We start from the raw sequence: 576,716 nt of genomic DNA on the forward strand, positions 1-576,716 counted from the left end.
ATCACCATGGGTTCTCCTGAGCAAATGTTTTCAAATGTATATTGAGAGGAAATCATTCTAACTTCCTACAATTGTCTCATATAAACCCATGATTTCTTCTAGAAAGAAGTCCAGCTAGTGCCTTTATAAAATTTGTCACAGCTAAACTACAGAAAAATAGTTTTGGACACTGCCTGTTATGTCATTTAATGTCACTTAGATAAATACTATATACATTTTTCTTTAATTTTTAATTAATTTTAATAAAGCAAACCATACAACAGTATATTTTTCTTTATATCTTGATTACCACAAAGCTCAGTGAATTCAAAATTAGAATCAATCTTAGCAACGATGATGAGTTTTAATGTTTTCATCTGTATTTTTTACTTAGGTCATAATCTCCATATACGCACACATAAACACACACACATATACATATGGAAATACAAGTGAAAATAGATACTTATCTAAATATTTTATCATATAATATTGTACTATCTAATACAATATAAATATTTTATTATTTGCATATATGAAAGTGAAAGTGTTAGTCACTCAGTTGTGTCCGGCTCTTTGTAACCCCATGGACTGTAGCCCACCAGATTCCTCTGTCTATGTCATTCCACAGGCAAGGATGCTGGAGTGGGTAGCCATACCCGATTCTCCAGGGGATCTCCCCAACCCGAGGATCAAACCCAGGTCTCCTGCATTGCAGACAGATTCTCTACCGTCAGTGTCAGTTTGAAATAATTATTTCTTGTCCTGTGTGAATAAACATTATAGTGGGAATTATGCTAGTGATAAAGGCGTATGAAATGGTTGTTTTTACGTAAATGCCTATTTGCATACATAAATAAAAGTAAGTAATAAATGAATATATTCATATCACATGTATATCATTTAATTTTCTATATACAGGTATAATAAATGTGCTTTCATATTTTAGTGTATATGGATACAAAACATATATGGATAAATACTTCCTTGAATAAATTGCATATCTGGCCACATTACATATGGTTGGGAGGAAAATCCCAGTAAAAGGAAGCAATATCATTAGAAAGGAGGCAAAAATATAAATACACAAGTTTTTTTAGCAAAACAATCCTTATACTGAAAGCAGCCACCAGTGCAAATTAACTCACAGTCTAATAATAGTGTCTACACACCACTTTATTGTCTGCAAACCAGAAACACCTTCATCTCATTTAAGCCTCCACACAGGATGTATGTGGTATGATTTGTTTCCCTCTTTGAGGGTAAGATTCAAGAGCTGTAAAGTTTACTAAGGGATGTTTGGTTTGTTAAAGGTGAAAATAAGGTTTGGACCTAGGTTTCTGATTCAAAACCTGCAATTCAGCTAATGACCAGGTCTCAGAATCCTCCTTTGTAAATGGGAAAAACGATATTATTTACCTTCAACAGCTTTCTATGTGAGAAATAAATGGCTTAGGAGATATAAAAGGTTAGAATAGCACAAGATAACAACAGCATGCCCTTGAAGGGTTAGACACTGCTGTTATACTTCAGAGTTTGTGGCATATGGACTGTATTTACTTCCATTGTATTGTTGACATTCAGGTCCCAAGAAAGATGGATTTATTTTTTGATGGAAGAAATATTGATATCTATTACTTTGCTTAGTCACTCAGTCATGTCTGACTCTTTGCAACCCCATAGACTATAGCGCACCAGGATCCTCTGCCCATGAGATTCTCCAGGCAAGAATATTGGAGTGGGTGGCCATTTCTTTCTCCAGGGGAACTATAATATTTGACATTTTAAAATGAACAGAAACTAAATCCTCGTTAAAAATCCTTTCATATATATATGTGTGTATATATATATATATATATATACATACATACATACGTATATATACATATATATACAACATGCCTCAGGCCCAAAAGGAGAATTTATCTGTGTCCTTTTATTTAATATGGAAATGGGTCTTCTGAATTGATTTCATATTATCTAATTATCTTGCAAGATTTAAAGAGCAAAGTAAATGTCATGATTAATTTCTAGAAAGACTTATCAAATTTATGGTCAACATATCATCAACATATCATAATATATGGTAAGTACTGTCCTATGTTACTTGGGTCTCTGGTTTCCTTTGTGTTAGACTCTAACTTTTTATATCTGTCCCATAAGAAGAACATCCACATCCTGGTACTTGTCTTCAAATTTTCTCCTCTTCAGTTTGAAATATCAAGCATTCAGTCAACAGTCATCTGACCTGTCCCCTGCCTCTTGATCTTTTTATTCAATATGTCAGATGGGTGCACTCTTTGGAAATGCTCCTGTAGAATTCTGTCAAATAAGATTATTGAACTGAAAGTGCTTGCGTAGACTCAATAGGCTGCTCTGCTGCACAGCAGGGTCACGTGCTGAGGGCCAGAATGTCTGGAACCATCAGCCCCTGAAGCTCCAAGGAGAAGAGCCAGCGGGACGAGGGAAGACCCGTGGAGACAGGCAGGACGCTGTCCCGTGGATTTCTCCACATATGAAGGACCAGCTATGCTAAAATGTGTCATTTGGAAGAATTTTTAATCGACTAACACATTATTTTTGACACTTACAGTATTGCTCTGTTCACCAACATCTAGGTTTCCAATCACAGAAGTTTCCCTTCTTGGAAGAAAAGCCCTATGCCCGCCCGCCTCGTATCTGGCCCAGTGAAAACCATCAGAGAGGACGGTCGGAGCCAACACCCAGGTGGGGGCTCCTCCCGTTCCTCTGTGACGCACAGCCCCCGACCCGGGGCGCGCAGGCAGCATCCTCTCCTGATTCACAGGGAGGACGCCGTTCCTGTTGGGCAGCAGCGCTCGGACCGCGCAGAGCAGGGACTTGGCACAGACCGCCGGCTCGGGAGCTAGGGCACAGTCAAGAGAGGCGCAGAAGCTTGAGCACGAAGAAGCAGCATGGAAGGAAAAGAAGCAACACACGCCCACATTGTCAAACAAACACTTTCTAACAGGGCTTCTTTAGTGACCGGAACATCCACGGGGAAGATAGTAACCGATCACTAGTTTCCCAGTTTTCCCATCAATGGTGTCTAAAGCCCATCTAAGAACCACGAGAAAATGGTCATTAACCTTGCAGCCTGATGCAATAAGAGACGATAAGCTAAGGGGGAAAAAACGACTAAAGAAAGGTATAAAAATGAAATGAATATGGCAGAAGTTCTCTAAAATTATTGAGGTGAATTGAGAATAATTGAAGACGGCGTTCTGGTCATTCAAGTGTCTCTGTGAATTCCTTCCTGTGGCTGCAGACTTTATGCAGACACTACCCTTTATGAAGGAGGGTAGAGATCTGTGATCAGATATGCAGACATATATTCTATTTTCTGCTTCTTTTACGTGACCTCAGACTCAGTCTGCTCTTCCATAGAATGATGATAATATCTGCCTTCTATATAGTGGGTGCAAATGAAGGGTCCATATTGTTACTATTTTTATATATAAAGGATTTTAGATGTTTCCTTAACCCCCAGATATATATACCTGTCTATCCTCAAGTTGTATTTTCCTAATGCTGAAAAATAGTAAAACAGTTCAATCTTCATACACTCAGTGTGATTTCTCTTAGATGCCCTGCCTCCAATTCTTCCGCACCATGAGGAAAAGCGAGCAGTGAGAGCCCTGCTGTATGTGTACAAAGACGCTGGAGTGATCACTTAAGGTCAGGGTTACACCTCACAGGACACTGGACCTCTGTCTGAGTCATGATTCCTCATTTCTCACTTGCAACCAGGCCACTGTGACGTTCAAGTCATGTCAGGGATGCAAAAACATTTTATAAGTATAAAGGGTTATTTTGATATTTCTGTTTGGAATTATTGCTGAAGAACAGCTTGGTAACACATATTGGTGTAACCCAATCGGTTGAAGAATCCATTAATTATACAAACTTGATTTGAAAAATAAAACAGATACAAAGAAATACAACTTCCCCCATTAAACACTTAGGCACTACTTCTTGAGTATTTCCACGGCAACTTACTTTCACAAATCTCATACAATATACTTGTAACATATGCAATGTTATAGATAGTCAACTTTCTTTTGTGCATGTTCTAAGGGCATCATGAAATTGCTTAGTGTAATATGCAAATATAACATCACTGTGCGTCCCTGGTAATCACAATAATTCCTACATTATCTTCTGTGTGTGTGTCAGTTGCTCAGTAGTGTCCGACTCTGCCACCCCATGGATTATGGCCTGCCAGGCCCCTATGTCCATGAAATTTCCCAGAAAAGAATACTCGCATGGGTTGCCATTTCCTTCTCCAGGGGATCTTCTGGCCTAGTGATAGAACCTGGGTCTCCTGCAATACAGGCGGATTCTTTACCAGTTGAGCCACCAAGGAAGCCCACATTATCTCCTGATGCCTCTGCTATTTAGAAAAGTAGGGAAGTTCACAAGATTGCTGGGAGAAATATCAATAACCTCAGATATGCAGATGACACCACCCTTATGGCAGAAAGTTAAGAAGAACTAAAGAGCCTCTTGATGAAAGTGAAACAGAAGAGTGGAAAAGTTGACTTAAAGCTCAACATTCAGAAAACTAAGCTCATGGTATCTGGTCCCATCACTTCATGGCAAACAGATGGGGAAACAGTGACAGACTTTATTTGCGGGGGGGCTCCAAAATCACTGCAGATGGTGACTGCAGCCATGAAATTAAAGGACACTTGCTCCTTGGAAGAAAAGTTATGACCAACCTAGAAAGCATATTAAAAAGCAGAGACATTATTTTACCAACAAAGGTCCATCTAATCAAGGCTATGTTTTTTCCAGTAGTCATGTATGGATGTGAGAGTTGGACTGTAAAGAAAGCTGAGCACCAAAGAATAGATGCTTTTGAACTATGGTGTTGGAGAAGACTCTTGAGAATCCCTTGGACTGCAAGGAGATCCAACCAGTCCATCCTAAAGGAAATCAGTCCTGAATATACATTGGAAGGACTGATGCTGAAACTCTAATACTTTGGCCACCTGATGCAAAGAACTGACTCATTTGAAAAGACTCTGATGCTGGGAAAGATTGAAGATGTGAGGAGAAGGGGATGACAGAGGATGAGATGGTTTGGATGGCATCACTGACTCAATGGACATGAGTTTGAGTAAACTCTGGTAGTTGGTGATAGACAGGGAGGCCTGGCATGCTGCAGTCCATGAGGTTGCAAAGAGTTGGGCATGACTGAACAAGTGAAGTGAACTGAGTACAAATGAGGAAATGATGAAACTAATTTTTTCAAAGAAAGAGCCATATCAGTTATGCTTAAATCCCAAGCAATAGTGATGTTCTGGTGTCACAAGTGATGTCATCCTTACTAATTTCCATAGCAGATGCCACCACCCTCTAGCAATGAGGTGAATGAAAATGAATGAAGAGTGTAACTGAATAAAGATAAACAAACTCATAGTCATGGCACCTGAATTCTGTTCCTGTTATTTGCACACACTGCTTGTGTAGAGCTAGGAGTGCAGACATCTTCATTGCCAAGTGCAGGAAATTACATTTGCTTGCCTATTTCAGGTATTCTAAAAAAATCAAAATGAATAAGGTGTCTCAAAAAATGCAGTGTAAAATAAAAAGTATTACAAAACACAATGATGGCAGATGTCATAAGTATTTTTTTTTACTAAAATTATCATTTCTTTTCCTGTTCCCCTTCTTTTCTTTTTCTTCTGGGCAAAAATTTGCAACTTTCAGATACTTCCATCTGCTTTTTCACCCCCTCCCCCAAACTGAATGCTGCAATCCCCTAAATTTAACTGTGTGTCAATATATTCCAGGAAAGTAAAACAAAGCTATTTGATGCATGGTACTGTATGACTTAAATGTCCATTGTATTATCTGCCATTAATAAATAGGGCCAGAGCTTGATTCTTGCTAAATGACAATCCAAATGTCATTTAAATCCTAATACTGTAAATCATCATAATTTAAAGTTTATTTTTAGTTAAGAGGTAACTATGTTCATTGTCCTATTCACCCTCAATTTCCTCTGATATTTTTTAATTCATATTCTATATGAATTCAGGAGGACTAAATTAACAGTCAACATAAGTGGACTGTACCTGAATCAAGATACATCATACATACTTAGGCTGGGGATTACCAGACAAGTAACCTGTTTCTGGTTCAAAAAGACTATTAGCAGGGGGAAAAAAAGGCATGAGAAGGGTTAAGATGAAATTTATTTGGAGCAATATACAAAGATGAAAATATAAAGACACTTCAGAGACATTGCCCATAATTTTCATTTCAAATTTAATCAATTATATACAATTTCCTACATCTATGCTTTCATCAGAAAAATTTAATATTTGTTTAAATGATATTGATGCTTTTGAACTGTGGTGCTGGAGAAGACTCTCGAGAGTCCTTTGGACAGTAAGGAGATCAAACCAGTCAATCCTAAAGGAAATCAATCCTGAATATTCACTGGAAGGACTGATGCTGAAGCTGAAACTCTAATTCTTTGACCACCTGATATGAAGAGTTGACTCACTGGAAAAGATCCTGATGTTGGGAAAGACTGAGGGCAAGAGAAGTGGGTGACAGAGGATGAGAGGTTTGGATGGCATCACCGACTCAATGGACATAAGTTTGAGCAAACTCTTGAAGACAGTGAAGGACAGGGCGGCTGGTGTGCTGCAGTCCAAGGGGTCTCAAAGTGTTGGGCACGACTCAGTGACTCGACAGCAATACATAAATGAGGCTGCTTTTAACTTCTAGATGTGCCAATCAAATATTTTAAGAACATTCCTCAGTTTGAGGAAACCATATTTCAATATATCTTGTCCCTTTCATAATTTTCTTTTGCATTTGATTCATCATCTCTTCCCCTATATTTAATGTTAATTTGAAAAATGCACTGTGCACTTCTGTGACTAATATTTCTGGTTGATAATCAATTTACTCGGACTTTATCTCTGAGGATCCCATCTAGCAACCATTTGGGGAATCCAGTAATTAATTTTATTTCACCATATCCAGTTCTTATTTCATTACTGTGTCTGTAAAATGCATTTTTGCTGCTCTGTCCACCAAATTTATTTTAAGTGATGTCTTGATAGAGCATGACGTGCTGGTGTCAAATCGAAATATTCGATACTTTATACAGAAACTTTAATAATTTCTGGGCTATGTAGGATATGTTTAACCCTAGGTTCTTCTTAGGTTTAATCCAGAAGTTTAAATCCCTTAATGTTCTAACTCTCATGCCTATAGTTTTAAATGGTGAAACTTTTGTAATTAAATATAAGTGAAACTTAACTCTTTTCTCTAAATTTTAGGGTTTTTTTTTTAAATGACTTACTCTTCAGTGATTTTTCAATGTTATATTTGCAAAGACACTTTACAAATATGACTTTGTGGAAAATATGAATTATTTTATCTTCTTAATTTTCTGCTGCACAATGAATGTATCAGTATCCTCTGTATTTTTGATCCAGTCTTCATAAAATCCAGGTTCATCAAAGTTTTCCTTTTTAATGTTTTCTTTTTATTAAAGGTTTTTGATATACTTCACAATCATTGGCTGTGGAATTTTTCATTTTAGGGGATCACTTATCTCAGATAACTTCCTAAATATGAACCAGGGAAGTGGGGGCAGTGGTTAGGGACTGCCTCAGCCTTTTCTTGGTGAATATTTTCTAACAAGATTCCTGGCAGATTTATTTAAAATATATCAACGCTTTATTCATCAGTGAAAATAAATGTTGTATTCATTTTAATTTATTTTTAAAAGTTACTTAAATAAATATATTATTTAAACAAATGCAACATTAAAATAAATAAATAAAGCATTCTGTTTTAGGGATATGTATCTGAGAGAGATTGATTAGCCAGTCTTCAGGAGTTATGAGATTATTATTTTTACCCTGATTTACCGAAAAACTTTCATTGAGCACATTTGTGTTAATTACCTATAGATCCATAAAGACTGTATTATACTCCAGGGTGCTTGTGTTTCCCCCAAAGATGTTTTGTTCAAGGTTTATAGTCTGAGCTCATGTTTAGACCTCTCCAAGAATTTTAATCTACAGGCATGAACTATTCAAATATTAGTTTATTTGTCCTTTCATATTTAGTATGTTTCCTCAAACAATTGCTTGAAACACAGTGAACAATAACAAATGTTATGCTTAAGAGTTTTACATGTAAGATGATCAAAATGTAGACTTTCAACATAACAAACTTTTATCAAAAATGTATATTAAAATGTTAAGCCAGTTAGAATCAAAAGCAGCCTATTTTTGTAAGAATAAAATATTCTTCTGTTTGTTTTTTTTTTTTTGACAAAATTATACAAAGTTGATTTTTCAACATGGCAAGTTATCCCATAAGGTAACTGATTTCCAAACATAAACACAGCTAATTTAAGTGTTTTAAAAGCTATGCTATGGTCACTTAATATTCTAAAAGCTTAGTTAATATTTTATGGGAAAAATACACTCCATATATTTCTGTTAAATTCAATGAAAATTATGTCAGCATATTTGCTGGGTTTTTGTGTAGGCAAATGAAAATAGAATAGCATAATTGTCAGCACTTAGCCTGAATGGGGAAGAACACAGGGATTTTCCTACAGCTACTTGATGGCATCAGCAGGGAGCTACGAGGTCCAGGCAGGTAACCTCGACACTTGACCTGCTTTCAGTCGGAACCCAAGAGGAAGTAAGACCTCAGTTCATGGCCTTCTTGTCCTGGAGTCCAATCCCCAGGCGCCTGGCTCTTCGCTGCCCACGCCATCTCCTGCTCCCTTGAGTGTGCGGCAAACCCCAGCCCGTCCTCTCACCCTCCCTTCCTCCAGACCCCTCAGCTGAAGCATCCCTCTTTAAAGCCAAGTCCCCTGCAAGGGCTGACTGGCACAGGCTGGGTGATGTAATGCGGCAAAGTGTCAGGCACACAAAAGGCAAGCCAGCCAGACTCAGAGTTCTCACTGGACACCTCATTCTGCTCATGGAAAAGTCACGACACTCTGCCTCTGTTTCCTTACCCTTGAAACAGATGAAAATGGTTGCCTAAGTGTAAGACATCTATTGATACCAAGTCTGAAAATGCTTACAGAGTACTGGGCTTAGAATAAAAACATTCACTGCACACCTACTATCTGGTAGTTAAACGTATCCCAGAAGGTCGATCAGCTCAAATCCTCAGAGTGAGCAATGTCACTGGTGCCCTGTTGAGATGAGATGTCTCCTGATACTTTTATGAATGAAAACTCATTAAGAAACAACTGACTTAGGCACCCACCCAACAGTGTATCTTTCCACGCCCCCATGATGACCCTCATCACCTGCCTCTGTGTGGCACTGATCACACTGAGGACTATGATTCAAATGTCCTTGTCCTTCCTAAACCAGGGAAACCCCAGTGCTGAAGACCTGGCTTCTGAGAATCTCAGCTCCACACAGGCCCCCGGGCCACTCCTAACAAATCCAACACCTGTGAAGAGTTCTGCTTCCCATAGTGAGATTATGAAAGAGAAAACGGTCCTTCCAACCTGCATTTCTACAGCAGAGCATGCGACTTAATTCAAGTCCAGTAAATAAAAGCCACTGTCAGATTGTCATTTCCTTTCTTGTCTCTGAGTCCCTCACTTTAAGAATCTATAAAATCCTGATGCATTGTGGATATCTGATGACTATGGGAAAAGTAACAGTTAGCCACAGAACAATGGTAGGAGAACTGAATTTGCATTTTTATGGAACCATTCATTCCTTCAAGCAATTATTTGGGGCCTGCTTTGGTGTTGGCTTTTCAGGACAAAGGATGGAGAAACTACTGGTCCTGACAACTGCCTACAAGCAGGTCACACTCTTCCATGTAAAAAAGGGACATGATTAGGGCATTGTACCTGCAAGAGATGGACAGACAGACAGATAAATAGATGATAGATAAATGGATAGATAAGTACGTAGATGGGTGGACAGATAGCTGATACATAGAAGATAGAAAGATAATAGATGACAGATGATAAATTAACGATAGGATAGGTCAACATGTATTAATAGATACATGACAGATAGATTGCAAATAGATAGTAAATAGGTCATAGATAGGTAGGTAACAGATTATAGAGAGAGAAGATAAAAAGGTGATAGAACAACAGGTCCGCAGGCAGAACCGTGACTTGACAGTTCTTGGAACAATTGCTAAGGGCTCACGAAGGAAGGGTTACTTCCTGCTAGAGACAACTTTGTCCCACAACTTTGTCTTCTTGAATCTCCACTTCATAGCAATCTTTGCATTCTAAGAAATGAATGCAGAGAATCAGGCGCAGTCTGCTCTAAGGTGAACAGGAGATGAGAAGGGGAATAGAAATTAGATGGGTGAGAGATTCCGGAAAGAATAAATATCAGAACGACACCTCTGGAATGAAGCCTAATGAACTGTGTGTGAACCTCCCAGAGACTGTTTACAGTGGGAAGGGTGTGAGCAGCTCATCAGGAAGGCATTGAGAAGGCCTTCATTCTGGGGCTGCACCAGGCCGGGAGCGAAGAGCAGGATGATCTGCCCTTTGCTTCAACCGCAAACATGCAAAGTCAGAAAGTGGGAGGGTGCTTTTTTTCTTTTATTCCATTTTACCTATGCCTTAGAAGAAAAAGGAACTGTCAAAACTTCATTAAACCCTCAGCTATTTAATGGACAAAAAACCCTGAGATCTGAAAAATACAATTATTTGCAGATGTCTTTTCATTTTCCACACCTGACAGAAAGAGCCAGGATTGCAGCAGCAGATTATAATTACGGCTGGAAAACCACAGCTCCACTTGGGGTTTTCATTTTGGTTCACATCATTGTTCCAGATCTTCACTGGTTGTTGCAACACCCTTATAATTAGCATCCTTAATAATAATCCTTATTATTAAGAATAAAAAAGGAGCTGTCATTTATTGAGTACCGACAAATGACAATGTGGAAGGCCTACTGTATGCCAGACATTCCAAATGTGACATCTGATTTGGCTGATGTTGAAACTGTAATTGCATTAGACATACTTTGTACGGTTGAGAAAAAAGGGTGTCAAGGCAGTTAAATAACTTTTCCATAAGGTCACACAGATTAGAATATAAGCAAGGTCTGCCTGACTCCATAACCACCTTGTTTTCTTAGGCTACACTTGCAATTTCATTATAAACGCTTTCTAATGGTGGCATTCTCATCCCTACATACTCTGATGTAATGGTCGGTGAATACCCACAGGACGTTTGGAAGTAGATGCCTGCATCTGGGCTTTGAGATTCCAACCTAAGCCACATGACTTTGGAAGAGATCGTTCTAAAGTCCCAACTTCACCTCCTGGCCACATACACTCATCAACAAGACCAGGGCAGCTCCCACACAGAGGAGAGCTCGCAGAAGGGGACCATGAGGCTGTTCGCACCAGGAAACACATCCGCCTGGAGGGCCAGGCGCTTGAGATCGAATCTGCTCTTTTGGGAGCTCAGATTCTGGGGCCCCAAACTTCCGCGGACCTAACAGGTTCGGAAGGAAGGGACTCCTGGGAACCAATTCCATCCTTTACCTGACAACCGAACTCAGCTTCTCTTTCTCCATCTCTCCTACAAACCTTGGTGCCCTGCTCGCTGACCTAACTTGCTTCCCTGCTTGTCTTGCCTCTTCATCAAATGCAGACGCACCAGCCAACGCTTGTCAGTTGCTCAGGATGCTTCAGGGTTAGGACGCAAGACGCTAGGAGGCGGGCGGGAGGAGAACGGCGCCGTGAGCAGCCACCAAAGGATGGTCCTGCTCCAAGGCCCGGAGAGGGTCCCAGCACTCAGAGCACACGAGGGGCTGAGCACGCCGAGAGAGAACGTGGATGATGGAGCCATGCGCTCTGCTGGAGACTAGTTTAAAGGGTTAACAAAAACACAGCGATAGAGTCCTACCAAGGCCATAAAGAAAAACTATAAGTTGTCCCTGTAAAGAAGTTGGGAGAATTTGACTCGGCAGAAGGAACTGTGGGGACAAAAGCAACGAGACAGCATGAAGGCATCTGGGATTGTGGAAAGCACTGGTTGTCTACTTGGAGTTCCAAATACAAGTTGTTCAGTTTCCTGAGCATATAGTAGTGCCAGGCACAGCCAGTAACTGCTTTACATACTACATTATCACGTTTACTTTCGGATCACAGAAGCTCTCCAGTAAATGGCCGCCTATCTCCGCCTCATTGATAGGGAATTAAAGCGGAGACGGATTAGCCTACTAGGTTCGCACGTGAGAGCGTGGACACAGCTAATCCCGCCGTGTCAGAGTCAGCGAGTTTGACCTCCGTGACAGAAGAAGGCGTGTTTGTGTTAGAGTGTGTTGGGAGGAGTGCACATTTCGAGGAGTGCACGCAGCAGATATCAAATGGCTCGGAACTCTTGACGGCTGAATTCCTTGTTCTAGAAGCTTCTAGGCTGATCCCAGGGAGAATGCCTGGGCCTGTCACGGTCACCATCTCTGATTAAAAATCATCAGCTTGATTCACTTCCACAGATGCACAGGAGAAGTTATCTGATGGAAAAAACCTTCTAGTTTTTATTGGATTTAAATATGTATGTGAGTATTCCCGGATTTCTCATGACCTGAGTAAATTGAAACTGAGCTACCTTGAGCTATCCACAGCAGATAAGTTATTATGGAGAACCGGGTGTTAGATTACAAATGGAGTGTATGATTATCAAAAGCAAGGATGCTAAATATTTATCATGGATCCTTACTGTGCAGCTGATGCTTCTAAGTAGAGTGTTAGTTGCAACAGCAAGTGTTCAATCACATCTAGTGGAAGGAAGGTAATTCTTCATAAAATGTAGAGCAACTGTTGATTTACACTGACTTCTGTTGAACAAGTCTGCTTGTTCTGTAAGTTGACAGACCAAGCAATCCCATGAAAAGTTCTTCCAAGTGACTAAAATAGAACCCTCCAATCAACTGGGTACCAGGACTAGCTCTCCACTCCAACCATGCTGTACATATTAATAAAAGAGTGTACGTGGCTTGGGTTGAATATCAGCAATTAAGGGACCTGGAAGATCCTTCCTTTATAGAAATAATGCCCCACCCCATGTGGCTGTTGTTGTTCACTCACTGAGTCATGTTCAGCTCTTTGCAACCCCATGAGCTGCAGCATGCCAGGCTCCCTGTCCTTCACTATCTCCTGGAGTTGCTCAAATTCATGTTCATTGAGTCAGTGATGCTAACTATCTCATCCTCTGTTGCCCTCTTCTCCTTTAGCCTTCAGTCTTTCCCAGTATCAGGGTCTTTTTCCAATGGGTCAGTTCTTACTAATAAGGTGACCAAAGTCCTGGAGCTTCAGCTTCAACATCAGTCCTTCCAATGAATACTCAAGGTTGATTTCCTTTAGGATGGACTGGTTTGATCTCCTTGCAGTCCAAGGGACTCTTGAGTGTCTTCTTCAGCACCACAATTTGAAAGCATCAATTCTTTGGAGCTCAGACTTCTTTGTGGGATCCAATTCTCACATCCATACGTGACTACTGGAAAAACAGTAGCTTTGACTACATGGACTTTTATCAGCAAAGTGATGTCTCTGCTTTTTAATATGCTGTCTAGATTTGTCATAGCTTTTCCTCCAAGGAGCAAGCATCTTTTAATATTATGGCTGAAGTCACTGTCTGCAGTGATTCTGAAGCCCAAGAAAATAGAATCTGCCACTGCTTCCACTTTTCCTATCCATAGCAGTCACTGGTTTCTCTTCACTACCTTAGAACACAGGAGAGTTTTGCCTTTGGCCCTATTTTAATATGAAAATAGCTCCAGGATGCAATATCACACTTGGCCAGTAGGTGCCACCACCAACCACATGATTTTTAAAATTGAATCCTAGCATTGGAAAAGGAAATGGCAACCCACTCCAGTGTTCTTACCTGGAGAATTCCAGGGGACGGGAGAGCCTGGTGGGCTGCCGTCTCTGGGGTCGCATAGAGTCGGACACGACTGAAGCGACTTAGCTGCAGTGATCATCCAATGAATTATTTTTGTTTCCTGTTCATGCAAATGAGGAAAGAAAGCAATGGCTACTTTTACAAATATCTAAGTCATACGAATGAGTCAAGGATGTGTTAGCAGGTGAGTTAAAGCTGTATTTTCAAAAAATAGTACTTGAATATGGTAAAGAGTGAGGGGAGGATGTTTAGAAGGTAAGCAGTGCAGTATCTGGGAAAGATTGAAGGCAGGAGGAGAAGGGGATGACAGAGGATGAGCTGGTTGGATGGTATCTCTGACTTGATGGACAAGAGTTTAAATGAGCTCCAGGAGCTGGTGATGGACAGGGAAGCCTGGTGTGCTGCAGTCCATTGGGTCACAAAGAGTCACACCCGACTGAGGGACTGAACTGAACTGAACTGATTGAAGTGCAGTATCTACTGAGCGCATGTCTTATATGAGGTACTTTAGGGACTGGGGATTAAAGTAGGTAAGACTTTTACTTGATATAAAAAAGCATTATTTTTAGAGAGACACACATACCTAACCAAAGCATTATAATTCACATCCATGTAAGTTCTAATGATAGTATGAGAAAATGCAAAGAGAATTGAGTAGGTAAATGCTTCGTGGAGATCACAGAAGAGGGGAAATTTGAGCTGAGTTGTGGAGGGTCAGTAGGTGAAGAAGAAAAGGCAGGGCTTAACCCTTGTCCAAAGGAAGGCCATCGTAAGAAGAGTTCTAGCAGAGCAAGATGATGGGTGGGAAGCATCTAGCGGTGGGAAAAGATGGAGGAAGTGACTAGGTCATGCGGAAATGCAAAAAAGAAAATAGGAGGGGCAAATTAGGGACTGTCTTACACACCACACAAAGAAGTTTGGACGGTGTCCTGTAGATACTAGGAAGCTGGGAGTCATGTATTTTTGAGGCAATAACTAGGATCAGCATGCAGAGGGAACCAAAGAAGGCAGGGCTTCAAGTCAGGGGCAACAGAAGAACACACTCACCAGACAAGAGAGAAGATCCAGGGCTGAGTTAGGAGAGTGCTGGGGGGAGGGAGAGGCGGAGCCCTGGATGATACACCCGTGGGGTGAGATTGGAGAAGACTGGGAATAGGCTGGTCTTAAGGAGAGAAGACTTGGAGAGCTGAGCGTCTAGGCAGACTCTGAGGGCAGTAATTCAGGATGGACGCACAGGACACCAGTGACCCAGGTGGAAGAAACAAGGGTTAAACCAGTTATCACGGAAGTGGGGTGGGTGGTGAATGGAGGCTCTTCTATGCTGGATTCGAGATACCTAGGAAGCATTTAGGTAGACAGATCCACAGGAGACTTTGAACCATGAGGATGGCTAGGCTAAGAGGTAGAGATGTTGGAATGATTCAAACACAAATTTCATCCTCCAAATTTTACGCAAGAGTAACTTGATTTGCTTGGGTGATAAAATTTAATAAATATATATGTGGTACATTTAACAGTTAAAACACTATTTTCTTTTATCTGTCAAGGTAGATTCCCCCTTGATTTTGGCCGCTTTTAGTTCAGCATCTACCTACCAAGCACCTCCAGCTAGGAGGCATAGCTAGGCCCAACAGCAAAAATTACTCGAAAATGAGTAATTCTGAACATTGTAAAATCTCATGGAGGATCCAGATATGCAAACATTTCCGAGTCAAGCCAATAACCAGTGTGATTGACTGTTGCGCTGGTTGATTTAAATGACACTTTTTTCTCCCTAATTTTTTGGAAAAAAAAGTACAACAATCTCTGAGTACAAAGAAGGGAAATAGTTTTGTTTTGTTAATTTATTAAATGCCTTCTAAACATGAAGCATTCTACCAGATCCCAAGCAGGAGTTGGAAAATAAAAGGAGATGGTGGGTGTCTGCCTTCAAATGAGCTTTCTGTTTATAACCTGAAGGATACACAAGTCATGCGAGAAGGATGGTGCCTCAGAGTTTCCAGTTTCCAGTTTCCATTATAGGTATAATAAGGCTACTTTAAAAGCAGGGTTATTTAAATTGTTAATTGTGAATTGATTCCGGCATTCATTTACCTTCAGGAATTAGATAGGTTAATTAACTACTGTGACTCATTTTTCAAATTATAACACGAAGACTAATTTTCCTTACCTTCTGCCTCTAAGATATTAATTAATACATTTGAGCATCGCACCATTTCCACAGCCTATGAAAATTCATAGGTGCAACAGGGCAGCATCTTGCTGGCGGACACTCAGGTAGGATGCTTATCACCACCCTGTGGGAGAGATTTGTCCAAACTCCCCTGAAGCGCAGTTCCACAGGACCAGCACTCTTGAATAAGGCAGACAGGTAGCATGACTCATGCATATGCTAATTGTAATAAATAATGAAAATATTTAGAGACAGTGAGGTTTGAACTTGAACTTTATGAATAAACGTTGATTAGTATGCAGCACTAGCAGTATCCTCAGCTTTTGTTCTTACTGTTAAAAGGCAGTCATTACTAACTGATGCTTTGAAATTTTACAGCTGTTCGCTCATCTCCCTGTTTCTACTTTTCCAGAGCAAAGAAATCGCATTATCTCTACCTTGAAATATCAACAGAGAGGTCTTCACCCACACCTGGACTTGTAGATGTGGAAGCACTGATGTCCACTGGCCACAAGTGAGTTCTCAGTGGAGAGGATAAGAGGTGGCATCATCTGCTAACAGGAGCACAGGGCAGAGGGACCATTTCCGACTCTGACTGTGGGATGACTGCTGGTCGCACTGAACACAGATGCCCAACTCAACAAACACGGAAAGGAAACCCTCAGGTATCAGAGATTGACTTTTCTCTTCTATTAAGACCATTATCTCACTGCCAGGCCTGAATTTTCATGAGAAATGTAGTGGAAAATTGGTAGAATTCATGAAGATGGGGGCTTTCCAGATGGCATTAGTGGTAAAGAACCTGCAGGAGACAAAGGGACATGGGTTTGATCCCTGGGTCGGGAAGATCCCCTGGAGGAGGGCACGGCTACCCACTCCTTGCCTGGAGAATCCCATGGAGAGAGGAGCCTGGTGGGCTACAGTCCATGGGGTCGCAAAGAGTCAGACGCTACAGAAGCTAATTAGCATGCACGAAGACGGAGAGATGAGAAAAGATCAGGCAGTGAAACACTGCCCTGGGCCAGAGCTGTTAATTAATGAGGGCTTCACTGAGCAATCGCATGTCTGATAGACCCAAATGATTTTATGTCTGAATTGAAGAGAGAAAGAGAGAGGGACATCTCGCAGATGCTCCATGAGGCACTGACTGTGAAGGCAGCACATTCGTCTTCCATCCAACCCAGGCGCCACCGGCAGGAGAGGCAAGAAGGGCTGAAGGCGGGTGTGAAGGTGGGGCTTGGCTTTGCTCTTAATGGCAACGAGTGAAGACACTGGGAGAGGAGGAAAAGGGGCTTTCACAGCCAGGCCAGGCGCAGCTTCATGTAGCCTTTCAATGGTTGCTTTTGTGCCATCTCTCCCCTTTCTTCAATCTTTTAAGATCTCATGGGAGCCTCCTTCTAGGTTTTAATTCATTGAACACTTAGTGTCAGAGTATCTGTGGATACCAGTCACTGCACCCACATTCTTGTTGGTGGAAGTAACAGTCCTGCCTCAGACTATGCAATCAAGGAGTAAAGAGAAGAAAATAAACGGCTGAATGCAGGTGCAGGTCCTAGGATCACTGGGTGCAGCTCAAAGCAGAGGAAGAGAAGGCAAGGAGGCGTTCCTGATGGAGGCGCTTCACAAAAGCAGCCTTCTGTGGTGTCACTGTGCTCCCTTAATGGAGAAGAGCGCCTCCGTTCCTTGAGCCCACAGAGAGGGTAGCTCTGTGCTGAGCACACTCTCAAAACTCATCAACCCAAGTCTGGGTGGACTGGAAAACACTCCTGTGAAACTGCGCTAATTGCATTTATAAGGACCTCCATTTGTTATTATTTTGAAATTTCTGGCTCTTTTTATTTTAACTTTTAATTTTGTAATTGAGCACGGTGGACTAACAATCCTGTATTAGATTTAGGTGTGTGTATGATTTAGTTATATATACACATATAACATTATATATGCTATGCTATGCTAAGTCGCTTCAGTCGTGTCCGACTCTGTGCGACCCCACAGACGGCAGCCCACCAGGTTCCCCCGTCCCTGGGATTCTCCAGGCAAGAACGCTGGAGTGGGCTGCCATTTCCTTCTCCAACATTATATATATATATACACATATATATGCATGTATTCATTTTCAAATTTGCTTTCTATTTAGGTGGTTCTATAACACTGGGCAGAGTTCCCTGTGCTTTACAGCAGCTCCTTGTTACTTATCCATTCTAAACATAGCAGAGTATACATGTCCAAACTCCCTAACTAGCTAGAAGGGACCTTTATTCTCAGACGGGCCTCCCTCAGCCCCTCCAATGAACACCGTGCTGTCAGCTCAAACGAAAACCAACAGGAAAGCTGACCTCCTTCCCAGAGTTCAAGGTCGACCAACCCATGGTCTGCCAAAACCAAGTTTCCACTAAATACAATGCTTCACGTGCCTCAGTGCCTAGAACTCAAGCTTTAAGCTCACATAAATCATAAGCTTTATTACCAGGTGACAGCACTTTCCACACACTGGGACAGTCCACGCTAAGTTGTTTCTAGCAGGGGCTCCACCTAAACAGTCAAGTGTAGTGAAACGTCACAGGGTCTTGTCAGGGTTTGATGCCTGTCCCGCTTGTAATACAGACCAGACGCTTGTACTGACGCCTATACATAAATCATTCCAACACTTTATTTCTGGTGGAAAAACCAGTAAAATAGTCCCAAATAAAAGTATTTTGTATGGCTACTCTGCCCCAAGTTGTCCGCTTTAATGGTATCTGCACTGGAATTGTGCACTGGAACGTGAATAGACTACTTGCCGGTAACGTCAAACACAGATCAGACATAACTTGCACTCACAATTCATCTGTGTGCGATTACAGTCGCTTCCAAAGATACCTGTTACACATTTGGTTTTATATGATCAGAAAGTAATAGTACACTAAGATGGGGTGATAAGACATCTACTGAAGGAACAACATATAAAATGAAATTCCCAGATAAACAGCATAGGAAGAAGTGTCACAAATGGAATAAACACAACTCGAACAGACGGCACTCCATTACCGACCGGGAGGCACCGCTCTCTGAGTGCCGCCTTCCACGGCAGCCTTTCATTCTGACCGAGTGCGTGTGGAGCGCCATCTCCCATGCTGTTTCTCGTGTAAACCACTTACAGGCTTCTTCCTCCACCAACAGAATAAACTACTTTCATGCCGTGTCTTCACGTGTGCAGATCTTACACAACATAAATTTGGGTGAAGAACTATTAGTAATAATGACCAGTAGATGCTGTTAATCAGTGCCCAGTATTTGCCAGGTTCAATCACCACCAGCACTTAAAGTGGAAACTAACTTCCCTCATATATAAGCAAGAAAAATGAAACAACTTGCTTGGACAGATAAGAAATTTGTTCTTTAACCTGGGAGTTCATCATCCCCTCCCTAAACTCCATTGTCAACACTGCTGTTTTTCCTTTGATCATTTATACCATTAGCCAAGCACTTATGTCAAAGGACTTTTGTTTACTGAAAATACTGCATTTCAAAATAATTGGCATTATCACCTTTATTATTCAACAGATATGTAGATAATAATCAGAGCTTCTCTTCTCCTTGTGAAAGCAAATATGATACCTTCCATTGACAGAATTCTGGCAAAAAGGAAAAAAAATGTGACGTCTCATTTTGCCAGTGCAACCTTTGAAATCGATTAGTATATATATAAATATATATTATATATATAAATAGTGTCAATCTTACTTGTAGAATTTGTAGAACTATCTTACTCGTAGAACTAATCTGTGAAGATCATGTTTGGAGCAAGTGAGCTTCCCAAAGGCAGAGCTCTTACTTTTTCTATGTGTCTTATTCTAAATATAAAGCAAACCCTAGCACATGTTGGCTGCTCTATGTTGAATGAATGAGTGAATGAATGAAAGAGCAATGGAGAAATCATGAAATCATCTCAAATGAAACAAAAATCAATGTATAAATAAGACAAAGATCCACTGCAAACCATTTAAATATTATACTAAAATATAAACAAGAGATTTAAGAAACCAATCCTATAGTATTTCAAGATCAAAACTAGTAAAGCCTTAACCATGAGATAAACAAATTATTTGTCTCCTTCCTGGGTACTCTTTGGAGATGTTGAACAATGTATTGATAAAATAATGAATATTATTATAAATATATTTTGTCCCTTCTGGGATCATTGGCAAACCTGAAGGAATGCTTCAGGGGAAAGGAGGATAGTTTTCAATCAACCTGTAAATTTCCTGGACACCATCTGTGTCAACACTGTATTAGGGATGGAAAAAGGTGTAAGTCACCACCTGGGCCTCTTAGAACATGTACTCTTTTTGGTAAGATAAGCCACATGCAGATGAAAATATTTTCAGCAATAAAAAGGTAACTTAGTGAATATGGGAACTCAGTGGGGTGGGAAAGGGAGCCGTGGTGACTTTCATGTAAATGTGAACGTTCCAAATGGACTGGGTTTTGGCCATTGGAAAGCTATTAACACTTGCCAACATTCTATAATGGAACTTTCATATTTGACTTTGGCTTGAACTCTTTTCTTCATTGTTTTCTTTTTCTTTTGCCATCTGTAGAACTTCTGATACAAGCTCAATCTCAATCAATGGTTTTAATCTTGTGAACTACATTCAGTTAATGTTTCATGAGCTGCCTGATGTGGCAGATACCTTGAGAAAAAAGCTTCCTGGAAAGGGTAGGCAGCGTCTACCTGTAATCAGCATAGCAGGCAACAACGTAGACACCATGGACAGCACAGAATGCAGGGTGCTGCTGCGTGGGAGCAGGACAGCCGCCAACAAAGCCACACCTGGCAGGCGTGTGTGTGGGGGTGGGGGGGGGAGCGGGCACTCCATGTTGGCCAGAGGGATTCTAGCAAGGATGGAGTCAAATGCCTCTGAACCCTTGTGGCTACCTGGTACTATCTTGTGCTTTAACTAATAGATTATTATTGATTTATTTTAATAAGCTTGTGAAGCAGAAATTAATAGTTACATTTTACATCAGTCATAACTGTATTTCAAAAATGTTCAGTAAGTTTCTCAAAGTAGCATAGCTCCAAGTGCAAAGAATTTCCTGTTTTGCTTCAAGTCTCACCAAAAACGTACTGACAGCATCGGAAAGGACTCTAAAGGTGGTGGAAGCCAGGGTTTGTGGGAAATACTCCCTATGGAGGTGAAAGTAAGCAGAGGCCCCTTTCCTTTGTGCTCAGATGGTTTTACAGTGGACGTTAGCACTGTTCTCTGGGAATCCAGGATTAGAGTCACCTTAAGAGAGGTGATGTTAATTTTTCATCCTAGGATTAAATATAAACTCATTAAGTTGTAGGGTGTGGGGAATGAGTCAACAATCAATCATCAGGCTGAGCACTACATTACCTGTCTGCTTCCCTGGGCAGGAGCATTCTTGAGAAGAGGTGGAGAAGGCAACTTTCTACATATGGTGATCCCAGGGATTAGGAAATAGTCTCCCTAATCAAAAATATCTCCTATCTCATGTGTGGCCTATTACTTGTGCTAGCATTTTTATTATTAAAAAATGACTCCCAAGTCTTGGAAATTAATCACTTATTAAAATATATACAATGTAAACAAAAAACTCAAGAACTCTTGGTTGTTTTCAAGTATGTCCATGCTTCTTTCCTGACAGTAAACACTGACATTTTAGAACAAAAGAGAGAAAGAAGCTACACACACAAAGGGAAGAAACAAAGATTTTCCATCTAACCCTTCATCTCTGCAGGTCCAAACTATTGCCACCTGTTGAGTCTAGGGAAAACGAGCTGCCCGTTTTCATAAAGAATTCCCCATATCTCAGTTAGAAGGAGCTTTAATATTACCTATGTCCCAGAGTTATTTAGGCACAGATTCTATCTAAGCTTCTAGAACAGAAGATTCTGGTTTTCTCACTGTCTACCCCAGGCCTTGAGCTTGAATCTAAAATGTCTCTAGAAAGTATCAGCTGAATAAATGATACAATAGGAAATGAGGGGATGGACGGTACTGAAGATTACGATTCCTGTATGTGGAGCCAACTGAAATTCACGAAGCCTTCAGCATACTTCCCACCCAGCTAGCTGTTTCCTGGGTGTACCACAGGGAACTTCAAAAGCTAAAGAAGAGAAAGCTGTTCTTGAAACATACCCTTCTCGTGAATCAGCGGGAGGATGAGGATGCACCTCATTTGACAAGGACGAGCCTCGCGTGAAGATGGCACTCATGGCATGCATGTAGAATGCTTCAGTTTCTTTACCCATTAGGGAGAAAATGAGTCTGTGCCGTGTTTATATAGTCTGACATTGATTTACAGGTTCTATTTTTTCCCATCAAATATGAACCATGTTCTACTATATATGGTGCTGTTAAAAAAAAAAAAAAAAGGCATTAACTGTAGCCACCTGGTCATTTCAAGTAGTAAACTCTAAGGCTGCATTTCCTACTAAAACTCGCCTTTTTGAACTTGGTGTTAATCTTTATTTAATAAAATATTATTATTTAAGTGGATGAGTCTTTGATTGAATCATTTATTGTGGAAAAGATCAGTGGAAAGGAACTCAGGCCATTCCCAAAGGAAATTAACAGATCTGAATATGGATGCTAAGCTTTCACCCACTCCTTTTATTTTGGATTCTTATTTACTCAGCATAATGCCATCTTTTTGCTCATAATCGCTTCAATCAGCACTCTTTGCAGCTTCAAGGTCAAGACTGCCTGCTGAGACCGCCTTGCAATTCAATAAGCAGCCAAAAGGGGGGTGGGTGCATAGAATTAACTACACAGATTGCATTTTCTGTGTTTCCATTTAACCAGTTCAGTTCAATTCAGTCGCTCAGTCTCAGTCAGGTCTGACTCTTTGCGACCCCATGGACTGCAGCACGCCAGGCCTCCCTGTCCATCACCAACTCCCAGAGCCTACTCAAACTCATGTCCATTGCATTGGTGACACCATTCAACCATCTCATCCACTGCTGTCCCCTTCTCCCGCCTTCAATGTTTCCCAGCATCAGGGTCTTTTCCAATGAGTCGATTCTTCGCATCAGGTGGCCAAAGTATTGGAGTTTCAGCTTCAGCATGAGTCCTTCCAATGAATATTCAGGACTGATCTACTTTAGGATGGACTGGTTGGATCTCCTTGCAGTCCAAGGGACTCTCAAGAGTCTTTTCCAGCACCACAGTTCAAAAGCATCAATTCTTCAGCGCTCAACTCTCACATCCATACATGACCACTGAAAGAACCATGGCTTTGACTAGATGGACCTTTCCTCCTAAACACCTCATACCCAAAAAAGTTTTCTCAGGAACAAAAATAAATAGTATTTACTCATGAGTAGCTCAGACTCCAAAGACTTATTACTAAAGATAACAATAACAACATCATAATTTACAATATCTCAGTGATAACCTAATTAATCCCCCAGGCAAATGCACTGACTGACAAGTTTTCTGATTTGTAGGACAATTCATACTAGCCTTTAAAAAGCTTCTAAGAAATAAGCCAACTCACTGATTTTATCTAGTTTGGTATTTCCCAAATTGACACAAGTTCATTTGGAAAATTATAAAACTTAGCAATTGCAATTAGTCCTATGGCATTTTTTTAAAAACTCACATGGATACTTAGGATTTCCCATGCATACACAGGACATAAATTTTATTATATAATGGCAATATTTGCAATCATATATATACACACACATATATACTAAATATATGACTCTGCATTCTGAAGGAGATCAGCCCTGGGATGTCTTTGGAAGGAATGATGCTAAAGATGAAACTCCAGTACTTTGGCCACCTCATGCGAATAGCTGACTCATTGGAAAAGACTTTGATACTGGGAGGGATTGGGGGCAGGAGAAGAAGGGGACGACAGAGGATGAGATGGCTGGATGGCATCACTGACTCAATGGACGCAAGTCTGGGTGAACTCCGGGAGTTGGTGATGGACAGGGAGGCCTGGCATGCTGCGGTTCATGGGGTCGCAAAGAGTCGGACACGACTGAGCGACTGAACTGAACTGAACTGAATGATATATATGTACATATGATTCTCTTACCACCAGCATATTAAATTTTAATCACCATATTATAATCATTCCTGCTGAGAAGAGTATAACAAATCATTACACAAAACTTTTCAGCTACATATTTTGATAATTTCACTTGTCATTGCCTTTGATGAAGACTAAACAGACAATCAAAGGTTGTGGGAATTAAAAGACAAACAATGGTTAATATGCCAGTTTTTTCCTTGGTAAGGCATTGTCTAGTCAGGGCACACATATGCAGACATGATTATCCTTACATATGTTAGATTCCTTTTGCTTTTGCAAAGCATTTGATTTAACCAATAACATACAAGTGCAGTCAGCAAAAAAGTCTCATTATGGGCCATTTGATAGGCAAATAGATAATATATCACACATATATATCAGCTCTGTGCAAATGCATTTAAAATAGATTAATACATGACAGAATAATACTAAAACTCACTGGAAATTAGAAAGTGTGTGCTTCTTTAAAGAGATTATTTGTTGAGTATAAAAAATTTCACAATGATTTTTCTCAAGACCCATATTAATTATGTTGCCTAATGGTTTGTCAGTAGAAGAACAACATTTGTTTGAAGAGCGCTTTTGTTCTGATGATTGGCTAAATTGGCCAGTCACAAGCTAAACTCTATGCTTTTGCACCAAATCTTAATTCAACCAGAGTGATAAAATTCCTAGTTGATTTCTGAAGGTTGCCCTCTGCTGTCTTCTGGAATGTAAATCTAAGGTCCCCACCTATATAAAATTAATCCACGCTTAAACTAATACCGGGTTTGTGCATGAACCATTTCTTTAGTATCTCAAAGAGCACTCTAAGAGAATTACTTGACAGAAGCAATTTATGACAACAGATCTTGCCTACTCAATTCTGAAGAGTGACTCTAACTTCACGTTAAAACAGCAAAATGAAAAAAAGTCTCTTTAAAAAAAATGTTAATTTTAGATCAGTTTCAGATTGACAGAAAGTTTGTCAGAGATTTCCCCCACCCTGACGCCTTATACTCTGTATACACTGTGCCCAGTGACCTCAGTCGTGCCCCACTCTTTGCGACCCCATGGACTGCAGCCCGCCAGTCTCCCCTGTCTGTGGGGCTCTCCAGCCAAGAATACTGGAGTAGGCTGCCATGCCCTCCTCCAGGGGATCCTCCCGACCCAGGGATTGAACCCACGTCTCTTAGGTCTCCTGCACTGGCAGGCAGGCTCTTTACCACTAGCGCGACCTGGAGTTTTCCCCTAATATTAATTCTCTTAAACGAGTGTGGGAATTTTGATATGGTTAGTAGACCAATATTATAACCTTTATATCACTAGAGCCCACAGTTAATTCAGATAAGCTTTTTATTTAATGTTCTTTTTTTCTGTCCACAGATTCATCTAAGGTACCGTATCACATTTAGCATTATGTTTTCTTAGGGGTCTCTTGCCTCTGACAGTTATCAGGATTTCCTTGTTTTTCACGACCTTGACATTTTTGAGGAGTACTTGCTCGGGTATTTCGTGGAATATCCCTCTACCAGGATTTTTGACAGTTTCTGTGACATATAAATTGCATACCCTCTGACTAATGTAAACTACATATCATCAGTTTTAGTGTATTCACAGATCTGTGCAATCACAGGGCTTCCCTGGTGTCTCAGACAGTAAAACTTCTGCCTACAATGTGGGAGACCCATGTTCAATCCCTAGGTCTGGAAGATCTCCTCAAGAAAGAAATGGCAACCCACTCCAGTATTCTTGCCTGGAAAATCCCATGCACGAAGGAGCCTGGTGGGGTCCATGGGGTACAATCAGAGTCAACTTTAAATTATTTTCATCAACTCTAAAGAGACCGCATTCCCTCCACTATCAGTCCTGTGTCCCCTCCCCATGAACACCCATCACCCTCACCTTTCAGACCCCAAGCGATCACTAATCTACTTTCTACTTTTTGTAGATTTCCCTGTTCCAGACATTTCATATGAGTGAAAATACATGACATATGGTCTTATTCTGTGACTGCCTTACTTTGCTTAGCATAGTATTTTCAGTATCTGCTAATGTTGTTAACATGTATCAGTATCTCATTACTTTTTATGACTGAATAACATTTGTATGGATACAACACACATTTATCCATTCATCCATTGATGAGCTACTGGGTCATTTTCACTTTGGGGCTATTATGAATAATGTTCTTTTTGTACAGTGATGTTTAAATCAAACATTTGTAGTACAAGTATTTGTGTGTATATTTGTTTTTACTTCTTTTAGGTGTGTATCTAGGAGCAGCATTTCTGGGTAATAAGGTAAAGCCACATTTAATTATTTCAAGAACTTCTGTTTAATTAAAGAACTGCCAAACTCTTTTCCGACATGCTGCACCTTATTACATGCCCGCTGGCAGTTTATGAGAGTGCCGGTTCCTCCACATTCTTGCTAACACTTATCACTAACTTACTTTTTGACCCTAGCCATCCTAGCGGGTGTGCAGTGGTATTGCACTGTGGGTGTGGTTTGCATTTCTCTGATGAATAGTGATGTCAAGCATGTTTTCATGTGCTTATTGGCCATTTAATTGTTTATCCTCCTTGGAGAAAGATTTATGAAGATCCTTTCTCTATTTTTCAGCAGGGTTATTTATCTTTTTATTATTAAAAGATATGCATTATTTCCATAAAATGAACACAAAACTCTTATCAGGTATATAATTTGAAAATATTTCCTCCCATTCTGTGAGTGGTCCTCCTGCTTACTGGATGGTACCCACAGAAGAGCAAGTTTTTAGTTTTGACAAACCAGTCTATCTTTGTGTGTGTGTGTGTGGCTTGTGCTTTTGGTAAAAACATCCTTCTTTTCTCATTGACTGTTGCCAGCCATTTACTCTCCCTTCCAATCAATAACTATTGCAAGCCCTGAAGCCTTGATCACTTTCGTATGTCTTTCGATTCCTTTACCCCCACCCCATCTCCTCTGCAGACGGTATGTCTGATCCGGTCTGGAGCACTGTCAACCTTATCCATAACCTGGAAGTTAAATCATCATCTCAGAACTCACCTGATGTCTAAACTCCCCCTGCTCCTCCTCCCTTGAACCGACACTTCCAGGGAATGAAAGTAGCAATCATCCATCTGCCTAATCAAGAACTGTGCTGACTATTTTAAAAAATAGCTTTATCAACCTAACACACTTGGAAATCCCCCCTTTAAACACGTACAATTACTGAGCATATTTACAGAGAAGGGCAACTGTCACCAAAATCCAATTTTAGAGCAGTTTCAACTGCCCCTAAAGAAAGCAGGTGCCCATTAGATATCATTCTCCATTCTTCTCTACCTCTTCCCCCACCCCAGGAGACCATCAACCTATTTTATTCCCCTGTAGACACACAGACCCTCTCTCAACATTTAATCTGCCACTAAGATCTAACTTACATGCCTCCTCAGCACATCTCAAATCTATCTATTTTCTTAGTTCAGATTTTCTGTTGTTCTTAGCTGTATTGATGCAATTTTCTCCTAACAGGGCATGTGATAAATTTTTCCTTTCCAACCTATTGCTGCCAGAAAAATTCTTGCAATAGTAAATACAGTCATGCCACTCACTCACTGAAAATGTTTGAGATGCCCCACCCTGCCTTCAGAATAAAGGCAAATACCTTCTCGTGGCATGAAATGCCCTTTATGGCCATTCCCTGCACAGCCACCTCGCCACCCTCATGACTCACCCCACCCCCTCCACCCCCCCCCCCCCAACTGCATGACATCAGATCGCAGCTACCTTCAACCTCTAGCAGTATCCTCCACCCAGTGTATCTCTCCTTTCTAAGAGCCTTCACACTGCTAATTCTCTTGCTAAAGAAAGCTTCCCTGGAGTCTATATCATGAAACTGCTGATCCTCCCAACCTCTGCCTGGCATTAACGGATCACTGATGGTATCCTCTGCTCCCCCAAGTTAACATTCCTAAGACTGTTATAACATGCATTCTGGGTATTTATCTATCTACACCTTTTGCTATGAAACCTCCTTGAAGGAAGACTGTTCTCTTGTATTCGCCATGGCAAGAAAAAATCCTTTCATTTAGCATCCATTTAATAAATACCTGTTGACCAAAACGCATGAATGGACGTTAATAACGGCGATGACTGTGATCCCAGAGATAGTCTCTAGGCTACTTTACCACTTTTCTAGACAATCCTTCACGGCAACTATACGTTGAAAGAGATGTGGTATTAAGTGCACGGTAGGTGTATAATTGTGAATTTACATACCTATGAAAGCAAACTGGGAAGGCTGACATTTCAGGCTCTGTGGATTCAGGGTTTAATCCTGAAAGCAGCTTGATCCTATTACACACTGCAAACACCCAGGTGCAATGAAGAAAGGAAGCGGAGTTTGGGAGGGGCAGCCATGAATCAGTCTCTGCTTTACACCCGCGCTTATGGTGAGGGCAGGATTTAGTGTCTGGAGAGGAGAATGGAGGAAATGACATAGGTGGATGTTCGAAAAGAAAACGGGAATGCTAGCTAGCATTGTCAAGTGAAATTTTATGAATAGCAGTAATGAAGAATTAATATTTGTCTAAATTATATACTCACTCAAAATCCAACCACACTGATCCTTCGATTTCTACTTTTTTAAGCTCACTGAATTGAAGGATTAGTGTCAACGCATATAATTCCCCAAATTCACAGAGATTAAGCCTATTTTGCATAAGTTTTCTCGACACTACCTTTTTTAAAGGTATCATCTCAAGCAATGATGGCTTAGCTTGTTTTCAATAGGCTATCAAAGAAGATTAGGAGGTATGTGTTGAACCAAATGTTTAAATACAGAGGTCTAAAGACTTTTTAAAAAATGTATTAAATTATTATTTATTGCAAACACAATACATCTCAGAAAGAGTTTTTATCTCAAGGAGAAGAGAGGCAGAGAGAAACAACTTTCAGAGTGAGGAGATGGAAAAATAAACACATGCATTAAATACACGCAGAGGACACCAAGCATTAAAGAGTGTTGAGGAGAAAGATGGAATAGGATGACGGAGCTTCTGAAGAGGAGAGAACGACATTTATGGCACAGGGTGTGCAGCGCGATTTTCTTGGGCACGGTGGCTCTGACTGGACACCTGGAGAGAAGGAGGGATGAATCTTGCACTGGGGGAGAAAGGGCAGCCAGCAGAGCATGGGTGCGGAGGCGCGAGGCGGCTGCGGTGCAGACACACGAGAACTGAGAACTCCGGCGGGCTTCAGCAGAGCGAGTGAGGCGGGGGAGCGTGAGGGCAGAGTGGTGTCCGCAACCCAGAGGACTTCGGCGGTCCACAACCACTGTCGGGACTGTAAGCATGACACTGAATGAGACAGAAAATCGGTGGTGCGTCTTGCACAAAGGAATAACTTGACCTGACTAGTTCTAGGTTTTTTTAATTTTCTTTTTTTCAAAGAATCACTGTAGCTATTAAGTAGATGACAAACTGTGCTTAGTCCCTTTAGGCTGCCATAACCAGATATCAAAAGATATTAAAGAGCAGAGGCATTACTTTGCCAACAAAGGTCTGTCTAGTCAAGGCTATGGTTTTTCCAGTGGTCATGTATGGATGTGAGAGTTGGACTGTGAAGAGAGCTGAGCGCCAAAGAATTGATGCTTTTGAACTGTGGTGTTGGAGAAGACACTTGAGAGTCCCTTGGACTGCAAGGAGATCCAACCAGTCCTCCTAAAGGAAATCAGTCCTGAATATTCATTGGAAGGACTGATGCTGAAGCTAAAACTCCAATACTTTGGCTGCCTGATGCAAAGAACTGACTCATTGGAAAAGACCCTGGTACTGGGAAAGATTGAAAGTGGGAGGAGAAGGGGACGACAGAGGATGAGATGATTGGATGGCATCACCAACGCGATGGACATGAGTTTGGGTGAACTCTGGGAGTTGGTGATGGACAGGGAGGCCTGGTATGCTGCAGTCCATGGGGTCACAAAGAGTCGGACACAACTGAATGACCAAACTGAAATGAGCAGGATAGCACTGACTGGGCAGCTTATCAATAATAAAAATTATTTCTTACAGTTTTAGAGGCCGGGAATTCAAGGTCAAGATGCTTACAGATTTCTTGTCCAGTGAGGACTTTCGTCCTGTTTCCTAGATGGAGTCTTTTCACAGGTCCTTACAGGGAGGAAAGGGCAAGGTTTTTCTCTGCATTAATCCTTCATGACATAATTATCTACCAAAGTCCTACCTCCCAACATCATCATCAAGAGGATTAGTATTTCTACCTGTGAATTTTGCAAAGACACAAACATTCAGATTGTAGCATGGGTATGTGGAAAAATTAAAAGTAAGAAGACAAGTTAATAAGCTATAGTGACAACTAGTGAAAAATGATGGTTTGGAAAAAGATGGCATAGAGGTATGGAGACTATGGATATTTTGTAACATGAGAAGCAACAAGACGTGATATTTAGTAAAAGACTGGAGAAATACAAAAATCAAGAATGCCTCCAAGTGTCTAGAACTAAGACCTGGAATTGCTTTTTACTAACTTGAGAAAAACCACAAGGAGGAAGGGCTCAGAGATGTTGGGGTGCAGATATAAACACGGCAGGTGACCACACGGAGAAGGTGCTTGGGGCCATGCAGGTGACATCACGTTACGATTTAGGGTTGCTCTAAGAGATCTCAGGTCTGATCCCAGAGGCTTGAGACTTTCAGAGTTTAGGAAGATAGAAAAAGCTAGTACATGTGAGGGAGACCAAGAAGTCAGAGACATGAAGGGGAACCGAGGGAGCCCATGACCTCTCAGTCAAGTCAGAACAGAGGGGACCACCATAAGCACAGCCATATGGTTCTCAGAGACCACATGAAAGGTAAACGGCAAATGACCCTTGGGTTGGACCATGTTTGGGCCACGGGTGAACTGTGGTAGACATCACAGTTAAAGGTTCCGTGTTTACCATCATGAAAAATGGCATCATCATTTATCAGGTTTATGTGGATAATCAACTATACATATAAATCAAGCAAGTTCTTCATTTCTTCTGACCTCAGCTGTTTCATCTATAACATGGGGAGAAAAACAATATTGAAAAGTGTTTTGAGGATTACTTCAAAAATGTAACAAATGCTAAGAACAGTGAGTGAGAGATATATTCTCAATGAATGGTGGTTATCTATTTTCTGCTGGTGAGATTATAGTATTTCCCTTAAAATCACTAGAGTCCTCATCCAACATCAATATATATCCAAGACTTCAGTAGTCAGTTATTTACCCCCACCCCCATGAGAATCAACAGATCAGAACATGCAACTGGATTCTAGAACATCAGTACTGATATCATATACACAGTCTTGTAACATTCAATCACTGCCGACTATTTTAGTGAAAAGCATAACTCACGTCTATTTTTATCTCATACTCTCATTCCTGCAAATTTTAGCAACAATTTTGCAGAACCATTTCTGATTTTCACATAAGCAACACTCTCCTTGATATCTCTTCTTGGGCAGCTTGGCAGGATATTTACTTTGGATAAAAATGTGTGCATTTCTCAAATTCGATTCATAATAAAAGTTTATCATTTTTTCTATCAAAATTAATATTTTATACAATAAATATGTACAACGCAATTGATGTATCTGATAAGCATGTTACTTTGTATTTTTTTAGACTAATTTTAAATAAAATATGCAAATCCTTTAGGAAAAAAGAAATGGAATCAAAAGGCATTTTTTTCTTGATTTAAAGTTACCTTTCTAAGACAGGGCAAAAATTTTATTTTTTTTTAAGTAAAGAACAAGTGAAATGTTACTTTTCTTCATAAATGGATCCTAAAAGAACTGTCAATGCATTATTCAAAAACGATTAATATTTGATTCAATACCTACCTAAATTTGGCAATATTATTATTCTTTGTATTAATAGTATTTTTATTTCCTGGGCCATTAATCTTTTCTGTTTCAATGTGACATATAAAATGACATAATTATAGAGTTTATACAGTCATGCATGCAAAACCATATCTGGTTATCTTTTAAATTAATTGTGTGGGTTTCATCCAATATCTCAGTGATAACAATGTGAACAAAAATTGGACTGAGTTCCAAGTAGCTATTAAAGTACCTAAAATAGAATGTGCATCATTTTGAGGAACACACACACATACACACATACACATACGCACACAATTTGGAGTAATTATGCCAAATCCATGATATATTTAGAATGAAAATCAGAAACAAATAATGACTTCAAAATGTACTCATCTTGCAACTGTTTAAACATGATTTCCTCCTTCCCGTGCTACCCATAAACTTGCCTAGTATTGCCCACTGTAATGGACAGGAGTCATTTCCAAAAAATCTAAAGTGTATTTTAACTTGTGTATTCTCCTTAGGTAGCACTAGAGATAAAGAACTCACCTGCCAGTGTGGGAGATGTAAGGGAAGCAGGTTTGATTCCCAGGTCAGGAAGATCCCCTAGAGAAGGAAATGGCAACCCACTCCAGTGTTCTTGCCTGAAGAATCCCAAGGACAGAGGAGCCAGGTGGGCTACAGTCTATGGGGTCACAAAGAATTGGACTCAACTGAAGTGACTGAGCACACAGTTTAATTTATATTTGATTTTTACATATGTGATTTTTTAGGACAGAATCTTCATTACAATTACTTTTTTCCAAAGTTAATACCAATTTTTATTTTGTAGCATTGAGTTGTTAGCTTTATTAATTTTAAAATTTTTATTCAATGGACACTCACATTCAGACATTAAGGATTACAATAAACAGGTTAAATAAAGTCTTTGCATGAGTAAGAGAAGCTATCTTGTGATTTAAAAAGATTCAATGAATAATTCCCATGTGGATGATAAAGATATGATTATTTTTATAAATTGGCTAAAACAAATAATGCTTGCATTCTCTGAGACATTTCCATTCATAATGAACACCCAAAAGAGGTGAGCCAAATGAACTGATCTACGAACGAGAAACTGATTCAAACTGATAGAGAACAGACTTTTGGTTGCCAAGGGGGAAGGGGAGAAGGGAAGAAAGGATTGGGAGTTTGGCACGAGCAGATGCAAACTGTTAACTATGGGCTAAAAAATTAACAAGGTCCTACTGCATAGCGCAGCGAACTATATTCAATATTCTGTAATAAACTATAATAAAAAGGAATATGAAAATATTATACATATGTATATTATATATATATAACTGAATCACTTTGCCCTACAGCAGAAATTAACCGAACATTATAAATCACCTATAGTCAATAAAATAAAAAAGAGACAGCCTACTATCTGAAATTTATCCTTAATTCTGAAATTTCAGAATTTACCCTTTACACATACATAGACACTGGAGGCAAAAATACAGGAGTGGGTGGCCTTTCCCTTCTTCAGCAAATCTTCTCAACACAGGGACTGAACCCAGGTCTCCCACATGGCAGGCAGATTCTTTACCAGCTGTTCAGTTCAGTTCAGTCATGTCTGACTCTTTGTGACCCCATGAACTGCAGCAAGCCAGGCCTCCCTATCCATTACCAACTCCCAGAGTCCACCCAAACCCATGTCCATCATGTTGGTGATGCCATCCAACCATCTCATCCTCTGTCGTCCCCTTCTCCTTCCCTCAATCTTTCCCAGCACCAGAGTCTTTTCCAATGAGTCAGCTCTTCCCATCAGGTGGCCAAAAACTGGAGTTTCAGCTGATGTCCTTCCAATGAACACCCAGAACTGATCTCCTTTAGGATGGACTGGTTGGATCTCCTTGGAGTCCAAGGGACTCTCAAGAGTCTTCTCCAACACTACAGTTCAAAAGCATCAGTTCTTCAGTGCTCAGCTTTCTTTATAGTCCAACTCTCACATCCATACATGACCACTGAAAAAAACCATAACCTTGACTAGACGGACCTTTGTTGGCAAAGTAATGTCTCTGCTTTTAAATATGCTATCTAGGTTGGTCATAACTTTTCTTCCAAGGAGTAAGTGTCTCTTAATTTCATGGCTGCAGTCACCATCTGCAGTGATTTTGGAGCCCAAAAAAATAAAGTCTGACACTGTTTCCACTGTTTCCCCATCTATTTGCCATGAAGTGATGGGACCAGATGCCATGATCTTCGTTTTCTGAATATTGAGCTTTAAGCCAACTTTTTCACTCTCCTCTTTCACTTTCATCAAGAGGCTCTTTAGTTCTTCTTCACTTTCTGCCATAAGGGTGGTATCATTTGCATATCTGAGGCTATTGATATTTCTCCTGGCAATCTTGATCCCAGCTTGTGCTTCTTCCAGCCCAGCATTTCTCATGATGTACTCTGCATATAAGTTAAATAAGCAGGGTGACAATATACAGCCTTGACATACTCTTTTCCCTATTTGGAACCATTCTGTTGTTCCATGTCCAGTTCTAACTGTTGCTTCCTGACCTGCATACAGATTTCTCAAGAGGCAGATCAAGTGGTCTGGTATTCCCATCTCTTTCAGAATTTTCCAGTTTATTGTGATCCACACAGTCAAAGGCTTTGGCATAGTCAATAAAGCAGAAATAGATGTTTTTCTGGAATTATCTTGCTTTTTTGATGATCCAGTGGATGTTGGCAATTTGATCTCTGGTCAAAAGGAAAACCCAAGAATACTGGAGTGGGTAGCCTATCCTTCTGCAGATTGAGCCAGAAATAGAACCAGGCTCTCCTGCATTGCAGGCGGGTTCTTTCCCAACTGAGCTATCAGGGAAGCCCCACACACAGACACACACACTCACAAATCTGGCAGAACTGAGGCAGCACTCTCCTTCTGTAAAGCATATGTTAATATCACCTAACAATTATATATATATTTCTAAATGTATGTATTATATAAAGTTATGTATATAATTCTTAAATGAAGTATGATACTTTAAATTTAAATTTGCTTAACATGTTACCTAATTCTTGACTTATTTCAATGACATGAACTTAAACAATTCTCATACAGAAAGACAGAACTGTTATTTAGGAAATTAAAGTACCTGCAGTTCCACAAAATCTCTGGCATAGTGTTCTTACGGAAATAACATGCATTGCCTCTGCTTTGAATAAAGAGAAAATCTCATTAAGAATCTTGGAACTTACTGCAATAAAATCAGCAGCTTACACTGAAAACAGTTACTTCATTTTCTTCATCCCTATAATGTCTGAAGTAAACCTGATGGCTTTGAGTAATAAAAAATTAGTTTCATTGTGTTTTTTTTTTTTTTTAATTTCCCATCAAAAAAATGATTTAACAACACATTAGAGGATCTTTTGGGAAACAATGTTTTTATTATCCCAACAATGACCATCATTAAAGTGACTTCAGTTTGCATTTTAACATAGATCCAAATACAATGAACATCAATGTGCAGTTCTTTTTCTGATAGAAGTTAGATGGTCTTCCGTCACCCCCAGTTGCTCTACTGCACAGCTTGTGCATAGTCCGTTCATAGGAAAAAGAATAGTGCTACCCTAACAAAAAATAGAGGTCTTTTTAGGTGGCTCAGGTGTAAAGAATCTGCCTGCCAACTCAGGAGACCCAGGAGACCAGGTTCAAGCCCTGAGTCAGGAAGATCCCTGAGAGAAGGGAATGGCAACTAACTTCAGTATTCTTGACGGGAAAATCCCATGGACAGAGGAACTTAGCAGGCTACAGTCCCTGGGGTCACAAGGAGTCAGACATGACTGAGTGACTAAGCATGCATGCAACCAAAACCCGAAGCCTGTTTTATGCACCGACCAGATCTTAACAGGGCTCAGCTGAATAATAATTCTTAAGCTTTATGTATTTTAGGACTCACTGTTTTTCATTTAATTTTAACTAAACTAAATCATGAAGTTGAAAGAAAAATCACTGTGAAGAGCTTTAATGCTCTTGTGTCGATTATTTGAAATTCTTGCCCCCAAAATGGTTTCCGTCTGTTTATACTTACACAGGAAATCCTTGAGGTGTAACATAACAGCAACAGCTAAATTGGAAAGACTGGCATTATGTCATATTATGTCGCCCAGGTTTTGACACCTGGATGGTTCTAAGCCTACATGAACCGTCAATAACAGTAATCCAGCTGTGCTACCAGTTCAAAGTGATTAGAACTACGACACGCTAAACTGCAAAGTTCATAACATGCGTGCAACAAAGGTCCATATAGTCAAAGCTATGGTTTTTCCAGTATTCACATATGGATATGAGAGTTGGAGCAAAATAAATAAATAAATAAATGGAATAAAATCTAAAAAAAAAAAAGAAGGCTGAGTGCTGAAGAACTGATGCTTTTGAACTGTGGTGTTGGACAAGACTCCTGAGAGTCCCATGGGCAGTAAGGAGATCAAACCAGTCCATCCTAAAGGAAATCAACCTTGAATATAATTGGAATGACTGATGGTGGAGCTGGAAGCTCCAGTACTTTGGTTACGTGATGCAAAGAGCTGATTCACTGGAAAAGACCCTGATGCTGGGAAAGATTGATGGCAAAAGGAGAGGAGGGCGGCGGAGGATGAGATGGTTAGATAACATTGCTGACTCAATGGATGTGAATTTGAGCAAACTCTGGGAGACAGTGAAGGACAGAGGAGCCTGGCGTGCTGCAGCCCATGGGATCACAGAGCTGTACAGGACTTAGTGACTGAGCAAGAGGGGGATGGCCACTCTTTTCAATTCAAGTGAAAAGCTTTCCACAAAACGTCAATTTATCGGACTTTCTTCAATTCACATTAAATCTCTTTCTCGGTTCTTAGTCCTGCTGCAAATACTGTATGCATCTAATCACCTATTTAATTCTCCAGGCATTGTTCCCACACAGACAGAACCAAAAAATGACGACCTCTGTCTTTGAAGAGTATATCCTGTGGATATCATTTTCCTAATTGCTCCTCTAAGGTAATGCTGACTAAAGAGCCTGTTCTATTCTTTTTTCTTTCCTTTTTTTTTTTTTTTAAAAACACATCTACATTTGAAAAGACATCCATTTTTCTCACTTCTTCATGCTAGACACTTAATCCCCTCAAGACGAGAACTATACTTGATGATTGAGTAAACAGAAGTCCAAAGAAGCTAAGTTATTTCTCCAGGGGCACATAACTTACTTGTACAACAGCTGAGTCAGAACTGAAAATGGTATTTCCTGCTTTTCCTTTACCAAGATCTTAAAGAAATGCATATAAATAAATATTTAAATAAAGAAATACATATAAATAAAAGTTGTAACATGAAAATGTTAATAGTCAACCTTCCATCTAGTTTCTGTTTAGTTATTAAAGACATAAGGCAATGAATGAAAAGTGAAGGATATATATTCCAACAATTCAGAGTCCTTATTTTTTATGATCTTATCATTGTAACTTTATCATCCACAGAGAACCCTTACATTTTGTGGCCTTATCATTCCTTAATATGGAATGTGCTGAGTAGTACAGAGACTTTAGATGCTGGAATTATTAATAATAAGAATTAATTCTCTGAAAACTTCAGTTGTTTATTTTTTTTCACTCAAACCATTCAGAAAACAGATTTGCGAGAAATTTAAGAAAATAAAATGAGCCCTATGATAACAAGTGGACCCATATCTTTACTTTCATAATTAATTTCACCATTATTACAGCTCAGTCTTTTTGGTGTACCTTTCAAACCATCTGCAAAAGCTAGAAAAACCTGGAGTTGTCAAGTGCTATGCAAATTGATGAGTCCACTCCTCAAATAGCTTCTGGAAAATGAATGGCCCCACTGCTATGTCTTGTCATCAAAGAGCATTTGATTAATATTTCCCCTCCTTACAAAGATGACCAACACTTGATTATATAAGAGGTATTACTAAGTGCAAAACCTAAATATATCCTATGTAAATAGAGACATCCCAGTGAGGTAGAGTTATTTATAGGCAGCAATTATCTGAGGCCATCATACTTTCTAGTTGAGCCAAACACTGATTTTGAATTTCTTTATTTTTGCAAAAGCAAATTGCTAGTGATGGTCCCACAGCAGCCATAACATGGCTTTTTCCATAGATGCTGTATTTTATAGCCACCTTGCACTTAACTTTATTATGCCAAAATACAAGCTTGGGTATAGAATGACGGTGCTGAAGGAAGTTACAGGTTGGAATGTGTTGGTTTATGTGTATGTAACTTCTCAAAGATAATGTCATACTAATGACTGACGCACTTTATTTTTCAGTTGCTTAAAGGGAAGTGCATTGCTGATCTCTATAAAAAGTGGATTGACTTTGATACATATGGCAACACTTAGCTGGCTGCATGCCATCAATCCTGCCTGCCTTTGCAATATTGCACATCAAATATACTATCACAGACCTCGGGTGGGACTCTCCAGCTAAGACCTTACTACCAAGATATGTGGTAGTACAGGTATTTTCAGGGTTTGTAACCCTTTAAATTCAGTTTTCAAAAATGGCTAGATATGTAAGAAGTTTTGGCAAATAACTGCTTTCTTGTGACCTTCACTTTGCCTCCTAGACCCAGAGAGACCGCAGTAAGCGGGATTCTCCAACCAAAGTCTACTCATCTGCAGAATAGAAGAATAATGTGCTGATATAGAATTGAGTAAGTTAATATATGCGTATTGCTTGGAGGAAAATGCTTGGTCCTAATTTATATGTTATTTTTTATTAGTAGTCATTTAATATTAGTGTTAGCATTAACACATTCTTATCACTATTATTATAAAGCCAGTCATTATCATTAACTTAAATTGAGGAACCATAAATAAGGGTCTAATAGTCTACTTACTTTCAAGATTAACTGATAATGTGTACCTAGGAATGGGACTTCCCAGGTGGGACTAGTGGTAAAGAACTCGCCTGCAAAGCAGGAGACATAAGAGACATGGGTTTGATCCTTGGGTGGGAAATATCCCCTGGAGGTGGGCATGGCAACCCACTCCAGTATTCTTGCCTGGAGAATCCCATGCACAGAGGAGCCTGGTGGGCAATAGTCCATGGGGTCACAAAGAGTCAGACATGACTGAAGTGACTTACCATGCTCACAGGCACCTAGGAATAAAAATACAGCTGATAATGGGGTGTGTTGGTTAAAAGTATTGGATGTGGTACCAGTCAGAACTAAATTTGAAATCAGTGCCAATTAGATAGTAGCTGCGCAATTCTGTAAAAGTAGTAAAAATCCTTGTTTAAAAATTACTCTGTGTGTGTTAGCTCTCCTGAAAAATAGAAATTGATACTATCACCGATTCAAGACAATTTTTGAGAGGGTTAAATGAGGTAATACTTGCAATTTTGACACTGAGGATTCACTCATAGGAGTGTGGGAAGAGATGTATCTATGCTCATGTATACATGTATCTACATATTATAGACAGCAGATTGCAAATACTCACTGAGGTCTGGATTTTATTATATAGTAGTACAGGGGGGCCTGGCGTGCTGCGGTTCATGGGGTCGCAAAAGAGTCGGACAGGACTGAGCGACTGAACTGAACTGAACTGGACTGACACATCACTTTGAAGTGCTAAAACGTGTTTTCAGTTGCAAAAGAGGAACAATCTTCTGTATCACTTTTATTTAACTGTGTGTGTGTGTGTGTGTGTGTGTGTGTGTGTGTGTGTGTGTGTGTGTGTGTTAGCTGCTCATTCCTAACTCTTTGGTACCTTGGACTGTAGCCCACCAGACTCCTCTGTCCATGGGATTCTCCAGGCAAAAATACTGGAGTGGGCTGTCATTTCCTTCTCCAGGGGATCTTCCCACCCAGATATCGAACCCAGGTCTCCTGCATTGTAGGCAGGTTCTTTACCATCTGAGCCACCAGGGAAGCTCCACTTAAATACCTAAGTATTACCAAATTTGTGGCCCAGAAAATACTTACCTAATAAGTTAAATGCTAACAATTTTGTAGACCCGATATAGCTTAAGAACTCCATTTTCTTACATACATATATACACATGCATACACACATACCATTAACTCCATTGTGTTTTTAATACACAAATGGAAACCAATAAGAAACTAATTCTCTAGGGCTACTGGATAGCTTTCTTGTAAGTTAAGACTCCATCTGTTTTAATTACTGTATTACACATCAGTGAGGTAATTGACTAAATTTCCTTTACCAAACAGAATACTTAGTAATCACTAAATTGTAAATGAAGGCGTGTGTGTGTGTGTGTCTTAAGTCACTTCAGTGGTGTCCGACTCTGTGTGACCCCATGGACTGTAGCTCACCAGGCTGCTCTGTCCATGGGATTCTCCAGGCAAGAATACTGGAGTGGGTTGCCATGCCCTCCTCAGGGGATCTTCCCCTCCCAAGGATTGAACCTGGGTCTCCTGCACTGCAGGCAGATTCTTTACCATCCGAGCCACCAGGGAAGCCCAAATCAAAGCTGCTGCTGCTGCTGCTAAGTCGCTTCAGTCATGTCCGACCCTGTGCAACCCCATAGATGGCAGCCCACCAGGCTCCCCGTCCCTGAGATTCTCCAGGCAAGAACACTGGAGTGGGTCGCCATTTCCTTCTCCAACGCATGAAAGTGAAAAGTGAAAGTGAAGTTGCTCAGTCGTGTCCAACTCTTAGCAACCCCATGGACTGCAGCCCACCAGGCTCCCCCGTCCCTGGGATTCTCCAGGCAAGAGTACTGGAGTGGGGTGCCATTGCCTTCTCCAAATGAAAGCATATATCTATACAAACTATAATAAACTCAAGATGGTTGGATATAATTCATGTATTAATATGTTCATAGTACATGGTTCTTATGAAAAGTTACAGTTTTGTGTTAAACGTTGCATTCTAGTTAATAATAATTAAAAGACAAACTAAAACAACAGCAGCATAATATCCTGAATCTCTCATTATCATTTCTTCCTGCCTGTATGGATATTTAAGAAAACTTGGGAAGCATAATGCTCTCTCTTTCTTCTTTTTCTAAACTGTTAAAATACCTTCTACATTCTTGGAATAGAGAATAAACAAAACCAAAACCTTTCCACTTGCTTATTTTTGCCTATTATATGTTATAACTGGTCTTTATCATATTTCCAATATTTCTTTTCAATGAGATGAGTTCATTTTGTATTTAGAAATTTTAAAGGACAAAGATGATTCAGTATATTGCCACAATCTTATATAGTTATATAATTGCTTAATATGATATTTAAAAATTGGAAGAAATGCAGAATGTGCTTCAGTCTCTAATAACAACTGCAAAGTGTCTCTCCTGTGTGCTACACTGAGGTCTTTAAGGTTTCTGATAAATAAAAACAATACTCATTGTTTCAGAGTCTCTTTATTTGGTCACATATTTTTACTTAATCAAACTACCCATGCTTATCACAAAAATATTTATACATTACAGAATTTTGCAAACTGAATTGTGAAAAATTCCTTATTCTTTTCTAACCTTAACTCCTCAACCCAAGAGTTAAAATTGGTAATACCTTGTACGTGACATATCCATGTAGAACTTTTATTGTATATGTAAAAATGGAAGATATACACATACCATCTTACAAAACTAGGCTTCAGTCACATTTCTATGTGTTGTTGTTTATTTCATTTAATAATATAGTTCAGAAACTCAACAGAGATATAACTCAATTTCCTCAAAGGATGCACAGTATTCCACAGTTTGGGTGCACCAAAATATATACAGTCAGGCGCTATTGTGATGGCCATTTAGAATGATACCATCTTAAATTCAGATGTAATTTAAACATAAGTTGTTATGTATATATGTATAATTATACGTAAGCATGACTGCTAAGTCGCTTCAGCAGTGTCCGACTGTTTTCGAGACCCTACGGACTATAGCCCACAAGACTTCTGTCCATAGGGATTCTCCAGGCAAGAACACTGGAGTGGTTTGCCATGACCTCCTCCAGGGCATCTTCCCAACCCAGGGATCCTACCTGTATCTCTTATGTCTCCTGCATTGACAGGTGAGTCCTTTATCACTAGCGCCACCTGGGAAGCCCAATCATACATAAATATATATATAATTATGAACAGAGTAGGTACATATGAAGTTAGAAATTTGATAATTTATATTATCTTCAATAGTTTTTAGTGGATAAATCTTCCTGCAAGCTTTAATTTGTCCTCTTTGATCTTTTTTTCTGTTCTCTTTATTATCTTTCTCCTTCATTTTCTTCCTTCCTCCCTCCCTCCCTCCCTTCCTTCCTTACTGAGGAAATCTGCCTGGATATTTGGAATTCACAGCAAGACCTGATGCCCTTCTTTCCTTCACTGTAGGAGGTAGTGTGCCCTGAGGTCTTTAGTCTTCTCATCCCTTTCTTGTGTAGTAGGATCCTAACGACTCAGATGAGATCAGGCATAAGAATCATAATAGAACAAGCCTTACCCCCTGTCATCTGAGGATACATAAGTTCATTGACTCTCTAAAATGATCTGGCCTTGGCATATGTGACAGTTGTTTCACACTTTGGAATTAAAAAGTGACCTGTTTTCTTCTACCAAAGCCATTATTTCACTGATATGAATTATTAAATGTAGGTTTTATCTTGCATTTGAGTTACAGGGGCAAGCAATTTACATTTGTTTTGATGCAAAGAATCTCACGGGAGCAACTCATGAGATGAAGCTTCGGTATTTGTCTAGCGCCATCTACTGCCCATGTCCTGCAGAAGCATGGATCTCACCCCCGTAAGGAAGCTGACAGTACCCTACAGTGTAGCTTCAATAGCTGCCAACAGGATACGACTGGAAAGAGAGAGCATGGAAGAAAAAGCTGGGTGGGGAAGGTAAGTAATGGTAAACAAAGCAGAGAAAAGAGACTAAAACACTCACACAGGCACGGAAGTACGCTCGACCATGAACTTAGATGTTAGGAAACACTAAGAAATGGTTTTGTGTACATACAGACATTCACAAACACACACATCACACAGTCTCAAAGGATTAATGAAAGCCATTCAATAAACACCTAGCAAATCATTTTTTTCGGTTACAAGGAAGAAATTACTATTAGCAGGGAACCATATTTTTGTATTCTTCTGAATAAGTTATTATTAGAGTAAAATATTAATATTTCAGTAAAAAACGATCTATTCAAACCCATTAGAAAAATAGCCCATTGTTGTTTTCCAGTTGCTCAGTCGTGTCCGACTCTTTGCGACCCCATGGACGGCAGCACGCCAGGCTACCCTGTCCTTCACCATCTCCCAGAGCTCGTTCATACTCAAGTCCATTGAGTCAGTGATACCACCCATTCATTTCGTCCTCTGCCATCCCCTTCTCCTCCTGCCTTCAATATTTTCAAGCAACAGGGTCTTTTCAAATGACTCAGCTCTTTGCATCAGGTGGCTAAACACCCCACAGGATAATGATTATAATACAAAAAGTACAGTCAGTTCAGCTTGGTTCTAGCAATGGCAAAAGCACAAACGGTTGCTGGATCTGTTCCCCTGCTGGGTAATAACCGGAATTTAATGAAATATGCAGGCCACTTTTAGAACTCAGACTTCAAGTCTTCTATTACTTTGATATAAATTTACCTTCCACCCCAAGATAATTCATATATGTCCACTTGCTGCTTCTTTAAAATGCAGTTACATTCATAGGCAACACAATTCACTTAGAATGTATTTAAAAATACAGCAAATCCCCTACCTACAATCAAATTCCATTTTGAGAACATGTTCCTCAGTCCAGTTTATCCGTTAAGTCCAACAAAGTTAGCCTAGGTACCCGATTATCACAATCAGCTATACACATGCATGCTAAGTTGCTTCAGTCACGTCCAGCCCTTTGCAACCCTATGGACTGCAGCCTGCCAGGCTCCTCTATTCACGGGATTCCGCACGCATGAATACTGCAGTGGGTTGCCATGCCTCCCTGCAGGGTATCTTCCCCTGCCTAATATTCAAACCTTCATCTCCCGCGTTTCCTGTGGTGCAGGTGGGTTCTTTACCACTAGCACCACCTAGGAAGCCCAGTTGGCTGTATAGTACTGTTCTGTAATAGATTTTAAATGCTTTTCACACAAATATTACATAAAAATACTAAACAAAAAATAAAGAAAAAGTTTAATCTTACAGTACGGTACCTTATAGTACGATAGCAGAGTACACCTGGCATATCAGGGCTGGAATCCAGTGAGGAGGCAAGAAGAACTACTGCCTGGAGGAGGAGGAGGAGGAGGAAGCAGGAGACGGTAGAGCTGAAGGCTCACCAGCAACAGCAGACGGGGTGCCAGCTGCAATTTCACTCGCGCCTGACACCAGCGGCGCAGGGTCTCTGTTCCTGCTGGATTCAATTCTATCTACCTTCTCATTTCTGGACACCCTGAGCTTGAATGATACTTTATCACTGTAGTCGATGCTGTACTATACAGAAAAGTGCAGAGAAGCACAACAGCGTGTACAGGATGTACGCAGGTAACAGTGTGAGCCAGACACGTGAACTAACTCACGTGACCGAATGAGAGCACACATTCACGTATTTTAAAGTTCACAACGTGCTGGTTCACATGTAGGAGACTTACTGGAATTGTGTAAGAACTCACACCTCTTGGAAATACAGAGCAGACTGCCAAAGATATGCAAGTGGCCTGTTTTTTGTTAGGATCTCTATTTCATGCAGATTAAAAACACTTTTTAATAATAGTTACCCTTATGGCAGAAAGTAAAGGGGAACTAAAAAGCCTCTTGATGAAAGTGAAAGAGGAGAGCGAAAAAGTTGGCTTAAAGCTCAACATTCAGAAAACGAAGATCATGGCATCTGGTCCCATCACTTCATGGCAAATAGATGGGGAAACAGTGGAAACAGTGTCAGACTTTATTTTTGGGGGCTCCAAAATCACTACAGATGGTGACTGCAGCCATGAAATTAAAAGATGCTTACTCCTTGGAAGAAAAGTTATGACCAACCTGGATAGTATTTTCAAAAGCAGAGACATTACTTTGCTGACTAAGGTCCATCTAGTCAAGGCTATGGTTTTCCCAGTGGTCATGTATGGATGTGAGAGTTGGACTGTGAAGAAGGCTGAGTGCCGAAGAATTGATGCTTTTGAACTGTGGTGTTGCAGAAGACTCTTGAGAGTCCCTTGAACTGCAAGGAGATCCAACCAGTCCATTCTGAAGGAGATCAGCCCTGGGATTTCTTTGGAAGGAATGATGCTAAAGCTGAAACTCCAGTACTTTGGCCACCTCATGCAAAGAATTGACTCATTGGAAAAGACTCTGATGCTGGGAGGGATTGGAGGCAGGAGGAGAAGGGGACAACAGAGGATGAGATGGCTGGATGGCACCACCAACTCGATGGACGTTGAGTCTGAGTAAACTCCGGGAGCTGGTGATAGACAGGGAGGCCTGGCATGCTGCGATTCATGGGGTCGCAGAGAGTCGGACACGACTGAGCGACTGAACTGAACTGATGGTTAGTTTTTTCAACCAGATTTCTTGAACCAGATGATGTGCAGTCTGAAAGAAATCAGCCTATTTTAATGCTGTCTTCATTCTAACTATACAAGAATGCTTTTGCAGCCTTTGCAGGTGGCAGTAGTGCTGACGAACCTGCCCGCCAATGCAGGAGACCGAGGAGACATGCGCCAATCCCTGGGAAGATGCCCTGGAGGAGGGCATGGCAACCCACTCCAGTGCTCTTGCCTGGAGAATCCCATGGACAGAAGAGCCTGGTGAGCTACAGCCCATATGATTGTAAAGAGTCAGACACAACTGAGGCAACTTCGCATATACACACACACACACAGGCCACCAAGGAAAATATTTCCATCTCAGGAATGCTTATTTATATATGCCTTTTTAAAACTTAGCGAGCCAGCTGAAAACTGATTAGTTAGCAAAGTTCAGCGAAATATATTTTACGTGTAAAATTTTAAAGACTACAATTGTGACCATTCTCCTCTGGGCTGAATGTACCAGTTTATATTTGACTAATTTCTCATTTTCTGGGAGCATTTTGTTTTCTTTCTCATATCTAAACTAGTTGAAGTAATAGGACTTAAGAATAAGACACAATTAGCAGCACTGTAGGAAAAGATGAACAGAAAAGTAAAGAATAAATTACTTTGAGAAGGTTGGCTTTCTCCTAATTTACATGCCGACCACAAAAGTGCTTACACACATTATATAAACTCAGGACAAATAAAAATAAAAATTAAATATACAGAGAAAAGATCAAAGAATTTCATGGAAAAAAAAAAAGCTCCCCTCTTTATTTGGAGCTTAATTTTAACAGCTCTGTTTCAAATTTACTGTGCTGTGACCTCCATTTATAGAGAATTAAGTTTTTCTCTTTATCATCCTCTTGTTTATCACACCACATTCTTTACACTCAAAGCTTTGTCTGCTTACAATGGCACTTGAATAAGAGAGGAGTGTAGCTAAATAAAATATGAAGCTAAATTTACAGAAATGTGCACAAAAAGATTCCAACGTGCAGCCAGAATTTTGACGAGTATAAGAAAACCCATCGCATTTTCTAATCCTATAGGAACGAAAGTTCAAATAAGTCAGGTTTCTTTACATTTTCTCTTATCTAAGGAACTACAGGGAGAAAAAAGAATAAGTAGAATCATTTGCAACCATTTAAATACTTTCTTCAAAGAAGAATCCCAACTGGCTATGTGTCTGGACTTGACAAGGGTTCAACTCATCCTCCATAAAGCACAGTCTAAAGATGTGGTGTCTCAAATCTTTTAATGAACATGTCTATCTTCTTTGTTCCAAGTAAAAACCTGTAAACAACCAAACTGTTCTAACCAATACAGCTGTAGGAATGAGAGATCATTGTATTTAACTGGAAAAAGGAACCACTTCAGTAGAGAACTGAAATCCACACAGCCATACACACCCACACGCACACCCCACATCTGTGTATACTCATGCCCCTGTTCAAAAATATTAATACTACCTGTTAATATCCTATTAGAGCATAATCAAATCTTTCATTTCTGCAGGTTACATACCCCTAGAAAATGCTATCATTGTCTGAGTATAGTACCAATTTGTCTTATGAGCCCTGCAAGATCCCTCCAAAGTTGGGTCTAACAAGTTATTTGTGAGTAAAAATTATTTGCAAGTAAAACCATTCCAAGTAAATAGATTATTTTGGAGGTAGTGCTGCAAAACTGTAGAGAGGAAGGAGCAGGTGAGGCAAGGAGATAAAGGGGAGGGAAGAAGCAAACGCATGGGGATTATTAAGTAGCTCAACCCTGTGGGCAACTTGGGCTCAATCTCACTAGGAAACTGGGAAGAGAGCAGGACTTCCATTCCAGGGTCATCCTGCTTGAGAGAAGTCTAACAGCTATATAGATAAATGCATCTTCTACTTTCTAAAAAGTACCAGAAATACATAAAAAGTAACCTCTGCAGGAAGACAGGTGTGGTGGAAAGATGGTGTGGAATCACAATTTGTTATTATCCTACTGACTTTGTGAATGCCTTTTGCTCTTTGCGACCCATGGGCACAGCACGCCAGGCCTCCCTGTCCATCACCAACTCCCAGAGCTGCTCAAACACATGTCCGTCTAGTCAGTAATGCCATCTAATCATCTCATCCTCTGTTGCCCCCTTCTCTTCCTGCCTTCAATTTTTTCCCAGCATCAGGGTCTTTTCCAGTGAATCAGTTCTTTGCATCAGGTGGCCAAAGTATTAGAGCTTAAGCTTCAGCATCAGTCCTTCCAATGAATATTCAAGATGGACTAGTTTGATCTCCTTGCAGTCCAAGGGACTCGCAAGAGTCTTCTCCAACTCCACAGTTCGAAAGCATCAATTCTTTGATTCTCGGTTTCTGTATGGTTCAACTCTCACATTCATATATGACTAATGGGAAAAACCATAGCTTTGACTAGAAGGACCTTTATTGGTAAAGTAATGTCTCTGCTTTTTAATATGCTGTCTAGGTTAGTCATAGCTCTTATTCCAAGAAGCAAGCATCTGTAGATTTTGGAGCCCAAGAAAATAAAGTCTGTCACTGTTTCCATTGTTTCCTCATCTATTTGCCATGAAGTGATGGGACCGGATGCCATGATTTTAGTTTTTTGAATGTTGAGTTTTAAGCCAGCTTTTTCACTCTCCTCTTTCACTTTCATCAAGAGGCTCTTCAGTTCCTCTTCACTTTCTGCCATAAGGGTGGTGTCATCGGCATATCTGAGGTTACTGATATCGCTCCCCCTGATCCTGATTCTGGGTTGTGCTTCATCCAGACCAGCATTTCACATGATGCAATCTGCATATAAGTTAAATTACAAGGTGACAATATACAACCTTGAGGTATTCCTTTCTCAATTTGGGACCAGTCTGTTTGAAAGGAATTAACTAAGCGGTAGTTATACAAATGATTCCCTGTAGAAAGAATGGACCATTCTCATCACAAGCTAGAGAAGCTGTTAGCAGTGTTTTGGGGTAATTTTCTTTACTTGTGTAAGGTCTTCTCTTCTGGGTTTTATACATTTTTAAAATTCCAGATAGCACACTGCATGCCTTTCACTTAGGGAATGCCCAAGGTGAATTGGTTGATTTTAAGTTAAAAGTTTGGGATTTGTTAACATGTCACAGGGATCTGAGGATGAGAAGGCATGACCTAGTACATCATGTGAAATGCCAGGCTGAATGACTCACAATCTGGAAATAAGATTGCTGGGAGAAATATCCACAGCCTCAGATACACCGATGATACCCCCTTAATGACAGAAAGCAAAGAGGAACTAAAGAGCCTCTCGATGAAAGTGAAAGAGGAGAGTGAAGAAGCTGGCTTAAAATTCAACATTCAAAAAACTACCATTATGGGCATGGGCATCTGGTCCCATCATTTCATGGAAAATAGATGGGGAAAAAGTGGAAACAGTGACAAGATCTTATTTTCAAATTGTGGTGCTAAAGAAGATTCTTGAGAGTCCCTTGGACAGCAAGGATATCAAACCAGTCAATCCTAAAGGAAATCAACCCAGACTACTCATTAGAATGTCTAATGCTGAAGCTGAGGCTCCAATACTCTGGCCACCTGATATGAAGAGCTGACTCATTTGAAAAGACTCTGATGCTGGGAAAGATTGAGGGCGGGAGGAGAAGGGGACGGCAGAGGATGAGATGGTTGGATGGCATCACCGACTCAATGGACATGGGTTTGAGCAAACTTCATGAGATGGTGAAGCACAGGGAAGCTTGGTGTGCTACAGTCCATGGGGTCCCAAAGAGTTAGACATGACTTAGTGACTGAACAACAAGACACAGAAGAAAGTACAGATGCTCCAGGAGGAGGGAATGATAACTGAAGGAAGGGCTGATGAGGGTGTGCACCAATGGGCAGCTGATTCATGAAATCAGATGACAGGACACTAGGGTTTCAGAGTAGAGTTCAAATGTTAAGGTGATGTGATTTAATATTGTAGACACAAAGCAACGTTTATAAACAAGAATATAATGTAATATTTATGCTTTGGAGTATGGTGACCACATGGAAAATATACTCAAGGAAAGAGAAAATGCAAGCAGGGAGAAATTGATGAGAGATTTACTGTAATACTTCATGAGAAGAGGTGAGGATCTCAACTAGGGGAGTGATTAGGGAGACAGGATATAGGAAATACTTTTTAAGAAATGTGTATGAGATGTGTTTTGGTAGGATATAAAAAGCAATTAAAGTCAGAGAATGAGGAGGAATAGTTAGGACTAACAGAACGATCCAGCACGGGTAACTAGTTGGATCATAGGATTAACTGGTATCATGGAAAGAGACTGGGAGAACATTTGGGGACTGGGGATGAGATTATAGGGACTACCACGACATTGGGCTTCCCTGGTAGCTCAGACGGTAAAGCGTCTGCCTGCAGTGTGGGAGACTGGGTTCAATCCCTGGGTCAGGAAGATCTCCTAGAGAAGGAAATGATAACCCACTCCAGTACTCTTGCCTGGAAAATCCCATGGACAGAGGAGTGTGGTGGGCTTGCAAAGAGTTGGACAGGACTGAGTGACACCACTTTCATTTCCATCTTTCACCACAACATTGGAAACGTGCGTTTGCAAGTCACGGTGGATATAAACAGAGAAATGCACAACTGGAATTTGTTTACAAGGTGCTAAGTTTAATTTCCAAGGAGGGTCTATAAATCAGAAGAAAGTAAAGGGAAAGTCTGAGCCCAGGAGAGCAACATAATCTAAAGAAGTAGCCTGGGTAAATCTGGCCAAGAGAAAAGAGAATCTGGAGAGAATGAAGTCTGAGTTAAAGGAGCATCCGAAAAGGGGTCTGGGGTCTGTAATGTCACAGAATACAGACAGCCTATGGGATGGGGGCAGGGAGGGCAAAACAGATGCATTTAACAAACAGGAAATCACATAATGTTCTCAGAATTCTGGTTCTTATCTTGGGGACTATTCAAAATCAGAACTAACTTTTTGTTGAGACTCATGCTGTTTGGTTAAAAAAGTAATATATATCTGAAATCATTCATTGACGACTTATCTTGGATTCAAAATTAACTGTTTACTTTCCTGTAGGACGCCTTAGTTTTGGTAGTTGTCATCCTATTTATAAGGTCTAAGAAACTGCTTCTTCCTGTTTGGAGATGTTACGATACATGGTTGGGCTGAATTCCTCTTTCTGGAGAGATTTAAAAGAACACACTGCTATCACTTTTTAGAGCTATCCATTCAGGGAAGTGTTTCCCAAAGGATGGAAAAGATGAGGTGAGCGCTGAGGACCCCACACAACACACTGATTCAATTGCAAATTCATCAACAGCACAAAGAGAGCCAAATTTACTACCCCCGACCAGCAAGCCATTGGCTGCTTTGGAAAGACTGAGAATTAGAATGCTGTCCGTCCCTTTATCAACATGCCTGGTGCGTTGATGATGTTGCTTGAAAAGAGAGCGGCTTCCTGTGGTGTTGCTCTACCAGTGCATTCTCTGATACAGAGCCGCTGTCTTTAAATGCCACCTTTCCTGCCTTTCCCATCGTCTGAAATCCTCTTTATAAAAGAGATACAACCTCTTGTGTTCCCAGAGCTCACACTGTCTGTATTGGATTTTAGATTTGCTTACTTTGAAGTGTTCTAGGACAATAATTGGAAATGGAGATGGAAAGGCTCTTTTCTGTTGTGCCTGTGGTTGCTGCTGAACTGTCTATAAATATCCCACTTGTATCTATGGTAAGACAATTTGAAACAATCTTGTCTTCAATGCATTCATTTCTTTCATGGCACTTCCTTCCTGCAAGTGGAATTAAGTTTTAATTTTTGTTGTCATTCTTGTTACAAAAAGCCACTCCTTATTTACTATCTTTGCCTTCATTAAGCACCCTTAACGAGCCAGGAATCTGTTCTATTTCTGAAACCGATAATAAAGTCCTTGCTTGCCCTTCCATTTGTCCAAACATTTCCATTTTTCAGGGTTCACGTCCCAACCCTTTTCCTAGAGGACTTTGCCAGCTACAATGACCCATACTGATCTATCCCTATTAGCAGCATCACTAGCATTCAGAATTTGAATTAATTAGATTAGAATTTAATCACATTTTACTTCTGGTCTCTAGATTCAGCAGTTCTTGTGTGCTATGTGAATAATATGTCGTGCACAGGCCTGTTTTAGTAATTCTCAACACATTATCGGTATTTATATATCTCATGAATTCATTATCAGACTGCTCATTCCATGAGGGTGATGACTATGTAAGTTTACCTTTGAATGGCCAGTAGTTAATATACTATAGGCACATGACCGCGATTTAGAGAGCAGGCCAATGAACACATAGCCCAGTGTACCTAGCAGATCTCTCTCTGCATCATATCTATATCTATGTGTCATCGACCTGTTACCTTCCTACCTACCTACCCATCCATCCACACATCAGGTGTCTACTATCTAAGTATCTACCAATCATCTGTCTACCTATCCATCAACCCACCCACACGTCTGTGAGATATCGATCACCTATCTACGTACCCACCCACCCATCCATACATCTACTTAGCTATCTTGCCTCCCACCTACAGTTGAATTTTGCCTACATTCTTAGACTATCTGATGTCAGGAACTAGATGGTCTGTTATTTCTTTTAATCTCATCCGCCCCTCGAAAGGATATTTTACAAGCTCTAACTTAATAAATTTATATTTAATTATTTGATTTTACTGGTGAATAAATCAACTCTCTAGATGAAGTTCTACATGAATAAGGTATCCTTGAAGGTCTCCATCAGCCTCACCCATTTGACATTTGGAGAAAGGGGTGCAGGGCAGTGGTACACATTTCATTATGCCTCTCTAGTCCACACACTGGATGTTCTCAGCTACTTCATTGCCTACCTGCATGGAATAACTTTATTTGGGTCCTATGGTTAAAAGACAAGGTGTCTTTTAACTTTATTTGGGTCCTATGGTTAAAAGACATCTTTTAACCATAGGACCCAAATAAAGTTATTCCATGCAGGTAGGCAATGAAGTAGCTGAGAACATCAAGCGTGTTCTTCCCCACAGTAGTAGATATAATGGTCACCTGAATTAAATTCACCCAAGCCCATCCATGTGAGTTCTCTGATTCCTAAAATGTCAGTGTTCACTCTTGCCATCTCCTGTTTGACCACTTCGAGTTTACTTTCATTTATGGACCTAAAATCCAGGGTTCCTATGCAATATTGTTCTTTACGGCACTGAACTTTACTTTCACCACCAGACACATTGACAACTGGGTGTTGTTTCTGCTTTGGCTCAGCCTTTTCATTCCTTCTAGAGCTACTTTTCTGCTCTTCTCCAGTAGCATATATTGCACCTACTAACCTGGGGAGTTCATCTTTCAGTGTCGTATCTCCTTGCCTTTTCATACTGTTCACAGGGTTCTCAAGGGAAGAATGCTGAAGTGGTTTGACATTACCTTCTGCAGTGGACCGTGTTTTGTCAGAACTCTCCACCATGACCTGGCTGTCTTGGGTGGCCCTACATGCCACGGCTCATAGTTTCACTGAATTAGACAAGACAGTGTTCCATATGATGTTTCTAGAACTAACACCAAAAAGAGATGTCCTTTTCATCATAGTGGACTGAAATGCAAAGAGATACCTGGAGTAACAGGCAAGTTTGGCTTCAGTGTACAAAGTGAAGCATGGCAAAGGCTAACAGAGTTTTGCCAAGAGAATGCACTGGTCATAGCAAACACCGTCTTCCAACAACACAAGAGACAACTCTACACATGGACATCACTGGACGGTCAATACAGAAATCAGATTGATTGTATTCTTTGCAGCCAAAGATGGAGAAGCTCTATACAGTCAGCAAAAATAAGACTGGGTGCAGACTGTAGCTCAGATCATGAAATCCTTATTGCCAAATTCATATGTAAATTGAAGAAAGTAGGGAGAACCATTCAGGTATGACCTAAATCAAATCTCTTATGATTATACAGTGGAAGTGAAAAATAGATTCAAAGGATTAGATCTGATAGAGAGTACCTGAAGAATCATGGGCGGAAGTTCTTGACATTGTACAGGAGGTGATAATCAAAACCATCCCCAAGAAAGGAAATGCAAAATGCTTGTCTGAGGAGGCCTTACAAATAGCTGAGAAAAGAAAAGAAGTAAAAGGCAAAGGAACAAGGAAGGATATACCTCTCTGAATGCAGAGTTCCAGAGAATAGAAGGGAGAGATAAGAAAGCCTTCCTAAGTGAACAATGCAAAAAAGAGCAGAAAACAATAGAATACAGTATTGCAAAGCAAAATAAAGTAAAAATTATAATTAAAAAAAAAACAATAGAATTGGAAAGACTAGAGATCTCTTCAAGAAAATCAGAGATACAAAGGAAACATTTCATGCAAAGATGGGCACAATAAAGGACAGAAATGATATGGACCTAACAGAAGCAGAAAATATTAAGAAGAGGTGGCAAGAATGCACAGAAGAGTTATAACAAAAAGATCTTAATGACCCAGAAAACCACAATGGTGTGATCACTCACCTAGATCCAGACATCCTGGAGTGTAAAGTCAACTGGGCCTTAGGAAGCATCTCTAGGAACAAAGCCAGTGTAGGTGATGGAATTACAGCTGGGATATTTCAAATCCTAAAAGATGATGCTGTTAAAGTGCTACACTCAATATGCTAGGAAATTTGGAAAACTCAGTAGTGGCCACAGGACTGGAAAATGTCAGTTTTCATTTCAATCCCAAAGAAAGGCAACCCTAAAGAATGTCCAAACTATTGCACAATTGCACTCATTTCATTACGTTACTGGCAAGATAATACTAAAAGCCCTTCCAGCTAGGCTTCAACAATATATGAACCAAAAACTTCCAGATATACAAGCTAGATTTAGAAAAGGCAAAGGAACCAGAGATCAAATTGTCAACATCCACTGGATCATAGAAAAAGCAAGAGGATTCCAGAAAAACATCTACTTCTGCTTCATTGACTACTTTGAAGCCTTTGACTGTGTGGATCACAACGAATTGCGGAAAATTCTTAAAGAGATGGGAATACCAGAACACCTTATCTTCCTCCTGAGAAACCTGTATGAAGGTCAAGAAGCAACAGAATCAGACATGGAACAATGGATTGGTTCCAAATTGGGAAAGTAGTACCCCAAGGATGCATATTACCACCCTGCTTATTTAACTTACATGCAGTGTACCTCATGAGAAATGCTGGGCTGGATGAAGCACAATCCAGAATCAAGATTTGCTGGAGAAATATTAATGACCTCAGATATGCAGATGACACCACCCTTATGGAAATAGGCGAAGAGGAACTAACAAGCCTCTTGATGAAGGTGAACGAGGAGAGTGAAAAGGCTGGCTTAAATTCAACATTCAAAAAACTAACATCATGGCATCCTGTCCTATCACTTCACAGCAAGTAGATGGGGAAACAATGGAAACATTGACAGACTTTATTTTCCTGGGCTCCAAAATCACTGCAGACGGTGACTACAGCCATGAAATTAAAAGATGCTTGCTCCATGGAAGAAAAGCTATGACAAACCTAGACAGCATATTAAAAAGCTGAGGCATTACTTTGCCAACAAAGGTCCGTCTAGTCAAGGCTATGCTTTCTCCTGTAGTCATGTACAGATGGGAGAGTTGGACCCTAAAAATGGCTGAGGTGTCGAAGAATTAATGTTTTTGAACTGTGGTGTTGGAGAAGACTCTTGAGTCCCTTGGACTGCAAGGAGATCCAACCAGTCCATCCTAAAGGAAGTCAGTCCTGAATGTTCATTGGAAGGACTGATGCTGAAGTGAAAGCTCCATGACTTTGGCCACCTGATGCAAAGAGCCAACTCATTAGAAAAGACCCTGATGCTAGGAAAGACTGAAGTCAGGAGGAGAAGGGGATGACAGAGGATGAGATGGTTGGATGGCATGTGTTTGAGCAAGCTCCGGGAGTTGGTGATGGACAGGGAAGCCTGGCGTGCTGTTGTCCATGCGGTCACAAAGAGTTGGACACAGCTGAGCAACTGAACAACAACAGTAACTTCATGTAATGAAAAGCACATGGCTTTGGGGTCAATCAGACCTGGAATGTGGAGAAGGCAATGGCACCCCACTCCAGTACTCTTGCCTGGAAGATCCCATGGGCGGAGGAGCCTGGTAGGCTGCAGTCCGTGGGGTCACTAAGAGTCAGACACGACTGAGCGAATTCCCTTTCACTTCTCACTTTCATGCAATGGAGAAGGAAATGGCAACCCACTCCAGTGTTCTTGCCTGGAGAATCCCAGGGACGGGGGAGCCTGGTGGGCTGCCATCTATGAGGTCGCACAGAGTTGGACAGGACTGAAGCAACTTAGCAGCAGCAGACTTGGAATGAAATCTTGGCTTTGTGAATGTTTCTGTCCATTCTGAGCAAGTAATCCTTCTAAACTGCTGCATCCTTACTTAAAAAGTAGAAATAATAAAAGTCCCATGTGGTTATATTATTTTCAGGTGTTAACTAGATTATGCTGATAACAAACGTGGAATTATAAGTGGGTGAATTCTCTCACGGTGAACACGGTGGATTTCTAACATTTATTGGGCTAGGTATCCTCAACTGTTCTTTGGATCAGTGCCATTACAGCCTCTCCATGACCTTTATAATGAGGCAGAACGGATTCTCTGACTCCAGCTTCCAGTTGGCTTGGACCATGTGGAACACTGAAGTGTCTGAAGAGTGGGGAGGTGAGCTGGGGGTTTTGTTCCTTTGCTTTCCCTCCTGGAGGGTTAAGAAAGGACAGCTGCCCCCTTCAAAGGCAGTGGCTCCTGCCAGTGACCTTTCTTCTTCAGTGATGTAAACTCCTTCCCTCTGACCCTCAGCCCCAGGACAGAAAAGGATTGCAGGGAGTATCCCACTGTTCCTGTATTTCCCATATTCTGTGTACAGCCTTATAGGCTCTCTCCCAAGGTATCCAGTCTGACTGTGCTGTCTGTTCCTGGGGAACCAGATTAAAACACACTTAGAATTATAATTGTTGTGGTTTTTATATAGAATTCCCTAGACCAGATCCTCCCTCCTCTTCTAAGTATGAAACAAAGAAACATTTTTCATATTCATTTGACTCACATATCTGAGATTAAGAATTTGGAGGAAGGAAGGAAACACTTTTCACATTCTTTTGACTCAAATATCTGAGATTAAGAATTTGGAGGAAGGAAGGAAGGAAAGGATGAGGAGGATGATAGTTTAATGGGAAATTCTGTGACTAGATTCAGTGAAGACAGCTTGTGAGCCAGCAGAGCCAGCTTCAATTAAACTTAAAAAAAGAAAAAAAAAAAAAAACAGAACAGAAGGGGGAATGACAATTAGCTCAGAACACTTTACAATAAGACAGCAACATCTTCTGTGAAAATGCTGTGGATTTCTTGGGAACAGTATCATATGAAAGATTTCACAGTAAAAAATAAAATGAAAAAAAAATCAATGTTACATGTATGCACTGCCATTTATCCTTGTAAAAGATTGCGTGGTTTTGTCTTACAGAACAGTTGTGGACTGTGACATCCACCAGATCATCTTATGGTGGATTTTAATTATTAGATAAAAAGGAGAGGTGACATTCAACACAGATAAATGATAGATGGATAAACTTACTGATACAAGCATATAGATGTACATATAAAGACATAAAGAGATCCTGTAACATTTTACATAGAAATAATTAGATCTAATTCATGTATGACAAAACTCAGCCTTGTAAAGTGTACTCTTCCACAGGTCTGTGCATTGAGAGTCACACCATCAGCATCAACTAGCTGTGAACATATTTGCCACCTGAAAAGAACCCAGAACCTGCAGGGGTTATGAGAACCTTCCTTTCTCCTCTCCATCCAGCCTATTTTCCTGTATCTATACATTTGCAAGCTCTGGGCATTTCTTATAACAGAGTCACAGAGCCTGTGGTCTTTGTGACTTGGCTTCTTTCACTTCCAATAATGTCTTCACGGCTCATCCACGTTACAGCACGTGTCAGCTCCTCTTACCCTTTTACTGCAGGATACGTTCCATTCTGCAGATACGCTGCTTGTGTTTATCCAGTCATCAGTGGATAGACAACTGTATTTCTCCCACATTTTGGCTATAATGAATAACATAGCTATGACTATCCACGTACTAGTTTTCTGTGGACATATCTTCTCATTACGTCTCATAGATACACAACCCAGGAGTGAAAGTCTGCCTCACGTGGAAACTTTAGGCTTAACAGTTTGAGAACCTACCAGACTTAAGGCTTCTCTGCTGCATATTCCCACCAGTACTGAGTGAGGCTTCCAGCCTCTTCACATCCTGGGCAACTCTTGTTTTTACCTGTATTTTCAACAATGGCCATTGTGATAAATACCTGGTGCTTCTCATTATGGTTTCAATTTACATGACTGAGCAACTGGGCACACATACACACATACCTCACTCAGAGCACAGTCTATTCAGATATCTGTGCACTTTAAAATGTGGCTGTCTTTCTGTTGGTGGGCTGCAACAGTTATTTGTATGATCTAAATAATTAGAGTACAAGTCTCTTCACAGATACATGGTGTGCAAAATCCTGCATACCACAAGTTGTCTTTTTCCTTTCTTTATGGTGTCCTTTAATGCCCCAAAGATTTTAGTTTTGATGTAATCCCATTTATCTCATTAAAAATCTGTTTTTCGTTTGTTGTTTGTGTTTTTGCTGCTTTATCTGAAAATAAAAACAGAGTATCACTGCTTTTCCCATGATCAAAAAGATGAATGATTGCATTTTCTTTGTAAGCCTTACACTTTTGGCTCTGATCTTTAGGTGTCTGGTCCATTTTGCATTAATTTTTGTACATTGAGTTGGGTAGGAATCCAAATTCATTACATTGCCTGTGAAGTCTAGTTTTTCCCACACTATTTGTTGAGAACACTATTACTCCTCTCAGTAAATTGTCTTAGCAGTCATAAAAATCAATTGACCATAAATGTGAAGGTTTATTTTTGGACTTTCAGCTTTACTCCTTGGATCTGTATGTCTACCCTTACGTCAGGACAACACTGTCTTGGTTACAACAGCTTTATAGTAGACATGGAAAGTGTGAATCCCACAAATGTGTCTTTCCTTTTCAAGACTATTTTGAGTATTCTCAGTTTCTTGAATTTCCACATGAGTTTCAGGATCACCTTGTTAATTTCTACAAAGAAGTCAGGTGGAGTTTCCATGGGCACTGCATTGAATGCGTGTGTGTTCTCAGTCGGGTCAGACTCTTTGCGACTACATGGACTATAGCCTGCCAGCTTCCTCTGTCCCTGGGATTTCCCAGTTAAGAACACTGAAAGGGCTGCCATTTCCTTCTCTGGATCTTCCAGACCCAGGGATCAAATGCATGTCTCTTGTATCACATTGGCAGGCAGGTTCTTTACCACTGGGTCACCAGGGAAGCCCACTGCACTTAACTTGTAGCTCAATTGAGAATGTTCCCTTCTTGACAATATTCACTCTTCTGATCCCAATTATTTATTAATTTTTAAAACTACATTTCTTAGTTTCCAGAGTTTAAGTTAGAACTTCTTTCATTAAAAGCATTCCTGAAGTTCACACTTCTTACAAACCATTGTAAATGGAATTGTATTATTTAATTTTATCCTCAGCTCATGACAGGGTACAGAAACTCCATTTATTTTTGCATTTTTATCTTGTATCCTGCAAGCTTGATGAACTTGATTCTTAGCTCTGGGTAGACAGACCATCCTGTAAGGAAGAACTGAATAAAGGAAGAAGCCCCCTGGTCTCTCAAATACAGTAACAAGAATATAATACCCAAAATTCAGAGCAGGGGAGGAGCAATGTCAGTGGCCTGTCCTCCTAGTGAAATTTTATAGTATGACCATGACCTGGAAACAGATGGAACCCATATTCTTGGCCATACTTATTCAGTGTGAAAGTGAATTTGGAGGAGAGGGTGGACTGTCACTCAAGTGCCACGGACGCCATCTATTCTTCACACGCAGATATTCTTGAGTAGATGTTCCTTCATTTTATGTATGCATTTAGAACAATTTCAACAACTCTGGAGTGCATTTTGCTTTGGTTTTGATCTTTTATGCCAGATATGATCATTTCACTGAGGGGGCAGATCAATGGGGGTTTTCACACCCCCATGACAAAAATGAAACTCTGCTGGCAGTAGCTTTTTTTTTCTAATAGGCTGTATTTTTAGAGCAGTTTCAAGTTCACAGCAAAACTGAGCATAGTGTACAGAGAATTCCCAGAAGCCCTCTTCCCCCATACATTCATAGCCTCTCTTGCTGTCAATATCCTACACTGTATGGTATATTTGTTACAACTCTTGAGCCTGCATCCACACTTCATCATCCAAAGTGCTTAATATACCTTAGGGTTCATTCTTGGGGCTGTGCATTCTATGGGTCTGGGGGACTATATAATGATATGTATCTACCATGACAGTCTCATAAAAAATAGTTTTCCTTCCCTAGGAGTACCCTAAGCTCGACCTATTCATCCCTCCCTCCTCCTTGACCCCAGGCAATCACTGATCTTTTTATTGCTTCCACAGTTTTGCCTTTGCCAAATGGAATCACACAGTATAATCTTCTTAGACTAGCTTCTTTCACTTGGTAATACGCATTTACGTTTCTTTCATGTCTTTTCATGGCTTGATAGCTCATTTCCTTCTAGTGCTAAGCAATATTCCATTTTCTGGACATACTGCAGCTTATTTATCCATTTACCTGCTGTAGACTTTTTGGCTGCTTCTAAGTTTTGCTAATTATGAATAGACCTCCTACATTCATGTGAGGGTTTCTGTGTGAACAGGTTTTCAACTCCTTTGAGTAAATACCAAGGAGTGCAAATGCAGGACCAAATAGTAAGAGTGTCTTTAGTTCCGTAAGAAACTGACAAACTTTATTCTAAAGTGGCTGTACTTTTTTGCATCCTCACCAGCAATGAATGAGAATCCCAGTTCTTCTACATCCTTACCAGCATCCCGTGTGGTCAGTGTTCTGAACTGGTCATTCTGGTCGGTGTGCAGTGGCATCCCACTGTTTAGACTTGCATTTCCCTGATGTCACACATGCCGTGGAGCAACTTCCCATATGTTCATTTGCCACCTGAATGTCTTCTTTGATGAAGTGACTGTTCAGGTCTTTTGCCCATTTTTAAATCATGTTCAATTTTGGCTAACTGGCAATAATCTTTTAATATATAAATATATTTAAAGAAAAAAGTGATATGTCACTAATAATTAAATGTATGATCTATGAATTTTTCATAATACAATTAAGACATCGAGATGATAAAATTTATAATTAAAAGTGATATATTTTAAATACGGCAGGAGTTTCAGTATTTGAAAAAATACACAAGAAACATTATCGAAAACAAATCTGGCAATAAAAAAGTGACTTTTTTCCATAATGGGCTTAGGAGAGGAAATAAAATTTTTATGGTTGAGAAGACATCTATGTTTCACTTACATAAATAAGCATCATTATGTAAGTGACAGAGTTATGTAAACATAATCATTACATTATTCTGTTAAATCAACAGATGTGAGATCTCTGGGAAAAAACAAGAACCTCAGGATGTTGTAAATTTGTGAAGAAATTATACTTCTGGTGTGATTACATCTCTAAGGGAAGATATAATTCAAAATCCTTTTTAAATGGCTAGATTAAAATATCCAACAAAACTATGTGCAGCTCTTTTTTTGACCCATAAATTCCACTTCTAGCAATTTACTCTGAAGCTAAACAATATGCCTAAATATGCTTTCCAGGTGGCACTAGTGGCAAAGAACCTGCCTGCCAATGCAGGAGACTTAGGAGACAAGGGTTTGATCCCTGGGTCAGGAAGGTCCCCTGGAGGAGGGCATGGCAATTCATTCCACTATTCTTGCCTGGAGAAACCCATGGACAGAGGGGCCTGGTGGGCTATAGTCTTATGGGGTTGTACAGAGTCAGACAACTCAAGTGACTAAGCATGGCAACATGGCATGGCACACCTAAATACTATATATTGGAGATATATAGATATATGTATACATATATATATATATATATATAATCTTTGGACAATGGTAAGTTAGGGACAAATTTAGGGACATTAACCCATGGCACACTCAAAAACCATTTGCAGTCAGGCCCCCAGCTGTAGCTCCACAACCACAGATTCAACCAACCACACACTGGATAGTATTTTCTGTTCGCTATTGAAAAACATCTGCATACAAGTGGTCCTGCACATTTCAAACCCATGTTGTTTGAGGGTCAACTGTACACAGTTGCTGTTTATGGGAAAAAAATAATAGAAAATTAGTGAAAAGAAAAAAATATAAAAATGATAAACCGATAGCCAATGAGAACGGTTATCTATACAGACCTGTTGAGAAAAGTCACAAAGAATGTCTGAAAGGACTGGAGTAGAGAAGGGATGAGCAGAAAGACACATGTCTCTGACTATAATTTCTTCAATAGCTGTAACTTTTAGTGTTACAGTAAAATTTCACATAAGTTAAAATAATAAAACCAAAAAATATTCAAGGAAAGCCCAGATTGGAACACAAAATTTAACAGATGAAACTTGCTGCTGCTGCTGCTAAGTCGCTTCAGTCATGTCTGACTCTGTGCGACCCCATAGATGGCAGCCCATCAGGCTCCCCCGTCCCTGGGATTCTCCAGGCAAGAACACTGGAGTGGGTTGCCATTTCCTTCTCCAATGCATGAAAGTGAAAAGTGAAAGGGAAGTCACTCAGTCGTGTCTGACTCTTTGTGACCCCATGGACTGCAGCCTACCCGGCTCTTCCGTCCATGGGATTTTCCAGGCAACAGTGCTGGAGTGGGGTGCCATTGCCTTCTCCAACAGATGAAACTTACTGTATCACAAATGCATAACACAGTTACAAAGACGAGGGATGGAGAGTTACAAAAAAAAAAGGAAATAAACTAACCAAAGTAACTTGAAAACATTATTTTGACTACAGACGCTAAGGCTAAAAATGAAGTCCTATAGACAAATATTTGTACTCTCATCAGTACACTTGTTTTCCACCAGGGTGAGTGAAGTCGCTCAGTCGTGTCCAACTCTTTGCGACCGCATGGACTGTAGCCCGCCAGGCTCCTCTGTCCATGGGATTCTCCAGGCAAGACTACTGGAGTAGGTTGCCTTCTCCAGGGGATCTTTCCAACCCAGGGACTGAACCCGGGTCACCTGCATTGCGGGCAGATTCTTTACTCTCAGCCACCAGGGAAGCCCCCTTGATTAGCAATTCTTAAACTTCTTTATGCACATTCTGTTAGAAAGTGATTGCTGTACTCTGGACGAAGAAAAAGGAATTAAAATAAGGAAAGAGGAAAGAAGAGGATGAGCCCCGTTGGTTGTTGGTTGGTGCTGGTTTGCTGTCAGAGGCATCAGTATGAACTCAAGGTTGTAGAGAGATGTATGGATAGATAGAAGGGTAGACAGGTAGATTAAATATGCAGTGATTTTTTGTTGTTGTTGTTATATATACCTACAGCCTAATGCTATCTGCCAAGTGAGTCTAGAAGCGCTGATATCCTGGTAGCAAAGAGCACATTAGCACCCAGATCTTGATTATAAACATCATTCTTCATTTAAAAACAAAGAAACAAAGAAACAAAAAACCCACTTCCTTGGGAAAATGACTGATTCCATGAGAAGTGAAGTGAAAACCTGAGACATCTCCTAAGGCCAAAAAGTAAGAAAGTGTTAAAAAAAATTAGGAAGACTTCTCTCAAGGACAAAGGAGCCAGTCTGAAAGAACTCCAAATGGATAAAATTGGCTCAATTAAGCAAGAAAATAAATAATTTAAAAAATGACTTGTAATTCATGCACTAAAAGAAGTATCCATGAATCTGAACTCATATAAAGTTCTTTGTGAATAAGTGGAAAAAAGTAAAAAATCTTAAAGTAGAATTCCAATAAATATGTTCCAAAGAAATGACGAGAACAGAAAAAAAAATCACCATTTGGCAAACACAATGGTACTGAGTTTTCAGATAAGAAGCATCAATGTCAAAGCCGCATCAATGTCAAAGCCAATAGATTAAAGTTTAATATAAAATTTTATTTGCAAAATCTAAAAGTTCAGTCAGGTTCAGTCTCTCAGTTGTGTCCGACTCTTTGCGACCCCATGGACTGAAGCACTCCAGGCCTCCCTGTCCATCACCAACTCCCGGAGCTTGCTCAAACTCATGTCCATTGAGTCGGTGATGCCATCCAACCATCTCATCCTCTGTCATCCCCTTCTCCTTCCACCTTTAATCTTTCGCAGCATCAGGGTCTTTTCAAATGAGTCAGCTCTTCGCATCAGGTAGCCAAAGTATTGGAAAAGTACAGTTCATGGTATTTTCATCAATTGCAAAGAGAAATTGTATTGATTTTAGAGTGGAGACATCTCACAGACACACTTTAACCAAGCGATCAAAACTAACACCACCAGTAATGACACATCCCAGCATCACAAGCCCTGTTAAACAGCACAATAAGAGGGGCCCAGCACCAACATTGTCATTGCTATAAACGCAGAGCCTAAACGCAACCATGAGGAAACAGCAGACGAATTCAAGTGCAGGGGCACTCTACAAGACAAGTATTATTCCAGTGTATCAACTACTTTTTTTAACACACATTTAGATCATTAGAACTTCCCTGGTGGTTCAGATGGTAAAGCATCTGCCTGCAATGTGGGAGACCTGGGTTCGGTCTCTGGGTCAGGAAGATCCTCTGGAGGAGGAAATGGCGACCCACTCCAGTACTCTTGCCTGGAAAATTCCATGGATAGAGGAAACTGGTAGGCTACAGTCCATGGGGTTGCAAAGAGTGGGACATGACATGACTGAGTGACTTCACTTTCTTTTCTTTCTTTAAATCATATTTATTATGCAGTAGGATCACTTGTAAATGATTCACGTGTATTTACTCATGGAATGATTCCAATCAGAACACTGATCCTTGCAATTGAAAGAATGCATTAAAAGGTACAAAAACTTCCTGCAATAATTTCATATCAGCTTCTTAAAAGGCAAAGAAAGGCTGAGGGATTTTTCCAGATTAAAGAACCCCGAAGAGTCAGGGTTTTATCCTGGCTAGAAAATTAGCCAACATTTGAAGAAGCTCTGTAGATTATGTAATAGTGTAGTATCTGTGTTATTTTTTTAGTTCTGGTAATTCTACTATGATTATATAAGGTGTCACCATTAAGAGAATTTGGACAAAGGGTAGTACAGTGATTAATTGTATTTTGCAAAAGATTATGAGTCTACAAAGTTTAAAATAGCAAAAAAAAAAAAAAAAAAAAGAATTGCTTAAGGCTACCAGTAGAAAGAAGGGACTATAAATATGAGGTCACTTTTTTTTTTTTTTTTAATTTTAAAATCTTTAATTCTTACATGCGTTCCCAAACATGAGGTCACTTTTAAAACTGAAGAGAAAAGTAAGTAAAAGCAATGAAAGGAAATTGATCTTAACTAAGTCCTTGGATAAACAAGACATCCTGTTTTCATGTATTTATTCCATAACCCTAATAAGGAACACAGGAAGCGTCTTCTGAGTGTTTGTGGCATTTAGACTGGAGGTTAGAACCACAGCAATCAAAGCTGCTGTTGTTACCTAGTATTCACAGATGATGCACAGAGAATCACTATGTGTAGTGATTGGTTCAGTTCAGTTCTACAAGAGTCCTCTTTACTGACAGAATCCATGACACACACCTACAAAGCAAGTACACACACACACATTGTATACTGGTATCTGAACCAACAAATACATCACATGGCACACTGTCCCCCAGAATAACTGCTAAATCATTTCCAACTATCTCATAAAATGGTAGCTAGTTCTAAAAATGCAAATGTGTTGGATGGCCTACATAAAATCTCATTTTCCCTTAAATTCATTTTAAAGAAAGCATTTCTAGACATTTGAGCAAAAATATCATAAATAGGCTTGGTCCCTGCTCACACTAGAAGAAGTACACCCATGCTCAGGTAGCTTGTGGTTTAGTCAGGATGAAGTGGAGTGAATCTGGTATGACAAGAAATACAAATACAGATCAGGAAGGTAGAAAAGAAGGGAGAGAGAAGATTCAGGATCCAGTGGACTGAAGCCAGGAAGACTCCGTGGAGGAGGTGGCCCCTGGGTGAGCCGTGCAGAGGAGACTGGACTTCTCCCCACCTTCTGCTACCGCTTTCCTGCCTGGCACACTTCTGTTAATAAACACTTGGACAACACCAGGATGTGTTTTGGTTTTAGTGGGTAATCACATTGTCTGTGCGCTAAGAAATATACTTTCTGCCCCACCTGCCAACACACTCCTCAGTCCTGGTCACAAGGAGAAAGCCCTGTGGGAAAGAGGACCTGCATAGGCAGAGAGTCGAAAGGAAGGTCTTAGTGTTTTGCTGGATTTTACATCAAGAAAACATGTTTTAAATTAAGAAACCTACAACTGAATATGCTGGTGGGAGCAGTTCTATTCATTAAATATCCATAATAAGAAAATGAACGCTGTGAATGAAATGCTTCTATCTTGAGAACTCAGCAAAACCTTCTCCCCAAGCTGTCACTTATGCCATTTTAGGCTTGCTATCTCCAAGTTGATGACTTTTCTGAGAACATATCTGTAAATGTGACAATTCTGTTTCACTATCAAGAGCGGCTAAAAGTACAATCATATGCCTTATGGAAAAGAACAAGAATCTTTTAAGCTAAGACACTAGCCTAACAATACTTGACTTAAAAGGCAGGTTTATCAGAGCAATTTTTTAGTCTAGACCATTTTATTCATTTTATTTATTGAATAAAAACATTTGTTCAGGTTTGTAGGTTAAGCTTTCAATAGTATAATTTATCCTACTGCATGTGAAGATAAGTATATAACAGTAAAAAAAAGTTTTATTATAAAAAAATTTACAATTAAAATAAATAGAAATGGTGTATGACTAAACTATATTTCTCTATGAAGCTTGCCTTAAAAATCATAGCATTATATAATTTATTCATCATCTTTCTTAGGAAAAGTCTCAACCTCATAATCACTTGTCTTATTGAAAGATGCTGAATTTAAATTTCTTAAAAACGCAAACTTAATATGTCTTTCCTTTAGGGCTTCTGTCAATGGGCACCAATCACTTGAACAGTTTTCAGGGAAAAGACCAAGTTATTTCCAAATCCTGCCCACGCCCCCACCAAGTTATTTGAGTCAAGCCATTAATTAGTGATCCACAAAAACCAAATTAATTAAATGCAGTTATATGATTTGTGTAGACACAATCTTGTATTGTCCTTTGATTGCAACAGTTGACGTGCACCCTTTCATATTCTATTTTAGCAAATAAGCAGATGGTAGGTTACCAAAGAGGGGAAAACAAAAGATGGCCTTCTGAGACCTAAATCCCAAAAGAGGTAGAGCCAAAAGAGGTTTGCGACACGGTGAGGACACAGTTTAAACAGCACCATATGCAGAAATAAACATTCTCTGAGTCGGTAGAAAGTGAGGGAGGTATGAAGAAATAGAGTGTGCTATTCTCTTTTTCCCGTCACATGCGAACATTTGTTTTCCACTCCTCACCTGCAATTTGAACAAAGTAGTTTCATTTAGACGTAGCTGGAACAACTTTGTGAGATCCTTTGGAGGCATTAAAATACACTATCAATAGAGCGCAGACTTGTGGTTGCCAGTGGGAGGGGAGGGGAATGGATGAATGGGGAGTCTGGGGCTGACAGATGCAAACTATTATACATAGGTGGATAAGCAACAAGGACCTGCTGCAAAGCACAGGGAATTCCATTCATATCCAGGGATAAACCATAGTGGAAAGGACTATGAAAAGAATGTGCACGTATATGTAACAGAATCACTTTGCTGTACAGCAGAAATAAACACAACAGTGTCAAGACACACAACACTGTAAATCAATTACACCTCAACAAAAGAAATTAAAAGTGCACTGTCAATGTCAATGAAATCCTGCTATTCCAACTTCATGACAGTGCTTGTACATCCAGGTGTCCCTTTGTTTTAATGATCAAGAATCAAACCTCTCCACTGATTTTGATACATGTATTATTTTATTTTTCTCTTACGTGATGAAATTCATGCTTCCTAACTGATAAACATCATAGCTACTTGCCAAGACACCCTGACCACCCCAAACCCAACTCACCTTGTTCTCTATAGCTTCCTCTAACAAAACAGAACTCTAATTCTTAGTAGGGATGAATGAGCAGTTATAAAGAGATGGTCTTACTATGGCAGCATTTAACAACTAACTGTTTACAGAACCAACGGATATTGTCCCATTGCAAAAAAAAATACAGACATATATAAAGAAAAAAGCAAAAGTCTTTCATTATGTCCTGTCTTGCTACTACCTGATTTTGTTCCCTTTATTCTTTTTCATAGTGTGTGGGTCTCCATCATAGGACAACTGCTGTGTGCTCTTCTACGGCATGAGAGTGCCTTTATTTAATGTCTTCTGTTGAAAGGCATTAAGACAGCTCTCCCTTTGGATTTATGAGATATTAATACATATTACATGTTTCCTTTTACATATATAAAGCACTACTGTGTAAGCTTTTTTCAGGAGTAAAATTGCTTGGTGTAATATTTTACGTGTGCATTTTAAATGTGCATAGTTGCTGTCAAGACTCTTCCAGGAATGAATGCTGTCAATCATCCTTTCCATCTCTGGCCACACTGGCTATTATTTCTCTTTTTAATTTTTATCAGTGTGATGGCTGGAAATTATTTATATTTTTGGTCTGTTTTTTTTTTTTTTTTTAATCAGGTTTATTACCTCAATAAAATAGGTGTATTGGTATCTGAATTTCTTCTTTCAAATTTCCTGGCTATATTTAGATATATGGTTTCGATTGATTAGTCTTTTTCACTTGAACAACAGAAATGCCTTATATATTCTGTGTCATGATTGATTTTACATATATTTAAATATTTCTCGCCCATCATTTGTTTTTAACTTTGTTTACCATGTTTTTGTTAACACATATTTTATGTTTATATTGGCAAATTGGTAGACAGGCCTTTGTCCTCCTCTGCAAGCTTTTAGGATGATTCTCTGCTTGTCATTCTGAAATTTCACTCGTATATCACTAACTGTGGGTCTCTTTCCATTCATACTTTCCAAAATTTAATTACTTCTAATCTGGAGATTTGAATTTGTCTTTGGTCCAGGGAGTTTTTGTTCTGTGTTTCTTCCTTATTTATTCACTTAGGCTGTTTGTATTCTTTTCTTATGGAGCTAGTATTAGGCACATATTGAAACCCCTGGTCTGAAACTGTCTCTGAATGTCATTCTCATACTGTACATCTTTCTGTCCTTTGCTTCATGACTTGAGGCTTCCTTCACCTAGTCTTCCTTATCACTGTCCCAGTCATCAGCCACGTCCTTTCACTGTTCATGCTGAGTCCCAGTGGGAGACTGGAAACTAAGTATTTAAACAGCAGGAATTGTCTCCAGGGGATTGATTACATAGTCACGGAAGATGCAAACCACCAGGTCTGGGATGGTGAGCAACCATCCTAGGCTAAGCATCGGTAAACTTTCCACTCTGAGAGTGGAGTAATAAAGTGAGGAGACAGTTACAGGCCGACAGTATACAGCCTTGATGTACTCCTTTCCTGATTTTGAACCAGTCAGTTGTTCCATGTCCAGTTCTAAGTGTTGCTTCCTGGCCTGCATACAGGTTTCTCAGGAGGCAGGTCAGGTGGTCTGGTATTGCCATCTCTTGAAGAATTTCCTACAGTTTGTTGTGATCCACACAGTCAAAAACTTTAGCATAGTCAATGAAGCAGAAGTAGATGTTTTTCTGGAATTCTTTAGCTTTTTCTATGATCCAACGAATGTTGGCAATTTGATCTCTGGTTCTTCTGCCTTTGCTAAATCTTGCTTGATCATCTGGAAGTTCTTGGTTCACGTACTTTTGAAGCCTGGCTTGGAGAATTTTGAGAATTACTTTGCTAGTGTGTGAAATGAGTGCAATTGTACAAAATGCTGGCTGGATAAGCACAAGCCAGAATCAAGATTGCTGTGAAAAATATCAATAATCTCAGATATGCAGATAACACCACCCTTATGGCAGAAGGCAAAGAGGAACTAAAGAGCCTCTTGATGAAGGTGAAAGAGGAGAGTGAAAAAGCTGGCTTAAAGCTCAACATTCAAAAACCTAAGATCATGACTCCAGTCCCATCACTTCATGGCAAACAGATGGGGAGACAATGGAAACAGTGCGAGACTTTATTTTCTTGGGCTCCAAAATCACTGCAGATGGTGACCACAGCCATGAAACTAAAAGATGCTTGGTCCTTGGAAGTAAAGCTATGACAAACCTAGACAGCATATTAAAAAGCAGAGATGTTACTTTTCAAACAAAGGTACATATAAAAGTTACGCTTTTTTCAGTACTCATGTATGGATAGAAGAGTTGGACCATATAGAAGGCTAAGCACTGAAGAATTGATGCTTTTGAACTGAGATGTTGGACAAGACACTTGTGAACCTTCTTGAACTGCAAGGAGATCCAACCAGCCCATCCTAAAGGAAATTCAGTCCTGACTATTCATTGGAAGGACTGATCTCAAGCTGAAGCTCCAGTACTTTGGCCACCTGATGTGAAGAACTGACTTATTAGAAAAGATCCTGATGCTGGGAAAGATTGAGGGCAGGAGGAGAAGGGGACAACAGAGAATGAGATGGTTGGATGGCATCACCAACTCGATGAATGTGAGATTGAGCAACCTATGGGAGATGGTGAAGGACAGGGAAGCCTGGCATGCTGCAGTCCATGGGGTCGTAAAGAGCTGGACACAAATTAGTGACTGAGCAACAACAACAAGGCACAAAAGAGAGTACTGAGTGCCTGGAATTTCATGCTCGACTCTGGGTCTTTTATATAAATGTATTTATGATCAAGACAGGTATGGACTCTCACCTCCAGTGTGCAGATGATGACATAGTATAGGGTCAGAGGTGGTAGAATAAAAGCCACATTTGGGCTATCTTATTTCTACTGCGTCAAAATCCTTTGATACTATCAAATAAAAATTTTAACTGTTCATTTATAATGGGAAAAAAAAAAAACAAAAGGATAGCAAAGAAGGTGGCGTATACAGACTTCTACCAAGCATGACATACTTTGTATACTCCACCGCCAAAGGAGGTACTTACTGAATCCACCTCCACATGATAATGTTACAGTTAAAATGAGTATGACTTACTTAGGAAACAAGAAAATAAGTAACTCTTCTCTGCATCCTGATAGGAGCATTTTTTAAAATTTGCTTGTTTATTTGGCTGTGTGGAATGTGTTTCCCAACCAGGGATCCAACCTGTGCCCCCTGCATTGGGAATGCTAAATTTTAGCTACTGTGAGTCCCTGGGAACATCTTTAAATGATACAGTGGACACTGGTTCTAACCTCTCATTTCATCTTACCTTACAAATTAGAGAGTGTATTTGGTAGTGTTCAATAGAGCATAATTTGTTACTTAGTTTGCAAAATCATTCCTCACAAGTACAGTTTTCAGTCATTCTTTGCAATGAAGTTAGTGTTTAATAATATGGCACTGCCCGCACAGAACTTTCATAGAAGAATAAGAAATTGCCACTCAAGACGCGTTACTACGGTGCATTACTCAGTTTACTGAAGGATTAGACTCACAGATAGGTAGATGGACAGATAGGTAATTAGACTGATAAATGGATAGGTGTGTAGGCATGTGGATACATAGGTGGATGGATTGATGGATGGATGGCTACGTAGATGTGTGGGCGCATGGAAAAATCAAAGGGCGGAAATATGGATGAATGGATAGATAAATGGATGGATGGATGGATAGACAGACAAAATAGTGACCTAAATAAGTTTTTGTTGTACTAATGAGATGAAAACAAGAATCCAAATTTTGGAGTCTGAACATACCAACTTAATATTTTTAGCTTACTTTGTAAGAACTCTGATTGGAATCATCACCAAACCCTTGGAGAAACAATGACCGGTATGACTTTTGTTCAGTGACAACATTATATTTCTTGGCATCATTCTATTTTTCATGATATATCTAGTTTCAGATTATTTCAGAACAGGCTATTTTTGCTCTCTATTGGAAGCACAGGTCCCAAGTTATAAAACAAGAAGGAAACATCAAGGAAATTTTCTTAATTGGGAATATATAGGCATAGGTTATTTGTAAAATAAATAGACATACAAGTAAAACATTCTCCATACATATATATGTGTGTATATATATTTGCCTTCTAAAATTTGGTGGAGGGACCCAGTCTGCATCTCACCAGTGCAGACTGAAGCACTAAAACACCCATGCAGAGAGTCAGGGTCCTTAGATTGCCTGTCAGTCTCAGCCAGAAATAAAATGCCCCAGTTGTATTTCCTTAAGACACGTGTCACCAGTGGCAGTGTCCATGATTTATAACTGTGTCATAATTTGTAGTTCACATGTCATGATTGCTGAGTTCAAGTGGAGCCGTCCAGGCCTCACGGTACCTGTGTGACCGACACGCGGGGGTCGCGTGGGTGTGGGAACAGAGGGAGAACAGGCCAGTGCTCACCGTGCCCTTCCCTTTCAGCAGGACGATAAAGCATGTCCCTACTCCCGTGTTCCCGTACATGCAGGGCTGAGTCCTGCTCCCAACACACCCCAGAGTGCTTTCAATGGCTAAGAAAGACAGTCACCTGAATGAAGATATTTATGAAAATAGTTTATGAAAATTGTCAAAATATACAAGCAGGAAAGTTGGAGAAAAATGAAACAGAATAGGTTTTATTATAGTCCTTCAAAACTGCTCTCTGAGCAGTGTTAATTCAGTTCGTTGTTGGAAGGGAAGGTAGGAGGTCGCCAAATGAAAACTGAATAATAAATATTTATGTTACTGCTGCTAAGTCGCTTCAGTCGTGTCCGACTCTGTGCGACCCCATAGACGGCAGCCCACCAGGCTCCCCTGTCCCTGGGACTCTCCAGGCAAGAACACTGGATTGGGTTGCCATTTCCTTCTCCAATGCATGAAAGTATTTATATTTTCAGTTCAGTTCAGTTCAGTCGCTCAGTCGAGTCTGACTCTTTGCAACCCCATGAATCGCAGCACGCCAGGCCTCCCTGTCCATCAGAGTTTATATTTTACATCAACACTATTAAAATCTTTGGCTGAATAGTAAGCACGTTTTATTTATGAGATAATTAGATCTAATATATATTATTCTAGGAATGCAGTTATTAAATTGTTTTAACCACTGGGATAACCATGTCTACTTAAAAACAGAAAATGAAGAATTCTGCACTAAAAACAATCGCCTCATTTTGTAACATCTTGGCCCCATCCTGCAACCTATCAATCCTTTTTTTCCCAACGTTATGGAAAAAGTTGGCACACAGTAAGTGTATGGCACATAGTCAGTGTATGTATTTAAGGGGGACAACCTGAAGTTTGGACATATGTCTACACTGTGAAACGATCACTGCAATCAAGATAATTAATACATACATAATTGCAGTCACTCCTGTCTCCCTTCCCTTCCCTTCCTTCCTTCTTTCTCCTCCCTCTCTCCCTCTCTTCTACCATCTTGTTTTGGGGATGAGAACACTTTTGATCTATCCTCTTAGTAAATTCCAAGCACACAACTCAGGACTCTTCACTATAGTTATTACTCTGTACAGTAAGTCCCCAGAACTCAATTCATCTTATAACCAAAACTTTGTGAGCTTTGACCATCACCTTCCCATTTCCCCCAGCCCCAGCTCCTGGCAAACACCATTCGATTCTGTTTACTATGAATTTACACAGTGAATTCTTTCACATCCCACATATAAGTGAGATTACACAGTATTTGTCTTTCTCTACCTAGCATAATGCCGTCATGGTCCATTCATGTGTCACCTGCGGCAAGATTCCTTTTGTTTTTAAGGCTGAATAATACTCCACTGCATGTATACCTAACATTTTATTCATCTGTTCATCTGCTGACAACGCTGGTGTTGTTCAGTCACTAAGCCACGTCCGACTCTTTGCCACCCGATGGACTGCAGCACGCCAGGCTTCCCTGTCCTTCGCCATCTCCCGGAGCTTGCTCAAACTCATGTCCATTGAGTTGGTGATGCCATCCAATCTCAATCTCTGTCCTCCCCTTGTCTTCCTGCCTTCAATCCTTCCCAGCATCATGGTCTTTTCTAATGAGTCGGCTCTTCGCATCAGGTGGCCAAAATATTGGCACTTCAGCTTCAGCATCTGTCCTTCCAGTGAATATTCAGGGTTGATTTCCTTTAGGATGGACTGGTTGGATCCACTTGCAGTCCAAGGGACTCTCAAGAGTCTTCTCCAGCTGACAGCATTTAGCTTCCTTCCATACTTTGGCTTCTGTAGATAACACTGCAACCAACATGGGAACACAGATGTCTATTTTCAACCCTTACATCAGTCTCCTTAGATAAATACCCAGGAGTGGTGTATCTTGCCTCTGATTTAGGTATGATTAGTCACTGTAACTCTGACTTGGTAATTTGCTCATACCCATAACAACGAGAAGCAACACTGGTCTAAAAATCTTTCTCTAAGTTGCAAATATACGTGTGTTGGGGGGTGTATGCACCTTCGGAAGAATCAGCTTTTTTTTCTCTCTCATTTTTGTTATTTATCTGTTTCTTTTCTATCTTTCTGTTGTTGTTGTTGTTTTTATTTATTCTCTTATAAACCCTTGTATCGAGGGCTGACTTTCAACAGATCGCAGCGAGGGAGCTGCTCTGCTACATACAAAACCGCGACCCAGAAGCACATCGTTTTAGGAATGGTGTAGCACCAGCTTCCCCACCAGCGTGCAGTGCGTGACAGGCGAGGGCGTGGCCGCCTTTCCGGTTGCGCCCCGTGTCCCAGGACAAAGGGCTTCGCTCACCACACTGTGCCCAGAGGGATGCAGACGGGGGCCACGGAGAAACAGCTTTTGAAGTAAATATTTCAGGTAAACTCGGGTTGAGAGAGTAAGATGTTGCCAGTCACGCATAACTCCCCAAACATGAATTGATCAGCAACATATTATTTTTCTGCTAAAATTGAAGTGGCTTACACTAACATGGAGTGCATTCATGCAGGCTCAGGCATTTCAGTCGTGTCCAACTCTTTGCGACCCCGTGGACTGCAGGCCACCAGGCTCCTCTGTCCATGGGATTCCCCAAGCATTAACACTGGAGTGGGTGGCCATGCCCCCCTCCAGAGCATCTTCCCCACCCAGGGATCCAGCCTGCGTCTATTATGTCTCATGCATTGGCAGGCAGATTCTTTAACCATGAGTGCCACCTGGGAAGTCCCACAAGGAGTGCACCCATCAAAATCAAGTTGAAAAAAATACTGATAAATTATTTAGGAGGATATGAAAATACCTATCCCAAGAAACATTTTATGTAACTGGGAATTAACTTTAGATAAGCAGCCTCCAGAGGCAACTGAAGAGAAAGAACCATGATATGGTAGTTCTCATTACCCGATTAAAATAACATAGATGAGTGTATCTTAGTCACCTCCTCCAGCCATAGCTGGCTGAGCAGTGAGTGCTCTGCTTATTTGAATTACCTCGAGTTATATAACATATTGACTCGCCTTTATAGTTTTGTTGAAAATAGGAGGTAATCATGTCTTGCATGGACTTTAAAGTCAACAAGTTAACAATCTCTGATCATACCTTAGAGTAACTTTCCCTTCTGAGAGAGAGGGAAAAAAAAAAAAAAAACCCAGCTTGCACACATTGTGATTTCATCATCTGTGGTACAAGAATATAGTCTCCTGCAATGGCCGAAATAAGTACATGAGTACATCTTTGAGGTGATTTTTTCTGGAATAGACATTCTTGGAGACCAGTATTTCAGTGGCCCTGATCTTGACCTTCATCCATACCCATGGTCTTGTTCAGAGTAGGTCCCCAAAGAATAGTTGCTGGCTCTGTTGGTCTCTTTCTCTGTCCTTTACGTATCCTCTTCTGTCTTCCTCAGGTGGCAGTCATTTCTGCTTTCCCGTCTGCATTTTTGCTCCTTTGCAGGCTCATCCTTCTATCCCTGGCCACTGCGATGCCTTCACACCACAACTTTCTTACGGAAACACCTCACCTCGTTCAGCTCTCTCCCTGACCAGATGTGAAGATGACTCGGAGACGGTCCCCCAGTCTCCGACTAATCTATGAGCGCCTCCTGTCAATCTGCTGCCAGCCTGCTGCCCCGTTTGGGCACTTTAGAGTCGACGGGTCACTCCCCACTCTGCACATGTTACATCACTGTGAGGAGCTACACTGTCAGCTTGCATGACGAAATGTCTGATCCACTCAGACAAAGCTCTTCCACTTCACAGCCGTCACCCGGTCCTGTAGACTTTGCCTCCTACGTAATGTTCTTATTTATCTCCCTTCTCATGTGTGTCCTTCATCCCAGCCCAAGTGTTCACACTCTCGAGCTGGCCTGCCCTGATCTATCCCCCACAATACAGACAGGGACCAGTGTGCCTTTTCCATGCCACCTCCCCAGCCTCATTGCCCTCGGCATCCCTCGTTCCATGCTGCAGCCACTGAGCTATTTCCTAGGCCCCTGTTACTGCCATGCTCACATTTATCAACAGGGTTCTGCAAATGTTTGATGCTCAGAGAATCTGATCCTCTCTTACACCCAAGTCATCTTCCCCATTTAGCTCAGGGATCACCTCCTCTGAAAAGAATGCACTGGCTTTTCTGCCGAAGCCAAACTGTAACACTTTAGGATGTTTCTGCCTTGTTTATATCACTCTTTGGTTAGTGCACACCCCCTTCACCAGAACACAGTCACCATAAGGGCAGGTGTGGTATCTGTTAGCGGTCACTATTGCACCTGAAAACCTGATACAAAACCTGCCACATAGGAAGCCCTCAATAAACAGACGTGAACAAACGAGATAATGAATGAATGATTCACCATATGATTGAAAAATAAAGGCTACTAAATCTGAAAAAGAATTAATACAGGTTTAGATATAACTGAATCACTTTGGTGTATACCTAACACTAACACATCATTGTAAATAAGCTATTCTTCAATATACTAAAAATAAAAGGTAGAGGGGTAGTATATAAAGAAGATACTGATGTATAACACACAAAACTATGCAAATATGTGTCCATGCACTGTTGCAGCAATTCAAATACTTGTTTGCAGAAATACGCACTCATCTATACTCTAGAAATTGTACTTCTCAGAGTATCATGTGGGTTAATAAATATTTTTTAACCAAAGGGTGATACAGATCAACTCCATTATTTTATAAGAACAATTATATTTCTGAATCTTCTTCAAGGTTATCTTTTTTCTAGAAAACGAAAGTGCATCTAAGTCTTTGACATTTTACTTTATCCTTGCTCACATAATCTGAACAAGTAGAGTGGTTTTACAAATGAAGCAATCTAAATAAGACAACAGTAGTATAGTTTTCTGTCTATTTAAATCAGTCATCGACTCTTCCATTATTCACATTTCCATAAAATTTAGCTGATAGTTTAAAAAAGAATTACTTCCAAATGATTCAAACAATTAAATTATTTCATACTGATAAGTTTAAAATGATCCTCTGTAAGCATGTGGTCTCACCAAGAAAGAAAAAAAAAAGAGGAAAGGAAAAGTCAAGTATTTTTGTACTTTCCCTGGACTGTTATTAGCTCTTCCCTCATATTATATTTGTAATTTAAAACTAACATGTTCTCAAATCTCTTTGCAGCTTTTTTTTTTTCATTTACTTATTTTTAGTTGAAGGATAATTGGTTTCTGTCATACATCAACATGAATCAGCCACAGGTGTACATATGCCCTCTCCCTCTTTGTAGCTTTTTAAAACACAGCCAAGGCTGTCCACACTAGTGTTCTTATTGTATAGAGGATGGTGTTTAAATGATAAAAAGAGTTCCTTTGTTGATACGTACAATGCTGTGGACACCTCAAAGAAATCAGATAAATCTGTCTAAATGGCATCATATCTCTGAGATACAAACTTCAGGGGCCAGGGGTCACCTCTGCTTTACCTAAAGATATTAAAAGGATTGCAGGTCACATATTGATCTTTATAGTCAAAAGTGATGACAAAGCCACGGTGTCAAATACGAGCACCACTAAAGAGGTTTATATAAGGAAACAGCGATGTGACAATCTGATGGAATGGTACTGTGATGGCGGGGCTTCCACTTTTTCTACATGGGAAAATGTATGTATGTATCGATGAAGGTCATTAGAAATGAATGCATTCTATTAACTCTTCTGTAATAAGTAAAAATGGACTGTCATTTCTAAAGCAAACAACAGCTTAATGGGATGTTTTCTATGAGACACAAGTCAACTCCTTTGAGTCAATAAATGCTGACATGTCAGTACTTGACCACTGCAACATTCCACTTCACATTTTAGTTCTTTATAATCTTTATGATGTCTCCATATTTAACCAGTTTACTTTTGAAAATGTAATACATGGACAAGGAACAAAATCCAACATGGACCAAAAGATGAAAGGGGAAAATAAGTCTACCTTTTATCTTCTTAAGCATGTTATTCATCTTAACTTTATACCATGTTATATGTCAATTATATCCCAATGAAACTGGGAAACATTTTTAAATTAAGTTATGACTTAGATTAAACAAACAAAAATTCCTCTCAGTAAGAAAAATATGAGCTGGCATCTAAATTTCAGAAATCATGTCATTATTGTTCCCACTTATAAAAAAGCCAACAATCAACTCATCTACCAAAAATAAGTTCCTATAAATCCTACCCTAATATTTTACAGAAATACTATAATCTATAATTTTGTTATTATCACAGAAAACTAGTGCAAATGAAGTGATAATATAATTTTATAGCTATCCAGGTAGTGTTTTGATAGCATTTATGGGTATCTTTAAAAATTTAAATTTTAAAGCATGTTAATTTGAAACCAAAGAGTCAAAATTAAAGTTATTTAAAAAAAATAACCTCCAGAATCATTATAAGCTCAGTGTTAATGACGTTTCTTAAGACAACAGAAGTGACAGTTTCCTTAAGAAGGAAACAAAAAAAGATAAAAGTGCAATCAAAGTAGTATATAACATTTTCAGTCATTTATTGATGTTAATTAACTGCAGATAACTAAGGGAGCTATAAAAAGAAACTATAATGGATGCAAAACAGCCAGCAAAGACCAAAAAAGAAAACTGTAGCTGCAGTAATTTCTGTCATTCATAACTCGCCATAATTATCTACCCTGTGAAAGTGCTGCCGTAAATTGAAACGCCTCCTTCCTTATCATCAGCCGACGATGGTAATGACTTCACGAAAGACAAGGATGGAGATCCGGCTATTATTTCTCATCTGCTTGGATTTTAATGCACTATTGCCTCAGGAAGATGTGCAATTTAATTAAAAAAACATTGTGTTTCCATGACTAACCCAGCCTGCAGCCTCACTTAGAGTATGAGTCTTGATTCCCTGGAGTGAAGTGCAAACTGGCCGGCTTAATTTCCACTTAGCTATGACTTTATGGTTAAAATGGCCCATTTTTATGTTAATACTTAGCTCTTAAACGGACATCTGTGGTCTCCATTCCTGAAGCTTTAGATTTTTAAAGTTAACCTCCAGGGAATTTATTTTTCCCCTTGAGAAGGATCCTATGCTAAAGCATACATGAATTTAGAGATGCCCATCTTTAATCTTGTTTAAAATAGTTTAAAGGCTCAAACAGAAGACGTGGTTAGCAGCTCTCAGTCTCTCTAGCTGTAATGGAAAATACCTGCAAACATCAGCTTGTTACATGAGCATTTATTTTAAAGTCAAAGAATAGATTTTTAATTTTACTAGAAACTTTGATCTTTAAAGCAGGACTAAATATTAGTAAGGAAAGGAACTAAGGGTGCCCTAAGGAACATTTCACGTGAAGAAGTTAGCGATCTGGAGTGCAGAGCTAAAAAAGAGAAGGAATTTGCATCCTCTCCGTGGGAGGATCTGGTCCAGGAGACCCTTCGTGAATGGCTGAGAAGCATCACCACCCCTTCATTGAAATCCTTCAACAGGGATACCTTTCATTGAGCCTATTAATTTTTAAGTTAGTTTTATTTATTTTCTCTTTCACAACACTGTGGCAGAGCAAGTTTAATAACCTGCATTGTCCAGGTAAACAAGCTGATTATTTGGAGAGGCAGGGGAAGTCCTGACTCGGAGCCTGGAGCCCAGTGCACGCACCACACTGCCTCCTTGCGGGCATGGGGGGAAGGACACCGAACAAGAGCCTAGACACGGGGCTGGACTTACAGGACCGCAGTTCAAAAGGACTGTCTTCCCCTTGAAACCCGGTAGCACTAGTTCACCCAGTCCGGAATTATAGCTATAATCCAGGACAAATTTAAATGTTGTGAGTACTTTCAACAGTTATTTTGGACGCTTCCGGTAAAATATTACAGTGAGTCTGGCATAAAACTATACATCCATGGTTATTTTTAAATCGCCACCTCTCCTGACCAGATATATTTGCTCTGCCCCTGGAAAGAACATACCAGCAATTTTCTAGAAGCCTGTTTGATGTTTCTTGGGGCCGAGCAGCTTTGCCACAGCAACAGCCTACATAGTAGACTCTGCAAAGGTATTACTCACACTAAGGTAGTGTGAGAGTAGAAATTAAAAATAGCAAGGACCTTTTGAAGCTCTTGAACATTTCTCTGCCAGGCCAGGGCAGTTCCCTACAGTGTATTTTTAGTGCGCCATACACTCCACTTTCAAATGTCATAAGCAATGAAATCCTGGCAGTACTAGGCAGATACATTTCTGGGGGCAAAAAAAAAAAGTCCTGTTTGATATCTCATCTGTGATTTTGATTCAGGTGTTATTTCATCATAAGTAACGCATTATCCAATCAATTTTGGTCATCTGCTAAAGGGGAGGGTTTCCAGACTGTAACAGATGACCCCTGCTGCCCCCTCCATCAAGGGACGGGAGACTGAAGGGGTCACTGCCCTCCACTGGAAAACTCCCAAAGCTGTCCAGCCTTCCATCTTCTCAAGTGAGTGACGCTTTGAGGCCAGCTGATCTAGGAAAACTTTTCAGAAATTAAAAATGAAATCCTTATAAGGGCTACAATGTCTTCTCATTACACCATCTTTTATGTGTATGTGTATATCCTATTCACAGTATTTTCTAAATTCCAAACTGACCGAAAGATTGTGGAATATGAAGTCAAAAAATATACATGTATGTATTGAATTCCAACATTTAATTATTAAATGCTATGCATAAAATAAATACATATTATATATAATAATACATATGCTATATAATATTAATTATGCATAATTATATATATTATAAGGGCTTCCCCAGTGGCTCAGTGGTAAAGAATCCCCTGCAATGCAAGAGACACAGGAGATGGTGTTTGATCCCTGGATTGGGAAGATCCCCAAGAGGAGGAAATGGCAACCCACTCCAGTATTTTTTCCTGAAAAGTTCCATGCACAGAGGAGCCTGGCTGGCTACATACAGTCCACGGGATGCCAGAGTCAGATATGACTGAATGACTGAGCATGATCTGTAAATATATCTATTATATTACTAAATAATACACACATAAATATATATGTATTTTATATGTGTTAGTCGGTCAGTCACGTCTGAATGTCTGCGACCCCATGACTGTAGGCTGCCTCTTTGTGACTCCTTGGACTATAGCCTGCCAGGCTCCTCTGTCCGTGGAACTCTCCAGGCAAGGATACTGGGGTAGGTAGCCATTCCCTTCTCCAGGGCATCTTCTTGACCCAGGGATCAAACCTGAGTCTCCTGCACTGCAGCCAGATTCTTCACTCTGTGAGTCACCGGGGAAGTCCCATTTTATACATAACATATATTATAAAAAATATATAATGGATTACATATTATAAATACACATGGCATGGATACTCACTTGGATGCATGTAGTGCAATATAATGCAGTGCTATAGACATTCATAAAAATTATTACAGCATGGTGCTCTGTACTGACCTAGAGGGGGGAGACGGGGGATGAGAGGGAGGTGATAAGGGAGAAGATATATGTGCATAAATAGCTGATTCGCTTTTCTGTAAGCAGAACCTAACAGAACATCGTAAAGCGATCATATTCCAATTAAAAATTTAGAAAGTACGCAATGTATTTCATAATCATCTTGAAGAAGTGAAGTGAAAGTTGCTTAGTCATGTCCGACTCTTTGCAACCCCGTGGACTATACAGGCCGTGGAATTCTCCAGGCCAGAGTACTGGAGTGGGTAGCCTTTCCCTTGTCCAGGGGATCTTCCCAACCCAGGGATCACACCCCTGTCTCTTGGGTATCCTGCACTGGCAGGTGGGTTCTTTACCAATAGCACAGCTGGGAAGCCCTCTATTCATATGCAGACACGTGGCTTTCACTGAAAAATAACTATGATCATAGACTTGGGGTGTTTAGAAAATTCTTAATCGACCATTCTATAAAGCTATAAATATACAGTCTAACACATATATGCATGTAGACACATAATATATTAATTAACTTTGAGGGATCATGTTTACCTGACATCACAATTGGAGCTATTTTGAAAGCACTTGGGATTACCAAAGTGAGGCCAGTACAGTTTCCTAGGTTATACTGTCACTCCAATTTCAGGGAACAGGAATCTTGCTGATAATTAGAATTTTCTTGGCTTTTCCTGTTTTATTATAAACACTGTCAGTGCTGTGTTGTGGGTGGGGCATAGAAGGATATTCAGGAAAGACATGTGATGATAACTCGGGCTGGGCAGGACTGCTGTGATGATTCAAACAATCCTGGATTTATAACAACACACATGTTATCAGACACAGCACTGATCACTTTTAGGGAGATGGTACTACTGTTGAGAAGACTCATACAAATACATTTTACAGACCGAAGGGTTGTATTGTATTTTAAGTCAGTTAATTCCTAAAGACATGTGAGGATTTGCTTTGCCCTGATTCTACAAATGGTACCTAGGGAAAAGGAACGCGCTCTTTGACTATAAAACAAGAGAAGGGAAAGAACGTGCTGTTGGGACAGCCACAGAAAGGAATGATCTTCACCTTTCTGGAGCACCTACAATGTACCTGCTCTCTGGGAGCACTCCTGTCTGAAATCACTCATTCTCAGCCCGGACACAGAGTCCACAGGTCTCTGTCGATAGAGGAAAAGCCTGGATTCCAGTGCTTTTGAATGTCAATAGCTGTTCTTTTGAGTACTTAACATAGCTTCAAAGGAACAAAATCATTGCTTAACATTTGAAAATTTCTCTCTCGCTGATCACAGAGAAGTCTTCTTTCAGACTAAACCAGGAAGAATCCATTGAATATGAAAATATCAGATAGACAACAAGGACCGACTATATAACACAGAGAACTATATTCAATGTCATACGATAAAACATAACGGAAAAGAATACTAAAAAAGAATGTATATAACCGAAGCACTTTGCTGCACAGAAGTAAATAACACAACACTGCAAATTAGCTATGAAGTGAAGTGACAGCCACTCAATCATGTCTGACTCTGCAACCCCATGGACTATACAGTCCATGGAATTCTCCAGGCCAGAATACTGGAGTGGGTGGCCTTTCCCTTCTCCAGGGGATCTTCCCAACCCAGGGATCGAACCCGGGTCTCCCTCATTGCAGGCGAATTCTTTACCAGCTGAGCCACAAGGGAAGCCCAAATCAGCTATGCTTCAATAAAAATTTGAAAATGAATAAAACAGGAAAACATCTCTTCACTGCTTTTACAAGCACACATGGGGCACCGTGGGACCAAGGCCAGACCAGCGAAGGCTTCGCTGCAGAGGTGAGAACAGGAGCAGATCTGGAGAGAATCTTTCCTGCCTTCGTCCCTTGACTCCTTCCTGTGTTTAAGTGCCTCCACGCGGCACCTCGGATCCACACCCACAACACCCTGCTTCCTACCTTCCGCAGCTTCCTGGTCTTGTTTCCTCGCTAACTATCTGCTATACTTAGGCCAAATACCTCCTTAGGTGAAGCACCCAGGAGTTTAGCACTATTTTTATGTTATTTGTTTTTGCCTTTTTAATGTTTTTTTTTTTTTTTGTCTGTGAGAAACAGGGAAACTACCACTGAATTTCAATTAGCATGAAAGGCTTACAGACCATATGACTTAAGACACCCGTTGCTTTTTTAAAAACAGAGGGAGGCGTCAGGAGGGGTGCGTGGACTCCGGGCGCAGGTCTGACCCCACTCTGTGGTGAGCCTGCTCCCCCGGGACTGCAGCCCTTTCTTCCTCTTTAATCCCACAGGTGCTCGCATTTCCCCTTTGCCCTAGTCACGCTGTATTGCAGTCACTCTGTTTGCTTGTCAGGCTTCCCTTCCTAGGAAAGCTTCCACAGGTTGGTGGGGCCATCTCTTCCCTTGACTGTCTTCCTGATGCCTAGAACAGAGACTGGGCAGACGCCGCACAGACACCTCTTCACTAAACGTCATCGAGGACTAGCTGTCGACCAGGGGCCCATGTGCAGCCAGGCCCCGCCCTCACTGAACCCCATGGGGAGGCCTCACCACACACGCCTCTACGACCCATTTAATCCGTTTCCAGCCCCACAGGCTTAGCAGGGGCTGCTGCTGGCCAAGACCGTGTGTCACGTCTACCACAGGCCTTCTGCAGATCAGAGTTCCAGCTTCCTGCTTCTCCTGACTGTCATTAATCTTGGTAAGAGCCGCTGACAAGTCCATGAGCTCGGGGACAGTGCATGTGTTCCCCGGGATTGTGGACATGCTGCCAAATGGCATGCCAGTCTTTCCCCCATATTCTTTGGAGCTTCGTAACAAGAAGAGTTTCCCTTGCCAGCAGCTGGTGGGATATATCATAGTCTGGATAGAACCCAATTATTGTGCATCCGTCTTAATTAAAGTGATTATCAAAGGAATCTATTGAAATTGGGCTCTAATTAATTGTATCCAATTAAGATTTTAAAGTAGAAATTCAGCAATTATTATTTCATAGATTAGGTGGGATGCTCTTGTTTTCTTAAAAGCATTTCCTGAAGAGACAGATGATGAGAGGCTACCTAAACTAGGGAGAGAGAAGACTGCAAACTTATCCATAATTATTTGAATTGACTTCCCAAATAGTTTCTTCTACTAAAGGACATCAAAGCCCCCTCCCAAAAACTAAATGTGATTTCACTGTATCACAAAGTTAAATGTGATTTCATATAGGTCGAATCATTTGTTTTAAAAATCTATAGAATGATAGTATGAATTTGTGGAGCAGGAGGGAACGGAAACATTTCATTTTAAAAAATTGGAAAATATTAATGGAACTGTCTGCTTTTTCCTTTCGTGAGTTTTCTAGCAGATCCTCTGTTTCGACATAAATCCAAAACAATGAACCCCAAATCCAAAACAATGAATGCAAGAAGTAATACAAATTAGATAACCTCATGCTCAAGACCATAATATACTCTCTTAACTTTATGTGAGTGAGTTCTCGCACAACACAGTATGGGCAACGCAGGAGACAGGAGAGGCCTGTGGACATTTTGGAAGTCTGACTCGTCGCTGTGTCAAATATTCCTACTGAGGTCACTAGAAGAACAAGGAAGAGTCACATTGCCAGGATCCCAAGTCAAACAAAATATGAGAAGAACCTTTCATCCAAAGAAGACACTCCTTTTCTGCTCCATGTCACCTTACCAGGCAAGAGCTACTCTTCCGCAGTTTGGTGAATACTCTGAAGGCACATTCAGCCCTTCAATGCTAATAAGGTTAGACCAAGACAGTTCTTTGAGATGTGTTTGCAGAATGAATTATATGCATGCTGCTAAGTTGCTTCAGTCGTGTCCGACTCTATGCAACCCCTTAAACGGCGGCCCACCAGCCTCCTCTGTCCCTGGGGTTCTCCAGGCAAGAATACTGGAGTGGGTTGCCATTTCCTTCTCCAATGCATGAAAGTGAAAAGTGAAAGGGAAGTCGCTCAGTCGTGTCCGTATGTGTGTGTGTATATATATATATATCTCAGAATGAATTATATATAGGTATCACTACATATAGTGATGAGTATACAGATATATGTGTGTATATATAGATAGATGAGTATATAGATATATATATGTGTGTGTTGTGTGTGTGTGTATAGTGACCATCAAAGGCGTCTATAAGTGCATATGTGTACATGAATATATTCACATTCTTAGAAACAAAAATCTAGCACAAACTCTATTTGTTGGTATAATTCAGCCCACCCCACCTCACTCCCCACAAAAGCAGATGTCTCTACATGGATTTAACGTCATGATGAGAGGCTATTTGTTAGTGAATTGTATTCCATATGGTCTAAGAGTTACTGACTCTACCCATATTTCATGCATCACGGTTTTTAGACTCAGCTGTCAAACATAAAGAAGAAACAATACACCTTCATATCACTGTCCTTTCCTCATAGCAACAAATACTTCCTGTCTGAGTTTCCAAGGGAGAGAACCCACCTCCAGGAGCACGGCTCTGACATTTCATGGACACCCAGTTCCAGAAGCGGGCAAGAAGCAAAAGCAGCTGGATGACCAACGTGGCCAGTCCAAGACTGGGATCTCAATCCCCGAGCCCCCCACACTCAGACCTCTGAACAAGTGGAAGCTAATGCCTGGCAGTGGTGGAGTTAGTGAGAGTGCCAGGCCATACATATCATGCCCCGGCTGGGAGACAGACATCCATTTGGATGATCCTGGCGGGGACTCAGCCTTTAGCAGACGCACTTGATGCCCAGAGTTCTGGGCATCCTGACCGTGCTGAGACCCATCTGTCAGAGTGGCAGCCTGCCTATTCCGAATGGGCTGGATCTTTCCAGTAAACCCGAGGTGCCAGGCAGGAGTGGATCATCACGGGGGGCATGTATAAAACTGCAAGTGTCATCGATTCCACAGGAAGCCCTTCACTTCTGCCAGTCCTGCTCTGGCCCGGTTCCTTGCCATCGCCACACCTGTTGACAGTTGTTCATAGAAATAGACTGGATTTGCCCTCGAAAGGCAAAGCCAGCCCTTCAAAACATGTCCTGATGCCAAGAAGACAGGTGGTTCTTCAGCGGGTGTCTGATGAAGTCAGGAAGATAACTCAGGGCATAAAAATGTTTTTATAAAAGAATATAGAGTATTCTCCATGGGAACACTTTGAAGCAGCCCCATATGTGACCACAACTATGAAACTCGGTCGAGTGTTCACTCAGTAGGATCAGAAGAACATGGGCTAGTATCAAAAGGAGAGCTTGACAGAGATGAAAGCGCTCATGGGTGACTCACAGCCACGGCACAGCCCTTTGAACAAAGGATCACAGCAACAGAGCCAACTGGCGCTGGGGCATCTAATGGCGTATTCACTTGCTTGAGTCAACTGTTTGTCAGGGAAGGTTATTTTGCAATTTGTAAGGTCCGTTTGCTTTCTTACTCATTGAGACAGGAAGCCTAAAGGCAGTTGTCTCGAAAGAGCAAGTGTGTGTGACCTCAAAGGAGGTTCTACTCAATAGAAAACCTTGGGAAGATAAGAAGCCAGAATTTTAAATACCAGAGTATCCTCTCTTGGAATCTCTGAAGTAATAACCTCTCATGAAAACATTTTACAGAACAAATCTAACATTGCTTTTGTAGACAATTTAATGTAAGCAAGTCTCCTAAAGTAACACAGCTTTTGTGAATTTTATAAACCAAAAGAAGGATCCAACGTTCATATTTCCACAATGTGAACCTACTCCAGGAAACTGAAATCATAACTGAGGGCTACACGAATATTAAAAGTGGAAAACGCATTAAACAGGAAAACTGTGAGGATATTTTCTTTAGGAAGAAATAGCTGTCTTTCATCAACATTATGCTTTGACCAGTGACTGCCTACCAAGCACTACAGGGTAAGGACTCTTAGGCAGGCCTCCCCATGGGGGCAGGTTCCAGTAGAGTTGTGGCGATGTGAAGACCCTCAAAATGCAGACACTGTATCACAAATCCTAGCAACACAAATCAGGATAAGAAAAGGGCTGCAAGACGAATCAGAGTTCAAGGGTAGCTCCCATGGAGGAAAGGCTTTCTAAAGAGTGTAGCATTTCAGACAGACTTTGAAAATTAGGTAGAATTCAGGATAGGCCATTGCTCCTGCAATGTGGGAGACTTGGGTTCAATCCCTAGGTCCCCTGGAGAAGCAAAAAGCTACCCACTCCAGTATTCTTGCCTGGAGAATTCTGCGGACTGTATAGTCCATGAGGTCGCAAAGAGTCAGACATAACTGAGCGACTTTCTCTTTCAATACTGGAGTCAGTGGCATTTAAGATCTTTTCCATTTCTGCTATTGTAAGTAAATCACTACTATTTAAAAAAAAGTAGAAACAACTCTCAGATGTGTTATATGAAAGATTGTCCCTTTGAGAATTCTTCCTTTGAATGAAGCTGTCTTGGGCGTCCTGTGATCCCCACAGCAGAAGGTCTCCTACAACGGGATGCCAGGCTTGGAGGTGCAGGGGGCGAGCTCACCACGCTCTGTGCCCGCAGCACTGAGCAGCCCAGAGAACTGTGCTTGCATGTGTGCGTTTTGCGGGCCATTCAGCTGTTTTCCCTCCCCCTTCCCTCCCTGACTCTCTCTCTCCTTCCTGGCAGTCTCAGCACCAAATGCAGGTGTTCCCTTTCACTTCAGGTGTTACAGTGTGTGGGGTCATTCTTAAAGGAGACCCCCTTCTGCCCCATCCTTCTCCCCATCAACCTGGATTCATCATCCATTCCCTAACTCCCGGCATAGGACATATATCCACTCACATCTTTCTCAGGAAAAGGGTGGAGACACGAACATAAAATGCCAATTTACAGCACCTAGATGAGAACTTAAGTAGTGATTTAAAAGATTAAAAAGGTAAAGACTCATGGCGGAGGTAAACTTGAAAATTGATAAATGTGTTATTTCTTGAGCCAATCTCATGATTTCAGTGAAATAAATTCATTGTTTGAATTGCGTCATGGATTCATCAAAAATGTTTATTCATTAGACTGATAAACATGCAAATTTATGTACCTATGTAATTTCAAAGTTTATGTATATACATGCATGCATTTTGTGTGCTAACATACATATGTATGTAGACATATATATGTATATGTGCATTTGTATGTGTATATATACGTATCTATACACATTATATATATAAACTCATCAGACGGTCACAAACAAGCAAACCTAAGAAATTTAACCTTCTATCACTCAATATACATGAGTTTTTAAAAGTGCATTGAAGTTGACCAAATAATTACCAGATGCAACTGAGTGAGATTCTGATATGTGTGTGTTTAGTTGGTTGATGTGGATGTTTTTGCTTCTTATGACTTGAAGCTACCATGTGGGCACCAAAAATATATGAACCATAAGCTTAGTCCTGTAGACATGGATGAATATAACAAAGCCACTGCTTTCAACAAGGCAATAGTTTAATAAAGAAAATAATGATGTATGCATTTAAGTAATATTTTACAGCTCACTTATAAAAGATTAGCACATAAATGAATTAACTGACTGGAAGTCTCTTATGTGTAATATTAAAATCATGTACAGTTGAAATATACTTGAAATTCAAACACATTATAATTTAGTCATAGCTATAATTCAGGAATAATCACTTGACCCAATAATAATAGTCCTGCCAACTTATGTATATGAACCAAAATTTAAATGTAAATGCCACATTCCTCTTCTTGCTGTAAAAACTTTGTTGGTTCTTGGGTTTTAGCAAAAATAAATGTACTGCTAATTTTGGAATGGTAGCAATATGGCCAGAATTTTTAGGACAACAATAAAAACTTACTGAGACTCAACTTGCATCATCTAGAGCCATTCTACGGCATTTCAAGCGTGGCATCATTTACTTTGCTAGAAGCAGTGAAAGCTTTTATATTAGCTTCATAAAATTCCTAAAATACTGTCATAATATTAAATGATTCAACATCAATACTCTTAATATTTTGTATCAACAACACAGTAGGGGCGGAAAATGACAGGAAATGACAAAAAGAAAGTGAAGTCCAGATAAAAAGAAATAGTTTATTAGGCAATTTCCCACCTCATATCTGTAATATTTATAATGCTGAGTCACTGCCTGTCCTAAAAATCTGATGCTAATTAAGTACAACCTTTTTACCAGGTCACAGTATTTGCTCCCAACCGTATTCATATTTGCTGTAAATAACATTTTCATAATTTTTGGAATTAACTAACTTAAGTGACTGAGTCCACACTGGGGAAAATTAGAAAATTAATAGCAATGTTTTTAAAGAGAAAAGGCTCACTGTAAAGGCTGATATGATGAATTTCAAAAATGAAGTCATAGCTTAAGACTCAAGTTCAATAGAAAAATTGTTTTCAAAAAAACTCTCTGCAAAAATATTGTTTTTCTTAAGACTCATGGATGAAGCTACTTAAACCTCTTCTCAAAAATTGTCACTATGCTTGAGGGTCAGAAATATCCAATCGTCAAGCTAGTTCTCTTTGCCTTTCCCATCCTCCATTCAGACCCCTCTACCACCACCAGAGGCAACATCTAGAGTCAACCCTTCTGAGCGGGAGGCTGGTCACATTTTCATCTGAACAGGGTGTACTCAGGATCATTCAAATTCTGGTGTAAATATATTTTTCATCTCCCAAAGCTATTCCCCCAAATCATGTTTTCATTGTTTTACACTATATATGTATCCAAGGGGGGTATATGTTATCCAAGATCAGCTTTCAATAGAAAAGCCTATACACTGCATATAGGTATGTTTTGAGGTATCCTCAGTTCTGATGGCCGAGTATATGTGTAATAAATACATATGACCTGTATATCTACATAGTATATGCATAATAAATACATATAAGCATAAATGAATAAATGAATAGATATCATTCATCTTTGTTGTATTACCCATCCCTGCCCCTCTCATCTCACCCAACGTTCCGGATTATGTATAATTATATGGTTCAAAATGGGCTTTCCAGGTGGGGCAGTTGGAAAGTATCTGCTTGCCAACACAGGAGATGCAGGAGATGAGGGTTTGATCCCTGGGTTGGGAAGATCCTCTGATGGAGGGCATGGCAACCCACTCCAGTATTCTTGCCTGGAGAATCCCTTGGACAGAGGATCCTGGTGGGCTGCAGCCCATGGGGTCTCAAAGAACTGAAGCGACTGAGCATAGCATAGCATTTTTAATTTTCACTTGTTTTCAATTACTGGCTGAACCATTTATACTCTCTTGTCCTATAAGGGCCCAGAGCATATTTGTTTTCTATAGTAGTAATGTAAAGAGTTCTAAACAGATGATAGGGAAATATAAGAAGAGTCTTCTCCTGTCCAGATTTAAAATTTGAATAACTGTCTTGGAGCACCTTAAATTACCAATCCTCTCATTGCCCATTACGTGCACTCTTTGTTTCCATGGCTCTGCATTATTACAGTCTATAAGGAGGCTACCAAAGGACCCTGGATTCCCTTCCAAATACAGCAAGAACTCCACTGGTGCCTTTATTAAATCTTTCCTAAGCTGCAGTCCTAACTGGAGTCTTCCCTACCTTGCACAAGGTCTCACACTTCTCAACTCACTCTAAAGCCCAGTCTGGAAACTGTCCACAATAAGTACTTTCTCAAACAGAGACATATTCCTCTTTACGTAACACAAGCCTTAGCGTTCACCCAAGCTAAAAGGCAGGCTCTCCTTCAGCATTACTCTAAAATTTTAAATCTTGGAAGAACACTCTTGAATAAGATTTGAAATAAGAGAATATCAGCTATGCTAGTATCCAAAGTTAAACAAATTCAATGCATACTATTGGGTTGGCCAAAAAGTTTATTCAGGTCTTCCCCTAACAGCTTACAGGAAAACCTGAATAAACGTTTTGGCAAACTCAGTATATCAAGAATGCTTACTCTATTTCCATGCTCGTATAGCTAATATCTTCTTCTTTCCAAAAAGTATTGGAATAGGATTCACTGTCCTTTGCTACATCTCTGCTCACTTGAAATCCCAGTCAAAGTTGGGGAGTGAGGGACAGTGATGACTCCTGATTCTAGACACTTTCTACATTGAGTTGGGAACTGACAACTCATTAAACACAAACGCCTGACTTTGAGGTCTGACGATTAAGCTGCATTTGTATCCATGTGATCATGGTAAGACTGTGGCAAAGATACTGCTGTTGCTGCTAAGTCGCTTCAGTCGTGTCCGATTCTGTGCAACCCCATAGATGGCAGCCCACCAGGCTCCTCCGTCCCTGGGATTCTCCAGGCAAGAACACTGCAGTGGGTTGCCATTTCCTTCTCCAATGCATGAAAGTGAAAAGTGAAAGTGATAATGATACATAAATTTATTAAAATAGCATCACCAAAACGTCTTAAGTATTTCATGCACCATGAGTCTTCTCCTTAAGAATTTCAATTTTTCCCATTCTACTTTTTTGTACTAGGAAATAGCTCTATGGTATTTTCAATAAGAGTGTTATAGCAAACAAAACATCAAATAACCACAAATGTGAACAGTATCCAATTTTGCCCCATATACAATTTATTGTACATGTATTTAATTTCCATATATAATATATATGTATATATAATGTAATGCATATGTATAAAATCTATATATTTTAAATATTCTCAGTCATAGGTTTATATTTTATTTTCCTATAATAGTTTCAGCAATTTATTTATAAATTATATAAATAAATTCTTAATGGGTATAAAAGTGAAAGCTCATAAACCAAGTTAAGTGGGTAAACAAACAAATGCTTTTAAAAATGGACTTGGTTTTGAGTTTTTGAAAAGTCATGTTTTATTACGTCCGTGCTGATATTCATGAGCCTGCCGCATCATAAATCCAAAAGACAGCCAAGCCTATCAACTTTGAAATATTCAAATTGCAGGGTAAGGAAGGAGGCTGCTATTACATATATTTTTCTTGTGGAAAAAATGAATAAATGGATATATCAGATGTAAACATGAATTTTTTTATGGTTTTGACTAAAGGAAGTAATAAAACACCCATCATTTTGTGTAATGGCCTTTCCTCTGACTCGGCCATGAGTCCTTACCTTCTCAGCATCTCCTGTTCCCGAGAGCTGCATTTTTGACTGTGTAACGCTCTCAAACTGAATGCCAGTGACCGCACCTTCTTAGAGCACTGGCACCTCTAAACTGGGTGTATTTTTTTTCATGCAAATATAGAAACGTGTTATCTTTGTGTTTTTAATTAGCCATTCCGTTTAGGTACAGAAGTTTATAGGCTCAGAGAGAAAATCAGACATAAAAAAGTGAGGAAAATATAGAATTAAAAATAAGTCCACACAGGGAACTCTATTCAATACCCTGTAATGGACTATATGGGGAAAGAATCTGAAAAACAGTAGGTGTATGTAGATGTATAGCTGATTCACTTTGTGGTATGCCTGAAGCTAACACAGCATTGTAAATTAATGATACTCCAATAATTTTCTTAAAGTGCCTAACCCCTTAATCTTGCAAAACAATGGTGACAGACATTTTTCTGTCTCTGTTTTCATCTTGTCCTGGTTAATACAAACAGGCTTGACAGGACTTTACCATCTATTCTGCAACTTACATTTTATTGACTAATGTTTTTACATCCTCAGTCTGTATTGGGTCACTTACTACCACCCCATGGTTTTGGGTGGTTGCATGGTATTCCTCTTTATATATATTTCCAACTTTAAAAGTCTACACTCAGTGGTCCTTCAGTGGTTTCCAGTTTATTGGTATAATGAACAAAGATATTTTTGTTTAGGGGAATGCAGTACGTTTGTTTGAACTCAAGTTTAAGAATAAAGAAGAAGCATTCAGCTGTAGCACGCTATTTTCTTCCTTAGAAGTTACAGAGCAATAGATACTGTGTGTCTAAAAGACATTCTTCATCATGCCTTTTGCTGAAAGGGCTAAGTGATACAAGAGGCAGTAAGACAGAGATGCTGAAATATTTCCTGGGCCTGAAATGCTGCACTAGAACCTACCAGAGCAGGAATCTGCAAAGAGTGCAGTTGAGTCTAAGGCAGGTCCACCTTGTGTTGGAACAAGAACGTTTATTTAGACGATATCTAAGCTTTTGAAATGTGAAGACTGGAGAAGAGTCCTGAGAGTCTCTTGGACAGCAAGGGGATCAAACCAGTCAATCCTAAAGGAAATCAACTTTGAATATCCGTTGGACGGACTGATGCTGAAGCTGAAGCTCCAATACTTTGGCCACCTGATGGCAAAGGGCTGACTCATTGGAAAAGCCCCTGATGCTGGGAAAGATTGAGAGCAGGAGGAGAAGGAGGTGACAGAGGATGAGATGGTGGATGGCATGACCAACTCAATGGACATAAGTTTGAGCAAACTCAGGGAGAGAGTGAAGGACAGGGAATCGTGGCATGCTGCAGTTCATGGGGTTGCAAAGTCAGACAGGACTTAGCAACTAAACAGCAACAAAGAACCAGCTACTGTTTTCCCAGCACTCTTATTTAATTTAGTCTTTACTTAAATCCCTGAAAGACAGGCGCAGTAACTGGCAGGGAGTGTAATGTGGGAGTTGTACATTAGGCTACAGAGTTGGGGCCCTGGTCCAGGGCTTGCTTTACCCAGCATCTTTGTGGCTGCAGCCCTCTTCTCAGAGAGCAACAGGAATGGGCAGATGTAATGACCAGCGCGACAGAGATGGGTTCTAGAAAACACCCTGATTGAGTTGAACTGGAGCAGGAAGGGCAATAGGAGAGATGCCTTCATTTGTATCATTTTTCAGGTAAGTGGTGATGAGATTATGAGCCAAGGTCATGGGAATACAATGGTAAGACACTGTCAGATGGGACACATTGGGAAGATAAAATTAACAGGTGCATACAAACACACTTGGCCATTTGCTTAGAATCAAAACCCTGGATTCAAACTCAATTCTTCTCTTTCTGAGACTCATCAGTATGTCTTTCAATGTATTGTCAGAAGTTGACCACTCGTAATCTGACCAAGATTCACCAGAGATTCATCTACCCTGTCCAATCCACCTATCGCTCCACTGGACTGAAAGGAGTATTTTAAGTTTTCTCCACTCAAAATCACCCATCTGGAGTGATCCTCTCAAAGAGAAGTCTGCTCAGACCTTCCCGGTCACATCCCGAGTCTGTGTGAGCAAACATAAGAGCCCCTCCCCTGACCTCTGAGGTCCCCCAGTCCAGGCCCTGGTTCGTCTCTGAGCTGCTGTCCTGGACTCTCTCCTCGGCTCGCTCTGCTTCGTCACCCTGACTTCTCCGCACTTCCCCAAGCACGCTGAGCACATGCCAGCCCAGGGCCCCCAGTGTCTGGGCTCTGCTTGGACCCATCTTCAGCAAGATGCTAATCATCTGAATTCACTCTCCTGCTTTCCCACAGGCCTCCCCTCAACAAATGTGACCCCTCCATTGACACACAGCTTCTTTATTTTTCTTCAGAGTATTTCTCACCATTTGATATGGATTTATCCAGTTAGTTATTTACTCAGACACCACTAGAGTAGATAGATGCCTGACATGCTTTGTCAATGAGACATCTACCATTGCTAGACTCACTTCCCATGCACAGTAGGGCCGCAGAGACACTTGAGGGCATCATGTGATATGAGATGCCAGAGAAAGACAAATATTGCATGACAGTGGCACTACGTATAATCTGAAAAGCCAGACTTGTAGGGACTGAGAGCAGAGTGGTGATTAGCAGGGGCTGAGGGGGGTGGGAAGAGGGGAGAGGTCAGTTAAAGGGTATAGAACCTACAGTCAGAAGATGGAAAGTTCTGGGATCTAATGCATGGTATCCTGATTATAGTCAAGCATATTAACTGTTACAATGGCATTACAATTATAACAGGAGCAAGCATCATTTACCTGCTAGCTGCAGAGAGTAGATCCTAAATGTCGTTACCACAAAAAAGAAATGATAATTACGTGACTTGCTTGAGGTGTGAGCTAGCATGGGGCCAGGGATGGCCATATCAGTGTGCAAGTACCCCAAATCAACACACTGTGCACCTCCTATTTATGCAAGCTTATATGTTAAATCTATGTCAATAAAACAGAAATATTTGCTAAATGAATGTGTGACCTCAAGCAATGTTTCTGAACTTCTGGTCTGTGGTGAGACAATACCTGTTTCCCAGGTGTGTGATCATTCATAAGGCTATTCATAAAAGCACTTTAAAGGATGGGGCACATAACCTAGTTTAAGGGCTTGGCAAGTGTCCATCACTTCTAAAGGTTTTAGTTGGAGTGACTTGTGTTCCCTCAAAACTTGTTCGTTGATGCTTCAACCTCCAGCATTTCAGAACGTGAAAGTATCTGGACACAAAGACTTTGCAGAAGTGATTAAGTTTATATGAGGTCATTGGGGTTGGCCCTCCTCTGATGGGGCCGGTGTCCTTATCAGAGGAGGAGACATCAAAGGGACAGGAATACAGAGGAACGGCCATGTGAGGACACGGGAAGAAGGCGGCCATCTGCAAGCTGGGAGGAGAGGCCTCAGGAGAAATCAACCCTGAAGGCACCTTGTCTTGGAATTACAGCCTCCAGGATTGTGAGGAATATATTTCTGCTGCGTAAGCCACCCTGTCTGTGGCATTTCGTTATAATAACCCTAGCAAACTAAAGCAGTGACTTAAGGACTTCTTCAAAAAGGAGATCTACAAGAAAAGGTATTTTTAATCAAAGAATTTTATTCATAAAGATATTTCTCAACTATATAGGACTGTGAAATAAGATCATTCAGATACTACAGGAAAACCCTGTTGTGTTATTTCAGAAGTACCGGGTAATGCCGACCTGTAGATCAGGGAAAACCTCTTTTCAGTGTGTTCAGGCCATCAGTCTACAGATGACTTAATCCTTTGCCACATCTTTCATCTCCTTCACTTAACCAACACATCACTTCTTATCTCCCAGAGATCTTCAGCTTGTTTCAGTTTTTCCTCTGCAGATGATACTTCATAAGTGAGATCATGTTACGCCGCAAGTCAGGGTTCCTAAGAAGTCAGAGGAGACAGCCTAGGAGACGCCAGCCACCTCCACAGCCCCATCACTCCTCACTGCCGAGAAGATGCCCTTGGCAGTTTGAAAGTTAAACAAAGGCATTCAGCATCAGCAAATTCTCCAGCTACTGACATGAAGGTGTTACTTCAAGAGTTCCTTCAGCTCCTAACTAAAGCCACAGTTCACTGTTAAGAAATTAATATTTCTCACTGTTAAGAAATACCGATATTTCATTAATGCTAAGAACCGAGTAGAATGAAGAAAGGGACCCAGGAACAAGGCAGCAGGTAAAGCCACCAGACTAACCAAGAGGAGACCTCATCTTGAGTCTTATCTCGGATTCTGTCTTTTTGTGACGTTTTGTGCAGTTTACAGTTGGCCCTCCATAACCGTGACTGCAACCAATTCCCTGGGATTATGGGGCCTGAGGATACAGAACCCTTGGATTCAGAAACCCGTGGATATGGAGAGTCCACGGCATGTGAGTGCTTCAGGTCCTCCTTCAGGCCATAAAGAACATAGGGATTGAAAGGATGCACCCCAGTTCCAACACGTGATTGGTGCCCTTTCAAACCTTAGATGTGTTGTGCTAATTAATCATACAAATACTGAAACGAGTGATTTCATGCAAAATTATCATGTGTAAAAAGAACACCAATTCTGACCACTGTAATCTCATGATGGAACTCCAATAGTGAAAGTGAGAGTCACTGAATTGTATCCTACTCTTTGCTACCCCGTGGACTATACAGTGCATGGAATTCTCCAGGCCGGAATACTGAAATACGTAGCTATTCCCTTCTCCAAGGGTTCTTCCCAACCCAACAGATCGAACCCAGGCATCCCCCATTGCAGGTGGATTCTTTACCAACTGAGCCATAATCTTGATTTTATATATCTGCATGTGTGTGTGTGTGTGTGTGTGTGTATGCACATTCCACGTACACACACAACTTTGAGAAATAAACAAAGAGAAATCTGGCATACTGTTAATTTATTAGTTTACTCGGCACAGCTGTGCTGAAGACTGTTAAAGACAGAGCCCAGTGTACAGCTGGGCAAGCCAGCTCTGTACCCTGGCACATTTTCTTTCTAGTTTAACATCCCCTGCTGTGACTGGCAAGGATAAGAATAAAATGCCATTTATCACCCAGCTCTCCAAAGACCATTTCCTGCCAAATCAAGCAACATTAATATTTCCTACCCCAGGTACCAATCTTTAGGTCACTTACATTGCAGATAATACTAGCTAATTGCTAGTTTTGGAGACAGGACGGTTACAGGATCTAGAAATTGTGGCGTGTGTGTGTGTGTGTGTGTATGTGTGTATATATACATATATATGTCAATATACACATATATATGTAGAGAGAGATTCCAACTGCAAAATTCCCATTTCTTTGATGTGCTACCTACCATCATATATACAGGCTGTACCTTAAATGTCTTAATAAAGTTTTCTCAGTTTCCTAGATTCTGTGTCTTATCCTTTCACGTACCGGCCCCAGCTAGCACAGGGCTCAGCATCCTGCAAAGTCCCAAATTTATACATGTTTTTTGAACTTTGAGTCAACAATAAAAACACATTCAGTGAAAAGTGGATTATCAACAGGCGGCTTGAGAAAAAGAAAATCTGCCATTACATTTCCTTGACTGAATTGGCCCATAGAAATCCACTCTCAGGTTGAGGCAACTATACAAAGTCTTTATTTTCCATTGGCTTAGTATAATTCATTTTATTATTTTACCTCAATGTATGTCTTCCATAAAATCATTTGGGCAGATTTAATAGATAATAGAATAGCCTATTTCCTGTCCATTGGTTGGTGTCCCCCTCAATTTTGAACATTTCTGTGGTGACCATTACTGCTGGCCACAGATAAATAATTCCTTTCCCTCTATGGGACATACGAGCAACAAACCAGCTAGTCCCACTGATGGCTGGAACGGCCACAGGTCCCATTTTAGCCAATAAAACATGGGTGACACTGACATGATTCATTGCTGTCTAGGTGCACTTTGCTGCCCATGCCTGACTCCCAGCCTGTTTTTCTTCTACACTAGCATCACAGAAGTGCAACTCATAAAGGTGTGCAAAGCTGAGCCTTCACATGGAGGGAGGTACCCAAGAGAAATGCACAGACTACAGCTGACTGCCAGCTCCCATGCAGACACACAATAAACTACCCTTCTCATCAAACCACAATAAACAGGTCTATGAGCCACCTCCCCTCAAGACAGAAATTATATATATATATAAAGATGATGTAAAGAATAAACAGGTCTATGAGCCACCTCCCCTCAAGACAGAAATTTTATATATATATATATATGAGAAGATGATGTAAAGGAAAAGTAACCAAATCTCATTTTTTGAGTTGTCCCCAGTGCACTGCAACCATATAAACAATTTGTAGAGTATGATTATCCTGCAAAGGCCTGATGAAACTCATAAAAACCATTTGTAAATATCTTAGCTTTTTAAATGTTTTAAAATGCAGCACATTTTTAGGGCATAATGTTTCAGAAGTCATAAGTCTCTTGATCATTATAAAAGAATATGTGTTCTACAAATTTTCTTTGGACTCTGGAATGCTTAAAAAGCAAATCCTTAACTGTTGTGCTTTAGTTATTCAAATCCAGAGAAATTTTAAGTTACTGCAAATTTGAGGAATTATTTAATATAGCTATTAATGCATATTGCCAACATGTGGTATATAAACAAAAGCATGATTACATTTACTAAAGCAATCTTCACTTAAAATTTTTCAACTTGCAATCACATTTCCCTTGCCATCTAGATAGATTCATTAAATCTACAGAGAGAGGCTTTGCTATAATTAAAATTGTAAACTTTGAATTTATTCCCTTCATTTCAATTTTGGGAAACCTTTAAATATAACTTGCCTCCTGTTAGAAAAGTGACTTTTTCTTAAATTGTTTTAAAAAGTAACATTTGGTATCAAGTAACCACACACTTGACATGTTTCTAGAAGGAAAAAATAAAACATCCAATGTCTGATTTCAGAGACTAGAATATCCATATGCTGAATCTGTTCCTTCTGGGAGCTGAAGATTTCGAGACTTACAAAATCTCTCTGGCACTTTGTCTTAAACAGAAATAATCTACTACCTTATTAAGCCTATTTCAATTACAATGAAATATAAATGAAAACATTTAGCTCAAAGCTAATTGAAAATAAAAGTCTCAGTTTGTCACCCCTGGTCTTGTGTTGGAAACCTGATATTCCAGCATGTGAGCAAACAGAACCACTACTTTTGCGAATGAACATGTCTCTGTGCATTTTTAGAAGAAGTCGGTGGTTAGGACTGATTCTGAGACAGGAAACACCAAGAGCACACGATGGACTAACCCAGAAAAAAAGCTATTTTAAGGGCTTCCCTTAAAACAACACATTTAAATTGATTAAACATAAAATTCTGTACACTTAACAGGGTCTCTTAATCCTCCTTCGATACCCAATAGTTCAAATTTTCAATTACAGGTCATTTCCATCCCCCAAAGCATAGGAATATGAATTTTGCTGTGGCTCAAAACTGCTGCCTGATACTGAAGGACATCATTATAGATACATTATATGTATCTAGCCCAAATTAAAGACAGTATTTTTAAAAGATTGCAAATATATTTGATTGCTCATGAGTTTTTTTTCTCTTTCACTCTAAGGCATCAGGTAATATATAGTGCTCTCTTAAGCAGCATGATGTATTTAATCACTTTATTCCTCGCCTTGATTTGTTCTCTATCTCTATCAATTTTGCTTACTTTCTTTCCTTCCCTGTTTCTATCCTTTCCACTTTCTTTCCCTCCTTTCTTTGTTCCTCCCTTCCCTCCTTATCATCCATGTTTTCCCACCATGCATGTTACGACAGCACTAGTGAATTTTAGAAAAGCAAACGCAACATTCTCAGAGGAACAGAATTTGTCCAGCTGTACGATCGTGTATTAATATGCTGTTTAAATATAGTATCCCCCTTTTGGTAAATTGTAAGTTCTGCTGCCTCCTCACCGTCTGTTCCTATGGGAAGAAAGTCATATTTTGGGTCTTTGTGTCAAGATAAAGAAAATTAGTTTCAAATCCAACAAGGAGAGAACTGCTAGTGCAGAAGGTAAGTAAATGCCAGCAGTTGCTCTGTGACTTCAAGACGGAAATAAAGAGTACTTTTCAAAAACTGCACTTTGATGGAAATAATACAGGAGCTTTTTCAGCAAATGGAACATTTCCCCAGCAGCTAGCCTCAGCCCTGCATCCATGAGATGCTCCCAGACTATGTGTGAAATAAATGCATGGATGGATGGTGGACAGTGATGGATGGATAGGTGGTGATGGATGATGGCCAGTGATGGAAAGATGTCTAAACCTACAGACGTTCACAGATGCACCCTCCTCTCTGTCTTCTAAAGTGACCTGGAAGTGGGGTCCATATATTTGTTGTTTTTCAGTTGCTCAGTCCTGTCTCTGTGACCCCTTGAACTGCAGCACACCAGGCTTCCCTGTCCCTCACCATCTCACAGAAACTCCTGTCCATTGAGTCGGTGATAGCATCCAACCATCTCAGCCTGTTGTCCCCTTCTCCTCTGCCCTCAATCTTTCCCAGAATCAGGGTCTTTTCTAAGGAGTCAGTTCTTTGCATCAGGTGACCAAAGAGCTTCAGCCTTAGCATCAGTCCTTCCAGTGAATATACGTGGTTGATTTCCTTGAGGACCCGCACATTTTGGTCAAATAAAAATTATTTGATACAAATGTGCAAAAAAGATACAGTTGTATAGGATAACTGCAGCTAGAGGTTAAACATACAGCATGAGATCATAGTTAATAATACTATACTAACAAACAAACAAACAAAAAAACCAAACAAACAAGCCAAACGATATATAGGTAGAAGACCTAGATAGACTTTTCTCCATAGAAGACATACTGATGGCCAACAGCCACATAAAAAAACAACATCACTCATTATTAAAGAAATGCAAGTCAAAACTACCATGAGATATCACCTCACACCAGGCAGAATGGCCATCACCAAAAAGTCCACAAACACTAAATGCTGGAGAAGGTGTGGAGCAAAGGGAAGCCTACTACACCATTGATGGGAATGTAAATCAGTGAAGCGACTATAGAAAAGAGTACGGAGGGTCCTCAAAAACAAAACAAAACAACAACAACAAAAAAACTAACACTAGAATTACCATATGATTCAGCAATCACACCGCTGGGCATATATCCAGAAAATGCAGAAGTTCTAATTTGAAAATATAGATGCATCCCTATGTTCATAGAGGCACTATTTACAACAGCCAAGACAGGGACACAACCTAAATGTCCATGAACAGATGAATAAAGAAGAAACAGTAAATATACACAATGGAATATTACCCAGCCATGAAAACGAATGCCAATGCAGCAACATGTGTGGACCTATAGATTATCATACTAAGTGAAATAAGTCAGAGAAAAACATGTATTGCATGATATTACTTATATGCATAATAGAAAAAAATAGCACAAATGAACTTACGTTCATAACAGAGTCACATACGTAGAAAGCAAACTTATGGTTACCAAAGGGGAAGGCGGGGTAGTGGCGACAAACTGGAACTTTGAGATTAACAGATGCACACTACCATATGTAAAATAGGTGCACAGCAAAGAATTCCTGCACAGTACAGAGAACTGTGTTCAATAACTTGTGGTAAACTGTAAGGAAAAGAACTGGAAAAAAAGAATACAGATATATACATATATATGTATAACCAAATCAATTTGCTCTATACCTGAAATCAGCACAGCATTGTGAATCAACTATACTTCAATAAAAGAGCAACAGTAATGTGCTGAGTACTGGAAATATGCTTAGACAGTAGATTTCGGGTGTCTCCTTACTCACGATAAGTAACTCTGTGAGGATATGATGATAATTAGCTTGACGTAGTCATTTCACATAGGTATGTATATGCAAAATCACCATGTTGTACACTTTAACATATACATTTTAAAAAAAAAAAGAGCAATTGGGACAGAGCAGCATAAGCTTAGAGGCTTCATGTGTTGTGCTTTTCAACTTCATCAGGACCAGAAGTGTTTCAAGTTCTGCCTTCCTTCCCCCAGCAACACTCATCTCCATGGTTATTTATTTTTATCTGGTTACGCATTGTTTTCAGGATAAATGCAGGAGTAGATGAAAGGGCAGGTGCACGCTGCTGTGAGTGGAGAGAGGAACCAGGGTTTAGGAAGGTTGGGGAGAGACATGTTGGGGACTCAGCAAAGATGTTTGGGAAGGAGTCTAAGGCAAGTTACCCAGAAGCCTCAGGAGTAAGAAAGGAAAGAGGCTGCCTTAGGAACCTACTCAATACTTGACCAGCATTTTCATCCAAATACCCCCAGACTGGAGAAGAACAAATGCACCCCTGTGGGGTGCTCTTCCAATAAACAGCCACCCACATCAATGACAATGTTACTCTGCAGCCCAGTGTTTTCAATTTACAATTATTTGTCTTAATGTGAAATGTAGTTTTATGGCACCATCAAATAAAATAAATAATCTATGAAGATTGTCTATGTTTTCACGTGGCACCTCCTGTGTTCACAGAAATTCCCCACGAGTCAGAAAGAGTCAGTAAACCAGAAAGAGATGCAAGAGTGAGTTGGTGGATAACTGATTTGAATTGCTACCAGCAGCTAGTTGTGCACCAGGATAGGACACAAAACCCCTCTTTTCAAATGCAGTCGATACGTCTGCCTGTCTGTCTGTCTATATAATCTATCCATCCCTCATTCGTCTATTCACCTATCAGCTAGCTTTCCACCTACGTATCATCTATCTATCCATACATCTATCATCTCTATGCAAGCTTACTACCCATCTATCATCTATTATCTTCTACCTACCTACTATCACCTTCATCATCGATGACCATACCTTTATAATCTATAATCTGACCGTCTATCCATCTCTCATCTATCCACCTAGAACGTCAGGCTATCAGCATACATGTGTGGACGCAGGGGGTTCATGCCTCATGTCAGGCCATGCCTTTATTACCAGGCTGCAGTCACATAAAAAGGATTTGAACTACCCCTTCCTCACTAAGCCCTGCTCCCTCACTTCTCTGCTTTCCAATATGTGTTTCGAGGACCTAGAAAGATTATTGTCCCACACTCCCCTTTTTTGTTTAAGTGTCACCAAGTCATAAGTGTTTTTCCAAGACTGAGTGGAGGCAGAGATTTCACTGGGAATTGCCCTATATCCTGCAGTTAGTGATTTTCCTGTTTGTACTCAACCCCTGTTCATGCAACTCTAAAGCCCTATCACTCGGTGTTGCAATTGCTGGTTCAGTTCATAGTTGAAAAGAGATGGTTATCTATTAGAAATATGAAATATGACACTGAGTCCATGGTGTTTTATATTAGGCAGCCAAATATGTGTTTGATGGACGGATGTCTGAATGAATGAATGAATACTACTACACAAAGTTATGATTTTTTCTTAGTTTCAATATTTTAAGCAGTAAGTCTGTAAGCTCTTCTAACCTTGATATTCAAATATGGAGATTCTAACTCTCTGGTGGTATCACCATTAACATTTCAGAAGAAAGTCCTACAGGTTTTTCTACCTTGGTAAAATAAGGTTGAGAGATGAACTGAGGGTAATTTGATGGAAAAAAAATCCAAGAAGTTCTTTTTGATTTGGAATAAAGAAGAAGGCTACAGAATTGGAACGGCATGCTGAGCGAGGCCTTGGTTCACTTTGTACCAAGTGCAGAGTCAACCGCCACCCATTGGGGAGCAGTGCTCCTGACTCATGTCCCACCTTCCGATTTCAGAAGGATGCTCACAGATGTCACGGTGTCTCTTAGAACAGCTAGTACTTACACTACCTTTTCAGCAGTTTCACAGAAGAATCAGCAAAACAGCCAAGAATAATAGGAACTCAAAGTGCAATGCATTAGGGAATGAAGACTTAATCAAAGACACAGCAGAGGGAAATTGAAATAATCACAGGCAGGCAGTACAGGTAATTACTATTATCAAAATGGTTTCTGTCCTATTCTACATAATCTTCCTGGCTACATCCAGATCCTGAAAAATCATGGTGGGTTGGGCGGCAGGAACTCCCTGCATTTCCATATGATAAAGATTAGGTAACATATGTCCATATATAGTGTATCTTCAGAGAACACACTGTTTTATCTTTAGAATTTTAGTTTTCAAGTGTGTGCCCGGCATTGTGAATAAATGAACAAGGGCCAGAGGGAAATTGGGATAATAAATCAGCCTGTTCGAGGTTTTTAGAGTGGGCAGAAATATAATCTTTAAAAATGGGAAGATATGATGAAATGGTTATAAATAGAAAAAAATAAAGGAGGAAGAATTTTATCCAGAATTCATGATCATTACATGAGTTTTAAGCCATGCTCCCCTTTTCCAGTTATATTCCTGCTTTATAGACTGTGCCTTTCCAAACAAGTATTTGGAGGCGGAATATTTTAAGCAGCTTAAGTAAAACTAACTGTGGAACACCTCACATATATATATATATATATATATGTCAACACTGTAAATTACTCATAGGCCTAGTGGCTGAATTTTAATCCAATAGCAGGTTATTGACATTATTAAACATCATCTATTAAAATTTGCATTGTAATTTTTTTTAATTTTCTATTTTTATTTTTTAATATAAATTTATTTATTTTAATTGGTGGTTAATTACTTTACAACACTGTAATTCTTTAACAGCATTGTTAATAGAACTAGATAAAACCCATGTTGCAATCACCTGTATGTATGGCCCCTAAAAGGACACTAACATAAAAAAAAAATATTTCTTTCTCAAAAGAACATTTCTACCAAGTAAATACAAAATCAATATAAATTTTTACTGCTTTTGGTATACAAATTATTGTTCCCCTTTTATAGTTTTACTAACATGTGTTAAGTCACCTCAGTCACATCTGACTCCTTGTGATCCTATGGACTGTAGCCCACCAGGCTTCTCTGTCCATGAGCTTCTCCAGGTAAGAATACTGGAGTGGGTTGCCATGCCCTCCTCCAGGGGATCTTCCACACCCAGGGATTGAACCTGAATCTTTTATATCTCCTGCATTGGCAGGCAATTTCTTTACCACTAGCACCACCTGGGAAGCCCTTTACTAACACACACACACACACGCGCGCGCATGCACATGCGCACACACACACATGCGCACGCACACACATGCGCACGCACACACACACACACATATATGAAAAACACTTAAAGAAATTAAAACTAAACCAGATGGCTTAGTTTGGTTTCTGTATTAGATGTACTCATGAATCAGCATGACTTTCTACTCTTTATTTTCGTAAGAGAGCAAAAAAGATACATATTCTATTTGATGCAGTGAATTCTTTCTTACAGGGCGCTTTTACAGGTCGAAATGTTCATAAAAAATTTTATTTTTTCTGTGATGAGTAATACTGAAGAAAGCTATGAACTGATGTGTTGGATAAAAAGAGATTTCCAAAGCACAGGATGATGACAAAAATGATGGTTAGCAACCTACTGCACCAAATTTCTTGTTCTGTCAGCATGACAGAGAACAAAGAGAAGGAAAGTCCTCTAAATACCTCAGTGGTGTCAGAGCATCTGAAGGAAACATAAAATAAAAGTGCATGAATTATTTCATCCCATTTAAAATAGAACAGTGCTTTCTTTGGGTGTGTGAATGATGTCTTGACAGTTTAGGCTGGGCAGAGTAAGATACGTGTGATCTGACCTAGAAGGACACACCACACACACACACGCTACAGAGAACAGGATGTGACTAACAGAACAAGTCCACACGCACAGCTGGGAGAAAATACGAAGACCACCTCTGCCTCTTCGTCTCCTCTCCTCTCTCCCGAGTGCCGGCTGCCTACTTTTCTAAATTGTGTTTCCATTTATTGCATTGTGATTGGAAAGTTGTTCCATGGGCATTTGCGATTCATCCCCCACAAAATAATTTGTGCTATTGAAAAACAGAGGAGTAGCAGGTCAGAAAAGCCTGAGTGTTCAAATGCTTAAACTTTTATCCCTCACTGGTGACAAAGCTTCTTGGGTTAATCTCTAAAAATACCCATTTGCATACTAACCTCAACACTTAATTAACAGAGTGTTGGAGAAATATCGAAGTTGGCAGAACTGTGTACCTTTGGCTACTTAACAAAGCTCTGGAGGGAATCGCAGAGCAGAAAAGACTTTTCAATGATTTTCAAGACCATTTTCATTGGACTTTGAAGTGTTAGGCATTTGGGAAAAGAAAGTTTAAATGTGATGGGTTCATATAATAGAAGTTAGAAAAGAAAACTTCCACAGTGTTTCTCAATACAATTGTCCTGTAATTTTAATAAATCTTACATCACACCATGCCTATTTCCCATGAACAAATGATACATGCAGACTGAGTTGTCTTCTGGTAAAAGAGATGAACATTTTCTAAGGCTTCTCAGAAAATAACTCCTCGCACAGATATTTGGTGGGCATGCCCTGGTACCATGCTGAAAAGGACTGAGACAGTCCCTGCCCTCATGGGGTTCTCAGTCTTTATGTTTACATAAATACACACACAAACAGACATCCATGTAAACTTTCAGCTCTAATCCTGTGATCTGTGGGATGGGGATGGGGATGGGGCTTCCCATCACAGAGCTGAACAAGGAAGGGTGGGCTCATTCACAGAATTCATGGTATTTGGGGCAAAATACGAGTGTGGGAAAGGAGATAAGTAACACAAGTGTCAGGGAGAGGGAGGAACTTAGGGAACTCTCAGAGCAGGTGTATAGAGAGAATCAGTTTGGGAAACTGAAAGCCCCATGTGGCTGCAGTTCAGTGAGGGATGAGGGTGGAGGGCAGGGGAGGGGGAGAAGCAGGCAGAAACCCTCCACAAGCTGCCCTGGCCACTGGGAAGAGTGGAATCCCACTGGGTACACAGCAGGCACTGGGGTCAGTATAGGAGCCTTTGGCCAACTACAAATGGGCATTTGCCATCCACCTTGACAGGTTCTGGGGCTTCCCTGGTGGCTCAGACAGTAAAGAACTTGGAACACGGGAGACCCAAGTTTGATCCCTGGGTCAGGAAGGTGCCCTGGAGAAGGGAATGGCTACCCACTCCAATATTCTTGTGTGGAGGATTCCATGTACAGAGGAGCCTGGTGGGCTACAGTCCATAGGACTGCAAAGAGTCAGACATGGCTGAGTGACTAATACTTTTACTTTGATAAGAATTAAATCAAGAGCTGCTGCAGCTGCTGACCTTCAACATCCCTGAAAGGAATTCAGAGTGGAGGTCAGGAAGAAGGTACACTATGCTCTGAGAAAAACCAGTACAACAGGCCTGCAAACAGGTATTTTCAGGAGAGGGTTTTATGAGCCCATTTCCTGCATCTCTTCATATCTAGAAAAGCACCAAAATCATTCACAGTGCTATCTTCCCCTTGTGACTAGAACCCAGGCTCTGCCAAAATGTGTGCACTAAAATCACGTATCAAATTGACCTTTCCCCACCTCTTCTGAGCAGTTTCTCAGAGATGGCTGAAATTCTGTCTCCCGGGATATAGTCCTCATTTGTGCCTTAATTCGCAACTATCCCCTTATGGATTTTTTTTTTTCATTTAAAGCAATATACTAACAGATCAATTTCATTTTTTAGGACAATTATCTTGGCCAGAACACTCAGAGCATATCTGTGGAGGAAAACAGCAGAAGCAGCGTGAGCAGTAAGACACTGTTGAGGGGAAAAGAGAGCAGAGCGAGGTCTCTTAGCTCCAGGTTACTGAGGCACGTTCTCGACCTCTGCTTCTGATTAATGAGTGTTGTAATCCATTAAATTGTATTGTGTAATAACTATTAAAATGATACAATATTTATTGATAAACATGATTCAGCTCTTATGTCGTTTTAATGAAATTTTTTATGACAATCCAATGGCTCTCAGAAAGCATAAGATTCAAAATAAATGTTGGACTTTTGAGTCCTAAAATGCAATGTTGGAAATGAAAGTGTTTTCTTTTGTGTCCTAAGATATTTCTGATATTTATACCGATGATGATCTTACATCACAAGCCACGGTGTCCAGTGAATTTGTCCCAATTTCAAAAGCAAAGAATACCAATTTCTTCAAAAATAGGCTTTCAGCACACATAAGTTATATTTTCTGTAGCTTCTGTTAATTTTATCATTTCTCTTTTGTCAATGAAAACCATAAGAAATTTGGTGACACTGATTCTGAAAAACAGGAGAGTTTATAATCTGCTTGTATGTGTGTGTCTGCATGTGGGTCTATGAATGTGTTATTCCTTGTTAGGTATCAAACAAAAAATGATTAAAATCATTAGACTCCTCAAAATTATTCTGCATTTATAGGACTCTGTCATGCATTTTCTTTAAAAATCTTTCTTTGCTTCCTACTTTTACGATTAATACCACAAACTTCCTAGATATTCTAATCCAAGTAAATTATAATCTAATGCCTATTTATTTTTTTAAGTCACTTATTTTCATCCAGCACATACACATAAACAAACACATTCACACCAACTATGGGTGTTACTCTCTTTTTTTCCCTGAAATCACTTCTCTTCTCCACCTAAATCAACATCTTTAGGGTTTACCATAACTTCTCATTTACCCCTTGAGTGATCCTACAGATAGAATGACCTGGAACTTTCTTTGTGCCTTCACAGTTGATTATGTATGAGCTAGCATTACTGTTATCATGGAATACTACATTAATTCATTTATCTCTATACAGTCCCTATCAAATGGACAGAATAGACAGTGCTCACTAAGTTATGAAATTTTAATTTACATTTTTAATAGTCATTGTTTTCTTCTGACAATTTAAGTAATTCATAGATTAGTAATTCTTACATATTTTAAAGTGTGATTCCACTGAAATGAGTAAATCATCAAGAACTAATGTTCCAATATGCATTTTGCAACATTTTTCAATCTATCCATCAAATATGCACATCTGAGTCACTGCATATCACGTCAGGACAGAAAGTACACAGACACAAAATCAGCAGAATCCTGCTACTGACCTTAATAAACACAAGTAGGAAGGAACACCATGAGCATGTAACACAGCTAGGTAATTTTAACTGGTGACATAAAGTTGTGCTGATATGTGTTAAAGAATTCCAAGAGAGTGAAAAGTTCATTTAAGCCCAAGTCATTCTATGAAAGGACTTCCTAAGTGGCGCAGTGGTAAAGAATCTGCCTGTCAAAGAATTAGACTCAAGATTCAATCCCTGGGTCAGGAAGATCCCCTGAAGTAGGAAATGGCAACTCATTCCAGAATTCTTGCCTGGAAAGTTCCATGGACAAAGGAGCCTGGTGGGCTATAGTCCATGGAGTTGGAAATAGTTACATCTGAGCACACACACACACATTCTATGAAAGCTCCTAGGAACGGTCTTACTGTGAAAACAGCGTCAAAGATGGGGGTCAATTCAGGATGAGGACAGCCTGGTGAAGACAATTCCAGAAGAAGTGAAGTGTTCTTAGGATTCTGAAGAGATTGACTTTCCTTGAACAAGAGCAAATCAAGACATTATAATACACGAGATTAAGTGCTCAGTGTAAGTGTTGCCCTTACACAACTCCATCATAATTTGGAGGAAATCTGGAGGTTAATTCTGCTGCTGCTGCTGCTGCTGCTGCTGCTAAGTCGCTTCAGTCGTGTCCGACTCTGTGCTTCTACCCAGTTAGTAAACTCTTCATTAGGTACCTATTTTGCAAGACCAATTACCACCTTCATTTGAAAAGTATCATTTTTCTGTAACCAATTACATTTATAAACACCTATAAAAATTACAAATATATATTTCACACAGCAAGTAAAAACTGGCTCACTGATTTCTTCAATGTTATCCAAGTTATCCTGTTTAGAACTTTGAAGACTGTCTCATATCTTGTCCCTATGTCATCCCTTAAAACATTTGAAGATATCTACATTGGCACAAGAAGAAAATAAAATAACTTCTGTAAGTTGTTCTTCAATAAAATTACATCCCTTCCCAAGAGAAATTTAGCATCAGCAGTATTTGGAGCAAACTGAAGCCAAGTTATACCAGAAAGAGAGGAAAGAATCATAGACTCTTAAAGGCACATGTAATTGAGATTATAGATGACTGGGCTGAGATATTGATTGTGGAAATAGAGAGAATGCATTAAGTAATACTGAATAAAGTTGGCTATTTAGAAAGTAAAGAAGAATTAAGAGTCAAAGATAAAGTGAAAAATCATCAGTAGTCAGAAATGAACATGTGACAGTCACGAGCAACTTTGGAATCGAAGGGGACATAAATTCTACTTTTAATTCTGTTGCATTTTAGGTGCCTAAGTACTAAGAAGTCACATGAAAGAGATAAGTCTAGGGACTTAACATTTGGAAATTTTTAGTAGATATAATATTTTAAAGACCAAGAGATTTAGGGAAAAAAAAAAAAGAGGTGTCCTAGAAGACGCCTTGAAGAGCTTTGAAGATTCAGTGCTCTGAAGATTTTAGAGGTAAGTGCAAAGTTGGCAAAGGAGATCAAGAAAAAGCTGGGTGTCTGCAATTTAAATATAAAGTAAATAGAAAGTTTTCCAAAATCATCTAACACTCTAATTAGTTACAAAATTCTCTTATTCAAATCTATGAAATATAATTCCACTGTTAATTAGCATCCTCAATCACTAACTGAATACCTCATAGAGCTTGTGAAAATGTAAAGAATATATAAGTTCTTCCCTGGTGGATCAGAGGTTAAAGCGCTTGCCTCCAATGCAGGAGACCCGGGTTCGATCCCTGGGTCGGGAAGATCCCCTGGAGAAGGAAATGGTAACCCACTCCAGTATTCTTGCTTGGAAAATCCCATGGATGGAGAAGCCTGGTAGGCTACAGTCCATGCGGTCACAAAGACTGAGCGACTTCACTTTCACTTTCACTTTCAAAGAATATATAAGAGATTCAGCATTAGAGGCAGTTACTTTATTTTTTTAATATAAATTTATTTATTTTAATTGGAGGCTAATTACTTTACAATATTGTATTGGTTTTGCCATACATTAACATGAATCCGCCGTGGGTGTACATGTGTTCCCATCCTGAACCCCCCTCCCACCTCCCTCTCCATACCATCCCTCTGGGTCATCCCAGTGCATCAGCCCCGAGCACCCTGTATCATGCATCGAACCTGGACTGGCGATTCGTTTCATCTATGATATTTTAAATGTTTCAATGCCATTCTCCCAAATCATCCCACCCTTGCCCTCTCCCACAAAGTCCAAAAGACTCTTTGATACATCTGTGTCTCTTTTGCAGCCTCACATACAGGGTTATCGTTACCATCTTTCTAAATTCATATATATGCATTAGTATACTGTATTTGGTGTTTTTCTTTCTGGCTTACTTCACTCTGTATAATAGGCTCCAGTTTCATCCACCTCATTAGAACTGATTCAAATGTATTCCTTTTAATGGCTGAGTAATAGTCCATTGTGTATATGTACCACAGCTTTCTTAGCTATTCATCTGCTAACGGACATCTAGGTTGCTTCCATGTCCTGGCTATTATAAACAGTGCTGTGATGAACATTGGGGTACACGTGTCTCTTTCAATTCTGGTTTCCTCGGTGTGTATGCCCAGAAGTGGGATTGCTGGGTCGTATGGCAGTTGACTATTTTCAGTTTTTTAAGGAATCTCCACACTGTTTTCCATAGTGACTGTACTCATTTGCATTCCCACCAGCAGTGTAAGAGGATTCCCTTTTCTCCACACCCTCTCCAGCATTTATTGCTTGTAGACTTTTGGATCCCAGCCATTCTGACTGGCATGAAATGGTATCTCATTGTGGTTTTGATTTTCATTTCTCTGATAATGAGTGATGTTGAGCATCTTTTCATGTGTTTGCTAGCCATCTGTATGTCTTCTTTGGAGAAATGTCTGTTTAATTCTTTTGCCCATTTTTTGATTGGGTCGTTTATTTTTCTGGAATTGAGCTGTAGGAGTTGCTTGTCAGTTGCTTCGTTTGCTATTATTTCCTCCCATTCCGAAGGCTGTCTTTTCACCTTGCTTATAGTTCCTTTGTTGTGCAGAAGCTTTTAATTTTAATTAGGTCCCATTTGTTTATTTTTGCTTTTATTTCCAATATTCTGGGAGATGGGTCATAAAGGATCCTGCTGTGATTTATATCGGAGAGTGTTTTGCCTATGGTACTGGCACAAAGACAGAAATATAGATCAATGGAACAAAAACGAAAGCCCAGAGATAAATCCACACACCTATGGACACCTCATCATTGACAAAGGAGGCAAGAATATACAATGGAGAAAAGACAATCTCTTTAACAAGTGGTGCTGGGAAAACTGGTCAACCACGTGTAAAAGAATGAAACGAACACTTTCTAACACCATCCACAAAAATAAACTCAAAATGGATTAAAGATCTAAATGTAAGGCCAGAAACTATAAAACTCCTAGAGAGGAAGAGAGGCAGTTACTTTAAAGGAGTTCACAATCCACTTCAGAAGACAAAACTAGCATACAAGAAATAAACAGATTAATTTTAAACTGTACGTGATACTGGCCAAGAAGCATATAAAAAGTTGCTTAACGTCACCAGTCACTGGAGAAATGCCAATCAAAACCACAGCGAGATACCACCTCACACCTGTGAGTATGGATATTCAAAATAAACAGGAAATAAGTGTTGGTGAGAGTGTGAAGACATTGGAACATTTGTGCATCCTCGGGAACATCAAACGGTGCAGCTGCTATGGAAAATAGTATGGCAGTTTCTCAAAAAATTAAAAATAGAAATATCACAAGATCCAGGAATTCCAATTTCGGGTATTTACACAAAAGAATCACATGGAGAATCTCAGAGATGTCTGCATACCCACATTCACGAAGCATTATTCACAATCACCAAGAGGTGGAGGCAACCCAAGTGTCCCCTGATGGATGAATGGAAAAGCTAAATGTGGTACTTACAAACAGCAGAAATATGGACCATTACACATCTTAAGAAAGGCAGGGAATTCTGATGCATGTTACAGCATGGACGAACCTTAAGGATGTTATGCTGGTGGCATAAGTCAGTCATAGAAAGAAAAGTACTATACGATTTCACTTTCATGAAGTGTCTAAAACAGGTAAATTCTGAGAGACAGAAAGCAGAAAGATGGTTGCCAGAGTCTGGAGGGAGGGGGGAGTGGGGAGGTGATTAATGTATAAGGAATTTCTATCTTTAAAGATAAAGTTCTGGAGACAGACAGTGGTAATGGTTGTGCTGCTAATTGAGTGTACTTAACACAACTCAATTGTGCCTTTAAAAATGGTAAAGACTGCAAATCTCATGGTATGTATATTTAAGCAAAACTGTTTTTTAAAAAATTGCCAATGTCATTAAAAAAAGCAAAATAAATGGTGAAGGGAGATGCTCAGAAAAAAAAAACAAAACATGATACTCAGTAAAATGTAAGTGGACATGAAGACTACGATAACCATAACAAACTTCTGGCAAAGAAATTCTATGTGATGAATGCAAATTGGCACAATGTGAATATTTGAAACAATTTTGGAGAAGGGAGATTGTTCAAGGTAAACTGGTATTAACCAAAAAACAGGGAGGAAACTAATTATAAGTTACGGATGATGTTATCTGGGGTACAAGGGGAGTATTGCAGTGTGGTGATATATGAGGTTGACAGACAGCTGAACCCAATTTTGAAGATTTTAAGATCAGATACTTAAACTCAAAAAGGAAGCAATATTTGGCAGGGAATCCTACAGGATCCTAAGAAAAGAGTATGTTCTACAAAGAATACAATGTTAGGAAAATCTCCTTGAAGGGATGTGCAAGACAAGCAAAGGGACAGAAACAGAAGGACCTGGAGATGGAGTCCCTGTCATTCAATAGCTGTGTCTGACACCTTGTGACTGCTTTGACTGCAGCACACCAGGCTTTCCTATCCTTCACTATTTCCTGGAGTTAGCGCAAACTCATATCCATTGAATCTGTGATGCCATCCAACCATTTCATCCTCTGTCACCCTCTTCTCCTCCTTCCCGCAATCTCTCCCAGCATCAGGGTCTTTACCAATGAGCCAGCTCTTCACAGCATGTGGACAAAGTTCTGGAGCTTCAGCTTCACAACCAGTCCTTCCAGTGAATATTCAGGGTTGATTTCCTTAAGGACTGACTGGTTTGATCTCCATGCTATCCAGTGGTAGTCGCTCAGGTGTGTCCACTTCTTTGTGACCACATGGTCTGTAGCCCACCAGGCTCCTCTGCCCATGGAATTCTCCAGGCAAGAATACTGGAGTTAGTAGCCATTCCCTTCTCCAGGAAATCTTCCCAAACCAGGGACTGAACAAGGGTATCCTGCATTGCAGGCAGATTCTTTACCTTCTGAGCACTTGCTGTCCAAAGGACTCTCAAGAGTTTTCTCCAGCACCACAGTTCAAAGGCATCAGTTCTGTGGTGCTCAGATTTCATTATGGTCCAGCTCCCACATCCATACATGACTACTGGGAAAACCATAACTTTGACTATATGGACCTTTGTTGGCAAAATGATGTCTCTGGTTTTTAATATGTTGTCTAGGTTTGTCATAGCTTTTCATCCAGGGAGCAAGAATCTTTTAATTTTGTGACTGCAGTCACCATTCTCAGTGATTTTGGAGTCCAGGAAAATAAAATCTGTCACTGTTCCCATTTTTTCCCCATCCATTTGCCATGAAGTGATGGGATCGGATGCCATGATCTTAGTATTTTGAATGTTGAGTTTTAAGCCAGCTTTTTCATGAGTAGAACTTTGTGAAAAGCCCAAGTGGATTCCTGTCAAATCAGGCTTCTCCTGTCTGGCATAATCCTTGCCCACAGCTTCTGGCAGTGTATACACACTGGGACATCCGGCTCTTGCAAGGAAACTCTGAGTCAGATTGACTGAAAGGCAAAACGAGCTGCTTTGGGTCAATGCTTTGGTACACAGCACTGGGCAGCTGTTTCTGGCGGTCTTGCTCAATGGAGCCCATGTCCACCGAACCCCATCCTGGGAAGTCCTCAGCAACTGCTTCCTCTGAGGCGTGCCCAGTGAGCTGATGAAATGCCTCCCCCACATGGCTAGCCTCCCTCAGACGACATAACCTGCCCAAACCTTGGAACAGATTCTGGGGAAACTGTGGTCACCAATTTTAAAAATATCTTCACAACGACAAAAGCATAGATAGAGGATCAGACAGTCTCTCAGGATGGCTGGGGCTGGCGGGGGGTCTAACAGGTGGCACTTCTCCACTGGCTCACCACTGAGTCTGTCCTGTCCAGAACTAATATGGCAGACACGTCCTGAGCTTTTCTTGGGTAGGGACAAAGTCTGTCGTTATGTGAAGACTGAATCTGTATCACTGGATATATTACACTTCAGACAGATGTTTAAGGAATAGTGTGCCAAATTCATTCCATGTTTAGATTCTGATTCCCACAGGTAGTAGCTAATTATTCCCTCTCCCCAGTGGTGAAATGTGCATAGGGGGATTACAATTTGATATTGGTATATTCAGTAATTTTCATACCAATGTTATTGTGTTAATTGTATAGCTATTAATTAATGATCCTATTTAAAGAAAACATGCCTCCAATTACACGCTTATTTTGACATAACATTTTAAACCAAAGCCATGGTTATTTAGTAATCAGGTAGTATAACTGTTTCTTTAAAGAAAACAGATCCTATACACATCACTATTAATATTTCACTCTCTTCATATGTTATAAATTAGGCGGAGAAGCAAGTCGGCAGTGCCTTGGTAATTTACCTGCTAATAAAGCAATTAGCTGACCTGCCTCTTGAGAAACCTGTATGCAAGTCAGGAACCAACAGTTGGAACTGGACATGGAACAACAGACTGGTTTCAAATAGGAAAAGGAGTACGTCAAGGCTGTATATTGTCACCCTGCTTATTTAACTCATATGCAGAGTACATCATGAGAAATGCTGGACTGGAAGAAACACAAGCTGGAATCAAGATTGCCGGGAGAAATATCAATAACCTCAGATATGCAGATGACACCGCCCTTATGGCAGAAAGTGAAGAAGAACTAAAAAGCCTCTTGAGGAAAGTGAAAGAGGAGAATGAAAAGTTGGCTTAAAGCTCAACATTCAGAAAACGAAGACCATGGCATCTGGTCCCATCACTTCATGGGAAATAGATGGGGTGACAGTGGAAACAGTGTCAGACTTTATATTTTTGGGCTCCAAAATCACTGCAGATGGTGACTGCAGCCATGAAATTAAAAGACGCTTACTCCTTGGAAGAAAAGTTATGACCAACCTAGATAGCATATTCAAAAGCAGAGACATTATTTTGCCAACTAAGGTCCATCTAGTCAAGGCTACGGTTTTTCCTGTGGTCATATATGGATGTGAGAGTTGGACTGTGAAGAAGGCTGAGCACAGAAGAATTGATGCTTTTGAACTGTGGTGTTGGAGAAGACTCTTGAGAGTCCCTGGGACTAAAAGGAGATCCAACCAGTCCATTCTGAAGGAGATCAGCCCTGGGATTTCTTTGAAAGGACCGATGCTAAAGCTGAAACTCCAGTACTTTGGCCACATCATGTGAAGAGTTGACTCATGGAAAAGACTCTGATGCTGGGAGGGATTGGGGGCAGGAGAAGAAGGGGACGACAGAGGATGAGATGGCTGGATGGCATCACTGACTCGATGGACCTGAGTTTGAGTGAACTCTGGGAGTTGGTGATGGACAGGGAGGCCTGGCATGCTTCGATTCATGGGGTCGCAAAGAGTCGGACACGACTGAGCGACTGAAGTGAACTGAAAGCACTCAGCAAAGAAGAGCTCTGCTCTACCAACAGTATTTCTGTGAACCTTGTAACATTTGTCACAGGACATTTTATTCATGTACAGTGATCTGTGACCATCTGGACACATTTGTGCATACACCTCTATTTCATATATAAATGTCGAACAAAATAAAATGCGAGAAAATACTTCAACAGAATAAATTCACTGAATATATCTACATTTTGTTTTGTTTTTTTACATCCAAGCAATCAGTTCAGTTCAGTTCACTCATTCAGTCTTTGTGACCCCATGGACTGCAGCACCCTAGGCTTCCCTATCCATCATAAACTCCTGGAATTTGCTCAAACTCACGTCCATCATGTCGGGATGCCATCCAACTGTCTCATTCTCTGTCATCCCCTTCTCTTCCTGCATTCAATCTTTCCCAGCATCATGATCTTTTCCAATGAGACAGTTCTTCACATCAAGTGGCCAAAGTATTGGAGCTTCAGCTTCAGTCCTTCCAATGAATATTCAGGACTGATTTCCTTAGGATTGACTGGTTTGATCTCCTTGCAGTCCACGGGACTCTCAAGAGTCTTCCTCGACACCACAATTCAAAAGCATCAATTCTTCAGCACTCAGCCTTCTTTACGGTTCAACTCTCACATCCGTACATGACTACTGGAAAAACCACAGCTTTGACTAGATGGACTTTTGTCAGTAAAGTAATGTTTCTGCTTTTTAATATGCTGTCTTGCTTTGTCATAGCTTTTATTTCAAGGAGCAAGTGTCTTTTAATTTCATGGCTGCAATCACCATCAGCAGTGATTTTGGAGCCGAAGAAAATAACGTCTCTCACTGTTTCCATTGTTTCCCCAACTATTTGCCGTGGAGTGATGGGACTGGATGCCATGATCTTCATTTTTTGAATGTTGAGCTTTAAGCCAGATTTTTTTTTTTTTTAACTCTCCTCTTTCACTTTCATCAAGTGGCTCTTTAGTTCCTCTTTGCTTTCTGCCATAAGTATGGTGTCATCTGCTTATCTCAGGTTATTGATATTTCTTTCTGCAATCTTGATTCTGTCTTGTGCTTCATCCAGTCTGGCATTTCACATGATGTACTCTTCATAGAAGTTAAACAGGCAAGATGATGATATACAATTCAAACAATAAAATGCTTTAAATTATACTAGTCATTTTTGTAAGATTTTATTATTAAAAATCTGTAAGACTATAGTAATTTGGACAGAGATCTCTTCTATTCCCAGTTAATGTACAACTATAAAAGCAACTTTCAATTTTATTTAATGGGAAATTACCTAGAAATAATGGAATACACTTAAAGTTAACAATTATTTCCATACAGACAACTAAAATAGAACAGTGTTGACTCTGCACCTATCCACACCACAGACACTGGGAGAATAAAAAAGCTACGCTAACAATATCAATTACACACAAGGTCAAATAGATGACATGACAACTGTCTGAATGTAAATTAATCTGTAAAAAAAATAAATTTTATAGATTTTCCCCTTCTGCTGTGTTAAAATTATGCCACCCTTCTGCTTCCATCAATGGTTTTTAACCACTATTCCAAAATTTGTGTTTATCATATTTAGGTTTTAAATTTCTTTTCATTATTATAAATACATTTCATCTAAAATATGTGGGTAAGTTTTACTTTGTTTTTTATTAGTATCCTACCTGGATTTGCTTATTTCTTTAATCAATAATATACTTGTAATCTGTATTCATGTTGATGCATGAAGCTGTATGGCATTAATATTCATTGTTATATAAATGCCATTTTATAAAGATATCCCAGTTTATGTGCCTGTTTTTTGGTCAGATATTTAGATTATTCCCAAATTTTTAGTAAGATTATCATTGTTTATTTGTTTAGCAATATGCTACTCTGAACTTTCTTGTATGTGTCTTCTGCCATTACATATGTTAGAGTCCTCTAGGAACATATATATTCACTACTAGCAGAATTACAAGGACATTGAATTTTCTCAAAGATGAAGTTGTTTTCCAAACAGTAGTATCAGTGCATCCTTCCATTGTCATGGTATAGGATTTTCCACCAAAGAGCACATATTCCAACACCAGCAACAACTGCAGGATATAGGGGTTTCCAATCTAGCAGGCATCCAGCAGTATCTAAGATTTTAAGATGCACTGTCCTGATCACTAGTGATGTTGAATACTTCTATGATTTCTGATATACTAATCATCTATGTTTGGGATCCTCTTTTTTGATATGTGAACTCACAACATTCGCACATTTTCCCTTTGAGCTTTCTTGTGCTTGCTTTTCATGGAATGATTGTTTGCATTTTTTGTACCTATCACTTGTCAGTTACGTTCCTTGCGAATATCCACTCCTATCTACTCCGGGTTAGTTCTGGCTTTATATTTCTTGGTTATCTGTCAATGAACAGAACTTCTTAGCTTTTATTTATTGACTGACTAATCATCTGCTATGATTAGTACCCTTGATGATTATGTTCTAAGAACATCTTATGTGAAGGAAGCATGCATATAATTTATTTTATTCTGAAAGTTACATTTTCCTTTTCATATTTAAGCCTTTAATTTAGCTGGAATCATAATTTTCAATTTTGTGAAATGGAAATCTAAACTTAAAAAATTATGAAAAACCAGTCATCCCAGTACCATTTATGAAAGGATCCCTCCTGCTTTTTTAGAAGTCCATGGGACCTCTAATATGTCCACTGATCTAATCAACTACACAGGCTTCAGAAAGTTGCTCTCTTAATTATTATAATTCTATAATAAGTACTTTAACTATGATCACTTCCTCATGGTGCCTGGGATATTGCTGACACATGATTCTTTCACAGATGATTTTTAGTCAGCTTGTCAAGGTCGAATAAAACCTCCTGGTGATATTTTGGTGAGATAGGCACTAAATTCAGAGATTTGGGGGGTGGAGTAGTTGATATATTTTGGGCTTCCCTGGTGGCTCAGATGGTAAAAGAACCTGTCTGCAATGTGGGAGACCAAGGTTCTATCCCTGGGCTGGGAAGATCCCTTGGAGAAGGGAACGGCTACCCACTCCTGTATTCTTGCCTGAAGAATTCCATGGACAGAGGAACCTGGCAGGCTACTGTCCATGAGGTCACAAAGAGTCAGACAGGATGGAACAACTTTCACTTTCACATTCTTTCATTGATATATTTTTGATCCTGTGTGTTCATACATAAGACCATTGTTGAGATTTCCATGTATTTAAATTTTTAAACGTCTTTCCCACTAAAATTCTTTGATATTTTGAATACTTAGTCTTGTAAATCTATTATAAGATTCATTCCTAGCAATTTCAGTTTCACTGCCATTCTAAAGGGGCCTTCTCAAATTACATTTTAAAAATTACTGCTAAAGTACAGAATTACAAATATATATGCACTTGTTGCTATGTTGCTAAACTCTCTTTTATTTCTGATAATTAGTGCATATTGTGGATTTTCTATATGGGCAATTGCATCATTTAATGATAATAAAAGTTTTAGTTCTTCCTTCTTGTTCCTGAAACTGTTAAATGTATTTTATTTCTCCTTTTTGCCCTAGGAGAGAGCTTAAGTATAAGTTTGTTTAGAAAAGGGTGATGATGGAGATTTTTAATTCAGATTTTAAAGAAAATATCACACTTTTGTATTAAAAATAAAAGTCTCCAGTAGATTTTTGGTAGATATACTTTTAGATATACTTTAAATAGCAAGCTTGGTTAACTTATCACTTTAAGGAAGCTTCTTTCTGTTCCTAGTTTGCCAGATGTCTTCATCATAAATGAGTAAAAAAATTTACCAACTGCCTCTCCTGCTTCTTACATTGGGATAACCACATGACTTCTGTGTGCTGATTCAATCTGTCAATGTGGTAAATGGTAACAGTGTCTGATATTAAACCTCACTTATACTGGAGGAATAAACTCAATTTTGTCTTAATCTCATTTTATAACCCACTGCATTTGATTTGTAAATAATTTTGTTCAGGATTTTTACACCTTCCTTCATAAGAAATAATGATCTGAGATTTTTCCCTTCTCACAGTATCCCTATTTGTTTTGGTATCAAAATTAGCTTCAACAATTGATATTTCTCTTTTTCAGTTCTTTATAAGTGTTTGAATGAAACTGTACTTTAATGTTTAGTGAAATTTACCTGGAAAACTATTGAGTACAGCATTATCTTTGTAAGAAAATATTCAACCACTGATTCATTTAATTTGATGTTTCTCAACCTGAGACAGTTTTGCCTCCACAGGACACATGATAATGTCTGGAGACATTTTAGGTTGTTACATGTCTCAACTGGTTTCTAGCTATGCTGATAAACATCTAAAAATGCCCAAGCAGTCACTCCTTTTCCACCAACCAGCAAGTATCTGACCCAATATGCACTGCCAAAGTTGAGAAACCCTGCATCAATTAATGTTAGATTTTTATTACCTTGTTTTGGAATGTTATGGTCTTCTAATAATAGCTAGAGCTTCCAATGAAGTTTTTGCATAGAATCCCCTAAACTTGCATTGTAAGCAAAATTTAGAAAGTCTGGAGAATAAATATACTATATTCACACTGTAATACTATTTTAAATAACTAGTGAATATTTTTGATTTACTTTATCATGAAGATTTACTTTGATTAAAGCAAAACTACCTGGAAGAATAAAGCAATGAGAGTGCAAAGCAGAGATAAAGATCCAAAACTTAGCACTATGAAAGTGTGTTCACATGTATCTACCCTAGAATGCAAGCCACTTGGGGGTAGGACAGTCCATCACAGTCCTGTGTACAAATGTCTTCTGAAAGATAGCTTATGATTTTCTGAATCAATTAAAAACAAAAAATGGGTAGCTTGCACTAAATATTTCAATTGTTTTATTCATTTTGACTAGTGAGTAAATGGTTGAACTGTGTAACATTTACAGTTGTATTTTTAAAATATTATTAAGAATTAAGCAAAAAGAGTGAATTGAAGACCAATTAGATTTATGGAAATAAGTATGATGATTCTATCATTACAGATACATGAATTCAAATCGAACAAAAAACATAACAGCTAAACAGTAGGACTAAGTTAATCATCCTGAATCTCTTAAATATACACTGTTTTTCTTATAAAATGTGCCTTTTAAAAATTAAACTCCCATTACTACAAAATGCCTTATTTAAGGGGGAAAAGTGTCACTTTTTGTGGTCACATTTGTCTTTTTTTAAAATGGCTACAGACTTCAGGAAACAGAATGCAGAAACGTAATGACAATGAAATTAGCCATCCAATACCGTGCACTTTCATACAACACAGGACCAATCATAAGGGGATCAGCCTCCAATCAGACAGCACCTTGGGGAACGTTCAGTCAGACCTGACTTCCTCTACACGGGCCTCAGCAGAGGCGCCAGGAGGCAACCAAACACCTAGTCCAAACCCCACTCTTGATAAGCAACCAAAGAGTTTACTTCATGAGGAAACAGGAGCTGTAATAGAAAATGGGGCCAAATCGAGCTCCAAGAAACACAAATAATAGACGGAGGATGTAACCAGTTGGAATGTCTGTCAGTGGACACTGTTTCTCTCTCTGAGACAATGGTGAGTTACTTGATCATTCCTGAATACTATCTTTCAGACGTGAGTCCCCCTTCTCTGTCATGTCCCTGTGTCTACATTGCTCACCATTCCAAATCTTGGTTCATGGTAGTCTACAGCTTTCCACAGTGGTTCGTGCTAATCCAGAATGAGGTCCTCTCTGTCTCATTACTGATGATGACTCTTAGCCCCTGTCTAAATTTGCTCAAAGTTCAGTCTTTGAAGAAGAGACAGCATGAGGCATATTTCTGTCACTTGAGCTATTTCTGCCCTTAATTGCTAATTGTTCCAGCCTGGCTAGTGCCGTAGGTGTAATTCTCCTTCAACATGTTCTGGGAAAAAAAATATCTGGTGAAAAAGGCCTGTGAATGCCCGTGGAGAACTTGGGGGTTGTGAGGTGTTTTATGTGGTTTTATTACTTTTAGTGAAAAATGAGAAATCCTTGGTCACCCTGTCATGTGCAAGCCCCTCCCTTCATTATTCATAAGGTTTTCTTTCAGTCTCTTCCCCCAAAACCTGACCATTTCTTACAACCCCTGGTGCAGAGGATTTCAGATCTTATCCTCACAGACCACTGATAATGATCAACAGAGTTAAGAAACTTTTTGAAGCCCACTGAACATTCAACAAGCATTATAGAATATTAGTGTCCTTTTTATTTATATGTTTAGGAAAAAAGTATTTCCCCTGAGACCTAAAAGTTGGCCGCTTCCTGAGAGCACCCAAACACCTTAAAATTGTGTATCTTGAAAGATTTTAATTGTACACAATCTATAGAAAATATATACATACAAATATATTATGCAATACCATGGGCAAATATACAGCTGTGATATTAACATTTCTAAAATAGATTTTGATGGTCTTAATTTCATTATTATGTTATAGAAATAGTATCTTGTGTTTAGCATACATACTCTTACTATATAGACATGGTAATCAAAATATGAATTAAAATGTGCTCTGTGGAGCATTAGTATTTTTATGAGATAAAATTCAGTCATTATAGATAATAAAATGGAATATAATTTATAGCAAATGGTCATAGTGAGGTAATAATCATTTATTTTCCAAGCAAGTTAACTAGCTAAGCTTTGGGAGAATGAAAGCTAACCCACTTATTGAAACATGAGAGCTGAATAACTTAAACACTGATTCAAATGTCCAAATGTTTTCATATCCAATAATTATAAAATAGAAGAATTCTATCACTGAGTCATGCTTCCTGGATTTTAATTATCTATATCTAAAAGAAGATATATTAAAGACCATCAAAAAGTGTATTATTTTCCCTGAATTACTAAAATTCTATTTTTCTTCGGTATTTTCTTTACTATGATTTTGAAATCTTTATTTTAAATATTCTGTATTATGGACTTGTGTTCAGTTACACTTGAATGTGGTAAATATGGGCGTTGCAGTAGAAGTTTGAATGTGAATTTAAAATCAGAAGCGACATCAAGAGGGTAAGTTCAAATGCATATTCACGGTGTGCAAACCAAATATTGAGAGATGTTTATGTTTCTCTTTGAAAATCAAGTATAAAACATCTTTACAGTAATCAATGCTTTTAATAACTGAGTGTAAGCTGTTAGGCTTGTTTGATCCAGGCTGTGATGCTGTAACAAAAAAATATTGTAATAGTGAGATGTAAACTGAGCCTTAATACACTGATATGTACCATCAGACATTACAATCTCTAATGCAAGACTAGAGGGGCTTTTCATTCCACATCCACACATACTTATTTTTAAGTTTCCCACAAGTAAAATAAGTAACCATTAATATGCATCTGTTAGGGCTACAAAAATTATACTCCCTAAAAGAAAGAGCCATTCAAACAGAATTGAGATACGGTATCAACTCGAATTGCTCAGATACAGTTCTTGAGGTACCAATATTCTCTAGGAATAAGACAGCACAGTTAGAGGAAAATCTTTTATTTCATAGTGAGTTTTGCTGAATAATTTCCAGTCCTATGTTTTGCACATATATTTCTAAACAGCCTGACTAAATCCATCTTTCAGGCAATACAACACCTACTGAAAACTGAACTTGCTATAGGAACCCATTCACAACTGCTTAATCATGAAGCACCTTTGGTGAAAGTGTCTGCGTCGTCAACATCATGACAAATGAAAGTTTTACGATTAGTACTATTACTTTAAATACAAAATGATTATCTTACAATGAACAGTACTTGAAGACCCCAATTTATTCATAGTGATGTTATGTAATTGAAGTGTGGCCTTTTAAAGCTTTATCTCCATTTATGGGTGACTAGTGACAAATAATTGACAACTGGTCATAAAATATAGTAAAGAAAAATAGCAATACTCATAGAAATACATAGAATTAATCTCTTGGAAAAAAAAAAGAATTACCAACATACATTTTTCACAGGATGCTAAATTTGTCAATATCAATATCCAGATCTGTATGGAAATCAATACCTGTTTGCTGCTGGTCTATCATTGTATTTCTATTTTCAGTAATATTCCCAAAGTATGGTTTATGAATGATCTGAATCAGGAAGAATGATCTGGGATTCTTATTAAAACTCAGACTCCAGGACTCATCCCTAAGCTTAATGCAATTAAGCTGCTCAGGGACAAGGACCAAGAATTTTGATATTTAAGGAGCTCCCCTGCTGAATGTAAAGTACACTTAAAACTCACTGCCAGGACTGAGAGGTGTATGGCATAAAGACAGACTTGATCCTTCCAGCCCCTCAACCAAAAATAATTGCAGCATCAAGGTTTTCTGTTTCTGTTGCTAGTTTCATAATTTTATTTCCTCAGTGTACTCTTGCTTGCATCGGTTCAAACAAACATCACTTAAGAATCTACTATTTTATATTACAAAATTAAATAAACAGAAAACACATTAAGTGCTCCCTAACCTCAAGAAGTCCATGGCTTAAGGGGCTGTTTTTTAACAATTACCAGTTATAGCATAGTATAATAAATGTTTTAATAGAAGTACTAATAACAGGTTTTAAATAAAGGAAGTTTGTTCTCTGGTGGCTCAGATGGTAAAAAATCTGCCTGTAATGCAGGAGACCAGGGTTCAATCCCTGGGTCGGGAAGATTCCCTAAAGAGTGATTTTCCATCTGTAACTAAAGGTACGACTATTATTTTTTTCTGACTGAAGCTGTTGGATTCTAGGTTATCACTTCATTCATTGTAAGCAATTTGGCTAGCTGATATGACTTGATGATCTGAATAACTGCATTCAATCACCTCTTGTAAAAAAACAGATTACAAAGTAACCCTCAATTTAGCCACAGTTGCTCTTACTTTTTTTTGATATAAATTTCTTTTAATTGGAGGCTAATTACTTTACAGTATTGTATTGGTTTTTATAAAAAAGCATCTTTTTCCAAATAATAAGCACAATTTATCTATTTAGAAGTTTTATACCTTTAAAAGGATACACTATAGAACAAAATCCTGTGACACACAAACAATTTGTAATCATGAATTAATGTATATGAGTGTTCTTTATACATTATAATGAACTCTACAAACATTATGGAAGTAGAAATAGAAGCAAGTGGGTAACAACAATAATAGCAATAATTACTGCTAGACAGAATCCTAGATTTTCATATTTGATGTTAGGGAGAAAATTATATTTTCTCATATGTTTGCTTTTGGTGTTGACAAGCTTGTACACACTAACCAATCACATTGTAAATAGAGAAAATATTTCAAAATACCTGATTGAAATGATCCGTGAAACATGGATTCTCCTTGTCTTTCAAAATCCTAAGGTTCAGAATGATCCTGTCTCCTTTTCTGTTTTCCCCCCATCCCTTTGCAAAACACAAAGGGCTCCAGACTCTGACCGTGTGTTCACACACTGCTTGCTCTGTGCCCTGTCATGGAGGGATACAAACCCTGGGCTGACTTCTTCCCTGGAGAGAGTGGTATGTTTATGAGCCCAAATACAGCTATTTCTCCCTACATCATGAAGAACATGTTTCCTAGAGCTATTTCATTAAGTTGCTCAACACTTACAGCCCTTATTACCTCTAATAAAATGCCCTTTTCTTAATTTAAAGGAAGACTAATAATAAAAAAAATCTAAATCTAATTAAATTCAAGTGGCTTATCATAAGATCCAAAAACATAAAATATGTATACATTAATTCAGTTACAGAATACACGCAGAAAATTACAGGAGTGAAAATGAGACCTGAACAAAACAAACTGTTGAGTGTGTATTCGGTTACCTATAATATAATGAGTCCAAAGTCCCAAAAAGATCATGTAAACACTAGGAGTAACATATTGGCCTTCCCTGGTGGCTCAGACAGTAAAGAATTCATTTGCAAAAAAAATGGATTTAATTTCTGGTCAGGGACAATGCCCATGGAGAAGGAAATGGCAACCCACTCCAGTATTCTTGCCTGGAGAATCCCATGGACAGAGGAACCTGTGCAGTCCATGGGGTCGCAAAGAGAAGGACATGACTGAGTGACTTCACTATCACTTTTAACATGTTTGGGGTGGGGGAGACTTGACAGGTACCCAGACCCCTCCCCAAATATTCTTCCCTATGGTTCCTCTGCATCAGTCAGCCCCGTGTGGAGGCCACCAAGGATTACCAGTGTTCTCTCCAGTCAGGACAGCATTCCCGAACACGACACAGGGCCCTCACTTTGCTCCACACCTCAGCACGTTTCACTCCAGGGATGAACATGGCCTCTGAGGCTGCCTTATCAGGAATGTTCCCCATTCTTGACTTGGCCAAAGTAGATTCCCAGGTCTACCTGGGAGTTTGATAGGAAGCACAGTGGGAGAATTCCCCTAATTCAGAGGAGAAGCAACATATATTAAGTTAGGCCTATTGCCAAATGAACTAGAAACACAAATTTGAAATTGGAATAAATCATGAAGACCCATACATCTGGTAATCACATAAAAGCCCTCTTCATGACACCTGGGAATGCCGACCTGTCAGCTCAAGCAGGACCAAGACATTCTGCCCATTATGGCTTCCTCCAGGCATCTGGGGTCAGGCTTAAAATTCCCACCTAAACTAGGCTCAAAGGCTCCAGTCTTAAACAAGAAAAATACCACTGGGAGCAAAGGGTAAAACTGGAGGCTATTAAAAATTAAATTAACATTTCAAAAGTAATTATATATAAATCCATGGTCAGCATGGTCAGGAACCTCATTAAATAGACACCTTCTGCTTTTTTTTTTTTTTTTTTTCCCCTGAGTTCCTTCAATAATTTCAGGGAGGAAAAATATTTCAGAGTAGAGATCACTACTTTTTGTCAACCTTTCTCCTGTTTTGTATGAGAAAATGGTTGTGATGCTGGTGTCTTTATAAAACAGTAAATATAATCTTGTCAAAGATCCTCATGTGAAGGAAAAAAGTGCACTAAAGAGAAGAATTATGTTTAACATTCTGGAGATGAAATTAAAAAAAAAACAACAACAGGAAAAGTAATTTCTTTTCTGGGATTTTATTTCTTTACTTACCAGGTTTCCTCCCCTCACTCATCTCTACAAAGGTTCATTATGTTTAATTTAAAACTTAGAAGCAAACTGAATAAGATACACGTATGCTAAGCGAATAGATCATACAGTTAGAAGATACTTGCAGACTACCGTGCCAGCTCTCGAAGTATGGAAGTGTAAATGGATGGAGCTGGTGTCTGCAAGAAGTATTTTAGTCGTTTACTTGAAGTACTGTTTCTGCTTCTCTCTCCTTAGTAAGATGTTATTTTTTCACAATTGTGTGATGTCAACAGATGGTACAAGTCACGAAGTAGGAGAGAAAAAAAATCTTAGCATTCGTTTGATATTATGGAGCAGTGAGTACTTCTTATTTCTCAACCCATAAAATTTATCTCTGGGATTCTGTGAGATCTTCTGTGGCCTTAGAATCTACGTTCCTAAAAAACAAAATTATTTTTTGATCAACTGTGCTTACCATACGCTGTTTCCATAGCACGCTCTTCGTCTTGTCCATAAATAGCCAATACATCCAATATGAGATTGGAAAACTGAGTTCAACAAAAGTCCACATATGTGATGCATAGATACTAATGTTTAATTTTTTGAAATGCTTCCAATTGTCAATATCAATTTAAAGGTTAGCTGGATGGTCCTTGTCCACTTATTTTAAATCACAATAAATAAATTTTGTGACCAGTGGACAATTTTCTAAATGTGAATCTATTACAAAGGTATATGAAGGTTAAAAGTTAAAAGAGAAAAATGCAGTAGAAATCGAAGATACCAAGGCTTCAGAACCAAGCACACCCTAGCCAGAAATATTCCCATAGTTAATTCATAAACGCCAGAAATGAAGAGAAATTCTGACAGCTCTTAAGCAAGGCAGTGCTCTGAATTCTGCAGTAATAATAAGCTATTCAAGTATGGAATATATGTGAATCAGTCTTTCTGGTTTTGTGAGTTACCATGGAGTTTTTAAGAATAATACACCTAATCAGATTTAGTGACTCAATAAATAAATGAAACTTTTTTTAATAAGCCACCAGTAATTTTCCCCTGTTTTAAACTAGGAGTGAGAAAAAGCAGAGCTTTCATGCAGAAAATCTATCCTATGCTCTTGACAAGTGTCTGAAAAATGCATGTCCTTTAGTCAAAGAAAGTAGATAATTTATTGACTTCTTATTCATTTGATAAAGAGAAATGAATATTTTTAGAAAAAAATAAAATAAAATAAAGAGCTGCCCTCTGCTTCCATAGGTCTTGTGAGAATTACACAGTTAAAAATAAGAAAGTTGCAAAAACCTAATTGCATGTTCTGGGTGAGACTCTCAAGTTATATTATATGGCACACACCCAATCAAATGGAACATGGTTATGTCGGGAGGAGAACAGTTCGGGCTTCACTCAGTTTTACAAATTGTCTTGGTTTCTATGACAGCATTTCCAAATATGTTCTGTGCGACATCAGTGTCACAAAATAATGGCTGTCATGCATCTTCAAACAGGACTCTGAGGTCACATACTTGGAAAAGCTAAGTGAAATATGATTGTTGACTGCAGGACTTCTTAGGACCCTGTTAGTCAACATACACATTGATGGAATGACCTCAGGATTCCCTTTTTGTCTTATCTTCACATATTCAAGATTTTACCAATGTTCACCTTCCCTGCCCTGACCACCCTGGTCCAAGCCACTGTAATCGCTCACCTAAGGGCAACAATAGGCTTCTGGCTGGCTTCCCTGCCTCCATCCTTGTCTCATTAGTTACAATCTGTTCTCAACTCCACAAGTCATCTTGCCCATCTTTGTTCAAAGCCTACAATGGCTCCCCACGTGCTAACCATCAGAATCCTAACTTGCGCCAGACATCTGCATGTAGCCTTGGTTTTAGCTTGCTTCTACCTAGGATGCTTTTTTTTTTTTTTTTCAGATATCCACAGAGCTAAATACCTAACCTTTAAGTCTCTGTTAAACATCAATTTCTCAGAATGATCACCTTCCTCATTAGAATTTCAACAACCTTTCCCTCATCCCGCTCTACAGTTTCCCCTTAAAAAAAAATAACACTCCTTATCCTTTAAAATACTAAAGCATATTGTGTCATGTGTCCTGTTACCAGCTTATTGCTTCTGTCTCCCCACTGGAATGCGAGCTTAAGTAGGCAGATGTATCCAGCTGAATTATCCAAAATGGTGCCTGGCCACAGCTGGGTCTCCAAAAATATCTGCTGAATAATGGATATATTTTTAGAAGGGATATATTTATTCAGTATTTCTAAAATTTATTAGGTCCCCAAAACTCTATTTCATTTTGTTCTACGGATCACTGTCTCACTCGGGAAATCTGGATGTAGCACACTCAAAGGACAGAATATCAACCACTATACATGAAGGGCACCAGAGGATGGATGAGCTGGACCAGAACACTGACTTGGTTCTGTACATCCCTAACTTACTGGCAGGGATGTTTAATGTGTTGGCATTTTACTTAGCACAGAATAAAGTGATCTCATTGTGGAAATGTAAATTTGAGGGAGCTAGCAGGCTATCTAATCCACTCTTTGCTTCCCACTGTTGAAAACTGCTTTCAACTGGCATGTGCTGGGGATAAACAGGAGAGCCGATCCTAGCTGAACTTCCTATTTACAGTTCTTCAGGGAACAAGACAGGAGTGTGAACAGCTAAGGATTGGTTTGTTAGAGGATACCCTCCAATCTTCACACAAAAAATTAGAAAAGAATACATGCACACGTAAATTACTGCTCGATTGGCTTAGCCTCCTAGTTTCCTAAAAATAAAATGGTAGGTTTCCTTATTTGTGTGTGTACACAAGATTCTCATATACAAACAAGAATGGGTGATCATCCATTGCAAAATGATAAAATCATCTCATCAAATGAATATATTCACAGCAATCTACATGCTATGTAATACAGAAAGCTTATTGAAAAAGGACACCTCAAATTCTGAAATACAACTGTTTATCATTCATTTGACTGTTTATTCTGATTTAACTATGCATTATTAGATCACGCACTTCGTCTACCTTATATATCTATGTGCCAATTTCCTAAAACAACAGATTAAGGTTTCACTCTCCTATAGATGTTTTCCCCAATTCTCATCATCCAAAATAGTAGCAACACTTTTGGTAAAACTACATTCATTGACAATCATATTAATGTGAGTATAAAAGCCAAGAAGCTTTCTTTGATTACTTCCTTGCACAAAATTTTACATTTCCTGAATTAACAAATGCCTTGCATTTTCAGCACACATTCTTCTGTGTACAAAGGGATAATTTTCCCCTAACAACTCTGCCGTTCTGTAAGATCTTTAAAATATTAATTGTTATGTCATCAAATGCCTCTAGTCATTAATCAGTTCTATTTTTCTGCTGAAGACATCACTCTCAAAGACTGAAAGAAAGATTCTTCCAACCTTGATTGATTGCTCTCTAGGTGTTCTGCAGAAAGTACGCTGGCACCTCACCGTTCTCAAAGGTTCTTCAGTTTCTTGAAATATTTTCTTCCAGTTTATCCCCTCAACACAAAGAACATTATCTCCCGGTAAATATATCTGGCCTCAGGACGAGCAGCCAATGTAGCTGACTGGAATGTCACCACCCCTACAGTTTTGAAGACTTTGCTAATAGTTGTCTAGTGCTCACATTTGCTGCAAGCAAGTCAGTCCCACTTTGATTTCCCATAACTTAATCTGCCTTATTTAAAACATCAACAACAAAAATTATATATGGAATCTTTCTCATTTTTTTTTCCTTTTTCTTTATTACTGTTGTTGTTCATTTGCTCAGTAGTGACCAACTCTTTGCGACCCCATCGACTGCAGCACGCCAGACTTCTCTGTCCTTCACTGTCTCTTGGAGCTTGCTCAAACTCATGTCCATCGAGCCGGTGATGCCATCCAACCATCTCATCTTCTGTCACCCCTTTCACCTCCTGCCTTCAATCTTTCCCAGCACCAGGGTCTTTTCCAGTGAGCTGGCTCTTCTCATCAGGTGGCCGAAGTATTAGAGCTTCAACTTCAGTTCTTCCAATGAATTTTCAGGGTTGATTTCTTTTAGGATTGACTGGTTTGATCTCCTTGCAGTCCAGGGGACTCTCAAGAGTCTTCACTAGCACCTTGGCTCAAAAGCATCAATTCTCCGGTGTTCACCCTTCTTTATGGTCCAACTCTCACATTTATACATGACTACTGGAGAAACCTCTGGCTGGGATTTCTTTTTTTTCTTAGTTTAAATAACATTTTCAATCTGGTAACTTAGGTCATGATTTCTTAGAATTTTCCTGTATTACTTATTTGATAAATACTACTAAAATACTCGGCTTCCCTGGTGGCTGAGAGGTTAAAGCGTCTGCCTGCATAGCAGGAGACTTGGGTTCGATCCCTGGATTGGGAAGATCCCCTGGAGAAGGAAATGGCAACCCACTCCAGTATTCTTGCCTGGAGAATCCCATGGATGGAGGAGCCTGGTGGGCTATAGTCCACGGGATCGCAAAGAGTCGGACACGACTGAGCGACTTCGCTTCACTAAACTACTAGTTTCTTGTCATTTCCTATTGTCCATCTCTTTATTTCACTTAAAATGGTCACTACCTATTTACCATCTGGGAGATTTCTTTGATTTTTGTTTTCCAATCTATCCATTGATTCTTTGTTTAGCTACAGTATTTTAATTGCCACTAGCCATTTCTTGTCTCTGAGCATGCATTTTTATTGCATTATTCATATTTATCACTTGATGGCTATAAGAGTTTTCTTATCTCTTTATTCAATAAGAATTTTTGGAGGGCGATCTTCTGTTTACTCCATTATATTTTTTTTCTTAGTTATGTATGTTTTAGTTTTTGTCTTTTGTGTTACAGACTTTAAAACTACCCAGTGAAACACACAACAATAAAAAATGTTAAGTTCTTTTTCAGCTTACTAACGGTTGAGTCTGATTCCAATGAGTTTAGTGCAGATCAAGAGACGGGCTTTTGACAAAGCTCCCCCCGAATGCCAGGATTTGTAAGTCATTTTGCTGCCATCATTCCAGTTTATCCAGAGAGGAGTCCTTCAATCTCATGTCTGGGGGTAGGGGGCTGGAAGAGGGATACAGGGCCAGGAGGGAAAATGATGAGTGGTGCATAATAGTGAGAGATGTGAGTCTAGCTGCCAGTATTCTTGAGGCAGAGCAGACAAAAAGGACTGAGGATTCTCTATTCAGCATAAACAAAACTTGACTTGATCATCTCAGTTCTTAGTCATTCACGATTCTCAGTGTCCCTAAATCCAGAGGCACTGCCATGTAATTCCTCTAGAAAACAAATCTTCACTTTCCAGGGATGCAGGGCAGGCTGAGGGTTGCAGGGCAGGACATTTGTCCTGAGGATCTAGCTACCCCATATGCAGACGTTCAACCATACACCATCTCCAGCCTCCTGCCTCACCCCTGTGATCACCAGCACCCCCCCGGGTCCCAGCTACTGAGCCTCCCCAGCCTCTGAAGGCCTCAGGCTTGTTCCCTTGCTGTCCTCTCCTGTGGGCTCCATCGCCTTGTACATGTTTTCCTAAATCAGCTGCATTCCCTTCCTTTACTTTCCATCCCCCAGAAATATGTCTACTTTCCTTATTGCCCGTTTTATCTAACCTATTCTATTTGTCCTTCTGAGTTTACACATTTATTTACTGTAATTTAAGGGAATAGGGAAGGCGTTAACAGACATACTGTGTATTTGTGTTAAAACTGCTTTTTGTGGTGGTACCTAAAACAATTATTTGACCACACAATTTTAGCCCCCATCTAAACTTCTTTGGCTAAGCTAAAAAACTGTGATTTGCAGGACAATCACCAAATGATAAGTGATCTAATGACTGAATTTGCCACTAATCACAGGAGTGGTCTCCAAGTAGACCTTCCTATCAGGAGACTACAGACGTATCTCAACATTTAAATTCTTACTAAGTGGCTTATACTCTAAACTCTAGAACAAAAGGACGAGTGAGTGCACGTTGAATGTTTTATAATTTATCAGTCGCCCAATCCCAGCATATAGGAAGAGCATGGGATTATTATGTGCACAGCTAGGTGTATCTGACAACCCATCTCTTGGTTTCTGGGTTTGTTATTTAGTTTTGTTCTTTACTTCCTCAATTAGAATAGACTTCTCCTATCTTCTCATTCCTTCCAAAGAGTTGATAGCCAAGGTGCAGATTAAAGAAATGGGAAAAATAAATTCAGAACAAAATGAATCGACAGAGCAAATGGCAGAACCCAGAGGACCAGCATTCAAATATCAATTGCTCTAATGTCTGTAGGATTTTCCAGAAAGAGGTCTTCCTGATTCTTTAAGATCTTATAAGTGATACTTCATCCTCTGGGTTCTAGAAATTCCATTGTGGTTCCTAAGCCAAGGTTAAAACAAATGAAAATGTCTCTGTCCTTTGATCAGACAAGAAAGCTTTCAGTGCATGAAATTGTTCTTTATCATGTCCTTACATCACCAACTTTAATTTAACACCAGTGTGGTCTGACTTGATAGCCCCAACCATATATTATTGTTATGGAATAGAATTTGGGAACCAAGAATTTTCAGCACATTAGTTCTTGACAAAATAATCTGCATCCTTCTCTACTCTATGCCATTTGGTATCTACTGAGTCACTTTGCTTTGGAATATTTGAACTCAAAAACTGTCTCCCACAATATGCATTTTTCTTCACTTTATAGAAAGCAATCCAATTTATTTCAATGGCCTCCAAAATATAAAGTGTTTAAGCAACTAGATAATCATGTAAATATATATCCCTGCCTTGAGGTACAAGCAAATATTTTATGTAACACATAGGAAATCATGAGTTATGAAAGTGACTTAGGAAAAAAACATATAAAGGGTCTATGAATTAAGGATTTCTAAACTCCTTCAACTTAAGTGATGCCACCATTGATAATAGTTAGCAGACATTTACTGCACTTACATGTCAGGCAAAGCAACAAATGTTTTACACATACTACTTCCATCAAAACAAATCTCCTTGTCTAAAGACATTCAAATGTGGCCCACCTATCTCATCGTTTTGGTCATTCACTCAATTATTTAATGTCTGCAATCATAGAGATGACCTGTTTGAAGGAAAAAGCAGAGCTCACATGTATGGGCTTTCCAAACCATTTAATTCCTAGAGACTGTCTTGTTGGCTTGTTTATCCTTTATAAATGAGAAAGTTGGGTTTAATCCCTCCAGTTTAGTAAATTTCCAATCCTGTATCTGTACAGATGGAATGAAAACACAGACCCTAAATTCTCCCATGAGGTTGTTTGGGTGCTCAAACAATACATCCAAGAAGTGAATTCACTGTTTAATTTTAATAGTGAAATAATAATGCATTTTAGGAAAGGAAAAAAATGCATGGATTTGCATGGATGTTTATGGGATTTCATGGACATTTAGGACAAAATATAGGTATTATCTCATTTATAGGACAAATACATTAAAAGAGGAAATAAACGTATATATGCTTATGTGTGTATTTTAAGTCACTTCAATCATGTCCAATCCTGTTTGACCCTAAGTACTATAGCCCAGTAGGTTCCTCAAGGGAATTTGAAGGAGATCAACATGTAATTTGACAATGATCCCTAAGCACTTGTGAATATAACTTGTCATGATCATTATATCTGGAATGCAAACAGGACTAAAAGACCTTTCATGATAATTTAAATATTTTTTACTGGAGAATGATGATTTTTACAAAAATTAGGATTGAAGACTTCCAAACTATGTTTCTGGTATTTGGACCAATTTCAACTATTAAACTAATGACATTTATGTCTCATTTCCAGACCCCAAGGAGACCTACCCCATGGCTCCCATGGGAACTAGGGACATCTGACCCCAACTCTCATTGTCCCCCCTAGACTATGTGATATGTAGGTGCCAACTTGATGTGTTAATTACATTTGCAATTGAAAAATGTAATCTTATATTCACCTTGCAGAAACATATGAACTGTGGAAAAGCAAATATATTCTGAGCAAAAAATTTATAATTAAAATCTCACAAATTATCCTTCTAATGAGGTCTATATGGGAAAAAAACTGAAAGGAGCTATAGGATTGGATTTAACATGTGCCTTGATTATAAATAACTCAGATATACTTAAACTCCAAAAAATCCAAGGAATTTATGTTACACTGTCAACATACCCTTCAGATGACTGAAGCTGATTATATAAGAGCATCTTTCTCTTCCTTATTCACAAGCACAGTTAAAAATACCAACCCAAATGACAGCATTGGCAATCTAATGTTGCAAATTCCTTTGAGAATTGTTGCCTTCTACAAATCACTGTTTTATTTTATTCGTTTTGCACTTGTGATGTTATTACCTGGAGAGAAGCTGACCAGACATCACCGTGTTCTACAGAGAGTAATTGCTAGTTCAATTAGTCATTGACTGGAAATAATTGAGCAGATAAACTTGTCTTCAAAAAAAATTCCAGAAGTCAATCAAAGAAACAGACTCCTTGTATTCAGGAAATAATTTTAAAGACCAAGAGCTGTTCTTTCTCATCTGTTTGCAATAAGATTACACAGCAGTAAGGAGGAAAAAAATCAAGGCTAAAATATACTTAGATTGAGTTTATATCAATTCTGTTTCCTTTAGCTGTTTCAATTATTTTTAAATTTTCCTCCACTGAACAATTTTTCATAAGCTCATTCAACTATTCTGAAATAAAAATAATAATCCCAATCATGATAAAGCCACTGCAGCTATAGCACATATTGACAAATAAATTCTACTAACATTTTATTATTTTATGTCTAATTGTATGCCAGTATCATGCCAGGAAATACATTAGGTACTTTATATATACAGTCTCATGAAATTATGATTCCATCACAATATCTAAATCTTAAGACAATGTTTTTTCTGATAGCAATTTTGAAAATTCTATTAAATATTTCTAATTTTGACAGAGCCTAATATATTATATTATCTATACTTCAGATCCATATACAAACCTCTTATTTTACTCTCCAGTTTCACTGAGCACAAATCTTAGATGGTTTTCTTACTCAAATGTTAAAACCATTGTCTGTATTTCATTACTCCATGAACAATGAGGCTTCTGTTATAGGATTCACATAGCTAAAGAAGTGTCAGAATAAGTCAGAAAGTAGCCAGGCTGAAAGTATAAAAGGAAGATCTAACTACTGAAATAACAATAGCACACCTCAGAAGACACTGTATGCCTTTAGCACTTCACTGCAGATGTGAAAGTGGGACATCCTAAACTTTCCAAAATAATGGAAAATGTTGTGTTTTTTTTCTCACACAAAGATCATAGGGAGATAAAACATGACCAGAGCTTCAAAATAGCTTAGTTTTTCGTAATTGAATCTGACAAATAAACCAAGCCAGCCAAATTAGAGTTCCTAGCTTAGCTGAGAAATATAATTTGTTTCATGATAAATTTCTATTCACATATGAAAAAGGAAAAGTCATCCTTATAAAGCAGGAAAATACAAACGTCATACTTCTGAAATAAGATTACATAAGTGCAAATTTCTGTATTGCATAGAATGTGCCAAAAGAACTACAAAATTCAAAAATTAACTTTCACAAGAACTCCTATAAAATGATTAGTATGAATGTGGTCCAAATAGACCCAATTCTTCATAATAAGGATAAACAATTAACGTTACTGTTTATTTTCGCCAGAAGTCCGTTTTCTTTCTTGCCTCTACAAGTCTTTCCCCGGCCCATTAATCTCTGATGTGGTATCTTGTCAAAAGCTTGTGAGTAAATGCCATCACCTGAATTTCTGTTATCTATCACGCCAGAAATAGTTGCAGAGATTTTCAAAGGCTAGTGAAGCATAATCTCCTCTGCCTGAACCCACATTGCCCCTCCTTAATCAAACTCACTTCACGCCTCTCTCCAGGTTGATTTCAAACATTTTCTCAACAATTGGGCAGAATGCATTAGACGGCTTGGCTTGCAAACACTCACCTATGCAGGTGCAGCAGGTATTTGGGGGCCTGTTTTAAAACTACCTCCTGCTCCCTCGCTCAGTCCAAGCACCTTGATGGAATCCCCATCACTCCAAGAACCTTTGTGCTTCTGGGCATTTTACAAAGTGGTGTTTTGTTTTTTCCCTGAAACCAAGGATACCGTTTCTCCTGGAAAACCATTATTTACTCTTTAAAATTCATCCTTAATCTCACTATGTATGTAAAGTTTAGTTCAACTCAGTGACCTGCTGGCTCCTATTCGAAGGTTTCTTGCCCATCCCCTAGTATATCCTTCATCACGTGATTTTGTGTTTGTGTTGGTCTTTCCAGTCATACCTATACCCGTGGCTTGTGCAAAAAACATAATGGTCCAAAGTTATTGTTCTACAGAAGATACTTAGGAATTTTCAATTCACTAGTGAAGTATTTTACACAAGGAATTACTAAATATCAGAATACTATTCTTTCTTTATATAACGTCTTCCTTCTCCACTGTACCCCAAACAAGATGAAACGGGGATGACCACACCTAAGATCCAATGGGAATAGTTTAGCACATGCTATATTTGGAAGCCAGTTTGACATTTTTATCCACCTATGTATCCATCTGTCTCTCTATGCTTCCAGTGAGGTAGAAGGAAAGCAAATCTCTTTTGCCAATTACCTATGTATTAATTTATCTACTTATCTATCACATATCTCTCTATCCATCTATCTACCTCTGCACCCAGACAGAGAGAAAGCAAACCTCTGGAAAATGATGCTCTTTTTATCTCAAAACAGCCCAGTTCAACTATCATCTCAAAAAGCTAGCCTTTATTAAACTATAGGATTATTAAAGTATAGTAGAGGATTATACTATTGGTCACGCTTTTCAACCTGAACCTATAGGAGTGCCTCTAACACTGTGACCCGTGGGGGAGATTACAGTCTACAGTGGGTCATTCTCTTACATGATGTACCTGTATAATGCACTACCTTAATTTCTGAGTAGAGCAGGAGAAAGTGAGGCTTCTGTCTAAAGTTTTAATGTACTCTAATTAAAAAATAGCTTTCAGATAGTAGTCAATTTTTCTCTCTCTTAAATAAGTAGGACATTGTGTTACTCCATATGAGACAAAAGAGAGATGGCTGAAATGGCCATTCAACTGAGGGTTAATTTTAACTATATTATGGTCAAAACTGGATTGAAATACACATTTGCATGTTTTAAATATTTATTATGTTTCACATGGTGTGTACATTAATTACTCCTTCAAAACCTAAAAATCTAAAATCAATTTGATTTTCAATAATAAGATATAAGTATTGTTCAGTTTCACATAAAGCTAATATAGAAAGCAATTCCTTGTAAAGATGCTGTGAAAGTTGAAAAGGATGTTCCTGATATATTATTTGAAGCAGGATGGACTTCAAATATGAAACTCATTCCTGATTCTGCCACTGGGCCACTTTGGGAACAGAATAACTTGTGACTCTTCTCTTTCTGACCCTCAGTGCCCTGGTCTGTAAGATGAGGAAAACCAAACTACGCAAAGAACTAAGTATTCAAGAATCCAGAACAAAAGATCCAAAAAAAAGTGATATCAGTTCTTATTGCTAGTGTTATCATGGCTTTTATCTTCACCAACTTTACAAAATTCTTGAAAGATACTCTATTTGGATAAAATCTAGCAAGTCATTTATGACCTCCACTATAATTCTCTTCTCATGTAATAAAAAAGGTATTTTTAAAATGTTACAACTCATCTTGATAACTTCGGGCAGCATAAGACACAAACAACTAAATGCTAACCATTTTGATTTTGTTACTGGAAATATATCTACTCCCTGAAATAACAGAAAGTGTTTGTGACTGTGTCATTTAAGTATATCATACAAAGATTTAAATAAAACCTTATGAATAAATAGCCTGGCAAATGCCATTTTAATTTACAACTTGGACTCTGTAATAAAGCAAATGTCACTCTTTGTTTTTTTTTATAAAACCAAAGACAAGAATTTACCATCTATGGAAGCTCAAAAACCAAGATAACTTCCCAGTTTAAATCACCAAAAAAAAAAAAGTATGATACATTTCAGAAAGTTATTTCAATATTTCACTGAAAAGGAAAGTGACAAAATCCATGATTATGCAACAAAGATTAGATTGACTTTAAATCCTGTGTTCGCCAGTGGCATCTGCATGTTCAGAAGAGACTTCATGAACTTGGTGGTTTCAAGGAAGGGAGCATCAGGTTGTACTCAGTAAGAAGTGACAGATTTGGGCTTCAGTCTTCACTTGCTCTTCACTTTCTATATTTTCCCACCTGAACAGTATTTCTTTCACACACCAAATTAAAACTGAAAAAAAAGAAATCTAAGGTCTCTTCCAATTCTTATAATCTGTAGCTTTTGAGCACAAAAACCAAGTGACTTAAAGATGGCATCTTTGAAACATGAGATTTAATGTTATCTAATATCTATATTAAAAGTTGATAACGTGCTTAAAACCAATTTTTACATAAAAACTCTTAAAAATGATTTCAGTATGAATTTCCTCCACATCTATTCCTGAAATATAAATTAACTCTGATACTACATAACAGTCACTATGGTAAAATAGATACCATTTCGTAAAGGGATATTTAGAAGACATTCTTCTAACATTATAATAATTCAAATTTCTTTATTGCTAGTCTTTTTGGGGGGGGGGGGTGAAAGCTGGAACACAGGTGCTATTTGTTATAATCACTATGAAACTAAAGAAGGAAAATGAGGAAGCGTTATTTTTATCTGACCTAATTTCTAGAGTTTTAAGTCACAAATGTGTTTAACAGTAAGCTATGTTTATTGCACATTCAAACTATAATTTCTAATTGCAATGGCATGCACAAATATGTATAGTTTTTTTCTTATTTCTTTGCACATAAACAGCAGAAAGGTATTTTTGAAATAAATTATTTTCCATTCTCACCTTCCTTGTACAAATGTTATCAACTTTTGCAAGTTACATGTCTTTGAAAATGAATAAAATGCCCATTATTATATCTAAAAAACACATAATTCAAAGATAAATTGATTTGACCAAATAATTTCTAAGAGGGGAAAAAGCCTTTCAATCTGTTATCTCAGGTACACTTATTTAATAGTACTTGATTATTTATAAGATATTTTCCATAAAAGCTATTCACTGGGAACAGACATCATGCATTTTAGGTGTAATAAATAGTTATTATGGATTGGTATTTATCTCAAAAGCAACAGCCAAAAACAGAAGTCCCAAGGGACTTAAAGGGGGCGGGGGGAATGTAAGGGAGAAAAAACAAAACTGAGGAGAGGAAGGCAACAACTATAAAAATCGGTTTCCCTATATTTTCGGATCTGTCTGGTGAAAAAAGGAGTGCTATTATTACATGCTGCTCCAGTAGGCAGAAATAAGACCACACATGGAGAAGTTATAGGAATGAAGACTTGGGTTCAGTATATAGAGATACAAATTTTTCCTACTGTGGGAGTCATACAGCTCTGGAATAGGATGTTAAATGATATTAAAAGAGAAATCGTTGTCTTTTTTCCAAGGATCTCGAAGAAAGAAATTCTGTGTTAGGTAGGGAATTCATCCTTGAGACTGCATGAGTACAACCACATTTTCTGGTGATGATAAGTTGAAAGTTACAAGGATAGACTGCCCAGGGAAAGGAATATAGTCAATATTTATGAGAACTTTAAATGGGCCAAAAAGTATCATTATGCTGTACACCTGAAACTAATATAATATTTAAACCAACTATACCTCAATAAAAAAAATTAAGATTTACAAAGTCTAAATTATAGGCACCAGGAATTCAGGGGTTTTATGTTGTCTTCTTAATCACTTTCCCTCCTGAATTTTTCTTCCTAATGTCTGAAACAAAGTGAACTCACATGAATGTCTGCACTGGATGAGTGAAAGTCCTGACATCTATTTTGGGAGAATAGTTTCATAAATATTGTGTGTTTCAGCTGTCATTTTCTACAAATTGAAAATAATTTGCCATGTTAATTTGGTATTAACATATACACAGTAGTATATATAAAACAGACAATTAATAAGGACCTCTTGTGTAGCATTTTCTAATAACTTTTAAGGGAAAATAATCTGCTAAGGAATAGATACATGTGCATAACGGAATCGCACTGCTACATACATGGAGCTAAATTTCGTGAGCTAATACTATGTCAATTTTTTAATATAAATTTATTTATTTGAATTGGAGGTTAATTACTTTACAATATTGTATTGGTTTTGCCATACACCAACATGAATCCACCACAGGTATACACGTGTTCCCCATCCTGAACCCCCTCCCTCCAAAAGCATTAGACTTTCTGTGGAATTTGATTCTATTATTTCATAAGTTTCATCCTTTTAAGGATATCACAGAGTAGGAAAAACAGCACATAAAATCTAAATGATTCAAAATTCTTGGGCAATCAATAGAAACTCAGACCGTATTATGTTAATTAAATGTAATAGTATATTGAGAGGCATGGATCCTTTCTTGAAGATCCAATATGTTGTGGCATAATTTTGTAGTGTCTTTTGTTTTTTTTTTAGTAACCTGATCACATTATTGAGGAAAATCATCTTTATTGGAATGTACAATGCTTTAGAGCAAGGATTTCATTTCATTTACCTGGGATCCATGGCAACTAGCACAGGACTTGTCTTGTAGAGGGTGTTCAATAAAGTTAATTGAATAAATATTTGCATCAATGTCAATAATATAAGTGAAAGTTACTTGCACTGAAAATAAGATCTGCTTGTACTGAAGCACTGCCTTTCCCAGTGTGGTCTCCAGAACTCCTTTAGCACTTAAATGATATATGTAACTTTACAAACCAACTTACGAAACATTGTTGACTTCCACTAAACGCTGCAGAGTTTATTGCTGCCCAGTGTAGTGAGAAAACAGTCTCTGTGATCAAACATAAGAGTGACACTTGGACGTGCTGTCTTTTTGATAATTATCTGTCCTGGCAGATGCAAGGCGATACCTCATTGTAGTTTTGATTTCTGATGAGTAGCGATGTTGAACATCTTTTCTGTGCCTACTGCCCATCTCTACGTTTTCTTTGGAAAAATGCATATATATGTCCTCTGCTCATTTTTCAATCTGGGTCATTTGTGTTTTTTTTTTTCTTTTTAATATTGAGTTTTATGAGCTGTTTATATATTTTAAATAGTAATCACTTATCTAGCATACCATTTGCAAATATTTTCTCCCATTTGGTAGATTATCTTTTTATTTTGCAGATGGTTCCCTATACTGTGCACAGGCTTTTAAATTTAATTATGTCCCATTTGTTTCTTTGTGCTTCTGTTTCTTTTTCCTTAGAGGAATTAATGCAAGCACTACGGAAACCTGTATGAGGGTCCCTCAAAAGAACTAAAAATAGAGTTCCACAACATAAAATCCAGCAGTTCCACTCCTGCATATATAGGAACAAATCCGAACCACTAATGTTGAAAAGACATATGGATCCCAATGTTCACTTATAAATAATGCAGCATTACTTACAAGAGCCAAGATATGGAAGCAATACATATGTCCATCAACCAATGAGTCAATAAAGACAGTTTGGTACATACATACAGTGGAATATTACTCAGCTGTAAAAAGAATGAAATTTTGCCATTTGCAACAATGTGGATGGACCTAGAGGATATTATGGTTAGTGAAATAAGTTAGACAAAGATAAATACTGTGTACTTTCACTTCCATGTGGAATCTACAAAATGAGTGAATGTGACAAGATAGAAACAGACTCACAGGTAGAGAGAACAAAGCAGTGGTGCCAGAGGGGGGTGGGCAGCGTGGAGAGGGGGGCAGGGGGAGAGCACAGCGGGCACAGACCACCAACCGTAGAATCAACACGCTCTGGGGTATGCTGTACACGGACTGTGGCCAATATTTTATAATAACTTTAAAGGGACCATCATCTATAAAAATATTGAACCTACGCTGTACACCTGAAACTAATATAGCATTGTAAATCAACTATGCTTCAATAAGAAAAAACCTTAAGGTTGACAAAGTCAAATTTTGTATCTCCACAGATCTTCAAATTCTATTAAGTCCACCCTACCCAAGAATAACATCCCTTCTGTACCTGCCCCATAATTGCTCCTTCCATAAAAGAAATCCAACACAATCAACCCAGCTGAAAACCCTTTCCTCCAAAGTCTGCCTGCTTCCAAAAAAAACAGAGGAAGCAGATTTTCAAAAGGAAAGTGATTTAAAATAAAGTAATATGCTGCCAGGAGAAATTCCAGATCGTCCTGTCTGGACAGGGTTTTATTTCACAGAGCGGAGCCTCAGTGATCAGCAATTAACATGTGGCTGAGTACGAAAAGGGGTCCCTTGATTATTGCCAATCTGCATATCTGGATTCTGGACACATTTAAAATGTCTGACAAAACTTCAGCAGAATCTTACAAATACAGGATCTTCATGATTAGGTGCTGAAGGAGAATGGTCACCACATGAAAATGATTTCAAGAAAAATCACTAGAAAGGCAATCTGCTATGTATGATTCTTCAGGAAAACACCCTAGTCAATATTTTAGAGTTTCGTCGTATCACAAATGGCAACATAGATTTTCTTTCACTCTTTATATGGTAGCAGGATGGCGCTGTTGGAAGGGAAGGAGAAACAATGATTAGATTGAGACCTACAATTAGGACAAAGATTGGAGGTGAATCTTTCTCGTGTGACTGGGAGCAGCCTCAGATGCTTTGTCACAAAATAGGAGGTAATCAAGGACAGTACTGAGCTGTCTTCAGGAGATACTGTAAGCTATCAAGTATTATAAGAAGTTTGCAACTACAGAAGCACCCACATAAATAATAGCTGATCATTAATGCTGATACACGGGTTAGAAAAAGAGAAAGTTATTAGACAGTATTAATAGATTTCACTCCGAAAATGACAAAGGGCAAACACTTTGGGAAAATGGATGTGTTTTCCTTCAGCTCTACTGGAAGGCATTCACATTTGGTGATAAATCTGGGAAAGGAAGCTTCTACCCCAAAGCTGCAATAAACAGTTTCTTCCCAGAATGGTGAGATCCACGTGATAAAGATAAGCAGTGGGCCTGGTGCTCCCAGTGTATTAAAATGATACCAAGGATCTGGTGCTTTTAATACACCAAGGTGACTCCTATTTTTCAAAGGGGTTCTGAAAATACCAGGAGAAATAGGCTCAGAGAGTAATTAATTTCATCGTATACTAATTAAAGGAAATATCTGCTCTATGTCATTTGAGGAAACCACAGATGACCCAGGTCAATGCATTAGACATAAGAAAGGAAAAGTAAAAATTAAACACACACACATACACACACCATGAATTCCTTCTACCTCCTGGCAGCAAGTGGTCTTATTGAATGTAGTAGGCCCTACTCTTGCCCTCTAATTATGTATTGACTAGCTGATTATTACTATACTTGGAATAGAAGTCAAGTATGTCAGGGAAGAAAGGAAAAGGACCAGCCTATGTGTATTTTGGATGAAGAAACTGAAGCCCAGGAGGTCCCCAAGCTAGAATGTAAGAGGTCGTGGACCAGAGACCCCATCCTGCAGGCGCCAGGTACAGACACAGCCTCTGGAGAAAACAGGCATTGGTCTGAAGGCATCACTTGTCATCTGCCCACCATGAGCTCCTCAGGGCCCCCCTGAAGTCCTGTGCACACAGACCACACCCGAGTGTTGGGAGAGCAAAGGCCACAACAACTGGGATAGTTACCACTGCGTACACACTATTGCCAGTAACAATAAGGGAAGAAAGAGGATGGACACGGCTACTACAGCCCAGAAGGGTGTGGGATAAGCTGATCAGGAAGGATCAGTACTGTTTCCTAGGTTGCTACCTCCAAATGAACCAGTTTTATTTACTATGAGAAAATCTGATTGAAAAAAAGAAGCCTTGTACAGTGGACAGGTAGCCCTTTCTGGATTGGAATGGAGCTTCTGTTCATCTGCAGGTAATGGCATTCTAGAAATAAAGGTCAATAATTGGGTTATAATTATTATGCGGCTATTGCAAATCATGTTTTTTCTCTAGCAATCTATGTATGTGTATATGGGGTAACAACTTCAAAAGTCAGTTAGTTTTTGTCTTACTGATACTTTCAAGTGTCTTAAAATAAGTATTCTTCTACTTACGTACTGCACTAAATTACTGAAGGCATCTTAACAAAATGAAAACAGCAATTTGTTCTTGAATGTCATTTTATCAAAAATATATAGACTGATTTTATGATGCCCCTCTAGTATGGCATATTGTTTTTAGCTTTGCCTATATGAAGTTCAATATGTATAAATTTCTTTGAACTGATACTTTTACCTTGTCCAAAAGTATCCAATAATCTAAAAATAGCTTTACACAGAATACTGTATTCATTATCTTATGATAAGCCATAATGGAAAGGAATATTTTAAAAATAAAATATATATATACACAAATATATAAAACTGAATCAGTTTGCCTTGCAAATTTCACAGCAGAAATTAACACAACATTGTAAGTCAACTGTACTTCAAACAAAAATAGCTTTAAAATAAATGCATCATGTGTTGACATTGATTTATGACTGGCTGCCTCCATCCTACACAAGCTAAGGTGGTATTTTGCCTCAGAACTATCTGTTGACTAACCCCACCTCCATGCCCAGCCCAGCACAGACTTGTTGGAAATGTGTCATTTTAGAAACAAACTGGATGTGGTAGGTATATTACACATCTACTCCTTCCACGGGCCTCCTTCTTTATCAAATATTTATTAAAGTAAGTGCCACTTTAGTGCAACAGTGTTAAAGAAATGCCGAGATGCTTTGCTCATCAGCGATCAGCAAAGAAAACCCAGAGGGGAGTCAAGTGTTTTCAGAAGCGGTGGCATCGGGGCTTCTACTGCTGTCTTTGCTGCAGGTATCAAAGCCTGTCAGACGTGTCCCGAATGCACCAGAACTGGGCATGCTGAGTGCCTGTGAAGTGCTCGTTTTCATACGAACTTTACCACCAACACTCACGTTGGTGCTCTTCTCTAGATGGACTATGGGTTCATCACCGCTGGTTCATAACCTTTCTATATAATGTTGATCATTAGTTTTATACTTTTGTTAACTGCTTCTGTCTCTAAAAAAGCTAACTGGTGACACAGCTCCTTCGTGCGTGTGTGCTCACTCGCTTCAGTCGTGTCTGACTTTTTGGGATCTTACAGACCGGAGCCCACCAGGGACTTTCCAGGCCAGAATACTGGAGCAGGTTGCCATGCCCTCCTGTCCAGGGGATCTTCCCGACCCAGGAATCGAACCCACATCTCCTGCCTTGCTGGCGGATTCTTTACCCATGGAGCCACGTGGGAAGCTCCTTCAGGAATAGCCAAGTGGAACATGAGTTACTCTGTAAAAGTCAAATGGGTACTTAGACTTCCACTTTGAAACAAGGCAAGAAGCTTCACCACAGCATCACAGCATAAGCTCACTTAGCAGCTATTCCTGTGGCCAGGCCCAGAGGATGTCAAGCAAGAGGAGACCAGTGTGTGTGAACAGAGAACACGTAACCTTGTTCTCTTACACACTGGGAAACAATGACTTTCCTTTTCTGGCCCATTAAAGTGGCATGAATGCTGAAATTCCCAGAGCTCCACAGAAGACCCCCCAGACAGCAAGAACCTCACTTAAGACCATGTCCAGTGGATCTCACTGAGCTCACTCTGCTGACAGACATCCTCAAAAAGCTACCGTCCCATGTGAAGGCCAGACCTGGGTCTGGGGTCACGCTTAATGAGGGTCTGACTGTAAACTACGTGACAAAACCACAGATTCTCTTGCTGCCGGGTCAGCTTTCACTGGAGAAGATGCAGCGGGCATGGACGTGGGGGCCCTGAGGCAGAAGCCTGGCTGCAGGAGTAGGGCTGGCCTGCGGGCCGAGCTGAGCACCACCCAGGAGCTAATCCGCCAGCTGTTCCCATGCTCACCGACTCCCCAGCTCCAAGGTCCCCCTCCTCTTCTGCAGGCCCTGCTAAGTGGCTGAGTTGGCAGTGCTGACTGCATGTAGCTGCCCTGGAGAGAGAGAGACTTCCCCTTGGAAGACCGAGTAGGCTCACCTGACTTCGAAGGGTTTGTGTTTGGCTGATAGCCACGAGGGTCCTGGGCAGCCAGCTCTGAAAGTCTGATCACGTGACCCTGGACAGACCACCATGCAGGACGTGTCTGTGTCGCACTAACTGGGGTTTGCACATGTGCGGCTTCACAAGGGAAGTGCTCAGATGTCGGGGTCTGGGGAAGTCACCCTGGCTTACGGATGAGCTACTTTGAATTTCACGCTAACTAGGACAGTCTGTTTGTGGCCCATCAGCTATACATTGTACACCTGCTTTAATTATTAAAGAAATGGTCACACTGACCAAAAGCAAAGAATGCCGATGTTAAAAATAAAGATTAAATGCCTCCCTTTCTGGGACACCAATGCTGAGACTCCTTTGATGATAAGACTCTCTTCCAGGAGCCAAGGCCACACTGACTTGCTGTGTTCATTCTTGTCTTTTTTTGTGTGTGAAATCTTGAAGGAATGTATCCTCAACTAGTTTCATGGTCTTTGTTCTGACAAGACATGAAATTGTGCTGAACACCCTGCTTCTCCAGGGCAGTTTCTCAGAGTCCTCTGGGAAGTTGACTTCTAAGCTATAGTTCTCAGTTTGGCTCCAATAAAACTCTTCTCTATTCTTGCTTCCCTGATGGCTCAGACAGTAAAGAATCTGCCTGCAATGCAGGAGACCTGGGTTCAAACCCTGGCTTGAGAAGATCCCTGGAGGAGGGCATGGCAACCCACTCCAGTATTCTGGCCTGGAGAATCCCATGGACAGAGGAGCCTGGCGGGCTACATATAGTCCATGAAGTCGCAAAGAGTTGGACACGACTGAGGGACTTCTACTTTCACTATTATTATTGATTGCTTATTGATTATTTTTGTTGACAGACTCTGCCTTTGAACATCCAACACCAGTATTCAGACCTAGAGCTGGAATAGGAGGTCTGAGCAGCCTTTCAGTCTGATGGTCAACTGTACTTGAGTGATGAGACTCTAAACTGGGAAGTCTGGACCACAGGGAAAGGGCCAGGGCAGCCTGACCGTCCTGGCACTACTGATGGCCTGGCTCCATCTCTAAAGAGGGGTTTCAAGTCTAAGTCAGTGAATACGGCCCTAACCCTCTTACAGACTCTAATCACCCAGAGTGTCCGATTTCACTGACAGCTTTTCATGTCCAGAAAGGCAAGGTTCATGACACCGCCTGGCAAAGACCTCTTCTGCCTGGCTCTGCACAAGCCTCACTTGGCAAGGCAGACCATCTCAAATGTTCTCTGTAAAAAGAGCCTCAGATACTTTACTTGGGGGGAGAAAAAAGCTAAGCAGTTAGAAAAATGCATAAACTCTTTCAGAACACAAAAGAATGGCATGGTGTAAAGAAGCCTCATAGCCCACGACCCTTCAGACAACCCTGCTTGCGAAAGTTTTCTACTCTTCTCTTTCACTGCGTCTCTAACAGTCACTATATACTCAAGGCTTCCTGATCGTAAATGACCATAAAACACATCTCATCAGAGTGACTGTACTGAGCATTTAATGCTATTTAACACAAATGCACGGAGAAGGCGATGGCATCCCGCTCCAGTACTCTCGCCTGGAGAATCCCATGGACAGAGGAGCCTGGTGGGCTGCAGTCCATGGGGTCGGTGAGAGTCGGACATGACTGAGCGAATTCACTTTCACTTTTCACTTTCGTGCATTGGAGAAGGAAATGGCAACCCACTACAGTGTTCTTGCCTGGAGAATCTCAGGGACGGGGGAGCCAGGTGGGCTGTTGTCTATGGGGTCGCACAGAGTCGGACACGACTGAAGCGACTTAGCAGCAGCAGCAGCAGCAGCACAAATGTAATGCATGAGGCCAAACCACGACACGGATCCAGTTATCACTTGACCTCACTTAGAAATTTATATATTTTTTTCTTAAATCTGTCAATGAAGTAGGGAATGTAAAACTACTTTGAACATCCCAAAGAACTAAAGAAATTAGTATCAGGATGATTCTTATAAAAAACAAGACACTCATTTGCATCTGAATACAATTATTAAATTATTAATCTCCACTTACAAATAATTTCTCTCCAGAAAAACCAGTCTTTCCCCAATGTTACTTCTGTGGCCATAACTAGAATTAACAGTCTAATATTTTAGTTGTTACAATAAAACCATTGTAACATTTACTTAACATAAGTAACTGCCAGGCACCTTTCTAAGCCTTTTTACCTGTGCTCATTTATGAAATTCATGGAATATTGAGTCCAGTTAATATTCTTTTGTACTTCCCTGATAGCTCAGTTGGTAAAGAATCTGCCTGCAATGCAGGAGACCCTAGTTTGATTCCTGGGTCAGGAAGATCCCCTGGAGAAGGGATAGGCTACCCACTCCAGTGTTCTGGCCTGGAGATTTCCACAGACTGTATAGTCCACGGGGTCACACTCAGTCGGACACGGCTGAATGACTTTCACTTCAATATTATTTTGGGAAAATGAGGAAACAGTGTATGATAGAGTTTTATGTCCTTAAAGGCACACAGTACTGGAAGCAGATATGGAAACTGAACTTGACTGTTTTGCAGCCTGGAGGATGCTGTCAGACACACAAAACACAGCATTTCCATGTATCCTCTCCAAAATGTCCCTGAGGACACAAAAACGTAAGGAAAGTATCTCCATTCTCTGAAATTCATGGTCAATCGAAAAAATAAACAGGTTCTCACTTTTATGGAGTGATTTCATAATTCAAGTGCTTTTGATCACTAAGAAATGCAAAAAGGCAACTGTCTCACTATACTAATTGGAGCAGTCCCAACAAGTAAAACATTTCACAGGGCAGAATTTCAAGTGTTAAGTTCTTCAGAATTAAATACCCTGCAATGACAAAGATGTCCTTCAAGTGGTCATTGATAGAAAATATATTAGCTATTAACACGAAGGAGGCACAAGCTAGGTAACATTGCAGCACTGTTTTTATTGACCTAAAAAATTATCAGCAGTCAAGCATTTAACAAAGCAGCAAAATCTTTTAACATATTTCCATCCTACTAAGGGTTCCACTCCTTGGAAGAAAAGTTATGATCAACCCAGACAGCATATTCAAAAGCAGAGACATTACTTTGCCAACTAAGGTCCGTCTAGTCAAGGCTATGGTTTTTCCAGTGGTCACGTATGGATGTGAGAGTTGGACTGTGAAGAAGGCTGAGTGCCGAAGAATTGATGCTTTTGAACTGTGGTGTTGGAGAAGACTCTTGAGAGTCCCTTGGACTGCAAGGAGATCCAACCAGTCCATTCTGAAGGAGATCAGCCCCGGGATTTCTTTGGAAGGAATGATGCTAAAGCTGAAGCTCCAGTACTTTGGCCACCTCATGCGAAGAGTTGACTCATTGGAAAAGACTCTGATGCTGGGAGAGATTGGGGGCAGGAAGAGAAGGGGATGACAGAGGATGAAATGGCTGGATGGCATCACTGACTCGATGAACGCGAGTCTGAGTGAACTCCGGGAGTTGGTGATGGACAGGGAGGCCTGGCATGCTGCGATTCATGGGGTCGCAAAGAGTCGGAAGCGACTGAGCGACTGCACTGAACTGAAGGGTTCTCAGCGCCCCCAGTGGTTCTGAACCGTCTCACTAGTGTGAAACTTGAATGTGCTTCTCTAGCTGTCAGGATGATAGCAGGTGTTTAATTTAAGCCTAGAATATTCCTCGGAGAAGGCAATGGCACCCCACTCCAGTACTCTTGCCTGGAGAATCCCAGGGCCGCGGGAGCCTGGTAGGCTGCAGTCCATGGGGTCGCTAAGGGTCGGACACGACTGAGCGACTTCACTTTCACTTTTCACTTTCATGCATTGGAGAAGGAGATGGCAGCCCACTCCAGTGTTCTCGCCTGGAGAATCCCAGGGACGGGGAGCCTGGTGGGCTGCCGTCTATGGGGTCACACAGAGTCGGACATGACTGAAGCGACTTAGCAGCAGCAGCAGAATATTCCTAGGCACCCTGTCTTCCCAGATGATCAATCATGTCAGGAGATTACACTCAGTGCTGTCACTGTTCTCACCAGGTGACAGGGAGGTAAGTGGGTGCAGATGGCCAGTTAGACCTCCTCTGGGCTGAGATGGAAAGTAAGGTCAGCAAGAGGCATGTGGGCTCCTATTGGAAGAACATGTGCCTAGGCTGAGTTCTGACTGAGTTTTTGCTGTGAATTTTGCAAGATACAAGTCCTCTGGACACAAGGAAAAGTGAGTGGATTTATGAACCTGAAGGTCACTTCAAGTTCAAAAATCATATAATCTATCTCTGCTCATCAGCGTGATCTGATAAAAGCTACTTGTTTTTTTCCCAGGTATTTTTTTTTAATTCACGAACCCTTATTTTATTTAGAGAAGTTTGACACAGTTACCAAAAAAAGTCAAAGGACACTTAAATGTCAATGCTAAAATGTGTGCACCTTTTCAAATATTTTTACATGTGTATAGAAGCAACTCGACTTTTCCTTTACATGAAAATGGGGATAGTATGCATATTAGTTTGTATTTGCAACTGAAACATTTATCATGGACCCACTTTCATAAAGGCAACAGTGTGCTATACAACAATTTATTTAGGTATTTTAAGATGATGGACGTTTAAGTTCTAATTTTTCACTATGAGAAGGCTAAAATGAATATGCATCTATTGCTTTAGGATGTATCACATTTCTGGGGTGAAATATCTGATAATTTAGAATTGTGATTGGTAGAGCCAAGGTATCTCCTCCCTGAATTTTTCTAGATATTCAACCAAAATGTAAGGAAATGATTTCTCTGTGCATTTGCTAACATGTGGCGTATCAGTTATAGTGTTACAAATGCATTGGGGAAGAGAATTGATCAATAGTAAGTGTAGGGATCTTCTTCCTACATTTATTATTTATGCTTGTTCTTTCTGTAAAATATTTGTATTTGTTGCTCATTTTTAATCAAGTCCTGGGCCACTTCCTTATTGACTGCATGTTGCTCTTTCTATGCTGGCATATTTCTAGACACCATGGTGGGGAGACTCTCAAGGTGTCTCCACAATCCCTGCCTTCTGGTGTTTATGTTGTACAGTTCTCGGCCCCTTGAGGTGGGCAGGACCCGGGTCTCATTTCTAACCCGTGGAATCATGTAACAGTGATGTGGTGCATATGTCTGTGTGCCCATGATCACCCAATAATGTATAACACCATGACACCCTACTTGCTGGGCCCTCTCTCTCCTTGCCTGGCTTTGAGCCCGGTTGGGAAGCCCCAGGTGGGAAGGAGCCATGGATGGCCGCTCAAGGAACTGAAAATATAGTCTGGCCAATGGCTAGTGGTAAAATTAAGCTCTCAGTCCTACAATCCCAAGTAACAGAATTCTGCCAGCCACCTGAGTTGTCTCAGGACTGGGTCCTTCCCCAGCTGAACTTCAGAAGAGACTACAGTACCCAGGCAATGCCTTGATTCGGTCTTGTCAGAATGTGCAAGAGGGCATGTGACCCAGCTAAACTGTGCGCAGACCCCAACCCACAGAAACCATAACCCTGTGTGCTGTTCAAGCTGCTGAGTTTGTGGTAGTAATGCTAAAGAGCAATGGCTTGCTGATAGTGTTGAGAAGGAAGACGCCCCACCAGCTGTCCTTCACGACACAGCTCTCCGGCTCTTAACTGCTCCCTGTAGCGTGCAGAACTGCAGGGTGGATAAAGGTGTGGGCCTGAGGACTGCATGACGTGCTCTTGCTACGAACGTCTTCAACTTTGACCTCAGTCTTTCCGAAACTGGGACAAAGAATGAACTCTCACTAAAAGGCATAAAAATGTGGCCCAAATACATTTTTTCTGATTTTAAGGCTTCAATAAATGACACAAGATCTCTCATTTATGAAACTTTTTCCCTTCTCACAGATTTTTGGTTTTACATACAAAAGAAAACCCACCATCACTTCACATTGTCATAACACTTCACAGTTTTATACCCACTCTTTTTTAAAAGGTTGCTTATTCATGTCAATGTATGGCGAAAACCACTACAATATTGTAAAGTAATTAGCCTCCAATTGGAATAAATAATTTTTTTAAAAAAGGTTGCTTATTGTCCATCCATCATAAAACTGAAAGAAAAACATATTTGCTAGGAGCTATAAATCATACCCGGAGAAGGCAATGGCACCCCACTCCAGTACTCTTGCCTGGAAAATCCCATGGACGGAGGAGCCTGGTGGGCTACAGTCCATGGGGCTGCTAAGAGTCGGACACGACTGAAGCAACTTAGCAGCATAAATCATACCTGCCAGTTTGGCGTGGCTACAGTTTTGGTGCTTTTGGGTCAGAAGACCTCTTTTCTAAACACCTGGATGCCTTATCGCATCTACATGCTTTGTTGCCACTAGAGAACAATGGGAAGGTAATTGTGTAATTGCAGTGGTTAAAGAAAGAGACTGATTACTTCCGTTTTGTTCTGTAATCCTCTTATAAAATTCTTCCAAATTAAAAAGCACAGAGAAAATAGCCATGAAGATAAAAATGACAATTGTAGGTTGACATATCTAAACACGCTCTTATATCATTAAATTATTATCACTAAAAGAGGAAAAAATTACAAACACCCCAGATACCTTACTTTGTATACAAAGAGAAACAATTATGAGGAAGAAACATGGATGAATTGAATAAGCTTGGCAAAGTAATAACCTGAGTATAGGATTTCAAAGCTAATTATTCTGACATGTTCTAGCTTAGATATGTGAATAAATAAATCATTCATCAGTTCATTTCAGTCACTCAGTCATGTCGGACTCTTTGCGACCTCATGGACTGCAGCATGCCAGGCCTCCCTGTCCATCACCTACTCCCAGAGTTTACTCAAACTCACCTGAAAAAAATTGTGACTTGATACGTTGCACAGGTCATCTCTCTCCTACAAGTCTTTTCACAGAACAGTTTTGATACATTAGTTTGACTCACACACACACAGAAAACAGAATCAGGTGCTGGAGAACAGTGGTTATCCACGGATGAAACTGTGAATGTTTCACTGGAGCAGGAGGATAGTTTGATGGCTGTAAGATTCCCAGCCCAAGTCGGGTAAGGTCTGACCCACTGGGCATGTGAGGAAAAGAAGAGCGAGGCCTGAAAAAGACATGCATCTTCGTATTTCAGGAAACAGTCCCAGAGCAGCAGTGTACATGCCTCGTTTGGCTCTCAGGACCCACGGAAGAATCTCGGAGAAGGAGTCCAGGAAGCCTCGGGACGCGTGGGTTTATCTTCACCCTGTCCTCGGCACCCTGCTGCCTGTCCTCAGGCCAGTCCTCACGCACCTTTCTCGCTCGTTCTGTCCCTGTTCCCTCTCCTCCATTCCGTGCAAGGCGGTATCAAGAGCCCAGCTCTCACAGGAACACCCCCCCCCCCACATCTGCATGGCCCTCAATATCTCTGACACAGTCTGTGTAATCACTCATCAAAGTCAAGTCGCTTCAGTTTTCATTTTGTTTTGAAGAGCGTAAGCTTCATGAGGGGCATCACTCATTGAAAGTCTTCTTTGTTCAAGAGTATAGGTAAACGCCAGGTGCTTGTCAACTCCAGTGATACTGAACAGACTGATTCGAGTGGGTGCCTGCCCTAACTCTTCAAGTGAGCAGAAGGATGACCATAATCCTACTGACGGTCTAGACATCCCGAGTCTCTCCTCTGGCCCCAGGACTTCATTGCTAAGTATGGTAACTGACCGGAAACATACATCCACCTGGGCTTCCGAGGGCTGCTAATGGTAAAGAACCAGTGCAGGAGATGTAAGAGCTGTGGGTTCAATCCCTGGGTCGGGAAGATCCCCTGGAGGAGGACATAGAAACCCACTCCAACATTCTTGCCTGGAGCATCCCAACGACAGAGGAGTCTGGCGGGCTCCTGGGAAGGAGCTCATGGGGTTGCAGAGTTAGACATGACTGAGGTGACTGACAGCACACGCGTGCGTTTCCCTCCAATGATAGCCGCTCCTCCCTGATGCTTAAATATATAAACAGACATAGTTATAATAGACATAATAAATAAACATAATTCTGCCTAATACTGAGATGATTTTTCTCACTTGACTTTCCCTTGACACGATCTACACATTTTTTTAAAGTATAAGGATTTACATTTTGAACATGTCATATTGTTCCCACATAGAACAATGCTTGCATACTGAGCAGGCAGTCTGCAGATGCCCTGCAACCTTATTTCTAGAGCCATAAACACAGGGAAACCCTAATGGCTGGATTTCAGTTGTTAGCAATAATCATATTTTGTAAAGAAAGGAGAACAAGAATGAGGCAGAACAAGAAAGGCAAGATTGATGCTGGGAAAATTTACATTTCCAGTGCAGGAAGGGAAGTATCTGCTCCACTTTGTGAATTTCTTGTAAAAATGTGACCCTTCTTATGTTGTCAGGGTTCCTCCTCTATTATGTATGAAGTGTCAATCACACCCTGCAAGTCTTAACTATCCACAGCTGTATTACACATCAAAGTACATCACTTTCCTAACCACACACAGAAAGTCTGAAACGGGAGACAGAAGCCATTGACAGCCTTTGAACACAGTCTGTGGTTCATTCTTTGAAAGAAAAGTGAATATTCTTAAGCCCAGGAGAACCCATATTCCTCAGAAGGAGCTGTGTTTAACTTTCTGTATCTCTGAAGATTATCCATCTGCATAAAAGTCAAAGGTCTCTAATGTTGATTTTCTATTTACTGATAGAAAAAGGAAGTGCAAATTCACTCAGAGTGTTCTGGGGTTTTAAAAACCAGAAGCAGGTCAAGGGTGCAGAATTTTATAGGAACAGGAATAGTGAGAGCCCACCCCATATTCTGCATGATATAAACTCCACGTTGACAATTATTCACTTTTAAAAGATTAATAAAGGCATTTTCTATTAACAACAAGAGGAAACATATGTAAGTTTCTGCGAAGAAAGGCATAGAGATTCACCAGGCATCTGGAAAAGAACTGCTTAGAATTTGCAATTAATTTCAAAGGTTTTTAATTCATTAGAGAACACTTCCTGAATAATTCCAATTTTAATCTAACACTTAGCTCCTTCTTCTACAACACTAACCTTATCAGAGTATACTAAAGAGTAAAAGGAAAAAATGTAAAATAATTTATTCTTACAGTATTTTTATATGAAAGACTACAATAATCCCTTGAAGTCATCCCATAATATAAACACTACAGACAAGGAGCTTGAATCTCAGCTTAGTTGTAAAATCATTAAAAAAAAAAAAAAAAGGATTAAACAGCATAGAATGATGAACTCTGATAATGGAGACACTAAAGATAAAGAAGAAATCTTCTGAAATAATTGCACAGTTTCATTATGTAGCATATTATGTAGTTTCAATATTAAATCATGGTGGGCTAATTAGCCTATGAATACTCTGTGAAGAGGTTATTAGGTTTTGAGGCCTCTAACTGAAAGGAAAGTTGAGATAGATATATAGATAGATAGATGCACAGACAGACAGATCTCTGACACCACTCAGAACTACTTCTGAGAATCACTTGAGGGGAAGAAGCCTTGAAACTTGCATTTAAAGACCTCAAGTGATCAGTGTGCACACACACTTTGCAAAAGATGATTCAAAAACTCAACATCAAGACCACAATGCCAACATCTTCAATAACAATGGGAACCTGTTTAGTACCCAAAACATACACTGGAGAGATGATGTCCTCAAAAGCTGCTCTGCTTCCTTTGAGATCCACATGGCTTAAAGTTATCTGGATAATTCCATTATTATCCATTATGATGATAAATCCCAGATCATAGATCCATTACCTTGGATTTGCATTTACAATATCAACATGTTATATGAGCTTTCTTGGATCTTACCAAGGTTCAGGGCCTCCAAAAACAAATACAACCCCAAAAATAACTGAATAAAGGTGCTTAGAATCAAGCTAATGTTTTATGCCACTTAAGTCTCAGGTTGTAGCAATATCCTAAAAGTGACTCACTGGTGAAAACCTGGGAAGTAATACCAGCTTGATTTTTTCATGCCTCTGTTTCCCTTGATCTCATGGTAGTAACAAGGATAATTTTTAAATCACAAAGCATTATTCATCACTTCTGGCTTTACAGACAATGGGGGCAAAATCACGTTAAGATTGTAAGTATTAAGATGGAAACATCTCTTTTATTCTACTTATATTTGGAGAGAATGACAACAGTGAAATATCCCTTTTATAGCTTCCCCAAAGCTAAAACTAGAGCAGGATAAAGCAGGAGGATTTCAACCAAAAAACTGCAAAATGCATGAGAAGCATTAAAGATAAAGTCGTTATTTTTAATACTTGTCCATGCCTGTATGTTTTTTTTCATTCATCAAAGAAGTTTTAGCAAGAGACACATGTGGCAAGAGATACACAGAGTGGGTCAAAGTAACGGTGATTCTAACTCAAGTTAATTGGTGAAGTGTTATTCCTAAGTAGAACGCTTCCCACATATGCAGAAAGAGGTTTAGTTCAATGGGCTGGGTGACATCTCCTCCGTTTGGAACAAAGGTGTCCAAGACTAAAGACGAACCTGCAGCCTCCCTACAGCGCTGAGGGCGCTTTCTTTCCCCCAAACTAGGGCATGGTAGAAGTGGCTTAAGGAAATTGCGGCTGAATTCAAAAATGTTAAAAAAAAAACGAAAAGAAAAAATGTGTTTCAAAGAGGTTGATGTGGTGGGGGGAGGGGAGAGTATACACTGTATATTATTTCCATAAAGCTGTCACAATTAGTCAGTTTTAACCAGTTCAGTGAAACAATTTTCTCTTATTCTTTTTTTCTATAATGGGGATTTTAATTCTGGTATTTATCCACTTGAGTACTAGGGTCTAAATTCCACCCTACATATAGACAGATTAATTTTGTCAAAGAACATTTAAGGTCATCTTAACATCACTGTAGAAGAGACTAATTTCCTTGCACTTAGGCAAATACCTAAATACGATTATCTGATTTTCATACTCAAAGGTTGTTACCTAAGCCCAGTGGCTGTGCAAGCTGAAGGCAAGCTCAAGGGGTTGATTTCTTTCAGGACGAAGTTTTTTTCTGTGCCCCAGATGGCAAATCCAAGCCAAATTTCTTGTTTCAAACATTGGCTTTTTCTGGTTTCCAGAGTTGCCTGACCACACAATGGGACTGGTTTGATTCTGTCAGTTACCACCACTGGTCCAGAAACCCAGCTTCCTAGTCCAGCGGCACAGGGGCCCAGGCACCGCATGGATGTAAATGCTATAGGCTGCCGAGTACCTATCCTTTTAACTCAGATGTCTTCTTCTGATCTGTTAGCTAAACAAATAAAACTAAAAGACAATATAGCTTTGTCATCTACTCTGCAAGAAGCACTGAAGCAACTTCTTAATTCTGGAGAGAGATGAACCTCACCAGAGACATAAAAGGCCAAAGGGAATGTGCAGTGTAAGTTACATATATGCAAGTTCTGGAGGCTTATGTTCACTATGAGCTCAGCAGAAAACTTGCCAGGGGCCCATTTAGAATTCAGTAGAGCACAGAGTATTTAATATGCTATTTGCATTTTGACAGCTTAGAACTGTCTACACCGGATTTGCTGTTTCGTCTGCATTGAGTGCTAACTGGACACCCGAGCCTTTGTTTATCTATTTCTTAAAGGAAGCAGAACCATTTTCTTGACATTTTCAAAGCCCTATCGGTACTTGCTTCAGACAGTCAACTGGAGACTGAGGAAGCATTGCCCCCAGGAGGAGCTGTTTGTGCCTGTAGGAACTTCCACTGCATTCCTGGCACTCTGCTGGTCAAGCAGGACTGGCCAGCTGAAAGCCAGAATCTAAACAATGACCCCTGGCCTCTGTGTTAGCGCAGATTCTGACACCTGAGGGAATTCTACCCTCCGTTACTACCTGCTGCTGCTCTTTGGAACTTGTTTAACGAGACCTCACTGTCCTACCAATTCAAGTTTATAAAATGTGTCATTTAGGAAGAATGCTTCCCTTCTGCTTACCTTTTTAAGGACTTAAAATCCCCAGAGAATTATATAGGTCCTCCAGAAGCACTAGAGCTAGGGGCTGAAGTTATAAATTGGAAAAGAAAAAAAAAATCCCCTTGACAACTCAATAAAAAATAAATGTGATTTGCTAAGCAAATCATGGATGTAGAAATACTAACTTCCCCTTAGATGGCCTGCCTTTTTAGAGTGTGATGGATCAGGGTTTGTCCCTGGAAGCCTCTTCACAGGATTTCCTGTATTCCCCAGGAGACAGTGCATAGAGACACATCCCTGCAGTTGCCTAGCCACGAGGCTCTCAGCCAGCAAATGAAAGGTCTTAGCATCTATCCTGGTGATGACAGAGGCAACTCATCGAAGTGTGAAGGTCTGGGAAACCTTGTCTGTCTGTCTGTCTCTCTCTCTTCCTTCCTCTTCCTGTAGAGGTTTTTGTGGCAATTTGGCAAGGATCGATTAAATCTTTGCTGGGAGTGTCGGTGAATTTCAGAATCACAGATTTTGAGAAACATCCCCTTTCTCTCCCAGGCTTCCTATGGTGAGACCCATAGAGCTACTACTACATGTACCTCTTAGGACCTTTCTGAATAATGCCTGCAAATAGCTGCATTCTCCTTGCTGCACAAACTGGCACGACACAACTGAGAAGCAAACTTTCTCCTAACAGCCCGTAAAACACCCCCGATAAAGAGCGCAATCTGTGTTCACGGAATGAATTGTTCCACCTACTTACTAGATGAAAATGGGAGAGGTTTTCAAGCTTTCTTCTCTTTCCTGGGGTCCCTGCAATTGCGGGGCTATTAAGGAGGTATGCACACATGAGACCCAACCCTCACAATCGCGTTAATAATCCAAAGGAAAAAGAATATCACAGGGGATTCCCGGTCCCTTCAGCCTCCACAATCAACTACTGCCGTTGACCGCGGTACAGAAGGTACAGCGTTCTAAAGAGGCCGCCTCCAGCCTCTCACGACTCGCAAACAGGTCACGAATCCCGCCCCACACATCAGAACTGCCCGCCCGCCTTCGCCGCCGCGGGAGCAGCCCCCTGGGCGCGCGCGGCGCGGCCCCCGCATCCCTGGCGACTCCTCCGGGGAAGCCCTCCTGCGCTCCGGGGCCCGGGCGCCCCCGGCAGAGGTCCGACCTGGGCCCCCCGGGCGCCCTCTCCGAGGGGACTGCGCCCTAGCCCCAGCCACCCGGGCACACAGGGCCGCGCCAGCGCTGGCGTCACAGCCTCCCGCCCGCATCGCGCTCCCACGCGACCGCTGGCGCTTCCACTCGACCCGGCGGCGCAGAGGGGTCGCGGCCCCGGTCCCCGCGGGGGCGACGGGGAGCCGCGCGCACCCACTGCTGCCTCCATCAGGCAGGCCCCTCCACGCGCAATCACACTCGCACCGCGCAGGCCAGGGGCCTGGGACCCTGTATTCCACTTCTTGGCTTCTACGGGCGGGACTTGGGACCCCCAGGACACAAGAGGCGCTGTGCTCCCTGCGGCGGCCCCTCCAGGGCGCCCAGGACTTCGCGCCCCGAGCCGGCTGGACCTGGATCCGCCGGAGCAGCCGGGCCCGCGCCCGCGCCCGAGCCCAGCAGCTCGGCCCACCCGCGCGGGGGCGGCATCCGCCCGGCGCACACGTGTGCGGATTATTAAACAGCCGGGGCAGGGCGGCCGGCGTCTGGGCGCACCAACCCCTGCTAATTGCGGGGGAAGGGCGCACGGAGCGCGCGGAACCGCGGGGAAGCGAGAGTGCGCTAGGAGGCTGAACTGCCTGGCGAGGCCCCGCTGCGCTCGGACCGCGGGGGTGAGGGGCGGGAAGTTGTGCAGAGTTGCGTAGCAGGTGTTTCCACTTCGCGCAGGGGCTTAGTGGGCAAAGCCGGGTCCTGCCCCGACCCTGGACCCATGGAAGGTGCACACCTTCCAGGGACAGCCCTGTTTGCCCTCGACTCCTTGCTTCGCGCTCGTCCCCAGCCAGCCCAGCGCGCCCGGAGGCCGCAGCTCGCCCGGCTCGGCCGGCCCACTGTCCTCCCTGGAGGCTCCAGCTGCCGCTCCCTAGGTGGGTCGGCTGGACGCAGCCGGGCAAGGGGGCAGGTCGGTGTCTTGCGGAAGCTCCCCAATCCCCAACAAGCCTGACTCCAGCAACTAACCGAGCGTTTGCGCTCCCTGGGACCCTGGGGCGCATTCCACGGACACCCTTCTGAAACATCCCGGTGCTTGCGCGGAGGAGCTGGTGCCAGCGGTGGGCTCTCAAGCAGCCCCGGACGCGGGCGGAGGGGAGGCACGGCGCGGGGACGCTAATCTGCCGTCTCTCCCCAGGCCGGGCCCATCTGGAGTTCCCTGCGGAACCAGAGACGGTCCTCCTTCGCCTTGTCAATCACCCCTGAATCTGGAACGCTGAAGGAATAGAAAATGGGCGGAAAAGAAGATGGAAGAATCTAGAGGAAAGGGGACTTCTATATGGGGAAAGAGCAAACAGCCGACAAAAAAAAACCAACAAAACCCCACATGATTTGACTTCATCCTTTTCAAAGGATAAGAAAGAAAAATAGAGACGTTTCCGGGAGTGGGACGATACGTGTTGATTGATGTGGGGGTTATACAAGGAGGATAAAATGAGGAAATGGGGGCAGATAGTTTGCAATGTGACAATCAACACACCCCCCCCCCCCCCCCCCTCTGAATCAAGAGGGACCTTGTTTTCTTTCCCAGAGAATAGACAAGTGCAGGAGCTGGTGCCAGCCACGGGGTTTCAGCCTGTAGGCTAGTTCGGGGAAAACATCCCCTAACTCGCTTCAAGGAGAACACCAAGTTCACGAGCTCCAAGCCAAGGAGCGACCCGGGGACACTCCTTCCCCTGACCAGGGGGTGGCAGGGCGGGAGAGCCCTGTGACCTGGCGACCATCTCTGAGGCTGAACCCGGTCCCGGGCTCCCTGCTCTCTCCACGCACCTCGCCAGCTCCTTCCAACTTGCAGGGAACAAAGTCCGGGGAGAGGCAGGTAGGGGCGGCCTGGCCAAGGAGCTCCCCATCACTCCCCGAGGTGGTCGTGGGTGGGGGGCTGCGCGGCCCAGCGGCAGGCAGGTCCGCCCGTGGCACCCAAACCCCGAGAGAGCCAGAACTTGCCGGGCCGCCTTGGCCCGGCCCACTTTCCCAGGCGCTCTGGGTCCGGGGAGAAAGTCCCGGAACCACCCGGGCCACCAGCACCCGCTGCTCCGGCATCTCGGAGGAGGCATCGCCGCCAGGCACCACGCAGCTTCACCAACTCGGGGTGGCTCCTTTCTCCCCAACAGCCCCCGGCGGGTGCCGAGAAAAAGAGGCATTTCGCTTCAGTCCGAGTGAGGGGGAAGGAGGGCGGGGGTGGGGCGCGGGAGATGAGGGTGGGCAGAGGGCGATGCAAGCTGCCTGCCGGCATCGCGATCGCGGGGCGTCCGCGGTGGAGAGCCACCGGCCGAGGCCGGCCCCTCGGCACGCTACCCGCCTCCGAACCGACCCCGGGCTCGCAAACCGGGCCTCGGAGGGTTCGCACATCGCCCGGGCAGCCGGCGAGCCCGCCTTACCTTGGGCTGCAGTGAGGAACCCCGCGCACAGCGCCAGCAGCGCCAGAAGCAGCGACTCGAATTTCCCCCACGCAGTCATGTCTGCAGATATTCCACACGCGCACGACAGCGATGGCTCTTCTCGGACGCGCCCGGCTCCTCCGAGGCACAGCAGGGCTACGGACGGAGCCAGAGAATCACCTGAGGGCGAGGCGAGCTGGGGCGAGATCCCGGTCTCCGGACCGGCCGCGCATCCGACGCCTCCCGCAGGTCTGGGCGCCCGGCTCGCTTCGCTTTCATAGCATCGGGTCCCGAACCCACTGCAGGCAGAGCTGAGCTGCTCCGAGCGCCGACACCGGGCTGCCGGGCCGGGGCCGGGGACGAGCGCCCGCCCAGCCGGGCAGGAAGGCACCGAGGCTGCGAGGCTGCGGGAGGGGGCGAGGCGGAGAGAGGAGCGCGCGCCGCCGGAGAGACCCGGAGCGGAGGCAGCTGGAAAGGCAGCCAGCGAGTGGGAGCCGCGGGAGGGGGGGCAGGAGGCAGGGAGGGGGTGCGGGGGGAGGGAGGAGAGGCAGGCTCGGGAGGGAAGGCGGGGAGCGCGGAAGACAGGCCGCTCGCGGCACAAGGAGCCGCTGCCGCGGCGGCTGGACTCAACCATCCCTTCCCACCGAGAGGGGATGGAGCTGGGACGGCGCCATCCCGGACCCGGCCCGGCCTCGGGCGCCCGGCTCCCCGCGCCGCCCCGCGCCGCGCTCTCCCGCGCTGTCCCCGCGCGCCGCCGCGCACAGGCTGGGGAAGGAGACTTGTTGGGCGTCGGGCGGGGGACGCCCGCGCCCCCCACCCTGGCGAGGCCAAGCCAGCGGGCAGCTCGGCGACCTGGAGGGGTCCTGCGAGGGCAGAGGCTGGCCGCCATCCGCCGGTCTCTCTTCGTGCCTGGCCGGGGAGAAGCCCCCCGGCGTAACTTGTGAAAGAAACGCAGTGGCAAAGAGAACCGCCGAGGCTCTAGCTCCAAGGGCGGAGATCAGCCTCGGTTTATTTGATTTCGAGATCGTGTTTGGCAAGATGACGAAACGGCAAGGAGCTATTCTGATGTCCTGACTTAGGTCAACCACGCACAAACCGAGGTTGGGCGTAAAGTCAAAATGAGGAAGGGTGTCTGTCGAGGACTGATGGTGGGGTCTGATGATGAGAGGTAGCGCCGTGGGCACACCTACAGGTGAAACCCTATATGAAATGGAATGGGTTGGGTAAGGACTTGCGGAGAAAGGAGAGCTTCTTTTCTGAATCTGCAAAGGGATGAACCGAGCGGACAGAGAGCAGAGCTCTGGAACCCGGTGGTTGACAGAATGAACCCGTTTTCACTCAACTCCCCAGAGAGGAGGTGTGTCCATGCCATCTGGAAGGACAAGACAAGGCATTTTAGGGGAAGGTTCATAGAAAATAGAAGCCATCGGTGAATGCTAGTCCTTCTGCAAAGGGGCATTTCAAGGATTCCCCATTCGCCACCCAAATGGGTTCAATAATTCCTTTAAGGAATTGGAGGAACCAGAACATGGAAACCCCACACCTGTGCCCAGAAGGGTCTGCACACCACGGTGCTAAATGCAGCATAGCCCACATTGCGGGGTGATTTGGTGAAGAGCCCACTGTTGGCAATGGGTCATGAGCTTCAGTCCACCTGCATTTTATCAGTTCGTCAAGATTAAATAGGTTGACAATTTCATAATGCTTTAGACCCCTGTCTGCTTTTCCTCGTGGTCCCTTGTCCTGCTCGGTAAGAACACCATGGTGATCCAGGAAACGAAGGGAAGGGCTAAATCAAAGCGTGGTTGGCTGGGTCTACCCACAGCACCAGGAACACCTGGACCTGCATCGGAGCTCTCCTCTCATACAGAGATGAGCATCTCAAGAGGACCAGCACGTCCGCTTCTCTGAAAGCTGCAGTCCCAGATATAACTTGGGTTTGCTACTTCCTGAGTCCTATTCGGCCCGTCACCCCTGGGGGTGGGGGTGGGGGGGAACAGAAGACTGAATGGCTCAGTTTGGGGGGAATTCAGTGGAATTCAAATTCTTCAGGCTGAAACAGGCATGTCACCCCTTCTGAGATCTTAAATCAGACCGCAGATGGTACCTATAACTCAGCAAGCGAACAAAAACACTTTTTTAAGACCCATTAGGTGCTCCAAATAGTTCATTTCAAGCTCCTCATCAGGAAAAAAAAAAAAGATCTCTTTGGGGAGCTAAAGAGCTGACTTCTTGAGAAACGGTGTCTTGTCTTTGCACTGCTCTTCCTAATGACTTGTGTCACCAAGAAGGATTTCTGCCATTAAAAACCGTTTCCAAATTCTAACCATCCTGGTCTAGGACTCAGGATGATTCTGACTTTATTAGGAATGTTCAGCATCACCTGTGTAACCGAACACTCTCACACTTATTGTGACCGGCCTCAGGCTGAGCACCACCTCCCCTGGGTTCTGCTTGAAGTCTGAAATGCCATCTTTTTTCTCTGGAGTAGGAAACATCTATCCAATTCCCATTTTTTGAGAAATAGTGATCCCCATAACCAGTAACTTTACCCACTTCTGCTATAATTTACCCACGGTATTTGGCCAGATCACATATCAGAGAGCTGCAATGATCCATGCTGAATTTCTGGCCCAAAGTATGAAGAGGGTATGGGGTGGCTGTCAAATAAGATAGGCTGCTTTTGCAATACGGTTGTCTCTGCGTTAATGTTGTGATATTTTCCCCCCAAGATCTCCAGGCTGGGCTAGTCTGGAGCGCAATCGTGGGGCGCTGCTGCCACCTAGTGTTGAGCTTTTCTTGTTGGGTTTTTGCAGAGAGAGCCACAGTCCCTTGGTCTCTTGCCTCACCTGAGGTTCCCTGCCTGGGTTCTGAAAGCCCCTCCAGAACACTCTCGCATCCATCAGGTAATCAGGCTATAGATGAAGCCTATTCTTAGGTTCCTAGAGGCTTTTTCCCCTTGTGATTTTTAAATGACTGTGAAAGCCTTGATTTGTATCTAACTCAAATGCCAGATATTTAGAGCCGTATTAACCAAATGGGATTAAAGGGAGTGAGTTACCCTAGGGAATTCACATCAGGCAGCTTTGTGACCACATGTCTGTGTTGGCCTGCGGGGCCAGGAGCACTTGGGCACTGAGTTTTTACAATTTGCTTATTTTTTCCCTCCATTTTCCATCTAGGCATACTGCTCTCCATGGCCTCGGGACTCAGGCATGAGACACATCAGTGGCACCAGGGATGAGAGCTGAGGAGAGGAATCAATAAAGGCAAAGAGGGTCTGACGTACTGGGATCGATGAAGACACCCCTAACCTCGTGTAATGACTCAGGTGAAGAGTGGACAGCACAGACATCTGGAAAGAGCTGTAACAGAAGAGGGAGAGTGTTTTTCTTTTGTTTTTTCTTCAGGTGAACCATGCCTGAGAAGGGGACAGAATATATGAATAGGGTACTTGAGACAAAATTATAAATGAAAAGCTTTGCTCACATGAGAATGCTAATTAGCCAGAAATACATGTGTTGCGTGGATGGATATCTCCGAGAGTGCGGTGCGTTGCTGTGATCGCTAAATGGGACATCTTCTGCCTCCGTTAATGGCATGTACCAAAACCTGATGATGACCAGGGTACTGGGGAAACCCTCTCCTTCATAGAGGGGTGGGGATGGCATCACATGATTCTGGTTTCCCTCAAGGCAATGCCCATCTTAGGAGAGCAAGAAGGATGGGAGGGAGACGGGCGAAGGGAAAGAATGGAGTAAAATGATCACTTACTGTTTGCACAACTCTTTATGGTTGAGTCTTGTTTCTATCATAAGATTATCACTGCCCGCCGCCCCACACAATGATGAGGAAACAAAGCTTTAAGAAATGAAGTAATTTGTAGGAGGTCATATCTCACTAAGGACCGGATGGTACTATCAAGGCTGTTGCTGTGTTGCTTTGCCATATCAACATTTAAAACCCTCCTCGCTGCCCCTCCCTCACGAAGGAGCTTCCATTTCCCTACGCTGGTCTCCACGCTCCCGGTACCTCTGCGCTGGTTTATGAAGAAACTGAGCCAGGCATGTAGAAAGCACTCCTCCCAGAAACACCAGAACACAGTCTTGCTGGGAGCCTCCTCCAGGACAGACCATTTGCACTGAAAGAAGATTCTGGGACCCTGTGTGACTATTTATTCGTGTAAGTTTTAATTTTTTAAACTATTCTCATTGGCTGGCTTAAAATAAATAAGCTGAGCACGTTCCCCTGTTTTTCTAATAAAATAATACCTTTAACTATGTGTATATGTGTGTGTGTGTGTGTGTACACCAATACACATATACACACATATACATACACACATGGGGAGTACTTCCCCTTTTGTTAATGACTTAGAAGAGTGGCATTAGGATGTAGGAAATTAAGAATTGTCAGTAAGTCTAAGTCTAGAGATGAACCATGCTGTAAATGATCCATTGGGAAAGGAGAGAATTAGACCCTGTCTCCTTTCACTAGCGGGAAGCTGAATAAAAGGATGCACACTGTGGGGTTCGTCGTGCATGGGAATGAAGTGGAAGACCTGTTGGGGTGAAGACCCCCAGCCCCAGAGTTTCTGATTCAGCCTATCCAGGAAGGGGTCCAAGAATTACCTTTCCACCAGGTCTCCAGATGATGCATGCATGCCAGGACTGTTCTCTGAGAACAGTACAGCAAACAGGGTGGACTTTGAGTTAAAATACTGGCTTTGTGTCCTGTATCTGACTTTCTGAGCAAGGGATCTCTTTTTTTAAAAAAAGAAAGAAAAAACCCACTTAATTTGCATATGTTTGCTTCTCAGAAAATATGTAAAATGCTATTTACCCAATAGACTTGGAGAAAGCAACAATATAAGGACAGTGGCTGATGTATACAAAATTCTTAAAAATATCATTTCCTCTTCTCTCCCTTCAGTCCCTGAAGGAGGAGAGAAGGCACCCAGATGGAGAAAGGCTCTCCATCTGTTCGGATCCATATTTTAGGAGTGGCAAGCTGGATTTGGGTGGGAGAAAAGAAATATATTCGTCAAACTCCCCCAGGTTGTCGTAAGGTGAATCCAGGAGGAATCCATGTGGGGGAGACCGCAGGTTGTATTAACTCTGATGTTTAAGATCCCCTCCTCACTTAGGGGAAAGGCTGCCTCACTCCTGGCTTGTACAACACCAGCGAGCTGGAGACGCCCGGTCCAGCGGTGGGAGAAGGGACATTCTTAAAGGTCATTAGCAATGCTTCCCTCCTGCACTGAGGCAGACTTGGGGTGGAGGAACTTTCAATCACCATCAGCTCTAATACTGAAGCCACTAAATCCTTGAGGACAGACTCAAATTTGCCTCCAAGGCTAAATAATTATCATGAAAAGACAAATAAATGCTTATCTAGCTTCAGTGACCACAAGATCATGAGACTGATGGCTGGCTTTTCCCCAGGACTTCGACTGATAACCATTCTCCAATGAAACTAAATTTCAGAAGGGCCAACTCAGATCAAATGTATCTCGAGCTTTATGCTCTTGGAAAAGCCACGTCACTTCTGAGACCACTTTCTTATCTGTGAAACAGAGTTGGGGCTAATGTGTGCGCTATGTCTAAAGTTCTCTGGTTCTTTCTTACGTTCCTTATGCTCAGTATTTTCCTGTTCTTCAGTTGACTGTAAGGTGACGTGTGTTTAAATGTTACTGTTTAGGTTCAGTGAGTTGTTTCTGGGAAAAGTATTCAAAATTATAATATTAAAAAAATGTTGACCAGAATGACCTGCAAAGAAATGGACACAATAAACATGCCCACCATACACATGGCCTTCACCCCCTCACACAGAGACATAAACCATCACGACGGCGGCTGTAGGTACAAACCACTGCATTTGTCTTCGTCCTGTTACAGAGTCCAGGCTCTCATTGTTTTTAGCTTTGCCTCTAAGTTTAAATACACTTTGATAGCCCTTTCCCTGAAGGACTGTCCTTTCTTTCTTATTGATTGAAAGAAGATCCTGGAAAATACTTGCTGAAACCGTATATACAAAAATCTTTCCTATTGGGAACGTTTCTTTAAAAACCAATAATCATCATCCTTGGAATGACTGCAAAACAGTCAATTCTTGGGTTATTGCTTTTAAACCTGGATCCATGCTGCAGTCAGACTCCAAAGGGGAAGTGACTGCTCACATTATTGACAGAAATAGCAGTAACCAAAAGAAGCAAAGAAAAGAAATAGCAGTAACATAATTTACGTGGAGCTTCTGACATGTGTCACACATCATCGTCATTCGTGTCCGACTCTGTGTGACCCCACAGACGGCAGCCCAGCAGGCTCCCCCGTCCCTGGGATTCTCCAGGCAAGAACACTGGAGTGGATTGCCATTTCCTTCTCCAATGCATGAAAGGGAAAAGTGAAAGTGAAGTCGCTCAGTCATGTCCGACTCTTAACGACTCCATGGACTGCAGCCCAGCAGGCTCCTCCGTCCATGGGAGTTTCCAGGCAAGAGGACTGGAGTGGGGTGCCATTGCCTTCTCCGCCTGACATGTGTAGGACTTTGCAATTAGTGCCATGATACAAAGGTATGAACATGGCTCCTTTCTGCACAGTTAGGAGAGAGAGACACCCCACTAACACGACTATTAAGTGCAAAGTATGTGATCACATGCAAACACAGGTTTTGAAAGATGAATTAACATGTCCTGGGCCACATAAGTAATTATAAGAAATAGGGTGGAACTCAAGTAAAAGGTATCGGCTTTTCTCATGACATATCGTCTCTGGGGCTGCTACTGAAGATTCTCTGCTATGTCAAGATCCTCAGTTGACTGCAAAGGACAGATGAGAATCACATACAGGCTTAAAGGATGAAAACCATTGTAGGTGAGGATGAAAACTACATGAACATGTTTGGAGGGATATATACATAAAGAATTCTCAAACACACTTATATTTTGTTGGAAGACTTTTTATTTTATTTTTTATCATGGACCCAGGTTTGCTTATTCTAACATGCATTTGTATTTGCTGAATATGCACCATTTGATTATAGGGAAGGTCACCTAGTTCATGCTGGATTAGATGGGGAGCTGTCTGCGTGGGCGCCCACTCAGTTGTGTCTGACTGTTTGCAACTTTATGGACTGTAGCCCATGGATTCTCCAGGCAAGAATACTGGAGTGGGTTGCCATTTCCTTCTCCAGAAGGTCTTCCCGACCCAAAGATTGAACCCGAGTCTCCTGCATTGGCAGGTAGGTTCCTCACCCCTGGGTCACTTTGGAAGCACAAAATGTAACATGAGATATAGTTAACGGCTTGGGGATCAGAGTGGCCTGCCCATGACATCTCCACCAGCACCCCTCCGCTGATGCCACAGTGACCCACCTTAATAGAACCCAGACCTTGTCCATAATACACTCAGTGAAAACAGAAGGCTTCTACACTGGGGGTGTAAACTGGTGCAGCCACTGTGGAAAACAGCATGGAGGTTTCTCAAAAAACCTAAAAATAGAACTACCTCATGATCCAGCGACTCTACTTCTGGGTATATATCCAAAAACAAAACCAAAAATACTAACTCGAAAAAATATACAGACTACAATGTTCATAACTGCATTATTTACAGTACCTAAGACATGGGAGCAACCTAAGACAGCGTACGTCAACAGACAAAGTAATGTTACACAGTCATAAAAAAAGAACAAAAATCTGTCATTTCCAGCAACTTGGAGGGCATTGTACTGTTCTGTATAAGTCAGACAGAGAAAGGTAAATACTGTATGATACCACGTAAATGTGGAATCTAAAAAATACAATAAGCTAGTAAATATAACATAAAAGCAGAAGACTCACAGATTCAGAGAACAAACTGGTGGTTTCTAGTGAGGAGAGGGAGGGGGGAATATAAGGGAAATATGGGGAGTCTAAGTTGTTAGATATAAGATGGATTCAAGAATGTACTGTACAGCATGAGAAATACAGTAGTCAATATTTTGAAATAACTATACATGGAAAGTAATCTTTAAAACTATAAAAATTTTTTCACAGTTAAGGTAACAAGAAACTAAATTCCCTCAGTGTGCTTCCGTCACGAACGTTAAGCCCTTGCACACTCAGTGGAAAGATGACCAGTGAGGACTGTGGTTTTCTGTCTCTGGAGAAAAGAAGGCCCTGGTCTGTGAAGGGGACTGATCATACCTCACCCATCCAAGGCAGCAGAGGACCACTGTACTGGCTGCAACCATTAACATCTTCCATCTCTAAGTGGATGCTCTACGCCATGTGTGTGTGCCCAGTCACTTCATTCATGTCCAGCCCTGTGCGAACTTCATGGACTGCAGCCCTCCAGGCTCCAGGGAATTCTCCAGGCAAGAATACTGGAGTGCGTTGCCATGCCCTCCTCAAGGGGATCTTCCCGACCCAGGAATCAAACGTCTCTTACATCTCCTTCATTGGCAGGTGGTTTCTTTACGACAAGAGCCACCTGTCAAGCCCAACTATCTAGATACCAGGGCCTAATTCTTATGGGGTAGATTCAGGGAGAAAATATAAATGGACCCACAAACACACACACAGGGACACACATACAGTCACACACATATGTTCAGACACACACACATACAGATACACACACACATCCCTATTCTATCCCCCAGGATGCTGAGTTACAAATGCTCAACTGCTCCTTTTGTTAGCGGGAGAGAAAGTCCATTGCAGACTGCATCTGTTAGGAGAGAGCTCCTTTGAGTTCTGAGGTTTGGGAAGGGTGGGTAGATTCTGGCTGAGGAAACGCTGCAGCAGCTGAGTGGGAACACGGCCCTCCTCCCTCTGAGCAGAGACTCTGGGGAAGAAACTGGGCTCAGCCTGGTTGGGAAGAGCTGGTGTTGGAGGAGGGGAGAGTGAGAGCAAATGGGCTGGAGCCAGGAGGCCTGGGGCTGAGTCCCCAGGTCCACACCGGCCAGCTGTGAGGACCCAGGGCATTTAGCCTCATTCCGTCTGACTTCTTTTGGTCTGAAAACAACTACATCACTCACACTTGTCTGACCCATGTAATTTTGAGGCTGCCATAAACATTATATGGGAAAACACTGTTGAAGCTTAAAAGATCGGTATACACACATGTTATTACTAAGAATTAGACCCAGTTGTACTGACTTGGCAATTGTTCACATTCCTCTGTCACTGGAAACACTGAGGTGTGAATGAAAATGACAGGTGTGACCAGGATCCTGAGGGCCCCAGGTGGTAAAAGGTCTAACACTGTCTATAAAACTGTCTTTAAACAGTAGAACACTACAAGCTTTCACTATCTTAAGTGAGAAGAAGCCCAGTTAGGAGGAATCAGTTCAGTTCAGCTCAGTCGTGTCTGACTCTTTGCCACCCCATGAACCACAGCACGCCAGGCCTCCCTGTCCATCACCACCTCTCAGAGCCCACCCAAACCCATGTCCATTGAGTCGGTGATGCCATCCAACCATCTTATCTTCTGCCATCCCCTTCTCCTCCTGCCCTCAGTCTTTCCCAGCATCAGAATCTCTTTTCAAATGAGTCAGCTCTTCGCATCAGGTAGCCAAAGTACTGGAGTTTCAGCTTCAACATCAGTCCTTCCAATGAACACCCAGGACTGATCTCCTTTAGGATGAACTGGTTGGATCTCCTTGCAGTACCAAAGTTCAAATGCAGCAATTATTTGGTGCTCAGCTTTCTTTATAGTCCAACTCTCACATCCATCCATGACCACTGGAAAAACCATACCCTTGACTAGACGGACCTTTGTTGACAAAGTAATGTCTCTACTTTTTAGTATGCTGTCTAGGTTGGTCCTAAATTTCCTTCCAAGGAGGAAGTGTCTTTTAATTTCATGGCTGCAGTCACCATCTGCAGTGATTTTGGAGCTCCCCAAGATAAATTCAGCCACTGTTTCCCCATCTATTTGCCATAAAGTGATGGGACCAGATGCCATGATCATCGTTTTCTGAATGTTGAGCTTTAAGCCAACTTTTTTACTCTCATCTTTCACTTTCATCAAGAGGCTTTTTAGCTCCTCTTCACTTTCTGCCATAAGTGTGGTGTCATCTGCATATCTGAGGTTATTGCTATTTCTCCTGGCAATCTTGATTACAGCTTGTGCTTCTTCCAGTCCAGCGTTTCTCATGATGTACTCTGCATATAAGTTAAATAACCAGTGATATACTTCTTTTCCTATTTGGAACCAGTCTGTTGTTCTATGTCCAGTTCTAACTGTTGCTTCCTCACCTGCATACAGATTTCTCAAGAGGCAGGTCAGGTGGTCTGGTATTCCCATCTCTTTCAGAATTTTCCAGTTTATTGTGATCCACACAGTTGAAGGCTTTGACATAGTCAATAAAGCAGAAATAGATGTTTTCCTGAAACTCTCTTGCTTTTTTTTGATCCAGCTGATGTGGGCAATTTGATCTCTGGTTCCTCTGCCTTTTCTAAAACCAGCTTGAACATCTGGAAGTCTATGGTTCATGTGTTGCTGAAGCTCGGCTTGGAGAAGTTTGCGCATTACTTTACTAGCCTGTGAGATGAGTGCAGTTGTGTGATAGTTTGAGCATTCTTTGGCATTGCCTTTCTTTGGGATTGGAATGAAAACTGACCTTTTCCAGTCCTGTGGCCACTGCTGAGTTTTCCAAATTTGCTGGCATATTGAGTGCAGCACTTTCACAGCATCATCTTTCAGGATTTGAAATAGCTCTACTGGAATTCCATCACCTCCACTAGCTTTGTTCGTAGTGATGCTTCCTAAGGCCCACCTGACTTCACATTCCAGGATGTCTGGCTCTAGATGAGTGATCACACCATCATGATTATCTGGGTTGTGAAGCTCTTTTTTGTACAGTTCTTCTGTGTATTCTTGCCACCTCTTCTTAATATCTTCTGCTTCTGTTAGGTCCCTACCATTTGTGTCCATTACTGAGCCCATCTTTACATAAAATGTTCCCTTGGTATGTCTAATTTTCTTGAAGAGATCTCTAGTCTTTCCCATTCTGTTGTTTTCCTCTATTTCTTTGCACTGATCGCTGAAGAAGGCTTTCTTATCTCTTGCTGTTCTCTGGAACTCTGCGTTCAGATGGGTATATCTTTCCTTTTCTCCTTTGCTTTCACTTCCCTTCTTTTAACAGCTATTTGTAAGGCCTCCTCACCCAGTCATTTTGCTTTTTAGCATTTATTTTTCTTGGGGATGGTCTTGATCCCTGTCTCTTGTACAGTGTCACAAACCTCTGTCCATAGTTCATCAGGCACTCTGTCAATCAGATCTAGTCCCTTAAATCTACTTCTCACTTCCATTGTATAGTCATAAGGGATTTGATTTAGGTCATAGCTGAATGGTCTAGTGGTTTTCCCCACTTTCTTCAATTTAAGTCTGAATTTGGCAATAAGGAGCTCATGATCTGAGCCACAGTCAGCTCCCGGTCTTGTTTTTGCTGACTCTATAGACCTTCTCCATCTTTGGCTGCAAAGAATATGATCAATCTGATTTCGGTGTTGAGCATCTGGTGATGTCCATGTGTAGAGTCTTCTCTTGTGTTGTTGGAAGAGGGTGTTTGTTATGACCAGTGCATTCTCTTGGCAGAACTCTATTATCCTTTGGCCTGCTTCATTCTGTACTCCAAGGCCAAATTTGCCTCCAGATATTTCTTGACTTCCTACTTTTGCATTCCAGTCCCCTATAATGAAAAGGACATCTTTTTGGGGTTTTAGTTCTAAAAGGTCTTGTAGGTCTTCATAGAACCATTCAACTTCAGTTTCTTCAGCGTTACTGGTCAGGGCATAGACTTGGATTACTGTGATATTGAATGGTTTGCCTTGGAAATGAACAGAGATTATTCTGTCGTTTTTGAGATTGCATCCAAGTTCTGCATTTTTGACTCTTTTGTTGACTGTGATGGCTACTTCCATTTCTTCTAACAGATTCCTGCCCACAGGAGTAGATATAATGCTCATCTGAGTTAAATTCACCCATTCCAGTCCATCTTAGTTAGCTGATTCCTAGAATGTTGATGTTCACTCTTGTCATCTCCTGTTTGACCACTTCCAATTTGCCTTGATTCATGGACCTAACATTCCAGGTTCCTATGCAATATTGCTCTTTACAGCATTGAACACTAGACATCAAATAGTATAATCCCCTTCATTCTATAGGTGAGAAAATTATGAGAGATACTCCCAAGTTTACTCAATAAACCTGTGTTGAGGTCTGACAACATAGTCAGTGTTTTACCCGGCCCTGTGCACACAGCAGCGCACAGCGCACAGCCCGGCCCCTGGGTTCTGCGTTCACACATCACCTCACTGCCCTCACAGCAGCGCTGGTCACAGGAACAACAGCTTCCACATAAGGAAGCGGGGTTGGGGGGTGGAATCAACCTGCCCAAATCCACAGTCTGGGTCAGTCTGTTGGCGATTTTTCTTAAAGGCAGCTCTGAATGTTCACAGATTTCAAATGGTTCTCCAAGAATGCCTCACTGAAAGCAAGACTGATAAATACCATCATCAAGTATCTTCCTTCAAAATATTAAAACTCTTAATAATTTAAGGGAATCTTCCAGATGTACAAGTAAACTCTAGATTTTAAATATGACACAATAAAGGGTGCAAACCTGAATGCGTGCACTATGACCTCAGGTGACTGAATGACCATTCACAGGGCCTGCAAGGTTGTGTCATGTGTCTGTGTGTTCACTTTCCTGATGACAGTCCATTCTCCCCAAATATCCAACCCTGATATAAATAATTCCTTAGTTTAGAAATAAAGCTGTAATGAAGTATATTACATCATCCTAAAAAATGCTCAACTTGTGCTGAAAAAAGGAAACAACCAGAACTTTCACAAATAACATAGGCTCTGTTGGTAAGGGCGCAGCATCAGAAAACATCAAGGAGAATTACTGCTTCTCTCTTGGACCGTTAGAGTGTGTTGATTTAATCCCTCTTGCCTGCCAGGACAAGAATTTTCTTTATCACAGTTCTAGAGCTTGGTACAGGCTAGCTTTAGGTGTCAGAGTGACTGAGTTTCCGTCACTTTTATTAGGAAATGGTTTTCCCACCTGGAATATCACATGGTCAAAGCACAGACCACGTAGTCTGAGGTCTGCTTTCCTGGGTTTTACCAGGGGCACGGAGACACCCTGGATTAACTATCACTTGTCCCACCCTGGCTGGGGTCTGCTGAGGCCCCCCTCTGCTGGCTGTGTCCTTCTCTGGTGAAGGCAGAAAGTCCCCACCCTCATGACACAATCACCTCCCAGAGACCACACCTCCTAATCCCCTCACATTAGGGGAATGCACTTCCACATCAGAATTTGAGGAGGGGGTACTCAAACATCTGGTCTATAGAAACCACTGTAAAAACATCAGGCCCAGGGAAGAACAAGAGGCCCGTCATGGAGAAAGCAAAGCAGCAAAACCATCAACAGCAGCATCTTTGGTCCCAAAGCCCACTTAAAAAAAAAAAAAATCGTATGCTTTTGCTCTTTCCGTGTAATCTTTCTCCGCTCCCTGAAATGTGTACCAGACTTTGATGTCTGTCCCGAGCTCAGTGTCTCTCCATCATCAGTCCTCGCTATCTCCATTCCATCCGTGAGACAAAGCCCATCACTGAATACAGGATGCCGTGTTTGGAAGCAGCCCCTGAGCAGAAACTGAGGACCAGCTGACCTTTCCTGAGCCCTGTGCCCCCGTGATGAAGCCCTGGCCCTTTTGCCTTTCTGGACATGACTCACTTCAGAGAACTGCCTTCCCCGGGAGATACAGATAGACATGGCCTATGACAAGGTCTGGTGGCTCAGATGGTAAAGAAGGAGACCTGCAATGAAGGAGACCCAGGTTCGATCCCTGGAGAAGGAAAATCCCCTGGAGAAGGAAATGGCAACCCACTCCAGAATTTTGGCCTGGAGAATCCCATGGATGGAGGAGCCTGGTGGGCTATAGTCTATGGGGTCACAAAGAGTTGGACACAATTGAGTGACTTCACTTTCACTGTCTTTCTTTCACGACAAGGCCAGGCACGGACCTTCCAAACTCCCACTATTGGTCTCATAAACGATTAGCAGAACTGTTTGTCCTCTGAACAACACGGGCAAAATGCCTGCTAACTTGAATCAACAACCTGTAGCCGGGAGTCTTCCATTTACCCTTGGACACGGGCTCTAGCACTTTGGCCACCTGATGTGAAGAGCTGACTCATTGGAAAAGATCCTGATTCTGGAAAAGATTAAGGGCAGAAGGAGAAGGGGGCAACCAAGGATGAGATGGTAGTATGGCATCACTGGTTCAATGGACATGAGTTTGAGCACACTCTGGGAGATAGTGAAGGACAGGGAAGCCTGGCGTGCTGCAGTCCAGGGGGTTGCGGAGAATCGGACATGACTGAGTGACTGAACAAAAACAACATGGACTCGCCCCAAGCATCAAAACATGGAGCAGTACCCCCGCCACACTGCACCAAAAGCACCTCCCCAGAATTGCTGTCCTTAGGGGAAAACACCACCTGTGGATGAACCATCTCATATTCCACAAGCCCTGCCACCCTCCCACGCCCAGAATTTCTAGTCTGTTCACTCCTCCCTATGAAAGAGCAGCCCGTCTCTAACTGATCCTCGAGACCCTGGCAGATCGTGTGGTCTGAGAGTTCTCCCTGCTGCAAACATTTCTTCAATGAGGCATTTCTACGCTAAGCCTGGATTTGCTTGTGTGTGGCAGGACTCACCCGGGGTTGAATCCTTGCTCACAAGCGCTGTGACATCAGATTCTATCTGAGGAAGATACTGAATAGTTTATCTTTGGAGAACTGCTACTCTTTCCCCAGATTTACTTTATTTTTGGAAATGTGAGCTTCCATCACCTGTTCTCTGCAGGATGCTCCTCTAACTCCTGTTTAGATTCCCTCTTCCCTGTTAACAAAGAGGTAAGCTGTGCCCTTCTACGCTTGCAGGGATGTGTGCTTGCCTCTTGGCTTGTCCACCTTTTGCCCAGATATTAAGTATTGTGCCAGATGTTCTCCAATAGGCTGCTCCTTCACAGACAACTCATGATGAGAGACAGTCAACAAATGATACAACTTCTAGACAAGTTGCTCCTTAAGCAAAACACTGCTAGACTTAACTGCCATCTCTGAATGTTTTTATGATTGTTTCAGGGAATTTTCAAGTCATGAAACTACATTTAGACAAAATAATTTAAATAAGGCATACACTTTTATGGGCTCCCCTCGGGGCTCAGTGGTAAAGAATCTGCCTACAATGTAGGAAACAGGAGAGGTGAATCCGATCCCTGGGTCAGGAAGACCTCAAGGAGAAGGGCAGGGCAACCCACTCCGGTATTCATGCCTGGAGAATCCCATGGACTGAGGAGCCTGCAGGGCTACACTCCATGGGGTTGCAAAGAGTAGGACTCAACTGAGCGAGTAAGTAGCAGGGGTGTAGAATCTGGATTGATTGTTCTTCACATGAAGGGTATGCACCAAAGGGTCTGCGACCTCTAGGAATTAGCAATTCCTGGGATGGGCAATCTCCCCAAGATCAGGAAGGCCCCCAGAAAGCAAAAGATCAGAAAGAGGAGAAAATACAAAAGGCTTAGTCGACACACCTCCTTTCCTCTATCTCCAACACTTGCAACCACTAAGCTATCATGCTTTTCTGAAATGTTGTCTTCATAAAATGTTACATAAATGGGACCACACAGTGTGTCATCTTTGGGACTGGCTTTTCTCACTCAGCATTTCTCTGTAGATTCATCCAAGTTGTTATGCACATCACCAGTGCATTTATCTTCATTGCTAACTAGCTGCTTCTCAGTTGGCTGAACCATTCACCTGTTACAGGACATCTGGGCTGATTCCAGGTTTTGCTTATGACAAAGAAAGTTGCTATGGATATTCATGCACAGGTCTTTGTGTGAACATAGCTCTCATTGGTCTGGATCATATATACCAGATGAATTCTCTTGAGACTTATCTATAGGTTTAATAAAATTCTCATCAAAATCTCAGCAAAGGTTGGTCTTGAGGATCAGATGGAGCAATAACTGTTTGAATGATCAAATATGTTTTATAAAAGCCCTGAGAAGAATGTTCTTTTGCACACACCTGTATGTCTGCTCTATCTTCTCCCTTCCTGATGTTTCAAGGTGCATACTCTTGTCAGTTTATTTCCATCTGAAGGACTTCCTTTAGCCAAATCTGTAAGGGTGTCTGCCAATGACAATTTATTTTAGTTTTCCCTTATATGAGTATAATTTTAGTCCCCTTTCCTTTCTCTGGGATAGTTTCACCAGACATTGAACTTGCAATAGACAATTTTTTCTTTCAGCACTTTAAAAACATTGTGCTACTTGCTTCTTGCTTCTCCATGGTTCCAAATAAGAAATCTTTTGCCATTTCTTGCATTGTCTTCAGGAATTTTTCTAAATATTTGCTTTCAAAAGTTTTATTATGATATATCTTTCTGCATTTTTGTGGGGGCATGAATGCTGTCTGAAGTTTATTCAGCTTCTTGACTCTACTGTAGGTTCATAAATTTTGCCAAATTTGGGGAGTTTCATCCATTATTTCTTCCAATAACTTATAGCCCTAATTGGTTTATCTCCTTCTGAGACTTCAAGAAGATGAATGTTGAATGTTTTGTCCCCAAAACCCCCAAAGCTCTGCTTACTTTTTTCCTGGTCTAATTCTTTGTTGTTCAGATTGCTTGATTTCTACTGATTCCACATTTATGGATTCCATTCTCTGTCCTTTCTTCTCTACTACTGGATCCATCTCTTAGCTGTATTTTGCTTTTTTAATACTATTGTGGTTTCTGTGTTTATATTTTTATTTGATTTAAAAAAATAAATCCTATGTTTTTGCTGATGTTTTCTGGGTTTTTTTTTTTCATTAATTTCAAGTGTTGAAAATTGAAGCCAAATTAGCAAGAGCAGGAATTAATCCAGAGCTTGCAGAGTCTCTGAAAGGAGCAGCAGCAAAAGAAAAGTAGTAATAAAGACACAAGTAAGTGAGGGGACTGCCAGAGAAAAGTAGAATCCAGTAAAGATGAGGAGACGGATGCAGAGAAAGCAGTGACCACAGACCAACAGCCTCAATGGAAATACCAAGGTCTCCTCACGTGTTTCCATAAGTTTCTTATTAAGACAAATGACATTTCCTAGAAACCATCACGGTTGAGCATCAGCCCCTCCTGGGATTTGGTGCTGGAGCTGTCCGCTGCAGACAGCTCAGAAGTGACAGACAGGCAGGTCATCATGGAGATGCGGTCCTGTCCCAGCAGTGATATGCTCAGCATCCCTGGACCCTGAGTTTCCCCTCTTGATAACTGAATAATACCTTGTCCACAGGTTTGCAATGAAACTTGAAGTGATGGTGAGTATAACAAGTTGTATTTTTTTTTAAGCATCAAGTTATTTTTAATACTACTCAATGCATGTGAGATTGGGAGTGGGTTTCTGCTTCTTTGACTTGGATCTCTTGATCTCCCAGCCTGGGGCAGAGGGTTGGGCACCCACTTCCTGCATCATCTCTAAACATTCATGTGGGTATGGGCTCCCCTAACTGTCTCCTGATTCTTCCTGACAGAGTGAGTATTTATTTGCCCCAATTCACCTTTCCCAGATAGAAGCTGGAGTTCTTTCTTTGACCCAGAACAGACTTAGCTACAGTTGTTCAAGTCAAGCTGGTCCTTAGGTTTAGTAGGACGAGTAATTGCTTTTCTGATGCTAACTAGGGCTTTATTTTAGGTAGTAGCAATGCCAATCATTTCTCAAGTGCTTACTGAGTGCCAGGAGTTATCTACACTCATTGTTTCTTTTAATCCTCATAATAATCCTATGAAGTAAATATTTTTATTGTATGGAAATATGCTTGCCTTATCCTTAATCTTATATATAAATCTGAGAAAACTAAATTAAGCAGACAAAGGTCTTACAGTCAGTATATATGGTAAAGATGGGTTTTGAATTCCATCATTCTAATTCCAAACCTTAAACTCTCACTTAGATCTTTTTCTAATGGAAGCATGCATGCATGCTATGCTAAGTCACCTCAGTCATGTCTGATTCTGTGCAACCCTATGGACAACCAGTCCACCAGGCTCCTCCATCCACAGGATTCTCCAGGCAAGAATACTGGAGTGGGCTGCGATTTCCTTCTCCATTTTTAATTCAAAATGAATGGGAAGAAATACATCCAGAGAAAACGTAACTGAGGTCTTTAAAGATTTGAAATTATAAAATGAAAACTTTCAGTGTGGCAAAAAAAAAAAAAAAAAAAACCAACCTAAGTGATGCAAATATTTTGCTCTTTGCAATGGTCCCATCAATTTGCAACTGAAATTGAGGTTTGTTTCAAAGGAGAAGTTGTCTTTGTTATCTCAGGAGTTGCCCTGTCTCTTACCAAATGATAGGATGTATGATACCCTTTGAGGAAACATCAACCAGTTCCATTAATCTTCCAACAGGTTTGGGCAAGAAAATCCCAGTGTCCAATATCCATTACGTGAACTCAAATCCCCAATAGCTTCAGGGTTGTTTCCAGGCATTAATATCATAATATCACATTTAAGGTTCAAAAGTTGTTTGAAGATTGATCTAAATGGCAGTAAATCTCCTGTCCCTTCTTATCCTACTACTTACATTAAACCATATTTTATTTTCAACTGTCCTTATGCAGCATGTTGGTTATATAAAAGAAGGGTTATCTACACAAAGGGATTTAGTTTCTGGGTTCTTCCAGTAATGAGTCAATATTTAATGCTAATAATTCCACAACAAATTATTTATTTATATTGTGTGCTTCAACTATTCATTTGCTGATCTTTTATTTATGGGTTATTTACTATGTACATCCATTGCACTAAATATTTTGTGAAATAAATATTTTAAAATGGAGGACTCAGAGGACACATGACCTCTCTGGGGTCCACGAGAGCCCACAATTAGGAAGGGTGGTGGCGAGGAAGGGTGGATGGAACATGCCCTATACTGTGAAAATAAGGAAGGAAGGAAGGAAGATAATGTGGAATTTCCTTTCTGTTCTGCGCCTGTTGGGGTGGAAGTATGCAAGTGGACTGAAGTGGGAGTGATGTTAAGAGAGGATGCAGGCAAAGCGAAGAATAAAGAAAAGAATTAAGTGTGTCCAGGTTGAGGATTTACGGATGGCTCCTCCTCTCCCACTGTGAACAATAATAACAAGAAAACAATAACAAGAAATCAGGCTTACAGGAAGTGATCAGGGTCTCCAAACCTAACCTTGAAAGCAGGTCTGTCATTAAAATGAGGACCCTATGATTCTTATTTACAAAGGAAAGCAGTAAATCCTACACATAAGGGAAGAGGAAGAATAAGGAACTGAAGATGAAGAGAACACTAACTTAAGGTAAACTGGAGGACCAGGGAGGAATATTGTGGGGAATATCACCACAGGACAGGTATTGAAAAGCTGGTCTGAAATGCAGGGGAATGGGAGTGTAAGCATAGCTTCGTCTTCTGTGACAAGGACTAAAGAAAAGTGAGGTTCTATGCCATTGCCCTTTATCTCAGGGTCCTCAGGGCAGACAGGGCAGGAATCCCCTGGGGTCTCTGTTATAGGGCACTAATCCCACCCATGAGGGCTCCATCCTCATGACCTAAGCCCCTCCCGGGAGACACAGACCTTCAGACCACAGTAGGCTCCCCTCAGACTCCCCTCTTGATGTCCACCCTCTTCTGTCTGTGTGATTCTCCAGGCAGGAATACTGGATTGGGTTGCCATGCCTCCTCCAGGGGATCTTCCCTACCCAGGGATTGAACCTGAGTCTTTATGTCTCCAGCACTGCAGGCAGATTTTTTACCACTGAGCCATCAGGGAAGCCTCTCAATTTTTTCTTACCCTCCTTCTATTGACAGAGACCCTCACAAACCCTTTCACATGTTAGCTTGCAGCCCAAATGAAAAGGAATTGTTCTTGTTTCTGGAAATCCTTCCCTAAGCAATTCAAAAGGTTTAAGTATTTCTTGCCACTTCAACTGTATGAAAGTGAAGACTGATCAGTTGTGTCAGACTTTGCGACCCCATGGCCAAGAAAATCCATGGAATTCTCCAGGCCAGAATACTGGAGTGGGTAGCCTTTCCCTTCTCCAGTGGATCTTCCCAACCCAGGGATTGAACCGGGGTTTCCAGCATTGCAGGCAGATTCTTTACCAACTGAGCTATCAGGGAAGCCTCAACTGTATAAGAACTCCTTAATCGAGAACCCGTGGCCTTCCTTCAGACTTTCACATCCACCTTCCAATCCCATAAACTCCCTGGTCCAATCACAAACTGACCCTCATTTCCTCCCCAGAAGGAGCAGCTCTGTCTGGGGATCTGAAGTCCATTTCCTGGGGAAGCTGGCGCACGCAGAGCAGGAACACAGCGATGCCTGGTCTTTCCATTAGATGGTGCCTTTGGCCTTTTTTAACCCTTTTCTTCTTTCTTATAACAACTCCTTCCAGGCTCCTCCATCCATGGGATTTTCCAGGCAAGAGTACTGGAGTGGGGTGCCATTGCCTTCTCCGATAACAACTCCAAACACAGTCTATCCTGATACACAGTGTTCTTCTCATTGACTCAAGTTAGCCCATACATACGGGGAAATGAGGCGCGTCTCCGGTGGCTCAGAGATGAAGAACCCATCTGCAGTGCAGGAGCAGCAGGAGACTCCTGTCTGATCCCTGAGTCAGGAAGATCCCCTGGAGGGGGCCATGGCAACCCACTCCAGTATTCTTGCCTGGAGAATCTTCACGGACAGAGGAGCCTGGTGGGTTACAGGCCACGGGGTCACAAACAATTGAACACAACTGAAACAACTCAGCAGGCACGCACAGATTTGTAGAGATCCTAACGGCTCATTGACAGTTTCCACTAGCACGTTAATCATTTGAAGAGTAATCAGGATTCAAGATAAAAACATCAGCAATATATGAGAAACTTAGGGGAAAAACACCACACGGCGTCTTACAGCCATGTCTTACTTCAGGACAAGAGCTTGGTGACTTGGCAGTTGTTTTCCAGTGTGTTAAACTATCTGGGAAAGCCACAAGGGTAGACAGAGAAACCACAAAGGAATTTCTTCCTGTGTGAAAACACTAACTGATGGAGAAGGTTTTCTCTGACTTGCGTTTCTCCTTTTGATGGAAGGGTGTCTATTAGAAGCAAAGGTCTTCAAAGCTGTGTGACTCTGAGGGGCTGCAGATGTGGAGGTGGGGGCTGTAGGTGGCAGAGCCTGTGGAGAGGGCAAGGGTTCATGTTACCATCGGTGCTGTAATTACTGAGCTGCCCTGGCTTATAAAGAGTCTGCTGCTGACCTTAACTTCCTCAGAAGCCCTGCGAGTCTCAGTCTGTGGTTCCGCAGAATAGGACATTTCTCAGAATGCCTGTGTGATGCGACAGCAGGAAGACTTTGCATTATTTTATGTTACTGCAGATAGACACTTTTCCAACTCTCAAGTGTCTCTGTTTACAAAAATACGTTTAGTTTTAGCAATCAAATTCTGAGTTAAGTGTTGACTCCTCTGGGATGCTGTGAGATTACATTACGAGTATCTGTTTTCTCACTTTTTTTGCCCCTAAAACATGGTCAGGCCTGGCGCCAGTTCACCTGATCTCCCATACTGATGACGGAGAGAGCAGGTGAGAAGGAGACAGTTGGGGGGCGGGGGGCACAATCAAAGTGAGGCTGGAGTTCTCATAGTCTGCAGACTACTTCATGGCCAGGTCCTGGGCACGTGACAATTTGACACGTGCAGCACAGAAAACATCCTCTCTCTTAGCTTTGCTCCAGATGTTACAGAGAAGGGCTGTTTTGTTGTTGTTGTAGATGATGTTTAATTTACAAGTTATTATTATTTTTTTAACCAACATTCATCTTCAGTTCGTTACTACTCTGCTGAAGTTAAAAGGGATCTTGATCCAACTAAATGATTTATCTTGAGTCCAAGTGCCCAGTGATCCAGACATCTCACCTGATCTCAGCAAGATGAATTCTCTCCTCTGTTACGAAGTGCCAGGGCCCAGGGGAGATGAACAGGAGGCTTGGGGCTGTGGACCAAATGTCTTTGCCCAACCCTGAACTCATACACTGGAGTGTAATGCCCTGTGTGCCTGTACTTGGACATGAGGCCTTTAAGTAAACGATCAAGGTTACTTAAGTTTAAATGAGTTTCCGAGAGTGGTTCCCTGATCTCATAGGGTCAGTGTCTTTATCAAAGGGACCAGAGCATGTGTGCTCACACTCTCTCTCTCTCTGCATGTGCTGAAATGCTGAGTCTGCAAGCCAAGAAGAGCGTCCTCACCCACAGCTGAAACCAGATCTTGACCCGGGACCTCCAGCCTTCAGAAATGTGAGAAAGCAAACATCAGTTGTTGCTTAAACCTCTCATCATGTGTTAGTAGCTCAGTAGTGTCTGACTCTTTGTGACCCCATGGACTGTAGCCCACCAGGCTCCTCTGTCCATGGAATTCTCCAGGCAAGGATACCAGAGTGAGTTGCCACACCCTCCTCCAGGGGATCTTCCCAACCCAGGAACCAAAGCCAGGTCTCCCGCATTGCAGACAGATTCTTTACCGTCTGAGCCACCGAGGAAGCCTCTTGCTCTGTTATTTTGTTCTGGCAGCCCGAGCAGACCAATGCCCCTGGAGACAGGTAGCAATATGACCAGCAGGTGGTGGCTAGCTGCCAGAACTAGATTTCTGTATTCTATTGCTACTAACTTCCTTGTAAATATTCTAATTGAATGACAAATGCCCTCTTTCAAATTCAGAACTAGAAATGCATAATCATTAAAAATATGAATACCACTCTAATTTATAATCTTGCCCCTTGCAAAATTTTCAACCTAAGAATTTCTTTTGAAATTAGCCCTTTTTAACGTATGTAATTCAGGAGTCCATCTTTGACCACCTACAAATCAGTGCTGTGCTATTTCCAGATGAATCTGCTGCCATGGAAACGTGTGAGGTCACTAGGAGAGCTCCACTGCTATGCAGTGTATGGGGTGTGGGCTTGCATTTCTTGAATTATAGGTAACAATGTCAAGCTTTGGAGGGAAAGAGGTAATGCTGTATACATAAAATCTGAGTGGCAGGTATTCATTGTTAATTATCTCATTTTTATTTACCAAGTCCTGACTTTCTGAATGGAGGAAATATCTGGGCATATGGCTATTGAGCTAATGGCACTAAAACACTAATGTAATATTGATTTAATGCAGGTTTCCCAAAGGTTAAAGATCCTCTGGCTTCTGCATAAACAGCGTGGAACAAAACAAAATGCAAAATGCCACTTGATAAGAATCTTAATGTCTAATTACCTAAATTCAGAGACTTTGGAAGAAGTCTATGCAAATTTATTAACTACTTGAGTATGGTAAAAATGTCTATAAACCAGTGCCACAAATGCAGCAATTCCACATCTTGTATCTGTCAGCACACCCCCTGTACATCAGATTTCCATTTCTCAGTTGCAAATGTGGCAGGTTTTTCCTCCCTTTGTTCCAATGAATTCTGAACTTTGATAGTCTGCATCTTGACATTTGGCCCACTGAGAAAATGTATAAAACCTCAAGACATCCGTAGTCATTGCATCAGGAGCTATTTGTATGGGCAGATGCCTAAAAATGTTGTACTAGTCGCTGTCTTAATTATCACGCAGAATAACCATGAGATACAAAAGGGAACATTATACCCAGCTCCTGAGGCCCCTGGGTGGTACAGAGAAGGACTGAATCACCTTAAAAAGGTTTGAGTCATAGCCTGCCTCTGCTGCTCTGGGGCTTGGAGCAACGATCTTCACTCAAAAAGAGTTTATTTCCTGACACTAGCTGGATAAGAGTTTAGACACAAGACAAGCACATCACCACGATTTATCTCACCCAGGATCACTCGGGAATCAACAGAAAGCTGAAGAACACTTATGCCATGTATCTGCCCTTTCAAGTCACATTTTTGAAATATTCTCAGGATAGTAATTCCATTTCCTTAAAAAGCAATCCCTTACTTCTTTCTACCTTTTAGTTGTGATTGCATCTGACAGCTGGAAGCTCAGATATCAGATTATTATGTTGCAGCTTAGTTACTTGTCAAAGTATATTCTTCCTTACTTTTCCTATTATCTTTAAATGGTACTAAACTTGTACATCAATATTAAAATGCTGCATATGAGGGAAAGTTATAAAGACTAACATCCTTCATGACACAAAAGTCACTCCCATAGGATACAAAAATAATTCAATAAACATTTGGGTATATGTATATGGGAGCATATGTCCTCCTAGTGTATCTGCAGATATATTTATGAAAATAATGATAACACACTCTTGTGGAAAGCTTGGGAAGGAAGACACACCGAGACCATTTATTTTCCTTCCTTGCTAAAGTGAAGCGAGTTAATATAAATGCTGACTAGACTTACTGTGGTAATTATTTCATAATATATGCAAATATTGGGTGCTTCCAAGGTGGCACTTGTGGCAAAGAACCCACTTGCCAATGCAGGTAGACAGACACGGGTGGGTTTGATCCTCCAGGGTTGAAGATCCCCTGGAGGAGGGCACAGCAACTCACTCCAGTAACTCTTGCCTGGAGAACCCCAAGGACAGAGGAGTCTGGCAGGCTACAGTCCACCAGGCAACACAGAGTTGAACACAACTGAAGCAACTTAACATGGACAAATATCAAACCATTATGTTGTGCACATGACTGATATCATAAGAAATTGTACCTCAATAAAAAAAGCAATCAAGAATGAAAAAAAATTCAGATTTTTCTACCCTGGAAACCACGTTAGATTTGTAAAGACATACCCAAATATTTATTTACAACTAAATAGCTGATCTATATTTCAATAATGCCTGAAGTCTTCCACTAAATTTGAAGATGAATGATGCTTAGGTACAACAATTCAATGACTATTCTGTCACTTTGAAACAATGTCCACCATGTTAATTTTTGTTAGTGAGAGTATTAGATCAATCTGACAATATATAATTATGTACGTGGGACAGGAGACAAAAATCATTTCATTCAGTAGAAACTCTGTGATATTTGGGGTTTGATAGTAAAAGCAAAGGAAATGACTTGATTAAAACGGTGGAGTGGACAGCTCCAAACTCTCCCCACTTCCAGGAAAAAAAATAAAAGCAGACATTGTAAGAATGAACTGTCATGATTCCAGAAAACAAAGTTTTGCAGCAACCATGAGAATGCTGAATCCAAAGAAGGCAACTTGGAAACAGAAAAGTTTTGTGCCATTTTTACTGGCCCTGGCCACCACCTCCCTGGCTCACAGAATGCTCCACACATGGCCTGCATTCCTGGTCTGGGGCCCTGGGCTCTGGTTTCAGAGGGAGCAGAGCAGAGCGCCTCCACAGATTACTGTGTTTGCCTGTCCTGATCTGTCTGGCAGCTTCCTGAGGACTGACACATGCCTTCCACTTGTTTCACTTAATTCAGAGCCCACCTGGGGCAGAGACTTGATGGCATTGCTTAAAATTATTGTGTGGAAGAGGAGAATTTGCAGCCATCAGGAATAAAAGATAACAGCTGAGACATCCAATAGACCACAGATGCCTAGGGGAAAGTCAGGAGAGAGTTCCCTTCAGAAATGAGGGCAGTCACAGGCATCTAAGTATCCTGGGATAATTTAGAAAGCCACAGAACTCCCAAGATAGGATGCCTGCTCAGAAAAGATCTGAGGAGACCTCAAGCTGCTCTCCAGGTTCAGTACAAGAGGAAAGACAAGGTTGTAAATGGCCAGGCTAAGTGTCAAAGTGTTAGTGGCTCAATCATGTCCGATTCTTTGCAACCCCATGGACTGTAGCCCACCAAGCTCTTCTGTCTATGAAATTCTCCAGGCAAGAATACTGGAATGTGTTGCCAAGATCCAGGGGATCTTCCCACCCAGGGACTGAACCCAAGCCTCTTGTGTCTCCTGCATTGCAGACAGATTCTTTACCATCTGAGCCACCAATCCCCAGGACAGTCAATCCATACAGAGTGGGTGGGGCAGTATTTCTGTTCATGTGCTTTGTTTTGCTTTGTTTTCTGCTCTTTGTTTCCTGTTAAGACGAAGGAAGTTTTCGTCTTAACAATTAATACCAGTTGAACAAAAGGTCAGCTTTCAGCCATCAAGGAGAGTAAAACCTAAGGCAGGGAGAGAATTTGATTGACAGAGATACCACAGTATAATATTCTAATGTCCAATTTTCAACAACAACACAAAACCATAAAGCATAAAATGAAACAAGAAGATATGATAAGTGCAAAGAAAAAAAATAAATTAACTGAAATAGCCCTTGAGGAAGCCCAGACATTAGAATACAGTAAGTCCCCTACATATGAATGAGTTCTTTTCCAAAAGCTTGTTTGTAAGTCCAATTTGTTTGAGTCCAACAGTTAGCTGAAGTACCCAACCAACCAATGGGCTATATAGTACTGTTCTGTAATAGTTTTATAATGCTTTTCACACAAGCAATACAGGGGAAAAAAAACACAAAAATAAACATTTTAAATCTTATAGTAAAGTTCATTTCAGTCATTCAGTCACTTCTGACTCTGCAACCCCATGGACTGCAGCACGCCAGGCCTCCCTGTCCATCCCCAACACCCGGAGTTTACTCAAACTCATGTCCATTGAGTTGGTGATGCCATCCAACTATCTCATCCTCTGTCGTCCCCTTCTCCTCCTGCCTTCAATCTTTCCCAGCATCAGGGTCTTTTCCAATGAGTCAGTTCTTTGCCTCAGGTGGTCAAAGTATTGAAATTTCAAAGTGTTGAAGTTTCAGCTTCAACATCAGTCCTTCCAATGTATATTCAGGACTGATCTCCTTTAGGATGGACTGGTTGGATCTCCTTCTTGCAGTCCCAGGGATTTTCAAGAGTCTTCTCCAACACCACAGTTCAAAAGCATCAATTCTTCAGTGCTCAGCTTTCTTTATGATCCAACTCTCACATCCATACATGACTACAGGAAAAACCATAGCTTTGACTAGATGGACCATTGTTGGTAAAGTAACATCTCTGCTCTTTAATATGCTGTCTAGGTTGATCATAGCTTTTCTTCCAAGGAGCAAGTGTCTTTTAATTTCATGACTGAAGTCACCATCTGCAGTGATTTTGGAGCCCAAGAAAATAAAGTCTGCCACTGTTTCCATTGTTTCCTCATCTTATGGTATGGTACCTTGAAAAGTACGGTAGCACACACAGTACAAGAGCTGGTGTGCAGGGGCTGGCAGCCAGGGAACAGGCAAGAACAGCTACTGACTGGAGAGCAAGAGGTGGTGGGGGATGATAGAGGGAAGGATTGTCAGCAATAGGAGACAGAGGCCCTGACATTGATGGAATGCATGTCGGCATCTTCCAAAGTTTGCAACTTGAAGTTTCACATCTAGGGGACTTCCTGTGCAAAATGAAGACTTTAAATCAACTCTTTTAAATGCTTTCAAAAAGCTAAATAAAACCATAAGCAAAGAAGTACAGGAAGCAAGAAAAAAAGATGGGTGAGCAAAATGGAATATCAATACAGAGGTAAAAGCTATAAAAAAGAAAACCAAGCAGAAATTCTAGAACTGCAAGGTAAGTGGAAAATTCATAAGAAAGTTTCAACAGCATATTTGATTGGGTAGAATAGAATCAGTGACAGTGAAGATAAGGCAACTGAAATTATCATGTGTGAGGAGCAGAAGGAAGAAAGAATGAAGTAAGGTGAACAAAGCCTAAGGGGCCTGTGGGTGGCCGTCAAGCAGACCAGCATATATGAGCCCCAGCAGGACAATGATCTTCAATTATACAGACAGATTATTTCTCATAATAAACCATGAGGCAAGAAGGCAGTGAATGATGTGATTAAAATGCTAGAAAAAATAAACCTGTCAACCAAGAATTTCAAATAAAAATCCAGCTTTCCAAAATGGGAGAGAGAAGTCCCCTGATGGTTCAGTGGTTAGGAATCTGTGCTTCCACTGCAGGGAACAGGGGTTCAATCCCTGCTCAAGGAGCTGAGACCCTGTGTGTCACACATGGCATATATATATATATATATATATAGAGAGAGAGAGAGAGAGAGGAAAGTATGACATTCACAAATGAGCAAAAGCTTGAAGGAGTTTAGAGCAAACCTCCAGGAGGTGCTGACAGGGGTCTCTCAAGTGGAAGTGAAAGAACTCTAGATGGTGAACACAAGCAATATGAGCAAACAGCACCATTAAAGGTAACTACAAAGTTAAATGTAAAAGTTAATATTATAGAACTCTTGGTTTATATTTATTTTCCACATGATTTAAAAGGCAAATGTGTAAAACAGCATTTATATTGTTCATATCTATGTTAATGGGTCAACAATGCAGACAGATGCAATCCGTGAAGATACCAATATAAAAGGTGAGGGACAGAGATGTATAGAAACAGGGTCTATATAGTTTTGACATTTGGCAGTATTCACACTAGAATGCCAAAATGTGGCAACATTAACTGTAATCCCCAACCACTAGCAAAATAACAACAACAAAAGACAGAAAAGGAAAGAAAAAGAGAATCAAAATGGTATAAGACACACACACCAACTATGGACAAGGAAATGCAATAATGGAAGATTGAAGAATAATAACAACAACAGTGTGTGTGTGTGTGTGTGTGTGTGTGTGAGTGTGTGTGTAATATATATATATATTACACACACATATAGGGAGACAAGATATACAGAAAAATGTTGTTAAATCATAGAAATAAACCTTCCTTATCAATTACTACTTTAAATGTAAATAGACTCCCCAACTAAGGGAGTGAAAGTCACTCAGTCCTGTCCAACTCTTTGCCACCCCATGGACTAAACAGTCCATGGATTCTCCAGGCCAGAATACTGGAGTGAATAGCCTTTCCCTTCTCCAGGGGATCTTCCCAACCCAGGGATCAAATCCAGATCTCCTACATTGCAAGCAGATTCTTTACCAGATGAGCCACAAAGGAAGCCCAAGAATACTGGAGTGGATAGCCTGTCCCTTCTCCAGGGATATTCCCGACCCAGGAATCGAACCAGGGCCTCCTGCATTGAAGGCAGATTCTTTACCAACTGAGCTATCAGGGAAGCCCCAACCAAAGGAGAGACTGACAGGATAAAAAAAAAAAAAAGAAACACCATTTATCTATATGCTGTCTACAAGAGACTGCCTTTAGATACAAGGACATGACAAGGTTAAAAATTAAAGGATAGTAAAAGATATTTCAAATAATAACCCAGAGAGAGCTAGAATGATCGTATTTTCAGAAAAAACAGGTTGCCTAAAAACACAAGCAAACAGTTTCAAGAGATAAAGAAGTACATTATATAAAAGTTTGTTACATTATGAAGATGCAACAATTATAAAATCATGTGCCTAACAAGAGTCCCAACATATATGAAACAAAAGTCTGACAGAACTGAAGAGAGAAACAGACAGTTCTACAATAATAGTCAGCTACATTGGCGCTCCACTCTGAGTGTAGACAGAACCGCCACACAGAAGATCAGTTGGGAAACAGGGCTGGAACCGAGCCCACGGCTCGCCAATCAGACTTAACAGATGATTTTATATCCTGCAACTTTACTATATTCATTGATTAGCTCTAGTAATTTTCTGGTGGAGTCTTTAGGGTTTTCTATGTAGAAAATAGAAAGAGAAATTAAGGAAATAATTTCATTCACCATTGCAACAAAATGAATTAAATACTTAGGAATATATCTACCTAAAGAAACTAAAGACCTATAAATATAAAACTATAAAACACTGGTGAAAGAAATCAAAGAGGACACTAATAGATGGAGAAATATACCATGTTCATGGATCATAAGAATCAATATAGTGAAAATGAGTATACTACCCAAAGCAATCTATAGGTTCAATGCAATCCCTATCAAGCTACCAATGGTATTTTTCACAGAGCTAAAACAAATTATTTCACAATTTGTATGGAAATACAAAAAACCTCAAATAGCCAAAGCAATCTTGAGAAAGAAGAATGGAATGGGAGGAATCAACCTGCCTGACTTCAGGCTCTACTACAAAGCCACAGTCATCAAGACAGTATGGTACTGGCACAAAGACAGCAATATAGATCAATGGAATAAAATAGAAAGCCCAGAGATAAATCCACATACCTATGGACACCTTCTCTTTGACAAAGGAGGCAAGAATATACAATGGAGTAAAGACAATCTCTTTAACAAGCGGTGCTGGGAAAACTGGTCAACTACTTGTAAAAGAATGAAACTAGATCAATTTCTAACACCCTACACAAAAATAAACTCAAAATGGATTAAAGAGCTAAACGTAAGATCAGAAACTATAAAACTCCTAGAGAACATAGGCAAAACACTCTTCAACATAAATCACAGCAGGATCCTCTATGATCCACCTCCCAGAATTCTGGAAATAAAAGCAAAAATAAACAAATGGGATCTAATTAAAATTAAAAGCTTCTGCCCAACAAAGGAAACTCTAAGCAAGGTGAAAAGACAGCCTTCTGAATGGGAGAAAATAATAGCAAATGAAGAAACTGACAAACAACTAATCTCAAAAATATAGAAGCAACTCCTGCAGCTCAATTCCAGAAAAAATAAATGACCCAATCAAAAAATGGGCCAAAGAACTAAATAGACATTTCTCCAAAGAAGACATACAGATGGCTAACAAACACATGAAAAGATGCTCAACATCACTCATTATCAGAGAAATGCAAATCAAAACCACAATGAGGTACCACTTCACACCAGTCAGAATGGGTGTGATCCAAAAGTCTACAAGCAATAAATGCTGGAGAGGGTGTGGAGAAAAGGGAACCCTCTTACACTGTTGGTGGGAATGCAAACTAGTACAGCCACTTTGGAGAACAGTGTGGAGATCCCTTAAAAAACTGGAAATAGAACTGCCTTATGACCCAGCAATTCCACTGCTGGGCATACACACTGAGGAAACCAGAATTGAAAGAGACACATGTACCCCAATGTTCATCGCAGCACTGTTTATAATAGCCAGGACATGGAAGCAACCTAGATATCCATCAGCAGATGAATGGATAAGAAAGCTGTGGTACATATACATAATGGAGTATCACTCAACCATTAAAAAGAATACATTTGAATCAGTTCTAATGAGGTGGATGAAATTGGAGCCTATTATACAGAGTGAAGTAAGCCAGAAAGTAAAACACCAAATACAGTATACTAATGCATATATATGGAATTTAGAAAGAGGGTAGTGATAACCCTGTATGCGAGGCTGCAAAAGAGACACAGATGTATAGAACAGTCTTTTGGACTCTGTGGGAGAGGGAGAGGGTGGGATGATTTGGGAGAATGGCATTGAAACATGTATAATATCCTATATGAAACAAATCGCCAGTCCAGGTTCAATGCATGATTACTGGATGCTTGGGGCTGGTGCACTGGGATGACCCAGAGGGATGGTACAGGGAGGGAGGAGGAAGGGGGTTCAGGATGGGGAACACGTGTATACCTGTGGCAGATTCATGTTGATGTATGGCAAAACCAATACAATACTGTAAAGTAATTAACCTCCAATTAAAATAAATAAATTTATATTTTAAAAAATTAACAATCAGACTTAACAGATGATCAGACCTACTCAACTAACAGCAGGAGAAGGCACATCCTTCTTAGCTCAGCATTTGCCTTACGAGGCCATGGGTTAGATCACAAAACATGTCTTCCTGAATTAAAAAAAAAAGAAGATTGAGATCATACAAAGTACCTTTTCCAATCACTTTGGAGTGAAACTAGAAGTCAGTACATGCTAAGTTACTGCAGTTGTGTCTGACTCTTTGCGACCCCATGGGCTGTAGACCACCAGGTTCCTCTGTCCATGGGATTTCCCAGGCAAGAATACTGGAGAGGGTTGCCATTTTCTCCTTCAGGGGATCTTTCTGACCCAAGGATTGAACCTGCATCTCTTATGTCTCCTGTATTAGGCAGGTAGAAGGAAAACTGGGGCATCCATAAATATTTGGAAGTTCACACACAAACAACCAATGGGTCAAACAAGAAAAAAAATTGAAATCAGAAAATACAAGGAAAATTAGAAAATAACTTGAGATTGAAAAAAAGCAAAATACAAATGTTGTGATTCAGTGTAAACAGTGCTCAGATATGTAAATAGTCAATAAGCACATGAAGGACAGTCAGCATTATTCCTCCCCAGGGAAATAACTTTGTAAATCAAAGGCAGGATACGATACCTCTTGATATTTATTAAGGTGGTAATAGCCAAAAACATTGAAAAGTGACTAGCTGTTTATGAGACCCTGGAGAAATTGGAATTTTGTACATTGCTGGTGGGGGTGTAAAATGTGCTGTAGAGTTGGGACAGTTCAATTGTTTCTCAAAAAAGCAGACAAGATGAGAAAAAACTTAAGCAGACAAGAGGAGAATGGGTGATAGAGGGTGAGATGTTCTGATGGCATCATCAACTCAGTGAAGGAGTCTGAGCAAACTCTCAGAGATAGTGAAGGACAGAGGACCTGGCATGCTGCAATCCCTGGGGTCGCAAAGAGTCGGACATGACTGAGCGGCTGAACAACAATGACATGAATGAGATTTCACTACTAGATTTATTCTCAAAGGAATTGAAAGCAGGACTGATTTTTTTCAGATGAGGAAAACGAATTTGAAACTGGTATCTTTGTTGGAAGACAGTGAATTCATACACATACACACACACACACACGCCCAACACAGAAAAGACAAAGGACTATATTCCAGAAACCCTGATTATATGAAGGTAGGCAAGATTATATAAGGGATACATTTCCTTAGTAATGGCAGATAACTGACAAGAAAAATCATTCTGATTTTAGATGAATGGAGATTAATTTTTCTTGTAACAGCACTGCCAACTATTTTACTGGGTCATAAACATCTACCAGTCTGTCCTTGCCAAAGAAAATATACAATAAACAAGATATATGCTCATAAAACAAACAAAGCATCAGTGACTACAAATTGCTTCCCTTATCTCATGGTTCATTTGAGATGATCATTCCCTAATTATCAACCAGTTCTTAGGTTTATAATTCTTTTTACTCACATGCAAAAAGAGAAGAAAAAAGAATTGAAAGCAGGGACCTGAAGAGATGTTTGTACAGCCGCGCTCATGGCACCATTATTCACAACAGCCAAGAGGTGGAAGTGAGCCAAGTGTCCATAGATGGATGAATAGGCACGCAAAGTGTGCTCTACACACAGAATGGGGTGTTATTCAGCCATAAAAAGATGAAGGTCTGAAAAATGCTACCACATGGATGAATCTTTGAAACATTACACTAAGTGAAATAAACTGGGCACAAAGAGAGAAATATTGTATGATTCCACATAGGTGAGTTACCTAGGCTAGGCAAATTCATAGAGACAGAAAGCAGAATGAAGTAAAGCCCATGCTGGCCTGTGGAATAACGGACAGCACACACAACTGGAAAAGAAATGTCCTGACCAGCCCCATGTGCAGACGTCGTTTTCCACCCCATTTCTTATGTGCCCCCTTGACTAAAATCAAAAAGGGAAAGGTCCTTCCCCATTCAGTCAGCAAAATCTCCAAATGCTCCAGAAACTACCTCTAGAAAGTCCACCTGCTTGTAGCTTACGTTCATCTCACTAAATTACAGAGTCTAATCACATCAAATAATGCCCTGGGTTTAATCTACTGATGATAAAATGCACAGTTTACCAATTTTTATATATAAATAAGATACATTACTGTAGCATTTTGTTACACATACTTACACATGTACTTATGACTTTTTGTGGTTTTAAATGAACTTATTCCTGCCCTGACTCCTTAAGCATGTGGCAGAACTTAACAAATACCTACTGAGGAATTTGCTTTGAGCTTAGTCCATAAATCCTAGGAAATTTGTCCAATACACATACACATATTCAGCTGTACCAATTATGTGGTAAAATGTATTTAAAACTGTGAACAGAGAATTAGTGATCAAAAATGATGCTATTAGTAAAGGATTTCAGATTGATATTGGAACATATTAAATCCTTTCTGAATATGACTCAGTCATATGTGATGTAGAAGAGTTTTACATCCATTTAATCAGTTTTCTGAGTAAGTTGACTGCTAAAAGCAAACTACACTCGTAGGAAGGGAGAGTCAACTGATTAAGTGCTGGGTGTATGCAGTGGTCAGTGTGTGAGGGGGCTTGGGGATCTCTGAAGGCACAGGTTCTGCTCCTGAAATTGCTCTCCTAGCATCATTGGTCCCTGGGTTACTGCCCTCTCAGCTCTCCTTTCTCTGTGCAACTTCAGTATTTATTGAGAGCAGTTAAATGTCCAACCTTTGCATTTGACCTGCTGTGTGTTTCCATCCACTTCATAAGTCTGGTTGGGAATTTGGAGCAGGAAATGGAAAAATGTTTGTGTTTAGCCACTTCCTAAAAGTATCCTCCTCCAGTAATGTTTCTGCTTAATCATGACACTCTGAACATCCTCCAGTCTCCCCTAAAGTTCTTTTAGTCTAATCTCCCTGGTCCTGGTAACTCTACTTTGAATCTCAATGATTTTCAGTTGCTTTCACTGAAAATAAAGTGTTGACAACAAACAAACAAACAAACAAACAAACCCTACCTTGAGATTCTCTGCTAGAGAGACCTGCAGAGCAAGTGGTTTGGAAAACCAGTGGGGCCAACGAAAGACTATGGCAAATAAGTGGCCACTAATCTTCAAAGACACACACACACAAAGGGTGAATCCCATGTATTTAGGCTTCCTCCCAGTACAAATGCAGGACAGCTGGTTCATCTTTGAATATATCATAAACGAAATGGTCACGATTTCAGATAAGGTGAAGGGTGGATTTTTAAAACGCGTTCAAGTGTTTGTCAATTTTAGAAAACAGTCCTCAGATCCCAGGGCTAAATGCCCCTGAGGGATAGCTAATACCATGCAATCCTCCCCGTGGTGTGCAATGCATATTAGTGTCCTGGATGCTTCAGGAGGCTGGTCAGTAAAGAGACCTTTGTTTAACCCAACCTTGGAGAAATTCACTAACCAGACATCCCTTTTCTGAACCAATACTTATTGCTATGTTTTGTCCATTATCACAGAGAGATTGGAGGCATACTTTTTATTGTACTGAGCAGAGAATAAGATAAAAATGGCGTCCACTGCAAAGTACAGATGTTTTGACAAAGACAAACCTGAATGGAAAATGGATAAAAAGTGAAACAGCTGTCAAAGCATTTTAAAATCTATTTCCTTTTCATTAGCCTTTAGTATAATATGGGCTTCCCTAAGGGCTCAGACTGTAAAATAATCCCTGTCTGCAATGCAAGAGATGTGGGTTTGATCCCTGAATTGAGAAGATGCCCTGGAGAAGGGAATGGCAACCCAGTATTCTTGCCTGGAGAATTCCATTGACAGAGGAGCCTGGCAGCCTACAGTCCAGGGGATCACAAAGAGTCAGACACGACTGAATAACACTTACCTCCCCTTTCACAGAACAGCAAGGATATTTAGGTCAGATCTGACGTCATGAGAACTCTGGGAGTCCTAATGTCCACTAGGACTTATTTTCAGAAGTCAGAAGAACTAGTATATACTCTTGAAATAGTAGTTGGTAAAATATTATAAAGAAATAAAGGGAAATAGAGTTCAGAGCTGTGGTTTTGTTCACAGAGGAGGTATGCTGTCTGGTGGGGCACAATCGCTAGATGACACGACCCTTGTTTCCTGAGACCATTCGCTCCTCAGTCTCTGCCCTCACAAGCACCTAAGGGGCATTCACCTCCCTACTGGGCACAGTCCACGCTGAGCATTTCCACTGCCAGGCACTGCCTGATGGAGGCGTCAACTGCAGATTACAAGGAGGACAATTCATTCTCCTGGCTCTTTCTAAAACCTGCTCAGGCTCGGTTCCCAAACCACCACGTGTTTCCCGCAAATTCCAAGCAGTTGAAATCAATCTTGTTATCACAGTAGTAATTGCTCACAGCTGGGTGTGTGTGTGTGTGTGTGTTTCTTTTTCCTTCTGCCCATCCAGGATCTGCAGAAATTTCCCCAAATAATCCCATGCCCCCTCATGTTCCTATTCTTCACACATCAGCTCAGCTTTCACTGGGTGTGTGAGAATAATGTGGCTTTCCTTTAATCAAGCTGTGTGCCTTAGTTTACTTTCAAAGGCGGGGGTCTTTGTGTACCTGTGTTACACTTATCACTGTCTTGGGAAGAACTGCCTATTCCTGACAGATCCACCATGCTGTATATCATCTCAGGAGAAAATTCTGCTGATGGACTTACTCATTTGGGGTCACCTTCAGCAGACCAGCCACAGGATGGATGCTCTGCCCAGGGCTGAGGGATGAACCCTGCCATGCACCTCACCAAGAACAAAACTCAAATCCTTCTCCCCCAAATAGTGAGTCAATGCCAAAGAGGAGGGCCTGTGTGTTGTGTTTGCACTCCAGAGCACAAATCCGTTTCTGGGAATAGGGTAAATGTCCATGCTGCTCCCAGGTAAGAAATCAAGCCTAAAATGCAGTGGACACTCGCCAGGTTTTCAGCTTGTTCCTGGGATATCTGGGAAGGAAAGGTGGCTGTCATGCTTGGCTGAGTATCAACTGTACCTGGGAGCTTTACAATACACTGATACTTGGGCCTCACCCTCAGAGAATCGTTTTAACTGCTGATTTAATTCAGTGGTATGTCCTTTGGGCCTCAGAGTTCGTGTAACAGCTCCAGGAATTTCTATGTTCCAGAGAACGCCCACAGCAGATCCTCATGGGGGTGGCAGCCACTCAGAGGTCAGCCCCTTTTCCAGGAGGAAGCCCAGGGGTCCTCTGTGCCCCAGATACTTGGCTCAGCTGCTTATCTCAGGAAGAGGAAAGCCTGGGAGAAAGTCTCGACACAAACCCTGACACTAACGGCCTAAACACCCCTATGCTAAGCATCTGCCCTTTAACATTTATTTTCAGAATATCACACATCTTTTCCAGTTTGGAAGCAGCAGGAAGACGGGGAATTAAATATGTGTCAGACTTACCTTGAAAAGTGGCGTCTTGCTCATCTAGCTTCTGAAAGTAAGGAGCTCGCTAGGCATCACCTCGATTCTCACAGTAAGAAAAACGGCCGAAGGAACTGAACATCAACAACCCTTTTACGATACAGCAAAGAAATAGGGTCACAGAGTACACAACCGCCGGGCAAACTGGAGGGGCAGACCCGTGGGTGCAGGCAACCATAGGGAAGCCACAGCTGCAGCCTGTTGGAATGATTGGAGTCGGGCCAGACAACTGCTGGGGACTGGACTCCTTGGAGGGGTGGAGACCCCGGGCCTACACTTGCACAAGTTCTGCCACCAGGAACCCCATCGTGTTCTCAAGGTGAATATGCGAGAAAAGCCTCCATGTACCCAGCAGTGGAGGGGAGCTGTGCAAAAGCCAGGTGTTATCAACCAAGGCCGCAGTCCATGGGAAACACTGAGTGCACCTGAGCTCCAGCAGCGCCGGGGCAGCGTGGGGCCTGGGGCTGTCCATCCAGGCCTCTCCAGTCGCCAAGGGGACCTCAGCTGGGGATGAGGCTGGGATGCCCTTAAGGAGGTCACGGTCCAGGGACACAGGCCCCATAAAAGGCGAGTCCTACCTGTAGGAGGCTGGAGTTTCCACCTCTTAACTGACACTTCCCACCTGCTCCCCTCACCTTGTCAACTTTTCCCTGCTAGAGCCCTCAGCATACTAATCAGAGTTGATTAAATTCCTCCTCTGAAGATTCCAAAATCTTTGCTCTTTCTTGGTCTGGTATTACTATTTGCTTTGTCTCATCAGACTTTTCTCTCTATTTTTTTTGTCTTTTAATGTGTTTTGTAATTCTTGGATGAAACTTACACATAATGTATTAAAGGGAAGGAACTGAATTGAACAGGCCTTCAGCACGAGGTATTACCCTTGACTGGGTGCCCGTGGGCAGTATTTACTGTTCGCTAGAGCTGCAGTTGTCAGAGGCTAGGGTTTCTACTCAGAAAAGGCACTGGTGACCCACTACAGTACTCTTGCCTGGAAAATCCCATGGATGGAGGAGCCTGGTGGGCTGCAGTCCATGGGGTCGCCAAGAGTCAGATACGACTGAGCGACTTCACTTTGACTTTTCACTTTCATGCATTGGAGAAGAAAATGGCAACCCACTCCAGTGTTCTTGCCTGGAGAATCCCAGGGATGGAGGAGCCTGGTGGGTCGCACAGAGTCAGACACAACTGACGTGACTTAGCAGCAGCAGCAGCAGGGTTTCTACTAGAGTCCTTGTTATAAATCTCCCTTGTGGTCCCTGGTTTTACTTAGAGATGCCTTTGTAAGCACAGTCTGAGCCTTGCTATTCATTTCAGCTACAAACCCATTTTATTTAGGAGCTTTACTGATGGGATAATGTGTGGAGAGAAGGGAAACACTCTGTGGTTCCGTATTTAGTCCGATTTCTCTGCATCCTGACTTATTCATGTTGCCTGTTGTTTTTCTGGTATGCACCACTAGGTCTCATGGGTTCCCTTGGTGCTCATTTCTTATTTTTGCATGACCAGAACTAAGTGTCGGTGTCCACTCTGCACGAGGTGCAGGAAAGGCAATCAGTGTACAAGTCATAACGTTGATTCAGGCTTTTTACAAATAATTCCTTGTGAAATAGCTAATTGTCATTGTCAGGGAGAAATAACTCCCACAGTATTTGCTATTGAAGAAATTGGCGAGGCATAGAACAAAATCCCTTGAATAAGGCAGTGAGATCTTCAAGTTTCTGCAAATCTTCCCCCATCACACTGCTGGGCCTACAAATCATTTCTTAGGCTTGAAGGCTGTGGTGCAAACACTAAGAAGAGGTATTTAAGAGTACCTTCTCTCCTTTCTCTGCTGCCCAAAGCCCTTCTGTAAGATCACATTGCAACTCCAGAGGAGTGACACAAGCTTCTTTTGTGGCCCATGCATGTCAGAAAGATGACTTTTAACCAAAGATCACCTTTAAAATGTTGGTCCTTACAAAATTATAATTTGAAAAGATACATGTACCCCTATGTTTATAGTAATACTATTTACAATAACCAAGACATGGAAACAAGTATCCATTGACAGATGAATGGACAGAGAAGATTGGGTATGTATATGCAGTGGAATATGGAAAAAATATTCATGCATAAAAATTTATAATAAAGTGCAATTTGCAGCAGCATGCTGCATACGCTGCACTTATCATAGTCAATGAGGTAAGTCAGAAAGAGAAGGACAAGTCTATGACATCACTTACATCTGGAATCTAAAATATGACGCAAATGAACTTATGCAGGAAACAGAAACAGACTCACAGACATAGGTATCAGACTTAACAGTTGCCAAAGTGGAGGGAGGATTGGGTGGGATGGACTGGAGTTTGGAACTAGCAGAGGCAAATTACTACATATAAGATGGATAAACAACAAGGTCTGACTGTATAGCACAGGGAACTGTTAATATATTCAATATTCTGTGATAAATAAACCACAATGAATAGAATATGTGTGTGTGTGTGTAACCAAATCAGTTTGCTGAACAGCAGAAATTAACATTGTAAATCAAGTATTCAGTTCAGTTCAGTTGCTCAGTTGTATCTGACTCTTTGCGACCCCGTGAACCACAGCATGCCAGGCCTCCCTGGCCATTGCCAACTCCCGGAGCTTACCCAAATGCACGTCCTTTGAGTCGGTGATGCCATCTAACCATTTCATCCTCTTTCATCCCCTTCTCCTCCTGCCCCCAATTTTTCCAAGCATCAGGGTCTTTTCAAATGAGGCAGCTCTTTACATCAGGTGGCCAAAGCATTGGAGATTCAGTCCTTCCAATGAACACCCAGGACTGCTCTCCTTTAGGAGGGACTGGTTGGATGTCCTTGCAGTCCAAGGGACTCTCAAGAGTCTTCTCCAACACCATAGTTCAAAAGCATCAATACTTTGGCACTCAGATTTCTTTATAGTCCAACTCTCATATCCATACATGACCACTGGAAAAATCATAGCCTTGACTAGATAGACCTTTGTTGGCAAAGTAATGTCTCTGCTTTTGAATATGCTATCTAGGTTGGCCATAACTTCCCTTCCAAGGAGTAAGTGTCTTTTATTTCATGGCTACAATCACCATCTGCCATGATTTTGGAGCCCAAAAAAATAAAGTCAGCCATTGTTTCCACTGTTTCCCCATCTATTTGCCATGAACTGATGGGACCAGATGCCATGATCTTCGTTTTCTGAATGTTGAGCTTTAAGCCAACTTTTTCACTCTCCTCTTTCACTTTCATCAAGAGGCTTTTTAGCTCCTCTGCACTTTCTGTCATAAGGGTGGTGTCATCTGCATACCTAAGGTTATTGATATTTCTCCCAGCAGTCTTGATTCCAGCTTGTGCTTCTTCCAGCCTAGCATTTCTCATGATGTATTCTGCATATAAGTTAAATAAGCAGGGTGACAATATACAGCCTTGTCGTACTCCTTTTCCTATTTGGAACCAGTCTGTTGTTCCATGTCCAGTTCTAACTGTTGCTTCCTGACCTGCATACAGGTTTCTCAAGAGGCAGGTCAGGTGGTCTGGTATTCCCATCTCTTTCAGAATTTTCCACAGTTTATTGTGATCCACACAGTCACAGTCTTTGGCATAGTCAATAAAGCAGAAATAGATTTTTCTGGAACTCTCTTGCTTTTTTGATGATCCAGCGGATGTTGGCAATTGGATCTCTGGTTCCTCTGCCTTTTCTAAAACCAGCTTGAACGTCTGGAAGTTCGCAGTTCACGTATTGCTGAAGCCTGGCTTGGAGAATTTTGAGCATTACTTTGCCAGCGTGTGAGATCAGTGTAATTGTATAGTAGCTTGAACAATCTTTGGCATTGCCTTTCTTTGGGATTAGAATGAAAACTGACCCTTTCCAGTCCTGTGGCCACTGCTGAGTTTTCCAAATGTGCTGGCATATTGAGTGCAGCACTTTCACAGCATCATCTTTTAGGATTTGGAATAGCTCCACTGGAATTCCTCACCTCCACTAGCTTTGTTCGTAGTTATGCTTCCTAAGGTCCACCTGACTTTGCGTTCCAGGATGTCTGGCTCTAGGTGAGATATCACACCATCGTTATTATGTGAGTCATGAAGATCTTTTTTGCACAGTTCTTCTGTGTATTCTTGCCACCTCTTCTTAATATCTTGTTAGGTCCATACCATTTCTGTTCTTTATTGAGCCCATCTTTGCATGAAATATTCCCTTGGTACCTCTAATTTTCTTGAAGTGATCTCTAGTCTTTCCCATTCTATTCTTTTCCTCTATTTCTTTGCACTGATCATTGTAGAAGGCCTTCTTATCTCTGCTTGCTATTCTTTGGAACTCTGCATTCACATGGGTATATCTTTCCTTTTCTTCTTTGCCTTTAGCGTCTCTTCTTTTCTCAGCTAATTGTAATGCTTCCTTAGACAACCATTTCATAGTGAGTTTTATTGAAATACATTATAGTGTTTGGAAGTTGTGACTTACTCCCGTTTTCACTGAAGATAGATGTTTTATTTCTTTCCTTTTTTTCAACATTGTTTTTCTCAGTTTAGAAAAAAGAGAATGAAGAACAAACGCTAAAACAAAACTAATAAAAGTATTTTTTAACCATTGTTCTTTTTAATCCTGTCCCTTCTTTGACATTATTGTATTCTTCTTTAACAAATTACATTATTTTGGTTAAAATCAACCTACTGGTAAGTTACTACAGTATTTCTCTAACTGGACCATTTGTTTATATTCTCTACTCCCTTCTGTGCTGCACATTGCCAGTTTAATTTTTATGAACATAGCCTGGTATGAAGGTCAGGGGCTATAACATTTATTTATCCATTCAACAAATATTCATTGAGAAGTTATTGCAATTACTTCAGAAGATTGTTGAGAATAAAAAGAAAAGACTTTATGAAACAATGTAAAAATAGAGACCAACAATAAAAAGTAAACAAATAAGTATGCTACAGTAGCAAAAAATGCAATGAAATTTTTTAAAAAATGACAAAGTGTTTTTCTATGTAGGATTCTCAAAGATTTATCTAGGAAGCTGTTACTTGAACAGAAAGAACAAAGTACTGAATAATTCAGTGATATTAATATCTAGGGAGGAGCATTCCAGGCAGAGGGCAGGGAGAGTCCAACAGGCCTTTGGGAGCAGAACTGATACCTGTGAGGGACAGCAAGGAAGCCCTCATGGCTGGAAGGATGGGCTGGGGTGAGAGTGACCTGGACAAGGTCAGAGGGACTGTTGGGACAGGGTCATGTAGGACCCAGAGGTCTCAGCAAGGACAGGGTATACATCTGTCAGCAGGAGTACAAGGGGTTCAACAACACTGAGACCCGGAGTTGACAAGAGGGCTCAGAAGGGCAGAGAGAACCCTTGTCTGTCCATCCCACTCCCTCCCACCACTGGGTAAACTGAAGCCCAAAGAGGACAGTGTCTTTCTTAAGGTTACTGTGCCACTCTCCAGGGTTCATGCTCCATCTAGGGGTTTCATCTGCCTGGGCAGTGAGTCCCAAATACAAAGGATGAGAATTAGAAGCGCTGGCTACTGTATGACAAGGTCAGGGGTCCTGGTGAGCTGACCTTCTGATCTAGGATCATAGTTTCTGCAGTGTGATGCTTGGTCTTTCCAGAGAAGTACCTGGGCAGCAGAGAGGGGGAACCTGGGCCTGGGGGCATCAGACCTGAGGCCATGTCCTCCTCCCGCCCTCTCACTAATGGGCTGCTCAACGCAGACAAGCATGGGGAGTACTCTAGTTTCAGTTCCTGGTGGCAGAATAGGAACCACCTTGCTTGGGAACAACAGACTGGAGGGTTTTTGGGATGGAAACATATTTCAGCAATAATGAAGGAAATGTCACAAAAGAGGGAGGGTAGAGATGGGGAGACTGCGCATAGCACAGTGGTCTTCTGGAGTGATGAAGAGTTGCCAAAGCCCAGCATTTGGTTACTTCCTGGGCTCTGGTTCATGAAGGGCCCCCAAGTAGACCTTGGCTGATCCTAAGTCCCATCAATACCACTGATGGTTCGCTCTACCTATCCCATGCCCTGGGCTTTCCACGTGGTGCAGTGGTAAAGAATCCACCTGCCAGGACAGGAGACATGGGTTGGATGCCTAGATCGGGAAGATCCCCTGGAAAAGGAAATGGCAACCTGCTCCAGTATTCTTGCCTGGAGCATCCCATGGACAGAGGCGCTTGGAGGCTACTTTCCATGGAGTTGCAAAGAGTCAGACATGCCTGAGCACATACACATCCCATGTCCTTGGCTTCCAACAAGTTGCCTTTAAGATCCCTATTAGACAGCCAAGTGGAAATGTCTGGGAGGCAATTGGAATTCCTAGCATGGAATTTAGGAGAGAGGTCTGGATGTGAAAGGTCGCCCCTGAGAGTCATCAGGTTGAAGACAATGTTGAAAACCTAGGAATTGCCACATGCTTAAAGGGACGAGGGAGCAGAACAAGGGACCAAGAAAAGAGAGCCAGGGCACCTCGGTATTTGGGAACTGGCAAAATGAAGGCTCTAACAGAGGATTTCAGAAAGGAGTGGGCAGTGAGATAGAAAAAACAAGAGCAGGTATTGCCCCTGGAACTAATTAAAAATATGTTTCAAGAAAACAAAAAATAGTGACACCACACATGATTCCCTGGGTCAAATGGTGAAAGGCAGAATCAAATGCCAACAAAATTAATCACTGGACTTGACAACATGGAATCTACCAGTGATTTTGGAAAAGGTGATTCTGAGTAGAGGGAAGGAGGGAGAAAAGTGCGCCCCCATGATGTTTGTTTTTTTTTTTCTATTTTCTCGGCTAAATAAAAAGAAGGTCATTAGATGGGAAAGAAAAGAGGGGTGTTGTTAGTTAGGAGGCAATGTGTGAATGATTATTTCAAAGAGAATTTGACGAGAAAAACACAGAAACACAGTAGGACTGACACACAGAAGGGGTGTGTGGAACTCGGTCATCATGAATATAAAGTGACAGCAGCCAGCCTAGTCATGTATTCTTTCCCACCAGTTTTCAGGTATCTGGATGCTGCCTGAATTTGAAAAATAGATATAGATTTAATTGAGGGATTATGGAATAAATTAGAGAAGTTGAAATGCTGCTAAAAGGGAAAGGTTCATACCAGTGATAGATCATGGTATCCCGGCTAGATATGAAGGGACACAGGAGCCGAGTGGCAAATAAAGCAAGCACGATGCTTCAGTGGAGGGATGTCTCAGTGGTATGAAGTGACACGTCAGGGTATTTGAAGAAAGGATGCGAGAGCTATGAGGTGATGGTCAGAGAAGGTCATCCTTTCGGTTGGGCTCCGGAAGGTTGCAGAGCTGTGATACAATCGCTGAGGTGTACCTGTGGGAAGGGGCGCCCACGAGTGTAACGGGAAACGAAATCAATAGGAGTGAGAATATCAGGGAACTAAAAGGCCTGGGGTGAGACAGGCTGTCTGCACCACCACTGATGTCGCCAAGAATGTTAAGAGTTGAAGTGATAGAAGACACTGAGCCAGATTTTAATTCATTCCATGAACAAGGGGGAGGGAAAGTGGGTGGTAAGTGACTCTGGGAAACATGGGTACCCACAGTACGTTCCACTTGTACTTCAAAGGGAAAATCTGTTTATAGGGGCCAGTCTTCTGGAAGTGGGAGTGAAGTTTAAGGAGGAAACCTATCATATTTTCAAGCTCTGGGGCACAAGGGAAGGTGCCAGAGAGGATAAAATAGACGCCCCCGGGGAGGATGAAGGCTCAGCGGTGTCCTCCTGGGAAATGAATTTTAGAGCCAAGCAAGAGAGGCGCTGGGGTATGACAGATAATGGACTTTGACTCCCAGGAGGGGCCTCAACTATAGTACTTGTCTCATCACAGAAGCTGAGATTGTGTCCCACACACTCTGGGGAACTGTGGAAGATGGGGGCTAGTGGAAGGGTAGGTGTCGATATGAGCATCCCTGTGTGAGGGTGGAGCCAGCAAGCTGGGGCTAGGGTGAGCAAAGACTTGAAACAGGGCTGGAGTATGAGTTCAGAGATGATGGAGCCATGGGCCAGGACTGTGGAGACAGAGGCAGGGCAAAGGGCAGAAGAGAAGAGAAGGGGGCAGGGAGGGGGCAAAGGGAGGCTGAGAAGTGGGTGGGATTTAAAGGGATGGGGTTCACTCTTAGGATTTAAAGAGATGGGATTAATTCTGGGTCCTGAGTAGGCAAGGCCAGACACAGAAAGCCTAGGAAGCTGCTCCCTGGGGACAGCCTAGAAAGTATTGGCGTACAGATCTGAGTTGAAAAGTGAATGACCTGATAGATACATTCATTTCCTCTATGCCATCCATGAAAGCAGGAGTGTGAGCCCTTCACCAGCCGGAATCCAACAGGAGGGGCAGACAGAAAGACTTGTTCTAACATGAAAACAAAGTGATATTTAGACCCCCCGTTGCAAGTGTGTACACCTCCTGAAAGGCCTTGCTTTGAATTCCAACTTTTAAATCCCCATTTTCTAATCCCCCAATTATTTCTTCATATGTAAGGGGAAGCGGACGAGTAAGGAAATGTGAAGTGAAAGGGAAGAGAAGTACAGGCAAATCATTTCCATTTTTTAAGACATGTGGGTAGAGAGGAAAATACACTTTTCATGCTCAGTCAGAGAGCTTTTTCTGTTCAAATGTCTGGAAATAAAGTGAATCAGGAAACTGTAAACCTCACTTCAGGGACCCAAACAGGGAAGCAAAAACCCAAGTTCAGTCAGAACAACTGGAACTATAATGAACTAAAATATTTACACTGAAAAATAAGGTTCCAAACTCCAAGTTTTAAGTATTATCTTTCAGATGCATTTTGTGCACTTATGCAATGCTGAAAAGGGCAAAGTTACTGTAACTTTAATCCAAACTCTTTTTCTTTGCAAATGCCTTGAGAAATGTAATGGTCTCCTATAAAGCCTACAAAAGCTAAGAAAATATGAGTTTATGCTCAAAAATGAAATTGCAATGTAATCAAGTGCAATTTATTTTAACAAGAATATCTCTTCATGCAAACTGTTATCAGTGGACTATTAGTTAACAACCTGGTTAAGAGTGAGGTCAGAGCTAACCAAAATTATTCTTTGTTATTCGCATAACCTTTAGATTTGTGGGTACCTTTTCTGGCTCTTCACTTTTAACATAACTAAAATCAGAAACAACTTTACTGTCACCTCATCTTTCCTAAAATAGCCATAATTCACATAATTTGGTCCTGTCAATAAAACAAATCTTATTCACATAAAACCTCACGTATAACAACAGGGAAACACGGAAGACATTGAAATTGAAGTATGTGTCTGAATGACAGAGCTCTTTTTAATAACACCTTTGGCATCACACATGCTGCTGAGTGAACAGTAGATACTGGGCAATGGATTCTTTCAATTAAGCACATCGACTTGACAGAACATTCAAGATAAGTGAAGTACAGCGATTCTGTGAAATAACAGAAATTATGTATGATTACAGTGGGCTCTGAAGGCGTCAGGCAAACGCTCCAGGAAGCATTCTACGTGTGAAATGCCCAGTCCCCACTCTTGTGTGAGTCTCAAAACTGTGATACGGTTTTGATGCAAGGTTGATTCCAACTCAGCGTTAAATAATTAGGGTCTGATCAATCAAGAGTAAAGAAAGGGATGAAAAGAAAGCAGCACTACCACTTAGGGCAAACTAAAATTTATTTATTTATTTTTTGTTTGTTTGTTTGTTTGTTTAGTTTTTTATTTTTTTAATTTTAAAATCTTTAATTCTTTTATATCTGGGCCGAGCAAAGGTGTTATGTCCTCCACTAGACTGTAAAATCCTCTACGGAGGATAATAACCCCTGCTCTCCTTTTCTGCATGATATTGGTGTGAATGTAAAAGGCAGTGGTGCATGTGAATGTATTTGGTAAACTAGACGGTATTCCAGAAGTGCAAGTTTTATTTTTCCTTTCTTCTTATTATTATGTTAATGTTTTGCACGCAGCTGGGGTTCTTGTGTTTGGCTTTACTTAGAGTAGAGAGGGAAATCAACTTACAATAGGCCTCCAGGACTGTGTGAGTAAGACTTCATAAGAAAAAGGAAGCTTCCTGGTGGAAATGTAAGTTAGTAGAGCTGCTATGGAAAACAGTATGAAAGCTCTTCAAAAAGCTAAAACTAGAGCTACCATATCAGGAATCCCACTCCTGGGCATATATCCAGACAAAACTGTAATTCAAAACTATACATGCATCCCTGTGTTCAAAGCAGCACTATTCACAATAGCCAAGACATGGAAGCAACCTAAGTATTTGTTGATAGATATAAAGAAGTTGTCTTACCTATATACAACACTTACTATATACAGCTACTCAGCCATCCAAAGAACAAAATAATGCCATTTGCAGCAACATGGATGGACTTAGAGATTACCATACTAAGTGAAGCACATCAGAAAGAGAAAGACAAACACCATACGATATCACATACGTGTGGAATCTAAAATATGACCCAAAGGGACTTATTTTACAAAACAGAAACAGGCTCACAGATATAGAGAACAGACGTGGTTGCTGAGGGAGAAGGGGTGGAGGAGGGAGGGACTAGGAGTTGAGGATTATCAGGTGCAAACTGTTATATATAGAATGGATGACAAAATGGTTCTACTGTGGAGCACAGAGAATTATAATCAATATCCTGTGATAAAACATAGTGGAAAAGAATATGAAAAAATAGTATATTTATATGTGTAACTGAATCATTTTGCTGTACAGTAAAAATTAACACAACATTGCAAATCAACTATACTTCGACAAAAATAAAATACAGCTGAAAAAAAAAAAAAATAAAGCTCCATACAAGGCCACACTCACAAGATTTTTAAAACCAGGGCTTTTTGTAATTGACCCTCAAATCATACCCAAGGATCTTTGTTGACTATACATGGTGGCAGAAAGAGGGTATTGTGGAAAGAGTGGGTGTTTGATTAAAAAGAGGGACCTTGATTTCCAGCAGAATTTCTGTGGTTCCCCTTGGGCTAGGCCCTTAGAGGGCTAGGGGACCAGGCTAGCCAAGCCTGGCTTCCTCAACTAAAATAAAGACAATAATGTGACAACATCTCAGATAGAACAGAAATGAACCTGGATTGTGACTTGAACAGTGCTATATATAATTAATGTCCTAAACTCTCGGAAAGTTAATCCTACTTGAAGTTTTATCAAATAACCACAGTATTCTGGAGTCCTGCTAAATATACTTTAATAAAGTTATTTTAATAATTATAATAGATTCTTAGCTGTCAAAATTTAACGAACTAAAAAAAAAAAACCTGTGAATTGCCTTTCTTTCGTCTTACGTGTTTTATGTGACAATTAGAGAAAATGTTCTAGGATTAAAATCGAGATCAAAACAAATTCACATGCTAATGTTGATCATCACATGCAAATCAGCCGCATGGCCAAGGACTCCTGGATGTCTGAGTCTTGCTGTAATTCAGTATCGTTTATCATCACTTTTGAGATCAATCTCTCACTGAGCTTTCATCTCACAAGTTGATGAACTAGTATATGAAGTAATCTGAATTAAAGGGCTTCCCTGGTGGCTCAGACAGTAAGGAATCTGCCTGCAATGCAGGAGACTTGGGTTCGATCCCTGGGTGTGGAAGATGCTCTGGAGGAGAGCATGGCAACCCACTCCAGTATTCTTGTCTGGAGAATCCCTATGGACGGCGGAGCCTGGCGGTCTGCAGTCCACGGGGTCACAAAGAGTAGGACATGACTGAGCAACCAACAGGGTACGCACTGGTGACTCAGTGGTAAAGAATCTGGCAGCCAACACGGGAGATACAGGTTTGATCCCTGTATCCAGAAAACCCCCTGGAGAAGGAAATGGCAACCCACTCCAGTACTCTTACCCAGACGATTCCATGGACAGAGGAGTCTGGCTGGCTACAGTCCAGGGGGTCGCCAAGAATTTGACACAGTGGAACACTGAGGACAGCCTATAATCTGAATTAATGTAGAAAAACATGAGAGGTGCCCGTTTCTGAGGTGTGAGTAATATCCCAACGTAGCCACATCTGTTTCATGCCTTTTCCTCTGTAACTGTGTTAACTGGTAAAGCCTTCAGGGGCTTGGCACATTTTTGACACTGATTTTCAAACATATGATGTTTTTTCTCCAGATGTTTGCAAACGATCACGGATGTATCTACAGCTGAACGTGTTGGCAGGACTGGCTGACTTCCCAGTTTGTGAGGACTTCTTTCCACCCTTCTGTCCTTTGCTCCCATCTTTCCCAGGACTAGTTTCAGCGGTTCCACTATGGAGCAGGTCAGGATGGAGAGAATCAAATCGCTTTGTCACCTCTAATCTTCTTCGAAAACACCTGAAAATTTTGGCTAATGTGGCCTTTTGTATTGTTTATTAATTTGAATGATGACTGATTTTTCAGGCACAAATTGGAAAGGTAAGTTAGATGGGGGTGGAAATACCTGAACAAGAATTCAAGTAGAATTTCCCTATTAAGCATGGGAGAATACAGTGTTACACCCAATGCCTTGCATGGTTGGCTACACATGAGCTGAGAATCAAAGCACACCCCCAGTCTCTCATAGTCATAGACTTGAGGTTGTACACACTCATGGGGATGAAAGACAGACTTTTCCAGGATATCTGGACATACAAATTTCTAGGTTAGTCTAATTTTTCTGAAAACATATTTTCATACTCATAATATGAGGGGCTTTTTTAATTTTTAGAATTTTTTTTAGAACATAATGCTCTTCTGACACCCTTGCTTACATGTCTTCCAATTCTTTAAAACTATATTTATAATTTAAATGCCTAAGCCTGGAATTGCTCATCAAAATTTAACGTGTATTTTAAATGTAGTATTTATTGGCAACTGCCCTTTGAAATATTTGTGCCAATTTTCCTTCTTGCCTGAAGGGTGTGTGGTTTTTGCGACAATTCACAAGGGCTGTCAGTCGATGGATAAGAGATTACTATCAACTCATTGTCTAGAGGTACATGTTTTCCCAAAGGTTAGCACCTTTCTATGTCATTACTGGGTGTTTGGGTCTTCTCCGTGAAATTCCAGTCCATATAAAATTCTCATTTTTCTGTTTGGGTGTTCCATTTTTTGTTGTTTCTTTTAATTAATTAATTTTTTAATGGGTTTCTGTGAAATTTTTTGTCATTAAAAGAAATTAACCATAATATATATCACACAATTCAAATTGTTTATGAGGTTTTTTATCCACCAGCAGATGTCTTAGCAATATTATCAATCTAGAAATAAAAATCAGGTATTTTATAATGATTAAGTACTTAGAATAATGTGATGTACTAAATGTAATTTAAATATTGCTATTATTAATACTGATAAAATGAAAATTTATCTCAATAATATATATTTATATTTTCTTCTATATTTTATTTGCTTTCCATTTTATATTTAGCTTTGACCAATTAGGATCATAATGTTGGGGTTTTAATTGTGAGCAAATAATCACAATAGCATTTCTTGACAAATTCTCATGCCCTCATTGATGCAAACCTTAGAGTAATCTAAATCCTTATATATGTTTGGGTTTGTTTCTGATAATGATACCATTGATGTATATGAAATAATAATGTTAATTCTTTGAAGTTTCATAACACATTTTTAATTGTGAAAGGACTAATTTCCACCACAACCTATACTTTATATTTTAAATTTGTTTTCTTTTTTTGAACCTATTCAATTTTTTAAAATGGGCTATGATGTTAATTTGTAAGATTAAACAAAATTCTCTTCAGAGAATTTAAATCATATTCTTTGGGTAAATTAAATTTTATTACATTCAATTTAAAGACTAACTTAGGAAAATTTCCAACTTTATAATATTATCTCTAACAATATTCCCAGGTGGTGCTACTTGTAAAGAACTCTCCTCCAATGCACGAGACGCAAAAGACATGGGTTAGATCCCTGGGTTGGGAAGATCCCCTGGAGGAAGGCATGGCAACCCATTCCAATATTCTTGCCTAAAGAACCCCATGGACAGAGGAGCTTGGTGGACTATGGTCTGTCTATAGGGTGGCAGAGTCAGACACAACTGAAGTAACTTAGCACACATGAACATATGTATAGATATATGTATCAGTTCAGTTCAGTCACTTAGTCATGTCTGACTCTTTGTGACCCCATGGACTGCAGCACACCAGGCCTCCCTGTCCATCACCAATTCCCAGAGTTTACTCAAACCTATGTCCATTGAGTCGGTGATGCCATGCAACCATCTCATCCTCTGTTGTCCCCTTCTCCTCCTACCTTCAATCTTTCCCAGCATCAGGGTCTTTTCAAATGAGTCAGCTCTTTGCATCAGGTGGCCAAAGTATTGGAGTTTCAGCTTCAACATCAGTCCTTTCAATGAATATTCAGGACTGATTTCCTTTAGGATAGACTGGCTGGATCTCCTTGCAATCCAAGGGACTCTCAAGAGTCTTCTCCAACACCATAGTTCAAAAGCATCAGTTCTTCGGTGCTCAGATTTCTTTATAGTCCAACTCTCACATTTATACATAACTACTGGAAAAACCATAGCCTTGACCAGATGGACCTTTGTTGGCAAAGTAACATCTCTATTTTTTAACATGCTGTCTAGGTTGGTCATAACTTTTCTCCCAAGGAATAAGCATCTTTTAATTTCATGGCTGCAGTCACCATCTGCAGTGATTTTGGAGCCCAAAAAATAAAGTCTGCCACTGTTCCCACTGTTTCTCCATCGATTTGCCATGAAGTGATGGGGCCAGATGCCATGATCTTAGTTTTCTGAATGTTGAGCTTTAAGCCAACTTTTTCACTCTCCTCTTTCACTTTCATCAAGAGGCTCTTTAGTTCTTCACTTTCTGCCATGAGGGTGGTATCATCTGCATATCTGAGGTTATTGATTTTATATATATATATAGATAGATAGATAGATATAGATACACCCACACACAAATAAATGTGCCTTTTTGCCACTTTTCTCAATGTTTATCTGTTGTTGTTGTTGTTTAGTCACTAAGTCATGTCTGACTCTTTGTGACCCCATGGACTGTAGCCTGACCCACTCCTCTGTCCATGGCATTTTCTAGGCAGGTATACTGGAGCAGGTTGCCATTTCTCTAACAGGGGATCTTTATGACCCAGGGATTAAACCTGCATCTCCTGTGTCTCCTGCACTGGCAAGAGGGTTCTTTACCACTGAGCCACTGGGGAAGCCCTCAATGTTTATATCCCCCAGATATTAATTCAGAACTGTAACAATGGGGACCACTCCCTACTTACAATAAACACCTTAAAGTATTATTCTTATTTTTAAATGTATTTTTTAATTATGTTTACTAGACTTTGATGCATTCTTTCTTACTTAATTTTATTGCTACTTTTATAATTTGAATGTTTATTTAGTCAAGTTTCCTAGAAAGATAATTTCTGCTGTTTTAATTCATATTTTCAGGGGCACAAAGTTTCCTACTGGCAATTTGAAAAGTTTCTAGTCTAATTTTCACAATAATGAGCTTTATAGATTTGTATATTTTACCTTGTATCTTAGGACTTCTGAAAATATGCTTGATTTCACTCCATGGAAGAGGAGAGTGCATGTCACTAATATATCTTTGCAACACTCCTTTCCCTCCATATCTGATTTGTTTTAAAATTATAATTATTTTCAGTTATTCAAAATGCTGTATGTATCTTATATTCCTTGATATTCAAAATTGGATGATATCATTTAATTCCCAGAAATATTAAGAATTCAAATAGCCACATTTTCTCCTATCTTTTTTCTGACCAAAAATGGAATAAATGCAGAAACTAATAACAAAACTTTTTTGAAATGTACATAAATTTTAAAATTACAAAACTTACTGTTTATGTAGTAGTCAAATATAGGTTAAAGTAGAAATCATATAAGAAAATGGAAAAAAATTAAAGTCAATTAAAAAATACTAAAACATGAAATGTAGTTGAAACTATGCTTAGAGGGAAATATAAGCACCTGTATTTTAAAGGGAGAAGGATCTAAAATCAATAACTAAATATTCCACCTCAAGAAGTTAGCAGAAGAATGAAAATTAAAGCAAAGAAAAGGGAGAAGAATCTAAAATAAATAACTAAACACTCCACCTCAAGAAGTCAGACAAATAAAGACAATTAAAACAAAGAAAGAAGAATAAAGTAAAAAATAAATACTGGGGTAAAAATAATGAAATAGGGAATATAAAAAAAATAGGAAAAATTTAAAAATCCAAAAGATAAAATTTTGCAATGATTAACAAAGCCAGTACATCTTTACATATACTAAGAAACTAAACAAAAAAGATTTATATTACAAAAATCACAAATCAAGGAGTGATATCACCAGTCTTTCAGAAAGAAAAAGAAAATAGACAACTGTATATCAACAAATATGATATTCCTGATTAAATGACAGATTCCTAGAAAGACACAAACTACTTTTTACAGACTGAATGTTTGTGTCCTCCTGACATTCACAGGTTATGACCCTAACCTCCTCAGGTCATTAAAGCAGGGTGCTTTAGGGAGTAATTAGGTCATCAGGGTGGAGTCCTCATGAATGAGATTAGTGTCCTTATAAAGAGAACACAAAAGCTTCTTCCTCTCTGCTCTGTGTGTGAATATACACTAGAAGACAGCCACCCACAAGCCAGGAAACAGGCCCACAGCAGACAGTGGATCTGCCAGTGACTTGATTTTGGACCTCCCATATTCCAGAAGTATGAGGAATAAGTGTTTCTTATTTAAGTCACACTGCTGCTGCTGCTGCTAAGTCGCTTCAGTTGTGTCCGAATTTGTGTGACTCCATGGACTGCAGCCTGCCAGGCTCCTCCATTCATGGGATTTTCCAGGCAAGAGTACTGAAGTGGATTGCCGTTGCCTTCTCCGATTTAAGTCACACAGTCTATGGTAATTTTTTATAGCAGTCTGAGCACACTAAACTTCTGAAACTGACTTAATAAAAAGGTGAAGCAGAAAATCTGAATGCACCTTCAATACGGAATAAGAGTTCACTATTCATCAAAAAATTTCCTAAAAAGAAAAGCTCAGGACTGGATAACTTTGCTAGTAAATTTCACAAATTGATTCAAGTTCAAGAAGGATTCTCACAAGTTCTTCAATAATATTTCCATAAAATAGAAGATGGAAAATTACCAACTTACTCTATGAGCATACTACTGCTGCTGCTGCTAAGTCGCTTCAGTCGTGTCCGACTCTGTGCGACCCCATAGGTGGCAGCCCACCAGGCTCCCCCATCCCCGGGATTCTCCAGGCAAGAACACTGGAGTGGGTTGCCATTTCCTTTTCCAATGCATGAAAGTAAAAAGTGAAAGTGAAGTCACTCAGTTGCGTCCGACCCTTAGCGACCCCATGGACTGCAGCCCACCAGGCTCCTCCATCTATGGGATTTTCCAGGCAAGAGTGCTGGAGTGGGGTGCCATTGCCTTCTCCAGAGCATACTACTAGCCTGATTTTAAAAAAAAAGAAAAAAAGAAAGAAAAGAAACAGACAAAAGTATCACAAGAAAACTACAGACCAATATCTCTTATGGATATAGGTTCAAAATGATTAAACAAAATACCAACAAACTGAATCTAACAGCATATATAAGGGAATATACACCACAACCAGGGAGATTTTTGCAAGAATACAATGTTGATTAACAAGGGAATCAATCAATGTAATGCACCATCTTAAGAGAACAATAGACCCAGACTGAATTATCACCTCACTCATTTCAGTTCAGTCCCTCAGTCGTGTCCCACTCTTTGTGACCATGGGCTTCCCCAATAGCTCAGCTGGTAAAGATACCACCTGCAATTCAGGGGACCCAAGTTTGATTCCTGGGTCAGGAAGATCCACTGGCGAAGGGATAAGCTACCCACTCCAGTATTATTGGGTTTCCCTTGTGGCTCAGCTGATAAAGAATCCTCCTGCAATGCGGGAGACCTGGGTAGGGAAGATCCCCTGGAGAAGGGAAAGGCTACTCACTCCAGCATTCTGGCCTGGAGAAGTCCATGGACTGTATAGTCCATGGGGTCTCAAAGAGTCCGACATGACTGAACAACTTTCACTTTCACTAGACTCAGAAAGGGGAGAAGGGGATGACAGAGGACGAGATAGTTGGATGGCATCACCGACTCAATGGACATGAGTTTGAGTAAACTCTGGGAATTGGTGATAGATAGGGAGGTCTGATGTGCTGCAGTCCATGGAGTCACAAAGAGTTGGACAAGACTGAGTGACTGAAATGAACTGAACTGAACTGAGACTCAGAAAAAAAAGCATTGGAAGGACTTCCCCAGCAGTCCAGTAGTTAAGACTCCATGCTTTCACTGCAAGAGACACAGTTTTGATCCCCTGGGCAGGGAATGGAGATCCTGCGTGCTGCCCTGAGAGGCCAAAAAGTAAACATAAATAAATAAACTAAATTTTTAAAAAAGAAAAAAAAAAAGCATTTGACAAATTTGAACACCCTTCCATGATAAAATAGCTTAACAGAGTGGGATTAGAAGGTAATCACCGCAATGTGATAAAGGGTGTTTATAAAATATGTACAGATAACTTGAGTTTAAGTAGAGAAGACTCAATGTTTGATCCTAAGATCAGAAAAACAAAAATGCAAAGAATTCCATTCTTGCCTCTTCTGTTACACATTTTATAAGGTTTCTAGTCAGGACAATTAGGCATAAAAAAGGAATAAAACACCCAGCTTGGGAAGGAAGGAGCAATACTGTCTATCATGGAAAGACATGATCTTGGGTACAGAAAATCCTACAGTTTAAAACATTCTATTAGAAATACTAAAAAAGGCTGGAGAATCCCAGGGACGGGGGAGCCTGGTGGGCTGCCATCTGTGGGGTCGCATAGTGTCAGACACGACTGAAGCCACTTAGCAGCAGCAGCAGCAGCAGTATAAACAAATGCAAAAAATAAAGTTGGACCTCTACCTCACTCCTCATATAAAAATTACCTCAAAATAGATTAAATGCCTAAGTGCAAGAGAGGAAAAATTTTAAATAAACTCAGAAAAGGGAATATAGGACATAATTTTCTTAAATTTGAGTTAGGTAATCATTTCCTATTTATGAAAACACAGGGGTGGCAACAAATAAAAGAAACTAGAGTTTATTGTTATTATTATCAATTTTTTCTGTTTCAAAAGATGACCACAGATCTGGAGCATGTATTTGCCTGGCCTATATTTGGTAAGGCACTTCTCTCTAGAATGTATCAGCTTAGCTCACAGCTCAACAATGAATAGACAAAAATCTCAATTGAAAAACTAGTAAACTAGGTGTCTATTTCCCCAAAGAACACACACACACACACACACACACACACACACACACACACACATATATATAGCCAGCAATCACATGCAAAGATGCTCAAAATTTTAAGTTGTCAGCCAAAATCAAATAGAAGCCCAATGATACCATTTATCACTCACTGGGATGACTATAATAACAAAAACAAATAAATAAAAGTTGTTGAAATGCACTGACATTACAAGTGGGAAGGTAAAATGCAGCAGCCACCACATAACACATTTTAGCAACTCAGAAAAATTACAGATACAGTCACCAACCCCAATTCCACACCCAGGTACATACATAAAAGCAATGAAAAAAAAATTTCCAGTAGTAATGTATTGATGTGATAGTTGGATCATAAAGAAAGCTGAGCGCCAAAGAATTGATGCTTTTGAACTGTGATGGTGGAGAAGACTCTTGAGAGTCCCTTGGACTGCAAGGAGATCCAACCAGTCCATCCTAAAGGAAATCAGTCCTGAATATTCATTGGAAGGACTGATGCTAAAGCTGAAATTCCAATACTTTGGCCATCTGATGTGGAGAATTGACTCACTGGAAAAGACCCTGATGCTGGGAAAGATTGAAGGCAGGAGGAGAAGAGGACGACAGAGGATGAGGTGGTTGGATGGCATCACTGACTCAACGGACATGAGTTTGAGCAAACTCTGGGAGATAGTGAAAGACAGGGAAGCCCGGCATGCTGCAGTCCATGGGGTCACAAAGAGTCTGACATAATATGGTGACTGAAAACAAGAATGATCCTCTTAAAATTATTCATGGTAGTCAATAAGAGGAAACAATTCAAATGCCCAAGTGATGAATGGATAAACATATGTAGCATATCCATACAACAGTATAGTATTCAGACATGAGGAAAGGAACAAAGTGCTATTACCAGTTACTATGTGGATGAATGCTAAAAACATGATGCTAAATGAATGAAGCCAGATAAGATGGCTATATTTAGATATCCATATCCAAAATACGGTCTTGCGTCTTATGTTTTAAAATGTGTACAGACTTGGTAACGGGCTTCCCAGGCGGCGCAGTGGTAAGGAAGCCACCTGCCTGTGCAACAGACTCCGAAGGCCTGGGTCGATTCCTGGGCCAGAAAGACCCCCTGCAGGAGGAAATGGCAACCCACTCCAGTGTTCCAGGCTGGAAAAGCCCATGAACAGAGGAGTCTGGCGTGCTGCAGTCTAAGGGTCACAAAGAGTAGGACACAACTTAGCGACTAAACAGCAACAACAAAGGTTTATTGTAAGCTTCACATATCTATGTTAACATACCAACTTTATTAATTGCTGGGTTGATGGACATTTCAGCTCTGTTTCTTTTTTTCCTTTCCTTTATAAAAAAATGTGGCAATGAGTGTGTTTGGATTTTCTGGGAACGTATGACCAAAACGCTATGGGACTGAGTCCTTAACTTATAGGATTTGATGTGAACTCCAGTAATTAGTGTCTGAGCTGAATTAAACTGTAAGACATCCAGTTGACGTCTGTAGGGTTGGAGAACTGTTAGACATCCAGTTGACGTCTGTAGGGTTGGAGAACTGTTAGTCGGTGTGAGGAAAATCCCATACATTTATATCGGGAGTGGGCTGTAAAACAAACAAACAAAGCAGATAAGGGTAAATTGTTGTAGAGAAATAGATCGCAGAGAAGGCAATGGCACCCCATTTCAGTACTCTTGCCTGGAAAATCCCATGGATGGAGGAGCCTGGTGGACTGCAGTCCATGGGGTCGCGAAGAGTGGGACATGACTGAGTGACTTCACTTTCACTTTTCACTTTCATGCATTGGAGAAGGAAACGGCAACCCACTCCAGTGTTCTTGCCTGGAGAATCCCAGGGATGGGGGAGCCTGGTGGGCTGCCGTCTATGGGGTCACACAGAGTCGGACACGACTGAAGCGACTTAGCAGCAGCAGCAGTAAAAGGACAAGCAGGTCATGCTCTCAAGTGAGGGATCCTGGCTTCTTTCATGAGATGTGTTGTGACTTAGATTCAGCTTTGCCCATGTGCTTAGTCTCGACTCTGCAACCCCAAGGGCTGTAGCCCACCAGGCTCTTCTGTCCATGGAATTTCCCAGGAAAGATTACTGGAGAGGGTTGCCAGTCCCTCATCCAGAGGACCTTCCTGACCGAGGGACCGAGTCAGAGGCTACTGCACTGGCAGGTGGATTCTTTAATGGCGAGTCACCTGGGAAGGGCAGGTTGATTTAGCTTGGGAGGTAAATTGCTTCTGTTGTAGCTATCTCTGATAGCTCCTTGGAGATCTTTGGTTTACCCATACAATTCATGCTCCTACCTAAGGGCAGAGGAATGGATACATGAACTCAATGTTTCCAGGGTCTTAAATCTTATTACTTTAAAATTTTAATCTACACATATGGTTAACGGATAATTTAGAAAATAAAATCCTTTCTCTCCTCAGCAGAATTCAAACCTCTATGTAGATGGATCTGCTTCTTTATTCTCAATGGGGGGATGGGTGTGCATTTGCCCCACATGAAAAATCCTCACTTCTGAATGGATTTTCGAAGCAAATTTCTTCAAGTTTTCTGAATATATGTTCACAGCCAAAATAATTTTTATATTTCTTAAAGAATTTGTAAAATGCTAACAATTTCCCCAAACTTAACACTTGCAAATCTTTAGCTTATTGGGTCACTTTCAGATGTAATAAATTTATCTTGAGGTTGATTAAAATGTTATCTTCCTTATCAAATTCAACATATGTGCTCACTGAGGCTTCTGGGGGTTGGACACAAAGAATATTTTCGCCTTTTTTCTTTTCTCCCCATGAACCCATCCTCAAGTAAAATAAACCTAGAAATACATTAGTTCTATTTATGAGGGACAAATGGAACAAGAGCCAACTCCTTACCCCAGGGGAGCAATATCAGCATGGTGTAGCTATTCATTTGGACTGGCTAATTTCATTGCTTTCAAAACACTTGTGTATTTCAGGACTGGCCTTTGTGATAATCCCTGGTTAGGTGACAAAGAAGGTACTTGGGTGGGGAGTTCGGTGTATTGTTGCCCGAATATAAGAAATAAAGGGAAGGTAGGAGAAAATGGGTAAGATGCTCTCAGTTCAGTTCAGTTCAGTTCAGTTGCTCAGTCGTGTCCGATTCTTTGCGATCCCATGAATTGCAGCACGCCAGGCCTCCCTGTCCATCACCAACTCCCGGAGTTCACTCAGACTCACGTCCATCGAGTCAGTGATGCCATCCGGCCATCTCATCCTCTGTTGTCCCCTTCTCCTCCTGCCCCAAATCCCTCCCAGCATCAGAGTCTTTTCCAAAGAGTCAACTCTTCACATGAGGTGGCCAAAGTACTGGAGTTTCAGCTTTAGCATCATTCCTTCCAAAGAAATCCCAGGGCTGATCTCCTTTAGAATGGACTGGTTGGATCTCCTTGCAGTCCATGGGACTCTCAAGAGTCTTCTGCAACACCACAGTTCAAAAGCATCAATTCTTCAGTGCTCAGCCTTCTTCACAGTCCAACTCTCACATCCATACATGACTACTGGAAAAACCACAGCCTTGAGTAGACAGACCCTTGTTGGCAAAGCAATGTCTCTGCTTTTGAATATGCTATCTAGGTTGGTCATAACTTTCCTTCCAAGGAGTAAGTGTCTTGTAACTTCATGGCTGCAGTCACCATCTGCAGTGATTTTGGAGCCCCCCAAAATAAAAATCTGACAGTTTCCACTCTTTCCCCATCTATTTCCCATGAAGTGATGGGACCAGATGCCATGATCTTCGTTTTCTGAAAGTCGAGCTTTAAGCCAACTTTTCATTCTCCTCTTTCACTTTCATCAAGAGGCTTTTTAGCTCCTCTTCACTTTCTGCCATAACGGTGGTGTCATCTGCATATCTGAGGTGACTGATATTTCTCCCGGCAACCTTGACTCCAGCTTGTGCTTCTTCCAGCCCAGCATTTCTCATGATGCTCTTAGATGATGCTTAAAAGTAACACCCTCTTTAGATTCATAACACAAATTGTTTCTGAATGTTGAGCTTTAAGCCAACTTTTTCACTGTCCTTTAGATTCATAACACAAATTGTTCAAAACCTAACCAGCCCAAAGAATCATTCTTTCATACAACACCATCCATTTAACAAGGGTTTGTTGAATGTCTGTCATGGTCCTGGTCATGCATAAGCAAAATGAACAAACATTTATGATGTTAAGCACCTTACCTTCAAATAATTTATTGAATATTAAATGATGCATATGAGGGGCAGGAGACAAGAAAAGGTTCAACAGGTTTTCACTAGCATGTGGGACAGAGCTGAGAATCTCCTGATTTTCCACATAAGCCTTATGTTGAAAAGAATAAAAAATCCAGACTTTCTGTAAATGAATAGCCATTTTTTCTGTAAATGAAAAAATGTATTTAGGACAGAGAAGGTCTAAACTCTCAACAGTTGCAAACCCTATCAGCAAACAACTTAGTATCAGTTGTTGGAAATGCATCATTAAAAAAGAAAATTTTACAATTACTGAGTAATTCCTATGCTGCAGACCATTTGCTAAGTATGTTCCAAACAGTAATTAGTTGAATGCTCACAAAACCCAGAAGTCTAGGCACCACCACTGCCCTATTTTTATAGTGGAGAACAGGGAGGTATGAAGAAGAGAAATGATTTGTCCACGACAGCTGGTGAGGTGTATAAATTCTCCTAACCAGGAAATCCACTCCCAAGCAAACTTATAACCAGCTTTTTGATTTTGATTTTTCTATGCATTTTCTCCTAACATTCTTATAACTGAAAAGCTGTCCTTCTTAGCTGATCCACTGACAAAGAGACCATTAAGTAAATTCATCACCTGCTTCTTTAGTGTTTTAGTAATCATAAAATCATTCCAATTACTTACCTATGTGATATCTCCATCCTCAAAGGATTGTGAGTTTGTGATTTAACACTACAAGCTTCTCCATCCTCAAAGTCGCCTTCCTGTGTTGATCAGACAAATCTTGATCTTCCTAACATTGAAAGATTAAGTAGGTATAAGTGTTTAATTGGGAAACATCAAAAGGAAAGTTTCTGAAGACTTTTTGTTCTCTCAACACCAGACTAACTTGAGTTAGGTGATCTCGTTTTACTTTTTTTTTTTTTCTTAAGGAAAAACAAAAAAAGTACCTATTGGAATAAACAAAGTGTTTTCTGTTTGTTTTGTTAGTGTTTTTTTTTTTTTTCAAATACTTTTGAAACAGGGGCCAGGATTAACCTAGTCTGTACCTTAGAAATAGAAAACTGTTGTCACCAAGGACTTCTGATTTTACCTCCTTTCTGAGAAACTGCCTTGCATTCAGAATCTTTTAATTGAATATGCAGTCGGCTAGTCAGAATTAGTTATTCTATCATTAATTTCTCTGACCCAGACACAAAGCACGTGCACACACATCCACCAAACACACACCGAACTTTATTTGATAACTGTTTCAGTTATCCGGAAGTAATGTCAGTTGCTTTCATCAGGACTACTGTTGACTTCTAATGGAAGCTGGTTTAGGCAGGCTACATTTTTTCAGTTACTTAAGCTTTTTCTTTTAGTCATTTGTTTTATTGTTGTTATTTATTGTTTTATTTTTTCAGCTATTTTTACAGTTAAGTAAAATTGAAATATTCACTGACTCAACCTGACCTGAATCTCTTTATCTTCACATTTATGATATTTTAAAATAGAAACTGATTTTAAGGCTTTTAAAAAAAATGAAATCATTATAAACTCAGAGGAAGCTTCAAAAATATTACACTGAGGTCTGAGTTCTCTTCACCCAGCCTCTGTTAATGGTAACACAGGAAGCAGAATTCAGCGTTTCATATGATCCATCATTTTACTGTTCTAGAAATGTCCTCCTCCTTTTCTGAGTTTGCTGCAAGTTATAAATACCATACCTGAGGACTTATGTGTGAATACAACATTGTAATAAGAAACATTTTTAAAGCTATCTAATTAAAATATATCCTCCAGTTCTTCCAAATATAACCCTAATTAAGCTTTCTGGGTTGTAGACATCCAAAGCTTTCACATGCACAGGACACTTTAAAAAGTAGAGCTTTTTTATTTTTTTCCTGAAAAGTAGTTTCCACATCAATGTACTTACTTTTTACTGAAGTGGAGAAGCTGTTTGTATTTGGCTGTAGATTGAGAAAGGTCTTTTGTAAGGTTGATTCTATTCAGTACAGCATAGTTGAGGGTGATGCCATGAGACAGAAAAAGAAGGCAGATCAAAATAAGATGGAGAGTAATTATGCATAGTTGCAACCAAAGAGATAACTAGTACCACAGAAAATGTGATTCAGCAATGTGGTTAATTGGGGGAGATTTGCCTTTTAAAAAAAAAAAGGAAAAGGAAAGAAATAAGAACTGTAATTAGTGATGGCTAGTGAGATGGGCAAGTCAGTTCTCATCATTGGTCTAGGGATGTTCTCCTGGCTCAGAAGAGTTAAATCTGGACACTGATCGTGGGCAGGTGTGGCTTGACGTCACGTTCTCTGTTTATTAGTGATGAGAATTTCGGACAGTGATTTAACTTCTCTACATTTTCTTAATTTTCTCATCTGGAAAATGGGAACTGATATTTGTTATCACTTGGTTTCATGGATGTAAACTTATCTCCAAACTCATCATGTTATATGGACTAAATATGGACAACGTTTCATCAATCATCCTCCATAAAACAACTCTTAAAAGAGAACCTCTGTGGTAGGTCTTTTGTGAGTACCAAGTGGCACAGTGAAAAACAGTCTTCAGTATAATTCGTGATGCAGAATAAGCCTCTCATAACCAAGGCTGTTGTCATCAGGAGCCTGAACATCTTGTAAAGCAAGTGCTACTTCTAATCTGGATTCTGGTCTCAAAATCCTCTTGAAAGTTACTCTAAGAGGATTTTGGTTGCTGTGAGTTATTTAAATGAGTGCTATGAAACAATGTGTCTGTTTAAATTCCATCATGTCTAACAGGAAAACGAATTACAGATTCAGAGCCCTTGAGAGGAACAGGAAGCAGACACAGTGGCTGAAAACACTGGGCTTCGGTAGCACCACTTACCCTGGGCTTCACATGCTCCCAGGTACCACGTGGCTTCCTTTTCTCAGATACCCATTTCTTTTCTCACAAGCAAGGGTTGTTTCACTCTGATTGGGCTGTGAACTGATATTAAGGAAATGCTTGGTTCCCTGGGTATTTAATATCTATCTAAATGGTTAAAATTACCCTCACATCTCAGACACAATTTCTGTTGTTTTTATTTTTTTTGCATTCCCACCTTTGGTACTAGTAAATTCCTTTCTCTAGTCCCAAATGTGCATGAATTTTATATCTACTTGGGGATAGCTGTCAAAGTTTTCTAATGATCACACTTAAATACACGTTTTAAACTTCAGTTTGAAAAAGAAATCAGGCCTCAAACTAGAGTGAACAGTATAATGAATCCCATATGCCTATTACTGTGAATCAATTTCTTTCAAAATTTGGTTACATTTGATTCAAGTATATAATTTTTCTTTTACTGATTTGTCGATAATGTAATTTTAAAGCAAATCGGAGATATCACGTTCTTCTACCCCATACATGACAACTTGCATCTCTAAAAACTAAACATTTTCTTGAAAAAACATAATGTAATCATTAAACTAATAAAGTTAAAAATAATTCTTTGTTGTCCATTCCATAATCATATTTTTTGAGATTTATAATATTAAGCTATTAACATGTTTATTTGAATTTGCATGTAAGCAAATATACCATAATAATAGAGCATTTTTTTAATGAAAGATGGACTTCAAGATGAACAAGGTACCAGTAGAAAGTTGAGGATACACATATGGACTGGAAACTTTCTGTAAATTATGTGTATTTACAGTAGAAACTCCTCAGACTGTAATAGGAAACTCAGCCGGGAGGGGGAGTAAGCACCCAAGAGGTTTACTCAGCATTTCTACCTGGGTATTGTGCTCAGTCCTGTACAACTCTTTGTGCCCCCCTGCCAGACTCCTCTGTCCATGTGGCATTCACTAAATTTGGGAGGGAGATAAATATCCATTGGAGATAAGGCTTTTCAGGACTTCTAATATCATAGTGTCTGTTGGTCAAAACTTAAAAAAGAAAAAGAAAACAAAGAATGAAAACAGAAAATAAGCAGAAATGAATACTGACCATCAAGAAAATTGTTCATATTTGGGCTTAGTAAATTCATTAGGCTTTATGCAAAGACTGTAGAAGTAAAAATAGAATGAAATTGAAAACAGAAAGTCCAAATGACCACGATCATGTTGTGATTTAGCAACTGTGTTTAAAATTATAAAGCAACATGCATGGCCCTCTTGCCAGTCACAGTGGTGTTCTATGAATTTAACAAAATAAAAGAAAGTCATCTGAAAGTGTAAATAATTCATGGAAATAATTAATTTAATGCAAGATGTTTTCCTTTATTTAATTTCAAATATTTCCTTTATTCAATTATGAAGCTCTGAATACCTGTGAGGCACCAGATGAGGCATTCTAAGGAAACTAATGGTTAAATAAGATCACTTCCCAATAGTAAGAACACTAAATATTTGAAATAGGGGAGGAATTCTGGTTTACTTTTTGATATTTATATGCTAGGCTTTGGGGCTTTCCTCATGGCTAAATGATAAAGAATCTGTTTGCAACGCAGGAGATCACCTGAAATGCAAGAAATGAGGGCTCAATGCCTGTGTCACGGAGATGGAAATGGAACCCACCCAGTATTCTTGCTTGGGATTTCCATGGACAGAGGAGTCTGGCAGGCTATATATAGTCCATGGGATCGAAAGAGTCAGACACAATTTAGGAACTAAATCACCACCACCACCACTATGCTAGGCCATGGGTTGCTGAATTTCTGCTACATTTTCTCATTCATAAATTGCAGAAGTTTTATTTTCATGGAAATTAATGTGGTTAGAATGTACACATTTTGTAAAAATAGAAAGTCACCCTGAAACAATACCTTATAAAGTTTAACAATTTGGTCTATGTAAGCATTAACATATGAAGAACTTTTTAAAATAAATATTCAAATAAAATGAAAAATAAATATCATCTGAAGAGCTTTAATGATCATACTCACTCATCTGACTGTCTTGTGTAATTTGGGAAATATAATCTTTATTAGCATCCTGCAAGCATAATGTTATTTATTAATTAAAATTATACTCCTATAGAGATATATAGTAAAACATTAAATTTCTGATAGTTTCTTTATTTCAAAATTAACATTTACTCTCAGATTTTAAAATTTGCTTTGATCATCTATTAAGGATTAATTTATTGCTTGATCAATCATTTCCAGAACTAACCAAAGTAATTTAAAGGTTAGTAGAAAAAAATTTAGAGAATATAATTTTAAATGCAAATATTGTTTTTTGCCTTATCAAATTACTAGCTTTTGTGCTTCTTGTGAAAAAGGAAAAAAGTCATGTTTATCAAAATCCTAATGGTTGTTAAATCCCATTGGTGCCAAATAAAAAAAGAAACACTTCTGCTAAGATACTTGTCTAAGTTTCTTCGATTTTTTTTTTTACAAAAGTTGATATAATTTTTTTATTGTTCTTCTGATCTCAAACAGTGAAACTCAACATGTTTTCTAGGTTGACTGACATTCAAAATCCTAAGTCTTTTTTGTTAACAAGACATTTTGAGAATAAGCAACAATGCAAATAGTTTTGAAACAATCACATTGTAACGAATAGAGGAAAGAGTATTATAACAAGACAGTTCTCATAAATGACATATAATTTAAGTAATCATGGTGGATCAAGTGCTGTTATTATTCATGGCAAGTTCTATAAATCCTTAAAGAACAGTTTAAATGCTGTGAACATCTGTGTTTTGGGTTATGATTCACCTGGTAATAATTCATTGCAACCTATGGGAAACCTAGAAGTTCAGTGTCTGGACAGGACTTGGATTCTACCTTGTTATGTTCAAAGACATGGGAATAATCAGTAGTTGAATTTACGCAGAGAACAAAGCACACTGTAATATACCCTTTCTCCCAAGAGAGTTACTACTATGCAGTACGCAAACAGAAGGGGTCAATAAATGTTTGCATCTTCCCTGATGGCTCAGTGGTAAAGAATCCTCCTGTCAATGAAGGAAATTTAAGAGACTCGGGTTCAATCCCTGGGTTGGAAAGATCCCCTGGGAAAGTAAATGGCCACCCATTCCAGTATTCTTGCCTGGGAGACCTCATGGACAGAGGAACCTGGTGGGTTACAGTCCATGGGGTAGAAAGGAGTCAGACACAACTCAGCAACTAAACAACAAGTGACAATAAATGTTTATTGTAAGCTCGGTGAGAGTCTAGGCTTGCATTTGTTCAGTGCCCTTCCTGGATAGAACGGTATCTGGTATCTACTGAGTATTAGTACCTGTTGTAGATATTTCTTGAAAAGAATGAATTTGGTCATCCATGAATAGGTGGCCAGTAATTGAGATGGAGAGAATTCAAATCTGTTGAGATACTTTTGGTGCAGAATTGCCAGGATTGTTGGTGGATATTTGGAGGAGAAAGCCAAGTGAAAAGGAATTAAAGAAGATTCCTAACACATGTCTTTTCTGACCAGGTTGATAGTCACATCTACTGAAAGGGAGTACAGTTTGGGGTAGAAGTTAATATGCTTGGTCAAAGGAAAAAAGTATTAATAGCATATCAAGCAAAAGGTAATTAGGAAGTAACATATGTGTATCTGGAGCCAAAGGCAAGGTTCTGATTGACATTACAAATTTGAGAAGGTGATGCCTAGAAGTAGAAAGCTGAGTCCAAAAGGACTGATGGAGTCTCCTAAGAGTGAGGGTCAGTAAAGGGACAAAAGAGGGACTTCTCCCTCCTGGGAGCTTGATGGATTTGAACAAAGAAAAGGAAACTGGAGGAGCTGCCAGGAGAAATGCCAGACCTACCTTCAGCATTCAGGGGCGCCTTGACTGTTCACCACACATAGCTCAGCATCTAGCAGACGAAACAGACTAAGGCGTCAGAAAAGGGAGTCGCCACAAAGTCCCTCAGCCAAGTAAAAATAAATGTCAATGCATCATCAACGAAGGAGAACAGCTGTAGAGAACTCTTGATGTTTCATGTGAAAAGTGAAGTGAAATTCGTTCAGTCATGTCTGATTCTTTGTGACCCCATGGAATCTGAAGTCCATGGAATTCCCCAGGCCAGAATACTGGAGTGGGTAACTGTTCCCTTCTCCAGGGAATCTTCCCAATCCAGGGACTGAAACCAGGTCTCCCACATTGCAGGCAGATTCTTTACCAGCTGAGCCACCAGGGAAACCCAAGATACTGGAGTGGGTAGCCTATCCCTTCTTCAGCAAATCTTCCCAAACCAGGAATCAAACCAGGGTCTCCTGCATTGCAGGTGGATTCTTTACCAGCTGAGCTCATAATTGATATTGATTGTAGGGACCTGATATGGGTCTCCCCTAAGAAGTCTTTGTTACAAAATAACTCCAATAGAAGGAGTTTTCTGTGTCCGGCCATTTGCTATTGCCTACTTAGTTCTTTTCTATAATAGCGTTAACCTCAAGCCCTGCGATACGGCCTCTATTAAATGCTTTAATATTAAGAGTCAGAATCAATCACAAAATCTTAGTCTCTACATCTATATGGAGAAAGAAATGGCAACCCACTCCAGCATTCTTGCCTGGAGAATTCACGGAGAGAGGAGCCTGGTGGGCTATAGTCCATGGAGTCGCAAAGAATTGGACACGACTGAGGGACTATCGCTCACTCCACATCTGAAAAATCAGGCTCCTTCATTTGATCCTGCAGAATTCTGTGAGGTTTAAAATAGCTAGCATATTACACACCACTCCATAAGATCTCAATAAACACTATTCGAATATCTTCAAGTTTTTAAATTTACACGTCCCACAGTTAAAAGAACAGCTGCCTTTGAGATTAAGACATGATTTGTCTTAAAGAGGACTTTATGTTTTATACTGTTTTTTAAATTTAAGGTAGTTTTTTCAATTGGTTGTACCTTCTTTGAAATAAAATATGATCTGGAAGTCTCTCCTACAATTTGATAAACTTGGAAACTAAGTTTCTGGAAATTGTCTTGGGAAATAGAAAGTGTCCTATGTAGGATTTTCAATGGCATGGGGTGTTGGAACTCTACATTTGATACTGTTCATCTGAGTATGAAGATAAACACAAATAAAAGTACTAAGAATATCCCAGTGCTATGTATGTGACAACCATCTAGAGACTGAATCAGATTGTGGATGTTCTTTATTTGCGTAAGCTAAGCTAAGGACGGACCATTACATTCTCTCCATCAATATTACTTAACTCAGTTCTTCATGAATAGCATTCACTAAGTCAGTGAACTCAAAGCGGGGATATAATCATATATTTGTTTTCACTAATCCTTAACTAAAATTTAGCATCTCTTTTAATTATGTAGACAGCAAACCACAATAACTATTAACAGTAACTTTGTGTATTACCCATAAACATCATATCATTGCATAGATATTTCTGAATGTTTGCATTCAACATTGCTCTGAAATTATGGTATTATTCTCAGGCTATTTATTTAAATTGAGATTTCATAACCTGAGTGTTTATGGTTAAGTTGGGTCATGATTTCTGTTTTGAAAATTAAAGAACAAAAATAAAAACTGTAGTTACATATTTTCTACACAGGCGAAGTTCAGCTGCTTTGCTCTCAGGTCAAAGTTTGCAAACCAGGAAATACTTCTTAGATGGGATGCTGAAGCCAAGACCACACCAACAAGCACTTCCAGGTCAAGTTTGTCCTTTGCTCTCAGAGAAAAACAATTCCTTCTCCCATTGTATTTGTCTCAGCTAGAAACTGCAGGTCCATTACTGTGGCTATCTATCCCTCACCCGTAGGGAATTATCCAAGTTCTACTGGGCAGAGCCTACATGGAACTGTGCTCTGAACTTTATGTCAGACTATAATGGAGTACCAGAATAAACAACAGATATGCAATTTAAAATGTTTACTACAGTTGTTAACTTAGGGAATAATTCATTAATTATTAATTCCCCTCACCCAAGGGATAAAAAGCAAATGAAATGACAGCATTCACATTTTCAAAATGGATCAAAACATATTCAGGAGAATTTGTTAAGGAAGAAACACACACACACACACACACACACACACAATACCACTAGTAGCAATGAAGAAAAAGTGTTGAGAGTGAATGTCTTTTCACATTGAATGTAATATTTAAGTGTCATTATCTTGGCTTCAGAGCACAGACCAGCCTAACCACTGTTTCTCCACCATCTATAACCCAGACCAGTTTTTATGATCATAAAGTTGAACACTTTCCCCTCCCAGTTGAATGCCATCAACTCGCACAAGGATACCTACTAGCCAAGAAGAATTTAATACTGGTATTTTTGTATGTAACCAATTTAATTTATTACCTTCCAATCCACATTATAAAATCAAACAAGAGTAGGAACCTTTTTGTTATGTTCCCTGCACTCCACTAACTCCAACAATGCCCTGATCAAGAAGCACTGTTCTGAAAAGACATAGATACAGTGCCGGCAATGGTGAGGTTGGAGGGACCACAACAGGGTACACAGGAGAGGTCGTGATAAAGGATAGCAAATTCAGACACATCTTCTCCAGGGGATTTTCTTCATAGCAAAAGTCAAGGACATAGACAAGGCATCTCAAAGCGATTAGTTACAAATGTGTAATTAGGTGAAACTGTAGCTTGTCATATTGTGGAGAAAGAAGGGAAAAGACTGAAACTTACTACTGGTTTAGAGGAGATACTAAGGTATTGTCTTCTCCAAATAAAAGTTATTACATATATAGATATCTATATATTATGTACAATTGTACATATGTACATATGTACAAATGTATCTATATTATGTACAAGTAAATATATACAGTCATTTTGTGTCTGTGTGCTAAGTCACTTCAGTCATGTCCCACTCTTTGCAACCCAATGGACTTTAGCCCAGCAGGCTCCTCTGTCCATGGGATTTTCCAGGCAAGAATACTGCAGTGGGTTGCCATGCCCTCCTCCAAGAGATCTTCTTAACCCAGGGATGGAACCTGTGTCTCTTATGTCTTCTGCATTATCAGGAAGATTCTTTACCACTAGAGACACCTGGAAAGCCCCAATATATAGTTAGTAACAATCTATAATTATTTATAATTAGAATTATATAACACAAACATTTCACAATGCTGAAAAGAATTACTCAGATATTGTTTAGATCTTTCTGTGCTTGGCTCTTGTGAAAAAAAAAAAAACACACAGAACTGTTTAGTCATTGCAACTAAAAACTGATATGCAGCATACTGTCTCAAAATCCATCAAGCATTCTAGAATTTAAGTGCAGAGCTTTATATATGGGGCCACCCAAGATGGACGGGTCCTGGTGGAGAGGTCTGACAGAATGTGGTCCACTGGGTAGGGAATGGCAAACCACTTCAGTATTCTTGCCTTGAGAACCCCATGAACAGTATGAAAAGGCAAAAAGATAGGACACTGAAAGATGAACTCCCCAGGTCAGTAGGCACCCAATATGCTACAGAAGATCAGTGGAGAAATAACTTCAGAAAGAATGAAGGGATGGAGCCAAAGCAAAAACAAGATCCAGTTGTGGATGTGACTGGTGATAGAAGCAAGGCCCAGTGCTGTAAAGAGCAATATTGCATAGGAAGCTGAAATGTTAGATCCATGAATCAAGACAAATTGGAAGTGGTCAAACAGGAGATGACTAGAATGAACATCGACATCTAGGAATCAGTGAACTAAGATGGACTGGAATGGGTGAATTTAACTCAGATGACTATAATATCTACTATTGTGGGGAGGAATCCCCTAGAAGAACTGGAGTAGCCATCGTAGTTAACAAAAGTGTCCAAAATGTAGTACTTGGATGCAGGCTCAAGAACGACAGAATGATCTCTGTTCATTTCCAAGGTAAAACATTCAATATCACGGTAATCCAAGGCTATGCTCTGACCAGTAACGCTGAAGAAGCTGAAGTTAAACAGTTCTATGAAGACCTACAAGACCTGTTAGAACAAATACCCCAAAAAGATGTCCTTTTCATTATAAGGGACTGGAATGAAAAAGAAGAAAGTCAAGAAACACCTGGGGTAACAGGCAAATTTGGCCTTGGAGTACAGAATGAAGCAGACCAAAGGCTAATAGATTTTTGCCAAGAGAACGCACTGATCATGGCAAACACCCTGTTCCAACAACACAAGAGAAGACTCTACACATGGAGATCACCAGATGGCCAACTCCAAAATCAGACTGATTATATTTTTTGAAGCCAAAGATGGGGAAGCTGTACAGAGTCAGCAAAAACAAGACCGGGAGCTGACCATGGCTCAGATCATGAACTCCTTATTGCCAAATTCAGACTGAAATTGAAAAAAGTGGGGAAAACCACTAAATTATTCAGGTATGACTGAAATCTAACCCCTTATGATTATACAGTGGAAGTGAGAAATAGATTTAAAAGACTATATCTGATAGACAGAGTACCTGATGAACTATGGATGGAGGTTCCTGACACTGTACAGCAGACAGGGAGCAAAACCATCCCCAAAAAAAGGAATGCAAAAAAGCAAAATGGCTGTCTGAAGATGCCTTACAAATAGCTGTGAAAAGAGAAGTGAAAAGAAAAGGAGAAAAGGAAAGATACACCCATTTGAATGCTGAGTTCCAAAGAATAGCAAGGAGAGATAAGAAAGCCTTCCTCAGCGATCAGTGCAAAGAAATAGAGGACAATAATAAAATGGGAAATACTAGAGATCACTTCAAGAAAATTAGAGATACCAAGGGAATATTTCATGCAAAGATGGGCACAATAATGGACAAAAATGGTACGGACCTAACAGAAGCAGAAGATATTAAGAAGACGTGGCGAGAATACACAGAAGAACTGTACAGAAAAGATCTTCATGACTCAGATAATAACGATGGTGTGATCCCTCACCTAGAGCCAGACATCCTGGAATGCAAAGTCAAGTGGACCTTAGGAAGCATCACTACAAACAAAGCTAGTGGAGGTGAGGAATTCCAGTTGAGCTATTTCAAATCCTGGAAGATGATGCTGTGAAAGTGCTGCACTCAATATGCCAGCAAATTTGGAATACTCAGCAATGGCCACGGGACTGGAAAAGGTCAGTTTTCATTCCAATCCCAAAAAAAGGCAATGCCAAAGAATGCTCAAACAACCGCACAATTGCAATCATCTCACATGCTAGCAAAGTAATGCTCAAACTTCTCCAAGCCAGGCTTCAGTAATACATGAACCGTTAACTTCCAGATGTTAAAGCTCATTTTAGAAAAGGCAGAGGAACCAGAGATCAAATTGCCAACATCTGCTGGATCATCAAAAAAGCAAGAGAATTCCAGAAAAACATCTATTTTCTGCTTTATTAACTATGCCAAAGCCTTTGACTGTGTGGATCACAATAAAGTGATTCTGAAAGAGATGGGAATACCAGATCACCTGGCCTGCCTCTTGAGAAACATATATGCAGGTCAGGAAGCAACAATTAGAACTGGACATAGAACAACAGACTGGTTCCAAACAGGAAAAGGAGTATGTCAGGGCTGTATATTGTCACCCTGCTTATTTAACTTATATGCAGAGTACATCATGAGAAACGCTGGGCTGGAAGAAGCACAAGCTGGAATCAAGATTGCCAGGAGAGATATCAATAACCTCAGATATGCAGATGACACCACCCTTATGGCAGAAAGTGAAGAAGAACGAAAGAGCTTCTTGATGAAAGTGAAAGAGGAGAGTGAAAAAGTTGGCTTAAAGTTCAACATTCAGAAAACGAAGATCATGGCATCCGGTCCCATCACTTCATGGCAAATAGATGCAGAAACAGTGGAAACAGTGGCTGACTTTATTTTTCTGGGCTAAAAAATCACTGTAGATGGTGACTGCAGCCATGAAATTAAAAGACGTTTACTCCTTGGAAGGAAAGTTATGACCAACCTAGACAGCATATTAAAAAGCAGAGACATTACTTTGCCAAAAAAGGTACATCTAGTCAAGGCTATGGTTTTTCCAGTGGTCATGTATGGATGTGAGAGTTGGACTGTGAAGAAAGCTGAGCACTGAAGAATTGATGCTTTTGAACTGTATTGTTGGAGAAGACTCTCGAGAGTCTTGGGTTGCAAGGAGATCCAACCAGTCCATCCTAAAGAGATCAGTCCCGGCTGTTCTTTGGAAGGACTGATATTGAAGGTGAAACTCCAATACTTTGGCCACCTCATGCGAAGAGCTGACTCATTTGAAGAGACTCTGATGCTGGAAAAGATTGAGGACAGGAGGAGAATGGGACAACAGAGGATGATATGGTTGGATGGCATCACTGACTCAATTTTGATGAGTTTGAGTAGACTTTGGGAGTTGGTGATGGACAGGGAGGCCTGGTGTGCTGCAGTCAATGGGGTCACAAAGAGTCGGGCACAACTGAGCAACTGAACTTAACTGAGAGCTTTATATACAACATTTCTGGCTTGCTATCAAAAAAAAAATCAAATGAATAGAACATTTTTATTAACAAGATCGAAGATAGATGTTAACGTTGAACTAAAGAAGTATAGGCTAGAAAGGAAATTGATCCTCAAGTTTTTAACCCATGCATTTAGATTTTAACTCTTTGTAAAATCCCATCAGTGTTTATAAACTTATTACTAGGAGAAGTTAATCTTAAATAGTAATTATGGAACAGTTCTCTAGTTGAAAGGTGTCCACATTTCTCTTGTGACTTAAAAACAAACAAACAAAATAATATGTCCTTTGTCTTCCATTTTCCTTAAAAAAAGATATTTTTTCAATAAAAATACTCCATCCAGTTGTTATCTTCCAATGGCTTTAGTCTTCCTTCAGGCCCTGCATTTGCTTTTGTGAGGAAAGTAATCTAATATTTTCAACATTTTAACTAATCATTACTGTTGATTCGGTTTTAGTAAGTGTTCTATTATGCTGAAAGTGTTGAAAATTATGCTAGTATCATTTTAGTTTGTATTTTGGATTTAAGCTAAGAATTCTAGGAATGGGTTTCTTTTTTTCTATCTTCAGTATCAATTCTTTATCATATGTATATAAATTTCAAAAACATACTCCTTTCAGTTCTTCATGGTTTGATCCAAGTACCAGTGTGATGTAATTATCATACATTTTAAGAGATTCTTTATATTTAGTGGAGTCATTAAACACTATAAACAATTTGTTTTGTTACCTTCTTTTGGGGGGTGGTGTTTCTGAAAAACATGTTTTATTATTATTTAACAACTATAAGATACAAATCAAACACATGCTGTTGGAATTCTTCTACTCTTTAAGTATAAAATGGCTTTGACTCATATTTTTCCAGGTTTCTTGGATTCATTTTCTTATGTTGGAGGGCACTTTTCCTGAGAAATGTTAGCTTCACAAGGCAGGATGTTATCTAATTCACTCAGGATGGGTCTAAAGCACTCAAAACAGTGCCTGGAACACAGTAAACACTGTTTATTGGTTGCCTGTCTGATGTTCTGAATGAACAGAATTGAAACACAAAGTGAGACTAAAGGACAGGAAGGACAGAACACATCCACTTAGTAACTGCCTAATCGGATCATGGGAAAGGCAAGAGAGTTCCAGAAAAACATCTATTTCTGCTTTATTGACTATGCCAAAGCCTTTGACTGTGTGGATCACAATAAACTGTGGAAAATTCTGAGAGAGATGGGAATACCAGACCACCTAACCTGCCTCTTGAGAAATCTGTATGCAGGTCAGGAGGCAACAGTTAGAACTGGACATGGAACAACAGACTGGTTCCACCAGGCTGTATATTGTCACCCTGCTTATTTAACTTATATGCAGAGTACATCATGAGAAACGCTGGACGGGAAGAAACACAAGCTGGAATCAAGATTGCCAGGAGAGATATCAATAACCTCAGATATGCAGATGACACCACCCTTATGGCAGAAAGTGAAGAGGAGCTAAAAAGCCTCTTGATGAAAGTGAAAGAGGAGAGTGAAAAAGTTGGCTTAAAGCTTCAACATTCAGAAAACGAAGATCATGGCATCTGGTCCCATCACTTCATGGGAAATAGATGGGGAAACAGTGGAAACAGTGGCAGACTTTATTTTTGGGGGGCTCTAAAATCACTGTAGATGGTGACTGCAGCCATGAAATTAAAAGACGCTTACTCCTTGGAAGAAAAGTTATGACCAACCTAGATAGTATATTCAAAAGCAGAGACATTACTTTGCCGACTAAGGTCCGCCTAGTCAAGGCTATGGTTTTTCCTGTGGTCACATATGGATGTGAGAGTTGGACTGTGAAGAAGGCTGAGCGCTGAAGAATTGATGCGTTTGAACTGTGGTGTTGGAGAAGACTCTTGAGGGTCCCTTGGACTGCAAGGAGATCCAACCAGTCCATTCTGAAGGAGATCAACCCTGGGATTTCTTTGGAAGGAATGATGCTAAAGCTGAAGCTCCAGTACTTTGGCCACCTCATGTGAAGAGTTGACTCATTGGAAAAGACTCTGATGCTGGGAGAGATTGGGGGCAGGAGGAGAAGGGGACAACCAAGGATGAGATGGCTGGATGGCATCACGGACTCAATGGATGTGAGTCTGAGTGAACTCCGGGAGTTGGTGATGGACATGGAGGCCTGGTGTGCTGCGATTCATGGGGTCGCAAAGAGTCGGACACGACTGAGCGACTGAACTGAACTGAATCTTATGTAGGCCCTCCAATATTTAGTAACGTCTCCACTAAACTCAGGCAATGGCACCCCATTCTAGTACTCCTGCCTGGAAAATCCCATGGACGGAGTAGCCTGGTAGGCTGCAGTCCATGAGGTCGCTAAGAGTCAGACATGACTGAGTGACTTCACTTTCACTTTTCACTTTCATGCATTGGAGAAGGAAATGGCAACCCACTCCAGTATTCTTGCCTGGAGTATCTCAGTGACGGGGGAGCCTGGTGGGGTCGCACAGAGTCGGACACGACTGAAGCGACTTAGCAGCAGCAGCAGCCACTAAACTCTGAGCCACTCTAAGTCTTGCTTGCAAAGACCAGTCTAGGAAAGCTGAGAGTATGTATCTTTTAATGAAATGAGACATGTTCACTAAAAGTGGAATTGCAGAGATGTCTAGACTGGGAATCGATCCTATATGTCAAACCAGGTAAAGAATGGCTTATTTAAAAGTGACCGAAGAATGTTTAGTCAGATGACTCTCTTCTGAGATCTGTTTTCCTCAAAATTTGCAGGAAACAATGAATAACTTAGTATGTCTTTACACTGATGGTTGAGACCTGCCATGGCCTTGACTATACACTCTTTGAAGAGAGAAGGTTTACCACGTTTAAAAGGGTAATGGTTACATCATCACAACATGTTGCCCTCCATATTCGCAAGCACACAAAGCTTTCTCCTATATTAAGGAACAAAACAAAATCAGCACAACTTGAATTATTAAATATACATCCTGTAAACATTTTTAAAAGCTCTGTCTCTCTCTCTTTTTTAATTTCTAGCAAACCTACTTCATCTTCTGTGCATTTCACTTTGCCCCTCGGTGCTGAAGTCCTCAGCTGTGCTCGTTTATTTCTCAGCAATGGTCACCTCACTGTTGATGAAAATATTCCTTAACTCCATTTTAATTTTCACTTAAAACCTGCTTTTCCTACCAACAGACTGTGGCCACAATTTGTTTTGGTCATTTTACCAACTTGAATTTTATTTTTGAACTTAAAAATCCCCTTGGTTCCTGTGCATTTTTGCCTTTTCTTTTCCTTTCTTGCTATCTTTAAATTCACTTGCATTAATATTTAAATGCTTTGAATGGGTGTTTATTGATCAAAATGGCTACTCTTGAAAAAAAAAGAAGAAGAAAAAAGCTTTATCCCAAACCATGACTGACTGTAAGCAATTTATCAAAAGCTGCCAATTGACCTGATTTTCCTCCCTTTTTACAGAAGGAGTAGGGTGGTGGGCATCTGTTCAGCTTCCCCGGAAAGCCTCTGGGTGGATGCCACTTCAATACCTTTTTTATTTATAAACCAAGCACCATGAATGATATTAGGCAATATCATAATATTTGTCACTGATGTGTTTAAATCTCTCTTTTCAAGTATTGGTAGATTGTCTATTTTTAAAAGTGTTTAAAATGTTTTAGTCAGAGAAGGGGAAAAAGGAGTTTTGGAAGCATTGATACAAGAAACTTTTGAATATATCTAGCATACTATGTAAAATACTCTCTATATATCACACACCATAGTTGATATCTGCCAGAGATATATAGTATATAATACATAAATCTATATATATGTATTATATGCCATATTATATATATACAAGCATAATGTATACATGGCGGAAAGATGGATTCCAACAAAAGTCAATATGTATCACTTTAAATCATTTCCAAGGTTCATGCAGATTAAAATAAAATTCTTAATAGATATATCTAAAATGCCTTTATATTACTCAACTATAGAAAAGAATGAAGTAATATCATTTGCAGCAACAAGAATGGACCTAGAGATTATCACCTTAAATGAAGTCAGGCAGGTGGTGACTTCCTTACTCCTGGTGTCTCACACGGTAAAGAATCTGCCTGCAGTAGTGCAGGAGACCTAGGTTCAATCCCAGGGCCAGGAAGGTCCCCTGGAGAAGGGAATGGCAACCCACTCCAGTATTCTTGCCTGGGGAATTCCACAGACAAAGGACTCTGGCGGGCTACAGTTCATGGGCTTGCGAAGAGTCAGATGCCACTGAGCTACTAACAGTTTCACTTTTCACTTTTGCGTCACTTAATATGGATGATAAAAAATGGTACAAACAAATTTACTTACGAAACAGAAAACAAACTTTTGGTAACCACAAGACTTCCCTTTGGGGTTGAAAGATAAGTTAGAAGTTTAGGATTAAGAAATACACACTATTGGAATGAGATAGAGAACCCAGAGACAAACCCATCCACTTATGGGTACCTTATTTTTGACAAGTAGGCAAGAATATACAATGGGGCAAAGAAAGCCTCTTCAATAAGTGGTGTTGGGAAAACTGGACACATATGTGCAAAAGAATGAAATTAGATCACTACTTAATGCCATACACGGAGATAAACTCAAAATGGATTAAAGACCTAAATATAAGACCATTAAACCCTTAAAGGAGAACATAGGCAGAACACTTGATGACATAAATCAAAGCAAGATCTTCTATGACCCACCTCCTAGAGGAATGGAAATAAAAACAAAAGTAAACAAGTGGGAACTAACTAAACTTAAAAGCTTTTGCACAGCAAAGGAAACTACAAGCAAGGTGAAAAGACAATCCTCAGAATGGGAGAAAATAATAGCAAAGGAAACAACTGATAGAGAATTAATTTCTAAAATATACAAGCAGCTTATACAAATCAATAGCAGAAAAGCAAACAACCCAATCAAAAAGTGGGAAAGGGACCTGAAGAGACATTTCTCTGAAGAAGACATACAGATGGCTAACAAGCACATGAAAAGATGATCAACATCACTCATCACCAGAGAAATGCAAATCAAAGCTACAATGAGATACCAGTCAGGATGGCCATCACTGGTGCACTGGGATGACCCAGAGAGATGATATGGGGAGGGAGGTGAGAGAGGGGGTTCAGGATTGGGAACTTACGTACACCCGTGGTGGATTCATGTCAATATATGGCAAAACCAATACAGCGTTGTTAAGTAAAATTAAAAAAAATAATAATAATAAGTCTACAAACAATAAATGCTAGACAGTGTGTGGAGAAAAGGGAACTCTCTTGCACTGTTGGTAGGAATGTAAACTGGTACAGCCACTATGGGAGATGGGATGGAGAAACCCTAAAAAGCGATGAATAAAACCACCATATGACCCAGCAATCCCACTCCTAGCCATATACCTGTAAGGTCGGACCTGGGGGGCCATGATGGGCCACCCCTCCTCTCCCTCCCGCCAGCGAGAAGGTCCCTAATGGAAGGATCCTCCCAGATCCCAGGGACCAATGACAGCACACTTCACCGCTAAAGCTGCCCCGCCCCAGCCGCATAGAAAGACCTATCAGCCTGCAACGCCACGAACGGGCAACCTATCCAACCCCCCATCCACTAAACCCTGCCATCCCTCGCAGCGTGCACATATAAACAAACTTCTAACGCGGCCCAGCATGCGGATTTCCTCGACCTGCCCCATTCGGGTCTGGGAACCCCGCCCGGGAGCATTTCGCCATTAAAGCCTGTAAGACATTCTTTGGTGTACCTGGTCGTCTTTTACCTAACAATACCCTGAGGAAATGAAAACTAGAAAAGACACATGTACCCCAGTGTTCACTGCTGCACTATTTATAACAACCAGAACATGGAAGCAACCTAGATGTCCATCAGCAGATGAATGGATAAAGCAGTTGTGGTATATATATATACAATGGAATACTACTCAGCCATAAAAGGAACACATTTGAATCTGTTCTAATGAAGTGGAAAAATTAGAGCCTACTATACAGAGTGAAGTAAGTCAGAAAGAGAAATATAAATATCGTATACTGAAACATACGTATGGAATCTTAAGAGATGGCACTGATGAATTCATTTTCAGGGCAGCAATGGAGAGACAGACATAGAGAACAGAACTATGGACATGGTGGGAGGAGAGGAGGGAGAAGGGGACATGTATGGAGAGAGTAACATAGAAATTTACAATTCAGTTCAGTTGCTCAGTCGTGTCTGACTCTTGGCGACCCCATGAACTGCAGCACGCCAGGCCTCCCTGTCCATCACCAACTCCTGGAGTTCACTCAGACTCATGTCTATCAAGTCAGTGATGCCATCCAACCATCTCATCCTCTGTCGTCCTCTTCTCCTCCTGCCCTCAATCTTTTCCAGCATCAGGATCTTTTCAAATGAGTCAGTTCTTCACATCAGGTAGCCAAAGTATTGGAGTTTCAGCTTCAAAATCAGTCCTTCCAATGAATACCCAGGACTGATCTCTTTAGGATGGACTGGTTGGATCTCCTTGCAGTCTAAGGGACTCTCAAGAATCTTCTCCAACACCACATCTCAAAAGCATCAGTTCTTCAGTGCTCAGTTTTCTTTATAGTCCAACTCTCACATCCATACATGACTACTGGAAAAACCATAGCCTTAACTAGAAGGACCTATGTTGACAAAGTAATGTCTCTGCTTTTTAATATGCTGTCTAGGTTGGTCATAACTTTTCTTCCAAGAAGTAAGTGTCTTTTACTTTCATGGCTGCAATCACCATCTGCAGTGATTTTGGAGCCCCCAAAAATAAAGTCAGCCACTGTTTCCACTGTCTCCCCATCTATTTGCCATGAAGTGATGGGACCAGATGCCATGATCTTAGTTTTCTGAATGTTGAGCTTTAAGTCAACTTTTCACTCTCCTATTTCACTTTCATCAAGAGGCTCTTCTTCACTTTCTTCACTTTCTGCCATAAGGGTGGTGTCATTTGCATATCTGAGGTTATTGATATCTCTCCTGGCAATCTTGATTCCAGCTTGTGCTTCTTCCAGCCCAGCGTTTCTCATGATGTACTCTGCATATAAGTTAAATAACCAGGGTGACAATATACAGCCTTGACGTACTCCTTTTCCTAATTGGAACCAGTCTGTTTTTCCATGTCCAGTTCGGTTACCATATGTAAAATAGATAGCCAATGGAAATTTGTTGTATGACACAAGGAGCTCAAACAAGGACTCTGTGACAGGCTGAAGGGTGGAATGGGGAGGGAGATGGAAGGGAGGTCTGGGAGGGAGGGGGTATGGGTGATTATTGTTGATGTATGACAGACAAACCACAAAAATTCTGTAAAGCAATTATCCTGCAATTAAAAATTAACAACAACAAAAAGAAATACAGACTGCGAAATAAACAACCATGGCCCACTGCATAGCACAAGGAGTTATATTCAGTATCTTGCAATAATCTATAGTGGAAAATAATCTGGAATATAATATATATGTATATGTTTATATATGTGTGTATATATGTATACATATATACATATACATATATACATATACATATATATATACATATACATATATACATATACATATATATATATACCTGAATCATTTTGCTGTACATTTGAAACTAACACAACAGTATGAATAGACTATACTTCAATTAAAGGATAAAAATAAATAAATGCCTTTATAACCAAGAACCTTTAGACTAAGTTCTCAAGCTTGAAGAAACTGCATTATTTTTAGTTAGTTTCTGTTTACAAGTCTTTTCCATGTTTATATTCATAAAGGATGTAAGAATTTGATGAAGCTACGACAAGGGGACAATATATATATATTGGCCTGAGATAGAATAAACATGTTATTTCCCTCAGTAAGAAGAAAGTACATACCTTCCTGTCATCCAATTATGAATATAAGTTCCCAGCAAATGAGAACATTTCTTACTAAAGACATTCAGAGCACTTTTCCAAGTACCAGCTGTCACCTAGGCTCTGGGTTACACAGCATTACAGGTAGTGGAGATGAATATGAAGATGTAGGTTATTCTAAACACAGGTGAAAGTCCAGTTCTGGACAGGCCTGAAACATAAATTGTAAACACCCAGTGAGAGTAACTTAGGGAGCTCTGTGGTTAGTTTACTCTCAAGCTGTCTGCTGTCAAAGTGAGACTTTAACCTCCACAATTAATTACTCCACATCTGTCAGGTGATACAGTGACTGGATTTTCAAAACAGTTGTCTAAGGAATGCATATTCCTCTAGAATTTTTAAACTAAATCAAACTGAATGATCAGAAAACCATGTATTAGAGATTATAGCATCCTTTCATAGATACGCACCACATACACATCTTGCTTTATGTCTCCCGTGTTCTTTTATCCATATGGTAAAATCTACTGTGCCCCAAGTTTCTGAGGTTAGGTCATTTTTAGATTACACATAATGTCAAAATATGTAACACTTTAGGGAAGTAGTCCTTTTTCATCAAGAAGGTTCAAAATCTAACTTAACATAGACCTGACATATAGAAATATTTAAGTATTTAAAATAATATCTCTGATAAAATAGTGGTAAAGAATCTGCCTGCCAGTGCTGGGGACACGAGTCATGGGTTCGATCTCTGGGTCAGGAACATCCCCTGCAGGAGGAAATGGCTACCCACTCAAAGTCCTGCCTGGAGAATTCCATGGGCAGAGGAATCTGGCAGGTTACAGTCTATAGGACTGCAAAAACTGGGACATGACTGAGTCCGTAAGCATTAGGCATGTACTTCAACAGGCTGGCCTGCTCAATTTATACACATTTAGCAGTTTGGGATAATTGAGTTGTATACAATATGACCTGTCAAATTCCCACTGGTAATAGATTTTTAAATGTACATTATTCTTAAGATGTACGTTAAAATGTACTTAGATGAGTGCTAGGACTTGCTGCCCTTGTTTCACAAGGTTAAACATGAAAACAAAGGTATTATCTCCTGGATGGGATGTGGGATTCTAGTGAAGGAGGGAAGCCTGGGGTGATTTCAGCTTCCTGGCCTGAGCCGAGTGCAGGCCACAGGCTACTACCTGAGCCGGACTGTGAGGGAGCACCGAGTGAGGCATGCGTCTGAGGCAGAGCGACAGGAGTGGCTCGCTTAATGCACGTTGAAGCCGGACGCTTAGTACACATCCAAGCAAAAGTGTCAGGCAAGCAGTCTGGATACAGGCTTCGGGGGCTAATCAGAGACAGCTGGAGGGGAGGAGCTGCTGCTGTTTTTCAGTCGCTCAGTCGCGTCAGACTCTTTGGAATCCCATGGACTGTAGCACACCAGGCTTCCGGGTCCTTCACCATCTCCTGGAGTTTGCTCAAACTCACATCCACTGAGGGACGAACAGACATGCAGGCATTTAAAGCCAAGAAACTGTGTCAGCCAGAGTGAGGATCAACAGAAAAGGGATAGAACCGAACTGAGAGTTAACTGGCCCATTGCTGGGGAAGGAGGCTGAGGAGTGGATCAGGTTAGACTTGAGCCTGCAAAGGAGAGCTTCTCTTGGAAGGTGAAAGATGCAGGAGGGCCAGTCAAGAGTGACGAAGCACCCAGGGCTGTCTGTGGAAAGGGCTCAGCCCCACAGCCTGCACTCTTCCCACATGCTCTCCCGCCTGAGCCTAATTCCTCTCCAACACATGTGAATTTGGTAATGCCCCTGCACCTTTTGTTACTGCTCCTTCTGCTCACCATGTGACAGGTCAATAAACCGGGAGCTGACTTGTTGGAACAAGGAATAACGACTGTGACTGGAAAACTATCAGACCCAGAGGGTGGCACTCGAGTCTCTCAAAAAACTGGTCTTCACTGGGTTCCAACTGGGGCTTCTTTTATATACAAGCTTCCCTGGTGCTCAGAGGGTAAAGAGTCTGCCTGTAATGCTGGAGACCTGGGTTTCATCCCTGGGTTGGGAAGATCCCCTGGAGGAGGGCATGGCAACCTACTCCAATATTCTCGCCTGTTGAACCCCATGGACAGAGGAGTATGGTAGCCTGGCAAGAGCCAGTCCATGGGGTCGCAAAGAGTTGGACACGACTGAGCAAGTCACACTTTATATACAGGAGCGGAAGGGGCGGGGCCGCTGTGGCACCGACCAATGGTTGAGTGGCGCAATAGCTCAGGCCAGCCTGGCTCCTCCCACAGAAAGACGAGGGCCCAAAAGTGGTGGGGTCTGAAGAAGTAAGTACCCAGCTGCTCCAGGAAGGCTGTCCTCCAGCCCTTAGTGATGCAGGAGGGGCACGCAGGCGGCGGAGACTGCCGGTGGCCACGCAGAGGTTGTTGCTGCGACTCTGAGATGGCCGTCTGCCGGGGTGGGCACCGTGGGCTCACCTTACTGGTCAGCTGCTGGAGGGAGGGCTTGGTCCAGGAGCCGGGGTCCCGGGAGCTCTCGCACTGGGTGGGCAGCGGATGGGCCCTGAGAGCGGGGGCCTGCGTCAGGGCGCATCCCGCTCCAGTTGTGGAGGCCACCATTACACTTTAACCACATGCAATTTATCTTCAATTTTTTTTTAAATTTTTACAATGTTTTGCTGGTTCCTGCCTTACAACAACCAGACATAGTTATACATATATCCCCTCCCTCTTCAGCCTCCCTCTCCTCCGCTGCCCCACCCCTCTTGGCCACCACGGAGCTCCAGACTGGGCTCCCTGTGTGACAGAGCAACTTCTCATCGGTTATCTATTTTACACACGATAGTGTCTGTATGGTGACGCGACTTTCTCCGTTCATCCCTTCCCTCAAGTCTTCAGTTTTTCTCTTTATTAGAAACAGCCACCCTGTCCCTGTTAATATCCTTCTGCCAAGTGGTAGGTCACGCCTACAAGCCACATCCTTTCACAGGGGCATAAGCATCAAGTCTTCCATTTCTTGAGGACTCTGAGCCATCACTGATTGTCAGTATAAAGTCTCTCTCTCACACACACACTCCTTGGGTTTTGAGATGCACACATACGGAGTTTACAGCCGTTTCACAGCAACCCTTTACTCCAACCACTTGTTTTTATATACAACCAACAACCCAGTCTCAGGAGCCATTTTAGAAACTACCTATCCCTTTACAAAACTCTGAATTTTGAATAATTTCTCAGAGATATTTGAGTTTATATTGCTATTACCTACTTAAACACCACAAAAAATATTATTAGGAAGCAAATATATCACATAATGATTCCATACAGTACTGAGAAACTGGATAAATTATATTACATCATGAAAACTTACAGTAAAACTCAAAATCTCAGGGATAAAGTAACAAAAAAATGAAGACATAGTCTCTGGGTTGGTATGTGTTATTCTTCATTAAAATTTCCTGTTCACATCTGTATCTCCTTCCTTACGTCAAAATACTATTCAAAATCATTTTCCAATCATATTATTGCTTCACAGGTTTTTATAGAAAAACAAGCACACACACATACACTTATATGTATTCATGTACTTGTAATACACACAACTTTATTTTGCATAGCCATGTCTGTGCTCAGTTGCTTCAGTCATGTCTGATTCTTTTTGACCCCTTCAACCACAGCCAGCCAAGCTCCTCTGTCCATGAGGTTCTCCCTATAAGAATACTGGAGTGGGTTGCCATTTCCTCCTCCAGGGTATCTTCCCCACCCAGGGACTGAACCCACATCTCCTATATTTTTTGCATTGCAGGTGGATTCTATACTGCTGAGTCACTAGGGAAGCCAAAACAGCCATGTATGGATTATCAGTTTTGTATTCTGGGCAACTGTATAACCACCAAAAGGATAAAATAAGAGTGACCTTTTTTACAACCTAGAAACTCAGAAAAACAAAATATATTAATATGTTTTCCCAATTTCAACTCAGCCCATAAAATGATAAATTCCTGTGTGTAGAAATGGAATCATCAGTGATTTCTTCACTGACACTATATGTGACCAATTAACCCTACCTGGGCTGTTGCACTTTTATATAAGATCGGCACATGAAAAAGCCAACTCAGAAACTCAACTTGCAGTTGAACAAAATAAATCAGTTAGGCGTATTAACCTGACCTTAGCAGCCCTAACCCAAAATTATGTCTCTCTACTACTTTTTGCAGACTACAAGTCCTTTTTTGACCACATCTAGAAAAGCACATCTTTGGTTAATGACTTTTCACAATAAAGATCCAATCTATAGAAGGAAGTAAATCCTGACAAAAACAATGTTAACACTTTCACCCTTACTTTGGCCTCCAGAAATAACTCAGAGAACAACCAATGTTTAGGACACTTCTTGAAAATGATGACTTGCTACATGTTTTAACATCTTTCCTCCCCAAAAGTGCTGGACCGCTGTCTCCATCTTTATCTCCCTCACACCAAGTTAATCCAGTCTTCTTTCTGAAACTAGACAGCTAGAAGCATGGTCCTACCTTCACACAAAACACAGAGCTAGACCTAAAAGGCATTTCAAATAAGTTTTCTTAATGATGTCCCAAAGCTGGCTTTTCTATATTCAATCACACACTGTTCTAAACCACACTCTCATGTCCCACTTGCCTCAAACACTATAAAAGTAGTTTCAAAGAATGTACAGTTGACTTAATTATTCTAACAAACATCTCATATGTGATAATGAATTATCCAGCATTAACTAAAACTTTATGAATTATTCTCTGATATTTGAAATAATAAGAATTGTTTCTCACATTCAAACAAATACTTTTTTCAGTCATGTGTTCAAACATGCACATGTTAAAGTTATTACAGATTTATTACAGATAGGCAAAGCTTTTTTTCCCCCCAAATGAACCATATATTCTTTAATGAAGAATTCCTTATCAAATATGGCCAGTTTAAAAGCCTATGAGATTCTGTTCTTCCTTTGTTCCAATCGTATCCATTCCAGGGGGACACAGTCAACTTACTAGAAAACTCCAGAGCAGCAGTTCCTGCTTAATATAACAGAAATATTAGCTCACAGCAACTCCAGTTCCCCTATTGCCTTTTTCTCCCCGTGTACCACTTTTTAAGTTTTTATTAAATTTGTTACAATATTGCTTCCACTCTATGTTTTGGGTTTTTGGCCACAAAGCTTGTGGGATATGATCTCCCTGACCAGGAATCAAACCTGTACCCCTGGCACTGGAAGGTGAAATCTTAACTACTGTCCTGCCAGGGAAGTCCTTTGTTTCCCAATTATCTGGAGTTCAGAGGCTGTCCCAACCTCATAAGCTCAGAGGGTTGCCTCTTCTTTTCTTGTGAAAAAATAATCCTGGAGCTAATACTAAGAACACAGACTTCCCAGGTGCTTCAGTGGTAAAGAACCTGCCTGAAATGCGAAAGACACAGGTCCTAGACACAGTCCTAGAGTGGGGAAGATCCCCTGGAGAAGGAAATGGCAACCCACTCCAGTATTCTTGCCTGAGAAGTCCCATGGACAGAGGAATCTGGTGGGCTATAGTCCATGGGGTCACAAAGAGTTGGATAGTACTTACCATTGACTAAAGAACAGGGACAACAATACTAAGAACAGGAGACCCTGAGGCAAGGATTGGCCTTTGCAGCTATTCCAAAGTTGTTTTGTTTGCTGAGTTATTTAGCATTGAAATCAGCCTTCTGAGTGTTTATTATCACCCTTCCACTCTGATGATAAAGGTATTTTCAGACATCTCTGACTAGTTGAGAAATCTGCAAGGCAGAGTGAGGTTCTTGGAAGGCTTTACAGGGCAAGGAGGAAGAATCCCACACACCTTGTAATAGAACCAGTTGTTTGTTTGGGCCATGATAAATTTTTCCCAGATCTGCAGTGAGGACTTTCTACCGGTAAGTTTCGCTTTTCTAAAAATCTGAAGGTGTCACTAGAACATACATAGTTTATCATTATCCAGAAACCCCTGCTTCTAGCATTAAACATTTTTAACCTTAATGAAAGACATTTTATTTTTGAATTTGGCAAAAATAAAATTAAAATTTTATAGCTCTTAAAAAATTGCCTAAATAAACCTTGCATTTGAGGGTTTTGCAATCTCTCTTTATTCTCAGGGATAATTTCCAAACATGGAATTAAATGGATCAGCAGAGACATATAAAAAGCTTCTAAGGAGATTGGTAATGAAACTCATGTAGGATCTAATCATTCTTTCTGATACTAATTTCTTTCCACCCACTAAATCATTACCTTCATTAACAGTGATTAAAACTAAGCTCAAAGCTGGCTCATGTCCTTCTAATGACTATGGTCCAAAGCCTCCTGTTGGGAAGAAGAGCTCCCCTCAGAGTCAGCAGACACAGCTGAAAGAGGGCTGAAGAGGAGTTACAGTGTCTGTGGATGTGAAGCGGAGAAAAGGCTCAATTTGGAGAAGGAAAGGGGCTTTCCAAATTTTTAAACATGCAACACCTAAAGCATATTTATTTGTAAGAGCTGAATTTTGCAGGTGAAAATCAATTGACACCTTCAGGATAATCAGGGAACACAACATAGTAGATGAAGATGTCAATAATCACTCATTTCTTTGGACTGAAGTCAGATCCCATATGCAGTACAGAAATGAATCATCACTTTGTTTTTTGTTTGTTTTTTTCAAAAAATCACTGACATGTCTTAAGTGCAGGGGCAAAAGTGGCTGCTAATTTTTTAAATAAATTGAGATTTGTCCATCTGTCCTGTAGTTACATGCGATTCTTATAAAATGCAGAAGCTAATATATACTCACTACAATAAAGGTAGATGAGGGAGTGATTCTATTCAGAAACTCCATGACTAATGATAGAATGAACACAGCTGTAGCAGAACCTGTCTACTGCTTCCTCACAAAGTTTACTTTGGAATACTGATAATCATAAATTGACCTTTCAACCTTTAAAATTGTGCATACACCTTAAAAGACATGATGGAGAATTACTTCCTAAAAAGTACTTTCTTACAGAGTTCTGAATTATTGAATTACCTTTTTTCACAAAACAGCTGATCCAACAGAGCAGTTATCCAATAGTGACCAAAAAAAGGGGTCTAAAAAATAACTACATCAAAGGGGCTGAAGACACAATATTAAGGAGTAAGAATAAAGTAACTATAAGGGGATTTAGAGATGTTGCCTAATTGGATATATGCTTATTTTACCTTCAATGTCTGTTTGAGTACTTACGAAGAACTGAAAATAGCACGGCTATTGAAAAAAAGGTGACATGCTATTTACAACAGAACTCTTTTTTTTTTTTTTATCATTTGTATCTTGCACCTAAAATTAATTTCTAGATGTTAAAGCTCAGAAATAGCAAACAGTTTCTTTCAACTCTTCTCATGTGATCGTTCCTCATCATAACCCCAGTCTGCTGAATCGATCAGACTGTGGAAGCAGATGTGAAAGAAAACCCTAGCATGTGTTTTCTCTTTTAAATGAAATGCTAATTTGGAAATATTACTGCTTGACCTGATTGATGCCATAGCTGTAGGGATTAAACAGAAATTTGTCAAGGGCTACAGAATTTACTACCCAGTCTGCTCATTTACCAATTCCATTATACTAATTTAAAGAAGGAAAAAATCTGTAACATCCTGAGATTTGTATTCAAAAGAATTGCAAACAAAATAGTTTCTTATGTTCACCAGTCAGAATGTTTACTTAGTTTTTAAATTGATCAAATAACAAAATGAAATGCAGTGTTGCCTGGTTTCTGCTTTTTTAAAACGGTATAAGGAGATCAAACCAGTCGATACTAAAGGAAATAAACTCTGAATATTCACTGGAAGGAATGATGCTGCATCTGAAGCTCCAATATTTTGGTCACTTGATGTGAAGAGCCAACTCATTGGAAAAGACCCCGATCCTGGAAAAGATTGAGGGCAGAAGGAGAAGGGGGTGACAGAGGATGAGATGGCTGGATGGCATCACTGACTCGATGGACATGAGTTTGAGTGAATCCTGAGAGGTAGCGGAAGACAGAGGAGATTGATGTGCTGCAGTCCATGGGGTCACAAAGAATAGGACACGACTTAGTAGCTGAACAACAACAACAATATCATCCAGCCTGATCCAGGTTAAAGGATGAGTGTCAGGACCTGTGAATCTGAGCTGAACATCTGAGGAAGAGAATTATGAGAGGTGATGGTCAGAAGATGAGGACTTTTGAAATCAAATACTGAAAAGCAAATTGGACAAAAAAGGTGATGACAGCTGGGAAACCCCTGGAGGGGCTTGATTGTATCAAGCCAAGAAATTTTTCTCCAAGCTTTGGTTTTTGCTGGAAAATGGGAGTCTGGTAAAACATAGAGAAATAGGGAAAACTGAAGAGACATAAAGACAGAAAAAGAGGATTGGAGTTAAGACAAAAATTAAATTAAAAATTAAAATTAAACAGAATTAAAGAAATTAAATTTAAAAAATTAAAATCAAAGAGAAGATACCGATGATTAGTCTTGCTCTTCAATCAAGCTAGAGAGTGAGGCTTCACAGAAAAAGGAAACCACACAAATCTCAGACTGGGGGATGGATAACCAGAGGACCATGCCAAAGCAGTGGGTTTGGTAACCACTTGACGGCCAAGAGGCGGAGGAGCTGCACAGCAGGCAAAGTGGAGGGAGTGAACGGTGGTGGGGAGCAGAGGGCGAGAGCAGGTGCCAAGTGGTGGGGGCCACAGGGGGCTCGGATGCGGCTCCAGGGCAGGGAGAGTGTCCATGGAGGACAGAGGAGGGGAGACCATGAGGCCACCTGAGAGAACAGACAAGTGAGGACACAGAGGGCTTATGCTATTGGGTAAGTTTCAGGCAATACAATTCAATTCAGAGCACAGGGTTTTATTTTAGGTATAAGCATGTTTTTGAAGAGAAAATTGATATATACTTATAAAACAGTTTCAGGTCAAAGATTTGACTTACGTGATAAATACACATCATGAAGAAAGAAAACACCTAAATCCTTATCGATGGCACCTTTCTGACAGAGTAACTGTTGACAATTTTCTTTTCCTTCAGAGGGGAAAATTTTTTGATTTAAGTTAGTGAGATGACGACGATAAAGCCTATTCTTAGTAATGACTCAAAAGTCATTCCATGGGATTTTCAAGGCAAGAGTACTGGAGTGGGTCGCCATTTCCTTCTCCAGGGAATCTTCCCAACCCAGGGATGGAACCCAGGTCTCTCTCATTGTAGACGGATGCTTCACCATCTGAGCCACCAGGGAAAACAGGATAAATACGCATCATGAAGAAAGAAAACACCTAAATCCTTATCGATGGCACCTTTCTGACAGAGTAAGTGTTGACAATTTTCTTTTCCTTCAGAGGGGAAAAATTTTTGATTTAAGTTAGTGAGATGATGACGACAAAGCCTATTCTTAGTAATGACTCAAAAGTCATAGTTTTAGGGGATGTTATTTCATTTAAAAACAGATGGAGCAAGACAGACTTATGAAACACAGGACAAATCATCCCACTATGTGACTGGAAAAGCGGTTCTCAGCTAGTTCAGTTCAGTCACTCAGTCATGTCCGACTCTTTGCAGCCCCAAGGACTGCAACACGCCAGGATTCTCTGTCCATCACCAACTCTTGGAGGTTACTCAAACTCATGTCCATTGCATCGGTGATGCCATCCAACCATCTCATCCTCTGTCCTCCCCTTCTCCTTCGGCCTTCAATCTTTTCCAGAATCAGGGTCTTTTCCAATGAGTCCATTCTTCAAATTAGGTGGCCAAAGTATTGGGGCTTCAGCTTCAGCATCAGTCCTTCCAATGAATATTCAGGACTGATTTCCTTTAGGATGGACTGGTTGGATCTCCTTGCAGTCCAAGGGACTCTCAAGAGTCTTCTCCAACACCACAATTCAAAAGCATCAATTCTTCAGTGCTCAGCTTTCTTTTTAGACCATCTCTCACATCCATACATGACTACTGGAAAAACCATATCTTTGACTAGATGGACCTTTGTTGGCAAAATAACATCTCTACTTTTGAATATGCTACCTAGGTTGGTTATAAATTTTCTTCCAAAGAGCAAGCATCTTTTAATTTCATGGCTGCAATCACTATCTGCAGTGATTCTGGAGCCCCCCAAAATAAAGTCTGTCACTGTTTCCATTGTCTCCCCATCTATTTGCCTTGAACGGATGGGACTGGATGCCATGATCTTCGTTTTCTGAATGTTGAGCTTTAAGCCAACTTTGTCACTTTCCTCTTTTACTTTCATCTAGAGGTTCTTTAGTTGTTCTTTGCTTTCTGCCATAAGGGTGGTGTCATCTGCATATCTGAGGTTATTGATATTTCTCTTGGCAATCTTGATTCCAGCTTGTGCTTCCTCCAGCCTAACATTTAAGATGATGTACTCTGCATATAATTTAAATAAGCAGGGTGACAATATACAGTTTTGACATACTCCTTTCCTGATTTGGAACCAGTCTGTTGTTCCACATCCACTTCTAACTGTTGCTTCTTGACCTTCAGCTAAGTGCACTGTTAAAATGGGAAACATGGAAAACATAATTTATTAGAAAATGTAGGGAAGCCATCAGAGTTTAAGGAAAATTAAAAATACAAGAGAGATGACTGGAGGAAAGACAGCTCTATCCACAAGACAAAACAATAAAATTTCAAAGTAATTGCCAAAAAGCCCAAGACTGCTAACTGTGGTTGGAATGGCTTTGGAATGGAAAATAAAGACTTTCATTTCATTATAAATACTTTGATTGGGTGAAATACCTTGGTTTAATAAAATGACCATGGGTCACATTCTGAAGATGTAAAATAAATCCACTAATTCCAGAAAGCAAACTACCTGTTACCAACTACAGGATCAGATCATGAAGACCGTAGAGTAGACACAAGAGAATAAGGAGTGCAATAAGATTTCCTCTTCTTGTCTCTAAAATCACTGCAGATGGTGACTGCAGCCATGAAATCAGATGACGTTTGCTTCTTGACAGAAAGCTATGACAAACCTAGACAGTGTGTTAAAAATCAGAGACATTATTCTGCGGACAACAGTCTGTAGAGTCAAGGCAATGGTCTTCTGTCACATACAGTTGTGAGAGCTTGACCATAGAGAAGGTGGAGGACTGAAGAATTGATGCATTTGAAGTGTGGTGCTGGAGAGAAGACTCCTGAGGGTCCCTTGGACAACAAGGAAATCAAACCAGTCAATCTAAAGGGAAAGCAACCCCTAATACTCATTGGAAGGACTAATGCTGAAGCTGAAACTCCAGTATTTTGGTCATCTGATGCGAATAGCTGACTCATTGGAAAAGTCATTTTCCAAAGCTGAAAAAAGGGCTCAGAAAGATTGAGGGCAGAAGGAGAAGAGGGCATCAGAGGATGAGATGGCTGGATGGCATCACTGATGCAATGGACATGAACTTGGGCAAACTCCGGGAGATGGTGAGGGACAGAGAAGCTGGCTTGCTGCAGTCCATGGGGTCGCAAAGAGTTGGACGTGACTGAGCAACTGAACAACCACAAAAGGAGTGTAAAACCAAAAATTTAGACAATTTCATTATGATCATGCAAGGAAAAAGAGCATGCTGAGGAAAAGTAAGGTTTAAGACCTCCTTTAATTTACTGGAGAGGGAAGAAAGGTGGCACACAGAGCAGGGCACGTGGGGGCACCAGCCCTTGCAAGGAGGTACCTTTAATAACTTTTAGGATCCAGAGAGAAAGAGAGTGAAAATGGGCGTTAATGATGAAAGACTAAGCAAAAGATAAAGAAGACTTGCTTAATGCCGGATGTCACAACTAAAGGAGTGTGAATAGCATGATAAACAGCTGAGAAAGGAAAGAACTCTTTGAACATAACAGTGAGGCTTTGGGGAGGGTCGGCTCCCAACACAATTCAAAGAACATAGGTTTTCCAGGCAGAGTTCTGCTCTGCTTCTAGCTTATCTCCTGCTTGAGATAGGGCAAGGGGCTTTAATCCACCTTAGTTTCATTATCAGTAAAATGGAGATTACTGTGTCTTCACTAAAAGATTCTCGTTAACTCTCGTCTTCTAGATGTTGTGCTAATTTAGTTCATGAGCATACCTGTAATAATCACTTGCTATGTGGCCGTTGCTATCTATCCCATATGCTCTGAACATGACAAATTCAGTGCTTTCCCACAACTTAAAACCTCAGGAGGGACAGACAGACGACTGTTTACTACAGAAGTTGTAAAGTGCTGTTAAGACAAAAGAATAAAAGCAAAAGAATGAGTGATGAAGGTGCTTTTTTAGTTGATGCGGTTAGGAATCTGCTATCAAATAAAGTCTGGTAAAATATGTGTAGTTGTATGAATGGCTGTGTGCATATTACTAGATACACAGTAAAAGAGAGGGTTTTATTTGCAACATGTAATGTTACACCAGATGGTGCTAGAAAATGAGAGTCTAAACTAAGAAGTTTCAGAACAAACTGAAGGGATTAGAATGACATATTTTTAGAATAAGGAAAAAATAATAATTTCATCAGGTACATCATGGTTGCTATTTTAAAAGTCATTCCAGATGACTGATAGGTGTAATACATCGATACATTCTTCAGGTTATGACACAGGACTGAGACCAAGTAATTGAAGGAAACTGGACTCTGAGGGTTCTCCAGTGTGGGGACTGGGTGATAAGACCAGCACAGAAGAGAGGACCTCTCATTCATCTGAGCATCTCTGAACTCACTCATAAATATAGCACATTGCATTTAAGGGGCAGGGGGTGGTGAAAGTGAGGATGAGATGGCTATGTTATTCCAAGCCAAATGGTGAAACCACATGAAACAAATTGTAATAGACTATGATACAATGAGGCACATACCTACGTGAACGGTGAACTGCAGATGTTCAAGCGGGTTTTAGAAAAGGCAGAGGAACCAGAGATCAAATTGCCAACATCTGCTGGATCATGGAAAAAGCAAGAGAGTTCCAGAAAAACATCTATTTCTGCTTTATTGACTATGCTAAAGCCTTTGACTGTGCAGATCACAATAAAGTGTGGAAAATTCTGAGAGAGATGGGAATACCAGACCACCTGACCTGCCTCTTGAGAAATCTGTATGCAGGTCAGGAAGCAACAGTTAGAACTGGACATGGACCAACAGACTGGTTCCAAATAGGAAAAGGAGTACTTCAAGGCTGTATATTGTCACCCTGGTTATTTAACTTCTATGCAGAGTACATCATGAGAAACGTTGGGCTGGAAGAAGCACAAGCTGGAATCAAGATTGCTTGGAGAAATATCAATAACCACAGATATGCAGATGACACCACCCTTATGGCGGAAGGTGAAGAGGAACTCAAAAGCCTCTTGATGAAAGTGAAAGAGGAGAGTGAAAAAGTTGGCTTAAAGCTCAGCATTCAGAAAACTAAGATCATGGCATTCGGTCCCATCACTTCATGGGAATTAGATGGGGAAAGAGTGGAAACAGTGTCAGATTTTATTCTTTTGGGCACCAAAATCACTGCAGATGGTGATTGCAGCCATGAAATTAAAAGATGCTTACTCCTTGGAAGGAAAGTTATGACCAACTTAGACAGAATGTTAAAAAGTAGAGATGTTACTTTGCCAACAAAGGTCCATCTAGTCCAGGCTATGGTTTTTCCAGTGGCCATGGATGGATGTGAGAGTTGGACTGTGAAGAAAGCTGAATACCAAAGAATTGATGCTTTTGAACTGTGGTGCTGGAGAAGACTTTTGAGTCCCTTGGACTGCAAGGACATCCAACCAGTCTATTCTAAAGGAAATCAGTCCTGGGTGTTCTTTGGAAGTACTGATGCTAAAGCTGAAACTCCAGTACTTTGGCCACCTCATGCGAAGAGTTGACTCACTGGAAAAGACTCTGATGCTGGGAGGGATTGGGGGCAGGAGGAGAAGGGGACGACAGAGGATGAGATGGCTGGATGGCATCACTGACTCAATGGGCATGAGTTTGGGTGAACTCTGGGAGTTGGTGATGGACAGGGAGGCCTGGCATGTTGCAATTTATGGGGTTGCAAAGGGAGCCAGACACGACTGAGTGACTGAACTGAACTGAAGTTTTGGCTTCTGGTCAGCCCTAAATTTCAACTACAATTCTACCATTTCAAGACCCTACTGAGCAGGAAGTAGTTTGTCAGAAATATTTGAAGGAGTTGCAACAAAAATGCAGATTACTCAACACACATTTTTACACAAGAAGCAGAAATATCAGCAAGCATCAGAGAAAGCCACACACACGGGAACATTTTTGATTAAGGATCCTGTCTGACTATCATTATCAGATACCGGTCACAGTGGCCTAAACACATATTTACTTGTCTTTTGGTACAGAATGGACAGTTCAGGACTGACATAATGTTCTTTGAATTCCATAGAGTGATGCAGACCATCACCTTTGTTCTGCCATTTTTACTATCTAATATTCATCCTTAAGCAGCCGTCACATGTATTTTCTAGATAGCAAACTGGAGGAAGGATGGAACACAGGCTAAATACATCTCGATTTGCTGTCTCAAGGAACTTTCCTGGCCTCTCTGTTCATTATTTCAATTACACCTCGCTGGTCACCCCACCTAACCAGAGAGCTTAGAAATGAGGTCTGTAACGGGACCCGTGACAAGCAGGAATGAGGCCAGAGTGCTGCTCCTGAGGAAGAATGGATGAAGGGCTGAGGTGGACCCAGAGGGCCTGGAACAGGGTTTAACTGGGCTACTGAAAATGGAATAACAGGGCAGCAAGAGAAGAGAGTATCAAAATTTGGGACAGTAACAGAAAAATCAGTCAATGCTTTGGGCTTGGAATGGTTTGGGTATCACAGGGCTGGACATGTAAGTGCTGCTGACAGTTCCCTCAGACTCTCCTAAGCGTTCTCAATGTCACGGGCTATTTCATCACAACTCAGTGAGCAAGCCAGGAAATCTTAAGACCACCCAGTGAATAGATGGCAGATATGGTCGACATGGGCTTCCCAGGTGGCTCAGTGGTGAAACATGTGCCTGTAGAGCAGGATACGCAGGAGACACGGGTTCTATCTCTGGGTTGGGAAGATCCCTTGGAGGAAATGGCAACCTGCTCCACTATTGTTGACAGGAAATCCCATGAACAGAGGAGCCGCGGGGTTGGGGGGAGGTAGGCTTCAGTTCATGGGGTCACAAAGAGACATGGCTGAGCGACTGCGTGCGCCTGCGCGCACACACGCGCGCGCACACACACACACACACGGTCAACAGAGTGCTTTTCATTGTGCCGCTGTGTTTTATATTAGAAGACAGGGAATAGAAGCAATGGATCAAGGAACTTCCAATATTTTTTCCTGAGTTTGGTAAAAAGAAAAGGTAAACTTCTGAGGAGATAATACATTCAAACTAGACAGAAGGTAACACACAAAAAAACAAGATCCTAAATAAAGAAACCAAATCACACATTGTTCAAGAGAGGCTTATAAACATACAGTGAAACGGAACTGATAAGAAGATTTAAATTATTTTTAGAGGCAGCAGGAAATAACGAGGATCAAGAAATATCATAGAAAATGTTTTATACAAACTACCAGTTAAAAGAGTTTCAGGAAAAGAAAGAGCATTTTAATATAAATCGTGTGGAAGAGAGAAAATGTATTAAACAGATAACATACTTATACACTGTTGGTGTGAACTATTCTGAAGACAATTAGTAATGAATCTGAAAGAAAATGACATTCTAAAATTATAAAGGATGCTGTCAGCTTAAAAGAATAAAGGACCACGATTTTGGAGATAGGTGAGATTTCGAAATGCAAGCCTTCAGATTAGTATGTGAAAGAAGGGAAGGCATTTATATCTTTATCTCACAGTTTTCAGGTACTATTGTGTTGCTGTGTATACAGCAGTGAGCATATGTACAAGGGAGACAGAAGGGAGAAATAGAATATGTGTGATTTAAACTGCTAAGTAGTAAATTAATTTTGTATGGATATCACAGACATATGAGCAAACCTAAAAACTGTTGCCAAAGCACTTCAGTCTTCATTGAGAAGTCTAACAACAATATGAAAGTTAGGTAAATGAAGTTGTTCCTATATGTTAAAATGAGATTGACATAGAAGATTAAAGAACATGCAAATTATTTAAGGAGAATAAGGCTAATAGGACCTGAAGGCAACTGGGAAAAAAGTTGTTGCTGTTCAGTCATTAAGTCCTGTTGGAGGACTGCAGCACGCCAGGCTCCTCTGTCTGCAGCACGCCAGGCTCCTCTGTCTGCAGCACGCCAGGCTCCTCTGTCTGCAGCACGCCAGGCTCCTCTGTCTGCAGCACGCCAGGCTCCTCTGTCCTCCACTATCTCCTAGAGTTTGCTCAAATTCATGTCCATTAAATTGATGGTGCTATCTAACCATCTCATCCTCTGCTGCCCCCTTATCCTTTTACCTTCAATCTTTCCCAGCATCAGGATCTTTTCCAGTGAGTCAGCCCTTTGAATCAGGTGGCCAAAGTGTTGGAGCTTCAGCATCAGTCCTTCCAGTGAACACCCAGGACTGATTTCCTTTAGGATGGACTGGTTGGATCTCCTTGCAGTCCAAGGGGCTCTCAAGAGTCTTCTCCAATACCACAGTTCGAAAGCATAAATTCTTTGGTGCTCAGCCCTCTTTATGGTCCAACCCTCACATCCATACATGACTACTGGAAAGTGAAAGTGTTAGTCACTCAGTCATGTCCGACTCTTGCAACCCCATGGACTGTAGCCCACCAGGCTCCTTTGTCCCTGGAATCCTCCAGGCAAGAATCCTGGAGTGGGTTGCCATGCCCTTCTCCAGGGGATCTTCCTGACTCAGGGATCGAACCTGAGTCTCTAGCATTGTAGGCAGATTTTTTACAGTCAGAGCCATAGCTGTGACTTATATGGACCTTTGTCATAGTTTACACAAACAGCAAAACAGGAAACAACTTTATCACAAGTGTTTATCAGGGGTCATTATTAGCCCAAGAGGCATAAAGGAGAGTCTCATAAAGGAATGTGATCAGTGTCCATTCAAACACTGCCCAGAGGCAAGCACAGGTGCTGGGCTTGACCCCTAGGCCTGTTGATGGGTGGGGGATACTCTCCATAGAAAGTAGGTGCTTCAGTCTGTCCTCAGTAAGTGGTTTTCAAGCTAGTGTTTCTTCTGAATCTGTGATCAACAAATAGCCTTCTGAATTTTGCAATATTGCTTAAATATAAGGAGAGATTTGAGGGCATCTTTCTACTGTCAAAAGAAGCTTTTAACATGAATTAACATTATCTTCCTATTAATAGTTATGAGTTTAGTTAATTTTATTCAGCCTTGAGACATTTTTATAACCTCCCACCTATAAGAATGAAAAATTCAGACAAAGTATATGAAATGACAGTTTTTATAACACTGTTACGCAGGCAACAAAGGACCATAATCCGAGAGAGGACAAGAAATGAGCTATTTGAGCTCTAGGCTTGCTCTGGTTTCCTGTCTTCAGTCTGCAGTCCACAGAGCAGAGAGAAGATATCCCAGTGGTGCCAGACTGACTCCAAGCTGAAATAGAAGCAGCCTGAGTCTCAGGACCCAGGGCCAGTAAAGGAGGAAATGTATGCAAAGAGAACTTCAGACACAGGCCAGGGGTCCCCTTGAGTACGAGTCAGCTGAGTGCTTGTCTGGCTCCTGAGGAACATGCCGGGGGTGTAGGAAAGAGCCCCCCAAGAGGACTATAGGGAGCACTACCTGGCACAGAGATGGTGGCAGGAGCAGGGATTCTTCCCACCAGTCAACCTGGAAAACCTCAAGGTTCTACACTGAGAGAAGGACCCCAAGGGTTTGGCCTCAGCAATAAAATATAATGATTTCTAAACTAATCACTACCCAATAAATCTCAAAAGCGAGCCTCAGAAAGATTAAACTGTTTTCCAGCAACATAGCATCACACCACAGCAAAGCACAAGAATATTTATAGGAAAACAAAGGCATTTGACAACACATAATTTAAAATTCACATCATCCATCAGTCTCAAACTCTATTCCAGAAAAAAAAAGAAAAAAACCACAGTACTTTCAAATGAAGGTAAAATAAAGACTTATTGGATAAAGAAGGGATTCCCTGGTGGCACTATCGTAAAGAATTTGCCTGCAATGCAAGAGAACTGGGTTGGACCCCTGGGTCAGGAAGATTCCCTGGAGAAGGGTATGGCAACCCTTTCTGATATTCTTGCCTATAGAATCCCAGGGACAAAGGAGCCTGATGAGATATAGTCCATGAGATTACAAGAAGTCAGACAGGATAGACTGACTAACACTTTCACTTTTTCTTTTATACTTAGAAAAGGTGAAAGAGTTCACCTGGAGTAGAACTCTGCTAATGGACACATTGAAGAATACTATACAAACAGCAGAAAAATGATACCAAATGGAAATATGGATCTATACACAGAAATAAACAGCCTGAAAGGATGATTCTGTGATTAAATATGTAATATTTTGTGGTGCTATTTAAACATCTTTAAAAAATAATTAACTGTCTTAAGGAAAAAATGGCAATGAAGTGTAGAGTTTATAATAATCGCAAACAAAAATTATATGGCAATAAGAACAAATATATCAGAAGTAGAGAAATGGAATTATATTGTCATGAAGTCCTTATTCTAACTAGCATGGCATAATATAAGTTGAAATTAACCTGTGGTATTCTAGAGATGTATTCTTTAAACCCTCAAAACCCACAACAATATAAAATGAGAGTTTATGCCAATAAGCTAACAAAAAGGAGAAAAGGAAAGATATAAGCATCTGAATGCAGAGTTCCAAATAATAGCAAGAAGAGATAAGAAAGCCTTCTTCAGCGATCAATGCAAAGGAATAGAGGAAAACAACAGAATGGGGAAGACTAGAGATCTCTTCAAGAAAATTAGAGATACCAAGGGAACATTTCATGCAAAGATGGGCTCGATAAAGGACAGAAAAGGTATGGACCTAACAGAAGCAGAAGATATTAAGAAGAGGTGGCAAGAATACACAGAAGAATTGTACAAAAGAGATCTTCATGACCAAGATAATCATGATGGTATGATCACTCACCTAGAGCCAGACATTCTGGAATGTAAAGTCAAGTGGGCCTTAGAAAGCATCACTACGAACAAAGCTAGTGGAGATGATGGAATTCCAGTTGAGCTATTTCAAATCCTGAAAGATGATGCTGTGAAAGTGCTACACTCAATATGCCAGCAAATTTGGAAAACTCAGCAGTGGCCACAGGACTGGAAGAGGTGTGTTTTCATTCCAATCCCAAAGAAAGGCAATGCCAAAGAATGCTCAAACTACTGCACAATTGCACTCATCTCACATGCTAGTAAAGTAATGCTCAAAATTCTCCAAGCCAGGCTTCAGCAATATGTGAACTGTGAACTTCCAAATGTTCAAGCTGGTTTTAGAAAAGGCAGAGGAAATTGCCAACAGCTGCTGGATCATCGAAAAAGCAAGAGAGTTCCAGAAAAACATCTATTTCTGCTTTCTTGACTATGCCAAAGCCTTTGACTATGTGGATCACAATAAAGTGTGGATCACAATAAAGTGTGGAAAATTCTGAAAGAGATGGGAATACCAGACCACCTAACCTGTCTCTTGAGAAACCTGTATGCAGGTCAGGAAGCAACAGTTAGAACTGGACACGGAACAACAGACTGGTTCCAAATAGGAAAAGGAGTACGACAAAGCTGTATATTGTCACCCTGGTTATTTAACTTCTATGCAGAGTACATCATGAGAAACCCTGGGCTGGAAGAAGCACAAGCTGGAATCAAGATTGCCAGGAGAAATATCAATAACCTCAGATATGCAGATGACACCACCCTTATAGCAGAAAGTGAACAGGCACTAAAAAGCCTCTTGATGAAAGTGAAAGAGGAGAGTGAAAAAGTTGGCTTAAAGCTCAACATTCAGAAAATGAAGATCATGGCATCTGGTCCCATCACTTCATGGGAAATAGATGGGGAAACAGTGGAAACAGTGTCAGACTTTATTTTGGGGGGTTCCAAAATCACTGCAGATGGTTACTGCAGCCGTGAAATTAAAAGATGCTTAGTCCTTGGAAGAAAAGTTATGACCAATCTAGATAGCATATTGAAAAGCAGAGACATTACTTTGCCGACTAAGGTCCGTCTAGTCAAGGCTGTGGTTTTTGCTGTGGTCATGTATGGATGTGAGAGTTGGACTGTGAAGAAAGCTGAGCACTGAAGAATTGATGCTTTTGAACTGTGGTGTTAGAGAAGACTCTTGAGAGTCCCTTGGACTGCAAGGAAATCCAACCAGTCCATTCTAAAGGAGATCAACCCTGGGATTTCTTTGGAAGGAATGATGCTAAAGCTGAAGCTCCAGTACTTTGGCCACCTCATGAGAAGAGCTGACTCATTGGAAAAGACTTTGATGCTGGGAGGGATTGGGGGCAGGAGGAGAAGGGGACGACCGAGGATGAGATGGCTGGATGGCATCACTGACTCGATGGATGTGAGTTTGAGCGAACTCTGGGAGATGGTGATGAACAGGGAGGCCTGGCATGCTGTGATTCATGGGATTGCAAAGAGTCAGACACAACTGCGTGACTGAACTGAACTGAACTGAAGCTAACAAAGGTGGTAAAATATTTTTAAAAATTTAAAAACCACCTGAATGATCTCAAAGAAGGTAGACAAGGAAGAAAGTGGAACAAGAAAAAAAGGAATAAATACAGATCAAATAAAATGGTGCATGGGGATGACCCACAGAGATGTTATGGGGAGGGAGGAGGGAGGGGGGTTCATGTTTGGGAACACATGTAAGAAGTAAAGATTTTAAAATTAAAAAAAATAAAATTAAAAAAAAATAAAAAGAAAAAATAAATTAAAAATAAATTAAACCATATCAGCAATCTCATTAAATTTAAGTTGTCTGAATACTATATTTGAAAGTCCGAGACTGTCAGTTGGATAAAAAGTTCAAGACCCAGCTATATATTTCCTTTTAACTTTGTGAAAAAACAATTATCTTAAAAGTATAAGAACTTAAAAGTATACTTTGAAAATATGAGTTTATTCAAAGCTGGAGTAACTATATTAGAATAGTTACAAACAAAAATATTTTTCAAAGCAAAAAATTTTGGCATGGACATATATGATAAACGGGTCACATCATCAAGAAGAGAAACCAACCCTAAGTAATAGCATGGCATGGTCTCAATATTTGTGTCACTCAAAATTCATATACTGAAATCCTAATCTTTAAAGGTGGTGGTTTGGGGGAGGGTCTTAAGTCAGTTGACTTAATATGTCAATTCTCCCTTAATTGATCTATACATTAATTCAATCCTAATCTAAGTTTTTGTATAAGTAGAAAAATTAAAAATTTTGTAAAACTTAACAAAATTATTATGAAATACCAAAGGACTCCAAACACGAACTATCTTGAAAAAAGAAATTTCGAGTCATAATTCTATTTGATTTCAATACTTATTTTAAAATCTCAGTAACCCTAACAGTGAAGTATCAGTTTAATGACAATAAGTAAGCAAAATATAACACTGAATCCAGAGACTGACCCACACATATATGGACAACTAGTTTTTGACAAAGTTTAAAAGCAATTGAGTAGATAAAGGATAGTTTTTGCCATAAACATTGCTAGCACAATTGAATATATATACGAAAAGTATTATTTGATCCATACCATGCCCCGCTTCACAAAAATTAACTCTTAACACATCACAAACCTAAATATAGACCATAAAACTGTAAAAACTCTACAGAAAAAAAAAAAGCCACATGTTTTATGATCTGGAGTTAGATAAAGGTGTCCTATGTTGTTGATTTTCTCAGTGGCTAACTCATGTCCAGCTCTTTGAGACCCCATGTACTGCAGCATGCCAGACTTCCCTGTCCTCCACAATCTCCCAGGGTTTGCTTAAACTCATGTCCATGGAGTTGGTGATGATAGAGTACACATAATAGCACTATCCATATGGTAACACATACATAAAATATATTTCATTAAAAGTGCATAATTCTACACTTCAAAAGTAAGGGACTTGTACTCAATAAATACAAAGTGATCTTGCAAATTAATAAAATGAAAACAAGCCACCCAATAAAAGATGGCCAAGCAATTTTAAAAGATATATCATCGAAGATATATCAATGGCAAATACATAGTAAGAAAAAATTCAGAATCATTAACCAACTTAGAATGACTAACACAAAAAAAAAAAAGGAAAAAATTAAAAAGCTGATCATAAAAATGTCTGCACTTGAGCAGGAACTGAAAGTCGAATACAATGCTAGTGAAAATATAACATGGTATGACCACTTTGAAAACTATTCATTATTTTTCAGAAGATATTAAGAAGAGATGGCAGGAATACACAGAAGAGCTATACAAAATATGATTTTAATGACACAGGTAACCACCCCGATATGATCACTCACCTAGAGCCAGACATCTTGGAGTGTGAAGTCAAGTGGGCCTTAGGAAGCACCATTATGAACAAAGCTAGTGGAGGTGATGGAATTCCAGCTGAGCTATTTCAAATCCTAAAAGATGATACTGTAAAAGTACTGCACTCAACATGCCAGTAAATTTGAAAAACTCAGCAGTGGCCACAGGACTGGAAAAGGTCAGTTTTCATTGCAATCCAAAAGAAAGGCAATGCCAAAGAATGCTCAGACTACTGCACATTGCACTCATTTCACATGCGAGCAAGGTCATGCTGAAAAAAAAAAAGAAAAAGAAAAAAATCCTTCAAGCTAGGCTTCAGCAGTATGTGAACCAAGAACTTCCAGAAGTACAAGCTGGATCTAGAAAAGGCAGAGGAACCAGAGATTAAATTGCCAACATCCGTTGGATTACAGAAAAAGTAAGAGAATTCCAGGAAAAAGTCTACTTCTGCTTCATTGACTGTGTGGATCACAACAAACTGTGGGAAAATTCTTCAAGAGATGGGAATACCAGACCACTTATCTACCTTCTGAGAAACCTGTATGTGGGTTAAGAAGCAACAGTGAGAACTGGACATGGAAAAAGGACTGGTTCAAACTTGGGAAAGGAGTATGTCAGGGCTGTCTGTTGTCACCCTGCTTATTTAACTTATATGCAGAGTACATCTTGCAAAGCGCTGGGCTGGATGAAGCACAAGCTGGAATCAAGATTGCCAGGAGAAACATCAATAACCTCAGATGTGCAGATGACACCACCCTAATGGCAGAAAGTGAAGAGGAACTAAAGAGCCTCTTGATGAAAGTGAAAGAGGAGAGTGAAAAAGCTGGCTTAAAACTCAATATTCAAAAAACAAAAATCATGGCATCTGGTCCCATCACTTCATGGCAAATAGAAGGGGAAACAATGGAAACAGTGAGAGACTTTATTTTCTTGAGCTCCAAAATCACTGCAGATGGTGGCTGAAGCTCTGAAATTGAAAGACACTTTCTCCTTGAAAGAAAAATGATGACAAACCTAAACAGCATATTAAAAAACAGAGACAATACTTTGCCAACAAAAGCCCATCTAGTCAAAGCTATAATTTTTCCAGTAGTCATGTATGGATGTGAAAGTTAGACTATAAAGAAAGCCGAGTGTCGAAGAATTGATGCTTTTGAACTGTGGTGTTGGAGAAGGCTCTTGAGAGTCCCTTGGACTTCAAGGAGATCCAACCAGTCAATCCTGAAGGAAATGAGTCCTGAATATTCATCGAAAGGACTGATGCTAAAGTTGAAGCTCTAATACTTTGGTCACCTGTTGTGAGGAGCCAATTCATTGGAAAAGACCCTGATGCTGGGAAAGATTAGGGCAGGAGGAGAAGTGAGTGACAGAGGGTGAGATTACTGAACGGCATCATCAACTCAATGGACGTGAGTTTGAGCAAACTCCTGCCAATGGTGTAGGACAGGAAGGTTTGGCGTGCGGCAGTCCATGAGAGTCACAAAGAGTTGGGCAAGACTTAGTGATTGAACAACAGTAACATTGAAAAATAGTTTTACACTATATTAAAACTGCATCATCCAGCTATTACATGCTTCAATAATGATCCAGGGGAATTTAAATTATGTGTCCATGAAATAACTTCTACATTTACAGTCATATCAGCTTCTTTTGTAGTTGCCAAAAATTAGAGGGAACTTAGGCTTCCAACAAGAGCATGGATGCACAGGCTGGTATATGCATGGAATGAAGTCAAATTCAAACAATAAAACAAATGAATAATGACTACAGACATCAATAAATCTCAATGGAGTTGTTTAGTGAGAGAAGAATCACAGATAAAGAGTACATCCTGGGTGGTTTCATTTTTAAAACTTGTAGTAAACCTGAAACTCACACAACACTGTAGATCAACTATACACCAATAAAAATTTGTCTTTAAATTCTAGAGAATGTAAACCAATTTTAAGTGACAGAGAACAGGTCAGTGGCTGGGGAGGAGATGGGAGAAGGATTGGAGGCAGAGATTATAAACCGTTTTGAGGAAAGCTTTTGGAGAGACAGATGGGGTCCTTGTCTTCATTGAGGTAATGGTATCAAGAGTACATACATATCTCAAAACTTACGAAACTGGACATGTTAAACATGTGCAGTTTATTGTATAGCAACTATACCTGAATAAATATGACAAATAACTTAAATATTCACCAACAAGTAGACCCACTCTTGGTAACCCAAAACAAAAAGTTTCCTTTCCTGAGCCTGGAGACTGAGGTTTGCACACTGGGTTATGACAAGTTTTTCAGTCCATCAGGGGGCACGGATTTCACTAGACTCACTGTCATCTTCCTTGTGCGACTTGCTCCCCTTGAAATCCTGAGGTTTGTGTGTATGATCTATTTTGCCATTTAATTCAAACTTCTTCAGACTCTAGGAAGACGCTTTCAAGTGTGGCATAGTGTAGAGGTGGTGTTAATTAGACAAAACCTGGTGTTATTTATGGTTTGGAAGATTGTCACTTCTGATCAGGTTCTTAAAGAGAAGTTGTTAATTGACTCAAATGGGTCATATTTTTCCTCCAGTGTTGTTTTCTTATCAACTTTACCTGCAATGTGTACAAACCATGATTAGAGTGATGTTTTAGTTAAACAATGGTTCCGTCTCTCACCACTTCATATTATGCCAAACTGATATATTTAGAACACCCCAACAGAAGTTGCTGGAATCTCATGTTATAGTTTATTCATAGAACTGCATCAGGGAGTCTGAAAAAACAACAGCAACTACAACAAAAACAGAACACAGACAAATCAAATGGCACCTCACAGATTTCTACACGGCTTGATTTCTGATTCCCTGGGCACATAAGTTGAAAAATTTTGCTCTTAACTCTACAGAAACATGAGAACTTTACACCCAGAATGAAGATACTAAACTGGATTTTGTTCACCAGGATAATTTTGATATTTTGATGTTATTTCTGATACAAATTACAGGCTTCCCTGATGATTCAGTGGGTAAAGAATGGTAATCTGCCTGCAATGCAGGAGAGCTGGGTTTGATCACTGGGTCGGGAAGATCCCCGGGAGAAGGAAATGACAACCTACTCCAGTATTCTTGCCTGGGGAATCCCCATGGACGGAGGAGCCTGGTGGGTTACAGTCCATAGGGTTGCAAAGGATTCAGTCACAACTGAAGTGACGTATCACACACTGATACAAACTCCCAACAGTTTGTAAGAATTTTAAAGTACAGACTCTCAGGTGAGTGATAAAGATTAGACAGAGGGTCACCCACCATTTCCCATCTCCCTGGGTCCCCGAGAGGTACATGTTTCTCAGACTCTTGCAGTTAAATTGGGACAAAGTTTTGGGGAAGGCTAATGGAAAGTGGGCAGAGGCAACCTACAGCATTTCCAGGAACCAATAACTGGCTCCTCTTCCCTGGAAATACCGAAACAACAAGATAGAAGCCACCAAAAGACCTAAGTTATGGCCCATACCCTCTTCCTCAGACTGACTTGTGAGATGGAAATAAACGCTCACTGTCATAGATCATTACAAGTTGAGTTGTTACCGAACAGGAGGCCAGCTTATCTTGAGAAATAACCTTTTTGCAGAAATGTCAGCAGTGGAACTAATATTAAATGAAATTGAAGATGGGATTCGAGAATAAAAACCAATAAGAAGTGAAGGGATATGTGGTCAACTCTCTAATATCTTTATATTCCTCTCAATTGCACCCTCACGCTCAAAATCCCCACTCTGTGGTCTTTGTCTCTTAGACACTTTTACGAAACATCAGGATTTCACAAAAAGTAGGTTAAAATTTATGAGGATGGATGCCAGTTTTCTAGTTGTATGTGCTATGAATTTTGCCTTTCCCTCTTGAGTTTTGTTTTCTTTTATTAATAGACTTTATTTTTTAGGACAGTTTTGGGTTTGCAGCAAAAGCAGAAAGTACTGAGTTCCCAAACGTTTCTTCATCTGCTCTATTAGTAACATATTGCCTTAGTGTCATACATTTGTTATAATTAATAAGCCACTATTGATAGGTTATCATTCACCAAATTCTATAGTTTACATTACGATTCACTTTGTGTTGTATATTTTATGGGTTCTGACAAATGTATAATGAAATGTATGCACCATTACAAATATTTCACTGTTCTAAGATTCTTCAGATTCTTCTGTGTTCCTCTTATACATCTCTACCTCCCCCAAGCCCCTGACAACCTTCAATCTTTTTACTGTTTCTATAGTTCTTCTTTTCCCACAGTTTGTATGGTTAGAATAATACAATGCATATCAATTAGTGGTGTCCATTAACTGATTAAGGGGTGTTGGAGTCTCCAGCTGTAAGAGTGGTGTCACCTGTTTTCCTCCCACTTCTTTTGGTTGTTTATTTTTTATTGTGATAAAATATCCATATCATAAAATTCACCATATTACCTCTACTTAAGGCACAATTCACTGCAGACTGTGACTGCAGCCACAAAATTAAAAGACACTTTCTCCTTGGAAGAAAAGCTATGAAAAACCTAGGCAGCATATTAAAAAGCAGAGATATCATTTTGTCAACAAAGGTCCACAGAGTCAAAGCTATGGTTTTTCCAGTAGTCCTGTATGGATGTGAGAGCTGAACCATAAAGAAGGCTGAGCACCGAAGAATGGATACTTTTGAATTGTGGTGCTGGAGAAGATGGACAACAAGGAGATCAAACCAGTCAGTCCTGAAGGAAATCCTAAACCCTGCATACTCATTGCAAGGACTGAGGCTAAAGCCAAAGCTCCAATACTGTGGCCACTTGATGTGAAGAGCCGATTCATTGGAAAAGACCCTGATGCTGGGAAAGATTGAAGGCAAGAGGAAAAGAGGATGACAGAGGATGAGATGGCTAGATGGCATCACTGACTCAATGGACATGAGTTTGAGCAAGCTTGGGGAGATGGTGAAGGACTGGGAAGCCTGCTGTCCTGTAGGTCATGGGGTCACAAATAATCAGATACAACTGAGTGACTGAACAACAACGGTTGTGCATTAATCATTTTGGGCTCCAGGTCAAAATAGTATATATCAGGATAGGAATTTATTTCTCAATGTTCTGAAGGTTGAAAGTTTCAGATCAAGGTGCCATCCTGTTAGATTCCCTAGTGAGGACTCTGTATGGGATTAACTTGAGTCAGGAGACTGAGTAAAGCCGATGACTTTTTCCACAGTGAGTGGGCCTCGTCCAATCAGTTGAAGGCCTGATCAGAATAAGAATTTGACTAAGAAAGAATTCTTTCTCTTTGCCCGACTAACTTTGACCTGAGACATCAGGACACTTTGGACTCAGAGTGGACCTATATCCTTGGCCTCCCTGAGTCTCCAGCTTGTTAACTACAGATTTTGGAATTCTCATCTCTACCTTCATGGGATAAAATTCCGTGTGTGTGTGTGTGTCTGTGTGTCTGTGTGTGTTGTTAGTTTTGTTTTTCTGGATATACCAACCCAATAAAGATTGTGGTAACAAAAACTGTGGTGCTGCTGTAACAAATATAACAAACACCTGATACGTGGGAGTGGCTTTGGAACTAGACAATGGGGAGAAGGTGGAAGATCCGTGAGGTACATGGTAGAAGAAGACCGTATTGCCATGAATGGACTCTCAGTGGTGATTCTAGTGAGAGCTCAGAAAGAGAGAGGAGGGCTGGGGAGAAACCCTCCATCTTCGTCTTCTCAGGGGATACCTAAGTGATCATGAACAGAGTGTTGGTAGAGATGTGGATGGTAAGGCCATTCTGATGGTCTCACATGAACATGAGGACCAAGTCATCAGACAATGGAGAAGACATGACAAAGCGGCAAATAACTTGCTGAACTGTGCGTATGTGTTCTAGGATTTTGTTAAGTTAGAAATAGTCAGTGATGAAATTGGATATTTAGCTGAGGAGATTTCTAAGTAAACTGCTGAAGGAGCAAATTCATTCTTCCTGATGTTTTAAAGTAAAATGTGAAGAGAGCAACATGAAGAAGGAATTGTTAGGTAAAAAGAATCAGAATCATTAGGTAACTTTAAAAATGGTAGGTTTAGAATGTACACTTAATAAAATTAGAAGTAATAAAGACTAACAGAGGGCTTTCCAGGTGGCTCATTGGTAAAGAATTCACCCGCCAATACGGGAGAGGCAGGTTCGATCACTGGGTCGGGAAGATCCCCTGGAGGAGGCAATGGAAACCGACTCCAGTATTCTTGCCTGGGAAACCTCAAAAACAGAGGATCCTGGTGGGCTACTGTCCATGGGGCTGCAGAAGAGCTGGACATGACTTAGCGACTGAGCATGCATGCATGCAGGCTAACATGCTCAAATGTAAAGAAAAAAAAAGCTTATGATTTTTTAAAATCCATGTTTATAAACTTAAAAACCAAGATGAAATTATTTTTCAAGATATGTAAATTAATATTTTATATTATTGAAGAGTTCAGTTCAGTTCAGTTCAGTTCAGTCGCTCAGTTGTGTCCGACTCTTTGCAACCTCATGGTCTGCAGCACACCAGGCCTGCCTGTCTGTCACCAACTCCTGGGGCTTGCTCAAAGATGCTGACGCCTAAACTAATATTACTGTAGAAAAAAACTGAGGTAGTTTCTAAAAAATCTACATTCCCGCTCACACTAAATAAATAAATTCTAGACAGTTTCATAGATGATTTTGGCAGACTTTTAACAAGAGATAATCTCTCTTAGAGCACAGATTAAAAAAAGAAAGAGATTTTTTGTATGCAGTGCCATTCAGTTCAGTTCAGTTCAGTCACTCAGTCGTGTCGGACTCTTTGCGACCCCATGAATTGCAGCACGCCAGGCCTCCCTATTCATCACCATCTCCCGGAGTTCACTCAGACTCACGTCCATCAAGTCCGTGATGTCATCCAGCCATCTCATCCTCGATCGTCCCCTTCTCCTCCTGCTCCCAATCAAAGTCTTTTCCAATGAGTCAACTCTTCGCATGAGGTGGCCAAAGAACTGGAGCTTCATCTTTAGCATCATTCCTTCCAAAGAAATCCCAGGGCTGAACTCCTTCAGAATGGACTGGTTGGATCTCCTTGCAGCCCAAGGGACTCTCTAGTCTTCTCTAACACCACAGTTCAAAAGCATCAATTCTTCGGTGCTCAGCCTTCTTCACAGTCCAACTCTCACATCCATACATGACCACAGCAAAAAACATAGCCTTGGCTAGACAGACCTTAGTCAGCAAAGTAATGTCTCTGCTTTTGAATATACTATCTAGGTTGGTCATAACTTTTCTTCCAAGGAGTAAGCGTCTTTTAATTTCATGGCTGCAGTCACCATCTGAAGTGATTTTGGAGCCCCCCAAAATAAAGTCAGCCACTGTTTCCACTGTTTCCCCATCTATTTCCCATGAAGTAATGGGACCAGATGCCATGATCTTCGTTTTCTGAATGTTGAGCTTTAAGCCAACTTTTCACTCTCCTCTTTCACTTTCATCAAGAGGCTTTTGAGTTCTTCTTCACTTTCTGCCATAAGGGTGGTGTCATCTGCATATCTGAGGTGATTGATATTTCTCCCAGCAATCTTGATTCCAGCTTGTGCTTCTTCCAATCCAGCATTTCTCATGATGTACTCTGCATAGAAGTTAAACAAGCAGGGTGACAATATACAGCCTTGGTGTACTCCTTTTCCTATTTGGAACCAGTCTGTTGTTCCATGTCCAGTTCTAACTGTTGCTTCCTGACCTGCATATAGGTTTCTCAAGAGGCAGGTCAGGTGGTCTGGTATTCCCATCTCTTTCAGAATTTTCCACAGTTTATTGTGATCCACACAGTCAAAGGCTTTGGCATAGTCAATAAAGCAGAAAGAGATGTTTTTCTGGAACTCTCTTGCTTTTTCGATGATCCAGTGGATGTTGGCAATTTGATCTCTGGTTCCTCTGCCTTTTTGAAAACCAGCTTGAACATCTGGAAGTTCACGGTTCACGTATTGCTGAAGCCTGGCTTGGAGAAGTTTGAGCATTACTTTACTTGCATGTGAGATGAGTGCAGTTGTGTGGTAGTTTGAGCATTCTTTGGCATTGCCTTTCTTTGGGATTGGAATGAAAACTGACCTTTTCCAGTCCTGCGGCCACTGCTGAGTTTTACAAATTTGCTGGCATATTGAGTGCAGCACTTTCACAGCATCATCTTTTAGGATTTGAAACAGCTCAACTGGAATTCCATCACCTCCACTAGCTTTGTTCGTAGTGATGCTTTCTAAGGCCCACTTGTCTTCACTTTCCAAGATGTCTGGGTCTAGATTAGTGATCACATCATCATGATCATCTGGGTCATGAAGATCTTTTTTGTACAGTTCTTCCGTGTATTCTTGCCACCTCTTCTTAATATCTTCTGCTTCTGTTAGGTCCAGACCATTTCTGTCCTTTTTCGAGCCCATCTTTGCATGAAATGTTCCCTTGGTATCTCTAATTTTCTTGAAGAGATCCCTAGTCTTTCCCATTCTGTTGTTTTCCTCTATTTCTTTGCATTGATCGCTGAAGAAGGCTTTCTTATCTCTTCTTGCTATTTGGAACTCTGCATTCAGATGCTTATATCTTTCCTTTTCTCCTTTGCTTTTCACCTCTCTTCTTTTCATTGCTCTGACACAAAGTCAGACAGACCTCACATATACCAAATTCTTAGACTGATATCTCCATGAATAATAATGCAAACATTTCAAATGAGATATGAATACTTACAGTAGAGTAAAATCAATATAAAATATTTGAAATCCATTAAATATTTCATAAGATATTAAAGGATAAACATATCTCTGCAAGAGCGAAAATGGATTTGATAAAATCCATCATTTGATAAAATATCTTCAAATGAATACTTGGCTGTTGTTATGACATGAATGTGTGTGTGTGTGTGTGTGTGTGTGCATGTTCCACACCACAGTTAATATGTTTACTAGGTAGACATTAGAAGCATGACCAATGAAAATCATGAGTAAAATAAGGATGGGCACAGTTACCTTAATTATTTATTATTATTCTTCCTGAGATAGTATTATTAGAATAAGAAAAAATGGTTCACAAACTTTGGTTTCATAAAGACTCTAAAAAGACATTTTATATTTAACTCTTATGTGCTGTTTGATTGTACAGCATGTGCTGAAACATTTATTTTAAAAAATTATGAAAATATCATCTTTTTAAAATGTAAAAATATATACCTTTGGGAGTTCGTTTTGTTTTTTTTTGTTTTTTTAACCTATGTCAAATAAACAGTAGGCTTGACAACTGAAAGAAAACTTAGTTTGAATCCTAATTTCTACATAAATGGACAATACATACTATTTAATGACAAGAAATTAGAGGTTGCATTCCAAATGATAAGATGTTACTTAGAATTAAACTGTTTTGGGTAAAAAGAGCATCGGTCATTCCTACTCTAATCTTATTTTCCTGTCTACAGAGACATAACATGAGACCGTGTTTGTATAATATAGAATCAGCTAAACCTTGTGTATCAAACCACAGTTACTCTGCCACTTTATTTTGAAGTTATAGATCCTCTAATGGCATTATTCCATTTTAGGAAAACAGTTTTACATGTTTGGAGTTAATCACCCAACAAACTATTACATATGCATGTCAAGGGATTGCCCAAATGCTGGCATACTGATATTAGAAGCAACGTAAATAATTTATCACCCTCTTAGTTGGTACAACATGTTGGCCCTTCAGCAGGACTTATACATATGTTCAGCTATAAAATGCAAAACACTGTGGAATTAGCTAAGAAGTGGTGACAGTTAAGCTTGCTGTCACAGAAGGCATGGGGGGAGGGAAAAAACCTCTGGAAATGAAGTTTTCAGCACCCAAGATGTTGCTATAAATACTTTACCATAAGCATTTTCTTCTCCACTTTATAGCTTTAGAAACTGGCAGTCGATGAGCCAATAAAATTTTTACACTTTCTGGAGGATCCCCAACACTCAAAATCACCCATAAACAGCTACAAATTCTGACACAGACCCTTCTGACAAAGGATCTTTACAAAGAAATTATAAAACCAAAGAAAATGAAAAAAAAAAACAAAAACTATTATTCTGGGCCAGAGACACCTGTGTTCTTCAATTATTATCTTTGCTGTCCCAATTTTCCCCATGTCCTTATAGGCAGTCACATGACTAGCCATGTGACATGTCCATAGTTCCGAAAGGACTTTGTTTCCCATCCATCCTGAAGAATAAGGGAACTGGCATGATGCCCTGAGACTTATTTGTTATCTTCCCCTAGAGATCCAGAAGCCGCTTATATCAGAAGGTCACTCTGGAGCCTGGGCCACAGAGAGGGACAGAGCATATAAGGCATGAAGAGGGACTGATAAATAACCTTCTGTATTGGGATTCCAAAGTTATCACTTGGTCCTTTCTGATCAATACACATCTCTACCCCATATCTGTTCCATATCCACACACAACCTGCCTTCACAGAGTGCTTTCACGTGCCAGGTTCAATAACGACTTGTGAAACCATGACCCGCTAAGGAAGAAGATGTGAGCTGCCCACTATGCTTGCACATTCCATGTGAAGCTGCCTCTGTGACGTACCAGGCAGCTCCCCCTTGAACTCCTGCACTCCTTCCTGTTCAGTGCAGCCCATGCCATTGGAACTTCCTTTGTCTCTTCATGACACAGTAGTTTAAATGTAATTAGTATGATTTATTTTATAGTAACACGATAGTTTTGCAATGCTACATTCAACATTAAACACACACACACAAATTCTAAAATGTCAGATATAAGGGGGGTACAGTATGTGAATGGTTACCCTGACAGCCACACTCTACTCCCTGCTGTTCAGAACATCACACTGTGAAATCTCCTGTCATGTTCTAGGAGCATCATGAGGACACAGATACAGAAAAATCACATCAGTGATTAGACAAGGGTATTATTTAGAGGGAAATGAGGCAAGACATCTCTCTTAATCTCTTAATTGAATGAAACTGGAATAAGGGCTCGATGAAGAAGAAAAAATTCTCAGATGTTCTCTAGACTAGTTTAGGTCTCCCTGGTTTACTTTCTCACAATTCTCTGTATCTCTTTATAATTTGTAATAAATTCAATGACTATTTGCATAGTTATCTGCTTAATATTTGCCCTTTTCAGTAGAAGATTAGTGAAGGAAAAGACATCATGTCCTCACCATTGTGTTTGTTTATTTTACCTATATATCGCGGGACAGAGTAAGTGCCCAATACAATTGTGACTTCGGAATTTATCAGGAATATAGGTAGACACTACAACCATAAATAGACAGTTAACAAAAGAAAATTGAGTTCTGGCAGCAAAGAAGTGAAAGCACCTCAAATATAGGTCTTTACCCCAGCTTCACTGTGCAGAGAGGCTCTGGACTTGGACAACCAAGCCACATCACAAAGAACACTTTATGTTCACTACAAAGGAGAACCTTGTAACTGAGCTTATCTGCAGGTGGAACACAACACATCTTCATCACAGGATTTGATAAAGAGGAGACTGGCTCATGGGAAACTGGAAACAAGGAGGCTGAATTAAGGCAAGTCATCAGAAACCAGCTAACACTACCTAATCATGGTTTAGAATATATTACAGATACTGAAGGAGATCAGCCCTGGGGTTTCTTTGGAAGGAATGATGCTAAAGCTGAAACTCCAGTACTTTGGCCACCTCATGCGAAGAGTTGACTCATTGGAAAAGACTCTGATGCTGGGAGGGATTGGGGGCAGGAGGAGAAGGGGACAATAGAGGATGAGATGGCTGGATGGCATCACTGACTCGATGGACATGAGTCTGAGTGAACTCCAGGAGTTGGTGATGGACAGGGAGGCCTGGCGTGCTGCAATTCATGGGGTCACAAAGAGTCGGACACGACTGAGCGACTGAACTGAACTGAACTGAACAGATACTGAAGCTTGAGGAAATTTGTGAATAGGCATAGAAACAAAGAATTGAACGTGGGGATGACTGAGCTCAGTGTAGCTTTTGAGAGTATCAGATTTCCACTTAATTATCAGAGAATGTAGTGAGGAAGGAAGTGAATACCTGTGGACTGATGCCATTAACAGATAGGAACATTCCAGAAAGTGTCTAAAGATGAGAACCCTTGGGTTCCATTCTTCCTCTGTCACCTATTTGTTACTTGGCTTGAGGTCAGTGATTTTTACCTGCTGAGTCCATATTTCCTTACCTTTAAGATTAAGGAATAAATTGAGATCATCTGTCTCTTTATGGTTTATCAATAACAGCTTGTGAAAGACAACACTTATGATGTCAACACTACAGATGGCATTTAATCCTATGCAACCAGAGCTGTACTAGTCATAGAGAGAATTACAGGAGCATGAGTTAGTGGAGAGAAAAGAAAGCTGGTGAGAAGAGATAAATGCTTCCTATAATCCCAGATACTGAAGCGTTATCAGGAAAATGGTTCATTTATTACCTGCTTTCATGTAGGAAATGCGCACTGTGGTAGCACTCTTTCAACGTTTAAGTGAAACTAATAAGTCAAATTCTAATTTTTCATTTCATGACATTTCCTCAGATTGGAACCTGTAGCTGAGATGCCTCACTGTTGATCAGTAGTTGTTAAGTAGGAAGTAATCAAGGACACAGGAAAACACATACCATAAAGGTTTTCAGAGTTCTTCTGAAATTTTCCATATTCCTAATTAATATAGTTATCTCCACTCGCCAATGTACTTATTTAATGTAGGAATAACACAAGGACATCTACCCTCAGCGAACTTTCGAGTGCACAGCACAGGGCTCTGGACCTAACTAGGCACAGAGCTGTACAGCAGATCTTTACAACTGATTTCTCTCTCAGAACTGAAACTTCATAAACACTGAATTGTAACTCTCCCTCCTTCCTCTTCCCAGCCCCTGTCAACCACCAGTATAGTCTCTGCATCTAAGAATTTGAATATTGTTAATTTAAGTGGAGTCATGCAGTATTTGTCCTGTGTCTGGCTTATTTCCCTTAGCATAATGTCCCCTAGGTTCTTTTATGTTGTTGCATATGACAAGATTTCCTGTTTTTTAAAAGATGAAGAATAATCATATTTATAAGACATTTTTCTTACCCATTCTTAAGTTGATGGACATTTAGATTGTTTTCATATGTTGGGTATTGCGAATAATGTTGCAATGAACATGGGAACCCAGGTATTCTCTTCCAAATCCTGATTTAAATTATTTTAGATACATACTCAGGATCGGGCTTACTGGGGAATTGTATATTCATATTCAGAATAATAAAAGTGGATCCTTGTCTTACATCATTAACAAACCTCAACTCAAAGGGCTTAAATGTAAGACCTAAAACTCCTAGAAAAAAATATAAGGGGAAAGCTTCATGGCATTGATCTAGACTATTATTTATTGGATATGATTCCATAAGCACAAGCCACAAGGCACAAATAGACATGTGCACTGCACCAAACTGAACAGCAGCTGCCCAGCAAGGGAAACAATCAAAAGAGTGAAAAGACATCCCGAAGAGCGGGAAAAAATATGTACAAAACATATATCTGATAAAGCATTAATTTCCAAAACAGAGAAGGAACTCCTTGTCTTTACAAGAGTGAAAAATAAAAAACCTGATTATAATTTGGGCAACATTCTGAATAGACATTTCTCCAAAGACACACAAATGGCCAACAGATATATGAAAAAATATACTCAATGTCACTAATCATCAGGGGGATGTAAATCAGTATCAGAATAAGATATCATCTCATGTCTGTCAGGATGGCTATTGTTAACACACACACACACACACACACACAATAAGAAGTGATGAGGAGGATGTGGGGAACTTAGAACACGTGTACACTTGGAGGGAATGTAAATTGGTACAGCCATTATGGAAAAGAGTATGGAGGTGCTTCAAAAAATTAAAAATCAACCTTACGATTGTCAATATATTTTAGATCTTGCCAAAAGACTGATTCTTCTTCCCATACCAGGTACACTCAGTGTATGCATCTGTGAGTGTGTGTATGCACCAATCTAGGACATATCACTGACAGGTAAACATCACATGGAAGGCAGTTTGTCTCTTGCTGTCCCTGTTTCTCTCCAATACGTATATGGCTTTCCCTCATATAAGATGTAGGGAGAAAAACAGGGCAATAAACTAAGAATCAGTTGACCTGGTTTCTCACAGAATCATTACTAGTTGTATCAAGGATGTATGCCAGGACCACCCATGCTGCGCTGCCTTTATTAACTTTCCCTTTGATATTATGTAGTTGGTTTATATTAAGAAGTTTAATAAATATAACCCTGTGAAACTCACTGTTGCATTTATTATTATAAGGATGTTCCTGAAGATAATATTTGCCATATGATACATGGTTTATTCTGTGAAGACCCAGAGGATATATTTCTCTATTATAATTATAGAGAATAGTTGTGCTTATTTTGAACATTCCTTTTTTTTCATAAGAGCAATGTAATTTATTCTATTTCCTTTTTCTCTTTGATTCCATAAGATCCCCTTGTATCCAACCTCTAACAACGATGTAAGCTTCATAATATAAAGACTGCATACGGCTTTAGTTAGTAATGTTTGCCAGACGACCAATTAGAGTCTTCAATCCAGCTTCAGAAGAACTTATTATAGGGAATCTGAGTACTTGAAGAAAATTAAGGGCAGAAATGTCTGGTCACAATTGGTCTTTGGGAGCCATTCGGAACCAAGTCAATCGTTCTTGCCAATTATCTCTGAGACTGAAAGGTTTTTCATTTCTGTGCATGCATTTTATTATACTTTCTAGATTCTCTTGTTCTTTTTTTTTAAGTAAGATAAAAGTTAGTAGATCAAATATGTGAATTAATTTAGATCACCTCTTTAATGGCTTCCCAGGTGGTTCATTGGTAAAGAACACACCTGCCAATGCAGGAGACCTGGGTTCGATCCCTGGGTCAGGAAGATTCCCCAGAGAAGGGAATAGCAACCCACTCCAGTATTCTTGCCTGGAGAATCCCATGGATAGAGGAGCCTGCTGGGCTACAGTCCATGGGGCTGCAAACAGTCATACAGGACTGAGAATGCACACAGGTACTTCTTTGACATCAGTTTTATAATGTCCTAAACAATTATATCTTGATAGTTTTTTCTTTAACAATCATGTAGCTCTTTTAAAGAAATCTTACTTAAAATCCAATATACAAAAGAAATAAAAGATAACACAAAAGTCCTCCCCCCACCCCCAGGTTAAATCCATAGTCCCGTAATCTTATAATCCCACTCCTGAAACTAAGTGGAATAAGTCTCAGTTCTCAGGAGGGAAAGCATGGACTACCTCTGGTTCATTTCTCTGTGGTCTCGATCACATTTACATGGTGGGAGCTGTAGGGTCATACTCTGGAAAAGAGAGCCTGTGAACAGAGAATTCCTGGCTTCTAAAATGTCTGTTAAACACACGTTGGTTTTCTTACCCCATCACCTTTTCTATCTTTCTTACATTCCATGATGTCTCACAGGTATTTCTGTGACCAGCCTTGAATCCTCCTTTTTGAACAGAGACATAATAAATCAATTGCATGACCTAGGTTAAGTTTTCTCTTTATACTTCAACTCTACAAAGCACAAAGTGAAGTTGCTTAGATAAAGCACTTAAAAAATATCCATATAGCCTATACATAGAAATCCAATATAGAAAGAAAACAAAAGTTTTAACAAAGCAAGTGAGTGGGAAGTCGAGAGATCCATCTAACCCCTCCGTATCTCTCTTGGCACCTCATGCATCACTACTCCTGAAAATAATCAATAAAGTTAATTCTAGGCATAGGGATCTAGTTTTCAGACTTGAGAGAGGCTGATAAAGATTAACAGGAAAATATAAGGGGAATGTTATGGCATCATGGCTATATTTAGAGGCATAGATTTGACAACATGAACTCATTCATTTTCAAAAAACTCATTATCTGATATTATCTACATGACAAGCCTTGGATGAAACCAGAATCTTTCATTTATTTTAGTAACCCAACATCTTTTGCATTCACTGGGACTGAGTCTAAAATGTCTCTCAGGTTTTGTTTTTGTTTTTTTCCTTCAATGCAGAGACACATGATCGAGTGAGAATATCAATGATGTGAAAAACAGTCAACTAAATTCTCACGTCACCTCTAGAGGAACATCCTTTCAGGTATCAGACACCTCGCTGAACCTCCACGAAGAAGAAGGGACAGCTTCCAGTTATGGATCATGCCTTGCAATCTGCTTCAAATTTGTTGGCTAATCAACCCAATACACACAAGAATAATTCCAACCAGAATTAATGGTGTATGCTCTAAACTCTGGGCTATGGTTTCAAACAGGAAAGTATTATTCTCAGAATGAAAAAGTAAAAATCAAATGCAAAATCCAGAATGTTTCTGATAGGAAATTGAAAGACTTTTAAATATGCACATTTTAATTATTCTCTGACTTACAGCAGCTCTTGAGATTGGTGGGAAGGTATGGGGTTCAGAGTTTTCCGGGAGCAGAGTGTTTACAATGGCCACCATAAAGAATGAAGGGACTGTTGGCTAAGAAAGCACAGTAACTTTTCACTGCTTGGAGGTTGAGGACTTTAAGGGTTAGATGGAAAAGAGGTGGAAAGTTAAATTCAACTGCAAAGTTAAATTCCTGGGAGGCGAGGATGGTGAGTAGGGAAGTTAGAGATGCTGGCAGGTGAGATGTCAGCAGAAGCACCACAGAACCTGACAGCTGAGTACGGAGGGAACTGCAGGCAGGAGAAACTGGCATGGGGCTCTTGTTCCAGCCTGGAAGTTCTCTGAACCCCCTCCTTTTATTGCTTTCTATGGAGGCTTCGTCACACAGACATGACTGATTAACTCATCACAACTGGCAATTAAATGAACCTATAGACACTCTCCCCTCCCTGGAAACCAGGGGTTGGGCTGGAAGTTCCAACTCTCTATTCAAGGTTGGTTCCTATTCGGAAAGTCACCTCATTAGCACAAACCCAGTTTTGGTGGAAAGCTATGACTAACAAGACGTCCCCATTTATGGTAGTGTCATCTGAAATTTACATGACTCTTGGATATTGTAACACGGTTTTCATCGTAGTGAGCTCCAGGTTGGCAGATTGGTTCTGTGTTCTTCCCCTTTTATAGAGATGATGGGCATCTAGGCAGAAGTGGTAAATACGGTTACCTACCCTAGCTGAGAATTAACTGAGACCCCATTGGACACTATCTCCCAGGATTCCCAGGCTCCAGTTCTACACAAGCCAAGGAAAGAGTCTGTTCCCTGTGGTGAGTCCATGACTTACAGAAGTTTCATAGACCAATCTCAGCCCTGCCCTTTGGACTAATTCCACACTTAACACTCATGATTTAAAGGCAGCTGCTAGGTCCCTTGTAAGACATCTATTTCCAAAAATCAACATTTATGGTTCATTTCCCCATCTGGACATCCATCATCACCTCGGTGTGTGCAATCTTCAGCTTCTTTATGGTTCTTTATGCATTGATTTTAACATTTAGACCCAGTGACAATTAATACCATCTAAGATGGGGTGGCATGTAGTTCAAGCAGTTGACTCATGAACACAGTTAGTTAAAACCTCTGAGGCTTTTTTTTTTAATACCCTGTCCAGAAGCTAGATTTATCCCCTTACTAAATGTCTCTACACAGTCACAGTGAGATGGGGCAGTGTGGAAAAAAATCAGACCTGGCAGTCAATGTGTCTCCTTAAAAGTGTTACCCAAAGAAATAGAGATCCAACAAATCAGAGCTCAAAGCATTTATAATCAAATGAAACAAGTTAAAAAAGAAAAGAAACCATTAATCCATATACGAGAGAACTACAAGACCTCAATGAACAGCCTATGTATATATTTGTGACTTCAAAACAAGCATTTCATCTCTTACTCTAGTACCTGAATGAATAAATCATTACTCTAATCCTAAAACTGAGAAATATTAGAACATTTTTATACTAGGATAGAATGTAATCAGAATTCTATCTTTTGTAATTAAGTTTTGCAATGTATTGCATTTTGGAAATCCATGAAATTATTTAATATCTTTAACTAAGTAGTATATACACCATTTAGAAACTCAGGGAATGAATTTTAGTAAAATTTTGCATTACTATGTTTAAACTTAGATAATCACATAAATGTTGCTTATACCACATATGTAATTTTTTTAAGAGAGCATTAATTCCTAACTACATTCTATCCTAGTCCCTGGTGGCTCAGATGGTAAAGAATCCACCAGCAATGTGGGAGACCTGGATTCCATCCTGGGTTGGGAAGATCCCCTGGAGAAGGAACTGGCAAGCCACTCCAGTATTCTTGCCTGGAGAATCCCGTGGACAGAGGATCCTCGTGGGCTGCAGTGAATGGGTTTGCAAAGAGTCAGACATGACTAAGCAATTAACACACACAGTTTTGTTGTTGTTGTTGTTGTCTCTTTATTTTTAAGGTTGAGGTATAATTAATGCATAACATTTTATTAGTTTGTATATTTCAGTTTCATATTTCAAAAAGAAACCCTACGTCAATAACTGTATGCAAAAGCACAGCTCCAAACAATGGAATGTAATTTACTTACTGCTTGAAAATCTTTAGCAGAGATAATCCAAAGTTCCAGCACATAAGACTGTGAAGACCAAAACGATGATCCTCACTGCATAATAAAAGGCAGATACTATGCCTCCAACTCACATTACTGAGAAGCAGACATTTTCTCTTTATAAAAGTTCAGTTCAAAGAAAAGTCTCAAAGCCCTGCATCTCTCAGTTTTATAAAATAATCATGATATGTTTGAAAACCAATGATTGCAAACTTTCTCATGTTTCTTCTTAGAAACATAGTTTTGATTTCACTGTTGAAAAACAGTGCATATTTTATGACTGTTAATTTGAGAACACGGCTTCCCTGGTGGCACAGTCTTTATCTGTCTGCCAATGAAAGAGAGGAACGGTACGCAGGTTTGATCCCTGGGTCGGGAAGATCCCCTGGAGGAAGGCATGGCAACCCACTCCAGTATTCTTGTCTGGAGAATCTCATGGGCAGAGGAGCCTGGCGGGTAACATTCTAGCTGACAACAAGGAAAGTAAAATGCCTTCACCCCAAAGTAAAGGGTAATAATGAGGAGAAACAACGTGAGAGTGCACAGATCAAAGGATATTTGGAGCCAGTGAGGCTGGCACTCACTTTTAAAGGAGGGTGTTGGTGGGGCAGTGGTAAAAGGATCCACCTGCCAATGCAAGAGACACAGGTTCGACCCCTGGGTCGATTAGATCACCTGGAGAATTGAATGGCAACCTACTGCAGTATTCTTCCCTGGAAAATTCCATGGACAAAGAAGTCTGATGGCTACAGTCCATGGGGTCACAAAGGGTTGGACATGACTGAGTGACTGAGTACACCACCTAGCCTCTTATTGGGTAGCAGGACCAGAGACCATTCCTAGTTTGGAAAAGTATGCCCTGGTGTTTATGAGCCTCTGGCTTGTAATCTTGGATGAATCCTAAATGTACTATGTGCTCAAAAATAATGTACCTTTTTTTGTATTAAGGGTAGATTTATCTCAAATAAATGTCTTTATTTGCAGATGTCAAGCTTGTTTATTCAGGATATCATAAGCAATCTACAGATATGTACTAGAACTAGCAAGTGAATTTAGTAAGGTTATAAGGTTAATACAAAAAATGTATGTTCTAGCAGTAAACAACTGAAAAATAATGAATAATTCTCTTTAAACTGGAATCAAAAGACATTATACATTTTGGAATACACTTAACAAATGAAGTACAAGACCTCTGCATTGACATCAATGCAGAGTATTTACAGAGATGTAGGCATGGCTGGGAAGCCTCAGTATTTGTTATTTGTCATTGGTCTATAAATTGATTGATATACAGGTTCAAGGCAATCACAATAAAAATTCAAACAGACTTTTGTGGAAACTGTCAAACTTATTCTAATGTTTATATGTATCCAAATGACCTAGAATAGTGAAAGCAATTTTTAAAAAGAACAAATTTGAGGTATTTAAATGGGCTCATTTTAAGATTTGTGAAGATTTGAGAAACCAGAAAGTGGTACACTGACTGAAGCAGAGACATGCCGACTAATCAAGATCACTTAGAGGAGAAATATATCCACAGGCTCGGACAACTGACTGGTGAGGTGCCAAGAAAAGTCACTGGGAGAAGAAAAGCATTGTCAACAAGAAAATGGGGGTAGAACAAATTCATGCAAAATGGATCCTGGACTGAAATATAAAAATCTAAAACTACACATTTTCTAGAAGGAAATGCAAGGAAAAACTTCAGAACTCTCTTTAGCAAGGATTTTGGAAGATGGGTAAAAAATGCATTAAGTATCGATGAACCTGATAAGCTGAACTATATCAATAAATTTGTACTATGAAAGCACTATAAAGAAAAAGTCAAACCACAGTATGGGATCCCTTTTCAAAATATGCATATCTGATAAAGGATTTTTATATGGAACTCTTACAGCTCAACCATATGAAGACAGTAAAATAAATGGTAAAACATTTGAGCAGATGCTCTTCAAAAGAAGATACAAGAATGGCTAATAAGCATATCAAGTTTATTTACTATGTTTGTTATCAGGAAACTACAAATTGAAACCTCAAATAAATGCCACTCTACATCCATTAGAATGTATCAAATTAAAAACCCAACAATGCCAAGCGTTAACAAGGACAGGGGGCAACTGGAACTCTCATACGCAATGATGAGAATTTAAACAACTACAGCAACTGTGGAACATACTTTGACACTTCCTTCAGAAGTTAAATAATATTAATTAGTATCTACCTCAGCAATTCACATTTTTTTTAATTTCCCAAGAGAAATAAAAGCATATACCCCCAAAATACTGTGCACACACGTTTATTTACGATAACTCTAAACTGTAAACAAATGTGTAAGAACCAGTGAATGCATATAAAACCGCAGCAGAACACTATACAATAGAATATTACCTAGTAATAAAAAGAAAGAACCACTGATACATATAACCCATATGCTTATTAAGAGAAGACAGTTGAAACCGTGTGCACCATATGATGTGTGCTGAGCTGGGCTCAGTCACGAAATCATGTCTGACTCTTTGTGACCTCATGGTCTGTAGCCCACCAGGCCCCTCTGTCCATGGGATTTTCCAGGCAAGAATACTGGAGTGGTTGCCGTTACCTCCTTCAGGGGATCTTCCTATCCCAGGGACTGAATTTGCTTCTCCTGTTTTCCTGCATTGACAGGCAGGTTCTTCACCACTGAGCCACCTGGGAAGCCCACACCATATGATTCTGCTTATGTAAATTAGAAAATTTAAACTAATTGATGGTGACATCAAGCAGGTTGCTGGTGACCTGGGGCGAGGTGGAGAGCATACTTTTGAGGGAAACACTTTATACCTGGTCTATGATAATAATACCCTGAGTATGCATGCATCTCAAAGTCATCCTTTTAAATGATGCAATTTAATACACATAAATTATTTCAATAAAGCTGAAGTTTTTTAAAGCAAAGCTAAAAGAAAGTCAGATACAAGATTGAATATAACCTAAAATAACAGCAATGTAAAAGCCAAGTGACCCTGGTGAGGGAGTGGGTAGGTGGAGAATTGTAATGAAGACTCCTGCAACATTACAAGGATGGCTTTTTTTTTCTGTGTTCCAACACTTAAAAATCATTTTACAATTTTAATCACTATTAATAGTGATGACGTTGAGAACACCACGCAGAACACTAAGTCCTCTGTGCTCTCATGGGAAGACTGTTCCTGCATCGAGAGAAAGGGAGCAACTTGACTGAATGAAATATTTGGGTTGATTTTTATACTGGTACGAGAAGGTTCTGTCACCATTCCTTCATGGATGATAAAGTGCTCACATTGGAAAACCAGACAGATGATGAACAAAAATCACTGTTGACTGGATGGGTTGCTGGGAAAAAGAAGGCTTGGAATATTGCTCCCTGAAAAAAAGGAAAGTGTCAGTTGCTCAGTCTTGTCCAGCTCTTTGTGACCCCTTGGATTATAGCCCAACAGGCTCCTCTGTCCATGGGTTCTCCAGGCAAAAATACTGGAGTGGGTAGCCATTCCCTTCTCCAAGGGATCTTCCCGGCCCAGGGATTAAACTGCGCTGCACATAGATTCTTTATGATCTGAGCTACCAGGGACCTGAGGTTGCGCTAAACATCAAAGTGGGCTCTGAGCAAGAAGCAGTAAGGGAAGACCCGAGATTGCTGGTAACAGTGAGATGGAAAGGTAGCGAAGCACTGAAGAGGTGAAGACAGCGCCCCTCTAAACAACTCTGCAAAACACAAGGGTTTACGGTGTTTGAGGCACTGGGGTACCACTTTTAGAGTCAGAAGAACATCGTAAGCTCCTTTGGTGGTATCAAAATTAAGAGTGTGATAAATGATATATCTCAGTGCCAGAGTAAAGCGACTCAATTGCTATGTTAGAAGTATTAGGACACTGAAGAAAATAGCTTAAATAGTTAAATAAAAAAGTTTTAATGCCTGGGAATATTAAAGGAAACTCTTTGGTCTTGGATTTCATGGACACTGGTTAGGGAGGAAGAAGAGAAAGAAAATAAAGTTGCTGTAATCATCTCATGCGGTGTAGGCAATGGATGAACATGAAGTCTAGCCTTTATTAAAATGCACATGTGCAGCTCACTAATATTTATGACAATTTTATTTACCAGTGGCACCAGAGTATTACTGTGTAAACCATTGAGGAAGAGTATTTTCTGTTTTAAAAATAACTGACTTTAGGAAAGCACAAGGAAAAATTTACAATCTCCTTTCTCCTTTTAAGAGACAATTTGAGGAAATTAACTCAACTGAAATGATTTCCTTTAGCAACCTTAAAAATTTAAAAGGTCCTGTCAGCAAGTTTACAAACCAGGCAGATTGAGCAGACTTATCTGTCGGCTCTGAGGTAAAGCAGAGCATTATCTCAAGACCGATTTTGCCAATTAGTGGCTCTGATACCCGGGGTACCTTGTTTAAGGTCTTGGAGGAGCAGCTTTCTCCTCATGAACATGTGGGCATTGCCTAGCGTCATTTTAATAATTTAATGAGTGAACTGGGGTAAAATACCTGATGGAATGTGGTTTATTGAACAGCAGTCATTTCTATTTGCTAAGTGGATGATATCAACATAATTTTCAATCTCTTCCTAATGTATTAAATAATTCTATATTAGCTAAAATCTGATCTAACAGGCATCTCTTGTAGTTTGTATGCATGTCTCTTTAAAAACTGTGATTTTTAAATATGTATAAATTAATGTGTGAATGAGAAAGTCCTAAGTGTTCTGTGGAGAATGTAGAGATAATACATGTAGGCTGAGTCTCCAGTGTTGAGACGGTACTGCTTTTCACCCACTCCTACCGGATCCTACGTGCACCAAGGAAAGTTAGAAGTTAACAGATAAAGAAATACAGGAAACACATGTCTGTCACTAGTTACTACCCGAAATCTGATTATGGGACTATCCATTAACTTACATGCTTGCTCACTATATTGCTGAGCACTTTTCATGAGAGTGAATATGTAAACCACTGGTCAATCAGATATAAGTTATATAGGGAGCAAATTGTTGCTCACAGAGATGCTCATCAAAGATCCCCTTTTCCCCTTGATTTTATACAGAAATAAAAATTATAAGACATGCTTAATATACTGTAATAAACTCACTTAACATACCACAGGAAATCTACTAAAGCTACTTACTTTGGAAGGAATGGACACTTTTGAGTCACTCACACAATATAATGCAATCAAAATAAACATGTAACCCCATGTTTGATATTTTTGGAATTTTATGTCAGAATGTTAAGAATCTTTATCTTAAGCATGTAGCTTTTCTTTCTTCACATCTAGGTTTCCCCATAAATAGATATTTTTCTTTAATTAAGGACCTATATTATGGTTAACAAGAATAAAACAAAAGATATATTCATCTATTACACATATTACGTTTTTAACACATGGAGACTAAAAAGTTGCTCTCTTAGGAAAAATTTTTCCTAGTAAAATATTTATAAAGTTTCTTCTCTTTGCAGAATCCCCAATGACTCTATATAAATTTGTTCATAAAGACATAAACATTAAAGTAATCCTTACAATGATTACCATCAATCATGGAATTTTTCTCTGGCATGAGTGCTTTGAACTTGACCGTAGGATTGCAAACCAAACTTTAAAAAAACTATTGAAGCGTAGTTGATTTACAGTTTTGTGCTAGTTTATGCTGTACAGCAGAGATTCAGTTATACCATATTTATTATTTTTCATCTTTCCCATTATGATTTATTACAGGATATTGAATATAGTTCCTTGTGCTATCCAGTAGGATCCTGTTTTTATCCATTCTATATATGCTAGTTTGAATCTGTTAATCCCAAATACCCAATTCATCTCTCTCCCACCCCTCCATCTTGACAACCACACAAGTCTGTTCTCTTTGTGGGTCCGTTTCTGTTTCACAAATAAGGGTGCGTCATATTTTAGATTTCATATATAAGTGATATCATATACCATTTCTCTTTCTCTGTCTGACTTACTGCACTTAATATGATAATCTCTAGATCGATCCATGTTGCTGCAAATGGCATAATTCCATTCTTTCTTACGGCTGAGTAATACTGCATTCTGTATTTACACTACATCTTCTTTATCCATTTATCTTTCCATGGGCGCTTAGGTGGCTCCCATGTCTTGGCTATTGTGAATAGTGCTGCTATGAACACGGAGGTGCATTTATCTTTCTGAATCATAGCTGTGTTGCAAATATAACCCTAGTGGCTCAGTCAGTAAAGGATCTGCCTGCAACGCAGGAGACCTGAGTTCAATCCCTGGATCATAAAGATCCCCTGAAGAAGGAAATGGCAACCCACTCCAGCACCCTTGCCTGGGAAATCCCATGGGCAGAACAGCCTGGCAGGTTACCGTCCATGGGGTCACAAGAGTCAGATATGACAGAGCCATCACATTTTTAAGTTTTTCTCCTCCGTGGGATCTTGGCTTGCTATCAAATTCTAATCTCTACATGTGCTTTTCTCTTTCTGAAGCACTTGGAGAACATGTTTCTCATGATTCTCTTCATTCCGTCACGGATGGCATGGGCCCCTCTCTCCGCTCCGAGTTGTATCACAGCCGCAGGCTTCCCCGCGTCTCCATCCTGTTGTGAACCTCAGCGGCCCCTTACGGGGAATGTGCTAGCTGAGCTGGCACGGTGAGGCCTGCCCTCCAGGTGGCGGGAAGAGGCTGATGTCAGACTGTTTCTGTGTCTTTCTTCTTTCAAATGTGTTCTAATTAACAAAGTGGCATCTGGTTATTAAACGCCCCATGAGAAGTCATCATTCCCAGGGACTTACGAAGCATAAATACTTGAGCTTTTCAATTCTGTCAGTTCCTTCTGTGGAGACATATTCTCTTCCTCCAGTCTCTGGAAACTTGAGGAGATAACAGTCTCCACCAGAGAGCCAGGATTGTCTCATGCGGTTGCCTCTTGCAGGGTCCTTGGGGAAGTGTTAAATTGTGGTTCTTGGCTCTCCCCTGTCTTTGGCTGTAAGATGCCTAAGTGGCCATTCTTAGGCCGTCTTGAACATAACACAGATCAACACGCCCCCAAAAGCTAAATCTGGGTCCCAGAAGATTTGACTTCCAGCGGAGTTTCCCCTCAGTTTTGCAAAGACCAATCGTCATCTTTGTCCTGCTTTCTGACAAAGTTACCTGCTCTCCCCCACTTCCTGAGAATTCTAAATCTTTCCATTCCTTGCCAGAAAAGGCTGGCTGGCTGGCTCTGTAAATTTCACTGATATGTGAGTGAAAGCCACAGTTCACAAGAGTTTATACTCTTGTGGGGAAAACAGCCAAAAAAAAGGAAAAAAAACCACCAATAGGCATTCTTTTTTACAAAGCCCTCTGATAGCAGAGTCCCCAGAAATTGGAAATATTCAAAAGCTAAGGCAAATCGAAACAGTGTTCCTACCCTGATTTATTCTATGGTGTATTCACTATATCCTACTGAACATCTTTATAATTAGACTCCACAATGATAATTTAAGGTAAACTAAGTATCCATTGTTATTTTTAGGACATGTTTTACAGGGCAGTAAATAGAAATTAAAATGTGGCTCAAAAGTTCCACATAGCTTTCACCTAATCATAATGAAGTGTATTACACACAGTCCAAAAATGTATTCTAAAGATATTTAGTTCTTCAGCCACTTTAGATTATCATTTACAAGGAAATTCCAATAAAATTTCAAAATGTGTCAATATGTCTTTCATAAGTGTAGTGTTAATTCACCTAAACATGGAGGAAAGATGAGAAGAAACTCAAGAGTGTATGTGTGAATAAACCTTGTTTAACATTCTATTTTCCAAATTCATGTTGTCATATTCAGTTAAGCAACATACATAGGATTGGTAAAGTTTTCAACCAGGCGATTTATGACATAATGACTTACGTAATGTTGTGGTTGTTGTTCAGTCGCTAAGTCATGTTCAGCTCTTTGTGAGCCCATGGACTGCAGCACTCCAGGCTTCCCTGTCCTTCACTATCTCGCCAAGTTCACTCAAACTTAAGTCCATTGCATCGGCGATGCTCTCTAACCTCGTTGTCCTCTGCTGTCCTCTTCTCCTTTTGCCTTCAATCTTTCCCAGCATCGGAGTCTTTTCCAGTGAGTCGGTTCTTTGCATCAGGTGGCCAAAGTATTGGAGCTTCAGCTTCAGCATCAGTCCTTCCAATGAATATTGATTTCCTTTAGGATTTATTGGTTTCATCTCTTTGCAGTACAGCGGATTCTAAAGTGTCTTCTCCAGTACCAAAGTATCAATTCTTTAGCACTCAGCCTTCTTTATGGCCCAACTCTCACATCCATACACGACTACTGGAAAAACCATAGCTTCGACTATATGGACATTGGTCAGCAAAGTGATGTCTCTGCATTTTAATATGCTGTCTAGGTTTGTCATGGCTTTACTTCCAAAGAGAAAGCATTATTAATATTGATTTAGTAACTTTTTTTTCATAGATACATTTAAAGGTAAATTTCATATCCATTTGAAAAAGGTCAGTCCAATCCCTCTACCAATTATCTTACATATAAAGTTGGCAAGTGAAAAAGTTGGCTTAAAGCTCAACTTTCAGAAAACGAAGATCATGGCATCTGGTCCCATTACTTCATGGGAAATAGATGGGGAAACAGTGTCAGACTTTATTTTGGGGGGCTCCAAAATCACTGCAGATGGTGATTGTGGCCATGAAATTAAAAGACGCTTACTCCTTGGAAGGAAAGTTATGATCAACTTAGATAGCATATTCAAAAGCAGAGACATTACTTTGCCAACAAAGGTCCAACTAGTCAAGGCTATGGTTTTTCCAGTGGTCATGTATGGATGTGAGAGTTGGACTGTGAAGAAAGCTGAGCACTGAAGAATTGATGCTTTTGAACTGTGGTGTTGGAGAAGACTCTTGAGAGTCCCTTGGACTGCAAGGAAATCCAACCAGTCCATTCTAAAGGAGATCAGTCCTGGGTGTTCTTTGGAAGGAATGATGCTAAAGCTGAAACTCCAGTACTTTGGTCACCTCATGAGTAGAGTTGACTCATTGGAAAAGACTCTGATGCTGGGAGGGATTGGGGGCAGGAGGAGAAGGGGACGACAGAGGATGAGATGGTTGGATGGCATCACTGACTCGATGGACATGAGTTTGAGTGAACTCCGGGAGTTGGTGATGGACAGGGAAGCCTGGCATGCTGCAGTTCATGGGGTTGAAGAGAGTCAGACACAACTGAGTGACTGAATTGAACTGATAAAGTTGGCTAGCATTTTCTTTCTTAAGAGTTGGTTGTATGTTCAAGATGATATAAAGGGTTCTGATTTTATTGTGGATAAAGCATAATTGTGAGGCTAGTGTTCAAGCTCAAGTATAGAATTTTCTAAGATTTGACCCTGATTTACCTAGAGTCACTTACTAGGCACCTATCTTGTTCAGACATGAAGAACCTCTCTGAAAAGGAAAGAAAATGATCTAACATTTCTTGTGCCTATAGAATAAAATAATGAAACCTGTAGTCTAAAACACCAGAAGCTTCCACAGAGACCTTGATAACAAGAACTTTCTCATGATTACTTTCTAGTAATCTCTCTTTAAATAAAGAATATCTTGCTCCAGAATTAGCAAATGATGCCTGTTCACATTATGGTTTCTGTCCTATTGTGTGAGGGTCTCCTCCCAGAATTCCAAGCAGAAAGTAGAGTTCAATATTCCCCTGACTTTCAACCCGTAACACTTACCTGGTGTCCATAGTCCTCCTGAAACCCACTGGGGCCTTTCACCAAGAGTGACTGTTGGACCCTCTGGACCCTAACCTACTGTTTCCCAGATGGCTTCAATATCTCCTCATCCCAGCCTAAGATCAAGAGAGGGTTTTACACCTCTTGATAAGTGTGAGAAAACTGGTCATTTCCCCACAGTTTCCATTTTACCAATGCTCTGGATTGTAGTAAAACCTTCTAAGATCAGTTCTCCAAATTTCTCTCTTGTTATTTAGATTCTGGATTTGAGAGTTCATTCCTGTGACATTTCATATGATGATGGTTTGTCTTACAGGCTTTTAAAATTCCGTTTTAAAAGTTAAAGCTACAAAGTGACTTCTCCGCTCTTGGCAGAGTTCTGTCTTTCCCTCAAACCAATGGAGAATAGTAATACTTTGTGAATTTTGTCCATATATCGTACATTTTCCAGAAAATCTTTTGCTTCCCAAATTCTCATCTGCTTCTCTCAATCAGTTCAATTCAGTTCAGTCACTCAGTCATGTCCAACTCTTTGCAACCTCAGGGACTGCAGTATGCCAGGCCTCCACCAACTCCCGGAGTTGACTCAAACTCATGTCCATTGAGTTGGTGATGCCATCCAACCATCTCATCCTCTGTCAACCCCTTCTCCTCCTGCCTTCAATCTTTCCCAGCATCAGGGTCTTTTCCAGTGAGTCAGTTTTTTGCATCAGGTGGCCAACGTATTGGAGTTTCAGCTTCAGCATCAGTCCTTCCAATGCATAATCAGGACTGATTTCCTTTAGGATGGATAGGTTTGATCTCCTTACAGTCTCAATTGATTCTCAAAATAACAGCATTGATTCATTAGTCAGCAAATAATTACTGAGTAATGGTTCTGTGTTAGGCATTTCTCGATCCCAGGATATGATAGAAAACAAAATATACAAAATATAAAACATTAAGAAAATTAACCAAGCAATAAAAACCTATGTAAAACCAAAGAGTCCAAAAGACTTTAAACATGTAAGGGTCCACCTGTTAAAACAAATATTTGCCTTGTGGTCACCAATAATTAGAACTCTAGACTATTAAATCTCATGATTTCACAGTGTCATATTGATAGAATCAAGAAGAGATTTCATATTTGCATATTAGGCTAATTGTTGCCAAATTACTCTGCCTTCTCCAGCCATTCATATTCCACAGGCTTTTATAGAAGGTTTGTGCATAATCCATGTTAACCAACACTTGCCTCATTTCTACCACCAAAATATATACCAGTGGGATTTCCTTTCATAGCTATGGTATTTCCTAGTTACACGGAATCCGTATAAAAGCTTCATGGGAGGACCAAAGAGGATCATTCTCTTCACATGTTTTGTGTATATTGCTAATATAATTCAGGAAATTTTATTTAGGGAATAGATACATTTAGGAAATTCATTTTGTGTGTAATCTCTTTACCAGCTGTGAAAAAGAACAATTGCTCATTCATGAAGAATATTCATATTTGATCACTAAGTGCTTTCCCAAAATCTATCATTGTGGACTATTTCTTAACTTATAACAGGACTTCCATATTTTAAAGTTAACCACTATACTCATAAAATATGGAAAAGAACAATATAAAACAGCCAAAGAACAGAAAATTATTTTCTGGACAAGGTAGATCATATGATCCCTGGATTTAATATTTCAGATCTAATTGAGGATAGTACATTCATTTTGAAAGTAGTGAAAATTAAGTGAATGTTTATGCATGCAATGTTGAGACTCCCAAACTTCTTCCTCTAACTGAATTCTACAAAGCAAGCCTCATATTTTCAAATTGTTAGTGTAAAATTAGGGAAGGCTTTTATTGTCAATGAAGTAATGGCAAATTGTGAGTAGGGCAGATAGCAATGTGGAGGTCTGGACATTTATATTCTTATTTAATTCAAGATATAAGACAGTTATCATTTTGTACAACTAAATATACAAATATATTCATATTCATGATTGCATGAAATGACTTACAAGAACTCAGATAAAATAACTTTTTTGCAGATGTTGGAAACTGGAATTAGTTCCCAAAGATCCAAAGAAGATCTTGGGTTTTGAATCTCTTAGTAATCTCCGTGAGTGCTTGTAAGTAACCTTGGTAGGCGTCCACGGAACACCTTGTGCAATCAAGCATGAAGAAACCTTCAGTGCTGTCTAAAATTCTTTTATCCTCACAGCAATTCCACAACCAAGCTGTGCTGATCAAGCTTCTCAACAGGGACAGCCAATGACAACACATATCCCCTGTATTTTCAGATGCAGATGTAATGATGAGGATCATTATTTTATTATTCTTCTTCATGTAATTGATGGTCAAGAGGAAATTGTGGTGGAGACCTTGTACACAATTGTCCTTCTGGGGAGAAAATGGCCTAACATTTAAGAAAGACACAGAATGAATGGATCCTTTAGCTTTTAATGATCAATTCTAATGCACAGCTTACTAATGATGGCAACCTTCTAATTCATGAAGATATCTAGTTTGGAATTTTTGAGTTCAGAACAGTAGAGCATTAGCCAAATGATCCAGTCCAATCTTATATTTTCAGTCTTTTTTTTTTTTTTTTTTCAGAAAATTACCTTAAGACAAAAGAGAAAGGAATACATATTGTGCATCATTAGACAGCAACACAATGAAAATCTATATTGATAAATCTTATTTTTCACTTGTGATTAATAAGAGGAAAGTCTCACATCTAATCTTCCACTTCAGGTTCCTTCCTATTTCTTTTTTCTTTTTTTTTTTTCACCTGCCAATGCAGGGGACATGGGATTTGGGTTCAATCCCTGGGTCAAGAAGACCCCCTGGAAGAGGGCATGGCAACTCACTCCAGTATTCTTGCCCTGGAGAATCCCATGGACAGAGGAGCCTGGTGTGGCACAGTCCACAGGATGCATGGACTCAGCAGTTGCAGCTTCCAGTCTCTAGAGCACAGGCTCAGGAGTTTCCCTGCATGGAGCTAGACACCCCATGGAACGTGGGATTCTCCTATGATCAGGGATTGAACCTGTGTCCCCTGAATTGGCAGGCAGACTTCTCACCACTAAGCCACCAGAGAAGCCGCTCTTCCTTATTTCTATCACAATGAATGACCTCAAATCTGGCTAGATATGTATAGATAATAAGTAGGTGGTAAGTCTGGGGAGGCCTTACAAATAGCTGTGAAAAGAAGAGAAGCGAAAAGCAAAGAACGAAAGGAAAGATATAAGCATCTGAATGCAGAGTCCCAAAGAATAGCAAGAAGAGATAAGAAAGCCTTCTTCAGCGATCAATGCAAAGAAATAGAGGAAAATAACAGAATGGGAAAGACGAGAAATCTCTTCAAGAAAATGAGAGATACCAAGGGAACATTTCATGCAAAGATGGGCTCGATAAAGGACAAAAATGGTATGGACCTAACAAAAGCAGAAGATATTAAGAAGAGGTGGCAAGAATACACAGAAGAACTGTACAAAAAAGATCTTCATGACCAAGATAGCCACGATGGTGTGATCACTCACCTAGAGCCAGACATCTTGGAATGTAAAGTCAAGTGGGCCTTAGAAAGGACCACTATGAACAAAGCTAGTGGAGGTGATGGAATTCCAGTTGAGCTGTTTCAAATCCAGGAAGATGATGCTGTGAAAGTGCTGCAGTCAATATGCCAGCAAATTTGGAAAACTCAGCAGTGGCCACAGGACTGGAAAAGGTCAGTTTTCATTCCAATCCCAAAGAAAGGCAATGCCAAAGAATGCTCAAACTACCGCACAACTGCACTCATCTCACATGCTAGTATAGTAATGCTCAAAATTCTCCAAGCCAGGCTTCAGCAATACGTGAACCGTGAACTTCCAGATGTTCAAGCTGGTTTTAGAAAAGGCAGAGGAACCAGAGATCAAATTGCCAACATCTGCTGGATCATCGAAAAAGCAAGAGAGTTCCAGAAAAACATCTATTTCTGCTTTATTGACTATGCCAAAGCCTTTGAGTGTGTGGATCACAATCAACTGTGGAAAATTCTGAAAGAGATGGGAATACCAGACCACCTGACCTGCCTCTTGAGAAATCTGTATGCAGGTCAGGAAGCAACAGTTAGAAATGGACATGGAACAACAGACTGGTTCCAAATAGGAAAAGGAGTATGTCAAGGCTGTATATTGTCACCCTGCTTATTTAACTTATATGCAGAGTACATCATGAGAAACGCTGGACTGGAAGAAGCACAAGCTGGAATCAAGATTGCCAGGAGAAATATCAATAACCTCAGATATGCAGATGACACCACCCTTATGGCAGAAAGTGTAGAGGAGCTAAAAAGCCTCTTGATGAAAGTGAAAGTGGAGAGTGAAAAGTTGGCTTAAAGCTCGACTTTCAGAAAACAAAGATCATGGCCTCTGGTCCCATTACTTCATGGGAAATAGATGGGGAAACAGTGGAAACAGTGTCAGACTTTATTTTGGGGGCTCCAAAATCACTGCAGATGGTGATTGTGGCCATGAAATTAAAAGACGCTTACTCCTTGGAAGGAAAGTTATGATCAACCTAGATAGCATATTCAAAAGCAGAGACATTACTTTGCCAACAAAGCTCTGTCTAGTCAAGACTATGTTTTTTCCAGTAGTCATGTATGGATGGATGTGAGATTTGGACTGTGAAGAAGGCTGATCACTGAAGAATTGATGCTTTTGAACTGTGGTGTTGGAGAAGACTCTTGAGAGTCCCTTGGACTGCAAGGAGGTCCAACCAGTCCATTCTAAAGGAGATCAGTCCTGGGTGTTCTTTGGAAGGAATGATGCTAAAGCTGAAACTCCAGTACTTTGTCCACCTCATGCAAAGAGTTGACTCATTGGAAAAGACCCTAATGCTGGGAGGGATTGGGGGCAGGAGAAGAAGGGGACCACAGAGGATGAGATGGCTGGATGGCATCACTGACTTGATGGATGTGAGTTTGAGTGAACTCTGGGAGTTGGTGATGGACAGGGAGGCCTGGCGTGCTGTGATTCATGGGGTTGCAAAGAGTCGCACACAACTGAGCAACTGAACTGAACTGAAAGATTATTAGGCTAGTATTTGATGCAAACAATGGAATACATTTGATTGAATGCCAGGATGTGTGTGTGCGTGTGTGTGTGTGTGTGTGTGTGTGTGTGTGTGTGTAAGATGGATGCTTATGTTTTTAGTTATTTGCCGAAATGCTTCCTCTGTTTCCTTTCAAGCCACATTCTGGCTGCCTGTATATTCCAGACACGGTCACCACCACAAATCCTGATCTACAAACTCTTCTGCAGTGTCTTACTGCTATTACTCTGCCTTTTCAACCTATGAAGTGGCCTTGCACCAAATACAGGTGCGACAGGAGGGAAGGGGGCAGGGCACAGCCTCTAAAAGAATGACATTCTATGGTCAATCTTTGGGTCTAAAGTCTGGCTCAGATGTCCCCTTTTGGAATTGAAGAGAAAGAGTCAAATACAAGCCAGCTATGTAGACTGAGAGTGGGATAAGGTGAGGTTCAAAGGAAAGCCTACAGGTTAACAGAAGAGGCGGGAATGACTGATGGGGAGGGAGAAATGGCAGCTGTCCAGGGTGCTGTGAATTACAACTCCTGCCTGGACCGATAAATAAATAATGGCCAGCGACATTATGAGCGACAGCATTCTTGTTCTGCAGACACTATAAATCTGAATAGAATAAGCAATTCTTTGGTGAGATGATAGAAGAATCCATCTTCTGTCACTTTACCTACTCAAGGAAGACGGCAGCCTCTGAATTCTTGTTTTGTGTGGCTGTGATCTGAAGACTATCCACTGCAGCCATCAGGGATGGTGTATAACAAAGTAAGAAAAAGGTGCGATGTCAAAACCAGCTTAAGTAATATTCATGCCACTTTGGTTAACCTTTAGAATATGTTCTTTTTAATCTTACAGATAATTGATATTCATTTTTTAACCCACACAAAAAGTAAGTGAATGCAATCTCTGGAGGAGAAGGAATTGGTCAAGTACTAAGATTTGGAGCTCATTTCCTTGAGACCTGACCATGAACGACACTTCAAATTATAATGAGATTAAATAACGTAATTTAAATAGAAGGCTTTCTTAAAGCTTGGAAAGAAGAAGGGACTTAAACATTAGCCTCTGTCTTTGCGTCCTTAACTACTTTTGATGATAAAGCTATACAGGGAAGTGGAGAGTCCTTATGACTTCACCTTTAGTTTCTATAGGACTTTCTTAGTGGCTCAGACAATAAAGAATCTGCCTGCAATCCAGGAGACCTGGGTTTGATTCCTGTGTCAGGAAGATCCTCTGGAGAAAGGAATGGCTCCCCACTCCAGTGTTCTTGCTTGACAAATCCCAAGGACAGAGGAGCCTGGAGGGCTACAGTCCAAGCAGTCACAAAGAGCTGGACACCACTGAGCAACTAACACTGCAGCTTCCTCAATGACTCAGCCAGTAAAGAATCCCTCTGCAGTGCCAGAGGTGCAGGTTCGATCCCTGGGTTGGGAAGATCCCCAGAGGAGTAAATGGCAATCCAATCCAGTATTCTTACCAGAAAAATCCCACGAAAAGAGGAGCCTAGTGGGTTACAGTCCATGGGGTTGCAAAAGAGTCAGACATGACTAAGTGACTGAACACACAGCCAGTGTTTATAAGATGGCATAAAATGAAGCTATTTTTTGGTATTTGTTTTAATTGCTAGATTAACAGTAAAATATCCCTGTCTGTTAATTATGTCAAAAATAAGCTAAACATAAGCTGGTAATCTTATCAGGAGCAGCAGAATTTCATTAGAACTATACTTCAACTGTGCTCCAGTCAAGATGCTTCTTTAATCTCTCACACTGCATGATTCCTGAACCCTCATCCTCTCTCAAATCTCAGTGCCATTTAGATCCATGTCCTGCTGGCTGGTGGCAGAGTGGGGAGCAGACACTAGGAGAGTCACTCCTCTGGATAATCGGGTGGCTGTTTTTTGGCATGTTTTATATAAAGATCCTCTTCCCCACTTCTTCCCCAGTATGAGTAATGATTAACCTTGCTTTTTGTGTAAATGCTCCGTGCCATACACACCCATCTCCACTTACTTACTAATGGGTTAACATCTTCATCTGGCTTGCCCAAAGTCACCAAAACATCTATAAAAATATGATAGTCATTAACTGCATATGTTTGACTTCTTCAAAGGATTGCCTGGACAGGAAGCCAGGATCATATCAGAGCTAGAGTCAGCATAGCATAGCATCAACCCACCAGCTTGTAGGAACTCAAATGTATGAAAAAGGAGTTAGAGTTGGGGTGTTATCGTGTTCTGTCCTCTCAGACCAGGATAGAAAGACTTCTCTTGGATTCCCTTCAGCTTGGGAAGTCTCTCACCATGTAGAAAAGCAAATAGAAATGGTAGGGATTGTGGAAGAAAAGAAAAGGTGAAATAACAATCATCTCTGATGGTCTATAGGCTTTGAAGGAGGAGAAGGAAGAGATGCTTCCTGTCCAGGTATGCAGCAGAGTAGAGCTACGGGAAGGGAGCTGAGGCAGAAATTTAACTGCAACAACAAAAAATGCACCAGACTTACATCACAGACAGCTTTACAGACAACAGTATGTGTTCTGTACAGGAAAGGAAGTCTCAGACCCTGGACTCAGAATGAGTGACTACAAATCACGGAGCGCTTTACACTTTACACTTCTGCAGAATCTTCACAGAGGTGTTTTAAGTCGTAATTAAGGAAAAAAAAAATAAGTTTCTCACTTTCATGGACATGTCTTGGAATGATCTACATGGCACATGAAGATATTTGGTAGGAGAAGGAGATGGGAAATATTTCTGAAATGGAAAGAGACCTTGTCAATATTCCAGGATACCCATTTTTCATGTGAAAAGCAAGCATGTATTTGTAAACCTAGTTGCTTACTAAAATTTTCACTTGTTATTTGTAGGAAATATTGAGAAAATGAGTTATTCTCAAAGGCTAATTAAGTCAATCTTCCTCTATATTTGTGTCACAAAATGCAATTTTAAGTCATCTTATATATAGGGTCTTATTTCTTTTTGGGGGGAGGGTTAGAGATTATTTTATTTTATTATTTTTTTAAATTTTTTAAAATATAAATTTATTTGTTTTAATTGGAGGTTAATTACTTTACAATATTGTATTGGTTTTGCCATACATCAACATGTATCCGCCACAGGTATACACGTGTTCCCCATCCTGAACCCCCCTCCCTCACACAATTTGTATATAACATTTGTGACTGGGCAGAATATATGCAATTATATTAATTTTTAAAATATAGAAATATATCATAATTAGATAAGGTTTTCATGGAAATTCAGATACTAAGTAGAAACGCTCTACATCCAAGACTTTCTGACTCCTAATTTAAATTGTAATCTTGGTAGAGATTTAAACACATTTTAGCAGTATGTTTATAATATATAAAAACACTAAGAGAAGCGCATATTAAGAATGACATAAAATCAGTGAGGGTAAACAGACACAGAACATCCTCATTTGCCCACACTCGCAAGTCAGTGCCTGAGACAGGGAGTTGCATGCATTTAATTAGTTTTTGATGTGACTGCAAGATGGGAAAGTAAGCGAGTGGGTGCAGGAGACGTGCACAAAGGTAACATGTGTTAATAATCCAGCAGGATATTGTTGTCAAAATTAAACCGTTACACACAGATAGAGACTTAGAAAAACCGAAGCAGGCTTGGCAAATGAATGGGGACTCTTACACTGTCTGATTTCAAGACTTACTCTGGAGCCACAGAGGTTCCAGACTGGCCAAGTCAGTCGTGTCCGACTCTTTACAACCCCGTGGACCATACAGTCCACGGAATTCTCCAGGCCAGAACACTAGAGTGGGTAGCCTTTCCCTCCTGCAGGGGATCTTTCCAACCCAGGGACTGAACCCAGCTCTCCCACACTGCAGGCAGATTCTTTACCAGCTGAGCCACAAGGGAAGCCTAAGAACACTGGAGTGGGTAGCCAGGCCCTTCCCCGGGGGATCTTCCTGACCCAGGAATCGAATCAGGGTCTCCTGCACTGCAGGCAGATTCTTTACCAACTGAGCTCTCAGGGAAGCCCAGACAGACTGGAGCTGACATGAAAAATGACAACCAGATAAACCGAGCAGGACAGAGGGTTCAGAGACAGACCCACACATGGGATTTTTGACAAAGGTGCTAAGATAACCCAGTAGAGAAAGAAAAGTCTCTTTCTTTTCTATTTGTGATACCTGAAGATCCATTAAAACAATAAATAAATAAATAAGAAACCTAACCCCCAAGTCACACCTTACACACAGATTAAGTCAAGGTAGATAAAAGATCTAACATAAAATATAAAATCATAAAGCTTTAGAGAAAAAGATAGAATAAAATCTTCATGACTTGAGTGTTGGCTAAGTTTTCTTAGACAAATCACAGCAACTAATGACAATTAAAATGTTAAATTAGACAACATGTGAAACGTTGCTCCCCAGCTTTAGAAATCAGAGAAGTCTGCTTTAAAACTGCTGTGGAATGTACATCATTAGAATATCCAAAAAGAAAAAAAGAATATAACACAAAATTTTAGCAAGAATACAGGGCAAATGGAACATTGTTGGTGTGAGTTTACAATGATACAATATGCCACTTAGAAGAAAGGCCTGACAGCCTCTTATAAGTCAAACTTACACCTGACATACGGCCAACAGAATCAGGTCCCTGGTATTTAAACAAACGAAAGGGAATATAGCAACACGGGCACACACAGACACACATACACAACATGTTCCTCAATATTTATGGTGACTTTATCTGGAAGGACAAACACTGGAAACAAACCAGGTCTTCCTCAATGAAGGAATAAGCACCCCGTTTCTGTTCACCCAGCATAACAAAAATCAGCAAAAAGAAACCAATAAACTGCTGACACCTACGGCATCACAACGTGAGTGGAGAGCGATGGATTGCGGATCCTTTCATTTTTTTCCATAGTAATGTTGTAACCGCCTGGATTTCAGATTGACAGATCTATCGATCTTATCCTTAGAAGTCCTTCTGCATCCCTCTGGTCGATAAATATCCCCTTAATGGCTTCTAGTTCTTATGGCTTCATTTTGTACATTTCCAAACATGTTTGCAATTAAGTGTGGTGGACAGTCTGTTCCAAAAACAGTTCCAATTTCCTGTTTTGGTAAATAATTAATTATGACTCTCAGCATCGTTAGAGTCTCTCTTTCCCTACTTATTTGTCTTAATGTTTTTAGCATTTACAAAATTCTCATCAATACTAAGTCTATTGTTGGCCTGTCTTTTCTGCTCTAGCCATCAGCATTTTTGTGTGACAATAACAGGTTTTAGTTATGATGAGTTTATAGTTCACTTAGCTTCAAAATGATCTCATACTTCCTTAAACTCAACACTACTTTTTATACTTTTAGATGAATCAATCAGTCTTTTCCTTCATACATTTTCTTAAGTACCTGCATTTTCTTGTCACAGCCATCTAAAAGATGCTTGTCTTGTTAAAACTGCTGATATAGAAAAGACGACTAAACTTTAGTAGTTTGGTTCTAGGGAGATTTTAACCTTACTGAAACTCAGAATGTTATAGATTTGGTCTTAGAGCTATCCAGTTCTGCAGAAGTGTCATAGACTATAATTTAAAATTCTTGACAGGAAGGAAAGCTTTATAGTTGGGGTTGAGAATGCACAGATCCTAATTCTTTAATGACTTTGCTACAAAAAATATATACTCTGATTTTAGAGCTAAACAGGATCTCAGAACCACCCAATTCAAAATCTTTATTTTGCTGATAGGAAATAGAGGATCAGATGCAAAGTAATTTGTTCTATGCTAAGCCTCATCCAAGCAGCTGAATCAGAGGGAGAGCACAGATCCTCTTCCCTCGCGGTCTCCTTCCTACCCATCGAGCTGCCTCCAAGAAATAACTACATCTCAATACAGATTTTGTACTGGGATCTCACATGCCTGGGAAGTTTGCAATCTTGGTAGAAGAAAGACAACAGGAGGAAGTCTCAGCCACCAAGGAGAGCAATTAAAATGCAAACAGGTTTGAGCTATCCCAAGGCAGGCGCTTTAAAGGAGGCCTGTGCTCATTAACCACATCATCCGGTGACCACGCCAACAGAGCAGCTCTTCCGCACTGGGCCAGCCCCAAGTGCACTGCCAACAGCAGCGACTCTGATGATGAAAGCGGCTGAGCCTTTGGTAACCCCTCGGCTGTCACTGTCTACTATCTGGAGATGGAGGGAAGAGACAGACATTCCATCATCTTAAAATGCATTTTGAATATTTTTGGAGAAACAATTGTTCAGGAGCTGAACTGCTCAAACTTTGAGGCTGTGCTGCAGAGGGGAACTTTTCCATCAAAGAAAAGTGCACACAAAGGGGATGGGAAATGGCAAACTGGGAGAAAATTATAGCATTTGCTGAGATGAGTCTTCAAGAAAGTCATTTCCACAGAGAGGGCTTTGCCACACGGGAAGAGCTGTCATTTCAAAATGCAAGATAGAACCTGCAGTTTAAAAACTTCTGAATGTGTACTGGAAGTCTATGATGCTACCTGCAGAATCCCTGTTACCTTTGGGGAAGAAACATTTTTTCTTCCTGTTATTGTAAATGAAAACATATAGCTTAGCTATTAAAATCACAGATATTTTCAAATAATATATACATATCATTTTATTATGTTATCTACAATTAGATTTGCATGCATATGGATATATAAACCTCTTCCCTTGTTTTTCTTAAAGATGTTTTCACTGTTACAGTCTAACTTTATCTACATTCTTTAGAGTAATTGTCATGGGTGTATTTTTACAGATGAGAGAACTGAGGCCAGTCAGATTCTGTTTGTCTTAGAAACCTCAGTGCATGATTTATCTTTGATCTGTTCAATGTACAGGAGAAAATTTGAGTTCTCAAGAATAAATGCCAAAATCTTCAGTACTGCAGGAGTAGATACATGGATGCATCCATGTAATTTTAAATAATTATGTACCTGAGTAAATCTGATGAGTCCTTTTATTAACATAAACTATTAGAACTAGCAGACATTTTACAGGGGAAATGCCTTCTAATCCTATATTCTACTTTACTCTCTTGCCTTCAGGCTGATTGTAAATAATTGCCTTTAGTAGGTTAAAAAGAAAAAGAAATAGAAACTGAATTCAAAATTCCAGGATTGCCTTTACAACCTCAACAGAGATTTGCCTTCCCCCTAAAATACTCTAGAGTAATCCAGTATACATGCATTATCTTTAGGATGGCATATACGCCAAGAAACAAAGCTTATATGTCATCAGGTTTCATGGTCACTTGACTATACATTATGGGTGAAAGAAAATGCACAGTATATCAGGGTGTTAGTCAATTTAAGGTCCTATGGTTATGTATATGACGTATATATGTATATATATTGGGTTGGCCAAAAGGTGCCATCAAGTTTTTTTCCATTACATATTATTAAAAAAAACAAATGAATTTATTGGCCAACTTATATAAATATATATAGCTTTCAAAATATACAGCTGTGGTGAAAGACAGTAGGAGATGAGGTGATGTTTTGGGACCCTTTATTGCTAATAGAGTCATAGCTTCTAAGGACAGACTTTCTGGAGGCATAATTTTGATCCCCAGACCTGACATGCATCAATCAGCAGAAATGACCAAGTGTAGCTTGTGAATTGGGCTTCCTCACTGGCTCAGTGGTAAAGAATCTGTCTGCAGTGCAGGAGATCCAAGTTTGATTCCCAGATCGGGAAGATCCCCTGGAGAATGGAATGGCAACCCACTCCAGTATTCTTGCCTGGAGAATTCCATGGGTAGAGGAGCCTGGTGGGCTATAGTTCACGGGATTGCAAAGAGTCAGAGATGACTGAGAAAATGAGACAGACAGACATACAGCTTGTGGAATACCTTTGCCCACTCTAATTGATAGCACATGGCCGTTTTGTGGACTAAACACCTCACAAAACCGTTTGGAGACCATCACAGACAGCGTCTTAGTCTTATTGAGGACTGATCCATGATTATAGAATCTGGAGAATAGCTGTCCAGCATGGAGAGTGAAAAAGCTGGCTTAAAACTCAGTGTTCAAAAAACTAAGATAATGGCATGTGGTTCCATCACTTCATGGCAAATGGAAGGGGGAAAAGTGGAAGCAGTGACTGATTTTTCCTTCTTGGACTCCAAGGTCACTGCAGATGGTAACTGCAGCCATGAAATTAGAAGATGACAGCTCCTTGGAAGGAAAATTATGATAAATCTAGATAGCATATTAAAAAGCAGAGACATCACTTTACCAACAAAGGACATATAGTCAAAGCTACAGTCTTTCCAGTAGTCATGTATGGATGTGAGAGTTGGACCATAAAAAAGGCTGAGCACCAAAGAATTTATGCTTTTGAACTGTTGTTGGAGAAGACTTGAGAGTCCCTTGGAGTGCAGGGAGATCAAATCAGTCAATCCTAAAGGAAATAAAACCTGGATATTCATTGGAAGGACTGATGGCTTAAGCTGGAGCTTCAATACTGTGGCCACCTGATGCAAAGAGCCAACTCACTGGAAAAGACCTTGATGCTGGGAAAGACTGAGGGCAGGAGAACAGGGTGGCAGAGGATGAGATGGTTGAATGGCATCACTGGAGTTTGAGCAAACTACAGAAGATAGTGAAGGACAGGGCAGCCTGGAGCGCTGCAGTACATGAGGTCACAAAGAGTCGGATATGACTTAGTGACTGAACAATATCAATGGAGAGTAATCTATTGTTTCTGGTTATTTTAACACTTGATGGTGGATATTAATCTGATTTATAATCAAACCAGCTTTAAAAAAATTTTTTACACTATTGTATAATCACTTGCATAAGTATAATTTAATGATGACTCCAAAGAAATAAACAAAATAAATACATATACGAAAAATTCTCCATGTTTATAAAGAAATTCATGGAGACTAATGAAAAATGAGGCGGTAGAAGATTCTTTATGAGCCTTACTAATACCAAACAACTATTGTGGAACCAAAATATTAGTACAATACAATGACAGGACATGCTTCACAAAGTTATTATAATTTGAGTTCACAGGTCCTATAATTTTTATAACATCACAATATGTGTATGTTTTCAAAGTCTATTTAGTAATGATCACATGACTATAAAACAGACCACTAGGTAATAATATTTTGCTGCTATATATATGTAACACACAAACACATACATATATATATACACACACATATGTATATATATACACATATATATACAGTTTTAAACTATGTGAGTTGGAGCATAGGCACTAATCTCTACATATCTTCACATGGCAAAGACATATATTAATTTCTAGTTTCTCATTAATAAGAAAATAAGGTTGAAATGGACTGACAGTTTAAGATGCCATGGTTGGAAAGTTTCAAAACCAGGGATGAACTCAGGTCTCTTTGCTCCTCTTGTGTGTGTGTGTGTCCGTGTGTGTGTGAGACAGGGCTCTTTATATATTTCCTCTTTCAAGAAAACCTAACACAAATGGAGGTCTGTTTGAGCTTCTAACTAATACAGTCTGTTAGAATAATGTTACTGAGCTTCAGATGCCATCTTCAGATGCCATTTAAAATAATCATGTACGATGTATAATCTTTTCCAAATCATAAGTCATCAATAACTAGCAATTCACAAACAATGAAGCATCATCCCATATCACTACATTGATCAACTTAGGATTCTTGGTGGAAATGGAACTCAGCTATAGAAGAAACACTAGCAAATTTAAAAACAAAAAGACAGGACTTCCCTGCCTGTCCAGTGATTAAGATTTTGCCTTCCAATGCAGGGGGAGTCAGTTTGATCCCTGGTGAGGGAGCTGAGATCCCATCTCTCTGGGCCAGAAAATCAAAACATAAAACAGAAGCAATGTTGTAGCAAATTCTATAATGGCTTAAAAACATGCACATAAAAATATTTTTAAAAATAAATTAAAAACCTAAAAAAATTTTTCCTATTATTTTATCCAGTTTTACTGAGATATAATTAACATAAAGCATTGTGTCGGTTTAAGGTGTACAGCATACTGACTTGACTTTCACATACTATAAAAATAATTATTTCAATAAGATTAGTTAGGATCTAATCTCTTAGCAACTTTCAAATTCACTACACAGCAGTGTTAATTACAGTCATTATGTTGTATATCACATCCCCAGGATTTATTTGTCTAATAACTGGGAGTTTGTTTCATCTCATAACTTGGAAGTTGGTTTGAAACTTATTTTTTAGTCAAGTAATGGTGCAACGTCAATATCCTAAAGACTCCGTGTAGTTTTGGGTCTTTCCATTTTGACTCCCACCCCCATGTCCATGGTCCTTGCTGTTATCTGTTTGCTGACTCTGGAAGAAGATGGGAAAGAGCAGAAGAGAAGAAAAAGGCTTTCTTACAAGCCCTGAACGAGAAGAGAAACAAATTGTGGCCTCTCTCACCCTCTTGTAGTGAGAATTAGTCACATAACTACAACTACACACAAGGGGCCTGAGAAATAAAGTCCCATATATTTTCTGGCAATGATGCTATTCTCTGAAACGGGGCATTTACTTCTTGGAACACCTGAGCTCCTCTGCTGTGTTAATGTTTCATCACGTTTGATCAGATAAACCAATCATCCCCAAATTCCCAAAACCCTATTTCATGGGGAGAAATAAAAACCACATCCTTCTTTGCACAGGTAAGACTATTCTTTGCCCCACTAAAATTTTTGATGAGAAGGGTAGAACACAACAAAAGTTCCAGAGGATCAGGGTTCAAAATCTAGTCTAAGAGTTGTGTCACTATGGACACATCAATGTTTGAACTTCTGTTTGCATCCAAGTATAGGATTGTTTAGCATGGAAGTTAACAGGGGCAGGGGACGACATTGTGTTTGGTAATCACTCAGGGTGTAAAGCACACAACGGTTTCCATAACCATCTTACATGCTCCACTCAACATCAGCAGGAGTGGTTAACAAGAAAGTGTTTTATAAAAATACCAGTGATCAGCCCAATCCTACCTGAGATTTTGTTACTTAGAAAAATACTATGTAATATAGCCCCTTTTGGATTGAAACTTGGATGATTGTGAAAAGTGATGGTTCTTATTAAAAACATTGTGCAACAATAGGCTTGCTGCTTGACACTTGGTGTGTTATAACTTAATTATCCCAGTAGTTTGGTGGAATGGGGATGTTAGACTCATGTTACCAATAAAGAATTTAAAACTCCAGAGAATCAGATATAACCAAGATTCTAATTTAGGCTTCTCTCAATAAAAGCCTTATTGTCTCTCCAGTAGGCCACAGATCTCTGCTCCACAGGCTCTCGTGGGTAGATGGTGATGTATTGTTGGACCAGACTTTAAGCTGCCATGGGTGGAAACCGGGCTATTTGTCACCCACTCCACCTGCTTCTGAAGCTTACGCGTCTACACTACAGGCAGAAAAACTCAACTCTTCTCAGTCTTTCCCATTGACAGGATTTATCCTTTTCCAAGGGGTGGGTAGAATGTTCTTGAGTTACAATTCCTGTGATTCCTTGAGTCTCCTTGCCCGCTATACTTTGGGTGGAAGAAAGGCTAAACATAAGCAAGGATATATGGTATTTATTTAATCAGGAAATGAAAAGGATGTATTTGGGCATAACATTCATGACAGTGACCTAAATTACTTATGCTATCTCCTGTTTTTATAAGATACCACCTAATTTGCCATTATAATTCAAAGTAACTTCATTTTCCCAGGTGGAGGATGGAACATTACTGTAGCTTATAATTTGACGGCAATTAGAGTGAGAACTCACATAATTAGTATAGCTGGATCCTTGTTCTATTTATTTCTCAAATGAATCATATCCTTTGTAGGGGAAACTCTTGAAGGATAGGTTTAAAATTACAACTGCTATCAATAGATTAGATGGCATCTAAATAAATAAAACATGATCCACTCTCTATGTCCAGAGAATATTCTGAAATAGTCTCCCAGGTCAAAGTGAGGAGAGATCTAAGTGCATGAATGAATTCTAGAAGTGGGGAGGTGCCCAGGACACTAAAGCTATATCGTGAAGGATGAAAAGAAACCCATAGCACCTATGATACTTACACATCCCTGGTATCAAGACTTCCATGCATAATATCCATTTATTCTACAAACAAGTTCCACACTGAGCACAGAACATCCCACCACTATTCCTCTCTCCTCCATGCAAACTGGTAACCCCACACTCCTTGTCACATGACTTGACCATCCCTTATATCTTTACCTTTTTAAAGTCACTACATTTTTATTCTTTCGGTTTTTAGCAGCAACTTGTGGTTCAGATCAATGCAAAGAAAATAGAGGAAAGCAATAGAACGGGAAAGACTAGAGATATCCTCAAGAAAATTAGAGATACCAAGGGAACATTTCATGTAAAGATGGGCGCAATAAAGGACAGAAATGGTAGGGACCAAACAGAAGAAAAAGTGGCAAGAATACACAGAACTATACAAAAAAGATTTTCATGACCCAGATAATCATGATGGTGTGATCATTCAGTTAGAGCCAGACATCCTGGAATGTGAAGTCAAGTGGGTCTCAGGAAGCATCACTACAAACAAAGCTAGTGGAGGTGATGGAATTCCAGTTGAGCTATTTCAAATCCTAAAAGATGATGGTGTGAAAGTGCTGCAGTCAATATGCCAGCAAATTTGGAAAACTCAGCAGTGGCCACAGGACTGGAAAAGGTCAGTTTTCATTCCAATCCCAAAGAAAGGCCATGCCAAAGAATGCTCAAACTACCGCACAATTGCACTCATCTCACATGCTGGCTAAGTAATGCTCAAAATTCTCCAAGCCAGGCTTCAACAGTATGTGAACCATGAAATTCCAGATGTTCAAGCTGGATTTAGAAAAGGCAGAAGAACAAGAGATCAAATTGCCAACATCCACTGGATTATAGAAAAAGTAAGAGAGTTCCAGAAAAATATTTACTTCTGCTTTATTGACTAGGCCAAAGCCTTGACTGTGTGGATCAAAACAAACTGTGGAAAATTCTTCAAGAGATGGGAATGCCAGACCACCACCTGACCTGCCTCATGAGAAATTTTTATGCAGGTCAAGAAGCAACATTTAGAACTGGACATGGAACAACAGACTGGTTCCAAATAGAGAAAGGAGTACATCAAGGCTGTATATTGTCACCCTGCTTATTTAATATATATGCAGAGTACATCATGAGAAATGCTGGGCTGAAAGAAGCACAAGCTGGGATCAAGATTCCTGGGAGAAATATCAATAACCTCAGATATGCAAATGACACCACCATTATGGCAGAAAGCAAAGAAGAACTAAAGAGTCTCTTGATGAAAATGAAAGAGGGGAGTGAGAAAGTTGGCTTATAACTCAACATTCAGAAAAATAAGATCATGGCATCTGGACCTGTCACTTCATGGCAAAAAGATGGGGAAACACTGGAAACAGTGACAGACTTTATTTTGGGGGACTCCAAAATCACTGCAGATGGTGATTGCAGCCATGAAATTAAAAGATGCTTGCTTCTTGGAAGAAAAGTTATGACCAACCTAGATAGCCTGTTAAAAATAAGAGATATTACTTTGCCAACAAAGGTCCATCTAGTCAAAGTTATGGTTTTTCCAGTAGTCATGTATGGATGTGAGAGTTGGGCTATAAAGAAAGCTGAGCACCAAGGAATTGATGCTTTTGAACTGTGATGTTGGAGAAGACCCTTGAGAGTCCCTTGGACTGCAGGGAGATCCAACCAGTCCATCCTAAAGGAAATCAGTCCTAAATATTCATTAGAAGGACTGATGTTGAAGCTGAAATTCCAATACTTTGGCCACCTGATGCAAAGAACTGACTCACTGGAAAAGATCCTGATGCTGGAAAAATTGAAGGCAGGAGAAGAAGGGGGTGACAGAGGATGAGATGGTTGGATGGCATCATTGACTCAATAGATATGAATTTGAGCAAGCTCTAGGAGCTGGTGAAGGGAAGCCTGGTGTGCTTCACTCCACGTGGTTGCAAAGAGTCAGACAAAACTTAGCAACTGAACAACAAAAAATATCCTGAACACTGGCTGAGCATTACATGCCCAGCTTGTTCTAAGCACTTTGCTGCTAGGAAAGGTAAGCATGGCATTTGTGAGACTGTCTCTCTGTGGTGAGGGGCTTGTGGTGGGTAGGATGGAAAATATGTACAGGAAAGCGGCCTGGCCTTCATGTCTAATGCAGTGTTTAATGTGCATTTCCTACAGCAGGAAAGGGATTTTCCAAACGTTGTCGTCTCTGCTACATTTTTATCTTCGTGTTTTTTCAGCCTCACAAGTCATAATTATGTCATTGCTTTCTGAGAAAACCTTTGTCGATTAATCTTCTCTTAATTATGTTCTCTGTGTAAAGATGCTACTTGTAATAGGATGCTCAAATCTAAATAATCTTAAGCTTGTAGAACCAAGAATTTGGAACGAAGATGTGACATTATCATGTTTCTTTTTAATTCAATGGGCACCAAACTGCAAAAACACATAAAAATGCCGATAAATTGTTGCCCATGAGTGACATTTTAGAACAACTTTAGTACATAAATAACACATAAACTGTCCAGTAATATCTTTATTTTCATTTAAAAAAAAACATTTCTCTTGAGAAGTCAAGCCAGTATGAGAAAAAGTACTTGCCAAAGACATATCTGATAAAAGGCTATTATCCAAAATATACAAAGAAATCTTCAAACCTAGCCCTAGTGAAATACATTGATTAAAAATGGGCTAGCAGCCTTACAGACACCACACCAAAGACAAAATACAGATGGTAAATTAGCACAAGGGAAGACATTCCATATCACCTATCATTAGGAAATTAAAAACTGAAACAGCAATGAGACCCCACTACACACCTATTACAACTGTCAAAATCCAGAACACTGACCACACAAAATGCCAGGGAAGATAAGGGGCAACAGGAACCCTTGCTCACTGCTGGGGTGGGAGGTGGAATGCAAAATCTACAGCCATCTTGGATGATAGTATGGCAGCTTCTTTGAAAACTAAACGTATTCTTGTCATATCATATCATATCATATAATATATTATATAACACATTATGCTCCTTAGTATTCACTCAAAGGTGTTGAACACTTATGACCACACAAAAAACCTGCACATAGCTGTTTATAGAAGCTTCATTCATACTTTCCAAAACCTGGAGGCAACAGAGACATGGTTCAGTAAGTGAATGGATAAATAAACATCTAGACAATGGAACATACTCAGCACTAAAAATAAATGAACTATCAAACCAGGAAAAAATATGAAGAAAGCTTAAATGCATGTCACTAACCTGAAAGGCGGTGTACTGTATGATTCCAACTGTATGACATTCTACAATAGGCAAAATTATGGACACAGTAAAAAAAAAAAAAAAAAAAAAGAAGAAGTTACCAGAACCTGGGGCCAGGAGGATGAATAGTGTGAGCTCAGAGGATTTTCAGGGCAGTGAAACTATTATGTAAGACACTATGATGGTGGACACATGTCATTATGCATGTGTGCTAAGTCACTTCAGCTCTGTCCACTCTGCGACCCTATGGACTGTAGCCCACCAGGCTCCTATGTCCATGGGAGTCTCCAGGCAAGAATACTGGAGTGGGTTGCCATGTCCATCTTCAGGGGATCTTTGCAACCCAGGGATGGAACCAACATCTCTTACGTCTTCTGTGTTGGCAGATGGGTTCTTTATCATTGGAGCTCTTTGGGAAGTCCCACATGTCATTATACATTTGTTCAAACTCATAGAATGTACACCACCAAGATGTTGTAAACTACTGTAAACTATGGACTTTGAGCAATATTGTGTCAAAACAGGTTCATCGATTGTAAAAGTAACATGTATCATCTGGTCGGGACTTGCTGACAATGGTGAGACTACGAACGAGTGGAGTCAAAGGGTGGATGGGGAACCTCTGTACCTTCTACTCAGTTTTGCTGAGACCCTAAAACTACTCTAAAAAATAAAGTCTGTTGAAGCATATACATTTCTCAATTTTGTCAATTACTTTAAAAAATACAGTCTCTAAAAATGCCATCTAAACTCTAAGTAACTGCATGTTCAATTATATAACCAAAACATCTCATTGGGACTTGCAATATATGTCAAGTCAAAGTATATAATCATAGGCTCGCCTTTCATGAAAAATCATAGTGGTAGAAAGTGCTACCTTAGAGTAACAACTAGTAAGCTACATTGGATACATTAAATTGATTTTTTTTCGTAGTTTGGACAAGGAAAAACACAGGGTTGTGGTTCTTGAGAAAAAGGAAACTGATGAAGTAAGTCCTATGTCAGCCCCTTAAGGTTCTGAGGAAAATTCCAAGCCTGAGTACATGAGGGAAACAAACAAACAATAAAACAGGGAATTCCCTGCGGGTCCAGTGGTTAGGACTCCACATTTCCACTGCAGGGGACATGGGTTCGATCCCTGGTTGGGGAACTAAGATCCTGCATACTGCAAGGTGTGGTCAAAAAGAAACCTAAACTATTAGAGCCCAGAGGTCTCTGAGTTTAAGAGACAGAGATCAGAATTCACTGAGGCTGAGATTATCAGATTTTAGAGTTGAGACCATCAGAGGAGAGTAAAGTGGACTGAAAGCGAACTTTAGAGATATGCAAAAAAAAAAAAAAAACCAACTTTTAATTTTTTGTCTTACTTCTTAACTCAGTATGTACTAGGTGAATATCAAAGATACTAGAGAAAAAAACACAGAAAGAAGTAGGCTGAAAAATTCCCAGAGCTCATAAAAAGCTGGAAAAACCCTGTATCCAACCAGCAGAAGGTAGAGACCCTGAAATGCACAAAGCATCTGGTAGAATCCTTCTAAAGATAGTTGTGGGCAACATTAGCTACAGGCTGAAGAGCAAGCTGGCTTGGTCCTGAGGAAGCTTGAAATACACATTGCATGGGTAAAGCTGACTCTGAGTAAGTTATTGGGATTCCTGAAGAAAGCTCAACACCATTGAACAAACAGAAGAAAACTCAGCATCCAACAATGCAAAATCATAATGTCTGTCCAATAAAACATTACCAGCATATGAAGAGACAGAAATATGCTCCATCACCAGGAGATAAATCATCAATACAAATAGACATAGATATGACAGAGATGATATAATGAGTGACAAGGCACTTAATATAGCTACTGTAAATATAATCCATATAATCAAGAATGCAGGAAAAACACATAAGCCTGTTGAGGAGAAATATTGGAAAATAAACTTCAAAACTCTAAGTAAAACTTCTTGAGGTGAAAATTTAACATTGAAAATAAAAACTGCACTGGGTATGATGAACAAAGGATTAGAAACCCAAAATAAAACATTAGTGAACTTGAGGAAATAGCAGTAGGAAATCTCAAAAATAAAACACACACAGAGAAGGAAGAGTGGATTAAAATGAACAGAGCTAATTAAAATTAACACATGGGAAAATATATATATATTGATACATTTTCTTTCTAGTCATTCATCAATGGACACTTAGGCTGTTTCCATATCTTGACTGCTGTATTTAGATTGGTACGAAAGTAACTGTGGTTTTGCATTGTTGAAATTCACTGGTTGATATAGGACAAAGTGAAGTCACTCAGTCATGTCCGACTCTTTGCGACCCCATGGACTGTAGCCTACCAGGTTCCTCTGTCCATGGGATTTTCCAGGCAATAGTCCTGGAGTGGATTGCCATTTCCTTCTCCAAGGGATCTTCCCAACCCAGGGATCGAACCTGGGTCTCCCACATTGTAGACAGATACTTCACTGTCTGAGCAACCAGAGAATACATTTTTAAATGAATGAGGTTAGGTTATACATCACTTTGAAGGACATTTCTTACTTCTTCTTTTTTTTTTTTTTGCTAATGACTTCTTACTTGTTGTATATTTTATATTTATTTAAATTAGGGAAATGACCTTAGGCAAAGAAACAATTGGAGAGATTTTCTTGAGTTCAAAATGGGTCATAAAGTAGCAAAGACAACTCACAACATCAACAATGCATTTGGCCCATTGCTAATGAATGTATAGTGCAGTCGTGGTTCAAGAAGTTTTGCAAAGGGGAAGAGAGCCTTGAAGATGATGAGCATAGTGGCAGGCCGTCAGAAGTTGACAATGACCAACTGAGAGCCGCCATCAAAGCTGGCCCACTTACAACTACATGAGAAGTTGCCAATAAACTCAACATCGATCATTCTATGGTTATACAGCATTTGAAGCAAGTTGGAAGGGTGAAAAAGCTCAATAAGTAGGTGCCTCATGAGTTGACACAAATCTGAGACATATGCTCAGCAAACTGATGAGATGCACTGAAAATTGCAATGCCTGCAGCCGGCAGAGATCAACAGAAAGGGTCCAATTCTTCATGACAATGCCTGATGGCACAACACCAATTGCACAACCAATGCATCAAAAGCGGAATGAATTGGGCTACAAACTTTTGCCTCATCTGCTATATTCACCTGACCTCTCTCCAACTGACTACCATTTCTTCAAACATCTCAGCTTTATGCTGGGAAAACACTTCTACAACCAGCAGGATCCAGAACACGCTTTCCAAGAGTTTACTGAATCCCAAAGCATGGATTTTTATGCTACAGGAATAAACAAATTATTTCTCATTGACAAAAATGTGTTGATTACAATGGTTCCTATTTTGATTAATAAAGATGTGTTTGAGCCTAGTTATGATGATTTAAAAGTCATGGTCTGAAACTGCAATTACTTGCTTTCCTGGTGACTCAGATAGTAAAGAATTAGCCTGCAATGCAGGAGACCTGAGTTTGATCCCTAGGTCAGGAAGATCCCCTGGAGAAGGGCACAGCAACCCACTCCAATATTCTTGCCTGGAGAATTCCATGGACAGAAGAGTCTGGTGGGCTTAGTCCTTGGGATTGCAAAGAGTTGGACACAACTGAGTGATTAACACTTCACTTCACTAGGTAATAATAATAATAAACAATGCTGCAATGAACATGGAAATGCAGATATCATTTCAAAATAGTGATTTTATCTTCTTTGGATATATAACCAAAAATGGAATTTCTAGATCAGCTGATGGTTCAATTTTTAATTTTTGATTAACCTGCCCAGTTTGCCACAGTGGGCGAACCAATTTACATTCCCACCAACAGTAAATCAAGATAAATTTCCTTTATTCCACATCTTTGTCAGTATTTTATATTTTTTTAAATGATAGTTACTCTAATGGGTATGATTTTTAATCAACAAGTTAACCTTCAATGTAACATAACAGCAAAAACAAAAATAGAAAATTAAACAAAGGGTGGGCAGGATGACAGAAATATAAAGAGAAATAGTTGATGAAATATAAAGCATAACATCAGTGGAGTAACAATTGAAACAAAAAGTGAGAGATCAGAATACTTGCTTATGGCAGTGAGTATATTCTTAAGAAGAGCATAAATAAGCTTTCTTAACTGAGTTAGAATATTCTAGGTCTCGATAAGGTGGTGATTACATGACTGTATAAGTTAGTAAAACCTCATCCATGCTTAACAGCTGCACATTTCACTGCATATAATTTTTTCCCAGAACAAAACCGATTAAACTCATATAGGAAAATATTGTATGCATGGTTGCTGACTGCCATCCAAAACAATGGAGACAGCCTATTTAAACTGTTCAAAGAAAGAGAATGTCAACTCAGATTTATTTATGCAGCAAAAACAGCCTTAAAGAATGAAAATAATACATTGCCAAGCAATGGAAGACAGACAGAATCCATCGCAATAGTGTTGGCCACTCCACTGCATTTTTGAATGTAAAAGAAGTCTTTAAGCCAAAAGAAATGAAAACAGATGGCAAGTGGAACCTTCTAGAAGGAGTGAAGAGCACTAGAAATAAAATAATGAAGAAAAGAAAATTCCTTAGTAAAATAAAGATAGGAAGCTTGACCACTTTAACTCTCAGCATTTTATGTGACCTGGAGGATACATGTGTACATATATGTGTGCACATATCCTTTGATTCTAATAAATAATTTATTGTGATACCTATTTAAGTATTCCATTAGTTCCTCAGTGCTGACACTGGAATTTTTCTGAGGATTTTTAAAAATATGTGATTTTTAAAATAAAATTGTCTTCACTCTTCTTTAAAGTTGTATTTTATGGTTAACAAATTTGAAACTTTTGACATCTTCAATTGATCTTTTTGTATTTTAAAAGAGAAAATACTGTCTTTATAATGCGGTAGGTACATGTTCAGCTTAAGCAAATTATTCTAAATGGAGTATTTCTAGGCCTACTGTGGTAAATAGAGAAATTTGTAAATATTTAAGAAACAATTAGTTTACCAATGTTTCCTCTTATACATGTATTCATGACACCTCCCAATGACAGATAATTTTTTATCAGATAAAACATGTCTGATAGGTTTTCTCTGTTTATAATTCTTTCAAATGTTGGACCAAATTTAGATACTTCATAATCATAGACTTTTGCATCTTCATTCTATTGCAGTATAGCATATAAATGTATACAGCTAAAATTAGAATCATTTTCAACAAATCAAGATATCCCACAGAGTAATTATAGGATCTGAAAATCAAATAAACGGGGTAGTTTGGGCCTTCATGCTGTTTGCTAGCTTTGTTTTGAATACATGCAATTTTTTGAAAGTATGAAGCTGAAGTTTGAATGTTTCCCTTGTTTATATACTTTCAACTTATTTTTAATGAACTGCAATCAAAATTCAGAAGAACTTATTATAGAAATGTTTAATATTTTTCTAGATACAGACTTGATTTATAAGGTATGTTTTAAAAGCTCAATTATTTCTAAAATATAGTTGATCATGAATGGCAAAGAAGAAAATACACATAAATAAGTTGATTTTGTATCCAAAACAGAATCAAGCATATATTTTTTTCTTTAGCTACTCAGAAAAAAATATATAAGCACTATTTATGATGTTTGAAAACTATGGTTTCCTTTAGTCGCTTTTAGATGCTTTTTAGATGACATTATGAACTACTTTACCCATGATTTATCTCAAAGATATTCAGGTCACATAACTTTCCTAATTTAATAAAACAACTGTTTTACTGTGATATCTACCTCCCAAGAAAGCCTTTGTACATTTGGTGTGATTCAAAAACAACCAATGTTCTTTTTCAAGGTGAAACTGCAGAATTCATGGTAGCCTTCTCAACAATCTTTGCTCTCTCACTTTTAACCAAATGAATTTTCAAAAGCTTTGCTTTACTTCCATAAATTTGTATTAAAAAATAAACTATCTGAATTAGCCTGAGCTTTTTATTTGATGAACACTGCTGTTAAAGTGCCACCATTTTAAACATCTGTGAAGTTCTGCTAATGAAGCAAATCCATTAACATCTATTTCTTGACCTTGCATGTATGCACTGCCCCAAACACTTTAAATTGGAAATGAGATGAGTCAATTGACAAGAAGAGTAATTTGATCTAAATGAAAACTGATGATGCACAGAGAGGTCCTTACACATCTCTTCTGTTCAACAGGATAAACCATCACTTTGGGCACAGACTTTTAAAAATAACCACACACTTTTGAAGGACATCCTGGGGCTTCTGACTTGTGTCTTCTGGATATTAGGTGAACCATCAGTAGCAATCAGAAGCCCCACAGTTCAGCTCAGTTCAGTCACTCAGTCGTGTCCAACTCTTTGCGACCCTATGGACTGCAGCACGCCAGGCCTCCCTGTCCATCGCCAAATCGCAGAGTTTACTCAGACTCATGTCCATGGAGTCGGTGATGCCATCCAACCATCTCATCCTCTGTCAGCCCCTTCTCCTCCCGCCTTCAATCTTTCCCAGCATCAGAAGCCCCACAGCAGATGATAAATGTCGACCAATCTTTTCTGCAAGCTTCATACTTGTCAGGAATCTCTTTTAATAACAAAATCATCACCTTATTTTTTCAGTTTAACCCTCGTTCAGTTTGCTGTTTTCTTATCGATGCTAAGAGGGTTCACTGGAAAGAGGGGTAGCCTGTAAAGGTCAAGGGGTCATTGCAGAATGGGTGGTGAGGACGTGGTTAACAGGTGAGGATGTATTCTGAGCGCCCCCAGACACGGTAAGGGCCAAGCAGTCGCAACTAAGTCAAATAGGTTCTGAAAGGAGAAAACAAAATGGTCAAAATGGTGAATGAAAGTAAAAACCTTCAAAGGATCAGTTGCAGATAAAAATGTTAAACGAGAATTGAAGCACAGTCCCACTACCCTGAAAGTCCCACTCCTGCAAGGCTTTCCGTAAGAGTGCTCAAAAACACCTCAGGCAGGGCGAACGTTTTGATTGTAAAAGGTTCACTTTCTCATAATAGACTGAAATCATTCACCCAAGTGAGTTTGTAGGTTTTATAAAACCTTGATTTTAAAGCCAGATAAAGAATGAAAATTTAGAGCATAGTTCTGAAAATTAAAAGCATAATATTATCTAACCATATCCAGCAGTGCATTAAAAAGTAATAAACCACCACAATCAGAACGAGTCTGTTCCAGAAATGCAAGACTTTTATAACTTCTGAAAAAAATCCAACAATTGGATTCATCACTTCAATCAACTATATAAAATCACATAATTATCTGAATAGATTCATACAAAATTATTGGTAAATTTTAAAATTGAAATTAATATACAAAATATATGCAAACTGAAAAAAAAATGAGGAACTGCCTTCCTTGGGGGAAAAAAGCATGTACAAAAATCTGACTGTGATCCCACTCCTTGGCATATATCCAGAGACAATAATAATTTAAGAAGACCCATGCACCCCAATATTCACTACAGCACTATTAACAATAGCCACAACTTGGAAGCACCCTAAATATCCATCAACACAGGAACAGATAAAGATGTAATATATACATAATGGAATACTACTCAGTCATAAAAATAATAAAATAATGCCATTTGCAGCAATATGGGTGGACCTAGAGGTCATCATACTAAGTGAAGTAACAGAGAGAGAGATAAATATCAGGTGATACCATTTATATGTGGAATCTAAAAGCATGATTAGAAAAGGTCAGTTTTCATTCCCATCCCAAAATAAGGCAATGCCACAGAATGCTCAAAGTACTGCACAACTGCACTCATCTCACACACTAGCAAAGTCATGCTCAAAATTCTCCACTCCAGGCTTCAACAGTATGCGAACTGTGAACTTCCAGATGTTCAATCTGGATTCAGAAAAGGCAGAGGAAACAGAGATCAAATTGCCAACATTCTATATACGGTAATGTAAGTTTTCACGTTACTCTTTCCATACGTCTCACCCTCTCCTCCCCTCTCCCCATGTCCATAGGTCTATTCTCTATGTCTGTTTCTCCACTGCTGCAAGAATATAAAGAAATTCTTCTGTAGCATTTTTCTAGATTGCATATATATGTATTAGAATATGGTATTTATCTCTTTATGACTCACTTCACTCTGTATGATAGGTTCTAGGTTCATCCACCTCATTAGAACTGACTCAAATGTGTTCCTTTTTATGGCTGAGTAATATTCCATTCTGTATATATATCACAACTTCTTTATCCATTCATCCGTTGATGGAAATCTAGGTTGCTTCCATGTTCTAGCTATTATAAATAGTGCTGCAATCAGCAATGGGATACATGTGTCTCTTTCAATTTTGGTTTCCTCAGAGTATATGCCTAGGAGTGGGATTGCTGGGTCATATGGTGGTTTTATTCCTAGTTTTTTAAGGAATCTCCATACTGTCTTCCATAGTGGCTATATCAATTTACATTCCCACCAACAGCGCAAGAGGGTTCCCTGTATGGCTCAGGAAACTCAAACAGGGCGTTGTATCAACCTAGAGGGGTAGGAAGAGGAAGGAGATGGGCAGGAGGTTCAAGAGGCTCTATGTATAACTATGGATGATTCATGCTGAGGTTTGACAGAAAACAGCAATATTCTGTAAACAATTATCCATCAATAAAAATAAATTAATGTAAAAAAATTGCCAATATTTGTCCAGTTCAGTTCAGTCACTCAGTCGTGTCCAACTCTTTGCAACCCCATGAATCACAGCACACCAGGCCTCCCTGTCCATCCCCAACTCCCAGAGTTTACTTAAACTCATGTCCATCGAGTCAGTGATGCCATCCAGCCATCTCGTCCTCTGTTGTCCCCTTCTCCTCCTGCCCCCAAATCCCAGCATCACGGTCTTTTCCAATGAGTCAACCCTTTGCATGAGGTAGCCAAAGTATTGGAGTTTCAGTTTTAGCATCAGTTCCTCCAATGAACTTGTTGGATCATAGATAAAGCAACAGAGTTCCAGAAAAAAATCTACTTCTCCTTTATTGACTATGCCAAAGCTTTTGACTATGTCAACAAACTGGAAAATTCTTCAAGAGGTGGGAATACCAGACCACCATACCTGCCTCATGAGAAATCTGTATACAGGTCAAGAAGCAACAGTTAGAACCAGACATGGAAAAACAGACTGGTTCCAAATAGGCAAAGGAGTACATCAAGGCTGTATATTGTCACCCTGCTTATTTAACTTGTATGCAGAGTACATCATGCAAAATGCCAGGCTGGATGAACTAAAAGCTGGAATCAAGATTTCAGGGAGAAATATCAATAACCTCAGATATGCAGATGACACCACCTTTATGGTAGAAAGTGAAGAGGGACTGAAAAGCCTCTCGATGAAAGTGAAAGAGGATAGTGAAAAAGTTGGCTTAAAACTCAACATTCAAAGAACTAAGATCATGGCATCTGGTGCCATCACTTCACGGGAAATAGATGGAAACAATGGAAACAGTGACAGACTTTATTTTTTGGGCTCCAAAATCACCACAGATGGAGACTGCAGCCATGTAATTAAAAGACACTTGCTCCTTGGAAGAAAAGCTATGACCAACCTAGATAGCATATTAAAAAGTAGAGACATTACTGACAAAGATCCATCTAGTCAAAGCTATGGTTTTTCCAGTAGTCATGTCTGGATATGAGAGTTGGACTATAAAGAAGGCTGAGCATCAAAGAATTTATTCTTTTGAGCTGTGGTGTTGGAAGAGACTCTTGAGAGTCCCTCTGGACTTCAAGGAGATCCAGCCAGTCAGTCCTGAATATCCATTGGAAGGACTGATGTTGAAGCTGAAACTCCAATACTTTGGCCACCTGATGTGAAGTATTGACTCATTGGAAAAGACCCTGATGCTGGGAAAGACTGAAGAGAGCAGAAGGGGATGACAGAGGATGAGATGGTCGGATGGCATCACTGACTCAATGGGCATGAGTTTGAGTGAGCTCCAGGAGTTCGTGATGGACAGGGAAGCCTGGCACTCCACGGGGTGACAAAGAGTCAGACATGTCTGAGCAACTGAACTGAAGTGAAAAGAATGATGCAAATAAAGAAGCAGAAAACAGAAGCAGAATCATAGACAGAGAAAATAAACTTACAGTTACGGGTGGGGGGAGAGATAAACCAGGAGTATGAGACTTACAGATACATACTACTGCATGTGAAATAAACAAGAAGCTCCTATTGTGGAGCACAGGGAACTATACTCAGTATGTTGTATAACAGAAAAGAATCTGAAAAAAAGATATATATATATAAATATATGCATGAATGATGGAATCACTTTTCTCTACATGTGAAATTAACACAACATTGTAATTCAACTTTACTTCAATTAAAAAATCAAAGAAACAAAATCCTACAGAAAACCTCCCATATAATAGAAACAATTTGGTTTCACTTCCTTTAATACTCAGAACAAAGCACATACTCTTACTATGATCATCCAACAGAATACTAAAGGCCAGACTAGAAAAGCAGAGCAAGAAAACAAATGAGTGTAAACCAGGCAGATGCAGCCAGCACCAGCACACACTCTTCATTCCTCCCCAGCCCCTTCTGTCTCAGTTCCACCGCTGTCAGTGACCAATTTTGTATGAACTCCAACCCATTTCTCTCGGAGGCAACCTCACCCTTGCGCATTGTATCCATTAGCCAGTTCCCTCAATTTCTTTGGCTGTGCAGCCATTTCCTCCCAAATCATAAAATACAAGTCCACTCTCTGAACGAGTTGTGACCTGCTTCTGGGCACAGAGGCCAGGAAGCAGAGGGAAGTCAGGGAGCAAGTCCTGAGGAAAGGCTGTGTCTTTGGGGCACAACTCAGGGCTCCATTTCTCATTTGGGGAGTGTGGGCATGATGCCTGAGTCCCCCTTGAAGCCTCAGCATCATGTTTACAGTGAGATTCTGGGCAAGAAGCTCAGCATGGTCTGCTCTGCTCTACAGAGATCAAAATCTCTTTGAATCAGTTATGTAAAGTCTCTTGGGTGGATTTCAAGGTGTACCGTCAGTTAGAAGTCGACTGTCCTAAACTTATGATTTTCTTTTGCCTAAGATTCCAAATGGAGTTAATATAAATACACCAACTTGCTCTACAAGCCCCGCTCTTAACCTCTCTCCATGCTGTATAGATGACATGGCTACCATCATACACTGACGTTTCAGCTCCTACCTGTTTCTCATCATGCTAACCACAGATAAAAGCCCTCATAACTGCAACACCACCGCATCCAGTAGTCATCACTGCCACATTTGCAACAGGGTTTGGTTTGTGTGTAACACTGAGACTACTACACAACACACTTACAAAACCCTGATGTGATAGACTGTGTTCCAGGATCAGACATTAACTCCTGTCTTAGCTTTAGTTTCTCAGACAGACTCTCAGGGAAGGCTTCCATCCTGGTCCTTCACTAGGGAATGTAATCGCAAGGAGAAGGAGTAATCGACAAGGATAATGGCGAGGGAAAATACCAAGAAGCAATGAATTAGCTCATGCTAATCGCAACTGTTTGCTTGATTTAGTGGAACACTCTCCAAGAAGTGGAATAAACTGCATCTCTGGAGAGACTGTCTGGAGGAGAAAAGGGGAGAATTTATCTTCCGGCTCCTACAACTCATTAGTCAAAGGTTAGCCCATGGGACATGAAATAACCCACAGTTCTGAGTTTTACAACCATGGTGCCAAGTAGGGTCTCATCACGCCCAAGCTTTGGCAACAACAGGAACCTGTGGGGCAGGACACACAGCAGAGAGAGAGAGGCAGGAATTATAGTTTCTGTTCAGGGAGGAAACAGGTACGCGGCTAAAGAAATGGAAGCAACTGGCTAACTGATACCAGTGACAATAGAACATATATGGATCCTAAGGCCAGGTGTCACGGGTATTGAACTAAAGGTTGCTGCTGCTAAGTTGCTTCAGTTGTGTCCGACTCTGTGCGACCCCATAGATGGCAGCCCACCAGGCTCCTCCCTCCCTGGGATTCTCCAGGCAAGAACACTGGAGTGGGTTGCCATTTCCTTCTCCAATGCATGAAAGTGAAAAGTGAAAGTGAAGTCTCTCAGTCGTGTCTGACTCTTAGCGACCCCATGGACTGCAGCCTTCCAGGCTCCTCCATCCATGGGATTTTCCAGGCAAGAGTACTGGAGTGGGGTGCCATTGCCTTCTCCAACTGAAGTAAAGGTAAGGGGCATAGAAACGAGGGCATTTCTAGATACGGGACACGTGTTCAAGAGTCTGACATTCTGGCAAATACACCAAAATGTGATCCCAATAGTTCACTGAGCTGGCTCCTTGAACCACGTCCATCATTCAAAGACTTGACCAGTCAGTAAGGTGAAGATGCAGGGAATTTCTTGGCATGGTTTTGATGGAATTGTCAGCTGTCTCAGACAGGTGAGAATGTTAAACCTGTTCTAACTATGTAGGAACTGAGAAACTACAACCAACCACATTCCTTGAGATGATTCAAGGACACTCCCTTTACTAAGGAAATAGGGAAAATACTTTTGAGAGAAGTAATACAATACTTGAGGAAATGGAGGCTATTTTCTGGAGGCCAAGGTGACTGCCTAAGATGTGCCACCATAGGCTGAGTTCCCTAATAGCAACGAAGGAGTCAGGATTCCAGAGCGGCACGGCAGTGTACAACAGACTCTGAGAGAGGGCGGACGTAGTCACTGTAATAGGCAGTGAGGCTAGTGGGGTGGGCAATGGACATCTGATCTTAGTGTTTTCATGGTTAAAAGAGATGGATAACTGGTCAGGGTAAGATAGAAAATACACAGATAGATAGGGAGACAGAGAGGGAGAGAGATGAAATAGATCAATAGATAGATACAACTTTTCTACGCTGATATGTCCTACACAGGCTGGTGGAATGAAGGCTATTATCAGCTAACAAGTGGAAATTCATGATTCTTCACCAAGTTTTCAGATCAAAATCAGTCCACAAATTAAACCCTCTCTGTAATGTCACAAGTGAATGCTTAAATACTTCTTTAGCTTTTCTCAAAGAGATCTATGACTATTTTCCATGGTAATTGTGTTCTGGAGATGGAGATGAAGGTCCACAGATAATCTCAGAATTAACAGAAATGACACCTGAGCTGCCACTGGAACCAGGAGATGAGCAACCATCATCATCCTCTGGATAGAGTGGGTGCATTGGGAGGTTATGTGATAAATGGAGTTTTAGCTAAGGGCTGTCTCATAGTAGACTAGGGTCTGAAGACCCACCATGAGGTTATTCTTGTGCTTTTTTTTCCAGTGTATAATAGGAATGTGTGCTAAGTTGCTTCAGTTATGGCCAACTCTTTGCCACCCTATGAATTAAAGTCTGCCAGGCTCCTCTGGCCATGGGATATATGTGCACAACTATCATCCTGCCAAGAAAAACCCCAGAAAACAAAGAAGCCAATTCTCTTGGGGGTGAAGGCTGGACTACTCCACCGTTTAAGTAACTCAGATCTGCCAAAATACTGGCCAGTGGTGAGAGAAAGCTGAAATGATTGTGGAAGAGTTAGAGGATGAACATCAGGCACAACCTGTAGCTTGTTCCTCTCTGCACTTGGCCTGAAATCTCTGGAGAGTCCATATCCAGCTGCCATCGTAGAGGAGACTCCATGACACGCTGGACTTCTCACTGTCTTCTCAGAGAACACGGGACAGCACCCGTTCTCACCCCTGTGGAGACTCCATGCTGCAACATGAGGCCAGCTCCGATGGAGAGCATGTGGATCTGAGCGGAGTCCCGGGGGTTGGGGGGTCTCTCATGCACATCCCATGAGCCACATGGAATGTTCTTGGCCTTCCTTATGCTCTGGCCACTGCCAGAGACAGAGATGCCTGTGAGCTAACTGATTTCCACTCAAACAAACGGGGGAGGGCCCTCCTGAATGCCCCTGTAGTCCTCTCCCTCCCTTTACAGGTTATGATGGTGCATGAGGCTGGGTTGGCGCCCAAGCAGGTGAAATTTATAAGTCCAAGGGAGTTAAAGTACACTGTAGTAAATCTTTGGCCATGCAATGGTGTGGGCCAATGGACTCAGTTTCCCCCTTCTTCCTTTGGATGCATTGCCCTGAAGTGCAATCAAATGCCTGCTGTGTAGGCGAGATGAAGGCCAGCCCTGGGTGCACTTGAGAAGCAGCCACTTGACTGTTCCCGGCTTCTCTCTCCCCAGCCCTCAGTGTTGCTCCTGGAATTGCCCTAGCATGTGATTAACACCTAAGCTGCTGCATGGCTGCTGCTTTCTGGGGATCCCAGGCCAGCACAGCAGTCAACAACTGGCATTATGTGTGCACAATATGCTCATTGTTAAAGAAAACACAATGGAAGCATCAGATTAACAGGAAGAACAAGGTAGATTTAGGCAAATTCATACTAGATGATCACCAAGAACAATTAAAAAAGAACCTGAAAAGAAGATATCATTCATAGGAATACTGTGAAAAATAGTAGCAAATTAGCACAAACAAAAGGAAACCTTAACTGATGACACACAAAGTAAACAGCTCTCAGTCATGATTGTGAAGGAAGCTTGGATATGATAGAAACAGCCTCAAGACAGTGCGGAATGTTCAATCATAGACTCTGAAAAATTATCTTTTAAATATTTCATACATGGATTTCAAATGCGTGCTCTGTGAAATAGCATTTTTATTTGATCATGACCCATGAATAAATGCAAATTTCATTTCCCTGCAGCCCCAGATTTCAGGATTTTACTTTATTTTTTAAGGGGAGCCTACCATAGCTTTAATTTTGCTCCTGCAGAATGGGAGGCAAGTGTGTCTCCTTGCAGTTTGGAGGAGGGCAGGTGAGGAAACCAGAGCTCTGAGTCTGGGTCACTGTGTCAGCCTCAACAAAACCCTGCAGGCACAAGAACAGTGGAATGCAGACAACGGCTCCAGCATTTCAGGTGATGCCACTTTGCCTTGCAGTAGTTTAAAAAAGAGTCTAGAAGTCTAAAAGGGGGAGAGTAAATCAAATTCTCCATGGTCTCAATTTTCAGAATGATGGCAGTTGGAGCAGTTTTCACACCTTTCTTGTGTGCAGGTCTGCTAGGAGAAGAAGGGCCATGGCACTTTCTGTGATGAGTTTCACACACTTGTCACACTTGGCCTAAAGCCTAATCACAGACTCCCAGAAAGGAGACCAGCGCAAGTCTTTCCCTTGGCAGGCATTCCTGGGAAAGAATGTACAAGGCTTCTTCTGGAAATGACTGCAATACGTGTGTCTCCATGGTGAAGCCCACGGTGGCCCACTGCTGGAATCAGCAGCTTGCCCGCTGTGTGTCCACCCTCCCTGGGAGGCACCCCCAGGACAGGGACTCCTTCACCCAGCCCGCCAGTGCTTGTAGCATTTACTGGTCACTAGACAACCAGGTGGGCCTTCCTGGTGGCTGTCGTAAAGAACCTGCCTGCAGTGTAGGAGTCGCAGTTCAATCCCTAAGTCAGGAAGATCCCCTGGAGGAGGAAATGGCAACTCACTCTAGTACTCTAGCCTGGGAAATCCCATGGACAGACGAGCCTGGTGGCCACAGTATATGGGGTGGAAAAGAGTTGGACACGACTGAGCAACTAAACAAGATGTGTTCCATCTTCTCTCCGAGGCTCATCTGCCTTTTATCCATGTCCTAAGACATTTAACAGAATCCCAAGAACATCAGTAGGAGAACTAAAGGAATTCACACTTAGGCGTTACACCTGCTTATCTCCAGGAAAGCTGCCAGTCTTTACCACTTTTTGTCAGTGTCTAGTACTAAGGGCAACAGGCATTTGAAAAAGAGCCCTGAATTAAGACCAATAAAGTATCCTTACAATTGACTGAAAATGTTTATTTAAAAATGAAGATACACTGGGAAAATGTAAACGCAAGACCTTAAGTTTCAAAACAGCTCTTGTGCTTAAAGGATGCAGGTTGTTCACTCAGCAAGTGGTGGTGTTTGCATTTTCCTCTTCTTCCTCACTTTCATAGCTTACCGAGGGAAGCATCTCCTATAATTAGTGTCAACTTAGAGGCAGACTAACCTTCAGGTCTCCAAATATTTTCCCACAGTTTCTGTAAATGGTAAGACATCAGGCCAGTGTTTGAAGTTCATGGTTCAGAAAGTAGGATTTGGTTCTCCATTCACGGTTTCTGCTCATAAACTTAATTACTCGCAGGAACATTTTTTTCCAGGAGTGACTGATAGGACTTTTCAGTTTGTACAAGAGCAGTGCCTAACATCCAGCTAAAATGCCACGGTGAAGATCGGACTGTTTAGGAAGCCTTATTCATCTCATTTTAGACAAAATTCCATGAAGCTTCAGGCTGTAAAGTTTGGATTCCGGGGCAGGCAGGGGGTGGGCCAGCTGGCGTGCTGACATGGAGGACTCAGGCCAGCTTTCTCTTTTGTCTCTGAAATGGGCTCAGAGGCAACTTTGCCACTTGACAAAATTCCTGAGTTCCTCGAGGCTGTTGTGTTGGTGAATACTTTGACCAATAATTTCACCCAAGAGTTGGTGAATACTTCTCTTTCTGTGCGACAGATCCGCAAGCCAAACCCTTCAATGATTAAACTGGAAGAATGAGGACAGTGCTCGTCCATTAATTTACAAAGTATGGTTGAACATAATGTGTTGTTACGTTCTGGAAAGGTTATCTGTCATTTGTTTATTTTCAAACTATATGTCTCTCTATGAAGAGACTTTTTAAAAAACGTTTTTTTGCATTTTTTCCAAGTTTGGACAGCCTGTTCCTGCTTCCACTATCAAATTAGACTGCTAAATTTGGCAAATAATCCTCCATGGAGATAAAAATATAAGAAAATCAACATGGTAAGTTCCTTCTAGAATAAGCAGCTTAATGGAAAACAAAGTGAATGGCCACTGAAAGACCATAAATGCTAGCCCCAGGCCCAGTTGGCCCTGCAGGCAGTATGAACCAGCTGAACCGAACAGGGGCATTGCAGTCAGACAGATCTGGGTTCAAACGTCCTTCCAAAACTCCAACATTTACTAAATAGATGACTATGGGTATGTAACTGAGCTTTTCCACACCTCCGTTCTCTCATTTGTTAAGTCCCACAAAATCATCATTCTTATACTCCAATGTGAGAATTAAATGAATATTCAAAATTTCTGGATGTATTATATGCTCAATAAATAACTTCTATCCTGTCACTAAGCCTTTATTGTTTCCATGTTATGTAAAAATACTGTGATAACTTGGATGGAAAGCAAAGGGAACTGGGACTGCTTGGATATCAGCTCTTACACAAGATTCCAGCTGATGCTGCACAGAATATTAGGGTCGCTGGACCAACACATTCTGAAAAGTAAATGGTTTGGGCTGAAGGACAGCAAAGGGGCTCATTCTTTCAAAAAACTTTTGAGTACATACTATGGGCAGGCTCCTTTTTCCAACAAACCTTTAAAAATCCTTTGAGTGAAGTACTGTCCTCAGAATGTTAAATATTTTACTTGAATTGTTATCACAACCCTGAGAGGTATATAGTATTTATTGTGCCCTTTCACGGGAAAAATGGCATAGAGGTGAAATGGAAAATATATCAGATTCCCAAGCTACAGGGCAGAAGAGCACGATTAATTTGTGTGGCATGTGGGATCTTAGTTCCCTGACCAGGGATTGAACCTGGGCCCTCGGCAGTGAAAGCACAGAGTCCTAACCACTAAATGGCCAGGGAAGTCCCGATGACTGCATTTTTAATATCTACACTCTCTGCCCTTTCAGTTTTCAGGAGTGGCTTACCACACTCATTTTCTGTCTCTGGTGAGATCAGTTTGTAATTTTCTTCTCTGTTATGAGATTTTTTTTTTTTTTTTCACCCTTCATATCTGTCTCAGCTGTATCAGTCTGTCCTAATTCCATGCTTCTTGCTTAACTTTTGTGAAGGTTGGCTAACTGTTGTATCTCTGACATTTTCGAATCTGGAGGTTATCTTGTCACATCTTGTCAGAAGTCTCACTTCTACCAGGTAAATTCAAGTTGAAATCCTGGCAAAATTCTGCACTGTCTTCTCAGTGAATGGAGTATCAAATCCATACTGTTATGCTGGTTCATGAGACCCCCTGTAGTCATGCCTTGAATCAATTTTACTTCTTTTACTCCATAATCTCACCCTTCCAAAACTGTCTGGTTCCTGAAGCCTGGACTCCTTTTCTCGCTAGAAAGAGATTCTATATTCCTTACCTCTGTTCATAAAGAATTCTCACTTTTCACCTTTCCCCCTTAAAATCATCTATTTATCCTTTAAGGTTCCACTTAAATGCATCTTCTCAAAATCACCTCCCAAATTTCCCAGGTAGAAGTATTTTTTTCTTTTTAATGGTTTGGGATAGTTTGGCCTGGGCTGGATTGTAGGCCTGTCACCTAGTAACCTGGTCTCCAGAATACTTGAGTCTTTATGTAAAAATCAGGGAGTCCCTCGGACAAGACACCTCAAGACCTCTGGCCTCATCTTGCTATGACTCACTTTTCACTGTGAGCAGGTAAGGCCAATGTATTATGACTGTACAGTGTCCCTAAGTGACTTACACTGAGAACCCTGAGCCCTGTCTGCCTCCCTTGTTACAGACATGATAAGGAAGAAAGACAGGCAGCATTTCCAAATCTTCTGCTCAGTTTTTTCAGCTGTGACTTCTGCTTTATTATTTTTGTAAAAATTACATAAAAGTATGTCTTCCAGTGTACTAAGTTAAAACAGGATTGCAACCTTGAAACAGAAAAATGAAGTGAGTAGGAAGTGACCTCTTCAGTTTTTCTCTGAGCCCAGGGTTCATATCACACCATCTCTAGAGCAGATTATCACATGGTTGACAAAAGCCACCCTAAGACTAATGACAAGGAATACCTGACATTTCATTCAATAAGGGATCGTGTAACTGACACCTTTCTACTAGTAACTGACTCTCATTGTTGTAAAGTTTCTGATGATTGTGGAATAGTTTATGTAGACTTTACTGAACTGCTGAATGCACTCAACATACATGTAGCTGAAACAGGCAAGATAGGAATTAACAAAAAGTCTGGTCTGTTGCTAATCTAACCAAACATGAGTTTAAGATGCCCTGGCTTGCTCAGCCATTTCTAAAGACGTGGGATGGATGCATTACATTTCTCACACAAGTATATATTTTTCTAAAATCTGAAAAATCACAGTTGATGAAAAAGACTCTCTATGTCCTCTCCAGTTTGCCCTTGTATTGGATGGCACTGCAGTGGTTACAGATACTTTCAGTACCCAGTAAAAGGGAAATTGACCCAAGACCACATATAACCCAATTATGTGGTTTGCAGCCACTTCCATGAACAACTCTTTCAGTACATACATAAATTGTTTTCAGTAACACTACTTTAGCCCATGGTGCCAACCTGCACAGAATTTGACAAATTTTCAGGACCAGGAGCTGAGTCACAGTATGTTCTTAACCTGGCACTATAAATATGAGAGTAGTAAAGAAAAAAAAAAAAAGAAGTTTGAAACATGTGCTTCCAACAGTTAGACTTGCACATCATCAGATGTGTAAAAGACACAGAAGACTCAGTTCTAGTCAAAAGAGAAGGTGCCTTCTAGAAGGAGTACAGTGAGTAATCCAGGACATAGTTTCTCCCATAGTCTTGTACGAATGTGAGAGCTGGACCATAAAGAAGGCTGAGTGCTGAAGAATTGATGCTTTCAAACTTTGGTGCTGTGGAAGACTCTTGAGAGCCCCTTGGACTGCAAGAATATCAAACCAGTCCATCCTAAAGGAAATCAACCCTGAATACTTGCTGGGAGCCAGCATGGGGAATCCCGCCCGTGGCAAAGGTCATGAGGAAAGGGGCCTGACAAAACACTAAGGTGGGATTAGGCCTCAGGGGTCCCCCCTGGATTTCATTGATCATCTACCCCCAAAACCAGAGTTTGCCTGCTTTACTGTGTTATGCTTTCCACCCACTCTTCTGACATTAACAGGGGGCTGTCCCCCCACCCCACCTTTTTCTGGAAAAAGTTAATTTAGAACTTTTAGATAGTAAGTCTCCTGGCCATAATAAGAGTGTTTCAATCCAAAACCCCCTCTGATGGCTTTCAGCCTGCCTGCCAGACTCGTACAGCTGCGCATGTGATTGTTTGCGGCCTCCGGACCGCAAGAGGCACAGGAAGCTTAAAACATCCTAGGAATGTAGGGGCTTCCAAGGAGTCAAAATCATTAGACTAGGACTGATTAAGGGTTTGATTTGTTGAGCCAATACTTGCTGCCAAATTTTCATATCTTTTATTTGATATAGTTAGCATGTAAAAAAAAAACTGGTAGTAGCCCTGGTATTAGCAACATTAGATCTTTGAGTTAAGTACTTTCTTTGTTATAACCCACTGCACCTTTGTTCTACAGGAATGTAACTTTATTTAGTACTTTGAGGTTGATGCAAATTAAGAAAAAACACTTCAAGGGAAAATGAGTTTTCTGGTTGATAGACATTTACCTAGGAAAAGAGCCATAGAAATGTTAACAGGCCCCCTGGCAAGAAGATGATGTAAAACCACTGAAGACCTTTTGTATACGGGGAGGTATGCAAAAGCAAACCCTGGTCTCAACAAGGGTCAGGGCTGCTGCCCCTGCATAACTCTGCATATTCCACTATTTCTTTATGTACAACTTGGGGTACATAAGCTGCTTTTGAAAATAAAGTTGTGGGTCTGGCACCAATGCTTGGCTCCCCCATGTCGTTCTTTTCTCCCTTTTCTGGCTGAATTCCCATCTGGAGTGTGGAGGCTCACCGTATCTACATATTTGCCTGGGCTTCTAAGACCCACGTGAGAGGGAGCCCAAGGCGGGGCACCCTCCGCTATTCAAGTGGGCGCCGGTGGCCTTGTCTCAGAGTTTTATTGGTTCTCCATGTAAACCAAGTTATTCAGCCTCTTTTCCCCACTAATTTTCCTACTACACTATTCTTTCCTAATCTCTCTTTATAAATAAGTCTCTCCTCGCCGACTCCATCCCCACTTCGAATTACCCTCGATCCACCAGGGCTGGACCCTGGCAAACACTCATTGGAAGGACTGATGTTGAAGCTGAAGCTCCAATACTTCGGCCACCTGTGCAAAGAGCTAACTCACTGGAAAAGACCCTGATGCTGGGAAAGATTGAGGGCAGGAGGAGAAGGCAGCGACAGAGGATGAGATGGTATCACCAACTTGATGGACATGAGTTTGAGCAAACTCTGGGAGACAGTGAGTGAAGGACAGGGAAGCCTGGAGTGCTGCAGTCCATGGGGTTACAAAGAGTTGGATATGCCTGAGCAACTGAATGACAACAAAATATTAATTATTAACACGGATGGTGGGTTGAACCACTCGCCCTATTTCTTCATGTCTCTATCCTACCACATTTTGCTAAGTTTTCTTTAGGGGAAAATCACCCTTGCTTGATCATCAACTCCTTGCTCTCCCATGCAACTCACTAGGGCCAAAGAAATGAGGTAGAAATAGCAATGTGCCAATCTTGGGCCTTCATGGACCAGACATAGTTCTGCTGGCCTGCCTTTTTTCTGCAATCGCTATGACCAAAATATACCCTGGCTAGATCCAGGTTCTAGGAGAATAATAAAAAGGGTAGAGCCTCTCAGCTGACCAGCTACTGTCTACCTGTCCCTGATACCTTTTACAACAACAGTTAAAATAAAACAAATATCATGAAAATGTAACAAATGAAATGCAAAGAACCAGTGATCACTCAGTGAAACTCATGATTTTCTGCTGTGCTAATATTTGAGCTTTTGTGCTTAGTCGCTCAGACATGTCCGACTCTTTGCGACCCCGTGGACTGTAGCCCACCAGCCTCATCTGTCCATGGGAATTCTCCAATCAAGAATACTTGCCTGGAGTGAGTTGCCATGCTCTCCTCCAGGGGATCTTCCCAACCCAAGGATCAAACCCTGGTCTTGCACATTGCAGGTGGATTCTTTGCCATCTGAGCCACCAGGGAAGCACATTTGAGCTTTGGCCCCTTTCTCTTTCTTTCAAACTATATTTCTGAACATTATTATTTTTATTTAAAAGGAATTGTAGTGTCTTCCCAACTCCAAGGATTATCTATCCTTGCCATGCTCTTTGAAAAATCTTTCCATAACTGCTTTCCAAATCTTTCCAAACTTTCCATAACTGCTCACCCATAACTACAGAAGGGATCACGGATTCTCAGAGAAAGATAATTCAAAATTGTCCATAACTATTTAATACAACCCCAAATGAATTTTGGGCACATTTTCACCCAATTAAACATTCAACCATGTATATCATCCAGGCAAACTTGGTACATTACCATTTATTAAGTTCCTCTGTCTATAGAAATGAATACCTAACAGTCTTTCAGAATTTTTTCATTGCAAAATTTTCCGAGACATTAATGAAATGTGTTATCCATAACATTCCTTTTCAAATCATTCTATGTGTCAAGTTTTATTGTACTTGTCCAAAAACTGATAACTATGAAAGGTACAGATTTCAATATGTCACACCAATTTCAGTGTTCTACAATATTCCTTATATCCACATCACACCAAGGAGACCCTAACAGATCAGGTGAGGAATTTTCATGGAATAAGGAATCAATATATTGAGGATGGGGCCAGCTCCCAAATGGCATGTGTTCACAATGTCAAGGAAAATAAAATGACAGCATAGCCAGGAGGAAAGGGAAGATAAAAAGGAAAAAGTAGGACCTTGCGTTTGATATAAAAGTACCAAAATTATGAATGAGCATTCAGTTCAGTTGCTCAGTTGTGTTCAACTTTTTGTGACTTCATGGACTGAAGCATGCCAGGCCTTCTTGATCATCACTGACTCCCGGAGCTTACCCAAATTCATGTCCATTGAGTTGATGATGCCATCCAACCATCTCATCCTCTGTTGTCCCCTTCTCCTCCTGCCTCCAATCTTTCCCAGCATCAGGGTCTTTTCAGATGAGTCAGCTCTTTGTATCAGGTGGCCAAAGTACTGGAGTTTCAGCTTCAGCATCAGTCCTTCCAGTGAATATTCAGGACTGGTTTCCTTTAGGATGGACCGGTTGGATCTCCTTGCAGTCCAATGGATTTTCAAGAGTCTTCTCTAACACCACAGTTCAAAAGAATCGATTCGTCAGCACTCAGCTTTCTTTATGGTCCAACTCTCACATCCATATATGACTAGTGGGAAAGCCATAGCTTTGACTAGATGGACCTTTGTTGATAAAGTAATGTCTCTGCTTTTAATAGGCTGTCTACATTTGTCATAGCTTTTCTTCCAAGGAGCAAGTGTCTTTTAATTTCATGGCTGTAGTCATCAACTTCAATGATTTTGGAGCCCAAGAAAATAAAGTCTGTCACTTTATGAGCATAGGGGTGGGTAATGAGAAAGTTTGGAAGAAATGCTCAAGGACTGAGTTCAGAGCAAGCTTTAGTTCCTCAGCAGAAATGGATTACTGAGTACTGGAGACAAAAGAACTGATGTCATCATAATAGAATCACAGGGGCATATGCAGTTCAGTGGTCAACTGAAGATTCTTGTACCACACAGATCCAAACCAAAATGCTGACTATTTTCTCCATGTCCTTGAGAGAAAATTTTTAATCTCTCTAAATAAAAGTCCCCCAATCTACATAATAATAGAATTTACCTAATATGCTTATTAAATCATGAGAAATACTGGACTGGATAAGGTAAAAACTGCAGTGAAGATTGCCAGGAGTAATATCAATAACCTCAGATATGCAGATGACACCACCCTTATGGCAGAAAGCAAAGAAGAACTAAAGAGCCTCTTGACGAAAGTAAAAGAGAGAGTGAAAAAGTGGGCTTAAAACCAAACATTCAGAAAACTAAGATCATGGCATCTCCTCCCATCACTTCATGGCAAATGGTGAAACAATGGAAACAGGGAGAGACTTTATTTTTGTGGGCTCCAAATCACTGTAGATGGTGATTACAGCCATGAATTAAAAGACACTTGCTCCTTGGAAGAAAAGTTATGATCAAACTAGACAGCATATTAAAAAGCAGAGACATTACTTTGCCAACAAAGGTCCATCTAGTCAAAGGTATGGTTTTTCCAGTAGTCATATATGGATGTTAGAGTTGGAATATAAAGAAAGCAGAGAGCCAAATAATTGATGCTTTTGAACTGTGGTGCTGGAGAAGATTCTTGAGAGTCCCTGGACTGCAAGGCAATCCAACCAGTGAATCCTGAAGGAAATGAATCCTGAATATTCATTGGAAGAACTGAAACTGAAGCTGAAACTCCAATACTTTGGTCACATGTGAGGTAAGGAGCAGCGGCTGTGCGTTGCTGGAGCAGTTGTGAAAACATATCGCATGTCCAAGGTAAGAAAATCCAAGTGAGACAGTACGCAATGAAAGAGGGCATCAGAGGGCAGACACACTGAAACCACAATCACAGACAACAGGCCATCTGATCACGTGGACCCCAGCCTCGTCTAAGTCAATGAAACTAAGCCGTGCCATGTGGGGCCACCCAAGATGGATGGGTCATGGTGGAGAGGTCAGACAGAATGTGGTCCACTGGAGAAGGGAATAGCAAACCACTTCAGTGTTCTTACCTTGAGAACCTCATGAACAGTAATGAAAAGATGAACTCCCCAGGTCAGTAGGTGCCCAATATGCTATTAGAGATCAGTGGGGAAATAACTCCAGAAAGAATTAAGTGATGGAGCCAAAGCAAAAACAATCCCCAGATGTGGATGAGACTGGTGGTAAAAGCAAGGTTTGATGCTGTAAACAGTAATATTGCATAGGAACCTGGAATGTTAGGTCCATGAATCAAGGCAAATTGGAAGTGGTCAAACAGGAGATGGCGAGAGTGAACACTGACATTTTAGGAATCAGCGAACTAGGATGGACTGGAATGGGTGAATTTAACTCAGATGACCATTACATCTACTACTATGGGCAGGAATCCCTTAGAAGAAATGGAGTAGCCATCATGGTCAACAAAAGAGTCCGAAATGCAGTACTTGGATGCAATCTCCAAAATGACAGAATGATCGCTGTTCATTTCCAATGCAAACCATTCAATATCATGGTAATCCAAGTATATGCCCCGACCCTAACGCTGAAGCAGCTGAAGTTGAACAGTTCTGTTAAGGCCTACAAGTCCTTCTAGAAATAACACCCAAAAAACATATCCTTTTCGTCACAGGGGACTGGAATGCAAAAGTAGGAAGTCAAGAAACACCTGGAGTAACAGGCAAATTTGGCCTTGGAATACAGAATGAAGCAAGGCAGAGGCTAATAGAGTTCTGCCAAGAGAACGCACTGGTCATACCAAATATTCTCTTCCAACAACACAAGAGAAGACTCTACACATGGACACCAACAGATGGTCGACACCAAAATCAGATTGATTATATTCTTTGCAGCCAAAAACGGAGAACCTCTATACAGTGAGCAAAAATAAGTCTGGGAGTGGACTGTGGCTCAGATCATGAACTTCTTATTGCCAAGTTCAGACTCAAATTGAAGAAAGTAGAGAAAACCACTAGACCATTTAGGTATGACCTAAATCAAATCCCTTATGACTATCGTGGAAGTGAGAAATAGATTTAAGGGACTGGATCTGATAGACAGAGTACCTGATGAACTATGGACGAAGGTTCATGACATTGTACAGGAGATAGGAATCAAGAACGTCTCCAAGAAAAAGAAATGCAAAAAAGCAAAGTGGCTGTCTGAGGAGGCCTTACAAATAGCTGTGAAAAGAAGGGAAACAAAAAGCAAAGGAGAAAAGGAAAGATATACCCATTTGAATGCAGAGTTCCAAAGAATAGCAAGGAGAGATAAGAAAGCCTTCATCAGTGATCTATGCAAAGAAATATAGGAAAACAATAGAATGGGAAAGACTAGAGATCTCTTCAAGAAAATTAGAGATACCAAGGGAACATTTCATGCAAGATGGGCTCAATAAAGGACAGAAATGGTAGGGACCTAACAGAAGCAGAAGATATTAAGAAGTAGTGGCAAGAATACACAGAAGAACTGTACAAAAAAGATCTTCATGACCCAGATAATCATGATAGCATGATCACCCACCTAAAGCCAGACATCCTGGAACGTGAAGTCAAGTGGGCCTTAGAAAGCATCACTACGACCAAAGCTAGTGGAGGTGACGGAATTCCAGTTGAGCTATTTCAAATCCTGAAAGATGATGCTGTGAAAGTGCTGCACTCAATATGCCAGCAAATTTGGAAAACTCAGCAGTGGCCACAGGACTAGAAAAGGTCCGTTTTCATTCCAATCCCAAAGAAAGGCAATGCCAAAGAATGCTCAAGCTACTGCACAATTGCAACTCATCTCACATGCTAGTAAAGTAATGCTCAAAACTCTCCAAGCCAGGCTTCAACAATATGTGAACCATGAACCGTGAACTTCCTGATGTTCAAGCTGGTTTTAGAAAAGGCAGAGGAACCAGAGATCAAATTGCCAACATCCACTGGATCATGGAAAAAGCAAGAGAGTTCCAGAAAAACATCAATTTCTGCTTTATTGACTATGCCAAAGCCTTCGACTGTGTGGATCACAATAAAGTGGAAAATTCTGAAAGAGATGGGAATACCAGACCACCTGACTTGCCTCTTGAGAAACCTATATGCAGGTCAGGAAGCAACAGTTAGAACTGGACATGGAACAACAGACTGGTTCCAAATAGGGAAAGGAGTACATCAAGGCTGTATATTGTCACCCTGCTTATTTAACTTCTATGCAGAGTACATCATGAGAAATGCTGGGCTGGAAGAAGCACAAGCTGGCATCAAGATTGCCAGGAGAAATATCAATAACCTCAGATATGCAGATGATACCACCCTTATGGCAGAAAGTGAAGAACTAAAGAGCCCCTTGATGAAAGTGAAAGAGGAGAAGGAAAATGTTGGCTTAAAGCTTAACATTCAGAAAACTAAAATCATGGCATCCGGTCCCACCACTTCATGGCAAATAGATAGGGAAACAGTGGAAACAGTGTCAGACTTTATTTTTTTGGGCCCCCAAATCACTGCAGATGGTGATTGCAGCCATGAAATTAAAAGATGCTTACTCCTTGGAAGGAAGGTTATGACCAACCTAGATAGCATATTAAAAAGCAGAGACATTACTTGGTCAACAAAGGTCTGTCTGTTGAAGGCTATGGTTTTTCCAGTGGTCATGTATGGATGTTAGAGTTGAACTATAAAGAAACCTGAGTGCTGAAGAATTGATGCTTTTGAACTGTGGTGTTGGAGAAGACTCTTGAGAGTCCCTTGGACTGCAAGGAGATCCAACCAGTCCATCCTAAAGGAGATCAGTCCTGGGTGTTCATTGGTAGGACTGGTGTCAAAGCTAAAGCTCCAATACTTTGGCCACTTGATGTGAAGAGCTGACTCATTTGAAAAGACCCTGATGGTGGGAAAGATTGAAGGCAGGAGGAGAACGGGATGACTGAGGATGAGGTGGTTGGATGGCATCACCCATTCAATGTACCTGAGTTTAAGTAACTCCAGGAGTTGGTGATGGACAGGGAGGCCCAGCGTTCTGCACTCCATGGGGTTGCAAAAAGTCATGCATGACCGAGCAACTGAACTAAACTGAATATGCTTATGGATGTGAGAACTGGACTGTAAAGAAGACTGAGCAGTGAAGAACTGATGCATTTTAACAATTGTGCTCAAAAAGACCCTTGAGAAGATCCAGGACAGCAAGAAGAAAAAAACAGTTAATACAAAAGGAAATCAAGCCTGAATATTCATTGGAAGGACTGATGCTGAAGCTGAAACTCCAATACTTTGGCCACTTGATGTAAAGAGCTGACTCACTGGAAAAGACTATGATGCTGGGAAAGATTGAGGACAAGAGGAAAAGAGGGTAACAGAAGCTGAGATGGTTGCATGGATCACTGACTCAGTGGACATGCATTTTAGCAAACTGCAGGAGATGGCCAAGGACAGGAAATCCTGGTGTGCTGCTGTTCATGGGGTCTCAAAGAGTCAGAACATGACCTAGTGACTGAACAACAACAACAACAAATATGCTTACAACAATAAATAAATAAAGAATAATGAAAAATTCAAGGACAAAAATGTTAGTGCCAAAGACTGAATATCTGTGTCCTCCCAAAATTTATACCTTGAAATTTAATCCTTAATGTTATGTTCTGAGGAGGCAAGGCCTTTGAGAGGTGAATGGGTCTTTAGGGCAGGAAAACTGTGAATGGGGCTATTGCCCTAATAAAAGGGATCCCAGAGAACTCCAGTATCCATTCTGCCATCTGCGGAGAGAGTCAGAAGGTGACATTCATGAAGGGGAAGCAGGTTCTCATGAGACGCAGAAGTGGTGGCACGTGGATCCAGGCCACCTCAGTCCCCAGAGCTGTAAGCAGTGATCTCTGGTGTTTATAAGCCAGAAAGTCTCTGGAACTCAGTGGCAGCAGCCCAGATGGACTGACAGAGCTGGCCTGTATTATCTTAGCCTCTGTTAGAGGCGATGAGAGTTCAGAACAGCCCAGCCCTCAGTCCACCCCAAGGGAATTCAAGTCTGGCTCCACCACCCCAACACCGTGAGAAGGACACTCACTCTGTTACTCTCTTACTCCGTCTTCACTCTTGCTGAAGCCTACCACTCATGACTGTTCTTGCAGCAGACATCCCAACATCAATACTTCAGTGACATGAATGAGTGCAGGGACCACAGAGATGACATGAACCTATGTCTCAGCGATGTTTAGCAGAACGGCCAGACATGCACAGTCACATGAGAGAATGCAACGTTGCACAGAACACAGGCCAACATGGACAAGGAGATTGGAAGGACCCAACACTTACAGATTGAGAGACGTAAGGAGAGAAGAGGAAGGACCCTGAGCAAAGATGCTCACAAACATTCAAGATGGTATTGTCCACATAGAAACAGGAAATGTGACTGAACAAATAAAGATGGAATTGAGTGAAAAGTGGTATAGTGAGAGATTGTTGTTGTCATGATAATCAGTCCTATGGATTAGATTTTTTAGTGCTGAGGTACAGACTAAAAATTACAAGTGTACAGCTTGAGTTATTATCTCAAAATTGATACTAGGTTAAGAAATAGCCACAACCAGAGTAGAATTATATATGTGTGTGTCTACACATTGTTACATGCATTTATCACTTGGATTTAAAATGTTTTATCCATTTAGTGATAACCAAGCTGATTATAGCTATAAGCATATTCATTTATTTTCACCAATAGGATGAGCTTTCCTGGAAATTATTTTTAAAATTAAAAAAATTCAGGATTTTGAACTAAGAAAATGATAACCCAAATCCATCCTGAATTCAAACTAAGAAAATTATAAACCAAAGGCATATTTCACAGAATAATATAGAAAGTCAATCTCACACTTATAGTAGATTCCAGTGAAATGACCCTTCACTAAACAAAATGGACAGCATGGAAAAAATCACATATTTGCATCTTTTTAGACCAGAAGAGAAAATACAATTACAAACCACAGGGTGGGTTTTTTTTTTGTTTTGTTTTTTTTCCCCCTCTCTTTTTTTTTCTTTTTGCCTTGTTTGTGTTTTTTCCCTCAGGATTACCATTTGGACCTCAGGAAGAGCAACTTGGGGAGTTCTTGAACCTAACCAGTAAGAACCATGAAGCCACACTATCTTCTAAAAGACCCACACTCATGAGAAGATGGGTGTGTGGTCAGACTTGTGGCATTCGGTGTTAACACTGGGGACGTGAAACTGACCTGTGACACTAGATACTAAGTCACACTCGCCCTGGGCATGGTCTGCGCCTGCAGACAGAGAAGGAAGCCTACTGACTCTCTCCTGTGAGCGCCCACACTGTGGCTGCTAGAAATTACATCTGTAAAATGTTCTGCCTCTACCTAGAAACTTTTACCTCCCAGAGGTGACCACTGCTCCACCTTACATATTTGTTAAAACACAGGAAAGGCAAGAAAATAGCAAGTGATGATCCATGCATGTGTCAACTTAGGTAGACTAGCATGTCTGGGGATTTGGTCAGACGCCAGGCAAGATGTTGTGGTGAAGGCATTTCGTTAGATGTGATTAACATTTTAGTCCAGACACACTGAGAGTACACATCATCCTTTAAAATGTGGGTGAGCTTTAAGAGCAAAAGACTGAACTCCTCCAAAGGAAAAGGAAATTCTGGCTCCAGACTCGGGTTCAACATCCACCCCTCCCTCTGTCTCCAGCCTGCTGGCCTGTCCTGCAGAGTTTGGATGTGAACCCAACCCCCACACCAACCACAGGAAACAATTCATTAAAATAAAAATCTCTGTCTTAAGCATTTGCTGTAACTGCGTTTCCATCTGTGATCATCATGATTGCATTAGGTCTTCTTTGCATGTGATTTATATGTAACCCGAGTTTGCTGATCACGATAGGCGAGGTCTTGCTGACCTTCACTCAGCCTGCACAGCTAATGTAGGGTGATGGCAAATTGTCTTCCTCCCGCTTCTCAGGGCTCATGTTGACAGGGGATCCATCTCATTCAATGCATTCACTTATTAAGGTGAACTGTGCACTGCCTATTAAAGTTTCTGCCCAAAAAAGACCCAGTTACTTTTGTTCATATTTCATTGGCTGACATATGACATTACCTTGCTTAATTTCACAAAAGTTTGAGAGGTACAATTCTATCATCTACTCAGAAGAAAGAGAGATGGGCTTTGTGTGAGCAATAGTAATAAGAAGCAGTGTGTGGCTTCTGAACCCAATGATAGTTCAGAACACTTCCTTTACGTAAGACACGCTCATCCTTGTCCCAAGGGCCATTATCACTCCCTTTAGGCTGGTGCGTCAAGGTCATTGTCTGGGACCTGAACCACGTGCTCTGTTCTCATATGATATTCCACAGGTAAAGAGACACCAAGTCAAAATGAAAAGAAACCTCCCATGCACTCACACAAGCCACAGTAACAGAAAATAACAAGATCACCCCAATAAATGCTTGCTTTCAGAAAGAGGAGAGCTGTGAGGCACACAATTACTAAGAGTCCAGGGGAGTTCTAAACACCATGGGGAGACATCGCACGGGTGGAGAATGGTCCCCAGTTACCCTGGGTGCTTACCTTCAGGGGCTCAGGCACCACCCTCGGGAGAGTCCTCACCCTTCCAGCTTCCTCCTTGGCCACACCTGCAGAAGATGAAGATAAAATGCTGTCCTTGGCTCTGAGCAGGTGATCCAGGCTGCGTCCTGCCAATGGAAGAGGGCAAATCTCAGCTTTAATTTATACACTGAAGAGTCTCAAACATGTCCGAAGACAAACATTTTGGTTTCGTTAGTAAGAAAACTCTCTTAAGTCGTCTTCTTTATTTGATGACCATCAGTCTTTACTAAAGATTTTTTTTTTCTTTCTTCTTAAACTGAAGACTCTCTGCTTCCATTGTGTTTGTCTGTTCATGGAGATGCCTCAGGATGTAAATACCATTGTATATGGGCAGCTACCCTTAAACGGGAGGAAATTTATTTCCCTGCCCCTGTTTCAGAGAAAAACTGATATAAATAAGAGAGATAAACCAGAAGCAATTTTAGTAAAAGAAAATAAAGAAGCTAAATGCAGGCCAATTAACTCCTTGAACAATAAAACCAAATAACAATCCAACTTCAATCACAAGATTCAAAAGTAGCTGATTTCAGAGAAAGTACAGCTAAAAATGTGCAAGGACATAAACTTCTGTGATTTGAAAAGTAATTTCCTCTCACATTATTTGAATTTTAAATGATAACAAACAAATGTGGCCATGTTGAAGTGACAAACCTGTTTATTTGCAGAACTGCTCAGGAGGGAGTACAACACTTTCGTGTGAAAATGGGTATACAGTTATAAATTTGTTGCCCTGTGAATATAGATTATGACATCACTTAAATAGGGGCTGAGCTTTCAGAGTTCCATTTTTTTTCTGAAATTATATAATTAATGAAGCAAATATTACATTTTAATATTAGGAGAATAAGAAACTAATATTTTTCACACTAATGTTTTTCTATTAGTAAAGAAGCTACTTTATTGGTAAAGGGAGGCCAATGTGGCATCATTGCCCCCCGATTTTTATGATTTTTGAATACATATCAAAAATACATTTTCCGTTGAAATTTAAATAATAAATACATATTTGTCCATTTGTTTTCAGTATTATTCAACCATTCAGTGTGAAATTAAAGACATTTATTAAATTTTATTTAAGAAACATGAGATTTTAGTAGAAATTTAAAATTGTTTATAGCCGTCAGGTGAAAAGCACATAGAGCAGTGTTTCAGAAACGTAATTTTAAAGACAGAAACCTAGCGCCTGTCTAATTCACAGCTAAAAAGATATAAAACACAGTGAAAAAATCTAAATGGTTGGCAATTAATCTTAATCAAATATTGACTCTAAACATGAGTGATGCTGAAACACAAGCATTTTAAAAGAGCCTTCTTATTATTATACGTGAGAAATTGCTCTAGAGGAACAGACTGGTGCTTGCCAGGGAGGGGAGCTTGGGGGTTGAATGAAGTGGAAGTTTGGGATTAGCAAATGCAAGCTATTGTATATAAGATGGATAAATAACAGGCTCCTACTCTGTACCACAGAGCTATATTCAATATCCTGTGATAAACCATAATGGAAAAAGAATATATAAAATATAATGTGTGGAAATGTGCATGTGTGTGTGTGTGTGTGTGTGTGTAACTGAATCACTTTGCTGTCGAGGGGAAATTAACACAGCTTTGTAAACCAACTATGCTTCAATAAAAAGAAAAAAAAATATTCTCTGGTAAAGAAAGGTAAACTTTTATTAAACTTTTTATGTGAGCTACTTACACTTGGTGACCTAAGGTAGGAATTATATTTACATGTCTTTCTATCAGACAGTGTTTACCAAACTAGGGTCCTATATAATAATTTGAATATTTGTATGTTTTAAAAAATAAAACCCTTCAACCATAGTTACAGTTTACCCAGAGGATTATCCTTATGTAGTAAATGTTGTATCCCCTTGGCAAATTCCTATATCAAATCCCTAATCCGCAGTGTGAGGATGTGTGGAGACAGGGCTTTTAAGAGGTCTTAGGTCAGAAGGGTGGAGCCTCATAACAGGATATGCATGCTCAGTCGCTCAGTCATGTCTGACTCTTGGCCACCCCAGGGACTGTAGTTCACCCAGGCTCCTCTGTCCATGCAGCTTTCCAGGCAAGAGTACTGGAGTGGGTTGCCATTTCCTTCTCCAGGGGATCCTCCCATCCCAGGGATTGAATTGAGGTCTCCTGCACTGGCAGGCAGGTTCTTTACTACTGAGCCACCTGAGAAGCCCTGCAAAGGGATTCAGTTCAGTTCAGTCACTCAGTCGTGTCCGACTCTTTGCAACCCCACGAATCGCAGCACGCCAGGCCTCCCTGCCATCACCAACTCCACAAAGGGACTAGTGCCCTTATAATGAGAGACAGGAGAGAACTTGTTTTTCTCTCTTGTTCTCTTCCATTCAAAGAAACCAGGAATAGGGCTCTTACCAGAACCTGACCACTCTGGCACCCTGATCTCTGACTTCCAGACTTCAGAACTGCGAAACATAAATGCTTCTTGTTTAAGCCCTGCAGTCTGTGGCATTTGCTCTGGCAGCCCAGACTGACAAAGGCAATTACAGTGTAACTAAGCCCCGTCACGTGATTTCCACCCCAGGTTTGCTCACATGTGATGGTTTTATGGGACGAAAGGATTACTTAGAGATGGTTCAACTTGTCAAGTATTGGGCAGTGCAAGAACTGCCACTAAGTTGTCACCTTGAGATATCAAGATGACAGCCCTGTGGCATATTTATAGAACATTCTAAGGAATGGAAGAGCATTAGGTGAGCTAAATTAAATTTACTTAATTAGATTAAGAGTCCCCAGTATGGGGAGATCGCATTCCTGGCTGGCACACACCTGACGGGGCAGCTGAGGCCTCTGAAGGCGCATGGGTGACAAGTGCCACTGAACAGCCTTGTCCTCTACCGACTGTCCCCCGTTTGCTTGTTTCCTGAATGGAGTAAACCTGAAGTTCAGTGGAAAGTGGATCTCTTTAAATTTCATTAAGATCACTGAAGTTATTCTGGGGTCCCGATAATTTTATTGTAATAAAATTCTATCTGTGTAATCTGTGTGCTCTGTGATATTTGAGCCATTCTTTTCTCAGGCTTGAAATTTTAGCATTCAGCAGCTATGAACTAAGAATAAACAGATTAGATAACTGAGAGGTTTAAATATAAACACACATATGTGCCCAAGTGGAACAGAGAGCATGATTTCCATACTATATAGTATCTGGATTTAATCTAATCGGCAAATGTCATATCCTCTTGAGTGTTTGCTTTGTAAACGGTACTGAAATTTCAAACCTGGAAAGGCCCTGCTTCATCGCTGAGTGGGTATCTCCCACTTTATGCAAGTAAAATGTTAGGCTGAGTAAAGTTGAAGTGCTTAAAACTACCTAGGATTGCTTATGACAGAGTCAAGATCAGAATTTAAATCTCTTGGCTATCTTTCTAAAGATGTTAAAAAACAAAGCCATTATGAAGTATTATGTTTAAGAGTATTAAATAACTTTTTTATATTGCTCAATAACAGTTATATCAGCAGTATCACTCTGACATGCTTGCTGAGAGGACTAAATTCTGTTGAGCTCAGTACTCAGTTATTATCTCAGTACTCAATGTAATGATAATGATGATGGTGATAGAAATAACAATAATAGCACTTAAGGCACACTTGAGAGTCCTTTGGACAGCAAGATCAAACCAGTCAATCCTAAAGGAATCAACTCTGAATACACACTGGAAGGACTGATGCTAAAGCTGAAGCTTCAGTACTCTGGCCACCTAATGCAAAGAGCCAATTCACTGGAAAAAGACTCTGATGCTGGGAAAGATTAAGGGCAGGAGGAGAAAAGTGTGACAGAGGATGAGAGGGTTGGATGGCATCACCAACTCAATGGACATGAGTTTGAGCAAGCTCCGGGAGATACTGAAGGACAGGGAAGGACTGCATGTTGACTGCAGAGTCAGACATGATTGGGCGATAAGATTTCGATATATACAATATTCACTATCACATCCTGAGTTTGGTACTATAGTACCTTCAGGATAAGCATTCAATAAATGGTAAATGTTGCTGACTGAATAAGGTGCCATATATAAGCATACATATCTATATATGTCTATATCTATTTTCTAGTCTTATCCAAAAATCATAAAGTTAGAAATATGAAATGATGCAGACTTTAAAATCTATATTCTTGAAAGTTATTCAGGAGAGGGGATCTAGGTAATCAATCTACTCTGAAGGAAAATCTTAAAACTACAAAATCATATCCAGAAGAGAATATATTTCACAGAAAAAAAGGGAAATTTCTGTAACAAGTTGAATGGTACCCCTTGCAAAAGATATGTACATTTTGAAAATGGTGAATGTGACCTTACTTAGTAGAAAGTCCTTTGCAGATGTGATTGAGTTAGGGATCTTGAGACCATTCTGGACCACCCAGGTGGGCCTTAAGTCCAATGCAAGTGTCCTCATAAGAGGCAGAAAAGAAGGCCATGTATAGACAGAAGGACGTTTGGGTAGATGCCGTCACAGAGAAGAAAGAAGGCCGCGGAATGTGGAAGAGGCGCGGAAGAATTTCCCCCAAGAGTCTTCTGAGAGGTGCAGTCCTACTAACTCTATGACTGTGGACTTTTATAAAGAATAAGCGCCTGTTGTCCACAGCTGTTCAGTTTATGGTAATTTATCATGGCAGCCACAGGAAACTAACGCAACCTCCAAGACTGAAAACCCAAGACAACTGAAAACAATAGGAAGCTATAATCATAAAGTAAAGAATTAGAGGGCCGATGTATGTGTGTATGTGTGTGTGTGTGTGTGTGTGTGAGTTGCTCAGTTGGGTCTGACTCTTTGTGACCCCATGGACTAGTGCCAGGCTCCTCCCACCATGGGATTCTCCAGGCGAGAATAGGAGAGTGGACTGCCGTTCCCTTCTCCAATAGCACTCAGTAAAATGAGTAGGGAGCCATGAGCAAACTGAGGGATGTCTGAGGGTGAGGACCAAATCCAGTGGTTTGACTGACCAGAGATGATATTCAGAGCCCATCACAGGTTTGCAGAACTGGACTCGAAATTACTGAGTCACAGTCTGACTTTTGAAAGGAATGAGGTCACTGGGATTCCTGAAGATAAAATTTGAGCAATTACGATTTCACAGTCCAAAATTACTAACACACAATGAAAAAGTCTGCATGAATGAGAGTCAGAGACAACAAACTCCAAAGATATTATCTTAAAGTATACTAGTTACAGTAATAAAACAAAAGTGAAAACAATGCTTACAGAAATTAAAAAAGAACTAAAACTAATGAGCAAGCAACATCTCATAGTGACCATAAAATATGAAAAGAAACAAATAGTTATATGGTAATAGTGTACTATTTTTAATTTAAAACTCAGTGGATGAGTTAAATAAATTAGATAAAGCTGAATGGAAATAGCAAACTCAAAGGTATATCTGGAAAAAATTACCCAGAAATTGACATAAAGAAAAATGAAGAGAGAAGCATGAAATCTGAGAAACATGTGTGACAAAATTAGGATTGCTGAATGGCTGACTAAGGTCCATAGAGAGCTGAGTAAATGAAGGAAGAACATTTAAGATGTTCTGGAACAATGTTTACTATTTAAGGCATGAATCCAAAGATACAGGAATGGTAATGAATATATCAGGAAAAACGAAAGCAAATTCACGTATAGGCATAAATCAATGAATTTGTAAAACAACAAAGAAGATGGAAGAGAGGAGGCAGTGTGGAAGCAGATTCACAAATACATGAAAAAATTAAAGCCACAGCATAATGGATCAGTGGCAAAACAACTGATTACTTAACAATGATCCTGGAATAACTGGTTTTGGAATATCAGTATCTTGGAAAACAAATTAAACTAGATTGTTACATTAGACCATGGCTTAATATTGACTTAGTATATTAAAGACTTAAATATAAAAAGCAAAAATGTAAAGGTTTTTTAAGAAAACACAGGATTTTTTTTCCTGAACTTAGGGAAGTGAAAAATTTCAAATCACCCCATCTTAAACAAAATTCAATTACATTACAATGAAAACCTCTGCCCTTCAAAGGGCACCATTAGGTAATGAACAGCCAATTCTCCAAGTAGATGTTTGCAAAAAATTTTACTAAAATATCCTATTCACTTGTAAATGTGCCACAATTATATTAGTCCATATTCAACAGAAAAGTGTACACACTACTATATTTAAAATGGATAACCAACAGGACCTACTGTATAGCACAGGGAACTCTACCGAATATTATACCATAACATAAATGGGAAAAGAATTTGAAAAAGAATACATGCATGTAGATGTATAACTGAATCACTTTGCTGTATGCCTGAAAATAACATACTATTGTTAATCAACTATACTCAAGTATAAAATAAAAATTGGAAAAATATATTGCATCATTCACAAATGAATAGTATTATTGCCTGAGAAATACTGAATACCAGATACAAAATGTTGAATGAAAATAGTGCAAAGTCTATACAGAGTACATAGCTTATATTACAATTATAAAGTGAATTAAACTAAATCATATGTTGTTTACATGTTGCAAAAATGAGAAACCCAAAGTCCTGCTGTAAGTTGGGAGCAGGTTGGGGACTGAGTTTTCAGAATGCATTTATTGATTTATTTTATTAATGTTTATTGGAGTATAGTCACTTTATAATGTTCTACTAGCTTCTGCTGTACAGCAAAGTGAATCTTTGTAAATGTCTCCTTATAAGCCCTCTTTTTTGGATTTCCTTCCCATTTAGGTCACCACAGAACAAGCAATGCTTTTATTGAATCATGAAAAATTAAGTTCAATGAATTCTCTTCTGAACTATACATTTCAAACTACATTGTCTTATTTCAAGGTAACTCAAACATACTTGAATAAAGTTAATTCATTTGAACTCTATTAACAGCCCTAAATCCCTAAATAAATTCACAACAAACTGTGTTGTATCACCTGCCTTGAGAAAATAATTCAGTATTCTCCATAGAAGGCAGAGTTTCAATAAACAGTTTTTGTAAAAATGTTTTTAGTCTATTTAGTGAATATAAGGCTAAAAATCCCCAAATGCAGTACATTAACAGAATTTGGGGGCAAAAATAATCACTACATTGATGAAATGAATGTTTTCTAAATTTGAGCTAAATATTTTAAAGTTAATATTATAATTAGTTTTAATTAATATGGTAAATAAAATTTAAATAGAAGGAAAATACAGTTGAGTCCCCGGGGCCAGTGTCTAAGGGTGAAGGGCAGAATTTAATTTAGAAAAGTTTCTCCAAGGTTACTGAAAGAAAAGACCACAGTTTCATCAAAAACTACTGTTTGACTAGGCACTGATTCATTTACCAAATAAGAATTTATTTCCCACCTACTTAAAGGACATTGCTAGGTAATGTGAGAGATGCAAAAATCATCTCTTTCCCCTATTAGTTACAGACTGATGTGTTGTTATGAAACTGCACGGTTAGACCTTAACCAAGGTGGTGATAAGGATATCACCTACTTACAAATTACTCACATTTGAATAAGTAATCTCTTTCTTTACGACTATGGCAAAACCTACTAAATCATGCAAGCTCATGATTTTCTCCCCTAAAAATTGTTATGTCACAAAGAAAATAGTTTGACTTGATTGTGTGAAAAATTACATTCTCTAAATAAAAGCTATGTAAACGGACAAAATTCCATTTTAGACCCATTTTAGAATTCTGAAGCACTCCACATAATTTTATAGTATCATAATATAGAGATTAGAGGAGAAGGCAAATGTTCTTTTATTCTTGGCTGACAAGAGAGTCCCAGGTCAGCAAAGAATATCCTTCCAATAGCCTGAGGTCAACTTTTCAACATTCAATGAGAAAAGGGAAAAAAAAAAAAAAAGAACAGCTAGTCTATCCCTTTTAAAGTTTCCTTTAACTCTAAAATGTCCTGAGTCTCTGTTCTGAATTCAGTATAACTCACACCCACTATTTCACACAGTCTTCAAATGCAACATCTTTGGTACTTGTTGTACCAAATTAAGTTTTTCTGATTATAATACAGAATTTCAAAGTGAAGGATTGAACCAAGATAGCCATACTATTTTGGTAGTTTAAAAACTATGTCAATTAGTTTGATATCCCACAATTACATCTGGGGGAACATTTTCTGAAATATACAGCTGTGTCCCTAAAATCTATTAAAGCATCAATAATGCAAATTAATCCTTGAGTGTGTGTAAAGTATGGTCCTGAGCATTATATATGTTGACTTATGAAATCATTCAGTTCAGTTTAGTTCAGTCGCTCAGTCGTGTCCGACTCTTTGCGACCCCATGAATCGCAGCACGCCAGGCCTCCCTGTCCATCACCATCTCCCGGAGTTCACTAAGACTCACGTCCATCGAGTCCGTGATGCCATCCAGCCATCTCATCCTTGATCGTCCCCTTCTCCTCCTGTCCCTAATCTCTCCCACCATCAGAGTCTTTTCCAATGAGTCAACCCTTTGCATGAGGTGTCCAAAGTACTGGAGCTTCAGCTTTAGCATCATTCCTTCCAAAGAAATCCCAGGGTTGATCTCCTTCAGAATGGACTAGTTGGATCTCCTTGCAGTCCAAGGGACCCTCAGGAGTCTTCTCCAACATCACAGTTCAAACGCATCAATTCTTCGGCGCTCAGCCTTCTTCACAGTCCAACTCTCATATCCATACATGACCACAGGAAAAACCATAAGCTTGACTAGACGGACCTTAGTCGGCAAAGTAATGCCTCTGCTTTTGAATATACTATCTAGGTTGGTCATAACTTTTCTTCCGAGGAGTAAGCGTCTTTTAATTTCATGGCTGCAGTCACCATCTGCAGTGATGTTGGAGCCCAAAAAAATAAAGTTTGACACTGTCTCTACTGTTTCCCCATCTATTTCCCATGAAGTGATGGGACCAGATGCCATGATCTTTGTTTTCTGAATGTTGAGCTTTAAGCCAACTTTTTCACTCTCCTCTTTCACTTTCATCAAGAGGCTTTTTAGCTCCTCTTCACTTTCTGCCATAAGGGTGGTGTCATCTGCATATCTGACGTTATTGATATTTCTTCCGGCAATCTGGATTCCAGCTTGTGTTTCTTCCAGTCCAGCGTTTCTCATGATGTACTCTGCATAGAAGTTAAATGAGCAGGGTGAAAATATACAACCTTGATGTACTCCTTTTCCTATTTGGAACCAGTCTGTTGTTCCATGTCCAGTTCTAACTCTTGCTTCCTGGCCTGCATACAGATTTCTCAAGAGGCAAGTCAGGTGGTCTGGTATTCCCATCTCTTTCAGAATTTTCCACACTTTATTGTGATCCACACAGTCAGAGGCTTTGGCATAGTCAATTAAGCAGAAATAGATGTTTTTCTGGAACTCTCTTGCTTTTTCCATGATCCAGCGGATGTTGGCAATTTGATCTCTGGTTCCTCTGCCTTTTCTAAAACCAGCTTGAACATCAGGGAGTTCACGGTTCACGTATTGCTGAAGTCTGGCTTGGAGAATTTTGAGCATTACTTTACTAGCATGTGAGATGAGTGCAACTGTGTGGTAGTTTGAGCATTCTTTTGCATTGCCTTTCTTTGGAATTGGAGCTATCCCACGTTGAAGGTCAGGAACAGTGGCGGTAAGGAGATACCCCCCGTCCAAGGTAAGGAGCAGCGCCTGGGCTTTGCTGGAGCAGCCGTGAAGAGATACCCCACACCAAGGTAAGAGAAACCCAAGTAAGATGGTAAGTGTTGCAAGAAGGCATCAGAGGGCAGACACACTGAAACCATACTCACAGAAAATTAGTCAGTCTAGTCACACTAGGACCACAGCCTTGTCTAACTCAATGAAACCAAGCCATGCCTGCAGGGCAACCCAAGACGGGCGGGTCATGGTGGAGAGGCCTGACTGAATGTGGTCCACTGGAGGAGGGAATGGCAAGCCATTTCAGTATTCTTGCCTTGAGAACCCCATGAACGGTAGGAAAAGGCAAAATGATAGGATTAGGTGCCCAATATGCTACTGGAGAGCACTGGAAAAATAACTCCAGAAAGAATGAAGGGATGGAGCCAAAGCAAATCAATACCCGGTTGTGGATGTGACTGGTGATAGAAGCAAGGTCTGATGCTGTAAAGAGCAATATTGCATAGGAACCTGGAATGTCAGGTCCATGAATCAAGGCAAATTGGAAGTGGTCAAACAAGAGATGGCAAGGGTGAATGTCGACATTCTAGGAATCAGCGAACTAAAATGAACTGGAATGGGTGAATTTAACTCAGATGACCATTACATCTACTACTGTGGGCAGGAATCCCTCAGAAGAAATGGAGTAGCCATCATGGTCAACAAAAGAATCTGAAATGCAGTACTTGGATGCAATCTCAAAAACGACAGAATGTAATCATTAAGACAACTTAATAATTATTATTAAGTTGTTATTATCTCTATTTCATAGATTAAGAAACCAAGATGGAAAGAATTTAAGTTGCTTGTCCAAACTCACAGAGTTAATAAGGCAAATGGAGAGCTGAGTTTAAAATTCTGTCACTTGGATTTAAGTTCCCTGCTTAGAGCTGTCATGCATGCTCAGTTGTTCTAACTCTTTGCGGCCCCACACACTGTAGTCCACCAGGCTCCTCTGTCCATGGGATTTCCCAGGCAAGAACACTCCTTCCCCAATTTTGAACCAGTCTGTTTTTCCGTGTCCTGCTCTGTTACATCTTGACCTGCATACAGGTTTCTCAGGAGACAGGAAAGGTGGTCTGGTATTCCCATTTCTTAAGGAATTTTCAACAGATTATTGTGATCCACACAGTCAAAGGCTTTAGCGTAGTCCATGAAGCAGAAGTAGATGTTTCTCTGGAATGCCATGCCTTTTTCTATGATCCAGTGGATATTGGCAATTTGATCTCTGGTTCCTCTGCCTTTGCTAAATCCAGCTTGTGTACCTGGAGCTTCTTGGTTCACATACTGTTGAAGCCCAATTTGAAGGATTTTGACCATTACCTTGCTAGCACCTGAGATGAGCACAACTGTACTCAACTGTAGTTTGAACATTCTTTGGAATTTTCCGTCTTTTCATTGGAATGAAACTGACCATTTTCAGTCCCGTGGCCACTGCTGAGTTTTCCAAATTTTCTGGCAGATTGAATGCAACACTTTAACAGCATCATATTTGAGGATTTAAAATAACTCAACTGGAATTCCATCACCTGCACTAGCTTTGTTTGTAGTAATGCTTCCTAAAGCCCACTTGACTATACACTCCAGGATGTCTGGCTTTAGGTGAGTGACCACACCATCGTGGTTATCCAGGTCATCAAGACCTTTATTGTATAGTTCCTCTCTGTATTCTTGTCACTTGTTCTTAATCTCTTCTGCTTCTGTTAGGTCCATACTATTTTTATCCCTTATTGTACCCATCTTTGTATGAAATGTTCTCTTGGTATCCCCAAGTGACCTTTTGGATATTGAAGACATATTTTCTTGAAGAGATCTCTAGTCTTTCCCATTTTATTGTTTTCCTCTATTTCTTTGCCTTGTTTACTTAGGAAGCCTTTCTTATCTCTCCTAGGTATTCTCTGGAACTCTGTATTCCGTTGGGTGTATCTTTCCCTGTCTCCTTTGCCTTTCACTTTTCTTTTCTCAGCTATTTGGAAGGCCTCCTTAGACAACAATTTGCTTCCTTGCATTTATTTTTCCTTCAGATGATTTTGGTCACCACCTCCCATACAATGTTGTGAACCTTCGTTCATAGTTCTTCAGACACTTTGTCTGGCAGATCTAATCCCATGAGTCTATTTGTTGCCTCTACTATATAATCATAAGGGATTTGTTCTAGGTCATACCTGAATGGTATGCAGTTCTCACTACTTTCTTCAATTTAACCTTGATTTTGCAATAAGGAGTTCATGATCTGAGCCAGAGTCAGCTACAGGTTTTGTTTTTGTTAACTGTATACAGCTTCTCCATGTTCACCTTCAAATCATATAATCAATCTGATTTTGGTATTGACCATCTGACCAGCGCAAGCGGCTGCGATGGCCAGCACACACTCAGCGTGGCTGAGAGGAGCTACCCCACGTCCGAAGTCAGAGGCAGTGGCCGAGAGTGCCAGGCGGCGACGGTGCAGGAATGGCCGAGAGGAGCCTCCCCGCACCCGAGGCCGGGGCGGCGGCTGGGAAGGTCAACCCACATCCAAGGAGCGGTGGCTGCGGTGGCCCAGGAGGGCCTAGAGGAGCTATCACACGTTGAAGGTCAGGAAGGGCGGCGAGGAGGAGATATCCTTTGTCCAAGGTAAGGAGCAGCGGCTGTGCTTTGCTGGAGCAGCTGTGAAGAGATACCCCACGCCCAAGGTAAGAGAAACCCAAGTAAGATGGTAGGTGTTGCAAGAGGGCATCAGAGGGCAGACACTGAAACCATACTCACAGAAAATTAGTCAATCTAATCACACTAGGGCCACAGCCTTGTCTAACTCAATGAAACCAAGCCATGCTTGTGGGGCCACCCAAGATGGGCAGGTCATGGTGGAGAGGTCTGACAGAATGTGGTCCACTGGAGAAGGGAATGGCAAGCCATTTCAGTATTCTTGCCTTGAGAAGCCCATGAACAGTAGGAAAAGGCAAAATAATAGGATACTGAATGAGGAACTTCTCAGGTCAGTAGGTGTCCAATATGCTACTGGGATCAGTGGAGAAATAACTCCAGAAAGAATGAGGGGATGGAGCCAAAGCAAAAACAATACCCATCTGTGGATGTGACTGGTGATAGAAGCAAGGTCTGATGCTGTAAAGAGCAATATTGCATAGGAACCGGAATGTCAGGTCCATGAATCAAGGCAAATTGGAAGTGGTCAAACAAGAGATGGCAAGAGTGAACATCAACATTCTAGGAATCAGCGAACTAAAATGGACTGGAATGGGTGAATTTAACTCAGATGACCATTACATCTACTACTGCGGGCAGGAATCCCTCAGAAGAAATGGAGAAGCCATCATGGTCAGCAAAAGAGTCCAAAATGCAGTACTTGGATGCAATCTCAAAAATGACAGAATGATCTCTCTTCATTTCCAATGCAAACCATTCAATATCACAGTAATCCAGGTCTATCCCCCAACCAGTAACACTGAAGAAGCTGAAGTTGAACGGTTCTATGAAGACCTACAAGACTTTGTAGAACTAACACCCAAAAAAGATGTCCTTTTCATTATATGGGACTGGAATGCAAAAGTAGGAAGTCAAGAAACACCTGGAGTAACAGGCAAATTTGGCCTTGGAATGTGGAATTAAGCAGGGCAAAGGCTAATAGAGTTTTGCCAAGAAAATGCACTGGTCATAGTAAACACCCTCTTCCAACAACACATGAGAAGACTCTACACATGGACATCACCAGATGGTCAACACCAAAATCAGATTTATTTTATTCTTTGCAGCCAAAGATGGAGAAGCTCTATACAGTCAGCAAAAACAAGACCGGGAGCTGACTGTGGCTCAGATCATGAACTCCTTATTGCCAAATTCAGTCTTAAATTAGAGAAAGTAGGGAAAACCGCTAGACCATTCAGGTATGACCTAAATCAAATCCCTTATAATTATACAGTGGAAGTGAGAAATAGATTTAAGGGCCTAGATCTGATAGATAGAGTGCCTGATGAACTATGGGATGAGGTTCGTGACATTGCACAGGAGACAGGGATCAAGACCATCCCCATGGAAAAGAAATGCAAAAAAGCAAAATGGCTGTCTGGGGAGGCCTTACAAATAGCTGTGAAAAGAGAAGCAAAAAGCAAAGGAGAAAAGGAAAGATATAAGCATCTGAATGCAGAGTTCCAAAGAATAGCAAGAAGAAATAAGAAAGCCTTCTTGAGCGATCAATGCAAAGAAATAGAGGAAAAGAACAGAATGGGAAAGACTAGAGATCTCTTCAAGAAAATTAGAGATACCAAGGGACTATTTCATGCAAAGATGGGCTCGATAAAGGACAGAAATTGTATGGATCTAACAGAAGCAGAAGATATTAAGAAGAGGTGGCAAGGATACACAGAAGAACTGTACAAAAAAGATCTTCACGACCCTGATAATCACAATGGTGTGATCACTAATCTAGAGCCAGACATCCTGGAATGTGAAGTCAAGTGGGCCTTAGAAAGCATCACTACGACCAAAGCTAGTGGAGGTGATGGAATTCCAGTGGAGTTATTTCAAATCCTGAAAGATGATGCTGTGAAAGTGTTGCACTCAATATGCCAACAAATTTGGAAAACTCAGCAGTGGTCACAGGACTGGAAAAGGTCAGTTTTCATTCCAATCCCAAAGAAAGGCAATGCCAAAGAATGCTCAAACTACCACACAATTGCACTCATCTCACACGCTAGTTAACTAATGCTCAAAATTCTCCAAGCCAGGCTTCAACAATATGTGAGCAGTGAACTTCCTGATGTTCAAGCTGGTCTTAGAAAAGGCAAAGGAACCAGAGATCAAAATGCCAACATCCGCTGGATCCTCAAAAAAGCAAGAGAGTTCCAGAAAAACATCTATTTCTGCTTTATTGACTATGCCGAAGCCTCTGACTGTGTGAATCACAATAAACTGTGAAAAATTCTGAAAGAGATGGGAATACCAGACCACCTGACTTGCCTCTTGAGAAATCTGTATGCAGGTCAGGAAGCAACAGTTAGAACTGAACATGAAACAACAGACTGGTTCCAAATAGGAAAAGGAGTACATCAAGGCTGTATATTGTCACCCTGCTAATTTAACTTATATGCAGAGTACATCATGAGAAACACTGGACTGGAAGAAACACAAGCTGGAATCAAGACTGCGGGGAGAAATATCAATAACGTCAGATATGCAGATGACACCACCCTTATGGCAGAAAGTGAAGAGGAACTAAAAGCCTCTTGATGAAAGTGAAAGAGGAGAGTGAAAAAGTTGGCTTAAAGCTCAACATTCAGAAAACGAAGATCATGGCGTCTGGTCCCACCACTTCATGGGAAATAGATGGGGAAACAGTGGAAACAGTGTCAGGTTTTATTTTGAGGGCCTCCAAAATCACTGCAGATGGTGACTGCATCCATGAAATTAAAAGACGCTTACTCTTTGGAGGAGAAGTCATGACCAACCTAGATAGCATATTGAAAAGCAGAGACATTACTTTGCCGATTAAGGTCCGTGTAGTCAAGGCTATGGTTTTTCCTGTGGTCATGTATGGATGTGAGAGTTGGACTGTGAAGAAGGCTGAGCACTGAAGAATTGATGTGTTTGAACTGTGATGTTGGAGAAGACTCTCGAGAGTCCCTTGGACTGCCAGGAGATCCAACCAGTCCATTCTAAAGGAGATCAGCCCTGCGATTTCTTTGGAAGGAATGATGCTGAAGCTGAAACTCCAGTACTCTGGCCACCTCATGAGAAGAGTGGACTCATTGGAAAAGACTCTGATGCTGGTAGGGATTGGGGGCAGTAGGAGAAAGGGACGACCAAGGATGAGATGGCTGGATGGCATCACGGACTCGATGGACGTGAGTCTGAGTGAACTCCGGGAGATGGTGATGAACAGGGAGGCCTGGCGTGCTGCAGTTCATGGGGTTGCAAAGAGTCGGACACGACTGAGCAACAGAACTGAGCTGATCTGGTGATGTCCCTGTGTAGAGTCATTTCATGTGTTGTTGAAAGAGGATGTTTTCTATGACCAGTGTGTTCTCTTGGCAAAACTCTGTCAACCTTTGCTCTGCTTCAGTTTGTACTGCTGGGTAAAACTGCCTATTTCTTTGGCTATCTCTCGACTTCCTACTTTTGCATTACAATCCCCTATGATGAAAAGGACTTTTTGTTTTTGCTTTTTGGTATTAGTTCTAGAAGGTCTTGTAATGTCATCATAGAACCATTCAACTTCAGCTTCTTCAGCATTGGTAGTGATTCTTTCATAAAGTGTTCATTTCTCCACTAATTTAAATGCATCTGTTCCTTCATGGAGTCTACCCGTTTCCCTATTAAATCCCATAACATATGAATCACAGTTATTTAAATATCTGGTCTTATATTCCCAACATGTGTTTAGGTGAGTCTGCTTCTGATGCTGCTTTGCCTCTTTCTTTCCTCTGTTACTTTATTATGCCACGTGATTCACTGTGGGAACCTGGACATGATGTATCAGGTGATAGGAACTGAAGTGAACGGGCCTGCACCATGTGGTTCTATGCCTTTATGGTATTTGTTCAACATTTGCTGTGGCTGTGGATATCAGAGACATCAACCAACTTCCTCCAACTTCCTTTCATCCACATAGTGGACCTTGGGGTATCCTCGTTCTTAGAGAATGTCTGTTTTACATCCCTTTCATCTCTAACCCACCATCTTACACTGGGTCTCTGTTGGACTTTGGTGAAATGGGTGGAGGAGAAGGGTTCTATAATCTTAGGATTGAACTTAAGTCTTTTAATGGGTAGGTGCTGTGAGCTGTGGACTTTGTGAGGTTTCTCCACTTCACAAGTGTCCTGCCTTTTCCCTCAGCCTTCTACAGAGAATGAAGAAAGCTTGAGGTGAGTGGGTCTGAATCAATGCCCTCCCTCCAGCTGGGATAATGCTCCATTAAGTCTCTTTCCTTAGAGACAGAGTCTTTTATGGAGAACACAGTTGGTGTGTTTCACAATTACAACATTTTCTCTCCTCCTTCCAGAGCCAGTTGGAGATTTCTCATGGCTCTTAGTCCTGTAAACCCAGTATAGTGCCCAAAGGCAAAATCTACAACAGTATGAATGACCTCCTGAGAACACGGCCCCAGGAGTTTCTCCCACACTCAGCCTCTTTCTGTGTTCACACAGTTCCTGGATCCCAAAACTCTTGCTCCAGGTGAGCAGATGTCAGCTCTGCTGTTGCTAAGTTGCTCAGTTGTGCCCGACTCTTCACGTCCCTCTGGACTGCAGCCTACCGGGCTCCTCCATCCATGCGATTTTTCAAGGTAAGAGTCCTGGAGTGGGTTGCTCTATGGATTTTCCTTTTGGCTCCAGAATGATGGTTTACCTGCACCTACGGTTCTCTGATACGTTCAGGAATGTCATCTACTTTCAGTTTGCTTGGTATTCCTGTTCTCAGGATGTGATTGACAGTGTCCAAGCTTTTTACATGTTAGGAGCTGAAACCAGATGAATAAAGAAATCCTGTGGGCGGCACATACCTTAAAAAGATACACAGAAAGCGAGCATTTCAATCTAGCAGTGGCTTCCAATACTGGCTTAGAAGAATAATTTCAGTGCCTGATTAGCATTAATTTACCCACGATTTGAAGAAACAGCCAGTAGCTTAGGAGTATCAGACTTTGGTAACAGCAGACCAAGGAGCCCTTGGTGCCAACTACGTCCACGGCCAAGATTTAGAAAGCCTGCCTGAAGACTATACTGCACAGCGGCTGGCCATTGTTCTGGCCACTGTCATCTGTCTCGCTTCCCATGTAAATTCTCTCCCCTGCTGACTGATACATACAGCTCTGTAGCAGGCCAGTGTGAGAGTTTCTGAAAGGCATTCCCAAGCGAGGGCTTTCTCTGTCACTCACGTCTGCCTGGGCTTCTGACATGACTTGCTCGTGCACTGATTTGTAAGGCAAGTCCCAGTGTAGGTCCTTGTGAAACATTTGGGGGACTGGATTATTTACCACTTCCTGCCACAGCCAAGGCTCATTTACCCCTTGATTCCACGCAGTATGATTCAAAAGTGGGTTCAATAGAGCATGCATGATATGTCGGTATCACTGCCCATGTGAAACTGTGGGAAAAATAACCCTAGATACATCACATCCACAAGCACAATACCATGATTGTGTCTGTCAGTGTGTGTTGGTCTAATCTCCCCTCCTCTTTGGAAATTTGTGAGGAACTACGATTTCAAAAATAGCGATATAGATGTATCAGCCTTTGGTGGAAGTAGGTTTCCTGGGAACAGAGGAGATGGGTGCTCATGGTGACCAGCCACTGCTGCCAAAGATTCAGTTGGAAATGAGCCCAGAACTCCCTATTTATTTATATTCTATTCAACACGGTGCTGTACCACAGTTGAATGAATAAAAAACTCTCTAACTAACTTTACACATGATTCAGTTATCTTTTAGAGAACCAAAGATTCATTCTCCAGGTGTCCAATAAAGGGCTGATAAATTAATCGAATGCTGGTTTTAATTCATGGACGAATGCAACATAAAATATCTTTGAGAAATGTGTGTCTGAGTGACACTTCCATTCTCCTTATGTTAGTGACAAAAAATTCATTAAAATTCACCCTGAGAAGTCTGTGAAAGGAAGACCTTACTGGATTTCTAGGATATGAATTTCTTTAGCTCTCAGGCATCCTATTCTTCTCATTGATTTCAACTCTTAGAATAGAGAAACGAAAAATGAGAAAGATGGAGTTATGATATGTATTTAGTCTTATTGAAGGGTCTTGACAGTAATCTACCATGTTAAAAAATAAAATATTATATCCACTCTAACCTAATCTTCTAGTCCTTCCTCAAAATAATTTTCATCTTAGTATTATCTACTTTAACTAGAAAAGATTTTTTTCAAAAAGGAAACATATTAGGGAGAACTGTAGGCTAGATTTGGTTCAAACCAAGTGTTAAAATCATCTTGATTTAAACAAATGACGTTTTTGTTTTTTTTGGAAAACTATACAGCCCGAATTTAAAAAACTAATTCAAACTTGAATAACACAGTGATAATGACTAAAATCTTGACTGTGCATAAGTCATGAAAACAGGGATCCTGACATTAAAACAGCATCCTCATTTACTTCATTTACTTACAGACTATCTTTAAAATATCAGCAGATTTGGAATATGCCCCTAAATTTTCAAGGATTTTTTTTTTTTTTTTTTTTTTTTTTTGGTCAACAATATAAGAAGAATCTTAAAATGGTAGTTATTCAGGAGGAAGGTAAGAGTTTTAGAACCTGACACCCTGATTGCACATTTAGCCCTATTTACTGCTTATTTGAGACCTCAGATAAACTGAGGCTTAGATTCTTCATCTGCCAAATGGAAATACTGAAAGTATATTCTTCTCACAGACCTAGTAAGGATGTAGTCTTTGTCAGGATTTAGTCCACTTGAGTAAGTGACTACATCCGACCAGCAAAAGATGCAGAGGAAATGCTTGTCAAGAGAAATCCAGGAGTATCCTCAGAGAGGTATGAAATGGGGCCTCACTGAAAAACCACCCCTTCTGTAGCTTTTCACGAGATGAAAAGAGGCATTTGATTTACTTCCACCATTTCACTCTCCTCAATTTTAGAAAGTGAGTTAGACTTCAGATGTATTGTATCCTATGTGAACAATTAACTTTGAATTTTTTTGTGGTGTCATATTGGATCAAGACTCAGCCACATTTTAATTTAAAATCCTGACTTCATAATCTAGCCACAGTTAACTTCTAACAGTAAACAACTATAAAAACTCAACTGCTGCTACTGCTGCTAAGTCACTTCAGTCATATCCGACTCTGTGCAACCCCATAGATGGCAGCCCATCAGGCTCCCCTGTCCCTGGGATTCTCCAGGCAAGAACACTGGAGTGGGTTGCCATTTCCTTCTCTAATAAAAACTCGACAACTTGTATAAAACACTTGGCTTTAGAAAACCAACTGGACAGGATACATCCCTGGGCACAAAAATGAGTATCATATCCATTGCAGTTCACAGTAGGGTGATTTCCAAGGGAAGGAAGAGAGTCGCAAAGAAGGAGCCCCTAAAATAGGTGAAAAGTGTACTCAGGTTTCTGGCTGACCCTTAAGCTAGACATGAACAGAGAGTCGAGTAGAGACTTCAGCAGCTGCACAGTGAATGGGAGATGCTGATGTTCAGTTGTGAGCAAAATGAATTCCCACAGTGGAGACCACAGGTTTTCACTTAAGACCCCAGAAAGATCCTATCCTGGGCATAAGTGTCTTGCTCTGAATATCAGGATCATTTTCAAGAGATTCTTGTGTTATCACAGAAAAGAGAAAAGTTAAATGACAGTGCAGCACATGAAAAAAACATTCTAATATTGTGAACATATGTTCGACTGAAAAGATAATACTGGTGTAATAAAGCGTATGACTCTGTTTCTACTGTTTGATGATAACTTTCAAGTGTCACCACTCACATTTCTGCTTCTTGCCACCCGCCCAGATCTCAGAGAGCTAATAGGAAAACCCTGGCAGCTCTTCCTTTAGCACTGGCAGGACACTCAGTGATGCAAGCCCCAGCCCCCACGTGGAAACCCCCATTGCAGCCCCACCTTCTGACCACCATCTAAGCCCCAGCCAGTCCCTTGCCCCTGCTTTCCCAAGCCATTTCAGACCAGGTTAGGAGCTCACTGTGTTCTCACAAGAAAAGCTTTAATGTGCAAATAATAAATATCTTGGCATACAAGTGACATTATTGGTCCTGATATTCAAGTCAAATCTGGGGAGTGGGGTTTATTCAGTTATGTGGAGCAACCACAACTGGACAAAAGGATTTTATAATAATAATATTCTAATAATAATCAATATTTCACTAATCAAAAATAAGGAGATGAAAGGAGAAATAAGTCAATAAAGATTGTTACTAATCTGTTTTCCACTACTATTTTGTTCAGTCATTCAGTCATGTCTGACTCTTTGAGACCCCATGGACTGCAGCACGCCAGGCTCCCTTGTCCTTCACCATCCCCTGGAGCTTGCTCAAACTCATGTCCGTTGAGTCAGTGATGCCATCCAACCATCTCATCCTCTGTCGTCCCCTTCTCCTCCTGCCTTCAATCTTTCCTAGCATCAGGGTCTTTTCTAACAAGTCAAGTCTTCATATCAGGTGGCCAAAGTATTGGAGTTTCAGCTTCAGCATCAGTCCTTCCATGAATATCCCATATCAACTTCCTTTAGGATTGACTCATTTGATCTCCTTGCAATCCAAGGGACTCTCAAGAGTGTTCCCCATCACCACAGTTCAAAATCATCAATTATTCACATTCAGCCTTCTTTATGGTCCAACTCTCACATCCTTACATGACTACTGGAAAAATCATAGCTTTCACTAGACAGACATTGTTGGCAAAGTAATGTCTCTGGTTTTCAGTACACTGTCTAGGTTTGTCATAGCTTTACTTCCAAAGAGCAAACATCTTTTAATTTCATGGCTGCAGTCACCATCTGCAGTAATTTGAACCCCAAGAAAATAAAGTCTGTCACTGTTTCCATTTTTTTCCCATCTATTTGCCATGAAGTGATAGGACCAGATGCCATGATCTTAGTTTTTTGAATGTTGAATTTTAAGCCAGGCTTTTTCACTCTCCTCTTTCACCTTCGTCAAGAGGTTCTTGACTTTCTCTTCACTTTCTGCCATAAGAGTGGTGCCATCTGCATATCTGAGGTGGTATATCTGCATATCCAATACTATAAATTATGGTAAAATTTACCAACTGCATATCTTAAGTATGTTTAGTTTAATATATGTGAATTATACATCAGCAAAACTATTAAAAAGATCATCAGACTATATAATCAACAAAATCCAATTGTATAATATTTATTAGGTATAATTTAAATATAAAGATAAAAAAATTTAAATAGGAAAGAGTGTATTCTTGTGATGTCTAACCAGACCGAGATATGTGATGTGGACCTATTAGTGCTGTGTGGGCTTAGTTGGTCAGTCATGTCTGACTTCTTGTGACCCCATAGCCCACCAGGCTCCTCTGTCCAGGGGGATCCTCCAGGCAAGAATACTGGACTGGGTTGCCATACCTTCCTCCAGGGCATTTTCCTGACCCAGGAATGGGACCCAGGTCTCCTGCATTGCGGGTGCATTCTTAACCATCTAAGCCACCAGGAAAGCCCAAGAATACTGGAGTGAGTAGTTTACCCCTTCTCCAGGGGATCTTCCCATTCCAGGAATTGAACCAGGGTCTCCTGCACTGCAGGCAGATTCTTTAGCAGCTGAGCTAGCAGAGAAGCCCAGACCTACTAGTATCAGAAAGATAAAATATATGATGTAAAAAGCATTAACATAGACAATAAGAACTTTTTATAATGATAAACGGCTCAAATAAACATATACACATATATGTGTGTATACATATCTCAATTATAAATATAAACTCATGATAACACAACTTCAATATATAGAAAATTGGAAGAAATTAAAGAGGAAATATACAATATTTGGAATTTTTAACATGTATTTCTCAGTCACTGATAGGAGAGTAGACATAAAAAATCATTTATAATACAGAAGATTTAAACTAACTTGATTTTAACTAACTTGAATTGTCATGTATGAAAGTCCACAACCAACAACTGCAGCATACAAATTCTTTTAATATTTTAAGTAAAATATTTACCAGAATAGACTAGGTATCTGACAACAGAGCTAAGGCCCAAATATTTAAATGATTTAAATTGATCAGTAGTTTTTTGAAACTCCATAAAATTAAAATCAAGAATAAGAAGTTAAGTAGAAAATCAGAGTTGATTATGATTCAACCATATGATAATGAGTAGATGACACAGAGTCAAGCAATAGCTTAGAAGAAAATGCATAGCTTAAAATGCATGTGCTAGTAAAGAAAACTTGTAAATGCTTAAAATATGGGATATTGTTTTCCAGCTAAGGAGAGAGAAAAATAACAGCAAATTGAATACACAGAAACTAGATAGATAAAAATAATCCAAATAAAGGAAGAAAAAAGAAAATAGAAAACAAACATAGAATAGCAGCAAAACTCAATACAGATAGGAGCTTATTCTTCTAAATGAAAATATTAATGAATTTTAAAAACCACTAGCATAAGTAATCAGAAAAGAGTATAGGTGTGTTACTGTATGTTGTACACCTTAAATTTATGCAGCGCTGTACATCCAATGGTGCCTTAATAAAACTGGAAGAGAAAAAAATCAAACATGTAGAAATAAATCAGCATGTGTAAAACTCCTACTCTATAATTTTCAAAGTGTACTTGAGAGAGACTAAGGAACACCTAAACCAGTGGATAGAGTCATGTACTCTTTATAGATCAGAAAACCTGATATACATCAATTCTTCCACACACACCGACAGACTCAGTGCAATGTCATTCAAATCACAAGTGTTTGAGTAAATTAACTTTCTTATTGTAAATTTCATATAGGGTAGCCATGTCCTTAAGTTGAAAGCTAGAGGTCTTACCCTACCAAACATACTCCCAAATATGAAAAGATAGTGAGGCTTTCTGTAAAGACCCAGAGTGAGAGAGCATTTGCTATTGACAAATAGACCAGGAAAAAGAACAGAGTCTGGAAAGAGATTCACTTATGTAAGTTAACATGATTTCAAAAAGGCGTAACCTCCCTTTAGTTAAGAAAGCACCGTCTTCTCAATTAATGGCATTGAATCACTTGCATAATTATTTAGCAAATTAACAAAATTTACCTTGAGATAGAATCATGTATGTAAAAGTGAGAGCTAGAGTTTTAAAGCTTCTAGAAGAAAACCTAAGAGAAACACTTTATGATTAAGATAGATTTATTAAATGGAATTCAGAAAGCACTTTGCATAAAAGAAAAATTGGGTAATTTGACTTTACAAATAAAATCTTTCACTCATAAAAATGTCATATACTAAGGAAAAGTCAGACGTCAGATGGGATAATTTATCTGTAATATATTTATTTAATAGATTCACATCTATCAAAATACAGAACGATTTCAAATCGATTATAAAAAGAGAAACTAATTAAAATTGGGCAAAATGCTTTACGAAGGAGAATATCAAAATATCCATTCACTGTTAAGCCTCATTATTCATCAGGCAAATGGAAATTAAAAATAACAGTGAGATACCCATGAATCCTACCATAAGCACTGAAGTTTATAAGACTGGAAGAATCAAGAATGTAGAGAATGTCCTCTCAGACATTTCTGATGCGAGATGAGCAGTTAGAAGCACTTGGGAAAATGTGGGTAATGGCTACTAAAAAAACTAAACCCTAGCATAACCTACAGACTAGCCATTTCACTCCTGGGTACGTGATACACAGCAAAATGATTACATCCATGAAAATACAAGAAGAGCAAAGTACAAGAATGCTTAATTAAGTTTGTTTGTAATAGCCCTAAACTGGAAATAACCCAAACAACCATCAGTGGTAGAATGGCAAATCGAGAGATATGATACAATGGATAGCAGAGAACAACATGGATATACAAGGTAGGTGTACTAATGAGGTAAATAAGTAAGAAGCAGAGGGGATACCACGTGTTTTTATTTTATATAGCCCAAGAAGAGGAAGCACTGACAAAAGGTAAGAGAAGTGAGAGTGATGCCCCACAATGCCCACGGGGAGTTTGTACTGAGAAGATGGACATATGAGGGCGCTTTCCTGGGGATAGACTTGCCCCCATATCAGACTGGTGGTGATAAAAGTCTATGCGTACTTGCCTGCTAAGTAGCTTCAGTCATGTCTGACTCTTCACTACCCCATGGACTGTAGCCCACCAAGCTCCTCTGTCCATGGGATTCTCCAGCAAGTAGCTTGCCATGCCCTCCTCCAAGAGATCTTCCCAACCCAGGGATCGCACCCATGTCTTCACTGGCAGGTGGGTTCTTTACACTAGTAGCGCATGGACAGAGGGGCCTGGAAGGTGGCTACAGTCTATAGGGCTGCAAATAGGACTGAAGTAACTTAGCACACACGCACGGCCTAGGGAGCTCTAGGAAAGTCTATGTTCTGTGTTTAGTCGCTCAGTCGTGTCCAACTTTTTGCGATCCCATGGACTGTAGCCCAGTCTCCTCTGTCCATGGGAATTCTCCATGGACAAGAGTGGGTCCATGAATACTGGAGTGGGTTGCCATATCCTTCTCCAGGGTATCTTCCTGACCCCAGGGCTCAAACCCAGATCTCCTGCATTGCAGGCAGATTCTTTACTGTCTGAGTCACCAGGAAAGTCCATAAAAGTCTACACCTGTGAGTGAAAATAAGCTGTACACTTAATTAATTAATATAAGGGCATTTGCCATCAATGATACTCTGATTTAAAACATAGAAACTAAAAAAAAACAACTCTGTGCATAACACTGAAAACCGTATTCAAATTTCCTCAGATATGACTCCATGTGCAAAATTAGATAAGTAATAGCAAATAAAATACGAGGCTATCACACATATTCAGGATTAAGTGAGTAAATGCATAATAATAATAATACTCAATCCAGTATATAGGGAGCATGGTTTGCATTCCCACAGGAAGCTAGCCTTCAAGTTTTTTCCACTCCATTTAATTCATTTGTTGTCTGTCACACCGACATTTTAACTCCATTGAAATGCTCATGGAACACAAATTTCAAAACATCATATGTAACACAGAGCATGTATTTCTTCATTCAAAAATAAAATAAAATGAAACATTTCAATTTGAGGGTATGACTGCTTTCATATCAGAAAAGGAACACAAAAATTCCAAGTAATAGAAAACTATTTTCAAAAAAAGGAACAGCAGGAATTTTAAAATTAAACATGTTTTTCTGTCTTGTTTGCCACCAGGGGCAGTTTCTCCTCCCCTCCTCCCGCAGGGAGACTGACAGTGTCTGGAAGTATTCTCATTAGTCACAAGGCAGGTGGGCAACTGACATCTAGTGGGTGGAGACAAGAGACATTGCTCAGTATCTCATGATGCAAAGGACAGACCCCAACAACAAAGGCACTTCAGGCCTAAAGGTCCACAGTTCCCAGGTTGAGAGCATATTGAACCTTGGCTTAGGACAATGGTCTGGTAGAAGTAAAAGTCATCTTTCTCCCAGAGAGTGAAAATCCACATAAGTTCAGCCAAAATTTCCTGTTCAAAATGATAAAATCCAAAACATTCTGTAAACAGAAATCATTTCATTATCAATTGACTGGGCCTGGCTTACTCTGAGGATATTAATTGCCTTTGTTTATCCAGTGCGATGTGAGCATGGTTGCCTTTCATTCTGGAAATAACAATACATGTGATACAAGAGTACTGCCTCAGACATTGAGTGCTGGGGCATGCTCAGTCAAGTCTGACTTTTGCAACCCCATGGACTGAGGCCAACCAGGCTCCTCTGTCCACCGGATTTCCCAAACAAGAATACTGGAGTGGGCTGCCATTACCTTCTCCAGGGTGATATTCTTGACTCAGGGAGTGAACCTGTGTCTCCTGCATTGGCAGGTGGATTTTTTACCTCTGAGTCATCCAGACATTTTGGGGAAGTTATTAGAGTTTTATATGATGTATACACTGAAAGTGTTAGTTGCTCAGCCATGTCTGACTCTTTGTGACCCCATGGACTGTAGCCCGCCAGGCTCCTCTGTCTATGGAATTCTCCAAGCAAGAATACTGTAGTGGGTTGCCATTCCATTCTCCAGGATATCTTCCTGACCCAGGGATTGAACACGGGTCTCCTGCATTGCTGGCAGATCCTTCCCTGTAGCCTGCGAGGCTGCTGCTGCTGCTAAGTCGCTTCAGTCATGTCCGGCTACAGTCCAGTAAAGGATCCATGGGGTCTCAAGGAGTTGAACACAACTGAGCAACTAACACTAACAGGTCAGAGTCATCTGCTAAAGGAATAGCAGCAGAATCTCAAATCTGAAGCCAGGATCTGCAGAGGTGTCTTTAAACAACAGAAGCTGACTGTGCTGAGGCAATAATGCGTGCACTATGTCCACGGCACACACTGTACCCAACCCTGATCACCTCCAATGCTTTTGTGTAGCAATTAATACACATCTTCACATATACATAAATGAGGCATTTCAAATAAAGCTGACAAGTCAATGAGTCAACCTGGATAAAAATCCTGTACTCTCACCCCTGCAGCTGTGCATTCTAGAACGTATGTCTGGAATAACTTATTATTCTGTACTCCTTTGCTCCAATCCCCATGTGTTCTAGCAATGAAGAATCATTTCTGCTTTGGAAACATTAGCACTCTTAAGTAAATAAGGATGGTTATTTATGATTAAAAGAACAGTATAGTCAAAGGTATGGTTTTTCCATAGTCATGTATGGATATGAGATCAGACCCTGAATAAGGCTGAGTGCCCAAGAACTGATGCTTTTGAACTGTGGTGTTGGAGAAGACTGTTGAGAGTCCCTTGGACTGCAAGGAGATCCACCCAGTCCATCCTAAAGGAGATCAGCCCTGGGATTTCTTTGGAGGGAATGATGCTAAAGCTGAAACTCCTATACTTTGGCCACCTCATGTGAAGAGTTGACTCATTGTAAAAGACTCTGATGCTGGATTGGGGGCAGGAGGAGAAGGGGACGACAGAGGATGAGATGGCTGGATGGCATCGCTGACTTGATGGACGTGAGTCTGAGTGAACTCCAGGGGTTGGAGATGGAAAGGGAGGCCTGGCGTGCTTCAATTCATGGGGTCACAAAGAGTCAGACACGACTGAGCGACTGAACTGAACTGATAGTCAAAGGTACGGTTTTTCCATAGTCATGTATGGATGTGAGATCAGACCCTGAATAAGGCTGAGTGCCCAAGAATTGATGCTTTTGAACTGTGGTGTTGGAGAAGACTCTTGAAAGTCCCTTGGACTGCAGGAGATCAAACCAATCAAGGATGTTTATTGTCACCCTGCTTACTTAACTTCTATTTAGAATTCATCATGTGAAACGCCAGGCTGGGTGAATCACAAGCTGGAATCAAGGTTGCTCGGAGAAATATCAACAAACTCAGACATGCAGATGATACCACCCTAATGACTGAAAGTGAAGAAGAACTAAAGAACTTCTTGAAGATGAAAAAGGAGAGTGAAAAAGGTGGCTTAAAATTCAATATTCAAAACCATATTATCTGGTCCTATCAGTTCAGTTCAGTTCAGTTCACTCGCTCAGTCGTGTCTGACTCCTTGTGAATGCATAAGCTTCATCATGACAGGCCTCCCTGTCCATCACCAGCTCCCAAAGTTTACTCAGACTCATGTCCATTGAGTTGGTGATGCCACCCAGCCATCTCATCCTCTGTCATCCCCTTCTCCTCCTGCCTTCAATCTTGCCCAGCATCAGGGTCTTTTGTAATGAGTCAGCTCTTCGTGTCAGGTGGCCAAAGTATTGGAGTTTCAGCTTCAGCATCAGTCCTTCCAATGAACACCCAGGACTGATCTCCTTTAGAATGGACTGGGTGGATCTCCCTGCAGTCCAAGGGACTCTCAAGAGTCTTCTCCAACACCACAGTTCAAAAACATCAGTTCTTTAGCACTCAGCGTTCTTTATAGTCCAACTCTCATATACAAACATGACCCCTGGAAAAACCATAGCCTTGACTAAATGGACCTTTGTTGGCAAAGTAATCTCTGCTTTTTAATATGCTGTCTAGGTTGATCATAACTTTCCTTCCAAGGAGTAAGTGTCTTTTAATTTCATAGCTGCAGTCACCATCTGCAGTGATTTTGGAGCCCCCAAAAATAAAGTCTGGCACTATTTCCACTGTTTTCCCATCTATCTGCCATGAAGTGATGGGACTGGATGCCATGATCTTCATTTTCTGAATGTTGAGCTTTAAGCCAACTTTTTCACTCTCCTCTTTCACTTTCATCGAGAGGCTCTTTAATTCTTCACTTTCTGCCATAAGGGTGGTGTCATCTGCATATCTGAGGTTATTGATATTTCTCCTGGCAATCTTGATTCCAGCTTGTGCTTCCTCCAGCTGAGCGTTTCTCATGATGTACTCTGCATAGAAGTTAAATAAGCAGTGTGACAACAGACAGCCTTGACGTATTCCTTTTCTTATTTGGAGCCAATCTGTTGTTCCATGTCCAATTCTAAATGTTGCTTCCTGACCTGCATACAGGTTTCTCAAGAGGCAGGCCAAGTGGTCAGATATTCCCATCTTTTTCAGAATTTCACACAGTTTATTGTGATCCACACAGTCAAAGACTTTGGCATAGTAAATAAAGCAGAAATTGATGTTTTTCTGTAACACGCTTGCTTTTTTGATGATGCAATGGATGTTGGCAATTTGATCACTGGTTCCTCTGCCTTTTCGAAAACCAGCTTGAACATCTGGAAGGTCACAGTTCATGTATTGTTGAAGCCTGGCTTGGAGAATTTTGAGCATTACTTTACTAGCATGTGAGATGAGTGCAATTGTGCGGTAGTTTGAGCATTCTTTGGCATTTCCTTTCTTTGGGATTGGAATGAAAACTGACCTTTTGCAGTCCTGTGCAGTCCAGTCCTTTGGCTGAGTTTTCCAAATTTGCCAGCATATTGAGTGCAGCACTTTCACAGCATCATCTTTTAGGATTTGAAATATGTCAACTGGAATTCCATCACTGGTCCCATCACTTCATGATAAATAGATGGGGAAACAGTGGAAACAGTGACAGACTTTATTTTCTTGTGCTCCAAAATCACTGCAGATTGTGACTGTAGCCATTATATTAAAAGACACTTGCCCCTTGCAAAGAAAGCTATGACCAAGCTAGACAGCAGATTAAAAAGCAGCGACTTTGCAGACAAAGATCCATATAGTCAAAGCTATGGTTTTTCCATAGTCATGTATGGATGTGAGAATTGGACCATAAAGAAGGCTGAGTGCTGAAGAACTGATGCTTTCAGATTGTGGTGTTGGAGAAGACTCTTGAGAGTTGCTTGGACAGCATGGAGATCAAAGGAGTCCATCCTAAAGGAAATCAACCCTGAATATTCATTGAAAGGACTGATGCTGAAGCTGCAGCTCTAATACTTTGGTCACCTGATGTGAAGAGCCAACTCATGTGAAAAGCCCTGATGCTGGGAAACATTGAGGGCAAGAGGAGAGGGGGACGACAGAGGATGAGATGGCTGGATGGCACCACCGACTCAATGGACATGAGTTTGAGCAGACTCTGTGAGTGGTGAAGAACAGTGAAGCCTGGCATCCTGCAGTCCATGGGATAGAAAAGACTTGGGCACGCCTGAGTGACTGAACAACAAGAGAACAGATGTCATGGGTGTAGCTTGTTTTGTGTTTACTCTAGTAAAAAGCCCCCAAGAAATAAGAATGCATACTGTGCAAAATAGATTTACAGAAATAGAAAATAAACTTATGGTTACCAAAGTGGATAGTGGGTCTGGAGCATGGAGGTAAATTAGGAGTTTGGGATTAACAGATACACACACTATACATAAAATAGATAAACAAAAAGGATCTACTGCATAGTACAGGGAGCTCTATTCAATATCTTGTAATAAATTTTAATAAAAAGGAATCTGGAAAAGAATATATATATACGTTTATGCATAATTGAATCACTTTGCTGTACACTTGAAGCTAACGCAACATTGCAAATTAACTATAATTCAGTTAAAAAGTAGAGTTTGGTGATAACAAGAAAGAACTCATGCTGTGGTACTGCTTCCAGAATCTCTGTCCAGGGCTGGCTGACTCACACTTGCAGACACTGAGAGTACCAGCTGCTGATGGCTCACAACTCCCTCTCCATGGAAACTGCCTTCAGTAACTTCCCCCGTGGCCAACCAGCACTCTCCCCACACTCATGCCTTCCTCTCGACCTTCCAGATGTTTCTTCAAAGAATATTCCCCAACAGACCTTTCGTTCACAGTTTGTTGTTGTGAATTTCAGTTGCTAAATCATGTCTGACTGTTTGTGACCCCATAGACTGTGGCACGCCAGGTTTCCCTGTCCTTCATTATCCCCCGGAGTTTACTCAAACTCATGTCCACTATGTCAAAGATGCTATCTAATCATCTCATCCTCCATCACTTCCTTCTCCTTTTGCCTTCAATCTTTCCCAGCATCAGGGTCTTTTCAAGTGAGTCAGCTCTTCACATCAGATGGCCAAAGTATTGGAGCTTCAGCATCAGCCTTTCTAACTCAGAGTCTATTTCCAGGGAACTCAAGCTGATATAAATAATTATTTAATTTATTCAACAAATATTTAATAACTATCTACTGCACAATGCCAGAGAAGGCAATGGCACCCCACTGCAGTACTCTTGCCTGGAAAATCCCATGGACAAAGGAGTCTGGTAGGCTGCAGTCCATGGGGTCGCTAAGAGTCAGGCACGACTGAGCGACTTCACTTTCACTTTTCACTTTCATGCATTGGAGAAGGAAATGACAACCCACTCCAGTATTCTTGCCTGGAGAATCCCAGGGACAGAGGAGCCTAGTGGGCTGCCGCCTACGGGGTCACATAGAGTTGGACACGACTGAAGGGACTTAGCAGCAGCAGCAGCACAATGCAGTGTGTCAGATCCTGGAAATATAATGGCAAAATATATTAATTTCCCATGTGAGGAAAGTGTATTAATGGTTTCTACCTTTTTTTTTTTTTGGAGTAGCCCAACTACAGTTTATTTTTCAAATTAAGCATTTAAAAATTTTTAAATTAATTTATGTTTTTATTGAAGGATAATTGATTTACAGAATTTTTCTATTTTCTGTCAAACCTCAACATGATTCAGCCATAAGTATACATATAGCCTTTTAACTAAGGGAGGGCTCAACCAATATTTGCTCTTTATTCCAAATATAAAATCTATTTTCAAATGCCTTCTAAACTAAACATTAGTTATAAGTACTCAAGTTCAGATATATCTTAAAGTTGGCAATGGTAGGTGAGCAGAGAGGAGTATGTCAGGATTTTAAAGGTTTTTTTTTTCTTTTTTCTGAACAGTAGAAAGATACAGAACAGTAGAATTCTAATATCCATTCTCCTCTTGATCTTCTGCATAAATTAGTAACTCACTTTGCCTTCTTAAGGGTCATTTTTCTATCTCAGAATGAGACTATGAATTTATCTTTGAAATAAACATTATTATGAAATTTCTATTCAATCAGCCACTGAGGTTTTCAGGTAGCATTAATGTAGGGGGAGACCAAAGGGATACCCTCTGAGTGACTGGTGTGGGGAAAGAACTAATGCCAAGACCTGAGAGAGATACAGAAGAGTCAAAGAATTTAAGCAATAATTAGAAATATGAGCTAAGTTTTAGGCACTTCAGTATTTAGGCATAATGGTTCAGATTCTCTAGTTTTTTTCTTTTATTTCCTAAGTGAGAGTACATGTTAAAATGAAAGACAAAAATAAAGAATTAAAAGTGAGAATAAAGTTAGGTTTATTAAACTGCACAAGAATTTATATGCTGGAAATAGCATTTAAAAGAGGAACAAAGACATATAAGGTCCTGTAATGTAAGAAAATGTTAGATTCAATGTATTAATTCTGGTTTATATGCATTGCACAAAGAGTAGGTGACAATGTTAGAATGTCAACTACCAACTTCCCTAAATTACAGTTTGTTTGTTTGTTTGTTTGTTTCTAACATATGCCATGGGAAATAATGGGGTGAGCTCTAATTTGAATAAAAGAAAGAAATATTTTCTACACAGCTAATTATAATCTTGCAGCATCTCTCTTGTCAAAGACATCGATTTGTTTACAATACCCTTCTTTCATTTCTTCTCTAGTGCATGCTCATGAGTCAACCAAATTTCCTACATTTTTACTCCATAAACCTCTTAGCATGAGGTTTGTGGTTTGTTCTTACCAAAGACAGTATATGAATCTAAGACTTTGCCCAAACATCAAGAATGTAACCTACACCTACACTGTCAGCTTTTAAAAGTGGGCATTCTTTCGGTATTAGATTTGGTATTAAATGACCCTAAAGATACTGTAGGAGACGTATACATCTGATGCAAAAGACTGCATAAATCTACTTTCCCTGTTGTTGTTCTTGTTCAGTCACTAAATTGTGTCCAACTCTTCGTGACCCTGTGGACTGCAGCAGGCCAGGCTCCTCTGTCCTCCACTATCTTCCAGACTTGACTCAGATTCATGTCCATTGAGTTAGTACTAGCTAACCATGTCATCCTCTGTGTCCCCTCCTTTTCCTTTTGCCCTCAATCTTTCCCAGCATCAGGGCATTTCCAGTAAGTTGACTCTGCATCAGGTGGCCGAACTATTGGAGCTTCACTTTCAGCAAGCATCAGTCTTTCCAATGAATATTCAAGGTTGATTTCCTTTAGGATTGATAGGTTTGATCTCCTTGCTATCCAAGTGACTTTCAAAAGTCTACTCCAGCATGATTCAAAAATTCATAATTCAAGAGCATCAATTTTGTGGCACTCAGTCTTCTTTATGGTCCAACTCTCATATCCATACAGGACTATTGGAAAGACCATAGTTTGACTAGATGGACCTTTGTTGGCAAAGCAATGTCTCTGCTTTTTAATATGCTGTCCAAGTTTGTCATAGCTTTCCTTCCAAGGAGCAATCATCTTTTAACTTCATATCTGTAGTCACTGTCTGCAGTAATTTTGGAGCCCAACAAAACAAAATTTGTCACTGCTTCCACTCCCCCCACCCCTTCTATTTACCATGGAGTGATGGGACCAGATACCAAGACCTTTGTTCTTTTTTAATGTTGAGTCTCATGCCACCTTTTTCACTCTCCCCTTTCACCTACTTCACTACTTTCTAGGAAACACCTTTGGATTAGATGGCTTGCCTTTTCAATAGCTAGGCTTCATATGGAACAATGGAACCCAGAGCAGCTGATTCCTAGGAGAAAATCAATACAGCTGGTATATTTAGTAAAAGAGTTGAAAATAGGGAACAGTGAACCAAAGCAGAAATTTAAAGTGGAAGAGGTATCCTGGGTATGAAGGCTTCTCAGATGGCACTAGAGGTAAAGAACCTGCTTGCCAATTCAGGACATGTAAGAGACAGAAGTTCGATCCCTGGGTTGGGAAGATCCCCTGGAGGAGGGCCTGACAACTCACTCCAGTATTCTTGCCTGGAGAATCCCATCGACAGAGGAGCCTGGTGGACTACAGTTCATAGTGTCACAAAGAGTCCGACATGAGTGAAGCAACTTAGCACACAGACACACACACGCACCCTGGGGATGCAGGGTCTCAGAGAGAGGTTCGGGGGCTGAGTGGCCGGGCCAGCATTGTGGTTTAGATGAAGAGGCTGCCAGGAGGGAGCTAGGACTCTGGAAGGAGGAGCTGTCTGATGGGAAAGGAAACCAGTGAGGAGAATCGTCACCTCCAGAGATAGTATGAGAGAGAGACAAAGAGAGGGACAGAGGGAGACATGAGTAAAGGGGTAGGGGTGTGTAGATTCAAATTCATTTTAGAAAAAATTACCATGTTTTGGCTCTCTTAACTGAATTGTGTTGGGAGTCAGGAATGCTGGGAGCTGTCTTTCAGCCTTTCTCTTAGTTTCGAGCTCTCCCTGCCCTGTGCCGCCTAGGTGTTACAGCAGAGCTTCCTGTGTTTTGGGAAGAATGGCCTCCATCTTTACGTTTGCTTGGTCTTATAGCTAAAGACCTCAGGAGCAAAGGCTGCAGCCCCCTAGCGTTCCCAGGGGTGGTCCTGACCCTTGATCATGTGAGCATCCCAGGACAAATCACTGGGTTCAAGTGGATGGCAGCCCTCTGCCTAGTTTGGGTTGTGCGTTTACCATGATGGAGCAGGGGGACACCTCACGTATGAGAGGGGTAAGCAAACATATACACAGACTGGAATCAAGAGAGGTGTCCATTGCACTTGGTACAATGTTATTTTCATCATGTTCTCTGCATTTATCAGCATGTGGCTAGCCATGAGCTGGTTAAATGGGACAAGGCAATTCAGAAAGATTACCCATCAGGAAATAAACTCCTTACTGAAAGTGCAAAGATACGAGAATGGATATATATGGCTTTAGACAATAGATATGATCCAGTTTGCAGAAATATAGGCAAATAAGGTCAGGAATAACTTAAGTACACAGCTAGAGACTGGACATCTGGTCTCAGACACACAATAGAGACCAATGATCGGACTGTCTATAGCAGAAAAGATGAGTTTCATACTTTTACACTAGACTTGTTTAAATTCCCCTTCCTAATTTGAAATAGTTCAAGACAATGGGGGAAAGGTTCTCTCCTGTTATGTGCTGCAGAAAACATCAGAGACCGGCATTTTAGGCAAGACTTGAGAATTTCAGTGCTTTTGAGAGGAACACTGACACTTCTGGTTTTCAGAAACAATTTTCTTTCTGATTTTCTCTCATATATCATTAAGCTCATTGCTATTGTAGAGTTTTCAGCTGAGAAAATACTATTCAGCTCTTTCTAATTCATTTTCCCCTTCTCTTACTGATTGATTGAATAATGTAATTAAAGGAACACAGTCTGCTATATTGCCTGCAGTCATGATATTATCCACCAATTTTTTTGGAGTTCTATATAATTATATTAATCTGAAGCTTTTCAGACTAATTCAATCGATCTTCAATAGAATATTGAATTAAGTTATTGATGTGAGGAAAGTTTTGCTGTTGTTGTTATATCTTATTCACATTGAACTGAATGTCTCCATTTTTTTTTTTATATTTGAATGAATCCATTCATGGTGACTACCTATTACATACAACTTAACTTTGATTCAGACCTCATTTATTTTCATTTATCCTTCTACATATTTCTACAAATGTTGCGTGTAAGTTGCCATGACCTTTTAGAGTTGTTATAATCTTCTAAAAATGGACCAGTGCTTCAATGTTCCATACTGTAATTTAAGGCATAGAATCTATTATAATCAATCATTCATAAAAACTTAATACTGAAGAAAACTAAATAGCAATCCCCAAATTATCTTTTCATCATTAAAAAAAAAAGAAAACAGTGGTGAATTATGCATGAATGCTAACAGTATAAACTCTTAAGTGCATCTGATGAATGTTAAATATTGATGTCACAGAACAGGTCTCCTTTATATCTGTCAAGTCTTACTGAAACCGATTGATATAAAAGCCATGATGATATTTACAGTGATAGAGCTAATGTATTGACAGCAAGATATACATTTTTCATTGGGCAAAAACATCTTGGTGTCTATATAAACTTTAAGACAGGAGTTTTCAGGAATAATAATTGCTGGTAAAGCAAAGCTCTAAAGAAACCTCTTGGAAACATGCAAGCATGAGGTACTCTGTGAGTCCAGACTCCTTTAGCAACAGGTATAGTCAGACAGCAAAAAACAAGAGAAAAATAAAGAGCAATTTAAAAATAGAAATCTGAGTCAGCAGCAGAGTCTAGCTCCATGAACCTTAGAGCAATGCATTACTTTTCTTTTCCTTCAGAGCTAAAAGCATCAATATGTCTGGGGCAGGGGGGTCTTCTCTGCTACTTAATTTACAGGAAGGACTTGGCCACGGCTCACAGGACTACTGCAGCTGTGGCATGGAGAAAGGGGACAGGGGAGAGACGACGTCATGAATGGCTCTTTCTAGTACTGATTTCTACTGCCCGCTGTTATGATTCTTTCTTTCTAATACCAGAAACCCTTCACTGTACAATCTTACAACATCACACAGTTACATAATTTGCATTAAAGGCAAGAAAGCCCTTACAATCAAGATTATTAACTGAGGAGTCCCAGATCTGCCTTTGAACTCTGTTGTTTATTTTTATTTTTTGCGTGTGTGTATTGATATTTGCAATTTGTTTCTGGAAAGAGTATTCATGGGATCACAGATGATTTTTCACATGGGTCATAAAACAAAATTTGAGAAGTCCTGCTGTAGAAACCAGATTCAAAGAAAGTTACTTTGGGGGGAGTGATTATGTTTTGGAAAGACAATCTCCTGTAAATCTTGTGCTTTTATATTATGTTTTTTTTTAAATTGAGGTCTGCGATGCTTATGTTCATTTCTGCTGTACAATGAAGCAAATCAACCGTAAGTATATATACCCCTCCTCTCCGCTCCCCCAACATCCCACCGCTCCAGGTCATCCCAGAGACAGAACTGCACTTCCTGTGCTCTGCAGCAGCTTCCTGCTAGCTGTCTGTTTTACGCATGGTAGTGTGTATAAGCAGAGGTGCCGACTGTTTGTTCTGCACTATCTTTACAAGGATGATCCTACAGCAAATCCTCTCAGAGGAAAAAGCTCTCCCTTTGGTGCAAAGGGAAGGTTTGCATATAGACTTGGAGGATACAGAGCGGAGTGCCTCTCTCTGGAGCCAAGGGCCAGTTTGCCTATTGCAATTACAGTAAATGCTTTGGGCTCCCTAACCTTAGGGCCCCTTTCTTGTAATGAAGGTCACGGCATGTTGCAAGCGTCCCTTGAATCTCTCTCATCCTGTGGGGATTAGGACACAGAGAACTGGGACAAGGAAATGCTGACCCTCTGTCTTCTGCATTGCTCTCTGCAATCAAATCCTTTGTCTTGACTCAGGAAATAGGATGTCTTCAGCCCAGCCAGCATCATGAACTGACCACAGGCTAACCACACAATATCATACATTCACAGTTTTGGACATATGCATGGACATGTTGACAAAGGCATGCCTTTCTGGAAGAGAAAGAAATGAAAGCCCTCTTGGACAGTTTGTAACCGATCAAGAACCTACAAAGCCTTCCTAGAATGGATCCCTACCCATGTCCTCTGCCTGCCTTTTGTCTTTAAAATTTTAGTCAAACAATAATCAGAGAAGTGAGAAAATATAGAAAGAAAGCAAAACAGTCAAGCAAGACAAAATAATAATACTTTAGCCATTAAACAGAGTCAAGGACCTTTTGTTCTTCTTCAAGGACTATATGTAAGATTCTGAGCCATGTCATGTGAACTGTTTTGCAGATAACAAGCATGGAGACCCCAGTTGAAACCAGAAGGTTGATGATGCCAACTCATGATCACCTCAGCACCAACCAATCACAAGAATGTCCACTAGCTGACCACACCCTGTTCCTACAAAACTCACTACCCCCTGCAGAGGGGACACACAGTCTTGAGGGCATTAGCCCATTGTGACCCTGTTTTCTGGCAAAGCTATTCTTTTCTACTTCACCCAAACCTTTTTCCACAATTTCTATTCAGCATCAGTGAATAGAGGCCAGGTTTCACTGAGGCAAGAAGATTAACAGGATTTGAGGGAAGTCCACAGTCATCAATAGCAACCATATTGACCAAAATGCATGGTCAACTGGGCAATAAATGGTTCTTTATGCCATGGCTATTTATTAGTAGGAGCTGGGGAGGTGGTTGCAGCCTGAGTATCATCAGGTAAGTTCAAGGACTTATGTCTGCACAGTGCTATAGTCATGGTTGTGCCTTCTAAGGAAGGGGCACTTCCTGGCCTGTCTGATGCCAGCCTTAGGTTTCCCCCATTATAAAAGTTAGTACTGAGGTTCCTCCTAGGGTGCAGAATTTTCCACGCCTTTTCAGACAAGAGTTGCAGAGATGCATACTCATACCGAACATGAGAGGAGAGACATGGCAACCACTGTGGACAGGTGCCAGGTGTAGTGCAAGGAAAAATTTGGGAGAGGAGAGCCTGGGGCTGAAGGACACTTTGTCAAAGTACAAGAGCAACCATCCATTATGTCTCAACCCCTTCTGAAGTCTCTGCTGCCAACCTTGGACCATTCACAAGCAAGAGTAAAAGTTGCTAGATACTTCTGCAATGGGTCCTCTAGGCTACCAAGGAGGCTCGGCTTTCTAGGGAGGATTTCCCTGAAACAAACTCCCAAAAGAACCCACAGAAGAGACTGACACTTGAATGTGGGTTTCACTGTCTTGGGCTGGGTTTACAGTGCAGAACGTGATCCAGTAGATGGTTTGACTGAACAAAGGAATTTTATTAAGATAAATTATCTTAGTCATGTGTGCAGCCCTGGAAGACTCTCCTAGCCATTTGTTGACAATGGGAAAGACATTAAAGAGAGGTCATGATAATGGAACACTGAGTTGGTGGACTCCTTTAAAAAGATGCCGCTGTGTGAGTCCCTCCCAGGTCAGGCAAACAGTGTAAACCCCACAACAGGTCAGCAATACAGGGAGAACTGCTGAGTCAAGAGATGATGTCAATAACGAGGACCTTGTATGTGTGTGTGCCCTTGTGTGAGTGTGCATGGTCAGTTGTGTCTGACTCTTTTGTGACCCCATGGACTATTGCCAGGCTCCCTTGCCCATGGAATTTTCCAAGCAAGAATACCAGAATGGTTTACATTTCCTCCTCCAGGGGATCTTCCCAACCCAGGGATCAAACTTGCTTCTCTTGTGTCTCCTGTATTGGCAGGTGGATTCTTTACCACTAGCACCACCTGGGAAGTGCAAGAGCAAAACCATTAATTTGTTTGGTTGAGTCGCAAGCACCCAGTGCCCCTGACCCTGCAGCAGGCTACCAGCAACCCATGCCTCTGCTAGAGACTCCTGGACATTCACAGGCAAGTCTGGGTCAGTCTCTTATGGGGTCACTGCTCCTTTCTGGAAGAGAAGGCAATGGCACCCCATTCCAGTACTCTTGCCTGGAAAATCCCATGGACAGAGGGGCCTGGTAGGCTGCAGTCCAAGGGGTTGCTACTAGTTGGACACGACTGAGTGACTTCACTTTGACTTTTCACTTTCATGCATTGGAGAAGGAAATGGCAACCCCCTCCAGTGTTCTTGCCTGGAGAATCCCAGGGACGGGGGAGCCTGGTGGGCTGCTGTCTATGGGGCTGCACAGAGTCAGACACGACTGAAGCAACTTAGCAGCAGCAGCTCCTTTCTGGATCCTTGTGAGCACAAGATTTTGTTTATGCCATCCAAGCATCTCTGGTGAGTATGGGGTTTGATTCTAAATGTGATTTCACCCCTCCTACCATCTTGATGGGGCTTCTCCTTTGCGCTTGGATGTGGGGCATCTGTTCTTTGTGGGATTCAGCATTCTCCTGTTGCTGGTTGTTCAGCAGTGAGTTGTAATTTTGGAGTTCTCACGGGAGAAGATGAGCGCACGTCCTTCTACTCCGCCATCACGGCTCTTTCTTGCATCAGTGTACAAAATAGCAAACACCTTGGGTTTTCAGAAAAAATCCACAGAAAAATATCTATAGCATAAGTTCCACCTTAGGCAGACGCCTGAGGGGCTCACATGCTACCGTGGTGACCACCTTCGCTGACTGTCCCATACCCTTCCCGGCGACCACCAACACCAGCACCAAGCAACTGACACTGACTAACAACAACTAACTAAGTACTCGCCGCCACTGAGCCCACAGGGTCAGGGGCACTGAGGGTAGTGGCGCAAGCATGGGACCATTGAAGGAGGTTATCACTATCTGCATTACTTCCACCATAATTTGGTCTCAGGTCAAACCACAGGGAGGAAACACAGCTCTGCCCGTAAGAGAAAACTGGGTTAAAGATTTACTGAGCGTGGCCCCACCCATCAGAACAAGATCCAGTTTACCCCCAGTTTACCTCCCATCAGGAAGCTTCTATAACGCTCTTATCCTTATCCATCAGAGGACAGATGGAATGAAAACCACAGTCACGGAAAACTAATCAAACTGATCACGTGGACCACAGCCTTGTCTAACTCAGTGAAACTATGAGCCATGTGATGTAGAGCCACCCAAGATGTAAGGGGTCATGGGGGAGAGTTCTGACAAAATGTGGTCCACTGGAGAAGGGAATGGTGAACCACTTCAGCATTCTTGCCTTGAAAACTGCATGAACACTATGAAAAGGCAAAAAGATATGACACTGAAAGATGAACTCCCCAGGTTGGTAGGTGCCCAATATGCTCCTGGAGAAGACTGGAGAAATAGCTCCAGGAAGAATGAAGAGACAGAGTCAAAGTGAAAACAACGTTCATTTGTGGATGTGACTGGTGACAGAAGTAAAGTCTTATGCTATAAAGAACGATACTGCATAGGAACTTGGAATGTTAGGTCCATGAATCAAGGCAAATTAGAAGCGGTCAAACAGGAGATGGCAAGAGTGAACATCAACGTTTTAGGAATCAGTAAACTAAAATGGACTGGAATGGGTGAATTTAATTCAGAAGACCATTATATCTACTACTTTAAGCAAGAATCCCTTAGAAGAAATGAAGTAACCCTTATAGTCAACAAAAGAGACTGAAATTCAGTACCTGGGTACAGTTTCAAAAATGACAGAATGATCTCTGTTCATTTCCAAGGCAAACCATTCAATATCACAATAATCCAAGTCTATGCCCTGACCAGTAATGCTGAAGAAGCTGAAGTTGAACAGCTCTGTGAAGACCTATAAGACCTTCTAGAATTAACACCCCAAAAGATGTCCTTTTCATCATAGGGGACTGGAAGGCATAAGTAGGAAGAACAGAGTTTTGCAAAGATAATGCACCGGTCATAGCAAACACCCAGTCCCAACAACACAAGAAAAGACTACACATGGACATCACTAGATGGTCAACACCAAAATCAGATTGATTATATCCTTTGCAGCCAAACATGAAGTGGCTCTATAGAGTAAGCAAAAACGAAACTGGGAGCTGACTGTGGTTCAGATCATGAACTCAGTATTGTCAAATACAGATTTAAATTGAAGAAAATAGGGACAGCCACTAGAACATACAGTTCAGTTCAGTTCAGTCGCTCAGTCGTGTACGACTCTTTGCAATCCCATGAATCGCAGCACGCCAGGCCTCCCTGTCCATCACCAACTCCCAGAGTTCACTCAGACTCACGTCCATCGAGTCAGTCATGCCATCCAGCCATCTCATCCTCGGTGGTCCCCTTCTCCTCCTGCCCCCAATCCCTCCCAGCATCAGAGTCTTTTCCAATGAGTCAACACTTCGCATAAGGTGGCCAAAGTACTGGAGTTTCAGCTTCAGCATCATTCCTTCCAAAGAAATCCCAGGGCTGATCTCCTTCAGAATGGACTGGTTGGATCTCCTTGCAGTCCAAGGCACTCTCAACAGTCTTCTCCAACACCACAGTTCAAACACATCAATTCTTTGGCACTCAGTCTTCTTCACAGTCCAACTCTCACATCCATACATAATCACAGGAAAAACCATAGCCTTGACTAGATGGAACTTAGTCGGCAAAGTAATGTCTCTGCTTTTGAATATACTATCTAGGTTGGTCATAACTTTTCTTCCAAGGAGTAAGCATCTTTTAATTTCATGGCTGCAGTCACCATCTGCACTGATTTTGGAGCCAAAAAAAATAAAGTCTGACACTGTTTCCACTGTTTCCCCATCTATTTCCCATGAAGTGATGGGACCAGATGCCATGATCTTCGTTTTCTGAATGTTGAGCTTTAAGCCAACTTTTTCACTCTCCTCTTTCACTTTCATCAAGAGGCTTTTTAGCTCCTCTTCACTTTCTGCCATAAGGGTGGTGTCATCTGCATATCTGACGTTATTGATATTTCTCCCCGCAGTCTTGATTCCAGCTTGTGTTTCTTCCAGTCCAGCATTTCTCATGATGTACTCTGCATATAAGTTAAATAAGCAGGGTGACAATATACAGCCTTGATGGACTCCTTTTCCTATTTGGAACCAGTCTGTTGTTCCATGTTCAGTTCTAACTGTTGCTTCCTGACCTGCATACAGATTTCTCAAGAGGCAAGTCAGGTGGTCTGGTATTCCCATCTCTTTCAGAATTTTCCACAGTTTATTGTGATCCACACAGTCAAAGGCTTTGGCATAGTCAATAAAGCAGAAATTGATGTTTTTCTGGAACTCTCTTGCTTTTTCAATGATCCAGCGGGTGTTGGCAATTTGATCTCTGGTTCCTCTGCCTTTTCTAAAACCAGCTTGAACATCAGGGAGTTCACGGTTCACGTATTGCTGAAGCCTGGCTTGGAGAATTTTGAGCATTACTTTACTAGCCTGTGAGATGAGTGCAGTTGTGTGATAGTTTGAGCATTCTTTGGCATTGCCTTTCTTTGGGATTGGAATGAAAACGGACCTTTTCCAGTCCTGTCGCCACTGCTGAGTTTTCCAAATTTGCTGGCATATTGAGTGCAGCACTTTCTCAGCATCATCTTTTAGGATTTGAAATAGCTCAACTGGAATTCCATCACCTCCACTAGCTTTGTTCATAGTGATGCTTTCTAAGGCCTGCTTGACTTCACATTCCAGGATGTCTGGCTCTAGGTGAGTGATCACACCATCATGATTATCTGGGTTATGAAGATCTTTTTTGTACAGTTCTTCTGTGTATTCTTGCCACCTCTTCTTAACATCTTCTGCTTCTGTTAGGTCCAGACCATTTCTGTCCTTTATCTAGCCCATCTTTGCATGAAATGTTCCCTTGGTATCTCTAATTTTCTTGAAGAGATCTCTAGTCTTTCCCATTCTGTTCTTTTCCTCTATTTTGGTCATTCAGGTATGACCAAAATCAAATCACTTACAATTAAACAGTGGAAGTGACAAATAGATTCAAGGAATTAGATCTGATAGACAGAGTGCCTGAAGAAATATGGACAGAGGTTCATGACATTGTATAGAAGGCAGTGATCAAGACCATCTACAAGAAAAAGAAATTCAAAAAGGCAAAATGGTTATCTTAGGAGGCCTTACAAATAGCTGGAAAAGAAAAGAAGCTAAAGGCAAAGGGAGGAAAGGAAAGATATACCCATTGGAATGCAGAGTTCCAAAGAATAGCAAGGAGAGATAAGAAAGCCTTCCTCAGTAATCAATGAAAAGAAAGAGGAAAGCAACACAATGGGAAAAACTATAGATCTCTTCAAGAAAATTAGAGATACCAAGGGAACATTTCAAGCAAAGATGGGCACAATAAAGGACACAAATGGTATGGACCTAACAGAGGCAGAAGATATCGAAAAGAGGTAGCAGGAATACACAGAAGAACTATTCAGAAAAGTTCTTTATAACCGAGATAACCACAGTGGTATGATCACTCACATAGAGCTAGGCATCCTGGAATATGAAGTCAAGTGGGCATTAGAAAGCATCACTATAAACAAAGCTAGTTGTGATGGAATTCCAGTTGAGCTATTTCAAATCCTAAAAGATGATGGCATTACACTGCTTCACTCAATATGCCCTCAAATTTGGAAAACTCAGCAGTGACCACAGGACTGGAAAAGGTCAGTTTTCATTTCAATCCCAAAGAAAGGCAATGCCAAAGAATGCTCAAACTACTGCACAATTGCAATCATCTCAGACACTAGCAAATTAATGCTCAAAATTCTCCAAGCCAGGCTTCAACAGTATGTGAATTATGAACTTACAGATGTTCATGCTGGATTTAGAAAAGGCAGAGGAACCAGAGATCAAATTGCCAACATCCATTGCATCATCGAAAGATGAAGGAAGTTCCAGAAAAACATCTACTTGTGCTTTATTGACCACGCCAAAGCCTTTGACTGTGTGGATCACAACAAACTGTGGAAAATTCTTCAAGAGACAGGAATACCAGAGCACCTTAACTGCCTCCTGAGAAATCTGTATGCAGGTTAAGATGCAACAGTTAGAAGCAGACATGGAACAACACACTGATTCCAAATTGGGAAAGAAGTACGTCAAGGCTGTATATTGTCATCCTGCTTATTTAACTTATATGCAGGGTTCATCATGTAAAATGCTGGGCTGGATGAAGCTCAGGCTAGAATCAAGATTGCCAGGAGAAATAACAATAACCTCAGATACTCAGATGACACCACCCTTATGGCAGAAAGTGAAGAACTAGAGAGCCTCTTGATTAAAGTGAAAGAGGAGAATAAAAAGTTGGCTTAAAACTTGATGTTCAGGAAACTAAGATCATGGCATCCTGTCCCATCACATCATAGCAAATAGATGGGGAAACAGTGAAAACAGTGAGAGACTTGATTTTCTTGGGCTCCAAAATCACTGCAGATGGTGACTGCAGCCATGAAATTAAGATACTTGCTCCTTGAAGAAAAACTATGACCAACCTAGACAGCATATTAAAAATCAGAGAAATTACTTTGCTGACAAAGGTCCATCTAGTCAAAGCTATGTTTTTTTTCCAGTAGTCATGTATGGAGAGCTGGACTATAAAGAAAGCTGAGTGCCCTAGAATTGATGCTTTTGAACTGTGTTGTTGGAGAAGACGCTCGAGAATCCTTTAGACTGTAAGGAGGTCAAACCAGTCAATCCTAAAGTAAATCAGTCTTGAATATTCATTGGAAGTACTGATACTGAAGCTGAAACTCCCATACTTTGGCCACCTGATATGAAGACTTGACTCATTAGAAAAGACCCTGATGCTGGGAAAGATTGAGGGCAGGAGGAGAAGGGGACGACAGAGGATGAGATGGTTGGATGGCATCACCAACTCAATGGACGTGAGTTTGAGCAAGCTCTGGGTGTTGATGATGGACAGGGAAGCCTGGAAGGCTGCAGCTTATGGGGTCTCAAAGAGTCAGATACCCCAGAGTGGCAGATATGAACTGAACTGAACTGAGTTGCAAGCAGGAACCATGGCACTCGGGGACAGAAGTCAGCACGCCTTGTGCAGCGGTGTGCAGTCGACCTCTCCGTTCTTGGCCCCAACGCCTCCCTTCCCAGCGCTCACGCCCCACATGGTGGAAGGAGAGGATGGTTAGGGCTGAGGTCAGGATCTCAAACTTCCGGGACAGGAAGAGCTCCAACCCTTCTGATTATTTTAGGTCAGTCACTGTGTGAACAACCTGCCTGATGCTGTGGGGAAAGGGGCATCTCCACTCCCCTAAATGGGTTTTAGTGGTGTTCCCACTGGGACAGGACATGAAATTGACCTTGCCCTTGGGGGTAGATGAGATGGACAAAATCAATGTGCTTTTATTGTTTCTAAGTAAAGTGAAGTTGCTCAGTCTTGTCCGAATCTTTGCAACCCCATGGACTATAGTCTGCCAGGCTCCTCCGTTCATGGGATTCTCCAGGCAAGAATACTGTAGTGTACATAGGAGGCACTGAGGTGCTGTGTACCTGTAAATCTCTGTCACATAAACTCTGGAAGGATTCTTTCAACTGGGGGTTCCTCATGCAGAGGAGTGCTAGTACACCTGGAACCCTGGAACCCTGGAACCCTGATGAGCAGTTTGAGTTGTAAGTTTCTCTGCCTGACGCTGCTGCCAAATGGAGCCAGCAGCACAGGGAAGGCACTCTTGTACACACACAGCCCTCCAGGGTTTCAGACTCGCCACCCCTTTGGCACAGCTACAGGACATACCCTGCTTCAAGAACAACCAGTAGCTTAGGTGCTTGTTCAAACCAAACACCTGACTCAGGGCCCATGTGACTGAAGAGCTCGTGATGCACGTGTCAACTCAGGCTCCAGGACTCACAATGTGATGAGGATCGCAGGGCAATCACTCTTCAGATGAAAATGGTATAGTCAAGAAATTGCAAGGCTAACAAATACCTCTGAGGCCTCTCCTAACCTGGCCTTAGGCTTGACCTCCAAGAACCAGTATCACATCAGATTTGTCTTCCCTCCACACTAAGAGATTTGCACAAACATGTCTTAGTCAATTCAAGCTCCTATAACAAAATACCTCAGACTGGGTGGTTTGAACCACAGTTATTTCTCTCAGCTCTGGAGGCTGGAAGTTCAAGATCAAGGTGCCAGCTAGTTGGACTCCTGATGAGAGCTTCCTTCTTGGCTCAGAGACAATGGGTCTCTTCTTCTTCTTATAAGCACACCAACTCCATCACGGGGCTCCACACTTTTAACCCCATCTGAACCTGATTGCTGCTGTAAGGCCCCAGCTCCTACTATCAGCATACTGGGGATTAGGGTTTCAATGTGAGAATTTTAGAAGGACAAATATTCAACGCATAGCAAAGGCTTAGTGTAGTTTCTAATAGCTCAAGGTCTCATTCTAGAATGACCCCAGCCTCCCTTGGAGTTCAGTTCTGTCGGGAGCTGCGTTAAGCATTACTGACAAAATGGAGGCACGGTCCCCAGTCCCCTCTCCTCATTCCGCAGGCGCGGATCCTGGGATGAAGGAGTTAGGCCTTGTAATTCTGACTTGTCTTTTCCTCTCCTTGGCTGAGTTGACTGAAAAGGAATATTAAGGTGCTTATTGTTCTTGAGAGGAGCATGAGAAGGCACAAAGCCTTCTGCAGCATTGCTCTGAAAATAATTCATAAAGTTAATCATTGACATTTGTTCAAGGACTTTTACAAAAAAGTGTTCCCGGATGAGCACATAGGCCGCAGCTTGAGGCCATGGGAGAGATTGATATCTGAAGCCTATTTGCGAGAAGAATGCTTATGGCAAAGGAGTTTACTGAATTTAGGGCTTAGAAATAATTAAAACAGTTAGAAGTTAAAGATTTAAGGAGTGTTGTAAAGTTAGCATATTATACTATAGTTTATAGAAGTTAGGAATTTTTAGAGACACTATAGCTAGAAGCCTTTTTAAGAGATAGTGAGCTCAGGATGTTAGGTGCAAACAGGACTTAGGAAGATAAGTAGTAAACTGAGGAATGTAGCATGGGTTACAATGTAATCACAAGTTAACTACAGGTCACATTAGAAGAGGCAGATAATAGATGATAAGGCTGATTCCCAGAGAATCACTGAAGCAGGAACTCTGTTTGAAGAGCAACAATGATTTATGCAGATAATAATTCTGGGAGAGGGGGATCTGAAAATGTCAAACCCCTGGCCTAATGCTTTTGTAAAAGTATAAAAGAGAATCTTAAACTTGGAATAAAAAGATAAACTCTGAAAAAAAAAAAAAAAAGAGGCAGTCCATAGAAAAATGAGAGGCTGTCTCATTCGCCGACACCGTTCATCTCTTCAGGTTGAATCCCTGGCTGCTGAAGTTGGACTCCAGCACAGTTCAGTCACTCAGTTGCAACCCCATGGACTGAAGCACGCCAGGCTTCCCTGTCCATCACCAATTCCCAGAGCTTCCTCAAACTCATATCCATCGAGTCTGCGATGCCATCCAACCATCTCATCATCTGTCCTCTCCTTCTCCTCCTGCCTTCAATCTTTCCCAGCATCAGGGTCTTTTGAAATGAGTGAGTTCTTCGCATCAGGTGGCCAAAGTATTTCTGAAGCTGAAACTCCCTTGAAATGCATACCTACAAAACTCAGAGCTACCAGGAGAACTATTTCAGCCAAAACTCAATGATAGGCAGATAGACACCTTAACTCCTCTTGGAGCAGTTACTTTAGAAAACTTGCAATGAGAAATCCTTTCTCTGACCCTTTGGGGTATAAATCTGAGACCCACATCTGTCTTCTCAAGGACCTAAAAACATCTCTCTGAAATGCAAACATCAAGTTGCTCTGGATTCCCAAATCCCAGGCTTCCTTTCCTGCAATGATGGGAGTAGGCTTAATGAGGTGCTGTGCCAGACCAACTGAATGGATTTCATCCCAGCCTCTAGGTCATATGAATCAGGGAGGAGAACAGAGTGCCTTGCTCTTAGGAAATTTTGCCAAAAATCGAGACAGCTTAGAAATGAGTGATGTTTATTATCAGAAGACAATCCCTTATGGGCTTCTTACATTTCTGCTTATCTTGCAATAAAGCAGAGGTGTCAACTGGCTTTATTCCACAACATCTTTGTTCCAAAATGTCAAGGGTGTCTTCAGAGTGATCAGTCTTGGAAGACAGACATAGCATCTCTGTTGAGAGCAAAGGGCGAGTTTATTTACTAGCCACCATAGAAGAGCTCTATTCCCAAAGCTCAGACTTCTTCCATTAACACAGCCCACTGCACGTGCAGGCATCACCAGGCAAGTCCTGTTCTCTGAGGGAATTAGGGCTGGTGGAAGCAGCTGAAAGAAAATGCAGATATTCTGACTTATCACTACTCTGGGGAGTAACTGTCCTTTATTTCTGACTCAGGAATCTCATGTCCCAGCAAGCATTCATGAAACTAGGCACGTAGAATTTTAATTGCAGGTAAGGTAAATTAGCAGACCCCTCACAATTCTTAACAATTCACAATTCTTATGTTTAATTTGCTTCCTGGGATTTTTTTTTTCTATCAACTGATTTCTATAAGTTTTATGTATTAGCTCAATTAGCATAAAAGAGTAATGCACTGGGGCTTGCAGAGAGACATATTATTTTTAAAAATTCTATTTATTAGCAGCTAACTACATTTTATGAACATTTATGAATCTATTTATTAAACAAATACCGTTGTCAACAGTGCTCTGAAAGTGATAGGAATGCATATAACAGATCCTAATGGACTTAGACACGCACTGTTATTATCACTTACGTCATTACATCAGAGTTAAATTGAGAAAAAATAAACATGCAGTACTCTTCATGTTTATAATAGACAAAAGGGGGCTTACTTCTGCCTGGCTGGGCAGCCAAGAAGTTCGGGGCTGAGGAGACACCAACTGTCTCATAAGCCCACTTCAGGTCCTATTGGCCTCGGTTGCCTGTGTTTTATTCCAGCCACTACTCTGTAGGACACCCACCTGATTTTACTCAAATGAAATATGACAGCACCTTCCACATGCCTCTCACCCCCTGCCTCAGAGCTTTCCACTGGACACAGGGGCACACAAGACCCTGGGAAGGCACCTGAGTCATGCATGAACAACTAGGGGTATAGATGAGATCATGCGCTGGGTGGGGCAGAGCTCTGACAGGCAGAACCAGGAAGCAAAGGGTATGTTTGTTGCCCTTTCTCATCAACCCATGGAACATCCTGAGACACTACGCCACGCTGGAGAACGGCTCCATCAGGTTGAACAATGGTGTCGCTTGAGAGCTAACAGGTGGTAGACATCTGAGAACGGAGCCTGCATTCTGACCCCTGCTATCCTCAGTCTCACTGTTCCCTTCCCTCACTCCAGCTTCCCTGAGGTTACACACCAACAGAGTTACAGCACGGAAGGTGAAAACTCACACAGTTGCGGTTGTACTTTGCAGAGATATCGGACAAAGAGAAGTGGGTCGTGAAAGAGGTCGAAATTAAGTTGAATGCAAGAAAACGCTGAGGTGTGTAGAGAGGCAGTTAAGCCAGAAAGAAACGGTCACCTAGCTGAAACCAAGAGTAAAAATAACTACAATGGGGAAAATGAAGACGAGGAATGGCAAGTGAATTTGACGGCAGGGTTTGCTGCGTAAACATCACTTGGGAGATTTTGCCCCAAGTCTAACAATTCCGACTGAATGGACTGGTGGTCCCATGACAGAACCTACATGGCAGAGGTCCTTGTAAGGAGGGTTTTAAGAACATCAAGTCAAAATTCAAGCAAATGAAATAATTTAAAATGAAGACAGATTACCAGGCAAGGATTAGTGCCAGTGAGAAGAATATGTCTCTTCAAAGCCCAACACGTTTTCTCTCATTTTAGGTTCAGCCCCCAAATTTTCAAATAAATAAGATTCTAGACATGTTTCAGATACGGTTTTCAGAAGCCTCACTGGTTTCTTCACTTGTCTTCTGCAGAGGTTCTGTTTACTTTGACCAGTCCTAGTAACACAAGCAGAGAAGGCAATGGCAGCCCACTCCAGTACTCTTGCCTGGAGAATCCCATGGACGGAGGAGCCTGGTAGGTGGCAGTCCAAGGGGTCGCAAAGAATCGGGCATGGCTGAGTGACTTCACTTTGACTTTACACTTTCATGCATTGGAGAAGGAAATGGCAACCCACTCCAGTGTTCTTGCCTGGAGAATCCCAGGGAGGGCGGAGCCTGGTGGGCTGCTGCCTATGGGGGCACACAGAGTCGGACACGACTGAAGTGACTTAGCAGCAGTAGCAGTAACACAAGGGCATCCACAGAACAGGAGGTGGTGTAGGCAGACATGTGGAAGGGGGCAGTCTTAGTGCTGTTAATAAAAAGGGCTCTACACGAACTTGCTTAGATGGTTCTTACTCAGTCACATGAGAATGAAGACATGAATGGAAGTTTAAAGGACTCAATAGAGATTATGAGCAGGAATGATCAAAATCAGGCATTTAAGAGACTGCAAGGAAGACACAAGAGTCATCAGAGGTAGTTTCAAATTTAAAACCAAAATTAGTGACATAGGACCACTGGTAAGGAAGGGAAAGCACAGGGAGGCATATCACAGAAGAGGAAGATCTTTGTGCCGCTGGAAAAATATGCTAAGAAAATATATTCAAGCTCATTAGTGAGCAAAAAAAAAAAAAAAAAAAAAAAAAGGAAAGGAAATGTGACCTTAAAAACAGCAAATTTTTAATGATAGTTTTGGTAAGTTTGGGCTATGACAAAAGGCTCTCTTGCACTGAGATTTGGAACGTAATTTACTAAAATGTATTTGGAAATGTTGCAAATATTTAGCTCAACTCAAGCTATTCAACTCCTTGGACTATGTACCTATAACATATTTGTTGAGTGCATCAGTTCAGTTCAGTTCAGTCACTCAGTAATGTCCGACTCTGCGACCCCATGAACCGCAGCATGCCAGGCCTCCCTGTCCATCACCAACTCCCAGAGTCCACCCAAACCCATATCCATTGAGTCAGTGATGTCATCCAACCATCTAATTTTCTGTCATTCCCTTCTCCTCCTGCCCTCAATCTTTCCCAGCATCAGGGTCTTTTCCAATAAGCCAGCTCTTTGCATCAGGTGGCCAAAGTATTGGAGTTTCAGCTTCAACATCAGTGCTTCCAATGAACACCCAGGACTGATCTCCTTTAGGATGGACTGGTTGGATCTCCTTGCAGTCCAAGGGACTCTCAAGAGTCTTCTCCAACACCACAGATCAAAAGCATCAATTCTTCAGTGCTCAGCTTTCTTCACAGTCCAACTCTCACATCCATACATGACCACTGGAAAAACCATAGCCTTGACTAGATGGACCTTTGTTGGCAAAGTAATGTCTCTGCTTTTTAATATACTATCTAGGTTGGTCATAAGTTTTCTTTCTAGGAGTAAGCATCTTTTAATTTCATGGCTGTAGTCACCATTTGCAGTGATTTTGGAGCCCAGAAAATAAAGTCAGCCACTGTTTCCACTGTTTCCCCATCTATCTGCTATGAAGTGATGGGACCAGATGCCATGATCTTAGATTTCTGAATGTTGAACTTTAAGCCAACTTTTTCACTCTCCACTTTCACTTTCATCAAGAGGCTCTTTAGTTCTTCTTCACTTTCTACCATAAGGGTGGTGTCATCTGCAGATCTGAGGTTATTGATGTTTCTCCTGGCAATCTTGATTCCAGCGTGTGCTTCCTCCAGCCCAGCATTTCTTATGATGTACTCAGCATATAAGTTAAATAAGCAGGGTGACAATATACAGCCTTGACGTACTCCTTTTCCTATTTGGAACCAGTCTGTTGTTCCATGTGCAGTTCTAACTGTTGCTTCCTGACCTGCATATAGGTTTCTCTAGAGGCAGGTCAGGTGCATAATATAGTTTAAACACTAAGTTGAATGCTTTCTGAACCTTTCCATTCTCTTGAACCTTAGAAAGTAGGTATTTGCTGTTCTCCTAAAGTCTAACAATAAAGATTTACCAAAAAATATTACTAAAGAGATAAACTGATCTTAGTACATACAACTACTCTTGTAGCTACTATTCTAGCAGCCAGCTGAAAAAGTGAAAGTGTTAGTTGCTCAGTTGTGCTCAACTCTTCACTACTCCATGGACTGTGGTCTGCCAGGCTCCTCTGTCCATGGAATTCTCCAGGCAAAATAATGCTGGAGTGGATAGACATTGCCTTCTCCAGGGGCTCTTCCCAACCCAGGGATCTAACCTGGGTCTCCTGCATTGGCAGGCAGATTCTTTACTGTCTCAGCCACCATGGAAGTCCAGCATCCAACTATACACTTTTATTCTGAACACACTGTGTGACACAGAACTCTCAGTGTATGACTTTGAATAGGTTTAATGCTTCAGAGAGAAATCCTAAGAGAATGGAAGGTGAATGGGAGCATGGCTGAGCCCCTATTGTGTTAATTACATGCAATGGTCAATTACCCACACCGACAATCCCTGTTATTGCAATAGAAAATCGAAATTTCAATACTTTACTCAGATCACATACAAATCAGGTTGATCTTGGAGTAATAACATCCTTGAATATGAAGGACAAAAAAAATAACCCTTTAATTACCATGTTTATGTCTCCTTTTTTAGTTACCCACAGAACATAAACATGCTCAAGAGCATCGTGGCAATTACAATCTGCTTTTCAGACTGTTTAATTATGAGTGAATCAATCAATACAGTTCTATTCACTGACTCATTCTAATGCTTTAAACCACTTTTAAAAGTGAACATTTCCTGTAGACTTGGGCTTTATTATTTCCCTCTTACGTAGTTATCCTAATCCTTAAAAAAATGATTAAATATAAAAGCACATCATTCTCTTGTACCTGGTAGGGTACTAGCTTTCCGCAAGCGGTTTAATGACTGTCCTTTTGTTTATACCCATGATGCAGCCATCCTTGCATGCAGATGGCACCATTCCACCCTTCCTCCCACAAGAAGCATCTGCCATGTGCCTTAAAAGTCCACAATTTCCCTTACAAGAGGCAGACACTTGCTCCTTAAAGGTAGAATTAGAAAAAAAAAAAAAAAACACTAAATAATTCAGAGTATAATAAGATCTGCTGTGCCTCAGGGAAGCTATTGATGACCTTGTACTCATCTTTTCTGGGATTTAACAAATAGTATAGGCTTGCTTACTTTCCCACAGAGCAATTAATTTCTCCATTATGTTTAGAGTCATCTCTTGCCATTCAAACTCTCCTCTCAAGAAATAAAACGGGATTATATAAGAAAAAAAAAAAGAAAGAAAGAACACATGCTGGTGAGGATGTGGAGCAAAGGGAACCCTTGCATACTGTTGGTATAAACAGGTACAGCCACTATGGAAAATAGTAATGAGGTTTCTTAAAAACAGAACTGCCATACGATCCAGCAATCTCACTTCTGATTATATATCCAAAGGAAACGAAATCATTATCTCAAAAAGATATCTGCACTTCCAAGTTCACTTGGAAGCATTACTTACAATAGCTGAGACATAGAAACAACACAGTATATGATAACAGATGAATATATTTTTAAAATGTTCTATGTACATACATACATAACATGTTCTATGTTCAGTTATAAAAAAGAAAGAAATCCTTTCATTTACAACAGCATAGATAAGCTTGGAGGACATTGTGCCAAGTAAGATAAGTTAGGCACAGAAAGACAAGCACTACTTGATTGCATTTATAAGTGGAATTTTAAAAATCAAACTCATACAACAGAAAGTAGAATGGTAGGAGGGGGGATATGGAGATACTGGTCAAAAGGTACAAGCTTTCAGTTACAAGATGAATAAGCTGTGGGGATCTAATGTAAGGAATGGTGACTACAGTTAATCATACTGTATCATATACTGGAAACTTGTTATTTCAAGTACATAATATGAAACTTGCTATTTCAAGTATATAATATGTGATATGATATTAAATATTCTCACCACAAATAAAAGGTTTACAATCAATGTGAGGTGATGAGTATGTTAACATACTTCATTTCAGAATGTGTCTGTACATGAAATCATCACATTATGCACCCTAAACAGAGATTTTAGAATGACTATGCTATTACAAGAGATTCCCAGGTAGTTAAGTGTAGAGATTTCTCCTGTCAATTCGGGAGACACAGGTTCAGTCCCTGGGTCTGGAAGATACTGTGAAGGAGGAAATGACAGCCCACTCCAATATTCTTGCCTGGAGAATCCCACAGACAGAGGAGCCTGGCAGGCTACAGTCCATGGGACTGCAAAGAATCAGACACAACTGAGCAACTAAACAACAAAAAATAACGCTATTGCAAACAAATAATCCAGGGTAACAATGTTTCCTTGGGCACCAGGTTTGGGCTACTTTCTCACTGGAGGCAGGAGTTAGCATTTATAAGTCTTTGAATTCCAGTCTCATTCTTAAAATTTCCAGAGTTGCATTCCTGTCAGGCTCTGTCTATAATTATGGCCTCAATGTAGAAATGGTGGATATTAAGAAAATATAAATATTTGGTTAAATAAAGACATTTGCTTACTGAAACAATATAGTCAAGAAGTGCTTTTCCCACCATATCCAATGACTGCACAAATATTTTAGGTGTACTTTTGAATTTCAATCAATAATAATAGTGCTTCCACAGTTCATGACAACTGACTGATACTTGACTAAATACTTTTGCTGTTGTTCATTTTTATGCCCTTTTATTTTGCCCAGAGTCTTCTTATTAATTTTATGCCACATACTAGAAGAAATGCAAAGAGAAGTAAATATCTTGTCCCGTTCTCTTATTTTCAGTGGAGATGTAAAGCCTCAGATACAGTGAATTGCTTCCTGTGTAGCAATTCTCTGAAATGGAGCATAACCCCAAGATGAGTGCTTTCTCCATCACTATGTTGCTGATTTGAAATTTTTACACTAAATATGGAAGACAATGATTATTAGTTTATTAAAATAATACTTAGGCATTGTTTTCTACAATCTTTCAATCTTTTCAAACTCAAAAACACACAAATGTGCACACAGACATTCTATTATCTTCTTCTTTGTTTATGCATCTTTTTACTTATCAAAGTTTAGGGTATTCTAGAAGCAGGAATCCTTAATCTTAAAATCATGGAAGTGTGGACTACATTTTTCTTGGGAAAATTAGTTGTAACATTTTAGAGATGTAACATTAAGGCAGGTTTTCTTTTTAGAATGATGACTGAATGAGCATGTACATGATAGCCTATCCTGTATGTGCATTCATGTCCACAAGGGGTCACAAAAAGATGTAATTAAATCTGTCTTGATCTTTGGCAAGTCTTATGGTATAATGAAGAAACTGTGAAAACAGATTCATTAATAATGAAAAAATGTCACAAAATGAATTAAATGTGTCACTCTATCTTTCATAAATAAACAAATGAAAAAGAACAATACTGCTCTGCATTAATAAAAATTATAAATATACCTTTGAGAAAAATATGTGAAAGATAATATAGCATTTATAGACTACCTTTTGTTATAGAACTTTAAAAGGTAATATGATTTTGTTTTTTAATCTAGAACCATTCTGAACTGACATTGTAAAACATATATATACAATTATATATATATACTTTTACAATTATATATATTTATATATATAAATATACTTATATATATTTATATATATGTATAAGTACATTGATAATGCTCAGAAAAACAAATCCCTTATGCCTGTAAAAAAAGAGTAAGTCTAACAGAAAATGTCAGAGAAAATTCAATACAAAAGAGAATGAGAGAATGCAAAAAAGTGTAAGAAACAAGAAGGCACTGAAATACGATAATGATATGGCTGTTCAGTTCAGTTCAGTCGCTCAGTCGTGTTCGACTATTTGCAACCCCATGAATCGCAGCACACGAGGCCTCCCTGTCCATCACCAACTCCCGGAGTTCACTCAGACTCACGTCCATCAAGTCAGTGATGCCATCCAGCCATCTCATCCTCTGTCGTCCCCTTCTCCTCCTGCCCCCAATCCCTCCCAGCATCAGAGTCTTTTCCAATGAGTCAGCTCCTTGCATGAGGTGGCCAAAGTACTGGAGTTTCAGCTTTAGCATCACTCCTTCCAAAGAAATCCCAGGGCTGATCTCCTTCAGAATGGACTGGTTGGATCTCCTTGCAGTCCAAGGGACCCTCAAGAGTCTTCTCCAACACCACAGTTCAAACACATCAATTCTTCAGTGCTCAGCCTTCTTCACAGTCCAACTCTCACATCCATACATGACCATAGGAAAAACCATAGCCTTGACTAGATGGAACTTAGTTGACAAAGTAATGTCTATGCTTTTGAATATACTATCTAGGTTGATCATAACTTTTCTTCCAAGGAGTAAGCGTCTTTTAATTTCATGGATGCAGTCACCATCTGCAGTGATTTTGGAGCCCCAAAAATAAAGTCTGACGCTGTTTCCACTGTTTCCCCATCTATTTCCCATGAAGTGATGGGACCGGACGCCATGATCTTCGTTTTCTGAATGTTGAGCTTTAAGCCAACTTTTTCACTCTCCTCTTTCACTTTCATCAAGAGGCTTTTTAGCTCCTCTTCACTTTCTGCCATAAGGGTGGTGTCATCTGCATATCTGACGTTATTGATATTTCTCCTGACAATCTTGATTCCAGCTTGTGCTTCTTCCAGTCCAGCGTTTCTCATGATGTACTCTGCATATAAGTTAAATAAGCAGGGTGACAATATACAGCCTTGATGTACTCCTTTTCCTATTTGGAACCAGTCTGTTGTTTCATGTCCAGTTCTAACTGTTGCTTCCTGACCTGCATACAGATTTCTCAAGAGGCAAGTCAGGTGGTCTGGTATTTCCATCTCTTTCAGATTTTTCCACAGTTTATTGTGATCCACACAGTCAAAGGCTTTGGCATAGTCAATAAAGCAGAAGTAGATGTTTTTCTGGAACTCTTGCTTTTTTGATGATCCAGTGGATGTTGGCAATTTGATCTCTTGTTCCTCTGCCTTTTCTGAAACCAGCTTGAACATCAGGGAGTTCACGGTTCACGTATTGCTGAAGTCTGGCTTGGAGAACTTTGAGCATTATTTTATTAGCATGTGAGATGAGTGCAATTGTGTGGTAGTTTGAGCAATCTTTGGCATTGCCTTTCTTTGAGATTGGGATGAAAATGGACCTTTTGCAGTCCTGTGGCCACTGCTGAGTTTTCCACATTTGCTGGCATAGGCAGCCATTTTTCAAACACACAGTTTCAATTTTAACTGTGTAAAATTAATAGCAGAAAAAAACTTTATTGAAAAATGTAGTCTAGAAATAATACATGTATGAAATCCTGGTTGTTTATTTGACTGGTTTCATCCATTTCAAAGAAGTAGTTCAAAATCATGATGAGAAATTGGCCAATAAGAAACTTGTAATTTTGCTCTAAAATCGCTTTTAGCTTTTTAAAAGCACCACTTGGTGTCTATTATTAATAAACATAATCATATTGCTATAATTTTAAAAAGTGTAACATAAGATGATGTGATCTTTGGAGATGCTAAGAAATAACATTGATTTGAAATGCTGCTGTGTTTTCTCATCTTACACTTTCCCGTTTCCTGTTGGCTGCCAGGAAAACCTAAGGATGAAGTCATCTGTGTGGTGAGTGTCATGTAACAGAGACATGGGTGCTGTGCAAGACCCTGAAGTTGCAATTCCAGCTCTCAGAGAAGAGGGATTAGTTGAGCAGAAACCCAAAAGCTTCCTACTCTACTGTATGGACAAATATTTCCATCACAGTGCCCTGATGAGCAGAAAATCCTCCGCCCATCTCTGACTCCACCTCTATCCCCTTAGAAAAGCAATTGCTGTTGCCGTTCAGTCACTCAGCCATGTCCAGCTCTTCACAACCCTGTAGACTACAGCATGCAAGGCTTCCCTGGGCTTCACCACAAACAAGAGTTTACTCAAACCCATGTCTGTCAAGTCGGTGATGCCATCCTACCATCTCATCCTCTGTCATCCCCTCCTCATCCTGTCTTTAATCTTTCCCAGCATCAGGGTCTTTTCCAGTGAGTCAGTTCTTCATATCAGGTAGCAAAAGTATTGAAGTTTCAGCTTCAGCATCAGTCCTTCCAGTGAATTTTCAGGATTGATTTCCTTTAGGATTGACTGATTTGATCTCCTTGCAGTCCAGGGGACTCTCAAGAGTCTTCTCCAACAATACAGTTCAAAAGCATTAATTCTTTGGCACTCTCTTTATAGTCCAGCTCTCACATCCATACACGACTACTGGAAAAACCAAAGCCTTGACTAGATGGACCTTTGTTGGCAAAGTATGTCTCTGCTTTTTAATAAGCAATCTATGTTTGTCATAGCTTTTCTTCGAAGAAGCAAGTGTATTTTAATTTCATGGGTGCAGTCAGCGTCCATAGTAATTTTAAAGCCCAAGAAAATAAAGTCTCTCATTGTTTCCATTGTTTCCCATCTATTTGCTATGAAGTGATGGGACCAGATGCCATGATCTTCATTTTTTGAATGTTGACTTTTAAGTAGTTATTTCACTCTCCTCTTTCACCAAGAGGCTCTTTATTTCCTGTTCACTTTCTGCCATAAGGGGAAAAAAAAAAGTACATTCTTTCTTTAATCAGTCAAAATTCCTTTCTGATTTCAAAGAAATAATTGCCTGAAATAAAATCGTAGTATTGAGTTAGAGGCTCTGGATCAGAAATGTGTACCCCAGACCTAATGGCACAACACACTAAAAGTAAAAAGAAAAAAGTGAGGAATGTTCCTTACAGTGATTTCAAACATCCACTTTTCTAATGAGAAATGCTAAATGGAGTTCATTCATAAACCAGGAAAGGGGAATAGCAGTCATTCTGGAATAGCTAATTCAGGCCTTTGAATATTGAGAATTTGCTTAGCTAAAATTAAAAATTTTAGCTCTAAAAAATTCATAATTAAATATATATAGGGAAGTTAAAAGCAAAGGACAAAAGGAAAGATATATCCATTTGAATGCAGAGTTCCAAAGAATAGTAAGAAGAGATAAGAACGCTTTCCTCAGTGATCAGTGCAAAGAAATAGGGTAAAACAATAGAGTGGCAAAGACTAGAGATCTCTTCAAGAAAATTAGAGATACCAAGGGAATATTTCATGCAAAGATGGGCACAATAAAGGACAGGAATAGTATGGCTCTAACAGAAGCAGAAGACATTAAGAAGAGGTGTATAAATCAAGAATACATAGAAGAACTACACAAAAAAAGATGTTCATGACCCGGATAACCACAATGTGACCACTCACCTAGAGCCAAACATCCTGGAATGTGAAGTTAAATGGGCCTTAGGAAGCATCACTACGAACAAAGCTAGCGGAGGTGATGGAATTTCAGTTGAGCTGTTTCAAATCCTGAAAGATAATGCTGTGAAAGTGCTGCACTCAATATGCCAGCAAATTTGGGAAACTCAGCAGTGGCCACAGGACCAGAAAAGGTCAGTTTTCATTCCAATCCCAAAGAAGGACAATGCCAAAGAATGCTCAAACTACTGCACAATAGCACGCATCTCACATGCTAGCAAAGTAATGCTCAAAATTCTCCAAGCCAGGCTTCAACAGTATGTGAACTGTGAACTTCCAGATGTTCAAGATGCGCCTACAAAAGGCAGAGCAACCAGAGATTAAATTGTCAACATCCCCTGGATCATAGAAAAAGCAAGAGGATTCCAGAAGGGCATCTACTCCTGCTTTACTGACTACGAGAAAGCCTTTGAGTGTGTGGATCACAACAAACTGTGGAAAATTCTGAAAGAGATGGGAATACCAGACCACCTGACCTGCCTCCCGAGAAATATGTATGCAGGTCAAGAAGCAACAGTTAGAAACAGACAGGGAACAACACAGTGATTCCAAATAGCGAAAGGAGTACGTCAAGGCTGTATATTGTCACCTTGCTTATTTAGCTTCTATGCAGAGTACATAATGTAAAATGCTAGGCTGGATGAAGCACAGGCTAGAATCAAGATTGCCAGGAGAAATAACAATAATCTCAGATACTCAGATGACACCACCCTTATGGCAGAAAGTGAAGAAATAAAAAGCTTCTTGATAAAAGTGAAAGAGGAGAATGAAAAAGTTCGCTTAAAACTCAACATTCAGAAAACTAAGATCATGGAATCTGGTCCCATCACTCCATAGCAAATAGATGGGGAAACAGTGAGAGATTTTATTTTCTTGGGCTCTAAAATCACTGCAGATAGTGACTGCAGCCATGAAATTAAAAGGCACTTGCTCCTTGGAAGAAAAGCTATGACCAACCTAGACAGCATATTAAAAATCAGAGAAATTACTTTGCCAACAAAAGTCCGTCTCGTCATATGTATGGTTTTTCCAGTAGTCATGTATGAATGTGAGAGTTGTACCATAAAGAAAGCAAGCACCAAAAAATTGATGCTTTTGAACTGTGGCATTGGAGAAGACTCTTGAGAGTCCCTTGGACTGCAAGGAGATCCAACTAGTCCATCCTAAAGGAAATTAGTCCTGAATATTCATTGGAAGAACCGATGCTAAAGCTGAAATTCCAATACTTTGGCCACTTAATGTGAAGAACTGGCTTGTTGGAGAAGACTCTGATGCTGGGAAAGATTGAAGGCAGGAGGAGAAGGGGATGACAGAGGATGAGATGGTTGGATAGCATCATGGACTCGATGGACATGAGTTTAAGCAAGCTCCCGGAGGTGGTGATGGACAGGGAGGCCTGGCGTGGTGCAGCCCATGGTGTTCCAAAGAGTCGGACACGACTGAGTGACTGAACTGAACTAATCTGAACTAATATATATTGAGTCCACAATTAGTTTTATCTCAAGAATTAATCAAAACATGATTTTCAGCCCATCAGAATAATGTAACTATTTTTAAATGCATTCACATACCTTAATAACAATATATGTACCGTGCCATCACTATAGAATGAAGTTTGTTTTTGACAGATTTTCACAAGTGAGACCAAGTCTGTGTCAAACGTCTCATCAAGCCAACTTACTCATAAATCATCAGTCACTGCTAAGAAGGAGGAATGGGTTTAGTTTAGCATTTGTAAATCTTTCAGGGGAAATAAACATACTGTACACATTTAAAAAGTGAACTTCCTTTTTGTATCTGCACTTTGTATTACAGAATTCTATTTTAAATGATATTTAGAATTATTCTAATATGACAACAGAAAAAATATAATTATGTAAGTATGAGAAATCTGAACTGTACAGCATTATAGCTAACATTTTTAAAATTTATTTTAAAGGTAGTGCTAGCCTTCTAAGTTTACTTAAATGCACTCATGTTTTGGTTGGGGAGAGGCATACTAAAACTTTATGTTCCACACATTTTTCTCAAAGGGATCTTAAAAGACTCCTCAACAGTCCTAGAAAATGAACTACTCAAAAGTTCCAGCAGAAAAAAAAGAAGTTTGTTTAATTGATGGAAACACCACTCTCACATAAAATCTGTAGCATGCCATATTGTGTACTACTGGAAGGAGTCCAGGCTTGGTCTAGAAGTAGTTTTAGAGAAAGAGTATAAAAAATGTGGATATTTTTTCACCATTTCATGAGAAGCTCTGGTAACAATGGAGTACAGCCTCAGTTGATTGCTCTGAATGATCTAGTTTGTGAACTAGTCAGGAATAACTTGAACACCAGGAAAATCAGGTCTGTGAGAAAGGATGTGCTGTTCAAAACACAGTGCTATTCTCTGAACCATTCACTGAGTGTAAGAACACATGCAAATAATTCATTTTCAGCACACTATCTCACTGCAATTTGAGGTCTCCAGTTCACTCAAGAAATACCAATGAGTCCAAGATGACATTTTTTTTTGGGGGGGGGGGGTCTACAGTTTATGTATTTTCCCCTCTTTTCCTGATTCTTGGAATAGTTCAACCAAGTCACTGCTCCCACAAAATGTCCAGGGCTGCCAAACACATGGAGGCTAGGTGAGTGGGCATGGTTGGGTTTCTTTGACTCTGATTTGTTTAATCTATATGTAGTAATTGCTGAAAAGCCTGCCATTTCTATTAGTACAAACCCCTGATCTTCATCATATAAACAAAGAGCCAATTCATTGGAAAAGACCCTGATACTGGGAAAGATTGAAAACAGGAGGAGAAGGGGATGACAGAGGATGAGATGGTTGGATGGCATCACTGAGTCAATGGAGATGAGTTTGAGCAAGCTCTGGGAGATAGTGAAGGACTGGGAAGCCTGGCGTGCTGCTGTTCATGGGGTCACAAAAAGTCGGACACAACTCAGTGACTAAACAAAAACAACGACAAAGAAGATGGTTTATTTAAAAGTCTTTCTCTAGATAGCAGAATACGTCACTGGCTTTACTTTTCTCCTACTGGCTTCACAAGCTCAGGAAAATTCCTTCTCATCTAGTTCCCCTTCCCTCTTTCTCATTCACAACATCCTTAAAGAGAAAATATTATGATATATGATCCAGAGTTCACCAGTGCTTCTATAATACAATTCTAAGAAAGTAAAACATTTCTTTACATAATTGTTATTGGATCCAGATATCACAGAAAGAGACAACACAAAGAACCCTGCCAGCTCATGGAGTCAAAAGGGGCAAAACTCATTCATTACAGCAAGTAGCTTCCATAGCACCTTGATTTCACAGTAAAACAGGTAAAAATCAAACCTCTGAATTTGAGAACTAGTTCTACAGAAGAGAAAGCATTCCCTTCCAAATAACCAATGTATACTTTTCACAATACACAAGGTTTCTTAGATGTTTATAGAAGGACTTAAGATTTTATTTGTGTGTGTGTGTGTGTGTGTGATAATGCATCCTTTGCTTAATAATCAATCTCTAACACATGGTCTGCTGCAATGCAGGAGACCTGGGTTTGATTCCTGGGTTGGGAAGATCCCCTGGAAAAGGATATGGCAACCCACGCCAGTATGCTTGCCTGGAGAGTTCCATGGACAGAGGAGCCTGGCGGGCTACAATCCTTGGGGTTGCAAGAGTCAGACACTTTAGTGACTCAGCTTCTACTACAATCAGCACTTCTACATGATCAGCTCTCAAAGCTGCCGCATGTTTTCAAGTACTGCACACAGTAAAAAATATTGGTGTGTTCCATCCAAGAAATATAACTTGTAGAATCAACCAAGACATGATATATACATGTCCATTCACAGGTCCAAAAATTCTTTATGGAAATGACATCTTGGACTTGGCTAAAACAAGGCCTTAAAAACATCTGATGAGCAGATCATGAGAACTGAAAGCTTTTTCTGGGCACAAATATTCTCAGCTTCCCCTTACCGTCACCTGTTTCCATAGCTTTCCTTCTGTGCCTGATAAACTCCCAAGAGATCCTTAAAGCTTACTTAAAATAACTCCTTGAAAAGTTTCACCTCTCTGCTTCACTCCTCCAGGCAAAATTAAACCCACTCTTCTCTTTCACAGCCACTGCTATGCCTCTGGGGCAGTCATGGGGAAGAGCTGAAACTATCTGCTTGTGTGTCTCAATCTTCTTAGACCAGAGGAGGATCTTTGAGGAGTAAGACCTGCTTCTAGCTTTCTTTAAATATGATCTTACTGAACATCCCAGTAGCTACGGTTGTACAGGGCACAGCAGCAAGAAAAATAATATGTGGCAGAGAGCATGCTAAGAGTTTACCCACATATAATTCTCAGAAATACAATCCTCTGTGAGGTCATCCCAGTGCAAAAAGGAGAAAGCCAAACATTAGATCTGGGAATCAATCCCACCTGTCTGAGCTCAAACTCTCAATCATAGCACCGTTTTGTTTCACAGCTTTTTAGAATATGTATCAGATACATGCCTATAGAAAGAACTTTTTACATTGACATCTGACTCAAATGTTGAGGTCCCACTCCAATACCCTTTCCTCCGTCAAGTGTCCTTTCCACCAGCACTTTCCCCACAGTGGATCCTAGCTGCACTCCCGACCTTGTTTACAGGATGGTTCAGAACCTAGCACATGCCCTGACAGTCTCTGTCCTAGACTGTGAGACTCTTGAGGACTGGGGCAGTGTTTTTCTTCTTTTCTGAGTCACCAGAGAATAAATAACTGCTGAAATAATTGGAGAATTTAAGTTACTTAGTCATTGAAGTGCTTGAAAATGAAACTTTAGTTGCCACTCTTGGTCTCATTTACCTTCTCAGCGGGTAGCTGTGCTTTAGAATTATCTAGAGAGATTTGTAAAACACAAATTCTCAGACCCCATTTATGGGCATTCTCATCACATGGGTTGGGCCCTGAAATAGGCAATTAAGAAAACCTCAGTGTGAAATCAGTTTCTATGACTGCCTGAATTCCCTCCATTGGTCTCAGTTACTTTCTCCACCCCTGTATGTTTGCTTTAACCCTGAAAGCAGGGGTCAGGGAAAGCCAGGACCGCTCATATCAGAACTAAGTGTTTCCTTTTTCACAGTTTGCAATGATCCAGTTTTGTGTTGACTCAGTACCTGTGCCCGGTGAAGCAGCAGGTGCATAGGGGCACTTAATGAGTATTTAATGATTTGCTGAGGATAATTTAGTGCACTGGACAGGAGCTAAAATGAGCAACCACTGAAAGTTTCAAAATGTTAACTACAGCACTGGCCAACTTCCACCTAGGTAACTTTAATTATCTGTCAGAATGTGTCATGGTATTTACAGAAATAAAATCGGTTGTGTTATTTCATTTCACTTTCTGACATGGTCCATTTTCTCAGTGTTATATGTTGGTTTATTGCTGTTCCATAACAAATTAACACAAATTTATCAGCTTAAAACAGCACAGCTTTATGATGTCAGAGTTTCCTGGGAACAGGGATTTGGGTATGACTTGGTCTCAGAGGTAGAAGTCAAGCTGTCAGGCTGTGCATTTAATCTGGAGGTCAGGAGTTCCTCTAGGTTCACTTATTAATAAGATGATGGAACAGTGAAATCCGCTGAGGTAGGGGGATGGAGGTCCCTGTCTACTCACTAGCTGGAGGTCACTCTCGGGTCTTCTAGGCCACGCAAAGATCCTTGCTGGGATCCCTACCCCCACTGCACGAGGAGTTCCTTCTCCCAGGCAGGTGTGCGTCCATCAAGGTGACCTCCCATTCCCCTTCCAGTAGCCTCTCTGCAACATAACTTAATCATGAGAGTGACCATCCACCACCATTCACCCTAAGAAGTAACTGAGTCAAGGGACCTAGCCTCCAGATAGTACATATTCAGAGGTTGTGCCCACCCTCAAGAAGAGGGAATGAAAAGGCTCACATGCTCTGGATCAGGAATCATGGTGGCCATCAGAGAACTGTTCTAGAATTGTGCAATTCTAGAAGTTCAAACTCTATCTTTTAGAACTATTCCCCACTGAAGGTCACAACCTTCAATTTTACATCACCAAATTTTCTTCACTTTATAATTTTACAAGTAAAACATAATTAAATACTCTATTTCTTCCACGCTTTGGTTGTTGTTTTTATTTAGAGTCTAACAACAGGCTTTGTCAGCAGGCTTGGAAGTATTGCATTCTAAATTAGAGACCAATGACCTTGAAGCAAACTAGGCTGCATTTTTATTTGAAATCGGAGAGAACAGAAAGGGGAGCGGCTGTTTCAAGGTTTCTGTGTAAGCCCATTTGCCAACATGAAAAGATATTAATCCTCAGGGTTATAAAGTCCATAAACGATTTTGATTTCTTTTTCTTGCAGAGAGTATGCATATATTAAGAGTTTATATGATGATTCTCCATCATTATTATATTTTACTAACCTCAAGGGATGGTCTCACCTTCAGCATTTGGCTCTCAGACCTTTCTCGCCCCCTTCACAAGTTGCCCTGCCATCATTCTTCCGACTTCAGTGCTGAAGATGGTTCAGACTAAAGTTAGATCAGCTCTATGGCCTTATTGTCAAGAGCACAGGATACTGTGGACAGGTGCTTGAACTAGAATCCCAGTTCTGACACCTATGAATCTCTGCACTTCACACATAAAAGTAACGGAAACTCTTTTTCAGTGATTGTGAAAGATAAATGAGTATTTGTGAGACCTGTAAAGTATTCAGGACAGTGCCCAACCAACACGTTACAAGCATCATATTAGCGTTAACAGTTATTTTGAGCTTACGTTCACAGCCACTTCACTTTTATCTGAATCCCACCATGGCTCACTGCTAAACTGACCAAGCATTATAGCCTCTATTTCCGAGACCAGACTTTAGAATTCTTAAGTTCAAGAAGACCAGTCTCATTTCAATCTATACTTGTGCTCTTTTGAACATTGAATTGACTCTTCATCGTCTTCTATTATCAATTTTATATTGTGGTGTTTTGTTAGTTAATCCTTGGAAGTAGTTTTCATTTTATTCTCTTCTCAGCCCTCCATCTCCAAATTTAAGCTTTTCTCATCTCTATAGTACCAACTCTAAAAATCCAAATTTTGTATTTGTCAAAGAATATTTTTCAATATCAAACTCATTATGATTTAAAAAAATAAACAAACTATAGGCAAAATGTAAGAGCAGAAAGGAAGAAAAATCTTCTTAGTGAGAACCACTGTTTGCTTTTAGTCTAGTGCCTCCACATGACTGCTATGTATTTATATTTATAAACAAGTCATCATATGATTTGTTTCTGTCAAAGCTGTTGTTAAGTGAACCATAATTTATTTAATAATCATCTATCCTTTCAAATTTTTATTTTGTATTGAGGTACAGACAATTAACAATGATGTGATAGTTTCACTGTTGCAAAGGGATTCAGACATATAGACACATGTATCCATTCTCCCCAAAACTCCCCTCCCAACCAGGTTGCCACATGATATTGAGCAGAGAGACTGTGCTACATAGTAAGGCCCTTGATGGCCATCTGTTTTAAATATAGCTTTGTGCACATGTCCATTAAGTGGTTTACAACTTATAACACACACACACATGTACACACACATTCACAAATCCAGACTGATCATTTATGGATTACATATGCTATATTTTAGATTTCTCTTCATCTTATATTATTTCCTGAAAATCAGTACTTAGAAGTGAGTTTAAAACGACAAGGTCTTACTGTATAGCACAGAGAACTATAATTAATATTCTGTGATAAACTATAATGGAAGAGAATATTTAAAAAGAATGTCTATATGTGTATAACTGAATCACTTTTCTCTATAGCAGAAATTAACACAACATTCTAAACCAACTATACCTCAATAAAATTCTTTTTTAAAAAAGAAGCCAGATTGCTGTAAAGTGTCTCACTAAGATTTTCCGTGTGTTACCCCATTTTACTAAAAGGTGATACCAATTCACAATCTTATGGCAGGGTATGTGAGGGAGGCTGCGTCATCTCTCCAATGCCAACACTGAAAATGGTCATTCAAATTAGGCTGTGCTGTTCTTCCTTCTCAACTAAACCCTGTACTTTATCACCTGCTTTATTTCTCATCCAACCATAGCAAAGCACACATTCTTCTCAAATGCACAGAGAATATTCTCCATTGTTTTAATGTACCCACTACTGGCTATTAGCCCAGACATAAGATCTGGTTCCTGAAATTCAACATCATCATTAAGACTTTGGAATAAGGTTTAAAGTGAGAATATGTTCTGTCTTGATTCTACCATGTCTTTGAAGTCCCACTCTTCAAAGTGTACAGAAAATAAGTGATTATAGGCTTAGTTCTACTATCTTATATGATAAATTCTTTAATATAAAACATCAATGATAATGCTACTTATTTAATCAACTCCATCACAGTTAGATCTACAAGTCTCCTAAAATGACATTTATTATAATATTTACTAGACATTTCCCAGTCTCCAGGCAGACTTAAAATTTAGAAAATGATATACAGTATCTCGATAACCAAATCCTACACTTACACAGGCAATAAGCAATTTTCCCATGAGAAAAAATGCAGGCTAGTTGTCACCTATTACAAGTTGGCTCTATGCTAAAAGGAAATAACGTCACATTTTCTCATGAACAGAGTCCACCTGCTTTGTATTAGAATTCAGCAGCAGAGGGTAGATTACACTTCAGGTTTAAACAGAAAGAGATTCATTACAAAATATTCAATGGCATCCAAAAGTCCTGGAAGTGCTCAAGGGGTGAATACTGGGCTGAGTTTCCAGGAACAACGACATGAGAATCTGCTCTTCAACAGTCCCCACTTCCTGTAGGAAGCCACCTACAGCATCCAGCCCCAGAACACACTACTTCCTTTCCAATTCATCCATTGCATAATCCAGCTCTGAATTCAGAGCCCAAGTAATATATGCTGTCTGCAAAGGGGTCTGGAAACCATGAGGAAATAAGTGTTTCCTGTGTAAGTCACCCATTGTCTGGCATTTTTGTTACAGCAAGGAAAACTAAAACAATACACAAACATGCCATATGCAAATAAGCAAAATAAGTAGTCTTTTTTTTTTTCTTTCCAATCTGTATGTCTTTAATTTCCCTTTCTTGCCTTATTGCACTGGCTAAGACTTCCAACACAACTCCAAGAGTAGTGGAGCAGGCACCCTTACCTTATTCCATCAGAGGGGAAAAAGATTCAGTTTTTCAAAACTTGTTTTTCTTATTTAAATTCAAAATGAAATATAATGCTTGTTGTATTTTCTGTGGTTGTTCCTTATCAAGTTGAGAAAGTTCCCTTCTATTCCCACTTTTCTTAGAATTTTTATCATGAATGAATGTTGAATTTTGTTAAATACAATTTCCACACTGAATATATGAGTTTGATTTTTTTTTCTTCCTAAGTCTATAAATAGATTTTATTATATGTATTGATTTCTGAATACTGAACCAGTCTTAAATTCCTAAAATGAAGTCTCCTTTATCATGGTGCATAAATCATTTTATGTAATGGTGATATCTAATTGTTAATATTATGTTAATGATTTGTACAAATACATTCATATAGGTTTTGGTCTACAGTTGTTTCTGTGTATGTTTGCCTTTGTACTTTTTGTCTGGTTTGAGTATTTGAATGAAATTAGCTTCATAAAACAAGCTGTGAATGATTCACTCGTCTAATTTCTGGAAGAGATTATACTGAATTGGACTCAATTACTCTTTAAAGTTCTGGTAGAATTCTCCAGTGAAAACCATCTCAACAAACTATTTTTTTCTTGAGGTTTTCATTTGTTTGTTGTTCGGTTTTAAGTTAGGAATTTAGATCCCTTAATAGATGTAATAGGATCATTCAAATGGTTTACTTTATATTGAGCAGGTTGAGGTCATTTGTGGTTTTTTTTGTTGGTGTTGTTCTTTTAGGAACTGGCTCAATTCACCCATGTTTTCAGATCTGTATGTTCAGAATTCTAGTATCACTTTCCTACTAGTGTATACAAGTTTCTTTTATTCCTGATATTGGCAATCTTCTGTTTTTTTGTTAAAGAAAACATTTTTGCTAAACAGTTTGCTAAACGTTTGTCGATTTTATTGATTTTTTCCAAAAAAAAAACCCCCACACTTCTTTGTTTATTCTTTTTCTAAAGGTTATTTTAAAATTTTGTTCATTTCTGATTGTCTTTATTTTTCCCCTTCTCTTATCTTTCTTTTTTAAATATAATTTTATTTATTTATTTTTGTCAGTGCTGGGTCTTCAATGCTGTGTGCAGGCTCTCTCTGGTTGGAGCAATAAGGGCTACTCTCTACTTGTGTGCAAGTGGTTCCCACTCGGTGGCTTCTCTTGTTGTAGAGAACAGGCTCAGGAGTTGTGGTGCACGGACATTAGTTACTCTGACACAGGTGGGATCTTGCAGGACCAGGGATTGAACCCAGGTCTGCTGCATTGGCAGGCGGATTCTTTACCAGGGAGCCACCAGGGAGCCACCAGGAAAGTCCACGCTTTGTTTTCTTTTGCTCTTCTTTATGGAAATGCAGTGAGAGCTTAGATTACTGATTTCAAACTTGTTCTTTTTTTCTAATGTATACATTTAGTGCTATAAAATTTCCCCTTATACTGCCTTAGCATGATGATTTTTTGATAGATTTTAGTTTCATTTACATCTATCTATTCTATTTTCCTGCAATGTTTCCATCCGTGGATTATTTTGAAGCACTGTTTAGTAGATAAGTGCTTGGAAATTTTTCTGTCATCTCTCTGTCATTGATTCCCAGTTTTATTTCATTGTGGTCAGAGAACATATGCTATAAAATTTTAACTCTTTTAAATTCATTTAGCCATGATATATAGCCTAGGATTTCTCAGAAGGCAAGTAAGGTGGTCTGGTACTCCCATCTGTTTAAGAATTTTTCCAGTTTGTTGTGATTCACACAGTCAAAGCCTTTGGTGTAGTCAATAAAGCAGAAGGAGATTTTTTTTTTCTGTAAATCTCTTCTTTTTCGATGATGCAATGGATGGATGTTGGCAATTTGATCTCTGGTTCCTCTGGCTTTTCTAAATCCAGCATGAACATCTAGAAGCTCATGGTTCATGTACTGTTAAAGCCTGGCTTGAGAATTTTGAGCACTGCTTTACTCTAGTGTGAGATGAGAGCTATTGTGCGGTAGTTTGAGCTCTCTTTGGCATTGCCTTTTTGGGGGATTGGAATGAAAACTGACCTTTTCCAGTCCTGTGGTCATTGCTGAGTTTTCCAAATTTGCTGGCATATTGAGTGCAGCACTTTCTCAGCATCATCTTTTAGTATTTGAAATAGCTCAACTGGACTTCCATCACATCCACTAGCTTTGTTCGTAGTGGTACTTCCTAAGGCCCACTTGACTTCAAATTCCAAGACGTCAGGCATGAGGTGAGTGATTGCATCATCATAGTTATCTGGGTGATGAAGATCGTTTTTGTATAGTTCTCCTGTGTATTCTTGCCACCTCTTCTTAATATCTTCTGCTTCTGTTAAGTCTGTACCATTTCTGTCCTTTATTGTGCCCATCTTTGCATATAATGTTCCCTTGGTATCTCTAATTTCCTCGAAGAGATCTCTAGCCTTATCCATTCTATTGTTTTCCTCTATTTCTTTGCACTGATCACTGAAGAAGGCTTGCTTACCTCTCCTTGCTATTCTTTGGAACTCTGCATTCAAGTGGATATCTTTCCTTTTCTCCTTTGCCTTTAGCTTCTCTTTTTTTCTCAGCTATTTGTAAGGTCTCCTCAGACAACTATTTTGTCTTTTTCAATTTCTTTTGGGAGATGTACTTGATCAACGCTTCCTGTACAATATCATGAACCTCTTGAACAATGTCCATAGTTCTTCTGTCTAATAGGTCTAATTCCTTGAATCTATTTGTAACTTCCACTGTATAATCATAAGAGATTTGACTTAGGTAATATCTGAATGGCCTAGTGGTTTCCCTACTTTCTTCAATTTAAGTCTGAATTTTGCAATACGGAGTTCAGGATCTGAGCCACAGTCATCTTCCAGTCTTGTTTTTGCTCACTGTATAGACCTTCTCCATCTTTGGCTGCAAAGAATATGATCAGTCTGATTTTGGAGTTGGCCATCTGGTGATGTCCATGTGTAGAGTCTTCTCTTGTGTTGTTGGAAGAGGGTGTTTGCTAGGACCAGTGCATTCTTTTGGAAAAACTCTGTTAGCCTTTTCTCTGATTCATTCTGTACTCCCAGGTCAAACTTGCCTGTTACTCCAGGTTCTCTTGACTTCCTACTTTTGCATTCCAGACCCCTATGATGAAGAAGACATCTTTTTTTTTTTTTTTTTGGTGTTAGTTCTAGAAGGTCTTGTAGGTCTTCATAGAACCATTCAACTTCTGCTTCTTCAACATTGCCCCAACTGGTTGGGGCATAGACTTGGATTACTGTGATACTGAATGATTTGCCTTGGAAATGAACAGAGATCATTCTGTTGTTTTTCAGATTGCACTCAAGTACTGCATTCAGAGTCTTTTGTTGACTAGGAGGGCTACTTCATTTCTTCTAAGGGATTCTTGCCTACAGGAATAGATATAATGGTCATCTGAGTTAAATTTGCCCATTCCTGTCCATTTTAGTTCACTGATTCCTATAATGTCACCAAACCACCTTACTTCCCTTATAAGAAATCTGTATGCCAGCCAAGAATCAAGTTAGAATTGAACATGAAACAACAGACAGGTTACAGTTTGGGAAAGGAGTATGTCAAGGCTGCATATCGTCACTCTGCTTATTTAAGTTATATGCAGAGTGCATCATGGGAAATGCTGGGCTGCCTGAAGCACAAGCTGAAACCAAGATTGCCAGGAGAAATATCAATAGTCTCAGATATACAGATGACACCACCCTTATGGCAGAAAGCAAAAGAAACAAAAAAGAAAAGAAAGAGCCTCTTGATGAAAGTGAAAAGAAAAGTGAAAAAATTGGCTTAAAACTCAACACTCAAAAAACAAAGATCTTGGCATCCAGTCCCATCACTTCATGGCAAATAGATGGGGAAATAGTGAGAGACTTTATTTTTGAGGGCTCCAAAATCACTGCAGATGGTGACTGCAGCCATAAAGTTAGAAGATGCTTGCTTCTTGAAAGAAAAGCTATGATCAACCTAGAAAGCATATTAAAAAGCAGAGACATTATTTTGCCAACAAAGGCCAGTCTACTCAAAGCTATGGTTTTTCCAGTGGTCATGTATGAATGTGAGAGTTGGACTGTGAAAAGAGCTGAGAGCAGAAGAATTTATGCTTTTGAACTGTGGTGTTGGAGTAGACTCTTGAGAGTCCCTTAGACTGCAAGGAGATCCAACCAGTCAGTCCTAAAGGAAACGAGTCCTGAATATTCGTTGGAAGGACTAACGCTAAAGCTGAAACTCCAATACTTTGGCCACCTGATGGGAAGAACTGATTCATTGTTAAAGACCCTGATCCTGGGGAAGATTGAAGGCAGGAGGATAAGGGGACCACAGAGGATGAGATGGTTGGATGGTATCACTGACTTGATGGACATGAGTTTGAGCAAGCTCCAGGAATTGGTGATGGACAGGGAAGCCTGGATTGCTGTAGTCCATGGGGTCACAGTGTCGGACATGACTGAGCGACTGAACTGATTTATAGCCTAGGATGTATTATATATTGGTATTTATTCAATGGGAGTTTTAAAGGCACATGCTATTCATGCAGACGTGGCATATTCTCTTAATGTGCATTCAATCCTTTGTTTGATGATGTTGGATTCTTCTACATCCTTGCCGATTTTCTGTCTAGTTCCATCCACAGTTTGTAGAGGATGTTTAGTTATCATCAATAGTAAATTTATGAATTTCTCCTTTCATTTTTATCATATTTTGCTTTACATATTTTGAAGCTTTATTGTTTGATGAATACTCATTTAGGATTGCCATGTCTTCTTGGTGGACTTATTATTTCATCATTATATAATGTTTCTTTGTGTATTTGGTAATTTTCTTTGCTCTGATGTCAGCCTTATTTGGTATTAATATAGCCATTTTGCTTTCTTTTCATTCATATTTTTACAGCGTATCTTTTTCAGTCCTTTCACTCTCACACTGCCAGTCTAACAAATGAGTTTCTTCTGGATAGTGTGGTCAGGATTTTTGACCCACATTACCACCTTTATCTTTTAATGACATATTTAGACCGCTTACAAATTTGGGAAATGACAAAAAACCTACAGGTTAGAGAAGCTGAGGAAATTCTAAGCAAGATGAGCCCAAAGAAATCCACATCAGGACAAACCATGGACAAGCTTTCATGTTTGGGATCACATGTACACCCGTGGTGGATTCATGTCAATGTATGGCAAAACCAATAGAGTATTGTAAAGTAAAATAAAGTAAAAATAAAAATTAAAAAAAAAATTCACTTAACTGAAAAAAAAAAGAAAGAAACTAAAGAGAACTGCTATTTACTTTTTTTTTTCAAAAGTAATTCATTTGCTTATTAGTTATCTGTTTTAAATATAGCAGTGTGTACATGTCAATCCCATACTCCCAGGCTATCCAGCCTGCTATTTATTTTTTTAAATTTTTTTAAAAATTAAAAAATTATAAAATTAAAAAAATTATAAAATTACCATTTTCATGTCATCTTCTCTAGGAGTAACCCCCAGGTACTGTTCCCATACAGACTAAAATACTAGACATGGTTCCCGTGGGCTGCCTCCTAATCCTGACCATTCGTTAACATGACTTTTTCATGAATTAGAATGATTGAAGTCATAAACACTAGAATACCTGACTGACATTTCCTGAAGTAATAATGACATTTTCTCGTGAATAAAAATAGAGTTTAGCAGATTCAGTGTTGATGCACATCTCAGTTATGCCAGAGTTCCTGGTCAGCATTTTGGCAATGACCTTGGCTGTTGCCCTAGCTACAAAAAGGACGCTGTACTTGTGGTTTTTATATCTGCAGATTATCATTTCAAACTTATAGAAAGGAGTGGTGAGGAAAAAAAGAATTCTGTTTTATCGGGGGAAAAATGTTTTCTAAAACAGCCTTTCATCAGGTATTGACCAATAATTCATCTAGCTTCCAGGGAGGTTGTCAAACAAGTTTTGTTTGTTTGTTTGTTTGTTTTAGCCTTATTGTGGGAGGTGACAAAGGAGACAGGTTTAAGAATGGCTTTTGGAAAGCCAATGAAGAGTCAGTCACAGTCCTAATGATGTGACCTTTATTTTATTTAGTAATTCATCTTGTACAACCAACTTTCTTCATGATGTATATTAAATACTTGACATGTGGTTTTTTAATAACTTTATAACAAGTATCTGAACAACAAATTTCTATAATTTATGGAATGATTGTAAGCCAGATAATGTTAAACTTAAAAGATTAAATATATTATTTCATTTAGTCTTAAGAAGTATGAATTACTATTTTCATTTTTGTAACTGAGGCTGGATGAAGTTCAATAGCTTCTCCAAGGATAAAGTCACAGTAATGGAGAAGTCTTTGCTGAACACAGATATATGGGTTTTCAAAGGCATTTTTACTCTAGACTACTCATTTTACCTCCAGAGCCCAGCACAGCACCCTAAGTATAGGAAATCTTGATATAATTAATGAATAAGTGAAAGTAGAGTAAAAGTCAGGCATGGATTTGGATGAAAATCAAAGGACAGAATGAATATAGAACATTTGTTTTTGCTTCATTACACTCTGTCCTCCTGTTTACTATTTCATTTCCCATCATCACAATCATATCTTATTTATTCTAAAATAATTTTATCATGCTTTCCAGTCAATTCAAAATGTTCCTTACTTTTTCTCTAATCCCTAGTCCATATAGTTAATAAGTGCAAGGATAATTTGAAGAATATCCTTGAGTGAATTTTTATCTAGAGATAAAGAAGATTTTATTTTTAGAATGTTTGCAACCTCAGTCCTTTTTTATCTTCTATCACAACTGTTCTCTTAATAAACTGTATGGTTTTTAGTTTGAAATTTGGATGATACAGTCTGTCAACTGATTTTCATTTTAAAACAGTCAGCCTAACAATGTGTCCTCATAAGAGAAATGAGATCTCTCTCTCTCTTATTGATTGGTTTTTTGAAATCATGCAGTATATGTATAAATAATCAAACTTCTAAGCTAATAAATATTTAATTTCAATTTGCTTACAATAGGGGATATGCATTTACAGCATGGCCGTCCAAAGTAGGAAAATCACAAAACATCCTTTAATATCCATCTGCAGTCAAAATTATTTAAGTGTTACCTTGCTTCAATGTATTCTGAAATAGTCTAATTTGACTGAGAAACATAATGTACTCTCACTTGTGATCAGTGATCCTCATTACAGTTCCATCTTACACATGTTTAACACTTTCCAAGAATTCAGAAGTGCTAAACAGGGTCACTAACTCCATGCATAACCTTTTAATAACATTTTTGTAAGCCCAAACTCCTTTAAATTGACAAAGGCAAAATTACAGTCTTTCCTCTCTAGAGCATCATTGAACTAGTGACTCTATTTCCCATGTTCTCCCTACTTAAAAAAAATGGATGTTAGCTCTGTTCAGCAATATTTACCAGGAAAACCCTTGCAAGATCTCACTTCATGGCAAGTACAAATGTGTTAATATTTTATACATGTTAAATGGCAACCAGGACACAGCCTCCCAGAGTGTCTTAGGCTGTGATTCATCCCCCTCATTCCTCAGAGCATCCAAATTGTCCTGGAATGAGACATCATCTGATTGATGGGGGCACCCTCATTTGCTCCTCCCCACCCACTATCATTCAGAGAAGCACTGCTTCTTACAGATCCCACAACTCCATCAGTCCTGCTCAGTGTGCCTTCCAGAGGTATGCATCCATTCTCCTGAAAATCTTTCTCTTCCCTCCTCTTTTGACATTTTGCCAGTTCCTTTTTTTGTTTCCTTTTGTTTTTTCCTCTTTCATTTGTTCTGTTAGTGAGTGAAATCAAAACATCTCTAAATCTTGCTAAATGATAAAGATTTCCTTAATAAAAAAATCTCATCATGTAAAAAGTGAAGGTAAAATTAATGAAATACAATATTACACACTACAAAACTAACCATATCAACCTCTGACTTTATAAACCAAAATCTTCAAAAATAACTTTTTATTTAATAAGAGGAAGGTTCATAGCAATACAAGCTTACCTCAAGAAACAGAAACATCAAATAAATAAACTACCCTTATACCTAAAGCAACTAGAAAAAGAAGAAATGAAGAAAGTCAGTAGAAGTCAGTAGAAGGAAAGAAATCATAAAAATCAAAGCAGAAATAAATGAAAAAGAAACAAAGATGACAATAGTGAAAATCAACAAAACCAAAAGCTGGTTCTTTGAGAAGATAAATGAAATAGACAAACCATTAGCCCATCTCACCAAGAAAAAAGGGAGAAGAATCAAATCAATAAAATTAGAAATGAAAATGGAGAAATCTCAACAGACAACACAAAAATACAAAGGATCATAAGAAACTACTATCAGCAACTATATGCCAATAAAATGTACAACTTGGAAGAAATGGACAAATTCTTAGAAAAGTATAAACTTCCAATACTGAACCAGGAAGAAATAGAAACTCTTAACAGACCCATCACAAGCACAGAAATTGAACCTGTAATAAAAAATCTTCCAACAAACAAAATCCCAGGACAAGATGGATTCACAGGTGAATTCTACCAAAAATTTAGAGAAGAGCTAACAGCTATCCTTCTCAAAATCTTCCAGAGAATTACAGAGGAAGGTAAATTCTCAAACTCATTCTATGAGGCCACCATCACACTAATACCAAAACCAAAGATGCCACAAAAAAAGAAAACTACAAGCCACTGTCACTGATGAACACAGATGCAAAAATCCTCAGCGATATTCTAACAAAAAACATTTTAATATGTTATTAAAAGGATGATACATCATGACCAAGTGGGCTTTATCTTAGGGATGCAAGGATTCTTCAGTATTAACAAATCAGTCAATGTGATACATGATATTAACAAATTGAAAGATAAAGACTATATGATTATCTCAATAGATGCAGAGAAAACCTTTGACAAAATTCAACACCCATTTATAATAAAAAGTCTCCAGAAAGCAGGCACAGAAGGAACATACCTCAGCATAATAAAAGTCATCTATGATAAACCCACAACAAACATTATCCTCAATGGTGAAAAATTGAAAGTATTTTCTCTAAAGTCAGAAAAAAGGGTGCCCACTCTCACCAGTACTATGCAACATAGTTTTGGAAAACTTAGCCACAGCAATCATAGAATAAAAAGAAATAAAAGGAATCCAGATTGGAAAAGAAGTAAAACTCTCACTATTTGCAGACAACATGATCCTCTACATAGAAAACCCTAAAGACACCACCAGAAAATTACTGAAGAGCTAATCAATGAATATAGTAAACTTGCAGGATATAAAGTTATTACACAGAAATCCCTGGCATTCTATACATTAACAATGAGAAAACAAAAAGAGAAATTAAGGAAACAATCCCATTGCAACAAAAAGAATAAAATTCTTAGGAATAAATTTACCTAAAGAAACAAAAGACTTATATATAGAAAACTATAAAACACTGATGAAAGAAACCAGAGATGACACAAATAGATGGAGAAATATGCCATGTTCATGGATCAGAAGAATCAATACAGTGAAAATGAGTATACTACCCAAAGCAATCTATAAATTCAATGTAACCCCTATCAAGCTACCAATGGTTACTTTTCACAGAAATAGAACAAATAATTTCACAGTTTGTATAGAAACACACACACAAAAAAACCTCGAGTAGCCAAAGCAATCTTGAGAAAGAAGAATGGAACTGGAGGAATCAACCTGCCTGATTTCAGACTATAGTACAAAGCTACAGTCATCAAGACAGTATGGTACTGGCACGAAAACAGAAATATTGATCAATGGAACAAAATAGAAAGCCCAGAGATGAATCCACACTCCTATGAATACCTTATCTTTTGACAAAGGAGGCAAGAATATACAATGGAGAAAAGAAAACATCTTTAAAATGCGGTGCTGGGAAAACTGGTCAACCTCCTATAAAAGAATGAAACTAGAACACTTTCTAACACCACACACAAAAATAAACTTAAAATGGATTAAAGATCTAAATGTAAGGCCAGAAACTATACAACTCCTAGAGGAAACATAGGCAGAACTTTCTCTGACATAAATTATAGCAAGATCCTCTATGACCCACCTCTCAGAGTAATGGAAATAAAGGCAAAAATAAATAAATTGGACCTAATTAAACTTAAAAGCTTTTGCACAACGAAGGAAACTATAAGCAAGGTAAAAAGACAGCTTTCAGGATGCAAGAAAATAATAGCAAATGGAAAACTGGCAAAGAATTAATCTCCAAAATATACAAGCAGCTCTTGCAGTTCAATAGCAGAAAAATAAATGGCCCAATCAAAAAATGGGCCAAAGAACTAAACAGGCATTTCTCCAAAGAAGACATACAGATGGCTCACAAACACATGGAAAGATGCTCATCATTTATTATCAGATAAATGCAAATCAGAACCACAAGTGGCACCATTTCATGCCAGTCAGAATGGCTGCCATCAAAAAATCTACAAACAATAAATGCTGGGGGTGGTGTGGAGAAAAGGGAACCTTCTTACACTGTTGGTGGGAATGCAAACTAGTACAGCCACTATGGAGAACAGTGTGGAGATTCCTTAAAATACTGGAAATAGAACTGCCATATTGCCCAGCAATCCCACCACTGGGCATAAACACTGAAGAAACCAGAATTGGAAGAGACACATGTACCCCAATGTTCATTGCAGAACTGTTTACAATAGCCAGGACATGGAAGCAACCTAGATGTCTCTCAGCAGACGAATGGGTAAGAACGCTGTGGTACATATACACAATGGAATATTACTCAGTTATAAAAAAGAACACATTTGAGTTAGTTCTAATGAGGTGGGTGAAACTGGAGCCTATTATACACAGTGAAGCAAGTCAGAAAGAAAACCAACAATACAGTATATTAATGCATATATTGGAATTTAGAAAGATGGTAATGACAACCGTATATGCAAGACAGCAAAAAAGACACATGTAAAGAACAGACTTTTGGACTCTGTCAGAGAAGGCGAGGGTGGGATGATGTGAGAGAATAGCACTGAAACATGTATATTACCACATGTGAAGCAGAGGACCAGTCCAAGTTCGATGCATGAAAAAGAGCACTCAAAGCCGATGCACTGGGACAACCCAGAGGGATGGGATGGGGAAGAAGGTGGGAGGGGTTTCAGGACAGGGGAACACACGTATACCCGTGGCTGATTCATGTCAATGTATGGCAAAAACCACCACAATATTGTAAATTAATTAGCTTCCAATTAAATAAATGAAAAAAAGCAGTAAAATTTTAGTTTTAGGACTATTGTAGCTTTGAAATAAGACCTGGAATATCATTAGATTTTCACCAAGAAATAAAGCATTTGTAGCAACATTGGAATTTAGGCAGTGAAATTAGGCATCTGTTGAAGATGGTAAAACTTGGATAATTCATTTAACCTGAGAAACTTAACCTACAAAATGACGAGGCTGTAAGATATAATCTCCCTTGTCCTTTTAAATTACTAGACATTAAATCTTTTGTAATTTTAAAATGATACTCCTAAACAACAAAACTATTTCATTGCAAAGATATATGTGTTCATGTATGTATATATGTAATAAATATATATATAGTTGCTTTTAATAATTTGAGATCACTATTCTGCCTACATTCAGAAATTATTCAAGCTTACATCAACACAATTTAAAAGAAGACTGTTAAAATATGCATTCCAATAGAGTCCATTCCGTTATATTCTTGGAATATGTAAACATTCACCTTGAGTCTAAAAGGTTGAAACAAATGGCAATGATTTTCCTCTTGGGACAGGAGCTACACTGTTCTGTTTAGTCTAAGTGGCTCTGACTGCTCACCAAACACATCTATGAAACTGCAAGTTTGCATCCACTCATTTTGACCACAGCAAATGACAGATTTCAGATGGAAATGAACAATATAATGAGGAAAAATTAAGCAAATGGAAAGAAGAAAAAAATTATAAGCAAGCAGAATGTGGCTGATAGTAGGCTGATAATTTATTCACAAAATCTTGTTTCATATGTTTGCAAATTAAACATGCTAAACACAGCTACTGGGAGACACACCTCCTTATTTCCCTTAGACAACCTGTTTTTAATGAGATACGTAGGAAATGGCTGCTTATTGCTTTGTTTATTCACCACCACTTGCATCTGTACATGTCTTTCTCTGCTTTCCAATACCTCCTAGCTTATTGAGAAGATAAGAGTTCACGGGGATAAGGATTTATCCCGATGAGGATATGTAGATGTCAAGTGCAGAAAAATGTCTGTTTAGTGTAAATTAGAGGGATCGTGTCTAATTTATATGCTTCATCTCAAGGAACAAGTAGGATTTATCTTCAAAAATGTTTCTAGTATTATTCCATCTTAAAATTTTAAAATAGTTCACACCTTATATCTTTTTAATACCCTGATATTTTAATTGAGAGAAATGGATCTTTCCATTGATAAATACAAATTCATCATAAATTAGATGACAAGTACATCAGAATTCAATTTGGTTCAGAATAGAGAACATTATGAGAAATATCTATTGCCTAAAGTTATGTGTGCATTACTAAAAGAATAAATGAATGCTCATTTTTATATCATAGTACAGAAACAATCTATTAACAGTCACCTGCCTCCTTCAAAAACACGTGTGGTTGCACTTAGAAGAGGCTCTGTGGTCGTAATTTGAAAATTGATCCTCAGTCATTATGATTTTGTCACCTACTGTGATTGGTAGGTTAATATGCCTACCAAATTTAGACTTTTTTCAGTGCAAATTCTGCTCCTGATTAATTTTCAATGTTAGAGTAAGGCAAAATGACTCAAAGTTCATTTAAAGATGTCAAGGATGTAAAAGTAAGGAAGAAAAACACTAACTTAAACGCCAAATTTCAAAAGTTTCAGCCTTTAAAAAATCATTTCTTAGAGTTTTCTGCTATTCAATTAACCTTATAAAATCACAGTTTCTTCATCTTTAAATAAAGGGCTTTTTATTACCTTAAAATTAAATTAGCTGACTTATGTGGAAGAACCAGCCATGAGTAATATTACAGTAATGTCAGAAAGATCAAAAGCTTCATCCATAAACAATTTACAACAATATCAAGAGGTACTATTTCACCCAAATACAGTCATAATGGAGGCCTCCAGTGTATCACCATTATTAAGCCACTCTGTGTAAGATTTGATACTGTCTAGATTGTGTACATTTAGTCGTGGTTGACTCTTGAGACCCCATGGACTGTATCCCAACAGGCTCCTCTGTCCATGGGATTTCCCAGGCAAGAATACTGGCCTGGGTTGCCATTTCCTCCACCAGGAGATCTTTCTGACTGAGGAGTTGAACCTGGGAATCCTGCATTGCAGGTAGATTCTTTACTGCCTGTAACCACCTGGGAAGTCCACTGTCTAGGTTGCAACTTGCAAGATCAGAAATTATAGATGGGCCAGAACCATTCAATAAGGATTCTCAGTCTCTTTGAGTTACATTAGTTACATTATTTAATTCATTAGTTCAGTTCAGTTCAGTCGCTCAGTCGTGTCCGACTCTTTGCCACCCCATGAACTGCAGCACGCCAGGCCTCCCTGTCCATCACCAACTCCTGGAGTTCACCCAAACTCATGTCCATCGAGTCAGTGATGCCATCCAGCCATCTCATCCTCTGTCGTCCCCTTCTCCTCCTGCCCTCAATCCCTCCCAGCATCAGAGTATTTTCCAATGAGTCAACTCTTCGCATGAGGTGGCCAAAGTATTGGAGTTTCAGCTTTAGCATCATTCCTTTCAAAGAACACCCAGGGCTGATCTCTTTCAGAATGGACTGGTTGGATCTCCTTGCAGTCCAAGGGACTCTCAGGAGTCTTCTCCAACACCACAGTTCAAAAGCATCAATTCTTCAGCGCTCAGCCTTCTTCACTGTCCAACTTTCACATCCATACATAACCACTGGAAAAACCTAGCCTCTTATACTTAGGGTCCACTTCAACTATGTATGAAGATGTGGACAAGCAAAATAGCCAGATAAACATTAACGAGCATACCACCAACATCTAAGGAATATGTCAATCTCGTGAAAACCAATATAACACTTTATAAATTGATTTTTTCTCTTCTCCTTTTTCCTGTATCCAAATGGCATGTGATTATTTAAATCATTTAAAAAGTGTCCATGTATAAACACATAAACTTGCTCGAGAAATAAGAAAAAAATATACAATTAGGAAGTCTGTTTATAATAGCAATTTTAAATTTTTTCAATGTGTTTTCACCAGGCTTTCTCACTATGTTCTCACAAAGCTCTGAGATGGATGGGGTGAGATTTTATGAATCATGCTTTTGCCTGAGCAAAATAAACTCATGGTCATGAGGTCAGAACAAAACCAGACTGCAACCCTGCTGACTCCATGAGTGGGCTTCCCTAAACACATGAAGAATGATGGGCTAGTCTACTTTGACTCTCTTTGCCAATTCTTGCCTTTGCGTTTATAAATTATTCAGTACAATGTGGTACAGGCCAAGTGGTTTTGTATTGATCTCCTCAGCAATGTTATTTCCTCTTACCAGGCTCTATTCCTTTATTTTGATAATTTATCACAAGTTGTACTGCAGTCTTTCAAGGGCCAAATAGCTACTCTTGGAAGGAGCACTTATCAATATTTCAGAATCATAATTACCTTGCAGACAAGAGAGCCCATGGAAGGGTTCCTCCACTAATTCTCCCTTTAAATGTCGATAGATTAATATTAAGTGTTGAAGCACCCATTCAGAATTCCCATTTGCAGATAGAGGACCATGTCTTTACTACACAAGGGAAGAGATGGAGTTTGTAGGGGTGGAGATGGGGCTGATATTGCTCGCTATTGTTCTACTGTCAGTATCTGTTGATGCTTTCATTTGCTCACTCATCAGGCTCTATTTTAAAAGTTTAGAAGCAATTGTTTACTTGGACCTTAAGATGATTTAGGAATCTTTGCCATTTGTGCAAGCTGTTCCTCTCTATCTACTACTTATATTATGTTACCTGTTCAGTTCAGTTCAGTTTAGTCACTCAGTCGTGTGCGGCTCTGTGCCACCCCATAGACCACAGCATGCCAGGCCTCCCTGTCCATCACCAACTCCTGGAGTTTACACAAACTCATGTCCATTGAATCGGTGATGCCATCCAACCATCTCATCCTCTGCTGTCCCCTTCTCCTCCTGCCCTCAATCTTTCCCAGCATCAGGGTCTTTTCAAATGAGTCAGCTCTTTGCATCAGGTGGCCAAAGTATTGGAGTTTCAGCTTTAACTTCAGTCCTTCCAATGAATATTTAGGATTGATCTCCTTTAGGATGGACTGGTCGGATCTCCTTGCAGTCCAGGGGACTCTTAAGAGTCTTCTCCAACACCACAGTTCAAAAGCATCAATTCTTTAACACTCAGCTTTCTTTATAGTCCAACTTTCACATCCATACATGACTACTGGAAAAACCATAGCCTTGACTGGATGGAACTTTGTTGACAAACTAGTGTCTCTGCTTTTCAATATGCTGTCTAGGTTGGTCATAACTTGGCTTCCAAGGAGTAAGCATCTTTTAATTTCACAGGTGCAGTCACCATCTTCAGTGATTTTGGAGCCCAGAAAAATAAAGTCTGACACTGTTTCCACTGTTTCTCCACCTATTCAACATGAAATGATGGGACCGGATGCCGTGATCTTAGTTTTCTGAATGTTGAGTTTTAAGGCAACTTTTCACTTTCCTCTTTCACTTTCATCAGAGGTCTTTTAAGTCTTCTTTAGTTTCTGCCTTAGGGGTGGTATCATCTGCATATCTGAGGTTATTGATATTTCTCCCAGCAATCTTGATTTCAGGTTGTGCTTCATCCAATCCAGCATTTCTCATGATGTGCTCTGCATAGAAGCTTAAATAAGCAGGGTGACAATATACAGCCTAGACATGCTCCTTTCCCAATTTGGAATGAGTCTGTTGTTCCATGTCCATTCCTAACTGTTGCTTCTAGACCTGCATACAGATTCCTCAAGAGGCAGGTCAGGTGGTCTGGTATTCCCATCTCTTTCAGAATTTTCCACAGTTTGTTATGATCCACACAGTCAAAGGCTTTGGCATATTCAATAAAGCAGGAGTGGATGTTTTTCTGGAACTCTCTTGCTTTTTCGATCATCCAATGGTTGTTGGAAAATTGATCTCTGGTTCCTCTGCGTTTTCTAAATCCAGCTTGAACATCTGGAAGTTCAAGGTTCATGTACTGTTGAAGCCTAGCTTGGAGAATTCTGAGCATCACTTTGCTAGCATGTGAGATGACTGCAATTGTGCAGTAGTTTGAGCATTCTTTGGCATTTCCTTTCTTTGGGATTGGAATGAAAACTGACCTTTTCCAGTCCAGTGGCCACTGCTGAGTTTTCCAAATTTGCTGGCATATTGGGTGCAGCGCTTTCACAGCATCATCTTTTAGGATTTGAAATAGCTCAACTGGAATTCCATCACCTCCACTACCTTTGTCCTTAGTGATGCTTCCTAAGGCCCACTTGACTTTGCATTCCAGGATGTCTGGCTCTAGATGAGTGATCACACCATCGTGGTTATCTGGGTCATGAAGATCTTTTTGTACAGTTCTTCTGTGTATTCTTGTCACCTCTTCTTAATATCTTCTGCTTCTGTTAGGTCTGTACCATTTCTGTCCTTTATTGTGCCCATCTTTGCATGAAATGTTCCCTTGGTATAATTTTCTTGAAGAGATCTCTAGTGTTTCTCATTCTGTTGTTTTCATCTATTTCTTTGCATTGATCACTAAGGAAGGCTTTCTTATCTCTCCTTGCTATTCTTTAGAATTTTGCATTCAAATGGGTATATCTTTTCTTTTATCCTTTGCCTTTCACTTCTCTTCTTTTCCAGCTTTTTGTAATGTCTCCTCAGACAACCATTTTGCCTTTTTGCATTTCTTTTTCTTGGGGATATTCTTGATCCCTGCCTCCTGTACAATGTCATGAACCTCTGTCCATAGTTATTACGGTACTCTGTCTACTAGATCGAATCCCTTGAATCTATTTGTCACTTTCACTGTATAATTGTTAGGAATTTGATTTAGGTCATACCTGAATGGTCTAGTGGTTTTCCTGACTTTCTTCAATTTACATCTGAATTTGGCAATAAGGAGTTCATGATGTGAGCCACAGTCATCTTCCAGTTTTGCTTTTGTTGACTGTATAGACTTTCTCCATCTTTGGCTGCAAAGAATAGAATCATTCTGATTTTGGTATTGACCATCTGGTGATGTCCATGTATAGAGTCTTCATTCAATATCACAGTAATCCAAGTCTATGACCTAAGCAGTAATGCTGAAGAAGCTGAAGTTGAATGGTTCTATGAAGACCTACAAGACCTTCTAGAACTAACACCCAAAAAAGATGCCCTTTTCATTATAGGGGACTGGAATGCAAAAGTAGGAAGTCAAGAAATAGCTGGAGTAAAAGGCAAATTTGGCCTTGGAGTACAGAATGAATCATGGCAAAAGTTAATAGAGTTTTGCCAAGAGAATGCGCTGGTCATAGCAAACACCTTCTTCCAACAAATCAAGAGAAGGCTCTACCCATAATACATGTCAGCATTAATTATATTCTTCATGTTGTAAATTACATCTCTAGAACTTATTTATTACTGGACATGTGCACCTCTTCCCTGTCCCTGCTGTCTCTTACAAACGGAAAATCTAACTTCTTTTTCTATGAGCTTGTTTTGGTTTTTTAATATAGTTGACTAACAAACAACACTATGTTAGTTCCTTTTACTTAACTGAATCTACAGTGATTCTATATGCCTACCCATTTCACACTATATTACATACTATACTGGATTTTTCTATACTAGAACAAAATATCTAGTTTCAGTATTACAGCCTACAAAGATATTGCACGGTCATTGACTGTATTTCCCACACTGTGTATATCACACTCAAGACTCATTTACTCTGCAGCTGAAAGTTTGTACCTCTTTCTCTCCCTCACCTACTTCTTCCTTCCCCTTGCCCCCTCCCTTCTGGCAACCTTCTGTTGTTCTCTGAATTTATAACTCTGTTTCTATTTTGTTAAGTTTGTTCATTTGTTTTTTGATTCCACATATAAGTGAAGGCATATAATATATGGCTGACATTCCACTTAGTGTAGCACCCTCTAGGTCTATGCGTGTTGTTGCCAAAGGTAAGTAGCAGGTTACTGAGGAGGGATGGATTCTAACACCAGAGGTGGAGTCTGGGATTCAACAAACTGATTGAACTATGATTTTAGAAGAGAAATTTGACTTCTTTGTTTTTTCATACATAAGACAGTAGGAAAAAAATCTTTGCTTTCTATTTTTGTTTGATATTTTTTATTAATTAAATTAGATAATTATCATCATTAGTTTGAATTTTTAAAATGCTGTTTTTCAGTACTTTTACAAATACTATACATAAAGGTTTTTTTTTATTGTTGTTTACAGCTGGCAATAGAAGTATAAGACAAAGAATGTTCTTTCCCTCCCTTGGAACTAAAATAAAATTGTTATTTTAAAGATCTATGATTTTTTCAAGTACTTATTATATTCCATACATTATACTGGATTTCTTCAAGTGAATTACATCAGTTTGGAGTCGATTATTCTTTCACCTGGAAATAATTAGCTTTGCAATGTGTTTTCAATGTCTTACACATTCACAATTGTCTAAAATATCACTTGCCTTTATAAAATGAGGTCCCTATTTACAAAATAGATGTCTCTCATTGTTAGGATACTGATATATTAAGTACAAGAATGTGATTCAGATGGACCGGTTTCTTCAATAGATAGAGATTTCTTTAGAGAGTCATGTTGTTTTAGCTATTCTAAGAACTCAAGAATTTAGGAATGAAGTTTTGTAAAATAATGTACCAAGGATGTTGGATTTCACATAGTTGCTTTTTTTTTTTTTTCTCACAATAAATGAGCCAAAAAATATATGCTTTCCAGGGATATTTCAGGTCTTCTTGTGTCATTAAAGGGCAATATTATAAAAGAATATCCTGACCGTTAATGAGAGGTCCCTTTAAACTCATTTAAATTAGCATGGGTAGGGATCTTCCCTCCTCGTGGGTCAAGAATCTGCCTGAAAGGCAAGAGACCTGGGTTCCATTCCTGGGTCGATAAGATCCCTTGAAGAAGGAAATGGCAACCCACTCCAGTATTCTTGCCTGGAGAATTCCACAGATAGAGGAGCCTGGCAGGCTACAGTCCATGGGGTCGCAAGAGTCAGACACTTAGTCGGACACAAGAACCTATCTATGAAACAGAATTATGAACACAGAGAACAGACTAGGGGTTGCCAATGGAAAGGGACTGGGCTTTAGATTTAGGGACTACACCACAAATCAACATCTAACTCAATCAATTCTGTTTGCTTTCCTAAATGCTTATATTTTTAGGCAGATGAAATCTGTTGGACTATAATTTCAGATCCTTCCAGTAGGTGAATAAGAGACTGTTGATGTATAGAAAAATATTTGCTGATTATTTTTTGAAACAAACAAGCAAAAATTGAATAATCTTTGCTTGAGTTGCAATGCCTTTCAAAAATCAGCATTTCAAAATTTCTTGATTAGAAAATGTGCCTAATCTTCAGAAGATCTTATCATTTTATGTATGAAAATCCTGCATCTATTGCATGAAATATATATATGCATGAAATTCTTCTATTTGATTTCATAAAACTCAGATGGAATATTTTAAACTATCAGGTACTTTACAAATTTATGCATATAGATGACATTATTTTATAAGATGGAATGAAAGTAAATGAATATTCAATCAAAGCAATAAAGCCTAAACTCTGCATTTTTGAAGTTTACAATCATTAGTGATTTGGGCTCATTTTAGCTACTCAATAAATATAGCTAATTTTAGGAATAGTTGAATGAATTAAAGAAATATGGTGCAATTAGCAGTTATCATACTAAGTGAAATAAGTCTAAAAGAGAAAGCCAAGTACTACATGATATCACTCATATGTGAAATCTCACATATGGTAACATGAACCTATCTATGAGACAGAACCAGAATTATGAACATAGAGAACAGACTGGTGGTTCCCAGTGGGAAGGGGATTAGGGGATGGATGATGTGGGAGTTTGGGATTAGCAGATGTAAACTTTAACATATAGAATGCAGAGTATATATATATATATAACTGAATCACTTTGCTGCACAGTAGTAATTAACACAGCATTGTAAATCAACTATACTTTAAAAAAAAAATAAAGTTCCAGACCTTTAAATAAAATCTGGAGGTCTTTCCATTGTATGTGTTGGGATATGAGAAAGTCTGAAGCAAAATTTATTTCATCTGCTTGGAGATGACTGAGAGAGAGGATTTATTGAGTATTCCGACTCCAGAAATCATATTTATGGAAGACAAAGTGTCCTGGGGCTAAAGATTTTTATAAACACACAGTGGAAGTGTGCAAATTTGGTCTTGAAAATGTAAGGGTTCAGGCTTTTCCTTATTAAGCACTGGGGCTGAGGATTCCCCACTGTGCTATTTGCAATTCGAGAGGAAGTCCTGCACAGGAGCACAGTGCTGTGTTCATTATTCACTTAACAAAATCACTGTGTGTCTCTTAAATCAGATTTTCCTATTACTCTCTTTCCTTCGGGGAGGTAATTCAGCCTGAATTTGATTAGACAAAAATGTGACCCACAGTAAGCTCTGCTAACCTGTGAGTTAATGGAAACATGTTTAGAGCCAGGTAACACACACAGCCATCATCTGACACTGAGTGTATCCACAGCATAAACACCACGCACTGTTTACCAGATGACAATGCAGCTAATGACAGTGACAGGGAAGAAATATTTTGATTCCTTACTAAATGTACTGCTATTTTTAGAAAAATAAACACATTATAATAGAGGGTTAGGCAGATTGACACACTACATAAACACAGATTACAGGAGAAAATTTGATTTGCAAAACAAATGCTACATGGTTGTATATAGCATGAGGGGCATTTAAGCCCATCATTTAAAAAATCCCAAAGAGCAGCGGCTCTTTTTTCACATGATTCTTGGCATAGAACCTACATTTTTATTCTATTTCTGCCAATATTATGGCATGGCCTCAGGTTGTGGTCCAAAGGGCATTCTAATGATCTTTAGACGACAAGATGAAAGATGAGAGAAATCAATTTCTATGCCCTGCAGACATAACTACTACCACTGAATTTCACCAGACCTCAGTTGCTTCATAGGAACTTAAATAAGAACCCAAAATTATTGAGAGTGTAGAATTTAGTGTAGAGGTATCCAGTATTCTATTTCTTGAAAATAGCAAAAATAAAATGAATCACGGAAAAGTATATAAAGAAAGAATTGAAAAGAACTCAAAAAAGCAACAATACTTTGCTTATTTTATTGGGGACTATTTTCTAATCTTGTCCACAACAAGGCATAGAGACCATCTAAACAGATATTGTAAAGCAACATCTTGGATTTTAGACATCTGTAATTACATGCTGTGTATTTTTCTGCATTGTGTGTTAGATACCTTCAGTTTCTTAGGTAGTTGTTGAGAATCTGGGATCACTGCTTAATGTTAAAGGAGAAGGAGGCTAATATTTATTAAGGATTTATAACATGTCACCAATTTGGAAAATTTTGTTGTGATTAATGTTCCCAATACCCTTATGAGGAAGATATTATCTCCCAAATTTGAGAAGACTGATCCTCACCCAAGTTCTCAGAGCTGGAAATTGTGGCCCCTGACTTTACCTTACATCTCTAGAATCAATCACACTGCTCTATTTTTAATATCTTCTCAGAAAGTATATATGACACAACATTTCCTCTTTGTATTCTTTCTCAATCTTTCTTACATATACACATGGATCATATCTGGATGTACAGCAGCACCCAGCTCATGGTACGTGCATACTCAACCCTTACTTTTGGACTAGATTTGCACATATGAGCACAGAGGCACACCATGAATGCATATATCCACATAGAAACTGCCAGTATCTCGTCTCACTGAATAGCTTCTCAGAGATGAAGATATTGTTGATTGAGGTAACTACAAAACTATAATTCTAAAGAAAGAAGTGGATAAATTATAGAGCTGGAGCTTTTAACACTGCAAAAGTGCTAATGGATCATGTAAAATATGCAACCTATCACCATCTTTTTAGAACTCAGGATTCACCGTAAGTAGATGTAAGCATATATATACATACAGTCCTGACGAGCCCCAAACACTAATTGTAAAAGCACTTTATCCCTCTCAGCACTTTACACTTTCAAAATCCTTCTTAATCACTTTATTATTTATATGATATTGGGCCACAGCATATTAAGAAATAGTGGTCTGGAGAATTTGTGTTTTTAATCCATTAATGCTTCTGCCCATAAAATAGAATGCTGTTAGACAGTGTTTACTGAAATGAAAAATTAACCCTCTCAGCAGCATATAGCTGATCCAAAGCCTCCTTTGACAGTAGACTATCTATCCATCCATCCACCCCTGTGGGACATGTGCCTCTCTGAGGCCCAGATGCCTATCTGTGATTCAGTGGATTCTGTTTTCGGTACACCTACCGAGATCAGAATGAGCACTGGTGCTGGGGCAGGGACTCTGATGAGTTGCCCACTTACATGCATGGAGTGAGCACTTAATTAAACTTTCCCCTTTGAAGTTGAATAGTTTGAACTTAGAAAAACTATCACTGGAAAAATAAAAATCATTCAAAGGAGCACAACTTCATAGGTATGACCAACATCTAGTTCTGAGTGTAACAATTTCAACCTTGTGTAATTTTATAGGAAATTTTCTAGTCTTCTTTCATTCCTGAAGACTAGAGATTCCTAAGAAGCTTTTATTCATTTTCAATTTTATTTAGAGCCATTTGAGTTTTTTTTTTTTAATGTCTCATTATTTCATCAGTTTTCTCTGGGCAACACTTAGGGCAAACAGCTTGAAACAAAAACTATTTCTACTCTACCTATAAACACAGGTGTGTTTCTCACTATTCTTATTTCAACTAGCAGTTGGACAAATAAAATACTTTTTAAAATGATCAGTTCAGTTCAGTTGCTCAGTTGTGTCCAACTCTTGGTGACCCCATGAACTGCAGCACGCCAGGCCTCCTTGTCCATCACCAACTCCTGGAGTTCACTCAAACTCAAGTCCATCGAGTCGGTGATGCCATCCAGCCATCTCATCCTCTGTCGTCGCCTTCTCCTCCTGCCCCCAATCCCTCCCAGCATCAAACTCTTTTCCAATGAGTCAACTCTACTCATGAGGTGACCAAAGTACTGGAGTTTCAGCTTTAGCATCATTCCTTCCAAAGAACACCCAGGACTGATCTCCTTCAGAATGGACTGGTTGGATCTCCTTGCAGTCCAAGGGACTCTCAAGAGTCTTCTCCAACACCATAGTTCAAAAGCATCAATTCTTCAGCGCTCAGCCTTCTTCACAGTCCAACTCTCACATCCATACATGACTACTAGAAAAACGATAGCCTTGACGAGACGGACCTTTGTTGGCAAAGTAATGTCTCTGCTTTTGAATATGCTATCTAGGTTGGTAAGTATCAGAGAATATCTAAATCTGGAAAAGTACAGAACACCTCTGCTGCTGTTGCTGTTAAGTCGGTTCAGTCGTGTCCGACTCTGTGTTACCCCATAGACGGCAGCCCACCAGGCTCCCCCGTCCCTGGGATTCTCCAGGCAAGAACACTGCAGTGGGTTGCCATTTCCTTCTCCAATGCATGAAAGTGAAAAGTGAAAGTGAAGTCGCTCAGTCGTGCCCAACTCTTAGCGACCTCATGCACTGCAGCCTACCAGGCTCCTCCATCCATGGGATTTTCCAGACAAGAGTACTGGAGTGGGTTGCCATTGCCTTCTCCACAGAACACCTCAGGAAGATAAAAAAAAAATTTTTTTTAATTTACAGACAAAAATGTAAATATTTATGAGATTGTTTCTATAATTTGGTGTTAATAGTTAATTTTATGTCAACTTAGCTATTGGCTGTTTTGGGCTCAAACATGACTTGAGATGTTGCTCTAGATGTTTTTAAGATATGATTAACATTTAAATCAGTAGACTTTGAGTAAGGAAGATAACCCTTCATAGTGTGGATGGGTCTTGTCCAATCAGTTGACGGCCTTAAGAGAAAAGACTAAACTCCTCCAAAGGAAGAAGGGATTCTGTCTTCAGTCTGCCTTTGGTCTCAAGACTAAAACATCAACTCTTGCTGGAATTCCCAGCTTGCCAGCCCACCACACAGATTTCAGACTTGCTAGCCCCTACAACAGCAAGAGCCACTTTCTTGAAATCAGTATCTCTCTTTCTCACTGGTACTGTTTGTCTACAGATCCGTAAGACAAGTGAGATAAAACCGTGATGTAAAAATCACATTCTTAGATTAACGGACATGTCTTCACCTCTTAATAGTCAAGCTACTTAAATTCATACAAACCTCTCGAGTCTTTCAGTGAGTAAACAATTTATCATTTGATTGCAAAATAATGAATTGAGATGATAACTTCTCAACTTTAAAGTGAAAGTGTTAGTTGCTCAGTCACGTCTGACTCTTTGCCAACTCATGGACTGTAGCCTGCTAGGCTCCCCTGTCTATGGGATTCTTCAGGAAAGAATACTGGAGTTGGTTGCCATTCTCTTCTCCAGGAGATCTTCCCAACTCAGGGATCAAATCTGCGAGCAGATTCTTTACCATCTGAGCCACCAGGGAACTTAAATTCCAAAGCAAAACAAAAGATGCAACAAGAAAATAGAGAATAAAGTGCACCCACGTCCAAACTTCAAAATGTTCAATATATGTTTCAAGTTGGGGAAAAAATCTTTTAAATATAATGCAACTTGATCACTTTGAATAAATACATATACATAACCTATACCATACTAAATGTTTTCTTTCTTTCTAAGAACTCATCCCAGGCAATGGTAAACCAATAGTGTGTTTACTGCCAGATGCTTACTAGCATTCCCTGCTTTGTAGGAAGACTAATCAACTACAGTAGAAGGGAATCATTTATTCTTGAAATACCTTTGCCACTAAAGACCCAAAACCTTCTTAAGTGAGTCTCTCTCAGGCTATGTGTACATCCAATTGGAAAAGATCCAAAGTTCCAAAGTCATCTGCATTCTACCAGATTCAGTAGGCATCAACTTTGGGACAAAGACCAAAGATTGAGGACATACCCCACTGCAGTTAGACTAGACTGAAAAACAGGAAATAAGAGTGCAGGGAACAAAAATAAAGATAAATAAAAAAAGCAGAGAAAGACAAAAGCTCACCCAGGGATTTACCATACTCAGATTCCCCGAGTGTTTTCTTTATACTGCTGTCTGGTGGCATGTCCAGTAAAGAGACACTCACCGAGCGCTCACTATATGCTCACCCTGGAGCTGCTGGCAGGGATGGAAACCATGAGCAGAAGCAGCACTCAGCACATTTGCTTTTCCCACGTAAACTAGGTGTGTTAGTTTGCAACTATGCTGAGTGCTGGAGGGAAGAAGTTCAGTGCTGTGCAGCGTGTGAGGAAGGGGTCTGACCCAAACAGGCAGGTTATTAATGTTCCTTTAAGTTCTGTGTGTGTGTGTTCAGTCATGTTCAACTCTTTGTGACCTCATGGACTATAGCCCAAAAGGCTCCTCTGTCCATGGGAATTCCCAGGCAAGAATATTAGAGTGGGTTTCTATTTCCTTCTCCAGAGGATCTTTCTGACCCAGGGGTCTTGCATCTCCTGCATTGACAGGCAGATTCTTTACCCCTGAGCCACCTGGGAAGACTCCTTTTAAGTTATGATGAAAAATCAATTGAGAACTGCGGATGGCTAAACTTAGACTTGTTGGTGACTGAACGTAGACTAACTAACTGCACTTAGACTTGTATCTGGGTGCACAGAAGGAAGTGTTGCTCCAGAAGAGGACTGCAGTGCACACATGCCTGTAGCAGAACAAGGCACCGATCAGAGACTTTCCAAAGTAAAGAAGCTAATGTGTTGGGGATTTGAGCAGGGCTGTGAGGTAGATGAGAAGGCCTGAGTGATGGATGGGTCCATGATGCGTAGGACCTTATAGGTTGTGTTATAGAGACTGATTCATTGCAGGAGTGCTCTGAAGATGCCCACACATTTTAAATAGTTAAAATACTCAGCTTGTGTTTTAAGAAGATAATCTGAGCCACATTGTGGGGATGACTTGGCGGAAAGGACGGTAGAGGCTGGAAGCCTGCTTGGAGAGTATTTCTGGGGATCACCCCAGAGATGCTACTGTCTCAGAGCTTAGGGGCAGAAGGGATGCAAGGCAATGTAGCTTGGGGGCAGTGCTGGGGGGGGCCAGGTCACTGGACTTCACAGTGAGTGAGGCGCAGGGCAAGGGGCTGTTCTAGGTGATGGGAAAGATGATGACAAGAATGACATTCTAGATTCCAGTTCAAACAACTGTATAGATCATGCTGTCTTTCAGTGACATCAGCAAAAGGTGAAGAGGCCAAGGGGGAAGGTGAGTTCATTTGTGTTTTGCTGAACCCTAAATGTACCAAAGAGAAGACAGCAGTTAAGCAGTTGGATATAATACTGTAGAGCACTGAGAAAAATTGAGGGCTTGAATATACATGCTAGAGTCATTTATACCATGAAGCAAAGGATCTGGCTGGTGTTTCCTAGCATGAGTGTACAGTAAGAGAACAGAAATGACCTTGGGTCGACCTCTGATGAAATACAGTGTTCAAAAACTCACACTGTAATGAAGGAATAATCCCAAAATGGAAAGAAGAAAGGCCCATGTTATATGATAGAAAACAAGAAAAAAAAAATAATAGCAATGTTGAAAAATGTGGGAAGAGTTCAAGTACAGCAGTAATGTTCACACGTCCATTGTATTTTGCAAAGTGACAGTTGCCAATGATCTTAACCAAGGGTGTTTGGTTCAAATAGCACAGACAGGATCCACAACTGGAATGGGCAGAAGAAGCAGATGGGAAGTGTTGTTGCTACTTGTTAGTCACTAAGTTGTGTCTTGCAGTCCCATGGACTACAGCCTGCCAGGCTCCTCTGTCCTTGGGATTTTCCAGGCTAGAATACTGGGCTGGGTTGCCATTTCCTTCACCAGGGGATCTTCCTGACCCAGGGATTGAACCTGCATCTCCTGCTTTGGCAGGCATATTCTTTACCACTCAGCCACCAGGGAAGCCCTGGGAAGTGTGTAGACAACCTTATTATGAGGTTTGTGAAGTTGAAGTAATAAGGAGTGTGTGTGTGTGTGTAGACATAAGCTAGAAACACATTGTGGCAGAATTTTGGATGGTCAAATACTAAAATCAAAATTCAAGGACTTCCTCAATGGTCCAGTGGTTAAGACTGGACCCAATGCAGAGGGAGCAATCCCTGGTCAGGGAACTAAGATTATACATGCTTCATGGCCAAAAATATTACATTAAGTTAAAAATAAAAAGAATAAAATCCATATTCAATTAGAGCCAACAATTACTATCACTAGAGGAACTCCTGAAATACACAAGCTAATATAAGTAATATAAATACATTAATTCATTTTATTATTTAAATTATTCATTCAAATGAAAATTATTTTACAGCAAAGAGGTAAGGTATGTCTGCACTATAAACTAGAAGGCTGTACTTGTAAGTAATCAGATTGTACACTTTTGTTTTTAAATGCACATTATATTAACATAATTTTAATCAAAATAGTACACATGCTTGTATACATACATCTAGAGAAAGTGATAGAGAAAAGGAAAATGCAACCTTCATAAATGAAAAACTTGATATATTTTACAATCTGAATATGGCTGTGAAACCAGCACACATGACTCTAAAACACTAGGAGCCCTTGAACAGCCTTCAGTCAATATATGTAAGGAGCATGCTAATATTGGGGGAATCTGGTGCTTGAGGTCATACAAAAATGTTTGTACTATTTTTACAATGTTTTCGGTAACTGAATCTATTTCAAAATTAAAAAAAATAAGCAAATGAAAACGCAGTCAAAGCATCTGACAACTGGTTGATTTCATGACATTTTTGGACTTACCTGTTGTTATTCAGTCACTCAGTCATGTCTGACTCTTTGCGACCCCAAGGACTGCAGCTCGCCAGGCTTCCCTGTCCTTCTCCTGGAGTTTGCGTAAACTCAGTCCATTGAATCAGTGATGCCATCCAACCATCTCGTCCTCTGTCATCCTCTTCTCCTCCCTCCTTCAATCTTTCCCAGCATCAGAGTCTTTTCAAATGAGTCAATTCTTCCCATCAGGTGGCCAAAATATTGGAATTTCAGCATCAGTCCTTCCAATGAATATTCAGAACTGATTTCCTTTAGGATTAACTGGTTGGATCTCCTTGCAGTCCAAGGGACTCTCAAGAGTCCAACACCACCGTTCGAAAGCATCAAGTCTTGGCACTCAGACTTCTTTATGGTCCAACTCTCACATCCATACATGACTAATGGAAAACCATAGCTTTGATTATATGGACCACTGTCGGCAAAACGATGTCTCTATTTTTTAATACAGCTGTCTAGGTCTGTCCTAGTTTTTCTTCCAAGGAGCAAACATCATAATTTCATGGCTGCAGTCACCATCTGCAGTGATTTTGGAGCCTATGAAAATAAAGTCCGTCACTGTTTCCACTTTTTCCCCATCTATTTGCCATGAAGTGGTGAGGCCAGATGCCATGATCTTAGTTTTTTTAATGTTGAGTTTTAAGCCAGGTTTTTCACTCTCCTCTTTCACCTTGATCAAGAGGCTATTTAGTTCGTGTTCACTTTCTGCCATTAGGGTGGTGTCATCTGTATATCTGAGGTTATTGATATTTCTCCCAGCAATCTTGATTCCAGCTTGTGTTTCATCCAGCTTGGCATTTCACATGATGTACTCTGCATATAAGTTAAGTAAGCAGGGTGACAATATACAGCCTTGATGGACTCCTTTCCCAATTTGGAACCAGTCCCTTCCATGGTCAGTTCTAACTGGTGCTTCTTGACCTGCATACTGGTTTCTCAGAGGTAGGCAAGGTACTCTGATATTCCCATCTCTTTAAGAATTTAAAGAGATTTATCTGATTGTCTGCTAAGTCGCTTCAGTCCTGTCTGATTCTGTGCGACCGCATAGATGGCAGCCCACCAGGCTCCGCTGTCCATGGGATTCTCCAGGCAAGAACACTGGAGTGGGTTGCCATTTCCTTCTCCATGCATGAAAGTGAAAAGTGAAAGTGAAGTCACTGAGTCGTGTGCAACTCTCAGTGACCTCATGGACTGCAGCACACCACGCTCTCCATCCATGGGATTTTCCAGGCAAGAGTACTGGAGTGGGGTGCCATTGCCTTGTCCTATCTGGTTGTCATGAACCCTTTAATACGCTGTCTAGGTGGGAAAGATGGAAGGCAGGAGGATAAAGGGATGACAGAGAATGAGATGGTTGGATGGCCTCACCGACTCAATGCATATGGGTTGGAACAAACTCCAGGATATGGTGGAGGACAGGGAAGTCCTGATGCGCTGCAGTCCATGGGCTCACAGAGAGTTGGATATGACTTAGTGACTGAACAACATAAACCCTTGCATCTGAAAGTATGTAACAAAAAACACTATCACCACATATAATACATAAGAAATTTGCTTATAGGTATAAAAAGGTATTTCCAGATCTAAAGATTGTGCTGTGTAACTCTCTACATTTTAATGAAAATATACCAGAAGTTACCATTTTATGAATGAAAGTTTCCTGCTCTGCACAGTTCACAAGTATGATCAGAAAATGCAATTTAAAAAAAAAAAAGAAAAGGCAATTTAATTAGGATTATATATGGAACAGAGCGAAATATTATGAGTTGCATCTTTCAAGATTTTATATGCATATTTTTGACACTTTTATAAAATATCCTTTATTGCATGTATTTAAAATCCTCTTTAAAATTTAAATCACTCTAAATGGTAGTGAGAGGGAACTGCAGCCTCCACAATAATTTGGGTATGATTGAGTGAAATATGATGTACTGAGGATGAAAATTAGGGCCAATGACATGTGCAGGGGAATTTTTAATAAAATCACAGGTCTTTATTTGATATTAACATGTGAATTGTGTACAGTATGATGATTCTCTAGTTAATTCATGAAGAAAAGATGATTAAAGGATGAAAATATGTGTGTCTACCACTTGACAGTGCATTAACCTAATGTCCTCAAACATACATTTAATTTAGACTTCATCAAATAATAATTGTCAATTCTTAGTTTCAAACTCTTGCTCCTTGGCAAATGCATATCCATTACAGAAAGTTAAAAATGACTGAAGCAAAATAGCTCATGGATTAAAAAGCAACATTAGAGGTTATAAGTTATTCATTTATTTTTTCTAAATCAATTCTAACACTACATTTGCATATCAGACTTTTAAAGCTCATTCAAATATGTTATCTCATCTGAAACATCCATGGAAGTGCTTTGAAAGTTCAATAAAGTCCTGTGATTTGGGCACAGAGATTGTTATCCCAGTATTATTGTTGAGACAACAGATGAAGACTGAGAGAAAAGAAAAGGCTTTCTCAATCTAACACAATTGATTGAATGGCAAAGACAAATCTCAGAAGATGAGAAGCATCAGTGTTATTCATGGTATTCATGTAATCTCAAGGTCTTTAAAATATCTAATATAAACTAACAGTCAGGTAGACAAAATAGATAGAGACAGAAGCATAGTTACTGATGTAGATATAGATATGGATTTGGACACAGACATAAATTAATGGCAACCTGTTTATCTAGAGAATCAGTCTCCTTGCGGTCTTAGCAACCCTGTCAAAACTCATTTGACCATATGTATACATGGGCTTATTTCTGGGCTGTCTATTCTGTTCCACTGGTCTGTGAATCTGTCATTATGCTACTCACATTGCAGTGTTTTAATTACTGCAGCTGTGCAGTATGTCTTGCAATAAGAACTGTGAGACCTTCAATTTTGTTCTTTTTTCCAGATTGTTTTGACAATATGAAGCCCCTAGGGGCGTATGAATTTTAAAACCTTTTTCAATTTCTCAAAAAATACCTTTGGGATTTTGATAGGGATTAACTTGAATTTGAAAATGGCTTTAAGTAGTATATACATTTTAAATATATGAAGTATTCTTATCTATAAAAATGAGATAAATTTCAATTTTCTCAGGCTTAACTAGTAAAGATATTGAATCAATAATCAAAATCCTCCCATCAAACAAAGGCCCAAGACTTGATGACTTCACTAGAGAAATCTATGAAATATTCAAATAATAATTAACACTAATTCTTTTGCAATTCTGCCCCCAAAAATAAAGTGGAAGAACACTTTCAAATGTGTTTTATGATGCTAGCATTATCCTGATACCAAAGCCAGACAAAGATACTAATACAAAACAAAATTAAACAAAACAGCAAAAGCATTACAGAGCACTGTTGCTGATGAATTCTGATACAAAACTCCTCAACAAAATACTAGAGATCTGAATTCTACAGCATAATACAGGACTTTTCACCATGGCCAAGTGAGATTTATGCATAACATTATGCTTAGTCGCTCAGAAGTGTCCGATTCTTTGAGACCCAGGGATTGTAGCCTGCCAGGCTCCTCTGTCCATGGGACTGTCCAACAAGAATACTGGAGTGGGTTGTGATTTTCTCCTCCAGGGGATCTTCCTGACCCTGAGATCGAACCTGTGTCTCCGGCATCTCTTGTATTGCAGGCAGATTCTTTACCCCTGAGCAACTGGGGAAGCTCCTGAAGGCAAGGCTGGTTAAATATATGCAAATAAGTCCATGTAAATACCACAGTAACAGAGTGAAGGACGAAACTCATGTGATCATATCAACTGATACAGAAGAGCCATCAGACAAAATCCAACATCTTTTCATAGTAAAACCACTCCACAAACTAGGAAAAGATAGAAATTATCTCAACATACTAAAGGTCACATATGAAAAGCCCACAGGTACCAGAATACTCAATAGTGAAAAGTGGAAATTTTTCATATAGGAACAGGAATAAGGTAAGAATGTGTCACTCTTTACACTTCTATTCAACATGATACTTGAAGTCCTAACCCAAGCAATGAGGCAAGAAAAATAAAAGAAATCCAAACCGGAAAGGAAGAAGTAACATTATCTCTTTCTGTATACAACATAATTTTATGTGTATATGTAGAAAAAAAACTAAAGATTCAAATTAAAACAAAAGCAAAACTGATGAGTCTAGTGGGCATTATTAAACAATACTTCTGATTGAACATTAGGAATCCTTGCCTCATATATGATTACCAGGGATAAATTTACACTAACTCCCCACTAATATAATATTTTTCTTTATATTTTTATTTTTCTTGTTAATTTTTTATATTTTATGGGGTCCTTTGACAAATAAGCATATTCTTTTCTATCCCTAGTATTTTGTTAATGAATCTGCATCACAAGTGGAAGTTATTATTGTATTGTATTATTATATTCAATGTGCCAATTTTTTTTTTTTTTTAGTTTTCTAAAAATGGGTTCATAACAGACATTGATCTGTTATTTTCTTATCCTATACTATCCTGGTGTTTTGGTTTCCAGCTACTGTAACTAGTATGGCAAACTTAGAAGCTTAAAATAACACTCATTTTATATCAGTATTGACAGGTCACGAGTCCAGTCACAGGTCAGCAAGATGCTCTGCTCAGGTCTCACAGGCTGAAAGCATCCTCTCAAAGCATCATCTAGTGTTACAATGTTCATTTCAGGCTCAGGGTCTTTCAAAAACACACTGATTGTTGGTCAAGTTTGCTTCCTTGTGATTGGAGCCCTGATGTCTGTGCTGTTTGTTGTTATTTTTTTTTTTTTCTGGTTGTTACACATGATGCACTTTCCTCTTTCTCCATCAGCAGTTCAGAACATAGCTGTTTACTTCCTTCCCCAAGGCCAGCGAAAGCCCATCTCTCTGAGTTCTTCTGACACCAGCTGGAGAAAATTATCTCTTTAGAGGATCGGGTAGCTTCTAAATCTAGACATGCCAATAATTTCCATATCTTACTGTCAACAGACTTCAGACTATAATTACTTCTGAAAATTTTCCTTTACAGCTGTACCTATAGTAAAATTTTATTGGATAGCTTAAAGACAAGAATATTGGAGGGGGCATATTTTAGAAACCTGCCTACCACAGTATATTCTATACCCCCAAAGAATCATTTCAATCTTAAGTAAAAAGTACATCTGGCTCCTTTCAATGTTCTAAAAATTTCAGCTCATCATAGCATCAATTCTATGTCCAAAATCCCACCACTAATATCAAGCATAAATGAAACTTTTCGGTATTAAATTTCCTGAGATCTAATCCTCTTCCATCTGTGAACCTTTAGTACTAAGCAATAAGGTATTTACCTCTAATACTCCTAACATACAATGGTGAGACAAGCATGGGGTTATAATTATAGAAAATGTGGCTCCCAAGGCATGGGAATTGAAGGTACAAAATAGATTCTGGTCCAAAGCAGTTTTGAAATCCAGTTGAGTGAACTCCATTAGATTTCAAGACCTGGAAATACTCCTCCTTGGCTCTGATCTCTTGATCTCTGGGGTTTCAGTTTGCTTTTTGAGTCATTCTGCCTTTTCATAACTTATTGTAAACAACCAGATGCATGTCTAACAATCATGAGTACAGATGTGTACCAAAGACATGTACCAGCACGTTTTTGGCAACACTATTTGAATAGATCCAAATTAACAACCAATGTCCATTACCAGAGGTCTGAATAAATTTTGGTATATTTTCATAGTGATCTATACATTGGTGGTAAGAATTAATGAGCTGCAACAATATATATGAATATCATAAATATTGAGTACAAATGACAAAAGAGACAAAACATAAGTAGAACTCTATTTACATAATCTACAAAACTGAGCAAAGTTACCTGATGCAGACAGAATTCAGAAAGCAACAATCTTTGAAGGCCTACTCTCTGGTATGAGGAAGAAGAAAGGGTTTTTGTGGATTCTGGTAAATCTATGCTTTAGATCTCATTCTTAATAATAAGGATAAGCTTGCAATTAATGAAAATCCATTATGGGCATTGATTTGCACTATGCATACCTTTTAATGTATATTATATTTTAAAAATAAATATAGTAATTTTAATAGTAAATATAGTATATTCCAGTATTTAAAATATATTTTAAATACTGAAATATAGTTAAAACACAAGATTAACATTGCATCTATGTCAAGAACATGATGGTGTATGTTAAAGAATCCTAAGTTTTTGCACTATGTGAGAGGTATCTAAAGACAAGAATTAACTTTAAATTTAAAACATAGATTTCAGAATTTTAAGGATAATTGGGAAAATAATGACTATCTTTCATGCACCTGAATTCACGAAAATTCTTTGTTTCTGTTAGGTAAAGCATCTCTACATAGGTATTTCACAGATTCATTTTCATTTCAACAAAGTGATCATTTTTGATTTTATGTGTGCAGATCTCATTATGTCATACTGCAACTAACATCAGCTGTCATATCATTATGTCATACTACTACAAACATCAACATAGATTACAAATACCTGTATTCCACACCCCCTAGTTACTTCTCCAGCCTCTTTTCTGGCCGCTTGTGACTTGCTCTCTTTGTTCATGGATATAAACAGTCTTCTTTCAACTTTGAGAGGTCCCATCATCTCTGGAGCTGAAAACTTGATGTTCCCTTTCTGTAGACTAATCTTTACCCAAACCCCTGAATAGATAGAAAGCCTAACTGGTTCTTCGAATTTGAAGTGTAATACCTTGTCCTTTTGGATGGCTTTGCTGACACTTTAGACTTTATGAATCCCTTTCATTCATGCTTTGATGATACTCTGTATTTTTCCCTGTTATAGCACACATCAAACTTATTTACCATATTTCCTCCCTGTTAGACAAATGCTTTATGAGAAAAACAAACTAAAACCTCATATTCATTATTGGATTTCAATCACATGAATAAAATAATAACTTTTGCAACTGAGTCTAAAAGTTATAAAATTATGAAAATACTTCTCCTTTTGTAAAGTGAAACAAGTATTTGAATTCAAATAGGAAAGTCTGAAGTTTTCAGGTATTAAAACTTGTGTGTATTAATAAAGAGAAAAGGTGTATTAACACATGGTAAGATGTGAAGAAGGCTGAGTGCCGAAGAATTGATGCTTTTGAACTGCGGTGCTGGAGAAGACTCTTGAGAGTCCCTTGGACTGCAAGGAGATCCAACCAGTCCATTCTGAAGGAGATCAGTCCTCGGTGTTCTTTGGAAGGAATGATGCTAAAGCTGAAACTCCAGTACTCTGGCCACCTCATGTGAAGAGTTGACTCATTGGAAAAGATTGATGCTGGGAGGGACTGGGGGCAGGAGGAGAAGGGGACAACAGAGGATGAGATGGCTGGATGGCATCACAGACTCGACGGAGGTGAGTCTGAGTGAACTCCGGCAGTTGGTGATGGACAGGGAGGCCTGGCGTGCTGCGATTCATGGGGTCGCAAAGAGTCAGACACGACTGAGCGACTGAACTGAACTGAACTGAACTGAACTGAAGAAGGGATAATATTAATTAATATCAAATTGAAACATTGGAATATTATTGCATAAAAAATACAAGTAATCAGAAAGGATGTGACTATATAGATATTTCCTACTTAGTCTATTTAAAATATTTTAACTGCTGAGAGGTTTATTTTGAATCAATAACTTCTAAAGAATTTAACACTGGAACAAAAAAACTTTTTTAATATCTTTTGTACAATTTAATTGGAAAGCATTTTCTTTTTTCTGCATATTTTAATAGTTTTAGAGTACTTCACTGCTGCAAAATGCATGTTCATTGATCTATTCTCTCAAAAATTCCATCTTAAATACAAATTGTATCCAAAACTATTCTTAAAATAACATTTATCTAATTATCTCCATTAGTCTTGCTTTGGTTGTTTTGCAATTGTGTCCCTTAGAAAAGTGAAAGTGAAAGAGTCATGTCTGACTCTCTGGAACCCAACAGACTATATAGTCCATGGAATTCTCCAGGCCAGAATACTGGAGTGGGTAGTCATTCCATTCTCCAGGGGATCTTCCTTACTCAGGAATTGAACCGGAGTCTCCTGCACTGTGGGTGGATTCTCTACCAGCTGAACTATAAAGTGTATATTAAAAGTGGGTTTTCTTTTTTTTTTTGGTTCAATTGCTTGCTTTCTTTTAATTGCTCAATGTCTAAGTAGCTTTGTTAACTTGAACACATTCCATAGTATTTGTCTTTAAATACTTCTTGTTACTTTATACTTAAGAGTAAGCATTATATAAAATTTTAGCTAAGAATTTCCCTCCCTGAAAATAAGAAGAAAATCATGATTTTATTTTGAGATATAAGAAGATGTGTTTTATATTAATAAAATATTTATTTCTGTTGCAACACATATATACTACATGTAGAATATAGAGTATTTAAATATTATTCTAGTGGCATCAGTGTATTTGAAGTAGGAAAAAAATCTCACTATGTTTGTGAATTTAAACAAGTAAGTAATGTTTGGTTTGATGACAACAGAAGTGCGAACTGAGAAATATTTAAAGGCAAATATAAGCACATCATAATTTTAAAATATCTCATCTAAATAAGCAACAGAAATTATTTAAATATAATTTGATTGCTATTAAGATCTAACATTTATGAAAAATGCTTCTGAAATATAAGGTTTCAGCTGAAATTAGAAACATAAATTCATTGGTAACTAATGCATGTTTAAAATATTTTATGAGGATATAGACTTGTCATTAAATACCTATATACAGATTTTTAATATTGGTGAACTGGAATGTTATATTTCCATCTTCAGTGTGTCATTTGCTATTATTTTTATAACTTTTTACATTAAAAAATTCTGCACAATTCTGAAAGTAATAATTAGGGAAAATAGGATCTTTCTTAAAGGTGCTATATATCATTTCTAACACAATGAATTATTATGTGCGCATTAAGTTTCAAAGGATATTACACAGTCTATAGTATATTTGGACTTGAACATAGATCATATATTCTGGAAGAGACTTTCCTGATTTACTTCAGTAAGTTCCAATTAAGCTAAACAAGACAAAGCAAGAGTAAAATGATCACTGAGAACTATGTGAAGGAGGAGAAATGAAGTTTTTAAAAGTATCTATATTTCTGAATGTGAAGTGATGCTTCAAAGAATTCTATTATATACCTAATTTATGTGTTGGATCATAGAAAAGGCAAGAGAATTTCAGAAAAACACCTAATTCTGCTTTATTGATTATGCCAAAGCCTTTGACTATGTAGATAACAACAAATTTTGGAAAATACTTCAAGAGATGAGAATTCCAGACCACCTGACCTACCTCCTGAGAAACTCATATGCAGGTCAAGAAGCAACAGTTAGAACCAGACATGGACCGATAGACCAGTTCCAAATTGGGAAAGGCTGTATATTGTCACCCAGCTTATTTAACTTCTATGCAGAGAACATCAAGCAAAATGCTGGGCTGGATGAAGCACAAGCTGGAATCAAGATTGCCAGAAGAAGCATCAATATCAATAACCTCAGATATGCAGGTGACACCACCCTTATGGCAGAAAGTGAAGAGAAGCTAAAGAGCCTCTTGGTGCAAGTGAAAGAGGAGAGGGGGGAAAAGCTGACTTAAAACTCAACATTCAAAAGACTAAGATCATGGCATCAGGTCCCATCACTTCATGGCAAATAGATGAGAAAACAATGGAAACAGTGACAGATTTTATTTTTTTGGGCTCCAAAATCACTGCAGATGGTAACTGCAGCCATGAAATTAAAAGACACTTGTTCCTTGGAATAAAGCTATGACCAACCTAGACAGTATATTAAAAGCAGAGACATTACTTTGCTGACAAAAGTCCATGTGGTCAAAGCTATAGTTTTTTCCAGTAGTCATATATGGATGTGAGCGTTGGACTATAAAGAAAGCTGAGTGCCAAAGAATTGATGCTTTTGAACTGTGGTGTTGCAGAATACTCTTGAGAGTCCCTTGGACTGCAAGGAGATCAAATCAGTCCATCCTAAAGGAAATTAATCCTGAATATTCATTGGAAGGACTGATGCTGAAGCTGAAACTCCAGCACTATAGCCACCTGATGAGAAGAAGTGACTCATTGCAAAAGACCCCGATTCTAGGAAAGACTGAAGGCAATAGGAGAAGGGGACAATAGAATCTGAGATGGTTGGACGGCATTATTAACTTGATGGACATGAGTTTGAGCAAGCTACAGGTGTTGGTGATGGAGAGGGAAGCCTGCCGTGCTGCAGTCCATGGGGTTGCAAAGAGTTGGACATGACTGAACAACTGAACTGAACTGAATTTATGCTTATCAGAGGGAAGACAGAAGTGATGAAACCCATAAGGAGACCCAGGGATTCACACACTCTTATACATAAAGGGTAAGATGGGGCTCCAGAAGCACACAGAATGGGGAAACATGAGGGAAACGTGTGCAAGACTCCAGAGCTGGAGCAATACTCCTCAGGCAGGACCTGCCATCATGTCCAGATGGATGGAGGACTGCGTCTCCTGCCCACACCTCTGCTATCAGCTCCAACACATAACAAGCTTGGACGACATCCTCCTATCTCTGTTCCTCAAAGAAAGAAGAAAAAAGGAGGGGGACTGAAAAAACCAATACCATTCCTCGGATCCATCAGTGAAGTGAGGTCACAGCGAAAACAGCCACCAAAATCTATGTGTGTTTGTGCTAAGTCGCTTCAGTTGTGTCCGACTCTGTGTGACCCTATGGACTGTAGCCCTCCAGGCTCCTCTGTCCATTGGATTGGAGAATGGACAAGAATACTGGAGTGGATTGCCATTCTCTCCTTCAGGGGATCTTCTTGACCCAGAGATGGAGCCAGCATCTCCTGAATCTCCTGCATTGCAGCAGGTTCGTCACCACTAGAGACAGATAAATCCAGAGTCACAGTTAGGATCTGCTTCCCTGGAACAGAAGCTCCGAGACCCTTGTGGGAGCCAGGGACCCTGAAAGGGCCATTTGATGAACTGCCGGCCATATATCTGGACTCTATGGAGAATTATTCAGCAGGGGGGGACTTAGTTTTAGGGTGACCTCACACTTGGTGAAGAATTTGCTTGCAATGAAGGAGACCCCGGTTCAATTCCTGGGTTGGGAAGATACCTTGGAGTAGGGATAGGCGACCCACTCCAGTATTCTTGGGCCTCCCTGGAAGCTCAGCTGCTAAAGAATCCATCTGTAATGCGGGAGGCCTGAGTTCGATCCCTGGGTTGGGAAGATCCCCTGGAGAAGGGAAAGGCTACCCACTCCAGCATTCCGGTCTGGAGAATTCCATGGACTGTATAGTCCATGGGGTTGCAAAAGAGTTGGACACGACTGAGCAACTTTCACTTTCACTTTGGGCTTCCCAGGTGGCTCAGATGGTAAAGCGTCTGCCTGTAATTCAGAAGACCCAGGTTCAATCCCTGGGTCGAGAAGATCCCTTGGAGAAGGAAATGGCAACCTACTCCAGTACTCTTGTCTGGAAAATTCCATGGACAGAGGAGTCTGGTAGGCTCCAACCCATGGGGTCGTAGAGAGTCGGACACGACTGCACGACTTCACTTTCACTTTTCACTTTCACACTTTTGGGGCTTTTACCTGCAGGAACCCCACTAGGTTCCCCACAAGGAATCTCAGCCTAGAATGACCCCCACTGGACTTGGCAGCGATCCCAAGAAAAGCAACCACCTTCAGATAGGCTCCAAGCACTTCCATGACAAAGCCTACACCCACCCTCCCTCCCCAGGTAGAAAGGATTTCACACACACCTCCCCCACCTGGAGAGCAGTATTTCTCCCACTCCAGACCTCTCTACTTTCCTGAATGACCTGAAGGAAGAGGGAAGGTAAGGAACGTTTGTGAAGATCATGGCCCAAGAAGAGAGGCACAGTAAGATACTGAAATTTAATTATAGGATTGCAGAACTCTTTCCTTCCTTCTCAGCTACAGTCATACCAACAGGGCTCCCACGGGTTGCAGCCAAGAGGACTATGAGGCACAAACTCTAACAAGGTGAATTTAGGAAATCCAAAGTCATACAGAAGAGCAAAAATCAGACACAAGAAGGTTTGAAATCTGGCACCGAGAACTACAGCAAACAGTACAAACAGCCCAACTCATAAGGAGATTAACATAAACCTCACACAGAAAGCCTATTCAATTTCTGCCACTCAATACACCTTGTTCAGCTTTCGACAGAAAATTACAAGGCCTAATAAGAGGTGAGAAAGCACAGTCTGAAGAGGAAAGGCAGATGTCAGACCAGATTCAGACATAACAGAGGCATAACAAAGATTAGAAGGGGAAATTAAAATAAGTGTGATGAGTGCGTTAACGGCTTTCACGGAAAGTTGAGAGCATGCTAGAACAAACAGACAATGCAAACTAAGAGATGGATACTCTAAGAAAGGATCAAAATAAAACGCTAGAAACTAAAAGCCGTGCAACAGAAACGAACGGTGCATCGACTGGGGTCAACTGTAGACTGCATATGGACAAGGAATAACACGCTTGATGACTGGTCAACAGAAAATTTACAGACCGAAAGAGAAAAAAATGGATAAAAAATAACAGAGCAGAACTTCTGAGAAGTCTGAGACAATTCCAAAAAGATTTGTATACACATAAATGGAATATCAGAGGCAGAAGAAAGACAATATGGGGAAGAAACATTCTAGGTAATAATGGCTAAGAATCTTCCTAAATTAATGTCAGATACAACCAATACATTGATCTAGTTTGATGAGTATATCCAGTCAAACCACTATATTAACGGCAAATACCTGGCAAAGGAAGCACATGTATTATCAAAAGCGTCAGTCAGTTCAGTTCAGTCGCTCAGTCGTGTCCAACTCTTTGCGACCCCATGTATCACAGCATGCCAGGCCTCCCTGTCCATCACCAACTCCCAGAGTTCACTCAGACTCATGTTCATCGAGTCGGTGATGCCATCCAGCCATCTCACCCTCTGTCATCCCCTTCTCCTCCTGCCCCCAATCCCTCCCAGCATCAGAGCCTTTTCCAATGAGTCAACTCTTCCCATGAGGTGTCCGAAGTACTGGAGTTTCAGCTTTAGCATCATTCCTTCCAAAGAAATCCCAGGGCTGATCTCCTTCAGAATGGACTGGTTGGATCTCCTTGCAGTCCAAGGGACTCTCAAGAGTCTTCTCCAACACCACAGTTCATATATTAATAAAAACATCAACATTTAGACATATTATGTTCTAAGTGTAGAAAACTGAAAATCAAGAGAAAAATCCTGAAAGAAGCCAATGGGGCAAAGAGACAAATTACCAATAGAGGGACAAGGATAAAATATAAGCATCCTTGTCATCAGAATCCATGCATCACAAATTCAGTGAAGTGAAAAACTCTAAGTGCTGGAAGGAAGGGAAGAAAGAAAGCATTCTATGTCTAAGAAATCACCTTCAAAAGTGAAGCAGAAACAGACTATCAAACAAAACCAAAGAGATTTAATTGCTATATTTGTCCTGAAAGAAATGTGTCTCCTTCATCTCCTGCGTTGCAACTGAGCCACCTGGGAATCCCAAAGGCAAGTGTAGACACTGAGAAAAATGGTAGTCACTGCATTTGAAATCAGTCTACATCTGAGAATTTAATGGTGGGACTGGAAGAAAAAATTCACATAACCACTCTCATCTATTTACTCTGACCCTACATGTTCTTCATGACCTAGATCTACTATGACATGGCAGGGATCTTCTTATCTGGAGAACAGACACTTGTGGGAGGGGAGATAATGATTAAAACTCAAACCACATTACATAAGTCAACTTCTAGCTCCTCAGAATAAGATCAGTGAAGTCAACCCTGCTGAGGAAATTATTCTTATCTGGTGCACTCTGAAATGGGAGATTTTACACAGTCAGAGAATCCTCCCCCTATAGGGAATGAGACTTCCATCCTCACTTATAAATTGTATAAGTTTATAAAGCTTTAGGGAGGAGGGCCAACACACACAGGAAACTGGGATAAGAACCCGTTGTAGATTCATGTCAATGTATGGCAAAACCAATACAGTATTGTAAAGTAAAATAAAGTAAAAATAAAAATTTTAAAAATAAATAAATTAATTAATTAATTAAAATTAAAAAAAGAAAAGAAAGAAAACCAAACAAGGAAACTGCCTCTTAGTGAGATAAAATGCTTAAAAAATGCTCAGAATTCAGAGAAACAGGACAAACAAGTAAAAATTATGAGAACACCAATGTAGCAGAAAGATGCTAGAGAATGCACATAATTTTTATAGTAAATTAGAGAACTCAATTTTTAAATGGTAAAATATATGAACAAGGTAAAATTTTTGATATTATAAACAATACATAAATCTGAAGAATCTCTCATTCTTGCTTTGGTTCAGGTCTCATACCATAATGCAATAGGAAACATGAATTAATTTGGATGAAAATAAACATTTTATTTGAACAAGCAAGTGAAAGAAACAATTTATCTATAAAGGGAAAAGAAAACCAACTCTCACTCTACTCACCACCAGGAAAGCCTTGGCTCTAATTTCACTAACCACACTCAACACTAAGTGAGCTTAAAAATTAGCAAACTTACTGGGTTTTGTTTGTAAGAAAGGATTTAGATCAAGTGACCCAGCAGGAGCATCACTGGCACAGCAGACACACCACAGCCCCCTAGGAGGTCTCTGTGACCCGAGTCCAGCCACAGGGTGGGATGAGTTGCCCATCACAGCCATGAATAGGAGGTGTCAGTTCAGCTCAGTTCAGTCACTCAGTCGTGTCCAACTCTTTGCAACCCCATGAATCGCAGCACGCCAGGCCTCCATGTCCATCACCAACTCCCAGAGTTCACTCAGACTCACGTCCATTGAGTCAGTGATGCCATCCAGCCATCTCATCCTCTGTCGTCCCCTTCTTCTCCTGCCCCCAATCCCTCTCAGCATCAAAGTCTTCTCCAGTGAGTCAACTCTTCGCATGAGGTGGCCAAAGAACTGGAGTTTCAGCTTCAGCATCATTCCTTCCAAAGAAATCTCAGGGTTGATCTCCTTCAGAATGGACTGGCTGGATCTCCTTGCAGTCCAAGGGACTCTCAAGAGTCTTCTCCAACACCACTGTTCAAAAGCATCAATTCTTTGGTGCTCAGCCTTCTTCACAGTCCAACTCTCACTTCCATACGTGACCACAGGAAAAACCATAGCCTTGACTAGACGGCCCTTAGTCGGCAAAGTAATGTCTCTGCTTCTGAATATGCTATCTAGGTTGATTATAACTTTTCTTCCAAGGAGTAAGCGTCTTTTAATTTCATGGCTGCAGTCACCATCTGCAGTGATTTTGGAGCCCCCCAAAATAAAGTCTGACACTGTTTCCACTGTTTCCCCATCTATTTCCCATGAAGTGATGGGACCAGATGCCATGATCTTCATTTTCTGAATGTTGAGCTTTAAGCCAACTTTTTCACTCTCCTCTTTCACTTTCCTCAAGAGGCTTTTTAGTTCCTCTTCACTTTCTGCCATAAGGGTGGTGTCATCTGCATATCTGATGTTATTGATATTTCTCCCGGCAATCTTTTCCAGCTTGTGTTTCTTCCAATCCAGCGTTTCTCATGATGTACTCTGCATATAAGTTAAATAAGCAGGGTGACAATATACAGCCTTACGTACTCCTTTTCCTATTTGGAACCAGTCTGTTGTTCCATGTCTAGTTCTAACTGTTGCTTCCTGACCTGCATACAGATTTCTCAAGAGGCAGGTCAGGTGGTCTGGTATTTCCATCTCTTTCAGAATCTTCCACAGTTTATTGTGATCCACACAGTCAAAGGCTTTGGCATAATCAATAAAGCAGAAGTAGATGTTTTTCTGGAACTCTCTTGCTTTTTCCATGATCCAGCGGATGTTGGCAATTTGATCTCTGGTTCCTCTGCCTTTTCTAAGACCAGCTTGAACATCAGGAAGTTCACGGTTCACATATTGCTGAAGACTGGCTTGGAGAATTTTGAGCATGACTTTACTAGTATGTGAGATGAGTGCAATTGTGCAGTAGTTTGAGCATTCTTTGGCATTGCCTTTCTTTGGGATTGGAATGAAAATGGACCTTTTCCAGTCCTGTGGCCACTGCTGAGTTTTCCACATTTGCTGGCATACTGAGTGCAGCACTTTCACAGCATCATCTTTCAGAATTTGAAACAGCTCAACTGGAATGCCATCACCTCCACTAGCTTTGTTCATAGTGAGGCTTTCTAAGGCCCACTTGACTTCACATTCCAGGATGTCTGGCTCTAGATGTGTGATCACACCATCATGATTATCTGGGTCATGAAAATCTTTTTTGTACAGTTCTTCTGTGTATTCTTGCAATATCTTCTTAATATATCTGCTTCTGTTAGGTCCATTCCATTTCTGTCCTTTATTGAGCCCATCTTTGCATGAAATGTTCCCTTGGTATCTCTAATTTTCTTGAAGAGATCTCTAGTCTTTCCCATTCCGTTATTTTCCTCTATTTCTTTGCTTTGATCGCTGAAGAAGGCTTGCTTATCTCTTCTTGCTATTCTTTGGAACTCTGCATTCAGATGCTTATATCTTTCCTTTTCTCCTTTGCTTTTCACTTCTCTTCTTTTCACAGATATTTGTAAGGCCTCCCAGACAGCCATTTTGCTTTTCTGCATTTCTTTTCCATGGGGATGGTCTTGATCCCTGTCTCCTGTACAATGTCGTGAACCTCATTCCATAGTTCTAGGAGGTGTAGACCACTGTTATTAATGAACCTGGGATCCCTCAAGTTTCACATTTTCTAGCCACAGAGCAGTCCCCTAAATGAAGAGTGTCCAGCTCTCAGTACAGATGTGTGTCACCAATATTATTGATTCATCAACTGCAATTACTTATTACTCAATAATCAGTCTTGACAATGAGCTATAGGTATTTGATTCTGTACAGTGGAAGTTTCATTGGATTCTCATATTTTAAAACCTTAATGGAATTTTTTTTTTCTTTTAAGTTAGGGAAGGAGGATTGAACCACTACTCAAATCCTCATGTGTCCCTGATCACAGAAAGGAAGCATTTACTTCTTACTCTAAAATTCTGAAAGAAAATAATTAGACAGAGAATTGCCAACCTAAAGCCAACAAAACTGAAGCAAGGACTGCAATATTAACATGAGAAAAACAGACTTGAATTTAAAAAGTATTTGTGCAAAAAGGTCACATTTTAAAGAGTGATTAAGCATTCACTCTTCAACAAAGGAATAGATGTGATGATTTAATATATGCTAAATAGAATAATGGCCTTCCTTGGTGGCTCTCTCATAAAGAATCCACCTTCCAGTGTGGGAGGTGTGGATCCGCACCCTGGGTCAGGAAAATTCCCTGGAGAAGCAAATGGCAACCCACTCCAGTATTCTTGCCTGGAGAATTCTATGGACAAAGGAGTCTGGTGGACTACAGTTCATGGAGTTGCAAAAGAATTGGACACAGCTTAGTGACTAAACAACAAAAGAGTAATATTAAAACAGAAATTGTTCCCGATAAAAAGTGAATGATACATTTTTGTTGATAGATATTATTAATGGGACACTTGAACTTATGCTCATGCATGAATATGCCAAGCCAATAATATAGGAGGTTTTGAATAATATAATTGCTAAAGTATGCAGTACATACCCATATACCCACTCTCAAAATTTTTCTTATACACAAAAGTTCATCTTCCTCTCAAGTACCTTGAAAAATTTACAAAATTTCTGGCTGTTAGATTTCCAAACTGCAGAGCACAGAGATGACCGTGAAAACTATTGTTCCCACACTCTCTATGTTGCTGTTTAGTTGCTAAGTCATGTCCGACTCTTTTGAGACCCCATGGACTGTAGCCCACCAGGCTCCTCTGTCCCTGGGATTTCCCAGGCAAGAATACTGGAGTGGGTTGCCACTTCCTTCTCCACACTCTCTATGAGAGCAGTGTAAATTAAATACTCAGAACTGAGCAGGTGAATAAAAATAATATCCAAAACAGAAGAGATGAGCACAGTAGGTTAAGAAGGCTAATGTATAGGAATATGAGTTCTGGAAAGAAAAAGAATGGAAAGAAGAATTTCAATTATTAATACTATTATTCTAAAAATAGTAGAAGAGAATTTCCCCAAGTTGTACTAAAAACAATATAGAATATTAGAAATCATAACTGGTGTTAGAATAGTGCTACTGAAGATAACAACTTTCAAGTATACTGAATAACATGCAATAACAACAGTCTAACAGTATTAGCACTCAAGACTTGAGGAGCCAAGTTCCCAAAGAAAAGAAGCATATAGCTAAATGTATTCTTCAGTTTCAAAGATGTTGCTCCCCTCAGAAATGTGCTGATTTTCATGGGACATGGACACAGGAAGGAAAGCAAGGGAGGCCTAGAACTTGCTTGTGGCAACCTCACTGGGCTGAAGAGAAAATGCACTGGATTTTGTGGATACCAACACAAGGCCTAGAGAACAAATATTCTGGGGAAAAAAAGTAAAATCTTATATTCTGTGTTCAATGTTCCCTCCCATCACTTGCCAACTCATGATTTACAGAAGAGAAGGGCAGTCTATGAATAACCAAGAAATAGGTTAAGGCTCACACACCAAAAGCAAGTTTTATCAACCTTCGTGGACTGGGGAAAGAAAGTGTGGCTCTAGTAAATATTCTAAAATGTCAGTTTGACAGGGCTATGTCAAAGGACTTAGTCATACTGGAGATGGGTAAGACTCACCTGGATCAAGGAACCTAACATGTACACCAACTGCTTTTCTAAAAAAAGTATTCTCTGGAGAAAGATAACCATTGTCCAAATATCTAAGTTTTTCATATGCAATATCCAATATTCAATTAAAAATTACTGGACAAGAAAAGATATAGGACAACATACCTGAAAAACAAAACAATGAACAGAGAGTAGAAACAGACACACATACTACCCAGGTGTTGGAAACAACAGACAAATAACTAAAATTAATGTGATTAATCTATTCAGTAAATAGGTGAAAAGATTAGAAAACTTCACCAGATGACTTCAATATTTTTTTAAAGGATATTCTAGAACCGAATATTTAGTCCAGGTTTAAAAAAAAAAAAAAAAAAGGATTCCAAGTGCTTTTAACACTAACAATTATAGTCTTTGTTTTATGTACTTCTGATACCATAGCAACCATCAAGAGACAACTGAAAGAGGACTCATGTGACCCTCCACTATTATTCAAAATTTCAGTCAAAATTCTAGAAGAATGATATTAAATAGAGTTCAGTATGCATAATAGTAATTAACTCTCTCCATGAATTCAAGAAAGCTCAATATTTAACATGATGTTAAACTAACTTCACATGTTTCTTTTTTAATCTTAATGTTATTTCTAACCTTCTGGGGCGGGTCACACTTAATCCTCCCAAGGATTTGCTTTTACTATTTTGATGTGTAAAACCTTTTGCAATTTTCTCTAAAATGTTTCAAAATTTCTCCAAATTGGAAAATCAAAGTCTCCCCATGGACAAATAGTTGAGATGGAAAAATGATTCGTCTCAAGACAACGGAAAATAATACAAAAAGCATGTCACCTGCATTTTAAGGGCGAGAAACCTCTCCAAAGTACTGTGCCCAGGGCCCTTCATTCTCAGGACCACTAGAAATGTTCACTGTGTTAGAAATTGGAGACTATGAGATATCAGAAACACTACCATTTAATATCAGAACCTATGGCTTTACTCCAGTCTTGTAAAATAATTTTAATGAAAAAAAAAAATCAGTAGAAAGTGCCGAAAAGGGAGAGACTGAGAACCCGTCAAAAGTACGAAAATTTGTATTTCCCCAAATATACTTTGGGGAACACAAGCCATCAGCCATCTGAAACGTGGCATCACCTTGTTTTGAGAACAAGCCACTGTAAAGTAATCAAAGTTCAATTTCTTGATACTGATTACAGGAATTAAAATTGATCTTCTTATTTTCAAATAAATTATCTATTAATAGCTATGAAGCTGTATGTACATAACCTAAAAGCCTTGAAATCAAAAGAAATAACTCTGCTCAACAGAATAAAGGCAAATAAAGTAGCTTCCCAGGTGGCACTAGAATTCGCCCAGCAATGCAGAAGACATAAGAGACATGGGTTCCCTCCCTGGGTTGGGAAGATCACTTGGAGGCGGGCATGGCAACTCCAGTTTTCTTGCCCAGAAAATGCCATGGACAGAGGAGCCTGGAGGACTATGGTCCATAGGGTCACAAAGAGTTGGACATGACTGAAGTGACTTAACATCCACACACACTAAGCAGTGCTCTCGTATGAAAAATAATTTGCTACTTCTAGAAGTGTAAACTACTTAAACTCCCAGGAGATATATGAGTTGTTCTGATCTCTAGATCTGATTTTCCTAATTAATTAAACAGTCCTCAAAGGATTTTGAAATAAGATATATATATATATAACAAACTGGGTCCCTAATTCTTTGTGAAACTCTTCAACATGTTTACTAAAATTAAAAAAAAAATTCAACAGACAGTTATTAATGAGACTGAGAATTTCATTATTTTACCCTCAATTAGTGTCACTACTAAATAATAAATCTGGTAATCCAAGCTGTTTTTAAGATTAAAGTACATGGGAAGAAAATCATTATTTTATCTATTAGTAGACCATCAGTAAATACTTAAGACTAACCCAAGATTTTTGATTGTTTTTATCAACTCTATTTTGAAGGGATTAACAGATTAATATTTCCAACATAATGCTTTATGTTAGGAATCCTCAACTTAGATGAAAATAAAATCCAGAAGTGGTTACTGTGAACTAATTGCCATAAGGGGAACCTTGCTAATAAATGGACATAAATTATCTGAGATGAACACAAATGAAGTTTTTAAAAAATTATGTCAAATGATTTCTCACCTAACTGCTAAACAAATTTGTTTCTATAAAAAAATTAAAAAATTCTGTGCACTTCTTGAAAAATATTGGGAAGCATGTATCTCAAGAAGTGACATGGTAGGTACTGAAAATAAGATGGTAATTTTGGTTTTTTAAAGTAAAAAGACAAATCCATTAGACACAAAGAGAAGAGATTCTCAGAAATCATGCATGACTTGGTATAGCCCCCCAGATCAAGCACAAAGACAATACCTTTTGGCACATTTGGATTTTGGCAAAACCGTATCACACATGAAAGACCATATTGGGTCTTATTTATGAGATTGCAATGTGACTTTGCTTAATTTCTCTGTGGAGACTGTGTCATTACCACTAAATTCAGAAGTGAAGACACACATAGCCTGTTCTGATCCATAATATTATATATTGTTGCAGTAAAGTTTTTATGGCTAAACCTTCATGATTTCTCCTTATTTGGGGGCTTCCCTGGTAGCTCAGCTGGGAAAGAATCCACCTGCAATGCAGCAGACCCTGGTTCGATTCCTGGGTCAGGAAAACCCCCTGGAAAAGGGATAGGCTACCCATTCCAGTATTCTTGGGCTTCCCCGGTGGTTCAGCTGGAAAAGAACCTGCCTGAAATACGGGAGACCTGGGTTCAATTCCTGCGTGGGAAACTCCCCTGGAGGAGAGAGTGGCAACCCAGTATAGAATTCTTGCTTGGAGTATCCCCATGGACAAAGGAGCCTGTCAGGCTCCAGTCCACGGAGTTGCAATGGGAATAAATATCTTGTGCAGGTTGAGCTAACCACACCTGGAATTTACTTGCAGATATATTAAAGAATATGTAAAGGAAATAAGGATAAAGAACAGCAAGAATAATGTTTTAAATGAAAAAATGCTTCTGATTTTTATACATATAAAACTATAGGATTTTTTCACTTAAAACTTTTGAAAAAAGTTGCAAAATTGTTGGATTCTTCTTACTGACAGAGAAGTGTCTTCTGAAAATCTGAAGTAGAACATGATAATTGACATCCTTATTTATCCTTTAAAACACACAGATACGTACACACACATACTGAACTTTAGCAGTAAGGTTGCCTTTTGTGAAAGATAAAGACCAATCCTCAGTGGGTAGTGGCCTTGGGTCTTGAACTTAAGAAATCTGGCTTCACATTTCTCATTCTAATTATTATATTTTTTAAATAGAATTGTTTTCTTTATTTCTTCTTTGGATTGCTCATTGGTGGGGTTCAGAAACACAACTGAGTTTTGTATATTGATCTTGTATCCTGAAACTTTGCAGAATCTATTAGCTCTTTAGCTTGTTTTGTGTTGCAGATTCTTGTACACTGAAGATTTGGAGTTTTGCTATATACATATTTTTTTCCAAATCAGTTGCTACTGATTTAATTTAGAATACCCAAGGACTTAAAATATATTCTGTATTTGTAAATGCTAACTACAATTTACTATTCTATTTCTTGGGTTGCCTGGCTTAGTGTATTCATATATTAAAAAAGAAATGACCTAAAAATTAAAATCTTTAGTAACACTTTCCAGTATCAAAGAAATGTGTTAAAGGCAAAAATACTACCATCAAGACCAGAAATTTAAAAAATAAAAATGATGAGAATTACAGTGCATGTGAAAATGAGAAGCTAATGAGAAAATTTAGACAGAAACCTCACAGTGTTGTATTTATTCAATGACTTTCTTTTCTTTGCAAGTGTCTCATAATTATATGCAACTTCAGTGAAATATTAGATGTATTATGGTCCTGTACAGTACTAGGAAGAAAACTGGCTTTTTCTTTTTTTCCCTTACTTACAGCTAGTGTTGGGCGGTGATTAAAAAAGAGATAAAGAAATCACCTGGAAGCACATGCTTGAAGGTAAACTCAGCATGTCAAAGGTTAAAAAGAAAAGAAAAAAGCAGGATTGGGAAGGGAGAAGGGAATAGATGACAAAATTTAAACAACAGCGTAACTGAACAGTATCAAAGGACACTGTAGAAAATAGTGCCTTAAAATATATTTCACCCTTGAACAACACAGGCTTGAGCTGGCTGGTTCACTTACACACAATTTTTTCAGTAGTAAACACACCAGTGCTATACAATCCATACTTGGTTGAATTCACTGATATAGAAGAATTGTAAATACTAAGGAACCACAGGTAGGAAGAGCCAAGTAAAATTATATAGGGAGGTTCAACTGCACAGAGGGTCAGCCTCCCTAACCCCCGTATTGCTCAAGGGTTAACTGTAGTCTAAAAATGGAACAGCTCAGCAAATGTGCTCTCATAGTAGATGAAATGAAACACTTGAAGTGGCAATGTCAGCATGAACATATAAATTTTAAGTACTGTTAATTTTCATCTTTGTTTCCTCCCATTTTCTTTATTAGGTATTTTCTTCACCAGAATTTCAGGGAAATCTTAATAAATCACATACAGAAAAATGAGTCTGCCTCTGGAACAACAATAAGTTGATGTCATTGTTGTCATCTTGTTAACATTATGTCCCTTGTACTGCTGTCTTTCAATTTATTGTATGAAAATGATATCTCTTTAGTCTTATCAGCAGCACATAGAGATTTCACTTTAAACAAGAAAAGTAAATATTCTTAACAACAATGGTTTGTTGACTTTACTATTAGTATTAGTATTTTTATGTTCCCAAAAGATGATGTGGAGATTACCACTTTTTCCAGACCAGCTTTTTAAATAGATCAGTGGTATCTATTCCTGCCTTAATGGAAAAATTCTATATCTGTAAAGTTGAAAGTTGTAGTGATGATGTTCATCTGCTGACATTTATTTTTCTTGCATGAAGCAGTCATTGTAAAATCTCTAAAGCCATCTCTTTTAAATACCCCTTTATCCTAAGCACCTAACACTAGCTTGGTATACAGTAGGTGCTCAATACAATAGAGCAGGTGCTAACCAGGGGGTTTCCCTGGTAGCTCAAGTGGTAAAGAGTCTGCCTGCAGTGTGGCAGACCCAAGTTCGATCCCTGGGTCAGAAAGATCCCCTGGAGAAGGAAATGGCAACCCACTCCAGTATTCTTGCCTGGAAAAATCCCACAGATGGAGGAGACTGGTAGGCTATAGTCCATGGGGTTGCAAAGAGTCAGACAAGAATGAGTCACTTCACTTCTTTCTTTTCTTATCCTCAGCACCCAACACTAGCTTGGTATACAGAAGGTATTCAAAACATAAGAATGGTGACATAAGTGAGAATTAGTGCTTCATCAAACTTGGCTATTTTAGATAAAGTAGGTGGATAGATGGACAGACAGACAGATGGATGGACAGATGGATAGATGGGTGGATGGATAGATAGATAAATTAGGTGGACGGATAGACTGACAGATAAATGGATGGACAGAAAGAATCACAACATCATGTTCATTTTCTACTACTGTGGAAATCACAATTATTTCTCCCTCAAAAAATAATTTTCATTATAATATTTAGTAGAACCTATGGAATATTATTCCAATCCATAAATCTCTGCAACTTTTGTATCAAGAGATATGATACACGGGAAAGTCACATCCTCCATAAGTATCCAGTGTAAAGCTTTACAAGTCCATATCAATATCTCAAACTCTGCATCTGGACTTATGCCATGGGACATATTCCACGAAGTCCACCCTGTTGTCCAAAGTCACATCCTCTGAAGAGAGGAAGAGAGTCCTCGTAGTAGGGAGAGGTTTTTGCTGTCTGGTCATTTTTCATGCAGTGAGAGTGGTGTTTGCTCAGTTTTCTGGTTAGTACAGTTTGGATCTTTGAACTGTGGTATTAGAGAAGATGCTTTAGAGTCCCTTGGACTGCAAGGAGATCAAACCAGTCCATCCTAAGGGAAATTAATCCTGAATATTCATTGGAAAGACTGATGCTGGAGCTGAAGCTCCAATACTTTGGCCACCTGATGCAAAGAGCTGACACATTAAGACCTCTAAGCTGACAAAGATTGGAGGCAGGAGGAGAAGGGGATGACAGAAAATGAGATGGTTGGATGGCATAACCGAGTAAACGGACATGAGTTTGAGCAGACTCCAGGAGATGGTGAAGGACAGGGCAGCCTGGTATGCTATAGTCCATGGGATTGCAAAGAGTCAGACATACTGAGCAACTGAACAACAATAACATGGTTTGGGCCATCTTAAAATAACAAAAGAAAGCAAGATAAATGGAACAGGTGGGGATAAGGAAGTCATTGTGGTCTGTTAGTCCAAATGCAGCAGAGTTTAGTTCAGTTCAGTCGCTCAGTCATATCCAAATCTTTGTGACATGGACTGTGGTACACCAGACTTCCCTGTCCATCACCAACCCATGGAGCCTGCTCAAACTCATGTCCATCGAGTCAGTGATGCCATCCAGACATCTCATCCTATGTTGTCCCCTTCTCCTCCTGCCCCCAATCTTTCCCAGCATCAGGGTCTTTTCCAATGAGTCAGTTCTTTGCATCAGGTGGCCAAAGGATTGGAGTTTCAGCTTTAGCATCAGTCCTTCCAATGAACGCCCAGGACTGATCTCCTTTAGGATGGACTGGTTGGATCTCCTTGCAGTCTGGGACTCTCAAGTCTTCTCAAACACCACAGTTCAAAAGCATAAATTCTTCAGTGCTCAGATTTCTTTATGGCCACTCACATCTATACATGACTACTAGAAAAACCATAGCTTTGACTAGATGGATCTTTGTCAGCAAAGTAATGTCTCTGCTTTTTAATACGCTGTCTAGGTTTGTCATAGCTTTTCTTCCAAGGAGCAAGTGTCTTTTAATTTCAGGGCCTCAGTCTCCATCTGTGGTGATTTTGGAGCCCAAGAAAATAAAGTCTGCCACTGTTTTCAATGTTTCCCCATCTATTCGGCACAAACTGATGAGACCGGATGCATGATCTTAGTACTCTGAATGCTGAGTTTTAAACCAGCCTTTTCACTTTCCTCCTTGACTTTCAACAAGAGGCTACTCAGTTCCTCTTCACTTTCTGCCATAAGGGTGGTGTCATCTGCATATCTGAGGTTATTGCTATTTCTCCCAGCAATCTTGATTTCAGCTTGTGCTTCATCCAGCCCAGTATTTCACACGATGTACTCTGCAAAGTATATAAGTTAAATGTAAGCTATATAAACAAGGTGACAATACACAGCCTTGACATACTCCTTTCCCAATTTGGAAAGAGTGTGTTGTTTCATGTCCATTTCTAACCGTCGCTTCTTGACCTGCATACAGATTTCTCAGGAGACAGGTCAGACGGTCTGGTATTCCCATCTCTTGAAGAATTTTCCAGTTTGTTGCGATCTGCACAGTAAAAGGCTTTGGCATAGTGAACTAAGCAGAAGTAGATGTTTTTCTGGAACTCTCTTGCTTTATCAATGATCCAGCAGGTGTTGGTAGTTTGATCTCTTGTTCCTCTGCCTTTTCTAAATCCAACTTGGACATCTGGAAGTTCACAGTTCACATACTGTTGAAGCCTTTCTTGGAGAATTTTGAGCATTACTTTGTGAGCGTGTGAGATGAGTGCTAGTGTTTGGTAGTTAGAGATGCTTTAGCATTGCCTTTCTTTGGGATTGGAATGAAAACTGACCTTTTCCAGTCCTGTGGCCACTGCTGAGTTTTCCAAATTTGTTGGTATATTGAGTGCAGCACTTTCACAGCATCAACTTCTAGTATTTGAAATAGCTCAACTGAAATTCCATCACCTTCACTAGCTTTGTTTGTAGTGATGCTTCCAAGGCCCACTTGACTTTGGACTCCAGGATATCTGGCTCTAGGTGAGTGTTCACCCATCATGGTTATCTGGGTCATGAGGATCATTTTTGTATAGTTCTTCTGGGTATTTTTGCCACTTTTTCTAAATATCTTCTGCTTCTCTTAGGTCCATATCATTTCTGTCCTTTATTGTGCCCATATATACCAGGACCCAGAGGCCCCACAGAGTCTGAGCCAGACTAGCCTTGAGTGTTTAAGTGTCTCCTGTGGAGAAATGGGTCAGCAGTGGCCTCCCATGGGGACAGAGGCTCTGACTGCAGCATACCTGGGTTTCGCAGCGTGTGCATAAGCCCTCTTAGAGGAGGTCGCCATTAGCCGCAGCATAGCACTGCCGAGCAGATGAGAACCCCCAGGGAATTTGACTTTGGAGGCCAGTGGGACTGGATTAGAGAACTTCCACATGACTGGGGAAACAGACTCTTGGAGGGCACAAACAAAACCTTGTGCACACCAGGAGTCATAAGAAAGGAGCAGTGTCCCCACCAGAGAACGAGTCAAATTTGACCATGAGTGTCCAGGAGTCTCAGGTGGAGGCGTCGGCCGGCAGCTTAACCTCGGGCCAAACAACACAGAGGGAACACAGCCCCACCCATCAACCGAAAATGCAGTGCAAGTCAAAGCAAATAGTCAATCATTCCTACTTATTAGACGTTCTAAAGATTGCCCAGGTCTTACTTTCTTCTTCACTGAGCACATGGGACGGTTGATAGTCTCCATTCTTGTTCCAAATGACCAGTGTCAGGAGACCAGTTCTGTATGATGGATTTGGGATAGAATTGATACATTTGTGCTACAATTTCTCCTGTCCCCTTGAGTGAAAGACCTTGCATCCTAATGCTGAAGTAGGAGAGACTCTAAAATTCTACATCCAACAAGAAAATCTTATCTCAATTTGTGTGCCTCTGACATGAATCAGAAAGGAAGAAAAAGTGAGAAATAAACCTTTGTTTTATAAGCCCCTCAGATTTCAGGGTTATTCTTTTATTTATTTATTTTTCTTTATTTATCTTCTTGCACTGGGTCTTAGTTGCAGCATACTGGATATTTAGTTGTGGCAAGCAGAATCCTCCAGCTTAGCTGTGGCATGTGGGATCTAGCTCCCTGACCAGGGATGGAATTTGCACCCCCTGCATTTGGAGTTCAGAGTATTAGCCACTGGACCACCAGGGAAGTCTGTGGGGATATTATTTTTTCCATAGCAAAATAAAGGCTACATGAGCTCATCTTAAGCCACTAGAATATTGTAAAGTCATTAGCCTCCAATTAAAATTAATTAATTAATTTAAAACTCCACCTACTTACTTTTGACAAGAGATTTAAAAAATTGGTAATAATAAACACAACATGAGAAAGTAAAGGACATTATGGTGAGTTTTAGAGAAATCACAGCTATCTAAATTCCAAGGAAAGCAGTGATGCTGTGACCCAGGGCAGCCCTGAGAAATCCTTAAGAGCTGAGATAGCCATCGCTGTTGACAGGTTTCTTGAGTGGTGTTTTTCCCTCTTCTGATGTGGAGACAGGCAGGCTGGGGCAAATGTTTTCTATCTTGGCTGTCACACATTGACTTCTGCTTCCTTCGGGATCATCCAATCTGACATCTATAAACATGAACATAGTAATTTCAAATTTACTCATTTTTGCCTCTTGGCTTTCACTGTGACAGAATATGGGCAATGGTGAGGGAAAGTCAAGGACAAAGACCTGTGAGTACGCCTCTTTCAATCAATACCAACAAGACACAAGGAAAGGATTTAGAAAGGCAAAATCTGTATTAAAAATAGAAAAGAGCTGGATGATATTTATGTAAAGGCTTATAAAATGAGTCTATGCCAACTATGATGACTGTAGACATCAATATTTACATGTACAATTTAAGGAGACTGGAGAAAATTGTGTTTACTTCTATAAATTGAACTCATAGTTTCCTTTAAATTATTTTTCATGCGTATTTATATATTGAAATATTTTAAAATAATCCTATGGGATTTAATCAAAACTATTACCATACCAGAGATTATTTAGGGTTGATTTCTTACATATTATTTTAGATTTATTTTTCATAACTATTTTAGAATTTGGAGAACAAGTTGAATTAGCATTTATTTTACTAATAAACAATTTAGGAACTCTCCACTTCTAGAAAATGCTATAACATGAATGAATTTATATACAGACAGGCTTGTTAGAAATGAAAATATAAAATTGGGCAAAGTCTAAATATAGTAAATATATTGTGACTCATTTCAGAGATGTCAGTTTTTATCAAGCAGAGATGGTCATAGAGGAAAAAAAAAAAATGGAGACTCATGACTGGCAAGAGAAGGAAAACATAAAATTACACCAACACTAAAAATAGTAATAAACTTATTTATTTGAAAATGTCAGTTTTTATCTAGCTGAATTGTTCATGAAAAGAAAATTACAATTTCTTGAGTAGATTCTTCTTCAAAACCAACTCTGTGCTTGCTAAATCTATACCAAGTCAAATAATGCAAACAGAATGCTTCCTCTTTAGCACAATTTCCCATCACTGTTTCTATTATATAACCAGATCTTTTGAAAATTAGAATTTGATCAAGTCATCCTAAGTTGTGCAATATAAAATAAAATATCAGAGGGAAAAAAAGCCCTCACATTTTCTGGTTACCATTAAACAATAAAAACACTAATGAAACCAGACTGTGAACATATTTTTTAAACAAAGAGACAATAAAATAACTGTGTTTATGTCTAAAAGTTCTATGTTGGACTTGTGGCACCATCTCCTGATATTCAAGGTTGGTTCTGAAATTGTATTGAAATAAACTTTTTAAAAAATCCTACTTTTCTCATGTTTGTGGTCAAAACTGAAGAACTTCCTGGTATTGGAGTCAAGAAAAAGGCATTCTGTGCCTAACCTTCTTGTCCTTTCCTGGAGAGTCCAGAGTTCAAAAGGAAATTCTAACAGGGAAAATGGTAGGGTGCATACTACATTTTGGGGGCTTCCCAGCTGGCACTAGTGGTAAAGAACCTGCCTCCCAATGCAGCAGACATAAGAGGTGCAGTTCCGATCCCTGGGTCGGGAAGACCCCCTGGAGGAGGGTATGGCAACCCACTCCAGGATTCTTGCCAGGAGCATCCCATGGACAGAGGAGCCTGGTGGACTACAGTCCATGGGGTCACAAGGAGTCAGACAGGACTGAAGCTACTTAGTATGCTATATTCTTTAAAGTTAAGGGTGAAAGCAAGACTGGTCTTAGTATATTTGTGATATATTCAGATAATTACCATATACATGTAACTAATGAAGTCAGAAAGCATAATAACTGGAAAGTGGTTATAATATTTCCAATTATTATCATAGTATTTTCCAACACTATTAATTTTCTACTTTAAAGAAATTATAGGGACATCTGTTTTTAGCAGTATAAAAGTATATAATGGTCAAAAGGTTTAACTCTTGAAACATGAGTTAAGTCAACAAATGTGCTTTTAAATAAATAATTAAACTCAAAAGAAATTTTAAAAAACCCTTACAGTCTAAAGACGAAAACAGAGATGGGATATCAGTGTGCTGGACCAAGCTGCTGTTAGAAGGGCCATGAGGAAGGACTGGCCAAGACTCAGGACAGAATGCTCAGGCCATGGATCGGGGGCAAGACGTGGGCCCATCCATGTTCCAGATCTTGAATTTCACAGAAATTCAGACCTGAAGGAACTCTACGTCAGGAGAAGACTTGGAAGACAGAGAAGGATACTCAGTAGCCAAAGGGTGTGAGAGATATGCTGTCTTGGTCCAGAAACATTAGAAAAACATTTTTTTAAATATTAAAAAAATCTTGTTCTCACATGGGTCTTTGGGTACAGCGTGTACTGGAGTGTGGTCTGGAAAAATCTTTTTCTGAGAAAATAACACAGAACATAACTGCTCATGCTGGGTAGCTTTTCATACGTGTGTGCTCAATCACTCTTTGTGACCCCATGGACTGTAGCCCACCAGGCTCCTCTGTTCATGGGATTTCCCAGGCAAGAATACTGGAGTGGGTGGCCGTTTCCTGCTCCAGGAGATCTTCCTGACCCAGGGATCGAACTCACGTCTCCTGCATCTCCTGCACTGGCAGGCAGATTCTTTACTGCTATGCCACCTGGGATGCCGTCTGGAAGTTTCTCATAGGGAATCTCATCCATAGGGAAAACTCCTCAGGATTTTCACAGATAAATGGTACCAAATATTAGTTAACAATGAAAGCTGATAAACACAACAGGAAACAAATTACCATATGTGAGAATTAACAGAAATTGTTTACAAAAAAGTAAGAGTTATTCATAAAAATCCAAATATTAGCATTAGGGGGGATCAGAATCTAAGAAGAAAATGATGCCTCAGTTTTCTCAATTCTAAAAGTTTTAATGAGCCTCTGTCCTCAACACATCTTTATTCAGGTTTTGAAAGGAACTTGTTCCCTTCTCAAATATTATTTCTCAATTTTTTTCTTATCTACCGTTTAGTCATTAAAATTAAAAACCTAAGGAATGTGTGAAGAAAAGTTTAGATAAATGCTAAATAGAAAAAGTAATTTACCAAAGATAATTTTGAAGAATGTATTCAGGATGTAGCACACAAAGCAGAGATGAAATTTTTTTAAAAAAGTTATTGCAGGAGGTGGATTGAAGAATAAAAGGATTTAAGAAACAATTTATTAGAGTGGCAGTACAATGTGCTGAGAAAATCTTAGGAGTGATGGAAACATAAATTTAAAAGGATAACACAACATAAGCAGGGTAATTTTTTAAAGCATAGATACAGTTATAATACAATACATTAAACCAAGCAAGAATTTAAAATCTACTAAAGGATTAAAAAACATAATCTAGACAAGAATTGACAGGGTTTCCACTTCTGCGTTTAAGGAGCTTAGAAGTCACCGTTCCAACCTAATAAGTAAAAAGCTGAACAGACCGAAAAATCGACAGCTTTACTTGTATCTACAAAAGGGAGGAAGGCACAGGACAAACCACTGCTCCCAAAACTGGAGAGACAGACAAGAAAACACAGTCATGACTCTAAATGTAAATAGTCCCAGCTGAATATACCTACAGTCCTTGCTTCAGAGAACTGCCAACAAATAAATTTCTTACAAATGTCATCTCCCAGTGAAAACACACACACACACACAAAATCAAGTCATCAGGATTAGAAGTCTAGTCAGTCTTAACTGGGCTGCCCTCAGATGGTAAAGAATCTGCCTGCAATACAAGAGACCCAAGTTTCATCCTTGGGTTGGGAAGATCCCCTGAAGAAAGGAATGGCTACCCACTTCAGTATTCTTGCCTGGAGAATTCCATGGACAGAGTTACATCCACATGCCTCAAATTCCAATCAAAGGATGATGCGCATAAATTCTAAAGCAACTCTTCTGAGCACGTTTTACGTACATCATCCATTGTTTGGCAGTTGGGACATCTGGACATAGTCTATGTGCAGGGGGGAAGCTATCCAGCGGCAGTCAGGCAGACAGGTCAGCGTTACCAAATCCTCTGCAACACTCGACGGGATCCAGCTTTGCGGTTTCCGCCAGGTCAGTGGATAGAGAGCGAGAGTACTTCTGTTGTTTAATTTTGCTCTAGAAAGTGAAAGTGAAGTTACTCAGTCCTGTCCGACTCTTTGCAACCCCATGGACTGTAGCCTACCAGGCTCCTCGGTCCATGGGATTTTCCAGGCAAGAGTCCTGGAGGGGGTTGCTGTTTCCTTCTCCAGGAGATCTTCCCGACCCAGGGATCGAACCTGGGTCTCCCGCATTGTAGGCAGATGCTTTTACTGTCTGAACCACCAGGGAATTTTGCTCTAACCTCATAACAAATAATTTTGAGTTTCATTACTATGCTTTTCTCTATTTGGGTAAATAACTTGTTGACATCCTTTTCTCACCTTTTTTTCCTGTTGTGCTATTTTCTTCTTCATGCTTATTTGCAGATCATTTTAATATGTATTACTTTTTACATATATTAGTCACTTGTCAGTGTTAGATATTAAAAGTATGATTCATGAATACATCTCCACTATGGAATTCTGTGGGCACACACTAAGTTTTGCTAATAGAATAACAAATGAATGATTTCTACATGCTAGATACTCAATATGTTTGCTGAACTCAACCGAACCCAAAGGATGAACAGCCACAGATATTCTGGGCTGTTTTCCATCTGAATCAAATTTAAATACAGATTCGATGATCTACTCCTCTGTTCATAAGTCTGAGACAGATCGTTTTCTCACCAAGGTATACAACATTGAGAATTATACATTTCAAAGATGTGATTAAAATATTTTCCTAGTTTTTATAAATAACGACCAATTTATCACAGAAACTTTTATGAAATGTCATAATATTCATGTCTAACAGTCTGATATTAGACAGTTTTCTGATTTTCAGGTCTCTGATCTGCAAAGTGAAAATAACATTAATAGACACCTCGAGAGGTTTACAGATTATGAAATAAAACCATAATATGTGAACTGCCTATCACTGTGCTTTGCACAAAATAACTACTGAAAAATGTCACACCCACTTTCCCCTTCCATGTAACAGGCAAACACTTCCATCCTTAGCTTAGTGTATAGGTGTCTGAATTTAACTGTGTAGTAAGAGGCATGACTTCTTAACATTCCAACTCTGTAAATGGGAATTGAATTTGTTAATAGAGTTTTTTTTTTTTTGAGGGGGGGTGTAATGCAAAAGGATCTGTACTCCAATCTATGGAGGCTCCTTTTTTCAATTATCAAAGTTGTGCTTGGTTTCTTGGAGTCTTGAAACCAAGAATCTGGGAAAAGTTCTTATCTCATCCAATTACCTCCTTTTCTCAGTGACAATGGAAATTCATGACAAGTACAGTGCAGAAATTCATCCAAAATATTTTCCATGAGAGACATGGGGCTCAAATCCTCCCTCAGGTTGAGAGTACACAATAATGCACGCATGCACACATAAATAAGAGCAGCCATCATTTTTGATTATTAGGAAGAGACTACGCAGAGCATTGCTCCATTTTTATTAGCTGACTTTTGTACTTTTCTGTTCCTGGTGATTAATTGCCCCTTCCTGTGGGACTCAGCTATAGAGAATAATTGAAGATTATATTTGGGTTCATATCCCAACTCTGTTTGTGCTAAGTTTGTGACTTAGGCAAATTATTTTGCTCCTCTAATAATTTCTAGAGTCTTGTTAATTGGGTGTAATAATGCAACTTGCTTTGCTCAGAACAAACAATACTTGGCAATACAATTGTGTAGCTCTGCTGCTAAGTCATTTCAGTCGTGTCCAACTCTGTGCGACCGCAGCTCTAGATTCAAGTTACCTGAAAGTGAAAATAAAATATCAATACTCTTAAGAAACACATGACATCATCAAAAATCTTTTATTGTATCATTCGCAATGTGAAGAATATAAACAAAATTAAACAACATAGGAAGAGGAAAATCTAATCAATATTCAGAGATGGCACCAAGATAGTTCAGGCTTCCCAGGTGGCGCTAGTGGTAAAGAACCCACCTGCCAATCCAGGAGACACAAGAGACTCAGGTTCAATCCCTGGGTCAGGAAGATCCCCTGGAGGAGGGCATGGCAACCCACTGCAGTATTCTTGCCTGGAGAATCCCCACAGACAGAGGAGCCTGGTGGGCTGCAGTCCATAGGGTCTCAAAGAGTTGGACACGACTGAACCAACTTACCATGCATGCACGCATGCTTTACATAAAGTACAGGTATATTAGCCATTTTCTTCTAACTTGACCACAAATTCATTGAGAACAGAGGCTATAAATTTGAAACAGTTTATCTTCCATAAATTAAATAAAACTGGATTGTGATTAGAGGCTCACACAATTATTTCATGGTACAAAAGGATTTGCATATTTTCATCAGATATCTATCTGGTCCTTCCATTTTCCATGCATTGTGCCAGGCACTGTGTTGTATAAATGAGATGGAGATGGTATCTGTGTATTGGCCCCTAGGTTATGTATTTCTTCACACCAGGATAAGATACCTTAGCTCAAAAACCTGCTTGCACCAAGCTTAAATTTTTTGCGTACTTTGAAAAACTGCGCCAGCATCTGCTAGACATAGATAAGAAAAGCACTGCTGTCATTCAGAGCTCTGACCAGAGGGTTCACCATGATGCTGGGTGACATCACCTGGGCACCTAAGGCCCTGCTCAGCCCCTCTTCTTCAGGAGTTCCCAAGCCCTCCTCCCCTCTGGACAGCGGCCTCTGGACAGTCTCATGCAGTGAGGGACACCCCTCTCCTGTAAAGCAAAGAAGCATTCAGTGAAGCTCCCGTGTGCTACTGCCCCCTGGTGGGCTCACTGTCTTCCCTGATTGGCCCGCAAATCCTCAAACCCCTTCCTTACACACTAGTGGCAGAAGGACAGGTGCTATAGGACCTGTGCCTCAAGGATCACACAGTCTGGTGAGAGAGGCTGAGTGATGGGTGTTTCAGACAGTCAAGAAAAGGAAAACACATCACTTACATAACCTATTTCTTTTTTATAAAGAGCTCTTTCTAATTCACTTATTTTCATGTGATGAGAACATTAGAGCCTATTTCAAATCATGGAAGTAACACACAGAAAACCATCATTCATTTCATATCATTTCATATAACATCACATTAATTGTGGCTACCAGGCAGATTGGATTAGTATTATCAACATAATTCCAAAGTAGAGATTCAGAGGTTAAGATTTTAGATAGTAACACTTAGTGAAGTGAAAGTCGCTCAGTCGTGTCCAACTCTTTGCGACCCCATGGACTATACAGTCCATGGAATTCTTCAGGACAGAATACTGGAGTGGGTAGCCTTTCCCTTCTCCAGGGGATCTTCCCAACCCAGGGATCGAACCCAGGTCTCCTGCATTGCAGAAAGATTCTTTACAAGCTGAACCACAAGCGAAGCCCAGTAATACTTAAAATAGTCTTTATTTTCTTTCTTTTAACAAAATAGATCTCTAATTTCATGATAAGTTGAGAAAATTTAATGAACTGCATAGATTATATTTTTTCTGTACAGATTATTAGATTTAATTTCATTATCAAAAGTCCCCTATTTAAAAATATGTTTGGATTTAACTTTTACCTGTTACTATCTTTAAACACTCACATATAAAATAGACAAAAAATAATCCTAATACTTCTGTTTACAAAGAATACATATTGATTTAATATTCACTTTAACACTCACATATAAGATGGACTAAAAATAATACTTTTGTTTACAAAGAATATATATTGATTTAATACTCACTTTATTGTATTCATTTGTAGTGAAAATAAAATTCTGACACATTTTTCTTCAGGGAGAAATGACTGTAATTCTAAGTAGCTAGTTTAGCTAATGGCATATTATTTAATTGCATTTATAGCCTTTTTTCAACATATATACCCAAGAAGCACTTTCAAAATATATTAAAATAAAACATCCTTTACTACCATGTGAAATGTTATTATATTTGTACATTTGTTAAGAATCCCATAACTAACGTCAACTTTCATAAATGCTAATTTCACTATTTGTTCAAGTAAGTGTATTAAATTACACAGACAGCCATATGCAGACTCTTTCTGTCCCATATTTTTCACCTGAAGCTTTAAGCAGAGGCTCATTATGTCAAGGTCTTGCAGACAAATACCAGCTCTCCACCGTTTTCTGTAGCTTGGGTGTAATAGCTCTGGGAATTATAGTAAGTAGTTCTTCCAAATCATTATGTACCCTCAAAGACTCACAGCCTCTGTGTGTTCTATAGAATGCCATTGTGTACTGTTAACACTCAGGCAAATTGCACTCAATAGAATGTGCCCACGCCACTCATTATTAATTAGAAGCTCACAATAAACCATGGAGAGTACTAAGATCTCCTTATAATCCAATAAGTACACCAAGATTCAGATATAAATGCACCTGAAGTAAGATATGAAAGAAGAAAAAAATACTTATGACATAAATACTTGGGAGTTAATTGATGAAAGAGCCTTTTGGTAAAACAGGACATTTTCAAATGAAAAGTTTAATTTTTGAGTTCACTGTATAAAAATATGAGCTATTTTGTTATCTTTGAATATAATGAAATACAGACAATTTAAGAAAGGAGAAACATAAATATATGATCAAAAGGAAAGTAAGCATTATCCTTAAAATTAGCACAGTGTTCAAAGAAAAATGACAGCTAATAATTCCACATTCATGTCTTAATTTGGATTTTGATCCAAACAAAATTACATTTCTCTAGTTAAAGCACTAGGCATCTTGAAAATTTATGAGATGCCTACCAACAACTGTAATTCAGAAGAGCATATCAGGTCATAACCAATGAAGAGCATAGACTTACAAAACACCAGAGATTGAAAGACACCTTCCAGGAAAGGACTAATAGGGAAGGGTTGTAGAATAGTAGGTATTAGGGCTACACCTGGACAAACAGATGAGATCTGGTTATTTGGATTTGAGAGACTAGATTAACAGAGGATGTGAATGAATAAAAGGCAGATAAGAAAGTGAGACCATCCCTGGATGAAATAGAAAGATGTAGAACCAGCCTTATAGGAGGACCTGAAAGGAATTTGTGAGGAACTTGGAACTTCCTGAGTATAACCTGAAGGCTTTATTTGTTTGTTTACATATAGTGTTGGCCGCTCAGTTGTGTTCAACTCTTTGTGACCCTATGGACTGTGGCCTGCCAGGATCCTCTGTCCATGGGATTCTCCAGGCAAGAATACTGGAGTGGGTTGCCATTTCCTCCTCCAGGGGATCTTTTGTTGTTCATATGTATATAGAAAACAAATCTGACGCATCTACCTAATGCTTTGAATGATTAAAGAAGCAGGGGTGGTGATAACAGATTTTTAAATGGAAAAAAAATAGAGGCTGGGAACTGAGTCGGTAGTGTTCCGTCACAGTCCAAGTGACCAAAAACTTATCTGGAAACGGGCTGGAGGCAGTGGGAGTGAACTAAAAGCAGGGGGAGTTTGTTGTGGCCGGGAGCAACTGTGCTGCTCAGAACAGTGCACACATCAAGGCATGATTCAGAGGAGACAGCTCTGCTTATGTGTTTGAAGATGGCTGTTCTATAACTGCTAAACAACCTTTTTGTTTTTATTTTATTTTTTTAATGGGAAACGTTTAGACATTGAAAACGATAGTCAGCTATAAAAAATGGACAGTCTAACCTTTGGAGAAAGAAAAAGGAATGCAGAAGTGAAACATCCACCCCCACCCTCTCTCCCTCCCGTGACCTTTTTCATGCATATCTGTACTTCCCATGTAGACAACCAGACTCTAAGTGGAACACATGTCCCGACGAGATAGGGCTTCAAGTCTAACATGCTATAGGTATATATCCTGTCATCTGCAACTGGGAAAGCACCCTGTCCAGGGATTGTTTCCATTATTTGGGAGAAAAGACTTCAGGGAGAGTTCAGAGATAAGAAAACTTTGTCAGTAGGAGACTCTTTTCAAATGAGTCAGCTCTTCGCATCAGGTGGCCAAAGGATTGGAGTTTCAGCTTCAACATCAGTCTTTCCAATGAACACTCAGGACTGATCTTCTTTAGGATGGACTGGTTGGATCTCCTTGCAGTCTAAGGGACTCTCAAGAGTCTTCTCCAACACCATAGTTCAAAAGCACCAATGAACTGACTCATTTGAAAAGACCCTGATGCTGGGAAAGATTGAAGACAGGAGGAGAAGGGGACGACAGAAGATGAGAAGGTCAGATGGCATCACCGACTCAACGGACATGAGTTTGTGTAAACCGCAGGAGCTGGTGATGGACAGGGAGGCCTGTCATGCTGCAGTCCATGGGGTTGCCAAAGAGTCAGACATGACTGAGAGACTGAACTGAACTGAGGAGACTCTATTCTACTCCAGAAGAAAGCAGCTCAGAGAACAAAGGGATGTGAAGATCAGATCAAGTACCTGCCCCTGGGAAGTTTTCTAGCTCATCAAAGCAAAGTTACTCATAAAGATGCCTCCAAACTTCAGGGAAGTTAAGAGTTAAGAGCTAGATAATCATTTTAGACACAGTATACTCTACTTCAGCATTTTTCCCATAGGACATTCAATTAAAGTAGAACCCCAGATTCTTTTTTTCCCTCAAAACTAGTATTTATTTGTCCCATTCAACACTTGTACTAAAAATGTGCCTGTGAAACATATGGAAAAGATGGTGACATTCTTACCAAATAAAAAAGAAACGAACCTAGCCTTTGTCATCAACCATGTCACCCAAAACAAACTCAAGCAAGCTATATTAAAATACAATGGAAAGAAGTTCACCAAACTCAATCACTCCATTTCAATTAGATTATAAGGAGTTAGAAATTCCTTTTTCTTTTTAAAATGTTTCTACATTTGAATATATTTCATTCTTAATAATAAGCATTAATTACTTTAGTGGTATAAAAGTTGATTAATAAATCATTTTTTAAAAATAGCTTTAGTGAAGTTATAAATGAAGAACTAAATATCACAGGCCTTTCTTAGCTGTCTTAGTAAAAAGCACCTGGACAGGTTTTCTGCTTTGTCTGATATTCTGGTTCAGCTGGTGGCCCTCTGTCTTGTCTGGCTCCCTGCCAGGCTGACCCACAGTGGTCACCCCGGCCGAGACTCAGCCCCAGCACGGCCTTCCCTGCTGGGAAAACTGTCTCCATTTCAACCCCTGGTTCTCTTCCTCTGCTCCGCCCTTTAGCAATGGCGTCTTCCGTATCTGTTCCACCATCTGCCCTCTTCTATCTCCTGCTTCAGCCTCCGAAGAGAGCTCTTCCATTCTCAGGTTATACCGACATGGATATGCAGAAAATACTGAGTACCAGACACCCCGTTCACCCTTCCTGGGTGAGGACTAAGTTCCTGTGCACAGTCAACACGGCCCTGGTGGGTCTTCAGCTCTCCTGAGCCTCGCCCCCCAACACTGACCGCGGAAATCCCAGATACGCTGTGTCCTTTCCCCACTTGGCTTGGAGTGGGAACTGTGACGCTGGCATCACACAATAAGAACATACAGACATTTTTGAATCTAAGAGGAGATACTGACTGAACAATTATCTATTCTGTATTCAATTAGCTGAAACGTGACTAGAAGAAAATATAATTTTGCTTTCTTTGGGATGTCACAATATTTTCTTCCATTCATACAATTGGGACATTTATAGATTTCTTTCTGAACTAAAAAAGGTATTGTTCTCATGTCAATTAATCACATTTTAATCTAGATGACCTTGGTTCTACCCTTAATTGCATCTCTATGTTCAGGAAATTCATTTGCTGAATATTTAACACGTCATGTTCATATACACGAGACAATGTTGTGAATAAGACAAAATTGGCTTCAGGTTTCAGAATTTGGGGGACAGGGAGTATTTCTGGATTGTCATATGGCTGACATAATTTATTAAAAGCACATCTATAAAATTCTCAAACAAACATACTAGGCAATTAATAATATCAGAATTATACAGAAACTCTCAGAATCAAACCCTGGAAAAAGTCTCTTAAGTATGAATAAACTGTCAGAAAACCACTTAACTTGGGTTGTATTTCAATTTTAAATATCAGCTAATCAAATGGTTTTCTATGCAAATCATCCTGGCATTTGGAGTCAAAACTAAAGATTAATAATCATCCATTTGAACTTCAAAACCACACATATCTTTTTTTTTTTATAAAAACCACAATCTCACAATTTTGAAAACATTAATTTCCATCTTGGGTAAAATCACCTTTAGTAAAAGCAAAAAACGTATCTTCACATACACACACACACACAACATACACAATATATGCACACACTCATACATTAATGTACAATTTCTATTTATCAGAATTGGAATAAAGGATGAGATATAGTGAAACTAATTTTCTGTCAAGTTAAGGTCAACTAGAAAATAAATTTTGTTTCAAATCCTCTGGTTGAAAGCATTTATTAATTGAACTAATAAATAGTTAATTTTCTTTTTAATATATTTACCATTTGCTTTCTTTCAAGCTCCCCAAACCACATGCAGAATCTGTGAGTTGCCTAAGGGACCTTAGCAGAAGTTTTCATTTTCTTAGACTTATCTTTATATTATTTATCCCCAAAGAGATAGCTCTGCACAATTTTCAACCCCACTCAGAGGCAGCCAAAATAAATTGGCTATGAAACATTGACATATAATTTTAGAATTCAAAAGCCTGTTTGTTTTTATGTGAAAAACCTATGGGCCTAGTCTTAAAACTAAAGTTGACCAAGCCTCACGTGTTTTGACAGTTTGTATTCTGGTCTATAATGAAATAACAAAGAATCTGACTCTTGAAAAGAGAAGACTGGTATGAATGTTATCATTATCTGAAGCTAGAAATAGTTTAGAGTTGAATGCATTTAAAATAAAAACTAGTTTTATCCTAGTCCCAAATGTTAATGCATAGAGCCCTGTATAGGGCTTCCCAGTAGTAAGGAGCCCGCCTACCAATGATGGAGACGTAGAGATGCAGGTTTGACCCCTGGTTCGGGAAGATCCCCTGGAGGAGGGCATGGCAACCCACTCCAGTATTCTTGCCTGGAGAGTCCCATGGACAGAAGAGCCTGGCGGGCTACAGTCCACGGGGTCGCAGAGTCGGAAACAACTGAAGTGACTTAGCATTCAACTAAAGCAACTCTGCACACAGAGTCCTTTAAAGCAGGTTTTAAGAAAACCTGCCTTCTCACTATCTCATCAAACCTGCTCTAGAATTCTCTTTGTGAGAGGCCAGATCACATAGCTTTATAGAGGGAGCGACAAAAGACAGTCCAGGCTTCTACTGCTGGCCCTAAACCTGACTCAGGGTGTCTCACAGAGACTTGAGTTCTTCTGGAAGCGTGTCTCCCAGGAACAGCTGTTACCCATGAGAGGCCTGCTGTTCTCAGTTACTTGAGACAGCAGCACTATCTTTGGAAGTTGAGAGGGTCCTTCTGGGGCTACTTCATCCAGAAGAAGCATTTGGGAAATTGTTCAAACAGTTCAAATGACCTGTTTCATTACTACTTCTTATTGTAATTAGATTCACAAAAGACAATTTCAAAAAATAGAGAGCTGTTGATTTGAATGAGGGATTAAAGATATGCTGTACAACAACACAAATTAGCCATAATTATATATATATATATATCCTTTCCCTCTTGGGGGACTTCCCTGGTGGCTCAAACAGTAAAGAATCTGCCTGCAATGCAGGAGACCCAGGTTTAATTCCTGGGTCGGGAAGATCCCCTGGAGGAGGGCATGGTTACTCAGTCCAGTATTGTAGCCTGGAGAATCACCATGGACAGAGGAGCCTGGCAGGCTATAGTCCACGGGGTCACACAGAGTCAGCCACCACTGAGCGATCGACACTTTCATTTTCTTTCCTCTTGAGCCTCCCTCCCTGCCCCATCCCACCCTTCTAGGTCAGCACAGAGTGCCAAGCTGTGTTCCCTGTGTTATATAGCAACTTCTCACCAGCCATCCATTTTAGACCAACACAACATTGCAAAGCAATTTTCCTCCAGTAAAAAAAAAAAAAAAGAAAGAAAGAAAAGAAATGTACTTATGGCAAAGTGGTCTAAATATAGACAAAAATGTGAGAAAAGTGGAAAGGTGACTGTCTTATTTTACAGACCCGGCACTGAAAGCGTATAACAGCAAACTCTCTAAATCAAGGAAATTAAACTAATAATATAAAGAAGGGAAATCATTTTAGAAGAAGGGTAATATTTAGTATGGAACTGTACAATTTGTTTTACATATTTTTACATGTTTTTCATTGGAAATCTTCCTTTGAAACATAATAAAAATCTTTTTTTTTCAAATTTAAAAGCTAGAAAAATTGAGACTTAGGAAAACAACACACACACACACACATTAAATCACAAAACTGGAAAATGATGGAGCATGCTTTTCAACCAAATCTTTATGATATCAGAAAGAGTTCTTCTCACTATATCATAGGCATCATTCTATAGCCAAAGGAATCATTAAAACTTAGGGTTTTGAAAGGTTTAAAACTTCTTTGCAGCTTTAATGATATCCTTGATAATCCAAAAACTGTGGAAACAGTAAATTATCAAGAAAACAAGAAATGATGTGTTTATTGAAATTTGCAGCACTCACCCTTGGACTAGAGATGTCAGTTCATTCACCCTTACTGTGCCAAGCCTAGATTAACACACTTGATTTTCAAATCTCTCAATTACTGCTAATAAATGTCTACATGGCAGTACCGACTCAGTCCAAGTCTTCAGAAATAAGACCATCGTGAGACTCATAGAGGAAAAGCACCAGAGGCTGAATTCAGAAACTCGTGTTTTCTAAGAAGAGCTATAAAGGCTTCCCTGGTGGCTCAGACAGTAAAGAATCTGCCTTGTGATGCAGAAGACCCAGGTTTGATCCCTGGGTCAGGAAGATGTCCTGGAGTAGGGCACGGCAACCCATTCCCATATTCTTGCCTAGGGAAGCCCATGGACAGAGGAGCCTGGCGGGCTAACAGTCCGCTGGGGTCACAAAGAGTCAGACATGACTGAGCGACTAATCCACCACCACCAGCAAGAGATATAAATGCCTGGTGGCCGGCAGAGTAGGTCTGTTCTGATGGAGAGATAAGAAGAGAAGAGATGAGCAGGCACATTAACTCCCTTAAATTTATACTGTTATCTTATCACTTTCCCTGTGATTGTAATCAAAATTTCATCACAGAAAGAAGTTCTACTCAGTGCAGCCTGGTCTATGACCTATGAAGGAATGAGACAATGCCTGAAAAGAATTGCAAAATAAAAACATTAGGGCAGAGGGGCTGGTTTTAGGCAAAAATCAATGTAAACGATCTATCCAAGAGTTTCCATTTCAGATGAGAAAAGATTGTCCAAATCAAGTATTTTGCAGACATTTTGGAGAAAATAGTGACTGAATTATCAAATCATACCACATGCCACTGTGTATGGGGCATAGCACCTAGAATCTAGATTATTGCCTGGTTTTGTGACTTTTGTTAAGCTACTTCCAGGTGCCAATTTCTTCTTTGATAAGTGAGATTAATTTAGATGACTGGGAAAGCCTGTGGTAACATTGGACTTTCTTCATTTTTAATATGAAGGCCAAAGTGTCAGAAAATCAAGCTAGACTGTGCCGTGGCCACACATTAGACCCTGAATGGCTGAAACATAATTTGGAAATGCCAATTTATGTTGCCAACAACTTAGAAATTTTAGTTGGAAAAATCAAGACGAAGGAAGGGGGTCAGGGAGAAGGAAATTACAATAAAGGCACAGTTTGCTTCACTCCATATGCAGATAAGAGAAAAGACAGGATGACTTTAGTATGGCACCATGAAGGGACTGTAATTTAAATGATATTAACCAAAGAAATTCATTTGTCAGTGAGAGAATATGGTCAGGAAAGCCATCATGTAATCATACTAGAAGTGAGAGTAGAGACTACTCAACTCTAAAACAACTAGAAATATCTCAAGATCAAAAAACGCTCACAAAAATGTATAAATATCATGAAGCTCACCTGTATCTTTTTTTTGTTTAGATTCCACATATAAACGATATCATATAATATTTGTCTTTCTCTGTCTGACACTTCACTTAGTATGACCATCTCTAGGTCCATCCAGGTTTCTGCAAATGGCATTATTTCTTATTTACAAAACAGAAATAGACCCACATACATAGAAAATAAACTTCTGGTTACCAAAGGGGAAGGAGAGGGTAAGTAAATTAGAAAGTTTGGATTAACATATACATACTACTATAGGATCTACAGTATAACACAGGGAACTATACTCGGTATTTTGCAATAACTTATAAGGGAAAAGAATCTGGAAAAGAAATATATATATATATCTGATCACTGTGCTGTACACTTGAAACTAACGCAACACTGTAAATCAACTGAACTTCAATTTAAACATAAAAAAGTTATGTAGCAACTAGACAAGGTGTGCATGCACCCATCTAGATCAGTGGATTTATTGCTCAATCTATTCAAATATCTGAGCAACTGAGACAAGAATTATACTAAGGTACAGAGATAAAGCCACTTAATCCTAAAGTAAATCAACCCTGAATATTCACTGCTAAAGCTGAAGCTCCAATACTTTGGCCACGTGACTCAAAGAGCCAACTCACTGGAAAAGATCCTGATGTTGGGAAAGATTGAAGCAAAAGGAGAAGGAGGTGGCTCAGGATCAGATGGTTGGATGACATCACTGATTCAATGGACATGGATCTAAGCAAACTCCAGGAGATAGTGAAGGACAGAGGAGCCTGGTGTGCTGCAGTCCATGGGAGTTCTAAGAGTTAGACATGACTTAACCACTGAACAATAACACCATATATAAGGTCTTAGAACACACTGAAATTTATATACAATCACCCGCCATCAAGGGAGAGCCAGCTCTAATTGGAAAGGTAAGATATGCGTGTAAATTAAAGTAATAAAAGCAAAAAGTGGAATAATAAAGATGTCATGGGACCTACTGGTATTGAGGCAGTGGTCCAAGTCCCTCAGGGCATGGGTGGAAGCCTCAGGAAGTGGACAATCAGCGCTCTGTCCTGATCCCCTCATTGACTCCAGCTGGGTTCCAGGCTCAGTAGCCAGTAGTTCAGCCTGGCCCCTGAAGTCAGACTGCTAAAGCCCACCTTCCTGTACATGAGGAGGTTTGGAGATGCCTGGGAACCTCCATCCCCTTGTAGCCTTTCCCAACAACTTCCCATCAGGTGACCACAGTATTGGAGTTTCAGTTTCAGCATCAGTCCTTCCAGTGAATGTTCAGAGTTGATTTCCTTTAGGATTGACTGGTTTGATTTGGCTGTCCAAGAGACTTTCAAGAGTCTTCTCCAACAGCACAGTTCAAAGGCATCAATTCTTTTGTGCTCAGCCTTCTTTATGGTCCAATTCTCATATCCGTACATCTTCTCTTAGGATTGAGTGTAATACTGAATCCTTGCTGGGTTGTCATACTTCCTGGCCCACTTCTTCATGCCCCTATTTGTTTTTCCTGGGAATTCTAGTAATTCACTTTCACAGGAAACTCTAAATGTTTCTTCTGGGGACCCAAACCTATGATACCTTTCTAAGATCCATTTTTGGGGGGAAGGATAGGAACATGCACTATTGAAAACCCCTATTTCATGGCTTTCATCAGCTGGACATGCCCACAGGACAGGATTCCAGCAAATGATACACGAGCAGAAGCCCGATGCGTGTTTCAGGGGAAGGGCTGCTTTCCTGATACAGTGGTTGGCCCTTTGCCCACAGAGCATCCCTCTCTTGCTTGAGGTACCCATAGGGAGGTGGAGGCAGAAAAGCCTAAAGGTAACCATGGAGACCAAAGGAACCCACTGAAGACCACAGAGCATGAGAAAAGGAACTTGGGCAAGTGTTTGAGGACTTTTGTGGCACCACAGAGCCACTGGCTCAGATCTAGACCGCATTCCCCCAGACATGTGATCAGGCTTCACAAGCAAAACTTTGCTACTGTTTTGTTAAGTGTGAACAATTCTATTTTTCTGTAACTAAGTACAATCTCTAATTAATACACTGCTGATATGGATATGGAGGATCTCCAAACATTATTTTTTTAGGAATGAAAATTTCACTCCCATTTTTTTCAAGGGAGTCTGAAAGGCTTCACTCCCAAGGCTTGCACTGAACTGGAGACACCATGATGTATCCTCAGTAGTTTGTCTGATGGTGTAGCCTCACTGGACTTCTTGCCTGTCTTTAATAACATCTCCTGAATTAGGAAACAAAGCCTTTTCATCACCTCCCAGAGCCCTCTAATTCAGTCAAAATTATAACGCCTGGGGATGAACCTCAGCCCATGCCCTCACTAGCTGATCCACTTGGAGCAAATGGACTTTATCGACTGCAAAATGGGTATAAAATATCACTTCTCACAGAAGTTGGCTATAGAGATCAAATGTAAAGTGCTTAGAACCATGCCTGGGTAAAGAGTAAAGTAATTTCACAAGAAATTAAATTCATTAACTTGAATTTATTTCAATGCAGTCTTATGGTTAGAACAGAAAGAGAAGTTCTGGGGATATTTAAAAAATACTATTTTAAGGGAAATGTTTAAACCTGTAAGATGTTAGAAAATTCAGCGTGTGATAATGTTTATATATTGATCAACCGGGGATTTCCAAATTGCTTAATCATATTTAACTATCCCAATGAGATGCACTATTTTAGAAGACATGTCCTGACCATCAGCTGACAGCTAGTGTGCTAGCATCGAGAGAGAAACCTCGGAGGAGCACTAGAACACCGCCCTGCTGCGAGGGGCTGGCACAGCTACAGCGCTCCACGGAGCCAGGCGCCCTGGTCGTAAATCACTCACATTTGCGGAGTGACATCTACAGTATATTTAGAACCTTCACACATGCAATCTTTTGCCGTTTCTAACGGTAATCCTTTCGTTTACCTTGGTCCAAATATGGAATTTCTTGGCCAGCGCGTCCTTCCTACTATCCCATCACTACAGTGACATGGAATATTTCTGCCATAAACATACTACAGAGGACCCCATTTACTGATTTTTCCCTAAATGCAACCTTGTTGTTTCCTCTTCATTTGGAGGGTTTCTAACTATTCAATGGCTCATAAAGCAAATGGGCTGCATGGTCAGTATTTGAGTCTGAAATCTCACCCTGAAGGATTTACACAAATGCGTTAGCTCTACTATGAAAACAAGATGACCCTTTATTTACACTGTGCAGTAGGCAACCTCAAGGGGAGGGTGGAACTTTTAGAGGCACTTGAAATGGAAGCAGACTCACCTCCAGGGAGAAGGTTTAAACATTCTGATCTATGGAGCTATGAAAGAGGTTGCAAGGGAGAGCATATAATGCATTTAAGAAGATCTAGCTTTTATGGCAGAAAGTGAAGAAGAACTAAAAAGCCTCTTGATGAAAGTGAAAGAGGAGAGTGAAGAAGTTGGCTTAAAGCTCAACATTCAGAAAACGAAGATCATGGCATCTGGTCCCATCACTTCATGGGAAATAGATGGGGAAACAGTGGAAACAGTGTCAGACTTTATTTTTGGGGGGCTCCAAAATCACTGCAGATGGTGACTGCAGCCATGAAATTAAAAGACGCTTACTCCTTGGAAGGAAAGTTATGACCAACCCAGATAGCATATTAAAAAGCAGAGACATTACTTTGTCAACAAAGGTCCTTCTAGTCAAGGCTATGGTTCTTCCAGTGGTCATGTATGGATGTGAGAGTTTGACTGTGAAGAAAGCTGAGCGCCGAAGTATTGATGATTTTGAACTGTGGTGTTGGAGAAGGCTCTTGAAAGTCCCATGGACTGCAAGGAGATCCAACCAGTCCATCCTAAAGGAGATCAGTTCTGGGTGTTCTCTGGAAGGAATGATGCTGAAGCTGAAACTCCAGTACTTTGGCCACCTCATGCGAAGAGATGACTCACTGGAAAAGACTCTGATGCTAGGAGGGATTGGGGCCAGGAGGAAAAGGGGACGACAGAGGATGAGATGGCTGGATGGCATCACCAACTCGATGGATGTGAATTTGAGTGAACTCCCGGTGTTGGTGATAGACTGGGAGGCCTGGTGTGCTGTGATTCATGGGGTCGCAAAGAGTCGGACATGACTGAGTGACTGAACTGAACTGAAGCTAATCTTGTCCCATTTACCCAGAGGTGAGGTTCTTAAAGACACATCTTCATTCTGAAATAGGGACATAGTAATAAAAAAAGGGGGGGCCCTCTATTCCTGATTTGAGCCTCATTATCCAAACTTGCTGATTGGGAATCATTATATAATCAGATAATTTATAGAAATTGAATGGGTATGGCTAAAATGATACACAGAACAGAAAGAGACCAGACAGAGTAAACAATTTATGCTTACCAAAGGGGAAAGGGGAGGGATAAACTTGGAGTTCAGGATTCCCATGTACACAGTATATGTTATACATTTATATGAAATAAACAACCAATAAGGATCTACTGTATAGCATAGGGAACTATACTCAATATTTTCTAGTAACCTGTAAGCATATGTTAAAGCACACACACACACACACACACACACACACACACACACACACATCCCCTTCATGGATCACAGCCTTGTCATGGCCAAAGGGCTTGTGGAAGTCAATGAAACTATGAGCCATGCTGTGTAGGTCCAGCCAAGAATGATGGGTCATAGTGAAGATTTCTGAGAAAATGTGTTCCACTGCGGGTAGCAAACCACTCCAGCATTCATGTGCAAGAGCCCCAGGAACAGTATGAGAAAACAAAAAGATATGACACTGGAAGATGAGCCCCCAGGTCAGAAGGTGTCCACTGTGCTACCGTGAAAGAGCAGGGGACAGCTACTAACAGCTGCAGAAAGAATGAATGGGCTTTGGCCCGTTTCCACCAGGCCAAAGTGGAGAAGATGCTCACTTGTGGATGTTTCTGGTGGTGAAAGTCAAGTCCAATGCTGTAAAGAACAATATTGCATAGGAACCTGGAATACTAGGTCCATGAATCAAGCGAGGTGGGAAGTGGTCAAACAGGAGATGGCAAGAGTGAACACTGACATCTTAGGAATCAGTGAACTAAAATGGATGGGAATGAAAGTATTAGTTGCTCAGTTGTGTTCAACTCTTTGTGATCCCATGGACTGTAGTCCACCAGACTCCTTTGTCCATGGGATTTCCCAGACAAGCATACTGGAGTGGGTTGCCATTTTCTTCTCCAGGAGATCTTCCTGACCCAAAGATAGAATCCGGGTATCTTGCATCGCAGACAGATTTTTTACCATCTGAGCCTGCAGGGAATGGGTGAATTTAATTCAGAAGACCATTGTAGCTATTACTGTGGGCAAGAATCCCTTAGAAGAAATGGAGTAGCCCTCATAATCAACAAAGGAGTCCAAAACGCAGTACTTGGGTGCAATCTTAAAAACAGCAGAATGATCTCAGTAATCCAAGCCTATTCTCCAACGACTGATGTCAGAGAAGCTGAAATTGACCAGTTCTATGAAGACCTACAAGATCCTCTAGAACTAACACCAAAAAAGATGGCCTTTTCACATAGGAGATTAAAATGCAAAAGTAGGAAGTCAAGAGGTACCTGGAGTAACAGGCAATTTTGGCCTTGGAGTACAAAATGAAGCAGGGCAAAAGCTAACAGAACTTTGTCAAGAGGAAATACTAGTCATAGCAAACACCCTTTTCCAAAAACACAATAGATTCTCTACACATGGACATCATCAGACGGTCAACAATGAAATCAGATTGATTATATTCTTTGTAGCCAAAGATGGAAACGCTGTATACAGTTAGCAAAAACAAGACTGCGGGCTGACTGTGGCTCAGATCATGAGCTCCTTATTGCAAAATTCAGGCTTCAATTAAAAAAGGAGGGCAAACCACTAGGACAATCAAGTATGACCTAAATCAAACCCCTTATGATTATACAGTGGACGTGATGAATAGGTTCAAGGGATTAGACTGGTAGACAGAGTGCCTGAAGAACTATGGGCAGAGGTTCATAACACTGCCTAGGAGGTGGTGACCAAAACCATCCCAAAGAAAATGAAATGCAAGAAAGTAAAATGGTTTTCTTAGGAGGCTTCACAAATAGCTGAGGAAAGGAGAGAAGTGAAAGGCAGAGAAGAAAGGGAAAGATATGCCTAACTGAGTGCAGAGTTACAGAAAATAGCAAGGAGATATAAGAAGATCTTCTTAAGTGAACAGTGCAGAGAACTAGAGGAAAACAAAAGAATTGCAAAGACTAGAGGTCTCTTCAAGAAAACTGGACATATCAAGAGAGAATTTCCTGTAAGGATGGGCACCATAAATCACAGAAACAGTAAGGACCTAATAGAAACTGAAGAGATTAAGAAGAGGTGGCAAAAATATACATAAGAACTATACAAAAAATTTCTTCATGACCCATGATGGTGTGGTCACTCACCTAGAGCCAGATACCCCAGAGTGTGAAGTCAAGTGGGCCTTAGGAAGCATTGCTATGAACAAAGCTAGTGGAAGTGATGGAATTTCAGCTGAGCTATTTAAAATTCTAAAAGATGATGCTGTTAAAGTACTGCACTCAATATGTCAGCAAATTTGGAAACCTCAGCAGTGGTCACAGGACTGGAAAAGATCAGTTTTCATTCCAACTCCAAAGAAGGGCAATGCCAAAGAATGTGACGGGTGGGTTGTTTACCATTAATGGCACCTAGGAAGCCCAAATCAACTATACTTCAATTTAAAAAATGATAATGCACATAAAGTTCTTATTTAGTTAAGTGCCTTTATAACATGAGCTTGATAAAAGCTAAGCAATAATCATTATTTTTCAAAACCCTCATATAGTATTAATATTAAAGACTTGAAAGAGTAAAACAGTGAAAAAAAATGTAAGTTAAAGTACAAATGAAGGGAGATCCAGAAAAGATTTGACAAAGAGAAGTTGTGACTGCAAACCTCTAATCTAGGAATGAGAGTTATGACTGCATAAGGTCTTGGGACAGTTTAATCTCACATATAGACAGGCATTTCCACAAGTCTAAGGCTTCTTTCCTTTGGTTCAGAAGCTGGAAGAAGGGGCCTTGGAGATTTTGCATCCAAAGACTCTTTTTTTCTGGACACTTAGGCTTTCCAACAACACCACCCCTGGCTCCAAAAGCTCCAGATGATGACTAAGCCCATCAGTATTACAGCATCTCTCTCAGCAACCATTACCTCGGTTTGGAGTTCAGGTAGCAGTTGACAGGCACTGGACTCAATTCTGGGGAAACAAAGCTGAAGCAACCAGGAGACACACCACACTTACTATGCAAGCTCTGGAGTCTACTGCTGCCTAGCTGAGAAGTTAGTAAGATGCCTTACACAATTCAGAGAAACTGATGAAAAGGAAAAAGACACATTTTACACATGAGTTAATCTGGCAACTGAACTGACAAATCCCAGCTGTTGACTGGACTCAAACTGCCTGTGATATCTGCTAGAAGTGGGGTCTCAACAGGTCATTTTACCCCTTACTCCCCATTCTGCTTTCTCAGAGATGAAGGTAATCACAGTGCCTCTCTCAGAGGGTACAATGAGTATTAAGTGTGAAATGGAGAACTTTCTGCCAAATCAGCGAACAGAGATGTGACAGTCATTAGCGATCACAGCCCTCTGGGGTGAGCCCAAGAGCCCTAATGGAATTAAGGAAGGAGAAGAATACCTGGTACCTAACAGCCATCGGGCTGCAGCCACTCCCTATGGTTAGGCCTGAGAAGGGAAGCTCAGAATGTGAAAACAGGATAGTGGGCCCAGATAGGTGAGTTCAGTTCAGTTCAGTTCAGTTCAGTCCCTCAGGTGTGTCTGACACTTTGTGAGCCTATGGACTGCAGCATGTCAGGCGTCCCTGTCCATCACCAACTCCCAGAACTTGTTAAACTCATGTCCATCGAGTTGGAGATGCCATCCAACCTTCTCAACCTGTGTTGTCCCTTTCTCCTCCTGCCTTCAATCTTTCCCACCATCAAGGTCTTTTCTAATGAATCAGCTCTTCACATCTGATGGCCAAAATATTGGAGCTTTAGCTTCAGCATCAGTCCTTCCAGTTAATATTCAATCCTTTAGGATTAACTGATTCGATCTCCTTGCAGTCCAAGGGACCCTCAAGAGTCTTCTCCAACACCACAGTTCAAAAGCATCAATTCTTCTCAGATCCATACATGACTAGTGGAAAAACAATAGCTTTGACTATACAGACCTTTGCTGGCAAAGTAATATCTCTGCTTTTTCATATGCTGTCTAGGTTGGTCATAGCTTTTTCTTCCAAGGAGCAAGTGGCTTTTAATTTCATGACTGCAATCACCATCTATAGTGATTTTGGAGCCCCCAAAAATAAAGTCTGTCACTGTTTCCACTGTTTCCCCATCTCTTTGCCATGAGGTGATGGGACCGGATGCCACGATGTTTGCTTTTTGAATGTTGAGTTTGAAGCCAGATTTTTCACTCTCCTCTTTCACATCATCAAAAGACTCTTTAGTCCCTCTTCTCTTTCTGCCATAGGGTGGTGTCATCTGCATTTCTGAGGTTATTGATATTTCTTCCTGCAATCTTGATTCTAGCTTGTGCTTCATTCAGCCTGGCATTTTGCATGATGTACTCTGCATATAAGGTAAATAATGTTAACTACAAATTGGCACTTACCAAGAGCATTGCCAATGAGTAAACAACAAAGGCCTTTGTCATCCACCACTATGGAGTTTGAACCTCATGCTGCTATAGCTGCTGACTTTCAACACCCCCTGAGGGAGTTCAGGGTGGAGTGAGGCACTCTGTACTCCAGGGAATCTGGTGGGACAGGTCTTTAGATAGTTGGATGCTTTTAGGGACAGATTTTATGATCTCAATCCTTGTATCTCTTCATATCTAGAAAAGCACTAAACCCCTTGATAGTGACATCAGATCCTCATGACTAACTAAAAATAATCTTTTGTAAAATGAGTGCTTAATGATATTGAACTCCCCCTTCACCAAAACTTTATATATTGACCTTCCCCCACTGCCGCTTGGGAGCAGTGTCCCCAAGCTATCTGAGATGTTGCCTCCTGGGCTGCAATCCTCATTTTGCCCCAAATAAAATTTAACTCACAACTCTCAAGCTGTGCATCTTTTTCAGTCAACAATAAGCAGGGTGACTATATACAGCCTTGACACTCCATTCCCGAGTGTGATCAAGTCTGTTGTTCCATGTATGGTTCTAAGTGGTGCTCCTTGACCTGCATACAGGTTTCTCAGGATGCAGGTTAGGTGGTCTGGTATTCCCATCAACTGAAGAATCTTCCACAGTTTGTTGTGATTCACACAGATTTCCTTAGTAGCTCAGCTGGTAAAGAATCCCCCTGCAATGCAGGAGATCCCGGTTCAATTCCTTGGTTGGGAAGATCTTCTGGAGAAGGGATAGGCTACCCACTCCTGTATTCTTGGGCTTCCCTGGTGGCTCAGCTGGTAAAGAATCCATCTGCAATGCAAGAGACCTGGGTGTGATCCCTGAGTTGAAAAGATCCCTTGGAGGAGGGAAAGGCAACCAACTCCAGTATGCTGCCCTGGAGAATTCCATGGACTGTAGAGTTCACAGGGTCCCAGAGAGTTGGACATGACTGAGCAACTTTAGCTTTCACATAGTCAAAGAGTTTATTATAGTCAATGAAGCAAAAGCAGATGTTTTTCTGGAATTCTCTTGCTTTTTTTATGATCCAGTGGATATTGGTGATTTGATGCCTGGTTCCTCTGCCTTTTCTAAATCCAACTTGAACATCTGGAAGTTCTTCGTTCACATACTGTTGAAGCCTAGCTTGGAGACTTTTGAGCATTACTTTACTTGTGTGTGAGATGACTAAAATTGTGCTGTAGTTTGAGCATTCTTTGGCATTGCCCTTCTTTAGGACTGGAATGAAAACTGACCTTTTCCAGTCCTGTGGCCACTGCTGAGGTTTCCAAATTTGCTGGCATATCGAGTGCAGCACTTTCACAGAATCATCTTTAAGGATTTGAAGTAGCTCAGCTGGAATTCCATCACCTCCCCTAGCTTTGTCCATACTTATGCTTCCTAAGGCCCACTTGACCTCGTACTCCAGAACGTCTGGCTTTAGGTGAGTGATCACACCATCCTGGTTTTCTGGGTCATGAAGATCTTTTTTGTACAGTTCTTCTGTGTGTTCTTGCCACCTCTTCTTAATATCTTCTGCTTCTGTTACATCCATACCTTTTCTGTCCTTTATTGAGCCCATCTTTGCATGAAGTGTTCCCTTGGTATCAATAACTTTCTTGAAGAGAGCTCTAGTCTTTCCCATTCTATTGTTTTCCTCTGTTTCTTTGAACTTATCACCTAGGATGGATTTCTTATCTATCCTTGCTATTCTTTGGAACTCTGCATTCAGAGAGTATATCTTTCCTTTTCTCCCTTGCCTTTCAGTTCTTTTCTCAGCTGTCTGCAAGGCTTCATCACACAACCATTTTGCCTTTTTGCGTTTCTTTTTCTTGGGGATGGTTTTAATCACCACCTTTTGTACAATGTCACGAACTACAGATGAATATCCGTCGATAGTTCTTCAGGCACTCTATCAGATCTAGTCCCTTGAATCTATCTGTCCCTTCTACTGTATCATCCTCAGGGATTTGATTTAGGTCATACCTGAATGGTCTAGTGGTATTTTCTACTTTCTTCAGTTTAAGACTCAATTTGGCAGTAAGGAGTTCAGATAGGTGAGGTGCATATGGAAACAATGATTTCAGGGATCCCAGACTCTTGCATCTTTCCTTACATAGAAAACTGCTATATCCCTTAACTTGAGATATCTGGTTTTCCTTAATTAACAATAATCTTTTGAAGTTCAGACTACCTGTCCCTTGCTGCCAATTTCTATATAACCTGACTCCTCCCCTGCTTCAATGGAACAGTTCTCTCAGGATCTCTTGAGATACTGTCTCCCAGGCTTGAAATCCTAAAATGTCCCACCAGATAAAACAGAACTCTCAACTTGTGGGTTGTGAGGTTTTTTTCTTTTTTTTTTTTCACATTGACATAAGGAAACTCAGTTAAAGTACCTGAAACAATGATTGCCCCAGGGAAGCGTTCAACTCGTACTGAGCAGATTCATTCCACTTTGGAGAGAAGGGGTATGCAAGTGAGGGAAATGGGAGGAAACAGAGAACGTAGAGTCTAAGATGTTGAATTGTAGAGGGAAGAGGCATTGTGCTCAGCTATGTTCCATTTTCAAGGAAACTATCACGTTAGGGACAGAAAACTGAAGTAAACTATGATGTATGTATATGTGTGCATACATGTGCATGCTAAATAAAAAAGGTGCATGAAAGGGAGGTCAAGGTGCTGAAATTTATTGGTAGAATCTTATCTACTGAGACTGTGCTTAGCATTCTTGCAAACTTAGGAAATCTGGAAAGCTTAAAATTGCAAATACTCATTCAGATTGTAAGAACATCCATTCCATTTCAGGACACAGTGTGGATGTGATGTGTCTGCACGTTTCCTTTTCAGGTATGTAATCATTTCTACTTGTAACTTGCTTTTAAACACTCAAGTTAAAATGGATTCCAAGGACACTACATAGTGCCAATAACAGTCCTGTTGAACTGTTTTATGGGACAATAATGTGGCATCCTGCTGGTGAAACCAGCCATCAACCTCTCAGTTAATTCACTGGGGAGGCGCATTATTGCCTCATAAAATATCACTGCTATATTATTATGAGTGAGAGCTAGGTAAAGATTTTTGGTATTTCAATTGTGATTTGCCAAATATATTTAGTTAAAGGGTATCTGGCACCATACCAAACACATATATTTCATTTTCTCTAGTAGGTTTAAAATAATGAAACCCCAAAAGGAGCTGGGGTTTATGCCTCCAGTAAAGGTAATTAAGTTGTAAATGCTGATCTTGCTAATGTTAATGAGTGGTTTACCAGAAATAAATTGCACTTAACTGCATCTCAAATGCAATCCACATAATCAGAAATGACTGGTAAATTAGTACCAAAGCCAGCAGTGTACTGTAAGGATGGCAAGTGAAAAACAAATGTTCTTTTGTGCACATATAAAAAGATGAAATCTTAAAATCTCAAGTGCTACAATGAGTCTAAGAAATTATTTACTCTGTGCACTTGTGTTCACAGGAACCATACAATTTTATTAGCTCTCTTGGCAATGCATTCTGGTGGCTTAGGGCCTCCACAGGAGAATGTTCTTTTTCAACGTCTAATCTAAATTCCCTCTGCTCTAATTTAGGCTTTGCAGTCTCTTAGCAGAAATGCTTCAGCTCTTTACACCCTCTTTGAAAACCATTCCCACTATCTCTAACCACAACCAACCCTTCCCAGCTTCACTTGTTACCACATTTAAATGACATAGATGATGGGGCCACAATGTGTATATTCCACTCTATATAAACAATAAATTATACAAATGCCAATAAACAGCTATTTTATTTTACTCTTCAATCCCTTTGAATTTCAAAAAATATATGACTTAATTTTAAAAATAATTTGCTTCCATTGTGATGTATGAAATGTCAAAGAAATGGTTTTACTTTATGTTGTTGCTTATTAAAAGCTAAATTTTTCTTAGATTTTGTTCTTCTTTTTTTTTATTTTTAATTCTGAAGATCCTACACATGAAGTGCACGGCTGAAAAATGTGCAAATACAAAAATAAATAGAAAGCAAATAAGAGGTAAAGCAAAAGAAAAGAGAGCAATAAAAATTTCCATTCTTCCTGGGAAACAGTGGGTGATATTTTCAGATTTTCACTAAGTATTTTTTCAATTAGTTAATTACAGTGGATTAATACACTTCTGCAGCGCTTCCCTGGTGGTTCAGTGGTAAAGAATCCGCCTGCTAATGCAGCAGACACAAGAGACATAAGTTTGATTCCTGGGTCAGGAAGATCCCCTGGAGGAGGAAATGGCAACACACTCCAATATTCTTGCCTGGGAAATCCTATGGACAGAGGAGCCTAATGGGCTACAGTGCATGGGGTCACAAAGAGTCAGACGTGCCGAGCATGCATATAGCATACACTCCACAGCATTGATTCTCAGAAATTTAGATCATTTTTATTTCTTATTAAAGTTGAGATAATGGTGAAGTTAAACTTACCATCAACCAATTTGTCTCTCTTGATTCACACTCAGTAAAGTGCGGAATGTCTGTTACACACCACGTGATTCTCAACAGCTTTTGTTTCAATAGAATCACCTTCCCATTCTCAGGATTAAATGAATTCCACAGTTTTGCTATTTCTTGTATACAAGTTAAGTGCATATGTATAACACTTTTTTAATGGTGTACTTTATGTGCCATAAAATTTACCTGCTTTCAGTGTACAATCCAATTATTTTAGTAGATAGGACATTTTCATCACTCTAAAGATATCTGCTGCATAAAAGTCTAGAGTCTATTTTGTATTCCCTGCTTTGTACAACTATTTCTTTTGAAACTCTTATCTTTCAGGGGAAATTTTGGAGCTATCCAACATATGAATTCAGCATGTGTGATACTGAATGTATTTTCATATAAAAACAAAACAAATTTCACATCTATTAACATGTTATGTAGAGCATAAGTGTCTTTGCCCATCCAGGCTGCTGTAACAAATTTCTACAGACTAGGAGGCTAATAACCAGCAGAAATGTACATCTTGGAGGCTCAAGGCCTGAGCTCAGGGTGTCAGCATGATAGCGTTCTCTCCAGGGAGAGCTTTACGTTTGTGTCCTGACGCAGCATAGGGGGCTGGGAGCTCTGTGTGTTTCTGTTCTAAGGGCACTAACCCCAGTTATCATGGCTTCACACTCAGAGCCTCATTGCTTCCCAAATGCCCCAGGTCCTCTAACATATTACCTTGGGAGTTAAGGCTTCAACCTAGGAATTTGGGGGAGGACAGAGTGTTCAACCATAGCCATTTACTGCACTCACAAAAACAAAAACCAAATGATCATTATTTCTAACACAGCAAGCTTCAAATAAAAAGACTGGATCTATATTCTGACCAAGGACAGACCAGTGACTTGGATGGATTCACTTAGACTTTTGTTCTCAAACTTTAGGCTAGAAAATGGGATCCAGTCTACCAGGCTCTCAGGCCCCCAACTCCACTTTCTCACTGACCCAAAGGCCAAACTCACATACACTCTTTATGCTAAAGTTTCCGACGCTAACATCCATGTGAAAGTGAAACTGAACATGTTAGTTGCTCAGTCCTGTGAGCCCATGGACTGTAGCCCATGGAATTTTCCAGGCAAGAATGTGGGTGCGGGTACCCATTTCCTTCTCCAGAGCATCTTTCTGACGCAGGGATTGAACTCAGGTCTTCGGCATTGCAGGAAGATTCTTTACGGTCTGAGCCTCCAGGGACATCCACTAAACTCCATGGTGACAGGCAAAAGGTAGCATGACTAAGGCACTTGAGCATGTCACACAGTTTTCGGCTTTCACTACAGTCTTAGATTCAGGCTACGTACTTTTTAACCCAGGACTCTCTCTTGTCACATATGAGCTTGTACTTGAAACTAAGGAAAGCAATATTACCATAGTTAAAATGCAACTATCTCTCTGAATGACATCAGAAAAAAACAAATATAAAAGAAGAGATTAGGGATGTGAAAATTACCCCAGGTGTTTTCCTTTTTTTTAATATACATCCATACATATATATATATATACACTTAAAGCCAATCTAGGAAACTGGATATATATTTTTTCTACTAGAAAAGCTCATATATATTTGCAGTATCATCTGCATTAGGAAATAATGCATTAGCAAGAGAGGCAGTCTCAGTTCAGTTCAGTTCAGTAGCTCAGTTGTATCTGATTTTTTTAGGACCCCATGGACTGCAACACGCCAGGGCTCCCTGTTCATCACCAACTCCTGGAATTTACTCAAACTCATGTCCATTGAGTCAGTGATGCCATCCAACCATCTCATCCTCTGTCATCCCCTTCTCAAGGAATCTAGAAAAAAGGAAGTAAGAGATACAAATGTGGTAAGTGGGTCCCCAGAACTATTCAGAGGTGAAAGTGCTAGCAATTCTGTGTAGCAGGTACACAGAACTGTATTGAAGACAGCTGTGTTCGCATATATGGTTTCATGATATCAGCTAATGAATCATCTCAGTAGCACTCTGATACCCTGTGTGGTCACGCACCAAAACCTTTAATAATTTACATTATTTAGTAGGCTTCTATAGGCAGAGAGAATTTGTCCATTGGCAAATAGAAGTTCACATTTGATGGTTATTATTGTCAATATCAATTAAGGAACAACTTTCACATATTAGCACTGAGGTTTGTTAATTTGGTTATTTCAGTTGAGCTCTGCTGCTGCTGCTGCTGCTAGGTCGCTTCAGTCGTCTCCAACTCTGTGCGACCCATAGATGGCAGCCCACCAGGCTCCCCCATCCCTGGGATTCTCCAGGCAGAACACTGGAGTGGGTTGCCATTTCCTCCAATGGAAGTGAAAAGTGAAAGTGAAGTTGCTCAGTCCTGTCCGACTCCCAGCGACCCCATGGACTGTGGCCCACCAGGCTTCTCCATCCATGGGATTTTCCAGGCAAGAGTACTGGAGTGGGGTGCCATTGCCTTCTCCACGAGTTGAGCTCTAGAACTAGACAATTTAAAGTATCACAAATAATTCAATTCCCAAACCTAAAAGTTAACAAGCAATCCTTCGAAAAACCCCTAAATGGTGAAGACAATTCCAGGGAATACAGTTACTACATTAAGATATTGCTACCTGACGGGCTGGTTGGGGTAACATTGCTCTGCCTCCACCAGTTTCAATGTGCGTTCATTCCAGAATTCAATCACGGAAGGGGTGCTCGTCCACACAGAGAAGACGCATTCTCCTGTGTGAACGTGGGCATGCAGAGCTTGAGGAGACTAGTGCCCAAGCCTGCCCTTTGCACGCTCTCTCTCTTAGTTCTGTCTGTCTGAGACTGTGCCTTCAGTCTCTCTTTGCAGGCTCTCTCTCTTAGTTCTGTCTGTCTGAGACTATGCCTTCAGTCTGCAGTTCTTCCTTGGGACCTCCCCTGTCACACTTCCACTTTCTGAAGGAAGACAGACCTCTCATCCACCGGAAATCTTATGACAGTTCATTGCCTGGAGCAGAAAAAATGCACAGGGAAACTGAAAAAGCACACCTTACTGAAATCATTGTTCCTGAGGGACAGCCATTGAAAGGAAGATAAAGAGAGCTTCAGGTAAAAAGTACAAAAATGGAAGTGGTTTATTTTCTGTAAGGCCCAGCCCACACAGCCAATCACTCGTTCACTCAATATCCTGTATCGACAGTTAGCCCGTCTACTCTTGAAAGGATGTTTTAGGGTATGTTTAGCCCCAAGGTTTTCAATCTCTCAGTAAATATACTTCAAGTATTTGGAAGCAAGTATGAAATGTATGTGCCTCACAGTCTTATTTTAGAAAGAACAGAGTTTCTACCACGAGGTTATGTTCCATTAAAATATGTATTTTTATTATCAATGAGAAAACAAATACTCTCATTTTCACTGCTAAACTTTTTCACTTAATTTATGACAGCACATAGGATGTTTTTACATTCAACAGAATGAACTTCAGAAACATTATTTTACTGAGTAAATTGGATAAAAAAAGAGAAAAATGATCTGAATTAACTGATACAAACAGGCAAGGTTTAACTGTCAAGTTCTCCTGCTGCTGGTGTCAACCTATTAGCAGCTGTGACTTTACTTTGCTGTGTACACACTGGCTAATGCCAATTCCAAGATAAATAACTTTAATTTAGAATAGTCTTTTGATCTAAATGAAATAAATGGTTTCCAAAGTTCTGGGTAAACACTTTTGATGCAGTTGAATGGGCCATATAGCCTTGGGCCCAGCTTAAAACAGTGACCTACCTCTGAGAGAAGAAATAGAAAATGGAAACTTATTTTAGTCACCCCCAAATTATTCTTATGCAATTGTGAATAACATGCTTCATTAAAAATTAAAAAGTCCTCATAAAACTCTAAGCTTGGCTAGGTACTAGGACAATGGTTCTAGACCAGGCCATATAGTCATTCTGTCTTTTTGTTGGTTTGTTTTAGTAGCTCAGTACTGTCAGACTCTTGAGACTCCATGGACTGTAGCCCACCAGGATCCTCTATCCATGGAATTATTCAGACAAGAATACTGGAGTGGGTTGCTGTTTCTTTCTCCAGGGGATCTTCCCAACATAGGGATCAAATTCATGTCTCCTGTATTGAAGGCAGATTCTTGACCCCTGAGCCACTGAGATGGACCATGCAGAAGCACGCCAGCAGAAGCATGGCTGAGAGGAGCTACCCCACGTCTGAGGTCAGGCGCAGCAAAGGAGAGGAGCTACCCCACACAAGAGGTCAGGGGCGGTGACTGAGATGAACTACCCCACATCCGAAGTCAGGGGCAGCAGCAGAGGGGAGCTACCCCACGTCCGAGGTCAGGGGCGGTGGCCTGGCGGAGCTATCCCACACTCGAGGTCAGGGGAGGGGGCCGAGAGGAGCAACACCACATTCAAGGAGCGGCGGCTGCGCAGGCAAAAGAGGGCCAAGAGGAGCTACTCCAACTTCAAGGTCAGGAGGGGAGGTGGACATACCCCTCGTCCAAGGTAAGGAGCAGCGGCTGCGCTTTGCTGGTGCAGCCATGAAGAGATACCCCACGTCCAAGGTAAGAGAAACTCAAGCAAGACGATAGGTGTTGCTAGAAGGCATCAGAGGGCAGACACACTGAAACCATACTCACAGAAAAGCAGCCAATCTGATCACACAGACCACAGCCTTGTCTAACTCAATGAAACTAAGTCATGCCGAGTGGGGCCGCCCAAGACAGGAGGGTCACCATGGGGAGGTCTGACAGAATGTGGTCCACTGGGGAAGGGAAAGGCAAACCACCTCAGTTTTCTTCCCTTGAGAACCCCATGAACAGTATCAGTTCAGTTCAGTTCAGTTCAGTCCTTCAATCGTGTCCGACTCTGCATATGAAAAGACAAAATGATAGGATACTGAAAGGGGAACGCCCTGGGTTGGTAGGTGCCCAATATGCTACTAGAGATCAGTAGAGAAATAACTGAAGAAAGAATGAAGGGATGGAGCCAAAGCAAAAACAATACCCAGTTGTGGATGTGACTGGTGATAGAAGCAAGGTCCAATGCTATAAAGACCAATATTGCATAGGAACCTGGAATGTCAGGTCCATGAATCAAGGCAAATTGGAAGTGGTCAAACAGGAGATGGCAAGAGTGAATGTCAACAATCTAGGAATCAGCAAACTAATATGGACTGGAAAGGGTGAATTTAACTCAGATGACCATTATATCTGCTACTGTGGGCAGGAATCCCTCAGAAGAAATGGAGTAGCCATCATGGTCAACAAAAGAGTCCGAAATACAGTACTTGGATGCAATCTCAAAAACGACAGAATGATCTCTGTTTGTCTCCAAGGCAAACCATTCAATATCTCGGTAATCCAAGCTTATGTCCCAATCAGTAATGCTGAAGAGGCTGACGTTGAACGGTTCTATGAAGACCTACAAGACGTTTAAGAACTAACACCCAAAAAAGATGTCCTTTTCATTATAGGGGACTGGAATGCAAAAGTAGGAAGTCAAGAAACACCTGGAGTAACAGGCAAATTTGGCCTTGGAATGGGGAATTAAGCAGGGCAAAGGCTAATAGAGTTTTGTCAAGAAAATGCACTGGTCATAGCAAACACCCTCTTCTAACAACACAAGAGAAGACTTTACACGTGGACATCACCAGATGGTCAACACCGAAATCAGATTGATTATATTCTTTGCAGCCAAAGATGGAGAAGCTCTATACAGTCAGCAAAAACAAGACTGAGAGCTGACTGTGGCTCAGATCATGAGCTCCTTATTGCCAAATTCAGACTTAAATTGAAGAAAGTGGGGAAAACCACTAGACTATTCAAGTATGACCTAAATCAAATCCCTTATGACTATACAAGGGAAGTGAGAAATAGATTTAAGGGCCTTGCACCTCCCAGAATTCTGGAAATAAAAGCAAAAATAAACAAATGGGATCTAATTAAAATTAAAAGCTTCTGCACAACAAAGGAAAATATAAGCAAGGTGAAAAGACAGCCTTCTGAATGGGAGAAAATAATAGCAAATGAAGCAACTGACAAACAACTAATCTCAAAAATATACAAGCAACTTATGCAGCTCAATTCCAGAAAAATAAACAACCCAATCAAAAAATGGGCCAAAGAACTAAATAGACATTTCTCCAAAGAAGACATACGGATGGCTAACAAACACATGAAAAGATGCTCAACATCACTCATTATCAGAGAAATGCAAATCAAAACCACAATGAGGTACCACTTCACACCAGTCAGAATGGCTGCGATCCAAAAATCTGCAAGCAATAAATGCTGGAGAGGGTGTGGAGAAAAGGGAACCCTCCTACACTGTTGGTGGGAATGCAAAATAGTACAGCCACTATGGAGAACAGTGTGGAGATGCCTTAAAAAAATTGCAAATAGAACTACCTTATGACCCAGCAATCCCACTGCTAGGCATACACATGGAGGAAACCAGAATTGAAAGAGACACATGTACCCCAATGTTCATCGCAGCACTGTTTATAATAGCCAGGACATGGAAACAACCTAGATGTCCATCAGCAGATGAATGGATAAGAAAGCCGTGGTACATATACACAACGGAGTATTACTCAGCCATTAAAAAGAATTCATTTGAATCAGTTCTGATGAGGTGGATGAAACTGGAGCCGATTATACAGAGTGAAGTAAGCCACAAAGAAAAACACCAATACAGTATACTAACACATAGATATGGAATTTAGAAAGATGGCAATGACAACCCTGTATGCAAGACAGCAAAAAAGACACAGATGTGTATAACGGACTGTTGGACTCAGAGGGAGAGGGAGAGGGTGGGATGATTTGGGAGAATGGCATTCTAACATGTATACTATCATGTAAGAATTGAATTGCCAGTCTATGTCTGACGCAGGATACAGCATGCTTGGGGCTGGTGCACGGTGATGACCCAGAGAGATGTTATGGAGAGAGAGGTGGGAGGGGGGTTCATGTTTGGGAACGCATGTAAGAATTAAAGATTTTAAAATTTAAAAAAAAAAGAGAGAGAGAGAGAGAGAAAAGAAAAGGGCCTAGATCTGATAGAGTGCCTGATGCACTATGGATGGAGGTTCCTGACATTGTACAGGAGACAGGGATAAAGACCATTCCCATGGAAAAGAAATGCAGAAAAGCAAAGTGACTGGGTGAAGGGGCCGTACAAATAGCTGTGGAAAGAAGAGAGGTGAAAAGCAAAGGAGAAAAGGAAAGATATAAGCATCTGAATGCAGAGTTCCAAAGAAGAGCAAGGAGAGATAAGAAAGCCTTCCTCAGCGATCAATGCAAAGAAATAGAGAACAACAGAATGGGAAAGACTAGAGATCTCTTCAAGAAAATTAGAGACACTAAGGGAACATTTCAGTCAAAGATGGGCTTGATAAAGGACAGAAATCATATGGACCTAACAGAAGCGGAAGATACTAAGAAGAGGTGGCAAGGATACACAGAAGAACTGTATAAAAAAGATCTTCATGACCCAGATAATAATGACAGTGTGATGCCTCACCTAGAGCCAGACATCCTGGAATGTGAAGTCAAGTGGACCTTAGAAAGCACCACTATGAACAAAGCTAGTGCAGGTGACAGAATTCCAGTTCAGTTCAGTTCAGTCGCTCAAGCGTGTCCAACTCTTTGGGACCTCATGAATGGCAGCACACCAGGCCTCCCTGTCCATCACCAACACCCAGAGGTCACTCAGACTCACGTCCATCAAGTCAGTGATGCCATCCAGCCATCTCATCCTCTATCATCCCCTTCTCCTCCTGCCCTCAATCCCTCCCAGCATCAGAGTCTTTTCCAGTGAGTCAACTCTTCCCATGAGGTGGCCAAAGTACCGGAGTTTCAGCTTCGGCATCATTCCTTCCAAAGAAATCCCAGGGTTGATCTCCTTCAGAATGGACTCGTTGGATCTCCGTGCAGTCCAAGGGACCCTCAAGAGTCTTCTCCAATACCACAGTTCAAAAGCATCAATTCTTCGGCGCTCAACCTTCATCACAGTCCAACTCTCACATCCATACATGACCCCATAGCCTGGACTAGACAGACCTTAGTCGGCAAAGTAATATCTCTGCTTTTGAATATGCTATTTAGGTTGGTCATAACTTTTCTTCCAAAGAGTAAGTGTCTTTTAATTTCACGGCTGCAGTCACCATCTGAAGTGATTTTGGAGCCCAAAAAAATAAAGTCTGACAGTTTCCACTGTTTCCCCATCTATTTCCCATGAAGTGATGGGACTAGATGCCATGATCTTTGTTTTCTGAATGTTGAGTTTTAAGCCAACTTTTTCACACTCCTCTTTCAGTTTCATCAAGAGGCTTTTTAGTTCCTCTTCAATTTCTCCCATAGGGTGGTGTCATCTGCATATCTGACGTTATTGATATTTCTCCCAGCAATCTTGATTCCAGCTTGTGTTTCTTCCAGTCCAGCATTTCTCATGATGTACTCTGCATATAAGTTAAATAAGCAGGGTGACAATATACAGCCTTGACATACTCCTTTTCCTATTTGAAACCAGTCTGTTGTTCCACGTCCAGTTCTAACTGGTGCTTCCTGACCTGCATACAGATTTCTCAAGAGGCATGTCAGGTGGTCTGGTATTCCCGTCTCTCTCAGTTCTTTCCACAGTTTATTGTGATCCACACAGTCAGAGGCTTTGGCATAGTCAATAAAGCAGAAATAGATGTTTTTCTGGAACTCTCTTCCTTTTTCCATGATCCAGCGGATGTTGGCAATTTGATCTCTTATTCCGCTGCCTTTTCTAAAACCAGCTTGAACATCAGGGAGTTCACGGTTTACATATTGCTGAAGCCTGGCTTGGAGAATTTTGAGCATTACTTTACTAGCTTGTGAGATGAGTGCAATTGTGCAGTAGTTTGAGCATTCTTTGGCATTGCCTTTCTTTGGGATTGGAATGAAAACTGACCTTTTCCAGACCTGTGGCCACTGCTGAGTTTTCCACATTTGCTGGTATATTGAGTGCAGCACTTTCACAGCATCATCTTTCAGGATCTGAAATAGCTCCACTGGAATTTCATCACCTCCACTAGCTTTGTTCGTAGTGATGCTTTCTAAGGCCCACTTGACTTCACATTCCAGGATGTCTGGCTCTAGGTGAGTGACCATACCATCGTGATTATCCGGGTCGTGAAGATCTTTTTTGTACAGTTCTTCTGTGTATTCTTGCCACCTCTTCTTAATATCTTCTGCTTCTGTTAGGTCCATACCATTTCTGTCCTTTATTGAGCCCATCTTTGCATGAAATGTTCCCTTGGTATCTCTAATTTTCTTGAAGAGATCTCTAGTCTTTCCCATTCTGTTCTTTTCATCTATTTCTTTGCATTGATCACTGAAGAAAGCTATCTTATCTCTTCTTGCTATTCTTTGGAACTCTGCATTCAGATGCTTATATCTTTCCTTTTCTCCTTTGCTTTTGGCTTCTCTTCTTTTCACAGCTATTTGTAAGGCCTCCCCAGACAGTCATTTTGCTTTTCTGCATTTCTTTTCCATGGGGACGGTCTTGATCCCTGTCTCCTGTACAATGTCACGAACCTCATTCCATAGTTCATCAGGCACTCTATCTATCAGATCTAGGCCCTTAAATCCATTTCTCACTTCCACTGTACAATCATAAGGGATTTGATTTAGGTCATACCTGAATGGTCTAATGGTTTTCCCTACCTTCTTCAGTTTAAGTCTGAATTTGGTAATAAGGAGTTCAGGATCTGAGCCACAGTCAGCTCCCGGTCTTGTTTTTGCTGACTGTATAGAGCTTCTCCATCTTTGGCTGCAAAGAATATAATCAATCTGATTTCGGTGTTGACCATCTGGTGATGTCCAAGTGTAGAGTCTTCTCTTGTGTTGTTGGAAGAGGGTGTTTGCTACGACCAGTGCATTTTCTTGTGAAAACTCTATTAGTCTTTGCCCTGCTTAATTCCGCATTCCAAGGCCAAATTTGCCTGTTACTCCAGGTGTTTCTTGACTTCCTACTTTTGCATTCCAGTCCCCTATAATGAAAAGGACATCTTTTTTGGGTGTTAGTTCTAAAATGTCTTGTAGGTCTTCATAGAACCGTTCAACGTCAGCTTCTTCAGCGTTACTGGTTGGGGCATAGACCTGGATTACCGTGACATTGAATCGTTTGCCTTGGAGACAAACAGAGATCATTCAGTCGTTTTTGAGATTGCATCCAAGTACTGTATTTCGGACTCTTTTGTTGACCATGATGGCTATACCATTTCTTCTGAGGGATTCCTTCCTGCAGTAGTAGATACAATGGTCATCTGAGTTAAATTCACCCATTCCAGTCCATTTTAGTTTTTCCTGATTCCTAGAATGTCGACGTTCACCCTTGCCATCTCTTGTTTGACCACTTCCAATTTGCCTTGATTCATGGACCTGACATTCCAGGTTCCTATGCAATATTGGTCTTTATAGCATTGGACCTTGTTTCTATCACCAGTCACATCCACAGTTGGGTATTGTTTTTGCTTTGGCTCCATCCCTTCATTCTTCTAGAGTTATTTCTCTACTGATCTCCAGTAGCATATTGGGCACCTACTGACCTGGGGAGTTCCTCTTTCAATATCCTCTCATTTTGCCTTTTCATACTGTTCATGGGGTTCTCAAGGCAAGAATACTGAAGTGGCTTGCCATTCCCTTCTCCAGTGGACCACATTCTGTCATCCTGCGTTGAAGGTCAGGAAGGGTGGTGGTGAGGAAATACCCCTCCTCCAAGGTAAGGAGCAGCAGTTGCACTTTGCTGGAGCAGCCGTGAAGAGATACATCACGCCCAAGGTAAGAGAAACTCAAGTAAGAAGGTAGCTGTTGCAAAAGGGCATCAGAGGGCAGACACACTGAAACCATACTCACAGAAAACTAGTCAGTCTAATCACACTAGGACCACATCCTCGTCTAACTCAATGAAACTAAGCCATGCCCGTGGGGCAACCCAAGACTGGTGGGTCATGGTGGAGAGGTCTGACAGAATTCCTGTTGAGCTATTTCAAATCCTGAAAGATGATGCTGTGAAAGTGCTGCACTTAGTATGCCAGCAAATTTGGAAAACTCAGCAGTGGCCACAGGACTGGAAAAGGTCAGTTTTCATTTCAATCCTAAAGAAAGACAATGCCAAAGAATGCTCAGACTACTGCACAATTGCACTCATCTCACAAGCTAGTAAAGTAATGCTCAAAATTCTCCAAGCCAGGCTTCAGCAATATGTGAACTGTGAACTTCCAGATGTTCAAGCTGATTTTAGAAAAGGCAGCGGAATAAGAGATCAAATTGCCAACATCCGCTGGATCATCAAAAAAGGAAGAGAGTTCCAGAAAAACATCTATTTCTGCTTTATTGACTATGCCAAAGCCTTTGACTGTGTGGGTCACAATAAACTGTGGAAAAAACTGAGAGAGATGGGAATACAGACCACCTGACATGCCTCTTGAGAAATCTGTATGCAGGTCAGGAAGCACCAGTTAGAACTGCACGTGGAACAACAGACTGGTTCCAAATAGGAAAAGGAGTACGTCAAGGCTGTATATTGTCACCCTGCTTATTTAACTTATATGCAGAGTACATCATGAGAAACACTGGGCTGGAAGAAGCACAAGCTGGAACCAAGATTGCCGGGAGAAATATCAATAACGTCAGATATGCAGATGACACCACCCTATGGGAGAAAGTGGAGAGGAACTAAAGAGCCTCTTGATGAAAGTGAAAGAAGGGATATAAAACTGGATGCTTAGACATCTTTCACTGACATTGTATGGGGAAAAAGCAAGTCAAAGCAGGCATCGACTACTAACAAGGAATCTTAGTGTTGATAATAGAGCATTCTGGGAAATGCTACAGCTTCCCTGGTATGCTCAGTTGGTAAAGAATTTGTCTGCAATGCATAGGACCTGAGTTCGATCCCCAGGTAGGGAATATTCGCTGGAGAAGGGAATGGGAATCCACTCCAGTATTCTTGCCTCGAAACCCATGCACAGAGGAACCTGGCAGGCTACAGTCCATCGGGTCACAAAGAGTTGGAAACATCTTAGTGACTAGACAACAATAGGTAATGCTACATCATCACAGATGCTCTGAATATAGCAAAGGATGGCAGAGTGTGGGGAAAAAAAAAGAAGGGGGAGCTAAACCCTGAGTTGAAGATTCTCAGCTGAAGGATAAACGGAGTTTGACTATGAATATAAAAAAATGTGTTAAACATATTTATGCCATTTACATTTCATTTTTTATAAAGCACATCAGATATAATATTTTTTATAATAAAATACATGGTATCCTGTAAGGTATCTTTCAAAATGTAGAACATATAAGTTGAGATAGAAAGAAGTTCTTGCACAATCACTTAATTAGCATCATCAGTTTTCTTTCTTATTGGTATAAAGATTTTTTACATTTTCTTATACTTTAGTTCAGAGTTAAATGCCATTTTAAATTTTAAATTCTTTCTAACAAGTGTAAACTCAATGTAGTGTTTGTAATGATAGAAACTTACAGAATTTTTTATGGCATTTGCTGGTGGCTCAGATGGTAAGGAGTCTGCCTGCAAAGTAGGAGACCCACATTTGATCCCTGGGTTTGGACGATCCCCTGGAGAAGGAAATAGCTACCCACTCCAGTATTCTTGCCTGGAGAATCTCATGCATGGAGAAGCCTGGTTGGCTATAGTCCATAGGGCTGCAAAGAGTTGGATGTGACTGAGTGACTTCACTTCACTGTATAGAATTTTTATTAACTGCACTTAGCACTGTCCTAGAAAAATAGCTGTCATTTAATAACATGTTTCTTGAGCTAAAATGAAGATGCAATTGGATTTGAGCAAGGAATGTATTCATAAACTGGAGTTTGTTTGAATCCTCATTTCTTTTTATAACACAGATTTTATTCATGTATTTGTATTTTTCTTCTACATTTATCCCCCCATCTTCCTTCCCTTCCTCTTCCTTACTTCACCTGTAATTTTTCCATAAGCTTGCAGTTTATAGGAAGTTTGTAAGAAGCTAGCAATTGAAAATTCTGGAGAATCTACTGTACTGATGACCCTACAGTGTGCCCTACCTCACACCAGCCTCTCCGGACCTTTCCGCCTCAGGCTTTTCTTGAAGTAATACAGGAAACTTCCATGTACATCAACATCAGCCAGAGAAGTAGCAACAGCAGCTCACACTCCCTTGTCCACTATTTCACATTAGAAGCAGCAATCAGAGTTAACTACTCAATGGAAGACAACTTAAAATCATACAACTTTATACACGTGCAAGCCAAACAGCTGCACTCATTTATATTAGAATGTCACATAGCAAATGATAAATTTTCAGCATTAATTAATTTTAGCCTCATAAGTCTACCAATCCAGATAGACTTGAAATTAAAAATAAAGAAGACTCTTTCCTTGCCTCCTTCTCCTAATAAAATATGAAATATCTATGGACGTGTTAAATACAGGTGGATACTCTAAACCCAGAAGGCTGAACACTGAAGAACTGATGCTTTAGAATGGTAGTGCTGGACAAGACTCTTTAGAACCATCTGGACTGCAAGGAGATCAAACCAGTCAATCCTAAAGGAAATCAACCCTGGATATTCAGTGGAAGGACTGATGCTCAAGCTGAGGCTCCAATACTTTGGCCACCTAATTTGAAGAACTAACTCATTGGAAAAGACTCTGATGCTGGGAAAGACTGAAGGCAGGAGGAAAAGGGGATGACAGAGGTTGAGATGGTTAGAAGTCATCACGGACTCAATGGACATGAGCTTGAGCAAGCTCCAGGAGATGGTGAAGGACAGAGGGGTCTGGCGTGCTGCAGTCCATGGGGTCACAAAGAGTAGGGCACGACTGAGGAACTGAACAACACTATGAACCCGGGAGTACTGTCAAGGAATCCAATTTCAGAGCCTGCTGGTGTGTTAAGACAGTAAACCTGGAATACATCCAAGATGTCTATAAAACTGGCTCTTCAGCTGTTCAGAGTAAAATTATCATGGGCTGCTGCTATGAAGAAATAGAATATTAACCTCGTTTCTGATATCATTCACGGAGCAAGAAGATATAAAAGGATCGCTTTGTCAACATCCACAAGGTATATTTCTAGGAAGAATTAATCTGTTCAGAGAAAATTGTTTGACAGGAAAATTACCACAAGAGAAAGAGAGTTCTTAGAAAGCAAGAGCCCCTAATGGAAAGTACCAAGGGAAAGCAGAGCTGGCCTGCTGTAACGAGCCCTTCAGAAGACGCCTCTGTGCTCATCGCCTTCCTTGGCGACCTGACCCTCTTCTCCGCATTTCTCCTGGCTCTCTATTCTCTTGGTCCGACTTCTTAATACTCAAATGCTCGCCCAGCCCTTCACTCTCCTTCCCTTCAGAGCGGAGTGAAGTAACTTTAGAAAAACTGAACGTGTTCTGAAGAGAGACAAACGATCACTGACCTCTGTGCCGACCTCTCCCGCTGGCCCAGCACGTTTTCCTCTCCCCCTAGCTCTACTTTCTGCCCCAGGAAACTGCTCTGCGTGGAATCTGTGAGCAGGTCCTCCACCCTCCTGGCTTCTCTCTGTGACCCACCAAGTAGAAGCCCCCTGAAGGGATCGGAGAGAGGATATGTGGGGCAGGTTGTTCCCGCTGCCAGCTCCTCCCGTGAGATGTTGCCACGGTTCCCGACAGAAAGCAAGTGCACCTCTCAGGCCGGCCGCCTTCTGCGCCTCTCCATCCAGACTCTAGCTGCTGCTCTTTTTCCTTTTTCCTGTCTCCCCCAGGGATAGTCACTCAGTCGTGTCCGACTCTTAGCAGCCCCATGGACTGGAGCCCGCCAGGCTCCTCTGTCCATGGGATTCTCCAGACAAGAATACTGGAGTGGGTTGCCATTTTCTCCTCCAGGGGATCTTCCCAACCCAGGGATGGAACCCAGGCTCCTATATTGCAGATAGATTCTTTACCATCTGAGCCACCAGGCAAGCCCAAGGATGGCCACAGCTTATCTATTCGTGCACCAGCCGTCTGCACCGTCTCACAGCTTCTTTATGCCCATGATACTCCAAACATCATTAAGGCATCAATGCTCTGAGTTTTCCTGGCTGCCAAGAGATCTGTGGGCTTCTCAGGTGGCACTGGTGGTAAAGAACCTGCCTGCCAATGCAGGAGACTTAAGAATTGAGGGTTCAATCCCTGGGTTGGGAAGATCCCCTGGAGGAGGAAATGGCAACCCATTCCAGTATCCCTTACTGGGAAATCACATGGACAGAGGAGCCTGATGGGCTATAGTCGATGGGGTCACAAAAAGTGAGACACGACTGAAGTGGCTAAGCACAGGAAACATGCTGATATAGTCAACCTTCTCCAAAGGACACAGAACACACCTTTAAAACAAATAATTCTAGTCCATCTTCCTTTCTCGCTCACCAGAGGAAATCTCTATATTCAGTTTCTCATTTCTAATTTCTTTCTTTTTAGTCTGATATTCATATTATGAAATTTCTATATTTATTTTGTCATGTATTTTAAACTTTTCATAAAGACATTCATACTGCATGTACTCTTCTCTCAGGCTTGACTTTTCTTCACTCAGTTTTATATTCCAGACTTTCCTCCATATTATTACCTATAAGACATTTTCACCACTGCCTTTTTTTCAATTACATCATATATACCATATGTCATGAATCCTTTATTCTTCAGAAGAACATCTGTGCCGTTTGCACAATGTCACTGTTACACCATCTACAGCCACAGAGTCACTTCACAGGTCTTCTGGATCATGTCTTTTAAAGGTATACTGCTAGGACAATGAGTTATTATAACATTTTCAATTTTGTTAGATAATGGCAGATTATTTTCCAAAGGAACTATACCATCTCTTTAAAACATCAGAAGTACTTAACAATTCCATAAACCCTACTTCTTTGTCAACACTTGATATTGTCCAACATTTACATTTTTACAGGTTAGTGTGTGTGAAACTAATGTTATTGCAGCTTTAATTTGCAGTTACCTAGAGAAAAATTTGGGCTTCCCTGGTGACTCAGATGGTAAAGAATCTGTCTGCAATGTAGGAGACCCAGGTTTGGTTCCCTGGGTCAGGAAGATCCCCTGGAGAAGGGAAGGGCAACCCATTCCAGTATTCTTGTCTGAGAATCCCGTGGACAGAGGAGCCTGGTGGACCACAGTCCATGAGGCTGCAAAAGAGTCAGACATCACTTAGTGACTACACAACTACATGCTTTCCTCACATATGCAGGTCAGACACATGTCACTTGTCCCAGGTCAGACACACAAGTGAGCAGAGTTGGGATTAAGATCCAGACAAGAATCAAAGCCAGTTCACTTCCTGAACCCTCATGAACCACAAGTAGTTGACAGAGCCAGGCCTGTGCCTGAGGTCACTTGCCTTGACCAAGATGGAAAAGCCAGAATAGTGTAGTCACAGGGAGGCAAATCAGACAAGGAGGGCCCATCAAGCAGAACTAGCTTCTCTCTCCCTACCCCCAACACACAACTTACTACCATTTTGTCATGAACTTGACGCCCTGAATAGACTTCACAGCTAATAAGTGCAGGTGGCTACAACTTCCAAGAGGAAAGTGGAATCATGAACGGTGAGTCATAGAATATCATGCACTTTATGAGTCCCTAGTATTTGCTGAAGCAAAGAAACAATTCAGCAATCATGCACTGTTTCAAGCTGGAGGCTAACTAGGTAGATGACATATAATTAGAAAATCAATATTTCATTTTGAATAGTATTATTTATTGTAATATCCATCTTAGGAACTTAATAGGTTAATTTAGCAAAATATGCTAAAAACGTGCAAGCATATGATTTGAAGGCAATTTAACAGATGAAAAAAAGTTTAAAAAATATAAAGAGATTCTCAAGACACTCCTATCTTCCACAAGGTCCAATTTCTTCACCTGTTGATTACTTTCCTGCTTGAGCTGTCATGTTACTCAAAAAGCTGGTTCCTATTTGCACCAAGTGTGACAGTTACCAGCAATATAAAGAAAAAATATCTCTCCTAAACAACATGAGCACTATTCCAACCTCCTCAGAAAAGGGAAATTCAGCCTTCAAAAGCTGCCACTTTCCTATCGATACTGACACCCAAGTTCATTCCACAAAATACCAAACAATTCTTAACTTGATTCTCTGATTAAGATAAGCCATTTTGAGCATGGTAATATTAGATGTTATACCATAATTTTCAAATGTGATTAAATTATTCTAGACTTTTATAGTATACTGGTCAAAAATATAACTTTTAACATAAAAAATATATTTGTTATGCTATTTAAACTTTATATCAACCTCAGCAACTCTGTTATGCTATTTTGGTTTTGTTCTCATATGGTAGAATAAAAGTTTGAATGTAAAATAATTATAATAAATTCATGGTATAATGCAATGCCTCCCCAGTTATCAGAGCTATAAATAGTAGAAAGGAGCTTGGGAATCTTCTTGAATCTATTACTCATGTTCTTTCCAGCACTCGTCTATTACTACATGTCATAATACAATGTAAACATAATATCATGCATGCATTTTCAAAAGCAGGAAAATATTAATCAGCCTCTTTCATAATGATTCATACTTTAGAAAACTTGAAACGTTCACAGTGACCTACTCATTTTTGTAATCCTGAAGGCAGTTAACATCAATCCCCAGGATTCAGATCTGTTTTCCATTGTAGCATGCTGAATTCTGCCTGGACAGACTACTGCTACTTAAAAAAAAAAAAAAAAAAAGTATTAATTTATTTAAAAGGACCACAAAGAGCTCCTGGCACAGTAACCAAGGTATGTAAAATCCTTGGCTAACCATGGAGTTTGGAGAGATGAGTTCTTGGTCGCAGTGCTTCCCACAACCCTGTGGAAGCTTCTGAATAGAAAATCAAGACTAAGAGTGAAGTGGAAATATCTGACCCCTGCCCGCCAACACATGCACACACTGGTTCTGTTCCCTTTCCACCGGAGCTGTTACTCTCAGCACCTAGGACAGCTCCTCTCCTTCCCTTCACCCCCGTCCTTTCTGAGGCCAGCTGCGTGATTCCCTCCCCTACTTGCCAGCACTGCAACTGTTGCTCAGGCTATTCTGTGTCTCCCTACCTGCTGCTCCAGCGTCCCCACCACTGTGACATGGCCCCCAGCTGGTGCTCGTCTGTGGGTCAATTCACTCCTCACTCTATCTAGGAAACTGCTGGCAAGTCCATGACTTACAATATCTACTATGACAATTATCCTTTTCTATTTTATTTTATGTGATGCATTATAGAGACAAGAATGTGCTCATATTTCCCAAGATACATTTCAGGATGTAGTATCTTAGCCACATTTTTTCCCTCAAGCTGTATTTTCAATTGTATGAGTTTATAAAGTTATTAAACTCAAACCACATTCTCCTATATGTACAATATATTCCCTATGTTGAAGCATTTATTTTGCTGTATTGTCAGCTTATATAACCCTATCTAGGCTAGAATATAAATAGACCAGAATTCGGTATGACAAAACAATAGTTGGGGGATGAGTCATTAAATTTGCTTTTAATTACTTAATAATGTTTTAATATTTTCAAATATGTATTCTTTCTAAGTCTCAGTACTCTTGGTGGTATAATAATAAGTCCACAATATACAATTATTTTAAAATTAAATTGAGATCATACATGTGAAATTATAAGCATAAGAACTCGAGAAATCCTAGGTTTAATTAATATCACATGACTTCTTAAATACAGTTTTAAATCTTATGAGAGCATGTGCTATGACAATGAAGCATATAGATACACCATGAGCCATATATAGAAATTTAAAAGTGTATTTTAATAAAGCTGTAAGTTTTGCTCATTATATATATCAAATATATGTACCTCAAACTCATTCAAATGCTCTGAAATGTACTTCAGGTTAAAAAAATAATAACTCTTTTATCAGTGAGCTACACAATAATAGAACAGGCATAGAGAAAAATGGTGGAAATTTTAGGTGAATGGTCCACTCTCATTTTAAAGATCTGTTTAGGTTCTGTAGAAGTGAAATATTTTGTTCAGGGTCGCTCAGCTGGTTAATAATAGCATTGTGATTATAGCCTAATTTTCCCAGTTCTAAAACCTATGGTATATTTTGGTACCAATATTTATATTTATTTTAATATATGCAAGTATAACTGAGGGATCATAGAAAGTTCTTTGAAGACTAAGTACTTCAGGAGTACTTTTAAAGCCCTTTAAAATGGTCTCATGAATACCGGAAAACGAACAACTCACAGCACACTCTGCTGTCCTGTTCATCTTGGGCTGCTGTGTAATCCATCATAACATGTAAAAGCTGGTAAATTATGCTTCAGGGTGATTCATTTTACTTTGTGTATTGCTTTCTGTGTAGAGGAGGACAATCTCTGTCAACCAAACTTCAAAGAAAAATAAGTATTCAATTTACAAAAGTCCAAAATGCTGGAAAGGTTTTCCAAAATATTCAGCTAATATTCTCCATCCTTGAAAAAAGACTGAGCTAAATCGTTTCTTTCTGTACTTTTATAATTACTGGCATACATAATTTGTATCCTCAAATCGTTCACAACTACGTCTTCATACAGTTTTATAGCCTCTAACAGAATGGTTTCCTCCCAGTCTGACAGTCACACTACCTGTGGCAGGATTAACAGGACAGCTTGATAAAATATGCCCAGGTGCTGCGGAATCCAGAGAATTACAGGGCGCTACCAGCGCGTCCCCTGTGACTGTGGCGAGCCATTGAGCTCTGATCAGCGAGGCTGCGGGTTCTCAGCTGCACTGGCTGAACTCCCACACAGGGGCAGCGAATGTTGCTCTGAAGCCGCTGAAAGGCTGCAAAACTTGTTCTGAGAGTTAGGTCTTGGAAACACAGTCACTGAAGTATTGTCCCGGGGGTCCAGGAAAGACTATATCTGCTAGCTGACCGCGGAGAGGCGGCTCTGTGGGTTTCCCCACCCCTTCACATAACTCCGTCTGGGCCGGGCTTCAGGCAGGTGGAGGGAGATGCCCACACACACCCCGTCCAGAGTGTTAAAGAAACGGACTGCAGCCTCTCAAGCTTGAAAAGCCAAGGATCTTCTGGCTCATCCCCGGTGAGCAAAACGTCCCAGAATCAGTATCTTATAAAAACAGGCTTCGATTTTCCCAAGGATATTACCATTCATATTTACTGTGAAACAATAAATACTCTCCGCCTTTGTCAGAGAAAATGCCATTAGATTCAATGTCTCTCCATCATTTTGTGAAGGAGTATCTGATTAAATACTGTCCCAAGGGGCAGAAATTACAGGCATTATACAGCCTTATCCTTCAATGATTCCTATCTTTGTTGTTCAGTAAAAACCTCCAAACAGGTTACATTCTTTACGTTTGATAGCTAACCCCTGAAGGGAGGAGAAAGGGCAGCCATATACTCCCAATAAAGCTCTAAATTAAATATGATTAATTAATTCAATGTTCTTGTTATTATTTATTTGCTTAGTTGCATCCAACTTTTGTGACCCCATGGACTGTAGCCTGCCAGACTCCTCTTTCTGTGGGATTTCCCAGGCAAGAACACTGGAGTGGGTTGCCATTTCCTCCTCCAGGGGATTTTCCCAACCCAGGGATAAAACCCCAGTCTCTTGCATTGCAGGCAGATTCTGTTTTTTTTTTTTTAATTAATTCATTTATTTTAACTGGAGCCTAATTACTTTACAATATTGTAGTGGTTTTTGCCGTACATTGACTTGAATCAGCCGTGGGTGTACGTGTTCTTTATTGCTGAGCTGTCAGCCATCAGGGAAGCCCCATACTTATGATTAATTAAATAAATGTAACACAGAATGAAAGGAAGGAAGAGAAGGCAGCAAAGAAAAATAGTTATACGCTAAAAGAAAATATGAATAATAAGAATAAAAGCCAGAGAGGACAAACCTGTAAAAGTCACATACATCTTAGATGGGTTCAGCCTTTAACCCCATTTCCTGCCTCGAGTTGATCTTGTCTGCACACAGCAGATCTTCATATTCTGGCTTCAGGTGCGCCTAAAAGTGACCACACCAATAGTCTACAGCAGTACAGGCTTGCCAGTGGTCCTCACATCTCACAAGGTGTGTATCCTCTGTGAGGTTCTGTCCACAACACACACCCCAACTGTTGGCAGGTGTCAACTGGAGGACCCTCTTGCGAGTGTGGTTCTTGTGACCCCTGTCCAATGTGTGCATGTCCAATGAAGAGCTTCTTCAAAGCTGTAGTGAAATAAAAATGTCTCGGATTTGATGAATTGAGGTGAATTGCTTTGAGGTGCCAGGTCTCCCTCGTTTAAATGCAAATCCTGAAGTTAATTTTAGAAGTGAAAAGGATCACAGAGATCATATAATCAAATGCTCTCATTTTCTAGGAGAAGATACTGAAGGTCAGAGAAGGTAAGCATCTTGCCTAAAATAACACCAGTAAAATATTAACTTTAAGTACATATAATGAGCCTCCAACAGGCATCTGACTGTGTGTCATGTTAGCTGTGTTTTCTGATCAATTTTTTCTTCCATTTTCCACAATTCTTACCAACTATGTATTTCTCTGGTCAAAAAGATCTAATGTTTCTCTGCTCATTTATCATTGATGATCTTATCCACGACTACAGTGAAAAAATGAAAGCCAACTTTTTTTTCTCAACTAATCAATCATGTCCATTCATCTACATATCTATCCATCTTCTATCTGTTCAACTTTGGCAGCATTCATTCTATTTTTTCTCCCGACACCAAAAGAAGGTTTTATGTTACTTAAAGCTCTTTATTCACTATTGACAGTTACTTATAATTTTCTTCTGCTTTCTGGAAAAAAAAATCTTACATTAGCAATTATGCCTTCTATAGTTACATGTATACTTACAGGTCATCATAAACCCATGATCCATGTCATTTTCAAACACACATCCATACACACAAAAGTTCTTTTGGGCCAAAGTCCCCTTCCAGGTACCATAATATATATCACCTGTTTTTTATATCCAAGTTTCTTTAAAGTTTTATTTTGCTTTTTATTCCTAATCACCTCCTCTTCAAGCCACTCCCATAGTCCTCTGATCCCACGGCTGCAAGAGTTTCTGAGAAACAACGTGAATGCCACGATTCTGATCCCACTGAATGGTCCAAGTCCTCATCCTACTTGAGTTCACAGCAGCATCCTGAAATTGTCAATGCACAAAACACCCTCCGAAATTCCTGAAGCCTCTTCTGACTCAAACCCATCTCCCTGTGTGTCTACCCTCTGATTTCAATACGCCCTTTCTGAGCATAAGTGCTAGAAATGTTGCCTATGCTCACTGACCACTTTTTTACCTCCAGGACCCTGCCTGCACTCAGTATAACCTACAATCTGCCCCCACCATCCCATTCAACAGTTCTGTCTGTACTGCAGCCCTTACTAGACACCGAGATGGGCACGGACACTGGAGTGGGCTTTTCAGATTTGTGTTTTCAAAAAAAAAAAAAAAGCCCTTTGGATAGGGTGTGGTATGAGATTGCCTGATGACAGGCTTTTACATCAGCTTGACCGTGATTATTTAGCTGGTTATTGCAGTTGGTCTTGCCTAGAGAACCCAAGGATGGGGGAGCCTGGTGGGCTGCCATCTATGGGGTCGCACAGAGTCGGACACGACTGAAGCGACTTAGCAGCAGCAGCAGTAGAGAAATGATGGCCTCTTCCCCTACAGCGGTGATGGGAATGACCATGAGGGTGTAGATGTGAGAGACGTATGGGAGAGACAATGAATTGGGCATGATGAGATGTAGCCAGGGAGAGGATTGGGTCAAGATTCTCTACCAGACTTCTGCACTGAACATGAGGGCAGAAGGCAGTGGTGTGTACTAAGATAAAGCACAGAGGAAGAGAAGTAGGTTGCATAGGCTTGGAACACAGACATGCAGTGTTTCATCACAACAGTAATAGGCAGTAGGCATTTGGGTATGTAGGATGGGAGATCAGAAGAAAAGGCTGACATGGAACTGTGTCTAGGAGTCCTTTGGTATACATCTACTCATTCAAATGTTATTTATTAAGTACCTACCTATTATATGTCAAACCTAGACAGCATTTTTAAAAAACAGAGACCTCACTTTGCCCACAAAGGTCCGTCTAGTCAAAGTTAGAGTTTTACCAGTAGTCATGTACAGAGTTGGGCCATAAAGAAGGCTGAGCACTGAAGAATTGATGCTTTCAAACTGTAGTGCTGGAGAAGACTCTTGAGAGTCCCTTGGACTGCAAGGAGATTAAACCAGTCCACCCTAAAGGAAATCAACCCTGAATATTCATTGGAAGGACTGATGCTGAAGCTGAAGCTACAATACTTTGGCCACCTGTCATGAAGAACTGACTCACTGTAAAAGACCCTGATGCTGGGAAAGATTGAGGGTAGGATGAGAAGCAGGTGACAGAGGATGAGATGGTTGAATGGAATCATCAACTCAACGGACATGAGTTTGAGCAAACTCCAGGAGATAGAGAAGGACAGGGAAACCTGGCGTGCTGCATTCCATGGCGTCACAAAGAATCAGACACAACTTAGTGACTGAACAACAACCGCTGCACACAGGCATAGTTGAATCCTCTGGAAGGATACAGTACTGAAGGGGGACAAAATTATCTGCCTTTATGGAGTTTACATTTGATTTGCTGAAAAAAATAAAAGAAGACATATTAAACAATACACTGTGCTGGAAGATGCCTTGCATTATAAAACAGAAGTAGGCCCGTGTAAGGAACACAGATCATACTGGACTTGGGTGATGCCTTTTAACACAGAGGCATATAGATGGAAAGTACAGCCGTGAAAATTCATGAGTTGAAGTATTTCCAGTGCACTGTGGGGAGGAGGAACTCAAAGGACACTCATGAAATTTCTTACAGAGGAGGGGGTGACCCTGAGGGTATGACAACCAAGACAAAAGCGTGGCAAGAGAGGAAGGAAGTTTCCACTCGATGAAATCAGGAGGCGATGCAGTTGAACTAAAGATTCAAGAAGAGGAGCAGGTTTCCCAATATTACCTTATGATGCAGTCCAATTCTGGTAATGCGCAAGTTCTTAATTGGCAACATTGAGCCATGGACCCCCTCCAGCCTCATTCCAGGCTCCCCTCTCCATCACTCTATCTGGCTAACTATACTTCCCTCAATATTTTAAGTGTGATCTTTACTGTGCTCTCACCTCAGAGCCCTTGCACTTTTATTTCTTATGTTATTCAACCACTGTCTGATAGCCACATCTTTACCTATTAGCCTAAAACCCACCTCTGCAGAGAAGCCTTCCAGCCTCTCCCAGACTGGGGTAAGCTGCTTTATATACATCTCCAGAACAACGTGAGTGGGCTTCCCTGGTGGCTCAGTGGTAAAGAATTCACCTGCAATGCAGCAGATTCAGAAGACTATGGTTCAATCCCTGGGTCAGTAAGATCCCCTGGAGGATGGCATGGCAACCCACTCCAATATTCTTGCCTGGAGAATCCCATGGACAGAGAAGCCTGGCGGGCTACAGTCCGTGGGGTTACAAAGAGTCGAACACAGCTGAAGTGACTTAGCACTTGCCCGTGCACAACAATATGAGTATGTCCTCCGTGACACTGATTGTTTGTATGAATTTAGTTTCTACATTTTCCTTAATATTAAGGCTCTTTTTTATGTTCAGAGGATTCAGCCACTTCTTTTCATTTGTGCTACGTAATTATCTACCTATTTTCCTTCTTGAAGTTGCAGACTGCTCCATCAGCCCCTAAGGTCTCGAGGTTACTTTCCTTTTAGGTGGGTACTTGCCTTGCCCTGTCCTTCCTAATGGTTTCTGACTGAACTGTTTAGGAGAGAGTAGAGAAAGAGAGGGTAAAAAAAGGAGAGGAAAGGAAAGAAGAGATGAGAAGAGGGAAGGGAGGGAAAGGTAGAAGGAGAGAAAGAAGAAGACAAGGATGGAGTAAGAGTAAGAAGCCGTTCTTTACAGTTAAAGCGTCTCTACTTTTTAAATTATAGATTCAATATGAATTTTATAAGCCCCACTTGTGTCTCTTTTTAAAATATAGATTAAATATGAATTGTACAAGCCCCCTTTTCATTATTTTCTCTTTTCTTTGAGTGCAAGAATCAAGCATAATCACAGAAGAAAATTGAATGAAGCCTGACAGCATCACATACATCCAGTTTGCAATGGAACAAAGGAGAACCACTGCCCAGGACCTGCTACAACTGTCTTAGAACTCAGAGAAGAGGGCCTGTTTCTTAAGTGAAGTGAATTTCCTTCCTGCTTCTGCTGTGTCTTATATCAGCCGGTAGCCTTTGCAGACATCACCTGTACCGGCTGGGTACCCTGTCCGCTGGATACAAGTGGTTGGGAAAGGCAGGCTTGTCAAAGATATGCGGTCCTCAGATGGAGAATTCACTCTAAACTATAAACAGGCTACATAGAGACTTCCAAAAGGCAATATTTTATAATTGAGCCATGATTCCTATTTTTAGTCCCTCAGCATTGAGTCCAAGCCCAGGGATCACCTCTAACATCAGGGAAAACAGCAGTGTTAGCCCTGCCCAGAGCTACACTTGCCTCACACAGCAAAGGGGGTGGTATACATGCTTTCATTGAAATGTACAGTGGAAATTTGGAAAACAATGTAACTCCTGGGAAATTGCAGGGCTGTTCTTTTCCAGGACATTAACATTTCTGGAGAAGCTGGATTCTTCCTCCTTAGGTGGGGGTGGGAGGAGGGTAAGGTTGGGGATCAGCCCAGGGTCCAGAACTTAGCCTCAGCGCACTGGTGCCCTGGGGCTCAGAGAGCAGACCTTTCTCTGGTTGTTATCAACTTTCCCGAAGCTGTGGACACAAATGTGCATGTCCCTACCAATTGCATAGAAATGCTTGAATGGCCCCAGTAGGAGTCTATAATTTCTTCCACTGTACTGAAATTCTGGCTCAAAGGCAAACATCATAGCATAATAGGGATTCATTTATGTCACAAAGGGCTAACAACTGCAATGGAAAAAAAAACTGAAAAATTACTCAAATTAACCCTATGTGTGCTCCATCAGGGTATTTCACGCCTTGCAGACTGAACATAAATGTCCTGCAAGAGTGATAAAGGGTAGAGAAACACGCAGGAGACATGCTGGCTCTCTTTCTTTACTCCAGAACGTGCAGATCCAGGATCCCACTTAAATGAGGACACACTGATGAGACAGAGAATGCCAAGTACAGAGAGTCCAGGGCAGAGTGACTTGACAAGACAGTGAAAGCCTGAGTGGCCAGAATGGATTCTCCTGCGTCCTGAGCTGAGTCTCCTAGACTCCCTTCACTTCTCAGAATTTCAGATGAGCCTAGAGAAGTTTATTTCTTTTTCCCTAGATCTGCAGGACATAACAGGTGCCAGAGGAAACTCCATGTCCCTACTGTCTGATATTCACACTCTCCATCTCCAATTGCAGCACTTCATCCCTTCAGGTTTAACGCTCTATGTCACGTAAATGAAACTCTTTTTAATTAGAGGAAATATTGGGGGTTATTACCAATTGCAAGTGAATGCCGATGATATAGCTGGTGTTTGTACAGCACTTTCACATTGTCTATTTCAATTAATCCTTACAGGAATTAAGACGCTGAAAGGGTTAATTGCTCAGTCATGTCTGACTCTTTCTGACCCCATGGACTGTAGCCCACCAGGATCCCCTGTCCATGGGATTCTCCAGGCAAGAATACTGGAGAAGGTAGGCATTCCCTTCTCTAGATCTTCCCAACCCAGGGATCAAACCCAAATATCTTGTGTTGCAGGTTGATTCTTTACTGTCTGAAACACAGGGAAGGTGAGGATGGTTTACTTATTTACAGGAAACATTCAGATCAATAGTAATTCTCCAAAGTAGCTAAAAGCCTATAATTGGCAGAGTCAATGTGAGAATATGTGTGCTCAGGCAACTCAGCTCTCTGTCACGTTTCCAGGAGACAATGTGCTTTCCACTTTGGTCCGAAAAAGTTTCCAGAAAAGTCTTGATAAGAAAAAGGGTTGTCTTTGGGAGTCAGTGAAGGAAGAGAAGTAGAAGGAGAAGTTGGAAATTATTCAATATTATCTCCAGAACTAGCTTTGTGTCTTTAATTACAGTAAAGAATGGATGTTGATGCCTCTGAGAAGTATAAGCAAAAATAAAAAGCCTCAGTGGACTCTGACTCAGAATATTTAAAAAACCACATTTGGAAATAAGTTGAAGGGTTAATTGCCACTGCAAGATGTCTTTGTATTTTAAAATTAACCCTTTCCTCACAGCCAATGGGTGACGGCATTATGAAAACCTGAACCACATAGCAACAGCCAGGTTAGCCAAGGGTCAGGCGGCTTGCTGTGCCGCCCATCAGATGTCTTCTTCCAGAAAGTACACACAGCCATGAACACACCGAAGCTGTCAGGGAAGGCCACCTGCTGGGCTTACTGGAACATGCAAATATTGACACATTAAAGACTTAGCTTCCCTGCATTTTGTTCCTGTGACAGCGCAAAAGGTGTGTCAACTGTGGCTAAGAAATGGGACTTTCCATTTGCTTTGCACCCAAGAAAATGAATACAGGAGGGACACTCATTATATCAGCTGTTGATAATTCTCCCTGGTTGGAATGTAGAACTGACTCTTCCTAAAGCAGAAAATTCTGTTGCTAATGTGACTCATTTAATGCAGTTGGAAAACTGTTTTAAACAGGACTATGTCAAACACATAGTAAGCTAGAAAATGTCAGTATTAAAGCAAAGTCTTTGAGACTGAGAGCCTTGCTAACTCTCTTATTAAAATGCCTAAGTACACGATAGTTTACATGAAGTTCTAAAGATTCTGAGTAGATTAGTTTAAAATCAACATGTATGACATCTCTACTGATCTTAAACTGCTACTCGTAAAGTAGTGTTATGCCCAAGTCGCGAAATCTCCCAATGACCACCAGGGAGCTGATATCCGATGCAAAAGCAAGGGAGTTTTTATTACTAAGCTCGAGCTGGGGCTCCCACCGATACCGACACAGCGGCTATAGGGAGAGCCCCGGGTTTTGGATTACATTGCTTATATAGGTGGTATACATGGAAAAAAAGGATTTCCAGGTAGGGGAACGTCTGATTGGTCACTTTCTTTCGAAGGGTTGTGTGTTAGTTCTTGATTGGTCCCTATTGTCTAGGTAGACCACAAGTTCCTGAGCGTTAAGTAAGGAGATTTTGGTCTGGGGTCCGATTGGCTCATGGGTGGTGCGGTGAGGTCAGGGTATTTCCAAAGGCTCTTTTCCCAGAACCTTACAAAATGGAGTTTTTCTGTTAATAAAATGGAGTAGCTTAGATTCTTCACTCCCCCTTCTCTAGGATCCAGGACAGACCCAATCATGGGTCTGGGGTCAGCTCTATATTGTCTCCTGCTAAGGGGACCGTTGGTAGGGCTGCATATTGGGATCTGCGCACCATGAGCTGCACCGCGTTGACTCGGCTTTTAATGAAGGCCACCAATTTGTTTAGTAAGCATGGCCCGAGGGTGAGTAGCAGTAACAAGATAATCAGGGGCCCTATCAAGGAAGATAAGAGAGTTGTGAACCAGGGGGATGAGTTGAACCAGGATTCAAACCAATTTTGAGACATTTCTCTTTCTCTTTTTCTCTGACTCAGCCCTTTTCTTATCTTGGCCAGGGACTCCTTGACTACCCCCGAGTGATTCACATAAAAACAACATTCTTCCCCTAACGCAGCACATAGGCCCCCTGAGAGACTTCACACTCAAGATACTTCTTGGGAATTGGGGCGGAGGTCTCTTTCTTCTGTAACTTCTTCCTGCTGTGCATGGGCGTAGGCCTGCCTAGCAGAGCAGAAGTCTCTCTTTACCTGATCTAAGTTGGAGTTTTCCACATCTGAAACCAGCTTCTACCCTTGTAGTAACAGCAATTTAGTTGGCCCCTCTCAGAGATGAAATAGACAAGGGCCAAACAGGAGACGTAACAGGATGGTCATCTCTGGTCCCCGGAAACAGAAGGCAACATTTGGGGTGAGGGTTGCAGGCTTTGTGACCCTTTCTGATTGGTTGGTGGTGAGGCAACAGAGCTGTGCTCCAGGAATCTTGCGTTCAGTCTGAAGTTACCATCTTCCACCTGGGTGGGGGCTCAAAGACATTGTTATGCATATTTCTTTGAGTAGGATCCAGGACTCTGTCTGGAGGCTGTACCAGCCTTTGATTGTTTCTGTTTTTGTAGACCCTCCCTTCCCTGATTAGCAATTGTTTGAATCCAGGCTTTGAAATTCAGGGAAGGTCAAGGAGGCTGAACAAAGTCTATATCCTACAGATAAGAAATGGAGAACACAGAAGAGATCTGTACTCCAGAGCCACACAGAGTCCCGCTCAGTTTTAATTTTAGGGAACTAGGCAACTATGACTGTGATAACTTTCTGTCAAAATGGGGCATAGGACTGGAAGCATTTCTGAGTTCCAAGTTCTAGATCTGAGTCTTGTATGATTAAAATCCTAATCCCTTGGTCTGCCATTTTGGTGTAACAGACCCAATTAGAAATAGTTGGAGGAGTGATAACTGGAATTTAGTAGACAAAATAAATCTCATTGCTTTTTAGAAGAATAGGCCTGAAACCCAGGCTGGACCTGGCACTTCAGGGAGACTTGTAGCCATGTAGCCAGTTGCCTAGTCTTATAAAAAGTAAGGTTAGTAGCTTCCAGCAGACATTGTTTTGAAAATGGTGGCATCCAAGCCTGACACAACTCAGAAAACTCAAGTGTTTAGCAATACAAGGTCTAATCTGAAAGTACACCCATAGCATCACCTAGTTATTTCCCAGGATATCTGAACCATAGCTACTCTATTTTGACTTTTAATTGTAAACTTTTCCTTAATAGCCAAAGCAGATTTCACCGTTAATGACGTCAGTGTTTCTCTAGGTACGAGAAGATGCAAGAATTGGGACTCATAAAATCTTCTCCTGAAAAGATCTAACTATCTGAAAGCCTGTTCTGCCAGTTTTTCCCAGAGCACAGAGTGCCTCATTCCTGATTTTCACCCTGAACTCCTTTCAGGGGCATTGAAAGTCAGCAGTTGCAGCGGCCATGATTTAATCTTTGTAGATGCAGATGGCAAGTGTCAGTCTTCAGTTGGCAGAGCCCATTTTTGCTCATAAACTTGACCATGATTTTGAGGGGGGCATTTCATGATCATTTTATCCCATGGTGCTGAGAGTGTCCATTCTCAGGTAAACAGGCCACTCAATGTGCTGTTACTGGACTAGGCCATAAAACAGTATCCAAAATTCTCTGGACCACCTGTCTTACTAGCTTCTTGGTCCAGGAAAATATTCCCTCTTGTTGCTTCTTGCCATATCTAGAGTTACACTGTTACCATCATCGATCTCATTTGGGACTATATATTATTCTATTAGAGGCCTCACACACACATTTGACAGTGTAAGAAACAGCAATTTTCTAAAACAGGTGAAATACAAATAACATAGCCAGCAGTATTAGTAAAGTCACAAGTAAGACTTATGTTAAGAACTTCCATTAGATGTAGCCCAGTATATCTTCAGGTCATCTGACTTAGTCTGCCCTGTAGAATCTTTATCTTCCAGGGAAATTATATATTAGCACCATCTATAAGGCACATAGCCCAGTTTTCTAGTGTTACTAGACTGATCATCTTTAGTATGATTTAATTTTTTTTTTTTTATGGCTGTGTCATTCTTAACAAAATCCATTTATCTAACTAATTGTAATCCACTTTTAGAAAGTCCTGAACATGCATAACTCTTTTTAGTATTTTATCATACCCTTGCTAAGTTTTTTTCACTTCAGGTAATTTCCTTGTTGACAAACTTGTAACAGATATAACATTTAACTTATATTAAACCTAGGTACAATGAAAATATTCTACTTAACATTAATTACTCTAAGACATGTCTGTATTAGATAGGTCAACAAACAAACATTAATATCAGGTATTTAACATTGAATATTTCCCAGTTCACATGAACCTGGAATTTATTGTTTAATTTAGAATTGCTTGATTTGTAAGTGCTTACCTTTTTTTAAGCCAAATAAATAGAGCTCATATACAAATTAACCTCAAAAATATTACCCAGAGACAGAGACATACCAAGACATATTTAGATAGACACAGTGCAAGATCTAGCTTCAAGTCCTTTTGCCCTTTTTCCTCAGTGTCAGGAGTTAGAGATGGTTTAGATAAGTGTTCCTGAGAGTCCTGGTCTCAAGGCACAGGGAAAGAAAATCAAGTTCTAATAAAATGGCGGCAGGTCTAAACCACATGGTGGCCAGACAAAGCAAAATGGCCATCAAAAATCACAACACAGAACACAGAGTTAAAACACATACATATAAACCCGGCAGTCCTCATCAAAGTGAAAGTGAAAGTGAAGTCGCTCAGTCGTATCCACCTGTGACCTGTGGACTGTAGCCCACCAAGCCTTTCCGTCCATGGGATTCTCTAGGCAAGAATACTGGAGTGGGTTGCCACTTCCTTCTCCAGGGGGTCTTCTCGACCCAGGGATCGAACCCAGGTCTCCCATATTGCAGGCAGACGTTTTAACCTTGGCTCCACCAGGGAAGCCCTTAAATACAAAAATACAGTCTCTCAGAAAACCTCCTATAGAGACACAGAACTTCAGATCTAAGTACTAACATCAAATATTTCAAGGGAGGAAAGGAAGCCAGGTTGAAAAAGAAGGAGGAGGCGGCGGGAGAGGGGGGCAAAAGGGGTGGCCTTACAGACGTCTCCTGCCACCTACAGATACCCAGGTGTTACGGGACTTTTCCCTGCTCCTCCAGAAAAGGGAGGACTGGAACTCGGCCCTACTAGAAATCAGAACTAGAATTCGAGTTCTCTGCCAAGAGGAGGTGATCAGTCTCCAATCCTCAGCTCAGGCTGAGGGCCCTTTGACCAGATTCCTGCATCCAGGACTGGGGGACTAGAAAAACAGGGAAGGATAGGAAGGGTTAAGGAGAGGAAAGAGAGAGGGAAGGGGAGAGAGGTCAATAAAGTCTCTTGTTCCTTACAGGTCGGGGCACTCTGGCCAGTTGTCCGCGTCAGGAGGAGACCAGGGACAAAAGGGTCCCAGTTGCGGCTGCTGGGTCTGGTCCATTGGCAGGCAAGCTGGCCCCTGAGTACCCCGAGTGGTCAGGATGTCAGTCTCAGGGAAGAAGAGTCCCCGCCAGAGTCACCATTTGTTGGAGGAAGAGGGACCCCTTCCAGTGCCCAAAACTGGCCTCTTGCTAACACTCGAAAATGAACTGTCCGAGGAGACACATGTGCTGACAAAGGGAACTTGGTCAGGGTGTCCGATCCGCAGTCGGAAGATGATATCTCGGACTTGGTGTACAGTTTCCAAGTCAAAGGTGCTTCTGAGGGCCAGCTTACATGGAAGTTTGGCCATTCTGCGCTGCAAAAAGTGATTAATTTATTCCTTTTAATTTCTACACTGAGGTCATGAGCGCGCATCTTGACCTCCTTAAAATTATCAGTAACCAAGGATAGAGGTGTGGGGCTAGAATGGCATTGCCCCATCATCCCTGGATCAGTCAGATGTTGGTAAATTAACACAGACAATATGAACAGCCACATAGACAGACAGAGAGACAGGAGAAATACACCTCCAGGAGTCCGGAGGCAAAACCGAAAGACGACGGCCTCCGGCCATTCAGCGGGAGCGAACCGCTATCGTCTACAAAGAACAGGGGCACTCTGTCCCCTCTGAGAGGGTCGGGGACGTCTCCCAACGACCCCCACCGGTGATCCATCGGCGAGTCTGCCTGAGTCATATGCCAGTCTCAGAAAATAGGCCCTGTCAGAAACAAAAAGAAAGACAGAAAAAAGCTTACCAGTTGCAGATGACTCTCCGGATTGGTCTTCCCGTGGAGCTGGTGGGAGATCCCGGATGAGCCCCCAAATGTTATGCCCAAGTTGCGAAATCTCCCAATGACCACCAGGGAGCTGATATCCGATGCAAAAGCAAGGGAGCTTTTATTACCAAGCTCGAGCTGGGGCTCCCACCGATACCAACGCAGCGGCTATAGGCAGAGCCCCGGGTTTTGGATTACGTTGCTTATATAGGGAGCACACATGGAAAAAAAGGATTTCCAGGTAGGGGAACGTCTGATTGGTCACTTTCTTTTGAAGGGTTGTGTGTTGGTTCTTGACTGGTCCTTATTGTCTAGGTAGACCACAAGTTCCTGAGCGTTAAGTCAGGAGATTTTGGTCTGGGGTCCGATTGGCTCGTGGGTGGTGGGGTGAGGTCAGGGGATTTCCAAAGGCTCTTTTCCCGGAAACTTACAAAATGGAGTTTTTCTGTTAACAAAATGGAGTAGCTTAGATTCTTCAGTAGCTAATAGTCACACTGTCTACACTCACTGGGTGCGAGTAGGCACTGTTTTGACCACTTGCTATCCATCAGCTTACATAACTCCCATTACAAACTTCTTTTGAGAGGAATTCAAAATGAGAGTTTACGTGTCGCATCCAATGCTGCACTCAAAGCAAATGGCTCTGAGTGGATGGATACGGTGTCACCTGAATGCTTTTATCCCCATTACATCTCTGTATAACAGACTCTGACCTAATCTTTTTTTAAGGTGAAGAACTGGGATCCTGATATGGTTGATAAGTAGCAGAACTGCAGTTCAGACACAGATACTACTCAGGTTCTCCTATCACATAATGGTGGCATCTCTTAGATTTCATGGTTGCATTATGAACAAGCAAAGTCAGTAAGGACTAAGAACTCCCAGCAAAGCCAAAGGACTTCAACTGAAATCATAACTTGTAATACATAACCCTTCAAAGGCCTGTCTCATCTCAGCCCTTATTGTCATTCTCCTCAATAGCAATTTTCATCTTTATATGATTTTTCCAAACATTGTTTTCTTTGAAACTCTTCCCAACATAGATTTTTGAAATCTAGATATAATTAAAATTAAATTCATTTACTTTCCAAGGGAATAATAAAATTGGTGAACATTCAAGAACTGCTGGGTAGGTGAAAGTCACAGCTCTTTTGGATTTGAGTTTCTCTAGGCATGAGCAAAGCGGCTTCCCGGCAGAGACTAGGGGTAAAGAACTCACCTGCCAATACAGGGAAATAAGAGACGTGGGTTCAATCCTTGGGTCGGGAAGATCTCCTGGAGGAGGACACAGAAACCCACTCCAGTATTCTTGCTGGAGAATTCCATGGACAGCAGAGCCTGGAGGGCTACAGCTCATAGGGTCGCAAAGAGTTGGACATGACTGAAGCAACTTGACACACGCACACAGGTATGAGTCAAACAAGATGTGAAGAGAGGCACCGCGAAGGGAGAGGACAGTTAGGAATGAAGCCGCAGGTCTCTTAATCTCATCCTTTCATTCCATTTGAAAGATGCGTCTCACAACTATAGTTATTTTCTAATTAGAATTAGACCTCTTGAATACACATTCCCATTTTTATTACATGGGGCATGTTAACAGAGCATTGCTTTATTACATTCCTTCATGTGATCTTGGGAGCACTTTGATTTAGTTTGGCTGGCTAAAAATGATCAGCCCTACTTTGTAGGTGATGAAACTGAGCTAGAGGATGTTTGGTAACTTATCCCTTGTAAAGCACAGTGGTGAGGATGAGAACTGGGTTACAGCACGCATCTCTGGTTGTTGTGCCAGTGGCCTTTCTGCTTCCCCAATCCACCCTCTTTGGTCAATGAGATGAAGGTAAACTTTCATTCATTTATTTTTCGGAAATCCTTTTATTAACAGAGTATCTTTTTGTTTGTTAGGTTATCCCATGACATGAAGCCACCAAAGTGTACTGAGCACCTGAGCATGGGCCAAGTTGATAAATAGCTTGGAAAATGACCATTTGTTTAATTCAATGTATTTAAGTAGCACTCATCTCCCTTCAGGGTAAAAATAAGTTCACTGATTCATTCAATAATGTGCGAGAGATACAAATAAATAAAAGAGACCAAGATTCAGTTCTCATGGCGTTCTAATGGGAGAGGCAGACTACAAGCAAACAACTACATAAAAAGTACTGCTAAGTTAGATAAAAACCAAGCAGGGAGGCTGCAATTTAAAATCAGAAGAGTCAGGGAAGATCCCACTGAAACTGTGAGGTCTGAGCAAAGACAGACAGAGTGGAACAACCTTGACAGCTACCTTGGTGGAAGGATTCCAGGCAGAGAAGCAAGCAGGGAAGACCCTGCTGTGGGGATTCAGGGACACATCCGAGACAGCAAGGTGCTTGCCGTGGCTGGAGGAGAGCCCTCAGAGATGTGGTGTAGGGCCTCAGGCCACTGCAAAGAATGTCCCTTTACACTGATTGGGGAAGAAGCCATCAAGGGGATTTCAGCATAGGAGTGATATTATCAGACATGTTACAGAAACATTCTGGTGGCTCTTCGGGGCACAGTCTGATGGGACTAAGAATGGAGGAAAGGGTTTTTTAAGAATTGGGGGGTGGAAGGCAAGAGCTGACTGTGGCTTAGACTAGGGTTTCAGCAGGATATGTAGTAAGAACATAAAAGAGGAAATAAGTCCATTGGATTCAAAAACAGACTTCCAGCTGGTATGAGAGAAACAGAAGTCCAAGATGACCCTGATGCCTTTCCCCTGCATTAGCAGTTGATTCATGAGAATGGATGCAAGAGAGGTAAGTTAGGGGTGGGGGTAAGCAGCACAATTCTGAAAGTGACAAGTTTGAGATTTTTATTGGACTTCAAAGTAGAGATATCACTTATACAAATCTGGAAAGTTTGGCTGATGTTCAACAAGCTGGTGGTGATAGAAAATGCTCAGATGATGTGTCAGCTCCTTAGAGGGAGGCCTAGGAGTGAAGAGAGGAGAGGAGATGCCCAGGACCACCCTGGAGCCCTGGCACTGCTTGATGTGCCAGCCACCATGCAGGCGCCTCCTTAATACATCATGCAAAACTGGGTAAAATTAGAAACTCAACTCAGTCACTTGGCAAAATCTCAGTTGCTCACTCAGTTGATCATGTGCAGCTAATAGCTAAAATCCAAGGGAGCACAGAGTATAAACTCTTTCATCACTAAAGAAATATTTTGTGGTCAGGGTCATTTTAGAATTGGCCTTCCCTGGTGGCTCAGTGGCGAAAGAAAAAAAAAAAAAAAACTCCTTCAACACAGGAGACACAGGTCCAACCCCTGAGTCTGGAAGATACCTTGGAGAAGGAAATGGCAACCCACTCCAGTATTCTTGCCTGGGATAAGGAGAAACAGCAAAGGAGACCCAGGAAGATGGATTTCTCTACAGAAGAAGGATTGAGTCCCAGACAAAAACTGAACAGAAACCTGTTTCAAGAAAAAGAAAAAAAGGTTGAACTCTATTAGGTCAATGAAGATGAGAGTTAATGAAGATCATGGCATCCGGTCCCATCACTTCATGGGAAATAGATGGGGAAACAGTGGAAACAATGTCAGACTTTATTTTTGGGGGCTCCAAAATCACTGCAGATGGTGACTGCAGCCATGAAATTAAAAGATGCTTACTCCTTGGAAGGGAAGTCATGACCAACCTAGACAGCATATCCAAAAGCAGAGACATTACTTTGCCGACTAAGGTTCGTCTAGTCAAGGCTATGGTTTTTCCTGTGGTCATGTATGGATGTGAGAGATGGACTGTGAAGAAAGCTCAGTGCCGAAGAATTGATGCTTTTGAACTGTGGTGTTGGAGAAGACTCTTGAGAGTCCCTTGGACTGCAAGGAGATCCAATTAGTCCATTCTGAAGGAGATCAGCCCTGGGATTTCTTTGGAGGGAATGATGCTGAAGCTGAAACTGCAGTACTTTGGCCACCTCATGCGAAGAGTTGACTCATTGGAAAAGAGTCTGATGCTGGGAGGGATTGGGGGCAGAAGGAGAAGGGGATGACAGAGGATGAGATGACTGAATGGCATCACTGACTCGATGGATGTGAGTCTGAGTGAATACCGGGAGTTGGTGATGGTCGCAAAGAGTCGGACACAACTGAGCGACTGAACTGAACTGAACAGGATTTAGTCAGGTGGGAATGATTTTTAGGATCACAATATATACAACTTTGATGTCTCATTTTTAGAAAGCATATTTTATGAATATTAAAATTTCAATAGATTATTTTGGGGTTATCAGTGGAGAAAGTGAACCAGAACTAAAAATTGTTAAGAATACAGGAAAATGGTTGTTCAAGTTTTAAATAAACATAAATTATTTTAAGGGATACAAGTAAACATACTAAAGCAGCCTCCTCCCTGTTATCACTTGATTTTTTTGCAAAGGTTCAGAAAATCAGCCACCACCACACTCACTGTTGCTTGTTTCAACCCAGTTCCCAGGGAAAACCAAGGCAATAGGAAATGACTGCTGGGATTGTATTCTGGAGACACCATCCCAGGGCAGGGCTAACTAGGTAAAAAGAAATGAGGTGGGAAAGTTAGGACACAACTTTAGGTTCAGTGACCTGCTGGCTGCATCCACAGTGATCCAGAGCGAGAGGCAGTTAATCATATGGCAGGGGCTTTCCTCTGGGGCACTTTGTGTCCCCAGGTAGCTGCGCAGAGAGAGTCTGCCTGGGGGTATCTCACAAAAGGGCTTCCAGGTGGCACCAGTGGTAAAGAATCTACCGACCAGTGCAGGAAGATGCAAGAGACATGGGTTCAATCCCTGGGTCAGGAAGATCCCCTGGAGGAGGGCATGGCAACCCATGCCAATATTTTTGCCTGGAGAATCCTGTGAACAGTAGAGCCTGGCAGGCTACAGTCCGTGGGGTCACAAAGAGTTGAACACAGCTGAAGCGACTTTATTATCTTTCCTTTAGACTTTAACCTAGAATCTTTAGGAAGCATCTTCAAAGCAATGCATCTACATACATATCCTCATAAAACAAAATAAGAGAGTGCTAACAGAGAGAAGTAAAAATATATATATATATATATATATATATATATATATATATATATATATATATACACTATTTTAGAAATAAACGCAGAGGTCGAGCTTCAGGTCTGCTATGTCAGCAAGTTGAAAGTCATTACTCTCATTCTCCCAACAAGAAAAATGTATACAAACTGTGAATAGGGACTGCTTTCGGATGCATCATTGAACTGAATGGCCACCTCCAAATCTAGGGCTAGTAAATGCAGAGGGTGGCAGAGGTACGTATTTAACTGCAGCAGATGTTTCTTGTGCCATAAACTGGTAAGAAGCACCATATGGTAATTTTGATGCATTTCTCCTGGCTGAGTTTGTACTGGCAGGGGAGAGAAACTTCTAGGAGCTACAGTCTTACAATTCACACTTCTTGAGGGAATTCCCTTCAGGGAACACACCACATTCTCTCTGTGAAGATCAGAGAAATATACCTTCCTGGTTCAGGCAAGGCAGGGAGAAGAGTGATTGTTATGAGATTCACCCAGAGCATTCTTCAAAAATGAAGCCTACTCAGCAGGTGAAATAACTTTACAAGAGCTTAATACCAGCCGGGAGAAGGGCAGTTCTCCCATTCCAGTTCCCTCAAGACTTTCTGTTTCACCAATTTTCACTAATATTAAACAAACTTTAAAGGCCAGGGAAAGTACTGATCAAATCTCTCATGAACACAGTCACAAAACACATAATGAAATATTAGCAAAAACATTCAATAATATATAAAAATAATAGTCAAAAATCTCTCACTGTGTTATACCACATCAAGAGGCTACAGAAGAAAAAAATACGATCATATCAATTCAGAAAACATATTTCACAAAATTCACCAGTCATTCATGATGAAAGCTCTCAACAGATTAGGAATACAGGGAAACTTCTCCAGCCTGAAATTCCATCCATTATACACCTATAGCCAGATTCATAACAGAGAAAGGGAAATTGGATACCACCATGGTCTGAAGCCCAACAAGGATGTCCCCTCTCACTCTCTGACTTGACATCAACTGGAAGACCTGCCAACCACTGTAGAAAAGAATATAAATTTATACATATCAGGAAGGAGTAAATAAAAATCTTTATTTGTAGATGGCATGACTGCATATATAGAACACACCAAACAAGTGAGAAAATAACTCCTGGAGCTGATAAGCAAGAACAGCAACATGATAGGATACAAAGCAAATGTACAAAATTCAATTGTATTCCTATAGACCAAAAATTAACTCTTGGAATTTGAAATTTAAAAAATAATAGTGAATCATTGCTATTTACAATCACAACAAAGAAAACAAAATACTTACGTAGAAAAATAATGAAGCACATATCCGCAGAAAACAACAAATACCACATGAGAAAATCAAAGAAAATCTAAACAAATGGAGAGAGATTCCATGTTCATATACTGGAAGAGTCAATATCATTAAGATGTCAGTTATTCCCCCTCTAGATCAATGGATTCAAAGCACTCTCATTTAAAACCACAGTAAGCTGTTCTGCAGATACTGGCAAACTTATTCTAACATTTAGATGGAAAGGTAAAAGCCCTATAATAGCGTATTACTGAAGAAAAACAGTTCAAAGACTCACTACAAAACTACATTATTCAAGGCAGCTTTATGCAAGACAGCATGGTTCCGGTGAAAGAACAGAAACATAGACTCATAGAAGCAACAATCAGTGTGTGCGTGCTAAGTCACTTCAGCCGCGTCAGACTGAGTGGCCTCATGGACTTGTAGCCTGCCAGGCTTCTCTGTCCGTGGGATTTTCCTTGCAAGAATGCTGGAGTGAGTTGCCATGTCAGGGACTGAACTCACGTCTCCTACAGCTCCGCTGGCAGGCAGATTCTTTACCATGGAGCCACTGGGGAACCCCAGAAGCAACAATAACCTCCAGCAACGAGGTGCTCCAGTGCTCTGATACTGGTTTATAATGTCATGACTTATGAAAAGAATCAAAGTTCCTTGGAGGAATGGCTGATTCTAGGACTGGAGCCTGGAGCAACTTACAGTGTAGAAAGCAGGAAAGTACGCCCCCAAAAGTCTAAACTGATGGGACCGTGTCAAAGTGATACAGGGGTCAGCGGAAAGATTCTAATGGCCAAATATAGAATGCATTTGGCAAAAAAATAACTAATTGAGTTAAAAACTAATTAGAGAAGGTAGTACTGGATGATACCTCAAAATATAAAATAAATATCCATGAGTCCACAGTGATGCAAATAGATGATTGAATAATTAAATAAAGAGGAGAGAACAGAGGAAGTCTCTCATGAGAAAATTTCCAAATATTCCAAAAAAAAAAAAAAAGAGGTTCTATCCTCACGAAAGTATAATAGAACATAACTCCCATCCATTAAACATGGGCTGTGCAGAGGGACTCCCTTCTGAAGTGCATGGTAGGGAAACTAGGGGAGAAAAACAGAATGACTTTATAGTATAGTATACAAACTATAGTATAGTATAGAATAGAAACTATATTATATTATAGTATAGTATAGCATAGTATAGAAACACGGCAAACATGCCTCAGCCCAGCAATACAGTCAACCAGTCACATGGACAGTATGCGCTCTTGACAAGATATAATGAAAACAGCACTTTACCTTATGAAACCTTCCCCCCCAAAACCCATAGCTCTTGTGTAATCATGAGAAAAAACATCAGGCAAACTTAGCTGGGGAACAAGCTACAGAATTCCTGAACAGTTGGCCTCCAATTTGTCAAGGTCATCAAGAACAAGGAAAGTCAGAAACTGTCAGAGAAAATACCCTAAGGAGACATGAAAATCAACTGCAATGTGGTTTCATGGAATCCCAGTTAAAACATAAATAAGTAACAGTGAAGCATGGACTTTAGTTACTAATAACTCACTCATACGGTATTATTAATTGTAAAAAATGCACCATGTTAATACAAGATGTCGATAATAGGAAAATGGAGTGTGGGGCATAGAGAACTCTATGTTATTTCCTCTCAAATTTCTATAAATATAAATATTCTAAAATGAAATTAAAAATAAATGACAAACTTGTTCTTTAGCTTCATTCATATTTAAATTGAGACTGCTTCAACTTTATATATTTGCATATCAGGAAATTTCAGGGAATAATAGAAAAAGCCCTACAAACCACCAGGTTTAAATTCCATCTCTATCATTCTTCACCTGTGCCATTATATGCAAATCTACCTCTTCATTTCCACCTCATGAGAATAAGTGATGAAGTGTTTAGATCCTGTCTAACTTTCCTTCTATCTCTGGAATTCATAACTTCTCTCTCTGAAATCAGCGTAAGAGTACTACTTGGATTTATAACCAGTAAATATTCATCAACTGAATACTATATCATCTTTTATTTCTTTTATTTTTCATGACACCTGATGAATTGAGATTATTAATAAACATTCTTCATACAACTAACTCAAGATAATGAACAGGGTAGCAAGTGGTTTTTCAAAAATCAGAGCCAAACTATCAGGGTGTGAATGAAGTATGTTATAGATGAGCTGACTGACTTCTAGAAAGAGAGGAAATTGTGAATTTATTTAATTGGTGATAGAAATCTACAGGCATCCAGTGCATTCTTTCCATTTTAAATGGAAAATTAGGCATGCATTTTTTCTTTAAAAATAGTTTCATTGTACATTTATTAAACTTTCCATTAAAATAGCAAAAATGATACTAAATGAACCATTCTTCTTAGACAGTTATACAAACTACACACACACACACACACATACTCATGTATATATAAGCTATAGATAAACTATACACATATACAAACATCACTTTGAACAGTTTTTTTTTTGTGAAAACACTTGTATAATTTACTTATTTCACCTCTGATTACAGCATTCAAGTGCATGAAATAGTTACCAGCATTGATTTTAGAATAAACTTTCTTCACGGTTATACAGAGCTGAAGCATGAACATGATCTCAGCTCCAGTCCTGGAAGGGACCTACTTCTAAAGGAGGTGATCTGTTCCATGCCACACTGGAAGGGCTATGGGTTTCAAACTCACTGGGTCTGAATATGGAGCCACACAGGCGGGCTGCATGGGACGGGATACAGCAAACGTGTTTTCCAACAAGAACAGGAGCTCGAGTCCTGAGGGAATAAAGACAACAGAAGGCCCGTGTCTTCTCACTAAAGAAAGCCACCTACTCCCCTCCAGCCTAGAGAATGCCCACAATCGTATACACGTGAGGCGATCTGCAGTTGTTCGCATACTCTATTCCTATAATTAAGTGCAGTACAACAATCTTTTAAACAACCCACACTGATCATCATTAGTCCTAGGTATCCTACAATGTACTGTTATCAAAAACAAAACTCCAAAGACAGTATTCTTCCCAGCTTTAGGGGCAGAGAAGTGGTAGAACACAGCAAACATGAATAATGAGTAGAACCATGAGAAAGATCTCAGGGTTCAATCTTTCTTTTTTTTTTTGACCATTTCAGGAAATTGCTTGCTGTTATTATCAAATATGTAATCCCCCAGAGATATAGCATTTAATCTGGCTCTCAGAGTCTGGCGCTGTCCGCTAGAACTCTCAATTCCCACAATTAAATTGGCTAATGAGAATCACGTTAGCACAAAGTTGCTCATGCTTTCCTGTTGAGAAAGGTTCTGCACGTCCCTAGTTAATGGAGGTTTAAAAAAAAAAAAGAGGGGAAAGGACAAATTAATCCAATTACCTTGTTTCTTCTTTCCTTATTCCAAGGAAAAAGCATGTTTCTTCACAATTAACATTCAGCACATTTCCCTAATTAATGCAATTGGATAAAATGAAACAAATTCATGATGTCATTAGCTGAGTTCTGCCTAATGAAGTTGGGTTATATGAAACATTAACCGCAGAGTAAAACCCATTTCTGTGGCCAAGGAAACACACATTTATCATTTCAGCGCATTTACTTTGGAAGTACCAATCATGAAGGCTTATCACTACAATCATCATGTCTTGATAAATCAACATAAATTAGCATTTTGATCAATGCCATCAGTAAGCCCAGACTGTGAAGAAAGGAACCCACAGCTTGGTAAAGGGGCAAAAGCTTACTGTGCGTCCTGACAGAATGACAGGGGTTGCCTGGCACGCAACTGTTGTTTCTTCATTGGAAGCCAAATTTACCTTACCAACTTTCATATTCTCCAGATCATGGAAAGGAACTCTAACTCCATACACACTGTGAATACCTTAGGAGAAAAGAGTTTTGATCCACTTCCTTCAAGCAGAAGGTGAAAGAGCTGAAAGTTTCTAAAAGGTACAGGAAACACAAATGCCCACATTTCTTCAGTTTCTTTCATGTAGCCTTTTTTCTTTCCAATTAACATATGCATTTCACATTAAAGATTTATCTGCTCACTGGGATTATAAAGTGGTTGTGGTGGTTTAGTTGCTAAGTTGAGTCCAACTATTGCGGCCTCATGGACGGTAGCCTGCCAAGGTTCCTCTGTCCATGGGATTCTCTAGGCAAGAATACTGGAGTGGGTTGCCAGTCCCTTCTCCAGGGGATCTTCCCAATCCAGGGATCAAACCCAGGTCTCCAGCATCACAGGCAGATTCATTACTCTCTGAGCCACCAGGGAAGCCCTAGGGATTATGACAGTGCTACTTAAATATTTTAAAATTCTTTACCTTCCAAAGGGAAGACAGATATTCTTGTAAATTACTTCATCCCTTATCAGGAAATTATAAACACAATACACTCAAATATTCCTTTCCCTTCCTTTAAATTATCTTTCTATTGTTTAGCAAATGTGGTGTTGGAGAAGACTCCTGAAAATCATTTGGATTGTGAGGAGATCAAACCAATCAATCCTAAAAGAAATCAGTCCAGAATATTCATTGAAAGGACTGATGCTGAAGCTGAAGCTACAATACTTTGGCCACATGATGTGAAGAACTGACTCCTTGGAAAACACCCTGATGCTGGGAAAGACTGAAGGCAGGAGGAGAAGGGGACGACAGAGGATGAGATGGTTGGATAGCATCACCAACTCGATGGACATGAGTTTGATCAAGCTCCGGGAGTTGGTGATGGACAGGGAAGCTTGGCGTGCTGCAGTCCATGGGGTCGCAAAGAGTTGGACATGACTGGGCACCTGAACTGAACTAATTGTTTAGTATGTAGTTTCCCCAGTGGCTCAGCAGTAAAGAATCCATCTGCAATGCCAGAGACGCAGGAGAGGTGGATCTGATCCCTGGGTCGGGAAAACTCTTGGAGGAGAACATGGTAACCTACTCCAGTATTCTTGCTGAGAAAATCCCATGGACAGAGGAGCCTGGCAGGCTATGGTCCATGGGTTGCAAAGAGTCAGACATCACTGAAGCCACTGAGCACACACACGTCATTTAGTACGCAGGATGTTTCTAGCCAGTTGTTTATTATCATGTTTATTATCGGCAAAAGTTAATATCCTATTCCAATTGTCTTTGTTTGTAATGAATGTTCTTCTCCTGTTGTAGTGAAAGTGAAGTCGCTCAGTCGTGTCTGATTCTTTGCGACCCCATGGACTGTAGCCCACCACGCTCCTCTGTCCATGGGATTTTCCAGGCAAGAGTACTGGAGTAGGGTGCCATTTCCTTCTCCAGGGGATCTTCCTGACCCAGGGATCAAACCCAGGTCTCCCACATTGTAGGCAGATGCTTTACCATCTCCACCAAGGAAGTTTCCTGTTGTAGAGTCTCATTCAAAACACTAAGTCACAATTTGTGGGCACCGTCACAGCCTCATTTTCACGGCTGACACAATTTACTGGATCTTGGCAGCTTTGCAGAAAGCTGGTTGAGTGATTTGAAGAATGTTGAGATTTGCGTGGTCTTTCATCTGATTGGAATTTAGTGATGATTTTCCCATTATTAGAGGGAATTATGGGGTTTTCAAGAGGAAGACCACAGAAGCAAAGTACCCTTTACATCACACCATATCAAGAGGCTGATAACCAGTACAATTCTCACTTAAAACAACTATACTTGAACTGGTTAATGACAATCATGTTGACACATTTCATGCTGGGAAAAGACCAATGTGGTTTGTCACTGTCAATGTGATTTACGATGATTGATGTTAAACTAGACAGGTGGCTGAATTTACTCTGAACCAGTTTTCAAAATTGCCTGCATATTAGAATCACCAGGGAATTTATAAAATATACTTATTCCTGTATCTCACCCTGAGAGCTTCTGATTTAATTGGTCAAAGGTGTGGTCTGGGTATCAGTATTTTTAAATGTTCTCCAAGCGATTCTAATGCGTAGTCAGTGCTGAAACCACTGCTCAAGATGCTGAAACAAGCCACATGAGTGGAGGATTAATCCTTTTAACTATTAGCCTCAAACAAAGAATGGCATTTGAGGCACTTGATCTAACACTGACTCTCTCAAGGACCATATGAACCCTTATTGGAGCCTGAACTTCAGAGAACTAGCTCTTCTCTGGTTTTGCTTATACTAAAATTCTGGTGTCATCTATGCCTGCTTTTGACCAAAGAAGAGGATAAGATGTAACAGCATTGAAGCAGCCCTCTATGAACTCAGGGGCCTGTGTACATCCACTGGTGACAACTGAATCCTGGCTTCAGCTCTGTGGGCACAGGGACAAGGCTGACACCTTCTCCCTCTGCCCAGGCATTCACTGACCTCTCTGCTTCCTCCCCTAAAGTGCCTTCCTAAAGATTAAACATATCCAGAAGGAGAATATCAAAATTATTATAAAGCTGTGATAATGAAAAGACCATTGTTTAGGGTTGGATTCATTGATCACTGCAGCACACTAGACAAACTCTAACGTTCCTGCCATAAATGGAAACTTGTACAAAGAGATGTCGCAGCACCACTCAGCAGGAAGGGACTCAGTTGCTTAGTATCTTATGTGTTATCTTATGTGTTTAGTAGGTCAGGTGAGTGTTGCTGTCCAGTTGCTCAGTCTCATCCTACTCTTTTCGACCCCATGGACTGCAGCATGCCGGGCCTCCCTGTCCTTCACTATTTCCTGGTGTTTGCTCAAGCTCATGTCCATCAAGTTGGTGATGCCATCCAATCATCTCATCCTCTGTCATCCCCTTCTCCTCCTGCCTTCAATCTTTCCCAGCATCAGGGTCTGTTCTAATAAGTTGACTCTTAGCATCAACTGGCCAAATTATTGGCGCTTCAGCTTCAGCATCAGTTCTTCCAATGAATATTCAGGATTGATCTCCTTTAGGATTGACTAGTTTGATCCCCTTGCTCTCCAGGGACTCTCAAGAGTCTTCTTCAACACCACAGTTCAAAAGCATCAGTTATTTGGCACTCATCCTTCTCTATGGTCTAACACTCACTCATCACTTCTTTGTGGTCCTATGGTAGAGGACTCCTGGAAAAACCATAGCTTTGACTATACAGAACTTTGTTAGCAAAGTAATGTCTCTGTTTTTTTTAATACACTGTCTTGGTTTGTCATAGCTTTTCTTCCAAGAAGCAGGCTTCTTTTAATTTCACAGCGGCAGTCACTATATGCAATGATTTTGGAGCCCAAGAAAATAAAGTCTGCCACTGTTTCCATTGATCAGGTGAGTAGAAAATAATAAAACTAAATGTCTACATCACATGGGGTTTCCCTGGTGGCTCAGCGGTGAAGAATCTGCCTGCAATGCAGGAGCTGCCGGTTTGATCCCAGGAGTCAGGAAGATCCCCTGGAGGAGGGCATGGCAACCCACTCCAGGTCTTGCCTGGAGAATCCCATGGACAGAGGAGCCTGGCGGTCCACTGTCCACAGGGTCAATAAGAATCAAACACGACTGAAGCAACTTAGCATGCACATCACATGGCTCAGAATATATATTCCTGATGTATTAAGGATCTAAATGAGAAATGTAAAACTTTAAAAAATAATAGAAGCCAACGGAAAATACTCTATGAATATTTTCAGGACATGGAAGAACCTCTTGAGCAAAATAGAAAAAAGCACACACACACACACAAAAGAGAAACCTAAGTTAACACTCATTAAAACAAATATTTTGAACAAAATAAACACATTAGAAGCTATCTGAAATGCATAAGCCAAAAACATATCACTAAGATAATTGAACAAACATTAGGCAGAAAAATTGGATCAGATAGATCTACCTTAAGCTTTGTTTATGTTAATGAAACAAAAAGCAAAATATCACAAAAGTTCAGTTCAATGAGTTGCCATTTATCTTATGTGTCAAACACACACAAAGAAATAATAAATATACTGTTTAAAAAGTAAATATACAGTAAAAATACAAAGGCATGGCAGGGAAGGCTACACTTTTCAGACAGTGAAGCTACGATGGAATTAAGAAAGGTTACAAAGGATATTTTAACAATATATTTGAAGTTTTACTTCGTAAGTCATTACTTGAAGCAAATAAAAATGCAGTAAATTGTGTGATCTACACAGGAGAACAAATGGTTCTATTAGTCCATATTTTTGTCAGAATATTTGAAATTATTAAATAAATAAAAAAACAGAATAGAAAGGCGACAAGGTGAGATATATAAGAGCTAAGGTGCATACCTCAGTGTGCTCAGACTGGGTGTATTTATATTTTTCCCATTTAACTCATATGTTTTCCATTTTCCAATAAAGATAACCATGGTAACAAGAAAAAAATTTGTTTGAAAGTGGATGTCTTTTTTTTTTCAATTTTTCAAATACACTGGAAAAATAAACTACATAAAAGTCTCTCTCTTCATAGCTATCATCTATCACCTATCTATCATCTATCCGACATCTACCATCTTCATCTGAAAAAGAGAGGCTCCAAAAGGTTTATCACTTAAAGCACACAAATATATTTCCTAAGCATTAGTGTTTTTATCAGAACAAATTCATGTTTCATTGCCCTGTTTGGCATTTTGTTGTTGTTAGTCAGTAAGTAATGTCTGACTCTTTTAATACCCCCATGGACTGCAGCCCGCCAGGCTCCTCCGTCAGTGGCATTGCCCCAGCAAGAATGTGGGAGTCGGTTGCCATTGCCTCCTCCAGGGCATCTTCCTGACCCAGGGATCAAACTCGCATCTCTTGGGTCTCTTGCACTGGCAGGTGGACGCTCACCACTGGGCCACCTGGGAAGCTCTGTTACCATATGCCACTCTGAGTTTCAGAGTTCTGTAGAGAAAACTGTCTTATCTCTGAATACAGATTAATTAATCATATACTAAGAAAGCCATTTATTTCCCAAGAATTCATTAGTAAGGCTGAAAGAATGGCACAAAACTAGTCTTTGCTAATAAATGAAAAGGATCTCTCTAAATTAATGAGGTTTTGAGGTTGTTATTCAGTTTGACACAAATATGAGAATTATCTTCTCCTATTCTCATAAGTTCATTTTCCCCTAGGAATTATAACACATATGGACAGTGATTAAGTATCCCCAGAGTGAGCCATATGAATAGACACAAGTCAGAATGCTCACCACAGTGCTAGCTCGCATAGGCTGGGGATTAAACCCAGCACCCTCCTCAGAGGTCTGGTTTGGTGAAGCAGCTACATAGAGAAATCTCATTTATGTCCACTCTGGGCAGCTCAGTCTTAGAGAGGTTTCTTCTTCTGATCAGTCTCTCTGAAAACTAATAAATAATGCTTGGTTCAGGCCAAGCAGTGGTGGAAGCTTATGGTTTGTGGGAAGAGACCAAAGAAAGCAAAAGATTCTCTGACAATGCCTGACCTCTTACTCTGAAAGGGACTGCTGTTCAGGTGATTACACCACTCTCCTCTCTAACTGTACAGTAATCACCATCTTTCCACAGAGCCCCAATGATAAGTTGGGGTCTCTTCAGTGGACTCTGCTAGAACACCAAGCTGGTGGGTTTTTTTTTTTTTCTTTTCTGAGCTATAAAATGATTCTTGATACTGCACACTTCAGATTTTTCTTCATCGTGGCAAATTTGGTTGATCATTTTCTGAGTGTCTACATTCTACTTCCTATTGCCAATTTCAGGTTGTATCCTTAATTTATTGAGATCTTCAATTATATTTTCACTGAGTCTTCACTGATTTTTTTTTATAACTAATAAAGATCTTTGAAAAATTGTGCCAACAAAGTTCTTAAATGGGGTTGTTCAGTAGGGATCATTCACTTCAAATAATGTCTTCAATTCAGGCAGCAAAATCACACCTGCTATTTGCTTTTCACAGGCGTTGCCTATAGTTCAAACCATGTGGCCCTGAACTTCTGCTTTGTTTTGAGAGCTCTTCACAGGTATGGTCTGTTTGGGGCCTTCATTTTATACTTAGCATGCACTAAAATATCAGAGACTCATAGATATTCATTCTAGAAACTCTTCCATGGAAATAAAACCTTGGGTAAAGTGACTTAGACTTTTAGATTCTACCAGCCCATTAATTCTGGAGAAGGAAATGGCAGCCCCCTCCAGTGTTCTTGCCTGGAGAATCCCAGGGACGGGGGAGCCTGGTGGACTGCCGTCTATGGGGTTGCACAGAGTTGGACACGACTGAAGCGACTTAGCTGCAGCAGCAACAGCAGCAGCCCATTAATTCACTCATTGACTGAGCACTTATCGAGTATCCAGTTTTGGCCAGACACTGATCATGCTTCATTTTCACACTGCAAGTTCTAATACCCATATGCCTATTGTTTATTAAAAATAAAACTATTTTTGGTACCAAGTATGTTTCCTTAGGGCTTCCCAGGTGGCTTAGTGGTAAAGAATCCACCTGCCAATGCAGGAGATCTTGGCTTCGATCCCTGGGTTGGGAAGATCCCATGGAGAAGGAAGTGGTAACCCACTTCAGTATTCTTGCCTGCAGAATCCCATAGACAGAGGAGCCTGGCAGGCTACAGTCCATGGGGTCACAAAGAGCTGGGCCCAACTTTTTGACTAAACAACAACAGATGTTACCTTAAGATTGGTGGAGAGCAGCATTTAAGAGATGTTTAGACTGTCTTGAATTAAAGCCATGATTTAGACAAAGACCATCTTCTTCATCTTGAACTCAATATTCTACCCCATATTAACTCATCAGTTTTTATCTGGGGACTCAATGGCAAGTTTTTGGAAAAAAAAAAAATGTAATAAGAACAGATAGGCTTGGATGAGGGCAGAATCAGCATGATACAATGAGAAGGTGTATCAGGCTGGAACTCCACAGCAAGAAATAAAAATAAAATAGTAATGGAAGGAGGAGTAGCAAATCATACTGAAATGCTGCTGGCTCCTGGGACGCGGGAAGGAGCACTGTGTAGTAGTAATGTCCTCGTGCAGTGATTCTTAAACATTTCATTTTCCAGACTCCTTCCTACACTTTAAACATTATTATCCCACCTAGCTCCTTTACTGCTTTGGAAAATATTAATTCGCTTTTATCCACCCTTAATGGTTTTTTATACAATTTTGACACATTTATTTGACTTCAAGATTAATGGTAATGCTATACACCTCTTAAGCAAGACAAGGAATTTAGAAAGATTTAACTCTGTTCCTCTACACTTGCAGCGCCTAGTATTTCAGTATGGATGTGTGTTCGTCATCGTCACCACCAAGGCCTCTGTTAAAGGCAGCATGTGTTAGGTTGTAGCCAGGGTTGTCATTCTTTTGTTGAACCTGAGTGTTGGATGACCTGACCATCTTTCTTTTTTCAGAACCAGATCATTTATTAGTCTTTTAAAATTGTTACTAAGAAACTCTAGTAAATGCTCTGTGATTTTTTATGTTTTTTCTTTGTATTCCCTTACTTAAGCAATATTTCAATTAGACCTGAGTTCTAAAATGAGATTCATCCCCTAGGGTCCTTATACTTTGCAGGTCCCTGTTATTTCTGTTGAGAAGCATGTTGTCTGGTTTCACTTCCCTGTAGATAATCTGCTGAATGTGGTCACAGTTTTGGCAGGAAAGGTACAGCCACCTGGGGTTTTGAGAGGGTCTGATGAAGGGTGACATGTGGTGGGTAGGACAGAGGAACAGATAAGGGATCTTGGAACTAAAAAAAAAAAAAAAAAAATACTCCATAGATGTCCTTCTAGTTTGCTTCTGCTAAAGCAGTGACGAGGTTACCAGTTCTAGGGAACTTTTTTTTAAGGGTGATTGCACCATGCAGTTGCTCCTGCTTTTAGCTTTTTGTGAGCTCAGAGCACGCTGGGATTTCTCACTTCTGCACACTTACTCTCTGTCCGGCTGTGGTTCCCATATCCCTGCAGCTTTCGTTCCTCTTCCAAGGACAGTGAGAGACAAGGCAGACCTCAGCAGCCTTAAGCTTTACTCCAGGCATCAGTTCCAACTCCTGCCTCACTCACACTGAGGTCTCGTTCCCTGCCCAGTTTCATATTAATACCACCTGCCCTCTTACTCCTGCACTGAGCTTCCCCAGGGGCTCAGACGGCAAAGAATCTGCCTGCAACGCAGGAGACACAGGCTCAATCCCCAGGTCAGAAAGATCCCCTGCAGAAGGAAATGGCTACCCATTCCAGTATTCTTGGAGAATCCCATGGACAGATGAGCCTGGTGGGCCAAAGTTGATGGGGTTGCAAAGAGATGGACACAACTGAGTGACTAACACTTTCACTTATTCCTGCTGGTGGGACTAAAATGTCCTTCTGCAGATACGTAATTTTTTAACTTTGAAGACACACTTGAAAAATTACTATTCCTTATTCTGAACTCATCTATTCATTGTATATATGATAAGGTATTTCTAATTTACCTGGGACAAAGGGTGAACCATTCACGTCCATTTAGTCCACTCCATAACCCGTATCACTGAGAGCTGACCTCCCTCCTCCAAATACAGGGCCAAGATACTGGGAGCATTTTAAATGTCTCTGTTTAATGCATTTTCTCTTACACAATGGCCTGTAAAATACGTGGGTTTGTGTTTTAACAGGCCAAAAAAAGGGAATGGAGCAGTTACGCTGGGGAAGCGCTCCCACAGTGCCAGAAAACTGCTCCTCCTCTTGCCCACACACGGCTGAACCGCCATCAACAGCGCGGCTGCCTTCTCTGGTGTGCCCTGGGAGGCAGCGTGCTTGGGAAAAGCTCGCGTTCACGTTGCTGGCTGATAATCACACCCAGCAGAACGTGCCTCCTTCTGGACAGGTGAGCCACCGCGTTCCGTTCTCTGCTAAGTATGTGGCGGGCGGCAATCGGCTGCTTCTGTCAAACAACAGGGCTGTTCATCGCAAGGTCCATTCATTACTGGCCATACCGTTTTTAAACCTGCTCCTTTCATTTCTTACCAACTGATTTGTTCTTCTGTGTGTTATTTCACCTTATGTTTGTGACCATGGATATGGACGCGCCGTCAGGCATTATTCAGATCTACAGTGAAGAAAACTGGTGCTCACAGAGGCTGCGTAGCTTGCCCAATTCACTGGTGGCAGAGATGGGATCTGAATCACGTTTTATATTTTCACACATAACTTTCACTGCCCTTAACTCTACAGATAAATAAATCGGAACCAAGAAGTTGTTTTACACATTCTTGGACCAAGAGGCAACTAATGGCATTTGGCTTTCAAGTCAGCATATTTTCTACTTTAAAAAATAAATGCATTTCCCAGAATTAAGGGAAATGGTGGCCTCATTTTGCCTTTTTAGTTGAGAGTCTGGGCCCAGGACATATATGAGCTCAGACAGAAACTATCATGGATTTCCTGCTACACTGTGAGGATCAAGAGCGTGAAGGACACACACTCAGGAATTCTACATCAATAATTAGTGCACTCCAGTCACCAGAAATGTCCTTGCCTTCATTCAACTGATACATGATCTTCCTCTGTGTACTGAGTACCTGGATTCAGAATATGGGGAACTGGGGAGAAAGCTAACACTCAGTGCCTGGCCTTTGTAAGTTCAACACCAAGGCAAGAAAGAGAGATAGTAGATTAAAATAGGATCCTACACACACAGTAAAAATATGATGAAGATATACTCCAGGGAAAAAAGCACCTCGATGAGGGCATTGTCAGATTTCACCTTACCAGAACGGTTTCTTCACCTTAAATATTACAGTTAAATACAGTACAAATTTCACTCCCCGAACCAGAGGGTATATGGAGATATGGTGCTTTTCAAAGAGCCTTCAAATGCTTCATTCATCCACTTCTTCAAACATATTATTGAGGGCTTATTTTATTCCAGGAAGCATTAGGTTCTAGATCTGTTAAGAAAGGGCATAGCCTTTGCCTCCATAAAGCTTAGCATCTAGGAGGGAAGACATATTAGTCAAGCTAACTAAACTGCACATACATCAAACTATTCTAGGAACACAATTGTGATGATGACTGTAAAGCAAAGGACAGGGCTTAAAGAGTCAATAATGGTTTTGGAAGGAAATAATGCCATTTCCTGGAGAAGGAAATGGCAACCCACTCCAGTACTCTTGCCTGGAAAATTCCATGGATGGAGGAGCCTGGTAGTCTACAGTCCATGGGGTCACAAAGAGTCGGACACAACTGAGCGACTTCACTATATATAATGCCATTTCCAGCTACATAGATGGGCCTAGAGATTATCATACTAAGCAAAGTAAGTCAGATGGGAAAAGACATATTCCATATGGTATCACATATGCAGAATTTAAAATACGGCACAAGTAAATCTACCTAAGAACAGACTGACAGACGACAAATTTATCGTTACCAAGGGGGAGAGGAGAGGGGGAGGAATGAATTAGGGCTTCAGGATGAGCAGATACAAACTATTATTTAGAGAATGGATAAGCAACAAGGTCCAACTGTATAGCAGAGGGAACTATATTTAATATAAGAAATCATATTGGAAAAGAAAGAAAACAGTGGTTTTGTTTCCTTTCTCACTTGATCATGGGTGTCGTGCAGAAATTCTTCTCTGAGGAGGTGGTCTTAGATCCACAGAATGAGTAGGGATTACCTGTGAGAACTGGAAGGGAGAGAATGTCTGCCAAACACGACAGCCTCTGTCTGGGTCGCTCCGCAGAGGCAGGAAAGTCATCAGCAAGTCAGAGACGCAGACAGCAACCCCGCCAGCCTCCAGGGGCCACGCTCAGGAGAGTGTGGTCTCCTAGGGAAACGGGAGTGACTCAGGACCGAAGTGGCAACAACATGGAAAGGGGGTTAGAACACTGGCCAGAAGACAGTGTGGGTTATAAACCAGTCAACAGGCTATACCTCAGTGCAGATGAGAGGAGATGCAAATGAAACGGTTCACCTGGAAACTCTCAGCCACCAGCACTAAGGTTACACCGGCATTCATTCCTCACTAAGAAATCTGAAATTTCTGAAAGTCCAAAACAGTCCTGAAACCAGATTTATGATACTTGGATGAATGAGTCCACATTCAAAGGGCATGAACATGTCAATGAAGATACCCTTGGTTAATTTAAGACTTTATGCTTATTTCTGAAATGACAGTTTTCTGAAAGGTGCTGATATTTCCCTTAGAAAAACCATTGTGACCCTGAACAGACTGCTAAGAGACAGCTGATTTGTACATCGGTTTATCAAAGAAACAAGGCCAGTCATGGACGTGAAATAAACAGAAAACCAAGTACAGGGCAAAATGCACTGAGATTAACAGAATCAAAACTGAAATGAGACAATTATAGAGCCTAGATCCAGCCTGCAGTGAGATTTTTTTTTAACTAATGCGTTAAATCTTTGGCTGTGCTGGGTCTCCGTTGCAGCACGCAGCCTTCTGTAGTTGCAGCCTGCTGGCTTAGTTGTCCCGTGGCATGTGGGATCTTAGTTCCCTGACCAGGGATGGAAACTGTGTCCCCTGTATTGGAAGGTGGGTTCTTAACCACTAGACCACCAGGAAAGTCTGCAGCCTGCAGTCATATTAATTTAGGTACTTTATTCCTTAGTAACTCACTGCCTTAATTTAAGAAATACTTCAAGGAGTAAAATTCCCCACCAGGATAATGCATTTCACTCAGCCTTCACTGTGTGAGTATGCATGCATGTGTACACGTGTATTCCTGAACATCACTGGACCACATGGTTATCTTCCAAATGTCCTACTGCGAGGGCAGGAGGCAATATAAGAGCAGTCATCAGTGCGTTTGAAGAACTGGCGCTACTGGCCACGGAGTTGGCAGAAACACTGACTTGAGAAACGGTTTAATGGTAATGGCAGATAAACTGGATGGGAAGGAAGCAATTGAAGAGAGGCTGTGGTAGTGGATGGAGCAAGATAATCCTGGTCACTGAGGCCACTGACACAATGAAACTCACTGTAAAAGAGGAATTGATGTTTTATATCTATTTATCTAGAGATATTATTAAGTCTAGATTTAATATTTCTTTGCTTTGCTTCCTATATTTGTTATATAAATTCTTTTCAATTGAAAAAAAAACTTGTTTTCCTGCATCCCTTTAAAATAGAACTTCATGTAAAAAAATAAATATTAATCATGTATAATACATTTAAATATATGAAGTTTATATGGTAGGAAAATTTCAAGTCAGATTTGAGTCAAAAAAAAAATCACTGACATATTTCTCTATAATGGAAATTAGTTTAAAGCTTCCATCACTGTTTATGTTTGGTTGTTCTTTTCAGTCACTAAGTTGTGTCCGACTGTGCAACCTCATGGACTGCAGCACACCATGCTTCCCTGTATTTCACCATTTCCTGGAGTTTGTTCAAACTAATGTCCATTGAGTCAGTGATGCCATCCAACCATTTCATCCTCTGTCATCCCCTTCATCTCCCACCTTCAATCTTTCCCAGCATCAGGGTCTTTTCCAATGAGTCAGCTCTTCACATCTGGTGGCCAAAGTATTGGAGCTTCAGCTTTAGTATCAGTCCTTCCTTGATTTCCTTTAGGATTGACTGGTTGGATCTCCTAGCTGTCCAAGAGATTCTCAAGAGTCTTCTGTTTGGTAGTGGAAAACAATCTTGCCCAAGTTAAGGTAAATTCAGTCATTTTTAGACTCGCTCCATTTATTTTCTGTGTAAATATTCAGTCTCTTCAGGAATCTGCCCTTCCAATTTCCTTCCTATCTCCCCGGTGCCAGGGCATAGAAGGTTCTGTTAGATTACATCAGTCACACTGATCATTTTTGTTCGACCAGAGCAAAGTACATGAGATTCTACTAAAAACTCGTCATTTTAAACAAGATGAATTCACAGTAGGTACATGTTAACTCACGTAACAATCTGTTACCATCTACAGAAAAACTGTGTGTGTAAACCTAAGTCAAGCACAACAATAAACCTTAAGACTGCAAACAGGACTCCCAGGGCACCTTCTATAAAGGTTGTCCTCGCGTGTTATTCCTGAGAAGATGACCTCGATAGAAACATAGTGAATTCTGAGATGGGATTCAACTGCCCTCTCTGTGTCTCCAAATGTCTGTGTTCATCTGCACGCGACATGTCTCCAGTCCAATGTACAGTCAGTTGACAACAACGTACTCACTCACTCCTGCCCTTTTTAGCAGTCTGAGGCATGAAAGGAAAGCAATGGCCCTGTGCGGCCGCCTTCTAGTGATGTGATCCCGGGGTAATATCTCTGCATTTTGGTTTCTTTGTTTCTTATTTCAACTTTCTCACCTCTCAGAATTTTGGGTCAGTTTCCTGAGGTCATGTTTTCAGGTCTGCCTCAAAATGGTTCAGGAGATTCCTACCAACAGGCACAACTTTTTTGTTGTTGTTTTACTTGAAAAACAACCATATTCTAAATTGACACTCTTTCTTGAAAAGTGAATAAGGAGAAAATGTGTACTTGTTATTATATAACAAAAATAACTGTCAATAAGTTTATTTGCTACTTGTAGAATGTCTTCAATTTGTTACAATAAATTAGTGCTACTATTGTACATACCTGACATTCCTGGAATATTCATTGCCTGAGAAGGGTTCATCTAAATGTTTTAAATGTGCCACGTAATAAATCTTCACAATAGACTCTAATTTTGATGGTAACATTATCACTTTTTCACCCATGTTGAAACGTAGGGCCACCTAGAGAGGACACTTTTACAGTTTATAATGAGCTAAAAAAAAATCTTACTAGAAGAAAAGAGAGGGAAGTAAATGACTCACCAAACGGCTACAACTGAGAGCCAGAGCATCTCATTTTAAATTACTTCAGAAATTAATTGCATGAAATTCTGCAGATAGCATTTTTACCCCAGATGTCTCAATTTCCTACTTTAAAAAATAAGACGAAATTTTCTCCATTACTTTATGAGGCAGTTGGAAGCATCAAATGAGATTTAAAAAAACTATAAACGGGTTCCATATATCTAAAAATCTTCTATTAATGCAAACTTTACTACCCTCGGTCTTTTATATTATCCACTCGAATTGAAGTATATGAATTTCATTTATTATCCACATTAATGTTCACACTCGGAAGTAAGGTTGTACTTCCATGTTTTATATTGTTTTACCATAATGATACTTAACCTATTTATCATGTGGCCTCAACTCCGTGTCATGAATGACCCAAAAGGATTACAATTTAGAGACATAATAGGAGAGAATAACTCACTTGTACACTGATTTACTTGAAAGCAAAGGGCTACAAAAGGTCAACATTTTAAAATATGTTTATCATAGGATATAATGAAGGAAATGAAATAACGATTGAATCTGAAATCTGATAAATATAAAATTATACCCATAGCAAAATCCATAGCAGTTAAAGAAAACACGAAGGCCAACTAAATCGTAAAGGAAAACATAACTGGGAGACATGTAACATTCCAATTATTATTTCGATTTTGGTTCAATTGTGACTGGATTTTGGTAGTAAGTAAAACTGACAATAACTTAGTTGTATTAATGAAAACTGTCCTTTGAAATTGATATATTTGACGTGAATAAATTCTTAGTAACAGACATAGCAAACTGTGCCATGATTAAAATAACATTTCATACTCTTTATGTTAAGAGAATACAGCCGTGGTGAGGATAATTTATGACTCTCACATCTCTTCGAGGTTCTGTGAGTGGTTATTACTATTGTTATATTTTAAGTCTAATTTCCTTTCCTTGAGCTCTTTTTAACTGTGCTCCACAGAGATATCATTATGTTTAAGAATATGTTTTTCTCCACTGGTTCTTCTAGAAAGATTAATCTTTTTCTTTCATTCATAAAATGAGAGAGGAGATATAAGACATGCAATTTTTGGAATGAGATTTTTTACCTTCTTTTTCTAGAAGCATTTGCAATTTAGTAATCTATTGATCCCTGATAGCTCAGTTGGTAAAGAATCCACCTACAATGCAGGAGACCCCAGCTCGATTCCTGGGTCAGGAAGGTATGCTGGAGAAGGGATAGGCTACCCAGTCGAGTATTCTTGGGCTTCCCTTGTGGCTCAGCTGGTAGAGACTCAGCTTGCAAAGAGGAAGACCTGGGTTTGATCCCTGGGTTGGGAAGATCCCCTGGAGAAGGGAAAGGCTACCTACTCCAGTATTCTGGCCTGGAGAATTCCATGGGCTATATAGTCCATGGGGTCACAAAAAGTCGGACATGACTGCGTGATGACTTTCACTTTCAATCTATTAATAATTGAATATAAACAAAACATGAATATACACAGTCCAAAGTTAATAATGCTTATGAATATGATTATTACATAGCTACTGTGAAGATTAAATAAAGATTCAATACAGACATTTATTAAGGAAGACACAGTGGGAAAAGTACACACTAAGTCCCCCGGTATATGATGTAATACCTGTGGGATTTTTTTCAGACTAGAGAGGCTTTCTAATCCTCACCACTTCATTCTGGTGTTTTATAGATTTGAATGTCAAATATGGAATATTCCCCTTGCCTCACAGGCATAAGAGAATACAAAAATTATGAAAAGTTTCTGGCTCTCCATTGAGTTCTAAGTCAAATATGAAATAATCATAATGATTTTATATGACTGTATTTATTACTGTAATTCATGAATTACTGATGTGTTATTTCTGAGGCATAAGCATAAGACAAACTAGACAACCCCTAGATAGCATATTAAAAAGCAGAGCCATCACTTTGCCAACCAAGGTCTGTATAGTCAAAGCTACTTTAATTACAGGAGATGGACTCTTTCTCTTCATCTTGCTGCTGCTTTGTCTACAGGTACTAATACACCATGGTTATTTATTGTTATACTCAGGGTAGACAATCATTTGCCAGTTTCATTTTCTACTTACCCCAGGTGCTATTTAAGGAAATGACTTTGAATTCCCAAGTAGTACCAGCATTTTGTTTTCTAATCATTATTATTTTTAGCTTATTAAATTATAATCAGAAAATATGTCTTTTTCCAATTTTGCATCCTTATAGTTTGCTGCTGTTGTTGTTTCCTGAAAAGATGACTGGCATTCTGAAAGATGGTTTGCTTTCTGAATCTAAAGAGTTCATGTATAAATAGATAAGTAAGGTAACACTAGTTATTTACAATATTAATTCTATTATTTAGCTTTTCTTTTTTTTTTCCTTCCTATAGTGACCATCATGAGCTAAGTCTTCTTGACCAAGGATGGCAAACTGTTTCTATAAAGGGCAGGTAGATCATAAATACTGTAGGTTTTGTGGGCCACCTGGGCTCTGCTGCCACTAGTCAATTCTTCACTTTTGTAGCTTGAAGAAGGCCACTGACAAATAAGCAAAAGGACACAGTTGTCTTCTAACAAGACATTCTTTACAAAATCACATGACAGAAGCATTGGCCTGTGGACAACTGCCTGTCGATTTCTATTTTAAAGTGCTGACTTCCCATATATTTATCCTTATATTTCCTCATATTTTGCTTTGTGATGATTAACAACACGTTCTTTTGGACTTCACAATCCAAAACGATTCATTCTTACTTTAAATATGGATGCTACAGTATTTCATGAAGTGCTCCTTCTTCATCTCTTATTTGATTTTTCTCTGGAATGCAACCTTTTATGGTAGTATGATTGTGTTTCTCTGTTTTCTTTGTGTTTATATTTCCTGGGTTTGCAGTTTTCTTGTTTATTTTCAACACTCATAAATCACCTTTCAGAGTGATGGATAAATTTTACTTAGAGATATAACTTGGGAATTTTTACATCTAATAGATAAATCTCAGCAGTTTATTTTTATAGATTGGACACATATAGTTGATGTTAGTTTTATAAAATGTTCTTATATTTTGTTTCTATTTTTTCTTTTAAGAGCTTTCCCTGTATGATCTGTTTTGGTTAGTTTTGCATTTATAATAGCTTTGCTTTCTGTTCTGTTGTTTATAGAGAGTTTATATTCATTATAATAATTGTTTCTATAATATTACTTTTGAATTGCTATAATTCTTTATTTCCTCACATAGTACCTGCTAATTCACTTTTGTGGTTCATGAGGATATTCACTATTTCTGTGTCTTTTACTCTTTTGTGGTTCAGGCGGATTTTCACTATTTCTGTGTCTTTTACTCTTTTGTGGTTCAGGAGGATATTCACTATTTCTGTGTGTTTTACTCTTTTGTGGTTCAGGAGGATTTTCACTATTTCTGTGTTACTTTGTGGTTCAGGAGGATATTCACTATTTCTGTCTTACTCTTTTGTGGTTCAGGAGGATATTCGCTATTTCTGTCTTTTACTCTTTTGTGGTTCAGGAGGATATTCGCTATTTCTGTGTCTTTTACTCTTTCATGGTTCAGGAGGATATTCACTGTTTCTGTGTCTTTTACTCCCTCCTTTCTTTCCACTCTGTCAAAGGGGTTTTTTTCCCCCCCTAATGCTTCCTTTATAAAATAAATGCATTTATATTACTCTATCTCACAACTTCTTTTCCTTTTTATCTCTCAACTTTTGCTAGGTATTTTGTTACTTATACATTATTGTTGTTATTTTATGTATTCAGTTTTTGCAACATCTGTATTCTACATGTAACATGAATGGGCACTTCTATCAGACTTAACCTTATAGTTAAATATCATAACAGCTTCAAAACCATTTCCAGTTATCTGTTAGCAAGGCTTCGTACCCTGTACTTTGTATAAGAAGAGCTTCTTCCAACTGTATTCCAGAATTCTTTCAACAGTTTGGGGTCAGTCTTTATAGATGAATGACAATTTGGTTAGCTATAAAATTACTGAGGGACACTTTAGTTGATGTTATTGTAAGCATCATTGCTCTTCAAGTATTGAAGGTTACTGCCAAGCAATGTGAAGCAAGCCTAGCAATTTTGCACCACAAAAGCTAATAATTCTTTTTGACTTGAGGACCAAAAAACTGTTTTCTTTAACTTCAACATGCATCAATTTTACTAGAATATCTTTGCATTTTTCTATTTTTAATATATGATGTGAAGGATGTTTATATTTCTTCACAATAACCTTTAACTTACACTTGTAGGTATTTTTGTTATGGCTTTAGTCCTCTAAATACGTATCTGATGAATACCCTTGACCTGTCTTCTCTATGTATAACTTATTCACAATATCTATTAACTCTATTTTTTTTTAAATACACGCATTTATTTATTTACTTTTGGCTGCACTATGTCCTCTTTGCTCTGCGGGCTTTCCTCTGGCTGCAGGAGCAGGGGTTAGTCTTTGCTGGTGTGTGGGCTTCTCATTGCCGGGGCCTCTCTTGTTGCAGAGCACAGGCTCTGGGGTGCGTGGGCTTCAGCAGTTGTGGCACCTGGCTTAGGACTTTCGGCTCCCAGGCTCCAGAGCACAGGCTCAGTAGTTGTGGCACACGAGCTTAGTTGTTCCTTGGCACCTGGGATCTTTCCGGATCAGGGATCGAACCCGTGTCTTCTGCACTGGCTGCTGCTGCTGCTGCTAAGTCTCTTCAGTCGTGTCCGACTCTGTGCAGCCCCATAGACGGCAGCCCACCAGGCTCCCCTGTCCCTGGGATTCTCCAGGCAAGAACACTGGAGTGGGTTGACATTTCCTTCTCCAATGCATGAAAGTGAAAAGTGAAAGTGAAGTCGCTCAGTTGGAGATCCTTTATCGCTGAGCCACCTGGGGAGCTTCTCTATGTTTAATTTTTTATATTTATGTTTATGAGTTCTTTCCTCTTTCCCATATGTTGTGTTCTCAGCGGTGTTGTTTTGTTTGTTTCCTTAGCTTTTGATGAGACTCCCATCTCAATCATAATTCAATTTTTTCCCCTCTTGCAGAGGTCTGCTCATTCATGTCTCAGCTTTAGCTTTTATAACTTGTCTTCCTTAAGCTTTTGCACTGGGGATCTTTCTCTTATTTTCAAAAAGGATTGCTTCACTAAACTTTTATTCCCTTAATTCATACCAATATTTTTGGGACCAACTGTCATCTGCTTTCTGGCAAGAACTGCCAACTGAATGCTCTCTGCTGCCATGCACTTTTCCTATTTCTTTTCCCCTTGATGTGGTTTTTTCAAAGTAGTAATTGAAGGCTAGCTCTTTGTTTCAGTTCTTTCCTAGCCTTTCTTGAATGAACTATTTACAAAAGAAGTTATGGGTGAGGGAACAGGGCAGGGCTGTGCACTTGCCTAGAGGAATGTAGTTTCACCTTGAACTTACATTCCTGTGAGATATTTTAACCTTTACTTATCCCATGGCTGAAATACAGCCTTCCTGGCAGGGTCAAGATGTAGGAAGCATCTCCTCCCTCCATGAGCCTTCCTTGAAAACCTGGTGATGTCCTGGGTGTTCAGAAATGAATGGCCCACAAAATCTAAGGGAGATCTCCGACAATAGCCCATCTGCTCCACTGCAATGCTATGATACCACTCTAATGGCTGAAAGCAAAGGGGAGCTAAAGAGCCTCTTGACCTGGCCTAAAAGTCAACATTCAAAAAGAGCTCATGGCATCTGCTCCCATCACTTCGTGGCACACAGTTGGGGAAAAAGTGAAAACAGTGACAGACTTCATTTTCTTGGGCTCCAAAATCACTGCGGATAGTGACTACAGCCACGAAATTAAAAGACGCCTGCTCCCTGGAAGAAAAGCTATGACAAAGCTAGATAGTGTATTAAAATATTAAAAAACAGAGACACTACTTTGCCAACAAAGGTCCCTATAGTCAAAGTTATGGTTTTGCCAACAGTCATATACAGATTTTATAGTTGAACCATAAAGAAGGCTGAATGCTGAAGAACTGATGCTTTCAAATTGTGGTGCTGGAGAAAACTCTTGAACATCCCTCGGACAGCAAGAATATGAAACCAGTTAATTCTAAAGGAAATCAACCCTGAACATTCATTGGAAGGGCTGATACTAAAACTGAAGCTCCAATACTTTGGCCACCTGATGCAAAACATCGACTCTCTGGAAAAGACCCTGACGCTGGGAATGATTGAAGGCAAAAGGAGAAGAGGGTGACAGAGGATGAGATGGTTGGATGGCATCATCAACTCAATGGACATGAGTTTAAGCAAACTCTGGGAGGTAGTGAAGGGAGGGGAAATCTGGTGAGCTGCAATTCATGGGGTCATAAAGAGTCAGACACAACTGAGTGACGGAACAACAACGGTGCTGTGCAGGGAGGCTGCTTCTTTGTGTGCACCACCTGCTCTGGCAAAACATCTTTTGCTGGATTTCTCTGGTCCGTTCCAGATACCATGCCACCTACTTCCGTGTGCTTATTCAGCTTACTCTCTAGCACGCCTCCCTGTGATGTACTGAGAAACACAGACCCGGCCTGTCCTGACTGGAATGAATTCTCACTCTTCTCACTGATTCTGGTTAATCTTTGAGAAGAAAAGAAAGTGTATTAGCTTTTCCATCCTTATTTTTTAAGTGTGAAGTTTTTCCTTGTATTTTTTTCATATTTCATTATTAGAAAGTTTTCTAGAAAACAGCCATTGCTTGGTTTTAAGAAAAGTAAAATAAATAGCCTGATATTGAGAGGTAGGTATGAAGGGACGTCTTTCTCAATGATATATTTATCATACCCTTAATATATTAGCAGCTTCCTTGGTGGCTCAGATAGTAAAGCATCTGTCTGCAACGTGGGAGACCCAGGTTCGATCCCTGGGTAGGGAAGATCCCCCTGGAGAAGGAAATGGCAATCCACTCCAGTACTCTTGCCTGGAAAATTCCATGGATGGAGGACACTGGTAGGCTACAGTCTATGGGGTCGCAAAGAGTCAGACACAACTGAGCAATTTCACTTTAAAATGTTAGTATGTTAAAGATATTTCCTTTGTGCCTAGTATTTTTAAATTTGTTAATAGTTTTTGATTAATGAAGACCACTAAAAATGATATATCTAAACCACTTTGAAAAATAATTTTAGGTAGTAAGAAAATATTCATAATAAAATTATAATTTAATTATAGAATAGTATATAAGCTATTATACAGTTACAAGTTTAAAATGCTTCCCTTGTGGCTCAGAGGTTAAAGCGTCTGCCTGCAATGCGGGAGACCTGGGTTCGATCCCTGGGTCGGGAAGATTCCCTGGAGAAGGAAACGGCAACCCATTCCAGTATTCTTGCCTGGAGAATCCCATGGCCGGAGGAGCCTGGTGGGCTACAGTCCACGGGGTCGCAAAGAGTCAGACACGACTGAGCGACTTCACTTTTCAAGTTTAAAATTATAAAATAAAAATTATTATAGCACTAACATATAATCCTTACCAGAAATGAGACATTAAAAATATCACTTAAGCTATGTAGAGAGAAACTATTAAAATGGCTCCAAAGCCCATAATAGAAGTAATTATAATACCATTTTTATCCACTGGATGAATATTTAAAATATTTTAATTTTGATTTCAATTTAGGAGAAAGATCATATTTTTCTTAATAATCCTATGTTCTAGCTATATGCAACTTTATACCATAAAAACTTCAATTATCATTAAAGTTGACAGAATTTACAAATTAATTATAACAGAACAGTCATGTCAGGAAAATGATGGGAAAGGTAACTGCAAGCTCGGGTCCCCCACAAGAACACCAAAAACCAAGAAGAAACTGTTGGTACACACTTCGTCAAGACTCTGAAAAGCCACCAAAGGTTACAGTCACCAAGAAGGCCCTGAAGCATGACTGATGTAAAGAAACAAAAATAAAAAGACAGATACCATCCCTGGGCAAGTCCAGATACTGGCTTTACTAGACAAAGAACTAAGACAACTGTTTTAAATATGCTACTCAAAAGTTACAGGAAAACATGGAAAAAGAAGCAAAGAAAATCAGGAAAACAATGAGTGAACGAAATAGCTCTATCAGTTGTGATATAAAGTGTATAGAAAGAGACTCACAGACTTATAAAAGGAACTTATGGTTGCCGGGGGAAGGGGTAGTGAGGGAGTCTGGGTGGTCATATACACACTCTGCTATGTTTAAAATGGGTAATCAACAAGGGCCTGTTGTACAGCACAGGGAACTCTGCTCAATGCTATGTGGCAGCCTGGATGGGAGGAGGGTTTGGGGGAGAATGGATACACATATATGCATGGCTGAGTCCCTTCACTGTTCACCTGAAACTATCATGACATTGTTAATCGGATATACCCCAATACAAATCAAACAGCTCAAAATTAAAGGAAAAAAAAGAAGGTATAAGAAGGAACCAAGGTGAAAAGTACAACCATTGAAATGAAAAATTCACTAGAGTGACTCAGCAGGTGTAATTAGGCAAAAATCACAGACAGCAAACTTGAAAATGGAACAATATGAATTATATGATGTGAACAGTAGAAAGAAGAAAAACGAAGGAAATGGAACAGCAGAACCTATGGGGCACCGTCGAGTTGACCAACATTGGCATCAGAGAGATCCAAATGGAGAAGAGATAGTGAAAAACTCAGAAAAGATATTTAACAAAACAACAGCCAAAATCTTCCCAAGTTTGATGAACATGAATCTGTACATCCAAGAACCTCCCCAAACACAAAGTGGGATAAACACAAGATTTACTGTGGGACAGGTGACAATCCAACTGGCTGAGGCCAAATGCTGTCTTGAAATCAACAAGATAAAGACATATCACACACCAAGAATTCTCAATATAATTAGCAGTCATTTTCTCATCAGAGATCTTGGAGACCAGAGAACATTGGGACAGTGTTCTTAGAATGTTAAAAGGAGAATGGCCATCATCTTTCAAATTTAAGGGAGAAAATAAAACATTCTCAAACAAACAAAAACCTAAAGAGTTCATTACCACTAAACCAAATACGAAAATATAACATAGTGAGTCCTTCATGTTTTAATTGAAACCTATTATCCCAAAGATATGAGATATCTGATCTTTATTTCTTATGTGAAGAAATAAAGATCTTTGTTAAAGGTAAAACTGGTGTTATTATATGTTTACTTTGTAACTCCAATGTTTATATCTTGAAAATTTTAAAGGCAAATACATAATATCATTATAAAACCTTACAAAACCCTTATCAGCATTATAAAATCATTATAAAACATTATAAATTGTTATAAATCATTGTATAACATCTTTACAATGCAAAGGATGTTATTTGCAACAACACAATGGGAAAGAAACGGTTGTATAGAAGCAGAATTTTTATATGCTGTTGGAATTAACTTGTAACAAATTATAACTAGACTCACACTTCCTGACTTCAGAACCTCACACAAACTTAAAATAATCAAAGCAGTGGGGTACTGACATGGACAGACATGTGGCACAATGAAGGAACTGAGTCCACCCCAAACCCCACATGTCAACAGCCATCTGATTCTTGATAAGAGTTCCCAGACCATTCATTGAGGAGGAATCTGTCTCTTCAATAAATGATTCTGGTGCAACTGGATTTCCATTTGCAAAAGAATGAAGTTGGACTTCTACTTCACACCATATACATTAAAAAACTCTTACAAAAAATATAGGGGTAAATCTTCACACCTTCAATTTAGCAATAGATTCTTGATATTATACAGAAGCACTAGCAAATACTTTTTTTAAATGGGTAAATTGGATGCCATTAAAAATCTAAAACATCTGAAAAGACACTATTTTAAGTGTGGCAGAGCAACCCACAGATAAGGAAAATAAATGACAATCATCTATCTAATAATGGTTTAATATCCAGAGTATATAAACAACTACTTCAGGAACATCAACAAGCAACCAGATTTTTTTAACGGGCAATGGGTGTGAATAGACATTTTTCAAAAGATGATATACAAAAGGCTAATACACACATGAAAAGATACTCAATGTCATCAGCCATCAGGGAAATGCAAGTCAAAACCAAAACCATGATGAGATACTATATCACATCTAAAAGGATAACTATAATTTTAAAAAAAAAAGCTTTGACAAGAATGTGAAGAAATTGGAAGTATCATTCATGGCTGGTGAGAATGAAAAAGATGCAGCCACTGTAGAAAAAAGGTTGCTTTTCAAAGTTAAAACACAGAACTGCTGCAGGACCTTTTATGAATATATCCAAAAGAAGTGAAAACGAGGACTCCAACAGACATTTGCACACCTACATTTACTTCAACATTAGCCACAACAGCTGAAAGGTAGAGACAAGGCGACCTAAATATCCATAATCAAATGAATGGACAAGCAAAATGTAGTGTGTATGGAATACTATTCAGCTGTAAAAGGAATGAAATTCCAATTCTTGCTAAAATAGTGATACACTTTGAAACATTATACTCAATGAAATAAGCCATATACAAGAGGGTAACTACTGTATCATATAAACGACCTAGGCAAATGCATACACTTAGAAAGCAATTTAAAGGTTACTGGGGACTTTGGGTAAGGCAAAATGGGGAGTGATAACTTAAAAACTTCCCTGGTGGCTCAGATGATAAAGCTTCTGTCTACAATGCGGGAGACCTGGGTTCGAGCCCTGGGTTAGGAAGATCCCCTGGAGAAGGAAATGGCAATCCATCTAGGACTATTGCCTGGAAAATCCCATGGACGGAGGAGCCTGGTAGGCTACAGTCCACGGGGTTGCAAAGAGTCAGACATGACTGAGCGACTTCGCTACTACTTTCTATTTGGAGTGATGAAAAATTTTGGAAATAGGCAGTGGTGATAGTTGTACAAAATTCTAAATTTAATTAGTACCATAGAATTGTATCCTTAAAATGATTAAAATGGTATATTTTGTTTTATGTATTATATTACAATAAAATATTATAAAATGAAATTATAATAAATTTAAGAAATAATGGAATAAACATAAAGGCAATAATTTAGAGGCAATAATGCTACTGTTATACAGAACCAAAAAATGGAATATTACATAAAGTTTTGGAACAGGTATCTTCTGATTACTACCATTAATCAGCTATTTTCTCAGTGTCTTTAAATATGAGTTTCCTCATTTAGAAAATCAAATTATATTATTTCTCTACTAAATTCATATAACTGGGAAGGGTTAATTTTGACTCCATGCTGTGAGATTTTAACTCCAGTGTTTGCCATTTTGTTATTATAATCATATAGATAACAGCTTGCCTCAGAGAACTCTGCCCCTCTGGCTGACCCTTAAAGTGCCTTTCTTAACTCCTTGTTGTATTTGTTCAGTCACTAAGTCATGCCTCACTCTTTGTGACCCCATTAACTGCAGCCCACCAGGCTTCCCTGTTTGTCACCATCTCCCAGAGTTTGCTCAAACTCAGGCCCATTGAGTTGATAATGCCATTTAATCATCTCATCCTCTGCCACTCCTTTCTCCTTTTACCTTCAGTCTTTCCCAGCATCAGGGTCATTTTCAATGAGTCAGCTCTTTGCATCAGGTGGCCAAACTATTAGAGCTTCAGTATCAGTCCTTCCAATGAACATTCAGGGTTGCTTCCCTTTAAGATTGACTGCTTTGATCTCCTTGCAGGCCAAGGGACTCTCAAGGGTCTTTTCCAGCACCACAGTTCGAAAGCATCAATTCTTCAGCCCTCAGCCTTCTTTATGGTCCAATTCTCACATCAGTACATGACTACTGAAAAAACCATATGGCCCCATTTGACTATATGGACCTTTGTTTGCAAAGTGACATCTCTGCTTTTTAATACACTGTCTAGGAGAAAGCGTCTTTGATTTTCATGGGTGCAGTTGCCATCCACAGTGATTTTGGAGCCTGAGAAAATATAGTCTGTCGCTGTTTCCATTTTTTCTGAATCTGTTTGCCATGAAGCGATGGGACTGGATGCCATGATCTTCGTTTTCTGAATGTAGAGTTCTAAGCCAGCACTTTCACTCTCCTGTTTCACTGCCATCACGATGCTCTTCAGGTCCTCTTAGCTTTTTTAAATTTAGATCACAGGGAGACAATCTGACCCTGCCTACCTGTGAAAAACTAAGAAAAAGAAACTAATATATTCCCCCTGCCTGAGGCTTGCCATTCTAGAAGATATTTACAAGAATTAAATGGTCTTTTTACTTTGTTTCCTCACTTGCCCCCAGCTCTGATCCCTAAAAGAACCTGGCATCCAGGCCCAGACAAGATGCTTGTTTTGAGATATTGATCTGCCATCTTCTTGGTCAGTATTTCTCAGAGTTCTTCGTTCTTAGACTTTATTCCACGCAAAGGGATTCATACGTCTCCAGGGTTAACAAAATGAAAGATCCAGAACGTTAGGAAAAAAAAAGCCGCCCCATCAGTTACTCCGCATATTACTGCAGCATTATCCACGGTTCCTTTCTACCCCCCAGCCTCACTTCACTGACACTTACCTTTTTTTTAAGTTCATAACTTTACTTCTCCCCACCCCTTGACACAGCTTTATGTACATAATTAATAAGAAGTAGTGCCAAAATGGCAACTCACTCCAGTGTTCTTGCCGGGAGAATCCCAGGGAGGGGGAAGCCTGGTGGGCTGCCGTTTGTGGGGTCGCACAGTCGGACACGACTGAAGCAACTTAGCAGCAGCAGCAGCAGTGCCAAAATACCTGAGGAGACTGGGGGTGGGGAATCCTTTTATATTTCTTCCAAAATAATTTACCTACTTTTGAAACAAAACTGCAGCGATAATTCCAAATCATATTTTCAACTACTAACCTTTTAAAATGAATCAAATCCCTTATTTTTTTTTAACTAGAACTCATTTTTAAAAGTCTTATATCTAGGAGAAAAAAGTAAAAAAAATAAATAAATAAAATTCTACCTTTATTTGAAAAGGAAAACAACGCAAGGCAGCACTTTCCGTGGTTCAGATGCAAGACATCAGAGGGCCAGCAGGACAGAGCGCGCCCGTGCGTCTAACGGGCGATGGAAAACGAGGTAAACGAAGCCTGACACCCCTGGCTGGTGGATGAAGGCACGGTGGACCGGAAAGGCCATTTTCCAGGACCTCAGCAGAGGTACGGTTCATCTCTGAAGTATGCTTTGCGTTCACTTGGGTCTAAGGTGATTTACTGGATTCTGCCCCCTGTGTGCTGGCTCCGGCTCTCCTAACTGTCATTCTGCTGGTCAGGGTCTAACAGGGCAATGCAGCTCCTCCACGTAGGAGGCCTGAGAAAAGACTTCAATTCGGGGAGTAGAATTCATGTAGCTAGGTAGCTGCTGAGAGACCGTGCCGGAAGCTTGACATGGAGAGGAGCTTGCTTCCTATGGTGGGAACCTGGCTAATGGGAAACAAGAAATGGGAAAACCTTAGGCAGATAAAATGACTTTTCCCTCTTTTCTGAGCCACTCAGAGTTGGGACTCTTTGAGCAAAAGTCCCGAGTCAAGGTTTGCTATGACTCTTTGAGGCTTACTTTGGAACAATGCCTAGCCTGGATGTAGATAGCATTCATCTGCATATTTCTTTGTTTTTGTTGGTTTGTTTTCTGTTTGTTTGTTTGTGTTTGGTTTTTTTTTGTCAACCTCTAGTGTAACTGCCCGGGGTTTGCCCTGGATTTCCCAAATAAAGTGTTAGCATTTAAATCTCTGCCTTGGGCTCTGCTTTCTACAAGAGGCTGGCTAATGTATTAGAATATTTAAATGCTATTTGAAGACTTCAAAGCCTTCAGCAGTTACAAGATTGCAGTGTTTATTTCATGGTTGCTTCATCTATTTTAGGAAACCATATGAAATGCCATTTAAAGTTTGATTTATTAGGGAATGTAATTTCTGAAAGTAAATGATGCCAAACAAATAGAAATCAAAGTAGATATAAATAAATGGAGAGATGCTCCATGCTCATGGGTTGGGATATACAATGTTGTTAAAATGTCATTTTTTTTCTAAATTAATCTATAGATTCAATGTCATCTCAATCAAAGTGCTAGAAAGCTATTTTGTAGATATTGACAAACTGACAGTGAGGTTTACATGGAAAGCAGAGCTCTGGAATTACAGACACGATAGTAAAGAAGAATAACAAAGCTGGAGGACTGACACAAGACTTACTATAAAGCTGCATCAGTCGAGACAGTGTGGTCCTGGCGAAAGAACAGACACACAAATCGATGGCATGAAAAAGTCAGTCCAAAAATAAAGGCAACTGATCTTTGAAAGAAAGCACAAAAGCAATTCAATGAAGGACATCTTTTCAACAAACAATGCTGGAAAAATGGATATCTATATTACAAAAGTTTGAGCCTATGCAGAGACCTGATACCTTTTACAAAAATTAACCCGAAATATGCTCCAAAAAGGAAAAAAGAATGCACATTGAAAGAGAATCAAGGAAACAGTGAGAAAGAGCTCCAATGGCCAAAACCGGGTATTTTGAGCAACATGTTAAACAATAAAAATACTGGATTGTAACACACAGAATAAAATAGTCATGCAACCATACTGAAATGAATCATAATTTCCAAGAGAAATTTTTCAAGATTTAGGGAAAGATAGAATGCCATTGACACTGTAGTAACTGTTGAAGTGAGAGCCACTAGAGGATGCCAACAATATGACGGAAAGTTAGAATATAAACAATATATTCACAAAATATCAAGATCTCTCTCCCTGATATTTGTCCAAGTTCGATGCCTGAAACAGGGCGCTCAGGGCTGGTGCACTGGGATGACCCTGAGTGATGGGATGGGGAGGGAGGTAGGATGGGGGTTCAGAATGGGGACATGTGTACACCTGTGGCGGATTCATGCTGATGTATGGCAAAACCAATACAATATTGTAAAGTAATTAGCCTCCAATTAAAATAAATAAATTTATATTAAAATAAAATAAATAAAATTTTAAAAATAAAATAAATACAAAATAATTATAATTTTACAGTAGAAGAACCCCATCACATCACTTTAACCAAGGGAAGAATTTTATCACCAGTAATAAAACATGTTCATATCGTGTTCCCTGAAGTGATGTATAAAGAAAGGCACATCACTATTGAGTCTAAAATTATTTTTTAAAAGTTTAAAAGATGGTCAATCAAAAAAATGTATGAATTAAATCAACCAGTTTAATTTTTACTTGGAAAACACTTTGCAATAAAAAAGAGTTATCTTTTGGGTTTGGCCTTGATTTTTATTCTGTTAGTTCTTGTTTAACTGACATTTTTCAGAGTGGTATCAGAGTCAAAACTCGTTTATAACATTATATTGCATCCCCAAAGGAGAAAAAGTTATCTTCTTACCCTGACAACTAACCATACTTGTCAGCTTGCAACCAACACTGTGATCAGTAACATTTTTTTTTCATACTGAGAAGTCTGTATATCCATCTCACTGTAAGTACAGTAGAATGCATGCTCTAATAATTGCTGACAGCAAGCTGATGCAGGATGGGTGGAGTGGGGCCTCAGGGAAATCCCATATCTTGTTTTTTCTATTAGCCATATGCAAATGCCAGTTAAATTTTGGTTCTCTACAAACTCTAGAAAACCATTAAGGCTAATTCTTAAGGTAGCAGAGCTGACTGTAATGAGTAAAGAGCATATTTTCAACACCACAAAGAATGTCACTGCATCCAGACAGCATCTGAAATAAGGAACAACGTTACTGATTTTTATAGGCTCCTTGATAACCAAGAATACTTACAGAAAAGTTCTGAGAAGCCTCCAGGGAGAATCTGAGAACTGAATCAGCCTATGACTATGTATACAGTGCTTCTGAATTTGGCAAACTTAACCAGATTTTTCTGAGGTGAAAAATGGAGAAATTTTTAAGTCTTAGTACTGGTGTTGCTTAGGAAGAGATAATGCTTCCAAAGGCATTTTAGGTAGCAAAGCAGACATGGAAGAAAACATCAGAGGAAAAGTTGCAAGTATTGGAATCCTACCGCACTGTGGATTTTCACAGTGAACTCAAAGCATCAGTGAAAGTGCTAATGATCTGTGCACACCTCTCTCTCTCAATTTCACATACACTTAATGCAGTTTATAAAAGTAAAATTGGAAATGATGCTCAACATTATTAATTTTTCAGTTCAGTTCAGTTGCTCAGTCTTGTCCGACTCTTTGCGACCCCATGAATCGCAGCACGCCACGCCTCCCTGTCCATCACCATCTCCCGGAGTTCACTCAAACTCATGTCCATCGAGTCAGTGATGCCATCCAGCCATCTCATTCTCATTCGTCCCCTGCTCCTCCTGGCCCCAATACCTCTCAGCATTAGAGTCTTTTCCAATGAGTCAACTCTTCGCATGAGATGGCCAAAGTACTGGAGTTTCAGCTTCAGCCTCATTCCTTCCAAAGAACACCCAGGACTGATCTCTGCTAGAATGGATTGGTTGGATCTCCTTGCAGTGCAAGGGACTTGCAAGAGTCTTCTCCAACACCACAGTTCAAAAGCATCAATTCTTTGGTGCTCAGCCTTCTTCACAGTTCAACTCTCACATCCATACATGACCACTGGAAAAACCATAGCCTTGACTAGAAGGACCTTTGTTGGAAAAGTAATGTCTCTCCTTTTCAATATGCTATCTAGGTTGGCTATAACTTTTCTTCCAAGGAGTAAGTGTCTTAATTTCATGGCTGCAAACACCATCTGCAGTGATTTTGGAGCCCAAAAATATAAAGTCTGACACTCCACTGTTTCCCCATCTATTTCCCATGAAGTGATGGGACCAGATGCCATGATCTTCGTTTTCTGAATGTTGAGCTCTAAGCCAACTTTTCACTCTCCTCTTTCACTTTCATCACGAAGCTCTTTAGTTCCTCTTCACTTTCTGCCATAAGGGTGGTGTCATCTGCATATCTGAGGTTATTGATATTTCTCCTGGCAATCTTGATTCCAGCTTGTGCTTCTTCCAGCCCAGCGTTTCTCATGATATACTCTGCATATAAGTTGAATAAGCAGGGTGACAATATACAGCCTTGATGGACTCCTTTTCCTATTTGGAACCAGTCTGTTGTTCCATGTCCAGTTCTACCTAGTGCTCCCTGACCTGCATATAGGTTTCTCAAGAGGCAGGTCAGGTGGTTTGGTATTCCCATCTCTTTCAGAATTTTCCACAGTTTATTGTGATCCACACAGTCAAAGGCTTTGGCATAGTCAATAAAGCAGAAATAGATGCTTTTCTGGAACTCTCTTGCTTTTTCCATGATCCAGCGGATGCTGGCAATTTGATCTCTGGTTCCTCTGCCTTTTCTAAAACCAGCTTGAACATCAGGAAGTTCACGGTTCACGTATTGCTAAAGCCTGGCTTGGAGAATTTTGA

This window comes from Budorcas taxicolor, chromosome 24 (genome assembly GCF_023091745.1).
Source record: "Budorcas taxicolor isolate Tak-1 chromosome 24, Takin1.1, whole genome shotgun sequence".
Taxonomy (NCBI): Eukaryota; Metazoa; Chordata; class Mammalia; order Artiodactyla; family Bovidae; genus Budorcas; species Budorcas taxicolor.